A 559,059-nucleotide genomic window follows, 5' to 3' on the forward strand; every position below is an offset into this window, starting at 1 on the left:
TCCGAAGCGAATTAAAAGTCCTTCTGCTCTTTGGTACCGAAACGAGTTTGAATTCCTACTAAATTCTTATAGTTTTCGTTAAATTTAAGCTGTATTCTTAAAATATTTTTAGCTGCTTATTGTTTGTTACAAAATATTCAGAGCTAGAGGAAAAAATTACAGAGAATTTTGGTCTGAGCATTTGCAAATATACAAAGCGAACTTTACAAAGATTGATGCAAATGGCAATCAATAATTGTGTTTCCGAGAACTACGAGAATGTACGTGCTCTGACATTGTACACATGGCAACAAATGTATTTGAACTACGAATTAAACCCACATCAGTGAAAATAATCCCAATATAGAGTGGGAGAGAGAGGCAGAGGAGGGGGAGAGCTCTGCGAAATGGCATTGAATATTGAATGCGGCGAACTTAATTTAAATTAAAGATAAACAAATTATGCGCCATCAAAAGCTGAATTCGTTTTGCATATTTTGGGTTTGCGAATTAAGTTCAAGGAACACAATGTAATAATAACAAGAATAATAATAATAATGATAATAATGATAATAATGATTATGATAACACCAGACAGCCCGGAACGAAGCGAGAGTTTCGCTCATGTCAGCCTTAAATGCTCAAGTTGCTGCTTAGCCTTAGCTGCTGATAGATATTATGCATGCCAATGCCAATGCCAGGATTGAGCACATTCACATTCTGCCACTCGCAAACTCCCCACTATCGGCAACATGCTCATCGATGTGAAGGCGCGGCCAAACTTGATGCTAAAGTATGTAAATAAAACAATGCAAATGTCTGGCGGGGCATGTCAGCGCCGAGCTTGTGGATGCCTCAGATTGCGCATCCCGCCTGGGTCCAGGTCCTGCCTGCGCCAGGCAGCTGGCAACAGTGGCAACTGTCGCTGTCAATGCGCATTCCTTCCAGTTCGCTGATGTGAGCCAAGCCAAACATCCTACAATAATAAACAAGCGCGTCGTTGTGTGCGTCAGCTCAGACGTCAGTTGTGCTTGTGCCTGAGACAGTCCTGACAGTCATGTGGAATTCTTTTTTTTTTATTTTAGCTCGCATTGGGGCGGGGGCATTCCCCCAAAAATAAACCTGAACCAAAAAATGGCATTCGTACATATTTATTAGGCCAAGAGACGAGAGACGGAATGGGATATGAGCAAAGTGCGCCTTTGATTAACATCTTATGAGGACGAAACAACGGTATCTGCTTATTTCTTATTTGTTATCAATGTATTTGGTTCCAGCTACTTATTTGCTGATTATTTGCTCATTTGTTTCGGCATGAGAAACTTTTCAATAAAAGATGCGAATGTTGTCGCAACATAAAAAGATAAACAAATCATTTGCATATCATTAATGCAAATCACACTACGTGTGTGTGTGTGTTTGTCTTGTTGTCATTAACAGGCTTGTCATACAAATGTTGCCCCAAAATGGCGTATCCCACACACACACACACACACACACACGTATATACGCACTTCCGCCGCGGCCGACATCCGGTCTTTAAATGCGGCTGTTAATCACAAGTCAAACAGAATGCTGCATACTTTTAGGCGGCGTCAGCTAATTATACGTATTTATGTGCATGTGTGTGCGTGTTTGCGTGGGTGTGTGTGTGTGTTTTCGGGTGGGTGTATGCCTTAGGCATATGTTCAAATGAATCTTAATTAGGTCTTTTGTTTCACACAAAGCCGCAGGCACACATAAAAAATATACACAATCCGCCCATAACCCCCCCCCCCCCCCCCACACACACACACACATATTTATATGTGTGTGTATCTTTGTGTGTCTGTAGTTGACAGAAACTTATATGCCATACTTTCCATTAAAGCATATTTGACACATCAGTTTTGCAATTATAGCCAAAAGAAACATATTAAAGTTGTTAGACATTCACTTTGAAGTCCTTGCCGAATAATTAATACCCTAGCCCAGATGTGGGGGTGTGTGCAACTTAAATCATATCATCATCTAGTCAGAGACTTTGTGACTTTGTGCGCCATCCAACCCTCTACACAGGTTTGTCAGAGCTCTTAACGAGCTTCACTGAAGATCAGCCAGGTTCAAGCTGGGTTCTGTACTGTCTATAACATGCATATTGCCATTTTTGGGTCCAGTTTAATAAAGCATGGATGTAGTTTAGTTAGCTAGTTTACCAACGAGGACATTTTATAAAAGGGAATGCTACTTACTTAAAAAGTTAGTAGTTCCTGCGACTTGGTAAAGAACTTTTCCACAAACTTCATTCAAGTCTTTGCCAATGCCGCAACTTGCTCACTGTAAGGATCATAAAATCGTAGTTTGTTTTGTTGAGCTCAAGCTTACTCAAACTTATTTTTTATGTAGCTGATGCCCTAGGTAGATGCATAAGAGACTGCAGCTGTTAATTAAAATTGTAGCTCAAACTAACAATAAAATAAAAATGAATAAAATAACAAAGAAATACAAAAAATACATGTATATGTATAATAATGTAATGTTTACGTAACTGATGTGTATCATAACATAAAGAATGTTTAAAATAACAGTCTATGTTATTTTACATTAACCTAACGCTGAAGACATAACATAACATAAAGAATGTTTAAAATAACAGTCTATGTTATTTTACAGTAATCTAACACCAATGACATAACGGACTACATCCCATCTCTATTTGGATTTGCTTGCGATAGATACATGTTAATTAACAGAAAAGTGTTAACTGCTTCTTGCATGCAAATTAATTAAATGTTAAACTGAAAATTGACAAACGACCCTCTTCATTTGGCTGCTGTGTCGTCGACAGACTCCATATGAGACGCCTTTGAAGTTGCAGAAAGTGTAGGCTATTTTGCTTGCAGACAAATCGAAATCAAAAATCAAAAAGCCTAATTAACTGTTTGAAATATGACGTACTTAGAGTAATTAGCTGCAACAGGAAGAAAGCTTGGCCATGGCCAGGGATTTGTAAAGTTAATTAATGCGCTTATAAAATGGCCATTAAGGTACTTACAGACACTATGGTTACTTACGATAAAAGTTTTTCACTTGCCGCTGCTAATCCATTTGTTGCTAAAAATCTATATTCTTTCTTCCACTTACAAGTTGCGCCGTCATCAATCTTAACGCACATTTTTAACAAGTCTTCAAATTGCTGGCTCAAAGTTAAGTTTTTAATGTTTATTGATGGACTTTTGCGAGGCAATCGAAAAGTAAATAATTGATGTTTTACAGTTTGCTTACCCTGAAACCCATTGAAAATGGATAAGATGGTTAAATGGGAATAATGCAGCAGGCAGCAGAAGGCATAACGCGGATCTCATGAGTTGTTTTGATAAGGACGACGAGTTCTGGAAACGTGTAAGTCTCTGCAAATACAAAAGCTAAAGAATTTTTGTTATAAATGTAAATTTGTATTATAGACATTCTTTTTTATAAGCTTCCACTTTCATAGAGATAATTTTGGGATTCGGTTATATAATTAAGAGCGAGTAACAACTAACTTCTTAAGCAGCTTCTTCAATTTAGGAATATTTCAGTTTTTGGATAACTCCACCCATTTCTGCCGAAATTGAAAAAGAGAAAATTGTTAAAGATAGCACCTTGCGCTTTGGTATGTACCATATTTTGTATATGTATATTAAAGCACTGAAAACTTCATTAAGATCGGACTGCACAGTCCGAAGCTAAGTGAGGCTCCAATTTGAAGCGGGGAGCTTTATGCAGTGCACTTTGTGTATTTATGGATATGTGTGTATAGTGTGTATATGTTTATAAAGACAGCTTGGTGCTATGCTTTATCTACGAGTCGGCTCCCTTTCGATTTGAGCATCCTTTTTTTGTTTCGGTATAGTTTTTATTGGATCGTTGAGAGAATCTTGTTAACTACGTGTATTCTCAAGCAATAACATTTGATTGTACAGGTTATAGCTACGAGCATACACGTGGCCATTTCAGATTCCAATTTCCAATTGTCCAAGTGTCCGCTGACGTGTCTGCTCCGCCGTACCGTAATCCCTGCTTCACTTCATAAGAATATAATCAGAAATAACCAGCTGCCAGCTGCATCGGAGCTTAATCTCGTTCAGGATTCACATGCCATGGCGGTCACTTTGCGGCCACTTTGCTTTACGTGTTTTTATTTAATTTTCCATCCAGTACTTACCCAGATCCGGAGTCAGCCAACCCCCTGCTTCCCGCTTCCGGCTCTCGGTTGTCTGCTTAACGGGGCGGGCTTTTAGTTTTTTGCCTTTTGCTTTAGCTAACATAGTTGGCGGTATTGTGTTACGCCTGATATGCCTAATAATGCCCCAGCCGCAAAATTAATTGCACTATAATTTGTAATTAAGTTACCGAGCGCCAAACACGAACAATGTCCTGCTCAGCCGGGGGCAGGTGGGGAGCGGGTGAGCGGAGGTCGTGGGCAAATTTCGAGCTCATAAAACGAAACCCGGAACTGGAGCCGGAGCCGAAGCCGGAGCTGTTGCTGCTGTTGTTGTTGTTGTTGCCGCTGGAATTGCTGTCCAAGGGTCGTCGCTATTTTCCGGCTCTTGGGCTTGCGTGTGTGTGTGTGTGTGTGTGTGCTGGTATGTGCCCGCTGCGTTGTTTCACTATAATTAATTAATTACATTACACAAACTTGCTGTCATCATTGCTGCTGCTGCTGCTGTTGTTGTTGCTGTTGTTGCTGCTGCTGTTGTTGCTGTTGTTGCAGTTGCAAAATGTAATGAACCGCCGGCAACAACTGCTACTGGGGCGTGGGGACAAGGCCAGTTGACAAGCGCCTGCAATGTCACTTTCAATAAAATTAACTTGTTTCGCAATCAGCTACTGCACCTTTAACAACCAGCCCCTCCGTTCCCCCCGTTCCCCCTGCTCCCTATTCCCGCCTCTTCCCACCCCTAACTGCACGCAATTATATTGCAATTTGGTGGCTGGGCAAAAGCCAATCAAACAACTTTTGCCAGCAACTTGTGTGAGCAGCAGCTAAATGCAAAATGTATATAAACTCAATTACGCCGTAGACAGCCGAGTACGGGGCGCCAGGCCCCCCCTAAGTGGGCGTGTCCAAGGGCGGAAATAGTGCATTAAAACTTATGGATTTTGTTTGATGTGCAAGACTTGAGCAAAAGTTAAGTTCAAGCTAATTAACAGGTATTTCAGGCAATCGCAAAGCAAGCCAAAAGCGTTCACATGTGTCTATGTACAAATATATCTATATATATCTATATATATATATATATATCTGTGTGTATATCTGTAGATATATCTGTATATAGATCTAAATACCAGCTTTGCTCACGTCAACAATTTTTCATTAAATTTTAGACATTTCTCTTGCACACATTTCCGGCCCGCGGGAAATCTTATTCTGCCTTGAACTCTACGTCTCCAGATTTATATATATATATTTATATATATATATGTTGGATTTGGCGACCTTTCCATGTTATGATTATTTGTAATTTTGTAAATAATATTAAATAAATATTTGCAAATGAGTTCATAGAAACCTTCTACTTAAGTTTGCTTCAAGTCGCATATTCAACTTTTGCGGGATTCGCATTTTCCATTCAAGATTTCAAGTGAATTTGCGAAAAGCGTGAAACACGTCTCGAATGCATTTTCACACAGATCTGTGAATCCAAGTTTGCAAAAGATTTTCATAACTCAAAGCTTATAAGTTAACTCAGGTAAAAGTTGCTGCTGCACGCATTGATCCTGAATCAGTCGGAACAAATGGATTTATATATAAAAAGATATATCTATCTATATGTAGACAGCTCTGAGTATCCGACCTGGGCATTAATTACAAATTTGTCTGTTTGTCTGCTTTGCTGTTTGTCAATATCAAATTGTTTTTCCATCTTTGGCTTTTCTTTTCGTTTTCCTTCTTTCTTTTTTGATGTATGTATTTCATGTTTTTCTTTTTACTTATTTATTTTTGTATTTATGTATTTTTTTTTCGGTTGCTCGCGGCTGTTTTGTGCTGGGTGTCCTTTTCTCTTGCCAGGTTGCCAGTGGATTCTTCTGGCTGCTGTATCTGTTCCTGTTGCTGCTGTTCGGCTGGCCCCGAGGCTATTGGTTGAAAATAAATCGCGCATAATGCCGCATAGCAGAGCAACATCACGAAGTATTTGCACTGCGTGACAAACAATTTGTGCCAACATTGACAGACGCAGACATTTCGTACCCATGCCGGGCCAATAGTAGGGGGCAAGGGGCCGGGGTCGAGGTTCCAAATAGGGGGACATACTCATCCTCAGCGATAGCCGCATCCGTTTCCGTTGCTGCGACGACATGCGACGGCGGCGGACAACTCGGTGCCAACTTGCCAGCTTCCAATTGCAGCAACAACGAGGCAAATTGTTGCCGCAGTTGTTGTTGTTGCAGTTGTTGTTGTAGCTGCTGTTTTTCTTTGGCCACGTACGCCGGGGTGTTATTTGTAGTGCCAGCAGATGAGAAATGAGACAGAGACAAAAAGTGTCCTGGCCAGGGAAAGAGGGAGAGCGAGAGCGAGAGCGAGAGCGGGAGAGTGTGTGAGTGGGAGAGAGAGAGGGAGAGGGGCAGATATAGCTGTCAATCTGCGGCATGCTGTATAAATATTTTCATTAGGTTGTGCGCTGCGGCCGCTAATTGAAAAATCATTTGCCCAGCTCAATTAGGCGACAACGTGAACAACAAATGCAATTTTGTGCTGCAAATATTGAAATTGATGCAACAAATCAAAAGCCACGCGCACACACACACACACAGAGGCTATGTAATCAAACTGTGGACAAAATAACAACAAGTGCTGCGCCCGCATCCGTAGATTGGAATTTGGGAATTGGGTTTTTGTGTATTGTTGGCCTGTTTTTCCCAGTTATATTGGCTTATAATGATATTCAAATGGCGGCGCATAGAAACAGTCGCTAATGTGACACACGAATTCATTTCAATTTGATTTATGCAAAATAAATAACAACAATGGGCGAAATGGCGCAACAATAATAGAAAGCAACAGCAGCAACAAAATTGGGCAACTAAAGTAAACAAAAAGTATGCTAAAAATGTAAAAAACAAAAGCAACTCTGATTTTGAAGTTCTGGTTCGTTGGGCTCGATATCCCCCATATCCAAGGGTCCGTTCGCCCCTTTTTCGGCAACCATGCCCAACCCCCGCCCCCAGCTGCCGCTTGTCACTTGTTTCATTCGATTGGCAAATGCTATGCATTTCTTTTCATTTATAAATATATATATATATATATTTGTATGATTTATTAAAATATTTACCCGTCGCATTGTGCAAAGTTACAGGCACAAAGCACAAATTTGCATAACTAATAAAAGTTCTCAGCTTGCGAAATATTTTGCATAACAATTGTTGCAGCTTTTAAGATTTTTGGTCGAGTCTTTTAGTTTATCAAATCAAATTTATTTTACTTCACATTTGAAGATTTTTCATTTTTTTATTTGTTAAGCCAATCAACTGAGCTTTGCTTTTCGAAGCCTTTTTTTGTTGTGAACAGTTAATATATTATTTTTTATATATATTAATAAAAGATAAAGAGAAAGTTATTTGTTTAAGATTAAATTACAGACAATTCTATAGCTGTATCTTTCTTTTCCAAGATATTCAATTGCTGAAACAAAATTCTTTTAAATCTAATTTAGTGCAATTTAGTATTTTCCAAATTTAAACGCCGAAAACCAACAAAAGCCTTCTGCGAAAATTTGATAGGACTAAGCCTCTGCAGGGAAATTCAAAATTCTATAGAATAACTGAAAATGTGTTGACAAGAGTTCTTCTATAGAGGTTAAGCGTAATTAAAATGGCCAACAAAGCTTTATATCTGTCGAGTTGGGCTGCCAGCGTTTCGCCCGTTTCACCCGTTTAACCCGTTTCGCCCGTTTCACCTGGGCGACGCTTTCAAATGCTGCAGCATCAGGTTGACTCCTTGCAATTTCGCCCGCTATTCAACCCTTTGATGTGTATTGTGCACTGCATATCAAGTTAATTAAAACGCATTCATTCAAAGTGCCAGCTATGCGAAATTGCAGACACTTCTCGTCTCCCTCTCCCCCTCTCGCTGTCCCACTCTCACTCTCTCTCTCTCTCTCTCTCTCTCTCTCTCTCTCTCTCTCTGTCTCGCCTTGGTATTTGTCAGTTTGTTTTTTGAAGTCTTTATTTGTGTTTCTGTTTGTTTTTTTTTTTTTTTTGGGGCAGCTCTGACTGGGTCATTTGCAACGTTGCTGCACATAATAGCACTCAATCAGCAAGTGTTGTAGTTGCTGCTGTTGTTGTTTGGGTTGTCATTTATTAATTATGCACAGCAGCTGCAGCAGCATGCAAATTGCGTATACGCCAGCGACACCGCCAGCGACAAATGCTAATTAAATAGTAGCTAATACAGCACAATACAATGCTGATTGGTCTATGGCCATTCATAAAAATAGCCTCGAAGCATGCCACATGCCACATGCCACCTGACTTGTAAATGCCACAATCAATAAGCTTCTTGGGGGTCTAACTCTGATGTGCTAATGGTTAATGCGCATCAGGCGGCTCAGGTGTATCAGATTCTATAACTGTCCAAGTGTGTGTTTGTGTGTGTGTGTGTGACAAACTGTGCGTGTGCGTGTGCGTTAGCACTTTACTATTTAACGTAGTCGCATTAATACGCTTCAATAGCTGAATATAATTGATGTTTAAAAAGTCGCACAAAAGTTACGATAAGTATTTTCCTTATAAGTATATATATTTAATATTATATATATACAGTTGTATATATCTGTGTACATATATATGTATCTATTGTAAATGCTTTATGCTTTTGTCATAAGATTTTGTGCGTCTGGCAGCTGCAACCATTCCCGACCTCAAATCTCGTCCAGCCTCAATAGCCATGCCAACCCCCCGTGTGTGTGTGTGTGCGCGTGTGTGCGTGTATAAGTCAAACATTAATTGGCACTTAAAGCCATTTAATGTTCACATGGCGCGTTCATCGATATATCTTTATATATATACATTTCTTTTTGCGAAAAATTGAAACAATTTTGATGTTTTCACAGCGTTTCCACTTTTAACGATATATTGAAAAGTAACTGGCGAATGATATTTATGAGCATAATATACATTACATATACTTACTTGTATGTGTGTGTTGGATATGCATGTGTGCGTGTGTGTGTGTGTGTGTTTTCTTGAGGTTACTTACTTGGCTCGGCTTGGATTACAACATGTAATGCATATGAATAGTTGTCATTAGTTTTTAATTAAAACAGCTGAAAGCACATAATGGCTATGTGTGTGTGTGTGTGTGTGTGTGTGTGTGTGTGTGAGTGTGCGTGTGTGTGTTAATCATGTAACTAAGCTGATTTGGTGTTAAATGAAAGTTGTAGCTCTCAGTTAATCCATTTGCTCAGCTATACAAACTGCAAATGGAACTCCAAAGCGGAAGTGTTGAGCTGGGGCAGCGAGAGACGCGGGCAGGGGGCAGAGCGAGAAGCGAGACAGCAGGAAACAGAAGTTGATTGTCAGTTTGGTTTGTCGCCTGAATTCATTTGGTCTATGCCTTTGTGCTTTTGTATTTTAGTGCTCTTCTTTTTTTTCCTACTTTGATTGTAAAGTTTTTGTGCATTCCCTGCTTCGCTTTGGTGTGGTAAGTTTTACTTCTCTTTTTTTTTTTCTTTTGCTTTAACAAAAAGGGCAACAATTAACGCTTCGTTAGAGTTGATGTTAACTGACTGCGTTAAGATTTGAATAAATAAATAATACAAGAGTTCATTTAACTCTTGGGCTTAATTCTGTTATTTTAATTTTGTGCATAGATTGGGAATTGTAAGTCTTTCGCGCTTCTCGCTTCTTCAGACATTTGAAGCAGCTCTTTAATCGATTTAACCTTTTCTATTCTTCAAGTCAAAAGCTTTGATAATATATGATATTCAACTGACTTTAAAGAGATCTTGATTCATTTAAAATAGTTTTGTAAAAATGCATCGTAACTTTTAGCTGCAGTCTTTTACGTTTTGGCCATAAAGTTTGATCTAGTTCTTGTATTATTTGACGCATTTTTTACTTGTTTTCTTATCGAAAATTTGCTTGGTAACTTGAATTTATGTCTATTAGTAACGTTTGCTGGCCATAAAAGTGCCAGCTTCCTCTCTCTAACTACTTTAGCCTGTCTAACTGTTATCTCTCTCTCTCTCTCTCTCTCTCTCTCTCTCTCTCTCTCATACATTGTCTCTGTGTGTCTCTGTCTCTTGGTGTCTATTGGATTAGATCTAAGTCAATATAGTTTAACGGCGCGCAGGCCAACAAATTTCTTTTATTGCTCGCATAGCCAACGCATAAAATCCCGATATGCAGCAACTGTCTGGCTGCATACACACAAAAACACACGCAGACACATACCAACACACACACGGATAGACACACACCGTTGTGCACAGCCAGGCACAGGCAGATATTGCCACAGACCTGGCCTTGTTGCGGCTCCGGGCTGCATATGAGCTTTCGCCATAAATTTAGCACCCGCCATGGCAGTTGGCAGTTGGCAGCTGCTGCACCCGTTCACAGCCCCCTGCCCCTACCCCTAGCCCAGAGCACGCCCAGTCGCCCCCCTCTGTCTACAGAGGCAGCCCTTGCCTTGGTCGGAGCTCTGCTCTCTCGTTGGCTGCGTTTGTTTGGTGCAATTAATGAGGCTGTCGTCGTTGTTGTCCTCGTCCTCGTCCTCGTCGCCCTCCTCGTCGTGTGTTATCAACAGGTGTTAAATTTCAATTTCCAGTTTATTGCTTATTAGTCAGAGTCAACGGTAAACGGTAAACGGCAACGGTAAACGTTGTAGCCAGTGCAGCCTGTGGCAGTTGCTTGTAATTTAAAAGAAATTAAATTCGGCCCCATGTCAGCTTAGCGCACGTGTGAGCCAGAGAGAGACAGAGAGACAGAGAGAGAGAGAGAGAGAGAGCGAGCGAGAGAGATAGAGAGATTGCCTTGGGCTAAGGAACATTAATTAAAGTTGACGTTTAGGTGTTAGCACTGTGCCTGCGATATATCACAATGATCAATCACGCAACGGACACAGGACACGGGACACGGGACGCAGGACGCAGGACTCAGAGGCCAGAGGCCAAGAACGAGACACAGCCACAGACATGCTGTGCGAAATTGAGATGTAGATGGCCAGGTCGAGACCGAAACGGAGACGGAGACCGAGACCGAGACCGAGACGGAGACGGATACTGACACTGGGCAAGACTGAGACGCAGGCAAATTGCTTTGTGGTCGTGTCTCTGGTCAATTCAATTTGCCAGTTTGATTTGTTTGGCTTTTGGTCGTGTCCGGCTGGGATGTGTGGCTGGCACGTTTAAGCATTTGAACTGGCACGTCTATATCATAAATTTAGCTGCCATATGTTGGCCACACACACACACACACTCAAACACACGCGACGGCACACAGTCATAACTCAATGCAACGGAATTTTATGCGGCGATAAACAAGCACGAGAACGACGACAACAGCGAACACTAAACAACAACTAAGTCACATTGAATATTTAATATTTAATATGGTAAAAGCAAAAGTTAATAATCTGCGCATTATCTACTTACCCAGCCATATGGCACAGCACAAAACACACGCATTCTCTTCCGTTCGCTTGGCGCCCCAAAATGTATGCTACAGTTTTTTGTTTATCTGCTTGTTGTTTTTATTATTATTATCATTTTGATCTCATTTTTTTTTTTTTGGTATTTTTATTTTTGTTTTTAGAACTTAACTTGTACTTTCACTTGAGTTTTGTTAACAACAATTTGTTGTGTCTGTGTGTGTGTGTGTTTACACAGAGAGCTCTTGTGGGCTGGCTGCGCCTGGAGCTGGAGCAGTGCCAGTTTCAGGGCACAGTACCACAACCGTTGCCAGTCAGACTGTGACTGTTATGAAGCCTGATAATTTATCGGGCAGCAAGTCTAGCAGCGCATGCTGCGACGGCACACGGCGGCAGCGGCGGCAGCGGCGGCAGCGGCGGCGTCTCTGTTGCTGCCAGCTGCCGCTGCCGCCGCCGCCACCGCCACCGCCGCTGACAACCCTCGCCATGGTGGGGGGGCCACGTATCTATGGCAACTTGGGCGCGGTGTACTAAACAGCACAGCACACAGCGCAACAGTTCGAAAAGGGATGAAAAACGTTGTCGCCTGTTGAAGCAGCTCCTTTTCGCTCAGCTCGCAATGGAATCCACAAACGGCAACCAGTTGACATCTACACATATGCTGGGTGGGTGGCGAGGGGGAGGGGGGGCGGGGGGGGGGGGGGGGGTCCAGGACGGCACAGGATATGCAGTTGTTGTTGGCTCTAGCTGCAAGCTGCAGGACATCGGCGCCCGGCCCGCCCACCTGTAGTCGTTGGCATACGCTGCGTATACGTGTTGTATGTGGATTGCATTCGCTGTTGTTATTGTTAAAAGCGGGCGCCAACTGCGCCGGCGCCGGCTGCCAACAAGTGAAGCAACAAGCAGCAGCAGCAACAAGCAGCAACAGCAGCAGCAGTAGCAGCAGCAGCGCGGCGGCAGCAGCAGACGTCTGGCCCAGGGCAATAGAGTGAGTGGGAGCGAGAGAGCGAGAGAGAGCGCGAGAGCGCGCGCACGCCCACGCCAACAGGAGCGAAAGAGCGCGCACGAGTGTGTGTGGCGGCCACACATTAGCAGCAACAACAGCAACAACAGCAACAACAACAACAACGGCAGCAACAGCAGCAACAACAACAACCATATGGACAGCTGGCGGCTTTTTTTATTTTTATTTTATTTTAGTTTGTTGTTGTTGTGTTTTTTTTTGTTTTTTGCTCTGCTCATGCTGTTTGCTGTTGGGAGTTTTGGTCGCCGTCTACTTATTATTATGCTTAATTTTTACCGAGCTGCCATTAAAGCAGCACACGGCAACAACAAAAACAACAACAACAAAAAAGCAGAGACTGCAGGCATTTAAAGTAAGCAGGCACTTGGCTTTTAGCGGCTGGAGTAGGCGGGCGGCAGCTGAAGCTGGAGCTGGAGCTGGAGCAGGAGTTGAGCTGCTGCGTCCATATGTGATGGCATTTATTGGTATAGGAAGCAAACAAGCAAAAAGTAACAAGTATGTCTCATATGTTTTTGCTTTTACTTAGCTGCGGCTAAGGCTGCCAGCAACAACAACAATGTGAACAACGACAACAACAAACGCTGGCGCCGGCTACATTGACAACGACAATTCGGCGGGTAGGGAGGAGCTTGGCAGACGGGACGCTCAAAAGTCAATTGTTTGCGCCTGCACGAGGGTCTGCGTAACTTTCGAAACATACGATGCATAAGTGTGCGTGTGTGTGTAAGTGTGTGACTGATATATGAGTACGTGATTGTGGTGTGTGTCTTGGCGAACTTGTTGCTGCCCGCTTTCAGCAAAGTTGCAGTCGAACTTCGCACACACACACACACACACACACACACCCGCACACAGTCACATCCACACCCTCAGCCGCCTTTAAGTTTTAGGTAATTGTGCAGCTAAATTGGCAAATAGCTGACATATAAACGCCACCTAACTCAAGTGCCAACTAACTAAGTCGAACAGCTTGCGATCCATTAGGGAATTTGCACTTTTCATAGCATACTTTTTGGGGCACATGCAAAATACTTCCGTCTTAATAGTCTGTTTCTGCTGACTTTTGAAGGCTTTTGGCATGGGTTTTTGAATGAGTTTTAATAGTTACAACTGTTATAGCTCTAATACCACTTAAATTTATTGCATTTTTTAATGAATAACAGTGGTGAAAATGTGTTCGAAAATAACTTTTCATATTTTTCTCGTGTTTTTTGATTTCAGAAGCCCTGAAGAGCCGATTGGGAAAACTTAGATGGCTTCTGAAATGCTTCGAACTTTATTACGCGGCCTGGAAATCATCCAAATCGTTTACCTAGGCGTATTCTAAAGAATGCAGAACTAGAGGAGTCCGAATGCGGAGAGGATTGCGGAGGTTTCATCCAATCGATCTCACTGATCGGTTTATATAACCAAACTACCTTTGTACATTTTGTTTTTTTCTTTATTTCAGTTGCCCAGTGCAAGGCTATTTTGCAACCGTTAATTTTAATTTAATTGTGGATAAAGCTTTTAAGCGAATTTTGTTGGGATGTGGAACTATAGGTTCGCCAGGACTATATCTATGGTATGGTAATACCAAGGATATATAGGTCATCTAGGAGCCATTGTAGGAGTAGGGCATGGCTGAAAGAAGCGCATGCATATTCATATTTCTGGACCATTTCCGGCAACTTTTGCACGGGTTTCGAAATTTAGGTTCACCAGGACTACATCAATGGTATGGTAAAACCAAGGATATATCGGTCATCTAGCAGCCATAGAGGGAGTACGGTACGGCTGAAAGAAACGCATGCATGTTCATATTTCTGGCCCATTTCTCACAAGTTTTGCAAGGGTTTTGACATCAACATACACCAGAACTAAGTATATCAATTGTATGTTAAAGCCAATTATATGTGGGTCATCTACATCCATCATCTACCATCGACGGGGGGTCGACGGGCGGGCGGCTGAAATCAAAAACCAATCGGTAGTAATAATCCTAAAGAGTCCAAAATGGTATAAAAATCCAAAATCTGACATTATTTGGCCGAAATATTCCAAAAAATCATCAAAATAGATTGACTTCAGAAACGAACCGTTTTTTGGTCAACAACTTTTTTTAACCAATCGATTTTTTATTTCTTTGAATGCCAATGTATAGTAGGGATCCGTTCGAATTCAAAAAGGTATAAAATTATAAATTCGGGCATTTTATGGCCGAGATATTACAAAAAAATCATCAAAAAAGTTTTGATTTTCGATCCGAAACCGATTTTGACAAAAAACGTGATGTAACCCCTTGCTTTTTGGCCGATTTGGGTCAAAATTTTGATTTGCATATTTTTGATGCCAATCGATAGTACTGATCCTTACGAGTCCAAAATGGTATAAAATTCCAAAATCTGACATTATTTGGCCGAGATATTCCAAAAAATCATCAAAAAAGGTTGACTTCAGAAACGAACCGTTTTTTAGTCAACAACTTTTTTTAACCAATCGATTTTTTATTTCTTTGAATGCCAATTTATAGTAGGGATCCGTACGAATTCAAAAAGGTATAAAATTATAAATTCGGGCATTTTATGGCCGAGATATTACAAAAAAATCATCAAAAAAGTTTTGATTTTCGATCCATACCCCCGATTTTGACAAAAAACGTGATGTAACCCCTTGCTTTTTGGCCGATTTGGGTCAAAATTTTGATTTGCATATTTTTGATGCCAATCGATAGTACTGATCCTTACGAGTCCAAAATGGTATAAAATTCCAAAATCTGACATTATTTGGCCGAGATATTCCAAAAAATCATCAAAAAAGGTTAACTTCAGAAACGAACCGTTTTTTGGTCAACAACTTTTTTTAACCAATCGATTTTTTATTTCTTTGAATGCCAATTTATAGTAGGGATCCGTACGAATTCAAAAAGGTATAAAATTATAAATTCGGGCATTTTATGGCCGAGATATTACAAAAAAATCATCAAAAAAGTTTTGATTTTCGATCCATACCCCCGATTTTGACAAAAAACGTGATGTAACCCCTTGCTTTTTGGCCGATTTGGGTCAAAATTTTGATTTGCATATTTTTGATGCCAATCGATAGTACTGATCCTTACGAGTCCAAAATGGTATAAAATTCCAAAATCTGACATTATTTGGCCGAAATATTCCAAAAAATCATCAAAAAAGGTTGACTTCAGAAACGAACCGTTTTTTAGTCAACAACTTTTTTTAACCAATCGATTTTTTATTTCTTTGAATGCCAATGTATAGTAGGGATCCGTACGAATTCAAAAAGGTATAAAATTATAAATTCGGGCATTTTATGGCCGAGATATTACAAAAAAATCATCAAAAAAGTTTTGATTTTCGATCCGAACACGATTTTGACAAAAAACGTGATGTAACCCCTTGCTTTTTGGCCGATTTGGGTCAAAATTTTGATTTCCATATTTTTGATGCCAATCGATAGTACTGATCCTTACGAGTCCAAAATTGTATAAAATTCCAAAATCTGGCATTATTTGGCCGAGATATTCCAAAAAATCATCAAAAAAGGTTGACTTCAGAAACGAACCGTTTTTTGGTCAACAACTTTTTTTAACCAATCGATTTTTTATTTCTTTGAATGCCAATTTATAGTAGGGATCCGTACGAATTCAAAAAGGTATAAAATTATAAATTCGGGCATTTTATGGCCGAGATATTACAAAAAAATCATCAAAAAAGTTTTGATTTTCGATCCATACCCCCGATTTTGACAAAAAACGTGATGTAACCCCTTGCTTTTTGGCCGATTTGGGTCAAAATTTTGATTTGCATATTTTTGATGCCAATCGATAGTACTGATCCTTACGAGTCCAAAATGGTATAAAATTCCAAAATCTGACATTATTTGGCCGAGATATTCCAACAAATCATCAAAAAAGGTTAACTTCAGAAACGAACCGTTTTTTGGTCAACAACTTTTTTTAACAAATCGATTTTTTATTTCTTTGAATGCCAATTTATAGTAGGGATCCGTACGAATTCAAAAAGGTATAAAATTATAAATTCGGGCATTTTATGGCCGAGATATTACAAAAAAATCATCAAAAAAGCTTTGATTTTCGATCCATACCCCCGATTTTGACAAAAAACGTGATGTAACCCCTTGCTTTTTGGCCGATTTGGGTCAAAATTTTGATTTGCATATTTTTGATGCCAATCGATAGTACTGATCCTTACGAGTCCAAAATGGTATAAAATTCCAAAATCTGACATTACTTGGCCGAGATATTCCAAAAAATCATCAAAAAAGGTTGACTTCAGAAACGAACCGTTTTTTTGGGCAACAACTTTTTTTAACCAATCGATTTTTTATTTCTTTGAATGCCAATTTATAGTAGGGATCCGTACGAATTCAAAAAGGTATAAAATTATAAATTCGGGCATTTTATGGCCGAGATATTACAAAAAAATCATCAAAAAAGTTTTGATTTTCGATCCGAACCCGATTTTGACAAAAACGTGATGTAACCCCTTGCTTTTTGGCCGATTTGGGTCAAAATTTTGATTTCCATATTTTTGATGCCAATCGATAGTACTGATCCTTACGAGTCCAAAATGGTATAAAATTCCAAAATCTGACATTACTTGGCCGAGATATTCCAAAAAATCATCAAAAAAGGTTGACTTCAGAAACGAACCGTTTTTTTGGGCAACAACTTTTTTTAACCAGTCGATTTTTTATTTCTTTGAATGCCAATTTATAGTAGGGATCCGTACGAATTCAAAAAGGTATAAAATTATAAATTCGGGCATTTTATGGCCGAGATATTACAAAAAAATCATCAAAAAAGTTTTGATTTTCGATCCATACCCCCGATTTTGACAAAAAACGTGATGTAACCCCTTGCTTTTTGGCCGATTTGGGTCAAAATTTTGATTTGCATATTTTTGATGCTAATCGATAGTACTGATCCTTACGAGTCCAAAATGGTATAAAATTCCAAAATCTGACATTACTTGGCCGAGATATTCCAAAAAATCATCAAAAAAGGTTGACTTCAGAAACGAACCGTTTTTTTGGGCAACAACTTTTTTTAACCAGTCGATTTTTTATTTCTTTGAATGCCAATTTATAGTAGGGATCCGTACGAATTCAAAAAGGTATAAAATTATAAATTCGGGCATTTTATGGCCGAGATATTACAAAAAAATCATCAAAAAAGTTTTGATTTTCGATCCATACCCCCGATTTTGACAAAAAACGTGATGTAACCCCTTGCTTTTTGGCCGATTTGGGTCAAAATTTTGATTTGCATATTTTTGATGCTAATCGATAGTACTGATCCTTACGAGTCCAAAATGGTATAAAATTCCAAAATCTGACATTACTTGGCCGAGATATTCCAAAAAATCATCAAAAAAGGTTGACTTCAGAAACGAACCGTTTTTTGGTCAACAACTTTTTTTAACCAATCGATTTTTTATTTCTTTGAATGCCAATCTATAGTAGGGATCCGTACGAATTCAAAAAGGTATAAAATTATAAATTCGGGCATTTTATGGCCGAGATATTACAAAAAAATCATCAAAAAAGTTTTGATTTTCGATCCATACCCCCGATTTTGACAAAAAACGTGATGTAACCCCTTGCTTTTTGGCCGATTTGGGTCAAAATTTTGATTTGCATATTTTTGATGCCAATCGATAGTACTGATCCTTACGAGTCCAAAATGGTATAAAATTCCAAAATCTGGCATTATTTGGCCGAGATATTCCAAAAAATCATCAAAAAAGGTTGACTTCAGAAACGAACCGTTTTTTTGGGCAACAACTTTTTTTAACCAATCGATTTTTTATTTCTTTGAATGCCAATTTATAGTAGGGATCCGTACGAATTCAAAAAGGTATAAAATTATAAATTCGGGCATTTTATGGCCGAGATATTACAAAAAAATCATCAAAAAAGTTTTGATTTTCGATCCGAACCCGATTTTGACAAAAACGTGATGTAACCCCTTGCTTTTTGGCCGATTTGGGTCAAAATTTTGATTTCCATATTTTTGATGCCAATCGATAGTACTGATCCTTACGAGTCCAAAATGGTATAAAATTCCAAAATCTGACATTACTTGGCCGAGATATTCCAAAAAATCATCAAAAAAGGTTGACTTCAGAAACGAACCGTTTTTTTGGGCAACAACTTTTTTTAACCAATCGATTTTTTATTTCTTTGAATGCCAATTTATAGTAGGGATCCGTACGAATTCAAAAAGGTATAAAATTATAAATTCGGGCATTTTATGGCCGAGATATTACAAAAAAATCATCAAAAAAGTTTTGATTTTCGATCCATACCCCCGATTTTGACAAAAAACGTGATGTAACCCCTTGCTTTTTGGCCGATTTGGGTCAAAATTTTGATTTGCATATTTTTGATGCCAATCGATAGTACTGATCCTTACGAGTCCAAAATGGTATAAAATTCCAAAATCTGGCATTACTTGGCCGAGATATTCCAAAAAATCATCAAAAAAGGTTGACTTCAGAAACGAACCGTTTTTTTGGGCAACAACTTTTTTTACCCAATCGATTTTTTATTTCTTTGAATGCCAATTTATAGTAGGGATCCGTACGAATTCAAAAAGGTATAAAATTATAAATTCGGGCATTTTATGGCCGAGATATTACAAAAAAATCATCAAAAAAGTTTTGATTTTCGATCCATACCCCCGATTTTGACAAAAAACGTGATGTAACCCCTTGCTTTTTGGCCGATTTGGGTCAAAATTTTGATTTGCATATTTTTGATGCCAATCGATAGTACTGATCCTTACGAGTCCAAAATGTTATAAAATTCCAAAATCTGGCATTATTTGGCCGAGATATTCCAAAAAATCATCAAAAAAGGTTGACTTCAGAAACGAACCGTTTTTTTGGGCAACAACTTTTTTTAACCAATCGATTTTTTATTTCTTTGAATGCCAATTTATAGTGGGGATCCGTACGAATTCAAAAAGGTATAAAATTATAAATTCAGGCATTTTATGGCCGAGATATTACAAAAAAATCATCAAAAAAGTTTTGATTTTCGATCCGAACCCGATTTTGACAAAAACGTGATGTAACCCCTTGCTTTTTGGCCGATTTGGGTCAAAATTTTGATTTGTATATTTTTGATGCTAATCGATAGTACTGATCCTTACGAGTCCAAAATGGTATAAAATTCCAAAATCTGACATTACTTGGCCGAGATATTCCAAAAAATCATCAAAAAAGGTTGACTTCAGAAACGAACCGTTTTTTTGTCAACAACTTTTTTTAACCAATCGATTTTTTATTTCTTTGAATGCCAATTTATAGTAGGGATCCGTACGAATTCAAAAAGGTATAAAATTATAAATTCGGGCATTTTATGGCCGAGATATTACAAAAAAATCATCAAAAAAGTTTTGATTTTCGATCCATACCCCCGATTTTGACAAAAAACGTGATGTAACCCCTTGCTTTTTGGCCGATTTGGGTCAAAATTTTGATTTGCATATTTTTGATGCTAATCGATAGTACTGATCCTTACGAGTCCAAAATGGTATAAAATTCCAAAATCTGACATTATTTGGCCGAGATATTCCAAAAAATCATCAAAAAAGGTTGACTTCAGAAACGAACCGTTTTTTGGTCAACAACTTTTTTTAACAAATCGATTTTTTATTTCTTTGAATGCCAATTTATAGTAGGGATCCGTACGAATTCAAAAAGGTATAAAATTATAAATTCGGGCATTTTATGGCCGAGATATTACAAAAAAATCATCAAAAAAGTTTTGATTTTCGATCCATACCCCCGATTTTGACAAAAAACGTGATGAAACCCCTTGCTTTTTGGCCGATTTGGGTCAAAATTTTGATTTGCATATTTTTGATACCAATCGATAGTACTGATCCTTACGAGTCCAAAATGGTATAAAATTCCAAAATCTGACATTATTTGGCCGAGATATTCCAAAAAATCATCAAAAAAGGTTAACTTCAGAAAGGAACCGTTTTTTGGTCATCAACTTTTTTTAACCAATCGATTTTTTATTTCTTTGAATGCCAATTTATAGTAGGGATCCGTACGAATTCAAAAAGGTATAAAATTATAAATTCAGGCATTTTATGGCCGAGATATTACAAAAAAATCATCAAAAAAGTTTTGATTTTCGATCCGAACCCGATTTTGACAAAAACGTGATGTAACCCCTTGCTTTTTGGCCGATTTGGGTCAAAATTTTGATTTGCATATTTTTGATGCCAATCGATAGTACTGATTCTTACGAGTCCAAAATGATATAAAATTCCAAAATCTGACATTATTTGGCCGAGATATTCCAAAAAATCATCAAAAAAGGTTGACTTCAGAAACGAACCGTTTTTTGGTCAACAACTTTTTTTAACCAATCGATTTTTTATTTCTTTGAATGCCAATTTATTGTCGGGATCCGTACGAATTCAAAAAGGTATAAAACTATAAATTCGGGCATTTTATGGCCGAGATATTACAAAAAAATCATCAAAAAAGTTTTGTTTTTCGATCCGAAACCGATTTTGACAAAAAACGTGATGTAACCCCTTGCTTTTTGGCCGATTTGGGTCAAAAATTTGATTTGCATGTTTTTGATGCCAATCGATAGTACTGATCCTTACGAGTCCAAAATGGTATAAAATTCCAAAATCTGACATTATTTGGCCGAGATATTCCAAAAAATCATCAAAAAAGGTTGACTTCAGAAACGAACCGTTTTTTGGTCAACAACTTTTTTTAACCAATCGATTTTTTATATCTTTGAATGCCAATTTATAGTACTATAGTACTGATCCTTACGAGTCCAAAATGGTATAAAATTCCAAAATCTGGCATTATTTGGCCGAGATATTCCAAAAAATCATCAAAAAAGGTTGACTTCAGAAACTATCCGTTTTTGGTCAACAACTTTTTTTAACCAATCGATTTTTTATTTCTTTGACTGCCAATTTATAGTACTATAGTACTGATCCTTACGAGTCTAAAATGGTATAAAATTCCAAAATCTGACATTATTTGGCCGAGATATTCCAAAAAATCATCAAAAAAGGTTAACTTCAGAAACGAACCGTTTTTTGGTCAACAACTTTTTTTAACCAATCGATTTTTTATTTCTTTGAATGCCAATTTATAGTAGGGATCCGTACGAATTCAAAAAGGTATAAAATTATAAATTCGGGCATTTTATGGCCGAGATATTACAAAAAAATCATCAAAAAAGTTTTGATTTTCGATCCGAACCCAATTTTGACAAAAAACGTGATGTAACCCCTTGCTTGTTGGCCGATTTGGGTCAAAATTTTGATTTGCATATTTTTGATGCCAATCGATAGTACTGATCCTTACGAGTCCAAAATGGTATAAAATTCCAAAATCTGGCATTATTTGGCCGAGATATTCCAAAAAATCATCAAAAAAGGTTGACTTCAGAAACGAACCGTTTTTTGGTCAACAACTTTTTTTAACCAATCGATTTTTTATTTCTTTGAATGCCAATTTATAGTAGGGATCCGTACGAATTCAAAAAGGTATAAAATTATAAATTCAGGCATTTTATGGCCGAGATATTACAAAAAAAGCATCAAAAAAGTTTTGATTTTCGATCCATACCCCCGATTTTGACAAAAAACGTGATGTAACCCCTTGCTTTTTGGCCGATTTGGGTCAAAATTTTGATTTGCATATTTTTGATGCTTATCGATAGTACTGATCCTTACGAGTCCAAAATGGTATAAAATTCCAAAATCTGACATTATTTGGCCGAGATATTCCAAAAAATCATCAAAAAAGGTTGACTTCAGAAACGAACCGTTTTTTGGTCAACAACTTTTTTTAACAAATCGATTTTTTATTTCTTTGAATGCCAATTTATAGTAGGGATCCGTACAAATTCAAAAAGGTATAAAATTTTAAATTCAGGCATTTTATGGCCGAGATATTACAAAAAAAGCATCAAAAAAGTTTTGATTTTCGATCCATACCCCCGATTTTGACAAAAAACGTGATGTAACCCCTTGCTTTTTGGCCGATTTGGGTCAAAATTTTGATTTGCATATTTTTGATGCCAATCGATAGTACTGATCCTTACGAGTCCAAAATGGTATAAAATTCCAAAATCTGGCATTATTTGGCCGAGATATTCCAAAAAATCATCAAAAAAGGTTGACTTCAGAAACGAACCGTTTTTTGGTCAACAACTTTTTTTAACAAATCGATTTTTTATTTCTTTGAATGCCAATTTATAGTAGGGATCCGTACGAATTCAAAAAGGTATAAAATTTTAAATTCAGGCATTTTATGGCCGAGATATTACAAAAAAAGCATCAAAAAAGTTTTGATTTTCGATCCATACCCCCGATTTTGACAAAAAACGTGATGTAACCCCTTGCTTTTTGGCCGATTTGGGTCAAAATTTTGATTTGCATATTTTTGATGCCAATCGATAGTACTGATCCTTACGAGTCCAAAATGGTATAAAATTCCAAAATCTGGCATTATTTGGCCGAGATATTCCAAAAAATCATCAAAAAAGGTTGACTTCAGAAACGAACCGTTTTTTGGTCAACAACTTTTTTTAACCAATCGATTTTTTATTTCTTTGAATGCCAATTTATAGTAGGGATCCGTACGAATTCAAAAAGGTATAAAATTATAAATTCGGGCATTTTATGGCCGAGATATTACAAAAAAATCATCAAAAAAGTTTTGATTTTCGATCCGAACCCGATTTTGACAAAAAACGTAATGTAACCCCTTGCTTTTTGGCCGATTTGGGTCAAAATTTTGATTTGCATATTTTTAATGCTTATCGATAGTACTGATCCTTACGAGTCCAAAATGGTATAAAATTCCAAAATCTGACATTATTTGGCCGAGATATTCCAAAAAATCATCAAAAAAGGTTGACTTCAGAAACGAACCGTTTTTTGGTCAACAACTTTTTTTAGCCAATCGATTTTTTATTTCTTTGAATGCCAATTTATAGTAGGGATCCGTACGAATTCAAAAAGGTATAAAATTATAAATTCGGGCATTTTATGGCCGAGATATTACACAAAAATAATCAAAAAAGTTTTGATTTTCGATGCATGCCCCCGATTTTGACAAAAAACGTGATGTAACCCCTTGCTTTTTGGCCGATTTGGGTCAAAATTTTGATTTGCATATTTTTGATGCGAATCGATAGTACTGATCCTTACGAGTCCAAAATGGTATAAAATTCCAAAATCTGACATTATTTGGCCGAGATATTCCAAAAAATCATCAAAAAAGGTTGACTTCAGAAACGAACCGTTTTTTGGTCAACAACTTTTTTTAACAAATCGATTTTTTATTTCTTTGAATGCCAATTTATAGTAGGGATCCGTACGAATTCAAAAAGGTATAAAATTTTAAATTCAGGCATTTTATGGCCGAGATATTACAAAAAAATCATCAAAAAAGTTTTGATTTTCGATCCGAACCCGATTTTGACAAAAAACGTGATGTAACCCCTTGCTTTTTGGCCGATTTGGGTCAAAATTTTGATTTCCATATTCTTGATGCCAATCGATAGTACTGATCCTTACGAGTCCAAAATGGTATAAAATTCCAAAATCTGACATTATTTGGCCGAGATATTCCAAAAAATCATCAAAAAAGGTTGACTTCAGAAACGAACCGTTTTTTGGTCAACAACTTTTTTTAACAAATCGATTTTTTATTTCTTTGAATGCCAATTTATAGTAGGGATCCGTACGAATTCAAAAAGGTATAAAATTTTAAATTCAGGCATTTTATGGCCGAGATATTACAAAAAAATAATCAAAAAAGTTTTGATTTTCGATGCATGCCCCCGATTTTGACAAAAAACGTGATGTAACCCCTTGCTTTTTGGCCGATTTGGGTCAAAATTTTGATTTGCATATTTTTGATGCCAATCGATAGTACTGATCCTTACGAGTCCAAAATGATATAAAATTCCAAAATCTGACATTATTTGGCCGAGATATTCCAAAAAATCATCAAAAAAGGTTAACTTCAGAAACGAACCGTTTTTTGGTCAACAACTTTTTTTAACCAATCGATTTTTTATTTCTTTGAATGCCAATTTATAGTAGGGATCCGTACGAATTGAAAAAGGTATAAAATTATAAATTCGGGCATTTTATGGCCGAGATATTACAAAAAAATCATCAAAAAAGTTTTGATTTTCGATCCGAACCCGATTTTGACAAAAAACGTGATGTAACCCCTTGCTTTTTGGCCGATTTGGGTCAAAATTTTGATTTCCATATTTTTGATGCCAATCGATAGTACTGATCCTTACGAGTCCAAAATGGTATAAAACTCCAAAATCTGACATTATTTGGACGAGATATTCCAAAAAATCATCAAAAAAGGTTGACTTCAGAAACGAACCGTTTTTTGGTCAACAACTTTTTTTAACAAATCGATTTTTTATTTCTTTGAATGCCAATTTATAGTAGGGATCCGTACGAATTCAAAAAGGTATAAAATTTTAAATTCAGGCATTTTATGGCCTAGATATTACAAAAAAAGCATCAAAAAAGTTTTGATTTTCGATCCATACCCCCGATTTTGACAAAAAACGTGATGTAACCCCTTGCTTTTTGGCCGATTTGGGTCAAAATTTTGATTTGCATATTTTTGATGCCAATCGATAGTACTGATCCTTACGAGTCCAAAATGGTATAAAATTCCAAAATCTGGCATTATTTGGCCGAGATATTCCAAAAAATCATCAAAAAAGGTTGACTTCAGAAACGAACCGTTTTTTGGTCAACAACTTTTTTTAACCAATCGATTTTTTATTTCTTTGAATGCCAATTTATAGTAGGGATCCGTACGAATTCAAAAAGGTATAAAATTATAAATTCGGGCATTTTATGGCCGAGATATTACAAAAAAATCATCAAAAAAGTTTTGATTTTCGATCCGAACCCGATTTTGACAAAAAACGTGATGTAACCCCTTGCTTTTTGGCCGATTTGGGTCGAAATTTTGATTTCCATATTTTTGATGCTTATCGATAGTACTGATCCTTACGAGTCCAAAATGGTATAAAATTCCAAAATCTGACATTATTTGGCCGAGATATTCCAAAAAATCATCAAAAAAGGTTGACTTCAGAAACGAACCGTTTTTTGGTCAACAACTTTTTTTAACCAATCGATTTTTTATTTCTTTGAATGCCAATTTATAGTAGGGATCCGTACGAATTCAAAAAGGTATAAAATTATAAATTCGGGCATTTTATGGCCGAGATATTACACAAAAATCATCAAAAAAGTTTTGATTTTCGATGCATGCCCCCGATTTTGACAAAAAACGTGATGTAACCCCTTGCTTTTTGGCCGATTTGGGTCAAAATTTTGATTTGCATATTTTTGATGCCAATCGATAGTACTGATCCTTACGAGTCCAAAATGGTATAAAATTCCAAAATCTGACATTATTTGGCCGAGATATTCCAAAAAATCATCAAAAAAGGTTGACTTCAGAAACGAACCGTTTTTTGGTCAACAACTTTTTTTAACAAATCGATTTTTTATTTCTTTGAATGCCAATTTATAGTAGGGATCCGTACGAATTCAAAAAGGTATAAAATTTTAAATTCAGGCATTTTATGGCCGAGATATTACAAAAAAAGCATCAAAAAAGTTTTGATTTTCGATCCATACCCCCGATTTTGACAAAAAACGTGATGTAACCCCTTGCTTTTTGGCCGATTTGGGTCAAAATTTTGATTTGCATATTTTTGATGCCAATCGATAGTACTGATCCTTACGAGTCCAAAATGGTATAAAATTCCAAAATCTGGCATTATTTGGCCGAGATATTCCAAAAAATCATCAAAAAAGGTTGACTTCAGAAACGAACCGTTTTTTGGTCAACAACTTTTTTTAACCAATCGATTTTTTATTTCTTTGAATGCCAATTTATAGTAGGGATCCGTACGAATTCAAAAAGGTATAAAATTATAAATTCGGGCATTTTATGGCCGAGATATTACACAAAAATCATCAAAAAAGTTTTGATTTTCGATGCATGCCCCCGATTTTGACAAAAAACGTGATGTAACCCCTTGCTTTTTGGCCGATTTGGGTCAAAATTTTGATTTGCATATTTTTGATGCCAATCGATAGTACTGATCCTTACGAGTCCAAAATGGTATAAAATTCCAAAATCTGACATTATTTGGCCGAGATATTCCAAAAAATCATCAAAAAAGGTTGACTTCAGAAACGAACCGTTTTTTGGTCAACAACTTTTTTTAACAAATCGATTTTTTATTTCTTTGAATGCCAATTTATAGTAGGGATCCGTACGAATTCAAAAAGGTATAAAATTTTAAATTCAGGCATTTTATGGCCGAGATATTACAAAAAAAGCATCAAAAAAGTTTTGATTTTCGATCCATACCCCCGATTTTGACAAAAAACGTGATGTAACCCCTTGCTTTTTGGCCGATTTGGGTCAAAATTTTGATTTGCATATTTTTGATGCCAATCGATAGTACTGATCCTTACGAGTCCAAAATGGTATAAAATTCCAAAATCTGGCATTATTTGGCCGAGATATTCCAAAAAATCATCAAAAAAGGTTGACTTCAGAAACGAACCGTTTTTTGGTCAACAACTTTTTTTAACAAATCGATTTTTTATTTCTTTGAATGCCACTTTATAGTAGGGATCCGTACGAATTCAAAAAGGTATAAAATTTTAAATTCAGGCATTTTATGGCCGAGATATTACAAAAAAAGCATCAAAAAAGTTTTGATTTTCGATCCATACCCCCGATTTTGACAAAAAACGTGATGTAACCCCTTGCTTTTTGGCCGATTTGGGTCAAAATTTTGATTTGCATATTTTTGATGCCAATCGATAGTACTGATCCTTACGAGTCCAAAATGGTATAAAATTCCAAAATCTGGCATTATTTGGCCGAGATATTCCAAAAAATCATCAAAAAAGGTTGACTTCAGAAACGAACCGTTTTTTGGTCAACAACTTTTTTTAACCAATCGATTTTTTATTTCTTTGAATGCCAATTTATAGTAGGGATCCGTACGAATTCAAAAAGGTATAAAATTATAAATTCGGGCATTTTATGGCCGAGATATTACAAAAAAATCATCAAAAAAGTTTTGATTTTCGATCCGAACCCGATTTTGACAAAAAACGTAATGTAACCCCTTGCTTTTTGGCCGATTTGGGTCAAAATTTTGATTTGCATATTTTTAATGCTTATCGATAGTACTGATCCTTACGAGTCCAAAATGGTATAAAATTCCAAAATCTGACATTATTTGGCCGAGATATTCCAAAAAATCATCAAAAAAGGTTGACTTCAGAAACGAACCGTTTTTTGGTCAACAACTTTTTTTAGCCAATCGATTTTTTATTTCTTTGAATGCCAATTTATAGTAGGGATCCGTACGAATTCAAAAAGGTATAAAATTATAAATTCGGGCATTTTATGGCCGAGATATTACACAAAAATAATCAAAAAAGTTTTGATTTTCGATCCGAACCCGATTTTGACAAAAAACGTAATGTAACCCCTTGCTTTTTGGCCGATTTGGGTCAAAATTTTGATTTGCATATTTTTGATGCTTATCGATAGTACTGATCCTTACGAGTCCAAAATGGTATAAAATTCCAAAATCTGACATTATTTGGCCGAGATATTCCAAAAAATCATCAAAAAAGGTTGACTTCAGAAACGAACCGTTTTTTGGTCAACAACTTTTTTTAAACAATCGATTTTTTATTTCTTTGAATGCCAATTTATAGTAGGGATCCGTACGAATTCAAAAAGGTATAAAATTATAAATTCGGGCATTTTATGGCCGAGATATTACACAAAAATCATCAAAAAAGTTTTGATTTTCGATGCATGCCCCCGATTTTGACAAAAAACGTGATGTAACCCCTTGCTTTTTGGCCGATTTGGGTCAAAATTTTGATTTGCATATTTTTGATGCCAATCGATAGTACTGATCCTTACGAGTCCAAAATGATATAAAATTCCAAAATCTGACATTATTTGGCCGAGATATTCCAAAAAATCATCAAAAACGGTTAACTTCAGAAACGAACCGTTTTTTGGTCAACAACTTTTTTTAGCCAATCGATTTTTTATTTCTTTGAATGCCAATTTATAGTAGGGATCCGTACGAATTCAAAAAGGCATAAAATTATAAATTCAGGCATTTTATGGCCTAGATATTACAAAAAAAGCATCAAAAAAGTTTTGATTTTCGATCCATACCCCCGATTTTGACAAAAAACGTGATGTAACCCCTTGCTTTTTGGCCGATTTGGGTCAAAATTTTGATTTGCATATTTTTGATGCCAATCGATAGTACTGATCCTTACGAGTCCAAAATGGTATAAAATTCCAAAATCTGGCATTATTTGGCCGAGATATTCCAAAAAATCATCAAAAAAGGTTGACTTCAGAAACGAACCGTTTTTTGGTCAACAACTTTTTTTAACCAATCGATTTTTTATTTCTTTGAATGCCAATTTATAGTAGGGATCCGTACGAATTCAAAAAGGTATAAAATTATAAATTCGGGCATTTTATGGCCGAGATATTACAAAAAAATCATCAAAAAAGTTTTGATTTTCGATCCGAACCCGATTTTGACAAAAAACGTGATGTAACCCCTTGCTTTTTGGCCGATTTGGGTCGAAATTTTGATTTCCATATTTTTGATGCTTATCGATAGTACTGATCCTTACGAGTCCAAAATGGTATAAAATTCCAAAATCTGACATTATTTGGCCGAGATATTCCAAAAAATCATCAAAAAAGGTTGACTTCAGAAACGAACCGTTTTTTGGTCAACAACTTTTTTTAACCAATCGATTTTTTATTTCTTTGAATGCCAATTTATAGTAGGGATCCGTACGAATTCAAAAAGGTATAAAATTATAAATTCGGGCATTTTATGGCCGAGATATTACACAAAAATCATCAAAAAAGTTTTGATTTTCGATGCATGCCCCCGATTTTGACAAAAAACGTGATGTAACCCCTTGCTTTTTGGCCGATTTGGGTCAAAATTTTGATTTGCATATTTTTGATGCCAATCGATAGTACTGATCCTTACGAGTCCAAAATGGTATAAAATTCCAAAATCTGACATTATTTGGCCGAGATATTCCAAAAAATCATCAAAAAAGGTTGACTTCAGAAACGAACCGTTTTTTGGTCAACAACTTTTTTTAACAAATCGATTTTTTATTTCTTTGAATGCCAATTTATAGTAGGGATCCGTACGAATTCAAAAAGGTATAAAATTTTAAATTCAGGCATTTTATGGCCGAGATATTACAAAAAAAGCATCAAAAAAGTTTTGATTTTCGATCCATACCCCCGATTTTGACAAAAAACGTGATGTAACCCCTTGCTTTTTGGCCGATTTGGGTCAAAATTTTGATTTGCATATTTTTGATGCCAATCGATAGTACTGATCCTTACGAGTCCAAAATGGTATAAAATTCCAAAATCTGGCATTATTTGGCCGAGATATTCCAAAAAATCATCAAAAAAGGTTGACTTCAGAAACGAACCGTTTTTTGGTCAACAACTTTTTTTAACAAATCGATTTTTTATTTCTTTGAATGCCAATTTATAGTAGGGATCCGTACGAATTCAAAAAGGTATAAAATTTTAAATTCAGGCATTTTATGGCCGAGATATTACAAAAAAAGCATCAAAAAAGTTTTGATTTTCGATCCATACCCCCGATTTTGACAAAAAACGTGATGTAACCCCTTGCTTTTTGGCCGATTTGGGTCAAAATTTTGATTTGCATATTTTTGATGCCAATCGATAGTACTGATCCTTACGAGTCCAAAATGGTATAAAATTCCAAAATCTGGCATTATTTGGCCGAGATATTCCAAAAAATCATCAAAAAAGGTTGACTTCAGAAACGAACCGTTTTTTGGTCAACAACTTTTTTTAACCAATCGATTTTTTATTTCTTTGAATGCCAATTTATAGTAGGGATCCGTACGAATTCAAAAAGGTATAAAATTATAAATTCGGGCATTTTATGGCCGAGATATTACAAAAAAATCATCAAAAAAGTTTTGATTTTCGATCCGAACCCGATTTTGACAAAAAACGTAATGTAACCCCTTGCTTTTTGGCCGATTTGGGTCAAAATTTTGATTTGCATATTTTTAATGCTTATCGATAGTACTGATCCTTACGAGTCCAAAATGGTATAAAATTCCAAAATCTGACATTATTTGGCCGAGATATTCCAAAAAATCATCAAAAAAGGTTGACTTCAGAAACGAACCGTTTTTTGGTCAACAACTTTTTTTAGCCAATCGATTTTTTATTTCTTTGAATGCCAATTTATAGTAGGGATCCGTACGAATTCAAAAAGGTATAAAATTATAAATTCGGGCATTTTATGGCCGAGATATTACACAAAAATAATCAAAAAAGTTTTGATTTTCGATCCGAACCCGATTTTGACAAAAAACGTAATGTAACCCCTTGCTTTTTGGCCGATTTGGGTCAAAATTTTGATTTGCATATTTTTGATGCTTATCGATAGTACTGATCCTTACGAGTCCAAAATGGTATAAAATTCCAAAATCTGACATTATTTGGCCGAGATATTCCAAAAAATCATCAAAAAAGGTTGACTTCAGAAACGAACCGTTTTTTGGTCAACAACTTTTTTTAAACAATCGATTTTTTATTTCTTTGAATGCCAATTTATAGTAGGGATCCGTACGAATTCAAAAAGGTATAAAATTATAAATTCGGGCATTTTATGGCCGAGATATTACACAAAAATCATCAAAAAAGTTTTGATTTTCGATGCATGCCCCCGATTTTGACAAAAAACGTGATGTAACCCCTTGCTTTTTGGCCGATTTGGGTCAAAATTTTGATTTGCATATTTTTGATGCCAATCGATAGTACTGATCCTTACGAGTCCAAAATGATATAAAATTCCAAAATCTGACATTATTTGGCCGAGATATTCCAAAAAATCATCAAAAAAGGTTGACTTCAGAAACGAACCGTTCTTTGGTCAACAACTTTTTTTAACCAATCGATTTTTTATTTCTTTGAATGCCAATTTATTGTAGGGATCCGTACGAATTCAAAAAGGTATAAAATTATAAATTCAGGCATTTTATGGCCGAGATATTACAAAAAAATCATCAAAAAAGTTTTGATTTTCGATCCGAACCCGATTTTGACAAAAACCGTGATGTAACCCCTTGCTTTTTGGCCGATTTGGGTCAAAATTTTGATTTGCATATTTCTGATGCCAATCGATAGTACTGATCCTTACTAGTCCAAAATGGTATAAAATTCCAAAATCTGACATTATTTGGCCGAGATATTCCAAAAAATCATCAAAAAAGGTTGACTTCAGAAACGAACCGTTTTTTGGTCAACAACTTTTTTTAAACAATCGATTTTTTATTTCTTTGAATGCCAATTTATAGTAGGGATCCGTACGAACTCAAAAAGGTATAAAATTATAAATTCGGGCATTTTATGGCCGAGATATTACACAAAAATCATCAAAAAAGTTTTGATTTTCGATGCATGCCCCCGATTTTGACAAAAAACGTGATGTAACCCCTTGCTTTTTGGCCGATTTGGGTCAAAATTTTGATTTCCATATTCTTGATGCCAATCGATAGTACTGATCCTTACGAGTCCAAAATGGTATAAAATTCCAAAATCTGACATTATTTGGCCGAGATATTCCAAAAAATCATCAAAAAAGGTTGACTTCAGAAACGAACCGTTTTTTGGTCAACAACTTTTTTTAACAAATCGATTTTTTATTTCTTTGAATGCCAATTTATAGTAGGGATCCGTACGAATTCAAAAAGGTATAAAATTATAAATTCGGGCATTTTATGGCCGAGATATTACACAAAAAGCATCAAAAAAGTTTTGATTTTCGATGCATGCCCCCGATTTTGACAAAAAACGTGATGTAACCCCTTGCTTTTTGGCCGATTTGGCTCAAAATTTTGATTTCCATATTCTTGATGCCAATCGATAGTACTGATCCTTACGAGTCCAAAATGGTATAAAATTCCAAAATCTGACATTATTTGGCCGAGATATTCCAAAAAATCATCAAAAAAGGTTGACTTCAGAAACGAACCGTTTTTTGGTCAACAACTTTTTTTAACAAATCGATTTTTTATTTCTTTGAATGCCAATTTATAGTAGGGATCCGTACGAATTCAAAAAGGTATAAAATTATAAATTCAGGCATTTTATGGCCGAGATATTACAAAAAAATCATCAAAAAAGTTTTGATTTTCGATCCGAACCCGATTTTGACAAAAAACGTGATGTAACCCCTTGCTTTTTGGCCGATTTGGGTCAAAATTTTGATTTGCATATTTTTGATGCTTATCGATAGTACTGATCCTTACGAGTCCAAAATGGTATAAAATTCCAAAATCTGACATTATTTGGCCGAGATATTCCAAAAAATCATCAAAAAAGGTTGACTTCAGAAACGAACCGTTTTTTGGTCAACAACTGTTTTAACCAATCGATTTTTTATTTCTTTGAATGCCAATTTATAGTAGGGATCCGTACGAATTCAAAAAGGTATAAAATTATAAATTCAGGCATTTTATGGCCGAGATATTACAAAAAAATCATCAAAAAAGTTTTGATTTTCGATCCGAACCCGATTTTGACAAAAAACGTGATGTAACCCCTTGCTTTATGGCCGAGATATTACAAAAAAATCATCAAAAAAGTTTTGATTTTCGATCCGAACCCGATTTTGACAAAAAACGTGATGTAACCCCTTGCTTTTTGGCCGATTTGGGTCAAAATTTTGATTTGCATATTTTTGATGCTTATCGATAGTACTGATCCTTACGAGTCCAAAATGGTATAAAATTCCAAAATCTGACATTATTTGGCCGAGATATTCCAAAAAATCATCAAAAAAGGTTGACTTCAGAAACGAACCGTTTTTTGGTCAACAACTGTTTTAACCAATCGATTTTTTATTTCTTTGAATGCCAATTTATAGTAGGGATCCGTACGAATTCAAAAAGGTATAAAATTATAAATTCAGGCATTTTATGGCCGAGATATTACAAAAAAATCATCAAAAAAGTTTTGATTTTCGATCCGAACCCGATTTTGACAAAAAACGTGATGTAACCCCTTGCTTTTTGGCCGATTTGGGTCAAAATTTTGATTTGCATATTTCTGATGCCAATCGATAGTACTGATCCTTACTAGTCCAAAATGGTATAAAATTCCAAAATCTGACATTATTTGGCCGAGATATTCCAAAAAATCATCAAAAAAGGTTGACTTCAGAAACGAACCGTTCTTTGGTCAACAACTTTTTTTAACCAATCGATTTTTTATTTCTTTGAATGCCAATTTATTGTAGGGATCCGTACGAATTCAAAAAGGTATAAAATTATAAATTCAGGCATTTTATGGCCGAGATATTACAAAAAAATCATCAAAAAAGTTTTGATTTTCGATCCGAACCCGATTTTGACAAAAAACGTGATGTAACCCCTTGCTTTTTGGCCGATTTGGCTCAAAATTTTGATTTCCATATTCTTGATGCCAATCGATAGTACTGATCCTTACGAGTCCAAAATGGTATAAAATTCCAAAATCTGACATTATTTGGCCGAGATATTCCAAAAAATCATCAAAAAAGGTTGACTTCAGAAACGAACCGTTCTTTGGTCAACAACTTTTTTTAACCAATCGATTTTTTATTTCTTTGAATGCCAATTTATTGTAGGGATCCGTACGAATTCAAAAAGGTATAAAATTATAAATTCAGGCATTTTATGGCCGAGATATTACAAAAAAATCATCAAAAAAGTTTTGATTTTCGATGCATACCCCCGATTTTGACAAAAAACGTGATGTAACCCCTTGCTTTTTGGCCGATTTGGGTCAAAATTTTGATTTCCATATTTTTGATGCCAATCGATAGTACTGATCCTTACGAGTCCAAAATGGTATAAAATTCCAAAATCTGACATTATTTGGCCGAGATATTCCAAAAAATCATCAAAAAAGGTTGACTTCAGAAACGAACCGTTCTTTGGTCAACAACTTTTTTTAACCAATCGATTTTTTATTTCTTTGAATGCCAATTTATTGTAGGGATCCGTACGAATTCAAAAAGGTATAAAATTATAAATTCAGGCATTTTATGGCCGAGATATTACAAAAAAATCATCAAAAAAGTTTTGATTTTCGATCCGAACCCGATTTTGACAAAAACCGTGATGTAACCCCTTGCTTTTTGGCCGATTTGGGTCAAAATTTTGATTTGCATATTTCTGATGCCAATCGATAGTACTGATCCTTACTAGTCCAAAATGGTATAAAATTCCAAAATCTGACATTATTTGGCCGAGATATTCCAAAAAATCATCAAAAAAGGTTGACTTCAGAAACGAACCGTTTTTTGGTCAACAACTTTTTTTAAACAATCGATTTTTTATTTCTTTGAATGCCAATTTATAGTAGGGATCCGTACGAACTCAAAAAGGTATAAAATTATAAATTCGGGCATTTTATGGCCGAGATATTACACAAAAATCATCAAAAAAGTTTTGATTTTCGATGCATGCCCCCGATTTTGACAAAAAACGTGATGTAACCCCTTGCTTTTTGGCCGATTTGGGTCAAAATTTTGATTTCCATATTCTTGATGCCAATCGATAGTACTGATCCTTACGAGTCCAAAATGGTATAAAATTCCAAAATCTGACATTATTTGGCCGAGATATTCCAAAAAATCATCAAAAAAGGTTGACTTCAGAAACGAACCGTTTTTTGGTCAACAACTTTTTTTAACAAATCGATTTTTTATTTCTTTGAATGCCAATTTATAGTAGGGATCCGTACGAATTCAAAAAGGTATAAAATTATAAATTCGGGCATTTTATGGCCGAGATATTACACAAAAAGCATCAAAAAAGTTTTGATTTTCGATGCATGCCCCCGATTTTGACAAAAAACGTGATGTAACCCCTTGCTTTTTGGCCGATTTGGCTCAAAATTTTGATTTCCATATTCTTGATGCCAATCGATAGTACTGATCCTTACGAGTCCAAAATGGTATAAAATTCCAAAATCTGACATTATTTGGCCGAGATATTCCAAAAAATCATCAAAAAAGGTTGACTTCAGAAACGAACCGTTTTTTGGTCAACAACTTTTTTTAACAAATCGATTTTTTATTTCTTTGAATGCCAATTTATAGTAGGGATCCGTACGAATTCAAAAAGGTATAAAATTATAAATTCAGGCATTTTATGGCCGAGATATTACAAAAAAATCATCAAAAAAGTTTTGATTTTCGATCCGAACCCGATTTTGACAAAAAACGTGATGTAACCCCTTGCTTTTTGGCCGATTTGGGTCAAAATTTTGATTTGCATATTTTTGATGCTTATCGATAGTACTGATCCTTACGAGTCCAAAATGGTATAAAATTCCAAAATCTGACATTATTTGGCCGAGATATTCCAAAAAATCATCAAAAAAGGTTGACTTCAGAAACGAACCGTTTTTTGGTCAACAACTGTTTTAACCAATCGATTTTTTATTTCTTTGAATGCCAATTTATAGTAGGGATCCGTACGAATTCAAAAAGGTATAAAATTATAAATTCAGGCATTTTATGGCCGAGATATTACAAAAAAATCATCAAAAAAGTTTTGATTTTCGATCCGAACCCGATTTTGATAAAAAACGTGATGTAACCCCTTGCTTTTTGGCCGATTTGGGTCAAAATTTTGATTTGCATATTTCTGATGCCAATCGATAGTACTGATCCTTACTAGTCCAAAATGGTATAAAATTCCAAAATCTGGCATTATTTGGCCGAGATATTCCAAAAAATCATCAAAAAAGGTTGACTTCAGAAACGAACCGTTTTTTGGTCAACAACTTTTTTTAACAAATCGATTTTTTATTTCTTTGAATGCCAATTTATAGTAGGGATCCGTACGAATTCAAAAAGGTATAAAATTATAAATTCGGGCATTTTATGGCCGAGATATTACAAAAAAATCATCAAAAAAGTTTTGATTTTCGATCCGAACCCGATTTTGACAAAAAACGTGATGTAACCCCTTGCTTTTTGGCCGATTTGGGTCAAAATTTTGATTTGCATATTTTTGATGCTAATCGATAGTACTGATCCTTACGAGTCCAAAATGGTATAAAATTCCAAAATCTGACATTATTTGGCCGAGATATTCCAAAAAATCATCAAAAAAGGTTGACTTCAGAAACGAACCGTTTTTTGGTCAACAACTTTTTTTAACAAATCGATTTTTTATTTCTTTGAATGCCAATTTATAGTAGGGATCCGTACGAATTCAAAAAGGTATAAAATTATAAATTCGGGCATTTTATGGCCGAGATATTACAAAAAAATCATCAAAAAAGTTTTGATTTTCGATCCGAACCCGATTTTGACAAAAAACGTGATGTAACCCCTTGCTTTTTGGCCGATTTGGGTCAAAATTTTGATTTGCATATTTTTGATGCCAATCGATAGTACTGATCCTTACGAGTCCAAAATGGTATAAAATTCCAAAATCTGGCATTATTTGGCCGAGATATTCCAAAAAATCATCAAAAAAGGTTGACTTCAGAAACGAACCGTTTTTTGGTCAACAACTTTTTTTAACCAATCGATTTTTTATTTCTTTGAATGCCAATTTATAGTAGGGATCCGTACGAATTCAAAAAGGTATAAAATTATAAATTCGGGCATTTTATGGCCGAGATATTACAAAAAAATCATCAAAAAAGTTTTGATTTTCGATCCGAAACAGATTTTGACAAAAAACGTGATGTAACCCCTTGCTTTTTGGCCGATTTGGGTCAAAATTTTGATTTGCATATTTTTGATGCCAATCGATAGTACTGATCCTTACGAGTCCAAAATGATATAAAATTCCAAAATCTGACATTATTTGGCCGAGATATTCCAAAAAATCATCAAAAAAGGTTGACTTCAGAAACGAACCGTTTTTTGGTCAACAACTTTTTTTAACAAATCGATTTTTTATTTCTTTGAATGCCAATTTATTGTAGGGATCCGTACGAATTCAAAAAGGTATAAAATTATAAATTCGGGCATTTTATGGCCGAGATATTACAAAAAAATCATCAAAAATGTTTTGATTTTCGATCCGAAACAGATTTTGACAAAAAACGTGATGTAACCCCTTGCTTTTTGGCCGACTTGGGTCAAAATTTTGATTTGCATATTTTTGATGCTAATCGATAGTACTGATCCTTACGAGTCCAAAATGGTATAAAATTCCAAACTCTGACATTATTTGGCCGAGATATTCCAAAAAATCATCAAAAAAGGTTGACTTCAGAAACGAACCGTTTTTTGGTCAACAACTTTTTTTAACCAATCGATTTTTTATTTCTTTGAATGCCAATTTATTGTAGGGATCCGTACGAATTCAAAAAGGTATAAAATTATAAATTCGGGCATTTTATGGCCGAGATATTACAAAAAAATCATCAAAAAAGTTTTGATTTTCGATCCGAAACAGATTTTGACAAAAAAATGATGTAACCCCTTGCTTTTTGGCCGATTTGGGTCAACATTTTGATTTGCATATTTTTGATGCCAATCGATAGTACTGATCCTTACGAGTCCAAAATGATATAAAATTCCAAAATCTGACATTATTTGGCCGAGATATTCCAAAAAATCATCAAAAAATGTTGACTTCAGAAACGAACCGTTTTTTGGTCAACAACTTTTTTTAACCAATCGATTTTTTATTTCTTTGAATGCCAATTTATAGTAGGGATCCGTACGAATTCAAAAAGGTATAAAATTATAAATTCGGGCATTTTATGGCCGAGATATTACAAAAAAATCATCAAAAAAGTTTTGATTTTCGATCCGAACCCGATTTTGACAAAAAACGTGATGTAACCCCTTGCTTTTTGGCCGATTTGGGTCAAAATTTTGATTTGCATATTTTTGATGCCAATCGATAGTACTGATCCTTACGAGTCCAAAATGGTATAAAATTCCAAAATCTGGCATTATTTGGCCGAGATATTCCAAAAAATCATCAAAAAAGGTTGACTTCAGAAACGAACCGTTTTTTGGTCAACAACTTTTTTTAACCAATCGATTTTTTATTTCTTTGAATGCCAATTTATAGTAGGGATCCGTACGAATTCAAAAAGGTATAAAATTATAAATTCGGGCATTTTATGGCCGAGATATTACAAAAAAATCATCAAAAAAGTTTTGATTTTCGATCCGAACCCGATTTTGACAAAAAACGTGATGTAACCCCTTGCTTTTTGGCCGATTTGGGTCAAAATTTTGATTTGCATATTTCTGATGCCAATCGATAGTACTGATCCTTACTAGTCCAAAATGGTATAAAATTCCAAAATCTGGCATTATTTGGCCGAGATATTCCAAAAAATCATCAAAAAAGGTTGACTTCAGAAACGAACCGTTTTTTGGTCAACAACTTTTTTTAACAAATCGATTTTTTATTTCTTTGAATGCCAATTTATAGTAGGGATCCGTACGAATTCAAAAAGGTATAAAATTATAAATTCGGGCATTTTATGGCCGAGATATTACAAAAAAATCATCAAAAATGTTTTGATTTTCGATCCGAAACAGATTTTGACAAAAAACGTGATGTAACCCCTTGCTTTTTGGCCGACTTGGGTCAAAATTTTGATTTGCATATTTTTGATGCTAATCGATAGTACTGATCCTTACGAGTCCAAAATGGTATAAAATTCCAAAATCTGACATTATTTGGCCGAGATATTCCAAAAAATCATCAAAAAAGGTTGACTTCAGAAACGAACCGTTTTTTGGTCAACAACTTTTTTTAACCAATCGATTTTTTATTTCTTTGAATGCCAATTTATTGTAGGGATCCGTACGAATTCAAAAAGGTATAAAATTATAAATTCGGGCATTTTATGGCCGAGATATTACAAAAAAATCATCAAAAAAGTTTTGATTTTCGATCCGAAACAGATTTTGACAAAAAACGTGATGTAACCCCTTGCTTTTTGGCCGATTTGGGTCAAAATTTTGATTTGCATATTTTTGATGCCAATCGATAGTACTGATCCTTACGAGTCCAAAATGATATAAAATTCCAAAATCTGACATTATTTGGCCGAGATATTCCAAAAAATCATCAAAAAAGGTTGACTTCAGAAACGAACCGTTTTTTGGTCAACAACTTTTTTTAACAAATCGATTTTTTATTTCTTTGAATGCCAATTTATTGTAGGGATCCGTACGAATTCAAAAAGGTATAAAATTATAAATTCGGGCATTTTATGGCCGAGATATTACAAAAAAATCATCAAAAATGTTTTGATTTTCGATCCGAAACAGATTTTGACAAAAAACGTGATGTAACCCCTTGCTTTTTGGCCGACTTGGGTCAAAATTTTGATTTGCATATTTTTGATGCTAATCGATAGTACTGATCCTTACGAGTCCAAAATGGTATAAAATTCCAAACTCTGACATTATTTGGCCGAGATATTCCAAAAAATCATCAAAAAAGGTTGACTTCAGAAACGAACCGTTTTTTGGTCAACAACTTTTTTTAACCAATCGATTTTTTATTTCTTTGAATGCCAATTTATTGTAGGGATCCGTACGAATTCAAAAAGGTATAAAATTATAAATTCGGGCATTTTATGGCCGAGATATTACAAAAAAATCATCAAAAAAGTTTTGATTTTCGATCCGAAACAGATTTTGACAAAAAAATGATGTAACCCCTTGCTTTTTGGCCGATTTGGGTCAACATTTTGATTTGCATATTTTTGATGCCAATCGATAGTACTGATCCTTACGAGTCCAAAATGATATAAAATTCCAAAATCTGACATTATTTGGCCGAGATATTCCAAAAAATCATCAAAAAATGTTGACTTCAGAAACGAACCGTTTTTTGGTCAACAACTTTTTTTAACCAATCGATTTTTTATTTCTTTGAATGCCAATTTATAGTAGGGATCCGTACGAATTCAAAAAGGTATAAAATTATAAATTCGGGCATTTTATGGCCGAGATATTACAAAAAAATCATCAAAAAAGTTTTGATTTTCGATCCGAACCCGATTTTGACAAAAAACGTGATGTAACCCCTTGCTTTTTGGCCGATTTGGGTCAAAATTTTGATTTGCATATTTTTGATGCCAATCGATAGTACTGATCCTTACGAGTCCAAAATGGTATAAAATTCCAAAATCTGGCATTATTTGGCCGAGATATTCCAAAAAATCATCAAAAAAGGTTGACTTCAGAAACGAACCGTTTTTTGGTCAACAACTTTTTTTAATCAATCGATTTTTTATTTCTTTGAATGCCAATTTATAGAACATATCTCTTTCCCCAAGTAAACGTAAAGATAATATTGTTGTCATATAAATATACAATTTCTGCAATTGAATTGGAGTACTCTTAAAAATAACTCTATCATAGCGACTTACTTAAGCTAAATTATCTAAACTGAACAAAACTAACTAATAGATAAGTAGATAAAGCGTTTTATTTCGATTTGCGAACACAATACTATATAATTCAATTCGGTGCAGTTTCAGGCACATTTCAATAATGTTTGCTATCCGCTTTCCGTTTGTATGTTCCTCCATGTATATATATCTGTATCTGTATCTGTATCTGTATCTGTATCTGGATATGTATAGATAGACATCTTGGCTCTTCAAATGTACTGTAAACCACATGCAATACATTTATTTTATTAGCCCGAGAACACGGCGAGTGTCTCCCGTTCTCGTGCTCGAATGGCTGCCAAGTGGCAGCGAAGTGCCGCGAAGTGACTTCTCACATGAGAAATTGAATTGTCTCTCATCTGTGCACTTTTGCTGGCTGAATGAACCCCTGCCCCTTGCCCCTTGCCCCTTGCCCCTTTGACCTGCACAGACAAATTCCTCCCCCCCTCACCTACCCGCCACAAAGATAGACAGACAAAAGCGTGGCGCAGTCGGCGCACAGACAGACGAAGTTGGTTGAACAAACAATTGTCGAGGCGGGGTCTGTGGCTGTATATATACCTAGATATATATATATATATTTGTATATGTGTGTATTTATGTATATATCAGTCGCTGTTGTATGTTTGGCCTACTTTTTGGCTGGTTTGGCTGGCTTTTGGCTCTGGTTGGGCATTAAACACATTTACACGTCCAGCTGGCAACAGCTGCTGCTCAATTTTCAGCGTCTGCTTTCATATGCAGCATAAATACACACACACACACACACACACACACGCACATATATAAATACATATATATATGTATATTACGTATACGCCATTTGGTACACGCTGCATTTGGGGATCTGTTGAAGGGCTTCGTGGCTGGCATTTGCATCTTTTACGGCCGCTGTGATTCGATTGCAACAAACAGTTTTAACGGCAACGAAAGACACAATAAGCATATAACAATGACATAAAAGCCAAGAACATGCAACTGGCCCACACCCCTATCTAGGTGTGTGTGTGTGTGCCTGTGTGTGTGTGTGCGAGCCATTGTGTGGCGCAACGGGCGCATAAAACCGAAGGAAATTGTAATGAAACGCACTTGAAATGCTGCTGCAACGACGGCAACGACGTCTAAAACAGGACAAGGGACGCACGGGCCGCACAGGACTCGCTGTCGTATGCTGGGGCGTAACCGTAGAGCCAGGCTCCACGCGCTCGGATCACATGGATTGAGTTACAGTTACATTCAACGACCGGATGCGGATGCGAATGCGGCAGTCAGCAAAGGCGCTTTGTGGCAACATATGGAGAGTGTGCTTTAAGTGCAATTGTATATCCTGCCCAGGGTACTTTTGTGGTGTGCGTGCGCGTGTGTGTGCGTGTGTGTGTGTGCGACACACATAAATAATACAAGCACATGAGCCACAGCCCGCCTCCGTAATATTTTTTTTTTGTAACATCTAATGCTTGAGTTACAACCCCCTCCCACCCCTTCCCACTTCCACTCTTCCTTAACACACACACACACACACACGCTCGCTTTGATATGCTAGACGCAACACCCTCTCGTATAATTATTTATGTAATTGTCATCCGAACTTCATAAGATTTCATTTAATGGGCCATATACCAAAATTATAAATTGGCTCTCTTGATTTATTTGAAGCTTGTGCCCCGGAGCAGCAGTCGCGTTGCCGCCAGCATTTGTCTAGCTGTCAGCTCACACACACACACACCCACATCCACACACACACACACACACACATGCAGAGAACACACAGGATAGCAGCTGCAGCTGTTGCTGGTGTTGAGCTCGTCAACTCCTGAGACCGCAAATCGAATTACACATGCAAATCACTTGGTTAGCTCGCCTGTCCACTTCAGTTCGCCTCTACCAATCCATTCCTGAGTTCCCTTTTTTTTTTGGTTCTTGGCACTTGTCACAGGATGTGGCTCGATGATTGGCCAACGTTTCGTTTCGGTTCTTAATGGCCGTTCGGACAGTTTAAAGCAATTACACCCACATCGTCCAGCGACAAAATCTAATTACAAAACAAGCTTTATATTAAATCCTGTCAATGATTGAGTTCTCCTGCACAGACATCCATAGTTTGATGCCATTGTTTTCCTCAAAACAAAAAAAAAAGAAAAACAAACTACAAAAAACAACGTTGTAAACAATGGCAAATGGTCGCAATGCTGCAGGGAAAATGTGGAAATTGATATTAGGTAAAAAGCAAAAAGGAAAGAGAGAAGAAATAGTTGAAGTAAAAGGCACAAGAGATATTACGTTTACATTAAATCTATTTTGATTTGGTAAGCTTTGCAAAATATTATCTCACAGAAAAGAGCTTAGCTCTTACACGTTAGAGATTTTATGTGCTCTTCAATTGAATTTACCTAAGTCCGTTGCAAACACAGTGAAAACTCTTCTAACGGACACTCGCATTAAGCGGAAACTCCTCTAGGACGGACATTTTTGTTGCCCCTCTATTAAATGGACATTCTTCATGATTAAATAAAAATTACCTGATCCTTTGGTAGATTTTATTGTAGTGTGAAAACTATTCTAGCGGACATTCTCTTTCAATCGACTATGAATCATGCCCTAACCATTACCTCTCTATTGGGCGAAGCCTCCTCTTGAGCGGACAAAAATTACCCAAATATTCCCGAAATATTAAAATTTGACTAGCCTTTTAAAGGGTGTTACTCGGGCAAAAGAAGTGCAGGAAAGATTCGGGGTTTTAAGCTAATGAAACTCTATAGAATAGATTGGAATAAACAAATGTTAATTCCAGAGAGACAGCTTTTATTGCTGAAATTGCGAATGCAGATTTTTTAATACCAATTGATGGCCTTGATGCCAATACTTGAGTCCAAGAAGGTGTATCAAGTGAAAGGAGAAGGGAATATACCCAAAATGATCCAATTTCTTGTGAATCCTTAAATGGGCTTTACTCCCCTAAATATCGTTAGATCTGCAAAATATATAGTCTGACTGAACTCGACTGAATGAAGTCTTATCTCTGAAAGGTCGCCTTTAAATAAAGATTTGATTATTAAATAAAGCAATATGTTATTTTATATGTGAAAAGTACTTATCATTAATCTAAATCTTAATTATAGAATATAGTTCAATGCGAGTATTCAGCGAGTATTCAGCGAGTATTCAGCGAGTATTCAGCGTGTATTCAGCGAGTATTCAGCGTGTATTCAGCGTGTATTCAGCGTGTATTCAGCGCATATTCAGCGAGTATTTAGCAAGTATTTACCGAGTATTTAGTGAGTATTCACAGTGAATTCAGCGTGTATTCAGCGACTACTCAGCGAATATTTACCGAGTATTTAGCGAGTATTCATCGAGTCTTTAGCGAGTATTCAGCGAGTATTCAACGAGTATTCACAGTTGTGCACAATTGTCAATAATATTGTCAACAATATTGTAGTCAGATCTTGATAGCACATAACTTCCAGTGTGGCCCTGCCCCTAAGTGCCGCAGAGACTGAGTCACGCACAAACACACACACACACATACATATATAAATATATGTACATGTGTTTTTTTAACTGTCGCACGTTTCACAGTTAATTTATATTCATAAGTCAAATTGGTGTACAATTACCGCCCGATTATGAAAACGAGCAACAGCGGGCGGCCAACAGCGAAACGTTTGTCAAAATCAACCCCTACCCCCTGCCATGCCCCCTCCCTCACGCCCCTCTAAGCATAGCCCTGCCCCCAGCAGAGGGTCATGGCAGTGAGAAGGGTCGCTTCTTGGTTCTTAGCCGGGAAAGTGGAACTGGGTCGGGATGTGCGCCAAGCAGCCATATGGAGCGAGCTGTTCTGCCCCTTGTTGTTGCTGCTGTTGCTGCTATTTCTATTTTTTAATACGGCGACAAGTTAAAGCAACAACAACAGGAACAACAACATAAAGGAGCAACAAGCAGCAGCAACCCCCGAATGACACTTGCCAAGTATTTTCTCTTGCTGCGCTGCGCTGGGCTCGTGCTCGCTATCTCCCCAAGGATCAGCAACAGGAACAGCCAACGCGTTGCCATGTCAGAGACGGCAGAGTCCATGGGCTGGCCAGGAGTGGGAGGGCTTGGGCTTGGACTAGGACTGTGTGTGTGGAACTAGAACTCCGACTAGTTGATGAGCTGGCGCCTCGTTGCGGGCGGGCGTCATAGTTGTTGTTGTGTCAGGACATGTCACCTACACACAGCCACATGTAGAAGCTGCAGAGCGAGAGGGAGCAGGGCTGGGTGACTGAGTCCTGAGTCTGAGTTGCCCTGCGGCGCTGGGGCGGCATTAACGAGCCAGTCCGTGCGCCGTCAAGGAGTCATGCAGTCAGCAGCCAGTCGGACTGGGAGTCAAGCAGCAGCGGCGGCAGTTGCTGCCGGGCTTGGCCAAAGCTGTTGCCTTATATCCTTATGGCCATGCAGCTAAGCCGTCAACTTGTCATCGTCATGAAAAATCTGTGAAGTCAGCCACAATTTTGGCGCCAGTCTGCTTAGCAGCCAGCTGTGCGTGTGGATGCGTGTGACCCAAGAAATCCGCCATACAACCAACCACCCAATGCTCATCCTTCAGAGATGCTCTCTTGCTCTCTCTCGCTCTCTCGGGCGTCAAAATCATTCCGGAATGCTTCATTTTAATTTGCCCGCACTCCGGGCTCCGGCGGGCGGGTCGAGAAGCTGCTTGGCATTTGCTTAAACGTATTCAAAGCGCGTGTTTCACGTCAGAAGCCAAGCCGGGCCAAGCCCCTGCTCCGCCTCCTTCACTTCTGTCGCGCTTGTGGCATGCGGCTTTAGTTTTAATTTAGTTATTGTTGCCACTTCAATTGGATTCACAAGGAGCAGCAGCAGCGGCAGTCTCTGACTTTATATAGCCTGTCCACATTCTCTTCACTCTTTCAGCCAATCCCTCTTCTCTTTATCTCTCACTCTCTCTCTTTCTCTCTCTGCCGCCTTTGACTTGTATTAAATCCCAGTTTTATCGAGCGCTCCTTTGGGCTTTGCGCCCGTTGATTTTTCGATTTTGAAAATGAGGTCATGAGACGCGGCACGTTTGCCATATGGGAATATGCCGCTAGCCTTTGAAATCGCCAAGTCCAGCGACACCGCCGGGAACAGCCGCACCACGCTCCACGCACAACTTTTGTTTGCCTTGAAGTAGGCAACACTTTTTGCCCAGTAATCAACATAGCTTTAGGCTGACGCTGCTTGCCAGCAGATACCCTGTGTTCCCTGGCAAAATGTCACTCCATAGATTCGCACTCACTTTTCTATACAGACAAAACAAGTGTCTTCCTATGTACAAAATACAAGACACAAGCTGTGATTCTTTTTGCCTTAACTATGAAAAACGCATTTTTGAATCATTTCTGTGCATATTGCTCGATCTTTATGAACATATTAATACAAATTACTTTTTTTTCAATTTTGTGTATAGTAAAGGAAGGTTTTTAAATATGGAAATTCTGCTGAACTAGTATCCAAGTATAGGATCCAAGAACTTAAAAGCCAAATTGGATTCCTTTAGCTCATATAACCTGCAATACATGCTAATAGCTGTAGCTGTTATGGATATTTATCGATGTTGCTGTTCAGCTTGTGCGTTATCGATAAACTTACCAAAATACCTACAAAATGACTCACATATATGATAAATATATAAAATGCTGGGAATAGGCTGACATTGTCTCTTAGATATCTCTTAGATCTTTAGAAAAGCTTGAGGCAGACCTAGATGCTTATAGATTTCCAAACTGAATGGCAATTGTGTCGGCATACCCCATATGAAAAGTGTTCGGTGGTTACAGGGTATGCAAGGCAAGTGAGAGAAACGCATTATTGATGCGTTGCCAGGCCACGCGCCAAAGCTAACCAAGTGGCCCGCCCGCGTTCGCGTTCGCGGCGCTTTAAAGTGGGCGAAAAGTTTTCTTGTTTGTTTTTGGAGCATTAAATGCGAAAATTGTAACAACTACAAATGTGGCCAGAAACAACAAGCAAGTTCCATTAGCTGGCGCAGATTGGGCTTCCACTTTTTCGGCTTACAGCTTTGGGCGGGGTCGGCTTAGCCGCGACTAATGATACACTTCCACGGAAATTATAAAGTGCCCGGCATGCCAAAGAGCACGCATAACGCCACTACAATTAATTTTTGGGCGGCAAAGCAACCACCCAGCAGAGGGATAGACGGAGAGACAAGTCAAGTCAGGCTACACTTCAGTTGATTTTAAAACCAAGTTAAGCTGAAGATGTTGCTGCTGCTGCTGCTGCTGCCGGCTGCTCAATGCCGCTCCAGCTGTTACCTAGCAGCAACAAATAAGACTGGCAGGGACTGCTGCTGCTCCAGAATCCGGAATCCTCAAAAGCCAAACAATTAGCTGAAGTGGCTTAGCAGCGGGCGCCTGATTGAAATTAAGTGCAATTCAAATGGCGACACGAAACGTATGCAATAAAAGCAATTTACCTAAAGCCAGGCCAGCCACGCCCCCGCTGCCAGCAGACACGCCCACTTCTAGAATAATGGAGTGTGTTGTCGCCAGTCTCAATTCCAAACAATTTTTCTTTCAATTGACTACAAAGTGAATTGTGCGTCCGGGTTTGGGAGGCATTTGGGGCAAGTTTTGTTTGTTTGAGCTGCGGCATTAGCTCAACGCGCAGCAGGTTGCCAATGTTCTCTATTGTTCTCCTATATTTTTTTCCACTTCTTCTTCTTTTTCTTGGCCAGTCTGGATCTGTGTCCTCTTATGGTCTTCTGTTTGTGCCCGTACCCCCAACCAAGCTGCACCGCATCTCCCTCCTCTCGGCCAACGCATATAATTGATTTGTGCCGTCTCCTTCTCAATTTGGCTGGCATTTTGAACGATTTCGCCTGCTGCTGTTCAATTGAATGGAAACTTAAATATACATATGTATACATCTCTCTACCTTGCTGTACTCTCGACTCTCGACATATATGTGGGTGGGACGGGTTCATGCTCATGTCCTTTGTCCCGGCTTGTGTCCATGTCCGTGGCCGTGTCCATGCTTACAAATCATTGGCTTTTGCATTTAGTCCTTGCCAAGCAATTCGAATATTTTATTTCAATCTAATAACCCCAAAACCGAGACTCTTCTCCGTTTCAGCTACAGTTTCCACTTCCACTCCCGCCCCCTTTTCCCCTATGTCTGTTTGTCCTGCGTCGTTTTCTCCTGCGGCATTTGTCACGTTACACGTTTTTCTTTCGTTCGTTTTGGTTTTTTGTTATTAATCTCAATTTGCCCCCATACAGTCACACCTCCGCAAATCCTGATTCCTGAATCCTCCAATGTTTACCTTTTCGCCAGCAGAGTGCAAAGAGCGTCGCGAACGTGCTTCAACCGAAAGTATCTGCGTATCTATCGGATGGCAGCTCGCCTTTGGATACACTCCAATGAAAATACTTTGCCTAATCCATGAATCCTTGCATTGGCAGCCATACCTCACCCAGCCACAGGTGACCATTCGACGCATTACTGAATAATCAACAAGGATTCGAATGATTCAATTCGACTTAGCTCGAGTTGGGTTAAGTGAGTAATATTTTGAGCAGAGTTTAGATTATAGCACATATATAATCAAAGATGTAGATGCCACATGGCCCAGCCCAATTATATTAAATCTAATATATGATATAATCGTAATATGTAACTTTTTTCTATTGAATTGTATCCTCTTTCTCTAATTTCGTTTTTAATTAAAACTTGTGCACACATTTTCTTTACGGACTGCGAAACATGCAACAGATTTTGAGTGCATAAGTTTTATATAAAATAAAAGATTATTGGAATCAATAAATGTGCAAAGATATGTAACTAACATTTTTAAGAGTACCTGGAAATGAAAGTTTCTTGAAATTTGAAAGCAGTTGAATGCTTTAAAGCTAAACAAATTTTACAAAATTCACATTTTAAAACTTTCACAAGTGTTAAGTCTTTTCATCTTAAATCGAACTTCTTTTTAGTGCTAGTTTTTATGAGATTTTGCCCTTGAAGAAATATGCAATTTAATCCAAATGGAGTATTTTATGGCAATCTATAAGCAGGTAAAATAGAAGCCTATCGCCTTGAAGAGAATTTGGCGATAGCACAGTATTTAGTCAGCTAGCAAAAGAAATGTCATTCGATATCACAAACAATGTTTGGAGAAGAACGAAAGTCTAGTAAAGTATACCTAAATGGTGCCATGTCTTACTATAGCAAATGTATCCGCCAGGCGATACTAACTGCAATCTGACTGCAAAAAAAAAGCATTCCATTTCAAAAAACACTCTGAAAGTAATAAGGGAAGTCTAGTAAAATATCTGTAGGTGTTACCAACCTTATAGTACCTGTTGCTATCGCCAATGTATCCGCCAGGCGATACTAATTTCAATTTGAGAGCATAAAAAGCGGCATACTATTTCAACAAATAGTGTAAAGACAAACGAAAGGTCTAGTTGCAAAGTTATAAATAGAACCGAATGCACAAGGCTTCATGCTATCGCCAATGTATCCGCCCGGCGACACTAATTCCCATCTGCCAATCAATACGCCTTCCTTTCCACTCCACAAACTGTCGCAAAAGTGAGCCAATTCGCTGGGAAAGAAAATAAAAGAGCAATGAAAAATAATTACTTTTCATTTTTGATTATAATCAAATATTATTAATTGCTTTTGCAAGTTCTTAGTGTATATCGAATTCGTTTCGTTTACTCTAAATGGAAAAAAACTCACCCGAAGCCATCCAGCTATTTAAATGGGCGTGTCTGCCGCTTGACCATGGGCGGTAATGCAAAAAACATAGCAAAGAAACAAAATCCAGAACAATATGCAGCAAAAAAGGCTGTCTACCCTGCAAATAGTCCAGGTACATGCACTGTGGCACAGTGTGCACTCTAATATTTTTGTAGAGTCATTTATTGTGCTGGCAACAACAGATATTGTTGCTCTTACTGTTGTGACAAAGCAAACAATTGAAGTAGGCGGGGCAAAAACAGTTCGAGCTGCAGGTGGAGGCTCACCTGCCCCCCGCCCACCTGCCTGTCTGCCCGCCTGTCTGCCTGGCTGCTGGTCACTTGGCAAAAACAAAGCTGTACGCAAAAATTGCCACGATTTTTTTGTTGTTGCCTGTTGCAGTAAATATTTTCAGAAAACTGAAATCACATTTGCGCCGAGGTGCGAGAGGCGATTTTTGGGCGTGTGGATGAAGCCACCAGACCGGACGAGTTACCTGGACACGGAAAGCAGAAAGCGGAGCAAAGGACAACGAGTCGATGGCATATAAAAGAGATTTCCATTTGCAGACACAGCACACGCGCTGCCCCAACTAAATTATGATACAATTTTAGCACTTGTGTGTGTGTGTGTGTATGTGTGTGTGTTCTTCACAGAAAGTATTTATCCCCATCGAAAGTTTTAGCTGCACTGGACACTGTCTTACCACAAGGCTGGTTTGTAAGACTCTAAGTTAATTATACACTCTCCTTCTATCCCCCCTTTCCTCTCCCTCTCCCTCTCGGCAATTGTTGTTGTGTTTTGGGGTAACTTGAAACGGCAAATGGGACAAAAATTGAGTGGATAGAGCTGCAAAAGGCTTCATTGCATAATGGGGCCAGGATGGCGATAATGAGTGTTATGGCAACGCCGGGAATAGCCATCAGCAAAAGGACACTGACGCCAGCTGTTGCGCAATGATAAAACCAGACTACGGTTCGCTATCGGAGCCGCAATACGACGGCCGTACGATATGTGATATATTTTCACATGAGAAATGCATAGAAGCTCATCGAGTTAAACAATATAATTAATTTTGATTGACCCAAACAGACAAAAGCTAGCTAACTGCCATTAATATGAAATAGCTTACAATTATTATTAACAACAGGTTTTCCGACCCCAATAGCTGCATATTTAATTTAAAGATCGGAGAAGAAGCTCTTATCAGCTTATATTCATCTCAAGAAACAGCAAAAAGTTTAGTAGAAAGAGAGATAAACACTCTAAATTAATGAAAAGCCTCATTCGAAGGGAGAAGCAAAGCAAGAAGTAATGTGAGATGAATGAAAGATGAGCTTAAGCAATGAAATTAAACGAAAAGCAACTAGATATACACAGCAAAGAATTCAACGAGAAATAAGTAGGAAAGCGCGATAAGCAAAGCGAGAAGCAAGGTGTGAAATAAGGCGATAAGTGAAGCAGCAAGAAGCAAAGCAGAAAGGTTATACAGAACCAAAAGAAGTACTTAAATACCTCAAAGTAAAAAAGTATGGCTAGGTGCTTTATTTACTTCTTGCTTTGGCTTTCTCTTTAATTCCCTTGTGAAGCCTAAGAAATCACGTATAGAGTATTTTAACTCGTTGCTTCTCTCTTTGCTAATAACTTGCCTCATCACTGCGCTGATTGTCTTCACTTCTCTTATGGCTCAATTATCATTTTCTGATTGCCTTTTAACAGTTTTGTGCTTGTCTCGTGGCTTTCGCTTTTTACTTTTCTCTCACATTGTCTCTTCTCTCTGCACTTCTCTAACTGAAGCTCACTTCTTTCGGTGATTCGATAGTCACTTTTCTAATAGCTTTACTGTTGTTTTCCCTAATGCCGAGCCCTTTATCTCACAGCTGCAAATTTTGGTGCTCAACTTCTCCAATCAGTGGAAATTGTGCTGCTACCTTTGAATGCAATCCGAGCAAATTGCTCGCATATTGCCAGACAAATAGTTAGATAATTTGGTTCCTCTGAAACAACTGTCAGCACAAATTTGATGTCCTACTGCTGCTGCTGCTGCTTTGGCAGTTGGCTCTAAATAGTTGGTGACTTTTTAATTGCAGCCTCATAAGCGTACTGCAGTCGAACTCAAAAGCTTTACAGTTGGGCAACAAGAGCAACAAACGGCAGCCAACAATTGGCCAGGGCAAAAGTTTTACTTTGACAGGCGGGTCCCAGACCGAACAGATGCCCAGTCAGAGCCAGGGCCTTTGGCCAGGGGCTGGCATTAAAGGTAACAACAACATGCTTTAAGCATATATGATACATCTACATATGTATATGGCAACCAGGTGGATACATGCGCCAGGTATGACCTGCTGCTGCTGTTGCTTTTCTTGTTGTTCTGTTTTGTTGAATGCTTAGGATTGGTTTCCTGGAAAAGTCATAAAAGCGTACAAAAGCAACTGGCATAGAAATGCCAAGCCAAACAATACAATTTGTTACCAATTAAATGACTGCATTACATAATAATAATAATAATAACAGCAGCAACAATAACAACAACAGCCTGAAGTGGCAGCTGCCTCCCCCCCAACAACACACCACCCGCCCCCACATTACAGCTGAATTGAGTGACAGACAAGGCAACGCCTGGCGTCAGCGAAGCCAGCCAAGTGTGTGTTTGTGTGTGTGTGAGTGTGAGTATGCGTGTGCGTGTGTGTGTGTGTGCGTGTGTGTATTATGGGTATACGTAAGCATACAGAATCCAGGATCCGGCCAACGCATATTGGTTGTCAAAGTAACCGAATCAATAGCATAAAACTCAGGACATCCAGGACTCAAGGCACATTGGGCACTAGAGATGGGCGCGGGCCGGATTTTTGCGACACGAACCAGCACGAACTCCAAAATAACGAAACACGAAAAACATATATACATACTTAACATACATCACATATATACACACAATCAAAAATAAACATACATAAAAAAGAATAATATATTTTGATTAACGGAAAAAGGAAAAAAATTGAATTTCTCTTTAACTGACTCACGTCAGAAAACTCGGAAAATCGATCCTAAGGATAGTAGAGGTGAAATGTGAACTATCTGGCGTGAGTCAACAATTATAACCGAAATATATAATTTGTTACAAATATCTTACTTTCGTGTTGGTGAAGTCGTGTTACGGAGAAAAGCCCGGCACGTGTCCATCTCTACTAAGCACACGCACGCACACACACACACACACACACACACACACACACGCATTCGACTTTTCGCCCAACGTCTTTTGATTAGAAGGTGAGAGCTAACAACGCCAACAACAACAAATTTTATATTACTTCATTATGTGTTATGCTTTTTGATTTGATATCATAATTTGCTTGAGCTGGGCTCCGGCTTGGCATTTAAATAAATTGAAATATCCCCATTCATTAGCAAAATTAGCGCAAAAATTCCAATATGCCCGAACATCAATTAAAATGGAATCAAACGCATTTTTGTTTATATCAAAATATATATATATAAATGTTTATTAGTAATTTTTATGGATGTGTATGTACGCGTGTGTGTGTTGCAATTAAATTTTTCGCTTACAAATTGCAAACAATTTATTCATTTATTATTTATTTGTTTATTCTTGTTATTGACTTTAGGTCTTTCTTCAATAATTACCATAATTATTTGAGGGGCGGGCCTCGTAGCCAAATCATTTTACCAAATATATAAACACTTTTCCCACAATTCGCTTTCAATTGATTTTTCTTGTTTTTTTTTTTTCTTTTCGGTTGTGCACACACACACAATACATGATCAGAGCGCTCACAATTTCTATGCACAATTATTGTTTTTTTTTATATATAGATTTTATTTCATGTGATTTTTTTTATGCATCCAGTTCAGTGTTCTATGCTAGCATTTATTGGTTCAATTAAAAACAATTTGTGTATTTAGTTATCAGTTTGTGTACTTACTTGTGGTGTGTCTGTGTGTGGGCGCGTGTCTGAGTGGGTGTGTGTGTGTGTGTTTTTCACACCAACGAACCTTGAAATAAACGCAAGCTCTTTAAGCTTCTCAGCAATCTGGCAACTCCATCAGGCAATTTGGGGGCCTATTAGTTGGCTGCGCATGAAATTAGGGTATGAGAATTCTACTTTTATAAATGTTTTAGCAACCCGGCCATGCCAAAAAACACTTTATTGGCTTATTAAGTTGGTTGTCCTTTTTTTTAGGGATCATTTTTGAATTACTTAGCCTTCGGGCAATTGTTAATTACAATCTGGGAATACTTAGTTGATAACGTCTGCTGCTAACGTGACGTTACAAGATTTCACAAATTCACAATGTATACTACATAAAAGTAGTAACTATCCAATTTAATGCACATTTGCAATTAATGTGCTCAAATTAACATTAAACTTAAGAATAAAAATGTATCTTTGGCATTTTTTATTCAAAATAAATTGATACCGTTATTGTTGTGTGTGTTGTTGTTGTTGTTACAAAATACAGTGTAAATATTTTAGGCTTAATGAGCTTATACAATTTACTCAATTTAGTACACATAATCGTACATATATGCTTAATTTAATAGGCTTTACGCCGCATTGCGGTCGCATTTACTTTAACTTTCCTTCTTTTTTTTTTGTTTTGCATTTGTTTTGTTCATTAAGTAATTTGTTTCTCATAATGTTTTTTTTCATTCATTTGTTTTTCTCAGACAAAATATTGCTCTAACTTACATAGATGACGCTCTCGTATATAAAAATCAATGGACATACTCACTAGATAGCTAAAATATGCAGTTTTTAGTACAATTCAAATGGTTCCTCCTCAAGTAATTTTAAGTTTAAGTATATATATATATATATGTGTATAAATACGTGTAAATTCTAATCATATAGGGTTTGTAAAATCAATTAATAACTAAGGGGACTACTTTAAGTAATGATTTGATATACTTTGTGTGTGTGTTTCGTGTGGGCGTGTGTGTTTTGTTGTTGTAGATCATTACGTTTTGGGTTTGATTTTGGTGGTATGGAGGAAGCACTTGTGGGGCAACTATAGGAATTCGGAATATGTACTATTATTTTGATTTGTAGTTGTTTGTTTGTTTGTTTGTTTATAAATGAATTGTGTGAACGTACTCACTATTCAATTGGCAGCTGTATCGAGTATAGCATAAATTTAAAAAGTTAACCATTATAAAAACGATTGCTTCTTAAAAACTAAATGCAAAATTGAAGCAAGATGCCCCCTGCTCAAGTGACTGCAATTATAAATATATATATGATATGATAAAATACTAGACGGCCAACAAGTTCGAACTGCATATAGAATGTGGCTAAAGTGTTGGCCCCCTCAAAGAAAAATAGAATTGGTCTGGGCAGCGGCCAGCTTTTGAAGGGGGAGAGAATTCTTTAGGTGAGCTATTCTTGGTACATTTCGGACGGTACTGGCCAAAAAAGAGGGGCTAAACAATTCGGCTTAAATAGCTCAAGCCGAACGTCTGTAGGCTGCACATTAATTAACAATAATAAATAGTTCGATACATAAGGGTCGAGGCTGGGCAAAGGGCATGGGTCAAACGGCGGCTGGCCGCGTTTTAACGTGCTTTAAATGCTATCCTATAAAAAGGTTCGCGTGTGTGTGTGTGTGTGTTTTTCAAGCTCTTTCGCTTGCTTACTAAAGTGTGTGTGTGTAGTGTGTGTGTGTGAGTGCGTGTCTGTGTGTGTGTACATATAAGTTAAGGTACATACTAGATAAATTATATGCAGCATAGTTAGTTTTACTTAAATGTTTAGTTTTTTTTTTTTAGTTTTAGCTTAAGTTGTTAGCCAAGTCGCGTATTGAAATCGTTAATTGATTGTTTTACAGTTGTGTCCGTACATAATACCGTTTCATAAATATTATCATAATTGTGGGCGGGGCTGTCGACTTGCACCTCTATTCAAATTCAGAACAACTTTTGAGTTAACGTTGATAATGTTGATATCGAGGGTGCGAAAGATATCTTTGATTAAGATTGTAAATTGTTTTACATTTTTGTGTTTGTTAAGAATTGATTAATAGTGATTATTGTTGCTGTTGCTGCTCTTATTGTTGTTGTTGCTGCTGCTGCTGCTTTTGCTGCCGTTGACACATTTATGGCGATACATATGGCGGTGGCTTGCGATATGAGGGCGTTGCCGGTGATTTCCCTCGCACCTCGCGTCCGCCCAGCACCACAGCCGGCGGTGGCACATACTCATCCACATCGTTGTCGCCATTCATATTGGAGGTGTTGTACGAGGGCGGCAAAAGCGGGGGCTTCTCGTCCTTAAGTATGACTGGACTCTTGTTGCCTATTTCGGGCTTTTCCTCGAACTCGTCCTGAAAGATAACAGGTATGCCCTTGGTCCGGAACGATTTACGCTCCTCCTCATCGCCTGCAAGGGTTTACAAGATTACTTTAACTTTCCTGCAAGTGCAAATATAGAGATTTGAAACTTACCCAACTCCATTTTGCCGCTCTTGTGGCGGCGTCTATGCAAACAGCAGGCTATGATGGACGCAAGCAATATCATGACCACAATTATAACAGCGGGCAGTATAAAGGTGGCGAAATACTCATCGGGAAAGGTTGGCTTTAAGCTCGGCTCCTTGCTGCGTGGTGGTATGTACTCGTGCTGGCTGATGTCGCTGTTCTCCGCATCTAAAAAGGAAAAGAAAAACAGATTAACAATGTTTTCCTATGCCCAAGTGTGTTGCTTCACTTACGATGGCAGGATCCGGAGGGCACCACCGTAAAGCTGGTCAGATTTAGCTCCGGTCCGAGGGCTTTCTTTACGCTAAGACTGGGCATCATATCGCTGCTCAGATAGATGTTGCGTGTGGCGGCCATCTCCTTGTCGGGACAGCGATTGTGCGTCTTGTAAAGCGAAGCATTGTAAAAGTTGACAATTGTCCCATCCGAGTCATGGTGCGTGGTAATGGAGCGCACCACAATCTGATTGGTATTGGCATCGCCGTGCAGCTGGGCAATGCGCTCCACAAACTTACGCTGCAGTTCCGCATTGAAGCTCTCGTGGCGTATGGCCAGATACGCCTTGTACAGTATCGCGTATTCTTTTTTGGGCGTATGGGTGACGACAACGACGAGTGCATCGTTGGCACTCAGGCCGCCGCTGTCCTCGGCAATGAGTAGATACTCCTCGGTGCCAATGTCGCCGCTCTTGGGTATGCCATAGAATTCCTGATTCTTCGAATCGAACTGCAGCCAGTGGCGTGTGCTGAGCTCCTTGTGCTCCTTGGTTTTCAGCGTGAGCGTCAACTCATTGTCGTTGGGATCGTAGAACGTATCGCTGGGCACCTTGTAAACGAGCAGCTGGCCAACGGACGCGTTCACACGATCCACCTGATTGCGCGGCATGGGCGGCAAATTCTTGGCCATGTGCGTTGTGGGCTTAATCTTGGCCAGCTCAGTCTTTTGGCAGGCGCCAATTAGCTGACCCATCACAGACTTGATGCTCAGCAACGGCTGCACGAGATTGTTCAAGCGCTGCACATCCAAGCGCTGCACCAGCTCATTCAGCTCCGTTTCGGGACAATCGCTGGTGGGCAGCGTCTCATTGAAGTACACGAAGCTGGCGCTTTGTGGGTCCTGCAGCGTCTGTCGTATCTCGCGCACCACCAGCGCCGAGCTGCTGCCATCCTCCAGCGTGTGCGCAATGGCCTTTATAAGCTCCAGCTGCCAATCGATGTTGTGGCCGTGTTTCTCATTGATGCGCACCGCAATGCTGATCTCATGATTAATGGTGCGCACCGCACGATGCTGCTGCACACTGATCTCCACAGTCTCCGTGACGCTGGCATTGCCGGAATCTGTGGCCGACAGGCGATACTGCCAGCGCGACACGGCATCGTCCAGTGGGCTGAATAGAAACAAGATGTTCAAATAACTTGCTCAAATCCTTCAAAATTGGACACTTACAGGCCGTAGAGCTCGCGTTTATCGGCATTGAATTGCAGCCAGGATGTGGGCTTCAGCTCGTGGCCATCCTTATCGGTTAGCTCCAGGCGCAGATTGGTTTGATCCTCGGCATCGAAGAACGTTTCCGTGGGCACAACAAAACTAAACGCCTTGCCCGACGGCACAGCCAACTTCTGCAGACGCATTTTAATGATGGGCACGCTATTCTCCTGCCGCGGCTCCACATAATCCGTGGACGCATCCGTCGAGCTGCTCACCTCCAGCTGCGGCTGTCGGGTCGTCGTCGTCGACGCTGCCGTTGCCAGCTGAAGCATAAAATGTTCAGCAATCAGTTTGGTTTAGTTTCATTTTATGATTGACTCACCTCGTTGCTGGTGAGGTTGGGCACGCTGCTATTGCTGGCGGCTTCGAGGGCGTCGACAGCATCTCCTGCCTGGGAATTACAGAGAACTCATTAAATGACATACGAACTGGCTAATTGGAGTGACGCGCTTTTATTTCTTTTCTTTTTTTTAAGTGTCATGCTTGAATAGTGTGGAGCTAAGGGCAAGCAGAGCTGTTACGGGGGGTGCCACAGATACAGATACAGATACAGATACATAGCTAAATATACTTATAGTGGAGATACATATACTATTCATGCAATACCAGGGAAGTGTACATGCGAGGAGAATGCGCTGTTAATCAGCGCTGATTGGCATCCCATTTCAAAAGGATAAGTGCATTAGCCGTAAACGTTGAAATACCTTAATTGGCTTAACTAGTTGGCAATGGGAGGCGGCGGCCCACGAGGATTTACTCTGCCTGGGCTGGCCGGGGAGATTGGCGGGGGGTTTTTGGTTTTGGTGCAGCTTATTAAATTTTATATATAGATATTTATATATACATATAGCTACTTTTATATGCATACAGGCGCGTGTTTGGGCGGAAGTAGTATTAGTTCACCTTGGGGCTAATCGAGAGCGTGCTGTGCGCGTGCGAAGCCGTCGTCGTGGACTCGACTAACTCGATCTCGGCCAGCGTTGTGGCTGCCACATCCGCATCAGGCACATCCGTTGCTGGCGGCAGCCAGGTGCTCGGCTCTAGCTCATTTGCATTTGTCTGCAGTTTGCATTTTTGTTTTGTTTTTTTGTTATATTTGGATTGCAAAACAGAAATTCATGAGATAAACAGGACAAAAAGGTCATCGAAAATAAATGCGAGCAGGTTCGACTGGAGCTGATAAACTGGCTAACTGGCTAATATAATAATCAGAGAAAAACTCGCTCAAGCGCAGCAACGAGGGGCAACAAATCTTAGAGAAAGTGAGGCCTTTATATTGAGAATATTACTTTGAAGAAATAGATGTTCATGCTATAATAAATCGATATACCTGAGACGAAATGGTCTTTCTAACTAAGAGGTGAGTTTATATATATATAACATTCTATTGAATTAATGTTTCAATTATAATTGCTAATTATCAGGACTTTGCACTGACCCACCTCTATTTGTCTATCTAAACAATTTTCTTTAGTTTTGAAAGTTTTCAAAGTTTTGAACTCATACATTTTATAATACTATAAAATCATGGCACATCATATGTATCCTATTTTGTAACCACAATATCTTTTAACTAATTGGGAACTACAAGAATTTCTTTTGGATATTTTTTTTTTGAGATTTCCCGTGCAAAAAGTTAGTATGGCTAAAAGCTGCGAAATAGCCGAAACCTTGTAAAACCTTCACCAAAAGCCCTTAATATAAAAGATTAACAAATAAAGTAACTAAAATCAAAATATATATAAAATAAAACTATAAATAAATATCTAAACATAACAATATTAAAGCTAATTTAATTCGAATACTTAACTAAGTATTCATTTTTTAATTTATTTTTAGATTTTAAAGATGAACTTTCTTTAACTAAATCTGCAACATATGAACTTAAGCTTTACACTTTCTAGGGATTAGATCTGCGGCAACATACGATTTTTAACAATTATGCAACACTGTATACAACACAAACACAACATTATATATATATCACACACATATATATGTATACAGCTAGTTTTATATATGTATGTATGCGCCGAGTGAGTGGGTGGGTGAGCGGGCGGCGCGGGCGGCGCGGGCGGCGCGGGCGGCGCGGGCGGCGCGGGCGTCATTGGACAGGAGACAAGTACAGACACATAAAAGGCTAAACAACAGTTACAATTGTCGCACAACGAGAGACATAAAGAGATACAAACACACACACACACAGAGAGACACACTCAAGCACACATACGCACACTCAGACACACACACACAAAAGCGACATTACCTTTGGCGTTTGTGATTGTGTTGTAGTTGTTGTTGTTGTTGCTGTTGTTGTTGTTGGCATTGTTGCAATTGTTGTTGTTGTTGATGATGATGAAGTTGTTGGGTATAATGACGTTGAAGATGATGATGGTGCAGTTTCTGTTGTTGTTGTTGTGAGAGTGTTAGCCATATCAAAGTCTACGACACTTGGCGTGCTTGGTGGGCCAACCGCTGGGGCTGAGGCGGAGGCGGATGCTGATGCTGTGGCTGGGGATATGATGCCAGGAGCAACAGGATTGCTTCCGCTCCCGCTGCTGCTGGTGTTGGAGTTGGTGGAGGCAGACGATTCGACAGTTTCGATGGTGGATGCAATCGCGGGGGATGAGGATGAGGTGTAAATGCTGGGATGGGACATGGAGGAGCTGGCGTCGTATGGTGAAAATGACTCAGACTCGGTTTGGGCAGGCACGAACCCAGGCATAGGTGTGCCTGGTGTGGCAGGTGTTAAATTGTTGTTGTTGTTGTTGTGGTTAGTGGTCGTTTGTGAGGTGCTCGTTGCAGCGTGCTCGGCTACATCAACAGCGACGGCCGCAGTGTCAACCTGGTTGTTGTTGTTGTCTTCTGCGTCTAGGTTTACCGTTGCCATGGAGGAGCTGCTGCTGCCAGGCGCAACTGTTGTGGTTGGCTGCAGCTCCTGCTCCAGCTGCTGTTGTTGTTGCTCGCGGCCCGTTTTGAGTTCCAGCTCATTGCCGAGCTCATTTTCATTATCCACAATCACCGGCGCTGCGGGCACGCCCAGCTGCTGCCTGTGCGTAGTCTGGCCAAGCTGCTGCAGCTCAACATCCTCAACGTCCTCGTCGACATCGTCGACATTGAGCACCGGCAGCTCCTTAATATTTTTGGTATTCTCAATCGTTTTGCTAATGACAGACTCCAATTTGGAGACGCTCTCTTCGATCTCCTCATCCAATTTGCTAGCAGCTGGCAAGGAGGATGCCGAGGAGCTGCTCATGCCCGGGTTCTCTTCGTGCTCCGACTGCGGATTAGTTGTGTGTGGTTCATGACGATTGTTGTTGTTGTTAGAGTTGTTGGAGTTTTTGTTAGTTTATGAATAATTAGCATTCAGTCAGTAACAGTTAAGTAAATGAGCACAGCGAGAGAGAAAGTTAGAGATATATTGAGAAACGAGAATGTAAACGGCAAAAAAAAAACGAGAGAGAGAGAGAGAGAAGAAAAGACGAGAACACCGTATGATGAATTACATACATGTTAAAGAGAGTCGTATCATCAAAATTCAATGATATAATATATAATATATAGGTATATGTGAGTATTTTGTGATCTGTGTGTGGGAATTTCGTGTGTCTTTTGCAGTTATCAACAAAGTGCAGTAACAAACATAATTATAATCATGAGCTGCCGTAAATTATAAACGAATGTACTTAAACGTATTGGTCTGTATAGTCATAAATATATATATATATATATGTAATAATAGGTTATACATAATTAACATAAAACTGTTTGTCACAGCCAAAAAACAGTTAAAACCTCAGGTAATCCAAAACACCACAAATGAAAAACAAAAACCAGAAAGACAACCTCCAATTCAAATTGAACACTCACCGCGCCATGGTGATGTCGATGCGCATGCGATGTGGGCACAACCGTAACTAGTTCACTGGAAAAAGCAAAAGAGCTATCAAAATTGTCATAAATTTCGGCATTAGTAATACTTACGCGGCCTGATCTTCGTCATCCTCGCCATAGTCGTAGTCATCCTCGTCGCCGCTGCCCTCCGACTGACGTCGCTTTCGTTGGGATCTGCAAGTGTAAGTGAATCAGTGACAGCAAGTCAACCAGTCTTGCGAGTGCTCGCAAATATAAATTTTAAAGTTAACTTCCATTTGGTTGCAAGTCTAGTTAACCAAATGCAAATCACAGATAAATACAGTCTCTTTTTCACACTTTCACTCGCTCATTAGTTTTGCTTTTGGGTGAGCTTAAACCAAGCAAGTACTCGGATTCATTTGACTTTGTTACATTCGCTAGATTGGGTTTTTGTTTAAGACAAAAAGTGCAACACATTCATTTGATTTGATTAATCAACTTGATTAAGAGTTAATTTAACCCAACCAAATACTCGGATACATTTGACTTTGTTACATTCGCTTGATTTTTTTTTTGATTTGTTTTTGTTTGAGACTATTCGAAATCAAGTACTTGATATTTAGAAATGCAAGCCATTCATTAGATTTGCTAAAGCCACGTTTTAAAGTGCAGCAGTTCTTTAAATCTATCTGAATAACAAGTACTTGATATTTACAATTATTTGAATTGGGCGTAAAGCATTTGCTAACATTTGCTTAGCATTTGACTATCTAATGCATATCATGTGCTCAATCTGTTATTAACTCAATTAAAACCAAATCATTCAAAGCATTCACTACAATATGAATGCGCTCGTTGCACTCATTTCCAACTCTGCTACGCTCTCTTTACTGCTCTCCAAGTCCCTACCTGGACTTCAATTCCTTGCGCCATATAAACCACAGGCCAAAATTCTCCTCCGTTAAGGCGCCAATGGTGCCATCCTTGATTTGGTGGGGTATCTGTTTGGCTATTGGCTCTCCCATGCTGAAGTAACTCGAGCCACAGCCAATCTGCAAAGATTTCGGTCAAAGGTTTATTCACCACGTCGCAAAGCGTATTACAAATTTAACGACTTACCATAAAACTGGCGCGACCCAAACGACGATTCGCAGCTTCCACATGCTTTTGACCCTTGCCGCCCTTACGCATGGCCAGCTTGTGCATGTTGCCCAGTTCCCGCTTCGAGACCGAATCCAGCGTAATAAATTCCTGCCAGTGAGAGAAGGCATGGCATGAGAATTATATAGATAATCAAGCACTTGCTAGACTCACCTTGGGTATGGCAAAGAACTTGGCCAATTTGGCTTGAACATGCGCGCGCTTGGCCAGGCTCAGTTCGCTCCAGTCATGCTTCCGCAGCAGCAGCGAGAGCACAATCTCCGGCTGTGTCTGCTGGCAACGCATTAGCTCTGTCACATATGGATCTTGCTGGTAGGCGGGCGCATCTTTCGGCTCTATGACGGGCACCTACAAAGAGAAAACCGCACAAGAGTTCAAAGAGTTAACAATTGTTGAGTTGCAGCAGTTGCAGTTGCAGTTGCAGTCAATTGTCGGCATTTTCAAGTGAAATGTGTCAGGCATCATCAATCAAAATTAACAGACAAATGACAGGCCGCAGTCCCAGTTGCAGTTGCAACAAAGCAGCGCATTCTGTGGCATCTGCCCCTTCTGCCTTCCGCCCGCTCACCTGAGAGTCGTTCACATTGAAATCCCGCTCAGCGTTTACCGCCGCCGCGATCAGCAGCAAACAGAGCAATAAAGTTGGCAAAGATGCGCCTCGATTGCACTTCGCTGATAAGACAGACGACCTCATACTTGCTGGGTTCATATACGTTTTCGATATGGAGTACAATTTCAAATTCGTTATTCGTTACGGGGCGTTAAACAATTCCAAAGACTGCTCGATGCAGGGGTTGGTCAAATGAATATTTTTCGACTCGTTTTTGCCGTCAAAGTTGTCGTTGTTGTTGTTGTTATTTATGTTGCCGTTGTTGTTGTTGTTGTCATCTGAAAAAGAGAAGCAAGCCAATCAAATTTATGAGAATTATGACTTATAAAGGCACAAAGGTCTCGCCTCGTTAGTGCTTAATTATCATTGGGATACAGATACAGATAGTTATATAGACAATTGGGTCACCCAACCACAATTTGTAGACCATTCATAGGTTTAAAGAGAGAAGAAAAAATGCCCAAACAACTGCTCTACGTATACGTAATTAACATAAACAACTGTTTTCAACATTTTTTGATGTTGCTTCTCCCCCCATCTCTCAAAGCATATTCGAGTGGAAATTAGCGCCTGATCAGTTTGATCATTGGGTGAATAACATGAAAATGGAAAGTTGTTAATAAATGCGAGTGTTTACTAAAGCTTTAAGTGGGCAGCAGATATTTCGAACCTTTGTTGTTTTTCTTTTTAAAAACATAGAAAATGTTCTAACTTTCTTCGTCTAATCCGTTTCCGGCTGTATGCATTCATTGGCAGCATTTCATAAGACCTAACTTATGAATTGGACTTGGAAATAATGTCGTTATGAGCTTCACTTCATGCAAATCGCAGAGAGAGGCGATAAATATGAGAAGGAAAAAACAATTGGCTTTAAAGGGATAACAGAAGGTAAGACAAGTGTAATAAAGAACTAACAGAAGAAAAAACAGTGATAGAGAGCGAGAGAGAGAGAGAGAGAGGGAGAGAGAGAGAGAGAGAGAGAGAGAGAGAGAGAGAAAGTAAGAAAGTCTAGGGACGAAAGCCAGAAAGGCAGGAGAAATTAAATTAAAGCAATATCTGCACATCCATAAAAGGAATTTCTAATGACTAAATTAAAAACAAATAAGATTTTATAACATTCTCCATTAAACAGCTGTATGTCGTTAAATAACGTCTAAAACTAACTGAATCAAAACAAACAACAATATCAATAAATTGACAGCAACAATTGACAATTGTTTTTATTAAAAGATACGAAACCAAATGCAACATTCCAAAGCTCTTGCTTTCACTTGCATTTATATTTTTAAGTCTGATGCGAATTTCTCGTGAATGTTTTGCGAGCCGTTTATCAAAAGCGATTAAATACATGTCATATTTGATAAGATTGTCGAGCAGAAGAGAAAACAGCTAAGGAATTCCATTGATACGCTGAATATGCTGCGTTTAATCTGTCTAATGACGTCTGCATTCCATTTAAACCCAGACTTATCAATGGCTGCGTTTATTTATAGAGGAGCACACAGTCAATCCCTCTGCCCAAAACAAACATGCTCAGCACTCGAATGAGGCCACATATGTCGCCCGCGAACACTTGCTCGCAGAGTTTGAAGTCAAATTCGTGATGGTTCGAATGTGGCAAAATGACTTAGGATGCGTGCAATACTAATAAAAAATTGGAAACGACTTAATTGAGGCATTAAATATGTCAACGCGCACAGCGAAATACCAGTTCGAGCCGGGCCGGGCCGGGCAATTAATGATTAGAGCAAGAAAAAGCCACAGATGAATTATCCGCACAGCTGGAGACGTTAGTTGGGATCGCACCTAACATAAATATAGCGATAGTATTTAATGCTGCCTATAAGATATTTCATTTCATTGCATTTTTATAGCCCGACTAAATTTAATGGATATAAGAAGAAGTTTTTCGTTTTAGAGAGAATTTAAGGAGTCGTATTTAACTCTGTGGAACATAAATAGTTGCAGAACTTCAAAGCTCTCCAAATTATAGGAACTAAATAATTAAATAAATAAATACAAATCTAGAAGAAATCCATTTCTTTTCTTTCTCAATCAATACTCTATTTATATTATATATATTTTAATTTCGATGCAAGATAAGAAAGCGATAGAGAAGCGATGCGCTGGCCTTCTAAACGTGTCAAAGCGAAAATGATTGCTTTACAACTAAATACAACAAATAATTTGTGCTCTTGCTTTTTTTCTTCTTCTTTGTTGAATGTGCGAGGTATCCTCAAGTCGAGCATTCTTGACTCGAGCACTTTTACTTGTCCCAGCTTGTAGTCTTGCACTTGCAGCCAATTTGTTTATTTTCAAAATGGGCAGCAAAATTAATTGAACAGCTCGTTCCGTCTGCCGCCTAGCATAGCAATGAATAGGGAGTTGAGAATATATATATAGAGAAGGGAGAAGGGCTGTAGAAAGCAGGGGGCGTGGACTGGAGATGGGCAGCGAGAACTGAGAACTGTGAACTGAGAAGTGAGAAGTCAGAGTCGAGCACACAGGCAATATGCCACAAATAGATGAACTTAAAATGCAGCCAAGCATGCCGGGGCCATCCGTCAAGTTGGCAGCAGTTTTGGCATGAATGAGAATGAGGCACAAACACACACAAACACAAACAGAGAGTTGTTGTGAGTGTTGTTGTTGTTGTTGTGTATGCAAATGAATTAGCATTGCGCCAAATGCAAAACAAAGAGAAAGAGACAGAGATAGCAAGAGACTGGACAAAAACAATACATAACTAACAGAAGAGAAACAAGTTTTCTGTATGCTTTGTATGTTGGGTGTACATGTGTGTGTTGGGTGTGCGTGTGTGTGTGTGTATGTTAATGTTGCAACTGCAGCTAAAGCCAGAGTTCAATGAAGTCGAGAGTTCAGTTCATAAATTGAACAAACAAAGGCAAACTAATAAAGGTATAAAGCCATAGACATAGACATAGAACAAAAGGCGCCAGTCCATAAAAACTCAACATTATCATCATCATGATGATGCTGTTGATGATGATGATGATGGGGTTGGGGTTGTGGCATAATGATGTTGCAGCTGCTGCTGATGTTGCGCCCACGCCGTGATGCGGGCCACAGCGGTCGCTATTCAAGTGCCGCACACAAAGACATATCGCTATCTATAATGTGATTAGCCATGCATTTAGTGCTGAGTGGCACTCGAAGCATGCTGAATGCTGCATGTTGCATGCCTCCTGCCTGCTGCGGGTATTTCATTATCTCGCTCCACATGCGGCCAATGGGCCAAAGTGCAGCCAATTAGCTTTACATTTAAGCGACTTCAAGTGGGCGGCAAGGTGCTGCAACCCTTTACAAAGCTTAACTATAAATGCGTCCGTGTGTTGTGGCTGCTGCATGCTACATGCTGCATGCTGCATGTTACATGCTGCATGTTACTGCTACGTGACACAAAAGTGTTGATTCTTTGCGGCAACAACTTTCAACTGCAGCAGCGGCAAACAAAGAACTTCTTTCTTTAACCAGCCAACAAAGTCAGCGCATAAACAAATTTATTTTCATTATGACCGCACACGCACACACACACACAGATACACACTCGCACACACACAGATAAACACTCGCACTCGCACACGCACACCCAGTTCATGGGCCAAGCTGTAGCTGCGCCTACTTATTGGCCGCACGTTGAAACTCGACTTTTTCAGAATTCTTTGGCCGCGGCTTACGCAGCAATTTGACTTATGTTTCGAATACCCTGTAAGCAAGTGGCATACGGGGTGTATGTGACAGCGAAGAATTGTATATACAAAAAATATAGAAAGTTGCGATACCTGTATGAAGAAAGCTGACTGATCGACTGATTGACTAACTGATTGACTGACTGATTGACTGACTGAATGACTGATTGATTGACTGACTGATTGACTGACGGACTGATTGACTAACTGATGGACTGACTGACTGATTGACTGAATGATTGATTGATTGACTGTCTGATTGACTGACAGGTTGATTGAAAAGTTGATAAATTGACGGAGCACGGGCAAAGTTGAATAATATTAGTAATATTTCTTTTTTCTTTTCCTAAAGTCAGCTAAATATAGGGTATTTTCAGGTCGCTACCAATTGAATGCATTTACTTTTTTACTTGTTATAAATTATTTCATATGTTGCGTTTTTCCAAGAAATAATAAAAAACAATTTCTTTCAATCTTGTGATGCAGCTTTCACCCTTCGCTGCCCACTCCTTCTCTCTTCCTCTCCCTCTCTCTCTCGCTCTCTCTCTCTCGATCTCTCTCTCCCTTTCTCTCTCGCTCTGTTTCGTAGGCAGCTTTAATTAATTCGATGCCCCGCAATGGGCGCGTCTCCAATGAACTTTTAATGGATTGTTTGTTGCTTATATTTTGTTTACGCTGCTGCCTGATTGAAAAAATTGTTATACATATACAAATACATACACATATACACATAAGCTGATGTATGTGCACACATACATATTTACACACATGTGTGCAAGTTGTATTCTTCTCCGATGACAACGCATGTTTGACCCACAATCTTGTCGTTGAAAATAGACCGCCACGCCCCCTCCCTCCCATCTCATCCCAGCCCGCTGACACGCCCCCCCTCCCCTCCCCTAAATATGTGTATCTGCAATGAACTGGAACCGGACCCTGGAAACATAGGGGGCTGCCATGGTCCGCATACAAGTACAAAAACATATTGAAAGCAGGCCACAATTACCAAAAATAGAACCCAGTTCAGTTCAGTTCAGTTGAGTTTTCAGTCTTCCATCAATTCGATCCAGACAGGCGTGTCGCATTTTTCAAAACAAATTTTTAATAGCTTACTTAAAACAAAAATAAAACCAACAACAACAAAAACTGCAAAGCAATGCAATTTATTTTGCATTTTTGGAACTTGTGGAAATTTAAGGAGCAGTCGCTGACACAGATAGAAAATTTGAGAACTGAAAAATGCTGAAATGCGCTGTTGGGCGGGGCAAATTGAATTACGATTCACTGAGGAATTTCGGAACGTTTTGACTAAGCGAAAGAATAAAAATTAGAAGAGATTTGTTTATGATATGAAAGTCTTATGAAGTATTTATTTAAATTTTAACGAGATATATTCCTGATAAATCCAAGTATTTTTAGGATTAAGGCAAACATTTCATCTTGAGTGCCCTTTTTAAGATCAGTTAAGAGACATAATATATAACAATATATCTCTGATTTTTTATTAAAATATTATAATATATAAAATCTCATATTTATGTGTTTAATTTAATGGAATGTGTTATTTGATTTCCATTGACGGATTTTAATCAATATTCAAGGATTTTAAAGGATTTTACATTGAAGGAACTATTTCCCAACAGACCTTCAATCCAAACCTTCCCCAAAACACATTAAATAAAGCAGAATGTATATCTATTCATATCTTTCTTATCTTATCTTTTTTCAGACTCAAAAGTAATCGATTAGTTTTGAAAGCCCAAACAAGAACATGTCAAAATACTTATGCCACGTTTTAGTGCTTCGACTGACCTATAACAAGTATATATATATCCAAGTCATCCAAGTCATATATTTATATATATCTAGTTCATGTGGAACTACTACTTCAACTGTTAACCTCTTTTAAAAGTTAAAGTCATCTAATTAGAATCAAATGTTCTAAGTAGTTCTGCCACAGGCTGTAGCTAAAAGCGGGCACATGTTGGGCATTAAATATGAGTTGAAAGTTTTAAACAATTATCTACTTATTGTGATATGCATATTCATGTGGATTGGAGCTGATATGATAACACTTTTAAGATATGCACAAAACAAAAAGATAACAAAGTTTGTGCTAGCTGCTGAAGTGTAACCCAATTTCCGGCGATTGCTCAATCCGCAACGAGCTTCAAGACATCTTCAGCAATGAGCCGGAATGCCATGCAAGCTGCAAAGCGAGAGTTGGCCAAAAAAGAATATAGGTGCCAACCCGCAGCTGCTAAAAGCTGCAACGGCACGTAACCCACGGTGTGGCACGCACGCGGAGCCAGTCAGCCGGGCGGCACGGCGTAACCAAATAATCCGCCGAGCCAGCCAGCCAACACCCCGAAAATCGAATCAGCCAGCAGCTCGGCAGCTGGCGTCGCGACGCAGATGCAGCTCTTAGCGTGATGCTCACAATTTTGTGATAGAGTTTAATTGACTGTAATTGGACTATGACGAGATGACGGCGACGACAGCGACAACGACAATGTTGTTATTTTGGCATGACTTGCATGGGGCCCGTGCCACGCCCCCCTGCCCAATCCAATTAATTGTTTTCTCAATAAGAGAGTGCTCGACCGAGGAATAACTCTTACCCAAAACGCACTTTCCCAATCTCTCTCTATCTCTCTCTCGCTTTGTCAATCTTTCGCTGACCCCCTCTCTCTTTCACTCGACCAAGGATTAGCTTATCCCAAAAATCACTCTCTCTCTCTCTCTCTTTCTCTCTCATTCAGTAGCTTGCGTTTCATCTTTCCTGCGTTCGCTATCTCGATCTCTTTGCCCCACACATGACACATGCTCGTTCACCCTTTTCCTCCGTCTAGCTTTACAAACGCGCTCTTCTTTACGATTCTCACAAAGTCAAGTGAGTCTTACCGGTTTGTTAACATTATGTTAATTATTTAACAGTGATATTCAACAGTTCCTAAAGCAAACTGCCTTGGTTTACTCTCACTCTAAGCATCTCATACTTTGCCTTCCTCTTACTTCATTCATTTATTACATGCTATTATGATACTCGTTTACTCAATATGACGACTTGGCTATTAAAACTGATAAAGAATATATATATACTCTTTGTGGTCGGAGTTACACACTTCAGGACAAAATGCTAGCACCCACTAGGAAGAGTATATGAAATGACAATATATTTGGGCTCACTATCGATGAGTTGTCGCTGTATTTGATTAATGTGCCAAGTTGATTAGTAATCACGTGGCAAAGTGTCGCCGGCAACGCGATGTGCAACTGGAGCCACCGAAACGAACGGAGCCACCGGAGCGACCGGACCCAGTGGGAACACTGCGGCCATTGCACCATGGCAATCCGATGCGAACCAATGCGATCCAATGCGAGGCGATGCGAGGCGATGTGAAGCGATACTTTTGCCAAGTCACAACAAAAATATTTTTGCGTGGGGCCAACACAGTGCAGATGTGCCTGTGTCTGTGTGTAAGCAGGGTCGCCATTTTGGCCAAGGCTCATGTGTGTGTGTGTGGAGTGTGTGTGGCGGGTGTGTGTGGCGGGTGTGTGGCTGGGTGCAGTTGAAGTTGCAACGTTGACAGTCGCCACAATCGCAAACTCGGCGAATCCAATGCGCGAGCTGTTCGCTTGCATGCATAATGGATGACAACTGAAGTTGTTGTCGTTGTTGTTGTCGTTGTCGCTTAAATATGTTTTTTCTTATTTTTTTCAAAATATGTATGTATATTTCCAAAAAAAAAAAATAAAGACAGCAAAACCAAACAAATGCTAAAAACAAACACACAACGCACAGCAAAAAGTCGACAACAACAGCGGCTGTCGACTTCATCAACGCCTCCTCCTCGTTGTTGTTGTTGCTGTTGTTGTTGTTGCTCCAGCAATGCGTTGCCGGTTCGAACAACAGCTGCTGCCTTTATACGAATAGATCCATATGTATTTTTGTACTCCAACAGCCCATGGAGCAGAAGAAGAAAATAAAAACACGTACAGCGAATTTGTAAAAGCTTAAGCGAGGCACAACGAAAAGCGCAATGCTCTTAAGAAAATCAAACTATTGCATAGAAGCTTATAGAAAACAATTTGACGAATGTTAAACACAATATTCAACTTTTACCATTGTCTTTAAACTTTTGTTTTTACTTTTTCTATTCCCTTTTGTGCGTCATCCTTAAACGTTGCCATTTCTGTTGAAAGCGTCTGTATTCATTTAACGCGTGCATTTAGAACATTTCCTTTTGCGTTTCCTCTTTGCGCGTCATTCTTAAACGTTTTACTACTACAGAATCAAATAACTTGAAATTGAAATACTCATTAGGGCATTTTCTATTTGCTTTTAAAGTTGTAATTTCTATAAGAACCGTTTTGTGATTAATTGAAGAATCGATCTATATATAAAGCATTACAATTATTTATTAAGATAAAGTTTTGATCTAGCTTAAATTGTTGATCCGCAAGCAAAGCAACCGGAATATTCATTGTCTATAAGATAATGGTTTTTAAATAAAATAATGGAACAAACTCTTAAAATATAAATGTTGTTACAATTACTGGAAAAACACACGTAGAACGCACAGTTCCCAGACAATCAAAGAACTTAACTAACCTTTTTATAGTTAGGATATTTGACCAGAAAGGCATGCAGTGGCTTGTATATTTGGCATATGTATGGTCAACATGCCAGAGAGGAAGTCAGCCAAGAGAAGCACACAGAACTGGGCATGAGGCATGCCTGCATGCAAAAAGAAGAAGAAGAACAAAAGTAAGAAAGAGGCAAAAGAAAGTGTAGGGTATACACACATGCTTAAATGCCAGACGCCGGCCAATGCCTGGCAGCATTATAATTATATAAAACACAGCTGGTGCTGGAATTGAAATGCGTGCAGATGAGAAGTCGCATCGCATCGAGCCAGACTAGCAGAACCAGGCGACCAGCAACCATGTCAAGTGACGCCCTCGCCATTAGCGGGCAGCAAATTGACGCCGTCTGATTAAAAACGCATCAAATGCGACTAAACGATGAGAGAAATAGCTGGAGAGGGGGGCCTAATGGGTGAGTGAATGAATGGGAATAGGAAAACACAACCTATGCCAAATGCTCGTAAAAGTAATTTTGTTGCCCGACACACACACACACACACACACACAGGCACTCGAACACCCTGTACAAGGGAAGGAAAAGACAAATAAGGAACCAGACATTGCGGGACAGGGTGCAGGAAGAAAAGGGACAACCCCCTTTTTTTGGCCACGCACACAGCAAGCAGCAGCAGCATCCGCCAAAAAAAAAAAAAAAACAACAACAAGATTCGCTAATGCTTTGTGCGTGTATTGGTGTAAACACACACACACATGGGCACGCACACGGCTAAAATCAGTGCGGGCACGTCGCAGTCGCAGTCGCAGCTGGCGTCGCCGTCATGCGGCTGAGTGCCGTCATCAAAACACACACACACACACACACGGATAGACGCACGCAAGTAATGTGAGTAAGTTATAGAGGGGGGGCGGGGCGGGTGGCTTCCAAAAAGGGCTGCTGCTGTGACAGCTCCCAACGCATTGCTGATTGCAAAAATCTGTTAAATGAAAACTGGTCGAGTTTTCTTCTCGTTTTTTTTTTATTTTTATTCAACATTTGTTGATGGACAAGAGCTAAGACACACGTACACACACACACACACACACATACATAAGCTCTGCAGCAGCCAGCAAGAACAACAACAACATGTCAGCTTGTTGGGGCGTCTCTCATCTCGCATCTCGCTCGTCGCTTCCGTGTTTCGAAATTCAATTTATGTATACTTTATGAGGTTGCCCCGCATTTTGTGGGGCGCGTTGCCAGACGCGTTCCATGCCGCATTCGGACGTCGACAGCGCCGTTGGCGTTGGCATCGCCGGCTGCCGCCTGCCGCCAGCCACCGATGCTGCCGTTGGCGCTGCCTGGGCTCCATGAAGCCAGTGAGGCATGGAAAATTGCAAGTTCAGGAAAATCGATTTTCCTGTTGTATATTTGGCTAGGCAAATGCTGAGTTTACTTTTTTTTTTCCTTCAATTTTGCCTGCTTATTAGGCTAATTAGCGTGCAGAAGCAAACACATGCACACACACACACATATATATATACAAACGGTTGCAGTTAGAGTAAAAATAAAATGCATTTCCACACACACAAACTTACCTCTGGCTGCCGCTGCTGCTGCTGGCGCGCTGCACCGTTTTCTATTTAAGTTTTGCGCAAATTCATGTATAAAACGCACTTCAATTTCGTGTTCTGCTGCTGTGTTGAAGATTCTGCTGCCAAAATTCTGTTTTCAACACACACACACACAAATACAAATTTACTCACACACGGCAGCTGCACTTGCATATACACGCGCACACATATAAATATGATGATTGGTATGTAGGGTTTTTCACTTGCAACTTTGAACTCTGACACGAATTAAAAACCTCTATTTATTTACAACCGCGGCGCGTTAATTACTTAAAGTGAAGTGAAGTCTTTACATGGTTTCCGAGCGAGCTTTTCACTTTTTCTAGTATAACAACATACAAAACACACGGCTCCAACGCGTTTTATTGTTGGAGCAAACGACGGCACTTGAATGACAATGTGACCGCAGGCAACTAACGGGTAAATACACACAGAGCGTTAGCATTATCGAAATGCAATCGATTACATGTGTGAATGTGCACACTTTCCAGCACTGTTCGCTTTAAATGTGCCTAAAATATTCGTATACGGTCACCCCACAGCCGCATAACTTACTTAACATGTTGCAAGGTTTGCTGCAAAGGTAAATAGAATAAATTGTTATTATAAGTGAAACTTAAGTTAAATATGCAATTTCAGAACCTGTGTGTCCGCGCTAAATACGGCCCAAACATTGTTTGTGCGCCAGAAGCATGCCTTCGACCGCGCCGTGCTGAAGCCCAAGGTGCGCTGCCATTTCCCAAAGCCCCGCGAAGTGAAGCGCATCAATGTGCACGGCTGGGAGACGCGCATGGCGACCCCGGAGGGACGCAGGGTGCTGATGCGACGCATACTGAAGGGCAGGCACGATCTGTCCCATTAAAAAATGAAACTAGTTAATACACATTTCTCTATACATTTGTACAAAAGTTGTTAACTTAGGCTTTAAACATTTTTATGCGCTCGGAAATATATGTGGTGTATGCTCTTGGATGACCTGGTGTCGTCTATAATGAACACAAATGGCACATTGTTGGCTACGCCGGCGCCTTGATCCTTGAAGAAGCCCTGCGGCAAACACATATCGCCGCCCAGCACCAAACAGTTAACCTGGGCGAGACACTGCAGCGGCATGGCAGGCAGCAGATAAAGTTTGCCGGCCTCATGGTCGATGGCACGCACAACACCTGCAAGGGCAAAGAGTATATAAAGAGATACCTATGGGATCAACGGACTGCCCAAAGCGACGCTTACCAATGCCAAGACACTCCGCGGGCTTTTCGCCCGACGACCCGGCTGCTTTGCACAGATAAACCAGGTTGGCCTCCATGCCGGCTACGAGCTCCTCACGCGTATATTCCTCAGAGACGAGATGCACTATTTGCAGCGCATCCAGATCGACCTGCGCCGGCTGACAGTCCGTCAGGTGCTTGGCGTTGCCGCGCAAAGCGGAACTAAGGCGTGCCAACAAATTGGCATAGCGCACATCCTTTGCGCTCATCATCCAGCGACGCTCATGCCGCTCCAGCTGCGGCAGAGCACTGTGCAGCTCGTGCAGCGCATAGTTGGACAGTTTGCCGCTGACTTTGTGCTCATCCGCCGTGTAAATGATGGGCACCACCTGCGCTAGGGCTTCCCTGGTGAGCGGCACATCGAAATTGTTTATGATCTTGGCGCTGGCTATTTGCACCAGATTTGTGGGCTGCACACAGTCAACCAGAAGTGCCATCAGCTCCAGGCCGAAGCCCTTGTTATAGCCCATCGTATTGACGAGCCAAGGCATTTCGGCATAGCTCTCGTTGCTGCGGCAATAGGCCAGCAATTGCCGCGCTGCGCGCATATACTGCTCGGCGCACATCACGACGTTCACGTGGCCCACCACATAGGCACGATCCGGCTGACGGTTGAGAAAGAAGCCGGGTCCGAGTAGCGGTCCATCGACCACACTACACGAAACTGTCTGCGGCAAGAACAGCTCCGGCTGTCCAATGTCCAGATCAATAAGCAGCATGCGTGGAAAGCGCTCCAAATGCCGATTCAACAAATATCGCAGCAGCGTAGATTTGCCAACGCCCTTACCGCCGGTCACCATCCAGCGACTGCGCGGCTGCAGCGCCAGCTTCGTCCAAACGGTGGGCACCTGCAAGGCCTGCCGACCGTCGGCAGCCTGGATCAGACAATTCAGCACATATTCGCTGGCATAGTGCGGCCGATTGGTGGCATTCAGCAGCGGGTACACATTCTCCGCCATGTGCTTGGCAAAGGTGTCGAGCATATTCTGTGCTCCACTATTGCGCTGCAGCAGCACAATCGCATCCCGTTGGCCATCATAGTTGGCCATTATATTGTCCAGCTGGGCGCGCGAGAAGCTCTCGTTCAGCTCGTCCCAGTTGACGTTGGCCTTGGGTGGCTTCTTGTTGGGCCTGGGTGCAAGGACCACCCAGCTGAAGCCCTTGGGCGAGTAGATGCTTAACGGCTCCTTCGGGCGCGCCTTATACCCATTGATGGTAATGCGCCCACACAGCAATGTGACTATAACGGTGCCATATAGCTCAATGTCCTGCTTCAGCACAGCCAGCACATTGTTAGTCTTGAGGCTATTCTCAAATATGCTCAGCTCGGACGGCACTGCATCCCTGTAGAAGCCCAAAGTTGCCTCCGTTCCTGGCAGCTGCTGATCTTCCATTGTTGTCCTTGGCATCGCATCATTGTCAACTGCCGGATCTGGACTCATTTCCGTGCTTTGCTCCTCAACTTCTGCATCCGACAACTCATCGTTATCTTCTCGAATTGTTGCTGCGCTTTGGTTTTGTATTTCCGGCTCGGGTTCAGGCATCATTCCATCGAATACCGAAATTTTGGTAACATCTGCTTGAACCTCGGGCATATTATCTAGGCCAAGCCAAGACATCTTCTCTTCGTCTTCCTGCCCGTTGTGCTCCAACTCCAGCGGGTTCTGTTCTGTGCCCGAACATTCATATATTTGGGGCTTACTGAAAAAGTCTTCTTCACTATCCAACGAGTATTCCGACTCGGTATTTTCACTATATTCCTCCTGGTCAAACGATTCAGCGCTTTCGGTTTCTGTTAAAAGAGTTATATTAATTATTAATTCATTTGTGACTTATTCTTAAAACTCTTACCATAAGCTTCTTCATCGAAGTCCTCCGAGAGTTCGTCGTCTGTAAGGATATAGAGAGAAATTTCCGAAGATAGTATCTTAACTCTTAAAAGAAATAAATATCTACGTTTAACTAGTTTACCTAGTTTTTACTAACCGCTTTTAACCTTTATTCTAACGTCTGCAGCTTTTGTTGCGTTTTTCTGATTGGATTCACGTTTCTTTTCAGCAGAGATAGTCCTATTGGGTTTTCTTTTTTTATCAATTGTTTTCGATGCGTTCTTTTTGTTATTTATATTTGTTGCTTTAGTGGGCGCCTGTTTCCCATTGGGCAAACCTTTGTCCTTGGGCTGTATCTCCTTTTTGGCTCGTTTATTAAGGGGAGGGGAAATGTCCTTTGCCTTACGTTTGGCTCCATTTGGATTAACAATAACATTGGATTTTCCAGATTTTGGCGGCATCTGAACTTTCAAACTTTGTTTGTTGTTTTTCTTTTTTTCCTCTTGATTTTCTTTCCTCGCTGAAACAACGACCAATTGTTTGGTGTCCATTTGTTGATTCTTAATTTTAGCACTTATAATTTTAATATTTTTTCTTTCCTTATTCTTAGCTTTGGTCATTTGCTTGTATGTGTTTGTAGCCAAAAGAACTGTCTCAGGATTTCGTTTAGATTCCTTATTTGTATTAACAGAGACTTTTATATTTTTCGCGTTTTTGTCAGCTTTGTTCGTTTGATTTGATTCCAAAATTGGTTTTGATTTCACATCATTTGCAGCAACTTTTATATTTTCATGTTGATTTGGTGCCTTTTGATTTTCCGTTGCTTTCGTTTGGACTTTTTGTGGATTGCACAGGGCAACTTTTGGCTTTTGCTGAACTGGTTGCCAGACAGTTGTTGGCGCTGATTGTGATATTGCTTTACGACTTTCCGTTAGTTTAAAGCTAGTTTGAATTTCTTTTAGTACACGTTCATTACATTTGAAGCTCATAATTCTCTTAGGGAAACAAACTCATGTTTATTAATGCCGGGCCATGTGTCTTGAACGACAAGAAGCAGCAACGGATTAGTGCTGGAAAATGTTTTAAAAGTAGCAGTCACTGTTGCTGCATTATCATAAAAGTTGTAATAGCCTTAATCTACCCAATGCAACTCTGGTTCCTTTATCTAAATGATAACACATATATATATAATAGAAATGATTAATTCGTGATTAATGTAATTGTTTATTTTCGTTTTATGGCAGGGCAGAATCGTTTTTGTTTATTTTGTATATCCTGCTCAGGTAATCGTTTAATTGGAATTTTCCAACACTATAATCAAAGTGCAACACTGCGGCGCACGAAGGCGTTGGTTGTTCATCTACCAAGAAAATTCATCGTCATTTTGCATGAGAAAAAAAACGTCGAATTTTTAATTGTAATACATTTTATACGAAACGAATAACGGTAGACGCATAAGAATCAACATATTTGTGCCATTTTGTAAGCATATTAAGTGTCCAATTCGTACTCAGTGTTACAAAAAAAAATATATATATTGTAAGTGAGAAAAGTTGAAAGAGCAGTGAAAAAATTCCACACACACACACACATATACATATATAGAGCTCTACGCGACACACATACACACACACAGCCATGCAATCTAACTCACAGACAACATATGTATGTATATGTATGTACATAAATGCGAGTGGATGATGATGTTTTTGGAATAAACGCACGAAGAGTTGGTGGCGGGCGAGGAAAAAGACCTATGACGCGACCATTGGACTATCTCGAGACACATTTGTATTGAATTCAAGAAAAGTAAATAAATATATCTAAATGGGAGCAGCGTTGATTCTGCCAATACGAATACCAATACACACCAAAGCACAGGCTTTCATTTACACAAATAAATGTATGTATGTATGTAAGAAAGTGCTACACAATTGGAGGCGCCCAAACAAGGGCGAAGCATTGCAGTTGATTTGCTAGCATACCTACATAACTGGCCAAAAAGAAACCCCCAAATCCCCACCACTAACAACGACTGCTTGTCATAAAAAAAAGAGCCTCATGCGGCTGTTCGCTGATGCTTCTTCTTTTCTATAGATCGTCAGCAGCAAACGGCAACAACAACAACAAATGGGAGAGCCATCCAAAGTGTATGACTCAAGTGTGTGTGTATGAGTGAGAGATTGTGGCACTGCGCGCGAGTTGTTTGTGTGTGTGTGTGTCAGTCTGTGTGTATGGCTTTTTCACATTGATATTTTTCAACCAGCTCGCGCAGTTTTCGCAAATATATTTAACACAACGCATCGTCCGTCGTCGTCGTCGGCGTTGTTGCATCTGCTCTGCCACTTTCAGAACCTCCAATGACGACGATTCGCAAGAAATTGGTAATTGTCGGCGATGGTGCCTGCGGTAAAACTTGCCTTCTAATCGTCTTTAGCAAAGACCAATTTCCCGAGGTCTATGTGCCGACCGTGTTTGAGAATTATGTCGCCGATATCGAAGTCGACGGCAAGCAGGTAAGCTCAAGTTTATCACATTACCCCATACCCCACTCGTCCAACTTCCCAACAGCATGCAAAATCATCTGATCATCATTGTGTACATTTCTTCATTTTTTTTTTAAATTCTCAACTAGCATCCCCCCCTCTCTTACCCCTTGCGATTTCCAGTGCACTCTGTGCTCATGTTGTAAAAAAAGTTGTGAGTCAATATCAATAGTCGGCAGGCATACTTGACTCCCGCTCCGGCTCGCTCTCCTGCTCACCCTCTCCTTGCACACATAACGACACACACACTCACACACACACAGACATCATCTTATACGCACGCACGAATACACACACACACGTACGGCTACTAAAACATGTACTTGTATAGCAAGCTCCCTTCCTTCCGTTTCTTGTGCTCTTGCTCTTTTTATTCGTCTTATACACAAGCCCGTTGCGCACATACAGTTTTGCGCGTTGCCCCTTGCGCTCTCACGTTCGCCCCCCCCCCCCCCCCCCTCACATACCTGTGCTTACGTTTGGAGCCAGTAGCACGCGCTCTCGCTCTCAATTGTAATAAAATAAAAATAAAAAGATATACTGTATGCCATTTTGATTTGCATTAAGTCATGTTTCGAGTATTTGTTTTTGGTTATTTAGCTGGATGTTATGTTTCTAATAATTTTATACGTGTTTTATTTTTATTTTTGTTGTATAAACAATTTGCGCAGCACAATATGGCGGCTCTTGTGTTTGGATAGTGCTTACATATGATGTATGTATGTACATACATACAGACAGATGTCTGTCGTTCACGTCATTCTATGTTTTGTGTCTGATTAATACGTTTGGCATTTCCGCCAGTTCCTTGCTATCTTTCAACTTGACTTCAAGTTGACTCTCGTCTCCGTCTCCGTCTTCGTCTGCGCTTGCGTCTTTGTGATGGAAACTGGCTTTTGTGCTACATAATTGCCAACTTAACGGGCGTTATCACTCCATATACACACACACACACATACACACACATTCATACATACATACAAATTGTCACTTACATACACTTACTTACATCTTTATGACGTGATTCTGTCTTCTATCGTATCCAGGTGGAGTTGGCCTTATGGGATACAGCTGGTCAAGAGGATTACGACAGACTGCGTCCGCTGAGCTATCCAGACACTGATGTAATACTTATGTGTTTCTCAGTCGATTCACCCGATTCGCTAGAAAATATTCCCGAAAAATGGACACCAGAGGTAAATATTCAATCAATTTTTGTTAACTCAAAATGTTTTTTTTAAATAACCAACCCATTTTGTAGGTCAAACATTTTTGTCCCAATGTTCCAATCATTTTGGTAGGCAATAAGAAAGATTTGCGAAATGATCCCAACACAATTCGGGTAAGATTTTTAAAAAAGCCAGACGAAATGATCTCTTAGATTGATTGACATTTATTTTCGCACAGGATCTGGCAAAGATGAAGCAGGAGCCGGTTAAGCCGCAGGAGGGACGCGCTATGGCTGAGAAAATTAATGCCTTTGCCTATTTGGAATGTTCGGCCAAGTCCAAGGAGGGTGTGCGAGAGGTATTCGAGACAGCAACCAGGGCTGCACTGCAAGTTAAAAAACGGAAGAAGCCCAAATGCCTTTTGCTCTAAAAGAGCAAATAACAGATTTCTATACATACACAAACACACACTCTCACACACACACACACACACACACCTTTTACAAGAATAACAACTACTGTAACCAGATAGCATGCGGAATCCGGCTACTACAACAGGCAGCAGCAACAACAACAACAACTACCGAAAGCTAGAAACTACAAGCAACAAGCAACACACACAACAACAACAACAACAACATGAAACGGGCAAAATGTCAAATGCGGATTTGATTTTATATACAGTCTAGAGTAGTTATTAACCGAAGTAAACAACAATAATAAATATCGCATTAATATTATTATTATTATTTGTAAATGTGACGGCGTCAAAATCAGTCAACACTCAAGCTACCAATACATACTTACTCGTATATATATATATACACTCTTTATGTATGCATACACTACAATGTCCTATATATATCATTGCATCCGTTGATTTTGAGATTAAAAGCCAACAACAAAATGTCTACAAATACATTACTGATCATGTGTGTGCGTGCGTACGTATGTGTGTGCGTGTGTGTGTGTTGATTAGTGATGATGCAGTTATTCATTTTTTCAAACTCTTATATTCTGATAAAAACGGACTACAAAAAAAAAATACTGAAAGAGCCTAAAATGCAAGCATTCAAAAACATACCAATTACAACTTTTTTGACTCATATATATACACACATATACATATACATATATATATATATATATATATATATATATATATATATATATTCAAACAGAGACCGCCAATAAACTAACAAGAAAAAGAATAATATATATATATATATATATATATATATATATATGAATAGTACTTTGCAAAAAAAAAAATACACAATATGAGAAATATGTTTAAACATAAGCCACAAGTGAGATGCATTCAATTTGTTTATGTGCAAGTGCAAGTTCGAGTTTTTAATATTTGTATTTTGCATTAAAACAAAATAAGCGTATTTTATGATTTTATAAAATACCAATATATATATATACATATATACAGTACATATATGTGTGTGTCTCTTTTTGTATTTTGTACCGTCAAATCGTGTCATTCTCGCACACACTCAAGCAAATGCGCCGTTTTCTACAAATGCTATATATACATATATGCATGTATATGTATGTGTATATCTACATATATATATATACTATTTTCTACAGTTACTATTACACAATTTAAACAACAAGAACAACAAAATACAAATGCGTCGAAAGTAATTGTAAATTTGTGCATTCAAAGTTTTGCTTCCTATACAATAAAACAAAAGAAAAACAACAACAACAACAAAATAAAAAAAACACATTTACCAGATTACCAAAATTAAATTAAATATGTGTATATGTATACATATACATAAACCAAAAAAAAAAACAACAAAAATCATTTCTTTTCAAAATTTAAACAAAAAAGAATATTTTACTAAATAAATAAATAAAAAATAAAAAAAAAAATACATAAAAATCAAAAGTTCTCGTTGTTTTCTTGCATATCACGTACGATACGAAAGAGATCTAAAAGTTTATAGAAACAGATCTATGGGGGAGGGGAAAAGGTAAATAATCCAGATACAACATCTGGAGTCTGAGATATCATAAGCCGACCGACTTTTCAGAGCTGACGTTGACTATATACATATATCTGTGAAAACTCTTAAGATCCAGAATTGTTTAAAGATTTACCAGCAAAAAAGTTGTTCATTTAAGAACTTAGTTCTTAAACTAATCGAAGCAATTAAAATATGGGAGACGTTTTAACGGGGTTTTAAAAATCTTTATTGGGGTCTTTTTTTTTTGTTGTTGCCGTTTTTCATTTATTTCGTGTACATTTAAAATGTATGAATTAAATAGTTTTCTTTGAAACGCTCAAAGCGCTCAAAATTGAATAATGCCAAAAAAAAAAAAAACAATTTCCAGCTGGATTTACCAGATTGTGCTTCTATTATAATACTCGGGCTACTAACTGCTAGTTTAGTTAGTTATTGTTTCAGGGGGAATACATAATCCATAGTTGATATATATTTAACATTTTCATTGTTTTTTCGTTTTCGTTTTCTTTTTGTGGAAAGCTTGCTTTCCATTTACCCGCATTCAATTAACTGACAAAATAATTAAACATACAAATAACAAAGATTCGTTTACCAAATTTTGCATAGCTCGTTATTTTGGTTTGATTATGCTTAAAACACAAACTAGTTGATTTCATTTAACAATTTTGAATTGTACTTCTTTTTTTGTTTTGTTTTGTTTGTTTGTTTGTTTAATAACAAATAGCATAGACTGTGTTGCAGTAACATTGCCGTGAGGAACTCATGGTGATGCTTAGCAAATGTCATGGATGTTAAAAAGTAATTAACAAAAAAAACACACAGAACAGCTTAACTTAGCATAATAATAATAAATAAACTTAGACAAGTCAACAAGTCAAACATTTTATAAAACTTAAACAACAAATGCAAACGCATAAAATATATATAGTACATTTAAAGAAAAATCACATTGAACAATGCATTGGCTGTACATCTGCTCGCTTTTCTGTGCATTACAATCAATCAATCAATCAATCAGAATATAAATCAATCAATTCGTCTTATATCGTTTGATGTCTTTAGTATACATACGTTTAAATTCAACATTTATTCGATTAGTTTAATGTGCGTGCTGCGTTGCGCCTGCCAGAATAATTATAATTATAATAATAATAATACATGCACATAATACATTATTCCTCGCTCTTGTTGGACAGTTTTAAAGCTCTCTATGATGTACACTTGACCATTGTCCATATATATATATATATATATATGTTTCTATAGCTTGCTCTGTTGGCTTCAACTAGGACTCTGTTTTATTTCGTTTTTTGATTTCATATCTTTTCTATTATTATTAATTTTCATTTGGTTTCATTTCAGTTAACGTTTCAATTTTAAATGCATTTCTTTCTGTTTGTTTGTTGTCGTTTTTTTATGCCTTTGCCAATTGGTTTGCGTTAGGAATCAACATTCTTATTATATACTATATATATACGTATGTGCATTTGCTATAATATGTATCTTTTGGATTCGTGCTTAAACATATTGATATACATAACTATATATTTATATATATATATATATATATCTCTTTCATATACTCTCTCTTTTGCCTGGCGTCTAGCACCTTAACAATACAGATACAACAAATACAATGTGGCATAGTTAACAAATGAAAACAGTTTCAAATAATTTAAGGAATATATGGAAACAAACAACAAAAGTTGAAGCTCAGACAATGTCGCCTAGCTATTGCCATTAGCCTGAACGATTCCAATAGTTTCGCTTTTGATAAATTCATTTTTCATTAAATGATTAGACGTCTAGGTGTGTCAACACACAACATATACAGATACATATATATACGATCGGTTGTGCCATATACAAACCGTATATATATAGCCAAATATATATATATATATATATATAGATTTATATATATATGTAGTTTAACGCATTAATTAATATTGCACTTAGTTGCACTTGCGAACCGAGGAATTTGCAGGCTTCAGTTTAGGTTGCGTCTACGCCGAAAGACCAATGCGAATATGGAACGTATGCGCCACCAGCGGCTACGGTGTCGGGTATGTATCTTCTCGGAGCTGTTGTCCGTGCCGAGTGCCTTTTGCAGCTCCTTGCGGCGTATCTCGCGCACCAGCGTATAAAACGCCTCGTCGATGTAGTGACGCAGGGCCGCCGATGTCTCGAAGAAGGGGCAGCCAAATTGATTGGCCAAATTTTTGCCCTCCTCGGTGGTGACGCGTCGCTGAGATTCCAAATCCACCTTGTTGGCTATCAACACCAGCGGTATGTCCTCAGACAGGCGTACGCGAGTGATCAGTTTCCGGTATTCGGATGCCTCCTGAAAGCTGTGACGATCGGTCACCGAGTAGCATATTATGAAACCTTCCCCGCAGCGCATATATTGGTCCCGCATGGCCGTAAACTCAACCTGACCAGCAGTGTCGAGTATGTCCAGCAAAGCGGCCTCATTGTCAATCACAGCCTGTTGCTGGTACGAGTCCTCTGTGCACAGAAAAGATAAGTTCAAAGGTCTAATGGCAACGGCAGGAGAAGGAGGAGGAGGAGGCGTCGCACTCACCAATTGTGGGGTCATGGTAGTCCAAGAAACTGTGACTGACGAACTGCAGAGTAACAGCTGTTGTCGGTGTGTGTGTGTGTGTGTGTGTCCGTGCGCGCGCGTGTGTGTGTGTGTGTGTACACGCAAAGTTTGCCGAACGCACGAAGCGAAGCACATACAATTTGGGGGTTGGTTTGTGGGTGGTTGTAAAACAAAGCGTAAAAGAAATTGAGATAATTTATTGATTTTTCACGGGCACCAAATCAAAATGCGCAGCAGAGATTAACTCGCCAACTGTTGAGACCACTTACCGGACTTGCCGACACCGCCGTCGCCCAAGATGACAACTTTATAGACTCGGAGGCCGCCGCGCATATTCTGCGGTGCACTTGGTGGTTTAATTAGCAGGCCCATATTAGTGCCATTTTGCTTGCGATCGTTGGGCAAGTGCATCGAGTCTGTGTCGGCGCCGCTTGTGCAGCTCTTCAGTTTTGTGGATCGTTTGAGTGCGGCGCAGCCAATGGACATGTCGCCGGCCATAGCTGGCATCTCTGCTTTGCTCCAAAGGCGTGGCTAATTGTCGTCGTCGTCGTTGTCGGCCGCCGCCGCCGCTGCCGCTGGGTCGCTGGTCGTCTGACCGCCCAAAACAGTGCGTAGTTTGCAGCCCCTGGCCTGATATGTTGTTGTGTTGCCAATTAATCATATGCATAAGTTGCTATTCACATATTTTTCGTTTGTTGCTATTTTTCACTTACCACAACGTTGCACTAGGCCCGGTTCCTTCTACGGCGTTTGTTCACTTCAACTTCAATCGTATCTATACATAATTGCGCTGGGTTGTTTTCCCTCGTTCCGTTCTATTTGTTGTTGTTGTAAATTTTATAGTAGTCAATTGGTGTGACCAGGGCTACACAAATACCAAAATACCAAAAATACTAAAGATAGGTGGCTGCTGATGCGAGAAGTGCGCAAAATAATGGCAAAGGACAGATATAGACGAACAATTAAAAAAGATGTTGCGTTTGCTATTGAAAAAACCATGTTATAGCACAGTTTGCAAACACTGCGTAAAAAGTCACAAAAAGTCGATTAATCGCTTGCGGCGGACACGCCGTTATGGCACAGGACGCTGCAAATGCGCAAAAAAATCGATAATGCGTTTTTAATCGAAAAGGAGGAGAAGTAAACGATTAATCGTAAACAGTTTGGTTGCTATAAAAGGTTATAACCATAAATTTAACTGATTTTCAAATATTATGCAACTGCAAATAATGACTTAAAGGACTAACAGAAAATGTTACCTTTTAAACGACAAAAAAAAAACACACACACAAACGATTTCCCGCTATTTGCGTAAAAGCGAATAAAAGCTCGCCCGCCAGCAGCTGCACGATTTTCGTTCGGTTCGGTTTAGTTACGTGCGGTGATCGCGATTGAGCTGTTCGCCGTTTCGGTTTCGGCAGCAAAGCAGCAAAGCAGAAAGGCCAAAAGCAAAACATACCGTGGTACTGAAATCAAATACGGCCAGCAAATTGGCAACTAGTTGAATATGTCGGGCGATGTACAGCCGCGAAAGCGTAAGGATAAGCGCAAAAAACGTGGTAAGCGATCTGTCAAAAATCCGCTCGAACAGAAGAAAAAGAAACAGTTTTCTAAACACATTTGCGGTAGCCCAAAAGCGTAGCTGTCCATTTCTTTTATTAGAAATAATAATATTGTCGAGCGCCTTTAAAAATAACTTTGCCCTATTATATAAAATTATACATTGCTCTCTGCCGTTTGTCGCTATGCGTGTGCCGAGCAGCACACATATATATATATATATATATATATATATATATATATATACATAAGAATATATATGCTTTTATGATCTATTGAGAAACGCGCTATAATAAACTAAATGCTGGTAAACTGTTCGCAGGCAAAGCTGAGAAATTGGGTTCAAAAACAAAATCACGCATATTAACATTCCGTTTGTGTTTATTTAAAGTCTGAGCAAAGCAGATTTAAGATAAAAGCGTATTTATCTTGTGCTCAGGGCAACAACAACATCAACAAATGCCGGTAGATTTGCTTGCTCTCTCTCTCTCTCTCTCGCTCTCTCTCTCGCTCGCTCGCACCAACAGCAGCTGCTTGTCTTTAATCTTGAATTGTTGGGTTTTGAATTTTGGAATCAAGAACAAGACCGTTGCCATGACAATTTTGATGAAATTGATTAATTTATTATTATTAGACTGCAATGTTATTAATTAAATAAGTGCACAAAGTCAAGAGACTTCCGTGACCAGACATTACACCCACCACAGTTTGGACACCTTTCACATATACACACACACACACACGCACACACACACATACACACTAACACACGTTCAAATATACTATGCAATCTGTACAGTTTTCTTTTATTTTTATTTGATTTTTCTTTTGGCCATATGCCCAAGCGCATGACTTGCGCGTTCTTTGTTTTGCATCAACACCAAACACAACAACAACAACAACAACAACAACAACATAACAACAACAACAACAACTGAACATATCTCTCATCATTATCTTATAAGAGAGCGTTCTGTTATCATTGTATCTTAATACCCTGTACCCGTTATATGTGTGAGAAGGGCATGATGATTTGGTGTCTCTTTATGCAACAGGCAGAACAGAGCATCTCCCATGTATGATATAATAATATATAAATAATAAATAATAATAAAATATATACATAAAAATCATATATATATATATATATAGATATATGTTTAGTCAGCATCAAAACTCGACCTGACCTAGCAATATCCGTCTGTATTACATTTCAAACTCAGAGACTATGATATGTGTAGGGTATCAGCTCGTCGTCTGGTTCAGGATATGCCTGAACTGGGGAGCGTTTTTATGTACAAATCATATTTTACTATTGCTATCTTTCCCGACAACTCTTCAACATTTTCACATAATTAATCGACTTATCGACTTTCTTCACTGATTTGTATCAAAATTAAATATAAAGAAATTAAAAAAAAAAAAAACAGAACTATTTCTGTCTTTAAAACTATAAATATCCGAATATAAATATAAAAGTTATTTGGCATTACAATTTTCATAATGTGGTGCGAAGGAATACATAAACACAGGTGTGTGTGTGTGTGTATTTATAACTGTGTACAGGGTATACGCAAGTCGGGCATGCTCGACTGTTATTTGTTTTAATCAGTGTAACTAACTTTTCGTCTAGATGAACGCAAATCTGACGGCGATGTCAGCGTATTGCGCCAGCCCAGCTTTCAAGGTAGAGATTCACATGCTGTCTATATAGTATATATATCCCATATCCATGCCCAGAGCCCGACTGCAGTCCAATTTAGCATCTACTACTGACTAATTCTCGTTGCTACTACTAAACGTGCACGTTCCGAGTTGCAGTTAGTTAATTAAGTGGGTTTCGTGTCACATGTGAATATTGTTGTTCATTTTTTTTTTTTCAATCGCGCCGCGGGTTCACAGATGACGAAGATTCGTCTTCCCATGGCGTGCACATCACAAAGATGGGAAACGATGATGTGCACCTGCACGTGCAGCAGCAGCACGGCACGGGCGGACACTGGTGCGCCAAGATTATATTCTTCTCCCTAATGGCTGTGCTCTTGGGCCTCGTCGGTCTCATCATTATGGAGAATCGTGGCCTCGAGGATTGTAAGTAAATATCTATGTATCACAATTGTACAAAGTTTAATCTCAACTGATGCACCTTTCAGTGGACACGCCCTTGTCGGAATCCCGGTACTCCAACTATTTTGATGGTTGGGTAGAGGAGCATCGCCAGGAGGAACACGATGCCCATCACTCGCCCGAGGCAGCTCTCGATGAACACGATGATGAACACGACGATGAACCAGATGAGGCATATGATCAGCATTCGGGCGAAGAGGAGGAGGATCATGAAGCTGACGAAGAAGAGGAAGAGGATGAGAATACTGGCGCTGAAAATGTAACAGCTGAAGATGATGAGGATGAAAATGATGAGGCAAGAAATAATTCATCCGCTTCTGAATTTAAGCTAATTAATTGACTTTTTTCAGGATGAGGATCTGGATGAAGAGACTGAAGCATCCGTTGAGCCAACACAGTCAGTGGCAGATGATGCGGATGAGGTAAATATATCAACTTTCCATATAACTGTCATTTAAAAACTTCTTTCATTTGCAGGACGACGAGGAGGAGGAGGACGCAGACGATGAGGTCGAGGAGTCAAGTGAGCCACCTGTTTCCAGATCCAGAGCTCAGAGCGCACCCGAAACAGTTGAAGAAGACGATGACGATGATATTGAAGAGGTAGAAAGAGCATTTATGCATTTATAACATATATCGTAATAACAAATATACACTTGCAGGCGGAAGAAGATGAGGACGCCGACGAGGAAGAGCTGGAAGAGTCCATTGAGCCAACCATTTCACAATCTCAGGCTCAAAGTGCCCCTGAAACGGCTGACGATGACAATGACGATGATGATGATGAGGTATTTTCACTCCTTTCTCTGTTATCTCTATATAGAACTTAACATACATACATACATACATACATACATACATACATACATACATACATACATACATACATACATACATATATATATACATATATACATACATACATACACATATATACATATATATACATACATACATACATACATACACGCATACATATATACATACATATAAACACATACCTACATACCCGTTTCGCCCCCTTGGTGCTCCTCCTGCTCCACCGGGTCCTCAGCCTCCAGCGTTGACGCTGTCTGCGCCTAATTTATAGGTGAAACCTGCAAGCCTTACTTACATTTTTGAGAATCGAGGAGGAGGGCAGCTTTAATAAATTCGTTTTCTTATTTAAATTTGCCGCGCAACAAGACAATTTCATCTTCTATTCATATTTTATAAGACAATTGACATACACACACACGCACATACATACATACAAACACATATGCATACATACATATATACATACATATATTTTTGCATATAATAATATCTTAGAATATTGTGTATTATTTCAGGATGCTGCTGAGGAGGATGAAGAGCCTCAAGAGTCCCTAGAAACAGCTCAACAAAGTGCGCCAGGCGTTGACGACGACGATGATGATGAGGATTTTGAACAGGTTTGCATTAAAAAACTTAAGCTTTAAGCTGAGCAACCAATGGATATTTGCAGGATGACAACGACGCGGATGAATTTGAATCCCTCGATCAGGAGGTCGACAACGAGGCTGAGGAGCGTCAACGTCAAGCGGCTGCCGAGGCGAGAGCCAAGCAGGCCAAGCAGGATCAGGCTCCAGAGGACAACGCAGAGACAGTCACAACCGCATCCTGGCTGGGTTCACGTAAGTATTCCTTAGAGCTGCCAGAGATTAGGCTACACAATCAACGGGTTAGATGTGTGGGGCTCCACTTTATACGATTTGAATTAGGTTTTAATTAACATTTGAAAAAGTTGTACAAGAAAGTGCAAAATGATAAATACGAATTAAAACGTTTCGTTAAATTGTTGAATTGTTTATTTAACCGTAAATCATTTTCCAGTTGCCGTTAAATTTGGCGTTGGCATTGCACTTGCCCTTGTTTCACGCCTTGTATTGATACGGAAAAATCCAAATACAAGTGAGTTTTCGATCGCTGCTAAATGCCAAATAATTACCAAGTAATGCTCTTTGTTAACGAAACTCTTTCATATCGCTGCTTACTAAGAACCCAAGAACTGTTCTGCTCTAAATCCAAACTATATGTCATCTGGCATTTCCAGTTCTTAAATAGATCTATTTTTTGATGGTCGCTTTACGTTCTTAACCACCCAGCATTCAATGATAATCAGAAAAAATAAAAAATACTCTATGTTGAATGGAAACGTAATGTCACATCAACCTTGTAAGGCCTCCATACTCATGTTCCTGTCAAAGTTTAACGTCCATGTAATATGCCTGTTAAATTTTCTACCACGTTCAGTGTTGCCAATTTCTTAGAGGGTTGCCACCTTTTTAACATTTGGCAAGCCTGATTGTAAATTTTTACCATTAACTTTGACGGAAACATGTGGAATGCACCTTAAAATATCGTCAATTTTTCAACTAACATTTAAACTGAACTTAACAAAAACTCGATTCGAATATACGAACAACATTTTTTGCACTTTCTTCATTTGATGTATATTTTTATTTATTTTATTGTTTTTTTTTTTTTTGTAAAAATTAGACTTAAGCTTAATGCAATTTTTTGTTGTTTTAATTGTAGTCACAGCTTTGTTAAAACTGTTAAAACTTATGCGCCAATGTATGTATGTAAATTTAATTTTGTTTGGCTGCCTTCTTGTTGACTCCCAACCATATATATTTATATATATATGTATATATACCATACTAATCTCTGCTCGAACAACAACAAAATAAACCTAGCAGCTGAGGATCAGCCCTCGCCGGAGATGAATTTGAGACGTCGACTGACAATTGCCACCGCCGAGGATAACCTGCCCGACGATGGGGAGGAGCTGCCGCCGCTTGATGATGGTTGACAATACTATTCAGATACTATAGAAAACTTCGGTCTGTCCGAATTTGGTTCCAAATAATTTCAAGTCTAGACACTTGAAGCTATTTTGAACAATAAATGAAGTATCTTTTTTGAGGGTTTTATTAATAATTGCCTATTTCCACCAAAAAAAAAAAAAAAAAAAAAGAGGAATATTCCGAAGAGGAGATCGAAATCGAGGAGGAAATCGAAGTGGAGATTAGCGATATGGAGGAAAGCGATGATAATGTGGCGATCACGGCCAGCTATGTGCCGGAAACCTTCGAGCAGCTGAGCGCCATGTTTAGGCCCAAAACTGAGTCGAAGACAAGCGAAGCAACCGAAACGTTGGCAGCTAAAGAACCGGAACCGGAACCAACGACAGCTGAACTGGAACCGACAGCTGAGCTGGAACCAGAGGCAACGACAGCCACGGACATTTATGTGGAGTACGAAGATGGCGATATCGAAGATTACGAACACGATGAAAGCGACGACGAATTGATCAGCGACGAGGAGGAAGACGAGATTTCAGATGTGGACGATGCCGAACTGATGAGCAGATTGGAAGCCAAATATGGCCGACTGCCGGCCAAGGAGTACGAAAGCGATCCAGACTCCGATGATCCGACCTGGACACGTAATTACTAAATGTACAATTTACACCAAACAAATCAAATCAAATCAAATCGAAATCAAAAACAAAATCAAAATCAGTCTACAAGCAATCTACAAGTCCATCAACATATCTGACATATATAAACACGTATTATAATTTATTCTAAAGTTCATGGCATAAGCAATACGTAATATAATCATAGTAAGTCCATAGTCTATAATCGAATTGCTAATCCTACGTATAAGATGGAGCCGTACACACATTAACCCCTCAGTGGTGTCTCTAGTGCTTACCATAAGATAATAAATTAAAATAATACAAAATTAATTTCGATTTCTTCTCAGAAATAAAACCCAAGCTACCAACTGGCGCCAAGTCCGTGGAGGATGAACTGTTCGAGCAGCAGCTGCGTCAGGCCAATACCGAAATGATAAATGAGGTAAGTTTTCTTATATAAAACATTCTGCGGAACTCTACTTTAAGATCTCCGAAATTCTCTTGAACTTAGCTCAACAATCACTAAACCAAACACAATACATTAAAACAAAACTTCTTGCATAGCTTTAATTAATGTTCGCTTTTTCAGTTCTTGTGCTTAGCTTTTAAGACATTTTCAACAAAAGGTATTTAAGGAATCATTTTTAGGAAAATTATATTTGATGCAAGAAAAAAACATATTTGCTTTAGGACTAGCGATCAAAACGGCTGCAAGATCTAGACACACCCACCTACACTTGCAGCCAGTCCCAAGGCAACTGTGTTTTTTTTAAGAGAACTTTCTTTTATCAACTTAGAAACTTTAATTTGAGCATTTTCTAAATTTCGAAAATTACATATCTTAAGTTTAATTCACATTTTTTTAATTGAGCGAAGTTTTTTTTACGTACGTACTTTGGAATCAGTTCGAAAGTGGAGAATTTTTAATCAGGGCTGCAAACTAGTTTTGAAATTGGAACTTAAATTAATTTTTTACAAGACAGTTATTAAAAAAAAAACAATTGAGTCTTAGGGCAAATCATAGTTTTATTCGAAAATGTTTTGGCTTAAAATAAAAAATACTTTTGAGTTATCTTCAATTCTTGGTCCCAAGCATTTCATTTATCTAAACACATTTGTTAGATGCCAAGTTTGGGTAGAATTGAAATTTAGCCCGCATTTTGTGTGTGAAAATATTAAAGACTTGCAAATATTTTCAGTACAACGGGCAGCTATAGACTTTCAATTGAACTTGTTCACAAAAATGTTCACGAACCGAAACGTGAACCGAAACAAACGACAAGTTTTTTGCAGCCCTGATTTTAAATTTAATTTTTTTTATTGAAATCTTAAATGAAGAGTATTTTGGGTATTCACATTTAAAACTGTAAGCAAGAATTTTAAGAGAATTTCATGTTTGATACAGGTTAAAAATTTAAACCTAATTTATGCTAGTTAAGTTTTTTTTTCATAATATTATCAGGTTTGACCCCAACTTAACCCTATATCAATAATAATATCTGTGTGTTTACATTTATGTGTAAGCCTGTTTACAGGGTATTTGCTAGTCGTCGCGTTAATGCTTTACTCTTTTGCTAATCTACGCTCTATTTTGCATGTTATTTTTAACCAAAAAAAAAAAAAACCCTTGTGCAATCTAAAAACCTAACACCCAGAACTATGCGAAAGCTCTGCGCGATTTTAACACGCTCACACACACACACGCACACAAGCCGGCGGCTCATCTGCATCGGGCGCGAGCGCTGGAGCGCATCGCCAAGCTGCGCCAGAGCAATCAGCTGCTCCTCGATGCCATCGAATCCTACAAGCGTTATCTGGCCTTCGAGGAGCTAATCGCCAGCGACGACGACAGCGACTATCGTGCCGCTGGCGAGCGTTGCATCCAGCATCTGCGATTTCTGGGTGAGTCCAAGGGGGAGCGGGCGGGGGAGAGAGTGAGAGGAAGATCTGAGCTCCTTGGAACTTCTTGCAGGTCGCACACAGCAGGCGGTTGGCATACACGAGCAGCTGCTGGCGCGTTATCCGGACGAGGCGCAGCTGCGCAATGAGCTCTCGCTCACCCATCTGATGTCCAATAAGTGGGTGTGTTGTGGTCCTCTTTATCCTCATTAAATCCAGCCTAACTTTTGCTTTCTTGCAGCTTGGTTGGGCTGCAGCAGGTGGCAGCTGAGACACTCGAGCGCTGGCCGCGTGATCCACAGGCGCAGCTGCACTTTGGCCTGGCGCTCAAGCAGCTCGGGGGCGACTATGCCGGCGCCTTGCCCTATTTGCAGCGGGCCATTGACTCTGGTGCGGCGGGCACACAGGAGCCGTATTTCTATATGGCGCTGGGCGAGACACTGCAGCGTCTGGGCAGGCAGACGCAGGCGCTCCAGCTGTATCGGCGCGGCGCGAACAAGGGCTTCTTTGCCAGCGTCTATCAACGCTCGCTGTACAATGTGCCCGGGCTGCGTGCACAGCCCTTCTGGCAGCCCGCGGAGACCGGCCAGGCCGGCCAGCTGGAGCAACTGCAGCGCAACTGGCGTGCCATACGCGCCGAGGCGCTGTCGCTGCTCGGCGGCCAGGGCAACTTTCAGCTGGAGGCGGAACAGCTGCGCGACACGGGCAACTGGCAGCAGTTCGAGCTCTATGCCCGCGGCCAGCGTCTGGCAAGGAACTGTCAGCGGGCGCCTGTCACCTGTGCGCTGCTCGACAGGTTTCCGGCCGCCAGCAGCTGTCGCCGTGGCCAGATCAAGTTCAGCGCCATGCAGGCACAGACTCACGTCTGGCCACACTGCGGACCCACAAACTGCAGACTGCGTGCCCATCTCACGCTGGTCGCGCCTGAGCCACAGTTGACCAGTTTGCGCGTGGCCGAGCATCAGCGGTAAGATTGCTTACAATTAATGAAAATAGTTAAAAGGGTATCTTAAACATAACCTCAATTAATTAATATCTATGCATTGATTAGCTCACTTTTAAGCAAAATATAGGGTATTTTGCAGTCCATCTTTTTTTTTGCTAAATACACATTACCCCACTTTATACCTGGGAATAGTGTATTTTATTCATCATTAAAGCACTTTAATGCGCTGCGAATTGCTTTACGAAATACTTTCTATGCAATAACAGGGTATTTTTGACTACTCATCCGCATTTCAAGCTTTTACGAATGCGACTTAGGCTTCTAAAAAACTGTAAGCAGGGTATTTGTGATCTCAACAAAACAGCTTTGAAATAATGAAACACTGAAAGTATGTAAAACTTACTTGAATTCATGAGAATCGCATAGCAGGGCGTTATTATTATTTAATAGATCTGAAAACATGATACTCTTAAGTCCAGTACATTTTTGGCATTTATAGTCAAACTGATAAGAAACATATTTAAATTGAAGTCTCACTTGTATTGATGAGAATCGCACAGAAGGGAGCTATATTTGCTTTTTACAAAATTAAATATTGACTTATAGATCTGCTAACAAGAATCTGCTCTATAATTTTGATATTTATTATTAAGTTAATAATGGGTATTTGAATTGATGAGAATCGCATAGAAAGGCTATCTTCACGATTTTTATTCGAAATATATTTATTATTTATTCGATCTCTCTGCCCCGCACAGCACCTGGCACGAGGGCGACTTGTTCATCTTTGACGATAGCTTCGAGCACGAGGTCTGGCACAACGGAACCCAGCTACGTTTGGTGCTCATTGTGGACCTTTGGCATCCCGACTTGAGTGCAGCGCAGCGACGCAGCCTGACGCCCATTTAACTCCCATCTCTAGACATAGTATATATATGCTTTTGTTAGTTCATTCACATAGATCTATTTGTAACTCGTAGCTGATAAGTTTCTTTTGTATGAATGCGTGTTTAGCTGTAATCGCAAACTTTGTATTAAGTCTATAATTAGTGGGTGCTTGGTTGGCGGCGTTTTTACTCTAAACCAAATAAACAAGTAAGAGGTTCTAGTCGGGAGCTCCCGACTCGAAGATACCCTGAACTCTCTTCTTCCAACACCAAATGCAAATATATGTACTACTTTAGAAGCTACATGTCAAGTTTGGTGACTCTAGCTCTTATTATTTACCAAAATTGCTCAAAAAACAGGATGTCGATATCGATTTTTATCGATTACTTGGAAACGGGGCAAGTTATCGATTATCGGAGACAAACTGCAACCTACATCTTTCGGGTCTCTAGCTCTTCTAGGCTCTGATATCCTTGCGTTCATACATACGGACAAACGGACAGACAGACAAACGGACATGGCTAGATCGACTCGGCTATTGATGCTGATCAAGAATATATATACTTTATGGGGTCGGAGATGCTTCCTTCTGCCTGTTACGTACATTTGCATTTTGCACAAATACAATATACCCTTTTTACCCATTTATGAATATCAAATGATATATGATATATATATATATTGATTTTGTTTGGCCTTTAGGCAATGGACAATTCTGTCAACAGCACATAGATTTTAAATAGTTAATAAGCGTTTGGGGTTAATCACAGTATTTGCTTAAATTGTTGATGCGCTCAACCGACCACGCCCCGCCCAACCCCTTTGGAGGAATAAACACGCAACTGTCAGGCCTATAAAAGCGAGCTAATAGAAAAGTTAATGTGTCTATTTGCAAAGCCAAACGAGATGAGGAGCATTCTGTGTGGCGTTATCTATTTCGTGGTCTTGGCAGCCGGAGCAGCTGCCGGTTTGGATGTGTGCCTCAAGGAGCTGGGCTGCCTGCGCGGCACCCTGATGCCAGGATATAAGCAGGATCAGGCGCAGTTCGAAGGATTTATGGGCATACCCTTTGCCGAGCCGCCCATCGGAGAATTGCGCTTCCAGGTGAAATGCTGGCAAAGCTGTCGATTTGGCTTAGTTGACAGTTGTAATCCCCGCAGAATCCCGTCGCTGCCCGCGGCTGGGCGGGCGTATTGGATGCCAGCGCGGCACGCAGTCATTGCCTGCAAAAGTGTTACTTAATGGACAGCTGGCCCGTTTCCGGCGAGGAGGATTGTCTCTACCTGAATGTCTACCGACCCGTGGTGAGTAGAAAGTGATATATAGAATTGTTTAGAATCTTCAGCCTGTTCCGCTGCAGCAACCAAGTGCGAATCCCTTTCCCGTCATGGTCTACATACATTCGGGTGGCTTCCTGTGTGGCTCCGCCTGTCCGCTGGCCAGTGGCCCGGAGTTTCTCATGGACACACAGCAGGTCATTGTGGTCACAGTTAGCTATCGCCTGGGTCCATTTGGTGAGACAACTGTTGAGGTATTTAAACTTGCATGTCAATGGGGTCTCCTTAGGTTTCCTGAGCACGGGCGATGCGCACATGTCCGGCAACTTCGGGCTGAAGGATCAGCGTTTGGCACTTCGCTGGGTGCAGCAGCACATCGCCTCCTTTGGCGGCGATCCGGGCCTGGTGACCATCTTTGGGCACAGCGCGGGCGGCATATCCACGCATCTGCACATGCTGAGTCCCAGTTCGAAGGGTGCGTCTTTTTGCCTTGCACGTCAACTTCCGTTTGACTCGCCTTTCGCCTTGCAGGACTCTTTCAGCGCGCCATGTCCTTGAGCGGCACAGCGATGATGGCGACTACCATGGTGTACGATCCGCTGCCTCAGGCCCGGCAGCTGGCCGAGCGCGTGGGCGTGGCACAGGCCAAGAGCCTGGACAGCCAGGCGCTGGCCGCAGCTCTGCGTCGGATCGATGGAAAGGATTTGGTGGCAGCCGGAGATGTCTTCAAGCAGTGGGACAACCTGCCCATTATCAACTACGGTCTGGTTGTGGAGCAGGCCGACATGCCCGAGTCCTTTATGAACGAGTATCCGATGGCGGCCCACCTGGGCGGGCGCATAAATCAGGTGCCCTGGCTGCTGGGCAGCACTTCGCGCACAGGCGAGGGCTCCATGTTCCTGCTGCACACCTTTGCTAATCCACAGCTGCGGAAGGAGTTCAATGCGAACTTTTTGGAACTTTACGGCCTGCTGCTCTATCTGCCCAAGGGCTCAAGCGAGGACACGGTGCGGCAAATACTGACGGAGTACGGCGTGCAGGATATGGAATTGAATGAGGACACGTTAGCTACGCTTTCGGCCATTCTCGGGGATTTCATATTTGTCTATCCCATGCTCGTGAGCGCTGCCAGCTATGCTGCAGTTGCTCAGCAGCCCGTCTCGATCTACAATTTCGAGTACCTCAGCAACATCTCGTATGCCGCGATATTCACGGGTGGCATCCTCTACGACCAGCTGGGCGCATGCCACATGGATGACGCCCTCTACTCAATCAGCATGCCGATGCTGAAGCTGGACTTTCCCAAGAGCTCGGAGGAGGATTTGGTTATCAAACGCTTGACAGCCAGATTGGTGGAATTTGCCAAGAACGGGTGGGTTTATCTAAATCCTTATAGCCATATTTAAACATATTTATCTATATCTCTATTCATCATCTTAAGCTACTTGTCGATGTCCTTATCTTTTAATCTATATCTCATCCTTCTTCACTTACCTTTAGCATCCTTTCTGATGATACCCAATTGTCACCCTGCACAGCTGAGGAGTTTACTTCCGATGAGATATGCAACTATTTCCGTTTTGGACAGCTGAATGGGGCCTACCATGAGACAGTCGAGAGACGTGTGGATATGCGCGGCCTGGCCCTGTGGAAGAAGCTCTATATTTAAATTATATTAGACTTTTGGAGTACGACTTTAGAAACACACTTTTCTATATACACAGCACGGAAGGGACAAAACAAGCTAGACTAAGAGCTAAAGCACAAAAGGGGAGTACAATGAGATAGATTTATAGAGTGAGAAGCAGAAAAAGAGAGGGAGAGAGTGGGAGAGAGAGGGAGAGAGGAAGTATATTACAACACAACTTATTAATTAGACACTTAAAATGGAAGCATGAAAATCTTTAAGACTTACTTGAATTCATGAGAATCGCAAAGAGGGGCGCCATTCAAAAACATAGTCTGCATGGTAGACCAAAACGTCGTGTACAAGCATTTTCCATTGATTTTCTAAATGAAATAAACAGACGAAAGATCGACAATGAAAATCTCTGCGAGTTTTTCGTCAGTTACATACCTTTCCTTGGTTTACAGGGTATCTACATATAAGACCTTTACGCCTGCCGGCCATGAGTAAGTACAGTTGCATATATTGACGTAAGCGAAGAGTCTTACATATTTATTGTGATAATGTGCCTGCAGCTTGATTAAATGTGCATATCTAAAGGAATTTTTATCTGAAACTGCAGCTGCAGATGACCCATTTTGCACTCGAACTCGTTCTCGGTCCAGACGAAGGTCAAATGAATTTACATTTTGTCCAACTATAGGAGCGAAAAATACAACTATAAAAGCGCGATCACAATGGAAAGTTTAAACCACATATGTAAGCCAACCACAGTGCGGGTCAGTTAAATAGCACAGCCTATGATCATTTTAGGAGTATAGAAATAAAAGATTTATATTGTAAAAACTATGTGACATGCGGGAATGCAATAAAAAAGGAGTCTAAAATAGTCGAATAAAAGAAAATAAAAAAAAAAAAAATTAAAAATATTAAATATATTATATTCTTATATTATGATATATAAATAGAATATCTATGCATACGAGCTCTAATTACAAATAATACGATTATCACTTGGCTTTGTTTTTCTTTTTTGATTGACTTTTTTTTTAGGTGTTAATAACAGAGTTTTTAGACAACATCTGGCTGAGACAGATAATGCTCTAAGTAAGTCCAAGGTATACCTATAAAAATGAACATCGGTGTCTTATGCATATGTAACCATATGTAAGTGAAGCGATTTTTCTCACAAAAGAACAGTTTCTATAATCATATGTAAGTGAGGAGCCACTCAAATGGGTCGACTTATAAGTAAAAGCGGAGCTCCCCTTGCCATCAAGTGCCCAGGTCTTATCAGAATAACTCAAAAATAACAAGTAGAAGTGAGTAGACGAGCGTGACCGACTAGGAGATATCCTGAATTCAACCGAAACACTTCAGCTTTCTGTGCTTCTTCTTGCCATTACCCCATACTATCTATAGGAAATGTAGCCTTGAATAACTCGGTTGTCTGTAGTCCAATCTTAATGAAATTTTGCGAGCTTAAATATGGAGTAGAAAAGTGTGTGTATACTGAAGTGCCAGGCTTCAAACCTAAAAATACGATTTTTCCTCAATTGTGCGTGAAATGGGGAAAGTTGTACAAAAGTTTAAATATATAGATATATAATGCAAAGATTTATGGAGAAGTAAATGTGATAAGCTAGTTGGTTTGTCATGGAAGAATTTATAGTATATAGTAAGATATAGAATATTTTATAGTCCTAATTTCAAGTCTCTAGAAAGACAGACATGTTCAGATTGAGTCGGATATATATTCGGATATATACTCCTTATGCTCAATTTTTCCACGCTTTCAGGGTATCAAACAAAATGAAAAGAAAGAAGAATACAAAATCCGCAAAAGAAGAGAATAAAATGCGAGTAGATATATTCGTTTTGAGCACACACTCGTTTATGCATAACGGCCGCAAGCGAAACAGGATAAAAGTGAAAGTGATTCGTTTGGCGTCTCGTAGTGCGGCTTGGGATCTTCTCTAGGTCGGGTTCCAGACGCGGGCCAGGTTAAGAACCGTTCGATTCTCGGATCGATTCGTATCGTATCGTATCGCGTATATGTGTGTTCGATTGAGTATACGCCGTGTGTGTGCGACAATTTGTTCGAGTTGTTTGAATAAATTTCAATTGAATATCGACAACAACTTTGGATCTACATAAAAGCGTGACACACACACACACACAGACGCACACACGTTTAAGACACAACAAAGTTTTTCTTATTTATTCATTTTTTAATTTTTGTTTGAATAAAACTGAATGCTTTGGCATACAAAGCCGTCAGATAAATTTTGTGCGCTGTCGCGTTCAAAGCTCACGTCTAAACATTCGTTAGGGTATCCGGAGAAAGAGAAAGAGCTAGAGAGAGAGAGAGAGAGAGAACATATTGGTAAGAGAAACCCTTGGGCTTGGCCAAGGAAACCATTTTGGTCGTGGGAACATTTATCTTTTGGTATTTCCTAATTGATCTCGCGTTGAGATCATCGGCAAAAGAGAAGCTCATTTAAGGCCATAAACAAATGAATACATAAATTATCTGAGCTATGCATAAAATTAATGCGTCTTCGATTTCGGTCCAACAGCAGCACCCATTCGTCATGATTCATGCGGGATACGCTTCAGTTTTCTTGCTGCCGCTGCTCCAACTGGCCGCTGGACAGCTGGGTACTAATCCCAAGGCCTTGGTTGTGTGCGGCGGCAGCTTGGGCTGCCTGAGGGGCATCCACATGCCGGGCTATCAGATCAAGCGCTTCGAGGCCTTCCTGGGCATACCCTACGCCCTGCCGCCCGTCGGCGAGCTGCGCTTCAGCGTGAGTCGATGGCATAGCCCATATCCTTCCGTTCTAATCTGTTGGCCCGCTTCCAGAATCCCAAGATCATGCCCAAGCTGCGCGGCATTTACAATGCCAGCGCCGCGAAGCCGGACTGCATACAGAAGAACTATTTGCTGCCCACGCCGATTATCTATGGCCAGGAGGATTGCCTGTACCTCAATGTCTACAGGCCAGAGGTGAGTGGGGGTGGGTAGAGAATCCCATTTTCTTCGTAATCCTAATCCAGCTTTGCCTAATCCGCAGCGTCGCTCCGGGCAGCCGCTGCCCGTCCTGGTTTACATCCATGGCGGCGGCTTCTTCAGCGGCTCCGCTGGGCCGCTGATCACCGGACCCGAGTACTTCATGGACACCGGCGAGGTGCTGCTGGTCACCATGGCCTATCGCCTGGGCGCCTTGGGCTTCCTTTCCACGCAGGACGCCGCCATGCCCGGCAACTTTGGGCTCAAGGATCAGCAGCTGGCGCTGCGCTGGGTGCAGCGCAACATCAAGGCCTTTGGCGGTGATCCGCGACGCGTGACCCTCTTTGGACAGAGCGCCGGGGGCGTGGCCACGCACATGCACATGCTAAGCGCCCGGTCGGCGGGCCTATTCCAGCAGGTGATCAGCATGAGCGGCACAGCCAATGTGCCCTTCGCCATAGAGCCGGAGCCGCTGCAGCAGGCGCGCCGTACCGCCGCGCTCTGCCAGGTAGCGAATGCTCGGAATCTGAGCACGCCCAAGCTGGCGCGTGCTCTCCGCACCGTGGATGTGGAGACGCTGCTGAATGCTGGCGACGGGCTCAAGTTCTGGAACGTGGATCACATGGCCAACTATCGGCCCGTCGTGGAGCACAGCTCCGCCGCCTCCACCGAGAAGGAGGATGCGGAGGAGGCGTTCCTCAGCGTGCATCCGCAGACGCTGCTGGCCGAGGGCAGCTACAGGCCGGTGCCCTGGCTGCTGGGCACCGTGCCCGAGGAGGGCGCCGTTCGCGTGGTCAACATCATGGAGAACGCGACGCTGCGCCAGGATTTCAATGGGCGCTTCGACGAACTGCTGCAGCAGCTGCTCGAGCTGCCCCAGGAGTTCAGCGCGGAGCAGCGTGCGCAGACGATGCAGCTGGTGAGCGAAAAGTATTTCCATAACAAGCACGAGCTCAACGAGCTGACGGTACAGGGCTTCCTCGATGTAAGCAACAGCGGAAAGTTTTATAGAAAATGAAAGAAAAGAAATGAAATCCTCTTCAACTAACTGCAGCTCGTCTCGGATCGGGGCTTCAAGCAGCCGCTATACACTGCCGTGCGGCAGCATTTGGCCAGCGTTCACGCTAGCCGGGAGCCACTGTACTTGTACAGCTTCAATTATCTGGGCCCGCACAGCTATGCGTCCGTCTATACGAGCGCGAATGTGGGCAACAAATACGGCGTGGTCCATTGCGATGATCTGATCTATCTGTTTCGCAGTCCCATGCTCTTTCCCGACTTCGAGCGCAACTCGACGGAGGCGAGACTCATCCAATCCTTTGTGGGCTACTTTGTGCACTTTGCCAAGTTCGGGTAAGATTCCAACCCATTTAGATAAAACCCGGATTTGATTTGTTTGGTTTTTCTTCAGTAAACCCAGAAATGTGGAGTCGCTTAGGCGCTGCTCGGAAGCGGTTCTTCTGTCACGACCCGAGGGTATTTGCGATCATCACGTGTTCCAAAATGCGCCCAACGATCGGCCGCAGTTCGAGGTGAATGTTTCGCAAAGGTTTCGCGCGACAAGTGCCAAATTCTGGACTAATTTATTGGCAGAACCAAAGCATTATTAAGATTATAATTTATTAAATAGTTTAAGCTAACATTAAGTGTCTTTAGAAATATATAATAGTTTATATATGTATACACAAGCTGTGCTGATTGACTGATTGACGAACGACGCACTGTCTTGAACTCTATTAAGAAATTCCTCAAGCAGGCGTGGAATATAAGTGGAAAATGGTATTAAGAAACTTTTGTTTATTTGATGTGGTGGAATTTTAACTAATTTTCATATGTTACCTGTGAAAGTTATTCATATATTTTTATTAACTGATTGACTGATTGACTGATTGATGACCTATTTCCCTAATCCAACAATTACTCACACATGCGTGGAATATATGTAAGTGGAAATGAAATATTGTTAATGCTCGCGAGCTTCAGCTAATGTTCATGAGTGCTTAGTGAAAATTATATATTTTCTTTAATTCACTTATTGACTGAATGACTGACTGACTGACTGACTGACTGACTGACTGACTGATGAAAGACGCACATTCAGTATTCAAATCCTTGCACAGACGTGGAATTTAAGTGGAAAATGCACCTTTGGAACTTTGCTGTTTTTATCTGTGCGCATTTTAACTAATTTTCATATGTGCCTTGTGAAAATGATTTATTTATTTTATTAACTGATTGACTGATTGACAAGCCATTTCCCTATTCCAGCAATTCTTCACACACGCGTGGAATATGAGTGGAAAATGGGCTTATGACACTTTGTTGCTTTTATGCGTGCGAATTAAAACTTAGTTCAATGCATGACCTGAGAAATTTGTTATCCACGTCCACTTTTTCTCAAATGGGCGTCCAAGGCTGTAAGGGCAAAAGGTCTTAGCTTCTATGCGGATCCTCCAGCAATCTGAGTGGAATACTGAATGAACAAGTTTTACTTTCCTCAAACTCATTTTCAAAGCTTTACATAAGAAATCACTAAATAGACATTTCAGCGACTTACGCAACCTTTCGCCAAGGTCGAAATATGGATGAAAAGCTTACGATTAATTGCAAATAGTTTGCACAAGGAAATCCGCGCTGACTACTTTTTTAACGAGTTCAAATTGCTGTCTGTGTAATTCGTTGGGAATTTCGAAGTATTCGCCCGATATGTGCCTTCAAAGTGTTCCACATTGATATGGAACTGGCGCTGACACGTGCCCACGTTTGGCTCTGAACTGAACTTCTACAAATGCATTGAATAATATTATACACTATCTTATATATAATATATATATATAAAGAATTTGGTTCAGTTTTGTTGCTTCTGCTTTTAGTCAAACGTCATATAATTATTGACTTGTGCTTGATTAACATTCATTAGCATTTGCGGCAAGTTAACTGAGCTGGAGCCGAGGCTTTCTTTCTTTCCATCGAAGCGGAATTGATTGATTGACTGATCGATTGATGCATTGCTGGATCGATTGATCGATTGATGGGTTGATTTATTGCGTTGACAGTTGCTTTCCAGCCTCCAACAAACAAAAAGGGGGCATGCCAGGGGGCTAGACCTATAAAGACGCTAAATGGCAACCAAAGGCACGTTTAGCAGAAATCAACAAAAAAAAAATAACACAAGAAAAAACAAGTCTCGCATTGCGTATACGTCACCCGACACCTGCCGCCCATTGATGCAGGGGAACAAGTTAGAGAACGGCCAAGCCGACGCCGAAATACCCTGCACAAATACACAGATGAAAAACAAGTAAGAGGTACTAGTCGGGAGCTCCCGACTAGAAGATACCCTGAACTCTCTTCTTCCAACACCAAATGCAACTATATATATACTATTCTAGAAGCTACATGTCAAGTTTGGTGACTCTAGCTCTTATTATTTACCAAAATTGCTCAAAAAACAGGATGTCGATATCGATTTTTATCGATTACTTGGAAACGGGGCAAGTTATCGATTATCGGAGACAAACTGCAACCTACATCTTTCGGGTCTCTAGCTCTTCTAGGCTCTGATATCCTTGCGTTCATACATACGGACAAACGGACAGACAGACAAACGGACATGGCTAGATCGACTCGGCTATTGATGCTGATCAAGAATATATATACTTTATGGGGTCGGAGATGCTTCCTTCTGCCTGTTACATGCATTTGCATTTTGCACAAATACACAATATACCCTTTTTACCCATTTTTAATGGGTTTAGTGTATAAAAAGCTAGGCACCTCTTACAAATTCTGGAAGATGGAAGCTGCAATTTTTATAAATCTTTTTATATATATATTTTTATATTTTTTATATATTTATTTAACTACAGTTAAGCCTTAATTATACAAAATGGTGCAGAAAAATCCAAGTTAAAAGAACTCTATCTAATCATTGTAAACATTTAAAAATATTTAATTTAATTTATTTTTTTTTTTATAAATCTATTTAATCAATTTCTTTTTCAAAATTTAATTATAAATTGAACATTTTCATTCATAAATTTATTTATTTAATTTAATTTTATTTATAAAATAATTTTTTTTTAATCCACTTTAATGTATTTTTTTAATTTAATTACATTTTGAAATGTTTGGTTTAAATGTGAAGAGCCAGACTTCATGAAGCTGAAGAACCTGGCTTACAAATCGAACTGAAAAGTTTCCAGGTTCGAACCAGCGACCACCAATTGTGTTATATTTGGTAAACAATAAGCAATAGCTAATGCAACAAATATAATAACCAGAATTTTAATTTCTATAAATACGCCAATGCGAATGCATGAATTCAAGTACCCCGTGCTCAGATGTAGGGTATAAAAATGCGGCTACAATTTGTGCCAGCCAAATGTGATTTAATAAACAATTGAGCTTATTTACGGCTGCGTCTGTCTGAGCTATAGTTCGATTTCAATATTTATTGGTGCAGCTTCGATTTGGCATGCAGATCAGATTATATTATTAGACATATTAGACAGACTTTTCTAGTATTCTCTCTCTCTCTCTCTGAAGTCATTTCGTGGTGGCATTTGAATTTGGCTCAAAGTTCAGTGCACTGTCCGGGCGGGGTTCATTGGCTGTTGGGGGGGGGTTAGGCCAAAACATGCAATGCCCAGCGATTTATGCCAATTAAAATCAATATATTGCGAGTCCTGTGTGAGTCCTGTCTGTCATATCCTGCGGCTAAATTAGTTGCATTTCGTAGCGCAAGGCGGCAAGTGCAGCATGAAATTGGCACGCAAACTGATTGTTTGGATATTTCCACTATTTGTTTTGGCTTTTCTGCTCACCGTGAGCGAGGCCTATCTGAATAGCGTCCGGGTGGAGGAGATACCCTTTAAACGCACGCCGCCGCGCCCGGCCAGTCTGCAGGGGAGTCGAGCCAGCGGCATACATTTGATCTCCAGCCTGGAGCATCGTCGCACTTTCCTGCAAATATTTCAGGTGCCCTGTAAGTAGGCTCGACTTTCACTGTTGGCAGATCTGTCCATTAATAGAGTGTCCATTTCAGACATCATGTGCTTCTATGCCGCGAAGGGTAAGTGGCCGTATGTGCCGGGCTTTCTGAGATCGCGTGTGGATAGCTCGGCGAGAAGTTTCTTTCTGCAGAATGACAGCTATATAAAGGACTTTTGCACCAAGTGGATACAGGTCAAGGAATGCTTTAGGCCGGTTTTTGGTAATCATTTCTGTCCAGCTCAAGCACAACAACTTGTATATTAACCCAGCTAAGATTTCAGACAAATCGAATAACTCGGATGTGGAAACTTTGGATGCCCAGACCTTAAAGCAGCGCTGCGACAAGCTGGTCGCCTCGGAACCGGTAGTACCCGTTGTCTATTTCGACAAAAATCACATTGGCAATGTTAGCTCGGAGACTATTTTGAGCACCATCGAGTTCCTTGAGAGCTTTTTACCGCCGCCCACCAAAAAACATAAGCGCAAGAACCGTGTACGTGGCCGCTTGGATGAAATGGATATTGAATAATATATATAGTCACTAGCATTTCATATTTTAATAACCATTGTCACTTGATAGTTTAAATAAATAACACAAAACACCTTTAAGCACAACGGTTGAAATGTTCGTTATTCAAAACGTGGCGCCGATTGTCGTACATATCGATAGAAACGCGTTGCCACTTGGTCAAAAGTACAATTTCTGTTAAATAACAACAGAGCTAATTGAATAACAGCAGACCTATTAGCAGTTCAGCAAACTGTTAACGTTGGGGAATGCCATCGATTGAGTAGTTGTTTAAGATAGTTGAACGAGTGCGGACGTGTTGCGGACAATAAAAGAACGAATAAAAAGAATCCCCGCAACTGCATATAAAAACCAGACGGACGCATTCAATTAGTGGACATATAAATGAAATAAATGTGTAAAGGTTGATTAATTGCCAATTGAAAAGAGCAACAAGTGCAGCGAACAAGTTATTTTCTAAAAGAATTGAAACGCTGCCAAAGTATTTAAAGCGAGCGAGCGGCGAATAGAAATCTGCCACCAACACATATTTTCACATTCTTGCTTTCTATCCAAATTCGTGCATCGCGTGTGTTTTACGCGGCATCGTTGACGTGTGTGTGTGTGTGTGCGTGTGTGTTTGTTAAATACAGAGAGAGGAAGAGAGAGAGAGACTGCAGTATACTTTTGCAGCAACCTCTTTGGTGCTATAAGGAAACTTAGTACGTGCGTGTGTGTGTGAGAGAGTTGTGCAAGGCACGTGAATGTCGCTGAAAAACCATCCGGCATATCAACCGCTACCGACTGCAGCGGCCGCAATGGACAATCCGGCGATGAGCAACAGCAGCAGCAGCAGTGGAAGCAACGATGATGTTGCCGCACTTGCTCAGAGCGGACTACCTGCGACATATTCGTCACAACAGCTAGTTTCATCGGATTCAGATTCGATGGAACGTCGCCACCTACGTGGAAATAGTATAGTCGATGAGCCCGGATCCCGTTTAGCCCGTATGGGGCACTTCCAATGGTTTACTGTTGCAACACTCTGCTTTGTCAATCTCATTAACTACATGGATCGCTTCACAATAGCTGGTAAGTGTTTGGTTCAATTCAATTAATGTCAAGAATTCCAATTGGACGAGTGACCCGCATGTTGCGCTCACTGCTCCTACGTCTCCAATTGGACCACTTGATTATGTTGCTCTCTCGTTGATGTTAGTGCTGCTGTTAACTGATAATGCGTGTAGCTGTAGCGTTTAACTTTACGTCACGGCTGCTGTTCACACTGTAAACATTCCGTCTCTGACGTATAAAGCAAATTTCAACGCTTTGCATATAAAACAAAAACAAATATCGTCTGACTAATCACATTAGAATCATACGACCTGCGCTAATGTATTTTTTATCTCTATATATATATATATATTTTTTTTTTATTACTCGCTGCACCTAGGCACAACCCAAAGTAGGTGCAAAGTAATCAATCAGGCATTTAGCTAATTTACATATACATAATCTTAACACTTTTGTGCGAAATGTGCGCCTGACCTGGCGTGATAAAAATATTCCATTCATGCTAGCCAAATGGGGTGCAAACTTACCAAAACTGGGATATTATTTCGTCAATTTAACATATTGGAAAATCATAACATAGATTTACATATATAGATTTACATAGATTTTTCCACACGAATAATGGTCCTTTTTTTCCGCCTGGTACATTTTAACATCTGCTGTAAAATAATTCCGTTCAAGTGGCAACTCCGTCTGCCCAACATTTATTTACAGGAACTTTCCATAGTGTTGCTTAGCTTTAACATGATCCCTTGTTTACAGTGGCTGCGAAATCTGAAGAAGCTTATCAACACACAGCGCAGTGTAACAGTATATTTAAACACAGACGTGTTTACATGTAATTGTATTAGTTGCGTGGCGTGATTATTGCGTGAATCACAATCGTTGCAAGTGAGGCGATAAGCAAATGTAAACTTGCTTACAGCGATAACAAGGCAGTAAACGTAGTATATCGGGTATTGGCTAGTTCCCGATTCCAATTTAAATCAATTATTATTATTGATCAATTGGCTTCAATGACCCATCCACCGGTGCTATTCTTTATTATTTAAATTAGCATATCCGCTGTTTATTCGTAAGTGAAATTTGCTTGTGTCGCACTTTGACTTGACTTTTTAAGTTTATAACTATTGTTATGCATATAAATTAAACTTGGACTTTTGAGCTTGATCAGCAGTTTTTGCAATCATTAAACTTGTCACTGCTTAACAGTGCGAGGCAACTGTGAAGAAGCCAAGGGCACACGGCAGCACCGTATGCTGTTAGCCAACACTGGCTGGGTTAATTTATATATGCACATTTAACATGCTGCTTAACACGGTTTCGTTTTTGTTAACTGTGCCGCACTCGTTATTCATTAATGATTATCAAGCTTGGCCTAGGACTTTATTGTCTGCAGCGAAAGCCATTAACCAACACTGGCACCGAAATCATGTAACTTTCACTAAGCCTGTAATGAGGGGCTACCAAATGCAGAAATCGTATGATTTTTTAATCAGTAATCGGTAGGAAACTCATGACCACGCTGACAGGAAATGGTATTATATTTAAATGCTTATAAAAATACATAATATATAAACAAATTGGGCGATAAGTTTTACATACGGGAACACCAACGCACCCGATAAACGCATATTCGTCATGCTGGTATTCATATTCACATTCACATTCACATTCACAATCACATTCACATTCACACATCTCTTTACGCTCTTATGTGGGCGTGGGGCAATTAGTTAACATTTCTCCCCATATACGTTTATTTGCATTTACTCGCTTGGAGCTGTTTACTTGGGGTAGCTTCAATCAGTCATAAACTGAAACGAATGATTATTTACTTGGCACTCGGTATTGTTATTAGACCTTAACTGCTTGAGTGTGAGCAATGTGTACAGATATTACGTGGTTAAAGTAAAATATATATAAATGAAACAAGTTAATTTATGTAACAGAAGTTACAAATTTGAAATTTTAGGGAAAATATACTACGTAAAGGAAGATTTGTTTATATATTTAGTCAACATACTAGAAGTTAAAATAGTAATTAGTGTAACATAAAGGAAGATATTTAAAATAGATCTCAAATCAAAACAGATTTTACGTAACAGCCACTTAACATGATACCAAAATGTTTGTTAAAGTGCGCTCTTAGTAATGTTATTAAAATGATGTAAGCAGAAGGTAGTTCTGTTAGTTAACATGATATACAAACACTGTTATTAAATTTATGCAAGCATACGGGAGTTCTGTTAGTTTTTGTTGTTTCAGCTGCCTTGTCATTTCATAACAGACTTTGCGTAACAGCCACTTAACATGACATGTTAAATGTTAATTAAAGTGCGCTCTTAATACTGTTTTTATAAGTTTATGTAAGCAGAAGGTAGTTCTGTTAGATAACATTATATACAAATGTTAATACAAGTGCACTTTTAATACTGTTATTAGAGTGATGTAAGCAGAAGGTAGTTCTGTTAGTTAACATGATATACAAATACTGTTATTAAAGTTATGCAAGCATAACAGATCTTGCGTAACAGCCACTTAACATGACATGTTAAATGTAAATTAAGGCGCACTCTTAATACTGTTATTATCTAGTTTATGTAAGCAGAAGGGAATTCTGTTAGGTTTTGTTGTTTCAGCTACCTTGTCATTTGATAACAATTAGTTTTGATGCGCCACCCACCTGATGACTCTAATTGGCGATAACCGTTATCAGTGTAATTAGAAAATTATTTGCGCTTATCAGAGGCAAATAAATTGCATTTTGGAGCACATAGTTGCGCACAGTTGCACGTGATTGAAACCACTTTAAGCCAATTTGTGAGTGGCATCGATTTTGGCTAAACGATATCAGCCAACCTTCATGTTTTCAAAAATTTGCAACATGATAAATAAACGTTTGCCTTTGAATCCATTTCAACACGCGCTCATTTACATTAACTGTGTGAGTGTTGGGCAATCTTTAGCCATGTTGTTGTACGACTGCGGCGTATGCATATGTTATATATCACCCGATGTCTGGCATGAGTTGAATGTTATACATTTGCTTATTGTGGCAGGCCAGAGGTGGCCTCAGAGTCGTGACCCGAGACGATTCTGAAAACTTTCCATAAACATTTCTCCCCTAACGCAATTTATCGCCTGATGATGTTTGTTTGGCTTTAGTGTAGTTTGTTTGAGTTTGAGTAAATCATATAACAAATTGTTGGCTTTCATTCATGCAGCATAAATAAAGAATCTGCTGATGCCAGCTGTTGACAATTCAACATATAAATAAACCTATATATCTGCAGACAAACATCTCTATATGTATCTATATAATATATATATATACAATATTCGCATGTACTGAACTTTGTGCCATATGACAGGCGTTCAGCTGGTGTCGAAGAGATCCAATATATATTTATAAATTGTACAAAAACATTTTATCTCAAAAACAGACCATCCACTGGCTGCTGCTCTTCTTCTACGTAACATTTTGGCCACTTTCCAAGAGCACAAAAAAAAAAGATAAGAAAACTTAATACTAGTACAATAATTGTCTGCAGCTTGCAGCTTTCGGAATTTCTGCTATGATTATTTACTGAAAACCCAGTCGAAAATATTACGTGACGTTTTGCTATTGACATTTTTTTGTATCTTTCAGTTTGTGGTATATTTTGCATATTATTCGCGTCTCTTTTTACTTTTGGCATAACAATTTGTTGTCGAATTCAGTTTTAAGGTTTTGTACAAAGTTGCCAGCGCAAAACTTTCATTTTGTTCGTTATCAAAAAGGGGGAAATATTTACATGATCACGAGTAACATTTATGGATATAGTCTGTAAAAGACTAGCAGAGAGAAATAGACAGATAAACGATAGAGATCGTTCCGATGATCAGGAAAATGCCTAATACTTAGTATTATATTGGCATTCTTCTGCTCATTAGTCTATTCGTGAATGGGCATAAAATTAAGTAAAGCGATTGATTAAACATTTGCAACACGCAAAAATGTAAAAAACATTCGACAGGTTGTGGTTCCGCTTTTAGCAGCACATGCACAATAACATTAACATACATGTAAGAGCTCTGACGTTTCTTCTATGCTAATTCTTTACATTAACAGCTGAGTTCATTCTATGTACATACATATGTACACATAAAGAAACGAACGTAAGCGCTGTTAGCTTTAGATCATAGGCCAGGCGCATTAACCTATTGCATATTCAGTCTGTTTATTGTCGCTTTCGCATTGCACAACTTGTCAAATGTTGTCGTTGATTTTGCTGCATTTTTGCATTATTTTTAGCGTTGCTTTTGTTTTCTATGTCAATGACCGGCGCGGGGCAAACGGCGACAGCAAAGAGCGACAGCGACAGTAACAGCGACCTGTTGAAAGCGCAAATTCAATTCACAATAACAACATAAACATAAGCAGCGAGAAGAAGAGGAAGAAGACGAGGTGTGAACAGTTAGAGAGGCTGTGTATGGAAGCTTTGCCTTTATGTTGTGTATTGATGCGCGCAGCTTTTGGGCGATTTCTTTTTCTCTTTACTTTCAGCTTACAAAAGAAAGTTGCATTTGCATGAAAAGCAAGCTTTCCCAAAAAAATGTTAATTACGAAAAGCAAAAAGAAGAAAAAAACACGACATTTTAACAATGCCATTTAATGCTGTCTGGAACATCTCAAAGTCGCAGCTCTTTTTGCTTGAAATTGCAATTCGTGCGAGTTTTCAAGGCCAATCACAATCGCACTCAACTTGGCTGCAACCTCTTTTTTTTCATTCACATTAATGAGACACACCGACGTGTTCCAGTATGTGCAGCAGTCGTTCTTCTTCTTAACCAACTGCTGTCAGACAAGGTTCCTCCACTAGCTGGAGATTTATCAGTTCCCGTCTAGCCGCGTCACAGCGTCAAATGAGAGCGTCATCGAAAGAGAACGAGAGCGTGAGCGTGAGCGTGAGAGCGCAGACTGGTTCTAAAATTACGCGCAAGTTTCTAAAACCGGCAAAATAAAATTCCCGATCGCCGTTTTTGTCGCCAACAACAACAACAAAGCTGAAGCCAGGCGTTCGCTGCGACGTCTTGCCTCTGCCCTCGTGCGCTATCTTCAGCACGGGCGCAGCGCCATAAACAACCGCAAAACCTTGCCAGCAATGTCTCTAGTTGTGTGTAAATAGTTGCTCTCTTACACACACACACACATACATACACTACATAGATGTTTACAAACATTTGAAAGGGGCTTACACACCCCACATTGGATTCATCGCGTGGCGCTCGCCACTCACCGTTACGTCACTGGGCAAACAAACGCGCTGATTGGTCGAAAAACATCGTACGATAAATTTCTCAAAAGCGAAATGAGACACAGAAAAGAAACAACAAAAACAAAAACGTCAGCCGCACATTTGTGGCCTGCTGATTCACTTCGTTTGACTTCGCGCCACGTCGTCGAGTGCAGCGTTCGGTTTTTAGTAGTCGGTCGTTCCACGTTTTGTTCGGTCTCCACTTATTGAGTTTTTTTTTTGTTTTTCGGCCATGTATCGCTTTTGCTTTCCGAATGCCGGCCCGGCGCTTGCAACGTTCCCACCCCCGCTGAACTCCGCAGCAATCCACAGCGGCAAATAGCTGATCATCTTTAATGTTTATATACATATATTTATTTTGGTTGCTTTTTCGACTCTACAGTTTCGTTCACTGTTAACCGTTGCTGTTAAAGGCCAGCGCACGTATGTTAGTATCTTAAAAGTTGCGACGGCCCCGTTAAATATATAGGAAATGCATTGAACAGTTCAACTGTTGTTGGCTAGGTCGTGTCAATGTTATTATTGACGATGATTCTTAATGACTTGCATATCCGTCTAATAATTTCAATTCTATGTATGTGGGCAAGCATTAGATAATCAGCTGGAAATATGCATAAAAAGAATGTCAGGGTTTTTATTATTATTTTATGGTTTCGTTCAGTTCCGGATTTTGCGTTATCAGTTCAAATGTTGCCAAAACAAAGCAAACATAATCTTGGTTACTTTTCATTTATCAAAAAATTGATTAAATAATTACGACAAGCATAAGGTTAATTTCGTTTGCCTAGTTCTTATGTTTTTGTTTACATTTCAGGGCTTATGAAGCCCGATGATTCATTCGAAATATATATATAGACAAATTATTCTAAATTAAAAAAAAATACGATGTGTCAGTGTGATTATTAATTTAATACCCCTTTAAATACCGACAAAGGAAAAAATTTAGTTTACTTTTGTGGTTTCCACACATTCTGATATTCCCTATAAACTCCAGCTATCTATAAATACTTTATAACAGCGCTGTTAAGTTCATTTAACAGCTTTTGCTGTGTTGCTATGTTAGTGAACATTCTGTTATAGACTATAGCTCAATATTTGTAAACCTATATATTTTCTATAAGCTCCAGCTATCTGTAAACATTTTATAACTCTTATGTTAATTTAATAGCTTTGCTGTGTTGCAATGTTAGTTAACATTCTGTTGTCGAATATGGCTCAAATTTGTGGACCTATTTCCTATAAACTCCAGCTATCTATTAATACTTTATAACAGCGCTGTTAAGTTAATTTAACAGCGTTTAAGTAAGTTCAATGCTAGTTAACATTCTGTTGTTGACTATAGCTCAATATTTGTGGACCTATTTTTAAGCATAGAATCATGAGTATTAATAGCTTAGTTAATGAACTAACAGCCAGACCCTGGTGCTAACTTACGTAAAGATTTAAACGAGCGGATGCCATATTTGTTTAACCAATTAACAGGAGCAGCTGCTTTAAAAATCACGAGCTAGTCTCGCAAAGGCAACTAAATATATGTAGATATAAGTCTATGCAGCTATCATATATTCAATCTCACGCTTTTGATTTCTCCCTTGCAGGTGTATTGACAGAAGTGAAGGAAGACTTTCAAATAGACAATGATAATGCAGGCCTGTTGCAAACAGCATTCGTAATATCCTATATGATATTCGCGCCCCTCTTCGGCTATCTGGGCGATCGGTATTCCCGGCGCTGGCTTATGGCCGTGGGCGTGGCCCTCTGGTCGACAACAACACTTCTGGGCTCATATATGCACACCTACGGCTGGTTCATCACGTTCCGCGCCCTGGTCGGCATCGGCGAGGCCTCGTACAGCACCATTGCCCCGACGATCATCTCGGATCTGTTTGTGAACAGCATGCGCTCCAAAATGCTGGCAATGTTCTACTTTGCCATACCCGTTGGCTCCGGTCTGGGGTAAGTACTCTTCGAACTGCCGAAGTCGGGATAATACAGGGAATTTTGACCTATGTAGAAGTTTGATTTTGGAGCTTTACTTTTTTAGCTGAACAAGTTGATGGGAATATCTGTCGAGACAGTGAAGATATAGGAAATTGATTGGAACGATTATCAAATGACTTTAACTCCACAGATTTATATAGTCAATTTGTAGAACCAATGTTTTCAAAGTGAAGGGAAACTATAGTCCATTATCAATTAAGATGGTAGGAAAATTTTGAGTACATAAAGCAATATTTAAACAAAATATGTTCAAGGGCCACAAAATGTGCGCCTTAATATTCGACTCATTGTGCGTATATCAGATATGTCATATATGAGATATATAGCACGGAGTCGGTACTCGATTGAATATGATTCATGGCAAATACATAAATAATCGGAAACTGAATGTCTTAAAAATACATTCACAGACAGCCTTGGCTATAAAGAATCGGTTGTTGATATAGCACGAATATATATTTATATATGCATATATATATTTTGATGTATATGTATATACATACATTACTTAGGTAACTGAACAATAAGAAATGAGGAATAAGGAACTGAACCATCTGAAATGGAATCATATATTGGGTATTATTTAAGCCGTGGGCCTAAAAGTTAGACAAATAGTTTATAGTCATATGATATAATTAGATATGATTATGGACAAATAGTCTATATCGATATTATTCAGATGAATTATAAACATTAACATTAGCATTAACATTAACATTAGCATTAACATAAACATTTAGGCAGCAGCGTTAACAGGGACCTAACAGAGAATCTATAATCGAGTTAGTTGAACTGGATTGATTAACTATAAACAATCACATTATCATTAACATTAGCATTAACATTAGCTTTAACATTAACATAAACATTTAGGCAGGAGCGTTAACAGGGACCTAAGAGATACATAATTGATATTCGAGTTAGTTGAACTGGATTGAAAAGGAGGGCGAAAAAGGGGGCAACTGTTGAGCTGGAAACAGCAGCACAGCTAGAGGGTCTAGCGTTCCATATAGATAGTGGTACAAGGTTATTGGGGTTTACTGATAAGAGCCGCAATCGTATCTGTGGCCATCGTCTGGGTCGTCACGTGTGTGCGTCCATCAGATTGGCAGGCGATCGGTGCAAAGTTCTCTCACGCAGCAGCCGTGAGAAATGCAAAGAGAATTGTTGGCGATTCACCTTTTGGCTGCAGTTGAAAGTTTAATTGCGAATAAATGTAGTTTAGTTCGTTTCTTTTGAGTTATTTATAGAAATCGGCAAATCAAATATAAATTTAAAGTCAATTAAGGCGGCGGCTCTCAAGTGGGGTCAATTGTTAGAATCTGCTTCAATTGACAGGCAATTCAGGCCCCTATCTGCCTCACGCCACTTGCCACATGCCACATGCAATCACTAATCAACGCATTTGTGCCCTCTCTCTCCCCCCACCCCACCCCGCAGCTATATTGTCGGCTCGAAGACCGCGCAGCTGGCCAACAATTGGCGCTGGGCGTTGCGTGTCACGCCCATTTTGGGCGTCATTGCCGTGGTGCTCATCCTGCTGATCAAGGATCCGAAGCGCGGCGAAAGCGAGGGCCAATCCGACATGGAGCCAACCAGCTTCTGCATTGACATCAAGGAGCTGCTCAAGAATCGTTCCTTCATGCTGTCCACGGCGGGCTTCACGTGCGTTGCCTTTGTCGCCGGCGCTCTGGCCTGGTGGGGACCCACCTACATACATCTGGGCCTCAAGATGCAGCCCGGCAACGAGAATCTACAGTTGGACGAGTAAGTAACCTAACCGACCACCCCCCGACCACCCACACTTCCCCCTGGGGAGGGGTAAAAGAACATTTAAACAGTTTTAGCTTCTTGTTGTTGTTGTTGCATCCACCTTTAAAAAAAAAAGTGTCTCGTACAAATTTGGCCTAATCGCAATGGCCGCGGGCCTAATTGGCGTGCCGCTGGGCTCCGTGTTGGCCCAATATTATCGCAGCCGGATCGAGAACTGTGATCCGTATATCTGCGCCATCGGACTGTTCATATCGGCGCCCATGGTCTTTGTTGGACTGATAATACCGCGCATCAGCGGAACGCTCTGCTTCATATTCGTGTTCGCGGCGCAGGTGGCGCTCAACCTGTGCTGGTCCATTGTGGCCGACATCTTGCTGGTAAGGCTTAGCACGGATTCAACTGTTAACAGCAGCAGCAACAACAGCAGCCACGCCCTTAAATGTTAACAACTTAAAATTGCCTTTTGCCTAGTTTTTAAATTGTTAACAATTTTTATAGCGTTGCATTCAAATTTGGCCTAATTACCATGATCGCTGGCGTTGTGGGCGTGCCGCTGGGCGCAATTCTGTCGCAAGCATTAATGAAACGCTGGCTGACCTCTGACCCCGTGATCTGTGCCATCGGCCTGCTGCTCAGCGCCCCGCTGCTGACCGGCGCCTGTTTGATCGTCTCTAGCCAAACGATTCTCACATATATACTTATATTTTTCGGCCAATTGGCCATTAACGTGAACTGGGCAATTGTTGCGGACATGTTGTTGGTAAGAAACGAACGCAAAGAATTCGTCAAACAAACATTTTCCAAATTTTTTATGTTATTTAACACACGCACACACACACAAATGCACAAATCTTTGAAAAAGCCAATCTGGTTTTTGAGTATCATATTTTGGCTTTTGTAATTTTTGCGCATACGTAGTTTTATGTTTCGATAACAATTTGTATAAATTTTTAACTATTTACTGTTATAATACGCACGCACACACACACACACACACACATACACACATTCTAATATTGATGCTATAAAACCCTGTAAGTTTATAGCGCATTCACCTGGTGCTGGCTTCACATTTAACCCTTAAGTTGTGTTTAGAATTGTGCCATAAAAGTTATGGAAAATAGCTGAAAATTCATAAACCTTATATATATATAAACTATATAGACAGATAAGCTCTATATAGCCTTGCTTTGTTAACTTTCCTTGACTCGATTTAATGCCAATCTGTTAAAGTTAAACATCTGCCAGATCGTGTGCATATATATCATTTATAGCTGTCTTAGAAAATATTGATCAAAAATTGCGCAATTGTAAGAAAAATCGACCTTTGAGGCAATCAAGAGTTCAAGTTCGTAAATATTAGAACTAATTTATCACAAATTTTTCCGAACTTTTCATTTATATATATATTTTTATTATATTTTCTATACATTATTCAGAAATTGTAAGAAATCGTAAAAAAAACAATCAAAAGAGTTCAAACTCATATAATTTAATGCTGATTTTTGGCGCTCTTTTAAGTTTTAAATATTTTGCAAGCTTTTATTTATATATTTCGAAATATTATAATCTGGCTAGCATAGAATATATGGCAATTAGATAGTTCTCTTTGAGTATTTAAACATTTTCCCACTTGTTGGGCTTTCCTTTTTCAAATCTTGTTTATTTTGCGTCTCATCCTTTCTATGAAAGTCCTTTCATTTGTAGAGTGTAAACTTCTGCCATTTACATAACACAATTTTGAAAAGCAACTTTTTTTTTTTGGTGTTGGGTTTTCTAATGCTCTTCGAGCATATCTTTTAAATTAACACTTGACTTGCATACAAATTCCATGAATATCCTTGAGAACACGTACAAATTTGTCCTATTATTGCTCGCATCCTTTGCATCCTTTGCTTGACGCGCTGGTAATGGGCTTTTGTCACCCTTCCAACTGTTTGGCATAGCCAACCCCCCATTAAGCAGGCCCCGAGGGTGCATTTCCCCCGCCCCCTCCTGCCACCTTCGCACTCTTTAGCCACCCCAAAGACCCCACACAAAAACATGGCGGCTTTTTGCAACCCCAAAAAAAGTTTCGATCTAGAGTGGAAATTTCTCGGCCCAGAGTTTTATTTATGTATCTATTTCGATCAGCTGTTGTACAAAAACATAAAAACACGTAACACACTTTGCCCGGTTTGCCACAGGTTTCTATTTCGGGGCATGAGAACAGTTCCGCATTGGCCACGGGGCGTATGAGAAATGCTCGCCTTCTACTGTTCACAGTTATTGCAAAGACTTGAAATCGGAAATCAAATTGAAATTTAAATTGGGAGCTTTCAAATAGATAACTTTTGATTGTATTCATTAATCATATTTTGCGATATCTGTAATCAGCTTTGCTTAATTTATTTATTTGATTATTATTTGTGACGCACACACACACACGCACACGTACACGCACACTCGCCTGCTTATAACAGTAAACAGTTAATGTAGTTTATTAATGTATTTTTTTTGTAATTGTAAAGAATTGTACAAAAAATGTAGACAACAAATTGCCGCAGTCAAGTTTTGGTCGGACGGTCAGTTGGTCGGTCGAGCGTACAGAACTGTTCCCAAGCGAGCAGCTGTTCCCATTTGCGATTCGGGTAATCTGGGACGCAAACCAGCGACTGCTGCGATACATTCTTAAGTGGCGCCATCTCTTGTGAGCTTTTGCCAATGCACACGCACACCTAATACACTGCTTAACACTGGCTATGCTTTTTTTTTCTAGTTGTTGTTGTTGTTGTTGGTAACACTGCTTGATTTAGAATTGAATGTTTTTTTTTAATGGACAACTAATTAATTGTGTTAACCCTTATGCAGTACGTGGTGGTGCCCACACGTCGCTCAACGGCGGAAGCCTTCCAAATACTCATCTCACATGCGCTGGGCGATGCCGGCAGTCCGTATCTCGTGGGCGTCGTAAGTATCCGTTATGGCCTCCTTTTGAAATACCCTTTTAAATTGATAATTTATGTATTTTTCAGCTTTCGGTTGCCATCAGGAAACATCTGAGCTCGGCGACGTCAAAGTTTATAAGTCCGAACAGCATGCAGAGCTTGTCGCAAGTGTTGGAAAATGCCACGGAAACCGTAACGGAAACCATCACGGATATGTCGTATCCACGCGCAGAGGTAGGCAATTTAAGATTCTTCTCTAATCGAAATATCCTTAACAATGTATCATCTGATTTCGCTTGCAGGCCACGGATGAAGTCTTGTCCTTCGAGTCCCTGCAGTATTCCCTGTTCTCGACGACCTTTGTGGAGGTGCTGGGCGGCATATTCTTCCTGCTCACCGCCTGCTTCATAATCAGAGACAAGTCCAAGGCGACTAGCGACAGCCTGGGTAAGCATTCAGCAGCGATTCCAGATACATGGGCTCTCTAGTTCCTTACGCTATTCTAACTATAAATTCTATCACATTTCCGGCGCCTGTCTCAACAACAGGCAACGATTTGAGATCGGCGCCAAGGCAAACCAACCCAAAACTTCTGTTCGATTCGGATTGCCTGGTCATGTGCACAGATATTGCAATGCGAGAGCGCGCCTGAGCCAAATATCTAGTTTCCATTAGCCAAAATTGTTTTCGTTTTTGGCCCTAACACACTCGGTAGGTGGAACACACCAAATTGTGTTAACGAAATTCCGTTCCGTTGCCTGTGCGAGTCGAACTAACTAACTATCATGTTGGCAGCAAGTGCTGCCCTTAACCCAAAGCACATGCCCAGCTTTAATTGTTGTCATTTTCTTTGTAACTTTCTTGTCGCATCTTTAACTAAATATGAGCTTCTTCTTTTGTGCCTTGCAGCAACGAATGAACAGCAGCGCAATCGCAATGCCTAATGCCAGCCGATGCCAGCTGATGCCAGCCGATCCAAGGAGTTATTCGACGCACTCGGCGCGAAGTGATACCGACTGAGAATCATCTATAAAGCCTATTTATAAACGCCGCATCTAATTGTAAAAACTCTATATATTTTTTACAAGTGTATTGGCTTTGCGTATTCTGTTTTTTTTAGTAATTAGAAAAGCGCGTGTTCCTATCACTCATCACTGCTTCTATGTAAACATACAGAAACGTATATATATATATATCTGAATATTGGAGCGGAAAGTCACATAAATTATGCACTAAATCATCAAAATTTTACTTATGTGTATTTACAATTTAAGCGCCTCCTATTAGTCTAGAAGGCCTCTGTCCCAACTAGATTTAAAGTTAACATTGTATATAGTTGAAGCATCTAAAATCTGTTTTAAACTCTCGCACGCCTATCTCAGACAAATTGTTTTTTTTTTAATGGTTTACACACATAAATCTATCTGTACATATTTTAGCACCCGGCCATAATTGTTAAGCGCGTAGTTCGTACATACATTTAAACATACTATATATATATATGCATATATATATATAGATATATGAATAATTATATTTAATTGTAATCGTAGCTAGAGTTCTTAACAAATTGCTAATGAAACAAGAAATCAGAGCAAATATGAAATCTGTTTAACAAATAAAAACGAAACCACAAATTGCATTATTCTTATCAAATGTCGACAAGAAAGAACACATATTAAATAGTATAGGCTTACAATTTTAATTGATATTATTAATTTACACACACACACACACACACATCGAATAAAACCAAATATTCATTTCGGACGAGACTTTCGCATCGAGCTGATAACAAAACTGTATGAAAACAAAGCTACAAATGTTGTTTAATATAAATTATATTCAAATTATTAAAAGCACATTCATGTGCATCTCACTACGACAACATTTTGCTTTGTCGCTGCCTATAATTCTCAACTGGTTACAGCTGCGAACTGAGCACAAGTCTTCGCAGGTCTAGAGTGTACAGTTAAGTCTGCTGGCGATGGAACATGATAGGGACAATTTTGGAAGGTAACTCTTTAGCGAGGAACACAAACAGCAAAACTAACCGCATATAAGACAAAAGGTGCACACAGTCGACGCCATTTTTTAAATATGTCAACTTAGTGTTAGAAAAGTCGCTTTAGGAATGCCAATTATCCTAAATATTCCGTGTGGAAAATACACATAAGGTAGTCGAAGATGGGACAAGAATTTCGGTTACATAACCCTGCACATTTAGGAAATAAATCCCGATTCAGTGTTGAGTTCAAAAATTGAAGTTTTATTCTATTTGAGGTACTAATTCAATTATCATCCAGCATAATGTTGTTCCAATTAATAAAAGGGTTACAACATGAAAGGGAATTGAAAAAAAAGAGGTTGACTTTTTTCCTGGCGACCTTTTAGATAAATCTTGATGCTGTGATGAGACGTGTGTCCTTTTTATAGGCAAATGCAGTTATTTGATAGCCTATATTTCAAATTTCTAAAGCAGCAAATCAGATAGTTGCTAATACACAAATGCAATCAGTCACAAAATATAATAAATATTTTAGGTTTTTCAAAAATTAATTAGCCATTTCATCAGAAATGTGGTCATTTTGCAACACTTACGCCGCAATTAAGTGCTGCAGAAGTGCGCATGCCACTTTTTATTATCTATGCAGATAGTTGTTTATCTTGTTTATCTACAAATATATACAGACATTTGCACTGTGTGCAGGCATTTGCTTAGATGTCCTTTCTTTTAAGTCAGCTACACCGCGAAAAGCTAAAAAACGACGACGCAGCAAACAGGTTTCTATCGCCGAGTGGAGACTTTAATAATCAGCGCGCGTCGGTTTTAAAAAAATCTACAATTATATTGCGTGTGTAGAAAGCGAATATAAAATTGTAATGCTTATCGCCGGAAATTATTGAACGTTTACACACACATGCATACACATTCAATTGAATCTCGCCAAAGATCTGCGACTTGTTGCATGTGTGTATGTATAATACACAGAAACATATCTATGTATACATCTTTGCATGCATGCACACAAGCATGAGACGAATATTAATTAGTGTGCGTGCGTGCGTGTGTGTGGGAGTGGGGGGGTTATGTTTTGATTTCGTGCATCGCTCCTCCGCGTTGTATTTGCAGTGTCCGTGCACTTCTATAGAACAGTTATAAAATAGCCGCTGCTGCAAAAGAAAGGAGAAACGCAAGTTGCGAGAAAGAACACAAATAAGGGAAATGAGCTAGAATTGAAACAGGACAGAATCTATTTATAAACATAGCAAGCACACACACACACACATAAGCCCTGGTGGCGTGCATGTGTATGTGTACGCGCGCATCCGTGTGAAGTATATAAGGAACGTTTGAAAAGAAATTCAACTCAGTTCGTTGTGAAATTTCTAGATGCACACAACTCGAGCTTAGCGTTTGATAAGACACATCAAAAGAATTGCCCACTGCACAGAGATAAGAACTTAGTATTATGGATCACGAACTTGTAAGTTAAGCTTCTATTTGAAACTAATTGACAGCAGTGTTTAATATTTGATTGGCATATTCGAAAACAGCTGAACACGAAATTCGATTTGCCCAAGAGCCCGGCGCCAACTCTACACAATGATGATAGTGATGATAATGATGTAGAGTTCGTTGGCACAATAGCGCCACCTACTGGCGAATGGCATTGGCATCCCAATCAGAATCTGGCCACAGTGCCGCCGCTTTTAGTCACTCCCCCACTCTCCCCGCTGGGCATGGGCATGCAACAGCCGAACATGCCGCTCCTGACCGCAATCCTGGCCCAGAATAACGGCGCCTACCCCCCTCAGGGCTATATAGTCCACATACCCTGCTTTCTGTGCCAACAACCCTTCAATGACATCGACAGGCTCCGGGAGCACCTGACCATGCACGCCGCACAGTTGAACTACCACGGGCGATCACCTGCAGTGGAGGCACCCAATCCGTGCCCCCTGCCCACGCCAGCCGGGATTAAGGTAAACGGTGTGCACAGCCAGCTGACAAAGAATATGTCAGATCCACCGACACAGGGCCCGAAAGTCATCAGATCCACAATGTGCCTGCAGGCACATCTGAAGCAGCACCGCCTGCCCCATGAAGCCCACGATAAATGGTGGACCAGAAAGCAATTGAGATGCCCCATCTGCAGGAAGAGCTACAGGCGTGACAGCTTTCTGCTCAAGCACATGGCCTACAAGCACGGCGAACAGTTGGAACAGACCCGCCCGGAGTGTCCTCCATGTCCTCCATGTCCTCCATGTCCGCCACGTCCGGCACTTGCTGCCGAGCGGGATCAGCCCAAACGTTGCGTTTATAGCACGAATCTGTTAAATGCCGTTGCGGCGGCCAACTACAGCCCGGCCACGGAATCCGCCGCGAAATACGTGCCACCCAGCGACACGGCCCTGGATACCAGCCTGAGGGCGCCGCCCAAGCAGAAGTACGCGCTGCGTTCGCCCTACTTTAATCCGTAAGTCCTGGAATGTGAAGCACGTTGAAATGTTTCCTTTATAATACGCAGCTTGACACTCTTTTTTTAGAAATCTCTGGGTGGACCACGATGCGTACATATAGAGAGAGGAATTGGCGCTGGAACCATAGAATCGCCACATAAGGCTACACGATATAATCTATAGATTAGATTCTTAATCCTAAGTTAGTTTTTAATATTTAAATCAGTTCAGTTTAAGTCGAAGCTTATCGCAAGCGATAGCTTTTCCTACTTGCCAGCTAAGCTGTTCAAATATGTATTTCCTTCCACTGTTCAGAGCATCTGAACAATCTAGTTTATATAATGTATATATATACTTATATTTATATATATTCTACGATAAGAACTCCTCGCGTAGTTCGTGAAGAGGCGACAGATCGGAAACCGAATGCGACACCAAAACGAATAACGAACCGAACTGAAAATCGCAAAAGCTGATGAGTTCTTTATTTGCCCAGCTCCACAGACTATATACTTATATACTATATAGATTGAATCTGAATGTGCAAAAAATACTGCTGATAATGCAAAAATGGAATGGAAATAAACAAAACGCTGTTGATAAAGCTGGAAATGCGATCGGTCGTCGCTCGATCAGCATTAAAATGTTGCGATCATTTCAGTTGGGATCCAGGCCTGAGCCGGAAAGCAACAGGCTCTCGATCATATTACATTTGCGTGTGGAATCGTTGAATGGACTGTAAGTACACTCAATTCATATTTTAAATCTGTGTTAACACTAAGTAATACGATGCAATATATATATAATATATGTTTCATTATAAAAGAACTCTGTTTTATTTCCTTAAGTACTTGCATGGGGTAAGTATAATGTCGCTTCCAAGCGATCCAAACTATCAAGAATTTTATATATTTAAGGTCAAGTCTTCACATTGTATTGAATTCGAATCGTTCAATAGATTTCTTTTAAGAAAGTGTTTTATCTTTTAAAAGATATCTCTAGGATAAGCAGAATACGAAAAGCTTGTTGAGTTTGTTGAAGATATCTTGAACCGATTCTTCCATATAGATATCTATATACATTTTCGAAGATATATTCATTTAAATTAAAGTACAGTCTACGATCGTATAGAATAACAGTGAGGGGTAGAAATTAACGGCACATCTGGCGAACATGTGTTCGCAAGGTTTTCTCATTTTGCGCATCTCAAAAATAACTGTTATTTTGTTATTTTTGGACGATTTGTTGGTTTCATTGCCAAATCGTTTCTGAGATTTGCTGAAAGTTGTTCTTACATTGTGAACAATTTTATCTAGGCATGATTAATGTTAATTGGACTTTTGAAGCGGAAACTAATCATTTTCGTCAGATAATGCTTGAGCCCGTTTGATTTTATCAAGGGAATCTTCAAGAATCTACTTAACATTTGACCAACAACCCGAGTCATAAGTGGGTTCAGCTCTTCAAAGAATGTCTCAGATCGGGATACGAACATAGGAACCAAAAGTGGAAAATACACATACATATATTTGGAACATTATACATACATACATATTTCTATGTATTCCAGTTTTATTTAATAGTTTTTTCGTCAATAGAAATATGAGACTTTCAACAAATTGCGGCACAATAATTATGAGAAGAGTTTTAAGCATGTCGCGATGCATACATACATAAGTACACACACACACACATGTGCATGTAAATACGGCTATGCCGAATTATACAGTTATGCATACATACGTACACACTGTTCGTAGGATAGCTATGCATAGATAAGGGCCAATACGATATTTGTTTGTTTTGACTTTAACCTTCATATTCGTTTGCCTTTAGTATTGTACACACATACATACTCACACCCACACACAACAGACACACACCCTTAGGATCTTAATATCGCATTGAAACGCGCTTCTGCTTTGCGCTGCTCGCAGTTCTATTTTTATGCTCGACAGAGACGGAGCTAGGAAACGGATGCAAAGAAACACAAAATCAATTGAAACTTTAAAGAACCCCGCAATACTGTAATCGCTTAAGAAACAAATATGTATTTAGTCTTGTATACAGTTATATATACATATTGAGTCAGTTTATTTGCATAAATTTCGAGGCTTCAGCGTAACCTTGGCAGCAACATGGCGTTCAATATGCATGTATGTATGTATAAGAGTTATAAGAGTGCCATCTGTATAATTAGTATAAGTAATTAAGAAATGTACAACACTGACCTTTTGCAGCTGAGAGACATGCTGAACCAATTGTCATCGCTGTCAAATGATCAAATTCCTATCGAAGCACGAAATCGACAAATGTATAAGAGAACATCTGCCCAAATGGAAGAGAGCGAAAATGACGATTGTCGCATTGTGGAGCTGGAGGAGGGTGGCATTAACTGTTTCCTATGCCAGCAGCTGTTCACGGACATTGATGAGTTGCAGCAACACTTTCTGACTCACTTTGCGGAATGTCCCGAAAATACAACTACAAAATTTGTCAATTGCGATGTTTGCGGCCGAAGCTTACGCTCCGAACAGGAGTTGCATAAGCACCACGAACGTTTCCATGCGGCACACCTGATTAAAAAGGATATCGAAACTCGAAATCGATTTCAATGTGAACAGTGCAATAATGTCTACCTGAGCCTTGATTTCCTGGAGAAACACATACAATTGGCACACAATGTGGGGCAGACGTTTGCCCAGGCTCCTCCTCCTGCACAGCCGAAACAGAGGACAGCTGTGTTTCTTAATCCACCTGCAAAACAAAAATATCCACCAAGGTCGCCCTTCTTCAATCCGTAAGTCTTGATTACAAGTTTTTCAACTCAATTGTAAATACTTCTTTTTTTTTGTAGAAATCTTTGGTTGGACTGCGATGCCTATGTATCAACATCTCATTGAATAATAAATTTCATTAATGCAAAAACATGAATTTTTTAGATTTTCTTTCATCATACGAAGATCGGACTTTGTCCTGACCAACTGGCTGATTGGTGATCAAGGCACAGTCCACTATAGTCACCTTATCTGATTCGATTTGCTTCAAACAAGGCTCTCTCTTAAGAAATTAATGAATACGTGTTTCGTAGATTTGGGAAATTCCACCCGCAACAGTGGTAAATTGGCGGAAAACGGTTGTATGAAAGTTTTCTCCTTACCGTGCGATCGGCTCAAAACTCATTTTCAAAGATCTTGGAGAGAATTTATTTGAAACATGCCACGGGGCAAGGCCTGCCAACCTTATTCTTGGTCAAAATTCATGTGAAAATACTTAAAAATATATATACAAACATTAATAAATGCATTCATTCATAAATACATACATACATACATACATACATACCTACATACATACCTACCTACCTACCTACCTACCTACCTACATACATACATACATACCTACCTACATACCTACCTACATACATACATACATACATACATACATACATACATACATACATACATACATACATACATACATACATACATACATACATACATACATACATACATACATACATACATACATACATACATACATACATACATACATACATACATACATACATACATACATACCTACCTGCTCCGCCCCCTTGGTGCTCCTCCGGGTCCTCAGCTTCCAGCGTTGAAGCCGCCTGCGCCTAATTTATGGGTGAAGCCTGCAAGCCTTACTTACATTTTTGAGAATCGAGGAGGAGAGCAGCTTTAATAAATACGTAGTCTTATTTAAATTTGCCGCGCAACAAGACAAATTCGACTTTATAAGACAATTTACTTGCTAACATACATATATACGTACATACATACATACATACACACACATACATATATAAATAAATACATACATACATACAGACAATATCTCGAGTAAATAAAGAGATATGCATTTTAGGACTAATTCAGTCGCTGTAGAATAGAACAAAAACGTGATCCGGGCAGAGCCGGGCAATAGTTAATAGTATTTGGACAAATGGTGGCATACAAATTATTTACTTTATTTAAAATTTAATTTTTGCTTTCTATTTATATTATATATGATTTATAGTTTATAGTACAACATACGTTAATTTATTTCGCGCGGTAGTTAAATTGAATATTCGCAATTCCTTGAATCGTATAAAAGTTATTCCTGCAACTACTTTGCGTGTGTGTGTGTGTGTGTGTGTGTGTGTCACCTTGAATTACCTAAGTGTTTTTCAATTATTTACTTGTATCATTATGCATAATATATGTTGGTTTTCTAAGCCTAAGACAAACGCTCCCTTAGCAGTCCATGCATTATCAAACAATACCAACTATATATAGCTACTGTTCCCGATACAAACATTGAAATAAGTTGGCTAACTACATACTTTAGAACGAACTAACTGCATACCATCGATTTGTCAATCCAATACCTTATATTATTAGACTATATAAAATGATTATTTGGAAAATAAATACTACAGAAAACAGCTGAAGCAAAGGCAAAAATCAAAGCAATAACAAGCAAGCAACTAAATATTATAGGAAAACAAATTGAATAATTGCAGAAAAAAAAATAATAATATGGTTTTATATATAATAATTAAAGGCTTTGTTTTTTGGAAACGCAAAGCACTTGTGTGACTAAAAACAATATACAATTTGGGTTTATTGCTATAATAAATAACTTTGCTTTTCACTCTTCTTACAAGTATTTGCAGGCTAACAAAAAAAAATTGTGACAGCTTTCATTGTTTATTGTTTTTGTAATTATTTTGTAAGTTGTTTTGTTTCTTATTTATTTTTAGTGCAACAAATCAACAAATAAATAAATATATGCACTTTTTTAATTATCTATATCAAGGAGGACAACTAGGTTTTTCTTTTCTCTTTTTTCGCTCTTTTCTCATTTTTAGAACGAGCTACGATCTTCGCAATGTGCAGCTCTAGCTGTTACTTAGTTCTATTCTATTTAACATTTCTCTCATTCATTTACTTGTCTTATGCACTTAGTTTTACATATCTTTGTTACGTGGTGAGGGGAGGGGGTGGTGATGGTGGTGGTGGGGGGTTGTATGAACATATGATGCGTATCTAATGTGAATATGAGCTGGCTGCAGCAACTCCTCCCGCCTGGCCCGGCTTGCCTGTCTACCTTTTAGTCAGCAGAGTTTTTGTTAAATTTACTTTTTTGTTTAGTTTTTCTTTTTAAGTTCGGATAAACTCGTATTTATGTTGCATACAATAGTAGTAGGATTTTCGACTTATGTACTATTTAACCTGAGCCCGAATGTGTTGCAAAAATTCATAATATGACAAACTAGATTCACTGCGATCGTCCGTTAATCTCTCAATAAACTGCGCCTTCGCAGTGCTCGTATCCCTGCAAGAAGCAAATAAAATAAGCATTTGATTTGTTAAAAGCTTCATTGGGACTCACCTAATAATTTGCACTAGCGGCGCGTAGGGCTTGTCGTAGTTCAGACGCAATATAAAACGCTTCAGAGCATCGTTCTCGGCGCTGACCACGTTGGGCAAACCGTATACGTAATCGGCCAGTTCAGAGGTCGAGCTAATGCCTGCAAATGAGTTGCGTTAATATCGAACATAATTGGCACAATCATTTAAATTAACTTACCCATCAAAGCTTGCAGCACATCGGTGGGCACATTAATGCCGACATAGATCATAATCAGCGTGCCGCAGTCCATCAAAAATATTGAACGCGAGTCCAGGCTACAAGAAATTGGAGCAATTAGAGAGAGTTCAATCGATATCTAGGGGTGGGGGTAAAAACTTACTGCTCCGCAGATAGTTGCAGGCGTTGCATTTCCGGCAGCAGCTCATCATCATCGTCGTCGTCTTCCTGCGTTGTGCTCACATTGGTGTTGCGCACATGGTAGACGAGTGCATCGATTTTGTACAGCTCGGGATAGATGTACTTCATGAGCTGATCCAGTGGCATCGTTTTCATGTTGTCCATCGCAAAGACGCGATCATCCAGGCGCGTGCTGGTGCCCACGCGAAAAGCGGGCTACGAGATAAAAGAGCAACAATTAGATACAACAACCAACAATTATTAGAATGGGTTGGCACTCACATGCTTGAGCAGTGCCAAAATGTAGAGGGGCAGCAGGGCCAGGCTTCGTGGTGCTATCAGTTGGCCACTCTGGCCGGAGGGCAGATTTTGTGCAATCTTAAATGCATTGAACACGTCGATGGTCGCATTGATGAAGGCGTCCCGTGCATCCGATAGATTCGATGCTGTCGAACGATCCACTGCCATTTTGGAGAGCAGACCCACAATGGCTTCCATGTCGGCGGAATGCATTACCTCGGGCAGGGACGAGGTCACCGGCAGGCACACAGTATGGACACGTATGCGTCGCTCGCCCTCGCTGTTCGTATAGAGCAGCGCCGCTTGGAAGCAAATGGTCTTGACATCGGTTAGGCTCTCCTCGTACGATATCTGCATGCCATAGCCGGCATCCGGATTAACATTGGGCAGCGACAACAGATCCGTGCTGCGCACAAAGAAGTTGCCATGGAATGTGTGCACCTGCAGGCCACGTGTGCAGCGTATACGCATCACCGCCTCAAAGCCGATCTTGCGGGTGAGATAGCGCTTGAAACACTGCTTAAACGATTCCACCATATGCTGTTTGGTCCTCTGGTAGAGCGGAAAGTGGTGCACACAACCACCGCTGTGTTTGCTAACGCCGGCTGTGCAACATGACAAAGGATTAGTACACAGATATATTTGCTCCATGGGAAGGGACTTACATATGGTGGCCATGTCGCTATACTGTTGATTCATCAGAAACAGATCGACTGCAATCTGATAGCCGGAGCACTCGAGAGCGAAACGCTTGTAGAAATCTGTCGCTGGATTCAGATGCGCCACATCTTTGGCCGAGCGATTGTTGGGATCTTCGCGCGGTTCCAGCGCCCCGGGTCCCTTGTTGGGAAGGCACGATTGAAATACGGTTATACGTCCGCCAGATGCTTGCTGTGTACGTGGTTTAAGAATTATATACATTAGATGCTTCAATTGTATTGCTGCCGAGCACTTACCATCAGCTTAAAGGCCACTTGCAGGGCCGCACCCAGGGCCGAGCCAGGATCATGGGTGTGAGCAAAGCGTTTGGGCAACTGCTTAAGCAGATCCCTTACAAGTTCCTTGCACTCCTTGAGATTAACCAACAAACTGTCTGGGCGCGGCAAGAAGGGATCGTCAATATCCAGCAGGGTCATCTCGTGCGGCTGATTTAGGCCCTCGGCCATGCTGTAGAAGTGCACAAAGCTATCGTAGCATATGAAACCCACTTGGGTGCGCGCATCACCCGGCATCTCGTCCAAATGGCGATTGAGCACCGAACAGGCTGACTCCAGATAGCCGCTCTGTTGCGCTATTATCGACACATCGAACAAGAACAGATACATGGCCGGCTGTGGTGGACGCAGCATGTACTCCGACGGCGCTATGAACTCGATGGTGCTAGAGCGCACCTCGGGTCGTCGTGTCACATCGCCATAGGTCTTCGTAGCCGGATCGAACTGGAAGTCCTCGGGCACTGCGCATTGGAGTAGATTAATCAATTGGAATCTTCTCATTAGCTTGGCTCAACTCACATTCATTGACGCGATAGCAGAGATTGCATTTCCACATTTTGCTGTCCACGAAGTAGACAAACGGATTAATGTAGGTGCGGCACAGGCGGCAGCGCACAATATTGACGCACTGTATCACGGGCAGGCTCTGCGGAAACAGCAAATCGTTAACAATTTGTTAATTTGAAAAGATTTCAAGCACTTACGTTGACATCGCGAAACGGATGAATGACTATGCCGAGCGGCAGACGCGACTTTTGCAGCAACGAATTGCTCTCCGGGATTTTTGCCAGCGTGCAGCGCATAATGCTGGGATTGCAGTTGATGGACTCGTGGAATTGATTGTGCAGCACAACTTTCGGCGGCGCAAGCGTTGCCGGCGACAGTATATGCCGGTTCTGCATCAGATCAACGGTATCCTGGCCCCACAGACGACTGAAACCCTGCTGCGTTACGCTCAGCGGCTGCTGCGCCACACCCTGCGCCTGATACTGTAACGGCGCACTGCCCGGCTGCACGCCAAACATTCCGGGTGCACTTAACTGCTGCTGTTGCTGCTGCTGTGGCAGCGGTGGCATCGCCTGTGGAAACGCTTGCTTATACGGATATTGCTGCGGATGGGGGAGCTGTTGCTGCTGTTGTGGCAGATGTTGCTGCTGTGGCAGATACTGCTGAAGCTGGGGGAGCTGTTGCTGCTGTTGCAGATGATGTTGCTGCTGTGGAGGATGTTGCTGTGGCAGTTGCTGCTGCTGCTGGGGGAGCTGTTGTTGCTGTGGCAGATGTTGCTGCTGCTGCAGATGCTGCTGCTGTGGAGGATGTTGCTGCTGTTGCAGATGTTGCTGCTGCTGCAGATGTTGCTGTTGCAGAAGCTGCTGCTGTGGATTCTGCTGCAATTGCTGCTGTAGCTGTTGCTGCTGCTTCTGCTGCGGCTGCTGTTGCTGCTGTTGTTGCTGTTGTTGCTGCTGTTGCTGCTGTTGCTTCTGCTGCTGCTCCATGGTTGTTGGCGGTCCAAAGGGCGGCAGCTGCACCTGCGATGGCATACGCTGATTTGACGGCAGCGGCGGCGGCATAAAAGACTGCGGCGTTTGCAGTGCAGTCGGCATGGCGGGCATAGCACCAGCCAGCGGCTGCCACATCGGTGGCCGTTGCGCTGTTGGCGGCGCAGCGGCACCTTCCGCATTGTTGTTCTGCTCCGCGACAGCTGGTGCTGGTGCTGGCGCTCCTGTTGCCGGAGCTGGTATGCCGTATGCCAGTTTCTGTCCGGTGGGCGGCATTGGCCTTGGTACCAGCTTAGGTGCTGCCGAGACGGCGCCAAACACGTTCGCTGGACTCCCGTTGCGGGGCACAGCGGCATTGAACGGCACAGCCATGGGATTGGGCAGGCTGGGCGCCAGTCCACTCGATGCCAGCAATGTATTGGCGCCGCTGGTGTCCAATTTTGGAACGGGCCCAGCTAGGCCCTTTGCCACGCCACGGTAATCCTTACGCGCAAAAGATGCTGCCGGACTGGGTCCATTGCTGGGATTCAAATTCATGTTCTGCATTTGGCTAGCTATGCTGGAGACCTGGCTGACGGGTGGTTGCGCCTGCTGGGACGGCAATGAGGCGCCCGACTGGCTGGCCGGCTGTTGAGGTGGCGGCAACGTGGGACACGACTGGCTGATCGCTAGCTGTTGGGGCGGCATTGAGGCGCCCGACTGACTCGCCGATGGCTGTTGTGTAGAACCCGACTGACTCATCATTAGTTGTTGCGACGGTAATGGGGCGCCCAATGTAGGGCCCAAGTTGCCAGCAGACGGCGGCATTGAGGCGCCCAATGCGCTGCCCGACTGACTGGCCGGTTGTTGAGGTGGCGGCAACGTGGATCCCGACTGGCCGATCGTCAGTTGTTGCGAAAGCATTGAGGCGCCCAAGTTGCCAGCAGACGGCGGCATTGAGGCGCCCAATCCATAGCCCGACTGACTGGCCGGTGGTGACGACGTGGAACCCGACTGACTCATCGTTAGTTGTTGCGACGGTAATGGGGCGCCCAATGTGGGGCCCAAGTTGCCAGCAGACGGCGGCATTGAGGCGCCCAATGCGCTGCTCGATTGACTGGCCGGTTGTTGAGGTGGCGGCAACGTAGATCCCGACTGGCCGATCGTCAGTTGTTGCGAAGGCATTGAGGCGCCCAAGTTGCCAGCAGACGGCGGCATTGAGGCGCCCAATCCATAGCCCGACTGACTGGCCGGTGGTGACGACGTGGAACCCGACTGACTCATCGTTTGTTGTTGTGACGGTAATGTGGCGCCCGACTGACTCATCACTAGTTGTTGTGACGACATCGAGGCGCCCAATGTGGAGCCCAAGTTGCTGGCAGACGGCGGCATTGAGGCGCCCAATGCGCTGCCCGATTGACTGGCCGGTTGTTGAGGTGGCGGCAACGTGGAACCCGACTGGCCGATCGTCAGTTGTTGCGACGGCATTGAGGCGCCCAAGTTACCGGCAGACGGCGGCATTGAGGCGCCCAACGTGGGTCCCAATTGACCAGTGAATGACTGCTGAGCCGACGGCATCGTAGTGCTTGAGGCGCCCTTCGACTGCTGCTGTTGTTGCTGCTGCAGCGATTGCATTGAGTTGCCCAAGGGACCCGCCACAAACTGCTGCTTGGATGGCGTTACTTTTGGTGGTGCAGCTGCCTCCGCCGAGACCAAGCTAGCATTGCCACTGATCAGACCAGGCGATGCCGTGCGCGATGAGTTGGCGCTCAGTGCGCCATTGCTGCCATTGCTGCCATTGGTAATGGGCGCAACTGGCGTGGCGGCTGCTGTGGGTCCGTTCAGCGTGGTCGGACGCAGATGCACGGGCAGATTGGTGAGCGGTGCCGTCGGCGCTGGACCATTGCTCATGGGTGGCGGCAGAAATTTGTTCATCGCATTGTTATTGAATTGAGGTGGCGGCAGTGCAGTGCCAGTGGGCGTGGCATTTATGGGATACTGCGTTGGCTGTTGAGGGAAATGATGGGCTGGCTTCTGCGGTGCAACAGGCTTTTGCTGCTGCGGCGGCTGCTGCTGCTGTTGCAGGTAAATCTGCTGCTGCTGCTCCTGCGGCTGCGGCTGACCATTAACCAAGCTGCCGGAACTGCCATTTGGCGCGGGTGGCACAAAATTTGTATTGTATGCTGACATTCTGCGTTGGGCACAATTCAATTCATGGAATGCAGCTGAAAAGGTAGAAGGAGAGAGAAGAGTAAGTAAAGAATTAAGAGAGCAGGGGTAGAAAAAGGCAACCTTTTGTGTAAGCGTGAAAAGTTACAGCAAAACAGTTGAATATAACTTTTGTTTTTGCTTATTGGAAACGGGTAACCTATTTTGGCATTGGCCGGAGAGAGAAACTTATCATCTGTTTCATTAGATGTGGCTGTAGAAGACGCTTTTGGAATGGAAATCTTTATGAAATATGGAATACCTGGCTCATGTCTGATAAATGTTTGGAATATCTTAAATTGATTGCCGCACGCATTCGTCTAATTTGACGTGTTGGGTCTGTACGTGAAGGCCGCAGCTGGGGAAACTATTGTTGTTGCCTTATCTTATCGTCTCAATGGCAGAACCTCTATAAAACCAGAACTAGTTGACTCAGCTCTATGCATAATCGCTGCCAAACGTGCTCAGATAACAACAACAACAGCAACTACAACAAGAACAGAAGCTATATGAACTACATTGAACATATTTAGTATATAATAATACAAATATAATAGATACAAAACTTTATTTATTTAGCTAGATGGCACTTTGCTTTGGCACCATTATTTTCCGGCACAATTCATTTGAATAATACATATAGCCTAAATCAATAACAACAATAATTCGATAACACCCAAAAAGAAAAATATATATAACGGGACAAGCTAAATTTCCAATTAACAACAAAAGCTGACAGCACATTGATGCAGGCTAATTGCCATTTGCATTGCACTTTGCGTAACGAATTTTTCTTAAACTTCTTGCCAGCTTTTTTATGGAGTTTATGCCCTATTACAGGGTATAAGTATGGCAAAAAATGTTTTCTGGCTTTTATTTTTGAGGTATTTCGGCATTTGTTAATTTAACTAACCGCACAGAAGCGATTGCTTAAGTGCATAATATTGATTATTATAAATAAATAATGTGCATAATTAACAGAGCGTAATTTCATTCGATCGAAAAAGTAACTTTCCAACACTCAAAAATTCGATTTTTTACTTCTCAAAAAGTTGTTTTCCAAAACTAAGCAAATTGTATTCAAACAGCTTAGCTACAGATATATATACATATATGTACTTATAATATACAGTCTGTAAGGGTATTCAAAATGCAGCTACCCAAAGATAACTTTTCGTTTTTCACTGGAAGAATGTGTCAAGCTACGTGGTATTCAATTTACACACTGCGAAAGCGAACAAAAGCGACGCAGATTTGGTTTTAAAAAGTCGGTGGACTTGATAAAGCGTTTATTGAACTGGGAATGCGACATTGGAAGTGAGCTTAAGCTTTGTATGCCTTTACTGCTACTGATGCTTGCTGCTGATCAGTTGCTGCTGCTGCTGCTAATTATGCGCTCTGACAAAGCTGTTGAAAATGTGTTGCGTTTTATCAACCGTAATTGGCCATGTGATAAGACTAACTACTATTTGCTGGCATAGTACAGAGCAACTTGTTCTATCAGCAAACGTTGATGACGTCGTCGTCGTCGTCGTTGCCGGGCAGTGAGCGGAGTGGAAGGGCATTTTCCTTATTTTAAGCTTACCTTTCTTGTCGTCAATGTTGCCAAACTAATGGGATCGCTGGAAAAAGGGCGTTGGAACGTATGTTTGTGTGTGTATGTGTGTGTGTGTGTACTTGACCAGCACTTGCACTTTGTAGTTGGCTCTTCTTCTTGCCCTGTGCTCGTTAATTGACTTCTGTAGCATGCACACACTTTTCACTGCGTTTTCGCCCAATGCTGTGTGTATTTTTCTTCTATTGTGTTTGCAGTTGCAGTTGCAATGGGGCGCTTTGTATTAATAATTCCTTTGCAATTGGCACGCAACAAACGAAATTTCTATTTTTCTCTCTTTTTTTTTGCTGACAATGAACAACGGCGCTGCCTTGCGGGCTTCGGCCTCTATCTCGCACACAATCACTCTCGCTCTCTGTTAATCAGTGAGCGATTTTCGCGTTTTCGCGTATGTATTTGGTGCGTACTTGTTGAATTTATTTAAACACTGTTCCAGCACCGATTCACCGTTTAATTTAATGGACCAATTGCGTGCAAAACTTTTTGCATTGCAATTTCAGCCTCTAAATACACCTAAACACTAAAATTTAGAGCCACGTCAATTTGTGAAATAAGCTGGCACCACTACTAAATGTCAAACTGCAGCGTTGCCACTGTTTACAAATCAGGTTCAAATGAACGAACTCTTTGGCGCGTAACTCACAAATTTTCAAAACTTGAACGAATGATATTTATTTGCACTAACAATGTTTATTTTGTAATAATCATATAATGGATGATTTTAATTCTATGTGGGTAGTGTGTTTTATTTTTGTATAACTTCTAGGAAGAAATTCGTTAAAATATTTGTATGCAGGCATTTCAGTATTGCTTTCATATTTTTTTATTCATATGTGGCTGTCTGTATACTTGTGTATATTTGATTATTTTTAACAATATTAAAAGCGTAATATTCTTTATTCGTTTCATTTTGCGTTAACTTTGCGTGAGAGTATTCGGTAGTTTACAAAGAAAATATATAGCTTTGCCGTGCGGTAGTTGAAATGTTGGCAAATGCCAATTAAATTATATGCTAACTATATTTGAATACTATAAATTGATTTTTTGCTTTTTGCAGACATTTCGTTGGAGTCTTAGCTGCGGGTTTGCAAGTAAAGCTTTCGTCTTTATTATTGTGACAATGAAATTGAAAAATATATATAATACTAAAGTTAACGTTATTTGTTTTATTTGACAAAATCAATTGTGCTGTTGCCTAAAGTTTTGAATACAGGAATTAATTGTTAATAGTACTTGTATCTATTAGATATCATTTGTATTGTATTTCATCTATTAGAGTCTTTTATTTAAAAAATAGAATTTCTATGCTTAAATGTCTAACATTTTTCTGTAATCTACAACTTTCGTATTACATATAGCATAATGTGTTTTCATATCGTAAAAGGTATTCTTTTAGGTGTTCTCTGTTTTGCAGTTTACTGCGATTGCCTTTGAAACACGCTAGTACATATGTTATTAATAATATGTTGCTTTATACGAGTATGTTGCGTAGAGACTATATATTAAAGTGTTTGCTCTCTATATTATTATTTATTGCAGTTTATATTAGATTTATTAAATTTCAACCATTGTTTCTTTAGGTGCTTACGTTGTTTCGTTCAACTATTGCTGCTTTTAACTGTCTACTTAAACTTGGCGTTTGCATTTTCTGTTTGTTATGTGTGTTATGTGTTTAACTATTTACAATTATTAAACGGACACTAGATGTTTCCTTATCGCTTATCTCATATATCATTATTCATTATACTGTAAAACATTAAGTTTCCTGCATATGTTACGTTGTATCGTCGTCAGTGTTTGTGTCTGGGGTTTGCGCACTTCAGGATATTATACAATTGTTGAGGCTTCTCATTCTTGATATGAATCACATATATCTTTACATGGAAATATAGATATATATGACGAAAAACATTGGTGTTGGCGTTTCTTCTGACTCCCAATTCATGCATTATCTTTTGGCCTCCTTTTCCTGCAAATACATACGCTGACTCAGCGGCTTTGTATATATCCAATTATCGCCGACGGGTTTAAAGTGCTTTGAGTAAAATAAAGTTTATAAATTTATAATATTTTACCCTAAAGAGCATAAATCTAGCATACCTTATGCTCCCAAGCTAGGTCGTATTCCTTGCGAACCTTGGCCTGATCACGCTGCTGCTGCTCCACAACAAATTTGGCATTTGTGGCGCGCTCAATGTCATTAAATCTATTTGGGATGGAGTTTAATATGTTATTTAAATGTAAGTTTAATATATAAATTAATTAATGCAGCTAGTTAGTTATGCATAATAAGAATTTTACTTGAGTCCCGCAGTCACTTCCTTCCAAACACGCCGCGATTCATATTCATCCTGCTCAACGATTGGTCGAACTTGTTTCTTAAATATGGGTATGCGATTTACGTCGACGAATACTTCGGTTTTCTAGAAAATTAGAGATTCACGTGGTGGTCAGCATTTGAGGAAACAAAAACACACAGAGACACAACATCTACACAACAATATGATGTAGTGGGAGTTCAAAACGTGGGCAGGCAGTTTAGTATTGGTTTTAGTTTTAGTTTTGGGTTGAGGTTTAATTTTCTAGATAAACAAAGTAAGCACACACAGAGAAATGTGTTCCCAAATTATTTAAGAGAAAAGTACAAGTATCGCTAAAAGTAAACTGGAGCAGGTTAAAGACAGGTAGGTATATAGGTGGATAGGTTGAAAGTTGGATAGATAGTTAGATGTGGCTGCCAACTCGTAGTGTTGTTCGAGGCAGCGTATAAGGCGTTTACAGAAAAGGATAGCCAAAAAGGGTTTTAACTTTAACAAGTACATTAGCAAAAATTGTTAAATATACAACTATACATACATACATATTATAACTTAGGTTGCCAGCATGCAACTTACGTTCTTATCATGCCACTTGGCCTCCATTAGGCCGCTCCATTCGCCGGCAATTGAAACAAATGGCTTCTTGTCATTGGGAGAATAGATCTAAGTAAAGTTTTATAACGCATTATATATTTGGCAAATTATATATATATATTTTTAACGCACCTCGGCGCTGACTTTGTTGCGCTTGCCGCCATAGAAAGGCTTTGTGAGAAACTCCACGTTGGCATAGTAGCCGGTCTGTGGGCATTTGATTTCGACTGAGCCGCCCAGCTCAATCCAAGGCACCGTTAAAATAGACCTTGAAAGCGCAAGCATTTGATTATTATTATTAATGATATTATTAATTATTACATACCTGCCATAACCGTTTGGAAACGTAACAATGTACTCCTCGCTGCGATCCACCAGGGTAACGACACCCTCGCCAATGTTGTGCACGCCAATTGATAAGCCCAGGAATTTCGATTTCGTCCAGACATGAGCAGTGAATGTTATTTTCTTATTGTAATGCTCTGCATAAAAGGCTGAAACTGTAAAGCAAAATGGAGATCAATTGATGCCTACCGATTCGTCGCGAGAGTTAACCCACTTGGCGGATGATGCGAAACTTGCTCCGCTAAAAATGTTAGCTGATCCCGCCGGCACCAGGGCACAGGACCGTCATGCACCTCTTTTCCATCTTGGGTTTCACCTGTAGCATAGAAAACGAATTAGAAACAACGAATTCGGTCAGCTTATTGCTATGGTGCTACCTGGAATATCCCAGTGGCATTGAAATACTTCGCCCAGTATGGGATTGTAGGGCTTTTTGGCCACCGCGCTCTTACGACCCGCATGATAAGCGCTCATATACCAACGGCAAACCTGCACAATGCGATCGCGTGGGTCATCCAGCTCCGAGATTCTGGAAACAAATTAATTTTTTTAAGATTTTTATTTACTATTTTTAAAAATAAAAGCAACTCACTTGAGAAACAAATCGGGATGGGCAAAGTAATCGGCATACATTTCGAGCAAAGAGCGGCGCTCCAAGATGAACGTCGGCAGCACCACCTTGGTGAGATCCATACCGATCTTCACCTGCGACAAGAGATGCGTTATCATTGAACCGTGCGCCTCCATGCTGAGGTCCAATTCCTCCTCCTCTTCGTATAGTGCATCATAATCGATGCCATTGTCATAGCTAGACGAGCGAGAGCTTGGCACTTTGCTCGACCCAGTCTCATCGATTTCCGGCAGCTTCGAATGCCCAACAGTTGTTGTTGTTGTTATAGTTGTGGTAGTTGGTTTTGCTGCTGTGGCTCCGGCCAAATCGCCGCCGCCAACATAACTGCCCTGCGGCTTTTCGTGCGTAGGCGATGTCTCTGCAAAGCCGCGCGTGGCGCTGCAAATAAATTCCAAACTTGTTGATTAATATTCTGTATGCCGAAAGGACCTGGATCTGGATGTGTGTAGAATTTAAATCTTTAAATGATGTCAGCCTTGGCACACGCACGAGGTCCTGCCACCCTTTCACTCAGCCTCTCTGCGGCTCTCAACGTGCCTTGGCTCCATTACAATTTATAAAACGGACACAAACGCACACACTTACACACGAACACATTTGCAAGAGGTGCTTACCTTAGGCTAACGCGACGTACCCACTTCTTAAACATGGCAACACTGGCGATGCTGTCGGATGTGGATGCGAATGCAGTTTAAGCTGCATATGAGTCTTTAAAATGGCGATTGCAAACTTTTGTTTTGCATACTTTGCGGCGCCAGCTGTGCGCAACAAAGCAAACAGCTTATACATACACGCCACACACAAACACAAAAACCAAGGAAACACAATTGCATACACACACAGAAACATAAATCAAAGTGGAAACTATGAGCAAATCGCCATTTGAAAGAAGGAAATAAAACGAAGAATGGCGCACAGTCAACAGTCGACAGTCAGCGACGAACGCAACTACAAACTGACAGGACGAAATCGTAAATTGCACGACGTATCCCGGAGGCCTGGGCAAAGGACGACAACAACTGCTTGTCAGCTGTGACGTGTTGGCGTTGCCAAATCTGCTGACGTTGCAGCTTGCAAAATTGCATAAATTATTTAAAGGCGACTGACCAACTTAAGCACTATGCATGCAAATGTGTGTGTTTCGGATACCTGTGCTGCAATTGCATTGGGCATGCGCCCTCTAAATACAATTTTAAGAGAGGCAGCTATATATATGTATATACAAACAAACATGTATATATGTACATACTTTGCGGTTGTACGCATTTTGGTAGCCGGCATCTGTTCACATGGCAACGCTGGCAGATAACTGTTGTTTATCTCTGCACACTTACCATCCAATTGGTGAGCTACCCACACTGGTGAAGGGATCATCGTAGGCATCATAAAAGTCTTCTTCACCTTCGCTGCTCGAATAAGAGGTTTCGGGTACAACCAGACCTAATGGCGCAGTGGTGGCTGTAATGAAACAAACACATACATATATATATATAAAGCAATTGCATTTTACGCAAGTTTCAATTGCCAATTCATCGATTAGCAACTCATTAACAAGCCACTTGGGCCATGCATATGCACGCATACATGCATACACACATACGTATGTGTGCGGCCCTGAATACACGTATTGCCATATTTTTTTCACAAGCACTACATACATAATGTACATAAAAATCTTGCAGTGGCATACAGAAGTTTAAATACCCTAGGAAAAATATTGCACAGTAATGCACAATAAAAGAAGTTACGAGGTTACCGGTTAATATTAAAATTAAAACTGTTGTAAAAAAATTAATTATATGAGCACCGGCAAAAGCTTGAAGCTGTTATAAAAATTATAAAATGAATTTATATAATAGTCTACCAAATCTTTTTCGTCTATACTATTCAATAAAAAATAAATATAAATCGAAAAGAATTGCTTTCATAAATATGATAAATGATAAAATATAGGACAATAACAATTCCCATATAACGCTTTCTAGTGCCCAAAATATTTTTCAATACATAAACTGCTTTCAGATAAACTGCTTCTCAAATAGTTATCCATGCAGAAACAAAGTGATAAGATAATAACTGCACATGCAGATTATGCCATTGCAAATCTCTTCACTAATTCAAGATACCCGCGCTAAGTGTAAATCAAACAGTCAAATCTAAAGAAACATGCAGCAAAAATGTGACCGTCAGAATGTATTTTACAGTTGGATGACATTTACCGTTTTCCGTTGCTGAATCATCCTCATCGTCGCCCGCCAATTCGCTCTTGAGAGCGTCGTTCGCCTTGCCGCTGCCGCCGCTGCTGCTGCTGCTGCCGCCGCCACTGTGGCCCATGGCCGCCGTTCCCGTTGCCGCTGCCATCAACATGCCAGACGTTGTTGTTGTTGTTGTCAGTGTCGTGGTGGGGCCATTGTAAATGCCATTGATGGGGTGCGCCATATTTTTGGCAATTTGTAGACTAACAATCGAGTGTTTGATATGATCCAACATGGCCTGCAAATGCAAAGCGTCAAAACAAATCAAATAAAAGAAGAAATAAAAAGCCAGCGCGCAAAGGTGTCAAGACCTCGATTAAATAACCATGTCGGATGGACTGCACGACCTGTCCGCCTGCCTGTCTGTCTAGCCGCCTGCCTGTTTATTATTTTTGTTCCGCAAAAACAGTTTGCCTCGAAGTTTGCCAAAGAAATGAACAGCTGGGTTGTGACTGCAGCTGGCGCGAGCTCGCAAAATTTCCCATACAACCACCTCATGCATATCTAATAATACACCCGGCTGGGCCCAGCTAAGGCTCTAACCCTGAACTTGCATTGCAAATCAATATTTCATCTGCTCGCCTGCCAAAACTGTGACTAAAAATTCCAAAACAAAACAAAAAAAAATGTTATAAACTAAGTGTAAAGCATTTCACATTGTTCACACACACACACACACAAAAAAGGGAAATTATTCTGGCTAAATATGGCTGACGAGCTGCTTGATCCCATGGAGCATAGCATAGACGAGCTACGTGACCAGTTCGAGCGATACAAGTTGCGTTGTGCACAATTGTTTAATGCGAAAGACGACCAGGAAGATAAGTTACTCATGGAAAAGCAGCTGCAGGATCTACGCGCGGATTTAGAAGAGTTGCGCACAGAAATGACAGTTCTGCAGATACGACAGTCGGATCTAATAGGTTGGCACGATGTGGATGCCATCGAGGATGGCGAGCAGTTCGAGGCCGACGCCAAAACTGACAAGTTGGAGCGAACACAGTTGGAGGAGGAGTCGGATGGCAGGCTGATTATCAGCTGCGGCTCGAGCCCGTGCGTGTTTGAGCATTGCCGCCGGCGCGTCGATAGCCAGCTGCTACTGCTGCACTACCTCTGCGATCATAATGAGACCGTCGCCTCCCAGCGCTGCCACAAGCTGTGCGAGAGCCAGCGTGTCGTGCTGTCCTTTGATACCCGCAGCTGTCACTTTAAGCAGAACCATGTGATTGGTCTGCTCGCCTTTAGCGGCTCTCCGCTGCAGCAGCAGGAGCAGCAATTGCTGACATCGGTGCAGGAGCATGAGCACCTGGCCAGCGATGTGCCCGTCGTGGTGCTCATTTGCAAGACGGCCGCCAATTCTGCACTGAAGGATAAGCAGCTAGGCAACCGCATGCTCACACATGCCAATCCCAAGGATCAGGTGTTTGTCATTTGGCTGGCAACGCCAAATGATCAGCTGCAGCTAAATGCCGCACTGAGACTGTGCGGACGCGATGCGGCCCTACAGGCCAGCACCATTGTGGCCGTGCGCCAGGTGTGTCAAAGCCAGGACACGTGCCACTTTATGCTACCGGATGCCAGCCATTGGCGTCTAACCTTTGGCGAGTTGAAAAACATTTCGAATAACTTCCGCGACGAACTGCATCTGGAGATTGCCCTAACTGCGCTGCGTGGCAGGTTGTTTGTTTAGTTCTGCCTTAGGCTGCTTAATAAACGTTGCGTCTAACTCACACTTGCGTTGTCCTGCAGCGCCTTGCACTTGGCCTGCTCCGCGGCGTCGCTTAGCTCGGCGATGCGTTTGTCCAGCGCCTGTTTTGGGAGTACAATTCAATTACATAACAGTTTAGCTACTATAAAGGACTCGCACACTCACATTGGTTTGGTCTATCATCAGCTGCAGATAGGCATCCGCCTCGGAGACACGTCGCCCCACCAGCTCCAAGTGATTGGCCCGTTTACTGCTCGACTCCTTCGTGTAGCCTCCGGCAAGGTAAAAGGCGCTCTGACTGTCCCACAGACGCGAACGATTCGCGTGCCGTCTTATTGTGTCCTCCAGACGTCGCACCCACTGCTCACGCTCATCGCTGTGCCGAGCCTGTTCGGTGTTTGGGTTTGCCAATAAGTTTTATCGTTACAATAAGTTTGAGCAGCGGCGCCAAAGCGAAAGGCGGGGTAAAAATACAGAGCCAAAAACAAAATCAATGAAAATAAATAAATGAACTTGACCGAGAGTTTGGGTGTGTGTCAATATGAGTGGGTCTTCAGAGTTCAAAATCATAACATTTATTTCGATACCCTGTAAAGCGATTGCCATCGGTATATTAAGCTTTATATATGGCAACCAAATTTGTCCATGTCTAGATTATTATATATATACATATATATTATTATATATATATATATGTAACGCATAGAAGGAGACATCTCCGACCCCATAAAGTGTATATATCTATAAATCAGAATCAACAGCCAAGTTGATATAGTCAAGTCTGTATGTTCCTCTATCTGTTTCTATGTCAACAATTCTCTCAGTATACTCAAATTTCGCACATGTCTGCAAAACCGTAAGGCAATGTCTACATGGGTATCAAATCTTCGGCGTGCTTATCCTGATTATCCCGTTGGATAAAGGAATTCTATGACGAGTTGTTAGGTAGTTCCAGCTGCAAAAATCGCAGTAAACCCATCTGGGTCTAAAAACGCATCTCCAAAAGATCTGTGTAAAAGTTCCTTTCAGAAGTGTTTCAGCCCCATTCTGGAGAAAACTGGAGCTCATCGATTTCGGCCAATCTCGTTTACAAACTTTATTTAAAGCAAAAATCTCGGTGCGAAGAAGACCGGAAATTATCCCCAATTATTTTATACGATTTCTAAGTACACACCTGAAAGTGAAAGGTCTTGTGATCCACAGTTATGGTGAATGTATTATCCTCCTGATCGTCGATGCCAATGAGCGCATCCTTGAGACGAACGCAGCCGCGTCGCACGCCCTTCATCATCTTCTCCTTGGACTGTAAACGGAATACATAGTTACACTTAAACATTGAAAAACAATTGTATAAAAACTACGCAATTTGTAGCGGAAAAACTTTGAGAACGCGTCGGTCTTGTCTGTGACGTGTGCCCATAGGCGAAATGGTCAACGACACAGTTTAAAATGAGTTGGTTTTTTTTTTGGTTTTTTGAATAAATTAATGGTGTTTGTTACGAAGCTAAGCGATTAAAAATCAATGCGAGCATTTGACAATTGCCCAGATATCAGCGATAAGTCGGTCGCATTGCAACGTGAACAGTCTCGGGGCTAATCGGCACGGATTAATCCACGCAATACGCAGGACTCTGAGTAAAATTTCAAAAAACAAACAAAAACAAAAAAAAAAATAAAATAAACAACAAAAAAATGGACGCGCCAACAAGTGAGAATCTGGGGCATATTTGTTATTTCTTCAAGTGCTTAATTATACTTTAGATATGAATATATATATAACAATATATACTTTTTTAAGCACAAGAGTTTGATCATCCTGCGATAATGTCGACGCCTTGGTTTATGCTCGGCGCCTTGGGTATATATTTGCTATTAGTTACAAAACTGGGACCAAGGTGAGTAGTATTGAATCCAGTCCTCAGCTATAAAAAGTGGAATTTTAATGAGTTTGTGAGTGAGAATAATTAAAGCGCGCACTCTACACTTTGTACATTGAAATATAAAGAACGGCATGAAGTTAATTACCAATTCAATTGAGCTGTACTCTATTCGCCTAAATTCGCGTGAAAGGGACTCAAATTACATGTTTAATCAAATTGGAATTTTTGTTCTTGTCTATTTTAAGCTATATGCACGCTCGAGCGCCCTACGAACTGAAGAAACTGATCATAGTGCATAATATTGTGCAGGTCATATCGTGCATATTCGTTGTCTACGAGGTGTGTTTCCAAATGGCCTTTAAATTGACATTTTTTGGAGTACAAAAGAACCTGATTTCTTTGCAGATATTGCACATAACCGAGTACACAATCATATACTTTTGGAGATGCAGCGTCTTGGAGGAGACGCCCGTGCGTATGAAGCGTCACTTTCGCTTGGCGTACTTCCTCTTTTGGCTGAAGCTGTCCGAGCTCATGGAGACAATGATATTTGTGCTGCGCAAGAAACAGAACCAAGTGACCAAGCTGCATGTGTTCCATCATATAACCACAGTAACTCTCATCTATATGCTGATCAATCATAATCGCAAAAATGGTGCGTGAACTGCTTCTAGTTAGTTTTGCCAAGTGCCAAGTGTATATTCACATGTGATTCCTCATCTTGCAGGCTGCGATGCGCTGTTTCCCATTCTGCTCAACTCCAATGTGCATATTATTATGTACACGTATTATCTGATTGCCGCCGTGGCGGATAAGTCCACGGTGCGTGCTTTGATGCCCGTTAAGAAATCAATTACCGTTATACAAATGACACAATTTATACTAATTATGGTCCATGCAACATTTGTATCGATCAATTGCGGCGTGGACAAGAAAGTCTTTATATATTTCATATTTGTGATTATGCTCATGCTTTACGGGTTCTACGACTTCTATCGCAGCTCCTACAAGAGCTCGCAGCGCAGGAAAAGCGAAGCAGCAGCAGCCGCTGCAGCCGCAGCTCAGGCAAAATTACGTTAAATAAATAAATGTATGTATGTATGTGTTCACACAAACAAACTCATGTGTATACGCATTTTTTGATTAATTGGCGACGTTGATTGCGGGAAGCGACTCGGTATAATTGTCGTTGACTGGGCAGATAAGATAACAATTAACGCAGCTCCAATTTAAGTAGATAAACGCAAAAAGTTTCCATCACTTGTCAAATGACACACAAAAGTGAGGATCACTTACCGTATAGTAGGACAGCAGGCCCGCATTCTCGTCCAGAACGAAGAAGCGATACTGCCAGCCCTTCATCACGTTTGTCCATTTGCTCAGTGTGCCCTCCAATGTGCCGGCCGAGGTGGATGCCATGTTTCAACTGCTGCTGGGGCTGCGTATGCTACAGCTATTGGGCGCCGATGGGGATGCCGTTGCCACTGTCACTGCCAATGCCGCCGTTGTCAGCTGATCTCCTGGGCTACCGTTTGGACGGTGTGTGAGTGAGATGTTCGCTGGTGTTTGTGCCTGGTGACGCAACAGTCCTCCTACTCGCTCGTTCAATCCAAACTTTACTACGCCTGTAGCAGGGCTTGGAAAAACAAAGCATTTATTGTTATGCCGTGATTGTGCCTGCTTATTAATGGTTCGCTTGTTGTCTCGCTCAATAGAGCGAGTGAGGTAATCGGAAAAAGGGTTGTCAGTGCACGCAAATTTCACTGGTATTTTTGCTTCTTGCAATGCGGTAACACTGTCTTTTTGTTTACATTCAATTAATCGGCGGCAAAAACTTATCGAACAGCAGTTATCGAAAACTGCCTTTGCCTTTAACTGCAATCCAATAGCACGATTATGAAATTGTGAACTTTATTTAAAAACTGTTTTCTTAAAACTAGGAATGAATGAATGAATGTTTTTATGCAGCAATGAAATTAACAAATTCGTATAGTGTTCTTGCCCATAACCACTATCGCGCCCTCATCTTGCACCTCTTTCAGGGCATCTTCAAACTGTTCGCGCGTAATCATCTAAAAATAAGAATGAAATTAATGTATTTATAAAGTCAACAGGATTCAAACAAAGAACTTACGATCTGGGAGCCTTCCTTGATCTCCTTAAATAGCTTCTGGTACGGCACTGTCGGCACTTTACCCTTCTTTTTAAGATTCTCCTTGATGGCAGCCACCAGATCAGCGCGTTTCTTGCGAGCTGCTGTGGACAGGCCAGTGGTGAGGATGCCAACATCGATTTTACCCGACAACGGATCTGTTGCCGATTGTTTCAATGCCTCGCGATGCAGTCGCCAGGCCTCCTCAACATCTTGCAACTCGACAGCGTTGCTCAGCCGCACCTTGGCGTGCGCCTCCGACAGGCGTATCAAGCTCTCCAGTTGCCGTGGATAAGCTGAAATTTGACCACGACCAGCGCCCACCTTGCGCATGTCCACGTACGCCTGAATCAGACGCTGTTGCGCCTCATCTGACAATGTGGGCGAGAGGTGCTCTCGCGCATAGGCAATGTAGTCACGCAGCACGCTCATATCCTGTAAAAAGGCAGGGATAAATACAAACTGGCAGAGGTGAGGTCTTAAATCTTAAAGCTTACAAACATGGTGTCCTCCTCCTCGTGACGGGTTACATAGTAAAGGGATACCAAATGGCTGGCCAAGCGCTTGTCGAAGAGCTCATCTTGTGGGTCCAATACCAGGAAAATCAAATCAAATCGCGACAGCAGCGTATGCGGCAACTGCACATTGTCGATGATATTTTTGCGTTTGTTCCACTGAGACTCGGCGGGATTGGCGGCGGCCAAGATAGAAGTGCGTGCATTCAGCTGACAAATGATGCCAGCTTTGGCAATGCTCAAAGTCTGCTGCTCCATCACCTCGTGCAGCACACTGCGCGTCGAATCGTTCATCTTATCAAACTCATCTATGCAACAGACACCATTATCGGCCAGAACGAGAGCGCCCCTAATATACAATAGATATTTTTAATAAAGATTAAATTTGAATTCGCATGACGTACGTTTGCAAGACCAATTGGCGTGTCTCCGGATCCTTGGTCACATAAGCGGTCAAGCCTACAGCGGAAGAGCCGCGGCCGGAGGTATACTGCGAACGTGGCACCAGATTATAGACGTACTGCAGCATTTGTGATTTGGATGTACCGGGATCGCCGCAGAGCAGCAGATGTATCTCAGATCTAAAGTTTTGGCGACCAAGGGTCGAATGCTTCTTCTTCGTGCCGCCAAAGAGCTGCAGCAAAATGCCCTTCTTGATGTCATCGTTCTCGTAAATGGACGGCGCAATGGCGCGTGCCAAACGATCGTATATATCAGGCTTCTTCGACAGCAACTGCAGCAGCTCAATGCGTTCCGGTGGAAAAATGTGGTCCTTGCTGCAAGTAAAAAGAAAATAATTTAACCAAAATGGACAAACAAGAGCTAATTAAGTAGAAACTTACCCCTCCTCCTCCTCGTACAGACGCTTGTTGTCCACCTTACGGAAATGCACCACATCGACGTGCGTCTTGTACACGCTCTTCACATTCGGTCCCTTACCCCTCAGGGGCGTGGCTCGATAGATGCCAGTGACAGTAATGCGATCGCCAGGCTGCACTTTGTCCACCAGATCGTTGTGTGCATACAACAGGACATTGTGTGGTGTCTGTCCGGCAGCCATGTCATCTGGTGATTCCTGCAGCTTAATGAGCTGTTTGTCCGTAAACTCGCTGCGATTGTGTATGATCCGGAAGCAGTGATTGGTGTTGCAGTTGGTGCACAGTGTTGGCTGCGCAATGCGTCCACGATCCACCTCGACGGTGGTGCAGAAGGAGCAAATGTTGCACATGAAGAACGCCTCACGCATTTCCGGTATGACGTTAGAGGAGCGAATAACCATGCCGCTAATACTGATCAACTGATCCATGTCCTCTGGGTTCAGAGAGCGCATGTTGCGCGTCTTATCCGCATTGAAGGGACGTACCTGAATCTGGTGCTCCAACAGGGCGGCCGGATAACGCTCAAAGAACATCTCATTAATGGCCATGTCAAAGCCGGGTATTACTTCCTGGGGATAGCATATCAATTGGCGATATAAATCCTGATCGAATGTTTTTAAATGCGCGCAATTGAGATTTAGATAGGGCTCCTCCAGCGTGTGAATCTCCTCCAGCTTTTGCAAGTACAACGGCTGATTGACATCAATGTTTTCGGAAATTTCATCCTGCTCGGCACTTGGATCGATGAAGCGCATAATAAACGATTTAAATTTGGACTTGCATTGGCTAACAACCACATTGGTGCCCCAGACGACCAATTGTGGTGCTGCCGAGGACTCGGAAACAGGATCTGTGGCCTCCGAACCCTTCTCGGCTATGGGTTCCAGCTGCAATGGTCAAGAGCTTAAATACTCAAATCAAAGCAAATAGCTTATCCTGCTACTTACACCCGAGGTGCCGCCAATGGCCACTTGGCGCATGCGCTTATCCGTGCGTATATCTGGGCGCGCACGCAATGGTGTTCCACGAATGCCGGAACGCGGTGTACGTATAGAGCCCATGGAGCTGGGGGTGCCGTAGTTAAGGGGCGAACTCAAATCAATCTCACTCATGCCGCCCAAGCCACGCGCCGGACTCGTGGCGGGCAAGCTAACATTAGCCGGCGACGTGGGCGGCAGACTAATGTTATCAGAGGGCCGACCGGGCACACGGCCAGGGCCCATACGCATCGGTGTTTCCACATCCTGCGCGGCAATGCCTGCATGGACATTTATGTACATGACAACTTTTGTAATCACAAAAACTTACCTCGGGTGGGAGTACGCGCTCCTTGCTTTGGTGTGCCAGATCCGACATTGGGCGAACGAGCGGGACTTGACATTTTTCGTTAGTTTTATATATGTATCAGTTTTACGAGTTCCACAACAAATAGCAGCACTTTTTAATCTGTTTGTTGACGAGGCTGTGGACAACGCGCCGTCTTTGGCTTTGCGCGGGAAATGTTGACAGTTGCAGCTGTGACGCAGACGCGCAGTGCTGCCAAATGGCTGCAGGTAAGTGTGTAGTGTTGGAAAATGGGTTTTTAACTGTTGCCGCGAAAAAGTACAATTCGAAAATTCGATTTAAAAATGATACAGATTTTGAGTTTGAAAATTGTACATGCGCATTTTCAAATATGACACCAGTCTATCCATAATAAATCCCTACCATTTGTAACTTTGTTTACTCGGCCTAAACTGTGAAGCCATGTGGCAACCCTGCCCTTTTTGGCAACACAACATTCTACGTCAGTCAGAGTCAGTTTAGAGGCGGCGACGAGGCGAATTCTGTTTTTGTTAGCAGTGTCTTCTAAATTACCAATGTAGCTAAATATATGTACATCTACAATTTATTTTTTTAAATCATTCTGGCCCAACGTTGTAAATTTATAGTATTTCAAATTCTTAACAATGGCTCTATAATTACACAAAAGTGAAAAGTTGATAAAACCGAAAAAAAAAGAAGAAAAATAAATAAGAGAGTCTCTGACATAAAGGGAAAAAGTCAAATTTGCTTAACCCAATTTGGAATTGAGAAGACAAAATCTAACGGGTTTTATGCGCATATCAATCGCCTCGTTGTTACCGTTGCGGGAGTAGAGCGGTGCGTAAAGTGTATTAAGTGCCCGAAGCTGTACTTGGGCACTCGGACAGGCTGTAATCATGTCAAGCGAGGAGATGCTATACGCAAAGGTACATTTACACATTATATTGATGCCCCACAAGTGCATTGTTGGCAATTCCGCGCTGTCGTCGTCGCCGTCGTCGTCGTCGAGCCCAGCGCCCCATAGTGTTAAGAATGGGGGCTTATAAAAACGCATACATAATAACAATAACAACGTGTGCTGCATGCATGTGTGTGCATGTGTGTGTGTGTGTATGTGTGTGTATGTGTGGTGCAATAATTTCATTTTTGCATTTCTTAATTTTTTACAAGCACCTTGCGCACCCGCTTCGTCTACAACAGCCCCTATTGATGTCATGGCAGAGTCATGGTGCATTTATAGGCAAGAAAATGTATTAGAAATGAATCACATTCTTATCAGAACTTTCGCGCTGATAAGCGCGTGTCTTGCTTGCGTGCGTTGGCTTCAATTACAATAGACACCTGCATGTTTGTATGTGTGTGCATGTGTGTGTGTGTGTTGGGTAGGCGAAAAAGAGGAAGGGGGGCAAGCTCTGGCTTTAGGCGGCTCAAGTTGCCTGGCATTGAGCCGCAATAGTTACAAACTTGTCCCAGGTCATGTTCAATGTTTGGATACACAACTCTCTCCTTCTCTATGTTATTTTTTAGGGTTCCAAGATTTGGATACCCCATGCGGAACAGGTGTGGGAGAGCGCCACGTTGGAGGAGAGCTATCGCCAGGGTGCCGGCGTATTGAAAATTCAAACGGAATCGGGCGCCTTGACGGAGATTAAACTGAAACCGGATGGCAGCGATCTGCCGCCGCTGCGTAATCCTGCAATTTTGGTGGGCCAAAATGATTTAACCACGCTATCCTACCTGCACGAGCCGGGCGTTCTGTATAATCTGCGCGTGCGTTTCTGTGAGCGCTCAATCATCTACACCTATTGCGGCATCATACTGGTGGCCATCAATCCGTATGCGGACTTGCCGCTGTATGGACCAAACATTATACGCGCCTATCGCGGCCATGCCATGGGCGAACTGGAGCCGCACATATTCGCACTGGCCGAGGAGGCGTACACAAAACTGGAGCGTGAGAATTGTAATTTAAGTATCATTGTTAGCGGTGAATCGGGTGCTGGCAAAACCGTATCCGCCAAATATGCGATGCGTTATTTTGCCGCCGTTGGCGGCTCCGAGTCCGAGACACAGGTCGAACGCAAGGTGCTGGCATCTTCACCGATCATGGAGGCTTTTGGCAATGCGAAGACCACGCGCAATGACAACAGCTCACGTTTCGGCAAATTTACCAAACTGCTGTTCACGAATCACATGGGCGTCATGTATCTGCAGGGCGCCACCGTGCACACGTATCTGCTGGAGAAGTCTCGCGTGGTCTACCAGGCACAGGGCGAGCGCAACTATCATATATTCTATCAGTTGTGTGCGGCGCGTGCCAAGTATCCAGAATTGGTGCTGGGTAAGAAGTGCACTTTAACTATTGAAATCTTGTAGAAATATAATCTAATCTTGCTCTTGCAGATCATCAGGATAATTATCAGTTCTTGAAAATGGGTGGCTCGCCAGACATTGAACGCGTTTCGGATGCAGATCAGTTCAATGATACGGTACAGGCCATGACAATCCTGGGCTTTTCCATACAACAAATTGCCGATATTGTCAAAATACTGGCTGGCATTCTGCATTTGGGTAACATACAGGTGTCCCGGACGTACAAGGACGGCAGCGACGAGGCAGACACCGAATCGTGTGATATCTTTGTGAGTGGCCAGCAGCTGTACAAACAATTGCCAATTGTTAATTATTTAATATACTTTTAGCAAAACGATCTGCACCTGCAAGTAACTGGAGATCTGCTAAAGATAAATGCTGATGATTTGCGGCGCTGGCTTTTGATGCGTAAGATAGAGTCGGTTAATGAATATGTGCTGATACCGAACAACATGGAGATGGCGATGGCCGCAAGGGATGCTTTGGCCAAGCACATCTATGCGAAGCTCTTTCAGTATATTGTCAATGTGCTGAACAAGAGTCTATTTAACGGTAGCAAACAGTGCAGCTTCATTGGCGTGCTCGATATCTACGGCTTCGAAACGTTCGAGGTGAACTCGTTTGAACAGTTTTGCATAAACTATGCGAACGAAAAGCTCCAGCAGCAATTCAACCAGCATGTCTTTAAGCTAGAACAGGAGGAGTACCTTAAGGAGGGTATTACCTGGACCATGATCGATTTCTACGACAATCAGCCATGCATTGATCTCATTGAATCACGCCTGGGCGTGCTGGATCTGCTCGACGAGGAGTGTAGAGTTAGTAGCTTAACTAAACTTGATTTACATGCCTTAAATTACTTTTGTTGATTGGCAGATGCCCAAAGGCTCGGATGAGAGCTGGGCGGGCAAGCTGGTGGACAAGTGCAACAAATTTCCGCATTTTGAGAAGCCACGCTTCGGAACCACAAGTGAGTGCTGCACTAACTAGTTGAATAATCACTAAATTATTTCTAAAATATTTAAGGTTTCTTTATTAAACATTTTTCGGACACGGTTGAGTACGATGTGAATGGTTTTCTGGAGAAGAATCGCGATACGGTATCCAAGGAGCTAACCAATGTGATGGCACAGTCGAACATGCTGCTCTGCAAACAGGTCATGGTGCTCGAAGAGGTGGACACGCTCGGCACGGATGCGAACAAGAACACAACCACACTGGGTGGACGCGTTGTGATTAGTGCCAATCGCAAACAGGTTTGTGAGCCGATCGCTGGGCCAGCAAAAGCTGCTTAAGCAGGCTCGTTGTAATGTAATTTGTATTGCTACTCTGTATTTCCATACGCTTGTTGTCCATCAACCACTGTCCACTGTCCAATGTACACATCGCCAACTGGGTCAACAGCAACTCAACGAGACGCGTCGAAGAGTTAGTTTTGTTTTTGTCTTATAAACAACTTGAACTTTATGTGCTTTTGTGCTGATGCCATGTATGGTTTATGTTTAATGCTAATTTCTTTGACTTGATCAGGTGGTGCCCTCGAAGCAGCACAAGAAAACTGTTGGCTCGCAGTTCCAAGAGAGTCTGGCTTCGCTGATCTCAACATTGCACGCAACGACTCCGCACTATGTGCGCTGTATCAAGGTATAGATCCGTACTGTAAAATCGTATGATAAACAAACACTCATTTTATCTGATTGCAGCCCAACGATGACAAGATTGCCTTTAAGTGGGAGACAGCCAAGATTATTCAACAGCTGCGTGCCTGTGGTGTGCTGGAGACAGTGCGCATCTCAGCAGCCGGATTTCCTTCTCGTTGGCTTTATCCTGATTTCTATATGCGGTATCAGTTGCTGGCGCATCGCAGCCAAATTGATAAGAACGACATGAAGCAATCCTGCCTCAATATTGTACTCAAGTGGATACAGGACGAGGACAAATATCGTTTTGGTAATACGCAGATTTTCTTCAGGGCCGGCCAGGTGGCCTATATGGAGCAAGTGCGCGCCAATCTGCGCAAGAAGTACATTACCATTGTGCAGTCTGTGGTGCGGCGCTTTATTAAGCGACGTCGCTATCTGAAACTGCAAGGCATTATCTTTGGTATACAGCGGCACGCACGTGGCTACATGGCGCGCATGCGTGCCCAGAAATTGCGTGAGGCGCGCGCTGCTCTCATATTGTCCAAGTATGCGCGCGGCTGGCTGTGCCGCCGTCGTTACTTGCGTCTGTGCCACTCTGTTGCCGGCATACAGCAATATGCTCGCGGTATGTTGGCACGCAACAGATTCTTTGCCATGCGGGATTACTATCGCGCTGTGCAGATCCAGCGCTTCGTGCGTGGTGTACTGGCACGTCGAGCCTATCAGAAACGTCGTCGCAGCATCATCATCTGTCAATCGGCGGTGCGGCGTTTCCTGGCGCGTCGCCAGTTCAAGCGCATGAAGGCTGAGGCAAAGACCATATCGCATATGGAGAACAAGTACATGGGCCTCGAGAACAAGATCATATCAATGCAACAGCGCATCGACGAGCTCAACCGGGACAACAGCAATCTGAAGCACAAGACCAGCGAAATTAGCGTATTGAAGTCTGTATACAGCCATTGTTATAGTAAATGTACCCTAAGTATTCTTCTCCTGTTTGTAGAATGAAGCTGGAGATGAAGAAAAACCTGGAGCACGAATTTAAGAATGTAAAGGCCGCCTGTCTGGATAAGGATAAGCTGATCGAGGCGCTCAACAAGCAGTTGGAATCGGAGCGCGATGAGAAAATGCAATTGCTCGAGGAGAGCGGTCATTCGCTGGAGGAATGGAGTCATCAGAAGCAATTGTGGTGCATGGAAAACGAAGAGCTGCGCAAGCAAGTGGACTCCATGATCGAAATGGCCAAGAGTGCGGAGGGCAGTCAGCGTGACCGCGAAGAGCGCAGGCTCACCGAAATTGACAATAAGGAGCTTAACGAAGCCTATCAGCGTGCCATCAAGGACAAGGAGGTGATCGAGAATGAAAACTATTCGCTCAAGGAGGAGCTCAGTCGCTACCAGCAGCAACATAACGGCCTCAGTGCCTATGGCATCCATCACACACGCAGCGCCAGTAATGCGTCCAGTCAAAACGAAGATGATGTGGGCTATGGCTCCGCCAAGAACACACTGGACGTACACAGACATCCGGAGTTGATGAACAAGAACGGTGCGGCTAAACCATAAGCCTAGTTTGAATAATTGATTAATGTAATTGTGTCCCCGTAGATTCATTCTTCGATAGCACCAGCATTGTAGTCAAGCTGCGTTCCATACTCGAGGAGGAGAAGCAAAAGCACAGGAGCTTGCAGGAGCAGTACGTGAAGCTGGCAAGTCGCAATAAGCCTACGGAAGATTCATTCCGGTAAGTAACGCGCAGTTAGGCAATTGTTGTGAACGAACACTCGCACACACACAATCACACACACACACACACGCCTATAGTTAGTCTAATTACTATTATGTATATTATTGCCACACACTTGCCATAGCGTCTCCGAGCTTGAGGTAGAGAACGAGAAGCTACGCAGCGACTACGATCAGCTGCGCACGAGCATTAAACACGGTGTTGAGATCAACGAGCTCAATGGTAACATTCGTCATGGGCCTTCATTGCAGTTGTTATATCCAATCCCTTCCCCTGCCTCCCCCTCTCTTTTTCCTTTGTGTTCACAGCACAACATGCAGCCCTACAAGAGGAAGTGCGTAGACGACGAGAGGAGTGCATCCAATTGAAGGCCGTCTTACTGCAGCAGAGCCAAACGCTGCGCTCCATTGAACCGGAGAGTCTGCAGCTGCGAGGTAGCGATGCCAGCAATGTGCACGAGCTAATGGAAGCATTTCAGTCACAGAAGCTGGTCAACAGGCAGTTGGAATCGGAGCTGAAGGCCATTACAGAGGAGCACAACAGCAAGCTGATGGAAATGACGCAGGCCATCGAGCGGCTCAATAATGAAAAGGACGAAATGCAGGAGGTTCTTTTCAAGAGCATCGATGAATTCGATCAGGCCAATATTGATACGCTGAAGCAGAACGATCGTTATTTGCGCCTGGAGCTGAAGAAGGCCATAACCCAGTACCTGCTGGTGCAGGATGAGCTAAAGCTGGCCAATGCCAAACTGAAGGCGTACAGGCAGGACGGCGGCAAGCTGGAGAATCAGCTGGAGGAGGAAATGATACGCAATAAGGCGGCCAACAGCAGTAGTAGCAACAACGATCTGGGCGCCAATGTGACCAAACAAAAGTCTCAAAATCCACTCGGACTGATGAAGTTCCACAACAGCGATCTGGACAAGATCTTGCAACGTCTGCTAAGTAGTCTCACGCCACGCACTGTGGTCGGTCTGCTGCCCGGCTTTCCCGCCTATCTTATTTTTATGTGCATTCGGTAAACTACTCAAAATTTCGTGTATATATCCACTTGATCGACAATCTATAATAATTTGCAGCTATACCGATCTAACCAATGCCGATGAGGATGTGCGCGAGCTGCTTAGTAAATTTGTGATGCAAATCAAGAAAATGCATAGAACGCCCCATCCGATAGAGAACCGCGTCATCTGGCTAGTCAACTCCATAACGTAAGATCTTGAAACATTCACCAAAAACCGTTTTCTATAGTTTTCATCATTTTGCAGGCTGCTAAATTTATTAAAGCAATACGGCGATGTTGAGGAATACGTTAAATTCAATACGGAGAAGCAGAATCAGCAGCAATTGAAGAATTTCAATCTTTACGAATATCGACGCGTTATACTCGATCTAATTGTGAATCTATATCAGGCGCTCGTAATGCAGATACAGAGCCTACTGGATCCCAAGATTGTGCCGGCCATATTAAACAACGATGAGATTCAACGCACTCGCCATGCTCATGGGATGCGCAATCGAAACACAGATTCGTCATCATCACCCGAGCATGGAAATGTGCCTGCCTGGAAGCAGCTAATTGGCCAACTGGAGCACTTCTACAAGCAATTCCAACACTTTGGCTTGGATAGTATATATGCTGAGCAGATATTTAGTCAGCTCTTGTACTTTGTCTGCGCAGTCGCGCTCAACTGTTTGATGCTGCGTGGCGACATCTGCATGTGGGAAACGGGCATGATAATTCGCTATAATCTGGGCTGCATTGAGGATTGGGTGCGCGACAAGAAGATGGTGATGCTACTTTGTTGTCAGTTGTCTATCCACAATCAGCTTAAATCTGCAATTTTTTTCTATACTTTATCCTGCAGTCAAATGAGGTGCTGTTGCCATTGGCACCATTGAATCAAGTCTCCCAGTTGCTGCAGTCTCGCAAGAGTGAGGAGGATGTGCAAACCATTTGTGATCTGTGCACGTCGCTTAACACCGCCCAGGTGTTAAAGGTCATGAAATCCTACAAGCTCGATGATTATGAGAGCGAAATAACCAATGTATTTCTGGATAAGCTGACGCAGAAATTGAATGCGCGGGAAATGGTAAAGCTGAGCAAAATTCCATTTACACATTTACAACAATACGTTTTCACTTTCAGTCCAAGAGCGATGAGTTTACAATGGATCAAAATTTCATACATCCCTTCAAGGTGATGTTCAAGTACAGTGACATCAAGCTGGAGGAGATCGAGTTGCCGCCGCATTTAAATCTCGACGAATTCCTCACAAAAATATAAATTTAGTATGCGAGTGCGTTTCAACCAATTATTTTGAATGTTGCCATTTGACGTGACTTATTTTCTTTTGTATTATACGAGTCTTAGCTAATTGTAGTGAGAAGTCTAAGTGCAGTAGTTCCTGTTTAGTTTAATGAGAAAGGAAAACCCTAACTATCGACAATTCAGTTCCCTTTTTTTGACCCGTACTGCTAGCCATTTTTGCCAATTTTTTTTTAGTTTTGTTATAGCTAATTAAAGCTTGTTTAAAACGGGTGTGAACCAATGCAATATATGAAACTAATTTGTAATTATAAATGAGGGAGTAAAACTCCAGCAGAAAGCATTCCTAAGTTGCAATAATAAATTAACCTTGTACCTTAACTTAAACATTAAATGAAAAGAAAACATATTCATATATATGAAATGTACTTAATGAACATTGAAATGTTATAGAAATCTATGTATACAATGGCCGATTTGTGGCCTTAAACGTTTGGAATGTAGAGACTTGTTAAGATAATAAGTACTTATATATTTATATATATATATACATATATATACATATATATACATATATAGAGCGCTATATTTGTAACGATGCTGTATTCGATTTATGTATTCTCATATTTTTTGTAAGTTATATGTATTAGCGTGTTTTGAAGAACGAGCCCCCAAACATAATTGGGCTGTATTAAACAATAAAAAATAAGCCTTGGCATTTGTTTGAAATATGACAAATTTATATTAAATACTCGTGTACGATAAAATTTAACGGAAGAATTTGTACAATAAAAGCTATTAGCAAATTACCGGCGCCTTGGATAGCTTATTCTTTGGCAAATCGAGAGATGGCAAACGGCTCGTTATCATGCCCGTTGCCACAGTTGCTCCATTCTCGCGTATTGTAAAGGCCTGACCCGGCGTCATGACCATTTTGCGCAGCAATGTGACGCGCACCTGACCATGCTCGCCGGGCATCAACATAGATTCGCTGGGCACTATAAGGTGTTAGGTAGTGAAGGTACTTTGAAATGAACCCATAAAGAACTTACCGATATCAATGCGTGCTGGCAGATTCCATGTCATGCTGAATAGCTGCTGTATGTACTTGGATAGCATGGGCTTGAAGCGTCCACCCTCGGCACGAGACAACAAATACATGGAGCCTTCAAAGTGATTAGATATATCCTCAGAACCGGACGCACATAGCAGCATGCCGCGTTCTACAGATGAAATCTTAATGCCACGCAACAGGGCGCCCACATTATCGCCGGCTAGTGCTTGCGGCACACTCTTGCGAAAGATCTGAATGTCACTGACGGTGGTCTTTAGGTTCTGGCTGAAGCCCAACAGATCGGCTTCGGCATTGCGCGCTATCGTGCCGCGTTTTATGGTGCCCACCACAACCGTGCCGCGTCCGGGCACCGTAAATGCATTGTCAATGGGCAGGATAAAGGGTGCCTTGACGTCCCGCTCGGGTGTCGGTATATACGTGTCGCAGTGCTGCAGCAGCTGCTCAATGGCGGGGACACCAAACTTAGACTGATCGTCGCGTAGCGCCAATAAGGCAGAGCCGCATATCACTGGACTGTTGACGCCATCGAAGCCAAAGTCCGACAACATTTCTCGCATTTCAATCTCTACCAACTCGAGCACCTCCTGGTCGACCAGATCCGCCTTGTTAATAAACACCACAATGCGTTGTATGCCAACCTGTTTGGCCAGCAGCAAGTGCTCACGTGTTTGAGGCATTTGTCCGTCCGTAGCGGCCACCACTAATATGGCTCCATCCATTTGGGAGGCACCCGAAATCATGTTCTACAATGCAATCAGATTAAGTTTGATAGCTATAAATGCATTTGAAAACTTACCTTAATGTAATCCGCATGACCCGGACAGTCTGTGTGTGCGTAGGTGCGTTCCGCGGTTGCATAGCCAATGTGGCAGGCATTTATGGTTATGCCGCGGGCCTTCTCCTCGGGCGCACGATCGATTTGTTCATAGGGTATATAGTCTGCCAGACCTTTTGTTGATAGGATTTTGGTAATTGCCGCCGTCAGTGTCGTCTTGCCATGATCCACATGCCCTATGGTGCCCACATTACAGTGTGGCCGTTCACGTTGACTGGGATCCGGTGTCGGGTTGTCTTTAATACTGGTGGCAAATAAACGGGAATTAGCCCAGCATCTGCTGAATGTGCGGCCGCTGGTGGTGGTGGTCAACGCACTGTTTAGCCTCTGTAGAACGGCTGTGTCGCATTGACTCCGCAGTTTAACCAGAAGACCTCTCATAGTCAGCAAAAACGATGCACGTAATCGTTCGTCAACTCGCACGCCGCGTAGTCCAATCACAACAAAAGCAGCTGATTTCTTCGTTGCCGCAAATTTCAGTGTTGTAAAAGAGCCAAAGCCAAAAAGGGAATTTTATTCAAACTAAACTTTTCCGAATGGGAAATTTTTTGGAGTGTTTTTTTTTTTATTTATTTATTTGAAACATCTTCTGATTGTGGGAATGTGTTTGAATACAATGCGGTTTCCGTTGCTTCTGCAACTTTTGAGCTATTTCGTATGATTTTATGCGTACGCTTCATATGAACTCCCAGGCTAACGCGCTCCGAAAACCTGGTATTGCACAGGCTGCACTGCAGCGTCTTCTCCTTGTGGATGTGACGATGCTTGACCAATGCATTTGCATTGGTAAACGCCTTTTGGCAGACCTCGCATACTTTATCACGTATATTGAGGTGCGCCTTGATGTGATCCTTGAGATCGCGTTTGGTTAGAAAATCCTTGGGACACATAGTGCACTTAAATGCCCGAATTTTCGTATGCACAGCGGTCACATGGTTGCTCATTTGAATCTTTTGCTTAAAGGATTTGCCACAGAACTCGCACACAAACGGCTTGGCTATGTGCGTGTCGTCGTGGGTGCGCATGTGACTGCTCAATTGGCTGGAAAATGCAAAGCTGCGCTCGCACAAGCTGCAGCTGAATGTCTTGCCCATGTGCACGCGCTGGTTGTGCTGTTGTAGATGACAACGCCGCTCGAAATGATTCTCACAACAGCTGCACTTGAACCAGCCGCCGTCACCCAGCTTATGGACTCGGTACTGGTGCGCCTGCAGGGCGTGATCCGTGCTGAAGCTGGTCTGGCACACGTCACACGGTATTTTTTGGCGAAATGTTTTCGTTCTTAGGAAACTTTTGCATGTCTCAATGTAACTTTTCTCAGCTTTTAATAGGCCGATCGTCTGCGTCTCCGTGAGACCTTTGATTTTGCGGGAATACCATTGCCGTAGATACAGAACACTGTCGTAAACATCATAGTGGGTAATAATGCCCAGGGGAATCTCTGTGGCCAGCAGCTCAGTCATTTCTATGTAGGCTGATCTGCGAACATTCAGATTGGCGAAATCCTTGTGCGCCGGATCGTACAATTGTGGAAACTTTGAATACAGCTCTATAAAGTGTGTTGTCAGCCGATTCGTTTCTGTGAACACCAACTGTCCAAAAGATAAGTAGATAGTTTTACGATAAATGCAAATATTCTCTTCAAGTTTGACTAACCTTAATTTTGTTGTCGCCACTTTCCACATCGCTCTCCGCCTCCTCCACATCACAGCGTTTCCCGAGGAAACTATACATTTCATGATAATACAGAGGTAATTTTGTTAATTTTTTGGTACGCTTCTGACGGCTTATGGTCGCGTACTGGCTATGTAGGCTGGCAATACATTTCTTAAGCTTGTACTGAGTAAGATGAACATTTATGGTCGTTTTTAGCTGATCAATTAATGTGGCGTGGGCAGCTGTGCGTTTCTCCTTGTCCTTGAACGAAGAGTTTTTGGGATCCCAGAGGCAAGGATGTCCTTTATAGAGTTCAATGAATTGCGTGATCCGTGGATTGCGTCGATAAAATGTGGGATTAAACTAAATACATTTATATGTGGAATATAACTTTTTTAAATCGTTGAGTTTTCCTTAAGGCAATAGATTAAAGTGCTTACTTTCACAGTCGGTGTAAAGCTCTTTTTGATGCAATCAGCGTCGGCTCTAGAAGCATCGCCCTGATATTCCACTGCCATCTAATTGAACGTAAGAAACTATTTAAAATTATGTGTTTGAACAGTATAAAGGACTTACCTCCTCATCATACTCGTATTCGCTGTCGTAATCGTCTTCTCTGTCGGTCGATGCGTTTGGCAAATCCACAAATGCTGCTTCGGCTAAACAATCCTTATTATCAGCTTCATTATCATCCTCGACGTCGGGATCGCTTTCAATTGGCATTGCCTCTGATTTGAAGTCCGGGCTGCTGTGACAGGAACTTTTGTCCTCATCCGATTCCACTTTGTGTACATTTCTTATATGATAGACGAATTCTTGCCATCTTTCGAGGCTCACTTCCACGTCGCAATCAGTTTTGCAATATGCGCAGCTCAAAACAAACTCTTCGTAATTATTGCGCACCAGGACTGTTCCACAAATCACCATTTTCAACATATTTACCACATTTTTATTTAATACAAAAAATCATAAACAAATTTTAATTGTTGCAACTTCGGATGGTTAATCAAAGAATGTGTTATCGATAAAAGTTATCGCCAGCTGTTTAAGTGTTGGACAGCGACATTAACAATAAAGTCCTTTAGAGACGCGCGCAAATGCTTTACACTGTGGGATATTATTTATTTATGTAATTAGTAATATTTATTAAGACTAAACAAGCAGAGGAGGAATGAAGATTTTTTAGCATCATTTTTGTGGTTTTGTATTACTATGAACGGTTTTGCGATGCCGAGAAAGACTTGTCGGGCAGGTGAACGCTGCACCGCATTCGTCACATTTCTTATCCTTGATATTCAAATGGGCCTTCATATGATTTTTCAACTGGACTCTCTTGCGATATGTTTGATGACAAATATCGCATTCAAATGGGCGAAGATTCAGATGGAACCCATTTATGTGGTAGTCAAGCAATAGTTTTAGCCTGAAGGATTTGCCACACAGCTCGCACACATACGGCTTTTCGCCCGTATGCACACGTATGTGTACATTGAGGTCATTTTTCAATGCAAATGTGCTATCACAGTATTCACACTTGAGCATCTTTTCACAATGCTGGCGCAACTTGTGCCGTTCCATGTCGTGGGCCTTCTCAAAACGACGCGGACACTGGGAGCAGAGATATGGCAGCTCGCCCACATCATGCACCTTTACCAGGTGCGCCCGGAGCAGGTAGTCGATAAAGAAACGCTTATTGCAATATTCACAATTAATGACGAGGCTTTCCGATTTGGGCGGAAGGAAGCTACACAATTGAAGATAATGCAGTTCCGTCTTGGTGCAAGCACGGCGCAATTCCTTCGACTTGACGCGACGCAGGGTCATATAAGTCCATTTGCGCAATCTCATGACGGCCAGATGAACCTCAGTTTCGTTGACACGTAACTCCGGCGCGAGCAGCTGCGCTATCTTAACATACGCTTCCGTACGTGCTTCTAACGACTTGAAATCCGGCAGCGAACTGTCATACAGCACCGGAAAATTGGCAAACGTTTCAATAAAGGCTGTGGTCACATCGTTGATCTCCTTGAAGTTAAGCTAAAAGAATATATGAATATATATTAAATGAATAAATGTAATGCCATAATTATATGCACTTCACCTGAATTACATCTGACTTCGATTCCTCGTCGTCGTCATCGCTAGCCCCGGAGTAATAGCTGTTCGAGAGGAATTTGCATTTACGTAGATAACGTACAGCCATTCCGGTTAGCTGGTTCTTGTCCGCCTTTTGAGTGGCAATCGCGAACTGTTTGAACAACTGCTGTATGGATTTCTTTAATTCGATTTCGGTGAAAAGCACATTGACTTTCTTGTCCATTCCTTCAATTATTGCATTGTAGGCTTCAGTTTCCGCTTTCTCATTTTTATAAGATGTATCGTTTGGGTTCCACAAGCATGGATGTTTCTTGAATTCTTCAATGAAGTGGAGTACACGTGGATTTTGCCGGATGAATGATACTTTTAACTGCAATCGTTAAACATGTGTAAAATCAACATTTATATATTTTCTGAAAATGACATTCAAACCTTGCGCTTTATCGACATTGGATTAGTTCTGCTACGTCTGAGTGGCTTCCCCTCCAGTTCAGAATCAGAATCAGAATCTGTGGAGTTGTCGCTTGCCTCTTCATAGTTATCGCTCTCATTTGACATATTATTCTGAAATTTATTCGAGTATTTAATACTTTAATTATAGACATAAGCAATGCAATTATAGACATAAAAAATGCAATTTACTTACCACTATTTCCTCCTGTACTTGACTTTCATCGTCATAGCTGTCATCGTCCATTTTTTCCAAACAGCCATCTATGCTATTGTAGGTAGGGGACGTAGGTGCTTCCATTCGTATTGGCGATTGGAGGTCATCCTCTTGCTTTAAGATGTCGATGGTTTCCTGTTAAATGCATAATGTCAAATGAAAACTGGCAAACAATTTGTGTAAATATATCTTGCTCACATATAGTACTTCTTCCTCTTGAGGCAAACTTGCGTCCTCTTCTTTTACATACATGACATTTTCAGTGTCTGCGAAAGTCTCAAAGAGCTCTTCCGGGGCGCACTCGATTTCATTTTCGCTTAGGGCGCTTCCTTCATCCGCATCATCGAAACGGTGAGCATTGCGAGTATGGTGCACGAATTGTTGCCAATCCTTTAGTTCACTTTCAATCGAACAATATATGCACTTCAAGTGGAACTCGGTGTAGTCGGTATTGGTTAATATGCTGCCGCATATTTCCATTTTGAGCGGTTCAAGTAAGCGCACGAAAACGAATATTTTATTTACGTCAAGTTGAATGTAGCTGCTCAGCTGCTTCTCGGCTAGTGTTGAGAAACATTGCGAACATTAATCGATTTATGTATATATCGATAACATTGGCAGCTTATCGCGCTAGGCTAGGAAATTTAAAAGGCAGTTAATTGTTTTTTCTTTCTTTTTTTTTTAATTAAGTGATATTTCAAATGTCTGGAACGACAGTCTCAGTAGATTTTTGGACGTTGTTCCGGACAATGTTGTGCGTACGTTTCATGTGCGAGTTGAGACCTACAAATTGTGAGAATCTGGCCTCACAAAGTTTACAGACAAATTTCTTAATTTCCGAATGTATTTGTCGATGCCTGATGAGCGAATGGCAACTGGTGAATCCCTTGCCGCATGTTGTGCAAATCTTATCTCGTATATTTAAATGGCTCTTGATGTGGTCCGACAAATCAACCTTCTTTAGAAAGTCCTTCGGACACATGGTACACTTAAATGCCCTGATCTTGGTGTGTATGGCAGTGACATGTAGCTTTAATTGAGATCGCAATCGAAAGGCCTTGCCGCATTGCTCACAAAGAATATTATTACCGGTATGGGTGCGTATGTGCAGGCGAAGATCTGAGTTAACCGCGAAAGTTCTGTCGCAATAATTACACTTGTGCGTCTTTCCAATATGAAAACGTTGCATATGCGTAGATAGCTCAGCGCGTCCCACAAAACGACGCTCACATGATGAGCACTTGAAGGGCAACTCTCCGATGTTATGCACCTTGCACATGTGCGCTTGCAGCACATGATCTGAGGACGTCTCCTGCTGGCACAATTCGCAAATTAGCTTTTGCTTGAACATTTTGGGTGGCAAAAAGGCACAGGCTTTCAAATAAAACTGCTCCGACTCATTGGACGTTTTAATTGCATGCTTTGTACTCTTATAGTACCACTGGCGCAGGCACTGTATGGCGAGGTAAATGTCATCACAGTTGATGCCGCCACCATGTGGCACCACGGTTTCAGCTGCCATCGTTTCATAGGCTTGCTTCCGAGCCGTAATGCTTGAGAAATCCTTGTGTTTGTTATCGTAGAGCTGGGGAAAGTTCGCATACAGGTGTATAAAGTCTGTCGTGAATTGATTGCGCTTGGAAAAATTTAACTGCAAGGCAAAGGTGTCTTCAAAAACTATTTAAACGCATTATGATTTTTAAATGGTACCTCAATTATTGAACTTTTAAAGGCATGCATTTGATCTTGACATGCTTTCAGGAAGGCACAGCTGGTGTAGTGATTGAAGGCCACGGAGCTTGGTTTTTGGCTGCCGTTCAAAACACGCTTCTTAACTATATTGTACTGAATGTGCAACTTGTTAATGGCTGCCTTTAGAGAATGCTCTGAGAACATGACCGATACTTTGGAGTCTAGCTCCGTTATGAGCTGTTGATATGCAGCTTTACATGCAGTTGGATCTTTATAGTTGCTATAGCCGGGATTCCAAAGGCAGGGCTGACTCTTATAGGACTCTATAAAGATAAGAGTGCGCGGATCTCGTCGAAAAAATGATGGATTGAACTGAAATATAAAGAACTTTAGTAAATATATTTTCTATTCAAAGACTTGTGTGTTTACCTTGTATGTAGGCGAATACGATATGGGTCTCTGTTCCGCGTCATCTTCCAATTGAGCCCTAAATTCACTCGCCGTTTCAACTGTGTCATTTTCGCTCAAGCTGGTCTCAGACATCGATGAAGAGGGTCTGGACATATCCGCCTCTGCAAGGGTATTGTATTCGCTGTCTACTTCAGGCTCTTCAATGGGTGCGGTCATGGCGTTTTCCTCAATACAGTCTTTATCCACAGCAATTTGATCTATTTCCAAACAAATTGAGTTGTCCTCAGGCTTCAAGCCGTGAGTATTCCGAAAGTGCAACACGAATTCCTGCCATTTGTCGATTTTCATGTCTATTGTACAATATGAGCAACGCATTAGAAAGCTTTCGAATTCGCCAACTCTGCTCATAATAAAGCCGCAAGTTTCCATTTTAGTTTGCAATATTTGTTTGGCATTTAATTAAAATTATAAACAATGCAACACACAATGGCTTGAAATCAGCTGGCTTGCAGGGCTGCCAGCTAGTTTTTCACGTCAAATAGGTACAAATACGCAGCAGCTGGCAACTCTGCTACAAGTCTACAGTAGTATTTGTTTACATGTCAGGCGACCGTACGGGAGCTGGGTCTTGTAATGTTCAAGCAAAACAAATTGCAATGGAGGAGCACAAAAGTCGCCTTACATACACGTTCTATATGCTAACATTATTCCTGTGCGGCGCACTGCTCTTTCTAATAGGCTTCTTTCCGGCTTCATACTCCGTTGCAGAACAGGAAAAGACCGTGCCCATTGACCGGCCGACAACACTACACGGTGAAAAGTAAGTTGATTATCAGTAGTTATGTATGCTAAAATTTAGTTGCCACATGTACTCACACCAACAACTGTTTGCAGACTGAAGCCACCGCCGGCCAACTATGACTCTTTTATACTCTTTCTGATCGATGCGTTGCGAGAGGACTTTCCCACAGAGTCCACAATGCCGGCGGTCCATGAGCGGGCTTGTCTCAAGCTGAGTCTCCACGTGGACATACCGACTGTGACAATGCCACGGCTGAAGAGTATTACCACCGGCACATTGTCCAATTTCATAGACATTGCGCTCAATGTGGGCCACACAGAGCAGGTGGAGGATTCGCTGCTGCATCGCCTGAAGCAGCGCAAAGCTGTTGTTTCTTTTGCCGGTGATCACACCTGGGTTCATCTCTTTCCCAGTGAATTCACACGTCAGGCGGCTAACAATGATTCGTTTTACGTAAATGATTTCAATGAGGGCGACCACAATGTGACCAGTGTCCTAGCGCAGGAGCTGGAGAAAAGCGATTGGAAGCTTTTGATATTGCATTATTTGGGCTTGGATCACATAGGTCATGTTGAGGGCAATGCCAGTCCCAGAATTAAAACCAAACTAAAAGAAATGGACGACGCTGTCAAAAAGATATTAGATCATAAGGCAAGTAATTTATGCCAAATATGTGCTAAGCCTACAGATAATCTAATCTCAAATTGTATCCACAGAATATGGCCAACTATTTACTAATGCTGACCGGGGATCATGGCATGGCCGATGGCGGTGGCCACGGCGGCAACACGCCCGCTGAAATTACGGTGCCACTATATTTGTATAGCAAGAACTGCAGCAAGTATGCGTAAGTAAACAGCTTCTTCTTATAGTTTGACATTTGCTATAACCATATTTCTTAGGCCAAGCACAAAGCGCTACAATCAAATTGATTTGACGCCCACGCTAGCGCTGCTGCTGTCGATTGAGATACCGACGATGTCCATTGGCTGTATCATACCGGAGATGCTGCAGACATTAACGCTGGAGCAACAAATGTATGCCTACTTCTACAATGCACATCATCTGCTTAACAAGGCTCGAGTCAAATTCGGGCATGAGAACGTCCGGAGTAGTGGTAGGGCATAGACGTATGAACCATGCTATCCAGCAACTAATTATGTTTACTCCTAGACTACTATCATTGGTATCAGAACGCCACGTTGCTGCACAAGCAACTGCTGCAGCCACTGCGTATCGGGGACGGCAGCGGCGCCAGCAAAGTGCATTACCAGAATGCCAAGCTTAACTATTTGCGCGTCGCCCGTGAGATTTCCGGCCAGCTGTCCGAATCACTGGTGAAATTCGATTACGGATTTATTGCCGTGGGACTGGCGCTAACAACAGCGGTACGTGTCGACAATTATTTTGTATTGTATATTTTATTAAGGACGTACTTTTCTGTACTTTCCTTCACAGAGCTCCTTGCACCTTATATTGAGCGTATTATTTCTGGACATTGCTGCAGAGCAACTACATTTGCATAGGCTGAATGTGGCTCAGCTGCTGTTCTCTCTGGTCATCGGAATTCTACTGAATGTAGTCGCTCATTTGGTGGATCTAGTGCTGACCAGCTCCATGCTATACGGTCTACTCTTACTGCTGCCCATAATTGCTTCCGTTTATTTAACCATTGATGTGGTCCAAGCATTGCTCAAGATCGCCCTTCCACCTCTTTACTCGCGACGCTTGAAGCTATCTATACCCTTGCCATTGCCACTTCTGGTGTGCTTTGCTATACGCATCTCGACGTTGGGCTCCTCGTCATTCATTGAATTCGAATACAAGACCTGGTATTACTTGGGCAGCACGCTGCTGCTGCTGACCACACTCAGGACGCTGCGTCGTCGCATTACCAAAGCGAATGTGGAGCTGGATGGACGGCATCTGCACAAGATTGCCTCGGCTTGCATCTGGCAGCAACGCAAGATCTTCGTGGTGCTGATACTGCTCACACTCATGCGTTATCTGCATAGACTGTCGGCCATTAAGAGCACGCTGATGATATTCTCCTTATTTCTATTTTGGGCACGCCTGCGCAAATTCACCGATACAACACAGACCGTATTTAAGGGCCTTGCCTTTCTGCTAGTCTACTGTTTCCGTGGCCTGAACGGTCAGGTGCACTTCTTTGAGGTACCCGAGAATGTGGCGTAAGTTTCGGATATTCTATATACTTTAATCTATCAATAATCTAATGCTAATGTATACTCTCCTGCAGCGCTCGCTGTATGGTACCCGTGCTGGTACTCTTCTGGTGTTGCCTGGCGCTGGTCTTTGTCCTGGGCTACCGCACGGCACTGCCGCAACAGAAAAGCGGTCTCAGTTTGCTGGACGAGCAGCCGCAGAGTAATCTGCTGAAGCTGCTGCAAACAAATATGACATGTTCGCTGATGCTGGTGGCGCTGCTATACAAGGTGCAGAATATTGTGCTGTTGCCCACGATGCTCATCACGCTGGACGAAACGTACAAGCTGTGCGATGCGTATGGCACCACCGCGCGCAAGTTCTCGGTGCGCATGGTGCATGTCTACAAGATAATCATGACCATATTTGTGGCCAGAATGTTTTACTTTTATCAGGGCAACTCGAACAGTCTGTCGACAATTGACCTGAATCCCGGCTATATTGGCCAGACTAGCTATAATCCCATCATTGTTGGGCTCTTCGTAACGCTGAACACCTACAGCGCCGAAATACATTCCTTTCTATATCTGATTGTGCACACCCTGCGCACGGATCTGCGCAGCGTTGGCATCATCCAGCTGCAGCCGCCATATGCGAAGGCAGCCGATTCGCTGGTGGTGCCGCTGTATGCGGCTCTGGTATTGCTGCCGGTGGCCATTTACCTGTGCCTGATGTTGGTCTTTCGCTATCATCTATTTATCTACTCCGTCTTTTCACCCAAAGTGCTCTACGACTGTTATACTGTATTGGTATTCTATTTGGTATTCCTATCAACGAGTTTGTACTTTAAATTGTTTAAACATGACGCTTAATTATTAAATATTTTAAAAGCTTTAAAACTTTAAAACCTAAACTCTAATTGCTCTCCACACGAAGCGCATAGTGTATGTCATCGGCGCTAACGTTGAGCAGAATCTTCTGGTAAAGATCATGGCGCGAGTGCTCGGAGATGATGAGACGCTCGGCGCCCAGTTTGGAGCATAGATGTAGAGCGCGTCCCGGCGCTGGCAGCGCCACGCCGATAAATGCAGCAATTGTCTCGATCTGCGTGTAAACGCCCATAAACGTTGTCTCCTCGACGCCGGTGCGTGTCACCTCCGCTGCAACGGCTTGCAGAAATATCTGCTCCAGTCGCGAACAGTTCTTGATAGCCTGCACCTTTGCACTGGCGATCATCTCGGCCAGCGCCTGCTGCACATGCAGCATAGTCACACACTTGGCTGCACCTCCTGGCTGAGACTCGACGCTGTCGGCAATTTCCGTCGCACGACGACAAATGTCGAGGGCACGACGAGCATCTCCAGAGACGGCGGCTACTTTACGGGCCACCAGCTGCACAGCCTCGCCCTTGAATGCCTCGGAGCCGGCCAGACGCGCGGTGACAATTTCCTGCAGTTGCTTATGTGTGTAAGGCTGGAAAGTGAGACGCGTGAGTCCCAGACGTGACGTTACCTTGCCTGAAAGAATATGCAGGGATTAGCTACTGGCTGCAGATATGCAGGAATTTGCTTTAATGCCTACCCATCAGCACACGCTCGGGCAGATCCATTGTGTTGGCTATGGTGACCACCACGAGCCTGGCCGCCGATTTTGTCGGCCAGTCGAGCAGATTATAAACGACATCCTGACGTCGATTGCACAGTATGTCCAACTCGTCCACCAGCAGCACCGTGGTCACGCGACGCGGGGCCGCCGTTGTAAAACGCTTCTCGAGCAGCGAGTGTGCATGCTCCCAGGATACGGTTTTGCCCGTCAGCTGCTTGTAGATCTGCACGTAGGCCTGACGCGGCTCGGTCAGGCGCATGCCGTTAATCTCCAAAAAGTCAAAAGAAGGCAACTTATCCTGGGCAACCAGGCGCTGGAGCCTGCGAATGACGCCAGTGACCGTCGCCGTTTTCCCGGTGCCCGGCACGCCCGAAACGTACATACAACCACCGCACTGATCCTGAATTTTGCCTTCCAGAAAGCTGTAGATATTGTCAAACTCCTTTTCGCGACAGGGCAAGCTCTTGGGCACCACCGAGACATGCAGCTGTTCGCGAGCCAGCTGCAGCTGCGACTTGTGTCGCTCGTCCACGAGCTGATGACGCTGCTCCAGGCTGGGACTCAGCTCGCCGGCTCGTATCTTCTTCAGCTTCTGCGATGGCGTCAGTGGAGCACTCTCCTTGAGTTTTGTAGCTGACGGTTGCTTTGCGGTGCCCGTGGTGCTCATGCGCCGCGGGCGCGTCGGTGTCTTTTGGCTTGACATTTTGGGCACGTAATCCGCATCGGCCGCCTCATCCGTTAGCTTGGGGCGACTTCTCTTGGGTGTGGAGATGATCTCGTTGTCTTTAAATATGCGCTGCTCCACAATATTGGACAGCTGAATGCTGCGTCTGGGCGTGCCCTCGGCTGTAAATAAAAGAGGATTAATAAATGCCCATGCCCCGATTGATAAGTTACCTACCCAAGCGTGTGGTGGCAGACTTGAGAATGCTTTTGCGGCGCGTAGAGGGTGTCAGTTCTGTGCCCGCAGACTCGAGCAGCTCCTTGGACTTCTTCGTGGGCGTATGATAGATATCGCCACTGCTGACGCCCAAACGCTTGCGTCGCTGTTTGCTGCTTGGCGTGTCGCTGATGTAGTCAGCGGCCACTACCAAGGGATCAGCAATTATATTATCGTCCAACGATTCGAGACGCACCGATTTCCGGCGCTCGGAGATGCGCAACTTAATCTTCATGTCATTTGAGGGCGTCTTGGGATCTGGCGTCTGCTGCACAATCGAATAGTTCAAGCAATCCGAATCAGCCGTGCTGTCGGCGCCCTTGTCCAGACTTAAGTTCAGATTGCGACGGGCGGCTGAAGCGCGCGACTTTGGTGTTGCAACTTTGGGATTCTTTTCGGTCAATGGTGAGGCCGTTAGATAGTTGGCATTGATCTCGGGCTCGACACCGTCGGCTGAAGCCACTGCGCTCAGGCTCTTCTTTTTCTCGGATAGGCGTACCACGCTGCGGCCACCCACAATTTTGATGGGCGACACCTTGTTCTCGCAATTGAAATAGTTGACATCAACGAACTCCACTGGAGCTGCACTGTCTGCAGCTGTGGAGACGCGTCTGCGCGAGATGGATTTGCGCGCAGAGCCCGCACTGGCATCTCGGGTGGAGCGTCTCTTGCGTGCCGAATCCGTTCCATCGAGCTGAATCTCGAGGGGAATAAGGCGATACGCGTTTCTTACCTTTAAGAATTTGTAGCGCGATACGAACATTGGACAGTTATTGGGTACTTTGTGCTCTTTAATTATCTGCTGGGCAGTTTGCTGGGAACTGCCTTCCAGCACAAGACACTTGCGAAAAATGGAGCCCAATGCCACGTCGTTGTCGTATAGTCGATGCTCCTCTATAACTTCAATGTCAAAATCTAAGGCCAAGCCGTCCACATCGAAATACTTATGCGGTATGGCCTGCGGGCGTGAGTACCACTGGACTATAGCACGACAGGGTTCCTTGACGGTCATTTCCCGCAGCTCGTAGAGATATAGGATCTTGGCGATGTCACAGCCCTCCACGGTGTCGGGCTCTGCTGCATCCGCGTTGGCCACCAATATGTAGTCGCCCACAGTCAGCGTAAGTGGTCCATACACACACTTCTTGTAAAAGTACACGTTTCTGTGCTCCAAACTCTTGACGGATGCGTCTCGGTTGTGGCTGCCGATCCAAATGACCTGCTGAACAGCGCTATTTGCATTTTCGTTATTAACCATCACGGTATATCGTGTATGTATGTCGTCAAATAAATGTTCTTAGTCAGCTATTGGAGAAATGGGTTGTGTTCTACTTTTGCTCTCTTTTTTTATACAACAATAAAAGCAGCAGTTTGCCGCGCTGCGCACTCGTTTTGGCGCAAAAACAAATTGTACTCGAACGATCATTGATTGTTATCGATACTTTCAAGACAAGGTATCGATGTGTTTGGTGGTGTGTAGTGTATGCAGCCCTGGCTTTGAACTTCTTCAACACTGAATAATTAATGAATCATCCTGAAGGAAGGCTTATGGAAGCACAATTCAAGGATTTGTGGACTTGCGGTTTCTTTTTGTCCAAGGAACCGTACAAGGAATTAGCCATAAGATGTTTTATGTGCGACAGATTGTTTTACATCATTCAAGAATTTCAAAAACACTTGGCGCTCACACATTTAGACAAAGAAGAAGAAGAAATAAATAAGCCGGTCTCAATAAAAATAAGTCCGTTGAATAACGATCCGTATTTGGGGCTCTGCGAAGTTGAGGTAAATAAATAGAATTAAAGTATTGACTAAATGTTCAATATAGTAATCCCCCAAAATTATAGAATGCAGAACAGCCAGCTGAAGTTGTTAGTAAAATAAATACTTGTGACAGGTTAGAGGATGAAGAGATTTTCTACGAGAATTATTTTGCTGAAAAACTAGAATACCCCATTACCGAATCAATTGTTGAGTCTGTCCAAAAAGCAACTACTCCAGCCACAGAGAATATTATTTGTGAACAGCCCAAGAAACAGGGGCAATGCAAGAAATTCAAAAAGCGCGCCTCCAAGACCAAGAAGGATGACTTTGTGTGTGAGAAATGTGGACTCATATTTAAGGAGCGCTTTCGGCTACAGGAACATCAACGCGTGACACACGAAAAGCTGCGACGTTTCCTATGCAGCAAGTGCCCCAAGACGTATGCTCGCAAGACCCATCTAAATGACCACATGCGTTCCCATTCACAGCAGCGCGACTTTGTCTGTAACGTGTGCGATAAGGCGTTCCGACGCTCCCAGGAACTGACCCGCCACAAGCTGCGTCACCAGCCGGCGAAGAACTACAGCTGCCAGCGATGCGATGCCAAGTTTCGCCAGCATTCGGGCTTGTATTATCATGTCAAGATTAAACATAGCACGCACAAGGTAAAGGCTGGCGCATGTTAGTGGAGCAGCAGCTGGAGGAGAGGCTTGTACATTGGTATATATTGGTATGCGTATGCTTTTATTTATGATTACTGATAATTGAATATAATGTAAGCTTTTTTGGGTACGTATTGAGTACAAGTATCAAGCAATTTGAATCAAACATTTTGCATTGCATGCATAACAATTTTTTGTTTATTTTTTATTTATATAACATTTATTCTGAACGTTTTTTTTATCGCGCTTCTATTTTTATGGCCTGTGATTTTGAGTCCAATTAAATAAATCAACATTGAAGCATAAACGACACGTGAACTACATAAAAGTGTACGCAAATCAAGTCGTAAAAGTTTTTTGGGCTGCTTAAATTAAAATCAATCACAATCCATATATACATACAAAATATAATAATACTAAAAAATGCTTAAAAATTATGAAGTTAATGAAATTAATGAAATCACTGGTCGCTTTCAAGAGAATTGAAAACTTATTGAAGGACTAACTCAAACAGTACGATAACGAATACTTGCTACGAATATTAAGCACATATTTTAGTGTTTGGTTTGGGTTGGGTTGGGTGCGGGATCCGAGGAGCTTGATCCGCTAATTCGCTTGGAAGGTGCGCCAAGTGTTTTGTGTGTGCGGTGTGGGTGAGTAAAACTAACAGAGATATTCATATAAGATGAGTTAATGCTTTTATAGTTGCAGATCTATTCAATATCGTGGAAGCGGAGGATGGCGCGACCGGGTATCTCGGAATTGCACAGCTTCTGTATGACCTCGGCGGCCTGCTCGCACGGGAATACCGAGTACGGTGGCGGCTCGATCTTTTTGTTTGCCACCAACTGCACCAGTTCGGCCAGCTGCTCGGCGGTGCCATTCGATATTGGTATTATTTCCTGCTGGTACTCATTCGATAGCCTGGAGAATTTCGGTAAAAGCTTCTCGGCCACCTCCTCGCTAATCAGCACGACACCGCCCTTGGACAGGCAGTGCATGGAACGATGCAGACTTCTGGAAGTTGTGCCAAAATCAATAACCACATCGACAGCGCCGCCGCACACGTCCTTGGTGCGCTCAATGAGCTGCGGCTCATACAGACACTCGTTCCACTGCACAACGCTGACACTGCAAGCAAGAATTAATATTTAGTTTAGATAGTTGGCGATAAGTACGCGGCGTCTAATGCTCACTTCTTAATCTCTGTAGCTAAACGGAAACCTTCGTCCCGGAGACTGGCCACCGTTATGTCCACATTGTGTGCACCAGTCGATGCAAAATGATAGGATGCAATACGCACCGCCCAAAGAGCCAAGCCACCTGTGCCTACGATTAAGATTTTGCACTTCTTGTTGGGATCCGTGGCGGCGCGCTGATTTAGTATCTCCGTGACAACGGCTTGCGCTTTGAATACAGCATTCATGGCCAGCAGTGCGCCTGTCGGCAGCATCGCTGCCTCCTCCATGGGCAGACTATCCGGGATCGGTACAATGTGCTTTAGATCGGGCACCACCAGCAGCTCTGCATAGCCGGCAGGTGTCTCATCAAACGGATAGACAATGACGCGCTGTCCAATGCGCAGGCCACAGTTGTTTGCCTCTGTGATCTCGGAGCCCAGCGCCTCAATTACGCCGGCCACCTCGAAGCCAGGAAAGAATGAGCCCTCACGTATGCCCTGATGAGCCGGCGATGACATCGACGACATCGATGTGCCCGACGGGCAGTAATCACTCAACTCCGACGAAACTGACGATACGCTGGTTATCGAATTGGAGCGGTCTCTGCGACGATAGCAGGCGCCAGCGCAGACAATCTTGATGCGAGCGCCATGTGCCGGTGTATCCTCAATGGGCACGAAAAAATTAAAAACACAATTCTTTACGCCCGGCCCGGGCGACTCAATTGACACTTGACGGCACAATTTGTTCATGTTGTGCGTGTTGTGATGATGATGTTCGGAATCGGTCGGCGGCAGAGCAGACGTCAAGGAGAGTGCGTCAAGCGACAAAGAAGAGGTATCTGTTGTTCCGCTGAAAAATAAGAAAATCACATTCAATTTAAGCATATATATGTATTAATATGCGTGGATACTTATTTATACTTGTCGGTAGCACAAATTTTATTTGCAAAAAAATATATTCTAGAGATTTAGAGGTCGTACCAAGATCAAGAAGATATTTAGCAAAGAAATCAGTTCAGTATTGTAAGAATTACGAAAAAAAAACGTATTGAATACACAAAACTTGACTTCAAATTTACTATGAAATGTTCAAAAGAGCCTTATGATAAGATAACAAATAATTAATTGTTGAAATTATTTCGCCTAATATCTTAGTACAAGCAAATGTAATGTTTATATCATATTGCTGAGCATTTATTCTTTATACGAGTTCGTACGCGCTTTATCGTTTACATAGCCCGATTTGGAACAAGGTCAATTTGTTTGCCTTTTGCTTTGGAAACGCATTTGTTTTTCATTACACAACAAAAATGCATGGCAGATTTTTAGAGAACCATGAAGTAATATTTGATTGATCCTCAGATCATAATATAAAATGTATTTCTAAACGACTTCTCTTTGTTTCCTTTATAGAATAATCTTGACTTCAATGTCAACCACAATAAAGTTGACTTTAATGTAAAACCTATTTGCTTTCTGGACACGATGTCTCAGGTGTAGACAATGGGGGAGTAGCTTGTGCCTAAAAGGTCAAGTGTACAGGTGTGCTTCTATATAAATATGCAATAGATCTTTATCAATTTATGCAATCAATTCGTTATGTTTTATTTATTGAGCATTTGGCATGACAGTATTTATGAATATTGATCAATTCACTTGACAGATTGATGTAAGTGTGTTTGCGCCCTGGCACGAGTATCCGATAATTACAGGTAGATACTAGATAATTAATATAAATTCAGCGTGTGCTGGATTATTTTGCATTCATCTCATTAAAAAAAAGCACTTGAAAAATTTCTATTTTATTTTTGCACTCATTATGAAAATCGTTTAAAACTTTAGTTTTATGACAGCAATTGAGAAAGTCAATAAAAATCTATATGGGCTTTACCTTATTGAGCTAATCATATTGTGCTGCTGACTGCAAATATCGACCGGCATTTTATTATTTTATTGGCTTTGCTTATTTCTTGTTTGTATTTGTATTTTTTAATTAGCGATAATACACATTCAAAATGTTATTAACTTTGCTTAGGTTCTTCAAACACTTTTTCACTGTCTTTACACAGAGTTTCACAGATTTTTCTTCTTTATTTTTTATTGAATTGTAGTAGCTCTTTCCAGCACTGGACTTGTCGAGCGCAATTCCAAAGAACAACTGAAATTTTCCTGAGACGATGCGCGCTCTAAAAAGCAAAATAAACCGGCAGCAGCGCCGACGTCGGCGTCAACAGAGGTGGAATGAGTTGAAAAACCAAAAGCTGCACATACACACACATACACACGGATAGATACAAAATACAGGCACGCAATGCATGCACTGAGCGCGTGTACTGAGATACACATACAAACTAAATTTGTTCTAGATGCTTGGATACATCAAATTGCTAATTTTAATGGAATACGCCAAAACAAGCGCAAACCTTAGAAAATATTATTCAAGGTAAATATCAGCCGCCTTCTTTTTCGTTGGGTTTTCACTACATTAAAAAAATATCTGCTTTGATTTGAACACAATAATTTTTGTCAGTGTTGTCAGCCAGTGTTGTTGTTTATCTTTTGTTTATATTCATTTGTATGTGTGCACATATGTCCGTTAATCGAATTAAAAATTCTGAACAAAACAAATACGAAGCGGTTCGTAAACATAATCAAAGTAAAAAACAAAAACAAACTGTATACTATATTCTATTTACTATAAGTATATGTACATATGTATATACACGTATTAATCGGGGTAAACGGTAGATTTATGGCCAAAACAAATATAAACAGAACTGCGACGCGTGGTGGTGTTGTCAACCGGCCCTCAACTCTATTCTCGAAATTTTCTATATTCCTGAAAATATGTTAATGAATTAAGAAAAACATCTTAAGGAAAAAGACTGAATTAGTCACCTTCCAAGTCGCTGCGTGTGGCATTACGTAGTAAGAAAGCTATTGAGATAGTACACTACTCATTGATTATTTTTATTTACAATTAAAGAATTGTTATTTATTGTTTGTTTCAACTCAAAACAAATAAACAACTTTGTACATACACAATCGAATCGATTATATACGCACACAAACTAACACATGTACATATCCACACTTATCTAAGTGTGTGCGCTTTTTGTTTGCTAAAGCGAGCAAGCGAGATGTTTGAATGGAAATGAGGGTCAACACCAGTACTACCACAACAACAACAACAACAACAATAAGCACAACAACAGCCAACAAACATGTGAGTGCTGCGTGATTATCACGCACTCATCGCGTGCAAAATACATGAGCCGGCAAACTGCTCGCTCTCACACACTTTGTCGCTCTCGCTCTCTCTCTCTCTTACCCTCTCTTTCTCTTTTTCCATCTTCTTCTTTCTTTCTCACTCTCTGCAGCTCTTGTTTTGGTTCTCAATCCCACCCTCAACTCCGCTTGGCTGTGAAAAAGCGCATTGGCTGTTGGCCGCAAGCTACACAAGTTATGGAATTGGTGTGTTAAAAACAGAATGCGGAGATGGAAAACGCAATGCACATATATACATAAAAACAAACAGACACATACACATACATACGCACATCTTTTGTGCGTAAAGCTGTCTTTGTTCTTTGTTGCTAAACATGAATTTACGCCTTAATATCTTTGCATCCTGATAATAAAAATTTCAGAAATCACTTTGCAGCCTGGTGAAAATGCGATGAGGTCAGTTTTTGACTGTGAACATTTCGCAACACTTAAAATGTAAACATCTTGAGTTATACGACAGGCACACTTTGAGAACGTAAATATACATACATATGTATATGCATATATGTATGTATATGTGTAAATACATACGCAGTGCTTTACGACTTCAGATCGAAAAAAGCGAAAGTCCCATAAAATTGGACAATGTAAACCTTGCGACACACGAATTTATTGCGCACAGATATTAACATTAATTAAAGTCAATTTATGTTATCAATTAAACTCTCATGTTCAATAAAAGAAATAATGCCAATGGCACAGAAGATGGGTCAATTGTTTGTGAGATCAGCTCATGAAGGCTCGTCAAATGCTAAATAATTGATTTATTATTATTTTGAGCCACACTTTAATTGGAAATGGAATTCTCCATTCAATTTGAATAATAGATACATTCGTTTGAATAATGATTGACAATGCATTTGTGGCGCCAAAGTGCCTTAAAAATGTGGCCCAATTGCTTTTAACGGCCTCTCACAGTTGCTCCGGCGGGCAGCTGATTTACATGCCGGGGAAATGTAACAAATTATGCATCAGTGAGACATTCAATTTTATTGTAATCGCTTGCATTTAACCGGACTGAACTGTACACAGGCCGATGCTATTTTTAGGCCCTTTGTGTTATTGGCGATGATCAACACAAAAGACCAGCGTCCACGTTTGCGGCTTGTGATTATGATTTCTGATATGAATTTAATTTACAATCGTCGATTATATACATATATACACACACATATATACTATTAGAATCTGAGTGCGGATTTCTTTTGTTTTCAATTTCAAGACTGGAGCACTTGCGTTGTCGAGTGGAATATCCAGGGACTGATAGGATGCCACGAGCTGCTTTTTTATTTACTATGCACTCGATGGTCATTGGAGGAGTTGTTTATGCATGATAGCATTATACGATTACAATTTAAATATGCTTTATTATGGTATACAAGAATATTATGTATGTATTATGTTGGCTTGAATGTATGTACATACATACATGTATGCATATGTATATGTGAGTGGGTCCACGCAGACGCCCAGTTTTGGCACGCCAGTTACGAATTACGCAGTAAATGTGCCTCAGTAACGCTATTTGCCAATAACATGGAAATATGATACCCAAATCTAGGCAATCCTTGTTTTTGTATGTTTTTTTTTTGCTAACGGTACACCCAAAGATAGAATACGCCTCATCCATATGTCATAAACGAATTGCGTAATTTAACTTAATTAGCAGCTTACCTTATAAAAAATATTATTATCAATCGACACAATTTGTAGTTACTGGAAGGTTCTCCAGTTAATAAATCTTCTTTGTTTTTATCAAAATAGTCAAAAATTGAATGTTAACTATGTCCACGCTCCTGAAGCGCTTTTAAAAATGCAATAATTTTTTGCGCTACTTGTTTTCCTTGCAAATCCTTTTTCACTGTTATAGACAACCGTTGCCGCACGGCATACAACTCAAAGGAGGATACGTTTGACTTTGAAATCTCCTTTGCTGGATACTAACAAAACAGCAATGTAAGTGTAAATATAAGAAACGCGTCTGCGCAGTTTAAGTGCCAAAAGTTTGCATTTAAAATTTAACTGCCAGTGCTCCAACGTATTTCACAGCACAGCTCTTAACAACATTTAGCAACACTGAATATGCCAAGTCATTTAGCTGACTGATATGAATAGCGTGACAAAAAGCTGGCTACTCTAATATAATATATATATTGTTTAGCGCGCCTTTATTTGTTGTGGTTTTTTTTATACTTTCACCGGCAGCAAAATAATCAATAAAAAGGTCAAAAATGAGTGTAAGTACATGATTAAGATATTCTAATGACCATGCGCAAAGCGTCACGATTGATTTTCGCCTGTTTTAAGATATGCCCCTCGACAAATATGTCCGATTCGTATTGCAAATAGTTGACGCACTTTTCCACATACAGCAAAGATTCCTCAAGCATTTCCCTGGGTGAGAGATTCGATTGTAGCGCGATGCGTCGTGTATTCTCGGAAATAGCTGAATGCAGCTCAAAGCAGAGTGTACCCAGCATTCGGACTTCACCTATTTCATAATTTTAGTAAATTTGAGTACATTTTATATGGATCAACTTACAGGGCGCTAGAGTTTCATAGAGTTCAATCAATTCCTTGGCATATTTCAATTTCAGTTGCAGATGCTCATCGGATAGTATCATTAGCTCCTGCTGATCCTTGGCAATCAGCTGCACCTGCAGAATCTTAACCTCGCTCAGGTGATAATGCTGCGTGGGCAACCATTTCTCGTAGTGCTTAAGATATCTGGGAGTAACAGTGAAGAGTTGATCGCTAGCTTAAGGAAGGCAACCTTGACTTACTTGAAACCATTTTCGGCCGTTTTTTCCATGCTTTGAATATCCTGACTGGCGCGCTCCAATATGCCGTCCACGTACTTTCGCTGCACTTGTTTCTGGCACTCGCGACAGCTGAAACCAAAGACAATTTCGATTTAAAGATCTCGTTGGAAAGACGAACCATAAACACAAACCGCCAGCTGCCATGCCAGTCGTCCGCCTTGTTCGGCAACAAGAGGCCGGGACACTTGCGATCCTCGCACTTGAGGGCGCTATAGTTGGTGCCCAGCTCGGTGACGTCCAGGCAGCGCTCGCAGCTGCACTTGAAGAGCTTCGTCTGCATCAGATGCCGCTGGCGATCGGCTGTGCCCCAGACGGCGTCCGAGTAACAAATGCTCAAATGCGAGTTCTTTTTGATCTCCTTCGGGGCCCAGAGCATGCAGTGTCCGTGCTTGTTGAAGCTCTTGGCCAGATTGGGCACACACGAGTTTTCCGTAAACGAGGCCGTATAGAATACCGCCACATGTGGCGGATCCGATGTGGGCACCTCGTGTCCATTGATTTGCAGAGCGCCCACGGCACGCATGATCTCCTCCTCGCTGAACTTCTGTGTGCGAAAGAATCTGTGCGGGGAAAATGATTAAGTGGCAATATACTTGACATGATTGCTGGGATGTATGTACTTGGGTATGAACTGTCCAATGCTGGCCAGGTCAGCCTTCCACTGGTTCGAGCCGCGACGTGTTTGCTCCAACGTTTCCAGCTGCTTGAATTTCGCCGCATTTGCCGGATTCGTCTCGCCAATGAGTAGGCATCTCACCGTGCTGACGCAGGTGTACAGCGGATGCGGTCCATTGAACTCCTGCACGTTCACCTTTTGACCCCTCTCCTGTGTCAGCTGGCACTCGGCCCTGTGCTCGTCCAGAGCGTGGCACTCCGGCCCACAAAGCGGCCAGCCGCACTTGTCGCAGGTGATGTGATCGTTCGGCTCGATGCAGTTCAGGCAGCCCATGCAAACCGGCGCCGAGATTTGGGACGGGCCGCGCACCAGCGGCGCCTCCTTTATGACAATCTCATACGGTTTGATGTTACGTGTGGCTACCAAATGGCGACCCAGCAGCTCGTTTTGCGCTATCTGCAACAGTTCAGTTTTTGAGGTTAGAATTTGAAGGCAGCTTCCAATTGAATCATCTAAAGTTAATTGGAACCTTAAATGGATAGCACTGGGATTTGTGCGCCTTCCAGTCCTGCTTCTGATGCTGCACCGAGCAGTATGAGACCTGGTTGCAGTTGGAGCATTTGTTTTTTGTTGCAGTCTCGCACACCTGACACGGATTCATTCTTTTTTGCAATTGTTCTCTGGGAAATGCCGCCACTCAAATTATAGATTTTCAATTAGAGAATTTCGACACAATGCATGTGCATGCACACACGTTTCCGTTTCACTGCCTCAGACCAGAGCAGCGCCGAGATGTGGGACAAGAGAGATGGGCATATAGAGAGCATATAGAGAGCCCGTACGGGGGGCTCTATAAATAGACCACACACAATTAACGTGGGGTGGACCAGTGCTGAGCACGATTCTTTTCTAGTTGGCATCCCATTTGCTCCGAACTAACAGCTGATGGGATGCCAACAGAACAGATCCTAAACTGGAAATTCACAAATGGCGTACAGTTCTTGAATCGTTTAATTAGTTTTGGTTTTGTTTTTTGTGTTTCGTTACTTAAGTTCATTTATTTTCTGTGTTTGCGCCTTTGGAGGCAACATTATGTACAATTTGTGTGTCTGGAGGTAGTTAAGGAAGGGAGTGGGTTGGGCGTGGTGATTGGGTGTAAATGTGTAACACAAAGCGTAACACTCGCTTTTTGCTTTTTTGATAACTTTCATTCATCTTTCTCGGGGGTGGTATCTACAACAACAACTCGTATCTGACGAGGGCTAACGTTGTGTGTGTATAATATTTGTTAGCAATCCATACGTTTCAATTTATAAATACAATTTTTACATAGTTTATATATATATATATATAGCCTCCACCCCATTAAACAGTGAGGTATTTAACTATTTCTAATGCCTAAACTTTGCTTTTGGCCTAAACATCGGCAGCGATTGACACTCATAAAATGCTTCAGTTTTCCGTTTCGCACCGGCTGTCGATCATATATCAGTCTCCTCATTGGCTCCATTTGCCTCGCGCAGCATCACAAATTTCTGCAGCTTAACATTCTCTTTGTTGTTATGATTGCGCAGCTTGTTTCTCTCGCGCTTCTTATCCCGCGCCCCATTAACCTGGAAATTATCACTTTGGAATGGTATTGTGTATTCTGTTTGAAATGCAGTTCCTGTCTCCAGCGTCGCCGTCGCCGTCGCTGTCGCTCTTTGTTCCCTGTCTCGAATATCGTGGTCAGCCTCAGTTTTAATCAATGCTCCAGAGGCAGCATCCGCTTGCGGATTATAGAGACCTTAACGGTTAAACAATTCTTTAATATTGCTTATAAATTTGATTGCTGCCCATATTTACCTCTCGCACCAAACATCTCGGAGTGCTGTTTGAGGGCGTTGCGATTTCGGCCACGCTTACGCATATTCATACGCAAAGCTGCGACCTTAATGCTTCTGGCATTCGAACGGCCACGCCTTGAGCTAATATTGTTGGTACTGGTTGTGTTGCCATTTGACATCGTATCTGTATATGCTGCTTCGGGCTTTGTGGGCGGCAGATCCTGCTCAGCTGGCCGCATTTCTGGTCCTGGCGATGATGATGGCGTTGGACTTTCGTTGTGGGCTCTGCCCAAATTGCTTTCCGTGTCCGATTGATTGTATTGGTAGATGTCAGTGGAAATATCCAGATCTTCATCCTCATCCTCGTCATCGTCCTGATCGATTATTTCAATCTCATCGGCCTCATCATCGGACAACGCACTTCTCAGCATTATTTCGGGTCCGCCGCCATAAATGCCGCGTAGAAATCGCCAGAGGGGCGCATTGAGCTGTGCATAGTCAGAGCCAGCGCGCACACAGCTGATGGCCGACCCGTTCAGCAAATTGGTGTCGGCAATGCCCTCATTGTTAATGGGTCCCGGCTCCTTGTGGGTTATACCGCGCAGAAACTGCTGCCACGCGCGCAGCCAAGGCATGGCGATCGCATAGATGGCAGTCGCATCCAGTTCGCTCTGCTGCACATTGTATTTGGTAAAGACGGCCAGTTCGTATTGCTGGCGGCGATACAGCACATCGGCGGCACGCTTGCATATATCGCACTCGAACATAATGTTAACGGCCGGACCGCCGCCAAAACGGTTGTAGAGAAAGTCCCACAGTGGCTGCGGAATGGGCACGGCAATTTGACTAATTAACGATGCTTTGGAATGTAGAATACCACCGTGTGGGCACAGCATATCCTGATTGTTTATCGGACCCGGCTCCGAGAACGTGGCCAGCCGTGATAGCCACTCGCGTGTCACATAGAATTGTATATCGCCTTCGTATAACGGATTCGAGGTGGACAAATTGATAGCCTCCTCGCGCACCATTTTCATTTGGGGATTGTGTTTTTGGTAGAATAGCACATACGCCTGACAGTTCTGTACTACATCGGGCGTAACCTCCATCACGAGCTGGTCATCAAATTCGTACCAGCGTCCATTGAGCGCGTTGCGCGCATAGCACGTATAGTGGCCGCCTCCGACGGTGCCATGGTGACAAATGACCGAGCATAGATTGTACGTGGGCACCAGCGATGTGCAATCCTTGTGCAGATACGGCCGCATATCGAAGCCCTCGAGCGGAAAGTACACATGCGAGGATATCTTTGAGCTGTAGGAGAGATCGTGCCTGAAACGCTTCAGATGGATGCACAACACCTCCGGCAAGTTGAGCACACGCGAATACTTGATGCCCGTACGCAACTTGTTGCAGCGTTCGCAGCTGCAACCGAAAATACACAGGGATTACGTATTTGCTTTATATGATAATCAATTCGCCCCGTTTACCTGTACATGTTGTCGCCTTTGAGCTCATCCGCGCTGAAAAAACTGGCCATGCAATCGTAGAGCGTTACAGATGGACCGAATATCCATGAGCGCACCATATTCCACATCCAGGCAAGCCAGCCCTCGTTGCTGCGCGCCGATGCCAGGTCGGCTGCATTAAGACTCTGTACGCTCAGGCTGTGTGTCTGGTGCAGCACATTTAGAAAGTCACGGGTCGGTATGGGCAACGATAGATCCTGGAATGTTTCTTCGCGTGTAGAGATCCGATCACAAGTCAGGCACTGCACAGATGATAGCAGTTTGCCGTCGAATACATCGCTGATGATTGAATGTGCCGCCTCCACTGGCTTCGATTCTTGAACTGTCTTCGGGCTTTGCTGTTGCGTTGTGGATGTATCTGATATGGGATTGCTGCTGCTGTTCCGATGCGGCGCTATGTAGTACTCTGTCTTCATTATAACTTCTGAGGAGCGCTCCGAGATGCTACTCTCACAGGTATCGTACTCGCTTTCTGATGCGCTGGGCGTATGACATGCCTTTGGCACCTCATCGCAATTCTCATCATCAGTTTCGCTCGCCTGCTGCTGCTGTTGGCTTTGTGGTAGCTGCGGCTGTGGCGGCTCCGTTAGCTCCTCGTGCAGCTGATCCATAAAGCAGCGTAGGAATTCTTGCGTGTCATGTTGCTGATAGCCACGAAACATTGGATGTACTGACCGTATGCCATACAAAATACCACGCGGCGCCAGAAAATCTGCAATAATTGAATATTCAATTGAGAAGCATTTCAAACGAGATGCATATACTAATTACCCTTTGGATCGTCGACATCCAGCCACATTTCCTGCATCAGGCGTTGATAGCTTTTAGCTAAACCAGCCGGCTTGGAGCGCGGCGTGCTTGCAATATGCTCCACAAGATCGCTGCAGTTGATAAAGTAATGCGTCACCGGAGATAAATTACTGAGCGCCTGCAGAGCCGAATTCATGTAACACGTATTCGCAATATTCTGCAGGCCGACAAGGCCAGTGCCCGAGCCCGTGGCTTCATCATCGAAGTCATCGCGCTTGGCTAACGAATTAAGCGAGCAGCTAAAGAGTTTTCCTTTATCCTGGTATCGCATGTTACGCATCGACAGGCTGTTTATCGTCTATATCAATAAGAGTGCAGGGTATTGGTAAAATTGAAAAGTCATGTAACAGAGTTTGATTCTGCTGGCTCACCTTTTGACCCAGGTCCAATTCGGTGCAGTGCTTACTTTCTATGTATGAGCATTTTTGTGGATTGTTGAAACTCAAACTCATTATATGGTTCGCTTTCGAATGATTATTATTACAACTTTAATTGAGAATTTTGATAAGAGTTCGTTTTTTTTTTTTATTTTTGTGGTGCTTTGAACGCTACGCTAGCGAATGTAACTACTGCATTGACCAGGCGTTGTACTGGAAGACCGAAGCTTCCAGAACATGCAAGTTGACCAATGGTTGTATCCACGAATTTTAAAGGACAAAAATCTACCACTTTCGCTATAAAAATAAAAAAAAATTGTTTTTATGCCTTCAGACAGTTCGCTCGAATATAGAGATGGCCGATACTTACGCACTTGTTACTTTGTCACGAGTACATATAGCACAGCAGCGAATCGAGTGTGGGTCAAAACTGCCATATTGCTATTGTGACCTTTTAAAAAAAATTCAATCAACCAATTATTTGCTCTATAAAACATGTTCTAGTGTCGGATTGCCTGTGTTAGGCTTTGCACGGGTCTCAGTGGAGGCCAGTCGATCAGTTCGGTAGATCCGATAAGATAGTCGATATTTTGCTGTTCTTGGCTTAGTAGAAGAGCATTACAAATAAGTAGCGTTCCATATCTATTCCAATTGAATGTACAACTTATAAGGTTTAGAAATCGATTTAACTAAATTCGCTTCTGTTATAGTTAGATTTTGCCGTTGATATCGATTGAGCTTTATCCAGTGATCTGCTAAATTCAAATTTGTGCCGAAAAAGGGATTTGCTGTTAAAAATGAACTAAGAACGGTCTTTTACCAGCTATATTTCGAACTTGGTTCCGGAACCGGAGCAATATATTATTTTGTGATGTTAAGGCCGTCCCTGCAGACAGAGAAAATTACATAATTACCCTAATGTAGTTCCGTCAAAATGCTTATCGAACTGTTAGCTCGAACTGGAACTAAACTACTTCTTGAAATTAGTGTTGCACAATTTTATTAGGCAATGAGCGGGAACAAACCAATTCAAATTATTTGTATTTCTCAAAATGACCGATGCTATCTTGACGCAGGTTATTGTCAACCGTTGATGAAAGAATATAATATTTTAGAGCTTTGAAATATTCAAATTTTCATTAAATTCTGGAAGTTTGTATCTTAAGAACTAAAATATTAATATGGATCTAGACGTGTAAATCCATATATATTATAATATTAGTTGTGCTTTGATTGCAAGGCTGCAATAGATCGAAAGCCATTTACATGGTGCCGGTTTGTAATTTGTGCAACGTGTAGTAGAGTCCACGGTTCTGGAGAAGCTCTTTGTGATTGCCGCTTTCACAGACGACTCCGTTCTCGAATACGTAGATTATATCCGAGTCAGCAATGGTGGACAATCTATGGGCTATGCTAATTGTGGTGCGTCCCTCGGCAGCCACATCCAATGCCTCTTGAACGATCTGTTGGATAAGCACGAATAAGCATTAAATATTTTACATGTAGCAAAAATAGTTGCCAACTTACCTTCTCACTTTCCGCGTCCAGTGCGGAGGTAGCCTCATCGAGCAGAAGTATTTTCGGATTTCTAATTAGGGCGCGTGCAATGGCAATACGTTGTTTCTGCCCTCCGGATAGCTGCGCGCCCTTCTCACCCATTCGTGTTTCATAGCCCTGGCAAAAAAGAAGGGAAGATGTTGTCATATATTTTAGCGAAGCATATTGGACAGAGACTCACCAGTGGCAAATTGGCAATGAACTGATGTATATTGGACTTCTTGGCCGCCGCTATAATCTCCTGGTCGGTGACGATTCGGGAATTGTCACCATAGGCAATATTTTCACGTATGGTGCGATCGAATAGTATCGGCTCCTGCGAGACAATGCCCAGCTGCATGCGCAGATTTGAAACGGCCAATTGTCGGATATCGTGGCCATCGATCTGCACGGCGCCAGCGTCCACGTCATAGAATCGCTGCAGCAGCTGAATGCAAGTGGATTTGCCGCATCCTGACGGACCCACCAGTGCCACTTTCTGGCCAGTTTGCACCGCCAGAACTAGGTCCCGGAGCACCTGGAGTTCCTGACGCGTTGGATAGCTAAATTGCACCTTATCGAACATCACATTGCCGTTAGAGTGCCAGGGCTTCAAGGAGACGCCAGGACTGTCGGCAATTAGTGGCTTACGCTCCAGGAATCTCAGTATGGTCACCGCTGCACTTATCCCCTTCTGCATGTTGGGAGCAAAGGCCAAGGCGCTGCCGATGGATGCCGTGCCTATGATCAATGCCTCCGATACTCTGCAATGGGACATGTAACATACTTATGGGTAATTTTTCCAAGGTTTGTTGGATTCGCTGTGGCTCACTTAAACACATCCCCGAACTTGAGACCCCGATTGACCACACACCAACCGCCATAGGACATGCATGCCGCATAGGCAAAGAACATCATTGAGTTTGCCAGGCCGTAGATAAGGCCTCGATAGTGCGTATTCTTCTGGGAAGTCTACACAATGAAATAGGGTTAATATATGATTGTCGGAAGCACGAGAAGTGTCTCGCTCACCTTAACGGCTGGCGACAGCGTTTCGATGTAGCTCCGATGGAACATGTCCTCTCGTCCCAGGGAAACCACGGTGCGAATATTTGAGACCACCTCAACGGCCAATTTGGTTGTGTTCTCCATTATTTTGGCATTGCCCATATTCTCCTGTTCCATTATAATGCTCTGCATATAGAAGGAGACTAAAATTAAGGGCGTAAACGCCAAGGCCACCAGACCCAAGCTCCACTCATAGTACATGGATAGGGCGATGCTCAGCAGCAGAGTTGCGATCGATTGGATAATGCTGCCAATGCGCTGACCTGTCGCCTGCAAGGATAAATACAAAATATATAGCAGTATGTAATAGGAGCAATGTTACTTGAAAGAATACCCATGTTAATAATCGATATTAAAAAAGTCTATCGATAGGCAGGAGAGACGAGGCACGAGCTAAGAGTGCGATCTCTAGAGATATCGGCATAGCAGGGGCATTGTGAAATTACAAAACCCGTTAAAGAACCAAATGCAGTCTACAAATATATATTGCTTAAACATTTTTGATCAACTTACGCCCTGTACAGCGGCTGCATCACCGGATAGCCGGGCGCAGAGACTTCCCGTGCCGTTGGCACGATCATCAAACCAGGCCACCTCCTGCTTCAGCATGCTACTGAACAGCAGACCTCTTAGGCGCTCCGTGAGGCGCTCGCCCGCAATGCCGAAGAAGAATATCTGCATAAATGTGGCCAAGCCAACAACAATGCCAGCGATCAGGAAGTACAGACTGTACTGGGACGTGTTCTCCCTGACGTAATCATCGTCCTGGGATTCCATAACTTGCAGAATGCTGCCAAAGAGCAAGGCGAAAACGGGCATCGCAAAGCCCATTATGATCGAACATATACAACCCACTGTGATTTGCATCCATTCCGGTTTGTTCAGCTTCATGATGCCCCACAAGATAGAGCTCTCATTTTTGTCCTTCTTTGCCTTTTTCTTATTCTTTTGAAGTTTCGGATCTTCTTCCTCGTCGACAGCGTCGTGTATAATTTTAATTTCCTGTTCGTCCTCATCCTTTATATCGAGATTCTTATAGATGTTTCCGCTGGGACTGAGAGCGCTGCCATCGTCATCCACCATCTGCGTGGTTACCAAATTGAAGTAGTGGCCCTTTATCATCATCAGTTCCTGGTGAGTGCCGGTCTCGACGACCTGGCCATTGTTCAGCACCACGATCCTGTCGGCACGACGTACTGTAGATAGACGATGGGCCACAATGACGGTGGTCCGACCCTGGCTAACCTTTTCCAGGGCAGCCTGCACCTTGGCCTCGCTGGCCGTATCGAGGGCGGAGGTCGCCTCATCCAACAATAGTATTTCCGGATCACGAATCAGAGCGCGAGCGATGGCAATGCGTTGTTTCTGCCCGCCGGACAATTGAGCTCCACGTTCACCCACCAGTGTATCGTAGCCCTTCGGCAGTTTTTTAATGAATATGGCCGCATTTGCTGCTGCGGCTGCCGCCTCAATGTCCGCCCTAGTGGCATCCTCTTGGCCATATCGTATGTTCTCATATATGGATTGGCCAAAGAGCACGGGCTCCTGGCCGACCACTCCGATGCGCCCACGCAGCCATTTAATGTTGATATCCTTAATGTTGGTGCCGTTAAGGAAAATGTTTCCGGCCTGCGGATCATAAAAGCGCTGCAACAGTTGTATGCAGGTGGACTTGCCACATCCCGAGGGGCCCACCAGAGCCACCGTCTGGCCGCGATGGATCTGCAGATTAAGCTTTCGCAGAATGGGTATCTCTTTGCGCGTGGGATACTGGAACTCAACGTTGCGGAATTCAATGGTTGTCAGCGGCTCATTGAGGCTCTTGCCGCGCGGCTGGATCGGATTGATGGTTGGCATCTGCTCAATGATGTGGAATACCTTGGCACAGGCACCCCTTGCTATGCCAAATGCCTCAATATACGGAGATGCCATGCCTAGGTTCATGGAGCCCATCATAACCGAGAAGAACACTGTTATCATCGTGCCGGCCGTATAGTTGTCATAGTATGGATCGTGGCGACCGTTGATAACCAATCCAACACCATACCAGAAGGCCAGGCCATACGAGCCATAGATTAGGAACCACAAGAGGCCGAAACCAATGCCGGAAAACATATTACGCTTAATGTTCAGATCCTTGGCAGCGACGACTTTCTCCTTATAGGCGGCGACCTCCTTATGCTCGCCCTCAAACGCCTTGACTGTGCGTACTCCGGACAAAGCCTCTTCGGCAACGATTGCGGCACCAGCATACATATTGACCTCCTGCTTAGCCAACTTGGATGTGGCTATGGCCACAAAGCTCATGGCTATTAGGGTCACCGGCAGACTGGACAGGCAGACCAAGGAGAGCTGCCAGCCTTTGACAAAGGCAAGGATAATGGATCCAACGAACGCGACCATTAAATTCGCAAAAATCACAACTTTTTCGCCCAGACCATTCTCCATCTTCGATAGGTCTCTGTGGAGTTTAAGATGCACAATTTAAATCTGGCAAATATTGAAAGACTAGTACTTACTCGTTCATTCGGCTGGCTACCTCGCCGCTCGGATTGATATCGTACCAGCTCATGTCCTGATGCAGTACAGATTGGAAAAACTTGGAACGTATGCTCATTATTTGCGAGTGGGCAGCATAATTGAAGCATGTGATGGCCATGTAACTGCAGAAGAGCATTACAAGCCCAATGTAGGTCACGTTCAGCGAAAAATTTTGCACCGCGTCCAACAGGGCCTCGAAATGGAAGGATTCCCTCGTATAAGTAGTTTCCTGTCCAATCCCACTTAAGTTAATCATGTCCTAAAAGTTGGGAAATTAGAGAGCATTAATATTTAAAGCTAAATAAGGTGGGATTTAAGGTACTTAACAGAACTTTCTCTTCATATTTTATCAACCTAACGAGCGGGGCTTAGGGGAATTTCTAATCAACAAGAGATCTTCCCAAATAGGTCAAGATTGCATATTAATTTACTTACGTTAGCAAGATTTCCAAAGATCAAACTGTTCGCTGGCGTCGTCAGACCCATTGCAAGCGAGCAGAGCAGACCGATGCTGTAGAGGATGCGATCCTTCTTTGATGCATAGCGGAACATCGTGAAGAAACCAACTGGCTTGATGTCTTCTTTCGGTTTGTCATCCTCATCGCTGTCCGCCGATTCTTTATGCTTGGAATTCTTTTTTTTCTTATTTGGTTCACTGTAATAATTATACGCCAAGTACACTGCATTTTTAAGATCAGATCAAACCTATTAAGCCACACCTCCTCGCACGCGATTGGATCTTAATTTAGCAACGATTTGCTTGCTCATGTGAATATGCATACATACTCACACACACACACACATATATATATATATATATATATATATATATATATATACATTAATACACATACACATGCATACATCCATACACACATGTATTCATACATACATGCATGCATACATACATACATACATACATACACACATACATACATACATACATCCATACATACATACCTACATACATACCTACATACATACATACATACATACATGCATACATACATACCTACATACATACATACATACATACATACATACATACATACATACATACATACATACATACATACATACATACATACATACATACATACATACATACATACATACATACATACATACATACATACATACATACATACATACATACATACCTACATACCTGCTCCGCCCCTTTGGTGCTCCTCCGGCTCCTCAGCTTCCAGCGTTGAAGCCGCCTGCGCCTAATTTATGGGTGAAGCCTGCAAGCCTTACTTACACTTTTGAGAATCGAGGAGGAGGGCAGCTTTGATAAATACGTTTTATTATTTAAATTTGCCGCGCAACAAGACTAATTTGTCTGCTATTGGTATTTTATAAGACAATTTACATGCATACATATGTTACATACGTATATACGCACACACACACACACACACACATACATACATATACATACATAATTACATACACACATTTCAATTCGATCAATTTGGCATCTAAACCTATCAACATTATTCTTGTACTATATATATTGTTATAAGTGGAAATCTTATGCAATTGTCGGGGTTGTCGGAGCAAATTTATGTATTTATGAAGTTGCCACAAATTATCAGTTGTATTATCAGTTGACCCCAGCCACGACATTGGATAAGTTCTTTTTGCGCGTTTTATTGTTAATTTGCTGTGATGGGGAAAGGTAGGCAAACGAAATTGTTGCCGGACCAATCAAACCGCACAGGAACTCAAAGAATCCAGGATAATTATTCAACTCACAAGCTTTTGCGTTCCTTGTCTTTGGCAGTAAAGGATTCACCCAAGACAATATTCGTCTTGTACTGTGACAAACGACTATCGTCGTCCTTGACGGCATTGCCGTATGATGCAATCATTATATATGATAATAACTTAAAATATTACGCACTTAGTTTAAAGGGGGAACTGCATAACACGACGGATAGAAGGAGACTTGCGAAATTGGCCACAACAATTAAGCTTATATATATGTATTGTTGGGCCCTAACTTATATTGGTCGATATCGGCTCATTTTTATCAATTTATTGTGCCAAGCTAAGAGTAGGCGCAAAGAGCATGACCACGGACTAAACAAAAACCAAACGGAATCAAGTCACGTTTAAATAGAAAACTTTTAGATGTCATCATTCATTTTTGAATCAACATTAAAGAGAGCGATTCGATTCTCACTCGCTCTCTCCCTCCCTCTCTCTCTCTCTGTTTATGCTTATCTCTATCGCTTTTTGCTATCAAAGCCGATTACATATTCAATTTCCTTGTTAATTGCCAAAGCTTCATCAGTAGAGCGTGATTCCAGCAGATAACAGAATTTTACAAGGTACTAAAGAATATTCTAATATGAAAATTAGAGAAATCAAATGAAATAACCGAAGAGCCGAAGATAAAATGTACTTTCAGACATATACGAGTTTGCAAATATGTGTGAAGAATAGTAAAGCTCATAATTGCTGGGAGCTTTATGATAAAGTAGTACGATCTTGATAAGATTTGGCTCAAATATTAGGAGCATAGTGAATTTAATAAATGTTAGGTATGGTCATGATAGCTTAATAAACCACAATGTTATCCATACAATAATATGATTAAATTTTAAAAACCTTATAATTTGAGTATATAATATAATTTGAATTGATCCCGCCCAATGCATCATAAAATTGTTCAACACTGAGTTCAATCAGTGACTCAGTTCAGTGCGAACTAGCAGTTCTTTTGAATAAGCTACTTGATAATTATAATTAATTCGTTTTCTGAAAAACTTTCCGAAAAATCAGTTTAGAATTAATGTGTAAAGTTACTTAAAATATAATGTATATCTACAATAAATATGTACCTTATTCTTAGATAAGATATTGTGGTTCAAGTGCAAGTCTAATACTTTTACGTAAATTTGTTTAAGATTCGGAACGGTGTTAGAGCACTGTTATTTTTTTAATATATCAAAATCATTACTATCGATTAAATTGTTCAGTTATTTACCACAACGTATTACTTTATGCTAAAGAGAATCGGAGTGCCCTTATTAAGAAAGCGCGCTCGCTGTTAACAACAGTTTAGCAAAAGTTAAGTTAGCTGTTAGCTCAGGGCAGCAGAAAAATAAATGCGAACTAGAACTAAATGAACGACTGTCGAGGACGTCCAGTTAGGTGAGTCGTTCGATCGAACTTATTCCGAACGATTCGATACAACTCTAGTATACACAAAAGGTTTAAAATAAGTACTTTTCTTGTGTGATAAACAGCAAAGTGTATTAAAGGACACTTTAAAACGGCAACTTAAGAGCAAAGTTCGCAATAACAGACCGCAACATGGAGCCTACATTATAGTTTTGCGTGCATCGGCTGCTGGAAAACGGTAACAACAGCCCTGCCCCATTGCGTCCCCCTTGTATAACGACCCTGTTCCCTAAGTGCACTGCTATTCCTGCCTTAGACACAGGACACAAAAGTGAAAACTTTTATGCTGATTGGAAATCATATTAATAAATAGACTGTGTAGAGAATGAGCTATAATGAGATGAAGTGTTATAAAACCAAATGAATTATACACAATGAGTGCCATCATAAAATATTTAGAACATAATATTTCAATTTCAAGCTGTGTGCACCGCCTGTCGTTGTGAAGTACTGTACTAAAACGGGCCACTCATAAAAAATGCATTTCTAGTGGTTTTTCAGTTAAACTCAGAGAATTGCAAAGTCAACTCGCAGGGCCAGTCAGTGGCAGAGATAAGCAGGATCATGACCTTGGAAACACAACCGGTTGGCGGGGGGCTGTGCGATGGCAAGATTGCTGGACTATATGATCTAGAGGAGACCCTCGGCTCGGGCCACTTTGCCGTTGTGAAGCTGGCCCGACATGTGTTCACGGGTGCCAAAGTGGCAGTGAAAGTCGTCGATAAGACAAAGCTAGACGAGGTGTCCAAAGCGCATTTGTTTCAGGAAGTTCGGTGAGCCACAAATTGCATTTGAATATTATAGCACACAGAATCTGACCAAACTTTATCTTATCTCCGCTCAGCTGCATGAAACTAGTCCAGCATCCAAATGTGGTGCGGCTCTATGAGGTCATTGACACACAGACCAAGCTATATCTGGTGCTGGAACTGGGCGATGGTGGCGATCTTTATGATTATATAATGAAACACGATGCCGGACTGAGCGAGGAACTGGCGCGCAAGTATTTCCGGCAGATACTTCGCGCGATCACGTACTGTCATCAGCTGCACGTAGTGCACAGGTAAGCATAGATTATTCATAGAAACAAACGCATACATTTTACGTAACCTTTTGCCGTGACTCGTTCAGAGACTTGAAGCCGGAGAATGTCGTATTTTTCGAAAAGTTGGGCCTCGTCAAGCTCACGGATTTTGGGTTTAGCAACAAATTCTCGCCGGGCCAAAAGCTGGAGACATTTTGTGGCAGTCTCGCATATTCGGCCCCAGAAATTCTATTGGGCGATTCATACGATGCGCCCGCCGTAGGTATGTATATCTGTGTGTGTGCGTTCGTTTATCACATGATAAGCTCTTTTTTTAATTATTGACATTATCTGTTAGATATTTGGTCACTGGGCGTTATACTGTATATGCTGGTTTGTGGCCAGGCGCCTTTTGAGAAGGCCAACGATTCCGAGACGCTGACCATGATTATGGATTGCAAGTACACGGTGCCTTCGCACGTGACACAAGAATGTCGCAGCTTAATTGCAACAATGCTGGTGCGAGATCCAAAGAAACGCGCCACTGTTGAGGAAATCGCATCATCAGCTTGGCTTAAGCAAACCGATGAGCCCGACTCTGTGGAGCATTCACTGCCACTGGTCAGCCGAGAGCAGCTAAGCGAAGAGGATCATGCCTTTATTATACAGAAAATGATAAACGGAAACATTGCGTCCAAGGAAGAGATACTGCAGTCAGTATACGGTCAAGCTTATATAAATATTTTTACTAATGCAATATTTTTATGCAGAGCTCTGGATAAAAACAAGTACAATCATATTACGGCCACATATTTCTTGTTGGCTGAACTTCGTTTGCGCCGGCGGCGAGAGGAGGCACAGAAGCAAAAGCTTCTAGAGGCTGGCCTAAAGTGAGTCGATATACGTAAACCTTTATTTATATATACATATTGCTTATCATTTAGACTGGGTGACGTTAATCGCAGGCCCGTCGCAGATAAGCCGAGTCCGACGGAAAGTCCCAAAGTAGTTGTGCCTATTAGCATTAATGTGACGCCGGCAGCACAATTTGGCAATGATAATGCCAAGCCCGTAAGTTTTCAGCATACGAACAAAAAATTGATAGCTCTTATTAATTAAATGATCTTAGGATAAGCGAACTCGCAAATGCAGTATTGTGCGGGAGGAGGACGAAGAGGAGTCCGCCAATGAGGGCTGTGGCATTGGAAATGAGCTAAAAGTGGCTTCAACGCGACGCGAGTCTATTTCCGATGGACGCCTTAATCGCTCGGTGCAGGAGCGCAGCAGTTCGTCAGCACCTGTATCAGCAGCCGATGTGCCAACAAATACTCGCACAAAGATTGTCGTGTCCGTTGATACGACGCTTGCTCAAAAGCTAAAGCAAATGGAAAAATGTGCCAAGGTGGATGAGGATACATTAAGTGGCCTAAAAGAACTAGAGATTGGAAAGCTAAAGCCATTGCCCAGCAGTAGCAAGAATCCTGTGCTGACGCATCGCCGTACAAAGTTGAACAAGATACGTACGCCGTCATGCAGCAGCTCCGAGGCATCGGACGATGATACAAAGACACGTAACAAGAAGAAGATTAACAAATTTGTTGGCGATACTCCCATCAGATTTCGTATGCATCGGCGAGACTCACATGATGACTCCAGCGACTCGCAGGATCAATTGTATCCACCACCCGGCTCCAATAGCAGCGGTGCCAATTTCATTTCAAATAGTAATTCTGGCGTGAGTGGCAAGAAGGAGGAGCAGGGACAGTATAAAGAGGTAAATCGTGCACGAGCAGCAGCAATAAGCTCATATTTAAATACATTTCTCTATCATTACTTTTCAAGCCAAATAAATCCGAGGAAACACGAAAATCTCACACACAAAAGAATAGGAAACAGCATAAGGAACATGTTGATAAACATTCCCAAGCGGAAAAACAGCAATTGGCGGTTTTAGATTGTACCACAACAACGCGAAGACGGCGCATTCGCGAAAGCCAATCCCTGGATCGCATTACAGAGGCTCAGGAGTACGAACTGCGTCACCGCAGCTATATAAATGAAGCGGCAGCCGCCGGTGGTGCAACAGCTGCGACATGCCAACAACATATCGAGCAAAGAAATTCATTATTCAATTTAAACACATTCTCAGTTGCCGAAACTAAAGAAGAATATGACGAGGAGCCCGAAATCAGGCCGGACAAAGATACCACGGACCAAATTATGAACACATTGAATGCAGCCAAAGCAACGCTACAGCAAAAGCAATATTTTAATGACAACAATTATAGTAAGAACTATAATATCTTTAATCATAACAACAACAACAACAACAGAAACAACAGTAGTAGCAGCAATAACAATAACAGCAACACCAACACCAACAAAAAGAAATCCAACGAAACACCAAAAGATATTTATAATCTAAACTCAATCGAGGAAATCGATTTGATTTTGGAAGATAAAAGCCTTACCAAAGCAATACATGTTACTGGCTCTAAATGCTTTGTTACTATGAAGAAAATTCGTAGGCTCGGAAAGTATTTTCCGGTAGTGAACTTTTCTTAATAGTTATCGTTAAAAATAGCTGCAAAGTGCATTCTAAATCTTAAAACGTAGAAAATATGTAGGAAATATGCATGTACGTGTATGTATAACAAAAAACAGAAAAAGGAAAAGCAAAAAGTTTATAAAATTACATATACGACAATTTAATATTAGCTGTAGAGTAATTTAATTTATTATGCAATCTTTAACTAGCAATAAAAAAAGGCACATTTTTTGACATTATGCTAAACTCATTTACTAATGAGAACGTTGCCTAATCTCGAAACACCATTCGCACAATTAGTTTTCGTGCATTTCCGAATAAGTGTTTGTATTCTATGGCGATAAGTGTGTGCGTACAATGTACAAACCAATTCAAATAAAGTCAATAATATAAACACCATAAAACATGTTTAGAATGACTGAAACTTGAGGGTTTCAACTTTGCGCGCCGCTTTTTGATTTATATCGATTGTGTCTCGATAATCGATAATCGAGTTCCCACCAACTAGAGATGTGCAATATACTAATTTATGAGTCATAAGTACAACTGTAACTGGTTACTTCTCGCTGCTTATGTTAAGTAACAGGTACGTGCAAGGCGCTCATCACTATTATGAAATTTTTGTGGAGAAAAAATTGAAAATAATATTTAAAGGAATATAGGCATAGTAAACTGTGTGAAAACTGTAGCCTCAAAAAGCAATAATGTTGCGCATCTATCAGAACACATACCGGTAAGCATCGCACGTGGCAATCTCAAGCCGGTGGCAATTTTCATACGCCGATTTCGTCATCGCCTCTCCCCATGTCGAATTCGCATTTGCAGGCGAACCGCAAGAAAAGCCGTTGTTTACTCCACCAAGGTGATCTGCTGCAATCATTCCACGCTATGCAACATCACCCGGCAACCTCGCCGCAACGGTGCAGGCCCCCAATGGGAGCAGCACCACAGTCGCAGTCACGAACAGTTTCTGCTTGCTGGCAACCAAGCGAGAGGCTGGACAATACCGCCCCACTCCCGCGGCTACGGCATGTTCGTGGTACGTATTCTAAGAGGCGCCCTCAAGCTGAGATACCTTGTGCTGGGCGGTGCCATTGGCGGTGGCGTTTCATTGAGCAAAGTGAGTAGAAAATCTAGCTGCCCATTGTTATATAATGTGCAAATTGCAATTGTACACGTGCAGAAATACGAGGATTGGAAGGAGGGGCTACCCGATATGAAGTGGCTAGAGGATGCACTGCCTCAGGGTGAGAGATGGAGTCAGTTCTCTCAGAATCTCATTGAAATGGGCAGCGTAGTTAAGAATGCCATTGACATCGGTGAGTTTCTCTTACGCCGGGCTTATAATCTATGCCTAATCTCTCACTTTAAATTGCCATAACAGTTAGTTGGTTAATGGGGTAGAGGGTTAAGCGAGTCTCTAACGATGCACCATAATTCGCATATACTTGTGTTTCTTAATAATTTATTCACTCGCCTGCTTTTTGACCGTTTGGTTTGATTTTGACATTTGTATTCAATACACTTCGCTGGGGCATATTGCTTGAGTTTGGCCTGAGAATGTTGTTATTGATGATATTGGGGTTTGCTTGTAGATCCGAGGCTCAAGCAGCTTGGCGAAGATAAATTGTCGGAATGGCGCTCGTGGTTCGATTCTCGCCTGGACGATGCAATTGAAGCGGCCGACTATCAAGGAAATCAAATTGTCGAAAGTAGGTTACACATTTCAAATCAATTTGCCGAACATAATGCATTTAAAGTGAGAGAATTTATGTTCGCCCAACTATTTAACTAATTATATACCTGTTTCAAACTCAATTGCAGCCAAGGAGGATATCAGGTCCAAGACAACGGTTGCAGCTCTGGGCATACCCGCAGACGAAAGTCGTAAGAAATATGGTTAGATATAGAGTTTTGATGGCATACACAATATTTATTTTACCCATTGTTTATTTTTCAGAGAAACTGCAGAGCCAAGTGGAAACGCTTCAGACTGAAATTATGAATGTGCAGATCAAATATCAAAAGGAGCTCGAGAAAATGGAAAAGGAGAATCGGGAGCTGCGTCAGCAATATCTCATACTTAAAACAAACAAAAAGACGACGGCAAAGCGAATTAAGAAATCATTAATTGACATGTACTCCGAAGTGCTAGACGAACTGTCCGGCTATGATACGGGCTACACCATGGCCGATCATTTGCCGCGAGTTGTTGTGGTCGGTGATCAGAGTAGCGGCAAGACATCTGTGCTAGAGTCTATAGCCAAGGCGCGCATCTTTCCACGTGGCAGCGGCGAAATGATGACACGTGCCCCTGTTAAGGTAACGCTGGCCGAGGGGCCCTATCATGTGGCCCAGTTTCGTGACACGGATCGTGAGTACGATTTAACCAAAGAGTCTGATCTGGCTGATCTGCGTCGCGAGGTGGAGTTCCGTATGCGCGCCTCTGTGCGAGGCGGCAAGACGGTGAGCAATGAGGTGATTGCGATGACCGTCAAAGGCCCTGGACTGCAACGCATGGTGCTGGTCGATTTGCCAGGCATCATTTCGGTACGTAAGTAAGGGATTAAATCAAAGAATCGTAATCGTAACATTGTTTCAATTATTTTTAGACCATGACAGTCGATATGGCATCGGACACCAAGGACTCCATTCACCAAATGACAAAGCATTACATGAGCAATCCAAATGCGATTATACTGTGCATACAGGATGGCTCTGTGGATGCGGAGCGCAGCAATGTCACCGACTTGGTCATGCAATGTGATCCCTTGGGTCGTCGGACAATATTTGTACTTACCAAGGTTGATTTGGCCGAGGAGTTGGCGGATCCTGATAGAATAAGAAAAATTCTCTCAGGTAAACTGTTTCCCATGAAGGCGCTGGGCTACTATGCCGTTGTCACGGGACGCGGACGCAAGGATGACAGCATAGATGCTATAAGACAGTACGAAGAGGACTTTTTTAAGAATTCCAAGCTATTTCAGTAAGTAAAAGGTATTCAGTGCATGATTGTCGCTATATCTCGATCATCTTTGCAGTCGACGCGGGGTTATCATGCCACACCAGGTGACGAGTCGAAATCTGAGCTTAGCCGTTTCCGATCGTTTCTGGAAGATGGTGCGCGAAACTATAGAACAGCAGGCGGATGCATTTAAGGCGACCAGATTTAATCTGGAAACCGAGTGGAAAAACAACTTTCCCAGGTGAGCAAAAAAGACAAGTAACAGATTTAGAAAACTTGATATTTATGGCATGCTTTTTATAGACTACGCGAATCTGGCCGTGATGAGTTATTTGATAAGGCCAAGGGCGAAATACTGGACGAAGTTGTTACACTGTCACAGATCTCAGCCAAGAAATGGGATGATGCACTCACTGCCAAGCTGTGGGAGAAACTATCGAATTATGTCTTCGAAAATGTTTACCTACCCGCTGCACAGTCAGGTTCTCAAAGTAATATTTTGTATATATAAGTATTAAGTTCTAAGCCAAGCCCAACGCTTCGATGGGGGGCAGAACCATCCACCATTTACGTGTCTGTGTTTATGTGTTAGCTGGAAATTCAGATGAGGGAATCACACGCGTAATCAGCGAAAACGAAACCAGTTTCAATTCGCGTATCTCCTTTCCTTTGAATCATGTCTTTAAATATAATTTGTGTGTACTTCCCAATTCCACTTTCATTAGCGCCATTTAATCGGGTATATTTCCAAAAAAAAGTGATTCAGCGAGTTTTTTGCTTTTATTTTTATTTCTCGGAGTCATGTGCGAATAAGGCGCGTACTTGCCGGAAAGTGTGATTTCAAGATTTACGATATATACCGAATTTCGACGCGAATCTTGCCAAGGAACACGTTTAACCCGATATTTTAATTTAAACAGCGTTAATTTGATCAATGAACACACTAAAAAGAGATTAATTAGGCAAATCTCCAGCATTGGCCGAGTTTTTACCAAATGTGTTTTTGTCGTTTTGTTGATCATTTTCGCATCTATTTCTATGCTCTATTAAACCACAGATTATCAGAGAGACTTAACTTCTGTAATGTTGTTCTTATAGATTCCTTCAATACCATGGTGGATATTAAGCTGCGGCAGTGGGCGGAGCAGGCGTTGCCCGCCAAATCGGTGGAGGCTGGCTGGGAGGCACTTCAGCAAGAGTTCATATCGTTGATGGAGCGAGCAAAGAAAGCGCACGATCACGATAATGTATTCGATCAGCTCAAGGCGGCCGTTGTGGACGAAGCCATACGTCGGCATAGCTGGGAGGACAAGGCCATAGATATGCTGCGGGTGATCCAGCTAAACACACTGGAGGATCGCTTTGTGCACGACAAAACGGAATGGGATCAGGCGGTTAAATTCCTGGAGAACTCTGTTAACACCAAGCTGGTGCAAACCGACGAAACATTGTCCCAAATGTTTGGACCCGGACCGTGGACGCGTTTCGCGCACTGGAAGTCGCTTACGCAGGATCAGCAAAAGCGACGCAGCGTCAAGGGTGAACTGGACAAAATACTCAAGAATGATGTGGTGCGTATGGCCAAGTAAGTTGAGTCCTTAAACTATTCAAGAAGTTTTTTATTGTAGAAACATTTACCCAGCCTAAGTTACGATGAGCTGACAACGGTGCGCAAGAATCTGCAGCGGGATAACGTAGAGGTGGACACGGATTATATACGTCAAACATGGTTCCCAGTCTACAGAAAGTGCGTAGCTCACATTATCATTTGAAAGCACTTTTCTTATTTAGATCCTTTGATTACCATTAGACACTTTCTGCAGCAGGCGTTGCAGCGGGCGAAGGATTGCCGCAAAGCGTACTATCTGTACACGCAACAAGGCGCCGAGTGTGAGGTATGTTTATGCTAGGCAATAATCTTTCCAAGCCTTGCATAATAATCCTCTCTGGTCTCCACAGGTTTCCTGCAGTGATGTGGTACTCTTCTGGCGCATACAGCAGGTCATCAAGGTGACGGGCAATGCGTTGCGACAGCAGGTTATCAATCGGGAGGCGCGACGCCTGGACAAGGAGATCAAGGCGGTGCTGGATGAGTTTAGTGACGATGAGGAGCGGAAAGCTCACCTGCTCACAGGCAAACGGGTGCAGCTGGCCGAGGAGCTAAGTAAGTAGATATTCCCGCGTGTACTTGAGAATATTCTAAACGCATTTCTTGCAGTTAAAGTACGACAGATTCAGGAGAAACTGGAGGAGTTCATTAATTCATTGAATCAGGAAAAATAGGCTATATGGTGTGCCATGACCAAAGACACAACTGCGTTATCTATTTAATGTTTTAATTTAAGCTCAAAAACAACAAAACAAAACGAAACGTTTATAATCACAGTCACGACTTGTTCATAACGATTTTCCTTATTGTTTAGTTATTACGCTTATTTTGTGCAGCAATGAGTAATAAAGGATTGTTAGTTTGTATTTAAAAACAAATGCGTTTCATTAGGCACTTTTGTATATTCTTGCAAGGATCAGACAACCAAATTCCAAGGATAATTGGGCCATCTTTAAGAGACTATGAGTCTACTGTCTATGAGAATATTAAGGTGGAAATTACCAATGTTTAATAAAAGTTTTATAGACACGAATAAAGAATCACTTCTATAGGAATTCTACCAGGAAACAAATATTTGAATGAACAGTATATAGTTCCAGTCAATTTCTCAATTTTCGCTCCTGTAAAGGTTTTTGTTTTAGCATAGTATCTGAGCTCGTAAAGAATATATGGAATATATATATAGGAAACGTGGAATTCTAAAGTTAATCAAAATGTAGCTAAAAATGAATAGTTATCAGTCTGTAATCAATTTATAACTTGATATAGAATATATTTTAAAATAAAAACGCATATTTTTAAATTTTGTAAATTACCTAAATGTTGTTTTTTGTTTGTTGTAAAATGTATATAACTGTTAAATAAACTAGATAGATAAAAGATAACTACTCGTATAGTCTGCTGTGTTGTTTTCTTCTCTTCTTTTTCTTATAGTATATATATATACTATATAGTATATCAGTTAATGTTTTTACATAACTTGCTTGAGTATGTGTATAACTATCTATCTGTATGTGTATATATATTTAGATGTGTGTGTGCCAGAGCAACACACATTTTCCAGGTTTTGTTTGTTTTTCATAATCAGCCAACGAGGCGTTCTGAAGTTGGATTTGGATAGTTGGGTGCAATGACCTCAACAATAACAACAACAACAACAACAACAACAACAGCAAGGTGTGTGTGTGTGTGTGTTTGGCTTACAAACTAGAACTTAGATATGTACAAACTATGTAACAAGTCTGGAGCAGTAGCTAACAATTTAGTTAGTCGAACTTATTGAATTAAACAAATGCAACGTCCTCATCTCTTAAATTGGCAGTCGAATTGTGGCCCAGCCATGTGCTCAGCTGCTAAATATGATATATATATATCATCATCATCATCGTTATCATCATTATGCTCATCATCATCTTAGTTTTCCGGCACACCCATCAACATGGTGAGTACTTAAGATTGAACATGTTATATATGTGTTATAGTATATGTAGAAAAAATGTTTAGTTACAAATTGATCAATCTATAATAAATAAAGCTTGATCTAGGCATGTACTGTGTGTGTGTGTGTGTGTGTTGGTGTGTGTTTAGATTGAGGCGAGGCACTCGATAAAGCAAAAGGCACAAACATTACACTTAGACTAAGGCTACCTAATCTAGATCTAGACAAATACGACATATCAAGTACATGCTTCAAGCATGTTCGCTTTTCGCTGCTTCTTCAGTTACTTTTTCAGCTGGTTTTTCAGCTACTGCTACTGCTTCTTCTTCTCAACTGCTGTTCAACAAGATCGAGTGATTGGCAATTAGTGTTAAACTAACCACTTAATGGGACAAATGGAGCGTTATCATTTATTGTCGCCTGGGTTCTTTTTTTTGCTGCTGCTGCTACCATTTTTTAGGCCGTGGGCAGCGGCTCGTGCTTGGCATTGCGCCGCTGCTCCCAGTTGGAGATGTAGGTCAGCGGATAGCACAGGAAGGCGGACAGCAGGATGAGGCCGCCGGCAAAGTAAAAGGCCACATTGTAGCTATTGGTGGCCGCATACAAGGCGCCTGCAATGAGAGAGTGGAAGAGAGATGAGCAATCCATTTGGATTCACTTTCGTTCCATGTTGACTTACCCGCTATGGGACTGCCGATGGTGGCGGCGAGACCTTGGAAGAGCATCAGGAAGCCGAATGCATTGGTCAGCTTGTCCAGGCCAATCAGCTCGACGGCAATCAGGGAGCGCAGCGCCGAGAAGCAGGCAATGCATATGCCAAAGAGCACAGCGAACGACCATTGGGTGGTGGCATTGATGACCACGCCGCTGAAGATGGTGGCCAGGCCGCCGGCGGTGAGCGCGACATTGTTGAGCCACAGCGGCTTGACGCTGGGGAAGGAGCTCATCGAGCCGCAGACAATCCTAGCGATCGTGTTGATCATGCCAATGCCGGAAATGATGGAAACAGCCGAATCCTTGTCCATGCCGCCGGCGACGGCGCGATCCGTCAGAAAGGAGAAGGGCACAAAGAAGCCCATCATGGTCAGGAAACCGCTGAAGGCCAGGCACATGAAAGCCGGCGACTTGAGCAGGCTGGTGTCCAGCATGGTGGAGAGCGTGCGACGCACGGCCTCCGGACAGATGCGGCATCCCTTCTGTCTGTCCTCCAGCATATCCTGCTTGGTGGGCAGCCGAGTGACGGACATGTGGTAGGCTAGCGAGGTCTGCGACTGGTATTGCGGTATGCGTGTCAGCGAGCCCGTAAAGAAGATGTCATCTCTGTACATGGGACGCGACGAGGACTGCGACTGGCCCGGATGATGGGCCTGCTCATGGGCGCCGCCAGCGCCGCGCTTGGCCAGATCCTGTGGCCGACGGCCCGACACGGTGTGCCGGCGCGCTTGTATGCTGGCCGGCTTGGCCTCCGTCTCCAGCAGATTATCGTTCTCGGCCTCCTCCTCGTTCTCGCCCACGGTGGTCAGCTCCTTGTGCAGATTGAAGGTCAGCTGCTGTGGATCTCCATTGGGCGTGGTTGGCTGTGACTTGCGCAGCTGCTTCAGCTCGGTGCCCTTGCTGGCCTGGCCCGATGGTCGACGCTCCAGATTCATGCCCTTAAAGATCTCGGCCGCCGTCGGGTAATGATGACGCTGCGAGGCGCCCATGTAGGTGTTGTGCGCCGAGTTGGGCATCGAGTAGGCGAAGCGACCCTCCGGCAGCGGCTTCGTGAACGCCGCCTGATGCAGCTGCGGTGTCGGAGCCACCGTATTGCCGTGGCCATTCAGCTTGGTCTTCTCCTCGTCGTCGATGACAGTTCCGTCCTTGGTAACGCCCAGCGTAATGGGCTGAATGGGACGGAAGGCGAGGCCAAAGACGGCGCACGACAGGATCATCAGTCCCTGTATGGCCAGCGTCATGCGCCAGCCGGTCTTCTGGAGCAGCACTTCGGTCAGCGGGGCAAAGACAAAGGTGCCCACGCCGGAGCCGCAGAGCGCTACACCCGTTGCCAGTGCGCGATACTTCTCAAAGTAGAAACCAATGATGACCACGGCAGGTATATAGACCATGCAGAAGCCAATGCCGCCCAGCACGCCATACACGATGAACAGGAACTCCACACTGGTCGCATAGTACGAGAGGCCAAAGCAGATCGAGGCAAAGATGGCGCCGGCAATGGTCACCGGACGGAAGCCAAAACGATTGGCCAAGGCGCTAACAAACGGACCGGCCATCAGATAGCAGCCGCTGAGCAGCGAGGAGACGAAGGTCACATAGAACTTGCTCACATGGAACTCGTTGATGAGGTCATTCTGAATGATGGCCGAGCAGAAGACGATGCCGTCGATGACCGTGCAGCAGAGGAAGGAGGCAACCATTACCACCCAGGCCCAGCCGCTATCCGGCGGCACCACAACCGCTGCCGTATCAATATCCTCTTCCTCCTCCTCCTCGCCAGCGTCCGCTTCCGGCTTGTTAGCCGGATGCTTGGACACGAGCGCATTGGCCGCCGCCAGCTCGTCCTGCGATCTTGTATGCTGCGTGGGCATTGCCTAGCTGCAAAATATATACATATATACTATATTAATATACTTATTAATAATGAATGTCGCGATATAATTGTTATGCGAATGTATATTTATCAGCTCGCCCACACAAATATTCGCGGGCAACCTTCACACAGATTGCGCATACGCCCCCTTAAACGCAAATCGGCTTTCCCTTTCAATATATATACTATATGTGCCATATTATATTTATAATTAGTCACGTGTGGGTTCTCTTGCGTATTTATCGTGCATTTGTAGCTGTAAATGTGGCTGTTAATGTTAATGTATCTGTATCTATAGCTGTTCTGTATCTGTATTTGTATCTGTATCTGTATCTGTATCTGTATCTGTATCTGTATCTGTATCTGTATCTGTATCTGTATCTGTATCTGTATCTGTATCTGTATCTGTATCTGTATCTGTATCTGTATCTGTATCTGTATCTGTATCTGTATCTGTATCTGTATCTGTATCTGTATCTGTATCTGTATCTGTATCTGTATCTGTATCTGTATCTGTATCTGTATCTGTATCTGTATCTGTATCTGTATCTGTATCTGTATCTGTATCTGTATCTGTATCTGTATCTGTATCTGTATCTGTATCTGTATCTGTATCTGTATCTGTATCTGTATCTGTATCTGTATCTGTATCTGTATCTGTATCTGTATCTGTATCTGTATCTGTATCTGTATCTGTATCTGTATCTGTATCTGTATCTGTATCTGTATCTGTATCTGTATCTGTATCTGTATCTCTATCTCTATCTTTAGCTATGGATATATGTATGCTTAGCTTTTGTTTATTTCAACGACGTCAATTGTTGTGTTGTGTGTGTGTGTGTTTGTGTGTGTGTGTAGGGGGGGTGGGCGTTTATAGAATGGGGGTGGGTGTCAAACGTCAACGTCCTCCTCCAACTCATTTTCAGTGCCAGTGCCAATGTCAAGCAAACGACAACAACAACAAACTGCGTCAAAAGCTGCTTAAAACAATCGCAACGAAAAAGCGAAAACAATTTAGCAAAAAACATTTATAGAATTTTCAATAATTATGCGCCCAGCTTGTCCGTCAATTTTCCAACAATTTTCTCAGACAAACAATTTGGCATTCTTATTTTTTAATTTTTTAAAAATGTTTTTTTAGCACTTGTTTTCTTTGCACCCGCTAAAAAGCGAACGACCTTGATGCTTTATTTTTGGGCTTATCTAATCTGCTGCTGGATCTGGATGCACGGGCTATTTGGCTTATGGCTGCCATAAACTGAAATATACTGCAACATTTTGTTGCGACACATTTATTTGGCTTACAAAATGTTGGTTCTGTCCGCCAAAATGTGCTCAAATGTTCGCTGACTTTTGGCCAGACTTCTATTATATATAATCAGGCTAGAGATGAATTTGTTGGGCTTACAAAAGGTTTTAATTGTTTTAATCAAAATGAAATATCATAGGGATGAGATGTGTGCTATATATGATGGTCATTTCCATAAAACTTGTTGCCAGGCTGTCAAGAATTTTCCTCAGCTAGTTCCACAATAATTTACAGACATTAAGCCGAAGCGAGCCCTGATTCCAGTTTATATATTAACTTTAAAGGCAAACCCCTTGTTAAACTCAAATCAAAAACAATTATTTTAGACTAGAATTAAGCTGGTCCTAAAGCATAAATTACCTTAACTCCAACAATGGGACTTGTCTGAGCATTTTTCGCCAGATGCCAATTTTGGATAGAGTTCAAATATAGCCCGAATCATGTATATGAAAATATTTAAGTTATTCAATAAGTTCAGAACAAAGGGCAATTTTGAATTAAAAACTAAATTGTTTGATCAAATCTTATCAAAATATGTGAAGCAACAACGTGTGTTCAAGCTTTACGAAGCGAACCAGCCAGCTGGTTCAAACTGTAAGCATTTCCGACTTTCGACTCGCTTGCTATTTAACACGGCCATATGCTTACATATATGATTTATGCTATATACATTTTATATAGATACGAGGTCCTGATACGAACCAATCCCTATAATCCATCCATATAAAGCTAGACAAGTTCCTATCTCTGGGCAGATAGGCGAAGATTTACGATGCCAGAGATTTGTTTTATATGCAAATTAACAAGCACTTCATAAAAATGAATTATTCGAATAATTTAGTGCACACGACAACCCTGAACCGTTTTTTATTGCCTGGCAACCCCGGACGTAGGTTTTTTTTAAACAAAAAAAGAAGAAAATAAAACCTGGCGATTAGCTGCTGATTAGAGGATTGTAAATAGTTTACTGTCTGCTCGTAAACTGTGGCAAATATTATAAATACCCTAAAATTGTGGGACGTGCGGCGTAAATCAATTGATTTGACCAGATTTGCTTTTGGCCAACTATTTGGGTGCAGATAAGACGACCTTAGCCGGATTTGTGGCCCTATCGGCGTCGCATACATGATAAAGCCTCAGCCACTTGGCAACCCGCTTGGCATGTGACTTTTCGTCCAATAATATTCGATTATTTGATTTCCTTGATTATTGTTGTCGACGGTTTATGGCCTGCCATATATATGCATATATACAAGTCCGTTCGTCTTTAACACTTTTGTTTATTATGCAATATTATTATTATATTGAAGAGCGGGTCTCGTATTTCATGTGCCCAATGGCCAGCCCAGAAGTGGCCGGTCGCCCCTAGGAAATGGCTCAGCACATTGCGCAAACTGTGCCCAAAGAAGCCGGTCAAGTGCTTCGACTTCGGCTTCGTCTTCGGCTTCTGCTGGGCTCTTGACTGGCCGTGCAGCTATCCCAACTATAAATAGAGCCCGTTGTCAACTTGTTGAACGAAATCGAACCATTTGTGTTATTTTGTACCAAGTACTAACCACTTGTGGACAGCCGGGCACGCCCAGTTCCTCGTTTCAGACAATTGCCCATTGCCATTCCAATGCACCAACTTGCCGAATACCCTCTAATCAAACATAATGTGCTGTCGAGAAACTTGTTCTCAAACAATTTCTTGCCTAAAAGATACACTAAGAGAATAGCGTAGAGTTTTGTACTTAAATCTTGAAAAGAAAATTTGTATCTGACAAGAACTTTTGTAAGAGTCGAAATTTACACTTGAGTAAAAGACATAAATAAAGCACTTAATTTAATTTCAAGAAATGCTATGCTTATTTTAAGCATAAAAGTTTTTGATATAATTATTTTGTATTTTTGCTGTTGTAAAACTTAAGTAGCCATTTTTCCTGCCTCAACTTACACAAAATAAACAAAATTTTCCATTTTTCCATTGTTTAGCTTAACTCTCTTTACAGGGCATCTGCTAGTCGTGCAACTGCAGAAGAGACAGGCTCGTTTTCTTATTTGCTTTGCCCTGCCGCACGTTTATGTCATTTGTACAGCAGACAGTAGATAGTTGTGGCCTGGAGCTGTTATCCTTCGTCTGGTTGTAAGCTAATCCCGCTGTGCGCAAACACAAGCGCCGATCCATCAACTGAGCCCCTCCCCCATCTCGCTCTCCCCCTTCCTCCACTTATACACACTCTGCCCCTCGTGCCCCTCGCTGCTGCTGCAGTGGCGTCTACCGAACAGTTGTCAGCGCCAATTGCGACTGTTGACAGCTCCTAAATTGATGCCCGTCGATTGAATTAATAAATATTATAGGTAAAAACATATGGACAACGGGAGAGAGACAGAGAGAGAGAAAGAGAGAGAGAGAGAGAGAGAGAGAGAGAGAGAGAGAGAGAGGAGAGAGGGAAAAAGAAGCGTATTCATGTTGTCTTTCCTGTTGCTGGTTATTCCTTTTAGCATAACTATGCGTACACATGTATCTGTATCTGAATATGTATATGTATCTGTATCTTTAAGTGTATCCGTATCTTTAAATGTATCTGTATCAGTGTATCTTTGTAGTATCTGTATCTGTAAATGTATCTGTATCTTGTATCTTTGTATATGTGACCATTTCTGTATCTGTATCTGTGTTCTGTTTGTTTGCGTATCTCATTTATATAACATGCGTTTGTACATGTCCGGCCGTCTTTTCCGTCCATCTTTGCTTTACCTTTTAATTCTTTATAGCTACATGTGGCATGTGTCTGCGTGCATAAGTGTGTGTGTGTGTGTGTTTAGCCACATTGTGCAGCGATCATTAAACGATTTTCTGCTCAAAATATTAATTAGCTGACGCTTCTGTGCTGGCGGGAACGGCAACCTGTTGTCTGCAGCCAAATAAGGCAACAAACAGCAATTGCTTTTTGGCCCAAACGAATGGCTAATTGAGTGAGCGCCACTTCAAATAGTTGGCCCAAATTCTGTGAAACACTTTAAACAACTGTCGCTCGTGGCTGTTGTTGTAGTTGTTGCTGGTTTGCTTTGAAGTTCATTGAACGGCCTTTCACCCAGGCCCACACCCAAACCCAGACCCAGACCCAGTTGGAGCCCGTCTGAATTATAGCCCACAGTCCATGAGTCACGCATGCGCAACCGAAGTGCAGAAAGTTGGGGAAAATAACATTTGGTTAATTTTGAATGCCATGTGTCTCGAATTGAACAGAACTTTTTAACATAAAAGAGAGATTGTAAGCTTAAGAGAACCAAAAATTGTAAATGAGAAAAACTCTTAATGAACTAAAGCTCTAAAGAACTAATTATCACAAACGAAAGATCTTAAGCTTTTCATAAATAACCTTATCTTTAGTTTAAGAGAACTCAATTAATTTATTTGATAAGTTTATTTCCATGGGATCGCCCAAAGCAGATAAGCAAATATTTCTTTTATAGAACAGTCAAAAAAGGAAAAACCTCGTTTTGTTATCATATCTAGGCTCATATCTAATTCTTATTCAAAAAAAAACCTTATTAATTTTTTTTCAATAAACCTTTTGGCTTAAATCTTGCATATAATTCGAAGCGTCAAGTTGGACTATATCATTTTTGAATAATAATCAATATACATTTCCCTTAATGTAAATGCTTGCATTCGAGCATCTTAGGGCAAAAGTCCAACTCTGTCTGCAAGTGTATTTAAACTTTGGAACACGTAAGATAAGTTCTTCATCTTGTTACAGCTGTGGCATAGATTATACAGGCATTGTTTATAAAGTTGATATAGCTTGCATATATGTTATGTATACTATATAATATAGTATGGCATGAAGCAGAAGTAAGACGCACTTTATCAGCTATTGTTGCTGTTGCTGTCGGCACTATCGGCATGAACAAAGGCTTGTCAGGCCTCTGTGTGTGCTGGCCAGTGTCAATGAACAATTAGTGGAGCGATCAATGGTCGCCCGGGTCTATGGTAGAGCCCGAACCCGAACCCGAACCCGAACTGCAACTGGAACCCTCCCAAAATATATAGCCGAGCGCTCTTTGTCGGAAGTGGAGCATGCGATTCCAAATCAATTAACATGTTCAAATTATGGAAAATACAACGAAAAGTCAGCAATTATTGAGGAAGCTGCATTTGAGAGCGAGAGAGAGAGAGATAGAGGGAGAGAGAGAGAGAGGGGGAGGGAGAGAGAGAACTGATTTACAAGTCCGTTTGTGTGCATATAAAAATCAATTATTAATTGGGTTATCTGCACGTGCCCAGTTCAAGCTGTAACTAGGCACAGATACAGCTACAGCTACAGATACATTTACAGACACAGCGACAGATACAGATACAGATACGGCTGCTGAGTTACAGATACAAGTGGAAATTCGTGACCCGATCGCATTGACATTGGCGCCAAAATGCTTTCGAAATTGGAAACCGAATCTGATAACAAATGCGCAAATATAAATATATATATATAATATAAATATTGAAACAAAAACAAGACTAACTGCAGTTGCATTCTAAAATTGTCGTCCACATTATCAAAGCTATCAATCAACAGCTCGGCAGCATCTGCAGCTCGGCCATAATCAGCTGCGAATATGTAAATATTTTCTAACTGATTAACGCTGTTTTTTTCATTTTCCATAAGCTGTGGAAAGATTTTCTGTGCTCAATTCCAAATAGAAAAAAAAGGTACCACACGCAAACGCATTCGGGCATATCCAATAAAAAAAACCTCTAAAAAACCGCAAACCTCAGTTATTTGGCAATGAATGACTGACTGACGGACGGACTGACGGACTGACGGACTGACGGACTGACTGACTGACGGACTGACTGTCTGTCTGCGGTGCATTGTGAATGCGAAAAACTTGTTTACAGCACATAAATAACTCATATAGTATATATATTAACAATCTTTAGTTATTTAAACATATTCCATTCCATTTGCTGCTTAGCCTAGTTAGCCTTTGCTTTTGCTTTTAATTAATCAAACTATTTGCCAACAACAAGCCACACAGCCGCTGCTTTAAACGTAATCAGGCGTCTTGGCCAATTCGGGTCAATATCTGAATCATCTGAATCATCTGACTCAGTTTCAGTTACAGCTCCGACGTCATCTCCGACAGTTCTAATGCTTCTTAAGCTCGTGCCCATGTCATATGTTGGTTTCAACTTTAGGCTAATGCCGAGGCAACAGTTGCCAAGTGGGTTGCTATTGATATATGTATATACATATATATATCCAACTAGATATCATCTATTAGTATTCTAGTATTCTAGCTGCATAATAATCCATTTCATAAGAGATTTACTTGATTTCGAGCTTTCTTTTTGTGCTCATAGCTAAGGAACCTGCCTAAGGATCTAAGTTCTATGATCTTAGGGTATTTGAGCACATCTTGAATATTATAAGTATTATAAAAGCTAAAGCTTATGTGAGTCAGCTTCTAATATATTGATCTCTTATAAATAAACTTATCGAAACTCTATCTTAAAGTCTCGTTATTGGCTACAGGGTATCTGCTAGTCGCACCCAAGGCAACTGTATCACTTTTACTTATTTGTCTTTATCTTCAAGTATTCTCTTTATTATAATTGCATCCGCATCTTGATATGATTTCAAGCATTCACTTTTTTCTGCGACATTATCTAGATGTGCTTTATCTTTGAGTATTTCAACATTTGTTTTCCTCTATTCGATTTTCATTCACAAATTTATCAACTTGAAATTGATCAAAATGAAATGGTTAATACAGTTAATTGTTTTTGTTTTTTTTTTTTTTTTTTTGTTTTTTTCTGCAACCCGTTTATGCAAATGATATAGTCGAGTTAACAATAACGGATCAAGCTGCAGTTGACTTTTTTTTAAGGCAAAAACCAAAGGCCAAGAAGTTTTCGCGAGAGATCAAAGCCAGAGCAGAAGGCCTTGAACAAATGCCAACATATTTAGTTTCTTTTTGTTTTTTGTTTTTTTTTTTTCTTCCAGTTTGCGCCGCATTGATGGGCCTTCGACAGGTGAGTCAGCAGATAAAGTGTAAGAGGAAGGTCGGAAGGGTGTGTCGCACTATTTTATTTCATTTCTGTTTATTTTTGTCCAATTTTGTGGGTTTTCCCCAGTTTTTCTTTCTTTTTTTTTTTTTGGTTTAATTTGCATGGTAATTGCGGCTGCAATTAAGATAAATGCGGATTGCTCGAATCGGTTCTTGCAGATACATTTGCATAACTATACGCAAAAGTATCTCGATTCGTGTTTTAAGTGCAGGCTTATTATCGATCGATTCTTAAGCTGATTTTCTTCCGTTGTTGTTCAAGTTCAGGAAAGACGGGAAAACAGAAAACATAAAAATAAAACAGCAAAAACAGCATCGAAAGAACGTCAGCGAAATACGCCCATAAAAGGCACTCGAAAGCCGTTTACGTGTTAACGTGTTTCTGGTACCCGATTCCTGGTATTGCCAACATGATGAGTCTTCAGGCAAAAGGCCAAAAGACGCAGGCGGCCACATAAAAAAAAAAAAACAAAAAAACATATACATATATATTTTTTGTATCTTCTTTTAAGTTAGAACATTAAAATTGTGACTAAGGTCCCGGCCGGTGTGCGCCGCGTCTCTCAATTGGAGTTTGTTGGCAGACGGCGCGACGTGTGTTTGTTTCTTCTTCTTCTACTACTCTTTTAGCCAAAAAACTCGTTTCTGGCCGCGCCAGGGGCTGGGCTGTGCGACGGGGCGCGGTCATGTGACACAAGCATAATGCCAAGTCTTTTTAGCCATTCATCTGTATCTGTATATTTAGCTGGCCGCGTGTGCGAGTGTGTGTGTGCGTGTGCGCGTGTGTGCGCGTGTGTGTATATGTGTGTGTGTGCGTGTTGGCCCTCTTGTGCTTACCTTTTGATGTTGACGATGTTGTTGTTGCTGCTGTTGTGTTTGGCGTGTTGCGGCGTCTGTTGCAGCTTTCAATTTGTTAAGAAACCAAAAAAAACGGTTTCGTTTAGATTGGAACCCGGCCCGATGGCTTTTTCGATTTTTTGGGCTATTTCTGGCGCCCGATCGTGGGCAGTGCAAAGAATTTCTTATGCGAGAAAGCGAAAGCAAATGTGAACGCAGCGCACAGCAAAAAAAGCGAAAGTTAACTGTAAAAAGCGCCTCAATTTAGAAACTGAACTGAACCGAACGCAAGACGAAGAAGAGGAGAGCGAACGCGCTTATAAATACTTCTAGTATATGTATCTGTATCTGATTATCTGTAGCGGTTTAGCAGCTGTTCGTACGATCCCCGTGTGCTCTTGTGTGTGTGTGTGGTGTGTGTGTGTGTGTCTATATGTATTATACTGCATATGTGTGGCATATGAAATGTGCGACCTGCCTCCGAATGCGAAAGGCACGCGTTTCAATAAATTCGTTGTGATTCGTAAAATGTGTACACATATATACATATACTTATTTATGTATACATATATATTTATTCAATTCTATTCTATTATTTTTGTTATTCTGTTTTTGTGTGTTTTAAGCTCTTGTTTTGATATTCTGTTCTCAGCGGCGCTTTGGCCTTTTTTTTTTGCGTATTGATCGCGCGCTTACCGACCGATCCGAGCGACTGACTAAAGATAACTAAAGGGAAATGGAAATGTGTTGGCAGTATAAACCACAAAGCAGAAAGCAGCACCAGCAGCACGACAGCAGCAGCAGCAGCAGCACCAACAACACTCCGTCCGCACAAGCAGCACAAAAACAGTACGCAGCAGGCTGCTTCGCGATACGAAGGCACCTTCACACGAGAACTCACACACATGCGCACAGCCGAGGCGTGTATTTGTATTTGATGTTTGCTTGTGCGAGTGTTTGTATTTGCTTTTACATTGTTGTTGTTGTTGTTGTTGTTCGTGCTTGTTCGCGCGTTCTTGTAAACGCACATTATCAGACAACACAGAACCGCCGCGCTGCGCCTCGCCTCGCACCGCCCACCCACTTGACTTGCTCTATCCGCTACGTTATCGTTCATGCGGCGTCGTGAATGAAAATGACACAACAACAACAACAACAATAGCGCCAGCGTCAGCCAGCATTAAAACAGTTACAACAACAACCGGCGAAACTACAAAAACATGGCGTGCTGCCCATGTCTAAGACGCTGCGCATGTGTGAGTGTAACTGCAGCAGTGTGTATGTGAGTGTGGTAGCCTGTGCGTAGGGTACGAACTTGCTCACGCCAAATTGCTGAGAGTGTAAGCTCACACACGCTCACTTACTCTCTCACTCACTCACACACACACACACTCTCTCTCTCTCTCTCTCTCTATTTTGACATACGGCCACTCTTGTTGTCGCCCTCGCCCTCGCTATCGTCTTTGCGCTCGCCATACAAAATGGCCTGCCAAAAAAGAAAAAAAAAACAACAACAAGCGCGCACACACATTGTACGTATACGCAATGCGATTTCGATACCGAAATCAATCTTGTTGTTGTTGTTGTTTGTGTTTCTTCTTTCAGAACTCTACAAATTTCGATGCTCCTCTTTGACTTTGTCGATGGCTCATTTTTTTGTTTCTTTTTAAGTTCTTATTTTAAAGTTTCGTTTCACAGAAAATAAGAAGTTTTTTTTCTTCTTGAATACGAGGCGTGTTTGCCTGTTTGCCCGTTTGTGTTTATATTTGTATTCGTAATTATGGTAGTGTGTGTGTGTGTGTGTGTGTGCTCTGGCTTTTTCCACTGACAAGATATTTTGAATGAGATCCATTCACGTTTTCGGGCTAAAATTTATCTTCTTTTTTTTTTTATTTTGTCGTTAACAGTTTACCGGCATATGACACACACACAGACACTCCTTTTGGGCGCAATAATTTGAAATAATTACCAGAAATTATGAAATAGTTTCAAACTATAAACTCCGAGCCAAATTAACTGTGGGCTGGCATGATTGGGCATAAAATAGATCTGCAAAAACGCAAATCACGCGAATTCGGAATTGGAATTGGAATTCATTAAGCGTGCTATGAACTTCAAATAAGAGCTCTTTCTTTTTTTTTTTAGGAGGAGGGGGGGGGGGGGGGGGGGGGGGGGGGGGAATTATGCTTATCGCATGGCATACTTTTAATTTGGTTTTGGGCAATTCTCGAAATTTCTGCGCAATAATTATGCATTCGACTGTGAGCCTATCACATATATATGTATATGGGCATTTTAATGCCATATCGTGTCTGGCACGTGACGCGGAGAGCCAAATCTAAAAGCCTATCAACTTGTTGAATACGCTTTCGGCAATTTTCAGTTATGATTGATAAGCCGCAGGGCCAAGCCAGAAAAAACAACAACAACAACAACAAGAACAAATCTTTTGGCTGCAATGACAAATGCCCAAAAATTGTTCGAATATTAAATTAGATAAGCATATTAATTTGCCTTCAGCTGTGGCAGACAGAAAATACCCTCGGAAATACCAGGCAACTATCCAACTAGATATATTCGGCAAATAATAATATGAAAAACCATTAAAGAAACCAATCGAATTTGATTGAGTACTTTTCCATAGTACAATCTGAATTTAAACGGAAATTTGTTTTTTTTTTTTGTTAAAATTGATAATATCAAAATATAAATGGAAGGCGGAAGTTAAGGCAAGCAGCAAAGTTTCAAGAATAATAATAATAATATTATTATTTTTAGAGTAGTCTGCACGTTAATTGCAAACATCTCGCTCGCTTCTTCTTCTTGTGCACCTGCAAGGAGGCTCTGGTCGCAGTTTCGAACACCTCGCGCACACCCTCCTGCATTTTGGCCGAGCATTCGAGATAGGCAAATGCATTGACTATTTCGGCCATGGTAAGCCCCTCCTCGGCCGTGACGGTGTGCTGCTTTTGCATGGATAATTCCTGAAAATGAACGAGCCTGCTTTGTAGCTTCAATGTCAATGTTAGCTTGGATCGGAGCACTTGCCTTTATGGTGTCGGGATCATGGCGCAAGTCGCGCTTGTTGCCCACCAAAATGATGGGCACATTCGGACAGAAGTGCGTCACTTCGGGTATCCATTTGTCCTGTATGTTTTCCAGCGAATCCGGCAGATCGATGGAGAAGCACATGACAATCACATCCGTATCGGGATAGCTTAGCAGACGCAAGCGATCGTAATCCTCCTGCCCGGCTGTGTCCCACAGCGCCAGTTCCACCTTGAAGCGAGCAGAAATCCATTATTATAGGCAAATGTACAAATATGTATGTATGTATGTATGTATGCTGTTGCCCCATAAAAGCAACAATTATTTAAAAAGCACTTGAGCACCGAGCTGCTGCTCCAGAAATGAACAGCGAATGCGAACAACCTCGACGTGATTCATGCGAGGAAATGGGGGCCCAGCCTGGGGCAGGCACGTAGTGCGAGTACTAAAATAAGATCTGTACTAAATATCGCACAGTATACACACACACACACACACACACACATATGCATACATATAAATAAATAAGTGCGTGCAATTGTTAGTGCATATTTGCAGCATTGCTCATGCACAGAAACAAAGGCGCAATTGTTGGCAAATACGTAAATAGTTGTGCAAACCTGTGATCCTTCGACTTCCACATCCGCAACATATGTTTCGAATACTGTCGGCACATAGTCCAAGGGGAAATTGTCTTTGCAGAAGACAGTCAAGAGGCAGGTCTTGCCACATGCCCCATCGCCTACAATTACCAGTTTCTTGCGAATGGAACTCATTATATTAATAACCAATTGAAGGCACTAGAAAAACAATTGTTTTGGTTTTTTTTTTTTAACTCTAAACGTATGACTGAAGGAAATGCTGTTTGCCAAGGAACTGTGCGTTTGTTTAGTGATTGCGGCGATGTGAAATACCTATTTTGTTTATGAATACTGCGCTACAAAGAAAATACCATGGCATATGCATCTGCCAATGAAGTGCTTTACTGCACTTTGTATAAACTTATTCTTATTCTTAAGTAGACACAATAAGTTAAGTAAACTAAATAGAAATCCTAGTAACAAAATGTGTCAAACATTTGTAGGGTAGCTAATGTTCGAATAACAGTTACGTTCATGTTGTAGTTTGATGGGCAGCACTTTGGCACAGAGTTGTTCACGTAAATTGGCAGTTCCGAAAACTATCGTACCACAAATGTTGGCATTTCGATATATCGATATCATATTATCAGCCCTACAAAAATTGCAAAGAAGAAGAAGGAAAAGGCTCTTCCTCTTTCTTTTATTTCCGCCATTGCCTGAGATAGTTGGAAAAATATGGGTGAGTCGTTGAAAAAGAGTGTATTTTGTGAGAAATACGCAAATTGCGTCGTTAAACAAAGTGCAAATCGAATTAAAATAGTTCTGCAATAGCAAGTGTAAGTGAATTTAAACGCACCGGCGCTTTTTTATGTTTAAAACCTCGCTCTCTCTGAAAACTTGCAAAACTTCGGCTGCAATTTCTTAGTTGCCCAAAATCCATTAATACCAAAAGAATCGTGCAATATTGTATGTCAAACGATTGTTTAACATGAAAACTAACATGTAGCACAACTATTGCTAGTGTTATTTGTGAAAATTTTTGCACACAACGCGCAATTCACAGTGACGTATTCAAACTAACCTAAAAGTGCCGCCGCTGCAACGGCTATTTGTTTACATTGTGTTTGTTGTTTTTGAATTTGCTATAATCTAATTTAACTAATTAAACGCAATATTGTTGTAATTAACAGGCAAGCCTAGAGGTCTGCGCACTGCCAGAAAGCATGTGAACCACCGTCGCGACCAGCGTTGGGCCGACAAGGACTACAAGAAGGCTCATTTGGGCACCAGATGGAAGGCCAATCCCTTCGGTGGTGCATCCCACGCCAAGGGTATTGTGCTTGAGAAGGTGTAAGTAGATGCTTTATTCATTTATTGTTATTTTAATTTGAAGCCAACGCATTCGATGTCTCGCAGTATACTTTTGTGTTTTGTTTATTTTGAAAATCAAATCACAGGATTATACTGTGAGTTATCGGCTGTAGCAACAACAAAAATCCATTTTAGACACAAAGCTTTATAAGAATCTACGCCCGCGACTAATCGAAACCCTTTCTTAATTGCTTTTGCAGTGGCGTTGAAGCCAAACAGCCCAACTCTGCCATCCGCAAGTGTGTGCGAGTGCAGCTCATCAAGAACGGCAAGAAGATTACCGCATTCGTGCCCCGTGACGGTAGCTTGAACTACATTGAGGAGAACGACGAGGTTTTGGTTGCCGGTTTCGGTCGTAAGGGTCATGCCGTCGGTGATATTCCCGGTGTCCGTTTCAAGGTCGTCAAAGTCGCCAACGTCTCCCTGTTGGCACTTTACAAGGAAAAGAAGGAGCGCCCAAGATCTTAGATGACGTTACATCTATCATTTTCCAGAGTTAGGGTTTTACAAAACTAAATAAACAAGAAAAAAAACAAAAATGAAACACGTTTTAGTTCCTTTGCAAATTGAAAAGATCGAAGATTCAAAGGCTTATATGAAAACTATATGATATAGTGGCCAGACGCTGGTGGGACTTGACCCAAAAAGTTGGGAGTAGATAGTGATAATTGCTTAGTTGAGTTGAAATATCTTAACTGAAGGTTTTAAGATGAGGACGACGGACAGTTCCTTTGGTAACAATAAAAGGAAATGATATTCAAAATGAATATAAAACCGGACGGATATGACTATGCACTAGATGCTTATACTGCTCAAGATTACATATCCTTTAAAAGATTACAAATGTTTATAGATTTCTCTTGACAAAGTTAAAGTATTGATTTTTTATAGTGTTGAGCATTTAATATGTGTAGTATGTATTTTCAGTATGCGGCTTATTCATAATATGTATTTATAATTATATTTAAATGCCTAGAGCCTTATAAACTAGCAGTATGGATTATAGTCAGCCTGTGCCAGACTCTTCGCCCGTTCAGGGGTAACTACCTCCGCCGCCGCCACCGGCATTGAAATTGTTTGGTCCAGGACGACGCATGGGTCGACGGCCGCGGGAACGATTTGCGAACATGCGATTGGAGTTGGGTGAGCCGCTTGGCATATTCGGATCCTGATTACCCGGATGTCCGCCGCGCATATTGCCCGGCTGTGAGTCGCGCTGCCAGACAATGCGTGCCGGCCTGTTTGTGTTGCCGCTGTTGTTGTTATTGGAATTGGTGCCGCGCATCAGGGAACGACCGCCACGGCGGGTGGGCACCGTGCTGCGCAGCGTGCGAAAGCGTGTGTTCTCCGAGGGGGATGTGGCCTCGGCTTCGCGACCCTCCTCCTGGGAAGGAACACATTAAGTTGTTATTTGTGTACACACACATGAGTATATTTCGAATAGCTTACCTCAACTTCGACGGCCTGTTTTTCGCCCTCTGACGAGACGCCATCGGCGCCCTCGTTATCCTCGGAGGGCCCCTCGGCCTGGTTATCCTGGTTTTCTGGCTCCACCGACTGACTTGTACCCACATTGGGATCTGCTGAAGATTTATGGATTATTTATTATATTACCACCATTGCAGTCGACTCTCAACTCCACTCTACTCACTCTCATTGCTCAGCTGCTGAGACTCCTCCGCCTGGCCAGCGGCGATTGTCTCTTCGGCAAAGGCTTCCTCTGCCTCGCTTGCGTTCTCCGCGCCCGTTGTTTCACTTTCATCCGGCTTGTCTTTGGCCTCGGCGGCCTGGCTGCTGCTGCTGCTGCTCTGCTCGGCGGCCTCATTTGGTTTCTGCGGCGAACTGGCAACGGCAGCTGTGCAATCGACGCTGGTGCCGGCGGCGCTCTCATCCGCCGCCGCCGCAGCAGCCTCCGCAACAGCTGTGCCATCGACCTCCGTCTCCACGCATGTGGGCTGCTCGCTAAAGTTGGATACCTGCGGCGAGCTAACAATCTCCACGGAACTGCTGTGGGGATACACACGGGAAAATAATAAGCATAATCTTTCGGATGAGTTGAAGCCTGCAGGTATCTCACCTCTCAGTGCGACGTGCTGCAGCCGTTGATGTGGATGGCGCCTGCTGCTTCCAGTTGGCCTCGGCCTGCGGTAATTGGAGTCCATTCGATTCGCCGCTGCCACTGGTTATGGCCTGGCTTTGGTTATTCTCCTGGGTCGAGACGGTGGCTGGCAAATCTTCGAGCAGTTGGCTCTCGGCCTGGGCCTGCATCTGCACTTGTTCGATATCGACTTCGTTGTGTTGATCGGGTGCATCGGCGCCTTCGTTGTCCTCCATTTCGTTGTCCTGCTCGTAGGAATCCTCGTAGCCCTCCTCCTGCTCGGCATCGCCGCCATCGATGGGCCCCAGCACATCTTCCTCCTCATCATCGGAGTCCACGACCTGAATATCATCCTCCTGGTCCCGCTGCGAAGACGTCGGCATCTGGTCAACATCCATGCCGGAATCGCCAATATGCCCGGCAGACAATTCGCCGCCGTGCATGGGCGCACGCAACCGTTTCGCCAGCTTGACAATCTTCTCGGGCACGCCCTCCTCCGCATTGGTGGAGGAGTCGCCCTCGACATCGCGTGGTCTCTTGGAGCAGCCGGCCTGGGTGGTGGTCACATTGCTGCTGGACGGCGTATGGCGACTGTGACTGCTGACCACCGTGGAGGAGCTGCTGCTGCTGCCCGATGTGCTGGGCTGCTGTTGATTGCTGGCATCCTGGACGCTAGGAACAGTTGGATTCTGTGTGGATGTCGATGTGGTTGTGCTGGTCGACGAGGACGACGACGAGCCCTCCACACGCGGTGACACCAGCGCCACCACCTGCTGCTGTGCACCGCCGACAAACACTTGTGCATCATTCTGCTGCGGATGCTGCACACTCTCCGCCTCATGGGAGCTCTCCGCCGCTGCCGTGGCGCCCATGGGCGGAATTGCAGCAACGGCCACAGCCGCCGAACTGGTCGAGGGCATATAGTCTGTGTGCGATGATGTGGGCGACGAGGAGGCCATGGACTCCAGCGTCGCGCTGCCCGTGGTATGCACCTGCTGCTGTGGCGGCACCAGGGCTGTGTTGCCCACAGCAGAGGAGGAGGAGGAGGAGCTACTGCTGCTGCTGCTGCTGCTACCCGAGGCAGCGGCTGCCGATGATGAGGTGGACGTCGATGTGGAGGTTGAGGTGGAGGCGCCTGGCTGCTGGCTGGTGGGCAGTATGGCAGCTGTGCGGCTGTTCTGCACGGAAATGGGCCGGATGCTGGCCAGAGGCGTCTCGCCGCCGCGCCAGGGCGTCACCGTGGCCGATTGCTGCACTGTGGCCGAGCCGGACATGGGCTTCACGTTGGCTGTGCGCGGCGAGGACTCCGATATGTTGCCCTTTTCGGCCATGCCCACCGAGCTGGTTGAGGGCTTGGTGGACTGCTGGGAGCCCAGTTGGCGCTGCAGCTGATTGATTCGCATGTGCAGCGATTCGTTTTCGCGCATGAGACGCGCATTGATGTCCTTGTGGCTGGTGATGTGCTCCTGCAGCTCCTTCTCGAGACGCAGCACGGTTTCGTCGTAGCTGGTCTTGGTGCCGGCGAGCGTTGTCTCCTGGTTGGCCAGCTCGGTCTTGGTCACGGTCAGCTCCTGCAGCAGCTTCTCGATCTTCTGCTTGGACTCGCCGCTCTCCTGCTCTACGCTCGAGCGCGACTTGAGCTCATCGTGCTCCTTCTGCAGCTGCTCGTGCTGCTCCTTGGTGTTGCGCAGCAGATTGTTCAGCTCGTCCAGCTCGGAGCGAACCTTCTCCAGCTCGGCAACGGTATCGTTGCCGCCGGTCTGCGCCTGGAGGCCCGTGTAGTAGTCCTTGTAGCGCTTGGCCAGCTTGCGCAGCATCAGTTCCTTGCTGTCCTTGTCCTGTATGACCTTATCCTTGGACTCGAGCTCCTCCTGCGCCTTCATCAGCTCCTCCTCCTTCTGCAGCAGGCGGTTCTTTAACTCCATAATGTCCTGCGCCTGGCGCGTGCTCGTCTGCTTAAGCGCCGTGGCCTCCTCCAGCTGCTTCTTGCGCGCCTCATCCTGCAGCTGCAGCTGTTTGCTCAGCGCTGGCAGCTCGTTTTCCACACGCGCCTTGAACACGGCCAGCTCGTCGATCTGCTTCTTGCTCGCATCCTTTTCGGCTGTGAGCATCTTGGCCAGATGCTCGCGTTCCGCCTGCAGGCGCTTGAATTCCTCGGGATTCCGGTTGCTCTTCTCGACCAGGGCATTGGCACGCTGCCGCCACTTGATGGCCTCGGTGCGCAGCGAGGTGTTCTCGACATTCAGCTCCTCGATCTTGGATGTCAGCTCCTTGTTGCTGCACTGCAGCGGGAAAAGCTCCTTCTCCACGCTGCTGATGCGCTCCGTCAGCTCGGCGACGCGTTTGGTCAGCGTGTTGCGCTCCTCGCGCAGAATGCGATTGCTGTCGGTGATGGCGTTGAGGGTTTCTATTTTGCGCAGCACTGCCTCGTGCTTGGACGCGGAGACGACATCGGTTTCGCTCTTGGAGCGCTCCTGCTTGAGGTAACCGTTCAGCTCGTCCACCTTCTTCTGCAGAATCGTGTGCTCGGAGACGAGGCGTGCATTCTCGGCCTTTAGAATGTCCAGCTTGGCCGCGTATAGATCCTTCTCCTTGCGCAGGAACTTGATAATCTTCAGCAGCTGCTCACTGTTCTTGACCTCATCCATAGACGTCGAGCTATTGATATCGAATGTCGAGGCGCCGTCAAGCAGCGATTCGTTGAGCGTCAGCGATGAGCTTTGATTGGACGCAGATTGGGCGAGCGCGGCCAGCTTTGTGGTCAGCGCCTCGATCTGATCGTGCAGACTGGAGTTGAGTGCGTTCAGGTCGGCGACACGTTTCTCCGACTCCTCCTTCTCCTTTTGCAGCAGACCCTGCGCCTCGGCATTTGCCTTCTGGAGTTCATCGTGTGCCGCTTGCAGAGATTCGCGTCCACATTTCAGTTGATTCAGTTCGTCTTGCACCTGGTAACAAATTTAAGAGTAATTATTAATTGATTTTCTGAGAATCGCATAGAAGAGCCCACATACCTTCAGGAAGTCCGCCTTGAACTTGGTCAGCTCCTGAATGTCAGCCGAGTGCAATACCATTTCATTGGCATACTTCACCTCGACGGCATTCAGGGATTCGGCCAGCGTGGAATTCTCTGCGCGCAGCGTGCGTATGGTGCGACCCGATTCGGTCAATTTCTCCAGGACATTCTTAAGCTCCTCCTGGGCAGCCTTGAGCTGATCCGATTGATTGGTGGTCTTGCTCTGTTCGGTAACATTGGAGAGCAGCACCTCGGCCTCCAGATCGGTGACGCGCGTTTGCAGCTCAGCCTCGGAGTTCTTGAGTTTCTTGATCTCGGCCTCGGATTTGGCCACGATATCGGCGTGCATGTCGTGCAGGCGCTTGATTTCGCTTTCGGCGGACTGCGACATCTTGTAGAACTGATCTCCGTGCTCGCGTGCCTTGGCCAGCTCCTTGGTCAGGGAATCGATTTCGATTCTGGCTTGCTCGTAGCGCAGCTCGAACTCACGCGCCTTTTTGTTGGCAGCTGTGATGGGATTCTCGTCCTTGGATGGGGTTAGGCTCTCCTGCAGCTTCTTGCTGAGATCGTTCACCTGATTGACCTTGACGGCGAGCTCCTCGCGCACGCTAATCAGTTCCTGGTGCCACTTCTCGGCCTGAAGGCGCTCCTCCTCCTTCAGCTTGTTGGCCGTCTCCGTTTGGCGCTTGAATTCGTTGACCGTTTCGCGGAACTTCTCCTCCTCCTCCTGGAAGTGACGACGCTGTGCGGACAGCTCGCGCACCGTGTCATCGAGACGCTGCTCTAGACGCAGGCGTCCCTCTGTCTCGGAACGCTCCAGATTGGCTTTGATGAACTCCAGATTGTTCAGCAACAGCGCCTGGCTCTGGTGCTCACGATTGTAGCCTTCCTTTTCGGCCTGCAGCCGGGCAGTTGTCTCCTTGAGCACGCGATTCTCGTGCCGCAGGCTGTGGGTCTCCGTTTCGGAGGCCGCCTGCTTGCGATGTGCGGTCATCACCTCGTCCTTGAGCATGTGCACGGTCTGCTCGTGCTTGATAATCGTCTTCTCGTAGTTCTTGGTGCGATCCTCCAGCGCAGCGATTTGCTGTTTGTAGGTGGCGATGCCCTTTTGCAGCAGTTCCATTTGCTCCTTTTGGAACTCGGAGGCGTTCATCAGCTTGCAATTGACGGAGGTCAGCTCGCGCACCTCCTTGCGCATTGAATCGAACTGATCCTGGACGAGTGCATCATTCTTGCGTTTCTCGCTGGTATAGTAGTCGTAGTTCTCCTTGAGAGCGGCATACTTCTTCGACTCATCCTCCAGCTGCTGCTCCAGGCTGCGTATGCGTCGCTCCAGCTTGGCCTCCGCCTCCAGCTTTTGCGTGTTCTCGACTGCCTTCGCTTGGTCCGCCTGCGATTCGTCTATAAGCACGGTCGAGTCGTCCAGATCTATAATCTGACTGCCCAGCTTCTTTTGGGCATCGAAGTAGAACTTCTTGTAGCGCTCGCACTTGGCCATCAGGGTGGATATTGTGTTGTTCTTCTGGTTAAGGGCCTCCTCCATTTCGACCAGACGCTTTGTGGCCTTCTCGAACTTCTCCTCGTATGCCTTCAGCTGCAGCTCATCATTCTTCAGCTCGTTGGCCTCCAGTTCGGTGGTCAGCTCGCGGATTAGCGACAACAACTTGACATTTTGCTCCTGCAACTCGACAATGGACTCGAAGGTGACCAGATCTCGGCTGATGGCATCGCTCGAGTTGTGTATAAGTCCGGGCTGGGTTTGGTTGCGCGGCCGATTGACGCCAGCACGCAGGCAATTGAGTTCGTCGAGCAGCAGACAAACCTGGCGACTCAGATCGACCTGGGACTGCTTCAGTTTCTTGTTCTCCTTGACATGGCGCGTGACATCGAAGTGCGTCTGCTCTAGCTCCTGCTCGAGACTCAGCTTCTTGTCCACCAGCTCATCGCGCTGTTGCAGCAGCAGCTGGTGCGCCTCTGTCAGCTTGCTGTAGTCATCGTCCTGTTTCTTGAAGACTGGCGCACGCTCATTGATCTCCTCGACAATCGATTTGATCTGCAGCTTGAGCTGTGCGTTCTCGCGATTCTTGGCTTCCAGCTCTTCTGAGTTTTTGGCATACAACGAGTAGAGCTCGGTGAGCGACATGTCGGAGCGCATCAGGCGACTGGCAACAGCAGCCGTCGGCGCCAGCTTGCAAATGGCGTTCTCCAGGCTCTGTTCCTTGGCCTCCTTCAGCAGATCGTTGGCGTGTGCAATTTCTGTTTTCAGTGCATCAATTGTCTTATTCATGGAGTTCAGCTCTTCGGCATGGTTCTGCTTCGCCAGCTGGAACTCAGTCTCCAGCTCGCCGTACTGATCGGTGGTTTCGGTCAGCATGCGCTTCAGGTCCGAGATGCCCTTGAGCAGCTCGTTGCGCTCTGTGATATTCTCGCATTCAGTATTCTTGTAGATCTCGACCAGCTTCTCTTTCGTGTCGAGTTCCTTTTTGAGCGTATCCACAAACTTTTCGGTTGCCATATTGTGCTGGAACATTGTCTCATTGAGAGCCTCGATTTTCTTGTTCAGATCCTCAATGGTCTTCGAATACTGTGCGTTCTGGCCTTGGAGTATTTGCAGCTCGTCACACTTCTCCTTGAGCCGCACCTCAAGATGCATAATGTTCATGGCATGGTCGCGGCGCAAGTTCTGTAGCTCGGCATTGTTGCGATTCAGATCGCTGCTGAGCAACTGAATCTCGTTCTGCAACATGGAACGCTCGCTCTCCAGCCGGCGCTCTTTGATGTCCAGGGACACCTCCTTGCTCTGCACCTCATCCAAGCGCGCTATGGCCTCACACTTGGCGGTGATGGCCGCACGCAGCTGCTGTTGATAGGTTTGCAGATCCTGCTTGAGCCGCTCAAGCTCGCCATTCTGCCGCTCGATCACTTTAAGCAGCGAGTCGCGCTCATCGACAAAGGACACCTTCTCCTTGCGCAATGTGGACAAGTTATGATCGTAGCTTTTCACAGACTCCTGCAGCTGGTCACGCTCGGCAGACACTTGATCCAGCTGGGCGCGCAGCTCGGCTACATTTTGCTCAAGTTTGGTGAACTTTACCTGGTTATCGAGTATTTGGCTTTGCAGCTCTTCATTCTTCTGTTCTGTTTCACCTGGGAAGAGGAAAGAGAGAGGTGATGAGGGCAGGTCATATGCAGGGCAGTTGTGTACAAGTAATAAAAATAGCTTATAGTTGTAAATTAATGCCCTAACAAAGCCACTTTACTCACTGAGACGATGCGCGGCGGCTCGTTCTTTGCAATATTCGTCGAAAAAACCATCAATATAGGATTTTAGCTTTTGCTGCACGCCGGTTGGTAGCTGTTCCAGCTCAGCCGGCGCAAATATCTGTTCCAGCGACTGTGGACCACTGAGATCCATGTTTGGAATGCTTTTATTTATTGAACGCAATATTCAGTTGTCAAATTTTTTCTTAACTTTGTGTGCAAAAAAAATAGATTTGCAAACGACGCGACGTACTGCGAAAATTGCGATATACCTGGCAAGTGTGTACCTATCAACTGGAGTTGTTTTATTCAATTGAACAAATGAACATATTCAGTGATTTATGAACGAATCTGTTCAGTGTTTCATGAACCATGGCAGCTGGATTGGTTTTGTTAAACACATACGTTTGGTACTTTAGGTCTTATTTTGCACATCAAAACAACCTCATTTATTAATATATTAAAGCAGGCAAACAATAAAAGCATATTTTAATAATTTCGTGACGCAGCAATTTATTCTCGCAAACTGATTGCACCTAACATGGAAAATACAAACAATCGAGAAACTGAATAGCTTTATAATTGCATATAACAATTAAAAAAATTCACTGATTAAGCTAAACACTTTAAATTCATGATTTAAACATATTGATCACAATGAACTACAATGCGCAACGCTGACGTCAGTGTGTACACACTTGCTGCGGCCCGATATTTTTTTTGTTGCTTTGCAGAATTTCTACTTTCATGTGCCGGCTTTTTTAACATAAGAAATAAAACTCATATAAACAAATACAACTGCTGCACTTACTCAGGCGATTTGCAGCGGCACGTTCTTTGCAGTATTCGTCTGAAAACTTCTCGATGAAAGCCGACAATTTTCCCTGTATATTGTCTGGCACTAGTTGCAGCTCCTCCGGTTGTAAAATGCTGCTCAACGACTGTGTGCCGTCAAAGTCCATGTTGCTAATAGCACGTGAAACACTTTTAAATAGTTTAATTTATATTTTAACACAATTTCACAATATTATTTTGTCAAAAAAAATCCGAGCGCGACTCAGCGTTCTTCACCATACCGACTTAGCGATGTACTAAAGAAAATTAGAGACATCGATTACTACATAGAGGTGCTAATCGAAAATAATCGGTATAGCGATACATCGTTACACGCATGTTAGTGCTGCACATCGTGTAAAAGTATAACAGCTGGACATTTAACAGCACTGTTAAGGCGCGAAAATTTAAATACCACTGTAAGGGCTCTAGAATTTAGGTTTTTATAATTTTACAACCATGATAAGTTTTAATTGCAGAAAATGTCATTTTATGAACATAAACTAAGTATTTTCTGTTGCATAAGTACATTCCTTTGTTATATAGCTCTATATTTAAGGTTATTCAAGTGCCTGGTACCCACCTGGTACCTACCGCAGCGACTGGTAAGCTATGGCAGGTATTGCACACAACGACCTCATCACATTATTGGCTTACATAACCCGAAACGTTGAGGCAAATCCAAAACAGACAGCAATCAGCATCAATGTGTGCACTGTAGCTCTTCATTCAACGACGGCAGAGGCAGCGTCTGGACCAACGTGTGCCGCCGCGCTTCATCTCTGATAAGAGGCAACTGCACCTACAGCGATATGTTTTTGCGATCATCGGGTACACTGGGAAAAATCGTATAGCCGCCAATCAAGCGGCTGGCTGTGTGTCCAACAGAGAATTTCTTGCAGTGCAACGGGCGGGCGATCTGCTTATCAATAATTTGTTTTCCTTTTTTTTTTTTGCTGCATTTAGGCAGAGATTCGCTGGCGATAACGACTCAAGTGTCACACGCCCACATTTTTGGAGCAGCGGGCCAGAGGTTGCCGCTGCCTGGACCCATGCCCATGCATTTAGCTGAAGCCATTTGCACATGCGCCACGCCAATAAACTTGTACCCACCACCGAGGCACGCTTTGATCCTCATCCACAGTCTCCGACTTGAGCTCAAGCAACTCAAAGGGGGTCGGCACACGCTTGCCGCGTTTCGTTTTCTCTTCTTTGCTTTTGCGGTCTGGGCTGTGTTGCCCAGTCTGCCGCCGTCTCCTGTCCTGGCTTGGCTTTCTGGCCTGGGCTGGCCTGGCCTGGCCTGGCCGGGTCTGGGCACTGCGCATAAATCGACGGACCCAGCGAGCGCCGGCGGCAATTATCGCGATATGATAAACAAATATTTTTGCATCTAACCCACGTCGCCGACTGAGGACCAACAGTTTCTGGCATTCTGGCGCTTAATTATGAACTCTGTGCCTGGCTCTTTTTTTGGACGGTTTTTTTGCTGTTGTAATATGTGTGTGTAGTTAAGAGCTTTACGCGTGGCCGAATGCACTTTTACCTGGCTGGCAAGTACCTGGCACTGTCGAGGGCTTGGCCTGGCCCAAGTTGTTGCAAGTATGCAATTTAGAAGCTTATCGCTTTTTGGATACGAATCGGTCGGCGTTTTGGCTGCATGCGAAGTGGGTGGAGGAATGATATAAAAATTAAATATGGCTCTATTTGAATATTAATATTTGTATACTCTAACAAAGGGCATATTGACTACGAAGTGTGTGAGGCACATAAATTAATGCCTTTAATTCTATATTGTATTTAGGTTCTTGGACAATTAAAGTCTATCTATCTGGCTGTTATCAAGCAAAGATTGTGTTTGTTCTAGGCAGTGCATATGTCGTAGTCCCCAGGATCGGATGACTACCATATCATATAAGTGCCAAAATATTTGTTTATATGTTCTTATGCTTTTTTTATAAAGATATTTTAATCAAACAAAGTCACATCTAGTTGTACTACACTCTCAATTTATAGGCAATACCGAACTTATTGATATATTATATATATTATAATTAATACTATATTTAATTGATTTGTACATTTAATATATGTATATATATATATATAATATGGTGAATTCTATGGGAACAATTGTTCGGAAACCAAGTTTTTGTTTGAGAAAACATTTCTTTAGCTTAGTAAAGAAATAGTTATAAATAGAACTACGCAAGGGTATTTAAACTTCGTCAAGTCGTGACTGTTTTTTGTTTAAGGGTGGCTTTTGGCTGCAAGTCATGAGTTTTATAACCAAATTGCAGCTAATATTTAACTATTTTATAAGATGGGGGTATTTTGAAATTTGTATTCCTTATTATGTCATTAAAGTTTAGTTAATATAAGGTCTATATTAATTGTCTTTATAAATTGAGGCAACGCCTGAATAATACCAACTAATATTGCGCAGGGGATTTTTGGAATTTTTTTTTGGAATATGTGGATTCGTTTTAAATAGTTTTTATAAATTAGAAATTTCTGAGAAAAAGAAATCAGAGATTATGATCTTACAGATATAGATAGATTCGTTTCAAATAGTTTTTATAAATTAACAACCTAATTTCTGAATAAAAAAATCAAAGATTATGATCTTACAGATATATATTTGTGATTTGATATATATTATGTGTATATGATTAAGCTTTTTTATGGGTTTTATTTATGTGAACCCATTCAGGAGCAGTTGCCATATATGTCCAATCTGGGATAGACAACCATGTTCATACATATATATATATATTTATATATATAAAATTATATATATATTTCATAGAAATTTGCTTCTAATTGTTGAAATCTATTCAGTTAAATCAAGTAAAAATATATATAAATAAACTTAGTTTGATTATATATATTATGTATTTTTATTATCAACCGTTCTTATTTCTATATATATACATTATATAAATACTTTTAAATGATGTGTTTTATTTATATAACTATCAATTAATTAATTATTATATTTATATATATATAATATAAAATATAATAAAATACTGTCAAGACTTTTATCAAATGTGCAAAAGGAAAGATACTCTGATAATTTTATATATATATAAATATATATATTTAACTTGGCTACAAAGTTTCCGCATATTACAATATTTGCATACGCTGCTCTGTGTGCGCGCGTGTGTGTGCGTGTAAGTGTGTGTTTGTATGGGCAAGCCATGTATTTGGGGCTGGCACACACACCAACACACACAGCCATTTGTGTGTCTCCACCAATTGAAACAAACCAAATGCAAAGTCGTCTCTCCCACAACACATTAAAAGCCGAGAACTGGTTTTCGTGCTTTCAGTGTATGCGACAACTGTCCAGAGCAGCAGCAGCAGGTGGAGAGCAGGGGGGGGGGGGGGGGGGAGAGCAGAGAGAGATGGAAAGGTAGAAGCTGTCGCAGCTCTCAGCTCAGCTCAGCTCAGCTTTGCTCGACGATCGGCGTCTATTTAAAATACTCGCAATGCGGCAAACAGGAATATTAAAATAAGTCTGTTTCATTTGATTCAAAAGAACTTGCCGCACACACGCCTGCCGCTTCGGCTCGGCTCCGGTCGGCTCGGGCACACACTTGCCCCAGAATGAGACTGCGTTCGTTCCGCTTAGCTGGGCAGCTGACAGTGCCACTGTCAGTGCCGCTGCTGCCGCTCTCTGGGGTCGTAGCTGCTCAGCTTCAAGCTGGGCAAAGACTGCGCAAAAGGTTTTGCTCGTGCGCTTTTTGGCCTTATGCATTCGACTGCGACTCGCGGCGAGATCTCAGTTCCGTTCACAGAGGGAGAGAGGGAGAGAGAGAGAGAGAGAGAGAGAGAGAGAGAGAGAGATGTCTGTGGCCGAGGGAATGGGAGAGCGAGAGCGAGCAAGCTTAAGCCAAGTTTCGCCAGTTGCCAGTTGCCTGTTGCCAGTTGGCAGTTGCCAGTTGCCAGTTAGTTAGCTAGCGGTTCGTCATCGGCGTGGTTCATGTGTCTCCTCTGACTTTTGGCTGGCTACGTCTACGTCTACGTCGTCGTCGTCGTCGTCGTTGTCGTTGTCGTCGTCTCCGGCAGCAGCTGCGTTGCGCTTATAATCATAAATATATCTACATACAGCGCGCGGCGTGTATCTGTATCTGTATATCAGCTATAATAGTATATAGGCCCGCTTGTGCATTTTCCCAAGTGTATTGTAAACTTGTGCGCCAACAACAACAACAACAACAACAACAACAACAAACAGCAGCAACAGCAACAGCCTGCTCTCAGTTAGTGTGTTGTTTTGTTTTTTTGTGAAATGTTGAAGCCCTTGATTTTAAGCACCAGATACGTTCATTAGTCGTCGCAAGACTTTTCGTGATCGCAAACGCGTTTTTCGCCAACCTCTCTTGATCTTGGCTAACGTGGGATTCCGAGCCAGCAGCAGCAACAGCAGCAGCAGCAGCTGCCAGCGGCAAAACAGTTAACAAAACGCAATCCTTAAATCAAGTTAAAATTTCAATAAAAATGTGCGAAATACAAAATAAAATTCTATAAAGCAACAAAGTGGCCCAAAACAAAACAAAAAAAAAGTGTTGTTCATAATTCACGAGCTGATTTGTAATTAAGAAGAAGAAGCAAAAAAAGTTAAGCAAAAAGTAAAATCATTGCGAAAATTCTCAAGTATGGAGTGCTTAATGTGGGTTAGGGCCTAAACTAGCACAACAAAAACACACACACAGACACACACCCGCACAACAAATAGACACAAATTCACACATGCCAGTTAGAAGACAACAACAACAACAACAACAACCACAACAACAACAACAGAGACGAATGCGCAAATTTATGGCTGGTTGTTGTTACTCTGGGCCAAATGTTACCACGGCCAGCAGTCGCTTAGGGAAAAAACTAACGGAATAATGCAACATTAAGCAAAATGCTGCTGGCCCTGCTAAAGCTAAAGCAAAGCCCAAACCAACAACAACAACAACAACAGCAGCAACAACAACAACCTGCAACCATCGTCGCCCCCTTCGCCACCTTCGCCGCCTTCGCCGCCTTCGCCGTCGTCGCAGTCACCGTTACCACGAAACGTAGCTGTAGTCGCTGTTGCCGTATAAAATGGAACCCTCATATGATCACGAACATCCACATCATCTGCTAACAAATTACAAGTAATATTTACATTTTTCCCATGCTATAAAAAAAAAAAAAAACCAACTCCAACTACAACATTTTTTTTTTTCTCTCGCTGTTTAATTATATCCAACCGTAGCGAAGATACATATCTTTCAAGATAATAACCATAATGAAAAATGGAAAAATGCGCTGGTATGGGTGAAGAAATTCTCTAGATGTCTCGTATATGTCGCTGGCTCTCCTAAATACATGTATATACATAGTGGTATATAAGCACAGACTACGACTACGACAGCCTAAAGGGGGGGTGGAGGGGGCTGGCGCATTGCAAGTCTTAGTCACACACAAACGAAGGGGAGAGGAGGGGGGGGGGGGGGGGGGTTCGCTTGCCTTATATGTCTAGATTTGTCTATTTACAAAAGTTTGCTTAGATTTCGAATTTGTTTCTACATAGCATGGCCACACTTAACCCACCCCCTCCTGTAGTAGAGACTCTTCTGCCAAAGCACTTGCACTTGTGTGCGTATGTCCGCTTTTCGTTTCACTGTGTGCGTTCTGTGTGAATATATGTAAATGTGTTAGTTAGCTAGACATAGAACCAAAACGTCTTGACTCGCTCTCAGACTCGGAGTCGGACTCGGACTCGGACTCGGAATTGGTCAAGTGGAAAGTAAACCAAGAGTAGAGCGCGCCTCTCAGCATGGTCAGCAAGAAAGTATGAGAAAAACCATAATAAAAAAAAACAACAAAAAATAAATAAAACAAAAAAAACACTATATATAAGTCGGGTAGAGAGGTCAAAATGCGGTTTCGCTCATTAAAATGATTTAGTTTTGATCTAAACTCTCTGATAGCTATGCATGATATTAACATAGCATTAGGCCAAAACATTTAGACAACCTTACGTTGCGTCCGGTTCAGATATCATTTTATATATAAGGAATATATTAAAAAAGAAACACACACACACATACATATAAATATATATTTCTTAGACTTCTCGGAAGGCTGGCTTAAAGGGCAACATATTTTACGCAAGTCTGTCACATATTTTGTCACATTTTTGGCAATTTTTAATGGTTTTTGTGCGTCCTTTGATCCTGCTCTATAAATCAATCCATCTAGATGGTAGACACATCAATTTAGCCCAGCTTCGGGATTTCAACTCAATTGATTTGCATTTTTAAAGTCCGTTTCGGATAATGCCGAGACATATAATCTTTAATATTTCCAATTCTAAATGAGTTTTTAAACAAATTGGGTGCTAAAACATTTTAGTTTCCCTTCAAACTTGTTTACACAGAATTGAATATAAAAAAAAAACAAACATGATTACTTTCTCATGCTTCCTGCTAATAGGCATATAAATCAAGAGTCGACAGCTTAATTGTTGTTGAGACTTGGCTAATAAGTTTAATAGGTTCCCCTCCATCATTTTTACTATATCAATAAACGTTAAATAACGGTTAATTCAGTGTTAACAACGTGTTGAAATATTTTACAATTTTAAACCAGGAGAGATTAATCGATAGAAAGATAAATAATCAATTAATTAAATAAATTGTTTAATAAGAAAGTCAGAAATTAATAAATTTAATTCAAATAGAATTAAAGCAAGAAAACGGTCGATTTCTTTAAAATTTCTTGCTATTTATTTTTATTATTATTCTTTGTATATATTTAAATAATACCCTATACTTTACTAAATGAACTATAAACCTTACTTACACTCTTAGCACATGACAATAAGCAAAGGATTTTAAGAAAAACTCAAATAATATTTAAATCGAATGCGTGTACATTTATTTCAATAGACTCTCATATAGACTGTATATAGTTTAAAAATATTATAATTATAATAATCTGGATACCTAATCTTGATAATGAGGACTGCAAACACAGTGTTATACAAGCTATCCTATTGTCCAACCCCGATTTAGTTGAAAAGATAAACCAGTTAGCAACTGATAAATTAATCATAAATAATAAGTTGAAAGAACAAGGTAAAAGCATCATGATTAGATTCGATTTAGTCTAAGAACCTTTCGCTTCCACAATCGGAAGACTTTGCCAGCGAGTGTAAAGCCTGGTTCCTGCCGTCTCAGCTTTAACTGGTTGAGAATTGCAAGCGTCAAGCAAATTTTTTGTGTGTTTTCCAAAACAAAAGTAGGAGATATTTCAAAAAATGTGTTAGAGATTTAAATAATTCAAATTACTTAAATCTTACAAGCTTTAGTTAAAGGGATTTTGCAAGCCAAATAACTGCACAGCATTTAAGCCCGATCTAAATACTTATACCAAGCTATATATATATATATATATTTATCTAATTTTATGGCAGCCAAGCGCTGCGAGGGAGTTTTGGTATGTGCGTGATAAAATCCATTACATTTCAGTACATTTTTCTCGAGTCTTATTTTTTTTTTGCTGTTTTTTTTTTCATGCTCTTTAAATGGCTTTTGTGTGTGAGAACTGGGTCTTGACGTTGTTGTCTTTGACGACGGCTGGAAAACCTCATTAACCGAACCCATTCGCAGCCGTGTTCCGGCTTCGGCTTTGGGCGCTCGGTCATTCGTGGATCTCGGGCCCTACCAGAAGAGAGTAGCTGCCCGCCCCCCCGGGCCCCACACCAATGCCAGCTTCATTAGCTTAATTATGCACGAGAGTAGGAATCTTTAGGCCATATGCAACACATCGATCTCTCTCATATGTGAGACCCGAGACCTTAGGGCTCAGACCTGGTACTGAGCACGCGGTCTCAGTCCCTCTGTCAAGAGATTGCCACAGGTAGCTGTGTTCACCTTTCGAGCTGATGTTGTTGTTGTTGTTGTTGGTTCATTAAAGCAGCGGCAAACGCGCTAAGATGGCGGTTGCCCGGGCCGGATGCTGTAGCTGTTTATGCTTATTGGTCAACAACAAGCAGCATCTACATACACACACACGCTCACACACGCACACACAGACACACTCACACGCACACACACAGCTACGCACACGCTTATGCATATGTATGCGTTGCGACTGCGTCGTTAAGTTATTCCAGTACATCACACCTGGGCCGCAGTCGCCTTGGCACCACACAGCCAACCACCAGCAACAACAACAACCGCGCACAGGGCCAGCTCTTGGCCTGTCCCCTTCGCCCCGTCCCCCCGTCACCGGTCCCCTGCCCGTAGCCAGACTGGTTTCTGTAAAGGCAAACTGAAATGAGTTGGAAAACAAATGTATTCGGGTTTTGGGGCGCCTGGCACCAGCAGCCAATAGACTCTGCAAATGGAGCAGAGCAGATGCTGCAGATCTTGTACACAGGCCACACCCACCCAGAAAACCAAAATGGCTTTTATTACCACAGCTTTACAAGCCTCTGAGCTGAATATGGCCGGCAATGTGGGGATTGCTCTTAATTAATGGCATCGCCAATGAGCCAAGCAATTGATTAGTAAACAAATATGTAAATGCAATGTAGCAAATGGATAAAATGTAGAAACATCAAGAAATATAAAGAAACATTCGGTACATTTAACTTAAGTCTTGGCAGTCTATATTTTGCAGTAATTCACTTGTAACTGCACTTCATAACTGAAAAACCTTTAAATTAGTAGCTGATAAACAATAATAAATATTGCTCGACAATAATCTATTAAAATCGTAGTCCTCGCTAGATGAACATCCTAGTAAGTCAGGCATTAAGGAACGAGGCGTCCCAGGCTATTGTTGATCTTAGTCGAAGTCCAAAGTTTCATTAAATAAATGAGTAAATAGCTTGCAACTACATATTCATTCCATAAATGCAATAATAATACTAATATATTAGTAATGACAATAATCAAAATAATAATGATATTAACAATATATATTTATAATAATAATAACAATAATATTGACAAGAATAATATAAATGTACAATAATAATATTAATAACAATAATAATTACTATAATAATAATAATAATAATAATAATACTAATAATAATAATAATAATAACAATAATAATAATAATAATAATAATAATAATAATAATAATAATGATAATAATAATAATAATAATAATAATAATAATAATAATAATAATAATAATAATAATAATAATAACAATGAGTAATGACACTGATAATACAAATTTATAATAATAATATGAGTAATAACAATAACAATAATAATAATGATGAGTAATTTCATAAAAAATCGTAATTTATAACATTAATGAAAATAATAATATTGATAATGAATAATGACATTAATAGTATAAAATGATAATAATAATAACAACAAGTGTTTAAAATTGTGTTTAAAATTGCGGTTTGGTTGCACGAGCTGAAGCCAAAAATCGTGGAGAGTAATTAAGGCCTACTGTTACCTATTACCAATATTATTGTTGTCATTACTGATAGCATAGAAATTAGTTTAATATTATCAATTTTTTTATAAATAGTTGTGGTTAAGAATTAATACTTTTCTGAGACTCGAATCCGGAGCTGAAAGGTCTTTAAAAATTAGGTTTTAATTATAGTGGGAATTACACGCGGTAAATGATAAGGTATTTTACTACGAATCTTCCAATGCGGATATTTTCTGTGTAATGAATTAATTTTTAATTGAACATTGGACTAAAAGTTTTCACGTAATAATCGAAGGGGAAGGGTTGTCAGCAAATTAACCAACAGAAAGGAAATTACATATAAATAACCACAAGAAAGGTATAAATATTTACCCAAATTACAATAACGTTCTCGAATAAACTTTCATAAAATATTTGCAAAGTTCAGACTCGAAATTAAATGGATTAGGTTTTGGTACTAAATATAATATATCATAATACAAAATATTTGAATGCAGATTTTGCAGATCTATAAATACTCACAGACATATTCGAAAAATATATAAAATATCTATTCGTATATGTATTATAGATCGTAACACATTATTGAGTGCAAATCAACTTTCTATTTGGTAGAAGAAAACACGAATATGTTTAAAAATATAGTTAAGTTAATGCCATGTTCTCACGTGCCAGATATCTGTCAAACTATATGTTTAATTCGAAGAGTCTGCCATTAGAAATATTTAGAATTTTCTCCAGTCACAGTTTAGACTAGAAAGCAAATGCCCGACAGCTATTTGGAGCGTGAGAATAAACAATTAACTGCCAAGTTGCATGTGAGGGTCGATCGACTAGACGAGCATGTGGCAAAAGCTGCTCACTTTCGCTTGAGAGTTGAGATTAAATGAAATATTGAAAAAAGATTCTTGTTAATGCGAACATAATTAACACAGTAAAATCAAAGTTCCTATGTGTACTGTGGCAAGAAATGGCGACAAAACGCCGCCGCCTTTTTTTTTGCTTTTTTGCTGTTGCAAGTTTGTCTTCTGCGCAGCTTGAGGGGGCTTTACAGGGGGGGCGGCGGGTACAAAACTTAAAAGGCTGTCTTCGCGCAGCGACACATGAATCACAATATGCTAAAGGGCTGACACTCTCTCCAGATCAATGCGGCTTCTGAATGAAGTTTTGCGGGCTTGTTAAGGCCAAAGCCAAAGTTGCCTACTTTGCGGCAGCCGCCAAGTTGCCAAGTTGCCACAGTTGCCAAGTTGCCACAGTTGGCGAGTTGTCGAGTTGCAGCAAGCGGCGCAGTTGAAGCCACCCAGCAGAGTCGCCGTTGCGGTTGTCGTAAACAAAACGTTGCACGGTCCATGGTCCACGGTCCACGATCCAAAGGCAAGCGCGGACGTTCAGTACTTGGACGGAGCAGACAGCAGACAGCATCGGACGCTGGACACTGGACACTGGACAGGGAGACGCGGGAGACAGGGAGAGACACACTGAGACAGCGGGCAGAACGAGTTGGGACAGAGACTGTGGCGGGACAGAGGAGCGCAATGTGGAATATGTGGCATTTTGCAAAGATGTTGACATTTTGCGCGCATAAAAATGCCAACTTACCGGCCACTGTATGTGTCCTATTTTAAAATCAGGGCCATGGCTAAGAAGCTGCCACAGCCCCGGCTCGGACCGGAGCAGGGGCTAAGCCAAAGCTAAAGCCGCAGCCGCCGCGTCGTCGTGGATCGTGAGCGCGCGCTTAGGATAAAGCAGACCAAAAGCAAAGCCAAACGAAGCCCAACTCAAAGCCAGGGACCAGTTGGACAGGCGTACAGACCAGGACGGTATAATTTTGTGTAGCTTGGCAAAGTATTTAGCAGCAGCAGCAGCAGCAGCGGCAGCAGCAGCTCAGCGGCAGCCGCAACCGAATATCAAAAACGTAACGATGTCACCAGGAACCCTCAATAAATTATCCAGCTGTAGCTGTAGCTCTGGCTGCAGCTGAGCTTGGGGCTAGGTCTCAGTGCTTTTGGGCATGGGCCTTAACTCTTTCAGTTTTGTCGGCCTGGGCGCTCTTGGCCAAAAGAAAGCCTGAAACTAGAGCGCCTAGTTGCGCCAAGGTAGCCTGGCCCCTGGCCTGGCCTATGCCTATGCCTGGAAGCTAACAATTAGGCCGTTCTCTTGTAGCCAAGGCCCCAAAGTTGGTAGGCAAAAGAGCAGACGACAACGGACAACGGACAGCAGACAACCTGGCCCGCTGCCTGGGTAGACAATAGACCAAAAGTGTAGTGGGCAGCAATAAATTCAAACGGTAACAAATCGAACCAAGGGAGAAGACAGCACGCACACACAGGGAACGAGAGCCAGATCCACAGCCAGAGCCAAGCGAAACGAGGAGCACCGGATTCGAGCGTCGGGCGTCTCGGGGTTCTCCCTTAGGGAGCCGAGTCGGAGTCTGGGGCTGAGCTTTGGTAATATTTAAACTTGTCTCGTTTGGCTGCCGCTGCCGCTGCTGCTGCTGCTGCTGGTTTGGTTCTGCTTGAATTCCTGGAAGCCGAATTACTTTGAAATGTGTCGATATGTCGCAACTTTTAAAAGTTATGCATAAAGGTCTGGGGCCCCCGAGCCGGAGCATACAGCTCCTGCTCCAGCTCCAGCAACAGCTACAGCTTCTTTGCTTACTCTGGCAACCTGGCGACTGTGGCTCGGCGGCGCGGCCTCCTTTGATAATACAATAGCTGCACGCGCCCAATTTACATTTATGTCCACTGACATTAAGGAGCGCAAACGTTGCAGCATCCCAGCCTTCCAGCCTCGAGCCTGGTCCAGTTTTCGGCCCTGCCCCTTGGCCCTTGTCCTCCACCCGGCATTCGCCATTCTCCGATTCACTGTGGTGTCTGATATAAACGCAAAGTTTATACCTTTTGTTTTATTTTATTCCTTCCTTTTTTTGCGTGCCAGCAACGTGAAAATTGTCAACGTATTTAGCGGCGATTTTAAATATCATTATAAGGCGGGCTCTGCCGACATTTCTTACTGTCCTACGTAATTTTCAACAGTAGCTCTCATAAACACACAGTGAAACATGCTTAAACGATTTCATCTCTAATTAGGAACTGTGCGACCTTTGCGGATAGCGTGCTATCCAGGCAGTTTATATGCTTGCCTAATCGTTGCTAAAGATATAATTTTAATCTTGATTCAAGCCTTAATTGCTTGAACATATGTTCTCGTTTATAAACATATATATATATGTTATACATATAAAACATATGCATTTATAGCCAATTTTTGATTGGAGCAAATAGACTTTTATAAATACACGCCGCTTCAAGAATAAAGGAAATAGAGAGCGGGTAAAAGTGCATAAGAAATAAAGAAGGAACAGAGAGAAATGTTATTAGATTGTCAAGACAACATGTACACATAACTCTTATAAACAAGGTTACTTGGGTTTTTGAGAATCGCATAGGAAGGCAACGTTTGAAAAAGTCCGTTTTAATTGTAGCGCAGCAAAGTTATCTATGTAAGCGGCTTATATAAATATATATACAAACATATGCATATACAAATATAACATGCATGCATATATATATGTACATATATATATACGAATGTATTTCAATACATATATAAATAAGTTTAACTTTAGATAATTGTCGGCACAACATTTAACAACACATATTACTTCTAAACGAGCATTAATATCTAGCCTTACTTAAATTAATGAGAATCGCAAAGTAGGGCCCTATTTATAAATATACAAATTGCCGCGCTGCGAATTATCAAAAAGATAAGCCCGCTGGGTCTGCGATTGATTTAAGAGAAAATATACACATACATACATATATAAATACCTACTTGCTAACATACTTATATACATACATACACACATTGAAATATTAGATTAAAATAAAAGTTTGACAGCATACAGGCGGTCCTGGCCGTGCTAATTTTAGATCTCTAAAACATCACTTATTCGCCCAAGTGTTCAATTTAAAGGATGATTGCATGGATAATGCGTGTCAATTTAACTTTCAACAGTCCGTACATCATTTTTTCCAATCTAATTATAAGCTACTTACGAAAAAGCATACGATTTTTTGGAAGAAATGTTAAAAGATAATAGATCCCTTTCCGCAGTTGATAAATTTCTGAATTTATAGAAAAATTTGTATAACCCAATTCTACACTCAATATTACAAACTGACAAAGTGTCATAAATTCCACGAAAATAGAATTATTTAGATTTCGAAACATTTTTGCATCCTCAAGTGGAATATAAAATTTTTCCTAACTACAAACTTTGAGAAACATTTCATTTATAAATATTCCTGGATAAGTACTTTATATTTTCTTTTGAATATTTGTTAAAACAAAAAAAAAATACTATTTAATCTTAAACGAATTCCAAAATCAAACTAATGGCCCCAAAAACGAATCCCGAATGCATCCATAATTTGTAAAACTAAATTGGGTTAAAATAAAACTCTGTTGAGAGAGATTTAGCTTTAAACATAAATATTTAAACATTAGCTATATCCAACTTTATTTGGTTAATGTAATTCGGGGTAGAGATCAAATTTAGCCCGAAACTTCCATATGAAAATATTTACGACTCGCAATATTTTCAGTAGGACGGGCAATTATTTATTAAAATTGAATTATTTCATTATTATGGATGGAAAACTAGACTCACAAATTCGTTTCGAATCATAAACCAAAGCACTGAACATTTTTAAAGGATTGCTGCGTTGATAAAAACCCTAAATTTAATAAAAATTGGTATTTTTGTCAACAAAACTAACGAACAATTTATGAGAAAATGTGAATCCTAATTTTTAAAAGTTAGTCAAAACCGATACGATTTTTAAACGGAAAGGAGTTTTGCTCTTTGATGCTATGGAGAAATTATTGAAATAATATTTTTTAATTATATCTGATCATTATTTGTAATAAAAGTTGCTTAATTTTTTTAATAAATCCCTGTGAAATAACCTACTCAATCTTGAATTTAATGGAAATTTACACTCTAGAAAGTTATTTGTAACAAAAATCCCAAAAAAATTTGTTTTTCAAATAATAATAAACTCTCGAAATAAGAAAACTTACCCGATCTTGCCTTATGTCCATTAACTTTTCTTCTTTGTATTTATTCGTTCTCGTTAAGTTGCATGTAGTTTCTTTTAATTGAGATCGATATCTAAAAAAATATTTAGATTAAATAAACTTTTTCCAACTTCTAACACATTCTCTCCTTACATTTCAGTGCTAAGAAATATCCTCACGTGTCCCGAACGCCGGAATATAGCCACTCGACCGTGGGCAGCGATTATCCGGAGCATGGTGTCTATCTGTCCGACGGAAGATTGCTGCACGACAGCCCCAGCGATGGCATCTACCATGTGAGGCAGGGCAGCGAGCACTCCTCGCCCAGCTTACACTCACCAGCCATACAGAGCGCCGGCTACGACAATGAGCACTCGATGAACGAGGCGGCGCTCTCGGTGCACAGTCACAGCCACTCGCCGATGGTGTCCAGTGCGTACAGTGTGGGCGGAAGCGCATCCTCATTGATCAGCAGCAATATACCCCTGCTGGGCGGAGGCGGCAGCTCTGTGCTGAATAAGTTCTTGTCGCATCCGCATGCCAGCATGGTGGGGGCACAGGATGAGTGCGGCGGTGCCTCGCATTCGCCAATTGAGCCGGCGTCCATGTGGAGCTATGATTACAAGGGCGACATATGCGCGCCCAATTGCGGCTATCTGGACCGGCACAAGGCGATGGCCAGCGATTTGAAGTACAGACCAGGCGGTAACCAGTCAAAAAGTGCCAAAGAGTCGCGCATCCGCCGGCCAATGAACGCGTTCATGGTGTGGGCTAAGATCGAGCGCAAGAAGCTGGCCGACGAGAATCCCGACCTGCATAATGCAGATCTCAGCAAGATGTTGGGTAAGTACACAGCTCACTCGGCTTGGTCAAACACTTCCGTTTAATGCCACTGTTTGCGTCTTGCAGGCAAAAAGTGGCGCTCCTTGACGCCACAGGATCGTCGACCGTATGTGGAGGAGGCGGAGCGCCTGCGCGTCATACACATGACCGAGCACCCGAACTACAAGTACCGGCCCAGGCGGCGAAAGCAGTCCAAGCTGCGCACCCCGCAGCCGGGCAAGGATCAGCAGCAGAGTGAGTTGGCCTCGCAAACAGGCGCAGCGGGGTCGTCCAAGACAACGCCCAAGCTATCGACGCCGCCGCTGGCGACGGCCACAAGCGGCAGCTACAACACGCCCACCGATGACAGCCGCAACTCGACGCCCCATAACGTGGGTGGCTTGTACGAGCAGCCGCTAAAGCCAAGCTATTCGCCCAGCTCCGTGGACTGCTACAGCAATGCGGACAGCACGGAGCAGATTGAATCTCTGGCTGCCAGCTGCAATGAATCCTCTCCAGTCGCAACAAATACCAGCTACGACAGCTCACTGCTGTTAAAGAAGCTAACAAAGCCGCCGACGCCGTCAAGTCGTGCCAGCAAGCAGCGCAACGAGAAGCACTCCAAGGCGGAAGAGAAGTCCAAGGCACAGCAGCAGCAGCAGCAGCAATCATCGAGCCTTTATGCCTCATATCCACTGACCAGCTCCGTGGCTGTGGTTGCAGCCCGCGGCATGTATGTCACGTGCAACAATCGCGGACTGCTGGATCATGGGCACTCCGTGAAGGGAACCTTCTATCCGCCAGTGTCCAGCGCTGATGATGATGCCAGCTGCAACTCTATGCGAGGCAGCAATTCCCTGCAGCAGCAGCAACAGCAGCAGCAGCACTGCAACACCAGCTCCAGCATTTGCCCAACCAGCTCCAGTGCATCGAACGTGATGGCTGGCGTCAGCGAGCAGCTGAGCAGCTACACGGTGGCCATGGCTGAGAGCACCAACGCGGGCAGCCTGCGGCTGAGCATGAACGAGCTGGGCACCGTCTCCAATGATTATCTGTCCGGCGTGAATGCCAATGCGTATGGCATGCAGTATGAGGATTTTCTGCGCTATCAGACCAACGAGATGGACTACGATCAGCTCAAGGAGACAACGGACAATGGTGCACAGAAATGCGCCAAATATCCGGATACCAATCAGAACTATGATGATTATGAGGCGGAGGCCTATAACAATGCCATGTTGCTGGCGGCGCCAGCACCGCCTAGTGGCACCAGCTACTACACCCAGTTGCCCTATCCGCTGACCAGTAGCGCCTGCACGCCCAGCGGCCTGACCGCCTTTCCGCTACAGCTGGCGGTGCCGTTTCAGCAGGCCTCAGCGCCAGGTGGGGCAACTGCCTACGGACAGCCCATGCAAAGCAGCTACCTGCACTATGGCAGCTACTATGAGGCCAATGGAGCAGGAGCACAGCTGCTGCCACAGCAAACGCCAGCAGCGCCATCAGCCGCGCAGACAGGCACGGGTCCTGCGGCAATGGCCATGCAGCATCATGCGCATCCACATGCCCATCATCATCATCATCACTTTGCGGCCAATGGTGCCGGCAGCTCTGCTCCGGGCATGGTGGGTGTGGGCGTGGGCGTGGGCGTCGGCGAGATGCTCTTCGAGCAGCAGCAGCATCCGCAACAGCAGCAGCAGCTCCAGCGCAAGGATGATGAGATTAGCAATATCCTGGCGGGTGTGCGCAAAACCTGCTACAGCAATTGACGGACGCAATTGCATCTGGTTTGCCGCCTGAGTTTTTAATACTTGCGCGCTGCTCCTGAAGTTTGTTATATTTGAATGTAGAGTTTAGCGCTTGGTTTACGGTACGCATAAGTATTGCCTCCCGCTCCCCCGTTCTTTATAAAGTGTACGATATTTAGAGTTTTTCTATTATTATTCAATCATATGAAATATGTTAAACTTAAGTTAGTTTGCATTGAAATAAAATCAAATTCGCTATGAATACGTAACGCGTTTCAATTCCCGAACCTGTTGTGAAACTGTAAATTTGGCAGTCGCCAGGGTTGCCACATGTGCGGCATATGTACCAAGGCTGCCACTTGAAACAAACACTTGCTGTACCAAGGAAACGTACCAAAAGTACATTTTGGTAAATATTATTCGAGTAAAAAAAGAATCCTTTCAAATTTCCATTATTCTTAGTTATTCAATACATTCATTTTTCGAATTGTTTAACTGAAGCAACATAATAAATACTTTCAGATTTTACTTAAGAGCAGTGAACAAACGATGTACCATTTTCTAGCCAACAATGTACTGTGTACTATTTAAGAACAGGTACACTTTTGGTACATTTGTAACAAATATGGCAGCCTTTCAAATGGTACAATTCAAATTCAAATTCGAGTGGCAACTTTGCAAATGACACCTGACTCTGTCCCACCAATATACACAGCATCTGCCAGCAAGCTAGCGACTGCGCAGTCGTCCACAGGAGCAGGTTGTACGGGGCTAAAGAGGAAAAGAAATTTTCTTTTCTTGCTGTGGGGTTTGCTGAAGGGCTGCAGGACTTGCCTGAAACGTTACATAAAATTTCAATAATAATTTCATTTTAAATTAATTCCACATTGCTTCGCGCCAGACAAGAATGCAGCTATTGCGGCCACGCCTTCAGTTCCAGATCGAGTTCCAGTTCGAGTTAAGCTAAGTGAGCAAAGATGTGTAAAATTCAGAAAAACGCATTCGCATAGGGCGCCAATTTGTGCGCTGTATAAGAAAATTTTGCTTAAAGAAATTTCCAAAGAAAATTAATTTCCAACAAAAATTCAGTTATTCTTTTTAGTTAAATGTGTCTTAAGTTAAGTTCGTCTATGTGAATAATAATAATCAGAAATTCAACGGCCGTAATTCGACAACATTTCAACATTCAGACAAAATCGATAAGCTTCAGCATCCGTACAATTCGCACTACTTGATAGCCACAGAGGGGGCCGCCGTCATCCACCCAACCACCAACCACCCACCCACCACCCAGCAGGGCAAGCAGCATTCGCATCAACCACCCCACCTGATAGTATTCTCTCGTAATCGCCATCAGCATGTCATTCATAACCAAATTGAAAGCGACACCATTGCCACCAATGCCACCATTGAAGAACATACTCAATGTGGCCATGCAAACGGCCAGACAGCAATTTCCAGAGCGCAAGGATTACCAGCAGCCGCCCGGATCGAGCGGCAGTCATCCACAGCAGGGTCAAGGTCACGGCATGTTTCCGCCAGCCGATGCGAATGTCGCGAATGGCAGCGATCAGCCCACAGAGATGAGCTCGAATCCCTTTCGCAATGCCACAAGCTGGTCGAACGAGGAGGCCGATGGGGACTTTAAAACCGAATACCAGAGCACATCTTTTGTGGGCAATGAATACGATGGCAGATATCAGCAGACCGATGGATTCAGGTATGTACCCGAATCAAATGCCTAAAATGATGCAGTTGCTCATGGTTTCTTCGCTTTGCAGGCAGGGCAGCATCGCCTCGGAGGCCAGCTCATTTGTCTGCGAGGGTGAAGGTGGCGGCGGCTCCAAGATCGACGAGTTCCAGGCTGCCTGGAACGTAACAAATGCCATTCAGGGCATGTTCATCGTATCGCTGCCATTTGCCGTGCTCCATGGCGGCTACTGGGCCATCATTGCCATGGTGGGCATTGCTCACATCTGCTGCTATACGGGCAAGGTGCTGGTGCAGTGCCTATACGAGCCGGATCCCAGCACGGGCCAAATGGTGCGCGTACGCGACAGCTATGTGTCCATTGCCAAGGTTTGCTTCGGTCCCAAGCTGGGCGCACGGGCCGTCAGCGTTGCCCAGCTGATTGAGCTGCTGATGACCTGTATATTGTATGTGGTTGTCTGCGGTGATCTCTTGGCGGGCACCTATCCGCAGGGCTCGTTCGATTCGCGCTCCTGGATGCTGTTTGTGGGCATCTTTTTGCTGCCCATGGGCTTCCTCAAGTCCCTGAAAATGGTATCCACGCTGTCCTTCTGGTGCACCATGTCGCATATTGTGATCAATGCCGTCATCCTGGGCTATTGTCTGCTCCAGATTGGCGACTGGGGCTGGTCCAAGGTGCGCTGGAGCATTGACATGGAAAACTTTCCCATTTCCCTGGGCGTCATTGTCTTCTCCTACACCTCGCAGATATTCTTGCCCACTCTGGAAGGCAATATGATCGATCGCTCCAAGTTCAACTGGATGCTCGACTGGTCGCACATAGCCGCTGCGATATTTAAGGCGGGTTTCGGTTACATCTGCTTCCTCACCTTCCAGAACGACACGCAGCAGGTGATAACCAACAATTTGCACTCTCAAGGCTTTAAGGGCATGGTCAACTTCTTCCTGGTCATCAAGGCCATTCTCAGCTATCCATTGCCATACTATGCTGCCTGCGAGCTACTGGAGCGCAACTTCTTCCGCGGCTCGCCAAAAACCAAATTTCCGACCATCTGGAATCTGGATGGTGAACTGAAAGTGTGGGGCCTGGGCTTCCGCGTGGGCGTGATTGTCTCCACCATACTTATGGCCATATTTATACCACACTTCTCGATACTAATGGGTTTTATTGGCAGCTTCACGGGCACCATGTTAAGTTTTATTTGGCCCTGTTACTTCCACATCAAGATCAAGGGTCATTTGCTTGATCAGAAGGAAATGGCCAGAGACTACGTCATCATAGGGCTGGGCGTGCTCTTCGGGGTTATAGGCATCTATGATTCCGGCAATGCCCTGATCAATGCCTTCGAGATCGGTCTTCCATTTTAAATATTTTACTCCCAATTGTTGCGAAAACTATTTATAGATCAGTTAACGAAAGCTCTAATCAAACTGGGTACTACGAATACCAAGGTATACATATATTTGTTGGGTTTGTGGGATTGTATTATTGGCAAGTCTTCCAAAACTAACTAGTTGTCAAAAAAAGCCAAAATGCAGTCCACGATCGAAGTAAAAAAAACTTAAGAAACATGTAACAATAAACCTAGTCTATAAGAAATGAAACGCAAGTCTTCCAAAACAAGCGAACAAATGTCTTCCAAACATTGAAATATATATATAAAAATCCTAAGCTAATTTAAGTAACGAGTATTTAAAGAGATTATATAGAGGGGGAAAAAAAAAACCAACTTCCAAATGAAAACAAAAATAAACCAATATACAAATCGAAATGTATGTAAATCTATTAACAAAATAGATAGAACTCATTGATTATTTATATACCAGCATATAGTATATATATACATATATATAGTTGAAAACGTTTTTTTAAACGATATTAATTATACAGTTACTGTACTTATACATACGATAATAGCCTTTAAAAAACGACACACTAGCATCTTTTAAAAATTCTTAAATAAAACCATCATCTCACGTTGAACACGCAACTCCTTTCAGTTCCAAGAAAAAGGATTCTATTTTTTTGAAAAAATGATATGCTCTTTATTGGTTAATCTTAAAATTGAATATTTTGTTTTTATCTTTTCAGGTAATTAGATATTGTATAAAAAAATATTGTCATGGAAACTTAGGCGCTATGTGTGATATGTTATGAAGACAAGACAAGACGTACGTTCAGACGATTTCATATATTATTCAGTTAGAGGTTTTATAGAATTTATGATCGTGAGTACTTCTGGTATGTTGGAATGCACCTTGTTTAATCTTATGCACAGCACAGGTTGTTGTTGTTGGGGCAGTTATGTATTCGCTCTTGTAGAGACTGGAGCCGGTAAACTTGTCGTTGCCCAGACTAATCGAGGATTGATTGCCGCGACGCGAGCTCACAATCCGTTCGCTCTGGCCATGGGCATTGTAGGCAGATGAGGAGGGGAAATCTATGCCGCTGGACAAATGCTGGCTACCAGCGCTGCGATGACGTGTCACATGACGCTCACTCTGAGATTGAGATGGGAAATCAATGCCGCCCGATGCATATGTGCGTGTGACCGTCGATCTCTCCAGGTTCGATCTGTTCGTATCAGCACCGGATATGATGCGCGACATGGATGAGGAAGACGAGGAGGTCTTCACTTGATGTTCCTTGTTTTCCTTGTGTATGCTGCAACTGCGACGATCCGTGGCGTAGCCAGTATTCAAATCCGATTCCCGATTCTGACGATGGATGCTACTATAGCTCTGGCGATCACTCGAATGGGCATTGCTGCTCGGCGCCTGCTCGTGCAGGTTCAGAATACTCTTGCGCTGCATTTTTCCGTTAGAGGTTAGACTGCCGTTGACCGCACTCGAGTCCGTTGTCACGTTCTTGCGATGGAATACCGAGTTGGACACATCAGCCTCCGAGGAAAACTCGCTCTTCCTGTGATGGAAATGCTTTGATGAGCTCATCTGCGAAGTTGAGCTGCTGGTCGTGTTGTTGATCACCGAGCTGCTGCCACCGACCACATGAGACGTGGATCCATTGCTGACATTATTCGTAGCTGTGTTGTCCGAGACTATATGGGATGTTGAACCTCCGGTTTCAGTTGCATTCCTGGTAACTAGCCTGCCTGAGACTATGCGAGCCGTAGATCCTCCAGTTTCGGTCACGTTCCTGGTAACTGTCCTGCCCGAGACTACGTGAGTTGTTGACCCTCCAGATGCTGTCAAGTTGTTGGTATCTGTTCTGCCTGATGAGACTACATGATGTGTTGTACCTCCAGTTTCGGTCACGTTGTTGGTCGACGTGCCACCTTGGTTTGTTCGTCTTGTTATTGTGGAGGTCTGAAGGGCGCTGCTGTCATCCGTTGAGCCACGGATTTGCTCTGTTTTGAGTGCACTCTTCTCCACAACATTGAGATTTCTTTGCATCGACGTTGTTTCCTTGTGTACGTTTTGTGTGTTTTCGATATTTGTTGTGGTCGTATTTTTGGACACATTCTCGATAACATTTATTTTAGCTGGTCGCTTCACATATTCGGTTTCTGGCTCCTTTTTGGTTCGGCCACCGACAACAGTTGTGACCTTTTTCGTTGAAACAATAATCAGGCCATCTACTGGAGCCTGGCTGTTGGAATCCACTTGCTTTATTGCATCCTTGCCGGACACAAAGTTCATCTGGTTCGTTGTCTTTAAAATTGTAGTATCGCTACCCAAGCTGATGGATGAACTGTTGTGCTTGTACTTCTGTGTACGCTGAACTCGATCGACGGCGGTTTTATTGGTAGTTGATTTGTAATCATCCTTTCTAGTCACTGTCATGGAACCTTCTAACTTTAAGTTATCTACCGGTCGCTTGGCAGGCTCTCTCTTCTCTATTACCGTCGTTGTGCTGTCGGTTTCAGTTCTATCAGTTCTTTTGTAAAATTCACCCTCTGTCTTCAAGTTGTCCTTAGGTTTCTTTTGAATTGGTCGTTCCGCAGGCTTGAAGGTCGTCTTCTCGGGCGTATAGAATTCTCCTTCAGACCTTAAGTTATCGCTTGGCTTCACTTGTTCGGGTCTCTTGACGTGACGATAGTCTTCTTTTTTAGTGAACGTCATTGAACCCTCGGTCTTTAAGTTGTCCTTTCTTATAATTGTTTTCACCTTTTCAGCTGGTTTAAATGTTTCTTTTTCAGGAATATACATTTGGCCCTCAGGCTTCAAGTTATCCACATGTTTCTTTTGCTCAGGTCGATCTGCTGGCTGGTATTTGGGTTTTTCCGGAGTAAACATAACACCTTCCAAAGGTTTTAAATTATCTTGCGGTTTCTTCTGCTTAGGTCTTTCAACAGGCTTATACCTAGGTTTCTCTGGAGTATAGAACTCGCCCTCTGGTTTCAGGTTATCCTCTGGTCTGACTTGCGTGGGACGCTCACCTGGGCGGAACTTTGGCTTTTCTGGACTGTAGAATTCGCCTTCAGGCTTAAGATTATCCGTCGGCTTTACCTGCTCAGGACGAACAACATATTGATACTCTTTCTTTTCCACAAACGTCATTTCCCCCTCGGTACGCAAGTTATCCTTTCGGATGACCTTTTCCGTTTTTTCTGCCGGTCGGAACACTTGCTTTTCAGGCGCCACAAACTCGCCCTCTGGTTTCAGATTGTCCACGGGCCTCTTTTGAACTGGCCGTTCTGCGGGGCGATATCCAGGTTTATCGGGAGTGTAGAATTCACCCTCTGGTTTCAGGTTATCCTCTGGTCTGACTTGCGATGGACGCTCACCTGGGCGGAACTTCGGCTTTTCTGGACTGTAGAATTCGCCTTCAGGCTTAAGATTATCCGTCGGCTTTACCTGCTCAGGACGAACAACATATTGATACTCTTTCTTTTCCACAAACGTCATTTCCCCCTCGGTACGCAAGTTATCCTTTCGGATGACCTTTTCCGTTTTTTCTGCCGGTCGGAACACTTGCTTTTCAGGCGCCACAAACTCGCCCTCTGGTTTCAGATTGTCCACGGGCCTCTTTTGAACTGGTCGCTCAGCTGGCCTATATCCAGGTTTATCGGGATGGTAGAACTCGCCTTCTGGTTTCAGGTTATCCTCTGGCTTGACTTGAGATGGACGCTCACCTGGACGGTACTTTGGCTTTTCTGGACTGTAGAATTCGCCTTCAGGTTTAAGATTATCCGTAGGCCTAACCTGCTCTGGACGTTCGGCTGGTCTGTATCCAGGTTTATCGGGAGTGTAGAACTCGCCCTCTGGTTTCAGGTTATCCTCCGGTCTGACTTGAGATGGACGCTCACCAGGACGGAACTTCGGCTTTTCGGGACTGTAGAATTCGCCTTCAGGTTTAAGATTATCCGTAGGCCCAACCTGCTCTGGACGTTCGGCTGGTCTGTATCCAGGCTTATCGGGAGTGTAGAAGTCGCCTTCAGGCTTAAGATTATCTGTCGGCTTAACCTGTTCAGGACGAACTACATACTGATACTCTTCCTTCTCCACAAATGTCATTTCCCCTTCGGTACGTAAGTTATCCTTTCGGATGATTCTTTCTGTTTTCTCAGCTGGCCGGAACACTTGCTTTTCTGGCGCCACAAACTCGCCCTCAGGTTTAAGATTATCCACAGGCCTCTTTTGAACTGGCCGCTCAGCTGGCCTATATCCAGGTTTATCGGGATGGTAGAACTCGCCTTCTGGTTTCAGGTTATCCTCTGGCCTGACTTGAGATGGACGCTCACCAGGGCGGAACTTCGGCTTTTCTGGACTGTAGAATTCGCCTTCAGGTTTAAGATTATCCGTAGGCCTAACCTGCTCTGGACGTTCGGCTGGTCTGTATCCAGGTTTATCGGGAGTGTAGAATTCGCCCTCTGGTTTCAGGTTATCCTCCGGTCTGACTTGAGATGGACGTTCACCAGGACGGTACTTCGGCTTTTCGGGGCTGTAGAATTCGCCTTCAGGTTTAAGATTATCCGTAGGCCTCACCTGCTCGGGACGTTCAGCTGGCCTGTATCCAGGTTTATCGGGAGTGTAGAACTCGCCTTCTGGTTTCAGGTTATCCTCTGGTCTGACTTGAGATGGACGCTCACCAGGACGGAACTTCGGCTTTTCGGGACTGTAGAATTCGCCTTCAGGTTTAAGATTATCCGTGGGCCTAACCTGCTCTGGACGTTCAGCTGGCCTGTATCCAGGTTTATCGGGAGTGTAAAACTCGCCTTCTGGTTTCAGGTTATCCTCTGGTCTGACTTGAGATGGACGCTCACCAGGACGGAACTTCGGCTTTTCGGGACTGTAGAATTCGCCTTCAGGTTTAAGATTATCCGTAGGCCTAACCTGCTCTGGACGCTCGGCTGGCCTGTATCCAGGTTTGTCGGGAGTGTAGAAGTCGCCTTCAGGCTTAAGATTATCTGTCGGCTTAACCTGTTCAGGACGAACTACATACTGATACTCTTCCTTCTCCACAAATGTCATTTCCCCTTCGGTACGTAAGTTATCCTTTCGGATGATTCTTTCTGTTTTCTCAGCTGGCCGGAACACTTGCTTTTCTGGCGCCACAAACTCGCCTTCAGGTTTAAGATTATCCACGGGTCTCTTTTGAACTGGCCGCTCAGCTGGCCTATATCCAGGTTTATCGGGAGTGTAGAACTCGCCTTCTGGTTTCAGGTTATCCTCTGGCTTGACTTGAGATGGACGCTCACCTGGGCGGAACTTCGGCTTTTCTGGACTGTAGAATTCGCCTTCAGGTTTAAGATTATCCGTAGGCCTAACCTGCTCTGGACGCTCGGCTGGTCTGTATCCAGGTTTATCGGGAGTGTAGAATTCGCCCTCTGGTTTCAGGTTATCCTCCGGTCTGACTTGAGATGGACGCTCACCAGGACGGAACTTCGGCTTTTCTGGACTGTAGAATTCGCCTTCAGGTTTAAGATTATCCGTAGGCCTAACCTGCTCTGGACGTTCGGCTGGCCTGTATCCAGGTTTATCGGGAGTGTAGAATTCGCCTTCTGGTTTCAGGTTATCCTCTGGTCTGACTTGAGATGGACGCTCACCAGGACGGAACTTCGGCTTTTCTGGACTGTAGAATTCGCCTTCAGGCTTAAGATTATCTGTCGGTCTGACCTGCTCTGGACGCTCGGCTGGTCTGTATCCAGGTTTATCGGGAGTGTAGAAGTCGCCTTCAGGCTTAAGATTATCTGTCGGCTTAACCTGTTCAGGACGAACTACATACTGATACTCTTCCTTCTCCACAAATGTCATTTCCCCTTCGGTACGTAAGTTATCCTTTCGGATGATTCTTTCTGTTTTCTCAGCTGGCCGGAACACTTGCTTTTCTGGCGCCACAAACTCGCCTTCAGGTTTAAGATTATCCACGGGTCTCTTTTGAACTGGCCGCTCAGCTGGCCTATATCCAGGTTTATCGGGAGTGTAGAACTCGCCTTCTGGTTTCAGGTTATCCTCTGGCTTGACTTGAGATGGACGCTCACCTGGACGGTACTTTGGCTTTTCTGGACTATAAAATTCGCCTTCAGGTTTAAGATTATCTGTAGGCCTAACCTGCTCTGGACGTTCGGCTGGCCTGTATCCAGGTTTATCGGGAGTGTAGAATTCGCCTTCTGGTTTCAGGTTATCCTCTGGTCTGACTTGAGATGGACGCTCACCAGGACGGAACTTCGGCTTTTCTGGACTGTAGAATTCGCCTTCAGGCTTAAGATTATCTGTCGGTCTGACCTGCTCTGGACGCTCGGCTGGTCTGTATCCAGGTTTATCGGGAGTGTAGAAGTCGCCTTCAGGCTTAAGATTATCTGTCGGCTTAACCTGTTCAGGACGAACTACATACTGATACTCTTCCTTCTCCACAAATGTCATTTCCCCTTCGGTACGTAAGTTATCCTTTCGGATGATTCTTTCTGTTTTCTCAGCTGGCCGGAACACTTGCTTTTCTGGCGCCACAAACTCGCCCTCAGGTTTAAGATTATCCACGGGTCTCTTTTGAACTGGCCGCTCAGCTGGCCTATATCCAGGTTTATCGGGAGTATAGAACTCGCCCTCTGGTTTCAGGTTATCCTCCGGTCTGACTTGAGATGGACGTTCACCAGGACGGTACTTCGGCTTTTCGGGGCTGTAGAATTCGCCTTCAGGTTTAAGATTATCCGTAGGCCTAACCTGCTCTGGACGTTCAGCTGGCCTATATCCAGGTTTATCGGGAGTGTAGAACTCGCCTTCTGGTTTCAGGTTATCCTCTGGTCTGACTTGAGATGGACGCTCACCAGGGCGGAACTTCGGCTTTTCTGGACTGTAGAAGTCGCCTTCAGGTTTAAGATTATCTGTTGGTTTGACCTGCTCTGGACGCTCGGCTGGTCTGTATCCAGGCTTATCGGGAGTGTAGAATTCGCCCTCTGGTTTCAGGTTATCCTCCGGTCTGACTTGAGATGGACGTTCACCAGGACGGTACTTCGGCTTTTCGGGGCTGTAGAATTCGCCTTCAGGTTTAAGATTATCCGTAGGCTTCACCTGCTCTGGACGTTCAGCTGGCCTGTATCCAGGTTTATCGGGAGTGTAGAACTCGCCTTCTGGTTTCAGGTTATCCTCTGGTCTGACTTGAGATGGACGTTCACCAGGACGGAACTTCGGCTTTTCGGGACTGTAGAATTCGCCTTCAGGCTTAAGATTATCCGTAGGCCTAACCTGCTCTGGACGTTCGGCTGGTCTGTATCCAGGTTTATCGGGAGTGTAGAACTCGCCTTCTGGTTTCAGGTTATCCTCCGGTCTGACTTGAGATGGACGCTCACCAGGACGGAACTTCGGCTTTTCGGGACTATAGAATTCGCCTTCAGGTTTAAGATTATCCGTAGGCCTAACCTGCTCTGGACGTTCGGCTGGTCTGTATCCAGGTTTATCGGGAGTGTAGAAGTCGCCTTCAGGCTTAAGATTATCTGTCGGCTTAACCTGTTCAGGACGAACTACATACTGATACTCTTCCTTCTCCACAAATGTCATTTCCCCTTCGGTACGCAGGTTATCTTTTCTGATTACCCTTTCCGTTTTTTCAGCTGGCCGGAAAACTTGTTTTTCAGGTGCAACAAACTCACCCTCAGGCCTAAGATTATCCACAGGTCTCTTTTGAACTGGTCGCTCTGCGGGACGATATCCAGGCTTATCGGGAGTGTAGAATTCGCCCTCTGGTTTCAGGTTATCCTCTGGTCTGACTTGAGATGGACGCTCACCTGGGCGGAACTTCGGCTTTTCTGGACTGTAGAATTCGCCTTCAGGTTTAAGATTATCCGTAGGCCTAACCTGCTCTGGACGTTCGGCTGGTCTGTATCCAGGTTTATCGGGAGTGTAGAAGTCGCCTTCAGGCTTAAGATTATCTGTAGGCCTAACCTGCTCGGGACGCTCAGCTGGCCTGTATCCAGGTTTATCGGGAGTGTAGAACTCGCCTTCTGGTTTCAGGTTATCCTCTGGTCTGACTTGAGATGGACGTTCACCAGGACGGAACTTCGGCTTTTCGGGACTGTAGAATTCGCCTTCAGGCTTAAGATTATCCGTAGGCCTAACCTGCTCTGGACGTTCGGCTGGTCTGTATCCAGGTTTATCGGGAGTGTAGAACTCGCCTTCTGGTTTCAGGTTATCCTCCGGTCTGACTTGAGATGGACGTTCACCAGGACGGAACTTCGGCTTTTCGGGACTATAGAATTCGCCTTCAGGTTTAAGATTATCCGTAGGCCTAACCTGCTCTGGACGTTCGGCTGGTCTGTATCCAGGCTTATCGGGAGTGTAGAAGTCGCCTTCAGGCTTAAGATTATCTGTCGGCTTAACCTGTTCAGGACGAACTACATACTGATACTCTTCCTTCTCCACAAATGTCATTTCCCCTTCGGTACGCAGGTTATCTTTTCTGATTACCCTTTCCGTTTTTTCAGCTGGCCGGAAAACTTGTTTTTCAGGTGCAACAAACTCACCCTCAGGCCTAAGATTATCCACAGGTCTCTTTTGAACTGGTCGCTCTGCGGGACGATATCCAGGCTTATCGGGAGTGTAGAATTCGCCCTCTGGTTTCAGGTTATCCTCTGGTCTGACTTGAGATGGACGCTCACCTGGGCGGAACTTCGGCTTTTCTGGACTGTAGAATTCGCCTTCAGGTTTAAGATTATCCGTAGGCCTAACCTGCTCTGGACGTTCGGCTGGTCTGTATCCAGGCTTATCGGGAGTGTAGAAGTCGCCTTCAGGCTTAAGATTATCTGTCGGCTTAACCTGTTCAGGACGAACTACATACTGATACTCTTCCTTCTCCACAAATGTCATTTCCCCTTCGGTACGCAGGTTATCTTTTCTGATTACCCTTTCCGTTTTTTCAGCTGGCCGGAAAACTTGTTTTTCAGGTGCAACAAACTCACCCTCAGGCCTAAGATTATCCACAGGTCTCTTTTGAACTGGTCGCTCTGCGGGACGATATCCAGGCTTATCGGGAGTGTAGAATTCGCCCTCTGGTTTCAGGTTATCCTCTGGTCTGACTTGAGATGGACGCTCACCTGGGCGGAACTTCGGCTTTTCTGGACTGTAGAATTCGCCTTCAGGTTTAAGATTATCCGTAGGCCTAACCTGCTCTGGACGTTCGGCTGGTCTGTATCCAGGTTTATCGGGAGTGTAGAAGTCGCCTTCAGGCTTAAGATTATCTGTAGGCCTAACCTGCTCTGGACGCTCAGCTGGCCTGTATCCTGGTTTGTCGGGTGTGTAGAACTCGCCCTCTGGTTTCAAGTTATCCTCTGGCCGGACTTGAGATGGACGCTCACCTGGGCGATACTTTGTCTTTTCTGGACTGTAGAATTCGCCTTCAGGCTTGAGATTGTCTGTAGGCCTAACCTGCTCTGGACGCTCAGCTGGTCTATAACCTGGTTTATCTGGAGTGTAGAAATCTCCCTCTGGTTTCAAGTTGTCCTCCGGCCGGACTTGAGATGGACGCTCGCCAGGTCGGAACTTCGGTTTTTCGGGACTGTAGAATTCGCCTTCAGGCTTTAGATTATCAGTCGGCTTAACCTGCTCAGGACGAACAACATATTGATACTCTTCCTTCTCCACAAATGTCATTTCCCCTTCGGTACGCAGGTTATCTTTTCTGATTACCCTTTCCGTTTTCTCAGCTGGCCGGAAAACTTGTTTTTCAGGTGTTACGAACTCGCCCTCTGGCTTAAGATTGTCCATAGGTTTCTTTTGAGTTGGCCGTTCAGCTGGCTTATATCCAGGTTTATCTGGAGTGTAAAATTCGCCTTCGGGTCTTAAATTATCTTCTGGCCTGACTTGCGATGGACGCTCAGCAGGGCGGAATTCGGTTTTTTCTGGACTATAAAAGTCCCCTTCCGGCTTCAAGTTGTCCGCGTGTCGCACTTGGCTTGGGCGATCTCCCGGCTGATATTTGGGTTTTTCGGGACTGAAAAATTCGCCCTCTGGCTTCAGATTGTCTGTAGGTTTTACGTATCCCGGACGTGTCACGTATTGATATTCCTCTTTTTCGACAAATGTCATTTCTCCATCCATACGTAGATTATCAGTGTGTATAATTTTTTCGCGTCTTTCGCCGGGCTTGTAGGGCTCTTTTTGCGGAACTAAAAACTCTCCTTCGGGTTTTAGATTGTCTTCTGGTTTTTTTATCACTACATAATCTACAAATATGTCTTCGCTCTTCTTAGGAATGTTATCGTCTTTCTTAGACCATGTGTTAGTACGTATCCTTGTAAAGCTTTCGTCGACGTTATCTAAAGAAATGAACATTTGTTTAAAAAAAACTAGCACAATTGCTAAATAACTTATTGGCACTCACCATCTATTTCCACAATTGTCGTTTCTGTAGATTTCTTTGTGCTGGTAGCGCAATGATGACGCCTAAAAGAGAGAGAAACCTTAGTACACAACCTTGGACTTGAATAGATAAGTACTTACCCGCAAGTACATATCTCACAGATGCACCTCTCACTGTGTGTTGTTGTCTTGTTTTTATCGACTCCGCGCTGGATAGAGAGACATGATCCAATTAATCAATTAAAATTAGTTATGATTAATTTAAGGTCGAGCTACTTACGCTTCTTGAATCGTCTAAGCGTTTCTTATCGGTGCGCACATAATCGATCTCATCATAAATATTCTCGGTAATATTTTTGTGTTTCGATGTCTCGTTCAGATTCAGCGTGATATTCTCATTGTTCTCCGATATTGATGTATTCTTCTCGATTTCCACAAACTCATCCACATATATGGTCTTCTTGGGCGTCTCCACAATCTTCTCAATGACATCCGTGTGCACCTTCTCGTCCAGTACACGCCAATCATTAATGCTCGCATCGAATATCTGAAAGAGTACAATATAATTAATATCAAGACCTGCCCAAAACAACCCCCAAAGGAGGTGCACACCCCAGCCCTGGGCTGGGCCCTCTCCTCAAGAGTCCACTCACCTTTGTCACCTCCGTGGTGGTCGTTATGTTGGCCACATCGGTATTATCTTTCTCGATTTCACGAGCAATGTCATTGGGCACAAAAGCTTTCGTATCGGTGTACGATTTCTCGTCCACGACAGTCCATTTACCGAGCTTTGTGTCGTACACCTTGGTCGTGTATGTTGTGGTTGTTGTATTGATGACATCATCAACTATTTCGGGATAGCCCACATCGTTGACACTGTCCACGGTCCGTTCATCCACCACGCGCCATCGATTGTTGCGCCTGTCATAGATCTTCTTCTTGTATGTGATTTTGGTGGTGCCATCGGAATCCCTGCTCACATAACGCTCAAACGTGGGCACCTTCTTGTTGCTGGCGTGCGTGCTGCCATCGCTTAACTCGCTCCAGGTCTTTGTCTTCACATCGTACACCTCCTTTTTCGAGGCAGATGTCGATTGCTTCGTGCTGCTGCGCTTCAGTGTACTCTCCTCGCTGCTGACCTGCTTGCTACTGGACTTGGTCGTCGACGAGGTTGCTCTGTCCACAGCTGTTGTGCTGCTGCTGCTGGCCAGCTTATCGAGCGAGGCATTCAGCATAGTCGTTGATGACGTCGTGCCGTTTGTTGTGGTCGCGACCGGTTCGCGCGACGTCATCGTTGTCGATGACGAATCGCCGGAGACACCCACAGCTGTTCGCAGCTTCAACTTTGGCACGCTCTGAGATTCGCTGGTGTTGGTGTTGGTATTGGTAATGTTTGTGTTTGTGTTGGTATTGGTGCTATCTGTGACAACCTGTTCGGCCACATCAACATATTTACTGCTCGATGATGTCATACCGGTAGCGGCTCTCTCGCTTGCAATGAGCGTTTCGCTGGCATCGCTGCGCTGTTGCTGGCTGGAACTGGTTGTCGACTCGTAGTAACTGGAGCTGCTCGCCTCCTGGCGGCTACTGGACATTTTTGATGTGGACGCATACATTTTGGATATGCTGCCAGCGCTGGTGGACGTTATAATGCCAGGCGTTGTGATTTCGACCACCTCAATCGGTACCGAGAAGACCGGTTCCTTTTTCTCGCTCTCCAGCAGATCAATGGACGAAATGATCTTCTCGTTTGCGTAATCCTTGGAGATTTTGGCACTGCTCGTGCTGCTGCTGCTAAATAGCTGCGACTGTGATTGCGTTTGACTTTTCGCCGTGTACGAACTGTAGCTTTTCCCACCGGCTGCCAGCAGACTTTCACCTTCCCGCTGCACCTGGACGGCCGCGTCGGGGGTGCTGCTGCTGGTGGTGGCAGGCGCCCCGCCGTACGAGACAGATTCGTGCTCCATTGACGTCGAGCTGGTGTTGGTTGTTAATGTTGCCGTCGCATTCGGACCCAGTTTTTTGGTCAGTTTCGTCGCTGACGCCGACGCCGATCTGGTTGTGCTTGATGTGTCTAACGGCGCTGGCTGCGACGGCGACTGCGACGGCGACTGCGACTGCGACACTTGTTTTGTTTTATTGCTTTTTGATACCATTTTGTTGGTTTGATTTTCACACAGATGAGGTAATCACTGACTTTGTGGAATGAATAATGTTGCACTTGCTTATTTATGTATATTAATTGTTATTAATTTTTTCGTTCGTATCTCGTTATGGTTGTTGTTGTTATTAATCACAATTATCGCTGGGTTTGTCACTCAATTTTTTTTTTTAGCTATAAGTATAATTGGGGTGTTTAGTAATCTGTGCGGTGTCTCATAATTTCCACCGGGAATGTCGAAATACTTATTTTTAAATAATGTATTTTTTATACTTGCACGACAAACAGACAGACACACACACACACACATTCACACAAATATATGCGCGAGCCACAATTCAAGTTGAAAATGACAAACGGTGGCACTGGCGCACGCACACACAAACAGACACACAAACAGACACACAAACAGACACACAAACAGACACACACACACGCACGCACACACAAACAAAACTGTGCGACGTAACGGGCGACACTTGAACGTGTGAGCTATTGAGCACCACAGGAGTGGGAGCGGGAGCGTAAGCACAGACACACACACACACACAGAGAAACAAACACTTAGACAAGATAGAGACACAGACGTTTTATTCGCTTAGATGCTCAATTGGGCAGATTCGTGCATATTTCGTATTCGTGGGAGCACTTGAGAAAGATCAGCAACCGTCGCGAAGCACAACTCAAAACGTACTGATCAGCGCTGCGGTTGTCTGGAACCGCTTTCGACCGTATCTGTTGCGCTCTGCCAGCCAAAAAAGCGACAGCGCCGCAGCAGCGCGTTCGTGGGCTTTGCTCCATCGCGTTGGCAGCGTATGCACGCGTGCGTGCGAGCGAGCGAGAGGCACGGTGCGCGCGGTGCAGAGCTTCGCCTTCGCAAAAAGCCTGGCCAGATCGGAGCTGCTCGCGCGTAGGTTGCCATTTGAGCGTTGCGTGTGTGTGTGTGTGTGTGTGTGAGTGAGTGTGGTTAGAGAGTAAAATGCGTAGGCTAAGCGCTGCTGAGACGGCACCTTCTTTTTTTTATTGCCACGCAGCGAGTTCAATAAGCCAATAAAAACAATATGAAAACAAGAAAATTGCTCATTTCGAAAGTGGCCACAAACAAACCAAAACAAACAGCGGCGTTTTCTTCTCCTTTATTTAAATGCTATTTTTTTATTACAGCACACACACACACACACACACACGCCGGCCAGAGCTGAGCTGAGCATCTGTGAATGTGTCAACGGATCTCCAAAAAATTAGCGCTCAGACCAAAATTGGCCGGATTAATGACAGTTGTTGTATTTGTACGGCGGTTGGATGCACAATTAAAATATACATATGTTACAGATATATGTACATATATATGCATGTATGTACACATATCGATTAGTCAGCTTTGCATATACTTTGCATGTCTGGCTCGACGGATACGTGGGCGCATCCGTGCCTATAAAGCGACCGCATAAGCTCAGACTAGATATCTCCGATATACAACATAGTGCATTCGCTAGAACTGATGCTGAATTTGATGGCTCAATTGATTTATAACGGCCTTAGGTGGGTGTTACTCAAGTTGTTCTGCCCATAAAAAGAGCTTCGCAGCTCGCAGACTAACCTTTATTTAAGTAGATATATATATAATATGCTGTGGCAGACAGACAACCAGGTTGAAGTTTAAACAATTCGACCTCCAAAATGCAGCATAGACAGGCGCACACAGTTAAATCTTAACAAGAAAACTAAACTCAATTGTTGCTTAATTCGCAGCGACAGTCAACTTATGACGTCATCAGCCAAGACTCATTTTCATGCGAGGCTCTCGAGCAATCAAAACTTGTTTGCCGCGCCGACACACACACACACACACACACACACATACAAATAAAAAAAAAAACATAAAAAAATAACAAAAATAGACAACAAAATCAAAAATAACAATTAAGTCGCACTGTGGGTAAATAAAACAAATTTGAAATTCAAAGCACAGTCGCAAAATTCGACCCGAATTCGCCAACTAGATTAAAGACAAATGTGCACAATTGGTAAACCAGTTGGAATTTGTTGCATTTGTCCAATTAGAATATTTCGAATAATGTGCAGCGTTCAGTTGGGAGTTTGTTTCCATTTGGAGGGATGATGACATCTTTTGCCATGTCACGGACTTTTCCTTGGAATTGAATTTGAAATTCAGAATTGCGAAGGCAAACCACGAAATGTTTATACGCCACTTGTGCAAGCACAATTAATTTTAATTTAATGCTCAAAAAAATGTAAAGTAAATATAAAAAATAAACGAAGACAAGCTAGCGAGTGCCCATGTCAGGCCCTTATAAGGTTTGCATGCCGAAAATAAGATCCCAAAATTGTCAGGCAATGCACTTTTAGGGCACAATTGCATGCGGGAATAAGGTCGACAGGATGATGTAATCCCAGGCAAAAGCCTCACGTAATTGTACAATAATTTATAACAACAACAATAACAATTAACAAACTATTGAAATTATGAATGAGATGTGACGACTCGATGTCAAATGTTTGATATGTACGTGCTTTCCATAGGAAAGCCATATGGTCAAATCGTTTTAGTTTTTCTTTTTTTTTTTTTTGGTTAGTAGCTTCGTGACTTCATGTAAAAACAACGCTAATTATTTGCTACATTAAGTCGAAATGATTACGAATAGTTAGCAAGCGCCGGAGGGCGAATAGCAGACCTAGCTATACCCTGTACTACTTTCAATGCTGCATAACTCGCGTAGTTATTAAGCGATTATCATGAAACTTTCGGAATTGCTGCTAAAGATGCTCAAATATAGCCAAACCAAATCTGTAAACAATTACTACACATTTGCGAAAGTTATCTGATTTTAAATAATTCAGATACTGGAGCATTGAACCTTGAGATACATTATGCATACGTACATTAGTCTCGATGTTTATCACACTTAAACCCTTTCAGAACTGGTTTAGACCACGTTAACACGCTTAATGGGTATGAGTAATAAAAAATGCTAAACATTTTCGCTTTATCGCACAACAAACCGAAGCTACACACATGTTTGCTGTGTATGGGTATTTGTATCTTATCTAACTGGGAACTCAACATGTATCAGGCTGAGTAAAATTCCTGAGAATGTTATACATATATTAACTTATTCGACTAGAAGAGAACTTGCTTGACTAACCTGTTTACTTATTACCTAACAATAAAACGCTTTAAGTAGCTGCCCGGAGAAGAGAACGAACTCGGATCAAGCCAATCGCCGGCTGATTCACAGTTCACAATGCACAATTCCATTTTTGGCTCACAATTGTTCTGTTTGTTTGTTTGTTTAATCAGCCAATCTATAAATAAATTATTAAAGCATTTGCAAACAACATTTCTTTTGGCCAACAATTGTTATTGTAGAAAGCGAGGCCTTTGTTATCTGAGAACTATAAACGATTTGACTAATGTTTTTACTTTGCTGCCAATTTGCAATTATGTATGACATCAACATGAAAATGTTCAACAAACTGAAAGATACTGCCAAAATATTCGCGATCCGAGGCGTGCGTGATTATGGACTTGTTGGACTCATTGGAGAATAGTCCAATAAGAATACGAATCCCAAGCTTTAGTTAATTAGAAAATCAGAATATTGGAAGAAGTTTTAGTGCTAGTTTTGGCACACTACATAAATTTAGGATATTTGGAATTAGAAAAATATTAAATCAAGAATAAAAACTTATTATTTAATTACAAGAAATTATGTTAATTTAAAAAATTAATTATTTCCTTTAAATATTTCAAATCAAGTAAAAAAAAAAAGAACATTAAAAGCAAAGTTGAAAACTGAGTATTTAATTACATGTAATTTTGTTTGATAAACCGAATTATTTCCTTTTTAAAAATGAATCGAATCAACGAAAAAGAACTAGTTCAATTGATATGAAAAACCCGATGCACGAACTGAACCGAACCGAACCGTTCAGCGAACCAGGCGCAATTCCATTTTGAACAAAAATTCAATTGAATACGGTCACACTGTGATTGCCAAGCTTTGTCAATAATTACAGTTACACATTCTTTTTTTTTTTATTATTCATAGTCGTATTTTCTTTAAGGCTTACATATTAAAATATACGCTTAATATTAGGTTCATCTATTTATCGGATTATGTTATCGATTTACTTGTTGCATTTATTTGAACGCATTCCTAACGTTAAGGTATAAGTTTTGTTTTTTTTTGTTTTTTGTTTTTGTTTTAAATGTATTTTTACAGTTTTGATAATAGATTTGTTTGTTGGTTTCTATCTTGCCACAAAAAGCGTGCATTTATTGATGGAACTGTGTGTGTGTGTGTGTGTGTGTGTGTGTGTGTGTGTGTGTGTGTGTGTGTGTGTGTGTGTGTGTGTGTGTGTGTGGGCGTGTCTATAAACTAACTGTTATTCTTTTTCAATTTTGCATTATTTACGGTTGTCTATAATTTTGTTACACAACTAAACGTTACTTATCAACTATTTATGCTTCTATATTTACTTTTGTTTTGCCTTTTACTCTACTTTTGCTGTCGTATTTCAAGTTTCTTTCTCTTTAGTTATTGTGCCAGGCACCTACTTCCAAGTCTCGCCTGTGGGCGTGGGCGTGGCCGCCCCCAACCGAACCGGCTACACTCCTCTTTGAATATTCATTATTTTATTTTAAATGTTTGTTTAGACCTGTTTTGCATTCACTTAAGTTCTAGTTGTAGTTACACGTTGCAAGTTTCTTTTCTTTTACTTTTTATGTACAAGCTTGAAAATGTTGTCTGTGTGTGTGTGTGTGTGTGTGTGCTGGACAAACGCCCACGATCACGCCCACAATAACATGATCGCGACGCTGAGTGCTGTTCGCAAATGTACGTATTCATTGTAATTATAATAATAATAATAATAATTGTTAATTAGCGTGCCTAAAACTAAACGTAGTTGTAGTTGTTTTTATGCTTAATATTTATTTTTCTCTTTTTTAATATGTATACATAGTTTACAGTTAGGCGATATATGTTTAGGCATATGCTATATACATACATATATATATATATAGATATTTATTTCAATTTGTATATATATATATGTGTGTGTATACATATGTGCGTGTGTGTGTGTTTAAAAAGTTACAATTAAAATGTAATTAGATAAAAACTTTTGCAACTTAGACGAGGTTCTTGTTTTAGATGCGACCAATGCATCACAAAGAAATTATAACAGGATATCTATAGTTACAGTTACAATTGTATTTGATGTACATATGTGTGCGGGTGTGTGTGTACTTGTGTGTGGTGTGTATAGCTAGGTGTCTATTAATAGCTAAATGGTAACTAAATTAATAAAACTAAGGGAATCGCTTAACTCTTAAATACGCTCCAGGATCTCTCATTCACTTTTAGCTGTTGTGTGTGTGTGTGTGTGTGTGTGGGTGGGTGTGGCCTGTAAAAGCTGCCCTCTTGATAAGTTCTATATATCTGTATATATATATCTGTGCTTGTGTGCGTGGGTGGGTGTACATATGTGTGTGTGTGTGTGTGTGTGGGGAGCAATCTTTTGCCGCGCAATTGCAATTGCACAAATTGGCTTTGTATATTTACAAAAAGTTACAACAAAAATGCTATAAAATTAACTGCGCTTATCAAATTGAATCAACTATCTCTCTCCCCCTTTCTGCTCCCTTCTCCACCTCCTCCCTCCTCCTATCTCTTATTCAGCATGCATGGACGCCTGCTGCTGTTGCTGCTGCTGCTGCCCCGCCTGCTCCTCCTGCAGCACATTTCGACAGATCTCGTATTTGATGACCTTGGCATGACCTCCGGGCATTATTTGCACCTCCACCTGTGTGGACTGTTGTCCCGCGGCGGCAGCGGCAGCGGCCGCTTGTTGTTGTTGTTGCTGCTGCTGCTGCTGCTGCACGTCGGCCTCCTGCAAAGAGTTCAAGGCTTTAGCAAATCTTTTGTGGCTCAACAACAATATCAATTAAATGTATTTATATATAGCAAATGTATTTATAAAAACTAAACTAAAATTACGCTCAAGCAAAATTGAAAAGGGTTCGTGGTCGCAACATTTCAAAATTATAGTTTATATGTTTTTATGTTTTTGGGCATGAAAATACATTTAACAAAGAGCACAGAAAACTAGGGTATAGCTAAATAGGTAAATACACAAAAAACAACAACAACAACAAACACAGAGAGACAACAGGCACAGACACGCAAAAAAAAAAAAGATAATAATTGTACATAAATAATTATAGGACACATAGCTAAATACACATGACAATTATACGTAAGTTATAGTATTTGTTTATTGGGACAATTAGCGATAAATTTGGAATATATATATTTTTTGTTTTGTTTTTATTTTTTATACACACCTAAAACGCGCACAGTGAAGCCTTTTTTGCGTACACGCAGAATACAGAATATTGTAACGTTTTTACTGTAGTATTTTTGATCAATGTTTTATTTTGGTTTTATTGGTTTATCAAGTTTTTCTTTTCAAAGAGTCTGCCACACACACACGCACACACACACACACACGCACACACAGACAGACGGCACTTTACAAATAGAATTTGCTTTGGTATTTACGAACATTCAGGTGGTGAGTGTGCGTGTGTGCATGCGTGTGTGTGTGTGTGTGTGTGCCTGTGTGTGTGTGTGAGTGTAAGTAGTTTTCTTTAGCTTTTATTATTGTTCAGTTGATCTTGTTGATCTATTTCTTTATTGTTTATTTAGTAAGAAGTAGTTGGTACAACAAGCTGCAAGTATTCCAAGTTAATTAATTATCATTTCGTGATTTTCATTATTGTTTTTGTTTTTCTTTGTTTGTAATTCATTTTACAGAATTATATATTTAAAATAAAACATTAAGAAACGCAACACAAGAATTTGAAAGTTATGTTTGTATGTAACTAGTTGCTGTTATTATTTTATTTATATTAAGCTAATCGGGAAATAAACTTGAATAGAGTTCAATGCAGAAAGAAAAGAAAGTTTCTCAACAGACCGACACAAAAGCCTCGAGATCTACCTACATTTAACTTAAAGCATTTAACTTCTGGTGTTGTTTTTTTTTTTTATTATTATTATTATTATTGTTATTGTTATTGTTATTGTTGATACTCGGTAACAATTGCTTAGTTCGAGTTAATAGCTAAATTAATTTGCATAGCTTAGAGGCTTAACTAACTGCTCCCACATAATATAAAACTAATTAAATTATATGTTAATTTATGCCAGTTTTTATATATATTTTTCTTTCTTTTCGTTTTTTTTTTGTTTTTGTTGTATAAATCAAACCAAATGGAAAACACAATAATTGAAATTTAATTGAATACATAAATATATATATATATATAATACATATATAATATATATATATATATATATATGTGTGTGTGTGTGTGTGGGTAGTATCTATGTATTGGGCGTTGGGATATTTTGGGCCTTGGGCTGGGCGCCTAGCATACCTGTTGCTGCGATATGGCTGGCTTTGTTTCCAAATGCTGGCGCTGATGCAGCATCAGATGGTTCTTTTGGAAGAATGCCTTTCCACACTCGCAGACATGGGTGCGCACCGTGCAGCCGCCGTTTGGATGTCGTCGATTGTGCTGCATGAGGCCGTGCTTGGCGGCGAATCCTTTGCCGCAGCTGGCACAGAAATGCGATTTTGGCTTGTTGGCCGGCGATACGGTGACCACATGCTGTTGCTGCTGCTGTTGCTGGATGTGCTGCAGATGCTGTTGCCCATGGACGGGCATTGTGGGCACGGCTGTGACAACCGCTTGCGGATGGGTCGAATTGGCGGCCTGCACCAGCGTGGTCTGCGACATCACCTGACCGGTGGATGATATGATTTGCACCGGCACCGGACTCTGACCCACCAGATTCGGATTGGCCGTTACCACAGTGCCCGGATTGAGGCTCGCCGTGCTCAAAAAGTGGCCGGGCAGCGCTGCTGTCAAAGCGCACAGATCGGTCATAAGGCTCTTGTCGCCCGTGTGCAGTCGCAAGTGCAAGGCGAGCGCCTCCCGGCTGTTAAACGCGCTGCCGCATTCGCTGCAACGACCAAAAGTTTAATTATTAAAACAATGTCAATCCTGGAATGACAGCCATCTGTCCATCTCTTACCGGCAAACGAATTGTGGACGTGCAACGCCATTGGCATCGGTTGTGGAGACGGTGAGCAGCGTTGAATTAGCCGGATTGCTGACAACGGTGATCGTCTGCGGATGCCCTGGATGATGATGCGGCTGCTGTATCTGCTTGAATTTCAATTTAATTAAACATGATGCACGAATTGTGTTAAACTTGTTAAGCATACCTGTTGATTGGCTATAATGGTGGCGCTGCTCGTATTGGGATTGACGCCGTTGTGCGCCGCACGGACATGCTGATGCAGTTCCGCCTTGGTGAGGAAACCTTCGCCGCAGCTGACGCAGGGATGCGCCTGCTCGCCGGTGTGTACGCGCCTAAGAAACCCAAAAAAAATGTAAGTAAAAACTGTGCATGGAATTGAGCTGGAGCATAGACAGAAGACGGCTTACCTCATGTGGGAAACTAGGGTGCGCTTCTGTAGAAATTCTTTGCCGCAAACTGTGCAGGAGTGTGGTATCTTGCCGTGTATGCGTCCGTGATTAACCAATTGAAATTTGCGTGGAAACGAGGCACCGCAATCAGCACAAACAAATGGATTCAATGAACCATGAAAGCTGCAAAACAATTTGCTTGCTTTAGTTAAAGTATTGGGTAAGACAGAGAGTGTCTGCTACTAACCGCGAGTGCATAATCAGGTGATTCTCCTGTGCGAAACTCTCACCGCATTCCTCGCAGACGTAGGGACGTTCGCCGGCGTGAAATTTACTGTGCGTGACCAGATGACGCTTGAGGGGAAATGCACGTCCGCACTCCTGGCACACAAATGGCCGCTCCCGGCTATGGACACGCGAATGCGTCAACAGATGATGCTTAAGCGTAAAGCTCTTCTTGCACTCCTGACACTGATATGGCCGATCCGTCGAATGGAGCAGTAGATGCGTATTTAGACAATGTTTGTGCGCAAAACTTTTGCCGCAATGGGTGCAAATGTGTGGACGTTCGCCTACAGTGTGAACAGATTCAAAGAGAGAGAAGGGGGAAGAGAGTGTTGGGGGGTTAGACCTGCTCGCTTTGATAATGGGTATGTGCTAGGAACAAGAACAACCACCTGTGTGCACGCGTGCGTGTGTTGTCAAATGATGTTTGAGCAGAAAGGATTTGCCGCACTCGTCACAACTGTACGGGCGCTCCTTTTTGATGGTGGCGTCGGTCTAAAATGGAGAATAAAGCGGGACAACGGAAGAGACAGAAAGAGAGAGAGAGAGAGAGAGAGAGAGACGTTGATTACTATTTAATAAACGCGGGGGATATTTTTCATTTATAAATATACTATTCTTTTTTTTTTTAAATTAATTTATTTGATTTGATTTGTTAAAGTGTGTATGTTTTTTGTGTAGCATAAATGTTGGGCTTACTTCGCTGAAATGCATTGATTCCTGTAGTTCGGTCTTTGGGGACAATTCTAATGTGCCTGGCTCCAACTTTAAGTTGGGTGCGTCGCCCTGCGAGTCCTCGTTCTCTTCGAGTCCTTGTATTACTTTCTGTACTTGAACTGAAATACCAGGAAGTATGTCACCTAAGAGTGTTGTTGCACCGCCAACGGAACAATAACCAAATGGAATTCAAAGGAAGATATCAAAAATAAAAGAGAAGAAAAACAAAGAAAGAAAATCAAAAGTACGAACCAAACACAAACTCAACAGAACGAACAGAAAACAAAAAACCAAAAACAAAAAAAAAAGGAAAAGAAAAGAAAATAAAAATATTTTATTTTTTTGTATATTTTTAGAAAACGAAAACTAAACTAAAAAAACAAATCAAAATTGAATTTTGAACCGAAAAAGAAAAACAGTTGTATATACGGTAAGCAGGAACGCAAACGTAACGCAACGTAACGAGACGGTGACGTAACGTAACGTTGCGTAAACGTGTAACGTAAGGTGACGCAACGGGTAAGCAACGAGAATACACCGAATACCAGTGCCAAAGGCCAGAATGTAGCAGTAGCAGTAGAGCAGTAGAACAGTAGAGGAGAGTTGTAGGAGGAGAAGGAGGAGATATTCGAGCACAACACAGATTTGAGATGCTTACTTGGTGTCGCGCCTGGCGCCGTCGAATGATGGTGGTGGTGGTGGTGGTGCGCTCCGTCGCCAGCGGTGAGTGTGTGCGTCTGATGGTGGCCGTGGCCGGCTGCAATGGCGCGCTTGATTAAGATCTCATTGCACTCCTCTTGGGTCAGATGCAGTGCACCAATTGAGCTAAAATGCGATTTGGCCGCGGCCGCGGCGGCACCCGATGTGCTCAATACCGTTTGTCCAGTTTTGGCATCAACAATGCTGCCATTTGTCAATGTATGATGATGTGCAGCAGACGCCGGATCACCTCCACCTGCTGCAGCCGCAGCTGCTGCCGCTGTTGCCTGATCGACCAAAAGATCTAATGCGCCACAGCCCGCCGCCCGCCGCCCGTCGTGTGTATTATGAGTGTATAGAGAGTAGGTGAATGGTGTGGAATAGGGGGGGAATTATGAGGGGGTGGGTGGTGTTGGTAGTGTTGGTAATGCGTGACAGCAATACAAGGGCAAACACAGCGACAACAAAGAGAGAGAGAGAGAGAGAGAGAGAGAGAAACAGAGTTCGAGAAAGTGGATATTACATTTAGTGGGGGGGTGGGAGAGTACAGCGAGCGAGCGGAAAGTAGCGAGTAGAAGCAGAGGAGTAAAGAGAGAAAGAGAGAGAGAGAGAGAAGAGAGAGAACAATCGATTAGCGAAAACCCCTAACGATCGATTATTCAAATCAAATCGATTACAACACATCAACAACGCGTGCAACACTAATTGTATTTGATTTCTCAAACAGATTTTCGTTTGCTTTTAAAAACTGATTTTAACGACGAACACTTACAGTTCTTATCGAGCGAATTTATGCTCAACACCTGTTGACCAGAGTCCTGTTTTTTGACCACCGTCGATGCGGAGCCTGTGGTAATTACTCTGTGGATGGATAGAGATAGAAAGAGAATGGGAAAAGAGAGAGAGAGAGAGAGAGAGAGAGAGAGAGAGAGAGAGAGAGAGAGAGAGAGAGAGAAAGATCGCATCGAAGCAGACGAGAAAAAAACGAGGCTTTATTAAAGCTTTTTCTTGATTTATGGAACTTTTTTTTATCTTTTTTTTTTTATGGTGAGATTCTGATTGTTTTAAGTTTTGTCTTTGAAAACGCACCTTTGTGTTCCGGGCGCAAATGAGGAATCGTTCACCACGAACATGCGCCGAACGACATTGCCCTTATTGCTGCTGAGTGCACCTTTAACATCCTTTTGTACGGCCAATGATCCATCCGTGGATAACAGATAGGGCATCTAAAACGGGTGTGTACACATTGTTTTCAGTATAACTCAGATGCACCAAAAAGTCTCCACAAATACGATTCATAACGGATGATGGATGATGTTATTTTGATAGCATTTTACTCGATTTGTTTTGCTTTTGATTGTTCATGTCTGTTGTTAGTTTGATTGTTGGTTTGTTTGCTTGATTGATTGATTGATTGATATTGATTGATTGATTTGTCCCCAAAAACCGAACAGATTACAGGAAATGCAAGTGCAAGTGTTTTTCAGCGTTGCTCAACACTAGTCGCCGTTGCATAACACATTAATTAATCCAATATACATAGTTTTGGGTTAGGTTAATTAATCTAATTCTATGCTAATGATTAGTACAAAAGTACAGTTGCCACTGCAATTATCGATTCATAGTAGTATGTTGTATTTTATGTTGCGCTTTGTTGTTTTTGTTGTTCATTTTGTCTTATTAACACGCTACACCTGCGCAGCGCAGTGGCGCAGCAACAGTTGATAAAAAAAAAAAGAGAACACTATGCCAAATGAAAGGAATGCAAGCAGCGGTGGCGGTGGCGACAGCGGCAGCAGCAGCGGCGGCAGAAGAACAAGAAGAAGAGCATACGAATCAGCGACAGCAAAGCGCGCGCTTTTTCCACTGCGCTCAAGCAGTGTGTGTGTACGTGTGTATGTATGTGTGTGTGAACGTGTGTACAATTGGACTTTTGACAGATTGTTGAGCGCCAAAACGTAAGCAAGTGTAATCAAAACACACGCACGTACCGCACGCACACTAATATGCCAAACTGGGTGTGTATGCGTCCGTAAGAGAGCGTCGTATTCAGGTGTGCGTGCGATGCGAGTGTGTTAGTGTTGAATATTCAACGAACGGCGAATTGACGTCTGCCGCACACATGCACACAAAATGGTCGCCAGCATACGGCGGCGAATTCAAACACAACGAAACATCGCCTGCGTGTGTAAGTGTTCACAAACGTGCGCAAAGAGGAAGGCAGAAACACAGCGAAATAGGGTTGCACTCTCATGCCAACGAAAAAATGTACTGCCAATTGTATAAGAAAAGTTGTTTTACAAAAACAAAATGAACGCACAAAATGAACAGAAACGCAACATAAAAATTCATGATTAAAAACCAATATGCAATAAATTTACAGTAAATTAGATGAAAGGAAAAATATGCTTATGTATATATATATATATATATGTTTATCGATTATATTCGATTGCTTTTGCCAACGCCATACTATAGTAGATTTCGCCTACCACACGTTTAATAATTAAACCATATAGTTTAATTAAATTGCCTTATCACGGGAGAGTGGGAGTTGCATTGAAATCAGCTGCCGCCGCGTGTTGCAGCGCAACGTGCGTATTTTTGTTTGTTTGCATACAATCAAATCCACATGCATACGTATGCTATATATGTACCTTACGTACGCATACTTTTTACAAATACCAAATTATGAATGTTTACGAATGAAATGGAAACGAAAAAATTTCGTATAAATGTATGGTAAAAGAATTCTAACACACTCGCTCGCATTCGCATGACCAACGCAGTTACATAAAAGTATATGTAGCTGGTTTTTTTTCTTGTATTTGAGCCTTCACGTATGTATGCATATCGTTGGTGTATACATACACGCGCTCAACCCTGCGTACGTACATACACATATATATGGCCGATGCACTTATACATACAGAGCGCAAAACCAGCGAGTGAGCGAGCGAGCGAGCGAGCGAACGACGTAGCTGTATCTGTATTAGTGATGGGAGCGTGACATATAATTTTGTCAGCCAATGACAATTAGGTCTTGTCACATGAAAATTATATAATTTTGTATTGAGAGGGAATTAAATGTGCTTTAAAGCTGTACTCTGCAGTAGCACTTTTTATTTCTGTTCATGTTTAGTACAGAATTCATGAGATTTAAACTTTAATCGTGTTATTCGTGTTCACGACCACCATTAGGTGGCCATCTCTAATCGGTGTGCTTGTGTGTATGTGGCGCTGTTGTTAGGCCAACAACAACGTACAAAAGGGGAGCGGAGAGAAGACACAACACGATTCGCTGTGGGAAAGCAACAGCAACATATATTACGTGGGTGGCTGGAGGGGGTTGGCTAGCTAGTTCGTTGGGTCGATTGGTTATTTAGCAAAGCAGCTTGCACTTGCAAAAGCACTCGCATTCGATATAAGGAAAGAAACAATGAAAAAAGAATAAAACAAATTGATATGCAACGAAGGAAATTCGAAGTATACATACAAATTGAGACTTCACTTACCGATTCCCCACTGACAGTGTAGTTAATATTTGGCGATATCTCCAAAACTGATTCTGCGGCACGATTGCCGTTGTCTGCAAAACCCCAAGTGTAGCCGAAGGGCGGCGGATTGCTCTGTGCAGCGCACATTATAAATGAGGCAAAGCAGAAAAAGGGGGAGGCGAAAGAGAAAAAAGCGCAAAATTTCCAAACGCAAATGTAATTGCACTTTTCTGTTGCTTGTATTTGTATTATATGTATATGTATGTAGTTATACAAAATCACGTACAAAATACTAGCCTCCTGCTGTACGTCGATGTCGCGTTTTTGATGCAATTTGCAATATTTCTCTCTTTTTCACTATTTGATCGCGACAAATATGCGACGAAAACGAGCGACGAGTGCGGCGACGAACTACACACACCGAAAAGAAAGTCAACTTGCTTCTGTGGCTCAGGCGGGCGCCATTTTTTTCCGTTCCCTCGAAAAATTCACTTCGTTGGCGTTGGCGTGCTTCTTGCTGCTGCTGCTGCCTCAAATTCAATTCAATTCATTGATAAGCGCACTTTTGAATTGGTGTGTGTCGGTGTGTGTGTACGCGCTATGTATTTATGTGCCGTATTTGCAATAAAATTTATAAACAAAATAAACGCACACAGTTTTTTTTACCCCAATATAAATTCACAGACACAGACACCACTGAAAAATTCCTTAGTGTTCGTGCTCGACTGCTGACGCCATTTTGTATGAGTGACCAGTGTGTACACAAAATGCACAGCACACAGAGTTGCACGAATTCAGTGTTATTAAATACATCTACGTCACTTTACAGCGCACACTTGGTCCTTCGATTATGGTCCTGTAATTAATTTAATGATCTGCTTTCAATCTTGCAAGTCAAAAGTTATTCGATTTCTTTAAATTAATATTTCGATAACAGCTAGCTCGTTTATTGACTATCGATATCGTTTTCGGTCTGTTTTCATAACACATTTTCTTGTTAAGTAAAGTTTTGAATAAATCCTGAAATGTCCCTGTCACCTGCCAGTGGCATTGGCCGCTTCTACAAGCACTCGGCCAAGATAATACGCTTTGTGCGTCTAGGCTGCACGAATCGTCCATTCTATCACATTGTTGTTATGGAGGTCTGAGTCTCACTTTGAAGTTCCATAACGTATCTCATGAATCCGTAATTACAGCGCCGCAAGAACCAACATCAGCCTGTTATTGAGCAGGTGGGCTCCTACGATCCACTGCCGAATACATCGAACGAACGTCTGGTGGCCCTCAATACGGAACGCATACGCTACTGGCTGGGCAAAGGCGCACATATGTCCGAGCCGGCGGCCGAGCTGTTAGGCATCGCCGGTTTACTGCCCGTACATCCGCGCACCTACATGACCGCCTGGCGCAATCGCAGAGCAGCAGCAGCAGGAGCGGGAGCGACAGCTGAAACCACTGAGAAAGCCGCGACGGCGTAGTGTGTTGCATTATCCATATCCATCTACTCAATAAATAGTCATTGTTTTTTTACAATTTATGTGTAACAAGCCGAGATTTCACTATAAACACATCTAATGCATGTATAATAATATATATCATCAATTGGAGGGGTTTTCAAAACCACGCGGCATGTGCCATAACAACAATCAAGTATAAATTTAAATAGTATGGACAAAAGTGTTCGAAGATAAAATTTGGCGTGAGGCCCTTCCTGGATGCGGCAGCTACAAATGCTTAAGGAAGCGAATTAGTCCAAATGACAAATTTAGTCATTTTTTAGCACACTGCCCGCCTTCCGCATGCCATCATCAATGATCTTGTCGACAGCTGAAAGGGTAAATATTTAATTAACAATTTGATTTGTCCCAGATAAAGGGCATATATCACTTACATGCATGATGTTTAAGGAAATATGGTCGCACCAGCTTGTTGTAGATGATAACAGATCCATTGTTCTCCATCGGGAGCATGCACCAAATAAGGAATCCGCACTGGCGAAGAAAAAGGGGGTAAATACGATTAATGCCAATTTTAGTTTGTCATATAAAAGACTTGAAACTCACTTTTAATAACCAATAGAAGGGTATGACTTGGGTCAGAACGTGGGAGAAGAACTCAATGACTGTGAATATGCCAAAGGTCACCCAGTACGTTAGCCATTTGGTGTCATCCTGCTTGGTACTTGATTCAATGGCATGAATGGACACATACGCCGGATACATAACACCAATAATATTGCACAAGAGCTGAGCGCCCCAGCCAAATATCAGATAGAGCGCACAGAATGCGGCGGCACCTATAAGAAATTTCAAGTTAATATACGTTAAGTGTTTAACGTTGACTTATTGCTAATCTACCAAAGCGCACAATCGGATTCTCTCTGAAGAGCTCAACTAGCTTATCTTCCAACGCCTCGAACGCCATGAGCTCTGATCTCAATCTGGCTGTGCTCTATCGGAACTATCAAATGCGATTGCCCTTTTCGTTGCATTTGCAGCGTGGCGCATCTGTGTGTCTATTATTAACCTTTTAGCTCTTGTCATATCTGCACTTGATATCTGGCCACGCGCGATTCGCCTATAAATTATAAATGTTTTGTACCTCAGCATTGCCATGATCCAAGCCCAAAACCCAGCGGCCAGTGTTGCATTACCTGCCGGTTCGAGCGGACGACGGCGGCGCATAATTGATTCCCAATTGGAGGTTTGCAATTAATTATCGTCAGTGACGTCACATCCTCAACTAATGAATTTCCCTTCCTTTTTTTTTTACTGTACCCAATGTGTCGACAGACGAATCACAAGCATCGCACACACGCACACGCACACACACACATGCACAGACAACGGGCGGCGACTCACCTGAGCCAATATAGACCACGGGCACTCGAACATTACGACGCACCGCCTGCCGCTGTTTTATTAGCATAATATAATCCCAAAGCCACATTTAAGGCTTTTCGGGTAGGGCTTTTATCACAGCTGCGTTGTTACTTTTACAGCATAACACTCACACACACACACATATGTGTGTATGTATGTTTGTGTGTTCACCTGGTCGCACGTCTATATACACGTGTACAAAATGCCACGAAAGCACACTACGCGGTCAAAGTCGAAGCTGAGCTTGACCTTTTGAGTTGCCAATTAAAAATATACGTTTGTGTAATATTTTTTTGTTCCGATTTCGCGAAAAACTCGAGTATTGAATGTGCGCCACAATGGGCAAAATGTACGCTACTGCATTTGTATGTGAAGTAAACAAAAAAGAGCGAAACGTTTATGGAAAAATATACACACACGCATATAGGCTGCTCGCATATGCACGCATATGTGTGTGTGTGTGCGAGAGCGAGCATTGTGTGTGCGTCTGTGTGTGTGGAGCTGTAAAAAGTATTTAGTTCTAACAGTAATCCCAGCCTGCTTTTCTAGTATAACAATTGTACCTATTTTGGCGCCCGCATGACATGTTTGCCTTACTGCATTATAACAGATTGCGATTGCTATTTATAAATGCTGAAAATTCCACTTAGTCATGATGCGTAGCCACGTATTATGCAGTCGGCGGGGGTGCGTCAAGGTGTAGTCCTGACCGACTGTGAAGGACGTTGAGTTTTGCTGGAGACGGAACTCACCAGTGAATATCTTTATTCTATCGACGCCAGTTCGCTGCTCCACGAGATCGAAGCCTTTGGTCCAAGGCTTGGCGGGGTCACGCAGCGCTCTGTTCACGGACTCCTTTGAGTTGTCCAACCATTGCGTTACCTGGGACAATTGTGTAGCCATAGTTAACTACTAATTTCAGCAACTAATTGATTTAATATGCGTCGCCGACTAGTTTCATCAGCGTTGTTCCAGTTTTTCGATACAGATAATCTGTGGAGTCACTGCAATCGACCGACCGCCACAGCGACTCAAATTTGCGCTTGCAGCCAACTTAACGTGACGCAAACATGGCGCACCAACATCTTTTTAATTGTGAAATTCAATCGGTTTACTAATTTAATTTCTACAACTCCTACAGTACTTATATAATAAATTAAAGAAAATTAAAAGAAAATATAAACAAAATAACGCGTTTTATTAAAATAAAAGTATTGCACAGTTATAGTTACTAGCTACAGGATACTAATAGCTTAGCTAAGTCCATTTCTTAATTTTTGGTTAACTTGTAAAGCTAACGGATTTGCAAATATTAGCTCTTTGCATTTCTCTCCTCACATTTAAACCGTCCATTAAGAAATTGGTCATAAAGGCGCAAATACAGCTGCTAATACTAATTAGACAGCTTTGAGCACGCTTTAGGGAGGAAGGGGGGAGGGGGGTTGAGTCTGGGAATGGAGCAATTTTGGTCATTTCCGTTTTGTTTCAACAGAACTAGCAACAATTATACAAATTTGTACTTAGCGTTAGACAAACAAGACTAGAACAGCACTAGGAAGAGTGCGCTAATTTAGGTTGATATTTCTCCCGCAGGTCGAGCAGTTCGTCAAAGAACATCAACACCAAAGTGGAGTGTGGTGCGATACGCAGATAGTTGGGCCAGAATCCCTTATACATACCATATATGCCCTCGGTACGCAGGATCTTTATGCAACAATCCAGCCAGCCCTTGTACTTAAGGCCCTGACCCTGCGCATCGATGCCCTGATTATACATGCGTGTACTAATCACATCCGGCGGCGTAATCGCCACGGACATAATCGAACCGGCAATCAGACCAGAACAGAACGAGTTCAATGTGGGCTGCGTGACCAAATCGTATTCCACCAGCAGCGTCTTTGTCTTGCCAAAGGTGGCTATCTGGGCGCCGGAGCCGACAGCGGCTCTTGGCAAAGCGGCCAGGGAGCCGCGCCAGAGACCGGCAATGCCGCCCGTGCTATATATATCCCGGAACGCGCCGCTCATCGATTTGTGGGCATGCTGATGGCCAACGGCAATCTCTCTGACAGCCTGCGACTGTAGCTGCGTCTTAATCTACAAGCATTGTAAGAGCGGGGGCAGATTATTAGACGCGTGTTATCAAATGTAATTATGGTCTTATCTAAGCCGAAATCATGGCATTGCTTGCTCAGCAATTCAAATTAGCGCACATGATGCCGCGCGTCAAACAATATTTGACATTGGGCGAACATATAGATAAGTTGTCTAAATGGGGCATGCTTTATGTAACAGCCTCACGCTTCGCTTACCATGAAAAACGGACTAGAAAAGTAGGAGCCAACGATGCCGCCCACTGCACCCCAGATCAGACCCAGGCCAAAGGAGACCTCGCCCTTCTTATCGTGCATCCAATGCATGTTCATCGCTTTTGTGTAAATGCTCAACCTGATGATGAAATTGCAAACTTTGAGTGAGAATGAAGCAAGCAGCAGCCAGATCTTCGCTTACCTGAAGGAGTTGATGATGAACTGAAAGTAGAGCGCCGGCGTCAGGCCCTTCTGCAGGCCCCTCAGTCCGTCATTTTTGGCGACTGTGATAAACGCCCGTAGGACGCCTCTATAGGGCTCCACATAGGATCCTCTTGCCGCCAGCTCGCCCTGCAGCTGTATGCGCGTCTTGATAACCTCTATGGGATTGGTGAAAAGTGTGGCGCCCACAGAGGCCAGGCCGCCCAGTACAAAGTCCGATGTCGCCATCAGTTTGCGTTCACGTTGAGGTTGACTAGAAATAGCTCAGCAGGATTTTTTTTGCGTGACGGCAACGGCCGATCAGGCATATTACGAGGCGGCAACAGCAACAACTGCTCAGTGCACAGGTGTTCTAAGAGATTCACAATTAAATAAATGATTTTCAGCGTAAGATTTTGCTCCTTTAACAACTACCGGCGTCTACTGACTTATTAGAAATTAACAAAAATATAAATAATGTTGCTCGGCGCGCGGGGTGCTGCAACCGTGTTGTGTGTGGTTAGTTAATGTAACGGGCTGTGGGCACCCTAAAACATTAAAGTTTGCTGCACTGTTATAAGCAGCGCGGGCTAATTTGCTACTACAAAAAATGCTTTTACTCGCCTGTTGGACTTGCTAAATGTAACTTACTAATACGGTTGATGCACGAAAATGGTCTGAGACATGATTTAACGCTCAGAAGTTGTTTTCAACGGCTGTTCAAACATAACAGCGCATGGCGCTTTAAATGTTATTTAACAGACTAATCGCAGAGCTTTCAAAACAGCTGTTGCTTAGTGTTAGCTATCGATTGTTACGATACTAGGCTTACTAATTACTCTATAGATTAAATTAAATTTGTAAAGAACTTAAAATACAAACAATTGAAATTGTCATAAAAATAATTTCTTATCTCGAACCGTCGTAACCGTTAACAACAATTGCAGGTGGATACATCGATATCGACTATCAATACGCCGATAAGTCTAACAATTTATTAAAGTGTACAGCCCTGGCTAGCCTTGGTAGTCTGGCAGCCCTGGCACAGATGCAAAACAACAAAAATTCGTGGAATATTTTAAACATTTACAATAAAAAGAAACAAACAAACGAACGTGTATGTCTGCATTTACATTGAGGCACATATAGCACGCACGCAGGACGTGCCGCACTAACAAGCACGGACGCACTCACGCAGGACGTGCCGTTAACAAAATGAATAAATGCTCCGTTTATTCCCTACTCAAATTGACGCTTGCAATTGCGTTCTATGCGCCAACTGCAATTGTTGGCTACAAAATTGTGCGCCTGCAGGATAATCTATGCTCGGATAAGCTCATCTATACGCTGGCCAAACCCTTCCGTGGCGATCCAACGCTACGGCTTACCGAAGATCACGACTCGGGCGCCATTATAACACAAACTTGGAATGTGACGCTGCCCAGTTTTGGCCATTCGGCCAATAAAATCAAATACGACTGCCAGTTCCGTGTCCAGACCAACGATCGTCCGCCGCGTGGCATTTACACAATCATCACGCGGTTGAAGTTCAGGAGCGATCCGGTGACCAAGAAATGCATCGACTATATTCAATTTACGAGTGGGAATCGTTCGCCCAGCGAACGCATTTGTAGTGATATCTCCATTGATGGGCCCGCGGGCCGTTTGATATTCGATCAGCGGGATCGGGATGTGCATGTGCATATCTTTATTGATCGCGATCGGCATATATTTGGCGATCCACTGGAGCTGCGCATGGTGCTGACCGCCCATTCCGAGTGCCAGTTTGCGGGCGACTTTTTATGCAATCCGAAGGATCAATACTCTTGCATTTCGCGTCATTTTGTGCGTGACAATATCACCAACTGCATGTATCCGTGCCGGGACGAGGGCACCTGCTTCCACGATGCCATTCCCCCCGAGGAAATGGACACAACGAATGTGGCTCTATCGGCCATAACATCCCTCATCTTTACCATGCTGGGCGTCGGCTTTTGTGTGTGGATCTGCTGGAAGTATTGGAACTGCATCACAGTACAGCAACACGCCCATGAAGCGTCCGCCGCTCGCTTTAATCAGCGACGTTTGCGGGTAAGTACAAATATTATAGTTGGCTCAATTATGTATTTAATAAAAATCTCTTTGCTTTCAGTCCGATGTGCCCACCATTGAGCTGCCGACGGCGCCGTCATATGATGGGATGCTGCCACATGATTTATCACCAGGATCGCAGGATCATCAGCAGCAGCCGGCAACGCCCAAAGATTTGCCACCCAGCTACGAGTCACTCTTCCCCGACAGATAAGGGCTGCCGATAGTTAATTAGTTGATTGCTCTGCCCTGTGCCAGACGATAACAACCAAAACATGTTGGCGCCAAACTCACATTTATTGCAGCGCAATTGTTGTAACAGTTCCATTACGAATTAGGTATTTTTCCAATTACACGAAGTAATTGAATGTAATTCCACAAAACAAACGAAAACAAGTAATTAGCAGGAAGATATGCAATGTAAATATGCACATTCGTTATAGTTTTATGCGCTGATTTTATGTTTACGATATTCGATTAGCTTTAGGCCAAAACTAAGAGTATTGTTTTATATACATAAGACCGTGGATAAATGTGTTCAAACGCTAACTAATCAAGTACAACCAACAACAGCAGCTCAAATTTTAATTATACGATTCCCTCCTGTTTGTTTTTTGTATATATACGCGGAAATGATGTTCTTTTTATGTTTATATAATAATTGTTGCTAAAAATGTTTGTCTGCCGTTGAACAAATCTTGTAGTGTGCATTCCACAATCTCAATCGAACTCAAATAGAACTCAACACTAATGAAATCTCAAGAAATTAGTTACACAATTCTACCAACTAAATGCGAAACAACAATTTAAACTAGTTAGCGAAAATATTGAGATTCCATTTAATTAATTGTAATATAAGTATTAAACACTGATAACTCGATGTATATGTATTAGCTGCATGGTAAATCCACAAAATTAGCGGCATTCCATCTAGTTGTACCTGTATCATATATATATACATATATTTACCTATATACAAAATGCTTTTGTGAAACAATGTAAACAAAAGACAAAATACCACATAGAAAAAGAAGACATAAATTATGTTATTGCGCGCCTTGGTCGTCAATTGTTTAAACAAATCAATAAGCGATATTGTATTATGTAAGCAACAGTATATATTCGAAATATGTAATTGCAGAAACCGATTATGTATAAACACTAACGGTCAATTTAAAGCATACACACACACACACACACACACACACACTCACATATACGTATACTAACTATAAATAAACGAACTAAATGTTAAAAATGAACTCTTTTATGGGCCAGGGGCGCGGGCGAGCTACACAAGTTTACAGCTGGTTTCATCACCTGGTGACACAGAGCCAAAAACCAGATGATTCAGCCACGTACTCCCCAAAAATACAACAACAACAAAAACAAATGAACAAGCAGCAAAGAAGAAAACCAGTTACAATCAGCAAAGAGTGGCTCGGAATATGCCTTTATTCAAAATTTATTTTTAGCTTTAGTTAATTGCGCGTGGAGAAGTTATTGGTATTTCTCTACCTAAACTCTTGATTAGAACAAAGGGAATTTTTGCTACTAATCGCGATTTTGTAAACCTATTTGTTTCATTCGATTTCCCTTTCAAGTTAATTATTGTACTTATACTTATGCTATCTTGGTTCTTTCTTAGTTCCAGTTTCGGTTCACGGCTTATAAGAACCGGAACTTATGACTTGAACCGGTTCGTCTTAACATATGAAGTCTTTACGTAATTAAAATTAATTTGACACGCAATTTGTACACTTATCAAGGTATACCTGATCTCTTACTGGCCAACAATAAACCATATAAGGCCAACAATTTGTTTGCAACTTTTGAAAAGCTTTCAATGCCAGTGTCAAACCTATCTTAAGTTCAGTCGAAAACTGGACAATTGGCATTGGGCAAGTTCAACGCCAGGTAGCTGAATAAAGTAAATCAATTGTATGAAACTACAAAGTAATCAATCAAATATGTTTAATTTAAACAACCATTCAGTTTTCATAAGAGTCAATGTACGGCCCTTGGTTGGGATCAGGTTCAGGGCCAAACTCGGAACTATCTCAATTTTCCATATGTTGCTTTAATTGTACCTGTCGCCAATTACAAACTTGTTACAGTCTCTAATCAGGTCATTAATTTGTGTTGATCACCTTATTTTTTACAGTTCGGCTTTATCTAGAAGGAGTCTGTTGTCAGATAACGTATCGTATATAAACCGTACAATCGTGTCGGCTAGAACGCAATTGCCGGGCCGACGTTAATTAAACTATGTCCACATTGGGAATTAAATCATTTGAGAATATACGAGGAAGGGACAGAAACCTGTTTCCAAGCTGTAAATATGATATGACAACTAATGACAGATGGCTGAATCTCGACTGTTTCTATGTGAAGACAAAAGCGTGAAAATTATGAAATTCACGTGGTTTCTGGTTTTTGGATGTCTGCTGAGGGTATATGGAATATATGGGCTCACTTGAGACTCTTAGCTTTGACACTTGATTTGTCGAATTCTTCTTAATTTCAAATTAAATATAACATTTTATTTACTTTTTTATTAAAATTTAAATATTAACATGATATTTCATGCTTGTGCTTCGCAAATTGGTTCGGCAACTGGTTCGCCAATTGGTTCAGCAACTGGTTCGGCAACTGGTTCGGCAACTGGTTCGGCAACTGGTTCGGCAACCGGTTCGGCAACCGGTTCGGCAACTGGTTCGGCAACTGGTTCGGCAACTGGTTCGGCAACTGGTTCGGCAACTGGTTCGGCAACTGGTTCGGCAACTGGTTCGGCTTAAAGTTCGATAGGCGGTTCGATAAAAAAATTGAATTCCGGTTTTAGTTCTTTTCGGTTCGGCTTTAATCCTCGCTTAAAACAATTACATAACTACAATTAATAAATATTTAGAGTTTGTTCTTATCAACTTTCAGTCATGTGTAGGATATTAAATGTGCAGCTTCTTTGCGGTCAGTTTGTCAGGCTTGTTAATTTTATAATTTTCCAATTAGCATGTCTGCGGGCCCAATAAGCATATCAATATATGCTTAGGGCCACGCCCTCCAGCTAAAACAAAATGCTGTGAGACACACTTTTTTTTCTCTACGTTTTATTTTTAAACAGAATTCAAGAAATGTGTAAAATAACAAAAGCGACAACAGAAACGAAAATGTTGCCTACATGAGCTGCTATTGTGTATATGTATGTGTATGTGTGTATATAATTATAAATTACAACAGTGCGCGTGTGTGCGTGAGTGTGAGTGTGTGTGTGCTTGTGTGCGTGCGTGTGCGTGTGAAGTGCAGAGCAAAACGCTGCGCGCGGCAATTGCTCTGCAGTTGCCTTTTGCATTGCCGGCTGCGACAGTTGTTGTTGTTGTTGTTGTTGTTGCTGTGCCTGCTGTTGTTGGTTTTAGCCATTTGCTTGGCTTTGGTCAGTGGCTGCAATTAGCCACGTTACGCTAAGTAAAAGCAACGACAAAACGCAAATTGTTGAAATTACTTATTGCCTAGAAAGCTTAAAAAAAACGAGTTGAAGCCGCGTCGCGATCAACGCGCAACCGGTTCTGCGCGTGTGTGTGTGTGTGCTAGTGTGCTGGTGTGATTCAGTGTGTAGTGTGTAGGGGAGGGGGGGGGATTTACCCATACCAGCTCGAGTCAGTCGACAGCAGCTGTCAAGCAGCAGTTGCTGCGAGCTGCGCTCAGTCGGCAACACAAACCTGAACCAGAAAGATCAATTCGCGGTGTCTGCAAAGCGCGTCGAGTGCCACTGAACTTGCGGTAAACGTCGAATTGGGGGAGGGGGGCAACCCGAACACTATTACTGAGGCGCGTGTTGCCTCAAATTCCAATTCGAATTCGAATTCGAATTCGAATTCAATTGAAAGCAAACGATTTACTTGAAATATTATATGCACAATATTTTATTATTGATTGTCAATTGTCGTTGTGGAATTCATTTGATTTTGTTTTAAAGCGGAAACGTTAGTTTATTTAAGCAGAAAGTCGAATACAGTTTTGTGTAAAACATAAATAAACAATTTGTGCGCGTGTCTAAATATAAATATAAATGCATAAACTTTACTTGAGTTCATATAAGACATTCACGAAAATGCTGACGGCCATAAAAGAGCACAAAATGCTGCTAATTATTGCACGTAAGTTAATTAAAAATTCAATTTATTTATTAATAATTAAGATTGGAAATGTTCTGGAGACTAGTTACCAAATTTTTGATTTAATTAGTATTGGAAATTTCCCTGCTAAGCAGAATTTCCCTTTTTCGAATTTCCCTTGCACAGCTTTAACAGTATGCCATTAGTTAACATGGTGTTTAACTTGAAGTTAAATAGGAAGTTTTTACCATGCGCTTAGTTGAAAATACGTTACGAATATTTTGCCTTAAATTGCGGCCTACGTTAAAAGTTCAACTAAAAGCCAAGCATGTGAATTATGTGGCTTTAGTTTTTATTATCATATTGTTGTTATTGTTATTGTGAATAGTTATTTAAATGTAATGCGAATAATGCAATTGCTAATGAGCTGTACTTCGTACTTGACTTAAATTATTCATATAGAGAATATGCATGGGAAATTTCCGCGGCAGTTCTCATTAGTGAAAAGGTTGAGAGGCTGCACAATTCATAAAGGCTTATATCTCCGCAGCTGAATGAAGTCGTATGGACGGGCTGTCAAAATGTCATAGGTGTCTGGCTAATACATTAAGAACTTGTTAACATTTTGACAGGCGCATCGCATATCATGATTTATGACGAAATTTGTGTATCAGCTGATAAGCAGGCTTATATGGGTGTAATCGTGGCTAAATGCTTTATGGGCTCGCCAACACCTGTATAGAGTATGAAGTGCGTCTGTTTTATTGTTAGACTAGACAATATCGTATTGTCACAGCTTATCGGGCCCATAAACAACGCTAACGATGTCTATAGATAAAAAAGAGCCAGCTTCCCGGGCATGTGATCTACGGACACGACAAATATAATTTAATCAAATCAAGTCAAGTCTTCAGTTTCAGTTTCAGTCCAACAAGTTTAATTCAATTATAAGCCGTAGTTCGGCATTGAGGGAGCTCTCACCCTCTCGTTTGAAACGGTTTAACGATTAACCGGTTCGGCCTGCACTTTATGCTAATTTTCGCACAAAATTCTGTTTGGTTTGTCAACAAGGCATTGGACTTCCCTTGTGATCGGCGCAAAAGCTATGCAAATTACGGTCCCCATTCCCACACACTCCACTCCCCTGCCCCTCCCCACCACACGTATGTGCAACATGCCGTATACTTAATACTTATTAAATCAAGTATACGGCACGTGACCGCCTGCTATTTGTTGTTGTATGCAAATTTAAAGATTCTGTAAATTGTTAAATGCGTACACTGACCCGAGAGAGTAAGAGAGAGAGAGAGAGAGAGAGAGAGTAAGAGAGAGAGAGAGGGAGAGAGTGGAAGAGTTGCTTGAACTATGCCACGCGCCTTGACTTTAAATTCAGTCACAAATAGGCGAAAATAATGTGCAAATAGACAAATTTGACTTTAGCACGTATTTGTCAACAACAATTTGATTGTTCAGCTTGTGCTTTAATGCTCTTGTACAGGGTATCAATGGTGTGTCATGCACAGAAGCAGGCATCAACGAGTCCATAACGTGCATATATATTCTCGATAAGTATCAACAGTCCAGCTATAGTTATATAGGAACGATCGCTTGAGAATTGAGTTCTTTTATGAATATCTGTTTCTTATTCAAGACATCTTTAACAAATTTGGCATTTAAAAGTTTTGGATTGGACTACAATATAATATAGTTTCAAGAGGAACAATTCGGTCCGAAAATATGTTATTGTACGGCAGACTTTTGTGTTTATTAAGATATCTTGTTGTAGCTGTCGCATCGGACTACTATATCAAACCCTTCCTTGCAAGCGTATTTCAACTTCGGCGTTTCGTTCATTCTGGTCTCTTCTTTTTTGTTCCCGTATAGCCAGACACTGGCCTACGCGCATTTTATTATATTATGCCATATTATATATTATTTTCTTATCAGCTGCCGCATTTTGCATTCTATAATTAGCCTCTGGGCGCTTTTAAATGATTTTATGATATGCTTAATTGTTTGCTTAACGTTCATCAATCTTCAAATTGAAAACTTGATTTTTTTGTGAAGTATTTGCACTTCTAATCGAGCTCGGAATGAATCAACAATACGCCTAAAGTGCTTTTTAAGTGCCACTGCGGCATTTGGCTATTTTATCAAACAAATATAAATAAGTTTTACTTTTCTTTTCTTTTCCTTTTTTTGAATGCCAGCTTGCCAGACTAGCGGCTGCCACGTACTGCCCGATTGTTGCTAAGTTGCTTTGCAGTCATTTTTTTATTTCTTAGATATTTATTGCAAAGTGCACAAATCCAATATTTGTATATATCATATATATGATAGCTTATTGGCGCAGTTGTTGTAGCTTTCTGTGGCTTTGGGGCTAGCTCAGGTGCACACAAAGCTGTCCACAAATAATTGCTGCCCCGTTTTTAGCTAACTTGGCTGGCTTAAGTTCTGTTTCTGTTTTCTCCAAACGTTCTATGATAAAGAGTTTTGCTACTGTCAGCTTGTGTCTTGAGTTTGTCTGACACCATTCCGCGGCAACGGGGCGTATGCATAATATTATTTTCATGCAAGTAGACGTATTTTCTATTTAGTGTGAACACGAGTACCTGCTGCCAGCTGAGCCTAGGGCAACAATTACTGTGTATGCCACATTTGCAGGCACATTTGGCGTTGTGAAATTGATAAAAGACAACAACAACAACAACAACAACAAAAGGCCAGTTATCAAATGTCAAAAGCTATGAGAGTGCCGTGTGCTGTATCATAAAGATAGCCATGATTGACTCTATGATGACGAGCAGATATTTATGTCGCTGACACACGTCGGTTTCTAAATGCTGCAATTTGCCAGACAAGCTGCAAACTCATCGAATCGAATGTTCCGGCAGCATTTGCTGTCAAAAGACAACTCACAAACAATAACAAAAGCTCAAGAACACAAGAGCACAATAACAATAACAACGTAATAAACAAAACTAATAACAAAATCTTTTGTTTTCTTTTGCCTTTGGTTTATTATATTTTTATACCCTGAACCCATTAAAAATGGGTATAAGGGTATATTGTATTTGTGCACAATCCAAATGTATGTAACAGGCAGAAGGAAGCCTCTCCGACCTCATAAAGTATATATATTCTTGATCAGCACCAATAGCCGAGTTGATCTAGCCATGTCCGTCTGTCTGACTGTCCGTCTGTTGGTATGCATGAACGCAAGGATCTCAGAACCTATAAGAGCTAGAGGCTTGAAATTTTAGATGTAGATGCTCCTAGTTCCCGCGCAGATCGAGTTTGTTTCCGATAATCGATAACTTACTTCGTTTCCAAGCAATCGATAAAAATCGATATCGATATCCTGTTTTTTGGCCAATTTTGGTAAATAATAAGAGCTAGAGTCACCAAACTTAACATATAGCTTCTAAGAAGAAGAGGAAAGAAGAGGGTTCAGGATATCCCCTAGTCGGGAGCTCCCGACTAGAACTTCTTACTTGTTTTGCACCAGAAACTTGAGTAGTTGCCCATTTTTATGGGGCAGGTGCTTGAACAGGTATTCAATTTAGCTGCCCTCAGACTAGCCGACGCCAAGTGCTTATCGGCAATTCGCCAGAGAAATTTAACGCTCTCCCATTATTTATGTGTTTATTGTCGCTGGTAAACAAATTGCCCAATTATTTACCTATTTAGCGTTTTATTATGAACAATTTCGCGCGGCTTTGTTCTTAAAAAACGCGCCCAATTCTGGGCTATATTTAGAAAGCAAGAAGACATATTCCCTTTTATCGGTCGTCAAGTGTTTGCCTTCGTAATTTGCGCACGCCCAAAATGAGGAATGGCCACATACATATATTATCTATGTAATAATCTATGTAATCTAATAATATAGTATATAGTATACTTATATATAAGCATGGGGGGAATCATGCCCATTGATAGCTTATCTGCGCGATCGTTCGTAGTAAAAAAAAAAACCATCAGCATTATTTCGTTTTGATTTCTTGTTACTGTGTGCGTTATGTTGCTTGTTTTATCAGCAAAATGCCCGGCTCTATAATAATTTGTATTCCTCTTCTTTTTTTTTTTTTTACCATTTCAGTATTCAGTGTCTGTGCGACCGGAGCACATGGTCAGTCCTATCTGTTAACCTTGGAGAACGTTCTTACGCGTCAGCTGCCATATAATCTAACGACTGTGAATGGTACAAACGAGACGGATCTGTTTGCCGAGCAAGTGGATAATAATACAAGAATATTTGTCTATAAAAATAGTAAGTATTTCAATTAAGACTGGGAGGAGTGTTCTAGTCGGGAGGGGATACCCTAAAGCTTCTTCCGCCTGCACAAAATGCAGAGGGGGGGCAAAGGAAATATACCTTATGTGTATATGCTAATCGAGAAGCTGCATGTCAAGTTTGGAGTGTCTAGCTTTTAAAACCAAAGAGATTTGCTCAAAAATCGGAATTTCGACATCGATTTTTATCGATCGCTTGAAAACGAAGCAAGTTATCGATTAGAGGCAACAAACTCGCATAGGTAAGAGGTGGAACTACGTTCAACATTTCAAGGCTCTAGATCTTGTTGGTGCTCAGATCCACGCGTTCATACAGACGGACAGACAGACGGGCGGTCAGACGGACGGAGGGATAGACTGACAGACAGACAGAGAGACAAACAGACAGACAGATAGACAGACAGACAGACGGACGGACATAGCTAGATCAACTCGACTCTTGATGCTTGTTACAATATATAAATATACTTAAAGGGTCGTAGATGGTTTCTTCGTTTTGTTACATACATTTACACAAAAGCAATATACCCTTTTTATTAACCATTTTAATTTGCTAGAAATCCCAGTAAAGAAAGTTGATAGTAGAATTTCAGTATTGAGCATAAACTTCCCTGCCATAGGCCCAGCTTAGGCATTGTTAATAGCCAAACACATAAAGATTTATCGCATTTGTTGTACATACAATTATAGATCTATATACCATATTTAATTCATTTCAAGTGTTTTCCTCAGAGTAAGAAAAGGTCTGTTACAAGGCATATAGACACATGTCTATAGACACATTAAATAATATAGGATATCAACCATTTGCAGTCGTAACTTACAACTTAATAATTGGTTGACAAACAGGTTTCAATAAAAGCGTTTAGCGTTCAATCCAGCTGGGAAACAGACAGTCCCCTCGTATCAGGTGCTCATTGGACTCTGACGCGTTTCACAAAATCGAACTCTTTTTGCGTCATCAATTGAATGACACATTTAACAATTGTCGCTTGGATACAGAGGGTTTCAGGGGGGGGGGGGGGGTGGGTGGGGGGTATCTATTGGGCTAAAAGAACAAGTTGTATAATACGCATTAATAATGGCTTTTGAGGCGATGTATGCAAGAAAAGCAAATCGAATCGATTCAGATTATTCATTTAATGTAAAGTGATATATTCTACTCTTTAATTATAGAATCTATATGAGTTTAGAAGCTTATCAAATTTTATATAGTATAAGCTGCCGGTTCCGGCCAACTGTCCCACATAACGAAACTTTTCGTCCGCCCGTTTCACAGAGCATTTCCAAATATTACTATACTATATAATATATAGAACTTCGATCGAGTTCTCCCGATCTTAAGCTATGATCTAAACTATAGCCTTGCCTTTAACCTTTAACCTAACCTATCTTTATCCGATTTCAGCAGTTGTTGAGCCCAACAACGAACTATCTCAGACGGCAATGGATGTGATTACCATTGTGTGGTATGTGGCCACGTTTCTGGCGCTGGCCGCCTTCTTTATGCTGATGGCCTGCTCGGATCGACGTTGTCGGGATATGCGTGGTCGTCAGGCGAATGCCACGCCCAATGAGACACAACGTGCACCGCCCACGCCGTCGCCATCGTACAGTGAATTCGCGCCACCGAGCTATGATACGGTTATCAAAATGCAGCATGCGGCCAAGACGAGCATCTTTGTGATACCCTTCAATAGTGAGGGTAAGGGCAATGATGAGTCGAATGCGTCGCCCGTATCTACCGCACCCGCCAGTATCTATACAATTGATGAGCGGCCAAAGCCGCAGAAATGATAAAGCTTCAGCTTTTATTCGTATGCGGGCTGTATAATTAACGTCTCTGTGATATTTACTGTGCATGCACCTGGTGCCACATGCGAAATGCCCTCGTTTTGGCCAAAAGCGAAGCGGCCATTTTTGTAGTGCAGTGTGAAATGTATTATAATTAAATGTATTTTGTAGCAATTGTTAAAGATTAGCTGTAAGCCATATATATATATATATATATATATATATATATATATATATATATATATATATATTACTGTTAGTTGAAATGTTAACAAAGACTGAATGACAGAATATGCATACATATTTTGCAGTAGTCCATTTATATTTAATATTTACTTTGCCTCTTCAATTACAATAACTCTAGCCTGTTGTTAACTAATAAAATGTGTACATTTCCATTTAAAATCATGACGAATACTTCTTTAATTCTGGTTTGGGATGAGTATGCAAAGCGTATCTCTATAGCTCCAAGATTTCGCCGGAAAATGATTCACACGTTTGAAAAAAAAAACCGAATTATAAGCAGTTTGCCAAGCAGTGAAAACAATGGCTGTACATAAAGCAGTGCAGCACAGTTGAGGCAGAACAAGCTGTGTGTGTACACACAAACGCACAGCAAGCAGGTTGAGCGGTTTCACTACAAAAGTAGCTGAGACACAAACCAGCAGGGCGCATTAAATGCATTTTTCGAGAGAGAAACTTTTTAAATTCGGATGTTATCCATACTTATCTATAAAATTAAACCCAAGTAAACTATATATAAATACGATATGTTTAAATTTGTTATCGTACACTCCATTCGTAGCCGTGACCCAAAAATCTACACACACACCTCAAGTAGTTCATCTCCAGCTGTCGTTGACAGGTGTTCAAGCTGAATTAAGCAATTGTACTTCCCACCTTTAAATCCATTATTTTCCTGATAAGAACGTCAGCAATGTCAACAAGCTGCTGTTCTCTATTTGTTTTGCACGCAAAACTGAACGTGTTCAACATAAAAAAGTAAATGTTATCAGTTCGCGATGACTAAAGTCGGGGATTTTCAATGAAAGTTCTCGGCACACAGATTATTGTATCTCAGGGTCAATCAATAGGGATGATTACTTTCAAAACTGTTGCGGAGAGCATCCGTCAAGTTCATTCATAGTTTAGTTTCGTGAGCGAAACACACGTTTTATTTTTTCTATACCAATTTGCACAACTTACAGCAATTCGAGATACAGAGTACAGAGTACAGGGTATTTTTGTCTTCTAACATCAGCTCTTCGACGTTTGTTTGTCTGATACGCTAATGATGATTGTTATTAACCGGGGTCAGCCATCTGTTTAATAGAGAACATTCTTGCAGAGCATCACATGACGTCGATCTGTTTCGTTCTTGCACATTTTGCTGAAATTGAATTTGTTTTCCAAATAGACAAAACTTCAGGCAGACGGACCCAAACACGCTCACGACGAAATCCATGCGAGCTGATAACAATTACAGATTGTTTCTACGTCCACACACACACACACACACACACACACGCGCTTTGGGAGCGCCGAACCAGATCATTTGCTTTAAAATGCAGTTAAATCACGTTACGCCTCGATAAATGCGGTTAATCATAAAGAAGTTTTACTTCTTGATTGCTTCAGGGGCTGGCGCCTCCTCGAATACCCCGTAAACAAAGAGATGCCTAACGGGCTGTCATGCGGTTGTGCAAGTGGCTGTAATCTACACTTACATCAATGCGTAAATGGAATTCGATTTGTTTCATATTGTTTTCCATCCTTTCTAGAAATGAACATAAATTAAATATCAATTACAATTTCTCAGATGTCGGCCTGGCATAGGTTGTGCGCATTTCCAGGCAATTTTAAAAGGAATATAACTTTGTTTTTTTTTTTTTAAGTATTTAAATTCCTCGATTTTTTGCCAACATTTGAACAGAAATTATTCAAAGTTAAGAACAGCATAACCTTAAGAAAATGCCTCTTTCATTAAAATTAATTTTCTAACAATGAAAGATTTATAAATTCAGTGCAAGTTCTGCTGGACTATCACTTAGAATGTTTCCTGCTTATTATAAGTATCAAAATTCTTTTATATTTTGTCCAAGTTTCCAGGCAAAACAACAGCAAAGTGAGTCGAAGGATCTTAACCTACACTACTAAATGTTCACTTTTTTTAAACTGGATTTTCCAACACTTAATTCAATCCAAGTTTTGCTCTTCCATCAAATGCGAAGATTTCACGTTTGTTTCAAGTATTTAGGTTTTTCTTTTGCGTTTTAAAATTTGTACAGGGTAACTAGCTGGCCGAGCATTCCTCAGCGTTGCAGCTGTTCAATAAACAAAAAGAACTCATAAATACGACTTGAATCTAAATATTTGATGGCCCATTCATTAAGTTATTGGCGTGCTTTTCAGAGCGCGTGAGTACATCAAATGAATTATGTTTTTATTTGGTTCAGGTTCGGGTTTGTTGTTATTGCTGTTGTTGTTGTTGTTGCTGTTGTTGTTGTTGTTGCTGTTGTTGTTGTTGCTGCTGCCGGCTGATCTTTTATGCGCCGCTCGTCGTGTTGGGTTTTCCTGGTGTTGTTTGCAAACGCGCCAATATTATTAATGGCTCTCACGCTCTTCAATTGAACTGAGCGCCCGCATACAGCACTATCTGCTATGGCCAGCAGCCCCTCCTCCCCCCCTCTGCACCTCCGCCCTCCCCTCTCTGGCACTGACTCTGTCTGGTTGTCTGTTGTCGTCTCTGGCTCTCTGGCTGCCTCAGAGACAGCCTCTGCCGCGTCGCGCATTTGTCGATCGTTCGTCGAGTTGTGCAAAACAACGTTTCGTGGGTTTCTATTCGACAAAAATTTTTGTTGAAAAGCATCTGGAACGGATTTGGAGACGCTCAGTGCTACGCAAACCGTGCTATCGTGTGGATTACTTTGTATACGCAGTGATCAAAAATACAAAAAAAAAAAAAAAAATACAAATAGAAACAAAATAAAAGATAACAATATGTCAAATACAATCAAAGTTCTTGGCCTGTGCCTGGTGTCGGCCCTAGTGCTGCAATTGGTCTGTGCGGATATCGAGACAAACGAAGTGAACGACAATAATAGTCCCGAATATAGTAAGTGCAGCTGGACACAATTTAATTGGATGCCATATTATAATATAATAACCCACAACTTGCAGTGCTGCAGGGCGTGCGTGTCTATCCCAATGATCGTCATTGTGTGCTCGTCGGAGGATTGTGTGTGCACACCAGCGATTGCAACCTGCCCACCACGAACAAGGGCCTGTGCCCCACCAGCGCCCATCTGGGCGTGGAGTGCTGCTACGAGTGTGAGTATAGGCCATACGAATAACTATTAACTGGAAATAGCAGCTTGCTTATAACGCCTTAACATCTCACAGTTATTTATCCAAACGCTTCTCGCAGTTCCTAAACGAAATTCCTACCCAAACAACTATATCCTATATTAATTATTGATTGATTGGTATTACTTGATGTACTCATCTGTTGTTCTTGTTTTCGTTTTCGTTTTCGATTTCGTTTTTCCCACATCATCAACTGTGCCCAAAATATCTCCACTAACAACGTTCGTCTATTTTCGCCTATTGCTCCACTCCTTCTCCCCACCTACCCCCCACGTTAACTCACCTGTAACTGCATTCCTACCCCACCATCATCTGTCTGCTGCAGTGCCCGTTAGACCAGCGCCGTGTGCGCAACACCTGGGCGCCTGCATGGAGTACTGCGGCCAGGCACTGCAGAGACCTGGAACGGACTGCAAGAACGGAGAGTTTTGCTGTGTTTTGATTTAGACTACGTTATGTAATATAATCTATAAATCAATGAGCATCATTTGTCAACTGTAGACTATATTTAACGATACTTTAACTTATATATTGTACGAATAATTTTTATATGAAATATTTCTACTGTTCTAATAAAATAAAAAACACTGTAAATATTTAAAAAAAAAAAAAAATGAATTTGAATTATTCACATAAAATTGAGAAACAGTCAGAGTTCTTATCTGCTTAATTCATATCTGCCTATTTATAAGATTCTAGAAATTTGCCATATGGGTTCTATATAGGAAGAGGAAATACTTTCTAAGATTTCGCTTTTAAAGGGTAACCTCTAGTCGAGCTTATGACTATGCTTGGCACTTGAGGCTCGATCAGCTGAACTATAATGCGGCGGAACGTTGCGAAAGGCATTATTTACAATGCTTCAATGTTTCAAGAAATTTGCATCTTTTCTTAACTGAATTTTGTACGCCTTCCTGGTTGGAACTTATCTAATTAGTCTCTCTTAGTGTTGATTGCAATTTAAACCTCGACCTGATGTCGCAGCTAACTCTGTTCAATATGTCAGCTAAGAGGAACCTCTTATATCTCGGCCTGGTATCAGCTCTAATGATGCAATTGGTCTTCGCGGATATTGACTCATTAGAGGGGATCGATAGCAAGGCTCCTTACACAAGTACGCGCATCTGAACTTATCCAAATGCTTATCGCATTTCCTAAACGTATTCCTCTCTAAACAATTTCCAATATTTATTATTGATTGATTTATTGTTCTCGTTTTCACCTGTAACTCCTCCGTTGCCTTCGAAGAGCCATGTCCTTCAAATCTGGCGATCTGCATGACGTTTTGCGGCGAAGCTCTGCGTATACCTAGAACGGACTGCGAGAATGGCGAATTTTGCTGTACCCTGGTATAGCTTATATAGCTATAAATCAAAAGGTTGCTTTTTAAATGATAAAAATTAAATGTATACACTTTTCGTCTATTTAGGCTCAGATTTTGTTATTCATTTTGATATGCGCATAGTTTATATATAACAGGGTATCTTCTAGTCGAAGACATTTCTTGGCTTTTGTTGTTCAATAAACAATTAGTCTCATCAATTTCAGAGTATTTCAGAGCACGTGAGCAGCGTGCGCGTCATATGACCACAAGAATTAATTGGGGCTTGGGAACGACGGGCTGCTTCAATGGGCGAGCTTTAATAGAATCCAACGTTGCGAAGGCCGTAAAAATTTTAAATAATTCTTAACTGAATACTTGCAGCCTTGCTGGGTGGAACCCATTTAATTAGGCTCACATTCAAACGTTTTTTCTGGCATCAGCCCTTGGTCATGGATGTAAGAATAATAAAAGTTAACAAAAGGTAAGTTCTTCTAGTTAGAATAAATGCGCTCTTCTTCCTGATTTGTTTTCTAGTTTATTTTCAAGAATATCTTCAAATATACTTTAAGATTGTCGGCCAGCATTCCCTTTAATAATCTTTGTCTTTCTGAGTTCTATGAAATACCTCCCTATAGCAGAAAATATTTAAACATAAATATTACACTCATGTTTTGAGTCTCTACCAGAAAACCAATATACCCACAGTCAGTTTTGTGAACAGAGCATGAAAGACCACATCAATTCTAATTGATTTGAAGTATTTGATGGTCCATTTAAATGATTTGCTTTGAGTGCATTGCAGAGCGCGTGAGTCGATCACATGTTATTGGACTCTTTGGAGGGAACTATTCTTAGACACATCTATACGAAAATTTTCAAGCTTTTGAGACTCTGTTTAAGTAGTGAAAAAGAGTATATTGGTTCCGCTGCCCACCCAGTCAGCTGATGGCTGGACTAATCTCTATATGTCAAGCTGACATTATTTATAAATTTCTTTATGCGACAACTGTACGAGTAATTGTTGTGAAATATTTGAAGGGCTGTAATGAAATGCTCTGTCAATATTTTGAATTGTATTTCGAATACTGTCTCTCCCTCTCTCTTTCTCTCTCTGTCGCTTTCTCTGTCCTCTCACATGACTAATGTGTAAACATCGCACTGATTATGTAAGTGCTCGACGGGCTGAATCATAGCCAAAGAAAGAGCCACAAAGGTTGTCCACCAGGTCACTCAGGCGGTTCTTATCAGCGAGCCGCTCTCTCCGGGATGATATAGGGGTCCATAATGATGATGATGATCATGATGATGAAGATGTTGATCATGCTGATGATGCTTGTGTTTGGCTTTGCGAGTGTCACGTGTCCATATATCAATGCCTGTACAGTTGTGTGGCCAGAGCTCTGCGCCTGATCAATCTTTAGCGTAATCTCTGTTCTATTTTTCCATCTATATATATATATATATATATGCGTATATGTAGAGAAGGAACTTTGTTATATATACCTAAGCGCGTATCTGCCCGTTTTGGGTTTCAATGTCAAGTTCAGCGCTGGTTCAAGCTGACAAGATTCCAATTCTGATTCCGATTCTCGTATATTCCATAGCCTCAGGCCTTTTCCAAGTGAATCTTTTTTGGAATCTGTGCACACATAATATAATAATATGATTTCTTGATTTTAAAAATAAACGTCCTTGCTGAGCATTCGCGTTCGAAACATTTATCAGACAGCAGAGGCACGTACTCGTGTCTGGCTCTCAGTTGTACGTTTAGCTTTTATTATTTATGCTTTATTTATGTTTTTTCTTTATTTTCTCTAAATATTTTATAGTTGCGCGCGATTTCGCTGCAAATTTTTAAATGTTTATTTCATGTCGTTATTTATAGTTGAGTTTTAGTTGAGTGGGCGATTGTCAGATTGAAATCGTGCTGGGCTGTTTTATATTTTTCTCGTAAGTTGAATGAATTGAGCCAAGGCAACATATTGAGTGAGTGGACATCACTTTCAGATTTCTAAATAAACGTGCTCTCAATTTACTCAGTTAATCGCCAACCTGTGTTGAGTGTTGTGAAAGGCAACTATGCAAAGAGAATAAGGATTCCATAGGGCAACTAGTAACTCTTGGATTATTAGTTTTTGCTCAAGTCTGAAGTATTAATCGCAGAGAGAGTTAATCACAGTGAGAGTAATCATAGTAGAGATAATTCTTATTAAATCATCAACAAAAGTCTTCTTGTTAAAGCATTGAAATCATTAAGTCGTACTTGAATTCAAGAGAATCGCATAGAAGGGCTTTATTTAAAAAAAAGTTTCTTTTTCAAGTTTGCAGCGCAGCACAGTAAAACTGGGTTTGCGTTTGTTATAAGAAAACATATATAGGGGTTAATACACAGCCTAGTCCGAGATAAGGTAACTTTTCCTGCTCCTCCGTCTACTTGAAAGCTCACACATACCTCACTTACAGCCATAGGTGTCGGTTTGCGCAATCAGGGATTCCCCTTCTTAAGTAACATTTTAACAAAGAGGACTTTGAAGTCAGTCGGACTAGGCACAAAAGGTCCAAAACCATGAAACCTTGGACGTTCATCTTCCATCTGGGGATGATTATGGCGAAAAGTGAAAACGGGATTGTGAAGCTGATCGTACACAAAAAACGACATTTGAAGAAAAGTGTGCCTCTGCGCTGTGCTTGTCACAATTCCAATTTAATTAACGACTTAATTAATTCTAGAGGTTTTTGTTTTAAGACGCCTTGAGAGATCTTGAGATCTTGAACGATGTGCAAGCTAACCCAGTTACATTACATGTATTACTTGGTATCTATGTACATCTAATACTATATTGCAACTCCTCAATTTGCACAACCTTCTCCAATGCCAGTGAAAACGACAAATGGCTTTGAACATGAAACGGCGGCCTTGTCTGGTGGACATTGAAACAGTGTAGATAGTCTATGGGGCTATATAGTCTAGATGACCATGAAATCAACAACATAGGCCTGTTTCAATTGAGTCGAATCATTTAACTGCGTCTTAGAATACACAACTTGCGCTGTCTGTCTTGGTCGGGTCGCGGGGGGCAAGCGCGAACTATTCAATTGCGATTTGAACTTTTTCAAGTTGTTTTCGTCGTTTTTCTTTACTTTTTGCACAAATTCGCAATTGACTTGAGACAAATTTTGTTGAAACAAAACACCACGTAATATTATGTATGTAGACTCTTATAATTATTTTGTGTATTCTCTATTTTTTGTTGAGGCGTTCTTATCAGGCTCGGCTCGGCTCGTGTCAAACAGTTCGTTATTTATGTGTTTTTGTTTACGTTTTCGGTTTCGATTCGAAAATTCGCTTGAACTATGAGCTAATCGTAGACATTAATTTGCAGTGCTATGGCATTTCTGATACCCTAAAACCATTGAGAACGTTTAAAAAGGGTATGATAGTTCTGTGGAAATATATGTAACACACAGATGGAAGACAGACAACTCTGACTCCATAAGGTATAAAGGTATTTTCTTGCTCAGGACGTCGAGCTGAGCCGATCTGGCGATATCTATCTGTCTGTCCGTTTGTTGACTTTATCTATAATATCGATAACATTCGATTTTCTCCTATATATGCAGAATGATCTCTCCTCCCATTACCATAATATCGATTCATATAGATTTTCCACCTAGTTCATACGTAGAATAAGCTTAACTGATTTTCCAACATATTCTGCCATTTTCATAATATCGATAAATATCGATTTTGTGACATGATTTGTAACGCATACCTTGAAAATTAAGGTACATGAATAATACATTTTTTTATATTTTACCCATATCCCAAAAAATTGTGAAATCAGTAATTTTAATAGGTAGAGTAAGGCCACATTAAAGCCCTGAAAATGATGGCAAACATTCCTCAAAACAATTACGATACAGGGTATCCCTGGATGCAGCACTTTCAATCGGAGCGCTCTAACTTGCATTTTTGTTATCGTCTTATTTTATTTAGATTTTTGTAGTCATTTTCAAAGCGCACTAATAAATGCTGCTGTGGATAGGGGTTGATGAAGGATGGGACGAGGATTGGAGGGGGGGGGGGGGGGGGGGTTGGTTTGTTGTATTTGGGATGCGCTCATATTTCATGTCATAGTTCGCACTCATTTTTCACTTGACATAAACTGCGTCTCATCGCCGCGGGCGCTGCAACGCAATTTGCATGCACGAAGCAACTCGTGTAGTTGCTTTTATTTTCCCATGTCTTCTTTTTTTTTTTTTATATATTTTGCCTTTTTCATATTTCAGTTTTAATTTTTATTTTGCATGTGGCTGCGAGTATAAAAGAAAATGATTTTGTGGCATAAATTAACGCCAAGAGGCACACGAAACACTATTAAAAAATACACCACACATGCGCGAGTCGCACATCCTTCAGCATGCCTGCCTGCCTGTATATGTGTGTGTGTGTTTGTGTTGTGCTGGCAAAGGATGCGAATGTGGACGCAGATGTGCAAGTCAATGGCTTATAGAAAAGCCAGGATATTCAGTGTTCAGTGCTTCATACGCCGCGTTGCCATCGCCATTTGCCGTTGCCGTTGCCACATTCTGATGATGCCATACCTTCAGCTTCTATCTCTCTCTCTCTCTCTCTGTTGCTCTTTCTCTCTCTCTCTCTCTCGCCTCATACAATTAATCCTTTTTTCTCATTCCCGCTGTGGCACCTTCTCGCTGCCTCTTTAGCACGCTGTCTGCCTGCAAAATGACTTTTTAAGTTAATTTCTTATATGTGCCGAGCATGTTGTCCCACAACATGGCCAACACACACACACACACACGCCCACACACCCACACACACACACCCACTTATTTTGTATGGCTGATTGGCTGCGCAGCAATCAAAACCCAGCTGAGCTTTAACTCTGTCCGTTTTGCATGCTATTAACATTAACTGTTAAGACGCAAATTCCTATAACAATAAGTAAATATATTTTATTTAAATTTTATAGTTCTTTGCAATTGATAAGATATATGTATATATATACAAAAGTTAAACAAATTTTATCTAATCGTTAAGTTCCTGGAAATGCACGCTTGCGTATAAGGCAAGCAAGCAGTTCAAATGAAAGCAGTGCACAATGACTGATCGCACTTCATTAGTTTACCTTTTTACAGCACTGTTAACGGACAGCTGCATTTTCTGTTAATTTGAATTATGACATTTACTTGTGCTTCAATTGTTATTTAAATAGAAATCATTTACAAAAAGTCGTGCATTAAGTAATGGAGTTTGGTTTGTTGCCAAAGAAATTGCTGGGAGTTTAATAGCATTGCCACGAAACACATTTAAGGCAACAAATGCAGACTCATAAATGTATATAATTACACAGGATCGAATGGAATTTGCTTAAGCTGCTAAGTTAGTTTGTTAGTTTATTTCATTTAACATCTGTGAAATTCGCTTTTTGCTTTGCCTGGCTCTTTGCACGCCCTGCCAAGTTTGTGCCACACTTTACTTAGCGCTATTTCCACCTTTGTTTTCACTCTTTCACCTTTAGCTGGCATACAATGTGCGTACGTGTTGAAAATGAATTTCCTGCACACAACAAGCTATAATTTTTATGCAAATTGAAGTTCAAATGGCATAAAATGCAATTACTTAAATTTCTTTGACAAATATGCACGAGAGGCGCTTGGTACGCACCCCTTCGCCCCCCTTCCACCTGAACCTGTTCTGGCCATGGCAATAAAACCCATTAACAACATGCAAATGAAAGCAAATTTTGTGGCATACCCTTGCGAAGAAGGTGTTAAAATTTTGAGTCTTTTGAAGTGACACACAAAAATTCTTGTCAACCAACAAAATGGCATAATAATTTCAGGAGGGGGGGCCTAGAGCTGGAGCGGGAGACACAGGCAGCGAGTGAGGGGGCCGGGGGAGAGTTGAAATTTTAACAATTAGCAAAAAATGTTGTGTTGCCAACATACTAAATACAGAAATTACAGCAGCCCGCGGCGCTTTCTCCAACTTCTTTGAGATATCATTTTTTTTTTACTGGCGTTCTTTATGCCGCGCTGCTAACGGGATTAACCGCAATTTCTTTAATTAAAATTTCACCCCCGCCGAACAGGGAGGGGGTGCGGCAAAAAGGATTGCAAATTACGCTGTCAGTCAGTCGTCTGTCAACAACAATTAAAACGGGAAGCAACATCACAAATTAAAAATTCATCTTCCGCTGCGGACCCGCAACACACAGATAACTCATGTTCTATTCTACAGCAACAACAATTTTCTTGCTTTCCCTTCATACATATATATACACATTTTCTTTTTATACTTTTTTACCCCCTAACTGTTGTTGTTGTTTTTATCTACGCTAAGCATGTCTACTTGATGTGCTACTGGTCCCTTTTTAATTTGATTGGTGTGGCTCTTCTTCGTGCCGGCGTTTCCGGTTTTTCCTGCTGCCACTTACCTTTCCAGCTTTTTGATTGGCAGCAGCAAAGCAAAAAAAAAAGGGGGTTAATTAATTTGTGTTTTGGCATATTTGTTCTTGGCACAGACCTGACAAAGTCTTGAGCTTAGTTCTGCGCAGTGGCAACGACTTGAGCGGGGGACTAAAAGAAAATGCTTTAAGTAGCTAGGTGCTAGTAAAAATCTCTTATGGTAATATATTCCATGGGAAACTTGGTTTTCGAGGCCGTGAAAGTATTTTTATATGCGATAGAAATCAGTTTGGAGTTGTGTTAAGAAATGGCTTAAAAGAATCTGTTATAGAGTGAACTTTGATATTCAAGCTTTAAAAACTTGGATTTTTAAAATATTCACAAATAATCCCCCAATCAATGCAAATTTGAATAGAGCTGGAATTTAGCCCGCATTTTGTTGACGAAAATATTTACGACTAACAATATTTTCTAGCACAACGGGCGGTTGATGGAATTGTTTCATTAACATTTTTAAAAAATATTTTAAGCAAACATTAAAAGCTGATTTTCAAAATATATTAAACTAGCTTCACGAACCGAATCGGTTCGCGACATTAACCAAATAAAGGATAGGTATTTTTTAAGTCCTTAAATTAAAAAAAAAGTAATAAAAAATAATATATCACAGGCTGTTGACCATATCTTACAAGCAATGATTTCTCTCTTGCCAAGTGGAACCCCTTTTGGAGGCACTTTATTTTTTTTTTTACCCTGCCAGTGTTGTAAGCTACAAATGTAACAAACTTGAAGCTAAATTTCAATTATAGTCGAAATTTTTTTTTCGCTTCAGTTTGATGAGGCAACCTTTTTCTTATTTTGGGTCGGAAGTGCCCGAGGTACTTGTATTGCTTGTTAACGAGTTGTGTACTTAATTGAGTATTGGGTTAGGCTTAATTGGAATGTAGTTGCACTTTGTACCGAAAAAAAACAACAACTGTATCACATATAGATAAATTTATATTATATATTAATATTACATTTTTATTATATTTATGTGTAGCGTATTTATTTGAAGCGTGGTTTCGGCAGGCAAACTTTTTGTGACTTTTGTTGCGTGTGCAAATAATTTGCAGCTCGTTTGTTGGGGGGTGGCAAGGCAGAACTTTTATCTAATTAATGGAAACTTCAGCACAATGCCGCGCTGTGGCATGAGTAGATCTTTTGCTTTTGAAGCGTTTCGTATTGTTGACAGTGAAGCGACGAGCTCGGCGTACAACATGGCGTATGATTGCTTTTGTGTAAACAACGATGAGGACAGACGGATGTGTATGGCAAAAATGGTTGAGAGAGGGCGATAGGGGGGGTATACTTGGCATGTCTTTGGCAGCTTTTTGCCACTCTTCTTTTTGAGCTGCGTAAAAGTTTTTTAATTAGCAACAAAAGTAAAGGGGTTAATAACGCGACTCGACTTGAGCTGAGTCGTTGAGTTTTGTTGGCTGTTGCCAAAAGTTTGGCAAGCTAACAATTAAGTTTCGGCTATGTGCGGCTGATATGCGAGGGGCGCGGGCGCGCGCTTGGGTGTGGGCGTGGCCACAGATAATGGGCATTAAGCAACACTTACTGACAATTAAGTTGAACCCGCGCCAGAGAGCGCTCGGCTGCTATCCTTCGCCCCATTGTTGACTTTTTTCGGGCTGTAATTAAGCTTAATCGCGAATTTGCAACACGCTGCATGTGGCAGGCAGGCAGGCAGGCAGGCAGGCAGACAGGCAGACAGCCAGGCTGACAAGGACCTGAATATGCGTTGCGTTGCGTTGCGAAGCTGCTTAAGTTGTGGCAATAACCCGCAGCAAGTGCCGCGTATCGTTTGCTTGACCAGATGCATTTTGCACAATCTGTACAATTCAAACAGTTGAAGCGGCCAGATAAGCGCAAAATATTCATGAGCTTGGTTTTATGAAGTGCTAACAATGCGTAAAGCTACAATCATAATCAGGGGAGGCGCTCGAGCAGGAGCAGGGGCAGGGGCAGGGCCAGCCACACTTAACAGCAAAAAACGCAGTCGAGCACCTTTTGTGGCAGCTTCTGGTTTTCTGGTCCTGTGCATGTGTGTGTGTGTGTGTTTGCCATCTAGTTGCCGTCTGTCTGCCATTGCCCCACAGAAGTTTTTCCATTTTCCTCTCTGAACATGGTCATGCCCCATGCTGCCATTTTTGTTCTATTCCTCTACTTTCTTCTTTGCCTTTTCGCCGTGCTTTTGCTCCCTGGGCTGGGTAATTTTTCACTTTCGCAAGATGGCAGCGCATTTTAATGAGCCAACCAACAACAGGACATGCGGTCAGCCAAGGAGTAGCAGCAGCAACAGCAGCCGCAGCAGCAACTGACAATAGGACACAGGACACAGGACACTGGACACTGGCCAGGACACTCGCTGGATAATTTGTGTTGCATTTGCATTTTCATTGGTGCGATATGTTAATGACTTTGCTTACTTTTCCCCCTCTCCAACTGCTGCTTATCGTGATAATGTTGTTGTTCTCTGTCTGGACAGTAAGTTTTCTCTGTCTGTTTTCGATAGAAAATTATTCTGGTTTTCTTGTTGGATTTGTTGTCTCGGTTAGCATAGGCAAACGACTAGACAACACCGCAAAGTTTTATCCCATAATTAGCTGCATCATTTATCATTCAATTGCGCTGCCAGACGGCTTCAAATAGTTCCCAAACTCTGCTCTAGATGCAGGCATCGGGGATTTACTTTATGCTGAGTGGCATATTTCTCATTTGGGGACATTTGTCAGAGAAAGATCTGAAGATTGAGTGAGGGCATCGCAATTGGAGGCAAGAGAGAGAGAGAGGAAGAGAGAGAGAGAGAGAGAGAGAGAGAGAGGAGAACAGCATAGATCAAAGTGTTTGGCTTAAATGGAGTCTGAATATTTACTGAATTTATGACCAAAGTGTCGCGATCTAGCTACTTTATTATAGGATCTATTATGACTATTATGACAACATATTTTACAAGTCAATTAAATTTAAGTTCCCTTTTTTATTTACATGAAAACTAGAGCCTAAACTATATAAGATATCCAGCTATAAGAAAAGACAACTAAATAAAAGATAGGAATAACTAAAGAAAACTCAAATTTGAAGATAAATAAATCTAATAAAAGTTGCTGCTTCAAGATTTTCAGGAAAAATTGCAAAGTTAACTCAATAATTTTTATGACAAAAAAAAAGAAAGCAATTTCAATTAACCTTTTCGAGTGCTCAAATAAATGTCTAAATGCATTTGATTTATTGGCAATTGCCTGAGCTACATATTTAAATTGTTGAAATCAAATTTACATTGTCTATGATAATAATTTATACACGAATTTTATTAAACGCTTCAAATACGACAAAGACCGAATATACGGGCTGTTAATTATTGTAAAAACTGTGTGAAATTATTGTAAATATCATGATATTTACCATACTGCGTGTTGATATCGAACAACAACAACAACGAACACTTGCAAACTGTTTGAACAACTGTCTATTTATTTACATTTTCCGGTGCATTTTATTAAATACAATTTCGTACGTTTTTGCCACGATAATATTGCCAAATGTGAAATGAAGAGAAAAATTACATTTAAAAGTCAAAAATGCAAAAGTCGTTTAAAACATACAAAACTCAATTTTGCATACATGTGTGTGCGTGTGTGTGTGTGTGTGTGTGTGTGTGTTTGTGTGTGTGTGTGAAAAACATTAAAATAATTGTTTTAAAATCCTTTTGTCAGAAAGTAAAGTAAATTATAAACACACACGCAGAGAGAAAGAGAGACAGAGCCTGGCAGGATAACGATAACACGTCACAAGTCACAGGATTTCACTGAGCCATTAAAAACGTTGCCACACACACACACACACACACACATCCAAACAGAACGTATGCCAGCTGCATTTGTATCTGTTCAACTGCAAAAACATTTGCAAAAAATTAATTTTATACAAAACGTTATGCAAATTTGTATGCACAAAAATATATAAGAAAATCTATTAGTGCACACAAAAATAAATGAAAAAAATTAAAGGAAAATACGGCTCGACTAGGCTATATACATTCGCTTTGGGCATAAATAGTTAGTTAGCTATACTTGATAAAATCTTGAAAAACCTTTAATTACTGAAGATACTCGGCCAAGAATGCAGTTGTAGGACCTCTATTGTCTTGCTATCTTTCTACAACAAGCTGAAATGTCGCTTCGGAATGGGAAAGTGTATCCCCTGGAAGATACATGAACGATAGTAGGAAAGAGGAAAGTGTATCCCCTGGAAGATACATGCACGATATTGGCACACATTTTAAGCGAACTATCGTTTAGTTTAGTCTTTATATGTAGAATAAATGTTGAAGTCGCAAAACCTATATAAAATATATTCTATGAACTATCGGCATATTATCTTCCTGGCGATACACATTGAATATTTACTTAGTTTACGCACTTTGCTTATTTTGGTATGGAACTATTACGTTTCTATTTCTTTTCAACAAGCTGCTGTTTCGTATGGGCATAGGAAAGTGTATCCCCTGGAAGATACATGAAATTTTAAGCGTACTATCTATATATATAGAATAAATGTTGAAGTCGCAAAACCTCTATAAAAATTGTTCTATTAAGTATTGTTTTGGTGTGGAACTAATCACCACACGACTTTTTGGAACAGTTCTTTCTCCACACCCCAGGTATGCGACCCGCTTTAGAGTCACAGTTGTTTACAGGGTATATAAAAATAGGAGCCAATTGCTGGTAATATTTTGATAGTTGCAAATTTCAATATATGAACGATACGCATATTGTTTGTACATTTGCATACAACATGCCACATGGAACATGCAACATGCATTTTCCATAAAGCTTGCCTCATCAGGATATGCTGGATAATGTTTCAATTTTATTCATTGTACAGCAATTTTTCAAGCAATTTCGTTTGCTGTTTTTCCTACATATTTTTTTTTTTTTTTTTTTTTTTTGATATTTACCCTGCTCCGGCGCTGAGTGTGAGTCTGTTGGGGTTGGGCAGGTGAAAGTCGACTGCTTTTGTAAGATGATGTTGGCCGTGCCGCCAAAGTAAAGAGCACTTTTTGGTGCAGCTGCCGTCAGTTGGGTAGTTGGGGAAGTTGAAGCTCATTTGGATGGCTTTACCTTTGGCGCTGGCACTCAATACAATTGTACAATATTTATTTAATGTAAATGAGAAACGAGAAACGAGCCACTCACGTAGTGCAGGCCAGTTCAGGCCATAGTCAGGCTCATGTGGGCCCGCCCCTCTTTGGCCAACCCTCGATATGCAAAATGATATTGAACATTGTGTCGAAGTCGAATTGCCTCTCTTCGCCCTTTCTCTCTCTTTCTGTATGTGCCCAATGTGCCAATGCATTCAAGCAAATTAAAATTGGAAATTAAATGTTTACGAAGTACGAAAATTTTAAACGAAAAAGTAATTGCTTTTCCTTCTGCCTTGAGAGGCTGCTGCGCACCGAGTCAGCGGAGGGTAAGAGCCATACATATATGTGAATTGGGCAAAAGTACAACTTAAGGTTAGTTTCCTGAGATTTTGGCTTTAGCTCTCGATAAAGTGTTTCCTAGCCGAATTGCCTGCAGCCACAATAAAAAAGCCAAGCATGTTTCACAGGCTCAATTGTGAATCTCTTACCCTAATATTGTTGATAAAAACAAGGTAATTAAGTATTAGCTGGGAAAGTAATAACAACAGTTTTGCAATGCTCCCAAAACTCGAATAAACCATAGCTTAATTGAAATTTTTATGCAAATTAATTTGAAAATGAATAGGCATATAATTGTTAAATTTATTTTCGCGATAGTCCAATTGCAGTTAATATTTTCCGATATTGCATAAAATAAATGCAGTATAAAACAGTAGTGTAGTAAGGGAAAGAGAGAGAGAAAGAGAGAGTTAGCAGCACTTAAAAATAACTAAATAAGGGAAGTCCCTCTTGACTTTAAGGGCTTTGTATAAAAATACGTTTGCTTTTGAAATTACAACTCAGCGAGGAATTTATCAAATAAGTGAAGTAAGTCTGAAGTACCTATAACGCAGTACAAATGTACACACATACATATATACATACACACATACATACATACATACATACATACACACACACACATATACATACATACATACATACATACATACACACACATTTATATACATACATTCATACATACATACATACATACATACATACATACATACACACACATATATACATACATTCATACATACATACATACATACATACATACATACATACATACATACATACATACATACATACATACATACATACACACATACACACATACCTACATACCTACATACCTACATACCTACATACCTACATACCTACATACCTGCTCCGCCCCCTTGGTGCTCCTCCTCCTGCTCCTCAGCTTCCAGCGTTGAAGCCCCCTGCGCCTAATTCGTAGGTGAAGCCAGCAAGCCTTACTTAAAATTTTGAGAATCGAGGAGGAGGGCAGCTGCACTAAATACGTTTTCTTATTTAAATTTGCCGCGCAACATGACAAATTTGTCTGCTATTGGTATTTTATAAGACAATTTACATGCACACATACATGCACACACGCACACACACCTACATACATACATACATACGCACATACATTCATACATACATACAAACATTCATTTAAGAGAATGTACAGTCAGCCAGGCCAAACAGTTTGATATTCACTTATATGGATTTGAGGAAAAAAAACCCAGGATGACAAAATATATATATGGTATAGCTATAGATAGGAATCGAGTGCAACAAGTGAGACAAGCTGCTTTTTATTTAAGGTATTCAGCGCTTGCTGGGGGTAAAGGGGCCGGGCTTTTGTCTGCGGTTCACCTGAAGCAGGTTGAATGAACAGCCGTTAGACACATGCGGCATTTGCGATTGGACGAGCTCTGCTGAGCTAAAAGGATGTTGCGTCTGCCTTCGTTGTCGTTGTCAACGCTGCAGTGCAGGCAACGTTGTTGGCAGCGACTTTTGCCATTTGCAGAGGGCATCATTATCCTGGCATTCAAGTCCTTGGCTAAGGCTCAGCAGCCCAACAAGCATCGGCAACCAATGAGTGCGCTGCCATTCGCTACGGTTGAGGTTCTGTCAACGTGAGATGGCGACGATGATGTGCCGGAGCTCGAGGAAACTGCAAAAATGATATCCTGTTTTCATATGCGCCGTGTGTGTGTGTGTGTGTGTCTGTGTGCGTGTGTGTGCAACAACTGCAGGTTTTGTTTGAGTTGTAGCCGCAGGTTTCATTGTAATGTGCTGGTATCTTGTTGCCAGCCAGCCAGTCAGTCAGCCAGTCAGTCAGTCAATCACTCAGTCAGTCAGTCAGTCAACCAAGCCGAGCTGGTTACGGTTATGGTTACGGCGGAAATGGCTATGGTTTAGTGGTTCCTCTGCTGTTTTCTTTTTCCACTTTTTAATTTCCGTTTGCATTGCCTTCGGGTGGCCAGCGCCAGTCCGTCTCCTGAGCTGAATGTTGTTCTTGTTGCTGCCGCATGACTCTGGCTCAAAAGTTGGCCACAGGTAAGCGGAGCCAGAGACATGCAGTTCGAGTGCTTCGCTTGCCACACTCTCTTTCTTCTTGCTTGGCCACACTCTCGTTGCCAAGAACAACATGAGCCAACGAATTTTCGTAGGAAACGCCAATGGCCAATTGGATGTAGTTGTTGCTCCTGCTGCTCCTGCTGCTGCTGAGCCGTGCAAGAATGTTGAAACCTGCTCAGCAGCAAGCCAAACAAGTAAAGGTCCGGCACAGCGAAAATTGAAAGGCGAGCGTTAAATTCCCCATTGGCCAAATACTCGCAGCCACTTGCTATGTATTACAGCCACTTCCGGCGGGCATGACAAAATCCTTGACCACCCCCACCACACACACACACACACACGCACAGCAGCCCATCCTGCCTGAAAGTAGCCCCTGGCTGTGCGCGTGTTCGATTATTCAATCCTGGTTTTTGCCCACTTCGATTCACAAATCATTTAAATTCATGTAGTTAAAATTATGAACATGCAATGTTTACTTTGTTGTCGCTGCAGCCGAAACTAATTAATATTAAAATATTACAAAAAAAAAAATGAATCCAGCCTAAAATTATGCAAAGTTTTTTATTTGCCGCTTGGCCTGCGGCTAACTATTAATTAACATGTTAATTACAACTTTGCAGTTGGTTTTTTTAATGTTTTCTTTTTTGTTGCCCTCTCTGCTGACATAAACGAAATGCAATTTTATAAAATGTCGCCATTTTAATTTTATGCATGATACACACACCACACACACACACACACACACACACACCCAATTGTGGGTGGGGTGGCAGCTCTTTCTAATCGAAAGCTCGCTCAGGTGTATTATGTCGCTTGGGTAACACGGATATAAATATATATGTATTTATTGCGCAATGGCTGGAAAAAACCATTAATATTCTTATTTGCTTAGCCGTTGATGGCAAATTGGTAGGTGCTGCGCGTTCCCTGCATCTGCGACCCTCTCTCCCTAGCTCGCCCTCTCGCAGATGATACCCTGCAATTGTCAGAATGGGTAACAAGTTAAGCATGTACGACATATAGAGCGATTCGCCTGTCGGTATTAGGTCTGGACCTAAGAGAGCTAAAAAATGGTACATTTTACTATGTACACTTTGTATGTAACATTTCATTCATTTTTATAAATAACTACAGAGAGATCTTTACATTCATCACTTCGGTTCACAGTTTACTTTATAATTCATCCCATCTTCAAGTTCATCCGTTCAGTTCTCATTTAAGTTGTCAATTCGGTAATAAAAACGCTTCCATTTCACTTACGAATTTAAAGTATAGGGTATCTCTTGGCTGATAACCCTACCATTTCTACCTGTAGTGCTCCACTTTTTGATTGGCAATCTAAAATGCGCTGGAGCTTAGTTTCGGGCAGCATTTCGTAGCTCTATATAAATAATCGAACTGCATTTTATTGGACAGCGGACGCGTCCACTTTGTAGTCCGGTTGAGCTGGTCGGCAACGCGCTGTTCCGGCTGTTCCGCCGCCAGCTAGAGCCGTACACCCGGGCCGCAGTGATTGTCAAAGGATGGCGGCTACGAAAATAATTAAAAACTCCATTTAAATGCAGATTAGCTGGCACATTTTGTGCACAGCTATAAAATTATATGGCCACACGCTGTGCACACACTTTAATAGAATCAAAATCAACAAACGAAGAGGTAAAAGCCTGGCGCCCGTGCCTAAAACTATGCAAATCGCAGCAACTGCCACGCGGCGGCAACATTAGAAATGCATGCAACGAGCTGTGAAACGCGCGCCCCTCCCCTCCCCCTCCCTCTATCCGTCTATGTGCTGCACATTGGCGCGTTACATATTATTTATTAATACATATTGTTTGTAATAAAATCAAAAATAAAATTTATATAACACTAATCAAATATGTATTGCCATGTGGCATGTGCACAAATTTGCAGCGAAATAGTTGCAAATTCTAAGTTTTGTTTACATTGGGCGTGTGTGTGTGTGTGAAATGTTGTATTGAAAGTTATAAAAAGGTATTTTACCTTTGCAAAGGTAAGCTCTTTTAGAGCTTTAATATCAACGTATGTTAAGTTGCCTCCAATCCCTCTGGAAACTTTCACATGCTTTCAAAGCTTCTTGGAGCAAGAAATAGCTTTCTAAAGTTTGATTAACTGTCCATAATCTTTAGCGAAGCTTTCATGTGCTTTCAAAGCTCCTTATGGAACGAAGTGCATATTCATTATGCCTATTGTATGATAATGTTATCTACTTTAATATGATTTTCCTTCTTCAAATTTTACAAGATTCTAAAAGCTTCACAAATATATTAGATGAATCTGTGTATTTTTTAATAAATTTCTTATGCTCGACTTTGGGTAATATTCCAATTTCGAACAACTCTTCATTTCACGGGGTATATCAGTATCTTTTACCTTTTACCATTATGCTGATTACAAATTATTTATAATGCCAACTTATTCATTACACTAATGCACGTATAAAACAGATCTATTCACAAAATCTTTTCTGTACAGTTTCGACTGCCAATGAATAAATTATTTTAGGCATATTTTTTATAAATGCATATAAGCCAATTTCGCATATCATTGTGAAAGCTTTCATTAAATTGTGTGTCTCAATCGTACTCTTCTTATTTGCACTCGTAACATTACTCATACGACATGTCCGCCCGCCTGGATTTCCCACATTTTTTGGCCGCTGATATGGCCCGCTGTCAATCAGTGTAACAGCATTTAAATATATGTACGGCTACTCAATTTGTATATGTTGCAAAATTGGACGCGATATCATGGATTTTTATAAAAATTCTGCGGCGTTAACAAAAAGAAAATAAAATCATAAAAAGAAGGAATTGCACCGCTGGGACAAGGCAGGGCCAACGGATCAGACCACGCGTTGCAAGTCATCAGTTTTTATGCTCCTGCAGTGACATTTTGCATGGCACATGAATCTGCATGGATATTGCGAATTGTAAATGCTCGCAAAATCCATACTCGACTGCAGTTAATAATAATGCAGCTGCCTTTGCTTTTTCCCCATACCTTTTCTGTATATTTTTTTGCCAGGTACTGAACAAATTGTACCAAAAAACTGACAACTATTCAATCACCCAATGGAATTACTGTGCTTGAGTTATGTTTGCTCTCAAATCAGAAAGTCAAATATACAATGCTTAAAAATTGGCGTAATTTAAAGAAATAAACAATAAGGTTGCGGGCTCAAATGCCAGCTTCTTAGTTTTAGCGCAGTATTGATAAATAATTAGATAATGTTGCAATGCAGATCAATAGAATATCTCCAAATGTCCATTGAGAAGTCTGTTATCGAGCTCGATTCTGCTGTGCGAATAAGGAATCTTCTTTTGATAACATTAGTAGGTTATAAATATTTAAGAATCTTCGAAGCATACAATTTCTTGGAACCAGCAACAACCAAACTTACGATTGTCATTCAGGGATTTGCAGCTTCCTTACAAAGCCTTAAGCCTTTTAAGGAAGTTTTATATTGTCGATTCGGTTAACAGATTTTCAGCATTCCGAAGAATATTAAATTTTCTTAATTTCTCACTGAGCTAACAATATGACTAAGGCTTCGAACGGTATGTGAACAAAACTCGAACTCATGCCAATGCTCAAAATCGTAACCAGAATGAATATGTATATTTAAAAATACTTGTAATAGTACTTTTATGGTATATCTATACACCTTATCTATTTAACCTGCTTTTCTAAGGGGTATTGCGCGCAGGAGGCGTCTCTCCCAGAGCTTCCGTTCTGGCCACTAAATCAACATTTACATTAAATGGCAATTTACAGTTTATGGGCCTTTGCAGATGAACGCGTCCGGTTTGGGCTGATAACTGCCTTCGTTTTCGTAGCCCAGTTTTTAATGCCATCCGTTTGCCAAAAATATAAATATATATATATATATATATATATGCATATATTTTATTGTCGTAAAATGTGTCCTGTCCAGTAATATGCACAAAAGCTTTGATGAAATCAAAATACGGCCGAAGTATTTTCACAGCCAGAGACAGAACACTCGCACACTCGCACTCTCGCACACACACACCGAAAAACTTTACAGCTCGTTTGTGAGGTACGCAGCGTGTGCCCTGCGGCATCCTTTGGTTCCACCATTTTTCTCTTTTTTTTATACTTTTTGTTGTATAAATTTCATTTTTGGTATGTTTAGAGGTTTCCCGAATGGCCAGCGGCATATTTTATGTACAACTTCAACACTGTAAGTATTCATGTGTGTGTGTGAGCGTGTGCATGTGTGCTCTGTTATCGCACTGCATTTATGGATGTGTGCGTGCGGGTGCGTGTGTGTGTGTGTGTGTGTGTGGACCGCGAGGTTACTTAATATACAAAGACCTTTAATTTCGACTAAAGCTAAATAAACTTTGTACCCTTTGGTATCTCTCTCTCTCCCCCTCTCTCTCTCTCTATCTCTTTCCTGCGCACCCCCAACACATGCCAGAGCCCCCTTTACATACACCTGCGGTCATGCCGCCACCAGAGGACAACGTATGTGTGTCTGTGTGTGTGTGTATCTGTGAGTGTGTGTGTGTGTTTGATGTTCGGCCTGCGTTCTTCGGCGCGTTGTATTTTGATGGTGTGTCTGTTCCTGTTGCTGTTGTTGTTGTTGTTGCTGTTGCAATGTCCTTGGGCACATATTTGCATGTTTTATTGTATCTGCTCTCAGTTTAGGAGCTTTCCCTGCCACCTCTGACCCCCCTCTCACCACCCATCTCACCCCCTTCTGCTATGCGTGTACCTATGTTTTTAATTCTTTACATCGATATTTGGCCGCTGGCATGCCAAAAACGCGAGCCGCTGCTGGTTGATTGCGGTTCGGCGGTATGGGCGGGCGGCCCATTTCCATTGCCGGGGCGGGGTCGGGGTAGGGGACGGGGGACAGGAGACCCGCCTGGGCAGCGTTAGCGGCAATTTTACTCTCGAAATATGCATGATATGTGCTACACCTTTTGTTATGCATTTGTTTTGATGTTGAAATGTTGCCCGCTGGCGTCCATTTTGTTGCCTCAACGGGAATGATTTGCTTCAAGTGCCGCCCCCTTAAAATACCCTTTAATTAACAAAATTTAAAAATAAAGTCTGGCGCGTTTTACTTTTCAGAATGCTTCAAGCTAATATATTATTTGTTTACCTTAGCTTTTGTCTGCCTATCCATTGATTGCTGTCAAAACTTGTACAGGGTATCTACTGGTTCATATATTATAACATTTGCTTGAAGAAGCAGTTGCTGAAAAGCAAAAATAAGAACAATTGTTGCATTTCAGCTGCAAAGAAAAGCTAATATATGTGCAGCTACCAAGGCTAATTTAAATTAAGCGCAGTTAAGCGCAGACAGGGTATCTGCTAGTCGAGTCCACTTTTTTGTTCTAATAATTTCTTGTTTTAATTTAAAGAGTTCGGCTACTAAATTAAAGCTGAGGCTAATTAAAATTGGCTTCTGCTAGTGCAAGAATGCGTTGCATACTTTCAGCTGCACACACACACACACACACACACACACACACACACGCACACACAGATGCTGACTGGTATTTATACGCTCACATATTTACACGTTAGTTTTCCATTACTTGACATTTTCTTTGCCTCGAACGCGGCTATGGCGGTTGGATTTTTTAATTTGCGTTATACGAGGAGTTTCCTTTTGAGTAGCTTGCGGCGCCACCCACACACACACACGCACACAAACACACTGGCACACACACATGTGGAAAGGCTACATTTAAAGGGCAAGGAGCGGCGCAACGTAGCGTGACAACCGCCAGCGTCGAGCAAATGTCACGCTTGACTCATTTCCGTCCCATGATGTTGCCGGTGCCGCAGTCGCAGCTCCTGTGGCTGGCTGCAACAGCAGCCAGCTCAGCGCCGCAGTGCAAAGAAAGCCACATGACAATATTGGTTGCTTGGCGGCCAAAGATGGATGGTTCTCTCCCTCTCGTCTCTTTCACTCCGGGTGGAGGCAACCTCTCAGCCGGAAGCACTTGAGAACTTGCAATGGCCGTCGGCCATTTTGCGGTCTCGTGCGTCACATCGCATCGCATCGGAGCAGCAACCGGCAGCTGAAAATTCCCTTCGTTTTCATTATGTTGCGGCTATGTCCTTGCCTCATGCACCTCCTCAGCGGCAGCCTCAGCCTCCGCCTTCTCGTTATGTTTCTTTTCAGTGAGGAGCCACGTCATCATTATTATGAACACCGTTATGGCCGGCAGCTATATATTCCAATTTGTTGTTGTTGTTGTTGTCGGTACTGCTCCCACTCCCTGCCCCCTCGCTACCCCTTTTAGCCAGCGGTTGTTGCTTTGCTTTTGTCTGGTCTTCAGGGGGCCAGCTCTTGGGTGTTCTTATATGACCGCCGCCAAGTTATTGTAGCCAGCGCTTGTTATATATACCCTCTAACGCATTCAAGAGATTAAAAGTGGGTGTTATGCAGCTGTGAGCGTGTATGTGACAGGCAGATCAAGTCACATTTAAGGCTTCAAATATGGTTAATTATTGAAATGGGTCGATCTACAATAAGTTTGGGATGTTTTATTTGGAATGCAGCTGGGATATTGCATGCCCGAAATGGATCTCTTTCAAATTTGCTCAAATGCTTTTAAAAATTTGATATTAAAAGTTATCGATAACACGTATTTCTTGTTATTATTATTTTGTAATATTCATAAAGGGTATCTGTCAGTCTTAATGCAATACTATCTCCGAGTTGTATCTCTTTCAAATTGATTGTGAACCCTTTTCTCTCACAGTGACAAATTGAAATATATCGATCAATTGTATAGGGTATTAGTTAGTCTCTAACAATCCTCCTATTTCAAATTCTTTTCTTCCCATGTTCTGGAAATCTTCAATAATTATTTTCAATGACAATTTGCTATGTATGGATAAATCTTCTTTAATTTCTAAATTTCATTTTTATATAGGGTATCTCCCCGTCTTGACCTATTGTGCGTCGAACTCTCATTTGTTATTGTTATTTATTTTCAGCGCTTTTCAGCGGCGCGTTGACAAAAAGTCTTGGCTGTTATTTATAAGCCGCAACAATTGCAAATGGTATGTGAGCCGCCTGAGCTACCTGAGGCACTCGCTGCACTAGCTAATACCCTGGCATTCTACTTACATTTTTGCGTCCGCTTTTCATATGCAAATAATGCAGCTGGCAGCAGCGGCAGCCGCAATAATAACAATAATCGTGCCACATTTAGATAGCGCACACAGAAAATACCAAAATAGAGAAAAAAAAATATTAAAACGCTTTTAGCCAATTGAAGAGTTTAAACATTGGCCAAGTATAAAATTTGTTTGCATACCAAAAATGTTAAGTTGCCCGCTGCCAGCAGACGCTGCCGCTGCCTCAGCCTCAGCCTCAGCTTTCAACCTCAGTCGCTGGCTGTGCCGCTTATCTGGGCGCTGCTTGCAACATTTGCTGCGGGCCTTTTTACTTTTGGTTTTTCGATACGAGAGGCCGCCTGGATAAGGTGCAGGGTGTGGGGGGGAGGAGTGGCAGCACCAGCAGCGGGTGTGCTGCATTCAGTGTGTGTGTGTGTGTGTGTGTGTTAAGTTGGTCGCATATACTTTTGGCCTCGCTTGGTGTCGGTGCCTTACCGTTGCTCCAAGCCTTATAGTTGTTGTTGTTGTTGTTGCATTTGTTGCTGTTGCTGTTGCTGCTTTTTGGCATCTGCTCCTTGGCCCTAAGCTGATTGTTACTTTATGAAATATTTGCAAGCAACTTTATTTACAATTTTTCGGTTATTTATTGTTTGCAATTTATGCTTGAATATTCGTATTCGCATATACGAGTATATTCATTGTTCTTGTTGTTGTTGTTGTTGTGTATTTGGTCAAGTTTGAGTAACTGATTTATCGCATCGCATTTGCGTCTGTGTGAGTGCGAGTGTGCCTGAGTGTGTGTGTGGGTGTTGCCATATTGAAATGAGCGCCAAAAAATAACATATCCACCCGCACACACACACACATAAAGCTAGAAAGGATGTTTGCCGCAAATATTTGAGAGTATTTTTAAATTTCTAAGAATTGAAGCTGCGTACTTCCTTTTATTTGTAATGCACATATTTTAAGTATAAAAGCAACAACTGGAGATTTTTATCTTGGTTCGAAGTCTGATTTTTATGATCCAACAAATTAAAATACGTGCCAGTTATAAAGGTAGATATACAATGAGATTTGTATTGAAGTCGTATGTTTTAGTATGATAAGCTATTCTTCTTTTTAATTATTATATATATTTAAAGAAACCATATGCTAATTGTTAGCATTGAGTATCAAGTTATCGATATTACTAACGTCCGATAACAGTTATCGCTTGTTTTAATTTTAGTGTTGCACAGCACTGTTCCAAGTTTTTAGCCCCAACCGAAGCAAACTAAAGCTACATTTTCAATTACTTAAATGTAGTTGCCCCTCCCCATTTACCCCACAGCACTCCAAATACAGAATATTCCTAGAAATTTGTGCATGGATCATTTAGAATTTCGGCTTTTAATTGCAACTGTCTAAAATATATACGAGGCACAGCCTGTGCCTGTTTTGGTTAGACTCTTTTTTGTTGTTGTTGATGGACAAGGCACAATTAAGAATAAAGAAGAATATGAATTCCGTTTGGGCCAAATTGAACATGACATTTGTGCTGGACTGTTTGAGTTTTGCTAATGAAGCAGAGACTCATATTGTAGTATTTGTTTTGTTTTGTTTGGCCTGGCTTGGCTTGGCTTGACTATGAATTGGATTGGATTTCCATTTCAAAATTGTGCAATTTGTAATGAAGCAGTTGCTGTCATTGGCCAAATGACTTAAAATTGCAAATATGCAATGCTCGAAAGGCTGCAAAATGCATTTCCCATTGACGAAACGGGCACCATCAAAGAATTTCTTTGTATTGGCTAACTAATGCTCCCAACATAAAGAAGCTGCCTTCTAAATTCTTTATATTGTTGTCTGTCAACTATTGAGTTTCTTGTGGAATGCAGTTGCCTAGCTTAAAGACGTTTCTTAAAACTCATCGCTCAGCTGCATTTTTGATAAAGGAGCATAAGAATAAAATTCGCCTCAGGCTCAACATTTGAGCCAACATTTGTTTGCTTGCAAATAAATTTATATGCTGTGTGTTGTTTACTTAATGCCAAAGCTAGTTAATAAAATCTTTGAAAAATATTGTTTTAGTCGAGTTTATTCTTTAACCAAGCTTCGCCCCTCGACAACTATAAAATGCAATTAAAATGCAATAATCTGTCGCAGCGCTGATTCCAATTGCTTAACTCGCTGTCAATCTGTGGTGCGGCAGCGGGGCGGGGGCTTGGGGCTTGGGGCAGGGAATTGCTATCGATATTTTTGCATATGGAAGCGGGCTTTTGGTCTATGTTGCCGGTGGTCAAAAGGCAACTGCAATCAAAATTGCAAATACAATAATATGAAAAGCACAATGAAATAAATTGAAATACCTCAAGCTATGTAAATGGGCAACCAGCCACATGGACACACGCACAGGCCGACCCCGAACACACACACACACACACGCTTGCACCTATGTAGAGAGCAAATATGAACGAGACAACGGCAACAATAACAACAACAACAGTGTGCGCTGGCGGGTGTCACAACAACAAGAACAACAAAAAAAGTTTACTCGCCTTCCCTACAAGCTCCTACACCTACCCGAGGCACCCATGGGGCACCATGTCAGCGAGCTCTTGCTGGTAATAGGAACAGCTGGCGATATCAACGAACAGGTTACCTATGCTATATAAATCAGAGCAGGGAATCAAATAAAATGGATTATTTGGATATAGTCTACGACTATCCGGTCCGGTCTGGTAGATTTTATGAACAGAATATCATAATAAAAATATATATATATAAGTCCGGTAAAATCTGAAGTCCATGGATATTTATATACTTTGTATCCAGATAAAGACAAAAGACATAGCTCCATATTCTTTTATAGAAAATCGAATTAAAAGTATACAAATGTGTTAATATAAATCCAGGCAAATTTGAAGTCTATCACATGCAGGTATATATATACATATATATATACCTAGTTTAAGACAAATGGAATGGCTAGAAGCCCAGGAAAGATCTTTAGAGATCTTTCGTAACAAGCATATGTATGCATATGAATATTTCTGAGGGCGGAACAAAGTGGGCTTGTATTTTTATTGTTATAAAGATAAGCCCAGTATTAATAATATATATTAAAATAGATGTTGGCATAAACATAATGCCAGGAATTTAGAACAATAATGATTATGCTTATATTGTTTTAAGTATAGTTCCATAGTTATAGGTATAATCTCATTTAGTTCCATCCACCGATTGATTCAAATGTAACAATTTTTCTTATTACGAATTAAGTGACCTTTAAGTACTCTCTAAATGTCCACCAAGTAAAACCTATCCTCAAGGATTGTATAATATGGCATATATGCTGAAGAGTTGGCTAAATAATCCATGTGCATATGGGAATTTAGGATATATAACCACAATATATAGCATAGCTGATATTTTTCATATATGAAAGGGTATATTAGATACGTGTATCTGCTTGTTTTTTGGCAAGGAAATGGAGAAGGGCGCGTCTACGTAATCAGCATTTGTGGCGCTCGAGGTCATCCGCAAAGTCTTCAGGCGACATCGTGTTGCATGCGGCACAGCTACGTTCCACAGCAACAACAACAACAATGAGAGCAACAGCTACAAAAAAAGTTCCGTGTGGCTGCGGCCCAGAATGACGACGACGCCGCTTCATCTTCCTGCCTTGGCCGCTGCGGCGGCTGCGGCGGCTGCGGCGGCGGCTGCTTGGCCTGGGGCAACATTTTGGGTTGGCTGGAATATTATAATTACAAGCGAAACAGGCCCCAGAGGTGCCCAAAGCAGCGCCCAACGTTGGTTGCCCATGACAACATTGCCAACGACTGTGATGCCCAAATGAAGCTGAAGCTGAAGCTGGAACCCAAGCCGAGCAAGAGAACGAGAACGAGAACGAGAACGAGAACGAGATTGGGACTGGGATTGAGACCGGTAAGAAGGCAGAGACCGGGTGAGGCGCCCCAAACGACTGAGGACACAGTGACAGTTCCGCTTTTAGCCTGGCCCGGCTGTCAACCCGTGTGCGTGTGTGTGTGTGTGTGTGTGTTAGCCAGTTGCATGCAACTTGCAGCTGCTACCGAGCTGAATGCTAGTTGAGCTCTGACTGATGGGCCCGGCGAGGATGGCTCGCTTAGTTGGCCAGCTGCCGCTGCTGGGCACAAGGCAGATGTGGCACCAGTTCTACTCGCAAATTAAGACACAAATGACTTAACAGCTAAAGCCAAAGCCAAAGCCAAAAACGAAAAACGAAAACCTAAAACAACTTCATTCAACTGATTTTCGTGTGAAAATTATTGAAATAGATTTCCTAAAGCCAACATCAAATGACTCGAGCAACGACTTTGACTGCAGTCCATATACATGATCCCATACCATTTGGTATTTCGTATTTCGTATTGGGCCTAAGCACTTTCCTCGTCGTCATCGTCGTCATCTCCGTCTCCGTCTCCGTCTACCTCTAAGCGGACATTGGCGATTATCTTGTCCACGACTGTGAAATAAATGAGCGTCGTAGTCCGTACTAAGGATAGCCCCAGGGCCATTGTTGGCGCATTGTTGCTTCAAAGAAAAACAAAAATACCAAAGATAGGTTTCAATTTATCAGTGTGTGTACTTGAGTGTATGTGTGTGTGTGTGTTTGTTGTGTGCGATGTGGTTTTGTCTTCAAGGCAAACTGATTAAGAGCCAAAAAGTTCCCACATTTCATATGTATGTGTATTTAGCAGCTTGTGGGTGTGTTGGTGTCTCACTCTCTGCATGTGTGTGTGTGTGTGTGCGTGTGTGTTGGTGTGTGCATGGGAATGCCCTTAAGTTCAATTGGGCCCTTCGAGCGCATGAAACTCTCTGCGTCTGCGCACTCAGACGCAACCTTTTGTACAGTTGACCCTATGTTTGCATAGATTTCAGATTAAGCTCACAAATATTAACCTGATCCTGAGACCTTATGTCCTTGGCACCCTTTTTAAATAAAATTATGACTAGCATAGGTTATTTTGAAACATTAAATTAATTATGTATTCTACCGGGAATTAGCAGGAAAATGCATTCAAGGAATATTTCATGCAACTCGAATTTAGCCCAGCATATCTAATAAACAAATATAGCTTATAGAAGGGATATATATGTATAGATATATGGATAATTTATATACATTCAAAAATATTTTGGAACATTTTGCTGTACTTAAAATTAGTTCAAGGACATGGCAAATCTCCATATTATGTATATTCTGTATAGATTAAGATAAGTATAAAGCATTATTTGCGCTGCATTAGAATTAAGTTTAGGATATTTTACAGTGTCTATAAGCTCATTGACCTTTCCAACAAAGAGCTATCTTAATCTTAACACTAGGTTTTTACTACAGCAGCGATAAGATTATGGAAAGATTTCAATCAGTATTGGTAGCGATCCGATCGGGGATTGACATTATCTACCTATGGTATGCACACATGTATACATTGATATATATACTATATACATGCTGGAGCACTCATAGGCCCATACACTGCTGTATACAAGTTGTACAATCAGGTGTTGGAGTACCCTTATCGATTTCTAAAAATAAGAAACTACACATATTTGTTAACCGAATGCATTTACTTTTCAACTGTGCGCCAATTCAGTCCATTGAAATGTCTTTGATCGAGACTTACTACAACGAACAGGAAAAATGTTGGTATGGGCCGGAAAATGGGTTATTTAGCGATCCCAAAATATCCATAGGCGAAGTGGTATACCAAGCGCTCAAGACGGAGCCAAAAAATATATTTCAGGTATGTATGAGAAAAACAAAATAATAATTATAATCATTTAAATAATATGTAGATATCCCACGATAATGGACAAGTTGAAAGCAATGCGGAGGCTTTGACAGCAGCTGTCCGCATAGCCCAGTTCCTGAGCTCGGAAGGACTCTCGTACAGGGACAATGTCGGGCTTATAGCTAGACACGGCGTTCATGTTACTCACATTTTGTTGGGTTGCCTTTTCAATGCCACGCCCTTCCATGCCGTCAATCCCCAGCTGGAAACGGAAGCCATAGCTGCTCTGTATGCGACAACAAGGCCAAAGCTGATATTCTGCGATGGCGTCGCTTTCGAACTGTTGAAATCCCTAACTAAGGACTGGAGGCCAAAGATTATAACGCTGATCGATCATGTTGGGAACGTGCCCAGCATTGAGGATCTCTTGGGATCAACCAAAACGGATAAGAACTATGCGTAAGTAGAATTTAGAAAGGGAACCAATTGGAAACTAAACAGAATTAAATAACTTAAGAAACTTACTGGAAACCAGATGGTATGGGATATATTGAGCTGAATAAACATTCCGGTTAAGCAAGTTTCCGATAGCTTTCGGATAACAGATATATCTTATTATATTTGTAACTTATATAAACACTTTATAGACCCGTAAAACTTGTGCAGGGCGGCGATCAAACTATGGCCATTGTGTGCTCCTCGGGCACTTCGGGCTTACCCAAGGCTGTGACAATAACCAACTCTCAACTATTGCTGATATCACCGTGAGCTCCAACCTTCCAGATGACGTTTCTTTGAATATCTAAAACCCTTTTCCATTGCAGCGTCAGCGGCCTTAATGATGTGGTGTACACAACCGCTGGCTATGATTGGTTGTCCGCCATAAAGTGTCTGCTGAGCAGCACCCTCAACGGAGCAGTTCGCGTTGTTTCGCGTCAGCCCTTTAGCACGGAGCTGATTGTGGATATTGTCAGGAAATGGCAGGTGACTTACTGTTATCTGTCGCACTGGCAGTTCAATGAGCTGTTCACCAGCCCGTTGGCCACGCAGGAGCACCTGTCCAGCCTGCAGTTCGTGCAGTACAGCGGGGGCTGGGTATCGGCGGGTGTTGTGCAGGCAGCTCAGCGCATCATCGAATCTACGCTCTTTGTGTGTGTGTACGGCACAACGGAAACGGATGGCATAGCGCTGTGCATCAATCCGGAAACGGAAAATCTGGTGGGCGCTTTGCTGCCCGGCATTACGGTGCGGATCGCAAATGAACAGGGTGACAGGCTGGCGCACAACGAGATTGGCGAAATACTGATAAAGACTAACCAGAACTGGAATGGTTACTACGGCAATCCGGCGCAAACGGCTCAAACGCTCGATTCCGAGGGCTGGTTCCACATGGGAGATCTGGGCTACTTTGATAAGGACAATAGGCTTTATTTAGTGGATCGCAAAAAGGATTTGCTTAAATACAAATCCATGCACTACACACCCAACGAGATTGAGAGGATCATCATCGAGTTGCCGGATGTACAGGAAGTCTGTGTGGTTGGCATTAAGGATCGGTTATATGGTGATGCGGCTGGCGCTTTAATTATCCGCAAGCCCAATAGCCTCTTATCCGAACAGCAGGTCATCAATCATGTGGCCGAACGTATTCCCGTCGAGTACAAGCAGCTCCATGCGGGCGTTCGCTTTGTGGACAGAATTCCCGTCAATGCCAACGGAAAGCTGCTGAGAAATGCAGCCAAAGAAATATTTAAAACCACTCCAAGATGGCCAAAAGCTTCGCTTTAAGTTCTATTAAAAATGCATCAAGCAATTTAATCAGATTCTATTAAGTATGTATACATACGATACATTTTTATTGTGTGCGTCGCCTGCATTACGCGCTGCAGAGTTTTTATCCTGAGAGCGTTTATCCGGACACTGGACAGAGTGGATTGACAACCAACAAATGAAAGCAAATAGTAGATGAACCATTACAGCTTTTGATCCCGTTTTGCATTTGGATTGCACGCGTTAGCTTTTGACGGAGAGTGAGCATTATGAACGGCAAGCGTGGGTGGGGTACGTTCATATATCCTCTGCGCTCGCGCCATTGGTCGCCTTGCTTTTGATCCCGTTAACTGAACGAATAGTGTGCAAGGCGGATAGCCCTAATGTCGCTTCGGCATGGGCGCAAGCATGACGCATTTAGTATGTGCGCGTCTGCCTAATTGATCGTACGTATTCTCCGCGCGTGTATGTCAAATTGTTTTATAAAAAGTATAATAAATTAGCGTCGAGCTAAACGCGGTTAATTATTTTGTGCAGCATGTGTTATTTAAATATATTTGTGATTCCATAGTTTAAAATAGATAAAAAAGTCATCAAAACGCGAGCTGTTTAGTTTTTGTTGCCCACTTTTTGCAATGAAAAAATGGAAGCAAATTGGCGCACTTTATAACTGCACACACAACCAGAGAGAGAGAGAGAGAGAGAGTGGAACACAAAAGGGAGAGAAAGAGGAGAGCATTCCGAAGCTTTTCTTGGGCAAGTAAGTGAGGCTCAAATAAATGGCATGTTTATTTCCATGGGATAAGATAAAAAAAAAGCTCGTGTTCAACAAGCTTTGGATAAGCGAATAAAAATAAGTTAAATGCATTATAAAAACCTTTAGTTGGGCAAATTAAAAGCAAAGAGTTGCCATTCGGATCAAGTTTTGTTTCGTTTAATTTGCTCCCTGGGTAAGAATTTCTTATATATGTACATATATTTTTTTTTATATAGTCTTCATCTAGCCATCGGCTGCATTTCATGTGAAATATGTATTACGAAGAGGAACAGAGCAATGGGAAATTCCCTGGCGGCGATTTATTAGTAAAAAATGTTTCGTGTTTCGGCGTCTGCGCGTCGCATTGTTCGTCGTGTTGTGTTTACGTTGTAAGCTGTTGCTGTGCGTTGTTGCTGTTGTTGTTGTTGTTGTGGTTGTTGCTGCTGCTGCGTTTGCCTTTTGGCCATGATAATTTAGATGCTGTTGTTGTGATAACAATACACACACACACTGAGACACGCACGCCCTAGCTAAACCCAAAGCCAAAGCCAAAAACTGCACGAACAAGTTGGGAGTCTCAGGGGTAAACTGGAGGGGGATTTCTTTCGGTTTCTGCCTGACTCTCGTCTATCGCTGGCCTACAAGAATTTATGGTCAATGTGAAAGTAACCTTGATTTATGGCCCCCATCAGACCATCACCTCAAATAGGTTCGAATTATATAAATTGTGCCACATACATAGGTATAAACTGTGCAGGTGCCCTGGGCAAAAAGGATTAGCTCGCTGCAGGCTATGGATACATCTATTTGTCGCTAAGCTCGTGTCCCAAAGAGTTGTCGGTGGCGGCGGGAGGGGGTAGGGGTGCGGTCAGAGTAAAGGGGTGTGCACTAAGCATATTTTACATCCTACTCTTGTACATCAAAGAATTGTTAAATTAGAAAAAATACGCATAAATTTATTTCAAAGAGGTTTTCAAAGAGAAACACAGATTTAAAAGAAATTGTATTTTGCCCCAAATCAACTCAAATTAGAAGTCATAAAATAGATTGTGAAATTGTGTAATCACAAAATCAGATGATTTACATTAGTTTTGCGGCCATCTATCTATATTTTTATTTCCTCATTTATTTAGACACTTCCCCTAATGCGAGTTCAGCTGGAAAATCGAAAAAAGCTGGAACAAATCTATAATGCTGTGCACATAGAAGTATATTGAATTTGGCTTCGCTTTGACACAGGATTGATGTTTGCATTGGCATATTTGAATTTCGATTTGATGGTCAAAATTGCAGTAGCCATAATATTTTTCTAACACTCGCGCAGTTTAAATTTATGCATGGCGGCTCTCTAATACCATTTAGAATAACAGAAATAATTTATTATTTTTAACACTTTACAATTTCAGTATATTGTGCGGTGTCGTTTTTATTATCGTTGCTGTTATTGTTGTTGTTGTTGTTGGTACTGTTATTCTTGCTGTAGGTTTTAGTGTTATTTGGGATATCAACAAAAGCGAATTGTTTATTTTTCATTTGGTCAAGCGGTGTTCATGTTGAGTTGGGTGGATTGAAATGGGCTGGGCTGGGGTTTTGGCACGTGGAGAAGTGAACGCGTTCGAGTGCGTGTAGATTTCAACACTTATGCTGAAAATATACATTTATAAATATTTTACAATAAATTGTGCAATAAATGTGAATGGAGTTAAATTTTATTACTCTAAAACTGAAAAACGGAACTCTAAAGTTTGCAATTTAAAATATGGGCACCTTTAGCAAGCGCATTATATAATAAAAGCATTTGACCATAAAGCCAGCCGATTTCATTTTAGCCAAATAGCGTCGCTCCTCACTGGCATATTCTGTAATGTCATAGCCCAGCATATAGCCAAGATAGGCTAAAGTGCACAGAAGCAAGAGAATTGTATAGGTATTCCAGTCATCTACAAAATTAACCCAAAAATAGAGCCTCGTTTTGTCTCCTATGTATAGTTAAAAGTAGACTTACCAAAAATTTGAACAGTGCGCTTGGCTCTATCGACTATTTTGCTGAATTTGGTGCACTTGTACCGTTGTAAGGGACTCACTACGGCCAGGATACTAGCATTCATCTGTGGTAATGCATCCCGCTGAGGCTCGGCAGCATGCTCCAAGTATGGCTTGTGTGTGAGTGGTTTCTAAGAGAGAATCACTAAAGTAAACAAGCAAGCAGTTTACTGCTTATGGGGCTCGCATTTACATACTGTTAATTACCAATACCAGCAGCTGTGCGAGCCACATAACAGCATGTTAAAACTTACCTCTACTCTGCGTCGCTTATATTGAACTGATTTTCGGCTTGTGTCAGCTGTGTCATAGCAGCTTTCATCTGTTGAACAATCATTTTTCTTTTTTTGATATTTAGTTTTCTTGATTTTTTTTGGATTTCTTTTCTGCACACTTGGAAGTGGCATTTCTTCTTGCCTACAATCAGGTTGTTGTGGCTTGTGTAGCTTAATTGTCGGCTTACCATCCAGCTGTTCAGTAAAGTTGTGGGCTTGCTGAGCAAACTTGCAATCCTTTGTATGCGCTTGCGTTATTATGTCCCACGGATACACATGTTGAGGTAATCCCATTTTGTTTTCCATGTGCTTTTGGATTTTTTCTTGCGCCCGGCATTCCATTTCGTTTTCGCCAAGTAGTGTTGACAGCTTGAATAGATCCTTGTTGGCTGAGACGGCGCAACGCTCCTGCAGCCCAGGCAGATTGAGTTGAGCCTGCAAATGACGATCACCGACGTGGCCAACAGTTTTGGTTGTTATTTGACCATCAGCCGTAATTATTACAGAGCTTGCACATACCGAGTCCAGCCTACAAGTATGTGAACTATACTTTATCACATAATTTCAGCAATTCAATTGAGCAATTAAGTAAAAACTTACGATTCGGATACAAAATCAGTGTTTCTATACAACTCAATTACCTCAGGAGGGGCGCCAGATAGTTGGTTGTGCTTGCTAAACAAACATTTGTCTAGCTTATATTCGCCGGCTGTTTATTTGAGATGTACTCACTGTGCGGTCGACCACATTCTTCACAGTTGAAAACCTATATAAAATTTAAAAAATAAAATACAAGGCTGAAAAAAGTAGAAAAAACCTGTTTTCAATGTCTTAATAAATTGAATAAGAAGTGAGAACGCTTTGCCTGCCTAGAAAGCAAAATTCCGACATATGTGTTACAGTTAAATATAGATTAACATAATCAGGCTCTAATATGTGGCTTCCACAGCTGTTAACAGTAATTTGCTGCAGTTCAGTTATGTTAATTCAAGCGTGCAAGCAGTTAACTGCTTGACCATAATATTGTGTACCAAATAATGATCTCACACATGAAATATATATGTATATACACAAGCATCACATCGCATACATACATATATTTATTAAGTTTGCCAAGCGCACAAATTATACAATTTGTCCCTTTGGGGATTTAGTTGGCAAATAACAGAGCGGAGATTGAAATGTTGCCACATGGCCACTGGCTTTATAGACCGCTGTTGCTGCTGCTGTTGTTGTTGTTGTGGCTGGCTACCTTTGAGCTGCGCAGGCGCAAAACCGCAGGCCATTTGCAGTACCCACAAGCCGGTCGCACACACACACACACACACACAGGCGGGCACACACACTCACACACCCCGAGAGATTCCCCTCCATGGACATTGCCTTATGCGATCTCGTCTCGTCCTGCCACATTGTCCTTGCCGTGCCTCGTTTTGTCCTCTGCTCGCTCATCAAAGCGGCAAGGTCCTGGGGCAACATTAGCAAACCGAAGCGTACGGCGTCGCTGCCGCGTTTCTGCCGTCGGCTGTCGAGTTTTTCACGCAGCGACGCTTTTTCGCCGTACAGTCAACGCCCGCTGCCAGCATCCGCAACTCCTTCAAACCTGGGCTGGCAGTGGGTGGCAGCCAGCTGTACATAAGCCTTTGTATATACCCAGCGAATGTTTCTGTATTGGTAAGTGTGTGTGTGTGTGAGGGACTATTCTGTGTGTAGCTGGCGGCCATTTCGTGCGGCGCAACTAAATGCACTTGTTGTTGTTGTTGTTGCTGCTGCTTCCTTTTTTAGTTGCTGCTGTTGCTGCTTAGCCGTTGCTTTGCCATTGCCGGCAGCTATTTGAGGCTGGAATGTGCCTGCCACAGGCAACGGCAACGGCAACGGCAGCAGCAACAACAGCTGCAGCTGACTGACTTCTTTGACTTTGAGTCGCCAGCTTTTTTCTCTCTCTTAGCTTTAATTGACTTTAAAGCTGCCAAAATAAATGTATATATAATCTAGAATGGAAACCAATTTGAAGCTGAACCGCCTCAAACACTGCATTTCATTTGGTTTTAGTTTTAATTATTTACCAAAACTTTAGACTTTAAAACATGATTTACATGAAATTGTGCATAGCTTGCAATATTTGCAGCATATTGAATGTTGGATTTGTTCCATTAAGTTCAAGCAGGTGGAAATCCAGCTTAATCCAAACTTAAATGTAGGAAATCGTTTCGAACCGCGAACCGAATTTTTTTGGCTTGCCTTCCTGCATTTAATATATAGATACTCAATCAGAGTGGGGCAATTATTTTCAACATACCAGTGGAGGCAGAACAAACAATTTGATTTTGTTGTGCAACTGACAGTTGCATAATTTCTGCATGAATGCCACTTTCAAATTCAATGCACACACACAAAATTCGTTTGTTGTTGCCTGTGTGTGTGTGTGTGTGACTGTTAATTAAATTGTGTCTAAACGTGCCGCCGTCATTTGCGTTTGCTCTGCGATTGCTCAATGAAGCGCATAATTGCATAGAAAATAGAAAATTGATAATGCTTTTGAAAATTTCGTTTATACCCAATTCTCATAGACATCAAAACAATCTCAGCGAATTTGAGTTGAGCAAACGGAATTAAACTTCAGTTTAACCCGACTAGAGATAAGCACACGCCTCTCAGGCATTAATGGGCACACATAAAAGGGTTGTACCTGTGTTGGAAATGGGTTTTATATATTATCAGATATGTGTAGTGCTCTACAGCGCTAAACGAATTAGCTATAAACAGACTTTGTTTGATTATCAGACAAATAATTACAATTCCTCATCATAAAGTGTCCTCAACACTAACCTTTCACATATTCTGTGTTGGAAATGTCTAAACTACGATGCAGTGTTGTGTAGCGCTGAAACAAAGCTGTAATTTAATTTATTGAGTAATAAACACATATATTTATTACTCAATGAATATAATTTTAGGCACGCACTGTCTACATATCTAATAAATATAATTTATATTCTAGCATAACATCTTATTTCTATAAATGTGTAATACTGATATTAAAAATTTCCAATACTAAAACAAGTAAAGGATTCATTCTAAACACTCTTCTGTGCAGCTTGCTCTTGAAACCCTTTCAAATAGATGTAGTACATTAGATACAGGGTAGCGCACATTCGCTCAGTCTTAAATGGACTAGAAACTTATGCCGCAGCATCTTAGCATAAGAATGGTGCACGGAAATGCCGGCATAGCTTCCGTTATGCCGTTTGCTTTAGATTCGTGGATGGGCGGAGAGCAAGAGGCTGTGCGGATGGGCGTGTGGGGTCTGGGTGGGAAACCCGCTTCAATGCGACGTTCGGTTAAACAAAAGCAGCGGTTGCGATGTGGCAAACGGGAAATTAAACGTTGCAGAGTTGCTTTCGTTGATGTTATTGTTGTTGTTGTCGATGCGGCGTATGTGTAATATTATTGGCACACAGCGCACAATGCGACAGAATGCCACATGTTGTTGTTGCTGTCCGCTTTTCATTCAGCATTGCAATTATGTATGAGCAGCAAGTGCTGATAACAGCAGCAGCAACTGCTGTGGCAGCAGCTGTGGCAGCTGCTGTGGCAAGTGCCACCAATGTTGGCCGCACAAATGTTGGCAAATAACAATTGCCATTTGGTCATTAAGTTTCGTTTTTAATGGCCATTTCCCTGAGTTGGTATTAAGTGCACTGCGAGTTATCTTCAAGTCACATAAATTGCCAGCTGATAAACGCGGCCAGAGCCAAAAAGTTGGCCAAAACCCGACCGAAAACTAGCTGATATAAACGACGGTTGCCCAAAAGAAAATTTTAATTAAATGTCGCCGCAAACGATGCGGTAATTCGAGCTGCTAGATGCAAAGCCACGAAATCTACAGACACATTCATTCAAGCAGCAGCAATTGCAGCCACAATTGCACTTGCATTATTTTAGCAATATGAAAATGATTTTGGCTGCCGGCAAGCGGCTCAATTTATCACAAAATGTACCACACCTCAGTCTACCTCCACCACCACCTCTCTCTCTCTCTCTCTCTCTCTCTCTCTCTCTCTCTTTCTCTCTCTATCTCTCTCTCTATCGCTCCTTGTGGCAGGTTGCACATGTCAAGCGTTTCGGATTGCACTTAATACCCATTTTATGTTTCCATTGGAATTGCATTTCCATGTGTCAGCAACATTTTTAGGCGCCTTCGAGCGCTGTGCTTTGCGCCATTTCTGATGGCTAATTTCTAGTCCGTAAATAACGAGGCCGCTTCACTGGGCTGCATATTTAAATCGGGCCACATTTCAATGTAAACAGCAAAAGAAAGAAATCCTTTTTTATATCCTATTCAAAATAACTAAAAAGGGTATAATTGTGTATTGTGCAGAAGGAGGCCTCGGGGCGATGAGTTTAGTCGATCAAGCCATGCCATGTCTGTTGGTCCTTCATATTATAGATAAATGTCGATATTGAGACGGGGTTTTTATCAGAGCTCAACATTTATAAGAGCTATATAAACCAATCCTTGCATATAAGTTGTCGTCTATTATACACAGATTAAGTATACAGTACGCCCTCGCTTAAAGCAACCCTTGATACACGTAACACCCGAAATCCGAACATTGTCTCAGTTGACACTACATTCTTAAAGCAGGACACTAGAACACTAGCTGGAACATCGCTGGCTTAAGGGTATTTCCAAGTTGGGCAGTCCCCATTAAAGCCTGCTTGTTTTTATTTCGGATAGTACCATAGAACAGGTACCAAGGCATAGAATCAAGCACTACGCAGCGCTGGAGGACATGCGGCGAAGGCCACAACAACAACAAGACCAACAACAACAACTGCAGAGCACGGTCTGTGTCTGGGCACTTTTGTTTGGCGTTGGCGTTTATGTGGCAGACATTACTGTACGAGTAACCCACACGCCAAGTTCAAAAATTCATCATTGTTGGCGTTGGCTGCATTGTTGCTCTGCTCTGCTCTGCTCTGCTGTCCTCTGCCTGTTGCCCCCCTGTCGCACTCTGTATGCTTCAGCCTGCAACAAGCCGCAAACGAAACTGACGCTGATGCCCGGCAGCTACTTTTGGGATGAAATATTATAATTACAAGCGAATAGCCCCAGGCCACGGAGCAGCAGGAGAGACAAGAGGCAGGCAGAGGCAGCAGCCGCAGCAGCAGCAGGAGACCAAAATCAGACCGAACCGAACTGAACTGAACGCTCGAGCTGCAGCCAGTTTGAGTATAGCCCCAGGCGCGCTCCCAACATGTTCGTGCGGAGAACGTTGAGAAGCAGGATGAGTAGTAGCAAGTGGAAGAGAGGCAACTTCGTTGTGTTTACATATATGCGCCGCTCTGCTCGCACTGCTCTGCTCAGCTGCTGCTGCTGCTGCTGCTGCTGCCGGCATTCGTGATAATTTAGATGCGTTTGCAGTGATAAGACTTGAAACTGGTTTGATCCGAGGAGCAGCATGTTTGAAGCCAACTGACAGACTTCGACTGCAGTTTGAGTGAGAGGGCGAGACAAACTTGGCGTACAACTGTTGTGCGTGGGTTGACTGCTTGATACAAAAGACAAAGAGAGTAAAAGGGGGAAGTGCAGAAATGGAACGAGCCAAAAGCCGTCATTAATTGCAACTTAATTGCTTGAAGCTATTTATTAAGTTTTTGTTTAATTTATAAAGCGGACAGCGGACAACTACAGACAAATACATAAGTACGTAATATTATTTGTGCGTGTTTGTTTTTGTATTTCACTCGTTTTCATTTCAATTTACTGCACGTCAAGCACAAAAGAACACACACACACATAGTGTGTATGTGTGTGTGTGTTTGTCTGTGTGTGTGCGCTTTCCTCATTTTACATAGCTGTCAGTTTTATTGAAAATTAGCCTCCAGTTAATTTTGTATACCATTAAATTTATACATGTTTGCCTCGCTACCTTTCTCTCCTTTTCCCCCCACTGGGCCTGTGTGTGTGTGTGTGTGTGATATATACATATATATTGGTCGCCTGGCGATTCAAAAAGTAATGCATGCAGATTATAACTTAAATATGAAATGTCACGCATTGACAGGCAGTTTTGAAAAGTGTGCAACAACAACAACAACAACAAGACATTAATACACCGACAAGTTTTACACCTTCGGGGCAACTGCGCCGCTGCCACTCCGTTTATGAGGCAGTGCCAGAGCCAAAGTCACAGTCCGAGTCAGAGTCCGAGTGGAAGTCGAAGCACCACCAGCATCATCAGAGCAGCCAACCACAAAAGGCGGCCACAAACCAGAAACAGGAATTGATGCGGCTCTGGCATACCCATCAATAAGCAAATCACAAAGGGTCTATACCAAAACGTAACCCTCAGAAAGAGTTAATAGAGAAAGTCCATTGATTATGTTTCCAAGGAATATTTAGAACTTCATGAAGAAACTTAAATCAAATCAATTATCCAAGTTAACTCCTCATTATTCAATTCAGCTGTTGAATACAAAATGTTGTTGTTTTTCCAAATTTCAAATAATGTAAATATCAAATATTTTCGCGATCTTGAATTTTCAATGGCAACCAGTTTAAGTGCATTTTCTAGAGGGTATTTCCTAGTCGAACATTCTTGTGGCATACCCGGCTTTTAGTATTTGCTTTGAGGCGAAAGTGTGCGCTCTGGGATGTGGTTATTCGGGCCAGATATGATAAGGGTCATGTAACTCTGCCCAGCCGGCTGAGGTGTGTGGCAGTTGGGCTGTGCCCCGAAATGCTTGGTATGTAATCAGGCCATGTCTCTTCTTCAACTGATATACCCAAATTTGTCAAACTGCTGCTTAAGCAAAAGGCTTTTCAAGTGCTTAACACGTGCTTAATTGGATAAGTGGAGCTCCTTAGACTTTCCACTCCACATATTTGCAGATTCTTTTGAAAACCGAGTCCAACATCGGAAACATGTGAGGACATTGATATTCCTTAGGCTTTATTCGGATTAAGATCGTATTGTTGTTATGAACATGTGGATAGTAATAGCAAATTAGGCTGAGGCCATCGATGAACCTGTCGAACAATTGAAAGCAATTAAAGTCTGATTCCGAAAAGAGCCTCGCAGGCACTGCGACACTTACATGGCATAGGAGCAGCCCAGTTGATAGGTTTGCGGCTTTATTATGTGCGTAAAACTATTATCACCAAGAATCCTATGATACGTGTGTTTCTTGTGTTCAACCTTTTGGGGGAAGTTCAGTTCAATATGTGTTTCGTACCAGCTGCTCAAGACGAACGGTATGAAGTTTGTGGAATAAATGTTCTTTAGAAAAAAGCTACTTCGTGCCACATCGATGTGTTGACCTTTGACAACTTTCTTATATTCTCGTGGATCTAGTCCTTTTGCTGATAAATTGGCTGTAATGTCACAATCTATAAGGCGCTGGCAGTATTTGTGGTGGCGTCTGGCTAGCTCGGCCAGATTGTTGTCCCAGGACATTTCCAGCATGTCGCAGGCATCCAGCTTGTTGGCCAGCCGATTGCGCAATCCATTGTGGCCAAAGAGCAATAGTTCCTTGATGTCACTGTACTCCTTACCACGAAGATTGTAGATATTCATCAGCGAGGGACAAGCTATGCGTGAGCCGAAATATTCGAAATTGCCATCACAATTCATTAAATTATTATCTTCTGGCGGTATAAACAATCGATTCTCATCAACAAAATTATCTGTGGCTACACTGTGCAAAACCAGTTGCATGCAAAACCACAAAAGCGACATTTTCCTATTCGAGTAGAATTGTATTGATTTTCAAAGTGTTTTATGTGTCATAAAATATGTGAATCACCTTTGAGATACTTTCGAAAGGCTTCTTAATTAACAAAGTAAATTTAATTGGGTAAAGACCAAAGTCCATTTTCTTTCTAACGTTAGGCAGATATATGACACAAAACTTTGCTAAGACTTTATACTTTATCCTTTCTTATTAAGCTCTTCTTGGCTCTTTCTCAAAGTATTGCTTATATTGTTTAATATATCTTCAACTCCTTGCTCAAGTATCTGTCGTGCCTATATTTTTTAAATATTTATATATTTAAGTTATTTTGCCAAGTATCGGCCAGCAATTTTGACTATAACATGCCTACATTATTAATGAAAATTGTTAACAATTATTTATTATTTTTTTGTAGAATGTCAACGCAAGCAAATTGCCGCACTTAGATTCTATTGTTTACATATACAATACCAACTATAAGCAAATGCTTATATGTAACTCTCTTAATTATGTTTAAATTTAATTATAATTAAGGCTTCGTTCGTTCTTGGCTCTTCCCACGCTTCCCAACGTCAAGATGTTGTCTTCCTAACTTCAATTACGCTGTCTTTAACTTGGCTCCAACTATTCGCACACTTATTTTGGCCCACTTCTCAGCACACTTAACGCTTTAGTTGGGTTTGACTACTGTTTAATTGTAAGTCTGGAAATGTTTTTCACACGTTTTTTCTTTTTGGTTTTTTTTTTGCACTGTTTGTTTTTCCATTTTTTTGTTGTTACTTTGTTTTTTGCTGCTGGCCGTTGACAGGTGCCTAAAATGCATTTGCACCATTTTTCAGCGTGCGAATTTTCACTTCACATATGCAACAGCGCGTGTTCGTGTGTGTGTGTTGGTATGTGGGTATGTGGGTGTGTGTGTAACACATGTCTGCAAATTGCTTTACTAACTGACTGACTGACTGACTGTGACTACTGACTGAATCGACAGTTGTGGCTGTTGCTGTTGTTGCTCATGTTGTTGCTGTTGTTGTTGCTGTTGACGGCTCTTGGCTGCTGTTTGGTTTGTGTCTGCCAAAGTGTTGAGTGTGTGTTGAGTGTGTGTGTGTGTGCTGGCACGCGTGTGTGTGCGTGTAACTGCATTAATGTGAGCATATGCTTCGTTGAGTCAGCCGCTGTCCACAATGGGGCTTGCTGCTGCTGCTGCTGTTGCTGCTGTTGCTGTTATTGTTGTTGTTGTTGTTGTTTTGGCTGTTGTTGTTGGCATAACATTACAGACAACTCCATGGCCATATCATGTACATTAATGTCCATAGCTGGCGCTGTTCACCGGTTGCCGTTTAACGCAACAATTAAACAAACAGCCGCGTGCAACATAAACACACACACACACACAAGCACAAGCACACACGCACACACGCACACAGGTGAAAATGCCTTACTGCCATATGGCCATATACACTATGGGCAGCCTATGATGGACTGGGCGTGGCACATCCTGGGCGGCCTATTAAGTGATTTTAACACTTTGCGCATGAAAATTGCAAAAAGGCAACGCCGTTGATAATTATCCCTTAATTGTTTAATGAGCGGCACTTGAGCAGCGACCGTAGCAACAACACCAACAACAACAACAACAAAAGCAAAAACCGAAGCATCCTGCAGGTTGTGTCAGCTTAATTAATGTCAATTTAATTACACCGATGCACACAGTTGCAAGCATAAGCCTTGTACGCAATAAGGATACACAAGTATGTACACTCACATGTGTGAGTGCGTGGATGTGCCTGTATGTGTGTGTGTGTGGTGGGGGGATTAAAATGGGCTTAATGAATAGCACTGTGAGTTCGTAAAAAAAAAGAATTTTTTATTTGAAGGCGGAATTTAACTCAAATATGCAAGCTTTTTAAAATTATAATTCTCTTAAAGACAATATTTTAAAAGATTGATAAACAACTTTCTCCAACAACTACCTCCTTTGGTTTGGTTTAAAAAAGAAAACTTTTGAGAAAGATCTTGGCTCAAAGTATAAATAACTTCGACCCCAATCATTCCAGTTATCTAACCAACTTTGGTAGAAGCCAATTTTCGTTTGAGATCTAATTTAGCCCACAATTTGTATATGAAAATATTTACGACTGGCGATATTTTCAGTGCAATGGGCATTTGTAAAATAAAAATAATTAAATTCATAATTTTATAAATATAATAATTAGACTAAAACTTAACGCAGGATTTTGGATCCAACCTTAAGCCGAACAACCACCAATTTCTTTTGGGATTGCAGCCCAAAATATTTGTTCCAGATTTATGGAGGCAATGGTTTATAGATAAAAATATACAATAAGTATAAATACTTACTAAAATAAATTATATAAAGCAATTTGACAATGGAATTAATACTATGTAGGGCACTTTTAATGGGCGAGAAAGTAAATATTAATTCAGGGACGTCCGAATCCGTAGTCTAGCTCTAGTTAAATCTCCTAAACTATTATTATTGTGCCCTCAATTTATAACCTTTTCTCGTATTAATCTTAGTCTTATTTCCGTAGTTAATATAGTTGTCTAAAAAAAAAGACATCAGTCAGTTTGGTTTATTTGACTGTGTATCATTTGCACGCACTCTCTCTTTCTTGTCTATGTCTCTATTAGCCAGCTCTGTTAGGCTGATTAATGTTCAGCTGCAAACGAGCTGGGAGCTGGGCGCTGGCAGCTGGGAACCGAGCACTGTGTAGTCGGGCTCTTTAGCAATTGGAGCCTCGACCCCCATCAGTGGGAACAGAACTTGGTCGCTTGTCAGTGGCAGCGTCTTTTACCCTTTTCTCTAGTCAATGGCCAGCGGTCATGTGTTGTTGTCGTTGTTGTTGTTGTTGTTGTTGTTGTTACTGTTGTGTGAGTCCAATTATGATTTAATGTTGTTATTGCCGTTGCCACTGATGGCCCAATCTAGAACCAATTCAATTGTATTAGCCGTAACAACGCATTTCAGTGGTTTTTCGCATTTGTGCTGAGACAGAGATAAAGTATATATATTACATATATATATAAAAGACAAATGGCCCGCTATATACATACATATGTATTTATAAGTATATATATATGTATCTGTGTGGCATATAAAATAGTGAATGTAATTTTATTCACATGTATCGCCTGGGGCCAATCCGTTTTGCCCCCTGGCCACAAATTGCACAGCGGCAGCAGCCAGCAACCCCGGAACCCCAGAGAAGGCGCACCTCGTTGCCACAGCCCAGGCCAAAACCAGCTGGGAATGTCTGTGTATGTGTAGGTGTGTGTGTGTGTATGTGTGTGAGTGTTGTATGGCATATTATATGGCAAAGGCGGCAGAGTGCGGGGCAGAGAGTTGAAATCCATCATTGGCGCATGGCCGGCGGCAACATTTGGGTTGAAATATTATAATTACAAGCGAACGCCTCAGGGGCAAGGGTAGGTGAGGCGCTGTGGCAGCAACGTTTGCGAGCGTTGCCATCGCGTGTCTGTCCGTCTCGCCGTCTCTCCGTCTATCTGTATCTCTATCTAACTGAGCTGAAACTCAACAAAGCTGCGGATATGGATACTTAGTTGCTGCTGCTGCCTTTGTTGCTGTTGTTGCTGTTGTTGCTGCTGTTGCCGTCGCCTGTCGCTGTGCGTTGTTCGGTTGTTGTGTTTACGTTGTGGCTGATAATATGGCGCGTAGTCGCAGCAGCTTGTTGCCTCAGGCCTGCCGCGTTGCAGCACGTTCGAGCAGCAACATGTTCGATGCAACAGAATTAACCAAACACAATTTTGGTGTTAGTCATGTCCTTTAGACAGCCATTGTCCTTGCACGTTGGCTGTTTGTTGTGCGAGTGTATTTGTGTGTCTGTGTGTGTTTGTGCGTGTGTGTGTTTAGTTTTTGTTTTTGGTTGTGTTTTGTTTGCTCAGGTGACAGCGGCGAACGGGAAGCAGGTGAATAACATGCAATGTAATTTTTTTATTGTCGTGGTTTTTGCGGTGTACTATAGATACCCTGTAAATTAACTGAATAAGGGGTCTACACACATATATGTTTTTAAATTAATAAACTTTGTGCAATGCAGCTGAAAGGCGACTTTTTGATTTGAGTTCGAAGCAAATTGTTAAGAACTTCTCCTTTTGTAATCCCCAAGCAATTGATTCATGCTCAAAATTTGGTTTATGTTAAGATATTATATAATATTATTATATTGATAATTGATCAATTACCTGTTTAAATAGATCTCCTTCGCTGTCCAGCTCTCTCCAACACGTGGTATCCAACTTGCCTGCTTGCCATTAGAGCTTTGCCGCTTGTTTGGCTTGGTACTTGTTGCACTTGTGCGTGTGTGGGCGTGGCATGCGAAGAAAAAACAATAACAAGCGGCGCCCACATTGTTATTTGAACAAGTGTTAAAGGCAGCGAAGTGGGCCAAAATGAGCTGCACATATGAAATTAATCAAGGGCAACAAAGACAACGTTGACAAAAAACTTGCCACACACACATGTTGCACACATACTGGCAGCAGTGGCAGCTGTCTCCGAAATTACAGTGCATATATGTTATATGTATGCACATAAAGCATAATTTAAAAATAACAAAAAACTGGCCAACCTTCGACATCGGCCTATAATTATGTTTGGATATACGAGTCCAGGCGAGTCCAGTCTGTGGCAGTGCCACAATCACAGCTCATAATTGTCCCCGAAATGTTTTGCTGGTGTCCAGTGGCAGTCGCAGTGGCAGCAGCAGTGTCTCTTTCAGACTCTGGCAATCTCTGCTGCGGTGGTTGTGGCAGCAGCTGCCAGGTGACAAGTCCTCAACGGACTTCAAGCAGTCTGCGTACCCTCATTATATGCAAAATGCCAAAATGCGGCCTGCAGCTACTTAAGTTTAACTTATTTTTAACTTCTACATATAATTTTTTTTTTTGCTGCTGCCGCTGCTGCTGCTGCTGTTGTTGTTGTTGCTTTTGCCTTGGGGCATTCTTAGTTGCATGTTCGACGCAATCCTTTTCCTTTCCAGCATTCAGAGTTCTGCAGCAAATAAAGAAACTGGTCCCATTCATAACTGGCGGCAATTTTTGCATTTTGCATTATATTTCCCTCAGCTCTCATTCCGATTCTTCTCGCTCTCTCGCTCTCTCTCTCTCTCTCTAGAATATCAACTGTCAGTTTTCGAGCTCAAAGCGCCAGCGGGCTAGTTTGTAAATCATTAAAAATTATGCACACACACTATGTACACACATGTGTGAGCACACACACACACACACGCTGAATCGAAGAGTTTTGCGAGAAGTTTTAGACACCAATGACAACGAAAACTGGTTAGGAATTATTCAGTTTAATGGCAAATGTCACGCACAACTCAAATATATGATGAGTCGTTTCTATGCATTTGGCCGGGATCATTTCGAGACTGGACTCTGGCAGCTACTTTTGGTAAGCAGATGTCAAATACATATTTTAAGCAAGCTTAAGCTTAAGCTGGGATGTTGAGGTTCAGTCTGGAGAAAATTATAGCCCACGAGACGCTTTATGAATTTGATAAAATAAAAACAGTTTAATTAAGAGTTGAATGGTTGTTAAAAGTAAAGCAGCTGGTTTAACTTAAGCTTACAATTCTGTTGAAAGTTTTGGATTAGTCGAGTAGGGTTCATTGTGATTAGTTGGCATATTGTGAAGCCATCTCTAGCCACAGTACATTTTATCGGAAGTGCGTAGATCCTGTTGGTTCAATACAGTTTCTGATCTTGGCCAAGTCAAAGTTTCTTTTTATGAAAGCAGTTTTTATGAGCCGTAGCCTTCTCTTGCTAAGAGCTGTCCATGAAGGAAAGAAAGTGAAAGAAGACATGTTGCTCTGAACATCTAAGTTACAGATTTTCTAGATTTTCCAATGAAAGTCTTTACGATAGACTTCTAGCTCGAGTTGTCATTTAATGGCCAGCTAAGGATTAGAATTTTTAGTGACTAGCTTAAAATAATGCTCCTAAATGCTTTGCTTTGACTTTAGAATAAAACTAGGACCAAGAATATATACTATGTTTATAATTAGAAAATAGTTTGAGCGTATATTCCCTGCTCCACATATAAACGGAATGCGTAAAAGTTAATATATTTGCAAATTTGATGTGTAATGTATAATTTGTGAAATATGAGAATTGCCTTTTGCTGTTTTCGGCTTGGTTTACTTTGTATATTTTTTTGTTTATTTGATATTTTTATATTTTGTATATTTTTTATATTTTTTATTTGTAGCTGCAGTCAGTCGTGCGTTAAAAATTAAACGCGAATTTTTCAGGCCGCGTTGGCAGCGCAAAAATGGCATCATTAAGTAAAAGGCCTAAGGCCAGGCATTGTAAATTTTATGAGCCTTTTTTGTGTCGTTAATAATACAAAAAATATATATGTGTTTACACACACAAATGTATGCAAGCTGTGTGTGTGTGCCATATATAAATAATAACAATAATAATGATGCGTAAAAAGTGCGGAAATTCTCAGCCAACATATGTTTGGGGGCTTTCGGGCGAACCATTTTCAGGTTCATCGCAACCATTTTCTGTTTGTTATTATATATTGATTAACACGCAAAATGCACAAACCATGGCGGAAAAAAAAACTACATACTTGAATAAATATGCATGGGCCAAGTTGGCGTGGCTGCGGGGCAGGGGCTGGCCGTTCTGTGGATTGTGTGGATTGTGGCTACTTTAAAAACCCATCAACAATTATTACTATGAGAGGAATACATCTGGCTGTCGACGCTGATTTTGTAGACATGCCACATACACACACACACACACACACATGCACACACACACATTGGCATTCATATGTGTGACCACGCCCACGCCCCCTCTACCCTGGAGCATTCCAAACAATAAAGCATAAAGCGCGCCGCGCACATTTTGTCGAATTATTTTGTTGCCAGTTGCTGGCGGCTAACTGCAGCAAATTGGCTTGAAATATTGGTATTGCCATATGTATGAGCTCTCTCTTTCTCTCTCTGTCTCTCTCTCCCCCCCCCCTCTCCCTTTCGTTCTCGCTTGCTCTCTTTTTCTCTGTGTGCACGTACGATACGAATGTGTGTGTGAGCTTGTGATTAAAAAAATATTTAAAATGGCAAAACCCAAAGCGACGTCATCGCAGCCAAAATAAAAATATATAAAAAGAAATGGAAGCTCCGATTTTCTCTCATATGTGTGTAAAGCTTTGCCCCAAAACTGAAAGCGTAGCCGAAAGAAGTAATAAAGGACGCCCAAGAGCGCGACGAGACAACAAGATACCCTATAAGGCGCTGCTCAATTGGTTTTGGTTCAATGTGGCGCCCAACGTAGGGCAGTGCTCATTGCGAGAGCTTAGTTAGAACTTCGTTGGTATCGTGTTTGAAAATTGATACGTTAACTCTGACTAAGCATACCCTTTGCAGCCGGCAGAGAGAGTATTACAATAAATGGACTCCCCTTTGCCCAGTTCCGGCCTATGTCCCGCTTTCACAATGAGTGAAATGAGCGATAAAATTGCAACAATTTCCACTGGCAAAGTCCTCGTCCTCGTCTGCGTCGTCCTCATCGCTGGCGTTAGTCGCTGCCGTGCCCCCGCTGCTCTGATAAAATATGAAAAATTGAAATGTCACTGGGCAGCGAACAATCATTGGAATCGCTCACATGCACACACAGAGAGACAAACATGCACCCACATATGCAGCTTGCACTTGTTGTTGTTGCAAGTTGCAACTTGCAACAATGGCCACTTGTATGCAAATAGCGCAATAATATGAAGTATGTACAAAATTAATTTCGCCTGCGGCCCAGTTGCAGCTCGGTTAACAATTGCCAATGAAAAATGATGTGACATAAATGCGTGTCGGTTGAGTGGAGCGGTGCGGGGCGGAGCGGGATTCTGGTTAAGGGAATTGGTTTTTGGTTGTTGGGTAGAAAAGGGCTGCGGCTTGTGACTGGGCGTTGTTTGGGGGCAAAAAGTTGGCACTCATTTTAATTACAGCTGCCTAACTGCACGCCCTTCTCTGCTCCAATCGCTCCCTTCGACTCCTCTCTCTCTCTCGTTCTCTCTGTCTCTCTCGCTCTCTGGCTGTTTTGAAATTCGCCCGGCGGCGTATTTATCACAAGTTTTTCTTTGCACAGCCTTGGGGCAACTACGAAATATTTCAGCTGCCCGACGTAGTCGTCGTCATCGTCTGGAACTGGAACTGGTTCGCCTCAGGCGTTGTTGCCAGCGACGTTTCTGCTGCTGTTTCTTTTGCCAACGCGTCAAAGTCTCTGCGACGCTGGCGCTGGCGCTGCTGCTGCCGCTGCCGTTGCCTATGCGCACAAAGTTTCATTTCGTTTTGAGCCTTCCGGCGGCAACAGCAGCGTTCTATGCTTTGTCATTAACACAAACACACACACACACACACACGCACACGCTCATACGCAGTGAGTCAGAGCGAGAAATAGAGAAAGAGAGAGAGAGAGAGGGAGATCTCGCGAAACAAACGCACATGCAAAGCGCAAAAACGGAAGCTGTAGCCGAAGTTAGAATCTGACTTTGACACTTGCAACTTACGTATGTATTATATGTATTAATATGTATTTACAGTGCATAAGTATGCTATATACTAATGATCTAAAAGGTCAGCAGAAATATACCTGCTACCAATAATTTTGATGATCTATGAATATCAAGTGCAACAAAGCTAAGACTTGTATTTAATTCAAAAAGTTATTAGAGCGCATGATAAGATATATTTGTGATCTTAAGCTGACATTTATTTAAATTTCACCTTTAATCCTTTAATCTCCCAAGTTCCGTTTCTTACACTAAGCTAAACTTAGTTTTAAAATCTCAATAAAACTTCCTACTATAAAGTTAAATGTGGATAGCTTAACATTCACGTTAGGAATAGTTAATGTTATGTATGCTTGGATAAACATATATTTATGCACGCATTTGTATGTTTGTCGTTACATTGATTACCCTTCAGAACAATCAAAACTGTCGCCATTTCACACGCCACACGCAAGTCCAGTTATAAAGTTAATTGCGGCAGCTTAGTTGCAAACAACAACTGAAACAGCAACAGCAACAGTAACAGCAATAGCAACAGCAACAGCAACAGCACTTAAACCGGAAATAGACTATTAAACGTTCACATGCAAACACACACATGCACACACACACATTTAGACGCACACTCACACAATCAGACACTTGCAACTGGCAGTCATATGGTGGGAAAAGTCAGCAGCAACAACTAAACAATCGTTTGTTGTAGCCACTTGTGCTCTCTCTCTCTCCCTCTCGCTCTCTCGCTCTCTCTCTCTCTCGCTTAGTGTCTCCCGCTGATGCTGCAGCTGCTCTCTCCAAGGTCGCCATTTGCTAAAGACGTGAAACGTCAAACATCGAACACGAGTTGCAACTTGAACCATGCTCGAACACAACAACGACTTACAACGCGAACATTCTAATAAGCTAATGTAAACAACAATTTCAAATTAGTTAAATACTTTCAATTCGTTTTTAATTGCTGCTTAAACATTTATTTGATTTCTTTTATTTCACTTAATGTTTGCTTCAATCATAAACGAAATCAAATTTAACTTGATCATAAAACTTTTGCAGTTTTGATTAGTTTATGTGCCAACTTGCTTAATATTCTTATCATAGACATTCAGATAAAAGGGTAGAGACATGATTCTAATTATATAAGTGCACAAAAAATTATTGGACGCTTGAAAAGTAGATGAGTTTTTTTTAATATGGAGTTTTAACGAGAGAAAAATTGGAAAAATACTGAAAGAAATATACATAAATCAATTAAAAATGTCCTTCAACTTACTTATAGTTAATTTTATAATAATCATCTAAATACAGATTAAGATATGTTTATGGTAAACACCCCAAGTCTATAAAAGAGCCTTTGCAGTTGGCATAGCCTCTGGGCAAGTGTTTTGGCTTGACGGCAACATGTTTGAGAACGAGTAAAAACCAGTTGGATGTCGAACCACGATTTAGTTCACAGCGAACGCTCGGCGCGAATGCAAGTCAGGTAAAAAGCAATTGAAAGGCGCTACAGAGATTAGTAGGCAACAAGCGGCGGGCGCGACAACAACCGGAAACCGGAAGTAAACATTTTAAGTGATTTGCAGTGTGTGTGCGGCGCCATTTTGCAATTAGCAATGCGTTCAAATTGAAATTAAGAAACTTTAGAAGCGGAAATTAAATGCTAGCTAAACAAACTGAAATTTAAATAAAAACACAAACTAACTCTTCTTAAACTAAAAGAAAAACGTTATAAATTTGTTGTCTACGCGCGCTGTTGCATATAAAATAGTTAAAGTGCATTTCCTAAATATACCGACTTTTTTGTGAGTTCCATTTGCATTGTATGTGGTGTGTGTGTGTGTGTGTTGAGTGTGTCTCTGTCTGTGTCCAGGTCGTTGTGTGAATTGTGTGTGCGTATCCTTAAGATGCAACAGTTTATTTTGATTTGTTTCATACCTAGTCTCAATGCGTTCTTTTATAAATAATTTTGAAATATTTATAATTTAAATATATGCAGGATTTTGGAAAGTTGCCCAGTGGCAGCTCTTGGGAAACATTTTTATTTCTGTGTCAAATTCATATTTGTTATGCGGGCGCCTTTGGGCTTGGCTCTTGTTAAGTGGTTCAGTTAAGAGCTATTTGGTAATGATCTTGGCCACAGACTTAAGTATTAAAATCTTAAGCAATTAATTGCAAGAAATTGTCTTAATTTATGTTGCGAGGAATGATCCTGGATAATTGTATGTCTCTTTATTAGACAACTATCAAATATTAATGTAATATTTAATCTTGGCACCATTCAATAATACATATATATATATTTCTGTTTACCCCCTAGAACTCCATTTGTTGCATTGGATCAACGATCACCATTGACGGTGGAGTCCTCCTGCCCCAAACGGTGAGTAAATCTCAATCCAAGCAAAACAAAAAACCAGAAAAGTCTTTCATTCGCGCGCTCTCTCTTTGTATATCTCCCTCTCTGTCTCAGTCTCCCTCTCTGTAAGCCAATAAATTAGTTCAACAAAGATTCTGTAATAAACGAATTTTGAGCACATAACCGAACACAGGCAACAACGCCGGTTGCATGCCACAGAGAAACCTCTTTAATATATATATATTTTTTTGGTTTCTCCTTTTGTTGTTGAGTTTTTGTATTTTTTGTGGCTTGGGCCACACGCGCCTGAGGCTCAACTGATTTTCGTCTCTCCCACAACTGCGGCACATGCACATGCCACGTCCAAGTCCAAGTCCAAGTCTTAGTCCGTGTCCGTGTCCGAGTTCGTGTCCAAGTCCGAAAATTGTGTGCCATAAACGCAGACGTTTTAAAAATTTGATGCGCCTCAAGTGCTGCTCGGCCCGCACCAAAGGAGAAATAAACAAAAGTACGAAGAACAAAACAGAAAAAAAATAAAAAATACAAAAAAAAATTGTACCACGCCGCGGGCTTTTTTCGACAAACTTGGCCCGCAGCAGAGTTATGTGTGTGGTGTGTTCATGTTTGCGTGTGTGTGTGTGTGTGTGGTGTGTGTGTGCGCCAAGAGATGACGACGACGACAAATGATGAGGAGAACGACGGCGCGGTGCGGTTAGGTCGCATTATTTTTTGTTTTACCTTAAAGGCTATAAAATACATGGGCTGAGGAAGCTGCTTGTGTTGCTGGAGGGGCCGTGAGAGGGCGTGGGGGGGGGTGGTGCGATTGACCAGTTGTTGTGATTGTGGCGGCGGGCATGGCCAAAATGCCCGACAGGCTCCAAAGCCCACATGCAGCAAAGACTACAACAAATTGCAAAGTTCAAAGCATGGCCAAAACCAAAATCACATTGAAATGAGGCAACAAAAAAAAAAATAAAAAGAACTCAAAAGCAGCCGCAACAAGAGACAAAAGAAGTGGTAGAAGTTTTGGGCGACCTTCGACAGACGCGACACTGCGACAACTGCTGCCAACAGTTGCTCTCTCTTTCTCTCTCTCTCTCTCTCTCTCTCTCTCTCTCTCTCTCTAACTTTGTGTCTGCCAGTATTTGGGGCAAGCAACTGGTTTAAGCTTGAGCGAAGGCGGAATCGCTGGCAAAGTCAAATTCGTTTGTTTTGTGGCATAAACGTAACGTAACATAATGTAACGTAACTTAACGTAAAGTAACGTAACGTATCTGTGTGGCTGCCACACGTGCTGCTGCTGCGGCAGTCACCGCTGCCACGAAATTTGTTTTCTCAATTGGCAATTTGTGCGCGTTGTATTTAAAATACATTTGCATTCGCCCCAATCGCAAGTGATTGCCAGTCAAAGGATGGATGGCAGTGGAACTGGCAAATGGCAAATGGCGAATGGAAATGAGAAATGGGAAATGAAAATGGGAGTGCATTTGAATGCCCATTCAAAATGTTCTTGTTGCTGCGGCTGCGGCTGCGTTTGCGGCTGCGTTTGCGGCTGCTGTTCCACACAAAGCGCTTAACGCGCTCTGTGTTAATTAAGCTGCAATTGGGCATCATTAGCAGCAACAACATTTGCCAACATTGGCAACATTGCCAATTGCCAGTCGACAGGCGAAGGCCAACAGGCAACTGACTTACAGCCAGCTCAGCTCGACTACGTAATGCCCTATGACTATGCGACTTTTCAGATTGAAGTTTTCTTTCTAGACTGAAAAGTCTTGAAATATATTTAACTTAAGATTAATGCGAAACCTTGTGAATGTAGACTTAATAAAAACTTTCAAGGAATCAAGTATGGATTTGGTAAAAATAGGATTAGAGTTTAAATTTAAATAACATTTTGTTCGAAGTCCAAATTTTTGAATGTTAATAATTGTGTGCTTCATTTTTAAGAATTTATACTAAGAGCAACATTTTTAATGAATTTATAGCTACAATCTAAGTATGTGAAACCTTTCAAATTAAATCATGCTAATGAGGACAGTTATTGTATTAATACATTTAATACTTAAGTCTTCGTTCGAAAATGAAGCTAAAAAAAAAATTTATTACAGGTAAGGAAAAGTTCGTCGCTTGGTAGAACAATATAATATAATAATATATACATATAATAATATAATATATAATAATAATAAATGCCCCAAAACATATATTTAATTTAAAATAAAAAGGAAATAGTTTCGAAGGCATGCTAAATATATCAATAAGTAAAATAGTTATTTTTTAATATTTTCAATATCTACTCTAAAATGAATTAAATTCATATATTTTATTTTATATATATATATAGAAAAGTATATTAATTGATAACCTCTAAAGTGCTTTCCTTCTTATTTTTAAGTTACTTTTATTTTTGCTAATTTTCTGTTACTTTTTACTCTTTCCTTCTTAAGCTTATAAGTAAAATGTATTTTGACAATTATAAAGTCGACTTTTTGGGGCTTGAAATCAAAAACTGAAAAATAAATAAAAGGAAAATCAAGCTTCGAACTTCTTAGTTTCTTAAGAATATAGTAAAAATGTTAAGAAAATTCTAAGTTCAGACTGCAATAATAGTTTATTGTAGCTGTACTTCGGCACAAATTCAATATTCCCTCTTAAGTATTTTGCGTAGAGGGTATAAGTGAAAAGGCAATTGTTGCTGCTGCTGCGGGTCGCTGCACCTGCGCCTGCATTTGTTTCACTTGCTGTCGATTTGCTTTGTGTTGCATCTGCTGCGAGTTGTTGTTGTAGCTGCTGCTGCTGCTGCTGCTATTGCTCCTGTTGTTGTTGTTATGGTTGTTTCTGCTGTTGTAAATGCTGTTATTGCAATATGCACACGCAAATTGCGCCAATTAGGAAATGCGCATTGCCTGCTGCCAGTTGCCAGTTGCCAGTTGCGAGTTGCCCGTTGCAGCAATGCGTTGCAAGAGGCATTTGCCACTTGAATGGCCGCCGCATGCAACTGATGCTGTTTGAGCTGCATTCAACTGGAAGCCTTGCTGTTAATTTTTATGTGCACTTGATTAGGCCCCAATGAATAAACGAATGAATGCCGCCGCAACAGAATGAATCCGTAAATGAATCAACGAATCCACTTTTCAATCGCCCAAATTGAGAAAACAGTCCAATTCAATTGGGCCTTTTGCATTCTATAATAGTTGTCTAATATTGTTGCTGTACATCAGAGTTTTCTATTATCAATCAATCAATCAGTTTTTTCTCTTTTTTTTTGCTGCATATAATTGACTTTACCTATGCACAATGCGGCGTATGCGCAATTCTTTTTTTTGTCTACTTTGTTGCTGTTGCATGTCTTCTTCTTCTACTGCTGCTTTACTTGCAATTCAATTTTTGAAGATTTAGCTATAAAAACACTTGAGTGGGAGTTGTCTGTATGTGTGTGTGTGTGTGTGTTGTCTGTGAGTTTTGTGTAATGTTTGCTCTGCAACGCAGGCCAAGCAATCGCATGCTGCCAGCTCTTCAGCTCCTCAGCTCTCCAGTTAAGTTCACATATATATAAACATATATCTATCGCTATATAGCAACTGGCATCTGCCACATGTGGCATACTCTGGGCCTGCCTGCCACACATTCACATTCATTCCGTGCTGCTTTTTGGCATATGCAGCGCAATCGTCGTTTTTATTTAATATTTTCTAATAAATTTTTCAAAGTTTATTTTTGAAAGCCTCGCAGCGTTTTAATATCTGCTACACTCGACTCGACTCGACTTCAACTCAACTTTTGCCACACACACACACACACACACACACACACACACATATACAGCGCATATATTTGTACAATTTGGCACACACACACACGCATACACTTGCAGACATTCTGCAACTTTTGCCAGCAAATTTTCATAGGACTTGCGACTGATTTCCCATATGCGCCGGCGACTCCCTGCAACAGTTGCCTCAACGGCAACGGCTTCAGTTTTTCGTGGCCTTTTGTAACTTGCTGCTGGCTAAGCAGAGGAAGAAGCAGCACAAGTTTTCTCATGTGCTGCTCTATGTGTATGTGTGTGTGTATGTGTGTGTGTGCAACAAACTGAATCCTGCTGCTTGGCTCTGGCTTTTGCTTTTGGCTTTTTGTGGCGCCTCCCGCGTCCAAGCAAAAAAAAAAAAAAAATAGAAAAAACGAAACAAAAAAACTTTTTCATTTGCCTGCTCATCAGCGTTTTGATTTTGGCCGCCAACTCCAGTTGCCAGTTGCCAGTTGCCAGTTGCCGGCTCCCCAGTTGCCACAGCTGCCACAGTTGGCCCAGTTGCCTGCTCCCACTCGACACTTGAGGCATTGGATTCTTCTTAAAGTGTCCTGCGGCCATTTGCGTGATTTGTGTGGGTGTGTGTACGCGTGTGTGTGTGTGTGCGTATGTGTGCGTGTTTGCAGTGAAGCATATAGGAGCACTTTGTGTTTGTCTTGCCAACATACACAAACCTGGCCCAGACCTGCCCCAGCACTGGGCATAGAACTGCCAGCCCTTAGCTACCTTTTACCCAATCCAACAGCAGCTCCTGCCCAGCCCTGCCCAGCCCTGCCCAGCCCACCTTGCAGTTGGCTTTTTGTCTCGCAATGCCACAGAAACTAATTGAAGCGCATTTTGGTGGCAACTGTTTCTGCAACCAGTTGTTGCAGCAACGCGATAAATGCGCCTCAAATAAGTTGCATGCAAAACTTGGTGGCATCTACTTGGCTTAGCCACAAACACACACCGCCCCCCTTCCTCCCACCGCCCCCTCATATGCGCTGGTCGCCTGCTAGAGAGAGAGTGCAGCAGGCAGATGCAGAGGGGGTGGCGGAGGTGGTGGCGGGGGGCGTGTCGGGCGGTTGGCAGCCAGAAGAGGAGCCAACGCTTGGGCCGGCGGCATTTTAAAATTGAGATAAGGTTTTGCCTCGACAAACTTTCGTTTCTGGCACTGGGAACTGGCTGAGGATTTGGTTGCTGGGTTTGGGTTTGGGTTTTTGGGGCTTTGGGGCTTTGATTTCTTCTTCTTATTCGCTTATTTTCAACTGTTGTTGTTGCTGTTGAGCTCTGTTTTATGCGTTGTTTTATGCTGCCGCAGGGAGCCGCAACTTAGGTATGATATCTTTAAATGCAGACACACACACACATGCACACTCACACATGTGTGAGTGTGTAAGCCAAAACGGACACCCAACTTACCTCTAACCAAAGCCCAAAGTTTTCCTGTGTGTGTGTATTGTTTTGGGGCAACATACACAGAACAGAAAGCAGAGACCGGAGCCGGAGTCGGAGTTGAGCGTGTAGCGTGGAGTCGCCTTGTCGTGGTTACAGCCAATGCTTCATGCTCTTTTGTTGTTGTTGTTGTTGTTGTTGTTTGTGCCTTAAGCGCTGCAAGGATAAATGAATGAGGAGGCGAACACACACACAGACACACACACTAACACACACATGCAGCAGACGCCCTAGGAGCCGAGCAATCCACACTCCACCCTTCTCGCAATATGACCATACCCAATCTCCGAGCACCTTTGCTCTATATGAGAGCTGCTCCTGCCGCTTGCTTCGACTGGGTCCACCTTGGCTTGGCTTGGCCTGGCTTGGCTTGGCTTGGTGTTGCTGTTGGTTTTGGTTTCGTTTCGTATCCATCCATGATTTCCGCACTAATTCCAAACGATCGCCGCTGGCGAAGACGAGCGTTTTGCCCTTTTTCGTCGAGCTGCTGCATACACTGAAGGTGTGGTGCGGGTGGCGTGGGCGGGTGCGGTTGCAGGTCGAGCAGAGCACAGCAGAGCACAGGACACACTGTCTGGCTGGCCTTTGTGTGCGGAAGGTTGCCTGGCCGCAGGACATTTTGTAGGGGTTACATAGTCAGCGTCAACGTCAACGTCAACGTCGTCGTCGTCAACCTCTGATGCTGCCGCTGCCGCTGCTCTGCCGCTGCTCTGCCGAGGTGTGTATCACTAAAGCTGTGTGTTGATCTATGTGTGTGTGTGTGCACTTTAGCTCATTTCTTGGCTTTTGTTATCGCTTTTATGTGGGTTTTGCGTTTAGCAGGCGGAGTGAAACAAGGACCACAGCAGGACTGCAGGACTATAGCCAATTGCTGGGACGCCCATGTCGCATTGAGATTGAACATCTTGCGGCCGAGGGGCACGGCGACATGCCAGGCTGGCCAGTGCTGTTGCAGCTCGCTAGCCGGCGGCTACTTTTGTCTATGCTACGGACTCTGCAAAATTATTTGAGCCCGAGGCACTGCAGCAGCAGCAACAACAATAGCAGCAGCTGCAACTCGATAGTTTTGGCCAAAATCTGAACAATGCCAACTAATAAGCTGTCTTTTTGAACTGGCCAGCTATCCCTCTCTCTCTCTCTCTCTCTCTCCCTCTCTTTATGTCATGTGTAAAACAAAACTCAATTATGGGCCAAAATGCTAAGCAATATTCATGTGAAACAGAGCTGAGTTAATGGCAATGCCATTAAAAGGCAAACCAAAGATGTCAGTCATCAAGATTCCAGCTGACGGCGCAGGCTATGTGAGACAGGCTGTGGGAGGAGGGAGGGGGGTGGCATTGGCAATGCAAGGGGGCGTATTCTGGTAGCCACAACAACGCCCACTCGAAATGCAAATGCAGCAGCAGTAGCAGCAGCTTGACAGGCACAGGCCAAAGCATAGTCCAAGGCACAGGCTCAGCTCTTTTAGACGGCAACAACAACAGCAACAACAACAGCAGCAACAACAGCAACAACAACAACAACAGCAACAACATTTGGCAACAGCAACTCTTCAAAATTTCATGCTAAACTGAAGTGTAACCAAAGGCGTTGCAAACAGCGTTTGCCCTCTTGCTTCCACACACACAGCAGCTGTTCCAGCTCGCTCTTGCTCGCACTCTCCCTCCCTCTCTCTCTCTCTCTCTCTGTCTCACGCTCTGCCTGGCTGCCTGTTGTGGTCCCTGCTCGGGCGCATAGAAAAGATAACGCCTGGGGCACTATTGGACTAGAATAGGTTGCAAAACTGCAAAGCTGCAGTGTGTGTGTGTGTGCCTGTGCTTATATACAATACCGTTAACAGTGGGTGGGTGTGTGTGTGTGCATGTGTGAGTGTGTGTGTACGTGTGCCTGCTGCACCTGCTGCTGCTGCGCCAAGCAGCCAGACTGCCAGCCAGCCTGCAACCTGCCTCAAGTGGACCGCAAAGCAATTGAAATTGAATTGTTTTGTGGCACAGACCTCCAGCTGCAAACTGCATATGTGCCTCTCATTCTTCTTCTTCTCCCTCTTCTTGTTGTTGCTGCTCTTGTTGTTGTTGTTGTTGTTGCTGTGGCATTTAAGCCATATTCATTGGCCATGTTTTATTGAGCGCACTGCTTACGCTTTTATAATTGTTGTAAATTAATAAAAATGTGAAACCCACCAACGCGAGGCAGCTACACACACATACACACACACACACACACACACGTGCACACACACACCCACAGAGACTATGAGAATTGCCCCGCGGACGTTTTCTTTAGCAATTCTTTTTTTAACCCTATTTTTTCCAACGTCGCCTTGGCATTTTTTTTGTCTTGAATACGAATACGAATACAAATACTCGTACTTGCAGTCGTATTCGTATTCGTATTGGTATTCGTAGTCATACGAATGCGAATGCGAATGCTCATGTAGTTAAAGTTAATCAAATCGTAATTACCCGAGCCATATAGCCCAAAGGCTAAAAACATTTTAAAAAGCAAACTTGTTTAGTAAATACGCTCAGCTCAGCTGGAAGAAGATGCGGACAGGGGGCGAGCCAGCTGGCGCAGGGTCATAGACTATAGAGTAAGCTGCATGCAACAACTGGGTGTGGTGCGGGGAGGGGGAAAGGGGAAGGGGCAGGGTTAACTGCCAACTGGCAATTGGTCTGTGGCCTAATGCGCATAACAGACAAACAAAATAAAAAATGGATAAAGAATTGGTTGAAAAATGTTTCAATCACAAGTCGACGACTAGCAGATGCCCTGTAAAAAGCGCTTCAAATATTAACAACTTAAGTTTTGTGGTGAGAATGTAGAGGGAGGGATTGAGAGATTATTATAAAAACATATATATTTAATATTAGTTATTTATAATAAGATTAAATTTAGTTAATTAAATCATATACCTAGTTGCCATAGGAACGATCGTTCATCAATAAAGTCTTGTGTGCATAGGAGTTATCTAGTTCTTGAAGATATTTCAGTTGTTTGTTGATTTATCTTAAGTCTAGCATAGTTTACCTATAATACCCTTTGAAAATGTGTACAGGGCATTTGTCTGCGACCCTGCTAACTGCTTGCAATTGGCAAAGGCGAAGGCGACGGCAAAGGGACGTGGCAAAGGGGCAGGTATTTAAACGCACGCCCGACCCGCTAGGCCATTACTGCCCCCCCCCCCCCCCTTTCGCACACGTTGATTGAGTTTTATTAATTTGTTGTCCATGACGACTGCTAATGATACGACAGCTAAGCGAGCTGCTGATGAGAGAGAGAGAAAGGCAGAGAAAGAGAGAGCGGGGGGAAGGAGAGAGGTAGGCAGTGAGACGGGGAGAGGGGCTTGATGCGATTATTACGCAAAACGCGTTGGCCGCTTAGCCGTTGATTGCGGCCGGGCTTACACATTGCGTATACGTCATGTGGGGCACACACAGCTTGACATGTCATAATTAGCGTGCATGATGCCGCGGCCTGTGTTGCATGCAGTTTTGTTCCACGCGCTGGCTGCGTCTCGGTTCAGTTTTGTTGCCATAACGATGCTCAAATCAACGTGATTTTCGTGTGAAAATCGAGGCGCATGCCCAGCGGTCAATTTGACTGTGCAGCCAAAGCCAAAGCCGAAGCCCTGCCCCCTCCTTCCGCTCGCTCTTCGCTTTTTTTTTTGCTGTCGTGGCTGCAACTCCAGCTGCAGGCAGCATGTGCGCGTGTGTCTGTGTGTGTGTGTGTGTGTGTGTGTGTGTGTGTGTTGTGTGGGGGTTCTTGGCTCTTGGCATAAGTGAGTTAAACGCAATGAAAAGCCAAATATTCCCACACAATCATATGAAATACTTGGCGTTATATACAAAACTCTTGGCCCTGCTGTGCGAGGCAAATGCCTCGCAGCCATTTGCCTGGGCCATTTGCTTTGTCACGTTTGTTGTGCCCCGCCCCCGCCCCCTCCCCCTCACCCGCTCCACCACTCTGCCCAGTTGACTGCCTGTAATCGAGCTGCAGTCAATTTCTGTTGGCCAAATTGGTTCTCATGCTGCGACCAACTTACATAAGCTCATCAAGCTGTCTCTCAGACACCCCCCCCCCCACCGCCACCCCCTGACCATACCCTGCGACTGCCACTAATTTGTCTTATTTAATCTGATTTTATTGTAGCAAAAAATGCGATATGGATCGAGAGCGCGAAAGAGATGCAAAGGGCCTCGAGCCGCGCGATTTATCCTCCACGGGCCGCATCTATGCCCGCAGCGATATTAAAATCAGGTAAGCGCGTCCTCCTCCCGTTCCAAGTTTCTTTTGGTCTTACATATATGTATAATCTATTTTGTCACGCCCATGCCCGGCAGCGCTTCGCCCACCGTTTCGCCAACGATCTCAAATTCCTCATCGCCCACACCGACGCCGCCCGCCAGCTCCTCCGTGACGCCGCTGGGCCTGCCCGGCGCGGCGGCCGCTGCCGCTGTGGCCGCTGCCGCAGCAGCTGCTGCGGGCGCCGGACCTGGTGGTGGCGGCGCCTCGGCCGGGGCCAGTTCCTATTTGCACAACCACAAGCCCATCTCGGGCATACCCTGTGTGGCGGCCGCGTCCCGGTATACGGCGCCGGTGCACATCGATGTCGGCGGCACAATCTACACGAGCTCTCTGGAGACGCTTACCAAATATCCCGAATCGAAGCTGGCCAAGCTCTTCAATGGACAGATACCCATTGTGCTTGACTCGCTGAAGCAGCATTATTTCATCGATCGGGATGGTGGCATGTTTCGCCATATACTTAACTTTATGAGAAACTCAAGACTATTGATTGCCGACGATTTTCCCGACCTCGAGCTCTTGCTCGAGGAGGCACGCTACTACGAAGTGGAGCGTAAGTATTACCCCCCTCCCCTCTCTTTACCCATCACTAAACACATTTAACCTGTTGCTAATTTGACTACCCCTCTCTCTCTCTCTCTCTCTCTCTCTCCCTGTCTCTGCGTCTGTCTCTGTTGCCCACGGCAGCCATGGTTAAGCAGCTGGAGAGTATGCGCAAGGAGCGCGTTCGCAATGGCAACTATTTGGTGGCGCCACCCACACCGCCAGCACGTCACATTAAGACCAGCCCAAGGACTAGCGGTGCGCCCGAGTGCAATTATGAGGTGGTCGCGCTTCACATCTCACCGGATCTGGGTGAACGCATTATGCTGTCGGCGGAACGGGCGCTGCTCGACGAGCTCTTCCCGGAGGCCAATCAGGCAACACAGTCGAGTCGGAGCGGCGTCTCCTGGAACCAGGGCGATTGGCGCCAAATCATCCGCTTCCCACTCAACGGCTATTGCAAACTGAACTCCGTTCAGGTGCTCACACGGCTGCTGAACGCCGGCTTCACCATTGAGGCCAGCACCGGGGGCGGCGTCGAGGGGCAACAGTTCTCCGAATATTTGTTGGTGCGTCGCGTTCCAATGTGATAGGCTCCATGTCCAGGTCAACGTCTGCGTCAACGTTCTGGGCACTGTGTAATCGTAATCTTTGTGCGAGTTGCGCACTAATTGCTGCCCTTTAGGCGGCTCTTGGGGGTTTTACACGGGGGGAATGGGGCGGGCACGGGCACAGAAAACGGGGGCGGGCGTTAAGTAGCGGTTCCAGGATGCGGGTTGCGAGATGCATGGGAGGGAGCGGTGTTTTTTGCGCAAAATTTTTAAAATCCAAATGTTATTTAATGTTTATATCAAATACGTTTTTGCTGGCAGTCAACCCATACACACAAACAATCCTCCCCGTCCACCCACATACACACACACACAATAACACACACATCATATACGTGTATTTCAATAGTATTTTAGGTAGAGCCCAGAGCCCCCAGCACTGATTTGTTTATGGCCTAAGTTCGGCATATTTAAGAACTATTCTGTTTTCTTTTTGTAGTACTTCCAATACGGTTATAATTAAAATACTTTCGGTTATTTAATTGCATAAAAAAAAACTAGCCAGACGGACAATTGTCGAGAATTGTCTCAAAGCATAACTTATAATACGACGCACACATATGTAGCTATCAAAAGAAAACAAAGTAAGTAAAAGAAAAACAAAAACTATGCAACTATATTGATTAAACTAACAGCAATAGTTTTGTAGTACATAATTGATGTAATTGAACTTTTATGAATGTAAACTATGGATTAACTTTTCAATATACATACATATATGCAAATACATATACATACATACATACCGACAGTTCTACAATATGTGCAAAATATGAAAAATACTCAATCAAAACAAAAAAAAATAAATAAATTTTAAAAAACAGTTTGCGACTACTTCTAGCAAAATCAATTGAATTGTCGTATTGCGTATATCAAAATAAAACAAAAGATAAATAAATAAAAATTATTTAAAAATAAACACGTTTAATTAATTCAGTAACGGTTAGAATTTGATTAGCGCCATCTACCGGTCAGTACTTTTGCACAGCGCCATCTAAATCGCACAAACGGTTTTCTGCGTCAACAAAAGGCAAACAAACAAATACTTCCAAGATTGGGGCTTATTTGGCCAAGATATGGCCATTTAATGTTTTTGAAAACATTTATTTATGATGATCCAGATGACCGACATATCCTTGGTTTTATCATACCATTGATAGAGTCCTGGGAAAACTAAAGTTCCAAATCCGAGCAAAATTCGCTTGAAAGCTTTTAAAAATAATTAAATTAAGGTTTACAAAGTTACGGTTACAAGATACCATTGCACTGGGCCCGGCCGTTGGCTCGCATTTTCAAATCAAAATTCAGCTGAAATACCAGGCGAACAGAAATGCCCAGCAGGTAGATGCACAGCAATTTTTTTTTTAACAGCCCACTGTTAATTATAAGCTGCAGCTGTTATTCAACAGTTACGCAGATATTAGTTAACAGTTCCCTGTTAGGCAGGTGTTACTTAACATACCACTGTTAACAGCCGCAGCTAAGATGGGGGGCGTTAGATTTGAACGTAAATTTGGTAAAAATACCAGGCGAACAGAATTGCCCAGCAGGTAGACGAACTAAAATTTTTTGTAAAAAAATTTCATTGCATACCCAAAAGGAGCATGCGGAGGAGCAGCTTGGTGCATAATTTACAAATATTGCAATTTTTGTTCAACCTTGTTGGTTCTGATATTAATCGATTATTATAGACTCCAAATCCCAAAATAGGGCTTCATTTTACAGAAATAGGTCATTTAAAAATTCCGCTGGAAAAATTTAGCTGGTGCCTCAAAATTCAGCTGAAATACCAGGCGAACAGAAGTGACCAGCAGGTAGATACAAATTTGTGAATAAAAAATTTCGTTGCATACGCGCACGGGGCAAGCCGTTAAATTTCAAATGCAACCAACCGCCGAGCTAAAATGCACGTTATATTTAAAACGATTAAAATCTTCAGATTTTGAAATGCAATTAAAAAGGACGTAAATTCTTTAAACAGTTGAGAAAATCGGCATTGCCGTATATAACAAATTGATCATAAATAGGCTGACTGGCAGCAGGTGCCTTTCGTCCTAGCCTTGAATTAATCATAATTAAGCAATTATTTTAAAATCGTTTTATTTACTCGTATATGCGTAATTTTGCGTAGGTACTTGTAAACTAATTGCAATTAAATTAAATTACATTAAAATTTATATGCCAAATTGTATGTGCAGAAATATGCGTACAAGTTAAGCTGTTAATTGTATACAAATAAGTATTATAATCGCATTGATTGTGTATATTATTTACATATATCTTTGATCAATATAAAATAGACTAAAAATCTTAAGATTATGTTTCAGTTTCAACCTTAATGTGCCAACAAATTTTTCGAAATCTTTAGGAGAATTGCATAATCAATGCATGGCACGCTCGGGATTTATTGTTTTGTGTTTGTTTGTTTTGTTTGTTTGCTTGTTAATCGTTTTTTCGTTTTTTCGAAATTAAATCTGAACTATTTATCGAATTGATTTTGAAACTAGGCCCCAAAATTTTGTAAAAAATAAGATCTGTGTGGTTATTCATAGAATTTAACAGTGGCCTACGAGTTTGTTCACAAGTAATTGAAAAAAATATTAATTATAGAGAATTGCCTAGGAGCTATATCACAGTTGGAGACTATTAACTAAAAGCCTATAACTCGTATTACATATATATATATGATATAGATAGATTGATAGATAAGATATTGTTGGATACGCTGCTTGAACTAGAAATAACTTTAGCTTAGTGGGGCGCCGCATGCAATACCGAAAAACCTGAACACAAGCCAAATGGATGAACTTGGGTTCAAGTTTCATTCTTGGCTTCTTCGCAGGGCGTCTTAGAAATGCACTATCGGTGTTTTGTTCTCGTAATTACATTGAATCTACAAGCGCTATATAAAAAAGTACACAACTAGAGTTAAATAAGAACCTAAAGTTGTTCTTAAAGGGGGTGTGAGTGGGGGGGACTAAGTACGCTAGTCTATACAATTATTGGAAGGGGGTTGTTTTTTACAACTACAGACGAATGGGTTTTGTTTTTGTATCTATGATAACAGCATTCAGAAGGCACACATCAGAGCAACTGCGTCCGCAACTGGCAACCGACAACTGGCGATGCCTTCCACAAGGCACTTGGGTACTACGTGGCAAGATTGATATCCAAAGTTAACTCATTTCTTCTGGCAGTGTGTTCTCTCTTTCTCACTTTCACTAACTTCCTCTTTCTCTCTCTGCAGCTACACTCGCGTCTCGGTGCTGCGACTGCGCAGCAGTTGAAGCGGCTGTAGCTCCCGCTGCGTATCATTGTAGTACTCATGGTCGGAGCTGGTGGACTCGCTGCCCGGCATTTTCACCTCCATGGTGCCGGGCACACCCGCAACGGGTATGCCAATCGTCTGAGTGGGAATCGGCGCCTCCCCAGCGCTGAGTGCGTTCAGCAGATACTCCGGATTGTCGACGCTCACGGGCACCTGGTTGTTGAACAAAGCATGAATTGGTTTAGTAATCGGCTCTTTAATATATTCCCATCGTGTACTTACGCCAATGACATCGATGTAGCCGGTGGCTGCGGCTGTGGCCATGTTGTTGTTGGGATTGTTGCTGTTGTTGTTGTTGTTGTTGTTGCCGTTGGGATTACCCTGGCCCGTGGGCATCAAGTAGTCATCCTCGTCGACCGGCAGGTCGAGGCGCAGATTGCCCACGCCCACTTCGCGTGCATTGGAATCGGTTTCATCGTCGCCGCCGATGCCGCCACTGTTGGAGTTCTTGTTGCTGGGATCTTTGCAGTAGCGATTGAGTTTGGGTATCTCATCGGTGCCGTCGGTGCGATGGCTGGGACCCGGTGCCGCCTTTGGCTGCAAATAATCGTCCGCCTCGACCATGGGCTCCGAGCCGTCTGTGGTGGGCGCCAGCTTGCGTATGAGATCCTTCTCGTCCTGGCTCGTATAGGCGGGCAGGCGCGTGAACTTGTCGCCGGGTATAGCCAGATAGCGACCCGGATCGCGTGCGAATTCGGCAAACACATTGGTCAGCTGCTTGAAGGGCGGACGCAAGTCGGCGTCCAGCTGCCAGCAGGAGAGCAGCGTGCAGTAAATGTCCAGGGAGCAGATCTCGGGCTGTTCCAGCTTCAGGCCCATCTCGATGAGATCGGGTATGTCCTTTGCGAGTATATTCTCGTGTGGTCGCTGGCCAAAGGTCAACAGTTCCCAAATGGTCACACCGAAGGCCCATACATCCGACTTGCTGGAGAAGACGCGATGCCTGATGCACTCGAGGGCCAACCACTTGATGGGCATCTTGCCGCCAGCTGCTTTGTACTCATTCGAGTCCAGGCTCAGCAGCTTGGCTAGGCCGAAGTCCGTGATCTTGACCAGGGACGGCGTCTGCACCAGCACATTGCGTGCGGCCAGATCCCGATGTACGAGGCGTCGCTCCTCCAGATAGGACATGCCCTTGGCTATTTGGGTGGACCAGTTGAGCAGCGCCTTGGAGCCGATCTTGTCGCGATTATTGCGCACATAGTCGAGCAGGCAGCCAAGCGGCATCAGCTGTGTTATGAGCATCATTTGCGAGGACATGCAGACGGCCAGCAGCTTGAGGAGATTGCCATGCTCCACGGTTGCCATGGCGTAGGCTTCGTTAAGGAACTCCTGACTGGACTCGGCGCCAGATGTCTTAAGCAGCTCCTTGATGGCCACGGGTATCTTGACATTCTCGCCCTCTGGCACCCAGACGCCCTTGTAGACACGACCGAAGGCACCCATGCCCAGGACGCCGCCTTTGCGCAGCTCCGCGTCCTTGACAATGCGCAGCTTGCTGAGATTGGCGCCAATATTGGAGGGGCGCAACGGTTCCGAGTCCTCGCAGCCGAAGAACACCTTGGCCAGGTCGTCCGTTTCCTTCTTCTCCTGTTGCTTCTGCCGGCAGATGTAGATGATGACACAGAGCACGCAGATCACGGGTATGAAGACGGCCACAAAGATGATGATGATCATGTTCACATTCAGGCCGGCGGTCAGCTTGGAGCCACGCGGCGGACTGGACGCACAGTGCGGTCCGATGAGGTGCGACTGATAGTTGACATGCGGCAGCTCCGGCGGGCACTTGGAGGTGCAGTTGAACAGGGTCGAGTTGTCGTACACCTCGCTTTCGGCGAAGAGCTTGAAGTTGCGGCAAGCCAGGCAGTCCTCGGAGCCGGGTCCAGTGCAGCCCTTGCACTCCGGATGGCACTCGAAGCACTCGCGCTTCTCCTCGTCCGCATAGTGATCCGCCGGGCACTCGTCCTCGCACTGCTCGCGTCGCTTGTAGCCGGCGCACTTGGAGCACACCTGCTCGTGGAAGCCATAGTTGGTGCACAGCTCGCAGCGCGGATGGCACTTGCGGCAGATGGCCTTGCCGGCCAGGGGCTTGAGCGAGCCCTGCTCCTGCGGATGCACATACTCCCAGTAATAGCCGTCGGGGCACTTGTCATCCTTGCGCAGACAACGCTCCACCGTGGCATCCGCATTGATAATGGCCAGATTGCACGTGTTGCAGGCGCCGTGTCCAATCGTATTGTTGGGTCCTGTGCAGCCTTCGCAAGTCTCGTGGCACTTGCGGCAGATGCCAAAGTCCGAGTACTTGTTCTCAGGGCAGACGCTCACGCAATGCTGATCGTCGCGCACATGGACGCACTCGTCGCAGTGCTCGGCGCCGGGTCCCGAGCAGGTGCGGCACTCCGGATGGCACTTCTTGCAGGTCTTCGCATCGAACTGGTAGGTTCTGTTGCAAGGAAGAAGGCATTAGCAAGGTTGATAAGTTGAATGGGTTAGTTGGACACTTACTTGGTGACATTGCGACAGTCGGCGATGCAGGTGCCATTGTAGTTGAAGCTCTTGCAATTTAGACACTGATCCGGCCCGGCGCCCCAGCAGCCGTCGCTGTTGCATTGATCCGAGCAGACCTGACGCGCCTTGCCTGCGGTGAGGAAGAGATTGGCTTAGATCCCAAAATTCTATTGCTTGGATAAGCAGCTACTTACGGCACTCGGAGGTGTTTAGGTTCTCGTTGATGTACTGCATCTGATCGTTGGACTTCTGCACCGTCGACCAGCGTATGTTGCTCACGTAGCAGAGCTTTTCGTTGTGCTGGATGACAATGCTGCCGGAGTTGATGCGCTTCAGATTGCGCAGCTCCAGGCTGGAGAGTGAGGACTTGACAATCGAGAGCGCGGCAAAGAAGCTCTCCATGAGCTGACGGCCGTGAATGACCTCCAGATTGCGAAAATATGACAGATTCTTGAAGTGCTGATGCACACCCTCAATATTCAGATAGCCCGTGATCTCTTTCACTGTGGAGAACACCTCCAGACGGTCGGGATGCATGGGAATATAGCGTGCGCCCATCGTATAGTTCGAATTGATGTCCTGGTAGCCCGAGAAGGTCTGATCCAAGACACGTATATTGCCCTCAATGACGGTGCAGTTCTTGAACGAATCGATGTTGCCCGAGTTGAGTACAGGCACGCCGGGGCAGGTCTTCGGGCAGGGCCCGTTGCAGGCGACGCACTCGCCATCCTTGGCCATCTTGTCGGAGGGACAGCTGCGCACACAGGCGCCGTTGTCCTTCAGCAAATGGCCGGGACACTCGCGCACACAGGTCGCACCGTAGGCGTACTTGCCCTCGGGATTCGCCTCCAGCTCGTAGTTGGTGGGATTGTATTTGCGCATGGGCGGGCACTCCTCCTTGCAGACGCCATCGTCAAAGAAGTTCTTACACGCAATGCAATCCTTCTGTGTCGGCCCCGTACAGCCGCCGGCGCAGAACAGATGACAGCAGTCCCTCGGGCCCTGGCCAAAGCAACGACCCTGGGCACACTGTGGAGCGCAGTTGATTTTGCTGAACTTCTGGCAATTGTGCGGTCCCTCGCCCCAGCAGGCGCCTCGCTCGCAGGACGGGTCGCATTTAGGGCACGTGCGCTCCTCGGCGGTAAAGTTGTACGTGTAGTTGTAGTGATCGTTCACCCCGGACAGGATCTCGCGCCAGACAATGGAGCGCGTGTGGCACAGATTGTAGTTGCTGAAGAAACCCACCCAGCCCTGCAGTATGTCCCGCAGCTCGGGCATCTCCAGCGTGTTCATCTTCGAGTATGCGGCAAACAGGGCATACTTCGCCTCGTCGACAGTCAGGCTGAACAGTGTGCGGCCGCGTATGATTTGAAGTCTGCAAGCAAACGGACATTGGAATCAGGTTAGTTCCCCGTACTTCCAGAGACAGCCGTGGTAACCTTCTCGACTTACTTTGGAAATATCACTTTGGTCACGTCCACATGACTGATCAGTATGTAGCCCGTCACCTCGCGTATGTTGGCCAAAAAGCTGAGATCCAAATTGGGATCCTGCAGCCAGGTTAGCTCCAGATTGCCATCGACATAGGTGCAATTCGTGTAACGATCGCGCAGATTGCGATAATGATGATCCCGATTCGAGGGCACAGACAGACGACTCTTGGTGCCAATACAAACTGTAAGGAAGACAAAAGAATTGAAGGTTAGTTTAAAGGAATTTGAATTGGTCTAAGGAACATTCCTTTGATTGGGCGGGAGGAACAATTTGTATAAGCAAGGTTGGGAAGGTTGACTTACAATAGATTGGAGCTTAGAGCTCAATATTTTTTGATAGAAGAAAAATCAATATAGTTGTGAGTTCTGCCCGGATATAGGGTAGTCAGCGTAAGTTTCAATTGGCTGCGGTGAATTTTGTTAAGAAAAATTAGGTCGCCACATGGCTGGGCCAGAGGGAAAGTAAAGACATTTCATGCTTGATTTCAGCGGAACAGCGCATTGTGTGTGGGCTGTGTTTAATATTGAAAGGTTGTCTAATTAGAGCCAGAGGTAGGTGTTGAATTATGTGCTACAGGTGAATGCAAATGCTAAGAAATTATAAATAAAATCAAAATGAATTTCGTTTGAATTATAAACGGAAATAGCAGAGCTGGAGCTGAGCGCAAGTTTGTTGCCTAAGTCTTTTGTATTTAACGCTCGGAAGCAATGAAAACAACTTAAACAAAAAGTTAAATAACAACAACAAAACAAGTGGGCGCTGCCAAGTCGCAGTTCAGTTGGCGTTTTCAATAATTAGCAGCCCACGCAGACTCAGACCCAGACTCAGATTCAGATTCAGAGTCAGAGGCAGAGTCAGAGACGGGCCCGACTCCGACGGTCGGCTGTTATCATTAGTCAGCGACCTGTTTTGGCTGCCAGCCTAAACAGAGACGTTTCGTGTGCATCTCCCAGCATTTGCATGGCCAACTACTAGGCTGATTATATTCTATGAAAGGGCTACGTGGGTCGCAGTACGGGTCGTGGTACGCGGCCGTCCGTGTGGGCCGCAAAAGTGTGCCATGTGTCGAGAGACAAAGCTGGAGCTGCAGTTCGAAGATATAGACACCCACTTGAAGTGGCCCACGGGCAACGGGCACGCCCACCACTTACTCGGCTAATTATCGAAAAGAAGCAGAGAGAAGAAAAAACAAATATCGATAGCCATAAATATTGCGCATTTTATTGATTTCGTTTCGTGGAACGGCAGCACGTAAAAGCGAAAAAATTTCAAAATAATTATGAAGAAAGATTCGCAACGAAATATTGGCAGAAATATTTTGTTTGTCGCCAAAGCGAAATGCGAAATTCTTGAGTATGCCTGGGAAACGTACCAAAAAAAAAAAAAGACAAAAACTTAAATGCCTGCAGTTATGCGGTGCAATGCATGCCGCGGGCCCAACAACACACTGGACCAGGCTTAAAAGACAACAACAACAACGACAACAACAGCAACATCAACAGCAGCAGAATAAAAGGTGAGGCTGCAGTTGACATTGGGACCTGGGTCCCGACGCGGCGCACATTGATCAAAAGCGCGGCTGTTGGCAAATCGAAGCGCAAAAATTTTCGTACAAATTCTTGGCCTTTGTTTTTGTCCTCATCTGTTGCTGCTGCTGATGATGCTGGCATGAACAGAGAGAGAGAGACGGGGGGAGAGAGGGAGAGAGAGCCGCTGGGCAGTCTACTCTTCTGCCATTTCTCATGGCGAACGCCGCATGAAACCCTTTTCAAGCCGAACTGCGACTCCGACTGCGACTGCGGCTTTATCGCGCACAATTTATCAGCAGCGTTTTTCATGTTGCTCCTTGCCTGAAACTTAAGACACGAACTGCGAGCAGCAGCAGCAGCAGCAGCTGGCGGTGGGGCTGTGGCAGGGGGGCATGTTTCTTGTGAAATGCCTCAGAGATGTTGCATATGCGATTTTTCTTTGCGCTGCGGACACGCCCGCATTACCTGCCTCTCGCTCTCTGTGTGTGTGTCTGTGTGTGTGTGCCTGGCTGTGGCAAAAAGGCTAATTTGTAATCCTTAGGCTAAGCGTCGCGACGCTAATGAGCGGCCGACTCTTTCCCTCTCTCTCGCTCTTTATCTGTGCAGCTATCTCCGTCTGGCAACGAATCAAAGTCATAATTCAAGCGTTGTGCTCATTAAAACAAAAGACTTAGGCAACGAACTTGAATGTACTACAACATTTAGCAGCTAAGTGGGGTAGAGGGGGGCGAGGGGGGCTCATTGTATTTGTTTATCGATTGTATTTGCTTAGCCATCAACAGAACAAAGAAGATGATAATGACGACGACGACGACTCGACTTCAACTTCGCCCTCTGCCTCAGCCCTAGCTAGCCCCCTCCCCCTGCCCCTGCCACAACGTTAACCCCTTCGCTGTATTGCTGACGCGCTGATTAATAGACCCAACCGCATTCCAAGCTTCGCTGTGCTGACTTTCTAAATATTGTGTTTTTCTTCGACTCGGCTTCGATCTTTTTGCTGCTGGTGAAAAGGCCACAGCGTGTTGGCAAGCGGGGCGGGCTAAGGGGGGCGCTGAGGCTGAGGCTGAGGTTGAGGCTGCACGACGCATTTTCGTGTGGCAAGTCGAACGGCTGCATAATCGATTTGAATGCTGCAACGACTAGAACTAGAGAGCGAGAGAGTCTAGGCGAGGAGCAGCAGACTCCAAACTCAAGACTCGAGTCACAGTTCTCACTACTCGCTTCTCTCGCTGCTCAGTTCTCTGTTTCAGACTTGAGACTCGCTTAGCCGGTTCTGTCTGTGTGCTGCTGTTGTTGTTTTTGTTGTTGTTGTTGTTGCTCACGTTTATGTGCCTCGCCCCGCTGCGTACCTCTTCATCATCAACAACATCGTCTTCAGCTTCGTCTGCCGCTTCTTGTTCTTTTTCCCTCGAGCTGTCTGCTGTGTCTGTGCGTTTGTGTGTGTGTATTTTCATTTCGTGGAAAAGATTTTTAACTCTGTGGCCGAACCATCTGGATTACTGAGTTGTACCTTTGCCTAAGGCTACAACAACAACAACAAAAACAACGGACCATAGATTCTTGTTGTTGTAAAATAACAAAAGATTTAAAAGGGCATTAAGCATGCTTTGTTTTTTACCTACATAGAATTTATGTTTGCTCAGCATGCCCCCTAGCCCCTCCCCCCCCTCTCTCACTACGCCTTTTAGTGGGCAGATTCTGATCAACAAAATTACAAGGCGTCGGCCGTTATAGCCGCAAGCTGTTGCCACAATTCGAGCTGAGACACAAGTACATTGATCTCTGAACAAAAATAATATAAAAAAAACCTGCGGTGAAAGTTCGTCATACATCGAACTATATATATATATATGTATGCAGATGCAGCGCCATGTGCCGCCATGTGATTAGGTGTCACAGATTAGCCGTGCGCCTGTGTGTGTTTGTTGTGGCAACAATTTTGCAGTTGCTGTGGCAGCTGCCCCGCAACGTTGCCACATAAATAATTCATAACTGTTTTGCGACAATTCAGTCGCGGCACGCGTTCAATTTACAATGAAATTGTGTAAAAGTGCGCTTAATAAATTCATTTGCGACTGCCCATTAAATACACGCAGCTCATTATGGGTAAGCCCGCACCCCTCCCCTCTCAATCACCGCAGTCCCCTCCTCCTCCTCCTCAGTCGCTGGCCACAGGCCGAGCGGCAACTGCGCTCATCTGGCGCTTGGTTACGTGCGCGGATTTCGCAAACAATTCTGCAGCGCGGCAACTTTCTTTCATAAGTGGTTGTTGTTGTTGTCAGTTGTTGCCCAGTTGTAGTTGTTGTATTTGTTGTTGTTGTATTCTATGTCGTGGCGTCACGAAGACAAAGGCAAATAAGCGCAACGAGCTGCGGCCAAGCTGCAAATCTTTCGCAGAAAACGCTGCAAGCGCATCTTCAACAAATTTGCAGCGCCAGATCATGCAACACAGCAACAAAGCACCGCGACAGGGCCAAAAACAACAACAAGAAAAACAGCTAAAAAGCTAAAGACCTCAAGCCACAAAATGCTGGCCCTGGCTTGAGGTTTGCTGCGCTTTTTGTTGCCCATTTCGTGTTCGATGCGCGTTCATTTAGTTTTGAGCACAACAATTGGGCGCAGGTCGTGCCTCACGACAACAACAACAGCAACAACAACTGCGAGTGGAGGCAGATGCTGCAGCTAAACAATGCAGCCATTAGATAAGCTCGCCGATTGCGCCGATTGAGCCTTGTGCAAAGTCCAAGCGAGAGAAACCGCCAGCAGCAAAGCTCAGCTCCAAAGCTGGTTTAATGAGCACGCCCTGGCGCTATTTTTGGTGCCAAGATGAATGCTGGACTCAAAGCATTTTCAGTACATCAACATTTTAGCTATTTTTAGGCATAGAACCAAGCGCACAGCCAACAAATACGTGGGCAGAGGCACAGTGGGGTCGAGTCAAAAAAAAAACAACATTAACAAAATATCAATAAAGTGATTATATATAAAAAATAAAAGAAAGTGAGTCCTTACAAAGGACTCTCCTTCTCTAACAAAACTTGACAATGTCTGATGCATTTGAGAAATTATGATTTTGGCAGCGAAAACGTGCTTGGGTCCCACTGTGCGTTGTTCGTAGCTGCGGAAGCTGTTGTTGCTGCTGCTGTGACTGTGACTCTGGCTGCAGCAAGTTTCGAAATCGAAACGCCCACACAGAAAACAACAACAACAACACAAAGAGCAGACTGTAGCTGGGCCTAGCTTTAAGGGTGGACCACAACAGCAAGACACAGCATTTTGTAAGGCGACAATTGAGAAAAAGTTTAAGTGCAGTCTCCAAAAAGTTGTCAAGAAAAAGTGTCGTAAAATGTGTAAATACAAGAGTGTGTGAGTGTGTGTGTGTGTGTAAGCAGAGAGCAAACAAAAAGAGAGCAGAGCGAGAGCGAGAGAGAGCCGAGAGCTGCGCAGTCGCAGCAGCCAGCGCAGCGCTTGCAACTGAGCTCTGCGTCTAGCTGTGTGTGTGTGTGCTCGTGTGTGTGTGTGGGTTTAGAAAACCAGTATTTTTACAAGACTAGGTACTGCGCACTCTATACTATAGTTGGCTAGGCTAAAACTAACTAACAACAACAACAACAAAACTGGCATTAAAGTTCAACAGCTCAAAAATATAAAAACTTGCAACTGACGTTTTGCAGTTTGTTTTTATTTTTTTTGTATATATATGATGTCTTAATCAGGAATTATAGAAATGCTATGCAAACTAGGCAACACACAGCTGCAGTTACACACACACACAGAGACACACAAACACACACACACACACACACACACACAGTTACAGTGAGCGCGTGCCTGACGCTGTAATTAGCCAGAGCTTACAGCATTTTATGGGGCTAGCTCTCAGTGGATGCTGTTGTTGTTGTTGTTGGCACACTATGGAATGTGGTTTTTCAAGCACCAACACACACACACACGCACACTCGCGCACTCGGCTAGAGTTATAGGCAAAGTGAGCTTGTGAGACCTTTCAGTTTGGCTAGAACAGAGCGCATTGGCTCTCAAATCTTGGCCTGGCCAAAAGGCATTCGAGTGCAGCCCCAAAGCCAACAATAAACAAAGAAAGCATAGCAACAAAGCAATTACTATTTAGAATTACCTCAAACATTTTTAGTGCCCATGAAAATGAAAAGAAAATATGCCAAAGTTGTCAAAGAATGTTCACTTTTGCGGATAACTCAAAATTGGTTTCTCTCTGCAAATTGCATTTTGGCTGCGAAATTGGTTTTCGCTAACTAAAATTAGTTAAGTATTCACTTTACTCAAATAGAACACTGATATATGCAAAGGTTATACGATACTTTTGATTTAGGCAGCACTTCAAGAAACATAAGCCTGACCCATTGTTTGTGTATTCTGTATGGCTTATGGCTTATACAACAAACTAAAGTCCTCTTATGAGACTGGTATCTAATTTTGCTATATAGATACGTATATAATATATATTTTGTTATATAAGTATCAATTTTACTGTACTTTAGAATAGGACAGAATAGATATTATGCATCTAGGATCGTGTGGAATGGGTTAACAGAAGTAAACAGCAAATTGCATGTGTAAATGTCTAGATATTGATAGAGATATTTATTCTAGATACGTACTCTATGAAGCTCTCCAGCATTTCTTATAAAACATTTACATTACAAACTTTTACATTTGATAAGTGTAGAATACCACAATTTGCCAATCTATTCATACATCTCCATTCCATCACCAATCTCCATTCCATTAATTATTTAACTTTCAGTTCTTTTAGCTCGTATTAGTATTCTCTTGATTCCCTTTTATTGGATCTATGTGATAATGTCTTGAAATAAGCATATTAATGCAATTATACAATGAACATCGAACACAAAAGTAAAATTCTGTTAACTAACATATTCGCCCACTGTTAAAGCGAGCTGCGTATGTTAACTGCTTGTTTTGGGTAAATTAGCTTTGAGCTGTGTTGACTTTAGTGTTTCCTGTATCGTAATCGAATCAATGTGAATCTAGTTATGTTCAGCTGCCCCAATATTTGTAGTTATTGCAACAATAATGCCCGTTGTCCCCGCACCCCAGATCCCGCATTGTTAGTTTTGCTGTTAGGGATCGCATTCGGTATTTATTTTCATTCTATATTGCACGTGCGGCTCTTGGCCTGGCATTTATTTGCATATTTGTTGCAGCTGTGCTTATTTACAGCCACGACGACATGTCATAAAATCGCCAACCGCTTGGCCCGACTCCGACTTTGTAGCTATGCAAAATATACATATAGATATATAATTATATGGTGGCAGCAGAGCTACAGATTCTACAGAACCGACAACTAGGCCCCCAAAGGGCACTCAAACAATTGCCAATTGGTGTTGGAGACCCTGGGGAAGGCATTTTCCGTTATTGAATGCGGCTTATCAGCGGCAGCAGCAATATTTATGCCCGACTTCTTATCTGGCCATATCCGGCAACGAGAGTACAAGCATTAAGCTGGATCCATTAGCATGCGGCATTTGTGGAACTGGCGATAGCCCCAACTGCTATCTAAATATTTGTTCAATTGCGGTCCGGGGGCTACATTTATTAATTTGCAGCTACAAGATCACTGAATATCGACAACGTGGGGGAACGGAGGCGAATTGTTAACATATTTGCCCACCAAATGCAAATATTTGCACCAAAGTATTGCGCAAACAAATGTTTTGCTTAAAGATACAGAGAAAATAAATGAGAAATTAAATAAAACCGCGCAATACGATTTTTGCCATTAATTTTCGGGCAGCAGCGACTTGGGGCAGGGGCAACTGTTTGAAATATCAGATAATTTGAGAAGGTTTTTATAAGCTAACAGTTTCTAGATCTTAAGTGGAAAGCCAGAATGTCTTGGCTGTATACAAAAAGAAACCTTGAATTCAAATTGTTTCCGCTTCACAAGAGAAGAGTTTAAACATAGTTAGGTTCATTATTCAAAATCTATTTTAGATCAATTTTGTGTCAAGATTTTAGTGTAAGATATAAGCTTTTCATTATTTAAAGAAATTTTAAGATAACTTATTATTAAAGCTCATCTCGACGAGTAGAAAATTCAATTGGGGCAAGATATTGGAATTTTTGAAGATTATTCTCAATCAAGTATTAATATCTATGCAATAAATAAACATTGTTAGAGTCATAAAACGCAATTAAAGAACTATTAAATTTAAATCATGTTGCTTAAATTCTAACTTTCAATCCAGTTATTCCTTTCTAACGTAAAAAATTAAAAAAAAAAAAATCATAAAATGAGACAAACGTTTTCTTTCTTGTTCGTATTCCAAATTCATAATATTCCACTGAGATACTTTATAAAACAATTCTCAAGTTTCAAAATGCAATAAAAAAACTTAAAAAGTTATAAAACGATATTGATATTTGGAATCAGCTGCCATTAGAAAGCTTGATCAAGTTGTTAGACTCCAAATAAACATATTTAAACAAACAGTAAAAAAATGGTTATAAAAATGTTGAACCGTTAACAGGTTAGCGCTTAACGACCTGAAAAGCATATTCAAACTCATATCTAGCTGTGGCAATAATCATTTTAAATATCGTTTACATATCGAGCTGCCCTCGTCTGTTGGCTGTTATGGGTTCTCATTAATTTTCGAGCTGGGCAAAAAGCAAACGCGATACTCGCGAGTTGCGAGTCGCGATACTTGCGATGTCAACAAATTAAGTCGCCATTTTAGCTGGAAATTGTGTCGCCCATTTGTTGTTGCTGACAAAGAGAAATGGCGAATTTGCTTGAAAGTGCAACAGCAACAACTGCAAATGCAACTGCAACTGCAACAACAACAACTGCAAATGCAACTGCAACTGCAACAACAACAACAACAGAAATGTCAACGCGTCGTATGCGCAACAGCAGCAGCAAAAATTGAGTTTCGAGTTTGTTACGAAATGCGCACAAACTGTGGAAATTCTTATAGGGTTTTGTGTTTGTAGAACGGATTGATAATAAAAGTACAATAAGAAGTTAACGTTAGCTACGCACCAGCACAGTGGCGGGTGGGTTTGGGGGTTGGGGGTTGGGGGGGTCGAGCGCTCAAGTCAAGAGGTTGAGGCCCGAGCAACGGCCAACTGGGCACAGGTAAAAGGTATGAAATGCCAACAAGCGGCCCAAAAAAAAAAAACAAAATTGAAACCCAAACCATAACCAAAACCAAACATTGGTGCACTGCAGCACGTACGATAAGATAAGCGGAGCTGCATATCAAGTACACACACGCACACACACACACAGATACAGCTACAGATACAAACACAGATACAGATACAGCTACAGATATGAGTCGAGGTAAATACAAGTATTTTTTGGGTATTTTGGGGGGCTGCAGTTGCACTTATTCGGGCCAAATGTCTTGATATGATTATGATATACGAGCACGCAAATCTACATAAACATCAGGCATATAACATCATGATGGATGCACACATGTGTGCACATGACTGATGTGAGAGAGTGTGACAAAGCTGGAAATAAACTATATACATATGTATATATATAAATAGCCATTAAACAGGTTCAGCTTGAAGTTTGTTGTTCTACGGCAAGAATAGGAACGCATTCAATTATAATTATTTTCAATATCCATTGGCGACCTTGATGAAGTTGTGTTTCCCAACTGACCGAGTCATTAAAGCAAATAAATACGACATAGTTCCGGGTTCAAATGCCCAAAGGGATTTAAGTAGCCTTTAGTTTTAACTAAGTTAGTTTATAAGTTAAGCACGCTGATCTTTCGTGGAAACTGGCTTGAAATATATTCTTGACTAATTCATCTTATTGATATGTATTTGTCATACTTTGAGGTCTTGTTTCTAGATTCCAATCCCTTCTTTTCTCAATATTAAACATCTTTCTAATCTTAAGAGATCATTAATGAAATACAATTTGATTTGATAAAATCTACTAACAAATTGTTATTGAGAGTAGAAGCTCATCAATAGCCTAATAATATTATCTGAATGTGGTATTGTCTCAGCCGAAGGCCGAATTTATTAGTGCTATTCAAAAAGTAAGATTCAAAGCATTTAAGTATTTACAAATATAATAAACAAGATCATATTTTAAAAAGTATGGCTTAATATTCGTTATTTGTATTTATAGCTCAAGGTTTGCGCAGCAAACGCTTTCCAGTATATTAACAGCACTGTGTTAACATTGGCTTAACATGCCACGCAATTTAAAAAATATTGCTAAATATACGAATTGTTTATTCCATTGTTATTCCATTATATATAATGTATATATTTAGCCATTTTCTATTTTAGACTTTCGCATCTTAACGCTGTCCATTCGTTTAACAGCACACTGTTAACATTGGCTTAACATGCCACGAAATTTAAAAAATATCGCTTAATATTCTCTTTTTTTTTGTATATATATATATTATACATTTTTATATATTCGATTTATGTATGCTCAATGCCCAATGGACAGAACATTCTATTGACAGCACACTGTTAACATTGCATTAACATGTCCCACAAATGTTAAACATGCTGTAAAGCATTCCATTTGACGCATTTCATTTCTTTGATTTTGATTTTGATTGACACTTACTTTTGCCCTTGGGAAACGTGTCCTTGTTGTGATCACCGACAACGCCGCCGTTGGCCATGATGGCAGCGTTTCCAGCCGCTGCCGCAGCCGCAGCCGCCGCGGCAGCAGCACGCTCGTGTCCGCTGCCGCCGCCGCCGCCGCCGGCAGCACGATTGCGTGCACGGCCCGCAGCATTGCTGCGATAGGCATCCTGATGGCGCTGCTTGGCGTTCTGGCGCGTATAACGGTCCCGGGCCGCCGAGGCGGGCCACACGCAGACGCAGTGCGCCAGCAGCAGCAGCAGCAGCGGCAGGCAGAGGCCGCTGCCGCAGCGCCGGAACAATTTGAATGCGCGCATCGCGAATCGGTTGCAACTGGGCCACAAATTCGAATTAAGATCGTGCGCCTAAGGCCAGTGACGTCATGAGCGTGTCTTTGATAATTTCAGAAACTGGCAACAATTTTCAGCCTTTTTTTTTTGTTAGCTGCGATATATTTTTTTTAACACTTTTTGCCGCTTTGCGCGTGCGTTTTTTGCGTTGTCAGCTCGAAAAAAAAGCAAAATTTTGCTACGTTTTGCGTGCCAAAAATACAACAAAATTTACGAACTCTTTCACTGCGTTTTATTGTTGTTGTTTGTGTTGTTGTCGCTGCAATTGGTGTGCGTGTGTGTTGTGTATGTATGTATGTGTATGCGTGTGTTTGTATATGCTGCTGTTTGTTTTTTTTTTTTTTTGTATAGGAACCAGTTTCACATTACGAAGGCTTTTGTTGTTGTTGTTGTAGCTTTTTGTTACTGGCAGCTTTTCAGTTCTCTTTTTCGAGTTCGACTCGCACAGCTTTTGCTCTGAGTGTGTGTGTGTGTGTGTGTGTGTGTGTATTTTGAGGTTAGGGAACGCGCGCGCAGGCGCAGGCGCAGCCTTTTTAAAAGCTTAATGTAAAGCCTTTTGCTGTCGTTGTTGTTGTTGTTGTCGTTGTTGCTGTTATTGTTATTTGGCACAAACACTGAGCCATTTTCTGGCTAACACGAAAAAACACACAGCTGCAGCTGCACTTTGAGCCGCGTCTTTCTTGTCCCTGTCTCACCAATTAGCAGCGAAATCACAACAAATATATTTTCAAATATACATATATATATATATATATATATATTTCACTTAGCTGCTGCTTCTTCTTCTTCTTCTTGCAGCACTCGCTAAACAACGCGATGGATAGCTCTTTATTTGTTGTTATTTTATGCCCAAGTATTATATTCGATTAGCACTAAATTAGCGGCAAGTCGCGGCGCAGCGAGGGGCACGGGGGGTGGCAGCGAGAGATGCGATCTGCTACTTTTTATTATCGAGTGAATCGTTGCCTGGAAACGACTCTCGATTCTCGACTCTGGCAATTCGCGTCTGCGCAGCGTCACGTTGAACTCGAAACTGAAGCCGAAACAGACGTCGCGCAATGCACAGCGCAGAGCGAACAACCAACCAGCCAACACACGCACACACACACACACACACACACACACACACACACACACACACACACACACACACACACACACACACACACACACACACACACACACACACACACACACACACACACACACACACACACACACACACACACACACACACACACACACACACACACACACACACACACACACACACACACATGCAAGCATAGAGTACTCACGGCGAGTTAGGTAAAGAGCGAAACGTCTATAAAAGAATACAGGTAAACGGCGTTGGTAAAAGGTGAGCGGCGAAGATCTCTTGGCGAAGATCAGGCAGACAAAACTAAAGCAAAGCAAAGCAAAGCAAACCGAAGCGAGGCAAAGAAATGCTTCAACAGCCTGTTGCTTGTGCAGCTGCACAATAGATTTATACACACACACACAGATACGCTCACACACACACCAAGACACAGTTCGACTGGCAGGAGGCACACGGATGGATCTGTTTGTATGCGCGCAGAGCTAGCTAGTGCAGCAGGCACAGGTAAAACCAAAATGCAACGTAAGGCAATTTTATCTAAAAAGTCAGCCAAGTAATATGAAACTATGAGAATTTAAATGCCCCCCCCTCGACAATTGCAATTGAATACCCTACACTTGACAGAGCCTAAAAGAGTTGAAATCTAACTAAAAGTAACTCAAGATAGTGTATTTAGATCGACTCGATTTAAGAACTTAAGCTATGCATTCAAGCAGCAGTTGGCATTAGATGGGGATTAGATATAATTGATGAATGTATGGTATGTCGGGATACAAATATCTCAATATTGTAGGCCTTCATTTTATAGTTCTCTTCTAATCATAGTTAAGAGTCTGATTTTGTATATGAAAGGCACTTCTTAACGTAAGATTTTATTTTATATAATCAAACTATAAGTAAAAAGTTTGGGGCAGGTATATCTTAAGTTGATATATACATATATGTATTTATACCTCTGTGTAAGGTCCATATGCCAAATTTTTCGATTATATGAATAGAAATACGCATATGAATCTATTCGAAAATATCCCTATAAGCTCTAGCGAGACTTCAAATAAAAGCTGGGAATATATAGAATACTATTTACAATATATATAGAGTGCCCAAACTGAGCAACGCGGAGCAGGGTTCCAATTCCGGCAAAAACTATAGTTGTAGCCAAAACAATTTATAATAATTAATATCATAAATAAAAATTCCCTTTTTTCTAATTAATTTTATATTTTCTCAAATATTAGTTTCACCTCATTAATTAATTTTTCGTATAATTGAATACCCCTATCGAATGCATATTAGAATAGATCTCTACTCAAGACAATCCTTGCGCTTATCAATAACTGTTTAATCCTAAGCCCCTCTTGACTTCCACCAACAGCTGTCCTCTGTATGTGTGTGCATTTGTGTGTGTGTGTGTGTGTGTGTTGCAGCGGCTTCACGAATTCGTTGCGAACACGAGCAAAACACAGGTAAGTTCTTCTTCTTCTTCAACATCGCTTAAATGCGGCGAATTCGCGGCGAAGCATTTAAACAGTTGTTGTCGCACAGCCATGAGGCTCAGGTAAGCGCGCACGATCTCTCTCCCACTCTCGCTCTCTCTCCCGCTCGCTCGCTCTCTGTGTGAATGTGTGTGTGTGTGTGAGAGCTGCTTGGCTTGTGCAAATGCTGCCTTATAAGCACTCAAGTTCGCCGCTTGCCTTGTGCACATGTGTGTGTGTCTCTGTGTGTGTGTGTGTGTGTTTGGCTGATCTGCGTGGGCATCGAAACTACGGCGCTTTGGCTTTTGTCTTTTGGCCAACAGATTTTAAGACGCGCTGTCAACATTGTGTGTTTGAAAGATATTTGTGTGTTGGCTGGAACCATGAAAACTAAAAACTAAAAACTATTCTCTCACCTGTTGCCGCACAGCGTATGCACCAGGGTATTTACGCGGGCAGCGGGCAAACAGGACTCGCCGTCTTGGCTGTACAGGTAAAAATTAGGCGCATACTTCAGACGCACAATGTTGTCGGGCGGGCCATCATAAACCATAAATATTGTGCAGCAGGATTTCATAGATACAAAAGATGTGTGGCACGAAAAGCGCAACAGTCGCAGCTGCATCAGTTTGCCGAGTCCCACGCTGCGAGCTCAAGAGGTTTGCTTTGTCTTATAGCTTGCAGAGACTTCTTCATTGTTTTAAGCAACATTTTCTTTTTAGTTGTTGTTTTTTATACATATACATTTGAAATTTGAAAATCGTTTTAAAAGTTTTGTGGCACACGAGCCGAGGCGCCTCTTGTCGATCGCCTGAGTCGCTCTTTCGTGTTGATCTCGAGTCTCGAATCTCGAGTCTGCTTTTCGCTTGAAATTGATGTCTGTAATCAAACATATTAATAGCTGTCTATGCAGCAGTATCGGACCTCAATCACGACCACAGGCCACAACCCGTTCCACAAAAAACCCAAAGAGCGAACAAAAAAAAACTAGAAACAAAATCATCTGTCAAAAATCGAAGAACATGCAACTGACAAGAACTCGAGAGAAACCACTTGAAGGGGCACTCCATGGCCAGAGCATCATTCCCACTCCACGAGCAAGCACTCCAAGAGCTGGCAGACAACAGGTAAACGAAGGTGTAAGAAATTGGTTACAAAACATTTTTCATGAAGCGTACAAAATGCCAGTGAAAATCTCAGCTGTGTGACGTTCCGCACCCTTCACGAAAGAAAGCCTCTGACACGACCCTTGAGACGTTGCTGCAATCTCCTGCTGCTCCTCATCATCGTCATCGATGTGTGGATGACTTTGCGCCTGACTGCGGCTAAGACTCTGTTCGGATTAATGGTAACAAAAGGTTTCCAATTCCAGTTCGCCCGCTCAAGTGTTTCGCTTAGCTGATCCTAAGTCGGGTAGCAGCTCTCCCGCTCCGATCTTGCCTCCTCCAGCACCCACTGAGCGCCGTTTCTCAAGTGCCCGGAACGAAAGTGTGAGGCGTTTTGCACATTTGACAGCTGAATAGGGCCAACAGCGAGGAGCCACTGTACAGTCTGGCGCCGGTGTCAGGCACCTGGCTCTTTTCAACAGAAACTCAAAATATGAAATCAACAACATTGCAATTCTTGACTGAAGTCGATCTGTGCTTGATTTAAGAACCTGTACTCAACTTCATGCCACAACATTTTTATATAGCAAGAATTTGTAGCTTAAAGTAAGTCTCTTCTTTTGACAAGCAATTTTGTTCTTAGCTTAAGCATTTTTCAACTTGTTTTAAGCATAATTTTGTCGGCAGTTTTGCTGTATATACTTTTAGTTAAGTCCCAAAAGCTTGACAATTCTTGATTGAAGGCGATCTGTGCTTGATTTAAGAACCTGTACTCAACTTCATGCCACAACATATCTTTATATAGGAACTTTCAGCTAATAACAAGCACCTTTTTTTTTACAAGACATTTGTTCTTAGCTTAAGCATTTTTCAACTTGTTTTAAGTCTAATTTTCTTAGCATTTTTTGTGTGTGCCTAGTTTAAGTTAAGTCTCGAGTCTCAGCATTTAATTTAAGCACGTGCTATGAGCCCTTAACGCTAAGCTCCACACACTAATTGGATTGTCTGCCCTTTGGCGTGTTGCTCAGTTTCAGTTACAGGCACAAGTAGGCCCCCTCCACCCCCTTCCCCCTTTCCACCTTTCCTCCTCGCTGTAAGTAGTTGGGAAATAGATCGATCAACAAATTGCTACATCAGCTGCTCAGCTGTCACACGTTTCGTATCTGCGAAATCCGCTTAGAATTAAAGCTAATTGCCAGGGCTTTTAAACGTGATGCGGCACATTTTTTACTGTGTGTGTGTGTTTTTTTTTTTTGTTTCTGCTTCTTGCCAAGATCTAGCCAAATACTTGGCCAGTTTATAAGCATGGCGTTGCCTTTAACCCCAGCATGCAAATATCACGCTTCATTTGTTGACGCTGAAGAAGCTATGATGTTTTTTTTTTTTTTGTTTGTTTTTTGTTCATCTTTCGATTTGGACTTCAACTTCAACTGCGTCTTTGGCTTCCACTCAAATTCACATTTAACTGCCAGTTCGCATAAGTATTTTTCTTTTATTTTGTACATTTTATTGGTTGTCGCCATCAGCCAAAGCTGTGTGCAATACCCTACACCAAAAGGAGCAGAACAACGAACTGGCATGAACTTTGACTGGGCTAACATAGCATACATATATATATACAACATATTGGTACAAAATCGTTAGGATCTGATTATTCATCTTTACCAACTTAATCGAGCCAAGTTAATGAGGATTGAAAGCTTTTATATAAGCATGGTTGCAATTTAAATTGACTATTAATAATTTACTTTTCATTTAAAAGATAGTTATTAAACAATTCAAACTAGTAATTCTATATAAAAAGAAAGCTACAGGAATAATCAAAAGTGATACAAATGCAGATTAAGAGATTTGTTCGAGAAACTGTTATAATTCTCAACAAGTTCAAACGCAATATGTCTAAACTTAGCTCCTTTTGGCTAAGATTGACTTGGCAAAGTGTTTGACAGCTGTCCGAGCTGTCTGCATAAGTCTTGTATCTACTTATGTTCGAGTGTTTTACCTTATTCAGTTCAGAAATAATTTCTTTTTTGTGTAAGTGCATTTGACAAAAGTGTGCTTTTATCTAGGCTGTACTAAGGCGTTCCTTGTTACAGAATCAATGTAACCAAGACAAAGTGACTATTCACAGCCTTCTGTATTTGTGGGCTGCTCATCAAGGACATCAATTACCAGATAAACTTAAAGCAATCCGGAATAGCCCTAACAGAAGAGAACTTAAAGCTGCGTCTGCAGGGCATCCCAAAGTCGCATTCCTAATTACTACAACATTAGCATGCCTGCTTGTTGCTGTTGTTGTTGTTGCTGTAGTTGTTGTTATTGTTGCTTATGTATATCGTCGCACGACTCACGTTTCGGTTCAAGATTCAGAAACGTCTGCGTCTGTGTTGTTGTTATTGTTGTCCTTGTCGTATTCGCTTCGAGCTTAAGCTTTGAGTGTGTGCGCGCGCACGCGCATGTGTGTGTGTGTGTGTGCTTTTTTCGCGCTGCTGCTGTTGTTGTTGCTTGGGCTTTTTTTAATGTCTTTGTAAACATAATTGCAACAACTCCAATAACAGATTGTTTGCGCGACTTTAATCGCTTTGTCGTGAAGTGTGAAATATGAGCGGCCGCTGCGAGCGAAGCCGAGCCGAGCCGAGCCGAGCAGAGCCAAGCCAAGCCAAGCCGAAGAAGCGTGGCGAGGCGAGGCGAGGCGAGGCGAGGCGCAGCGCGACGCGGCGAGTCCGCGGCTAAGCCGAAGAGACGGCGAGGCGAGTCTCTGGGGAGCTTTTTACTTTTGCGGCGAGGGCGAAGGCGAAGGCGAAGGCGATGCTTTTTATTGTTGCGCACTGGACAGTGTCTTGGAATTTTGTTTGTGGGTGGGCGGGGGTGTGTTGCGGCGCGGCGAGGCGCATTTAACAAAATAACAGACACTCATTTTTTGGTTTAAAAATACACACAAAATTTTGTTGATTTTTGTTTACGCGTTTTTTTTTTCTTTTTTTTTTTTGGCACATTTTGTTGTGCATAAATATTTGCGATGCGACTTAATATAAAATATGGCCAGGCAACAAACTTGCGATTGTTGTTGTTGTTGTTGTTGTCGGCGGCCATTTTGTCAACAAATAAGCGCGCAAGAAGAAGCAGCAGCAAGTTCAATTAGCGCATCGGTCGTATGCGCGCTTCGATTTGCTAAATTTAATCCAAGCATAAAGCACGAAAAAAGAACGCAGATTGAAAAAGGGCTAAAATAAAAAAGATAAAACAGTGCCAAGCTGGAGCGGACGTTTTAGCAACGCACACGTGTTCCCAGACTTGACTGGACTGGGCTGGGCTGGGCAGCGGCAGCGGCAGCGGCAGCGGGTAGCATGTCCAGGGCGCCCAGCGACAAGATGTTGCAACAACACTCGACAGCAACCTGTGGAGCCAGCCATTAGCCCATGAAGCATGAAACAAACGACGATTGCAGAGAGCCCAAGCGAAGGCCTCGGCCACAATGCATTTGCGATAAGTGCGATGGGAGGGCGAGATCGGGCAGCAGCAGCAGCAGCAGAACAGTGTTGACAAACAGTGAAAAGCAAGAAAGAGCTAGCTCTGTAGGGAAAAAAGCTGCAACTAGAGCTAAACAAATGAATGAAAGCTCGTTTATTTGTTTATGGAATATTCTATAATTAATATTAAATAAAATTGACTAGCATCATTTCTTCTATGTGAAATATAGTTCTTTCTTTCTGTTTAATTATTATGCCCTGAAATTATGATCTATAATTTCTGATCTTTATTAAGCGAAAGACTGTAAAATAAGGTAAAGTCACAATGTATTGGAATTGTTCTTGAGCTGATTTATTGACAGATTGATGCTCCACACACAGCTTGAAGTGCAATAGCTAGAAGGCTTTCACAATGTTTACTCTTGCCTGTAAAGTAATGGTAAATGCAAAATGAAGTGTTGGAAAATGCTTGTCGAAAGATGTTGCACGCAATTTTAACTTAAAGCTTTGAGACACAATTAAAGATGCTTACAAATCAAACAAAGGTTTTTTAGAAAAGCCAGAGTTAACACTCTTAAGCTTGTCCCACAAAAATAAAAGCCAGTTTTTGGCGGTAAACCAGCTGAATTGACAACACTGCAGCAGAAGCTGCGACTGCGACTGCGGCTGTGGCTGTGGCTGTGGCTAAAGGCCCTTAAAAGCGAGTCGACGACGACGACGGCGACGGCGACCAAGTGAAGTGAAAGATTTGCGCAGTGAGATAGCTCATTTTGGACTTAAGGCTGTGCTGTGTGGAAGGTCTTTGGGTCTTGGATTCTCCAGTTGAGCTGAGTCTGGACGGGTTGTACGTTGCCTTGGCTAATCGGCGGCTATGTAAGTTGGTTGTTAAAGCCGCGTACGTGCGGCGACAGACGCCAAGATTCAAACGAACGTGAGTTGTTGTTGCCAATTGTTGTTGTTCTTGTTGTTGCTGCTCGGATGGATGTTGACACAACAGCAACAGGCAGCCGCAGCAGCAGCAGCAGCAAGCAACAATCGAACCACAGCCGCATTCCAATATGTAAGGATTCTTCAGCGTGCAGCCACCCAATTGACAAGCCGCAGTCGCTGCGGCAGCCTCTGCTGCTGTCTTCTGCCTCCCTACTTGCAGTTGTGGCAAGGTCAATAGATTGCCAGCTAAGGTCACAGATACCAGCTGTCTGTCTGTCTGTCTGCTGCTAATCGCACATAGATACACACATAGACACATAACCGTTTCGCTGCATATTGATTAGTTTCTAACAAACAAACTCCATAATAATATTATAATTAATTTAAGCATTCCCCCAATGTTATTCACATTTTTTTTCTCTCCTTCATTTGTTTTTAAATGAAAATTATAAAAATGCCAATAGCTGTATTAATTTGGGGTCTCTGCTGCTGTTGTTGTTGTTGTTGTTGTTGCTGCTGCTGCTTTACGGATTTCATTTGTTTTTTTTTTTAGCTTTGTTTTTGTTGTTGTTTCTATAGAGTCAAGATTCGAATTGGAACCGGTTTGGCGCTCAACGACAACAACAAAAACCGAAACGATGGCCGTTACCAAAGCTTCCACTTAGAGAGTGAGAGCGAGAGAGAGAGCGATAAAAATGTACCTCATGCGCATGTGTGTCCGTGTGTATTTGTGAATTTCCTAAGAAAACGGATCGCTCAGCATCCCGAGTGGCACAAAGGGGGCACAAAATGCTGGCGCAAGACATAAATTAGTCCCGATTATAGTACTTTTTAGCCATTTGCAGGCACATGCAGCACAGCAACACTGAACATATTTGATATCGACCATAAGAGAAGTTGTTGCATATCTGGCTTAAGAGCTGCAACCGTCAAGACACATACACACATAAACAGATGATAAGTGCGATCGTGTGTGTGTATGACTTTGGTATTTGGAACAACAAACACACAGAGAAGGTGACATGGCTAGGCTTCGTCCACTGACAGGGTGTGTGTCCAAGCTAGGCATATTACGTTAAGTACGATTCGGTTCGTAACATTACTAATGTAGCAATGTTTCGACACTTTTATGTTTAGGTAGGGAAATAGCAAAGACACACATTAGAGGCAATTTATGCAAGTCGCACAACCAACAGCATATACACACCTTAATGGGAAATAAAAACATTGGGTAATGCACAACTAAGTGGGAAATAAATTGGGGAAAACTGCCAAATAAAGGTAACTTTTTAAGCCATTGTTTGAGCTGAACTCAAATTATTGATGCTCATGTAGAAAACTAGCAAAGACATACACCTCGGGAAATTGAATAATACAGACTTACACCAGAATGGAAAAAAAGCAGTGCATGAAAAAAAAGCTTGCAAAACTCAAACCATTTAAACAACACTTCCAGTTGGGATATTATAGAAAAATAAAGTTAAAGGGTTTGATATGCCGTACTTTTACGTCAAATTTCCAGCTGTGATTAAAAACGGATTTTAATAAAATTAATTTTATTATACGTGGTCTTTTATAGAGTTGTTTCATAGAACGCCATGTAAAAATAAAGATATAGCAAAGACACACACCACATAAAAGAAAATAGTAGAGACACACTGCTTAGTGGGAAATAAACAGTGCTTTGAAATGGCTATGATATTGGGAAATCCATATAGCGGGAAAATTGGCAGGAAACGGGAACTTTTCAAGCCAGCTTGTGAGCTGGAATTAAGGGTACATTGTGTAAAACTAACAAAATATACAAAATCACAACAAAATACATAAAAGAAATGCATTAGGCAGTAACCAGGACACACACCAAAAGTGGTAAATAAGCAGAATGGGCAAAAACACAGCTAAGAAGGGAAATTAGTTATCCCCAAAGACAAAATTCTTAAGGCGAACTATCTTCAGCCCACATTTATGTATGTATATCAGGAATGAAAGAAATACTATATATATATGTGCAGCTGGGCTCAAATTGAGTTGTACTCGTTATAACGGTCACAGCACAAAGCACGCCCATTGTCTGACATGAGGAATTTCTATTGTCCAAAATGCCGATAACTAAGCGAAGGCACTTCAAACGAGACCAACGCTTAAAGAGAGAGAGGAAGAGGGAGAGGGGGAGAGTGTGTGTGTGTGTGCGTGCTTTAAATAATGGCAAATGTATTACCACTATTATTAACCCTTGGGTTGTTGCACAGGTCATATGCCAATCTGCTAAGGTGTGTATGCCTGTGAGTGTGTATGTGTGTGCATGTGCGTGTGAGTGTGTGTGTGAGTGTGTGTGTGTGTGTTGGCGCATGCGCACTCGTTTGTATCGCTCGGAGAGGGGCAAAGAACACCCGATGCGAGATCAGCGAGCGGCGTGCAGCCGCGCGTGAAGTTTTCCAACTTCATTTTGGGCTCTGCTTTTGTTATTGTTTTGTTCAAGCTGTGCTCAGGGTAGGGGGAGGGGGAGGGGGTGTAGTTTTGTCAGAGACACAAACACACACACACACGCACACAGACAGCGGGCAGTTTAACTGAAAATGAAACGCATGCGTGTCGGTGTCGCCACCAGCAACAACAACAACAACAACAACAACAACAACAACAGCAACAGCAACAATGGCAGCAGCACGGGCGCAGCCAGCGGGGGTGTGAGTGCAACAATTGGTTGCAAGCAGCGAGCTGTGCTGAGTGCCAGTTCGCATTTGTTGCATAGAAGTTCTTGCATTTGGGCTTTGCCATAAAACACTTGAAGCATAACTTTTGCCCAGAGTTGCCACGACAACAACAAATGCAACAACAACAACAACAACAACAACAACAATTGGCGTTACGCTTTGCCGAGGCTTGGGCTGCAGTTGAAAGTTGAATGCAGCTATTTTTTTTGGGGGGGGGGGGTTTTTTTTTAATGGGCTTTTAATAAATTTCCCATTGTTTGGCAGCTGTGATTCGCTCTTAATTTTACCATTTTTTTTTTTTGGTACAGACCTTAATTAAATTGGCGCGTGTTGCATTTTTTGTTTTCTAGTTGTTTTTTTTTTTTTTGTGGAGTCGTGCCGCAAAGTGGGGCACAGCTGCCTAATTGCCGCACAGATGTACTTGTGCTAGGCGCATAGTTACCTTTAATTAACGAATTTAGAATTACACGCCAGCTGTAACTCACCTGCAAAGAGAGAGAGAGAGCGAGAGAGAGAATGTTAATTGTGATTGGTTAAATGGCTTTTGAGTCAGAGTTAAGCTTAAATGCACAGCGAGAAATATTGTGGACTCAAGAATTTGCAGCTTAAATGGCAACAGGCAAAGGAAAAATGTTAACTAGAGCACAATTAGGCACAAGTACATACACACACACACACGCACACGCACACTCACACCATTTTACAGTTATCGCGTTGACTTGCAACACTTTCGCTGCGCGACACAGCCGCTCAGCCGCACAGCGAAGGCGTCAACACAGCAACATGGGCGTGGCACTCGAACTGGCACTTTTCAATTTCACACGCTGCGCGACCAAACGCGAAAATTCTCACGACACTGAAGCAACATCGACAGAGGCAGCAACAACAACTGCCACCACATCGAACCAAGAGAACGGCTTCGAATTGATGCCAGAGTCTGCGTTGCTGCCACATGCAGCAAAGTGACGCGTCTTTCATTTTTTGTGCCCCTGCCACTTTCTGTGGCGCCCCACTCACTCACACACTTGCTTTTTTTTTGACTGACAAAAGCCGCCGCGTTGCAAGCTGCAATTGTGACACATGCAGCTGCAACAGCAGCTTGCCACTTGCAACATGTGTCGGCCTTTGGCTAATTGCGGGTTAGCATCTCATGATTTACAAAATGTGCCACTTGGCCAAAGGTCAAGGCAACGCATTAGCTGCCGGCATCTGCGAAAACTAAGCTCACAACTATTTTTGCCCCTGACTAAGCGACAGTTGGACTATAAAAAGTCTAGACTATTCCAAGAAACATTTGCTCCACTTTTACACATAGCTGCAACTTTTTTAACTCAATTCCAATCTTGCGTTTGCCTTTTTTTGTTGTGATAGTCCCATTTGATTCGCTTTCTTTGAATGATTATCTTGAACAGAAATCCTCACACAATCTGCATCTATATAAAATATGTTTTACTTTAAGAAAGGGAGATTTTATACATATAACAATTTTTGTTAATATTTTGTTGTAAAGAAAGAATTTAATTGTATTAAGTAAAATATGCTTTACATGCAAAGTATGAAACACGCATCAGAATAAATATATAAATATTTATTATATATAAAATTTATTTTGCTTTACATATAAATCTCTTTGATAAATGTTTCTTCATTTTATTACACACTTGAGCAATTACATTTCTTGTGAAATCCCGTCGAGGTGTGTCTCCCTTTAAGATAATAATCAAGATAAGTTGAGGTTGAGCGATGACCAAACAGTTCGTCACAAATCCCTGAGCCCAACTTGAAGTTAAGAATAACTATAAGACTTTCAGTGCAAAACTTTCAGCCAAAAATTATTAAAGCTCGCAAACAAATTGTTTTATTCTTTAGGCAATATCTGGAAATTTCAATTCAATGTAGAGCCCCAATATCCATTAACTCCATTCCAAACCAAATAGAAGCTTAGAATATTAAAGCGAGAGCTAAAGAATATTAAAGCCCAAACTTCTGGCTCAAAGCTCAATTAACCGCAAGGATCACAAGTATTTCCCAGTATTAGGTATTTTTGACATTTCAAGCTTGACATTGTCGCAAAATTTCCCCATTTTCATGTCATGAAATCTCATGAAATCAGAGCAATATACGTTCAAGTTTTTAACGGGCGATTTCTGAAAATCATGGCTTTAAGTGTTCCGTTGGGCTGGCCATAAACAAATGTCTGTTTAAATATATATTTTGTATACAAATGCGATACGATAATAATAATAATCGTATCTATAAATTATGGGCATAGCGAAATGAGCTTTGTGGGCGGATGTGTTGGATGAAATTTGATTTGATGGCGGCATTAAATATATTTGCGCTCTTTATGCTTGATTATTATTGTTTCTGTTGTTGTTGTTGTTGTTGTTGTTGTGTCTGTTGCAGCTTGGGCATATTGTTTCCATCAATGTGCGATGTGCGATATCTGCGTGTGTGTGTGTTCTGCTCTATATACAAAAGATACATATACCAAATTCTGCGACTATGCAGAATTTTATGTAATTGTATTCGCATTCATATATATTATATGATGGCATTTCTCTACGTTAACGGACAATGCACAGACGGATCGGAGGCATTATATATTAAGGCATATATGCGAGGTTGGGCTAAAAAGTTTGTGAAGCCAAGATTAACAACGGAAACATTTCGTTTAAGTTTATCAAGACATATATTTACAAGAGGGAGAGAGGACAATGCACGGAAAGATGGAAAGACAGACAGAGAGATATATAAAATATGAACAAAATAAGATTTATAACTTTGTCAATCAATTGTTAATTAATGTTGATTTCTAGTTAACCGACAGACAATCAGACGCGCTTCAACTTTATGGTAATTAGCACACTTTCAGCAATAAATCGAACGCAATCAAATTGAGCGACAACCTTTCTCCCTTTGCCCCTCTCCCTTCTCCCCTCGCTGCCAGCAACCCCCTTTGAAACAGACAAAGTCCGCGTTGCATGATGCTGATAGGCATGCACTGGACGGCTGCTATTATCAAATGCTCGAGATTTGTTGACGCTGGCCGTGTCAAAAGTTATCGCGGCTGCTAAACAAAAATACGAAAACATTCAATAAAATAATAAAAAAAAACTTATATGTATATGGAAATATGCTGAGGCAGCGGTCGCAACTTGGCCACAGCTCGTGTTCAGCCCCGGAGACAGAGACAGAGACGTGGCCGGAGACGTAGCCGGAGACGTGGCCGGAGACGTGGACGGAGTCGAAGCCGGCGACTCGTAATTCAGCTAAAAAACATGGCGACAACAAGCGCGCCCGTTTCCAATGAAAAAAAAAAACAAAAAACCCAGCCACAAAAATAATTGAAAAACAAATTAAAAACAAGACACAAAAACTGAGCAGAAAAAATAATGCTCAAATAAAATATGAAACGTTGGCAATTAATGAAAAAAAAAAAAGAAATAAAGAAATGAAAAATATTATTATCTGTATATGAAAAGCGAACTATGCTTGGGCTCTGCTCGTTCCAGTGGACAACTGGACAACTGGGCACGGCTCACTGAGCTGGCTGCCCGACTGACTGGCCAAAGAGAATGATGAGGCCCAGCCGGGCAACAGCTACAGAAATTAATCAAAACTTACAGGGCGTATCGTTGAGTTGCGGCACAGTTGCAGCTCGTGGCACAGTTCGAGAGCTGACCATAGAGGAGCCCATTGTCGGGCGGGCTCAGCAAATGCCATTTATGACAGCTGTCAAAAGCAATTTGATTGAATTAAAACGAAGACCCACGTCGTTGGGCAGCTAACTCGTTACATGGCAATGGACATGCGATACTTAATAATCGCTACTTTTTAACCCTTTGTAATTAGATACTATGTCATTCGTTCATCTCAACGAGGCACTCGTTACTCGTTTGTCTTAACTGGCCACTCGTTACTCGCTAATCTCAACCAGTCACTCGCTTCTCGTTTGTCTCAAGTAGTCACTCGATACCCGTTTGCCTTAGCTGGTCACTTGCTCTCTTGTTTTAATAGACACTCGCTTCTCGCTTCTCTCAAACAGTCAATCGCTACTCGTTTGCCTCAACTTCCAATTCTTACTCGTTGCTCTTTACTCTTCACCCTTATCTCGCTTTTAATCCCTTTCAGCTGATTGTCCACTTCATTAGTGGCCTTTGCTTACTCTCCATTTTTTTGTTAGTAGCTGCTTGTCACTCGTTACTCGCTACTCGTTACTTATCTCTCACAACTAACCACTCCAAACACTCGTTGGTCCCATTTCTTTTGTCATTCTCTCTATCTTACTCTTGAATCGCTATTCTTCACTCTCCCCCTCTCGCCACTCGTCACTTGCCACTCGCTACTCGCTGTTCGTCAGCATTTACTCGTTGCATTTAAATTTTCAATTATTTATCCCTTACTAATACCCACTTATTGTAAGTCTTAGTTAAAATAGAAGGCCAACTTCTTGATAGCATCTCTCTAGTCTGTCCGGCAGTCACATCTCTGCCAGAGACGGCAACTAACAGGACTGGCGCAGCTGATGGCACACATAGGCGCTGGATATGGTTATGGAGCAGCCTTTTGAAATATCGGGCTCCACTTATGGCAATTGCCAACCAACAGCTTGGCTTAATTAAAAACGCAGCCAACGTCGAAGGGTAGCTCACAACTCGTTGCTCGTCACTCGTCGCTCGTCGCTCGTTAGTTGTCTTGCTTAAAATGGATGCTGGATGTCGAGGCATATGACCAACTATGGCCACCAACTGGCTGGGTATAGGATGCGCTCTGCGCTGCCAATTGATCAATTATGTCGCATTGACCATTTTCGGCTGCAGTTGCAGTTGCAACAGCCATATTTGCAGCAGGTTTATGGCTTTGCCCGCCCGCATTGGCCAATGCGCACATCATTTTCTGTTGTTGGCGTTGACAAACGTTTTGCAATTCGGTCAATCGAATGGCCAAGATGGGAATGGAGCCATGCTGCTCATGGAGAAAGTTCAGTTCGAATCGCCCAACAACAACAAGAAAAAAAAACTCAACTTTAACTTGGCCAAAGCACTCGCGTCTAATGCATAGATTCTGTTTTATGTTTTAGCGGCCAACAACAGACACACCAAAAAAATGTACAAAAAAACAGGCATTAATTACTTCCGGAGCGAACAAAAAGCACCAAGCTGCGACTCAGACTGAGGCTGGGCTGCTGGAGCAGCAGATACCGGTTCTTCAGAGATCCACAAAGGTTTTCTCAGCCTCTTTTTTTTTGGAGCGCACGGCGGGTGTTCATCCAAATTCAATGAGCTCTACGTACTGGCAACAGAGTTTCATATTGGATTCGGTTTTTTTTTTTTTTAATCTTCTTTTTTAGCATATAATGTGAAAACGAATGGGCATTAAATTCATAATGGTTCGACGACTTTACAATAACACTGACTTCAGCATAAAATTCTGCTATTTGGCATTCATATACGTTTTTATGCTCTGTTCACACAATGTGCAAGACGAGTTTATTGGTTTTGTCTGTCAATTGAAGCTATTGAAGCTTAAAACAGTTGTTTTGCTATGCAAAGAAGCTGAATATAGAAAATACTTATTATTAAATTACAACTACGAATATCTCCAAATTCCAAATCTTAATATTACATGAGATTACAGTTTGGGAGTGACTGCTCAGCAGTTTTAGAGTCACCCATTCAACAATCAACTAGACTCTAAGCGCACAGTTTGAGGGTCACAGTTCAAAAGTTAGAGATTCAGCCACTCAATAGCCAAGTATAACTAAGTTCACAGTTTGAGAGACATTGATAAATAGTTTTAGAGTCATCTAATCAACAATCAAGTAGAGTCGAAGGTCACAGTTTGAGAGTCTCTGTCCAATAGTTTCAGGCACCTACTCAGCATTGAAGTGAACTCTAAGGGCACAGTTTAAGAGTCACTATACAACAGTTCAAAAGTCACCCATTCAACAATCAAATGGACTCTAAGGTCACCGTTTAAGAGTCACAGTAGAACAGTTTTGGAGTCACCCAACAGTACAGTAAACTCCCTTTTAAATTAAGTCAAACCTTAAGCACTCCGAACAGAGTATTGTGCAGTCGTTAACAGGCCTTTGCAATGCCCTTACTGGCTTTCTTCTTCTTGAAGTTGAGGCTCTACAAACGTGCTGAGCCTAACAATATTATTTATTGTTTGTAAGTTCTGCTCGCCTTTTCTTAAAAATTTTCGACTGTCTTTTGAAATATTTTAATATTTGTATTGTTTTTTGTTTTTTTTTTGGGTTATGATAATATGTGCCTACATGTGTACACGCTGTACACGTTGTTTTCGTAGCTGTCATCTATTTCTGAGGTGATTTTTAACGCTGCAATCAGCAGAAGTCAACACAAAGGTCGCCCGAGGTGAGCCACATGCAAACGGGGGCGGCAAACGACTCTCGACTCTCGACTCCCAGCTGTACTTGCACTTAGTTTACATGTAAGCGCAGAGATTGTAACAAGCTCAATGACAACGGCAACAACTGCAACAACAACAACAACAACAACAACGACAACAACTGCAACTGCGGCAGCAACTGCTGGCATTCCCATTGGAAATCTGCTGCAATGGAGAAGTTTGAGAATGCGTTGTGCCTTCCAAGAAATGTCGAGTGCAGCCAATGCCAATTGGGCGCCCAGTTGTTGTTGTTGTTGTTGTTGTTGTAATTGTTGCTTGTATAGTTGTTGTTGTTGTTGTTGTTGCTGCTGTTGTAGTTGTTGCTACGTGATCACCATGGCAATTTCTCAATTGTATTTTTATTGACTAAAATATTGGATGGCATTCAAGCGTCTGATCGCGTGCGTGTGTGTATCTGTGTATGTGTGTGTGCGTGTGCATTTGTGTGTGTATAGAATTTTCATTGGAGCAGCGCCGTCTCGTCGGACACTCCCAGAATTTTGTGTTTTTGTTATTTGGTTCATGTCGCATGTAAAATAATTGTGACATTACGCGACAATTGTTGCCTTCTTTTTTTATTCATGGTTTACTGTCGATAATTTTAGCTCAGATTTATTTGGGCATTTGATTTGGTCTTGGCTTTAAGCCCGAAAGTAAGCTAGAGTTGAGTTTGTTAAGCCCCGCTTGCGCATATTATTATCATAATGAGTTTACGTTTTATGCAAATTGAAAGGGCTTGGGGTTTTTTTTTGATTTTGTTTTAAGTGTGGGAAAGTGTCGTGTTTAAAGGGAAGGAAATATCTAAAACTAGTTATTTATCGCAACATGTCCGGCCGATAATGTGTTAATTTCTTGCAGATCTTACAGATATGTAGATCAGCTTTCTTTGGCCACCATCAAGCAGCTTTGCGATTTAAGATATGTATTAATTAGTCTTGTATTACAAACTTGTCATAAAATTTAAGCTAAAAGTATCTATATTTATATTAAATATGGAGCATGAGAGATAAGCTGAAGGAATCTAGGCAAATGTTTAAGTAATATTATGTAAAGAAGCCTTTTCTGTTCATTTAAAAAATAATATTATAATAAAGTTATGAATGTTAAAATATGAAAATGAATCGTATTTATATCAATTGCCCAAAAGATATATTAAAACTATTAATTTTATACACTTTCTGCGCCTAAATATAAGTTAAAAAGTCGGTATTAGTCTGCAAGCAACATAAAATAATAGGAATTAAATATTCGAAAACCCAATTTTAACATTTCAAATCAATTTCTGCTTAATTTCCCATTAAAATGTGAATTTTCTCTCGTTTAGATAAGAGAACAGTTTCGGCCAAAGTGTAAAAACCACTAAAAACTAAATAGATCTCGAATCAGTAAATACAAAAACCACAAAGCGCAATAGATATGTGTATAATGACAGTGTATGCAGCATGTGAATGTGCTCGACTATTTATCGCAGTGTGACGATCTGAGCAGCGGCATTTTGAAATTGAAAACACATTTGTATACAATTTGAATTGTGGCTGTCAACCCATTGTTGTTGTTGTTGTTGTTGTTGTTGCTGCCTGTTATTGTTGTTGTCTTTTGTGGCTTACGTATGCGCAAGTCGTACGCTTTGACATTGTTTCAACATTGGCTTTATGGGTGCAGCAGAGCCCCAAAAGTCCGACTTGGACTTAAAGTGCAGTTTTTCATTTGGGAAAGTCATCCAAGTGTGTGTGTGTGCGTGTGCGTGTGTGTTAGTTAACTAATGACTTCTGGGAATGGCTGAAGAGCTCGACTTTTAACACTTTGCGCTGACCCAAACGAGAATTAGCTATTAGCTATTAACCCTTGTGTGCCAGCGCCTATTAACCTCGCCGCCAACTGCAGCAGCAGCGGCAGCAGCAGCAGCATCACGCAGACCACAGATCTAACCTCAAATTACTTCCGCTGCATGATTCCGATTCTGTTGCAGCGCACGCACACAGCCAAAACAATTACTCAGCAGACACGTACGCGCGCGCACTTGCGTGTGTGTGTGTGTGTAATCTATATAACCAATCTGTGCAGAGGTAGGTAGGTAGGTACACGAGTACAAACCGCGCCTGTCGCACTATTCCATCAACAGGTGTAATTAACGCGCGCGCCTGGGCCGCCACTTGCAGCGGAAATTCCAGGCAGGAAAATTGTAATGTCAGCCCCTCGGCCCCAGAGCATAACGATTTGATTTTCAGCTTAATTACCGCTTCGCTGGCAATCCTGCAATAGCAGCAGCAGCAGCAGCAGCAGCAGAGGCAACGGCAGAACCAGTTACCAAACACCGGATGATGAACACCGGATGGGGCGGCCTCTGGTGGGCTGGCCAAGAGCTATTACTAGCTTGGGCTATTTTGTCGCCAATTCGCGGCGAATTCTAAAAAGTTTTGTTATCACTTTGGGAGCAGGCCAGGCAAAGAATAACAGGAAATCGAACCGGCTGCGCAACTGCTGCAAGGAAGAAAGCGCGTAGGGAGCTAAACAACAACAGAAAAAGCAGAAAACGATGCGCACAAACAGGCGAACCTGTTAAGGCAGCAGTAGCAGCAGCAGCAGCAACAACAACAGCAGCAGGCGCTGAGCATAAATCAAATTTAATGCAAGCTTTCTTGCTGTGCTCTTCGCTCTGCTTTGCTGCTGACGCTGGCAGCGCCTGCTTAGCAGCTGTTAAGCTGCATCAAGGCTCTGCTCTGCCGCTGTTACTGTGAGCTCCTGCTCTGCTTTCGCTTTGCTTTGGATATTTCGCTCTGGCTTTTCGCCGCCTGCAACTGCATGTGCAAATAAAAAAAATAAAGCTCTCTCTGCCGCCCCCCTTCACCAATATTTGCAGTTGAGCGCGTCGGCATTTTGGCGCAGCTGTTAATCCCAATTAACCGCAATTAATATTATACAATTTTAATGTAAGCCCTACAGCTCACATGCTCTCGCTCTCACTCACACACAGACGGACGCTCTCTGGCTCTCTTTTGCTTCACACGACCCACATTTAACGGAGGCAAAGTCAAAACCTTTTCGCTATGCGTGAGAGACACTCAACACAAGAACTGTTTGGTGCTGGATGCCGCCCCGATAGCGCCTGCTGCTGCTGCTGTTGCGCCCCTCTTCCTTCTGACGCCGTAATTGTTTTTAATTAACGCAAACGCTTTGCCTTTGCCTTTGCCTTTGGCTTGCCACATTCCAATTTTCCAATGTGCGACCCGCTGCCCGCTGTGCTCCCCCTATAGCCAGATCTTCGGCGCAACTTTCGTCATCGTTTGACTTTTTGTATTGAATTTGAAATGATTTTGAAAGCTACAGGCAAAGTGGGGTGCGGTCTGATCATAAATACACACACACACACACACACACACAGAGGCGCACTTACACATATGTAAGCATTTATGAGAGCGGCAACTTCTTGAGCGTTGAGTGATGCACGCGGCGCTTCATAAAAACTGTCAATGATTCACATTGTTCTTATTGTTGTTGTTGCTGTTATTGCTCAGCCATTGCTAGCTGTGACCCGCAGTCATCATAGGGTTAAACAAAAACACACACACACACACACACAGTGCTCCACACAGTTGGAAAGCGCGCTTCCAGTGCTGAATGCCAGCGATTGTCCATCATCATTCGGGGGCCAAACCTTTTCTTTTCTTTGCCTTTATTTTCTCTTCTTCTTTAGCTACGTTTCTTTGCCAGTGTCAGATCTGCCGCTCGGACGCGTCTCTTTGTAATTATGCAAGATCATTGCCAGACGACGTTGACCTTTAGCAACGACCGCCTGCAGCCCGCCGACCGCCGCCCGCCGCCCGCCGACTGCCGCCTCTGCCTTATTATGTGCCCAAACGTTTTCCGGCCAAAAAAAACCTTTCTTCTCAGCTCGTTCGTCCGGCTTGACTCAAACAACAACAACAACGACAACAGGCGCATAAATCTTAATGCTAATTTTAAAAGGGGCAGTGAAAGGATAAATATATTTAAAAAAATAAAAGCAATAAAAGTTTAATTCAAATAAAAAGTAACCAAATGCAAACAACATTTGAACTTTGCTAAGGGAAATTTGAAGGGATCTTTTATACCCTGAACCCATTAAAAATGGGTATAAGGGTATATTGTATTTGTGCGAAAGCCAAAAGTATGTAACAGGCAGAAGTAAGCAACTTGGTCGAAATTCAAGTCCAAATCTTACCCCAAGATTCGTATATAGACATGGGTCAATAATGACCACCCCCATAACTCGGTCAAATCTCATCCGATTCTCACGAAGTTTGGATTTTTCTTCATGGTTTTCCCTCTAGATTAATCTGGCATTCAAATCTGAACACCGATTTTTTAGTCGAAATTCATGTCCAAATCTTACCCCAAGATTCGTATATAGACATGGGTCAATAATGACCACCCCCATAACTCGGTCAAATCTCATCCGATTCTCACGAAGTTTGGATTTTTCTTCATGGTTTTCCCTCTAGATTAATCTGGCATTCAAATCTGAACACCGATTTTTTAGTCGAAATGCATGTCCAAATCTTACCCCAAGATTCGTATATAGACATGGGTCAAAAATGACCACCCCCATAACTCGGTCAAATCTCATCCGATTCTCACGAAGTTTGGCTTTTTCTTCATGGTTTTCCCTCTAGATTAATCTGGCATTCAAATCTCGACACCGATTTTTTGGTCGAAATTCATGTCCAAATCTTACCCCAAGATTCGTATATAGACATGGGTCAAAAATTACCACCCCCATAACTCGGTCAAATCTCATCCGATTCTCACGAAGTTTGGATTTTTCTTCATGGTTTTCCCTCTAGATTAATCTGGCATTCAAATATGAACAGCGATTTTTTAGTCGAAATTCATGTCCAAATCTTACCCCAAGATTCGTATATAGACATGGGTCAAAAATTACCACCCCCATAACTCGGTCAAATCTCATCCGATTCTCACGAAGTTTGGAGTTTTCTTCATGGTTTTCCCTCTAGATTAATGTGGCATTCAAATCTCGACACCGATTTTTTGGTCGAAATTCAAGTCCAAATCTTACCCCAAGATTCGTATATAGACATGGGTCAAAAATGACCACCCCCATAGCTCGGTCAAATCTCATCCGATTTTCACGAAGTTTGGCTTTTTCTTCATGGTTTTCCCTCAAGATTAATGTGGCATTCAAATCTCGACACCGATTTTTTGGTCGAAATTCAAGTACAAATCTTACCCCAGGACTCGTATATAGACATGGGTCAAAAATGACCACCCCCATAACTCGGTCAAATCTCATCCGATTTTCACGAAGTTTGGCTTTTTCTTCATGGTTTTCCCTCAAGATTAATGTGGCATTCAAATCTCGACACCGATTTTTTGGTCGAAATTCAAGTACAAATCTTACCCCAGGACTCGTATATAGACATGGGTCAAAAATTACAACCCCCATAACTCGGTCAAATCTCATCCGATTTTCACGAAGTTTGGCTTTTTCTTCATGGTTTTCCCTCTAGATTAATGTGGCATTCAAATCTCGACACCGATTTTTTGGTCGAAATTCAAGTCCAAATCTTACCCCAAGATTCGTATATAGACATGGGTCAAAAATGACCACCCCCATAACTCGGTCAAATCTCATCCGATTTTCACGAAGTTTGGCTTTTTCTTCATGGTTTTCCCTCTAGATTAATGTGGCATTCAAATCACGACACCGATTTTTTGGTAGAAATTCAAGTCCAAATCTTACCCCAAGATTCGTATATAGACTTAGGTCAAAAATTACCACCCCCATAACTCGGTCAAATCTCATCCGATTCTCACGAAGTTTGGATTTTTCTTCATGGTTTTCCCTCTAGATTAATGTGGCATTCAAATATGAACAGCGATTTTTTAGTCGAAATTCATGTCCAAATCTTACCCCAAGATTCGTATATAGACTTAGGTCAAAAATGACCACCCCCATAACTCGGTCAAATCTCATCCGATTTTCACGAAGTTTGGCTTTTTCTTCATGGTTTTCCCTCTAGATTAATGTGGCATTCAAATCACGACACCGATTTTTTGGTAGAAATTCAAGTCCAAATCTTACCCCAAGATTCGTATATAGACTTAGGTCAAAAATTACCACCCCCATAACTCGGTCAAATCTCATCCGATTCTCACGAAGTTTGGATTTTTCTTCATGGTTTTCCGTCTAGATTAATGTGGCATTCAAATCTCGACACCGATTTTTTGGTCGAAATTCAAGTACAAATCTTACCCCAAGATTCGTATATAGACTTAGGTCAAAAATTACCACCCCCATAACTCGGTCAAATCTCATCCGATTCTCACGAAGTTTGGATTTTTCTTCATGGTTTTCCCTCTAGATTAATGTGGCATTCAAATATGAACAGCGATTTTTTAGTCGAAATTCATGTCCAAATCTTACCCCAAGATTCGTATATAGACATGGGTCAAAAATGACCACCCCCATAACTCGGTCAAATCTCATCCGATTTTCACGAAGTTTGGCTTTTTCTTCATGGTTTTCCCTCTAGATTAATGTGGCATTCAAATCACGACACCGATTTTTTGGTAGAAATTCAAGTCCAAATCTTACCCCAAAGATTCGTATATAGACATAGGTCAAAAATTACCACCCCCATAACTCGGTCGAATCTCATCCGATTCTCACGAAGTTTGGCTTTTTCTTCATGGTTTTCCGTCTAGATTAATGTGGCATTCAAATCTCGACACCGATTTTTTGGTCGAAATTCAAGTACAAATCTTACCCCAGGATTCGTATATAGACATGGGTCAAAAATTACAACCCCCATAACTCGGTCAAATCTCATCCGATTTTCACGAAGTTTGGATTTTTCTTCATAGTTTTACCTCTAGATTAATCTGGCATTCAAATATGAACAGCGATTTTTTAGTCGAAATTCATGTCCAAATCTTACCCCAAGATTCGTATATAGACATGGGTCAAAAATGACCACCCCCATAACTCGGTCAAATCTCATCCGATTCTCACGAAGTTTGGCTTTTTCTTCATGGTTTTCCCTCTAGATTAATCTGGCATTCAAATCTCGACACCGATTTTTTGGTCGAAATTCAAGTCCAAATCTTACCCCAAGATTCGTATATGGGTCAAAAATGACCACCCCCATAACTCGGTCAAATCTCATCCGATTCTCACGAAGTTTGGCTTTTTCTTCATGGGTTTCCCTTTAGATTAATGTGGCATTCAAATCTCGACACCGATTTTTTAGTCGAAATTCATGTCCAAATCTTACCCCAAGATTCGTATATAGACATGGGTCAAAAATTACCACCCCCATAACTCGGTCAAATCTCATCCGATTCTCACGAAGTTTGGATTTTTCTTCATGGTTTTCCCTCTAGATTAATCTGGCATTCAAATCTCGACACCGATTTTTTGGTCGAAATTCAAGTCCAAATCTTACCCCAAGATTCGTATATAGACATGGGTCAAAAATTACCACCCCCATAACTCGGTCAAATCTCATCCGATTCTCACGAAGTTTGGCTTTTTCTTCATGGTTTTCCCTCTAGATTAATGTGGCATTCAAATCTCGACACCGATTTTTTGGTCGAAATTCAAGTCCAAATCTTACCCCAAGATTCGTATATAGACATGGGTCAAAAATTACCACCCCCATAACTCGGTCAAATCTCATCCGATTCTCACGAAGTTTGGCTTTTTCTTCATGGTTTTCCCTCTAGATTAATCTGGCATTCAAATCTCGACACCGATTTTTTGGTCGAAATTCATGTCCAAATCTTACCCCAAGATTCGTATATAGACATGGGTCAAAAATTACCACCCCCATAACTCGGTCAAATCTCATCCGATTCTCACGAAGTTTGGATTTTTCTTCATGGTTTTCCCTTTAGATTAATGTGGCATTCAAATCTCGACACCGATTTTTTAGTCGAAATTCATGTCCAAATCTTACCCCAAGATTCGTATATAGACATGGGTCAAAAATTACCACCCCCATAACTCGGTCAAATCTCATCCGATTCTCACGAAGTTTGGATTTTTCTTCATGGTTTTCCCTCTAGATTAATGTGGCATTCAAATCTCGACACCGATTGTTTAGTCGAAATTCATGTCCAAATCTTACCCCAAGATTCGTATATAGACATGGGTCAAAAATTACCACCCCCATAACTCGGTCAAATCTCATCCGATTCTCACGAAGTTAGGATTTTTCTTCATGGTTTTCCCTCTAGATTAATGTGGCATTCAAATATGAACAGCGATTGTTTAGTCGAAATTCATGTCCAAATCTTACCCCAAGATTCGTATATAGACATGGGTCAAAAATGACCACCCCCATAACTCGGTCAAATCTCATCCGATTTTCACGAAGTTTGACTTTTTCTTCATGGTTTTCCCTCTAGATTAATGTGGCATTCAAATCTCGACACCGATTTTTTGGTCGAAATTCATGTCCAAATCTTACCCCAAGATTCGTATATAGACATGGGTCAAAAATTACCACCCCCATAACTCGGTCAAATCTCATCCGATTCTCACGAAGTTTGGATTTTTCTTCATGGTTTTCCCTTTAGATTAATGTGGCATTCAAATCTCGACACCGATTTTTTAGTCGAAATTCATGTCCAAATCTTACCCCAAGATTCGTATATAGACATGGGTCAAAAATTACCACCCCCATAACTCGGTCAAATCTCATCCGATTCTCACGAAGTTTGGATTTTTCTTCATAGTTTTCCCTCTAGATTAATCTGGCATTCAAATATGAACAGCGATTTTTTAGTCGATATTCATGTCCAAATCTTACCCCAAGATTCGTATATAGACATGGGTCAAAAATGACCACCCCCATAACTCGGTCAAACCTCATCCGATTCTCACGAAGTTTGGATTTTTCTTCATGGTTTTCCCTCTAGATTAATCTGGCATTCAAATCTCGACACCGATTTTTTGGTCGAAATTCAAGTCCAAATCTTACCCCAAGATTCGTATATAGACATGGGTCAAAAATGACCACCCCCATAACTCGGTCAAATCTCATCCGATTCTCACGAAGTTTGGCTTTTTCTTCATGGTTTTCCCTCTAGATTAATCTGGCATTCAAATCTCGACACCGATTTTTTGGTCGAAATTCATGTCCAAATCTTACCCCAAGATTCGTATATAGACATGGGTCAAAAATGACCACCCCCATAACTCGGTCAAATCTCATCCGATTCTCACGAAGTTTGGATTTTTCTTCATGGTTTTCCCTTTAGATTAATGTGGCATTCAAATCTCGACACCGATTTTTTAGTCGAAATTCATGTCCAAATCTTACCCCAAGATTCGTATATAGACATGGGTCAAAAATTACCACCCCCATAACTCGGTCAAATCTCATCCGATTCTCACGAAGTTTGGATTTTTCTTCATGGTTTTCCCTCTAGATTAATGTGGCATTCAAATCTCGACACCGATTTTTTAGTCGAAATTCATGTCCAAATCTTACCCCAAGATTCGTATATAGACATGGGTCAAAAATTACCACCCCCATAACTCGGTCAAATCTCATCCGATTCTCACGAAGTTAGGATTTTTCTTCATGGTTTTCCCTCTAGATTAATGTGGCATTCAAATATGAACAGCGATTGTTTAGTCGAAATTCATGTCCAAATCTTACCCCAAGATTCGTATATAGACATGGGTCAAAAATGACCACCCCCATAACTCGGTCAAATCTCATCCGATTCTCACGAAGTTTGGATTTTTCTTCATGGTTTTCCCTCTAGATTAATCTGGCATTCAAATCTCGACACCGATTTTTTGGTCGAAATTCAAGTCCAAATCTTACCCCAAGATTCGTATATAGACATGGGTCAAAAATGACCACCCCCATAACTCGGTCAAATCTCATCCGATTCTCACGAAGTTTGGCTTTTTCTTCATGGTTTTCCCTCTAGATTAATCTGGCATTCAAATCTCGACACCGATTTTTTGGTCGAAATTCATGTCCAAATCTTACCCCAAGATTCGTATATAGACATGGGTCAAAAATTACCACCCCCATAACTCGGTCAAATCTCATCCGATTCTCACGAAGTTTGGATTTTTCTTCATGGTTTTCCCTTTAGATTAATGTGGCATTCAAATCTCGACACCGATTTTTTAGTCTAAATTCATGTCCAAATCTTACCCCAAGATTCGTATATAGACATGGGTCAAAAATTACCACCCCCATAACTCGGTCAAATCTCATCCGATTCTCACGAAGTTTGGATTTTTCTTCATGGTTTTCCCTCTAGATTAATGTGGCATTCAAATCTCGACACCGATTTTTTAGTCGAAATTCATGTCCAAATCTTACCCCAAGATTCGTATATAGACATGGGTCAAAAATTACCACCCCCATAACTCGGTCAAATCTCATCCGATTCTCACGAAGTTTGGATTTTTCTTCATGGTTTTCCCTCTAGATTAATGTGGCATTCAAATCTCGACACCGATTTTTTGGTCGAAATTCAAGTCCAAATCTTACCCCAAGATTCGTATATAGACATGGGTCAAAAATTACCACCCCCATAACTCGGTCAAATCTCATCCGATTCTCACGAAGTTTGGATTTTTCTTCATGGGTTTCCCTCTAGATTAATGTGGCATTCAAATCTCGACACCGATTTTTTGGTCGAAATTCAAGTCCAAATCTTACCCCAAGATTCGTATATAGACATGGGTCAAAAATGACCACCCCCATAACTCGGTCAAATCTCATCCGATTCTCACGAAGTTTGGATTTTTCTTCATGGTTTTCCCTCTAGATTAATGTGGCATTCAAATCTCGACACCGATTTTTTGGTCGAAATTCAAGTCCAAATCTTACCCCAAGATTCGTATATAGACATGGGTCAAAAATTACCACCCCCATAACTCGGTCAAATCTCATCCGATTCTCACGAAGTTTGGATTTTTCTTCATGGTTTTCCCTCTAGATTAATCTGGCATTCAAATCTCGACACCGATTTTTTGGTCGAAATTCAAGTCCAAATCTTACCCCAAGATTCGTATATAGACATGGGTCAAAAATTACCACCCCCATAACTCGGTCAAATCTCATCCGATTCTCACGAAGTTTGGATTTTTCTTCATGGTTTTCCCTTTAGATTAATGTGGCATTCAAATCTCGACACCGATTTTTTGGTCGAAATTCAAGTCCAAATCTTACCCCAAGATTCGTATATAGACATGGGTCAAAAATTGCCACCCCCATAACTCGGTCAAATCTCATCCGATTCTCACGAAGTTTGGATTTTTCTTCATGGTTTTCCCTCTAGATTAATCTGGCATTCAAATATCGACACCGATTTTTTGGTCGAAATTCAAGTCCAAATCTTACCCCAAGATTCGTATATAGACATGGGTCAAAAATGACCACCCCCATAACTCGGTCAAATCTCATCCGATTCTCACGAAGTTTGGATTTTTCTTCATGGTTTTCCCTCTAGATTAATCTGGCATTCAAATCTCGACACCGATTTTTTGGTCGAAATTCAAGTTCAAATCTTACCCCAAGATTCGTATATAGACATGGGTCAAATATGACCACCCCCATAACTCGGTCAAATCTCATCCGATTCTCACGAAGTTTGGCTTTTTCTTCATGGTTTTCCCTCTAGATTAATCTGGCATTCAAATCTCGACACCGATTTTTTGGTCGAAATTCATGTCCAAATCTTACCCCAAGATTCGTATATAGACATGGGTCAAAAATGACCACCCCCATAACTCGGTCAAATCTCATCCGATTTTCACGAAGTTTGGCTTTTTCTTCATGGTTTTCCCTCTAGATTAATGTGGCATTCAAATCTCGACACCGATTTTCTGGTCGAAATTCAAGTCCAAATCTTACCCCAAGATTCGTATATAGACATGGGTCAAAAATTACCACCCCCATAACTCGGTCAAATCTCATCCGATTTTCACGAAGTTTGGATTTTTCTTCATGGTTTTCCCTCTAGATTAATGTGGCATTCAAATATGAACAGCGATTTTTTAGTCGAAATTCATGTCCAAATCTTACGCCAAGATTCGTATGTAGACATGGGTCAAAAATGAGCACCCCCATATCTCGTCCAAATCTCATCCGATTTTCACGAAGTTTGGCTTTTTATACCCTGAACCCATTAAAAATGGGTATAAGGGTATATTGTATTTGTGCGAAAGCCAAATGTATGTAAGAGGCAGAAGGAAGCAACTCCGACCCCATAAAGTATATATATTCTTGATCAGCATAAATAGTTGAGTCGATCTAGCCATGTCCGTCTGTCTGCCCGTCCGTCCGTCCGTCCGTCCGCATGTATGAACGCAAGGATCTCAGAACCTATAAGAGCTAGAAATTTTAGATGTAGATGCTCCTAGTTCCCGCGCAGATCGAATTTGTTTCCGATAATCAATAACTTACTCCGTTTCCGTTATATAGTCCTAAAATAGTGCAGTTTTTGTCAATAAATGAAAAGAATAATTTCCAGAAGATTTGATCTAGATTTCGACTCGGCAACAATTAAAGCGTATAAATATTGATAATATTGAAAAAAGATCGGCTGAGTTTTGCGCAAAGTGAAGCATTAAATTAAAGAATATTCAAATTGAGCATAAATCTTAAATGAAATATGCATGAACGTCTGGACGGGATTTGTAATAGGGTATCGAGAAATTAATGGGTATCAGTAGTTGGCTTAATGGTAATTCGATGCGTTTGGGCAGGCTCAGCTTACAATGACATATGGGCCGCCCACGCAAATGCCGCATGACCATGATCATGATCATGATGATGATGATAATGTGGATGATGATGGTGTTGGGGATGATACTGCAAAGGCCTGCAGCCCTTCACTAATTACAATGTGTTTATCTCAGCGCCTGATCGTCAGGCCGCAATGTGGCGACAGACGTTTTAATGTTTAACCAGAGGAGTGCGAGGGTAAGTGTGTGAAGGGTGTGGGGAGGCAACTCGTTGAGATTGTGAGGCGACAGCTGCACGCTGCTGGCGCATTTATTATTATTTGGCCAACTCATAAACCAAACAAACTGCAGAGCCCAGAGAAGCAGAAGAAACTGTAGCCGACGCATGCGTCATGGGGGCAGCCAGCAAATGTTGTTGGTGGTGGGGAAGGGGGGGGCACGTTGATTGGGCCAACGTTTAACCTCGCTCGGCTACAGCTGCAGCCGCAATCAATTGAGCACGAGGGCTGCCGCTGATTGGCGCACAGCCCGACGGCCAATGGCCAATGGCTGTCAAACTGTGCTCGCGCTCAATGCAAATGAGGCAGCCAAATGTGCGCAAATGTTACGAGAAATCCAACAACAACAACAACAACAACAACAAAAAACAAACAACAATAAAGACAAGCAAACAATAAGCAACATTTTACAAACATTTTAAACAGAATCACAGCAGCTGACCTCCTACCCCCTCCTAACCCTGGCCATGTCCATATGCTATTCATACATTTCTGTCAGTTTTCATATCGCATTTTCTCACAAAAAAAAAAAAAAACAAATTGAAATGAAAATCCAAAAAAAAAATGAAAAGAAAAACTTGCACTCGCATATGGCACCGCTTAAGTGCGGAGCGATGGGAAACATTTTGCTGCTGCTTCTTCTTCTTCTTCACAGGAAATTGATTATTATTTATGATTACAACAGCAGGGGGGGGGGGGGGGATGAAGGGGGGAGTGCGCTTTACGTGAGAAAACCAAATCTGCGCCAACAACAACAACAACAATAGCAAGATTCTCTCTGACCCTGAACCCTAGAGATAATGCAACATGCGCTTGACATGGAAAAAAAACCCTTGAAGAGTAGCGGGAGAGGGAGAGGGGGGTGGGGGAAGAGGAAGACGCCGTCTGGCAGCTACAAAGAACCGTTCTTAAGTGGGCGTGCGCCCTCTTCAATAATTAGATACACTTTTCTTCTTATTCTTCTGTTTTCCTTCTTGTTTTTTGTTTCAAAAGTCTCAAGTGTTTTTTCCCATCTTTTGCTCAATCATATTTTTATTTTTCATGTCCATATCAATTTTTGTTCCAGCTAAACGTTTGAGGACTTGCATATGGGAAATTTGCTCTCCCTCTCTCTCTCTCTCTGTGTCTTTTTTGAGTGCATCCGCCAGCAGATATCCTTATGAAATTTGATACTTTTGTATTGTTTTAGGCAGCCTCGAACCTGGGCCTGTGACGTGGGCGTCCACGTCCACGTCCCTTACCTGCCACCTCAAGAGTCAGCCGTCGAGTCACATGTCTGGATTTTGCTGTTGTTGTTGTTGTTCCCTTTGTAAGTACCGTTTTGCTCCTTTGAGCGGCGGCTAGCCATGTCGCATGATTCGATTCTGGCTGCACAGCCACTTAGCATGTTCCTAAGTCCTGGCCATGTCGAGCACTTTTTCACTGGAAGTGCATCGGTCAGCACTTAACGGCACTTGCTCGACTATTTTTATTCGTGTCTGTCATACCCTGTACGGCGAGTGCATGGGGACTACTCACTCGGCATAGGAATTCATGTATGCCATTTCAGGCGTAAGCTGATAATTCCTTCTTTAACTTTGTTATTTTCATATCAAATTTGACATTTCGCTTAAGTCTTTGCCTTGATTTCTGGCATGTAAGTAAGTACACGATTATATACCCTATTCAAGCCCTGGAATTTGCATAACAATCGGACTGTGAGCACCGAAGTATAAGCACAGGGTATTTTACAGTCGTGCAGTTAAATCGTCAAGTGCACCTGGTCTTGTTTTTCCTTGGGTCTTAAGTGAAATGCATGCGTCAGCTAAGAGCTCCTGAGTCTACAATTTCAATTTTCAGCGATTTCTTGGTAAAACGCATTATCAAATTCGTATTTTGTATTTTTGTGAAATGCATGTGTAATTGTGTGTATACCCCCTGTCTGTGTCTGTTATCAATGCGCCTGATAAGAAACTCGTTGAGACTCTAGTTCTTTTTAAATGGATATGCTATTGGTATATATAGCTGGCTGATTCATGCATAGCCTTTGTCTGCGATATCACGTCAACTTTCCATTTAGTTCTAGTGCTCGACGCACTTTGACTTTTGGGATCGGGCTGCTATATGCATTTAATCAGTTTTGAGCACGTTTTAAAGGGTTTACTAATCAAAAGTTGGACTTTTATAGCTTTTTGCAGTGTAGATTATCATATTGCATGAAATAAATTAAACACACAATTGGATTCGACCTTTGATTTCTGAGATTAAGTCATAAATTAGTTAGGCTTGGACCTTATCATTATTGATGGGAGTTCTTAGGCGAATTATTCGAAGGGAATCTTTCCAGTTATCTTTTCGAGTTCCTAATGATTGTTGGGCAATTTCTTTTTCTTAATCCAAATCATTTCTAGGAAGTTCCATAGATCAGTTCTATCTTCTCGAGAGTATCTCCTAATAAGTATTGGGCAATATCTATCTACCTTTACGAGAAGCAATACCTTTCCGTAATCCAATCAATGTCTAGGCAGTGACAAGGTAGAAACTACGTTTAAAAACTGTTTGACTAACATTTAGACATTACATATAAAGTGAACATGCAGCTGCTATGGGCCAAGTTCGAATCAGTTCGAATCCTAACTATCTATTTGTTACCAAAAACAAATTTGACAGAGGCTCTGTTCCAAAGTACAAATGACTTTGGCCCCAAGCCTAGCCAAGTTTTGGGTCGTGTTCAAATCTAGCCCGCATTTTATATATGAAAATATGCACGACTTGCAAAACTTTCAAGTACAACGGGCTGTTAAGAATTAAATACTGAATTGTTTACTTAAAATTTCGAAGGATTTTAACACCAAAGTTAAGAGCAACCCATAACTGACAAGTTTTTTTTACTAAAAAAAGTACTAGACGTATAAAGACTGAGAAGTTACTAGAAAAGTTAACAGGAAATCAAGTGAGCATGGAGAGCCTAAAGCTGCAAGCTAGATCAACACTAAGAAAGGTCTAAGTTAAGTGCTAAACATATAAAAAATGACTAAAAATAATATAAACATGAAGGATATATGACATATAAGTACAACTAAATAACTCACTCGAACTAGTCAACCCTGTACACTTGACTTGTAATTTATGTAAATATGTTAATGTTAATTTTATGTTAATGTTAATGTAATGTTAATGCACGCCTATTAGATGATCCCAAGCAATCAGGATTGTAGCCAAAGATACAATTTATAAAAAAAAATTGTACGAAAAAAAACTGCGCCTTGTTTTTGCCATATCACAACTGCAAAAGAGCCAAAAACTGAGCGTAACTTATAATTTATAAGCTGGTTTCCTTGTTGCCGTTTCTTATAGGTCTTAAGTATGTGCAACGCGTATGTGTGTGTGTGTGTGCAAAACACCTGCAAGTTGTGGCAGCAACAACTACAACAACAGCAGCTACAGCAACAACAAGCGTCCAAGTACTTCTACTTTTTTGCATGAAATAAAATCTCACGGTTCAGATGCGTATAAAGTTGGCAAAGACAAAGAGCGAGACGAGACGAGGCGAGGTGAGACAAGGCGAGGCGAGCAGTTGTTCGAGCAGGGGGGGCAGGTGGTAGGAAGTCTGAACAACAACAGAAAAAAGATACGATACCAAGTGGCGCAGGCGCAGAAGGCAGCCAAAGAGCGAGAAAGGGATGGCAACAGAGTGCGAGCGAGAGGGGCAGCTGCGACGATGCATGTGGGTTTGTTTTTGCAAGAAAGACATTAAAAATATGTAAGAGGCTCGCATCGAGCATACGCGACCAGCAGATACCCTGTACTTCTGCTTTAACTGAGCAACATATTATGACACCATATTACTTAAAGAATTTTTATGGTTATTAAACTTCAGGACTTGGAGATGGTATTTGGCATAAATTTTAAGAATATTTATTGATTTATTCAAGAGGAATTATCGATTATCGATAAAATAAAATGTATCAAGAACTTCTTCTATATATATAAAGTCCCCCAATCGTCTGTTTATGCTGACCAAGAGATGCCTTCCTTTGTCCATTACATTGGAACAATTGCAATATACCCTTTGAATACCCTTTACAGGGTATAAACAGCACAAGTAGGTAAAGAGCCAGAGCCGGAGTCAGAGCCAAAACAGGTTATGTGGCTCATTTTTTGCACAATTGCGGGTGGACAGAGGGGAGGGGGAGGCATTGGAGCTGCCCTTTGCGTAGCCAAAAAAAAAAAGACGAAGAATCATGCAAATGGCATAGAAGCATTTTTGGCACAGCGCTTGCCGTTTGCGCCTTCAAATGTAGTCCTGATCTTAACGAGCCAGCGTCAAAAGAAAATAAGAGCAGAGAGAGGGGGAAAGAGAGCGGAAGAGAGAGAGAGACAAAGATGAAGCAAGCAATCTGTTGCCGTATCTGTACTTCATTCATATTTACCCGAGCTGAGATACAGAACGAACTGACAACAAGGCGGACGGACGGACGGACAGGCGAGAGATGCTTAATGGGCCAACTAGCTGCTACCTGGGGCACAGGTAAATGCTGAGGTAAAAGCAAATCCAAACACACACACACAAATAAACAGGTAGAAAACAGTTCGCTTCTGCTCCTTGTTTGCCTTTGCCATGGGAAATCTGTCGCTGCTGGAAACCTGTTCACAAAAGGGCAACTGAATGAACAGATGTACAATTCATATGGAGATACTTCCTCCTCCAATCCAATGAATTGAATCTCTTTTATCAAAAACTGATGCCTGTTCCACTGTCTGAACTGTCTTTGGGTGCTCAGCGTAATCTCAGTTGGCATTTATTAGCTGTAGCCTGCATTGCGGGCGTTTATGGCGTAAAATACCCTGTAGAAACTCCATTGAACTCGGGTAGTATGAGCATAGGCATTACCGAAATTGATATATATGATGTTATAATAAATTTACTTGGAAAAATGTCTTAAACTTAAACTTTTTAGTGCTAGGCTTGAAATTGCTTAAATACATACTTAATTGGAGCTCTATCTCTCTATGGAACTCGGGAACTATGAGCCCTAGACAAACCAAATTTGGGATTGAAACTCTCTTGAAGCTTCCTCAGCTATATCCCAAAGTTGACTGCAATCGCTTGATAAATACAAGAGTTCCTTGAGGTTATAATTTTATAAAGCCGAGCAACTAGAAGCTCGATAAAAAGCGATATCAAACATATTGTTATTAGGTAAATTAAAAGACTTTTGAATAGATAAAATGATAAGCAGAATATTTGCCAGCAAGTATTTTTAACTGCGTTTAATCTTTGCTTTTTACGTGCTGATTGTTAATTATTTCGTGACTCTGTGAGTGTCTGAGTTGGCACAGTTTTTGCTGATAATGTGAAATCGCTTACCTTTCGTATCTCCGTGGTCAACATAGCCGGCATTGGCCGTTGCCGAGGCGGCTGCCAAGTGGCTGGCGCAGATCAGCAGAAGGCCCGCTCCGATGTACATAATGCCAGATATAGACATGTTGCTGCTGCTCCGGATCGGGGGTGGGGGGTGGCTGGGTACGTATCCAACACGCGTTTGTTTATTTATTTAAATTCATAAATCGCATAAATATGGTAACGTGATGGATTATTCGATGGGCTGCGTTTCGATTGTTTTGCACAATCAAACGATTTGTTTATTTACCAAGTTTTTCTAAACGCGCAACTCCCCGCACAATATTAAGGAGCGAGAGAGAGAGAGAGACAGAAGAGTTGGGTCTATTCAAGCGTATCCAAACTCCATCTCGTAAGCCGAGCTTTGGCCAAAGCTCGCGATGCAAATGTGTCGCGATGCAATCCGAGAAATTTCGGATTGATTATTTTGCAAATTATATATGTTTCAGCAGAAAAGCTGTTTGTGTTGAAACAACAAAAATAAATAAGCGTTGCGACCAATTCACGGAATATTATAATAAGTAATACAATATACAATAGCAATAAAAAGCGGCGATCGCGTCGAACGTCGGCGTTAACGGGGCCGACAGCGAGACGGCTGAAACGAACGGTGAACACGATCCAGAGAGAGAGAGAGAGAGCGGGCGCGCGCGGTTGGAAACTTTTTACTGTTAACAGGAGAAAGAACCGCCTTTAATCGCCGCGGCTCTACTTTGTAATGATAGTTAACTGGGCACGCGAGAAGGCTGCCGCAGAATTATTCGTATTCGTATACTTTATTAGACTTTGTTTAACACACAAAACTCTGTTTTATTATTGTGCGAATATGAATTTTTGTTAACGTACTCCGTGCACCGAAACCGACGTAGCGTCAGCGCCAAACGACCGTCAATAATAAGATTCAGTTGAAGACTGTGTGACCGTCCACGCGCAACTCCAGAAATGCCACAAGTGCCTGATCGATAACAGCGTCTGCGTGAGTGAGTATCGAATTAACATGGCGCAATTGATTTATACATTTGAATTTAAGCAGCAAAAAGAGTCACTTCTCTCAAAGAGCTAGCACGCTAGACGGAATATTATTTAACGAAGTTTAAATGTATAACATTGAGCAACTAATTGCATTAAAAAATAGTCAACTATTGAATTGACAGCATTTAATCATAGCCCGTATGTAAATGCTGCTAGCTGTTCATAACATTTCAGCAACTGTTAACTGCTTGCCACTGTTATGCACGCCGTTCACACTAGTTCGCACTGGTTCCAAACATTGAACAGCTGAGCGAACTAAGAGATTTGACTTTTGCCAAAAAGCGCTAGAAACAAAAAATATAAACAAAAAGACAAGTTTATTAAAATGACAACATTTGATAGCAACGGCTGGAATGTGGACGAGACAGTTACGCTAATTGGCATTATAAAGTCCCTCAAAGAAGTGAACGGACCGGGCAAACTGGACTGGCAGCATGTGGCCAACCAAATGGTCGAAAGCAAGACAACACCCAACGGACGCAGCAGAAGCATTCTGGAATTGCGCGACAGATTCAAGAAATTGCGGAATGATTACTTTACGGCACGCTATCGAAATCGTTCCTGTCAGTACTATAACTATCTGAACGATCTGCTCAGCGACGAGCTGTCGCCGCGCAAGCAGCGTGCCGAAACGGAGGAGGATGAGCCCAAGGAGCAGGATCTGGAGCTGGACACGGGCGAGGACATTAAAGTGGAGCACAAATATGCGCACACCTTGCAGCTGGAGTGTAGGTAATGCTGAAATCCTTCATACCTGTTCTCATAGCCCATTTGTTTTTGTTTCACCAGGCAACGGCGACACCACAAATCCGGGCTCCGCGGTTAAGGTGCCGCTGCGCTGCAAGTGGGCGGAGGGCGAGGTGGAGGCATTTCTGAACATCATCATCAAACACAAGCTGCAGGCGCCGCTGCTGCGCAAACGCAATGCCAAGGTGTTCAAGCTGCTCGCCCGGGAAATGGCCAAGCGTGGATTTGCCAAGCGGCCGGATCAGCTGCGCGTCAAGTACCACCAGCTGCGGCGACAATATGCGAAGGCCAAGAACGGAGGCGAGACGTTCGAGCATTTCGAGGATATGCACGCCCTGCTCAATGGCTCCGTGCAGCATGGCGAGAGCAGCGCCGGTGAGCGCGAGAGCGATTCGAATGACAGCGGCGAGGAGGATGTCGACGCTGCCATCGGCTCGGAGAGCGAATCGGAAGGTTCATTAATCCGTCAGTCTATCAGTCTGCCAAGCTTCTATTTATGCTTTAATCCCTTGCAGGCGCCTTGGTGAGTGCCGCAATTCCCTCGAATGCGCGCGTCAAGTGGGCGGAGGGCGAGGTGGACGTATTCCTGGACATTATCACCAGCATGGGACTACAGTCGGCGCTGTTGCGCAAACGAAATGCCAAGATCTTCAAGCTGCTCTCCAAGGAGATGGCCAAAAGATCGTTTGACAAAGCGCCCGAAAAGCTGCGCATCAAGTTCCAGCATCTCAGACGGCAATACAACAAGGCCAAGAACGGCACCGGCGAAAGTTTCGAGCACTTTGAGGCCATGCACCAGCTGCTGAATCCTGCCAAGAAATCCAGCGCCGACACTGAACCGAATTACAGCAGCGGCTCCGAGAGCGATTACATTTACAGCGACGATGTCGACGCGGAGACATCCCGACCCAATCGTAGGTGCACGGCATTCGCCAAGTAAAGATACTTTTATTGATCGGTCCGTTTTGCAGGCCATCCCGATACCTATTACTGGACGGATCACGAGGTGGATGCCTTTCTGGCCATCATAAAGCAACAGAATCTATTTCGTGCCCTGGACGGCTCGAAGAAGCGCAACTTCAAGACCCTGGCCTACATCTCGAACATCCTGGCCAAGCAATCGTATCAGAGAACGCCGCATCAGTTGCGCAACAAGTTGCGCCTGCTGCTGCGTCGCTATCGTGAGGTCAAAAAGGATGGCATCAAAAATGTGCGCATGCTGCCGCGTCACTTCGAGATGTTCGACGATCTCATGAAGAAGAAGCGCACCACCAAGACCAAGGCAACTGGAAATATGGCAACAGCAAGTACAAATCAAGCTGGCACAAAGCCTGCGGCACTGGAGAGCGACAGCGATGGCAGCAGCTCCGATTCCAGCTGCGATCTGTTGCGTGCCGCAGCCGAAAGCGAGGAGTACGAGGATACATTCGAGTTGCCGCCGGAGCCAACGCCGCTCGAGGTGCTGACCAACATAAGCGAGGGCCAAAAGCAGCTGCTGTCCACGCTGACCGAATCCCACGAGCGTTTCCTGCGCCAGCAGCGGGAAATGCAGACGCAGTTCCTCCACGAAATGTCCAACATAATGCGGCAGGAGCGCGAGGCGACATTCCAAATGCTGAGAGAGTTGATGTCACCCAAGTGACTGAATAGTTCAATTAACTATAATCTCAGAGGTTGAATAAACACATTCGCAAACTTGTTTTAAGCTTCTAAAACTTTTATTTAATTGAATTTGAAGTTATTTGCAAAAAGTTCATTATTTATCTGTGTGGATCTCTTGTGTATTTATTTGTTATTCAGTTTTTTACCTAAGTTGCCTTTGTTTTTTTTTGTTTAATGCAATTCAGTATGAATTTCAATTTAGTTTTTTTTAATAACTATTTAAGTACTCATAATGTGTATGTAATTTTGAGAGAGCTTCGTTTTTGATATGCTACATTGTTTTTTTTTTTTTTTTGCTCTTGGGATTAAGTTAATGTTGTATTTAATTTGTTTCAGTGTCTTTTTAACATTAAGCTTGTAATTATGTTTTATTTATATTTATTTGTGTTTTGTTTACATTTTTTCTCACAACAACTAAGCAAGCTCTTCATAAAAAATACACGTATTTTTTTATTGCATAATGTCTAGAATTGAAATCGATCTCGCGTAATATGTATGTAATGTATTCTTGTTTATCATTTTTTGTATATGTTGTTGTTGTTGTTGTTGTTAATTCAATTGTTTAACTAAAAATCGACAACAAATAGTTAATATAATATATTAAGTATCTATGTGTATTTGCATATGTTACGCTCAGGCACAAAGTGTAAATTACAAATATTTCAATATATTGTTATTTTCTCGTTTTTTTTTTCGTTTTTGTTTTTTTGTGATTTTAATTAAAACAGAAACTAGACAAATTCGAACGGCATTTAATTCATTTGTATATTGTTTAAGAAACATAAGTAGATACATATCTTTGTATAGGTAGCGGTGTCTTCGTTTTATCTCAATTGTTATTTGTTTTTTTTTTTTTTTTGTATATTTTATTTTGTGGTTTTCAATTTAATCTCTTGGAGCGCGGCTCGGCTTAAATCTACATTCAGGCGGCACTTGGCTGCTCTGGTCACACTGTCACAGTTGCTGGCGGCTAAAGCTTTGCTTGAGTTGGCGTCTGAGGCTGCTGCGCGGTTGCAGCGCGGTTGCTGCGCGGCTGCTGCTGCTGTTTTTGTTGATACTGCGTTTAGGTGTGTGTTTGTTTTGGTATATTTATACGTAGTTTATAACAACAATAACAGTTCGTGTGTGTTTGTGTATGTGTGTTTGTGTCTCGTCTCTTGCTCTCTTTGTTTGTGTGTATGTGTGTGTTTTGTGTGTTTGAGTATAAGAGTAGTTTTTAACAATCTAAGAGCTAATCGGCTCGGGCAGTGGATTCTCAGTGATGCGTATCTTGTTGCTTTGTGTGCCAAAGTAGAGCGTACCGGATGTATCAGTGGTCACATATGCCCGATTGCCATTCCCGTTGCCATTCTCCACATCCAGATCCTCTTCGCTATTCGGATCATTTGCATTGTTGTTGCTGCCGCTGCTGCTCATGCTGCTGCCGCTGCCGCTGCAGTTGATGGCCGTCTCTCGCAGTCGATTGCCGACGCGCAAGCTTAGCTGCAGCTGGCGCTCTCGCTCTCTTTCCTGGGCGGCCTGCAATTGTTGCTCACGGAAGTTGGCAAAGAATATCGATGAATAGGTGTGATATTTGGTGCCGCAGGGAGAACTAGCTGGCGTTGACAGCGGCGTTGCTGTTGTAGTTGCAGTGTTGTAGTTGTAGTTGTAGTTGTAGTATATATATTTTTTGTGGAGGGGGGAAGGTAGTAGTAGTTTGGCTTTTGTTATTTACGTTACGTTACTTTTGGGCATGTTAGTTGTAGTTGTAGTTATTGTTGTTGTTGTTTTTTTTTTATGGGTGTTCTTTATACACGTTCTAAGGATTTGCTGCTGTTTTCATGTTTTCGTTTGTAGCGTGTAATATGTGTGCGTGTGTGTATTTGTGTGGGTGCATTGATGTTGCTTGGCCATTGTTTATCACTTGATGTTGCTGCGATTTGTTGCTGTTGTTGTAGTTGTTCTTGTTGTACTAGCTGCTGATGAGCTTTTTGATGATGATGTTGGCGAGGCGTTTATGAGAGATGATGATGAGAGCGAGACTGAGAGCGCGCTGCATGCACTTAACTGATTGGTGAGAGTAGGGCGCCACCTGCTGTCAGCTGCTGTGAAGAGACAGAGACTCGAAAAAACCAGAAACAATAACAGAGGGAGAGAGAGAGAGAGAGAGAGAGAAGAAAGAGCGAGCGAATTTGTGCATTTGCTCAGCTTAAATGATTTTGGAATTGGAAATCGTTGACTTTGTTCTTTTATTTAGAATTCAAATACACAACAAAAGCTTACAATTTGTGAAATTTTTGCATAGCTCCATTTAAGATAATATATATATTGTATATAGTATATATATCTTTATATATTGGTATTTTTGTTCATTTTGTTTTGTTGTTGTTGTTGTTGTTGTTGTTGTTGTTGTTGTTGTTTTTGTTTAGTTTTGTATATAGCATTGTCTTGTATGTATGTATATTTGTATATGTTAGGTATAAATATAAACTTATTGCTTTAATATATTTACGCATTGCATATGTGTGTGTGTGTATGTGTGTGTTTGTGTATATGTGTGAGTCTAAGCAACGAGCGCCCAAGTACAGCTCAACTCTTGAGGCATGTGAAATAAATCAAGAATACACACAAAATAATATGTGTAATGTTATTATTTTAACAACTGCATTTGTTGTTAAATGTATACAACAATTTACACTTATGTATATCGCAGCTATATACATACATACGTAATAACTAAATGTAATAAAAAAAAATGAATAACATAATACACAATATACGAAGCAACAATTAGAAGTGAAAAGAAAACGGAGAATTACAGTTAATAAAAAAATATACATACATAAAAGCTCCAAAAAAGCTAAAGCTTCAACTTGTTGCTGTTTCTATCAGTGTGTGTGTATGTGTGTGTGTGTGTGTGTGCTTGTTTCCTTGTTTGCATAGATGTATGTATATGTACGTGTTGGTCTCAGCGTGCTGTGCTTTCATCTTTGTTTCTGTGTCTTCCAATTTCTCTCACTCGTGTTTGCCCGCGGCCACGCCCTTTCCAACTCCAATATAGGCGGCGCACTGCTCTCATTGTACGCAAAGCTCAATTTGCGTGGAGCTGCTCCGACTGGCCGCTGAGATTTTGCGTGCCAGCTTTTGCAGTGTGCCCACAGCTACGCATTGTAAATGTTAACGGTTTATATCATTTCAAATATTGCGTGTAAATAAAACAAATAAAACATCAAATAAATTATATGTACGTATATGCCATGTATAAGGAAAATAAAGGTGTTTTATGTGTGTGCGGCAAATAAACGAAATACTAGTTGCAAAAGAAAAGAAGTGAGACAAATATAGAGCAGCTGCTGTACTATTTTGGGTAGGGTATTCTATAGAACTTATAAACAAGCTACGTGTCGCATTGTTTGTCACTTGCAGCCGAAAGCTTTCACACACACACACACACACACACGCATTGGCAACACGCACGTGTCAGAGCCAATGCTTCCATGCCGCATTGTATGCAAGCTTCTCAAAGCTCACCAATACTAGCGCAAGCAAATGACAAACAATTTTATATGTATGTGTGTGAGTGTTAAGCATTGCCTACTTTTTGTTATATATAATTGTAATTTATTTATCAATTAATTAGCTAAATGCATTTCAACTATGTTTTTTATTTTGTTTTTTTTTTTTTTTTGTTGTAGCCATTTTCTACTGAGGTTTCTCGGAGACTATTTGCCATAGGAGTTTTTTGTTAGTTAGTTTGTTGTTTATTGTGTGTGTGTGTGTGTGCGTGTTCGAGTGTACAAATATACATACCATATATTAATATAGTTAATTATTGTTGCATTTGATTATTGATAAGACAGTTTCGATAAGAGAAAATTAATTGAAGAAATAAAAAGATAAATTCAAAAATCGAATTTTATGATGCAGCGAATTCGACATCGTTTCAAACATTCAAAATGAATTTCGTTTTGATTATTTTTTTTTTTTTTTGAGGTTAATATCGGCGCCCAAGGTCATGTGCATTATGGTATTCAGATGGATGCATGACAGGAGAAGAGGCAGGCGAGAGGATGTTCGGCCAGGCGTTATACAAGATATTTTCGTATGTGTGTACGTTTTTGATATTGCGTGTCATGTTTTTTGTTTTTGTTTTTTTTTTTTTTTTGAGAGAGGAATAAATTTCATTGTTGTTTTTGTTGTTGTTTTTGTATGTTGTTTAGCAAAAAACAAGCAGTTTGGAGAAAGGAAAAAGAAATGAAAAACAAAGTAATGAACATATTGAAATATCTTTTCTTCGTTTTTTTTTGTAATTTTTTTTTGTTGTTGCGAAAATGCATTTGTTACGTATTCTAGGAGTTTTGAATTTGGCTGTTTTTGTGTCTTTTTGGGGCGTGGTCTATGTGTAGAAAGTCTTTAACAACTAATTTTGGGGCATATGTAAAAGTAAACGCTTGATTTTCAACAACTTTTTTCAATTTTTATTTCAATAGTTTTTATTTTTTTTGATTTTTTTTTTTAAGCGTACAAATATTTTGGCTAACAAACATATTACGAATTAACTTCGATTTGTTATTAATTTTTTTTTTTTTGCCAATTTATAATACTTATATCAAATTTTGAACAATTTTTATAGTTTGTTTATTTTTTTTTCAAATTTTTTGCAATTTTTATTAGTGGTTGAAAAGCTTTTGCTGTAACTAATGAGATCTTCAATACGCAAACATGAGGCTTTAGGCTAAGTTAGTTAAAAGTATTTGGGGCGAGAAGGCGACTTGGTGTAACTCTATAGGAAATATGCTCTAGTGTTTATTGTGGTTAACACGTGGAGGCTCGGCAGCTGCACTTTGATTGTGATGAGTGGAGTTTTTCTTTTGGAGGGCAACATTGCGATTGTCTGACCGAGAGAGCGTCTTGAATACTGCATGGAATTGAACTGAACTGAATAGAGTTTTTATCTTATAGATATTATTGATTTGGCTCATTCGTTTTTGTTCGAATTGAGGTTTGGTATTGAAACTTTGACTAGAGTAGTAGCAGTTAGATTGTAGTAGGTGGTAAGTAGATTGTTTATCGTAGTAGATTTTTGTAGATTGTTGTTGTAGCAGATAGGTTGAGAGGGGGGTTGGTGGTGGTGGTGGTGGTGGTGGTTCAGTTGTTCAGTTTTTGTGTGCTATTTATAGTCTCTAACACTTACCGTAGCCCTCGCCCTGCAAGAACAGCCGAAAGGCCTCAGCCAGCTTAGCCGGTTGCTCCTCCAGCACCATGGCGCAATCCGAGATCTGTAGCAAAGATTTGATTTAGTTTTCACATCGATTATAAGTAACACTTTTGCACTGTTGAACCTTCATCCAGGATGAGTTAGTTGGATCCAAGCGACCGTTGAATGTCACCGTATCGTCCACGTGCGGCGAAAGTGAGCCGGTTATATTGATGACCGGCATCTTAAGCGTGGTCGCTGCCGTCTCCGCACCAGGTGTGCCTGGAGGTGTGCGCGCCAAATGTAAATCGTTGCGATGTATGTACGCATTGATGAGCATGGCCAGGTTAGTGGGATTGACGCCGCGCTCGAAGTGCTGCTTGTACATCTGCACCAGATCGTGATTGCGCTCCTCCGGATTGCGGCCGAAATGATGCCACATCAGATAATCGATGACGCCCTGTGTCATGCCCTTGGTGCGCAAGAAGCGCGCATTGAAGCTCTGATAGCCCCATTCGATCCAGCCCGATTGTGTTGACACACAGTTGATTAGGCACAGCGCGCCCACCTTATCCGGATTACCATGAGCGAAACGTGCCAGTATATTGGCGCCGGCACCAACGCCAAAGCCAATCACCGACTTCAGGCCGAAATGCGAGAGCACAAACAGCAGCTGTGCTGCTAGCTCATCCATGGTTGGATACACATAGCTGCACGGGCGAAGATATCGATTTAGATAAGATTATGATTCAATGACAGCAGCTTCAAGTGTAAGCTAAACAATAGGAACTTGTAGCTGCACAAGCTTTCTGCCTTAACTGAACTTGGTCGAGTAGGCTTTCAATACCTTAGAGCTTTAATGAGCTTCAAAACTTGTTGTACTTATTTCTTAAGGCTTAATCAATAGCTTAAACTAAATAATTTCCTTCAACGAGTTTTAAGCGTCTTTTTTAAATAAAATTGATTTGGTCTTTCATGTGAATTTACTTTTCATAAAATAAATATTGTATCCTTCATGTGCTTTCAAAGCTTCTCAGTGGTTTAAATGTTAAATGTTTCTTAGTATTTCAGGTGACTTAAAAGCTGATTAGGTACTTTTCTATAGTGACCTTTCAGCGTCTTTCCTAAAAAAAAGCTCTTCAAAGTCTATCATGTGCTTTCAAAGCTTTGTAGGTACTTTTCTATAATAATATAGTTCTAAAATGAACTTTAATGTATTTTTTCGCTACTTTTGGCATTTTTCTACAATTGCAATAACTAATATACTTTCTTCCAGTGTTGTGTTCCTAATTGCTTTCGTTTTGGACAAGAAAACACAACAGCATTTTATTTTCTAAAGCTTTTACGTAATTGTTAAAAGTTGCCTCAATCAAAATGAAAATTAATTGCTCTTCACATTAATTTTCATTCACTTTTTAAGGTTTTTCTTTGTTGACTTTTTGCATAACTTTGTAATCGCACTCTAGAGTATAAACGCCACCTTGAGCAATTATTTGTACAACTTACTCCTCTGGCAATGTAGGCGCACCCTCCTCCTGTCCGGGTGCCGTAACATGATACACACAAAAGTTCTCCAGCAATCCGCGCATGACTGGATAATTGAAGAAGCCAGCGAAACTGGTGGCATCTATTTAAAGTCAAAATGAAAATGAAAATGAAAATGAAATATGCGTTAGCTCAGATGTTGTTGAGAACTCACAGTTGAGTCCCAGGTCGTGGTAGGTGACTATGGCCGGCTTTGAGGTGTCGCCCTGTATGGCGACATGTATGTCGCCCTTGTCTGTGGGCACACGTCGCTGTTCGCAGGCCTCCAAAATGGAGCCGCGTGCATTGGGAAATTGCAGCTGCACCGAGCGCAGTTCGATGTCATCCATGGGATCGACGGGCATAGTGCTATATATGGACAAATATATAGAAATAGATGCAGTTTAGCAAAGATAGTTCAGTTGCCTAACATATTAACTAAGTTCTTTTTTTATTTAGTTATTTGAATGGGTCACTCGTAAACTTGCATCCGGCGGGCCGCTTGGTTCGGTGCTGGGCATATTCAGGTTCTACTTTATTGGGCTCTAAGGCTACAAAAATGAGTTGAATTTGAATCACACGTAACGCGTCTAAAGGCTAAGTAACTAAATTACAAGTTGCAAAAGGAACTCAGGTAAATACAATATTATGCTATAAAGAATTGTATGCAATATTTTTTCAACATTTTTCAACATTCAAATTATGTACGAGTTGCGGTTTGACAGAGATTGAGAGATTGAGAGAGAGAGAGACGGGCGGATGCGTTTTGGTTTGTTATTATTATTTTTAATATGTATAACTATTATTTGTTGTTAGGTTTTGGTCAAACTCAAAAGTTATTACTATGCAAAATACTTACAATTACTTGAAAGTAAAACGAAATGAAGGCAAAACACAGTCTAAAGTGAGTTATGAGTAGGTTTTTTTTTTTTTTCTTAAATAAAAATAACTATATAAAAGAACAAAACTTGTGTTGCTTGAGTTTGTTTTTTGTTTTTTGGTTGTGTAGCGTGAGGGGCGGGGCATTACGCGGCATATATAATTACTATATATATATATAGATATATATCTTACACATGATATGGGGAAATCGGGTTCGTTAACGATTTGGCTGTTTGTTGTGTTGCTTACCCCAGCAGATGTGCCTCCTCGGCAGTGTGTGTTGGTGCTGATGGCATCTTGGTGTTCAGTGTCTTACCAGTTTTGTCGCGGTCTCTGAAATAAATACTATGAGCATGCATGCAAAAAAAAGAAACAAACGAAAACACGAAAACCGAGAGAGAGAGAAAGAGAGAGAGAGAGAGATAGAGGCGATTCGCTTGCTCAAACAAACGAAAAACTCATTTTTCATTTTTCTCGATATTTCAAAGAAAAACAAAAAACAAATTTCTTACATGTATGTTTATAATCAGCTAAATACACACTAAGTATGTATGTCTGGTATATATATATGTATATATATTATATGTACGTGGAGTTTGTTCATGTCAAATATTGAGAGAATTGAGTTGTAGTTTGCCCAGAGAGAAAGAGTTGCGAATTGTGATAAGGCAACGATTTGTTGCTATGAAAATGCCTTTTGATGAGATTGAGATTGAGCATGAAAATATGAAAATATAGCTTACACGAGTGCTCGTGCTATACAAGTACAACAAAAATAACAGTAAACAGTTTTCACGTTACGTAAAACTAAATAAATGAGTCACGCAATGTCATTCGGGCTAAAATGTCGACGACAACGAAAAACAGAAAAACAGCAAACAACTGGCGCCACAAATATGAGCTCTCCCAAGTCCTACCTCACCTCACCTCGCAGAACAAACTAATTCCGCTGAGCTTAATGCCTAACCATCAGACCGTGTGTCTAGCTTACTTGGCCCACAGCATTTTGGCCAGCCTGTATACTTATGCTTCTACTACTTATATACGCACACAATTCTATGCTGAAAACTCAATTAGCTGTTGCACTTATGCGAGCCTATCATCCTCTGGGACCAGATTATCCCAGCTCTGTGCACACATCCTAACTGTTGACGTGCTGATTTAATTGCTTAAAAGGTTTCATTAAAGCTGGAACAAAGTAATCTAACTAAGCTTCCATAAAATATGGGCAAGCAGCTAAATCTTATCTGCATCTGAACGATAAAACATATATGTAGCTGCTATTGAAACTGGATAGAAAATGCGAACAAGAAGAGTAACAGAAAGTAGACAGAGAAGAGAGAGAAAATTAAGATAGAGAAAGAGAGAGAGAAAGAAAAGAGTAAGAGAGAGAGAGAGAGAAGAGTAAGAGAGAGAGAGAGAAGAGTAAGAGAGAGAGAGAAGAGTAAGAGAGAGAGAGAAGAGTAAGAGAGAGAGAAGAGTAAGAGAGAGAGAGAAGAGTAAGAGAGAGAGAGAGAGAAGAGTAAGAGAGATAGAGAGAGTGAGAGAGAGAGAAGAGTAGAGAGAGAGAGAGAGAGAAGAGTAAGAGAGAGAGAGAAGCGTAAGAGTAAGAGAGAAGCGTAAGAGTAAGAGAGAGAGAAGCGTAAGAGTAAGAGAGAGAGAAGCGTAAGAGAGAGAGAGAAGAGTAAGAGAGAGAGAGAGAGAAGAGTAAGAGAGAGAGAGAGAGAAGAGTAAGAGAGAGAGAGAGAAGAGTAAGAGAGAGAGAGAGAGAAGAGTAAGAGAGAGAGAGAGAGAGAGAGTAGAGAGAGAGAGAGAGAGAGAGAGAGAAGAGGTAAGAGAGAGAGAAGAGTAAGAGAGAGAGAAGAGTAAGAGAGAGAGAGAAGAGTAATAGAGAGAGAGAGAAGAGTAAGAGAGAGATAGAGAGAAGAGTAAGAGAGAGAGAAGAGTAAGAGAGAGAGAGAAGAGTAAGAGAGAGAAGAGAAAGAAGAGAGAGAAGAGTAAGAGAGAGAGAGAGAGAGAGAGAGAGAGAAGAGTAAAAGAGAGATAGAAGGGAAATAGAGAGAATAGTAAGAGAGAGAATAGTAAGAGAGAATAGTAAGAGAGAGAAGAGTAAGAGAGAGAATAGTAAGAGAGAGAAGAGTAAGAGAGAGAGAGAGAAGAGAAAGAGAAAGAATAGTAAGAGAGAGAAGAGTAAGAGAGAGCAGAGTAAGGTGGGGGCAACAGAGAGTGTGCGTAAGACACTTTTTTCTATCACAACACAATTTTAACACACACACACGTATAAACACTTAAGTAAAATTCATCAAAATTGCCTGGCCCGCCCCACTTGAATTTTTGAGAATCGCATAGAACGACCCTAAATGTCTTACTTCACAAATACACACAAACACTTAGGATGTAGACTGTGTTCTTTAGTCATGGGCTGCTATGCTATTAAATTCAACATTTTCAGTAAAACTTGGGTGTCTACTGTCGGAAGTTTTGGATATTTCAGAGGGTTCATATTCTTCGGTAGCACAAAAGACCAAATCGAAGCCATTTTCGTGGTAATTAGAGCTATATAGAGGTAAGTTTATGGTACAACAACAATGTTCACTAAGAAAAACTTAACCCAACTCCTAAAAAACATGCAAAATCTTAACATCGGACTCTTATATCATATATCTCCTGTAGCCAGGATCAGTATAACAGCTGTATTTCTGCTTAGGTATTTAGGACTGTTCAGTAAGCCAGCCCCAAACACGATTGGGCTTAATTATAGTCGTGGCGAACAAAGCCCCTCCATAATAACAATAATAGCTCACAATCAGATTAATTGAGCGCTTTAATATTTCACGAACTATGCGTGTACGGGGTTTACCAACACACATATGCACTTTCCAAAGGGTCCTATTAATAGCCTGCCCCAAATCAGCGAGCACAGTTTTAAGCTATTAAAATTCACTTCGCTTTCTAAGTTAACACGCAAAGCTCTGCAGGGGGGTAAGGGCTGGGTGTGCCCGACAAAAACATATATATGTATATAAATAAACACATACCGTTACTCAGAAGTTTGAAACTTGTTGTTGCTTTCTTCAGTTGCTTAAGTGCACTCGTGTATTATTTCCTTTTGGTGCTTCGCTTTAAGCGCACGGCGCCAGACTTGAAACGGTCAGCAACAGCAACGAACCGGTTAGGACCGGTGAGACCCACACAGAACTTGAGAAATGTTGCACAGCGAAAAGTGCAATGACTGAAGTGTAAACAGAGCTTTAACTCTTGAGCTTTAGTCGTTCACACACACACACACACACATGCATACAATCGTATGCGTTAATTGAGTGCAATCTGTGTGGGCGTGCGTGTATGCGCTGTGTCACCGTTACGGAAACATTAATTAAAGCACTTGATGATGATGATGGCCGTAATGAACATAAATAAAATTGTAAAGAACGAGTACTTAAATATGTATCTCTTGCGGACAGAAATAGAACGAAAATCAAGCACAGTTAGCGGTTGACTAAATTATGGTTCGTCGTTGCCGTCGAATTGTCTGACTAGACAGCGACTTTTGGGGATTTGACTGCACTCTAGAGCTTTGGCATGTTGTATTGACAAAACTGCAGGCGGGCTCTGACCTTGAGCCAGGGCTAACTCAGCAATAAATATAAAGAAAGTTGCGCACGTGTTGATGTTAAATTGATGATGTAACTGAGAGAGCGAAAAGTGAGCAATATATACATACGTATACACAATATAAGATAATAATACACATATTTATAAGAGTACATACATATGTACACTTGTGCACCTATTACACTTTGGACAAAATCAAAAGTATGCAAATGATCTAACGCAAACACAAAAGGCTCTCACGCACATGCATCGCAATTAAAGCTGTGTGCTTGAAATAACGGTAAATTAAAGAAGAGTTTATGAACTTGCAGTGGAACAAACAAAGAGAGCACATCAACAACAACAATGAGTAGTAGTGGTAGTAGTAGTAGTAGAAGAAGAAAATAGTATAAGTTTGTGCTCTTGTTTCACTTACCTGGAACCACCACCAACAATGACCACCGGTCGGTCCATGCGCACCAGCTCCTCGCTATCGCTTGGCGAGGATTTGATCGCCTGACCAATTGCACGTTTCATGCTCTCAAAGACGGAGGTGGGCGATGCTGCCTGTGGTTCTGTGGTGGACTGATAGATGGCGCTGCCATTGCCATTGCCATTCATCGCCGGCAGCGACACATAGCCGCCCTCTGATTGCGGCATTGTTTGTGTTTTTTCTTTTTTTTTTTGCTTACTTTCTTTCGTGTGTTCTAGTTGCGCTCTTTATATTACGTAAATGTATATGTATGTTATGCGTGGGCCTGTCACTCTCTCACACTTCCACTATACTTAGCCTGCTCTGGGAGGTTTTCATATGCAGATAAAACTCTCAGTGCGCTGTCTGTGCATGTAAGTGTGTTTGTGTACGTGTGCGTGTAGGTGAGTGCATGCAATTTGTGCACGTGTGTGAGTGCGTGCATTTGATATATGTTGTTTTTGTTGTGGGCATACAAATCATATAAACAATGCGTTCATTTGGTTAATTTGTCACGTGATTCATCAGCAGGCAGTCACAGGCAGCAGGCAGCAGTTGTTGCCACATAATATACACACGCATATAATATATATAAATATATATATATATATATTATGTGATATATACAAATGACATCCATTCGTCAGTAGCAGCAGCAGGCACAATAAACATAAATCAAATAAATCAAGAAAAAAAAAAGAAATAAATTATAATCTAAAATGACAATCAACGATATCACAAAAAAAAAATTTTTTATATGGAATAAAACGATGTTAAGCTCATTTTCATTATTATTAACAGTATAAGAGCGCAGCTATTAACAGCAATTGCAATTAACATACACATGTCGTGTTAGGCTAAATGATCATTTGAGAGCAAATTGAGTTAAAAATGCAGTAATATTCTTTGTGACAAGAGCATAATGAATACATTATGATTGAGAAGAGCAAACACCTTATGAAGTTAGTAAGTGTGAAGCAAGAACAGCAGCAACAGCAACAACAACTACAAGAACAATAATTGTATTTGGCGTCAAAGTTCGTACTTGTAACAAGATATGCAGGCCAAGCCAAGGCTCACACACACACACACACACATGCAGATATGGAGAGAGAGGCACTCACACACACACAACGTCGCACACATGTTGCAGTCTGGCAACCGCAGCACTCAGCTGCTCTCCGCTCTGATTACCCCGCTGGCTCGCTCGTTCACTCAATGTGCATTACATTAACCCAGTTCCAGTTCTATGCGGCAAATGGTGGCTGCTCTGCGGTTTGCCTAAGGGTCTCTTCTCCTAAAGCTCTGGTCACATGGAATTTTGCACAGCAATTCAGAGATCTGGCTGCTGATTAAATGCGTCACCGAAATTTCAACACTTCAAACAAGCAAAAATTAATACAAATAAAGCACAACTGATAATCAAAAGCCAGCACGATGACGTAAACTTGACGACATGAAACAAAAAATATAAAGCATACTATAAAAAAAAAAAACTCGGCTACGAAAATATTGCGTCTTAACTATAAAAAAAAAAAACAACAACAACAAAAATGGCTGCAAATTGAGAACTTTTAGCCAGGTCGGAAGCCATCAAATTAAAAGGGTTGGGCAAGTATCCGAAATCCAAGTGTGAATCCGTAGGGATAACATTCACATACATACACACACATACACACATATACACACATATACATATATATGTGTGTGACTTTACAGTTTGTTATCTATTTATTATGCAAAACTAACGACGTCGTTTCTCATTCTGGTTCACATTGCTGCGCTTAGTTGTTGCTGCATAAATTTATAATAATAGCAATAAAAATAACACAAAAAACTTTTTCCATAAAAGCCAAAGCGAAACGCAGATTTAAGTAAAGCAAACAAAGCGCACAAAACGTTGATTGTATCTCGGGCACTTGAATAACGCGTCATTCTACCATTCTGATAAATATGTACACACATATATGTCGAAACATTTTCGATTGCTGCACTAACAAATACCCTGTACTTTACTATATACAATAGATACTTAATATACGTAATAGATACTAAATTGTATACCAAATTTTATGGTTCCTGCTTTCGATTTGCCAATATACATATATATCGAAACAATTTAATTGCTGTACTAATAGATACCCTGCGATTGGGTGTTTTTCTATATTCAAAATCGATGCTAATGGAAATTGTATACAAAATTTAACAGCGCTTGCTTCAGATTTGACGATATACGTACGTATATGTCGTAACAGTTTTATTGCTGTACGAGCAGATACCCTGTGATTGGGTGTTTTTCTATATTCCAAATTTCTATACCAAATTTTACGGCTCCTGCTCTAGATTTAACGATATGCACGTATATATCGAAACAGTTTAATTGCTGTACTAACAGATACCCTGTGATTAAGAACTTTTTTCATAAGCAACATTTATGTGGCTCCAGCTCTTATAGCTTAATATCTTAGATCCCACAGTTTTTAGATAAATGCATATGCCCATTCCATACAGGGTATGCGAATTATAGCATACAGTTAGATTCCAATTGTTAGTTTCTAAGTGCAAGTCAATTTAACAGCTGTAATCTTAGCTGAATTCATTAATGTTGCTTATCAATTGCAAAGTGGGGCGAGTAAGCTGATTGTCCGAAAGGTATTTAAAAATAAATACAAATATATATATATATATAATTATTTATATATAAACCAAGCGACAAGTAAGCGTTACTTAATTTCGTCGATTTAATTTGAACTTCCCTGTATTACTTTTTCAGTATATTGCAGATTGTATATCAAAAATTGAGCCTATATAGAACGTAATGCACAGCAACCTTTGACCTTTTGGCCTGAATTAGGGCTGCAAATCCACTTGGAATGATTTTATGGGCAACGGAACGTAGCTATAAAGATGCCCCCCGCGCACCCCGCACCCCGCACCCTCAGTCAAGGCAGCAAGTAACATTTGCATATAACATACTATATGGACCTTATATTGGCCTTGTGTAACTGGGCAATCGGGCCAAGCCTGCGGGTTCTACACAATGGCAATTCCGATAATTGCCACGAGCGGAGGTCGAGAGTGTGCGCCATTTATGGCAAATTATTCATAATTACAATTGCATCAGCGAACATTGTGAAAAATTACCAATTGGCAAAATGGGCGGCAAGCTACAAGAGTTGGAGCTGGCCAAAGACAAGCAGGTGAAAATGTGCACTGAGCGAAAAAGATGGGCACTTTTACAATTGATTGCCTCTTTAAGCTCGTTCGTTTAGCTTGACAGTTGCATTAACTGCCAGTTAAATGTGTACGCGTTGACCAACACTGTTGCAGTTGCTAGCCGTGTTAGTGTGCAATAACTTTTAATGTTAGCTAAAGTCTCGATGGGTCGCTCTGAAATTTTTCAATGTGAGCAAGAGCAGCTGTCAAATTGTAAACAAAAATCAATCAGCTGTTTGTAGTTTTCCAATAAATGTGAGGAATAGCTTGTTAGAACTTGAGAAAAAAGTGTTGCATAGGAATATAAGAAGCATAATATAAGATATATATATACTATTTGCTTGTAAATGAAATGGAATATTTATATTTTAAGCAAAATGCTGTTCCTCTCAGTTAACAGCCATTGTGGTCCAACTGGACCTTGCCTTGAGCTCTTTTCGCTTAAGTTAGTTGGCAATTTCGCGCCGTGTATTTGCGCAGATATCGACAATTTGGCAGGTCGCCATGGCAACCGTTGGCAGGTCAACAGCAATCGCACTTGCAACACGCGGCAACAACAAAGCCAAATGCGTGTGTCCGATTGGCATAGAATATAGCGGAGTTGCCTCCAGCCTGACCAAACGGGCCAGAACGGATATTGTTGGCCTGTGGCAACTGCAATTGCAGACGGCCAACAAATATTTGTGTATAAACATAAATAAATTATATCAATAAATTCAAGGATATTTTGTGTGACGTGTCCTGTGTTCTGAAACAAATTGCAGCGCCGCACAAGTGCAAATTATATTCAAATAAGTGTGCTCGGCGGCCACTGAGGGAGAGGGGGGGAGGAGGGGGCAGGTACAAAATCCCATAAAGGAAATGTCACGCTATATGGCAAAAGCCGCGGGGCTTTCAGTGCGCTGCGAACGTCACACTCACACACAGACACACGTACGTGTGTGAAGAGCAGGACGAGAACGTCAACAACGTAGTTCCTGGCCATGTGTGTGTGTGTGTGTGCGGGGGCGACGTGCAGGTTTCTTTACTGTTACGTGTTTGCAATCGATTTGAGAGTTACATAAAAACACAGCAAGGCAGCAGGAGTGTGTAGAAGAGAGCGAGAGAGCAAGACAGAGAGAGAGAGAGAGAGTTGGGTAGAGCGAAAAGCAATTTGGCAATTTGTGATGGACTCGTAAAGTTAGGTTAACTGACCTACGCGCCATATTAAATATGCAGGCAAGTTAAACAACAATGTCAAATAAAAGCAACGGTTATTTGTAGACGACGACGACGACGGCGGCGGCGACGCTGGCGCCGCAGTGTTAACAGCGCCCAATGGAGCCGCAGAAGCAATAAAACTCAAACAAACAACAGCAAGGAGCAAGGCGAAAACATTGAGTGAAACTTTCTGGGTCTGCGTTACGTCAGAGTCATTTGGGGCTTGTCAAAATTAACAACATAAAGCAAATCAAAAGCATAACAGAAGAAAAACTATAAGATGCATTAGTAGATAAATGTGGCAAAGCAACAACAACAACAAGAAGAAGAACAACAACATGCACAACAACATTAACATGCAATGTAACGTCTAACAGGCAAATGTTAACTACCGCTAAAAGCTCAAAGTTCAGCTGCGAGAGAGCTGAGTGTGCTAATTAAAAAAACAACAGCAACAACAAAAAGATGAATGCAAATGATAAAATTGATGCAAAATGATGCAGCGCTTTGTGAATAGAATGGGCGAAGAGAAACTGACGAAGGGGGCATAGTAATAGTTGTAGAAGTAGTTTGTGTAGAAGGAGCAAAAGTGATGAAAGCAACAACAACAACAACAGCAGAAGCAGCTGCTGCAGAGCAAGATTAACAGGCGCAGGCAGTGGCAGGTTGCGGGGGGGTCTTCACGCGCCAGGCCTTTGTATAAGAGTGCATGTGTGCGTGTGTGTGTGTTTTTGTGTGTCGTGTGATTTGTCTCTGCCTGGCGCAGTATTGCGCTGTTGTTGTTGCTTTGTTTTTTTGATATTATCACTTTGACTGTTATTAGCATGTTTTGTCGGTGTGTGTTCGTAGGCGTGTTTGTGTGTGTGTGTGTGTGTGTGTGAGCTGGACACCAAGACTCACCTGACGTTCGTTCTGCTTGTGTTTCTTTTTGAAGAACTTCCAGCAAACAACAACAACAACAGTTATTGTAACACAAATCAAGTGGTTCGGCGGGGTAGACGGGATCTGGGCAGCAGTTTAATTACAAATTTGTGGAAATTTACTGATGTGCGCGTTTGTTGTCGTTGCTTTGAGTTTTCTTGGCAGTCTTTTTGCTGGCTAAAACTGGCTACTCGGTGTATGCGTATGTAGTTAACTGGCACGCACAACAACAGCAACAATAATAAGAAGAACACTCGCGGGGCCCTTTTCAATGAAAAAATCAATATTTGTTTGGTTCTTCAAAGAATGTTTTGCGTTTACACTTGTGTAATTTGATGCTGTTTCGCGCACGCCCACACACAAACACTGTCACTATGCTGCATTGGATTTATTTAGCTGATTGTTGAACACTAATTCGTTGTTGTTTGTCACAATAAGAATAAATTTAAATTAAAATTTTTGTTTGACTAAACTGCGAACAACTCAACTCGATTATGGTGCACGCGCCAGTGTGACCAGATTGTGATTGCAGAAAAATGTGCAGATTTTTTTCTTCGGCAAATGCTATCGGAATGTGGTGGCTGGTCGATAACGGCAGGGCTGGCAGCAATTCATACGATGAAATATCGAAACAGCTGCGACCAATATTATATGTAATTTGTATTTATTTTGTTATGTGTTGCTGCAAATTGTAAGATTATGGGCATGCTTTAATTTTAATGTAGTTAAAATTAAGTTTACATATAGATAAATGGTACCAGTTGCATAAAAAGAACCAGCGTGCCGAAGCACAGAATTTGGTTCATCAAATCTCGATCAAAGTACCCATCTCTAAAACTGCTAAGGAAAACATGCTTGCCGCTGTCGTTCGTTTTAACAAACTGCCAGTTAGTTTTTGGATTTGTATGTGAAAACGTTGCCTTAACTAACTAGAAATAAAGCTAGAGTTCAGAGAAATTTTGGCGAATCAGCAGTCAAGCGGATAAATTATAAGAAAATTAGGATATATCCAACGTTATTCAAATCGAAAATACAGGTTTGCCGCCGTTGCGCAAATGCCGCAACAGGAACACAAAAAACCACAAAACATAAATTAAAAACCTTACAAACTTGTAGATAGAGATAATCAGCTCCAACAGCATGCCCCGTAGATATACAACAAAGTTACAGCTGTCGAAGCTAAATCAAACAATCGAATCGCAAAAGTCCCAACAGCGCAGCGAGGCGGCAACTTCAGCCAGCGATTCGGAGGAGGACGCCGAGGCGCTGGAGGAGGCATCATATGCAGATGTTTCGCTGGACGATCAACGCCAGGGCGTACCACTGCGCCATGTGCTGGAGAATACATCACACTTCACACATCCCGAGCTGAACACGGGTCTGGGCCAGAACGCTGCGCCCGATCGGCCGTTGAGCGTTTTTCCCAGCTGTGCGTTCACCGTGGCGCTGCCCGTGTATGTCTCCGGCCAGTCGACGCCCATTGTGGAGCCGTGCTTTCAGCGCTCGATCGCACACGTCGAGTGGATGCGCAATGTGCACGTCTACAAGGCCAAGTATCTGAGCCAGACGAGCAAGCAAAAGCAGCGCGAAAAGAAACACGCCAATCAGATATATAACATCCATCTGTACGATATGGCGGAGCAGATAGCCATGCAGGACAATACGTACTTTCGCGACAGCTATGACTACTATTATACGGGCGGCAATCTGAATCTGTTGTCGTACTCGGCTGCTGGCGTTGAGCCCAAGACGCTGGCCATGCACGTGTCCGGCGAGCGGCTGCAGAGCTTGAATCTATCCCAAGTGGGCGTCGAGGCGGAGCTGTGGCGTCCGCTGCATAGCGAAACGCTGGCGGGCGTGTCCAGTGAGATCTTTGAGCTGATGCCCATCAGCAGCTTTCGCGTTAATCATGGCAATATGCTGCTGGCGCGTATGCTCAACGACATTGCCATCTACGAGCTAAAGCAGCTGGACAAGGAGGAGGAGGAGGAGGAGGCGGAGGAGGAGGAGGCGCCCAAGTATGAGCTGTGCTGTCAGAGTAAATACAGCAGCCAGGACGGACCGTTCATAAGCGTGGCGCAGGCCATAAACAAACCAAATACGCTGGCCATTGCTTGCCAGGATCACAGCGTGCGCTTCAAGGATATTGTCACGCAGCAGGACATCTCGAAGCATGAGGTGTGCATACTGAAAGGCATAGGCAAATCGAGCACCTGGGCACAGATGCGCGCCAGCCAGGAGCACTGCTTCCACTATGCCTGCCAGTCCGCCCTGCTGACCATAGACCTGCGCTGCGCCAATGAGGCGATTAGCCCGTGCTTTGCCAGCAGCGCGTACTCGCCGCACTGCGAGAGCTTCTCCTGCTTGGGGCGCAGCTTGAATCCCAATCTTCTGTACGTGGCCAGCAATCATAAGCTGCATTGTCTGGACATGCGCTGTCTGGGCAGAAAGGTGTCGGATCGCTCCGTGGTCACGTGGACGCATCAGATGAACTACTCGCCCACCTTCATGGATGCCATTGCGCATAATGGCAGCGAATTTGTGGCGCTGAGCAGCGCCTTGACCAGCGATCAGCGTGTTTGCGAATTGAAAGGAGTCCTGGCCCAGAGCTGTGCCGAAATGAGCTCCCCCTCGCTGCCCTATGAGCCGCCGCAGCTGGAGGAGGCGCTGCTGAATGCACGATTGCAGGGCTCACACGTGGACATCTATGCTGATCTTGCGGAGCGCATCAAATGCTGCACCACGGGCATCAAATTCCACAGACTGGAGAACGCTATCGATGGCGCCTTCGCCCAGCTGCTCACTGCGAACAGCGTGGGCGACATTTACTGCCAGCGGGTGACGCTGCGCGATGAGCTCGAAATGCAGCGGGAACAGCGAACGGGCGGGCACACCAACGAGGCAATACTCTACTATTCCCAGCTGGTGCGTCATCACGTGACCAAAAAACTTGGCTGCACGACCGTGCAGCCGATGAGCGTGCTGCGCGAGATTATGAAATCCGATGCAGAACGTGATGTGGAGCAGGAAAAACCGCTGGTCATCGAAGATGTGAATATAGACTATGGTTTCCCAGATTCCGACTCGGAATCGCTGACGGAAAGTGAAGCTGAGGGCGAGGGGCAACAGCCCACGACTAGCCAAGTGGTCGCCCAGCAGGAGACGCCGCCTGAAGATACCAAGCCAGCCCAGGAGGTGAAGGCCAAGAAGAAGGCCGTCAATCGTGGACCCTGGCAAAAGTCGGCCTACAATCTGAGCCGCTTCACAGATGTCATCAGCACGCGCCTGCTCAGCATCTGGGACATTGATGAGTTCGACCTGACACGGGATGTGCACATCGATATGATCGACGAGAAGCTAAAGGTGAACAAGAACGAGGATGCGACCGAAGAGCGCACAGCTGCCTGGTTGCAGCAGATGCTGCAGCCCGCCCAGCTGACGGCTGATCGAACGGAAGACGACGAGAAACTGGTGCCGGGCACCAAGCTACCCAAACGCTTTGAGGCATCCTATGCCGACTACAAGGAACTGATAACGGAAACAGTTGAACTCGATATCCTGACGAGCACTAAAATCGAAAGGGACACATTCGATGACAGCCTCGTTCCGCCCTCCACATTGGCGCCGGGCGAATTCACGATCATCGAAAGCTCGCCAAATGTGAATCCGACGCCTGCCAAACGCCGCAAGACCAAACACGTCATGGGCTTCTAAATGAAGCTTAGCTTAGAATACACCACAATCCATACAAAATACACAAAATGACCAGCACCTAATGCCAAATAGTACAATGTACATATTTTACAGATCCGTACAGAGACATCGTAATCATGAATTCGAGTTCACGCCGTCAGCGTTCGCGCATGCCGAACTTTACCGTCGGGGAGGAGAACGTGCTGAGAATGTTGACAGCCAAATACCATAAAGAGATCGAGGACAAGGCGTCCAATGCACATGTCTGGCGTGCGAAAAATCGGGCCTGGGAATGCATTGCCGCTGAGTTTTACAAGTGAGCTTGGGTTTCTTCCCTGCAGATCAATGCGAAACTATACGAACCTAAACTCCCAGCAATACGCAAATCCAACGTTCGGCCGTGAAACTGAAATCCAAATACGAGACAATGAAAAAACAAAACAAGCTGCTGAATGTGCTGGTAAAAAGAGAGCCAACACATGAAGATGCCTCCCCCAACAAATCGAACGAGCGCAGGAATACGCTTGAAGAGTCCAAGCGGAATGTGGATCAAGCTGAACAAGTTGTGGTCGTAGAACAACTCAAAGCGGAAACTCAACCGGACCAGGTTATGGCCGAGGCGGAACCAGGTCCGATCGCAGCTGAGCCAGGCCCCAGCGAAGGGGATCAGATCATGTCGGATGCCGAACAGGCTATGGTCGATGCGGATCAGATCATGATCGAAGCGGCGCCGGAAGATAAGCCCATGGATGGAATCGAAACTGTTTTGACTGAGCTCAGGCCAGATTTCTCCAAGATTTCAGTACGAAGCCACAGATCAGATTCCAATATATCCGCAAATATTGATGTCAAACGAGTTCGCGAATTTCTGCGGCAATACAAGAACTTAAACCAGGTGTGTTGCTTAACAAAGGGCATCCAGCAGTCGGCTTGGGCATAATATCTATCCCACAGGCACAAATAGCTGCTGCCAAAAGCAATGCGCCGAGTCCGGCCAACGAGAAACCAGCCCTGCATTCCAGCGAGGAGGACAACAACGAGATGGTAAAAATAAGTTAGCTCCATTAAATAGTTTAAACGTGAATGTAATTCAAAGCAGCTCAAGGAACTCAGCTTGACCCAGAGATCTTTGGCCGCACAATTCAATTATTATCGCAACATGGATATCCGAGCACAGCAGAAGCATCTGGCCGAGCTCAAGAATCTTGAGATTCAGCATCAGATTTTGGAGATCGAGCTTCAGATCAAGCAAAAAGAGTTGCAGAAAAATAGCTAAAGCTAATACTAATTATTATTTAAGGCAACTTTCGTATGTTTACACGTGTAGGGATATCATGTATTTGTCTTGATGCATTTATTTTAAATATAATGAGTAAGCCTTTTTTTTAATCAATTTCATATAAGGACTGTAAACTTATTTATAAGGCTTATCTTCTCATATTTACACGTGCATAGATATCATGTATTTATCCGGGATATCATGTATTTAATCTTAATGCATTTCTTTTTAAATCGTCAGTAATGAAGCTGTTCTTTTTTTTTATATAAATATGATAGATATTATAAATATTTTTACATGAAAATGTAACTCATGAATGTAGGTTTACACGCTCAGGAATATCATGTATTTAGTCTTAATGATTTTTTTTTTTAAATATGATCTGTAATAAGACTATTTTTTTAAATAATAAATAACATGAAATATACTATAAACTGAGTTCTTTTGTTTATCTAGCAGGCTTACACGATGTGGAGACATGTACGTACGTTTACACGTGCATGGAAATCATGTGTTGAGTCTATTATTTATTTTTTTAAAGATATGATAAGTAACAAGGCTTTTGCAGATATAAAATTGACTCAAGCGAGTTCCATTGCTCATTTTGCTGGTTTACACGATGATGTAACTCTAGTACGTATGTTTACACGTGAAGGGATATCATGTATTTGGTTGATCACGAGTTTCTTAATGCATTTGATTTTAAATATAATGTGACAAAGGGTATTTTCGCCGAGTTCTAATGTTTCGTAAGCAGCGCCGCATGCAAGTTTACACGATGAAGTTCAAGACTAATTATTATTTATAGAAAATATATTTTTACTAAAATTTTTAGTGCACTTTTTGTTAAAATTTACATAAGAATGAAAACATAATTTTGTAAATTTATTTTTTTTTAAATTTAGTTCGCCTTATTTTGAAGGCTTCCAAAAGGTGCAAATTTTATTTAATTAGTATTATTATTATCGGTTTGCAGTTGTACATATATGGTATACTATATACTCGCCATTTTGATTGGACATTGCGTTGATTGGTCGCTCGGCTCTCCGATTTGGCATCGCCACCCAAATCGGGCTCATAGGCAGGATTAATAATACCCTCGATGCGTTCGACCACAAATCTGTGATCTCGACGTTTCAGGGCATATGCCTCCGGAGGATTCTGTAGCTCCTGCAGCATTTTTCGATTCGATTCTAGATTTTTGGCTGATGCGTTGAAGGGAAAAACAACCGACGCGCTGCGATTTAATTTACAACTGGCAGCTAATTAAATTGAGTTCGCGAAATTCTAATTGATTTGCTATGAACAATCGCATTCATTGGGGCGTAAAATGACCCCTAGAGTAATGGGTTTTATTTGGGGCGCACCCACGTTCGCATAGAGATAATATATAGTTAATCTAATGCGGAGCTATTACTACTTATATATACATAAAGATAATCAAGATTAAAGCTAAAATCAATTTAAGTTTAATTATTGACACATGTTTTATGTTTAACTAGAAAACATGCAATTTAATTGATTTAAGCTCCGCCCACTTGGCTCTAGCGCATGCGTCATCGGGGGCGTGGTTTCGTGCAAAGCTTAGCAACATGCATGTTGGCTGCCCAGCAACATGTTGCCAGCAACATGCTTGCAGCATCCTTGTGGCAAACGAGCTGCCCAGCTAACAGTTAACATTGTAGTTACGCGCGAGCAGGTTGTGCGTCTGATCTCTATCCTAATTTCATTTTTGTTTCTGGTTTTTTGGAAACTAAAAATACTTTTATAAAAATATTTCATATTCGTTTGTAAGTAGAAACATAAATGTAAGTTTACAGATTTTTATTTACAAACCAAATCAATTAATGTGTTATATTATTTTAAATGAATGCATAGAGTTTTGCTCTCTCTCTCTCTCTCTCTCTCCCTCTCTCAAATAAACACTTCAGAGTGTGTTAAAAGTCAAACTCTTTCTGAATATTTTCTTAATATCCTTTTGTTTTCCAACATTCTGTCTCTTCATGACATTCACAACACTATTCAAGGAAAATAACAGTTTCCTGTCACAGTTGTTAAAAATTCACTCTAAGTTCGGCCCCACAATTAACAACGCCCAAATTTTGTCGCTTACCGCGAACCGCTCGAGTGCTGCGCGAGTTGCTTTGATTACGTGGACAAGTGTTTGGCTGCGGCGCGCTCTCGCTATCTGTTGCTCCGTCTCGCTCTCGATCAGTCGGTTTTTGGTGCAGCTGTATTGGTGTTGACGTCGACTGCGGCAGATAATACGCTCCACGCTCACAAAGCTCTACGCTGCATATAGTAAACGCCGACGCCGTCGTCAAAATTCCAACAGTTGCCTTGCGCACATCGATCGTAGCAGTTGTGCCCGTTGCTTTGCGCCGTTTGCTCTTTGCTCGCCGTGTTTATATCCGGGACTAATTGAGTGGAATACACAAGTAAATAAGCAAAACAAAAGGTATAAACAAACTTGAATATTTTATAGACAATGTGTGACTGTGTGTGTGTGTGTGCGTGCATAATAAATGCAGTTAATTGGAAGTAAGCAACAATGAGAAACAAAAACGCAAATGATACAAAATGAAAGCGTGTACTTTGGCTAGCTGGCGTGTCTTTTTCATTCATATTCACATCGTGTTTTACACATCAGCGAATGTCGCGGCACAGCGGAAACCAAAGAGAGCGATCGCACATAGGACGAGGGGCGGGGGCGGGGTGCGCCACGAAGACATTCCAGCCAAAGAAAACTTAACGAATCTGAGCATAAAACTTAACTCAACAGCGCTTATCTCCCGGCCGGCCTAAAAACGGTTGTCGCTGCGACTGCGACTGTTGTTGTTGTTGTTTTTGTTGTCGTTGTTGTAGCGTTGTTGTCGTGTGCAGCTAATCACAATTTGTTTGTTGTTTTACTTAGCTGTTGCTTTTTTTTATTGTCTTATGGAAAAACTCATGACGTGTGCCCATTGCTTTTGCGTGTAAAGTTTTCATCTCATTAACGTTCAGTTGCAAATTATTTAGTCGAGTCATTGCATTTGCCCAGGTGGGCTAACTAACGGTTCGGGCGACAGTTCAACGAACCAGGCTTTAAAATGAGCTCTCAAATCAAACAAACCAAAAAAAAAAAAAAATAAAACATAAAGTAAAAGACAAGAGCAAAGCAACAAATACAAGGTGGCAACACGCAACTGGTTTTGCTGTGGACGCCCAAAAAAGAAGAAGCAACAACAACGAAACACAAAAGCAGCGGCAAATTCCCTAAGCCGAAGATTCAATACGCTCTAGACTTGCATTTAATATTCAAGTTTTATTTGCGTTGGTTGTTTATTCTTTTTGTAACGACTTTTTGTTATTCGAAATTTAAATATCTTGGATTTTTTATGATAACTATTTGTAGTCTAAATAGATAAATAGCCTAGAAATGCGTCCCATACTGAAGAAATTCCCTGAAATATGTAAATTTCATTTCTTTTTTCTTTCTTCTGACCCAGTCTTGAAGCTATTTTGAAGTATTTGTCGTGAAAATTCGCTTCCTTATCAATTTTCAAGCAATCGCCACAAATGAAAAGATAAAATATACCATCTTGTAGTATGAGAGAGGAACATTCTTTACATAACTTTTGTGTAAATATTCTTACAAAAGGTCTTATTTTAGTATATATATAGAAGTAGGTATATGTTCTTTTCTCAAAAAACTTGCTATTAGAAAGTTGAAATGAATGAAGAGCTTAACTAAAAGATCGACTCAGCTTGTCGACATAAAAGGTCGACAAAGTACACACTGCACTGCATATTCATATAACCCTGCTCGTAGGGCATCAAAAGAGAGAAGTTTACAAGCAAAGAGTAAACGCAGAAGCGATCTAGAAGAGAGTCCAGATGTTAATGTTGTTTTCACGTAATTGTGCCGTTACCAATTGTAGTTTTTTTTTTCCTCGGCCCAATGTGCGGTCTTTGATTAGTGAAAGTTTTGTATCTCGAGTTGTTGTTGCTGTTTTTGTTGTTGTCATTCATAGAGCTTATTTATTGCAAATCATTTTCTTGAAAACGCTTTCTTCCAAAGCGCATAAATCTTACGAATGGCCCATTGAAAATGCCCAACTTGTCCAATTCCCAACTTTCATTTGCAATTTCGGAACACCTACACAAAAAAAATATAAAAAAAAAAAAACAACAAAAAGCAACAAAAAACAAACAAAAACGAACTATTTAACATGACGAGTTTTCGAAATCCAAATGGTGCTTCCCATCCCAAGCCCCATTATGGTCATCGTCACCTTTTGCGATTTGCGGACATTACGCATACGCACCGTTAACACACACACACACACACACACACACGTTCACAGCAATAATTTGCAATTTTGGCATTGCGTAATCCTCTGCAATTGGATAAAACCTGAAGCGCGCTTCAGATTTGCATAATATACAATTTTTTCACTCTTTACTCATCTGTTTTTTTTTTTTAATTATTTCAACTTTACACTGTGTGCACCTCTTTTTTAATTGGCGCACAGTTTTCAGCTCATGATTGCATTGTGTAATCTTTGATCATTTGTGTAACCAATTTTGCTCGAAGCTTGAAATAGTTCATATAGAAGATCAGACAGATGTAAAGCATGTAGAGAAGCGCAACTCAATTAAGTCAACACAATTTACAAAACTTCAAAAAAGGCTAAGAGCTTTAAGATATCGATTTACTTAATCTTGTTTTTGTTACTTAGTGAAAAAGTTTCGCTCTCATAATATTTAGGAATTTAACTATTCTCATAAACAGCTTTAATGAGCTTTATACATAATTGTCCCGTTCATAAAATTTCTGAGAAAAAGCGTTCTTTGTTCTATTGCATCTACACTAAGAAACGCACTTGAAGCTTTAATGGGCTTTCAAAGCTCCGCTAGAAATACTTATAATTTCTGAGAAAAAGCTTTCTTTGTGGTATTCTACATGTGTGATTAAATGCATTTGAAGCTTTAATGACTTCAACTTATAATTTCTGAGAGAAAGCTTTCTTTGTTGTATTCTACATATTTGATTCAACGCACTTGAAGCTTTAATGTGCTTTCCATGCTCACTTTGGCTATATTAATTGTATTTCCTTTCTCACTTGCAGCCATGTTGAAGTCAATTGTTTTCTCCTGCCTCCTGGTGGCCTTCAGCGGCGTACACTGCAGCGAACTGAAAGTGGATGTGATCAGCAAACCAGAGATTTGTGATCAAAAAACAAAGAGTGGCGATTCGCTCACCATGCACTACACTGGCACCCTGCAGGCCGATGGCAAGAAGTTTGATTCGAGGTGAGTTGCCCAACACTTTTGAATGCCACGAGTTCAGGCGAGTTAAAGCCCACAGCTGTTAAACAACACTGTTAAAACTGTAAACTCATATTTGCATGCACGTACACACAAGCACATAAATATGTAGCACACACACATACACACACACACACACACATGCACGGCGGGGATTAAGCATGTGCCGCATAGGCCTCGATGGCGGCTCATTGTCGTAAATTAGACGCCAACTGATAAGCGATCTCAATTGTTGGCCAGCATTTTGAATGCGCTTCTTTTTTGACCTCTGTTGCATGTGGCTTTGTTTGTTGCTGCTGCTGCTGCAGCAGCGCCACGTCCACCTCAATTGTTGCCGCTGCAGTTGTTGCACAGCTGCTTCTGTGTCGCCCCATAAAGACAGGAATTCATAATAAGTACACATTATGTGCCTGATAGACACATGTTGAAATATTCGGCGGAACAGTTGTTAGCTCTAATGCGTCAGCTCTCTAAAGAGACTGTTTTACATTCCTTTTGTGCGGCCATCCTTAAAGGTTATGTATGGAATGAAGCATGCACGTCTACAAAAAGAAAGAAACTAGTTCAGTTTCAGTTCTTTTTTGTGTGCGTACTTTTTGTACATTTGAACAAGCCATCCTTACAGTTTGTTTTTTCTCTCTTGGAGAGTGCTAGTTTTTCATTTCTTCTTTGTACCTCATCCTTAAACGTTTTAATGCAGCAGACACTTATAACTAGATGTAATTGTGGCACAGAAATTCTCATATGTTCTTTAATTCTCCTTAACACGAATTAAATTTATACGAACTTTTGCCTGGTTTCTTGTTTAACACGAATTTGTTATACTTTATTGCCGTGAATTGGCTTCTAAAGCTTGCCAAATTCAAGAGCTCAATTTATTGCCGCAGGCAAAGCCAATTAAAGCCCAACTCTTTACAGAGTATGAAATTTCGCGGCATACCCCATTTCCTCTTCCCCCAACCCCTTTGAATGCTATTTCTATATTAAGAATATAATCAATTTGGTTGCCGTTGCAATCGCTTCATTATCAATTTCATTCTTATCGAGTTAATATGAATAAACTAGCAGAAAAAATAAAAAAAAAGAAACAAAATCTGGTAAAAATACAATATGTGGCATGTTTGTACATGTACGAGGCGGGAGATAAGCGTAAGTTCAGCTCAACATTTTGGGCTCGTTTGATATTTGTAGAATAATAATAAATCAGTAAATAATTCGAGCGTTAAAATGATTAACAAATAGAAATATGCGACATCCATAGCTGACTCTTCAAATGAATGCTTAATTTATTATTGGGATCTGACTATTTTGGGAAGTTTGGTATTATTTTGCTGTTTCCTAACTCTATATATATAAAGTTACATAATGAAGGCAGATAAATATGTAGTATATAAGTTCAGTAAACTTTTTTAATATTGGGAAATATGAATCTTGGGAAACTTATCTTTCATTGCCAACTATTCAAACTCGGAGACTATCGAAGCTGCAGGCCTTAAATTTGGTATGTGGACTTCTGTAAATATATTAGAGGAAACTTTTGTATATCTCTGCCTATTGCGAGCTTAAGATTAAAACTTAAGCCATAAGCCTTAAAACTTTAAGTTACTTTTCATTCGATTTATGCCTGGACATAATAATATTTATTTTGATTTGCCTAACAAGGTCAGAATGGAGTCTTTTGTGTAGGAAATCGTTTTTATAATACGATTTTAGCACATATGCTAAACAAAATTGTGAATGTCTAGTCCTGTTTTTACCTGGCCACACACACACACCCAAGCACACACACACACACGTACACAGCTGGAGTGTGCGAGTCACAAATTATGTGAAAGTTTGTGCCGAAAGTTTGCAATTGCTGTTTAATTTAGCGTGCTGCCAACTCGTCTCTCGACCCGAACACTAACTCAATCAGTGCTCAGTCAGGGCTGTGCCCACAAGATGTCCTTCTTTGTCACCCAACGCCTCCGTCGACCCCCTCGACCCCCTCCCCCTGGCAGCCAGCCACTTGTTGCTGAAGTCAACGTTTTGCTAAATTGCGCCCATACTCTGGGCTTTCACTTTGGCTTAAATGCCTCGCCGCACTTAACCCAAGCGACAGGCACTTTGCCAGCCCCGAGTGCAGCCGGCGAAGGATGCTTTGCCAGGACGAAATACAGCTACCAGTTGTGTATGCAAAAATTCTTTGGCAACAGTGTAGCCTGAAGCGTTGAATACGCTGCTTAACTTGCGAGTTTTTTTTTGTTCTGTCTTTTATTTTCCTGAGAATCTCTGTTGAGCCAACAACGCCGGAAATTAGCTACCTGCTAGCTGCTTGTGGCGCCTGAGTGCTTGCCACGGCATTCTTTTTTCAAACCCAACCCCATCTGCTAATTAAGCTGCAGATAGCTAAATGAAAGGGCTTAAGCGGTAAAAGGGGGGCTGGCAGATATAGACGCTCGCACTTTGTGCGTTTGACAAGCGTCTAAATGGCAGCTCAATTGCCTATTGAAGTGCCATTTGCAGGCAGCCAGATGAATGCTTCTTTATGCTCCTTGTATGTCATAACATTTTTTGACAAGGAGCAGCTGCAAGGTATTCAAAATTGTTGATGCACTACGAGATGCGAAGTGAACCAGTTGTGAATCGGTTCATTTAAAACAAATTATGCAAATAGCTGTTCGACTTTAAGATACTCTGTAGTCTAAGTTATTTTTGTCTGCAGACCAAATTTCAGCTCTATTGCTTAAGTATTTCCCTAGTTATAGGGCTGTGAACCATTTGTGAACTAGTTCCTTGTTTAAAAAATGTATTTAAGTCCATGAGGACTGCAAACTGTTGCTTGATTGAGAGCTTGTTTCAGTTAATCTGTCTACATACCAAGTTTCAGCCGTATTGGTCAAGTATTTGCCGAGTTATTGTGCTGTGAACCATTTTTTAACTAGTTCTTTGACTTGAACATAAAGACCTAAAACTGTTGCTTGACTGAGAGCTAGTTTTCAGTTAATCTGAGCAGCGAGAAGGCCCATAACAAACATCAGCTCTATTACTTTTTGGGGAATACCGCTGAACCACCGTGAACTGGTTCATAGGCTTGATAAATTCATGATTTTTATTATTATTGTTGGCAGTATATTATAAAGGAAGAAAGGAAGAGTTTTAAATAGTAGAGACCGAGACTGCCTCCATCATCTTCATAAATTAGATTATGATTCGAAACCGAATTCTCGTTCTTCAGTTCCCTGAACTACTAGATCATTCTGATTGATACTGATTCTAATTGATTTCTCCAAAATATAAAAACTCCCATGCAAAATAATCGAAAGTGTGTCCAAAGCACACACAGACTAATTGAAACGATATTCAATTAGAGTCGGAGTTTCATTATGGAAAATAATTGTAGCGTGCAGTTTGTGACCTTATTGCATACGTGCCTGGCTGGGCATAAAAAGGATTACGGTACAGGGCGTCCCTCGGCCCAACTAATTTTATTTCGCGACTTGTCTTTGAGCATCTTTTAAGGGTACACTGCAATTAAAATGGCCGCAGTTGCTGCGCAGATGCTCAATAAGTTATTCAATAATGAGCGCAGAGCGAGTCCTGTCACGTGCCTGCCGCCTTTTATTTTCATTGTTGCGTCCAGGAGCTGCCTACTCGTCCACCTGTCATTGCCACTGCCTCACGTGCGCCCACACTTTGTCAATGGAACTGTTGCTGCTGCTCCTCTTTCTGATGCTGCTCCTGTTTCACGGCAGAACAAGCATGACATCTACGGCGACCAGCCTTTGACCCGCAAACCTTCATTTGGCTGGCATAAATAATGCAAACGTCCCGCTATATTCTAATCAGCCTGACGCGCAACATGAGCAGCTCCTCCCCGCCCACACTTATGATATATGTGCTTGTGTGGAGCAGCGTTGGGGTCTCACAACTCTTGCCACGCCTATTTTTTAGAAAGCCAACCCCTTCCAAGAGTCGCATCGCACACTCGCGAGACATTGTTGTCATTGTGCACGAAAAATTAATTTGTTAGCTGCTGCATGCAAAATTTGATACTTTCTTAAAGTTGTTGCCAACTAGAGCTACGCAAAAGTTGGCTAGCAAAATGTTGACATACGCTTTCCAAGACGAGAATCATGGTGAGAAATTCAAATTTCACATTTGAGACATTTGCTTAAACATAAATCGTTTAAGAAATTCTGTGCATACATTAATATTACGATAGACAAGCTACCATATCTTTGTGGAAAGATAGGACCCTAAGAAATACTTAGAGGTATTTGTAGGATTATTATTATTTGTTCTTAATAATAAATTACCATCACAGGGGTTTAAACCCTTAACTTTTTGGAGATAGTAGGATATGCAAGGCATATTTATTGATTTTGACAGTTTTTATTACTATCATGGGGATTCGAGCTCTAAAGTTAGTGCCAGCGTTTAGCCTAGTTTATATATTTGTGGACAGTTTATAGGCATTTATATGATTGATATATATTTAACACTAAGTCGAAGATAATATCCCAGGTTAATCCAGTATAATCCACAGTCAAGTTATAAAGGTTGAAGTTTGTTAAATAGAAATAATATATAATGTAAGCCTAAGAAATACAAAATTCTGTATTTGAAGAAACATTATGAACAACAGAAAGAAGTTAGATAAGTCAAATGCCAGACAGCCAGAAAGGACTATACACGAGTACAATAACTGTCCAATGGCAAAGTAGTTTCTGCAGGTTTGTTTGAATTTATCGTGCATACGCCGCGTTGCAGCTCAAACTGCAAATGGAAGAGAGAGATAGGGAGAGAGGCGGGTGCGGGATGCGGCAGGGTTTTTTTTTTAACTGCAACTTGTGCAACGGATCGCATCTTGTAGCCCATTAAAATTGCAATTTGCAACTGAAAATAAGGGTATACACAAGTACAACGGCAAACTTGCAGCATGTTGCACGAACATATTTTGACAACAGGCAGACAGTCCGCCAGGCATTGCGTCCGACCATACCCCCGCATCTCACCCAATCTTTTATAGTCATATCTTAGGCGCTGTCCTCGTCGTCGTCGTCGTCGTCATGATTTGTATGTGGCAGCAACGTTGAGTGCGTCAAGTGCAACTTAATGTCCAAAAGCGGAGCGCGTAAAAATAAGGAAAAAGAGCTGAAAATGAAATAACTCGAAATGCTGCGAAGTGAAAGTTTTTTTTAGGCGCAAAGCCATTAGCCAAGGCAGACAACCTTGACTGTCACCAGAGTCTCAGTTCGTTGCAGTTAAGTATCCGATTTTTTTTAGTGCTGCGCTTTTTTGCGCTCCACTCGACAATTAGTGCGGCCAACAGGAAAGGAAAGAAAGATGCGTTTGGCCCTGACGCGCTTCCACACAATGCCGCATCTTTCGTGCTCGAGTGGAGACGATCTGTTGCCCGCCTTGGCATCAATTTGCAGAGGAAACACTTATGACTGCTTAATGATCGGTGGTTCAGTTGGGCGGGTGTGGTTGAGTGTGGGCAACGACTTCATCTACATGCATGCCACTAAATCTAAAGCTCATTACCATATGAAGCAATCAGTTAAAGTTGCTGTGCAGCACAGTCTGCTGTGTGTGCACAGTGGGCCGAAAATGTTTTCCCTGCCTCAAAATTGTGTAACTGTTAAAACAATCTGATATTTAAGTTGGGCTTTGAGCTTGTGAGCTTTATTTGAGGCCTAGTTTTGAGCTTATAAGCTGGCATTTAATTGGTCTTTGTGAGCTTTTAAGCTACTGCCAGTTGAGCTTTGTAATAAAAGTGATTTTTTGGGTATGAGATATAAAAGTCAAAGGATAATAATATTAAGTTTTACTTTAAGCTTCTGGGCTTTATGTATTCAATTAATTAGCTGTTGTTAAATATGTTTTGGTAAGCTTTTAAACTACTGCAGGTCGAACTTTCAAGTGCGTGTTTTCTATGAGTGAATCGTAAAAGCCTTTCTTGCCTCAGAATTCTCTAAATAAAACAATAAATTATTAAAATTGAGTTGAGCTTTAACAGGCAGGCAGACTTTGAGCTTTTAGCGAGCTTTAACTGAGATTAATTGCATTTGAGGTTGGGCTTAGTTTCACTTAAAGCTCTTATGAGCTTTTTAGCTAGCTGAGTAAAAAGCTTGGACATCAATTAAAACTGTAAGCAACAAATTTGCGTGCTCTCAGCCCACTGTGCCAAGTCATGCCCCTAGGGGCAGCTGCTGGAGACGCGGCTGGCTTTTCGATTTCTTTTTCGCAAGTTAAAAAAAGAAAAATAAGAAGAAATTGCCAAACGTCTTCTGTTGCTGCGCACATTCGTAGATAGTTTAAATAATTAATGTGCCTGCTGCAAAATGTACTTCCACAATTTTTTGTATTTTTCTGACTGCTTCAAAAATGTACAAGAAGGCTGCAACAATTCTTATAGGTGGCACGTGATGCTGCCGCACAGCAGGCGCATAAATTTGCGCCACCAAAAAACTTCACCAGCTGCGAATTGTTCGCACATTGACCAAAACCCGAAGAGTCCCAAGCAACAAACTCTGACATGTTGCGCCATGTTGCAGCATTAATCGCTGGGTTTGCCGCCTCGGTGGCAACTTGTCGCTTGAGGTTTTCTTTTTTGTTTTCCTGCCGAAGAGCACGCATATTTGATTTTATAACTTCGGACAACGACGCACATAAAAACGAGGTCATCAATGGGCCAAACCACCCGGACGGACAGCAGCCAAAGGATTCAATTTGATTGGATTGAATGTCGGCAAAGTGTGCAGCAAGTGGCGTGGTATGATTTACCAGCCCAACAAACACCAACCCTCCCATCCCCTCCTCTCGCCTGGCCAGGCAGTGTATCAGGATTGGGAATCACGTAATGGTTAAAACGAATGTTTTGTGCCTTCTCTCTCTCTCCGGGTTTTTTTTTTTTCGCCCATTGAGCTGCATTTTAAATGCCCATCGAATGCATAAAAATTCCAATGGCAATGCCCGTGGCTCGCCATCCGAATGAAATCGAAACTTATTAAATATTTAGTGATACCTCCTGCTCCTCCTGCAGCTAGCCGACAAAAAAAATGAGTTTACATTTGTTGTTTGACTTTATGATAATGTGCAGCACACCAAAAAAAAAAAAAAAAAAGAGAGGCGCAACCAAAGTCACGCAAATCGGCAACATTTACGCAACATTTCTTGCACAAGTTTTCAGTTCTTGTTGCCAGTTTGTCCAGTTTATGGTAAAACACCTGTGCCGTCAGGTGCTCGCTACTCAGTCATTTCCACTGTCCAAGCTGACCTTTTGTTTGGCATTGCGTCAGTTGCGGCGCTTCATCAATTTTGCATGCCCGGGGACAGTGTGCAGGCGCAGCGGATACGGCTACGGATCTGGACATATGCATGCGAGTTGACTGGAAAAATCAACACGTTTAAACGATTTTATTAATTTATTTAACGCACGGCGCGAACTCTTAAATGCTTTAATTGAAGCTTAATGATTTGTTAAATGCCAGCTGCAAAGGGCCTTAAAGCTGTTCAGAGCTAACTAATTGCTCGGCTTTAGAGTTAAGCTTAGTATTGGAGCAATTGGTGTGCTATTATTTAATATCATTTGCAAAACTCTTCGAAATAGCTAAGATTCTGCAAGTTGTGTGAGAGTATAAAATGGAAATTAGGCGGCGAAATGCGTTGGAAGGAGAGGTTAGCGAGTTGTTAAGGTTTTGGTAATTGTTTTTATAGCTTTGTAATGCATAGAGGCTCCATAAGGTATAAAGATTCTAGATCAGCATCAAAAGCCGAGTTGTTATAGCCATGTCTCCGTCCGCCTGTCTATTTCCATGTGAACGGGTCTCTCAGTCTTAAAGCTATGCTCTGGCAACCTTGCATAGATCCAAAGAAAAGTAGCTTCTTGTATGCACTGCTTTTTGGTTCATTAAAATATCTTGACCAAGTTTCACTTTGCTTTCCACATATATATGAAAAATCTTATCAACATCGGACCATTATATCGCATAGCTTCCATAGGCACAAATTGGACGAAGAGTTGCTTCTTGTATGGCAAATATTTAGTTTTGCAAGATATTTTTATCAAACTCATGCATTTACGAGCTTCACTCCGCTCACATATATGCAAGGGTATTAAATCTTCTGCTTGCCAAAGATTTCCTTGCTTCTTCTTGCTGTTTACAACAAATCGAAGCACAAAAAAACAGACATGGGAAAGGAGCTAAATTCATTTGGTCGTATTATTGTACTGTATATTATATTTGCTTCTAAGAAAAACTCCGTCGAGTATCGTAGTCGAATTATGTTGATTGCTTCAGCTCAATTTGGCAATAGCTCAAATCCCTTTTACCCCTTAAACAAATCCACTTTTTGCATAACAATTAACATTGATCAACGGCATAAATAAGCGCAAATATGTAACATTTATTGCCGCAAATCGCATAAATTAGCCGGATACGCAGCAGGAGAAGCAGTCCCAATCCCAATCCCAATCCGAGGAAAATCTCCCCAATCACCTGTGCGTGCTGAGTCAGAGCGGGTCTCCCTCTCCCACTCTCTCACTCTCTCTCGACAGACACATGTGAGGTGCTATAAAATTTTCACATATTACTAGAAATTCATGGAAAATAATGCAATAAAAATTCACAGCCAAGCGTCGAGTCGCGGCTACGTTTGTGGGGGGCCCCCTGACTATGTCTTAAGGGTCGTTATCCCCCCCCCCCCCCCCCCCCCCCACACACACACACACACATGTGAAGTGCCCGGCGTGTTGTGTATTCCTGCTTGACATTTGGCATCCTTTTTGTGCCCTAAGCGCGAGAGTATCTGGAATTCGTTGTGAGATTTGTAACGCATCTTAGTTAATGTAATCCCTAAATATATAACTATTTTTATAACTATTTTTAATAAATGATAATTAATAGTTAATTTTTAAATGAATTTCTTATAAAAAGTTTTGATATTTAAAATTTTAATTAATTTATATAAAGATGTTTTATAAGATTTTGTTGTGCTCTACATTTAATATTTGAAAGAAAATTCATAAGAAATTATTTTTTATATTTTTACAAAAAAAACAAAAAACGGCTGCAAGCTCAGATTTTTACCACACACTTGACTTAGTTCTCTGCCAGAGCATTTGCCCATCGGCTATGCTTGGCTGTGCCTGGTTTTTTTTTTTTACGTGTTTACCAGACAAATTTTGTACGGTTTTTTATTTCATCAAGAGATTTGCAGCACTTGAGCAGCGCGAAAGCCACAAGCGGGCGGGCGGGGTAGGGGTAGGGGTGAGTGGCACAAGGGCGACGAGGACGAGGACGAGGACACTTTGGTTACGCTCCAACTCCTTGGCGCACTTGAGGTAGCACTTTTTCGGTTGGTTGGATTATTCCGCGGGCACCGCCAATCCGCATGCCATCATCATGAGCCGGCACAACTTGTGATTCCCAAACAAAAACAAACAAACAGAACATGTAAAAAATGTAAAAATGCTTGCAAAATGCCCAAGAGATGCACATAAAATATTTAACAGACGCCGCGACAACAAAACACAAGCGACTGTTTGCAACACAGCTTGGATGGGGAAAGGGGAAGGGGGAGGGGGGGCACAGGGATTTGGGGGCAAAGGCATTTGTAGCAAACTTTTGTCAGCCCAAAAGTGTCGTCATGCGGGTGTTCTGCGTCGCCTTGTTAATCATTTGTTGTGCTTGTTGCAATAATCTATAACACGCCCCCTTCCGCCGCCCCTTTGGCTCATTAAAAAATGATCGTCAACTGGGGGGCATACGCCAAATACCGGAGGGGGAAACGCAAGTTTCAACAACAGCCAAAAGTAGCAAAGTTTTTCAAATACAAGCAACAAAAGACATACTGAAAGTTTCCTCAGGCAAGGCCCAAGTGACGCATTTCCAATGGCAAGTTCGTACCGCCGGGGAATCCCTAGGTTGGGTGAGAGGGAGAGAGAGAGAGAGGGAGGGGCATTTATTATTGACTTACAAGCGGAACAAAATCAAAGTTTAACTTGCTCAGAATATGCTTAAATTAGAAGTGACAAAGCATATTTTATTAAAAAGAAAAAAATTACAAGACTTCAAAATTTTATTTTGAATCGTATTGAAATCGTGTTTTTTGAACAAATCTCTTGAGTTTTAAGAGCTAGTCATAAAATTTCTAGAAAAATATATTACAATTAAAAGTATCTTACATTTTAAAGCTGCGAGCTGCAGCTGAATGTTTAGGGTATTCCCTAGTCGAAAACTTCCGACTGATAAAAAATCCCCTATATATACAATTAAATCTTTGCTCTTGCCCTTCTTTATGAAGTTGACCATCAGCTCTGCTTATTTTTCAATTTCTGCATTAAACTTCTCCTTTTCTCTCTCTCTTGATTTCCCACAACTTGTTCCATTCCTTTTGACTGTCCTTTGGTTTATATTAAGAACCAACCTCTATATATTCCATATTCATATTTAACATTATATTTTTTAATGTTCTACTTTAAAGCCCATCCATATTGCCACCACACTCGTAAACCGGGTATAATAATCATCAAATGATCTGCCTACTTCATTGCAACTGTGCCACATCATACATCATGCTCAAGTCCCACCTAGAGGAAAGGGGGTTTCATGCATACCTGAACAGCTGATTATGATGAGTGAGATTGGGGGCAGGGTGTCTGTTCTTTTCCGCTCGCCCGGAATGTCATCTTTATATTTCTGTGCGTTACAAATTAAAGTAATTCGCTTAACTTAAGTCTTGTCGTGAAACAGGGCCATCAAACAAATAATTTCGCGAACGTTTTTACAGCCCATGCCCCGCTCCCCCGCACTGCGCGCAAATCCCAACCCCGCGTCCACCCCAAGCAGACATAAAAAATGATGTATTGTTTTAAAATGTGTGTTTTTTTTTTCGCTGTGGCTTGCCTCTTGATTATGTGCGAACTGCAGCCAGTTGACGGCGTGTGTGTTTGTGTGTGTGTGATAAATGTGCTGTGTGTGTACGAGTGTGTGTGTGTGTGTGTGTACCCCTGCCAGCTCCCTTGTCGCAACACCTCCCTTCCTCAAACAAAAAAAAAAAAAAACAACAAGCTCCACTTGAAACTTTGCGACTAACAAGCGTCTAACAATTTGCCTGCGACTCTTCTCATCTCACTCGACGACGCTTCTCTCTTTTTATTGCAGCTTCGACCGCGACCAGCCCTTCACATTCCAATTGGGCGCCGGCCAGGTGAGTTAAACTGTCCAGTTAAATGCCACATGTGGGGCAAGCACTCTTCCTAAAGATACATAAATTGGGCATAAAGAAAATCCGATTTTGTTAGACATCAGACAGTTGAGCATTAGAGAATATATGAAAAAAAGGATAAGTTAAGCGCTATAAAAACTGTTTAACAGAGGGCAGAGTTTGCACAATATTAAAGAAATATATGTACATTAAATTTTTTAAGATTTTGATAAGATATTTTTGTATAATATTAATATAAACATCTCTATGAAGATATACAAATTAGATAAGTTAAGCGCAATAGAAATCATTTCACAAATAGAGAGAAGAATTTCTTATAAAAGTATATATTCAAATATTATTTGTATCCAGTCCTATATTTTTTCTAAAAAGCAAAGAAATACATTTCCTCGTACAGGTCTTTCTCTTTCTCTTTTTATAAACAAATAGAATATTTAAAATTTTAATTCGTGCTCAAAGAAGAAAGTTAAAAACTGAAGCAAGTTAAGCAAAGAAATTCCTTTGAAAAGACTTTCCTAGGATCGTCGAAATTTTCTCCATTTTCATCTTAAGCAACTTTAAATCTAATAATATTATTCCCATTCACAGGTGATTAAGGGCTGGGACCAGGGTCTGCTGGACATGTGCGTGGGTAAGTTTTCTATAAATATCTCCATTAAGTATCCCCTATAAATCAGTCTATCCTTTGTTTGTTAGGCGAGAAGCGTAAGCTGACAATTCCGCCACAGCTGGGCTATGGTGATCAGGGTGCTGGCAATGTGATTCCACCAAAGGCCACTCTGGTCTTTGAGGTGGAGCTGATCAACATTGGCAACGCGCCGCCGACCACAAATGTGTTCAAGGAGATCGACGAGAACGCCGACAAGCAGCTGAGCCGCGAAGAGGTAATCGTCTATGTATGGATCGCACTTTTATCATTTTATTTGTACTACACTCTCTATATATATATATATGTGATATATCCGTGGGTATCGGTTCGTTACTAACCTCATTCTTCATTTTTTTTTTTTACTATTTGAAATCATATTCCTAACTTGTTCTCACCTTAACTCACCTGCTCAGGTTAGCGAATATCTGAAGAAACAAATGACTGCTGTGGAGGGCCAGGACTCCGATGAGCTGAAGAACATGCTGCAGGAGAACGATAAGCTGGTCGAGGAGATATTCCAGCATGAGGACAAGGACAAGAACGGTTTCATCTCGCACGATGAGTTCTCCGGTCCCAAGCATGACGAGCTCTAAGGCTGAGGCTAGGACAAGTGCTTAAGTTATATCTATCTATAACTATCTATGTATAAATATGACAAACAACAACAACAACAACAGCGACAACAGCGACACATCAACAGACAACATTAACAACATATTCAAAACTAAGAACGAGTGGACTGATCCCCCCTGAATAGGGGCGCTTTTAGTGTCCCCCCCCCCCCCCCCCCCCACCCCTCTCCCTTTGGCAACATCATTCATATTTGTATATACATATAATATCATATACATATATATATTTATATAGTATATGCATGCATATAGAATGTTAGGCAATTTGTATAACAACTCTCTTCCACACTTCGTCGATTCTGTGACCCGGCTCTTGCACTCTGGGTGAATGCTCAAAATACCCTTCTTCTAGGCCGTAGTTAAAATAATGTAAGGTACACCAGCAAAATGAAGGGTAGAATATGCGTTATATATCTTTTTTATATACATTTATAGGTTGTTATATTAAAGTTTGTAACTTATTTGTGTGTGTTGTGTCTGCCAACTGTGGAAGAAACAATTAACATTTTTAAAATTGTGCGCAAATGGAACAGAAAATTAAATAAAAGATTATCACAATAATTTAATAAAATAAAATTGTGTTTTAATTTGTGGGCGAAGATTCATTCATAATAAAAAAAAAAAACAGGCAAATGAAATTTGTTTTTAATTATTTTTGATAATAGTTTTTAACCAAAATAAAAAGATAAAAAAAACAGTTTTGCACTGATTGTTGTCTTATAATTCTCAAAATGTTTTAGATTAAAACAAACAATACGATTATTTGAAACACAAACAGATTTTAACAGTTATATAGTCGTTATTTATATTCAAATCGAAAATATACAGGGATATAATAAAGAACATCATATACAAATATGTTTTTTTTTTTTTAGGTTGCTTCGACAATCGCAAACAATATATATATGAAGACAAAAAAACATTTTGATTTTACAATACAAGGTCGAGAAAAATAAAAACAGTTTTGAACGTGAAAAGGCTGCCAAACGCTGTCACAGATTATTATACAAACATTGAAAATTACAAAAATGTTTGCGTCGGCTCGTCAAGGGGGCGGTAGGCGAGAGCGGGCGGAGGGGGATAAAAACAAAAAAAAAACACCGATGATATATATATATATATATATTTATCATGTACTAATTATATATACACAGTAACTGCGCCATCAAACGATCCCATTGCAGCCGGCGGAGAATAGGTATAGCGATAAGCTGGGGGCGGGGAGCAACACATGATCACTTTATAGGCTTACGTAGCTAGAGGCGTGGTTAGAAATTTATGAAAGTATTCAGCTGTATTGTATAGCATTATTATCTGTTCCATTCTCGGGTAGTGAGGGGGGCGGGGGGTTTCCATAAAGTACTAGTACCAGCAATTGCACTAAGGCTCCAGCGAGAGAATTGCATATTAGGCGTTTAATATATAGAAAACTAGCTCCAATATAATAGGATCCTGAATGCCAGACGATTCGCCATGCAGCGTGGCTATCAGATGATTATCGAGCGCATTCATATAAATCGGTGGCAGCTTAGCACCACGGGCGCCCGCCTCATAGCCGACCTATTAACAATTTGAACGTCTATTAATTATCAGCTTACTATGTGGTTAGATTGTGGTTGAGCTTACGTTCTCCTGGTCCAGCGTGGCTCGCAGTGCCAGCTTATTGATGCCCGCTGCGGCGAGCAGATCTAGGAATGGTAACAACGCCATTGAAGCGCTTCTGGCCAGCTGCTCGGCGATGCGCGTGATATCCGCATAGTTGGTGCCATTTGTGGCATACCAATCCTCGCACTGTCAAACGAAAGAGCAGAGAAAAAATATGAGCTAAGGTTTAAACTTGTTCGGAAAGATGAGCTTTAAGCAATCTTTTTTGAATGCAGCAAATGTAAGCTTTGAGCTTTAAGAGAGCTTTATCGATAACCATCAACTAGAAGCCTTGTTAAAGCTTTACGATCAAGAGCTTTTTGAGCTTTAATAGTTGCTTTTATAGAAGCTAATTAAAGCTTGAGTTCTTAGAGAGTTTGCTTATGCACAGAAAATTGTCTTAAAGAGCTTTATGCTGCTCAAAGTTCAATTAAGCTCCCTTGCCGCATCTCATGTGCTTTGAAAGCTTCTTAAGTAATCATGTTACGCACTTTGACAATAAAAATATCGCTCAAACGTATCGCATAATTGGTATTGGAATAGTTAAAGCTGGCATGCACACGCATATTGGCCACACCGTCCATGGGCTTGTCATCTATGGGCGACTTAACGCTGCAAAACATGAGAAAATGTAAATCAGAATAGTTGAGAGACTCGAAAACTATTTGACAACTTACCCCACATTGATCTCGCGATCATTATCCACCCACTTGATGCTGACAATTTCGCTTTGCTCCTCGCTGGCCGCGATGGGCCCACAGACGATGTCGATGTCCGTTTGATTGCGCAGCGCTTGACGCACTTCCTCCATTTTGGCTGGCATAATTTGGACCATGAGCCCGTCCTCGACAATGCTGCACTTGCCGGACAGGCCGCTGCTGCTCTTGAGCGCCTCGTTGAGCACAAAGAAACTGGCACCCGTTATCTTTCTGGGCTGGCCCTGTATATTGATCGCCTGCGTGGAATAGGCATACATCTCGGACCGATCATCGTTGATGTTCTGCATGCAAACCAAATGGCCGTCGGCCACTTTCGAGAAGTTGCCGGCAAATGCAAGTATATGATCCGTGGCATTGTTAATAGCCTTGATAACATCCGTCTGGCGATAGCGTGGTATAATTACTGTCGTCTGCCGCTCCTCCATGTGTATGTAGAGGCCACGTATGGCCGGCAGGGAGTAGGTATAGTTGCGAAAATCCACCAGAAAATTGATAATCGTCTGGGCTATCTCCCCATAGACAGACTCACGATTGCGCACCGAGATCAGCGGGCAAGGATAGTAGCGATACTGTGCGCCCAGGCGCAATATGAGCCGCAGCGGCAACACCTTGGCCCAGGGCACCTCGTGCCGATGGATCAGCACAGCCACCAGATACGGATTGTCCGGCACAATGACGCCCTGCAGGCACTGATACGTCGGCCTGATATAGATGAAGCCGCCGTGCTCGCGCGAGCCCAGAAAGTTGGCGCTGCGTGGACTTGTGAAGGCCAGCTCCTGGGTGCTGGAACGTGCATGCTCTGCCTCCACATAGACCTCGTACAGATGCTGGAATATATCGCGCGGCACAGTCGGACCGCCAGTTGCTGGCGGCGGCTTGATTTCCAGCAGTATGATCAGCTCATCGTTGCCCACATGATGCAGACCCGATGTGGTAAAGTTGAGCACCCAGCGATTCATGCAGCAGCTCACTGCAAGAATTTGAAGGATTAGCTCCAGCTTAGAGAAGTACTCGAATTGGATACTCACTGTTGACCACCTTGACCAGCACATAGAAATTGTTCTTTACAATGAACTTGAGCGTCTCGCGCTGCAAACGCTCCAAGAGATCCGCATCATTGCGCACCTCCTTGTATTCCACATCACAGATGCTGTTGCTGTTGCCGCTGCTGCTCACACAGATGGGGGGCAGGGCGTTCTCCTCGTAGGGTATGAAACAGCCCTGAGCATCGCTGGGCGGCAATTTGCGGGAACGCTGCGGTTCCGCCTTGCGACGCGGCGAGCTTTGCGCTGTATTGCGACCAGCTAAAAGAAGAGGAAAAACAAACATAACATAAATGTGTGAGAATCGCATAGAAAGGCGATATTTAATAGAGAGAGCGAAAGCGTGATGCAATATAAATTTAAAACTTTACTCTCCCTTCAAATTAATCAAAAGCTTTGAGTGCACTTTAGCCAAGTGTCATTTGAGCACAATTTGGTGAACCCTGCACGACTTACCGCTTGATGCTTGGCTGCCCGCTGAAGCCGCTGTAAGTGTTGCCGCCGCCGCGCTGGGCGGTATGGAGCCACGGAATAGCTGCGCCACCAGACCCATGGTATTGTCAATACTGCTTGCGCTTCCACCTCCGCTGCTGTTGGCGCCGGGCGTGGGCGGCTTTTGGCCGGCGCCGCTGTTGCTGCGCATCAGGCCTCGACGCGCCTGCTTGGCCTCGCCCCACTGCTGCTCCATGGTGCTGGCCAGCTCGCTGCCGGGTGCAATGCCATCACTGAACATGACGCTCTTGCGTTTGCGCCCCTTCTTGCTGTCGGAACTGGAGTTCGACGAGCTGCCGTCGGTCTTCTTCAGCACGCCCACGGGCACAATGACGCTGGGCGGCGGAGCGTCGGCGGCCGCCACCTGGCGATGCGGCGGTATAGTTGAGCAATACTCCATGGGATTATTTGGATTGGGTGAGCGCATCGGCGTCGGCGGCAGCGCAGCCGGTGGTGCGCCCGCATACATATCGGAGACGCCGCCGTTGGCCTGCCGCTCGGTGAGTATCATGAAGCATTGCACGCAGACGCGCGACTCCGGCTCATTGGCGAACTCCAGATGGAACCGTTGCGAACAGCAAACGGAGCAAAGGACCTTGCCGCAGGCGCGACAATGATGCCGCCGCTTGATCATGGTGAACTTCTGCTGGCACTGCATGCACTGGCCGGCCATGTTGTCGGGCACCCAGATGGGCGGCACCTTGCCGAGATTCGCGTGCGGATCACTGTAGCCGACGGCCTCATAGATGGGACTGTCGTCATCCTCATCCTCGGCGCCAGCTGCCGGCGCCGCTGCAGCATTCGACTGCAGCTCTGACTGATCCGTCGCCTGCTCGGCGCCCGGCGGCGGCGTCTGGCCCGCATTCGTCTGGTAGCCGCCGTTCAGATCCAGCGTTTGCGGACGTTGCGGTCGCTGCTCCTGCGTTTCCAGTGCATCCGTGCCTACGGTCTCCTCGTCATCCTCCAGCTTGCGGCCAGACAGGGAATCCGTATCGCTGGCCGTGCTGCTGAAAGATGAGGGCAGCTCCTCGGCTGTGACTGGCGCCGCATCGTGTGCGCGCAGCTCGGCAAATTCAACTGTGGAGGCCTGCGAGAAGTTGTCCACGTTCATTTGGTCCGCCGAGTTGGTCTCCTGCTCGGAGAGTATGCGCACAGATTCCTCCTCAGTGACTGGCGATTCGGTGGCGCCGTCATCATCTTCGTCGTCATCGTCGTCGTCGTCATCAACCTCAATCATTTCGTGTATCGGGTGCTGGCAGGATTCGGAGGAGGAGCTGGAGGTAGCTGCTGGCTCTGGTTCCACCTCAATATCCACCTCCACCTCCTGCAGCATGCTGTCCAGCTCCGTGTCCGAGATCTCATCCATGGTCGAGCAGAAAGTCAGCGGCTGACTGCGTTTGGCCGCCAGCTCCGCCTGCTGTTCCGGCTGCTGCTGCTGCGCCTGCAGTTGCTCCTGCTGCTGCTGCTCGTCCGGAGCTGTCAAAGTCTCCGGCTGAGGCACCTAACATATTGAGGATTAGGTTTAGTTTGGATATTGCTGCACGAACTTACCGCTGGCAAAATGTCCGTGTCCATGTTCTTGTCGGCGGCAGCACGCGCTTGGCTCTGCGTGTCCAGCTCCGTGCTGCTCTCCTCGGACAGTTCGTTGAGCACCTTGTCCAGGGCCGAGGAGGCGGTCACTTCACAGGGCAATATGGACTGCGATTCTGTTGTGTTGGTATTGGTTAGGGATATGGAGGAGAGACCCATGGCCAAGTCCTCCACAGCAGCCGATGCGTGTTGCTGCTGCTGTTGCGACGGATGCGACTCCGGCGCCGGCTCGCCGTTTGCCTTGGGCGGCAGCTCCAGAGCGCTGGGCTTTTCGCTTTCGGGCGGTGTGCTCAGCTCCTGCTCGTCCGAGTTGCTCACAGCGCCGGGTGACGGGCCCGAGGAGAAGGTCGAACAGGAGGAGGTGGTCAGCGATTCGGTCGAGACGTTCAGCTCATCGGCTTCCTTCAGCTGTTGGGCCTGCGACTCGCTAAACTTGTTAATGTCCTCGTGCCGGGCCAGCTCCTCCTCCTCCTCGTACTCCTCCTGCTCCGGCTGCTGCTTCTCCGGCTTCGCTGCCTGCCCCTCCGCCGTCCAGTCGTAGCTCTCGTGCGCCTGCAGCTCCGTGGCCAGCGACTGGACATTGTTGCGGTAATCGTTGAGGCTGTTGAACACCTGAGAGACGCCCACAAAGTTTTTGGCTGCGCCCGCGCTGCCATCGCCCATGGGGCGTGACTCGCCGCCCACACTTACAGTTGCCGCCGCGGCCGTTGCATTGCGGCTCAGCTGCTCGTCCGCTGCAAGAGTTAATTGTTAATAAAAAGTGTGCACAGTTGGAGGCAGATGGGAACGGACGCACCTTTAAGCTCAGCTTCCAGATTGTCCAGGACCTGATCGATGTCCACCAGATCCATTGTAACTAGTCGGCTAGCATTTAAGCCTGAAACGAAAGACGTAATAGACATTGAGAGCAGCTTGTTTTGGGTGAAAATTTTTCGCAAAGTGCGCGGGCGGACGGTGGGATGGACGGGGGGTGGCTATTGGAATTGCTGAGGGGGAACGAACGTTCCCAGCAGAGACGCAAAAACAAGACAACAGGGCAAATAATGATTCATAGCGCTAATAGATGCGAGCTGCGTTGGCTGTCGATCAATTGTCTTATCAGTGTTTACGCTGCACATCCATTTTCGGTCGAAAATTATTGGAATTACCTTATTTACCCACTTCTTTTTGTTTAATTTTTCTTGCAAAATATGTTCGAAATGGATGAGCAGTCTGACCGTATTGCGATAAAGGATAAACGACAACTACAGATGAGCAGCTATGTTAAGCACCATGCACTAACATGCATTTTGGTATTTTTAAGGTTATTTTAGTAATACCAAAAGTGTAGAGCATGGTCCGCCCAGCCACTGCAGACGCTGTTAGTTAACATAGCCCGTTAACATTAGTCGAAAAAAAACCGTTGAAGGTGTCGGACGCGGGAGTATTGCGCGTTCTCAGTTCAAGTGTAAAGAAATTTAACAATTTGTTACAACGAATTTGTTGTAATTGTAATAAATAATGCGGCATACGACGTGCAATTAAATAAATAAGGTGCCTATCAGCGCAAACGGTTTAATTCGCTCGAAATACAAGCCAAAAATAAATGAAATATTTCGTTTAGTGAAGCAAACGCAAACAAGCAAAAGTAAAAGAAGAAAAACATAAAGAAGCCGCCACCGCTATGAACTGTGTCTCTCACTGTATGTGTGTGTGTGCGTGCGTGTACGCGACGAGCGCGCCTGTGTTTGTTTGCGCGTGTGTGTGTGTATGAGTTGTCTGTGCGTGTAGGTAGTGGTGTGTATGGTGGGCGGAAAATCAAGTTAAAGCGCCCTCTACGCAAAACAAATTGCAGCTAAAAACGTTTTCATTTCACACATTTAAATGCAAAAGCATTTGTATTTATTTGTTGTATTTATGTGCTTGCTGCTATTGTAATTTAGTTCTATGCTCACCAACACTGCCTGCCCACACACACACACACACACTGACAAACGCTCAGGCAGCCATTCGCTGCTGCTTCTGCTGACACCTTTTGGTTGCGCTCTTGTCGCTCCGCTGTCTCATTTTATCATTTTTGTTTTGTTGCGTCTGTCTCTCTGGCCGTGCCTTTGGCCAGCTGCTTCGTGCAGTAATCTTGTTGTTTATTCTCTTTTGCGCTCTGCTCGCGCACACCTCCCATCCGCGGCCGCCTCTGCCGTTAGTTGCTTTGATTTAGCCGCGCGCGCACTAAAAATTGCTGTTAATCATTGAAAATTAAATGAATAAATGTGTTATTGATGATAGTCTCTCTCTCGCTCTCTCTCTCGCACACACACACACATGTGCTCGCAGCGCGCAATTGAATTGTTTTTATACGCGTTTTGTTTGAAATTCAATTGATAAATCGCGATTGCTTGTTTCATTGCCAAAATGTTTCAGTGCCTGTGTCTGTGCATTTACATATATGAAAGCATAAATTAAATTTAAAGCGCGTGTTTTATTTAATTCATTTCTATTGATCAGCGTGTACCAGTTTCTAAATTGCATTTACAAAGCATACACAAATTTCTTTAAAATCTAAACAAACGCAATCGTTTTTGCTAAGCTCTTTATGCTGCCAATCGCCGCTATATAAACAAATCTGGCATCAATTTCTCGACAACTGCTGCCGCTGCAACAACCCAACAACAACAACTACAACAACAACAACAACGCAGCCATCACCCACGCCAGTAAAATGAAATCAAAGCTGAAAACTGCGCAGCTGACGTCGCCGTTGTCCAGCAACGGTAAATGGATGCTGGTCTCAGCGCTGCTGTTAGTTCTGCTGGTGGCCGCCACCCAAGCAGCTGAAGAGGTAAGTGCCAATTGAAATTAAGCGGAAATGGAACACCAGATCTTAATCGTAGGCAATTAAAGTGGGAACAGTTAAGTGGGAACAGAGCGTTGTGGGAAGACAATTTTGACAGAACTAAACATGGCTTGCACAAAATATCTAAAAATAACATGATAAGAACTAAGAGAGGCTGGAACGCAACAGATCGCTAGAATAACAGAGCTGTACTCGCTCGTACTCTCTTTTGCTGTTAAACAAACATTTTTATTTGTATCGAATATCGATGTCAAACTATCGATTTTCATATTTATCAATTTTTTGTTTTTGTTATCATCATCTGAAGTTCCACTTGTGCGTATCTTTTTTCTTCCTCAAAAATTGCACCTAAACAATAAACTTAAACAAATTTAATGGGAAAATTTACAAAAAAAAAACACGTCTGATGGAATTTTAATTATCATGCTACATATTTCCGTGGCTAACTTTTGAGTAATTAAGAATTCATTAGGAATTTTTTAACCTGAATCGGTTTCAGTTGATTTTAGTTATTTTTTATTTATGTAAATTGGATGTGGTACAGCGTAAATAATTGAATTATCACGAACGTTGAAAAACAAATATTTTCCTTGGTAAATAAAACAATCTATGCGCCTGCCCTTCAGTTCCTGGAATGCGAATAGTTTTTACTCGAAAATACTCGCATCGCAGAGTTGCCAGATATTGAATATTTGCTGCTTTGGTTTAAAATAACAAATGATGAAATGATGAAATTGAAAAGAAAACAATAAAAAGTACAATTTAAGTTTCTCTAAACTCGTATTTTTGAGTATCAATCGTATTTTTCGTTTAAATACTCAATTGTGCTACAGTTTATCTTAGAGGGTGTCCTTTAGTTTGCTGCTGATGTGTACAGGGTGTTTCCTAGTCAGCGACATGCATACTGTACTCATAATCCATTGTGCCCAGACTACAGGGTATTTCCTAGTCGACGACATGCTTAGTTTACTCCAAATCCATTGAGCTGCTGTTTACAGGGTGTCTCTTGGTCGACTAACCACATTCAAGCATTCCATTTGGAATTTTACTTGTTTTCCCATTTGATTGTTATGAAATTTCCTCTCATCGCAAATAGTTTGAATTCAATTTCTTGAGATTATGAACTGATTTAACCTCAAGTTGACCGCCTATTTCGCACCTGCCGTTGCCCCCGCATCCCCCCCGTTCGCTTAGCCAGGTGCTTTGCAAGCTGTTGTTTGCGGCTTGAGGTTTGCTTATTGCATTGCCAGCTGCTGTCTCTTTTCACTATGCCCCCCTCTCTCTCTCTCTCTCTCTCTCTCTCTCTCTCTTTCCCACTATTCGCATTTGCCACTTAGTATGCAAAATAACAGAGAAATCTCTTAACTCTGCCGCAAACTAATCAATACATGTATGTATGTATGTGTATGTGTGTGTCTAGATATGTATTTGTCTTTATGTAACAATGCGAACTTTGGCTGTCTGGCAACGCTTGCGTTTCGCATTGCAATTGTTCTTTCCATATTGATGACACGATAATGAAGAGTGGAAGATGCTGTAAAAAGACATTAAAAGCGTCTGCAATGCTGCAGCGCATAAATATGGCAACATGTGCACATGCGTGTATGTGTATGTGTGTGCGTTACTCTGTGATGAATGTTGCATTCGCATACGCATTGCCCATAAGCGACTTATGCTTCATCTGCTTCTTCTCCTCCTTCTCCTTCTGCTTCTGCTCCTTCTCCGCCTTCTCCTTGTGAGCGTTGATCGTTTGCCAAAGTGTTGGCAAAAGGCATCCGGCTGTTGCCAATTGCAGTAGCCAGTTGTGTTTGTTTGTTTGTTTCACTGTTTGTGTGACTTATTGGCCCAAAATGTGCACACACAACTCACACACACACACACACACACACACACACACACACTTGCTCATACACATAAATAGTACATTGGCCCGTTTCGACTCGACCACTAAGCGCCCATCACTAGGCGCTGCTGCTGCTGCTCTTGTTGTTGTTGTTGTTGTAGCTGTCTTGTTTATCGTTCCGGTCCGGTCCAGTCTCGCCCGTTCCATTGCGTTCTCCTTTTTGTCTGCTTGTCACTTGTTTTTGCCAAAATTGGCCAAGTTGCGGTTATGGCTGAAGCTCTTCATCTGCTGCTTCTGCTTTTCTTTGCAGTTGTTCTTGTTATTGTTGTTGTTGTTGTTGTTTATGCTACTCCTCGCCAAAAACATTTTAAGAACGTGCACAGTAAACCTGATGAAGAGCTACAAGCAGCCAGTCAGGGAGCCAAGCAAGCAGAGAGAGCGAGCAAGAGCTAGAGTTCGAGTGTGGTCAGAGTTTTTGAGTGTGCAGGATAATGTAATGATTTGTGTGCGAAAGCGGACAGACAACAACACAAACACACACACACACACACACACACACACACACACACACACACACACGCACACATATGGTGCACAGCGAATGAAGGGGGGGGGGGAGTGGGGGGTAGATGCTCAGCTAACGCCGCAGCCAGCTGCTTCTTTCCACACCCGCAATCCAAAGTTTTGTTTTTGGCTCGTTTACGCATTTGCGCTCATTAGCATTATTGGCATGTGTCGTGTTCGTGACATTGAGCGAGAGCGACACAATGCGAGAGAGTGAGAGCGCGCGTTCGAGTAGTGGGAGAGAGAGTTAGAAAATTACGGTGCGTTTAGAGGTGACCAGCCGCGGGTAATGCGGATTTGGCTCATCTTTGGCACATCTTCACGTGCTGTGCAACGGTCTGTTTATGTGCTTGTTGTTATGGATTTCCGGGAAGGCATTTGTTTGGGCCAGACACGAACGCACAGCGATAAAGTGGCTTATATTGTCAATATTGTGGGTTTTTCTTTTTTTTCTTCAAATTTTATTGTCTTGTTTGGCCTGCCCGATGCAAGGGCTGTACATGATAACATGCAGGTAGCGAAATCAGCTGTTCGACATGCTGACGTCACTTTTATTATAAGGTAAATTTTAGCAGCGTTGCTAATAAATATACATTTCTTACGGCGAACACATCAGCTTAAACGACACTTAATTCATTCTCACTCATTACACACCTATACCAATACCAGTTGCAGCTATTTCACTCGCACGCTCGTCTCAATTACTCACATGTGCGTGTGCATGTGTGTGTGTGAGTGTGTTGCTATGCACACTCGTCTTGCATTTAATAAGCAGTTGTTGCTGCTTGCACTTTGCTACTTGCTCTCACCTTCGCTGGCGTCGCGCTCATTGACGCCGAAAACGTAAACGTAAACGCAGTAGACTTTGCTGTTGGCGTCGTCGTCGCTGTTAATGTCAAGATGTTATCAACAGCGTTTGTTTTTTCTCCTTCTTTTAAATGTATTTTGCAAATGTCAACGGTTCCAATACACCATAAACATACGCACACGAACTGTACAGTTTCTGTTTTCATTGCCCTTTAATCTCAGTTCAATTGAAAATCCCCACAGATAATCAGCGCAAAATGCAATGATGGAAACATTTTACGTTTTACACAAACGCGAGATAATTACAAAAAGCCTAGCAATCACCTACACACACAGACACACACACTTAAAAAAAACAAGATCGCGTTGCGAATGTCAGTCAGCGAGTCAAAGAGCAAGCGCTTAAGAGAGCGCGTGTGTGAGAGAGCGCTTGTGCGGATCAATTACACATGTTGTCTGACATGTGCATAAAAACAAAATCCAATTAGTAAATTTTTACATGTCAAGACAACATAAAAGCAAAGGCAATTGCAACAAAACCCAAAGGGTTGCCGCAAATAAACCAAAAGCAAAAACATTTGCGGCACCCGCGCAGCAGGCAACAGTCGAAATGTGAGGGCGCGATTACAACAGAGCGAAAGAGAGAGAGAGAGAGTTGTAAGAGAGCGAGCGAGGTACAGCATAAAAATGTGTGTGCAGGCGGCGAAATAAACACAACACAGCAGTAAACGAGCATAAAATGTAAATGCGTGTGTTTGTGTGTGTGTGTGTGTGTGTATCAGTGTTGGTAGGCAGCAGACAAAGTTGAAGAAAAGAAGACAGCGACAAACAACGTCGCGGCGTGGTGGAGTTTTGTGTAGCTCCAACAGCAGCGTCAATGGCAGCGACGCGAGCAGCGAAGTTGAGGGCTGTTGCTGCCTGTTGTTGCTGTTGTTGTTGTTGGTTGGCTCTCGTTTTGCTTTGGTTGAAATTCAGTTTCTGCTGAGGTAAACAACACACAGTCGTGGCAAAGGCGGAGGCAGGGCCAGACCTGGCCGTGCCGGCAGTTTCAAGACCCGAGCGTAGACAGACCAAACAAGCAGATTGAACTGCTGCCGTCGCCGTCGCCGTCCGTCGCTGCCTGCAAGAAGGGTAACGCAATGTCAATAATCATGCGTTGTTGCCGCTTTTCATTGTCGTCGTTGTTGTTGCTGTTTCATATGTTCGACTTGGGCTTGTTTCATTTTGCGGTTTGCTTGCGACAAGTTGTATCTCTGCGCTCGACGCCTCTTCCTATCGCGTTCCTTCTCTTTTTAGCTCATGCAATATACATGCGTGCGTGCGTGCATGTTTGTATGTATGTATGTATGTGTTGTATGTTTTACTGCTTTATTGGTTTTAAAAATTTTTATTTCAGTTGTCCCACTGCGGATTTTAGTAGCTGTTTCCTCTGCGCTGAACACTATACATATGTATGTGTATGTGTTTGCATGTGTGCGTGTATTTTTAGGTTAATATATTAACTGCAATTTTCTTTGTTCAATAATGGCCAGGCATATGGCATGTGTATAAATTCTGCTCATGCCACTTCTATATAATTTACACTTGATTTGTTTACTGCGCATTGAGTTTATTTTTGTGTTTTAATTGCAAAAAATAGCAGCACACACGCACACACGCACACATACGCCACACGCACTGCTCCTCAATTGGCTTGTCTTTGTGGCCTTTTCTCATTGACGCAAATCGCGCGTAAAATATTTTGTTTTTTTTTTGCTTCCTCTCATGCGCGCTCTCTCTCTCTCTCTCACTCTCGCTCTCTTGCTTCGACAGCCCTTTTGCCCCTGCTGTTGGATATGGCGCGTATTTCCTGTGTGTGTCGTTTATTGTTGTTGCATTTTTGCTAGTTTATTTTGTTTTATATTTTCTTTTTACTTTTCGGCTTTGTGTTAGTGTTTGCATATCATTAACATGGAAAACGTAAGCCGCAAACAATACCAAAAAAAAAAAAAGAGTTAGCAGCCCACGCGGCAGCTGAGACAGCTGCACTTTTGACTCACACACACATACACACACACACGCACGCACACACACGCGCACACAGATGAACCCACGCACTTGCATACTTGTATAATTATGCAGTATTTTTTGTTTTCGTTTCGTTTTCACAATTTTTTTTTTTTTTTTGATGTTTTCGATGCTTTTCCAATCAACTTTTCACACAATTTTCAGCTGCTGCTCATTCTTTTTCTTGTGTCTCTTTTTGTGGCTTCTTTCCATTTTGGTTTGTTGTTAGCTGCACATTTTATGCCATGTCCCCCCTCTCCCCCCCCCCCCCCCCCCCTCCCCTCTCGGATTCCGTATATTTGTTGATTACCCACGCAAACGCCGACGCAAATTCTTTGAGTCAAACATAAACACGTTCCCCCCATACAATTTGTTTACACATTCAAATTTATACTTTATTGTTTAATGGCAGAAAAAAAAGAGAAGAAAATTCCATTTTCGAATGTTTTCACTTGAGGTTTTCCTGTGAGATGCCTGTGGCTCATGATTTTAAACAATATTTTTATTGGCTTATTTTTCATTTACTGTACACTGTGTGTTTAATAATATAATATCGAGTAATATTTTTGGAATTTCTCTGTGTGAAAACTTTGAACAAAAAAAAAAAAAAGAAGAAAATCTATAAATATATTTCTATATGTACTTGGTTTCATTTGAATTTGCCCAAGCAAATACCTTTTGCATTCCTTTTTCGTTTATAAAACAAAAAAACCCCTTGAAAATTCTCTTGAACACAAACTAATTAATTTGATGAAAAACAAAAAGTAACGAAAAATAAAAATTAATTGGAATAATATAAAAAAAAAAAAAGTAATCAGAGCTTAAGGTCACATGGTCACAATTGCGATTCAAAAGAATTCTCAAATCAGCAATAATACTTGCTTTATTTAAATCAAAATACGTATTTAATGATTAATTAGCTGTTTGCTCAACTAAATGAGCTCATTTCTGTTTCAATAATGTGCAGCTGATATGTCTATAATGTCTATATATTATACATAGAAATATAAGCACGTTTGCACTCAAATATATAATGCATAGATGATATATATATATATATATATTTGATTGTTTTCTAGACACAAGATAAAAGTGAAAATGTGAAAAAACCGATTTCGATCCCAAGAACTGCTACAAAATTATTTAAACGCTTCTCATTTCTCTAAAAAACTAAGCATTTTATTTATCTAATGGATACAAAAATTGAATATTTGTCCCTGATTGTAATCTCACAGAGCTTCATACATATACATGTGTATCCGGACATGCATGCATACATACATGCATGCATACATGCATGCATACATACATGCATACATTTATGCATACATGCATGCATACATACATGCATGCACACATGTATACACACATGCATGCATACAAGTATGCATACATACATGCATACATACATGCATACATACATGCATACATTCATGAATTCACACATGCATACACACATGCATGCATACATACATGCATGCATACATGCATACACACACATACACATACACATACACATATCGCTCAGTCCATATAACACTTACTTTAACATAAACATTAACATAAAGACGCGCTGCACATTAACATTAACACGCTCTGTAACATTTTTAAGTATGAGACATACTTAGAGAGCTATAAGAAGAAGAGGAACTGGAGAGATTTAAGTTCTGTGTCGCTGTATCGCATTTTGATATTTTAAATTTAGAATCTTTTGATCTCATTTAAAGAGATCTCGATCTCTGTAATACCTTTAGCTTCTCTTCAAATATCTTTCAGCCATTTCAGCTGATTTACATCGAAAGAGTTGCAAAGTGTTTCGAGCTTAGCTCTTGCAATTGCTTGTTTACCGTTTCCGATTCGCTTTCAACTTCCGATTACACGCGCAAAAACACACACACACGCTCACACATACTCAGGCTCACACACACTCTCTCTTCAAATTCCAATTGGAATTGCAATTTTCGCTGTTTCAATATCGCGCGCGCGTCTGAAAACGCCCACAAAACGCGCGTAGGTCGCTTCGCTTGGACTCAGCACAGCTGCTGGGCCATGGGCAACAGGGAAAAAGGCAGCCCGATGAGGAGCCAAAGGGAGGGCGGAGGCAACTGTTGCCGGCTGCTGCTCCATGTTTGCATATGGAATGGAACGTTCTTGTCATTCCTGTACTTTGGAGCATTGTTTGCCTGACGACAACGACGATGATGATGAGGACGACAATAACGATGATGATGCTGAAGGTGATGATGATGATGATGATGATGATGATGTTGATGACGTTGCGCCCCGCCCCTTTAGCAAAGTTGTACTCATCGTCATCTTGGTCCCAGCTAGCTGTTCTTTTAGCAGCAACACATCCAGAAACCAAATACTCATTACGGTCAAACGAAACAGAAACGAACAGAAAAAGAACATATGAGAGCGGGGCTACATGACCTTGAAATACCCTGTAAATAATTCAAGATTCCTTTTGTTATACATATGTATATATATGTGCATGAAGAGGGAGATTTCGATTCATTTTTAGTTAGGCAAGGGTATACAAAAGATCGCGAATATATTCCAAGACAATTCCAAACAATGCTTCTTATTTGTAGGGTATTTAAGAAACCACATACCAAAATTGCTTTACCTTCGCTCTTTGCATCTTTGAGCAGACAGCCTACTTCTATAGGGCTACCAACATATCATGCCCATTTCAAAAACTTCCAACTTGTAGGGTATTAAAAAAAAAACACAAAAAACAATTACCATGCCATACGTGGGCGGGTGCCATGTGGGTGTGGCGCAAACAAAGTCTGCAACAGATTGCAGCAGTCGAAAAGTTTGGCTTTTGTTGTTGCTGCTGCCACAGTTGCCCGCGTTGCCAGAGTGGCCCGGGTTGCCAGAGTTGCCTGCTCTCCGGCGGCCTTCGTTGCATGCGTGACAGCTGCTGCTGCTGCTGGTTGCATCCACATCATCTTCTTCTTTTTCTACACTTGATGCTGTTGCTCAGTTCTGCTGGCCGCCAGGTTATTGACTCGAGGCTTAAACTCAACTCAAATTTCGTGCTTTATTAGTTTGTTTTTGTTTTTTTTTTAGGTGAATTGCGATTAAATTCCTTTGGGAGTTCATCAAAACTGCCCTTGAGCTGATCCCAAATGAAATAAGTTGAGTCAGAGTCAGAACGGAATACGATTTATTCAATTTAACTTCTGCCCAGATAATGTTATCTTAATAAAATATATATATTTGGAAGGTAGTAGACCTCAGACCCCAAGATCAGGCTATATATGTTTATACTAAAGGCAACATGTGTTGTCAATTAAATGATTTTCTTTTGATTAATTAATCACTTTTTAATATCTCATTTAGCAGAAATCATAATAAATTAATTGAATAATGTTTTTTTTTTTATTTTTTTAAAGCTTTTTAGAGATATTATATCCATTAATTTTTTTTATTTATTACTTTGCATGTACAACAAATTAAACGTTTTAAATTTATTTATTTATATCAGAATTTCTCTGAAAAGTTAATATTTTAAAGCAATAATTGTTTCGTTCAATTAACTAAATATAAAAAAACTCACTTTTATTTGAATTTAATTTCAACTTAAACGAGAAAGAAGGGCTATCTTCGGCACGCCGAAGATCTAATACCCTTGCAGACACAACCTTTTCATAATGCTTATAGTGCTTTGTCCGTATCTAAGAAGCACAGGGAAAATAGTTAATGCCGAGTTTGGTCAAGATATCTTGATAAAAAAAGGGTTTTTAATCAAAAACCTAGTTTTCGACCGATCGTTCCTATGGCAGCTATATGATATAGTGGTCCGATCCAGCACATATGTGCTGCGTGCAACAGAAATAGGGACTTCTGCAAAATTTCATTAAGATAGCTCTAAAACTAAGAGACTAGTTCGCATAGAAACAGACAGACGGACATGGCTCTATCGACTCGGCTGTTGATGCTGATCAAGAATATATATACTTTATGGGGTCGAAGATGTCTCCTTTTATGCGTTACACATTTCACGACAAAATTATAATACTCTCTGCAAGGGTATAAAAACTCATTTGAGCAAAAGTAATTTGTTTCAAGCTTTAACAAGCCCACAAAAAAAATATGTCATAAAGTACTAAAAACAATTAAAAAATGCTCACATTAAATATATAAATAAATATATATATATAAGTAAATATATATATTTATATATATCAATTTATGTATAAGATCGCATTTAATTTTGCATTATTTATATTTTATCTTTGATCTCTTTGGCGCGTGCTAAATTTTTTAAATGTCGCATATATTTACAAATATCTGCTGTTGTGTGTGTGTGCGTGTGTGTGCGTGTACGTGTGTGTGTCATAACTTTTTGTTTAAGCTTTTGTTGTTGGCCACGCCTCTGCATAAATGTGCCTACGTCATAAATTTATTGTGCAAATCAGCTAAAATTTATGCATAATTCGTCTTTTTCCACTTTGTGGCGACTTTGGTTGTTATTGTATTTGTTTTTGTTGTTGTTGTTGTACTTGTTTTAGTTGTTGTTGTTGTTGTTTTTATTGCCCTCGACATTGACGCTTTAATTGTTAGCAACAAAAAAGAGCTCATCATTTGTGCCATTTATGTAAATATTTGCATAAAATTATGCTTATATATCACATTAAATAATTTTTGGTTTCTATACCTCTCTCTCTCTCTAGCTCACTCTCTCTCTCTCTTTCTCTCTCTATGGCTGAGCTTTCAATAATGTCACGTATTCAGCTTTGGGGCCCGTCTTCAACGGTTTTGTATTTCCGTCTGCTGACTCAGAGAATTGATACTGAGCGAGACAAGAGACAAGAGACAAGAGGAGAGAGTGAGAGAGAGAGTGGAGACGAGAGACCGAGCGACACGCGAGCCAAGATTGATAATATAGTATATATATATGTATATATGTGCTCTCGACTTTATTACACATGGCAGACTTTCGAGTTTCATCAATATACGGCGGAAATATGACTCAAGCCCCAATGGCTCGACGCAATTCGAGAGATTTTTGTTTCTTGTTTCGGTTTCAAGCATGCTTTCTATTAAATGTTTCAATTTGAATTGGAACTGGGCTTGGAAAGACTTGAAAATTGAAATTTGTGTTGCGCATAAATTTTGAGATGGCAAATATTTCAATCGGAAATTGATGTGTTCTTTTATATCATTTGATATTGGGTGTAAATATTTTAATGCCTTGGCGCATTATATCATAATTTTGGAGAGACAACTCCGTTGCACTGTTCACATATCAAATTTTGATCAGGAACATGTGAATTCTAGAAACTACAAGAGATAAAGACATTAAATCCAGATTATTTCATATTTACCAAAAGCCTATCTCTAGCCTTTTATAGCCCACCATATACAGTTCTATACTCCGCCAAAATTTTGGTTCTATTGATTGATTAAAAACTTAAAAAACTCTGCTTTATATTCTGCTTAGTTTCCTTGGGCATCATCGTTTGTTCAACTGTCACAATTCTTCAAGCATTAATGTTCTTCTTTGTCTTGTGGTAATTAATTCTTCGTCAGTTTATTTCTCATCATTTGCCTTTTACTATTGACACATTCCTAACTATTATACAGTGTTAAATTGTGTTTGATTTGTCATCAGCCTTCAATAAATAACAATTCTAATTCGCATAGCTTGACTTGACTCACAAAGATGATTAACGCTTGATTTGTCAAGTTCTATAATCAAATATATGTTTTTATGTGAAATGATCAATCAGAGCAACCTTAGCTCGAAATTTCCCACTCCCTCTAGATCAATTTATCGTTATTTTCAGTCGAAATTCAAAATCTTAAATATATGTTTATCAAAATTTTCCATACCTATAACTCCGTCAAATCTCATCAGATTCTCAAAAGCTTTGGCTTTTTGTTCATTGTTTGATCTCTAGATCAATTTGGCAATTAAATCTGGCAACATTATTTTTCGCCGAAATTAATGTGAAAATGTTAGATTCAAATGGACAAAGGTCAAAGACATAGGTCAAAATATCCTCTCCCTATAATTCAGGAGGTTTGTTCAATGTTTGACCTCTGGGTGAAATATTCATTATGTAGAACTTTCTTAAATTAAATGAGCACTTTCCAACACTTATCTATAATATTCCATTAGTTTCAATGGATCTGGTCACACTGTGCTATTGGAATTTTGTTTGTCCATTTTGCTATACAAAATTGACTTTTGCTCAGCAAATTTGCGCGCTAGAAAAATGTTCAAATTTACTTCCGATGCTTGAGTGAATTTTTTGCGCATGTATTTTGTTTGGAGATGGGGAAAGCAAATAAGAACAAGTGTGTACATAAGAAATATTGAAACGAGAATAGTTTTTACTGCGGTTCTCTGTTCCCTATTTGTACGTGCATCAGTTCGTGGCACACGTGGCACGTCCCCGCTGCCGCCCTTTTGGTATTTTCTTTAGCCGCACGCCTTTAAGCGAATTTACATTTTCATTTACGCCTGAAATGAGCACGAGATTCGCTCACTATGTGTGTGTGTGTGTGTGAGGGTGTGTGCGTGTGTGGAAAGACCTTTACAGTGCTTTGGCATTTGCTGTGTTGTATTATTTACACACAAACTACATCGCAGCCACACACACCACACACACCACCCACACCACCCACACCACCCACCCAGCCACCCAACGAAACGCCGTTAGCGCCACCGGCTGCTCCATGGGGTCGCTAACGCCCCCCACCCCTCCCCCTGAAGTTCCCTTCTATGCGCATCATATGCAAATACTCGTAATATTTTTCAAATGTTGTTTGCTTTGGCGCTGCACACAAGTTTTTTTCTCTCTCTCTATTTTCTTCTTTTTTTTTTGCTTAGTCTGTGCCTGCGTGCCTGCCTTTTCACATTTTTCAATTTTCCACGTTCGCTTTGTTGTCGTCGCTGATGATACTACACTTACACACTCGCACACACACACACACACTCACACACACACACACTCGCACACACACACTCACTTGTATTGAGGCTTTGTGTTGCTTACATTTTCATTATATATTTTTTTTTCTTCATGTGATTTTTTTTTATATATTTTTCATATATATTTTTTTCTTCTTAACAATTCTCACTTTGCTCTTGAGGCTCTGCGCCTGCCAAAAGGAAGTTGTCCTTCCTGCCACACCCCCCCCCCTGTCCGTATAGGGAGTCCCCTACGAACCCCCCCCCCCCCCCCCTGTTCTTCACTTTTTTTGCATTCTAAATTACCCATGGGCCAATGGACTGACTGTGTTGCCCCTCGCTGTTTTGTAGCTGCCTCTTGGCTTCTTGGTTTCTCCTCTTCCGTTGTTGTTGCTGTTGTTGTTGCTTTTATTTTTTGCATATGGCAACTGGCAATTGGCAACGGCAACGTTGACAGTTTTATGCCGCAGCTAATTAGATTTGATAAAGATTGAAATGCAGGCAATAACAACAAGAAACGACAACAACACATGTTGATTTGAAATGCTCCAATAAACAAACATCAAATAAACAACAAATTCAATTTGGAACGGTTCTCGATTCGTTTTGCCCATTTAAATGCCTTCTAAAAAAGGGGTATATATTGTTTTTGTGCTTCCAACTGTTTTGGATATTGTGTTTCAGAAGTATATATAGAAAAAAACTTGCTCAGTAAGAAAAAGTCCTCCTATGCTTCCCTCGCTAAACATGTTGCGAATTTTAAATGATTTTCAAAAGGGCGAATTTGAAATGTGCAAAAAATTAAACCATTTAAAAGAGGGGAGAAATTATTAAAGTGGACGATCAAAAAGCACTTATTACAGATTCTTGATTGGTGCAGAAGTGAATAAATGAATGAATGAATGAATAAATGAATGGTTGAGCAAATGAATAAAAATAAAAATAAATAAATGTTATTATTAGACGTATAATCAATAAATTTAATACAAAACGAGAATGCAAAGAATTTGATTTATTTTTACTTACATTTTAAATATATTTATTTTTGTTTTTTTTTTTTTTTAATTATTTGTCGAATCTCAACAATGTTCGAAATGGTTTTGTGTTCTTGTTCTCTTTTAAGAGCAGAAAGTATTATTGACTCTGAGAATGCATAAAATATATTATTTTGTATTATTTTATTTTGTGTATTATGTTCAAAAGCATTTTTTTTTACATAAAATATTTAAATATCTAGTTTAGCTCAATTTAATTTCAGTTCATGCAACAAGAGAACATTTGAGAAAATTTAACAAAGTGAAAATATTTTTATGCCAAACTGTAATCAACACTTTTGGTATTGTATCAATTCAAGCTAGAGTGCTTTTACATATGCAAGATTCTACCTCCTAAGCCCCTCTCAATTAAAATTTAGGCCAAGCTGTTTTGTCTATTTCGGCTGCTGCTGCTCTCAATTGAAATACGAAACTGAAATTATAGAGAAGCTTTAGCTACAATTTTAATGGCAGATGTGCTGCATTTGCAGTTGTTGTTGTTGTTGTTGTTGCTGTTGATTTAGCTGGGAAATTAAAGTGCATCTCTCTTGTTATATCTCTCGGTACGGCTGTTTCTAGCTCATTTCGAGATTGATTGATGACAGGGTCAGATTAAAGCTGCTGGGATTTCGATTTCGTAGCACAAATATATTCCATATACTAAAACCCTTCAATCCACACATTCGAGCCCCCAAACTAATTACTTATTTAAATACATGCAAGCGCAGACAACTAAGGTGGTTGTCAGTTGGGTGGCAGCTAGGGGGGAGGGGGATGTGTGTGTGAGTGTGTGTGTGTGTGTGTGGGAGTTCGAGTTGGGTTCAGTCAAAGTGCATAACAAATGTGAACACGAGTCTACAGTTTCGCTTCGCCCTCTCTCCCTCTCTCTCTCTCTGTCTCTCTCTCTCTCTCTCTGTGTATACATATGCCTGCATACTTTGTGGCCTGTCCAGGCTGTAACCTAAACTACACAGGGCGTACCCTCCTCCCATCCTGCGGCCCAGCTCTCCAGTGTGGCAGCCCACAGAGGCTGATGAAAAATTTACATAAATTACTGCAGACTGGACGAGAACAGGAACAGGGCCAAAACAACATGCGAGACCCATAAGCTGAAAAAAACCAAAAAATCAAAAAAAAAAAAATGCTGAAACATATAAAGCGAGCGAGCAGCGTGCAGGGAGAAGCGAGAAGCGAGAAGGGAGCAGGGAGAAGCGAGCAACGACGTTGACGATGACGACAACGACAACAAAATTAGCATAAATGTGTTGGAGTTTCATTTTGGCACAGTATATATAATAAGCATTATGCATTTGCGTGTTTGTTGTTGTTGTTGTTGTTGTTGGGCATAGTTCTGAGCAGTGCTCCCCAAGCGTGCGACATGAAATGTTTTGAAAACTGCGCTGAAGGCCAAGTAATAATAACAAAAACAAAAAAAAAAAGAACAAAAAAAGAAAATAAAAATATGAAAGCAAATGTTTTTGTGCTGAGCCTTAATATGGGCTATGCTTGTCGAGGCTTAAACAAACTGAAAAATAAATCTGCAAAATCTTTTTAATAATAAATTATTAAATTGAGCCTCAAAACGAATATAATATAGCATAAAAGAAAATGTAATAAATGTGTATTGTTGTTAACTTTGAGAAAAGGCGATAATATTGTTTAATATAGTTATATTTTCCATATAAAGCCATAGCTAGATTTTTAGATCTTAATCTTATGTTAATCTTAATCGGAAGCATTTGCACACACTCAATATTTTACTAATTCGCATTTCCTTCTTTAAACTTAATTAAAGAACTATTGGCATACATCTCTTTGTACAATTTATGGTTAAATTATTGGTTTCTCTGGCCAAAAAGTATTTTCTTTGTTTATACCCTGAACCCATTTAAAATGGGTATAAGGGTATATTGTATTTGTGCAACATCCAAATGTATGTAACAGGCAGAAGGTAGCATCTCCGACCCCATAAAGTATATATATTCTTGATCAGCATCAATAGCCGAGTCGATCTAGCCATGTCCGTCTGTCTGTCCGTACGTCCGTCCGTCCGTCCGTCCGTATGTATGAGCCAAAGGATCTCAGAACCTATAAGAGCTAGAGACTTGAAATTTTAGATGTAGATGCTCCTAGCTCCCGCAGATCGAGTTTGTTTCCGATAATCGATAACTTACTCCGTTTCCAAGCAATCGATAAAAATCGATATCGATATAATGTTTTTTGGGCAATTTTGGTAAATAATAAGAACTAGAGTCACCAAACTTGACATATAGCTTCTAAAATAGAATATATATATGATATAGAATTTTTCTTCATGGTTTTCCCTCTAGATTAATCTGGCATTCAAATCTGAACACCGATTATTTAGTCGAAATGCATGTCCAAATCTTACCCCAAGATTCGTATATAGACATGGGTCAAAAATTACCACCCCCATAACTCGGTCAAATCTCATCCGATTTCCACGAAGTTTGCCGTTTTCTTCATGGTTCTCCCTTTAGATTAATCTGGCATTCAAATCTCGACACCGATTTTTTGGTCGAAATTCATGTCCAAATCTTACCCCAAGATTCGTATATAGACATGGGTCAAAAATTACCACCCCCATAACTCGGTCAAATCTCATCCGATTTTCACGAAGTTTGGCGTTTTCTTCATGGTTTTCCCTCTAGATTAATCTGGCATTCAAATCTCGACACCGATTTTTTTTGTCGAAATTCATGTCCAAATCTTACCCCAAGATTCGTATATAGACATGGGTCAAAAATTACCACCCCCATAACTCGGTCAAATCTCATCCGATTTTCACGAAGTTTGGCGTTTTCTTCATGGTTTTCCCTCTAGATTAATCTGGCATTCAAATCTCGACACCGATTTTTTTGTCGAAATTCATGTCCAAATCTTACCCCAAGATTCTTATATAGACATGGGTCAAAAATTACCACCCCCATAACTCGGTCAAATCTCATCCGATTTCCACGAAGTTTGGCTTTTTCTTCATGGTTTACCCTCTAGATTAATGTGGCATTCAAATCTCGACACCGATTTTTTGGTCGAAATTCATGTCCAAATCTTACCCCAAGATTCGTATATAGACATGGGTCAAAAATTACCACCCCCATAACTCGGTCAAATCTCATCCGATTTTCACGAAGTTTGGCGTTTTCTTCATGGTTTTCCCTCTAGATTAATCTGGCATTCAAATCTCGACACCGATTTTTTGGTCGAAATTCATGTCCAAATCTTACCCCAAGATTCGTATATAGACATGGGTCAAAAATGACCACCCCCATAACTCGGTCAAATCTCATCCGATTTCCACGAAGTTTGGCGTTTTCTTCATGGTTCTCCCTTTAGATTAATCTGGCATTCAAATCTCGACACCGATTTTTTGGTGGAAATTCCTGTCCAAATCTTACCCCAAGATTCGTATATAGACATGGGTCAAAAATTACCACCCCCATAACTCGGTCAAATCTCATCCGATTTTCACGAAGTTTGGCTTTTTCTTCATGGTTTTCCCTCTAGATTAATCTGGCATTCAAATCTCGACACCGATTTTTTGGTCGAAATTCATGTCCAAATCTTATCCCAAGATTCGTATCTAGACATGGGTCAAAAATTACCACCCCCATAACTCGGTCAAATCTCATCCGATTTCTACGAAGTTTGGCGTTTTCTTCATAGTTTTCCCTTTAGATTAATCTGGCATTCAAATCTCGACACCGATTTTTTGGTCGAAATTCATGTCCAAATCTTACCCCAAGATTCGTATATAGACATGGGTCAAAAATTACCACCCCCATAACTCGGTCAAATCTCATCCGATTTCCACGAAGTTTGCCGTTTTCTTCATGGTTCTCCCTTTAGATTAATCTGGCATTCAAATCTCGACACCGATTTTTTGGTCGAAATTCATGTCCAAATCTTACCCCAAGATTCGTATATAGACATGGGTCAAAAATTACCACCCCCATAACTCGGTCAAATCTCATCCGATTTTCACGAAGTTTGGCGTTTTCTTCATGGTTTTCCCTCTAGATTAATCTGGCATTCAAATCTCGACACCGATTTTTTTTGTCGAAATTCATGTCCAAATCTTACCCCAAGATTCGTATATAGACATGGGTCAAAAATTACCACCCCCATAACTCGGTCAAATCTCATCCGATTTTCACGAAGTTTGGCGTTTTCTTCATGGTTTTCCCTCTAGATTAATCTGGCATTCAAATCTCGACACCGATTTTTTTGTCGAAATTCATGTCCAAATCTTACCCCAAGATTCGTATATAGACATGGGTCAAAAATTACCACCCCCATAACTCGGTCAAATCTCATCCGATTTCCACGAAGTTTGGCTTTTTCTTCATGGTTTACCCTCTAGATTAATGTGGCATTCAAATCTCGACACCGATTTTTTGGTCGAAATTCATGTCCAAATCTTACCCCAAGATTCGTATATAGACATGGGTCAAAAATTACCACCCCCATAACTCGGTCAAATCTCATCCGATTTTCACGAAGTTTGGCGTTTTCTTCATGGTTTTCCCTCTAGATTAATCTGGCATTCAAATCATGACACCGATTTTTTGGTCGAAATTCATGTCCAAATCTTACCCCAAGATTCGTATATAGACATGGGTCAAAAATGACCACCCCCATAACTCGGTCAAATCTCATCCGATTTCCACGAAGTTTGGCGTTTTCTTCATGGTTCTCCCTTTAGATTAATCTGGCATTCAAATCTCGACACCGATTTTTTGGTGGAAATTCCTGTCCAAATCTTACCCCAAGATTCGTATATAGACATGGGTCAAAAATTACCACCCCCATAACTCGGTCAAATCTCATCCGATTTTCACGAAGTTTGGCTTTTTCTTCATGGTTTTCCCTCTAGATTAATCTAGCATTCAAATCTCGACACCGATTTTTTGGTCGAAATTCATGTCCAAATCTTATCCCAAGATTCGTATCTAGACATGGGTCAAAAATTACCACCCCCATAACTCGGTCAAATCTCATCCGATTTCTACGAAGTTTGGCGTTTTCTTCATAGTTTTCCCTTTAGATTAATCTGGCATTCAAATCTCGACACCGATTTTTTGGTCGAAATTCATGTCCAAATCTTACCCCAAGATTCGTATATAGACATGGGTCAAAAATTACCACCCCCATAACTCGGTCAAATCTCATCCGATTTCCACGAAGTTTGGCGTTTTCTTCATGGTTTTCCCTTTAGATTAATCTGGCATTCAAATCTCGACACCGATTTTTTGGTCGAAATTCATGTCCAAATCTTACCCCAAGATTCGTATATAGACATGGGTCAAAAATTACCACCCCCATAACTCGGTCAAATCTCATCCGATTTCCACGAAGTTTGGCTTTTTCTTCATGGTTTTCCCTCTAGATTAATGTGGCATTCAAATCTCGACACCGATTTTTTGGTCGAAATTCATGTCCAACCCAAGATTCGTATATAGACATGGGTCAAAAATTACCACCCCCATAACTCGGTCAAATCTCATCCGATTTCCACGAAGTTTGGCGTTTTCTTCATGGTTTTCCCTTTAGATTAATCTGGCATTCAAATCTAGACACCGATTTTTTGGTCGAAATTCCTGTCCAAATCTTACCCCAAGATTCGTATATAGACATGGGTCAAAAATTACCACCCCCATAACTCGGTCAAATCTCATCCGATTTCCACGAAGTTTGGCTTTTTCTTCATGGTTTTCCCTCTAGATTAATGTGGCATTCAAATCTCGACACCGATTTTTTGGTCGAAATTCATGTCCAAATCTTACCCCAAGATTCGTATATAGACATGGGTCAAAAAATACCACCCCCATAACTCGGTCAAATCTCATCCGATTTCCATGAAGTTTGGCGTTTTCTTTATGGTTTTCCCTTTAGATTAATCTGGCATTCAAATCTCGACACCGATTTTTTGGTCGAAATTCATGTCCAAATCTTACCCCAAGATTCGTATATAGACATGGGTCAAAAATTACCACCCCCATAACTCGGTCAAATCTCATCCGATTTCCACGAAGTTTGGCGTTTTCTTCATGGTTCTCCCTTTAGATTAATCTGGCATTCAAATCTCGACACCGATTTTTTGGTCGAAATTCATGTCCAAATCTTACCCCAAGATTCGTATATAGACATGGGTCAAAAATTACCACCCCCATAACTCAGTCAAATCTCATCCGATTTCCACGGAGTTTGGCTTTTTCTTCATGGTTTTCCCTCTAGATTAATGTGGCATTCAAATCTCGACACCGATTTTTTGGTCGAAATTCATGTCCAAATCTTACCCCAAGATTCGTATATAGACATGGGTCAAAAATTACCACCCCCATAACTCGGTCAAATCTCATCCGATTTCCACGAAGTTTGGCTTTTTCTTCATGGTTTTCCCTCTAGATTAATGTGGCATTCAAATCTCGACACCGATTTTTGGTCGAAATTCATGTCCAAATCTTACCCCAAGATTCGTATGTAGACATAGGTCAAAAATTACCACCCCCATAACTCGGTCAAATCTCATCCGATTTCCACGACGTTTGGCTTTTTCTTCATGGTTTTTCCTCTAGATTATTCTGGCATTCAAATCTCTACACCGATTTTTTGGTCGAAATTCATGTCCAAATCTTATCCCAAGATTCGTATATAGACATGGGTCAAAAATTACCACCCCCATAACTCGGCCAAATCTCATCCGATTTTCACGAAGTTTGGCTTTTAATACCCTGAACCCATTAAAAATGGGTATAAGGGTATATTGTATTTGTGCGAAAGCCAAATATATGTAACAGGCAGAAGGAAGCAACTCCGACCCCATAAAGTATATATATTCTTGATCAGCATAAATAGTTGAGTCGATCTAGCCATGTCCGTCTGTCTGTCCGTCCGTCCGTGCGTCCGTCCGTATGTATGAACGCGAGGATCTCAGAACCTATAAGAGCTAGAGAAATTTTAGATGTAGGTGCTCCTAGTTCCCGCGCAGATCGAGTTTGTTTCCGATAATCGATAACTTACTCCGTTTCCAAGCAATCGATAAAAATCGATATCGATATCCTGTTTTTTGGGCAATTTTGGTAAATAATAAGAGCTAGAGTAGCCAAACTTGACATATAGCTTCTAAAATAGAATATATATATGCATTTGATGTTGGAAGAAGAGGGTTCAGGGAAGGTTCAGAACCTCTTACTTGCTTTGTTGTAAAATTGTACATTTTGAATGAAAATCATTTTTCTTTGCATACACACATTAAATAGAGAGATTCTTACTTCTGTGGCATGAGCTTGTTATTAATATTTTGTTCATAGCAAATCATATTTATTTATCATATTGATTTAAATATATATAGCCATGCATATCTACACAAAAGTATTTATTTGCCAAAGCTTTGTTTAACAACTGATAAAACTGCGTCAGCTAGTCTTTATATTGAAATATGTATTTCTAGTTTATTATTAACGAAATTTGTTATTTTAGATGCATTTTAGTTTAGTTCAGTTATTTCTCTCTCTTTTAATCTATTATACATTTTATTATACGTTTTTACATTTGGCAAAACTATTTGAATTCCTTTAATAATCAATATAATTTGGCATGAGGCAGCCAATAAATACGGCTTAAGCTCACAATTATTTATCAAATAATTCAAATTTTCACACAACATAAGCAATTATCTTTTAAGCTCTTGAAAGCGGGGGAGGGTGGGGTATAGGGCATTCCTCGTGGCGCCTTAAATTTCATTCTAACGAATTAAATTTGACACTTTTGATGAATCGCATTTGCGATTATTGAATTCGCATCGATTCGCGGCTCAGCTGTGCGGCTTTAGATTACAGTAAAATTGCTGTTGTGGCATGTGCTGGGCGAGTTAATGGGGAATTTACCTAAGTTGCTGCCCCCTGCCCCACATCCACCCGTACTCAGCGTTTCGCTGGCTTCGCCCGCAACCCGCGTTGTCACGCCGTTTGGCTCAGTCCGAGTTTAATGACCAGACCCAAGTTTCGTATTCGTGTTCGACATGCCGGGCTCGCCAATTACACAGAGTCCAATGCAGCTAGGTTTTTCTGTCCCTCAGTGTGTATCTATGTGTGTGTGTGTGTGTGTGCGCATTTTTAATCATGTGCTTGCCTACTTACGTAGAGTCCAACGTTATTATAGGCCAGGCCCATTTGGGAATAGCGCAATGTGCCACGTACTTAGTTGCTAATTCTTTATGTGCACACGAGCATTTTTATAGTCCGCCAGCTTTGCCCCAGGCTGGCTTTACGACTTGGTCATGAATTAGGCAACATGCCGCATTAAATTGTTGCAATTTTAACTGTGTTTATTTGTATATATAGATAATTCTGCATATAGAAAATGTTATAAAGACATTTTTAAGAAATTAAATGCTATTAAATAACAATTTTGAATGAAATAACTGCACTGTGTACTGATTCTGATGTCAGAGAAACGTTTAAGAATCTCATGCAAAGAGTATAAAAAGGATCAAAAAGTTAAAAAAATACAAATATTTAAATTAAAAAAGAAAGAGATAGACAAAGAGTTATGTTTATAGACGTATGTCAGTAATAGCTTAGGAAATGTCGCAGAAGAAATACAAACAAGTCTTAAAGCTTTTTTCAAGGAATGGTTTATGTTTTGATCAAACATATGCCTTTTGTTCTCAGTAAAACGTTTAAGAATATCACACAAAGAGCAGTGGAAAGAAAGCTCTTAAGCTTTTAATGAACATGCTAAAAAAGCTCTCAATATAACAAAACAAGAAGAATTCAAAAGAAGACGAAAACACGTGTATCTTTGTAGCTGTAAGGGCATAACAAATTCGTTGTTCGGCTAAATTTGTAGTTCACGCCCGCGCTTAATGTGCAAAGTGCGCCCCCGAAGCGAACCTTTGAAAGTCCATTGCCATGCGAGGCACATAACCATGCTCATATAAGAATATATATACTCTACTCGTATTTGAGTGTGTGTGAGGTATTGTGTGCGTGTGTGTGTGTGTGTGTGTGTGTGTGTGTGTGTGATGGAACGGAAGTGCACAGGTACAGTAAAGGCTCATAAAAATGTGCAAATTCGACACTTGGAATTCAATGTCAACGACGCCAATGACTATCCCATAGTGAATAAATCGATGCTCTTTTATTTTTGTTGGGGTTCAATTAAAAGCAATTGCCAGAGTTGCCACAGTGCATGCCAATTGATGCTATTGACGACAATGCGAGGGTTGCCATTGCACAGTTCTATGCATTGGTATGTCATATGTATATGTGCTGTCTAGATCGTATGTAGAGCACATTTAAAATTTTTACATTTGGCATGCTCTGTGCCATTTTTGCCGCTTGGTCGAGTTGTTTACTTTTATCATAGATGTTGTTGCTGCTGCTGCTTTTGCTGCTGTTGTTGTTGTTATTTTCTGACTATGTGCAAAATTCCAATTTCACAAATGTCACTGCATAGTTTTAGGCGTTTAGCAGGGCGTTGGCTTCACACCACACAACATGGGTGTATTTATTGTGGCTCATCATGCCCAACGCTGGGCAAACAACACAACAGCAATGTGCATGTGAGCGCGCGAATGTGTGTGTGTGTGTGTGTGTGTGCGTGTGTCTGTCTAAACACATAACATTTATAAACGTGTTTGAATATCATCGCCATTGCTTGTGTGTTTGCTTGTATATTTTTTTTTCTACTCCATTTCATAAATTTTGTCGTGTTTTCTTTATTTAGCCTTTGGGCGAAATACGAGATGTTGAACGCGTATTATATACATTTACTCATGCTGTCTGATGTCATATGTTGATTTTGAAAAATATGCATACAAAATAGAAATATTGCTGATTTTGGTGGCTTTCAATGGTTTAGGTTTTAGATTTGATATGATTTTAGCTTTGGTAGAGCTTTTAATTAGTTTAAGCTTCTAACGAATAATTAGAATAATTATATTCGTTATATGATTTGGTATATAGAATTTCCTCTAGCTCCTTTGAATATGATAATCGGGGTATTTAAAGGAATCTTGTTTCCATACTCAGACAGAAAAAAAACCTGAAGCTGGTCAAAAGCCGGGCTGGATCAAATCGTAACAAATTGTTCGCCATGGAATTGATATTTGGCTTTGTGAGCTTTCGAAATTACCGAAAGAAAACTGAAAAGCTGGTCAAAGCCGGGAAATATCATCGAGAAATAAGTAAATTTCATTATTTTTACATCCTTGATATCCTTGATTTACCTCGCTTACTTTAAATTGCTTTCGATTCAAAAATAAATATAATATTTAAAGAATTTTCTCACCTTGCTGGGCATCAGATTTCTTCCCCAAACCTTAAATGCCTCTTTTTACTCAAATTGACATTCCGCGACATATTACCCGTTGCCCACACTTTTTGACAGCAATAACAATGACACCTGTATGTGTGTGTGTGTGAGTGTGGGGTGGGTGCATTTTTAATGCTTTAACAAATATGAAAATTCCTTTGGCTCACGTCTTGTCAAAGCTGCGAGACATGAAGCCTTTGACTTTTAGCACTTTGTGATTTTGAGCGGAACTTCAAAGTTTTGCTAAAAAAGTTGCTTTGAGAGGTGCAAAAAAAAAAAAAAAAAATGGGAAAACGAAAAAGAAAAAGAAGAAGAAAAACGGGGAGCTTTGACAGCGAACAAAGGAAGGGCTCAACAAATTTTACAGTCAAAATGAAAATGAAGCATTTGCGCGGGTCTGTATATATTTGTGTGTGTGTGTGTGTGTGTGTGTGTGTGTGTGTGTGTGTGTGTGAGCCTGCCCACATCCTGCATAAGGAACTAGAGCTAGATAGAGAGGGGAGGAGAGAGCGAGAGAGAGGGAGCGAGGCAGCGTTTGAGCGAGTGAAACAAAAGCTTGTGCAGCAGTTAATTCCCGTTGCTTATCAGCAGTTGGCAAACTTTGCATTGACTGACACACACACACAGGCACATACACATACACACACACATTGGCAATCATGCAAAATGTGAATACAATGAATATCCACAAACATCTGGACAACTTTGAGACCCACTGCGCACACATATCTAGCGGATGCGGCTGCGAATGCGAATGTGAATGCTTTGGCCGACTGCCTGCCCCTTGCCCCCTTGCCCCCTTGCTGTCCTGCTGTCTCTTTAGTCTCTGTTTAAGTATCTCTCTCTCTCCCTCCCTCTGCCTCTTTCTCTCCCTCTCTTCTGTCTTTAGCTGACATCATTGTCTTGCAATGCGCTCTGCTTGGCGCTCATTTGAGGCGACTGCATCTAACTGTTAAGCGCGGTGGCGCCAAATGCACGCCCACTTCTTTTACTGCCGCCCATTTGCCCAGCACACTGCAATAGGTATTTGTGTGTGTGTGTTTCCTCTTCCCCTCCCCTACTTCATGTGCTGCCTGCCTGCATGCTCCCATTTTATTCATTTTACACATTTTTTCACCCGGTTTTTGCCCTTTTTTACTCGTTTTCGTTTTCTTTTTTTTTTGTTGCGACAGCTTTTGTGCTTGCGCCTTTAATTGAAGATTTTTTGACAGCAAACGTCGTCGTCCGACTTGTTGTTGCAGCTTCTGATGCTGTTGCTGCTGCTGCTTTTGCCTGTGCCCATAGAAAGTCAAAATAGATGTAGAACAGTTCCAGCCGAGTTCGTAGAACTTTGTGCAGTTGCTGCTTGTTGCGGCGATATGCGGCAACTCTGAATTGGCAGCGACAGCGACAGCTCTGGCTGCAATGTGCGGCTTTACCTTTCACTATCGACAACAGGCTTTGTTTTCACTGGCCGACTCTCACACACACCCATACACACACACACACACACACACACACACACACACACACACACACACACACACACACACACACACACACACACACACACACACACACACCTGTCAGCACATAGTATGCATATTTAAGTATTTATTTGTCTTGGCTTGTTTTTGTTTGACATTAAAGCAGAAATGTGTCTAGCTCTTAGACGTTGGTTACACTGAACAAAAATTATGAGAACTCAACAAATAGATATTAGTTTTTTACACCAGGGATTCTGCTTGAAAAGAAGTCCAAGCATACGCGATCGCAATTTTGCACACACACTCTCGCAGTAAATATATTGCACAGAGCTTTGATTGTGCGCGGAGGAACTGCTGATATGGTTGCTGCCACATTTGTATGCCACATTACAAGCAAAAGTTTTCAATTTCGCATGCTTGCAACAAATCCATTTGCAACTTGGCACGTGCAACTCGAGCTGCAGCAGGAGTCGTCGCGTCGCCTCGTATTGTGTCGAGTCGAAGTCGCGTGTAAATAAATTGGAGCTCACGTGTTTTTTGTTTGCCTTCGCCTTATCTGCTGCGATGGCGCCAGCTCCTCGTTTCTTATTACTTGTTTCGCTTCTTTTATGTGTTTTAGCAAAAACTGCGATTTCAGCGTTTTTTTCACTGCCAACCATTCGAAATTAGCTGCTCGTTGACTTGACCCAACTGCATTTACAGTCGATTGTAAATCACATTGGCTCACAATTATTGCATATTCATGGACATTGCGCCAGGAACAGCAATAGCCGCGGCAATCATGAATATTGATAAAGCAAATTGTTTGTTTGCATTTCGGGGGTTTATTATTTCGTTCGTATCGGCGTTGACACAAAATGCTGCGAAATTTGCAAGAGCTGTGCGCTGAACAAAAACGTCAACGAAATGTAATTGAAGTATACTTTGTAATGCACAAATTTGTGATACTCTCTCTAAAATGATAACATACTAAGAAATTGTGATCGATTATGGCACCCAAAACTCTCAGTAAAGATATTAGTTTTAGGGAAGTAATTTCCTTTGGATAAATATTAGACGAGATAGTATTAAAAAAAATAATATTATTAAGAATGTAAGCTTATATAAAAGCTTTAATATTTTATTAAAGCTTCGCATATTATTTGGATTTTATATAACATTTGTTTATGGGTGAAAATAATATTCAAAAAATAGTTTACTATCAATTAAAATTGGTCAATATATAAAGCTCTTTTGTTTATAAAAGGCATTATGCCTTAATTAATAAGTTTGTTTAATTTAAGTAGATTCTTTGAAATGTATTTAGTATCCTGCAACAAAAAGTGATTATGACGTTTTCCAACAGAGCGCAATATTTCAAGTGTCAATATGATTACGCGTCATAAAAGCGTTGACAGACTATTTATTTAAAAAAACCCTTGACTCATCTGTTTTTAATTACCGCTGAATACGAAAAAAAAACATATGCAAATTCGAGCAAAATGTTCAACAAATTGAGTAGCGTATTTCGAATTATTAATTTGTAGCCCTTTGAAGAATGACTTAACAAGCTACTTGCACGTTTTTCACATACACATACAAATATATATGCATATATTGTGCGTATGTATGTACGTTTTCCAATGATTCGATTTGAGTTACTTGCACACGGAAAATCCAGTGAAAGGTAAAGGGAAAAACCGCTGCAGAAAGGTGCAGAAAATCGATGTTGTTCGCTTTTTCCACGGGTTCATATCGTGTGTGGCGCACATTAAGGGCCTCTCAGGGTTGACGCAAAGTGCTGTTGTGGGGTCGAGCGTGTGTGTTGTGGATTTTTTATTTCGGATATTCCCATCGAGTATTGTAGAATTGTGTTGGTTCGTATATACCAGCCAATTATACACTGCGCAAAATAATAAAAATTAACGTTTGCGGCCGGGCGTCATCAATAGAAGCTGACCCAAATTTGAGGGCGAAATGTTGTTCAGTTCTCTTAGTTGAATGACGCAATTTGATTTGCCAAAAACATTGCGGAATTCTTTTGTAAACCGAAATATAAAATGATGATTTTAGCGTACTCTTTGATATGCTTGATTCAAAACAATTTTGTATTTGTTTCAAGTTTTGTTTTTGATGTTCAAAATGTTGGCCAAACGGGCAACATGCTATTTGGAAAATTAAGCATTCTGAATATGTTTCCTTTTTGTTGGTTCGAAAAGCGAAAAACTATTTTACGTTAGGAGAATTACAAAAGAGTAAAAACTTGGGCTGCATTACAGAAATTTGCCAGAATAAAAGTGCAAAGTTTTTTAAAAAACAGACAAGCTTATTAACATAAGATCTTTATTAATAAGTTTGACATATAGAAAAGTGTTCTGTTATTTTTAATATATAAAAGGAATAGCCGCAGACGCATAAAATCCATGTTATATATAGAGAGATTTCTAAATAAACCAACTGCAAACATAAGTACATACATGATATGGCTGGCAGAATTAGTCGGAGAGATCATCTAGGAGAGGTTTATTATATATAATTGGGGAACCCTGAAGCCAGCCAGAAGTTTTGCAAGCCTGCAATGCATATCGTTAAATAAAGAAGATAATAACATAAAGAGGATGACGTTCGGTAATTCACAGTGAAGTGCACAGAAAGCTGGCTTAAAGGAAGGCGTAAAACAGGCTTAAATAAAATTTAGACTGTTTTAATGACTGATTTTAAAATAAGTCCAATAACACAAATGCAGCGCACAGTCTGAGCCCATTTGCATGCATTATTATGCATATATATATGTATATAAATACATATATATTTCTAGTTCAATGCCAGTGCGAACGTCGAAATAATTTGCATTGTTTTTGTTTGCATAATTTGTTGTTGTCAGTAATTGGAATTTATTGCAATTGACGCATTTGTTTTTACAAAATTGTTGCATACTTTTAATCAATATTTGCCGAATCGCGTATTTGATTTGGAGTTTTTTTTTTTGTTTATTTCATTTATTTGATTTAACGCAAACGTTGTTTTCGCTTTATTTTATTATTGTGGATTATTTTTTATTTATTTATTTCTCAACGCACACATTCAAATATTTGTAGATAAATTAAAGCAGCTGCAATTGTGTTGTTTGGAAATTTCAGCATTTTTTTTTTGTTTTGTTGCAAGCGCGAAATTTAAATTTCAGGTAAACAAATTAAACACGTCGAATAATGAGGAAAACATTTTAATTGTGCGTGGCTCGGACTAAATTAAACACGAAAAGAAGCACAGAAGGGTGCAGAATGGGCACTGGCAGCCGGCAAAAGTGGAAAATAAAAATGTGCAAAGAAATGTACAAAATGTTGCCATGGCATGCACCACCCACCGTTGCAGCACCACACCCCCCGCCCTTATGTAGCACGCCCCATCGCTCAGTTCGCGTCCCCGAGCGTCAGTTAGTGCGCCCAGACTGACTTGTGGCATATGCTAATGAGCCCTGTGCGGCGCTCTGTGTCTGTCTATCTGCCCGTCTGTCTTTTACTCTGTCTGTCTATCTCTATGCCCATTCCCGTGGTCCTGCGGAACTCAACTTGTCGGGAAGATAATTCCCAGCCTGCTGTTGCACGGCAAAAAGCAAACCAACTGCTTGTGCATTTTAAGCTGCTTGTTAGCGCAGCTTTGCTTTAACTGTGCTGCACGACTATCGCGTGTGTCATAATTCTAGCATTATATACCCTGTAAAAACTTACAAAAAATACGCTAAATATGGTACATGGGCTATGATGTAATCATTAAGGCAGGCCTTAGAGTCAATGAATATGTTCATTAAATACCCTGTAGATGGAATCTAAAGGGGTTTATTTTAGGCATAGCAGTTATTAGCTACATTATAATAGATCGTCATTTGGTCACAATAAGAGTTATCAACAGAAGTTTATTATAGGCATATACATAACAATTGTTAAATATAGTCACAAGATAAATTAATAAATACTTTAAATTTCTGTTAATATGGGGTATATGTTATGTTAAGAATGTTATAGTGGAACGTCATTTAGTCACATTGAGATCTCAGAGTTTAAATTATGTTGTTATTTTAAGGATTTGTCGCTCTAATTTATATTTCTAATATGAATGGAATTTCATATACTGAGTATATCTAAACTATATAGATTCCCATTCTTCCATTTTTATATATATATATGTGTCTAGGAATTCCTTTAATTAGCTTTCAGGGTATCTCGATAGTGTAACCTCTTGCTTGTTATTCTTCGACAAGTTTTTGCATTTCCTCTGCAAGCGCACTGACCATGAAAAATGCAGTCAAACTATGACGCACAAAACAAGAGACGAAGCAGAAACGAAAAAAAAAAACGAATTAAAAAAAAAACTGAGCATAAGATTACAAAAGCCGAAAGACATTTGCGGAACGACTCTTGAGTCTTGCCTCCCCTCCGCACAAGTTAATGAGGAAATAAGCTTAGATAATGCGACCAGACATCATGTTGGCCACAGCCTCGTACGAGCCAGAGACAACGGCGGGCACTGAAGGGGTTAAATGAGGTAGAGGGGAACTCTGGGGACTCGTCTCATATTCTCATGTTTGCGGTTGTGTCACTTAAGCATTTTGTAAATGGTTTGTTTTGTCTTGCAATTAGTTTGAAAGGGTTGCCCAGACCCTGGCCAAGCAAATGCATGCATGTGTAGACCGAGAGAAACCACTTTCAGACAATGACCAGCTTTGTTTTCTTTGTTGAGACGCCACTGCTTAAGGCGCGTATGGTGAGGAGAGGGGGATAGAGGGGGAGAGGGTGTTAATAATAATAGCATATCTCGAATCTCGATTTTGCATACCAGAAACGAAAGCCATAATTGACCCGTTGACTCAATTTATTGCTGATTGATAAGTGAATTTTATTTTCTGTTCGACAAGCCGAAGAGAATTGTGAGTCAATATAAAAATACATTATTTCCTGAAGATAAGGCGCATAAAAAACTCTATTGCAATTCAAGAGCTTTATAAAGGCGGGGCAATAAAATTGTGAAGAAGTTTGAATTTGTTTACATTTGTTTAACAGAAGGAAAAGATTACAAGTATATGCAGACAGATCATAAAAATATCATTTATGAATGAAGTAAGCCTACACTTTTGGCGATAACATTTTGACAGGGTTGCCACATAGTTTAAAGTACATTTTAAATACTCTTAACAAGAGGTTAGGAGCTCATGAGATCATGCGAAATACTAAAGATCTATTCAATTCATTTATGCTCTATTCAATTAACAATTTATTGGCTCCACTTAAAATTTTAATTAAAATTTAAAATACTCCATTTAAAAATTATGACAGAGCTTCGGCCATACAATGTCTGCATACAAATTTGACAGCTGTTTTTACAATGCGCATTTACAATGTTGCTGGCAGAGCGTTTAAATTGATACTTTGGCATATTGTTAGAAATTATTAACCCAAAATTGACGATAAATCGAAACGCAGTTGACATTTTGATGGGGTTATGCCGCATCAAACGTCAAATGCCAAAAGCAGACTAATTAATTTTAAATACTTCATATATAAGCCAAACATTTGTAACAATAACACGAAGAGGCGTTGCGGGTTGGCAGCGGCAAACTTTGTGACATTAATTATGCAATAAATTACAGGTTTTATGCATGCTGCAAAATAATAATAATAAATGTTTTCAATTGCCCCCAAACAGCGTAGAATTTAATTAAAATGCCAAACGCATCATAAATATTCCATGTATTTAGACAGCCTCAGGGCGAGTTTCGCATAAAATGTAATCAAATCAAAAAAAAAAGGAAGTTAACCTTTAAAGTGTTTCACATTTGCTTTGAGCTCTTTGTTTTTTGTTTTCTATTCTATTTGATGAAAAACAATTTGACAATTACTTCTAATCAACTTTGAAGCACTTGTGAATGGGCCAAGTTCATAGGCATCATTTAAATAATACCCAAGGACAATGACAAATGAGCTGCTTTTGTTTTAAGGTTCCAAAAAAAAGGATCAACTTTGGTAAATGTGTTAACAATGGACACAAAAACTGTGTGTGTTTCGAGTGTGCGTCTGTCTCCCTGTGTGTGTATAAGTGTGAGTGTGTGTGTGCCTTTGTTTTGCTGCCCTTTTACCACATCAATTTGCCTAAAACAATGTCTGCCCCCATAAACATATATTTGTCTGCCTGTCCTATTGTGCCTCACCTTTATTTGCATAAAAGAACTGCGCCCCCCGCATTAGGTTAACATATTGACGTATTTTCTGTGAAATGGGTTCAAACCTAACTTTACCAAAATGTTTTTCTATTAGCCAACGAACATTTGTTAAAGCTCTTCCAATTTTCTCAGCATAAAGCTGCAAAATAAGTTTGCTTTGTGTACCCAGCCTTAAATGTTTAAATGATTAAATGGGCACTTTTTGTTAAAAATTGATAGAAATGTTTGCTTAATTTGCTTTTCTAATGTTTTTTTTTTGTCATTCTTTCTCTTGAGAGTGGAGCTTCGCCTCGTGGGAACTGTTAAAGTATTTTATTATATTTTTATTAAATTCTTTAGCTATTCCTGAAGACTCTATTAAATTAATTCTTGCTTGCATATTTCTAAACTTTCCTCATTTTATTCTCTTGTTATTTCTAGGTATGTACAACCGTTCGTGATAATTGAAATTTTATAAACCAATGAGTAAGTTGTCTGAAATGAATTTGGCTTATTTGATGCAAAAATCGTCAATGTCAATATTTATATTTTCATAGAATTTACTCTCTAAGGCCAATTATTTCCGTTGTGTTATGGTTTTGGGGCTGGTCCGTAAAACAAAATTAAAAATATTACATAAAAATATAACCTAAAATTACAAAAATTGCTCCATGAAATATATATATGCGCTCTCTATGCAACGTTTCGTCAAAAGTTACCAACGAGTCATAATTTTATGGCATCCATATGAATGCAAAAATACCGGCATGCAAAATATGTAAAATACAGTCAACTTTATTGTAGTTGCCTAGATAAATCTACGTTGGCTTGATTTTAAAAACGGCACCGTGGTATGGACGATATTGATCAAGAATTAAAAACGATATCTGATAGTAGTTTTTGTGACCAAATATCTTCTTATCGTTTATTTTACTTATGCTTAAATGGAGTAGAACTAAATAATGTGTATATATTTAATTGGATAAATAGATCTGCCAGAGGTATTTAATGTTCGGCTTTTAAGAAGCTTAAACCAGAATTTAGGAAAATATTTATACCTTGAAATTTGCATATAGTTTCCTTCAGCTTTAAATCCCCTATGAGTTGCATGTAACTGGAGCTTTTTTTTGTAAAACAATTGCTTGTACTTTAAGGTCAGAAAACGGTGAAAAGGCTTTTGTAAGTTTGTATGTATTTAATTTTAAAATAATGTGTTTATATTTACGAGCTTTAATGAGCTTTTTGGGAAGCTTAATATTAATCTGCATAGTTAACTTTAAAAACAATCCGCGTATCAATTTAAAGTAACATTTTTTATGAGCTTTAATGAGCTTTAGTGAATCTGCCTGGAAAGCTTTCTCATTAATCTGCTTTCAACAGTTTTCTGTTAATTTTCCTGAGCTTTTACGAAGCTTTTTGGGCTTAAACAAATTGAATGCAAGGCACTGTGCTCATGGGCTACAATATAAATGCAAATATAAGAGACGGCGGTTTGATGAATGCGCACCGGATACACTCGCCAGTTATCCAATCCATGTACACAGACATATGAATACAAACATATATATGTATGTCTGGATGAATGTTTTTATATGACCACAAAAATTATTTCGTTTTTACTGTGCAAACATTAGATAATCATTTTGTGGCAACATGCTACACACCATTTTTTGTCGTTTTGTGTGTGTGTTGGGTGTGTGTGTGTACATACGTGTATGCATGTCTAATGTTCTAATGTCATGTGCAAAACGTGTATTCAACCTTTTTTTGTTGCATAGCCTGAGGCGCCGCTTGCTGGCCAAGGTAATAAATGCTCGCCTTTGTGTGTGAGTTTGAGTGTGTGTGTGTGTGTGTATGCAATGACATTGTGAATATGTTTTAGTCATTTATTATGCAAAATTAAATTTCATTTGACTTTGCCAACTAAGTCTCACACACGCGCACACATACTGGCTGCTCCTTTGTTATCCGGCTGCCATATGAATTCCTTTCCCCTCATCCAACTCCCAGCAGCAGCAACAACAACATCAACAACAACATTGGCAGCACTTGACGCCCGTTTTATTATTTCCTCGCAGGATATGTGAGAGCCAAGGAGTGCAGCACCGTTCAACCGAGTTGCACTTGTCGTCGTCCTTTAACGTGTCTTCATACGTTTTTTACAGTCATAAACTTCCGGTTGGCTGCCTGCGCCTCCCCCACTGCCATCCTTGCCCCCCACACTTGCACCTTCTGCGCCTCACTTGCCATCATCATGCGCCATCCCTCAAATTTTCTTTCGAATCTTTTTTTCGTTGTGCCTGGTCCTCGGCGTTCATTTTATTTCAACGCTCTTTGCGCACTTTTCCATCTTTTACTTTGTTAATGAATCCTTTTGTTCGTAATTCCTTCGCAAGTTTCCCACTTTTTTCTGCTCTTCTCTCAAACAGTATTGTTTTATTTTGCTGGCTTCATTTGTGCGCGGGGTATATTGCGTTTAACACAATTTGTTCTGATGGGGCTTAACGGGCTTCGAGGAATTTACGATCCTCGTGGTGTAAGATGTGTATATGTAGCTTGTGAAATAAGCGGTTGGCGTAAACAGTAAGACAAGACAGAAGACAGGCAGTGTATGAAAAATACGAAATTAAAACATTGTTTTTATTTATTATTTGTTTAACCTACAAAATGGGACCATGTGCTATTGGTTTGCTTTAATATGAAATATGAAATAAACTGTGAAATAAATATTGTTAAGTGAAAATCGCAGCATGAAGTAAATATTTATTCGCTCAAGTAAAGGCTGAAGCGAAAAGGTTACAATGGGACACATAATTCAGTAAATTAAATGTAAAAGAGAAATAGGAAAATCGTGGCATAAGTGAGAGACCCTTATTGAATGCTTGTTTTGAAAATTGGGCCATTTATAATGGCCTTGGAACTGGCCTTAAGTAAATAGTATACAGAGAGGATGAATAGTACTTTGTGGGATTTTTATCAAATAAATGTAGGAATTGACCTTTTGGAGCCATTCAATTCGGGCTATCTTTTAGATGAATATCTTTTTATATTGGTTTTTACTGACTTGATCAATCTACTTACTAATTGACACATGATACCTTTCTTATTAAAGTCAAAAAGATCACAGGCACATCTCTTCGCTTCAGAAGCTCGAACCCAACTCCCTACTGTTATCGTATGCTCCTGTTATCATGCCTTCTGTTACTTAACAGACGGTTAACATTTTACAGGCTCTCAGTTGCCAGCCCCACATACATTTTAATTTCTTTACAATTGAATCAGGGACGACACATTGAATTGAATGCAAAACGAAAGACGCGGCTTTATATATATATATTTTTTTAAAATTATATTCCAATTAATTAAATTTTATTCAACCTTTCATGCGGTACCTCCTATCCTCCAGGCTCACTTTTTAAACACTTTTCTACCTTAAATTTCAGGAGTTGCGTTATCTGAAACTAAATATATAGCATCTTTCGTGTTGCGCTTTGCAAATTGTATTCTTCCTCCTCCGACTCCTGCTGCTGGCATGCCCCAAGTGGCAAACCGCGCTCATCAAGCACACTTTGCACCACTCAATTTTTTATTTCGTCCTCTTTTTTAAGCGCGCGTGCTATTTCGCTATTTTTTTTTTATTTGGTCGCGCTATTTGCTTTGCCCAATTGCGAAATTTGTTGCTGATTGCATTTTGGCTTTGCAATTTAGACCGAAATGCATTGCGCATACGCACTGTGAATCCGCGGCAAAACTGAAACTTGAAAAGTCAACAGCTTGAGCCCGGCTGCGGCTGCGGCGGCGGCTTTCACTGCCAAATAGTGTATTTTCTTAACAAATATTGAGACAGCGTGAGCCACTGGCGCAACCAAATTGCAAAACTAATCCTTTTAGTCGGCCATCTGTTTAGCTGCTGCAAGCTTATTGTTAACTCGACTCTGGCTTTTTGGTTAAATGCAAATATCTCTTGAATTGCGTGCCTTTGATGAATGCAAAAGGCAAATGGCTATACAATCATGAGTGCAATCCGACTGTGAATTAGCAACGGCTTCAGCTACAGCTACAACATTAGCTCAAGTGCCCAACCAGTTTAAATAAGACGCTAAATACCATATTAAAATAGCTAAAAATAGCCGAATAAAGGGGGCAAGCTACAAGCCTAACCAACAAAACAAGGCTAAAAATTGCAAGTAGCTAAAATACACTCGTTGAAACGAATCCTAATATATTTACTGACAATAATATGTCTTAAAAGCCACAGAAATAGCCTGAAGTCTAGGCACTTGTATCTCTCAACAGTTTTCGTCTGACGTCTTTTGTTAAAGAACCACATTTAGCTGGAAAAAAGCTGAATTGCCAACTCTATATAAGCAGTGCTCGCGCTGCTCACATAAATCTTGAATCTGACGCTCTATACGCTTGACATTTATCGAAAATGTTTGCGGCGTCCACTCGACTGTTTAGTTGCGAGCTTGTGGGCGGCAGCTATTGTGTGTGTGTGTGTGTGGATAATATTTCTATTTATATATGTTTTATGTAACAACAAGCAGCGAGTAGCGCTTCTGCTGGTCAGGACATGCGATGCTTCTTGCTATGTTTAGCTGTTACAAATTTGTTGCTGTTGCTGTTGCTGTTGCTGCAGGGGCAACACATGTTGCTAATGTGCCCGTTGAGACTTGTCTTGAAATTACAGAGGTCGCAACTGTCGCTCTCGGGTCAGTTTATGCAACGTCTCAGTTGTTGTTCGTTTGCTTTCTATGTAGGTCGCACATTCTCTTTCTCTCTTACTTTTAGCCAAAAGTTTCTTTTTGCCTCTTATTGATTTTGTGACAGTTGTGCGGCTCAGCATCGCCCCCAGCTACCCCAGGCCAGTTGTTGTCATCGTTTAGGCCCTGTATAATTCAATTCAATCAAGCAAAACAGTTTGCCAAGTGTCTCCAGTGGCGTGTACTTGATTCTTGGCTGTTGTCTTTTGCTTGTTGCCAACTGTCTAACTGATACGCCTTATGCTTTCTTGACATTTCTCCTGCACTCTGCTATGCATAGCTCTAGCTATAACTCTAGCTCTGGCTCCGGCTCCATCTCTATGCGTAGCATGTGCCATATTTGCATGTCTCCATGTCACGCACTGATGTTATAAACAAAAAAGAAGCAATTCTTGACTTTGTCTCAAATTAAAGTGACAACAGCAGCTGGCGTTCATTTTGTCAAGTGCAGGCAACATTTTTATTTGGGCCAGAAAATCAAGAAGTTGAATGTCAAGAATAAAGTAGCATCTAGTCGTAGCTAAAATATTGATATCCATCTGCTAGCTTACAAAGTGTTAGATTGTTGAGGCGCAAAAGTGAGTCGCTTCCTTTCGATAAAAGAAGCGATGGTTAATCGATATCGCCAGAGATATCGCATTCTTGTCATCTGTAATGACATTTGTAGGTTGTGTAAAAGGTAAATTTATAGACAAAATAGAGTTCGTAGTATTCAAACTAAAGAGCTTAATCAACTTATTTAAAAAAAAGTAGTCTTTTATTTAAAGCTTGATCTTTTGCTAAGAGTACTTAAGATTTCCAACAACATCATGGCGACTGAACCCGCAATTTTTTGATACCTTTAATTTAGCGATTGGATCAATCGGAAGAAAGATCTCACGATGTTGTTATGCTGTACAACATTATCTGCTATCTATCGTAAACACTTTCATGGCGTTTTATCCTTTTGTACTTATTTTACCATTTCATATCCTTTGGCTGACATCTGTAACGTATCCACATATGAGTTATTAACACACGGAATGACATGAATGTATGTAATGCCTTTTGACTTAAGCAATCATCCTGCTCCGACACGGAATCACTTCAAGTGATTCCCAGCGTAACCCTGACTACCGCTACTTCCCATTTCCCCCTTCCCCCTTCACTCTGCCCACACACACACACTCGCACACACATTAGGCAGTGCGTTTGGTCGCCATTGGTGCCAGCCGCCTCTCATAAATTGCCTAAGCTTCTGCTTCTGCTTCTTCTTCATCTTTTCGTATTGCTGCAGCCACTCATTCACACAGTTACCGGCTGTCTGCTTCTTCCTCACTATCTTTCCGTCTTTCTATTTGTCTGTCTGTGCGCTTTCCTGTCGCCTGCGCTTGCCCTCGTTTTCAACGTGGGCAAAACGTGCGCCTGCCATGTCGCCATTTTTTATTTCAGCTTCTGCGTTTTTCCTGATGATTTCCGTGGCACACACAAACCACCGTGTGCGTGTGTGTGTATGTGTGTGTGCCGCACGTGCAGCTGACATCAAAATAAATAAGAGCGACTCTAAATGACAGTTTTGCATTAGATTTTTGTTCCGAAACTTTCCAAAAGTTGCCCATGGTTGAACTTTGGTAGCTAGTTTTTTTTTGATAATATTTCTTCTTGTTTCTTTTTTGCATTTCTTCCTCAATTCACTTTCGTGCAACTGTTGTTGTTGTTGCTGCTGTTTCAGTTGGATTAAATGCGAGCTTACACTTTGGCTTGGCGTCCCTTTCCTTATTGATATCAAAAGTTTAAGTGCAGCTTTGGTAGCGCTTACATTTTGCTTTGACTTAGCTCAGAGCGCTTATCCCCTGCTTACAAACTTGCCGCCTCGCTCAAACACACGCACGCAGCAGAGAGCGCTGCAGAAAGCGAAAGAGAGCGGCGGGGAGAGTGGGAGAGCGGCAAAGCGTTTGCTGTAACTGAAAAAGCTTGAGCCAAGTGGGTTGAGTGAGTCGTACGTTGAAAGTTTTGAGCCTGAGTGCAGAGATTTATAAATAGCTTAAATAGCATGCGAAGGTCGATTGAAAGAGAGGCAGGGCAAAACGAGAGCGTTAAATAAAATGTCTGCGCCCAAACAAATTTAGCTCGAAATTGTTAGAGTAGAAGGGTGCAGCAGAGGGGGAGAGGAAACAAATAAATTTCATTTTATTCGAGTGTTTTTGCATCCGACATGGCAATGCTTTGATTGTATTGAGAAGCAAGATTTCCGACTTGCCGCGTTGCTTACATTCTGAGCCTATATTTACATACATGCCAGGCACGTGCATGTATGTGTGTGAGTGTGTGAGTGTATGCATGTGTGTGTGTGAGTGTCTGGCAAGCTACCAGCATTTATGCCATTTCAAGTTTTGCCTAAATTGATTTTCTGTTACAATTTCAATACATGTGTGCGAATGTGCAAGTGTGTGTGTGTGTGTGGTGTGGCAGAACATTTTGGCATTTGATTGTTTTAGTTGGCCATTTGCTTGGCCCTGTTTTATATTTGTATAAACCCACTCTGTACATACATGAGTGCCTTGTATTTCCTTGTATTTGCTCGAAACGCGTCTGGCATAAAATCTTTTCTAATTCGGAGACTGTTGCAAACAAACACACAAAAAAACAAGTAAGAGGTTCTAGTCGGGAGCTCCCGACTAGGGGATACCCTGAACCCTCTTCTTTCAACATCAAATGCATATATATATTCTATTTTAGAAGCTATATGTCAAGTTTGGTGACTCTAGCTCTTATTATTTACCAAAATTGCTTGGAAACGGAGTAAGTTATCGATTATCGGAAACAAACTCGATCTGCGCGGGAACTAGGAGCATCTACATCTAAAATTTCAAGTCTCTAGCTCTTATAGGTTCTGAGATCCTTGCGTTCATACATACGGACGGACGGACGGACGGACAGACGGATATGGCTAAATCGACTCGGCTATTGATGCTGATAAAGAATATATATACTTTATGGGGTCGGAGATGCTTCCTTCTGCCTGTTACATACGTTTGGCTTTCGCACAAATACAATATACCCATATACCCATTTTTAATGGGTTCAGGGTATAAAAAATGCTCACACAACATCAGCCATAGGCAAGTTACGAGGGTCGTTTGCTAAGTAATCAGCTCATTTATGCGCTAGCAATCGCACTAGTCAAATAAATTATGCCAAATTAATGGGCTTGTTTTCTTAATTCCATAAATGCAATAGCTTCAAGATCGAGCAAAACAAGAAACTAAATTGTATTCATTGAGCTCGCTTAATTAGTTTGCTTAGTCCTTTAGCTTAGCTTGCGAAAATATATTCTGTTTTTTTTTTATGAGACAATTTTAATATGAATAAATTTACATTTTTAGGAATTACCCGATTCCATTAAATTAAACTATTATTATTATATTAAACTATTATTTATCATAGCATGAGCAACTAAAGTTTAGCCACAGTTCGACCCTCGGCTTATGCTATTAAGCTTGCTTGTTTTTAGGAAGCGGGTTTTAGAGGGCTTCCTGATTTCCACATCCTTGCCAGCGTGTGCTGTGCTATATTTGCACAAAAGTTTTTCAAGTTGCAGCTGCGGCGGCCAAAAGGCAAAAATTGTACAACTTGACAGCGCCTGAAGAAGCGAGCGTGGCAAAGGATATGCCTCGCAGCGGCAGGACAACCAACTAAAATCTGTTTTAGTTTGCTTTTCCTGTGTGTTTGTTTGCGCCACATTTATTTGCTGTTTTCCTCCTTTGACTCTCGCTCTCTCTCTCTCTCTCTCTCTCTCTCTCTCTCTCTCTCTCTCTCTCTCTCTCTCTCTCTCTCTCTCTCTCTCTCTCTCTCCATCTCTCTCCTCTCTCTCTCTCTCTCTCTCTCTCTCTCTCTCTCCTCTACATCTCTCTCTCCTCTCTCTCTCTCTCTCTCTCTCGCTCTCTCTCCTCCATCTCTCCTCTCTCTCTCTCTCTCTCTCTCGCTCTCTCATCTCTCCTCTTCTCTCTCTCACTCTCTCCCTCCTCTCTCTGTCTCTCCTCTCTCTGCTCTCTCTCTCTCTCCCCCCCCCACCCTCTCTCCCCCCCCCCCCCCCCCCCTCTCTCTTTCTCTCTTTGCCCCAGTCTCTCTGTTAGTTAGTAGTACTTGGCTGCTGCTTCCTGCCCGCATATAAATATTTGATTTGATTGTTTCTCGGTTCGACGTGTCTGTGTGTGCGTGTGTGTGTGTGTGTGCATGTGTGTGTGCTTCCCAGTTGTTGCATTGTCTTTGTCTTAACGATTTTAAACGGAAAGCGCAAATGTCCGAACCAGATCGTAATTGATGCCAACAATGTTATGAACAAAAGTACAAAATATATTTCACAAGATTAAAAACAAGTTTTAATTCCAAAAAAAAAAAAGAAACTTACCATAAAGCGAAAGAAACTAATTTCGCAAGACACACAGTTCAAATGGTTTCGAGGCAGCAGCAAAGCGCATTAAAAACTTTCAAAGTTTACGTATTTTTATTCAAAACAAACAATGTTTACTCAGTATTAAAATAGTTTTTTGCAATATCTGTGCTGTGCGCATTTAGGAGCACGCTTTGTTCAAATGTGCTCTGATAAGTATGCTAAAGAGAATGTATTAAAGCAGCTCAACTATTGTCCAACTTGCCTGTCAAGGTGTTATTAATTAAATATAAATAAATTACTTTTGCGCTGCAATTAAAGGTCGCACGCTCGGAACAAAAGTAATCCATATTTAATTTGGCATTTTGAGTGCGGCCATTTAATTGGATTTATTTAAGCTTTTGTCAGGGCAAAGACAACATTTGTGTATACTATTGAAAATGGGTTTTTGTTTTGTTGTTGTTGCCTTCGCTGTTACTTTTGATTTTGTTGCCGTGCACTAGAAAATCGTTAAGCGTTAACATGGCCATTGTTATTGTAGCTGTTAGCCACATTGTTAAAATTGTTGTTGTTATTGTTGTTGTTGATTTTAGTTGATTGTTGTTGTTGCTCTCGTGACAGTTGCCATTCCCATTGTGCTCAAATGTCAGTGGGTCAGACTGAACTGAACTCTAGGGGTTGTTGCCCAAAAACATGCAACCGGTGCATATGGCACATGGTTCAAGTATTTTCTATAGTTCCATTGTCAACACAAGAGTGTGCCATACAAATATGTTGCTAGAAATATGGAAGCAAAAACAACTAACAATGGCTACACAATAGATGCCCTGGCACAATGTACAATACGGCGTATGCGTAATTATAATTTATATATTATATTATCTAAGCTAATCTGTAATTTGTCGCAGTGGCAGCAGCAGCGGCAGCCACATTTACGGAAAGGCAACCAGGGGCAGATGTTAATGAAATTTATGGATAGAGTTCATGAACCCGCAACAACGATTTTGCAGCATTCGACTCGAGGGCCAAATGGCAAAATTGCCAACCTCTCTGGCAGCCATGTTGCCATTGCCATTGCCAGACTGCCAGACTGCCTGCTGGCTGCTGCCTGACAACCTGGAAAATTTTGCCACCTGAGCGGCGCGAACAGCAAATGACAGCAGCAACAACTGTGTCTGCAACAATGACTACGCCTGGCCGAATAAATTCTCATTTATGACACTTAAAAGCCGACACCAGACAGCACCAGGACTCTCCAAGCACTCGTCCTCATGTAGCCTTGTGGATTGCTGCTGTTGCTGCTGTTGTTGCTTCTCGTTAGCTGCTGCCTCTGTGCAAGCATTTGGCTTGCAACAGCAACAGCAACAGCAACAACAAAAGCAACTTGTGGTAGATTGCCACGCCTGCGGCTGAGTATCAAGCTGTGCTGCGGCATTGGCACTCGCACATGCAAAGGCAAATAGTCTGGATATCGTATGCATTCCGACAATTGATAAGAAAATGCGTTACAAATTAGCGACAACAACAACAGCAGCAACAGTAGCAACATCAGCAACAGGAGCAGCAGCAGCAGCAACTTCGTGGAGTATCAATATCGACATCAGCAGCAATTTTCCATACATATTGCAAGCAATGACAGTCGACAGTTGAGTCTTTGGATCTTGGGTATATTGCCTTTCTAGTTGGAATTTTGCCTAAATTAATAAATGTGTGATTTTAATGCTGATTAGACGTTAATATTATGTTTTAGTTCGTTAATTAAATATTGAATACATTATATTAGGCTGTCTTGTCTAGGATAAACGCAATGGAAAATTGATATATGTAAAGTTCTTAACATTCTTCTCTACTTCATGCCTTTTCTTCTTCGTCTTCTCCTGCTTTTAGTGTTCGTCTTCTCCTAAATTCCGTCCTTGGCTTCTCCTTCTTTTCCTTCTCTAATTGCTTTCCACATAGCCGGATCTATCGCTTCTTCCTTCGCTTTTCCATAACTACTCTTTTGCCAATTTTCATCACTTACCACGGATTCTCGCTTTAACTTTTCTCGCTTCTTGCTTCGCTTGGCTTTTCATTTCTCGTTTCGTTTGATAATTGCTCATGAGTTTCACGCTATTTTTCTCTTTGCTTCTTCTCATTTAATTCTTCTTTAATCATAATTTTCCTTACAGGTTCTTTCTCTTGCACTTGCTTTTAGTTTTCCTTGATTATCGTTTTTTTTTTTTGCTAGCCTTGACATCATATTAAGCATTTTGTTCAACTTCTTTTTGCTTAGTTTCTCTCGTTTTTTGCGTACTGTCAAGTTTATTGTTTTTCGTTTCTTTATTTGCTTCTTGCTTTATTAGTTTGCTTCTCGCGTTAACCACAGGTTCATTTATTGCTACATGCACTGCTCTTTTGTTCATTTCTCAGCTTACATCCAATTAGCTTCTCGCTATTCTTGTTTGCTTCTTCCTTTCAATTTGTGGCATTGCCTCTTGCTGCATACAATCTTTGTTTTTCACTTTGCTTATTTTTGGGAAATATATTCGATTATTATTGTCAGATGTCGCTTTTCCTAATGAATGCAATCCCCCCTCTTTTTTTGTAGTGCAGGGTATCTGAAAAAGTAGTTCAATCAACTCTAGTTTTTCTACCCGGTTTTTTTTCGGGCAGTCATTAATGATATCATGCGTGTCCCTGACTTTATTTCTCTCGCTTCCTATTTCTCTCTCCCTCTCTCTCTCTCTCTATCTCTCTCGCTCTATCTCTCTCGCTCTCTCTCTCTCTCTCTCTCTCGCTCGCTCTCTATGTTGTCTCCTGCTGTCAGTGTGTAACGCGCGTCCCGTTTTGGATTACAGGTGATTAAATGTACGCGACGGTAAAAGTTTAATTGACTTTTTGCCGATGAGCGTGCAACAACAATGTGTTGTGTTTGCCTTCGATTTATTGTTTTATATATATTTTTTTTAATTTTTTTGATATATAATTTTTTGTTGCTGTGTGTACTTTTAAGTGCCACTGAATGTTATTCATATTCATTTGTATTCGTTTCATTTCATTTTGGCGAGAAGTCGCCGTCTGACATTCGTATTTGACATATGATAAGTTTAATTGATTTTCGCATGCAGCTGCTGTCTTTTCGTCAGTTGTTTTCGGCTTTGCGGCTGTCGCAATTGGCACTGCGAATCAATTAAACATATTTGATGGTTCAATGAACGCGTCTTGTGTTGACCCACTTACTCGATTTTTTGAGATATTGAGATTGATGTATTTCCATGAATTTTTCAATCAGCATGCAAGAACGAAAAACTGTTACTTTCATGAGACCGCAGACTGAGTAAATCGCCAGATATACATCTTGGCATCTCGTATGCAAATGTATTCCACGAATAGACCAATTTTCTTGTCGAAATAAACCAATTCGAACGTTAAAGCATCAAAAGCGAGCAACGAACCAAACCCAAAACCCAAAAAAAAAAAAACCAAAATCTTCTCGCCGGGGCTTAAGTAATTGTAAAATGCTAAAGCGATTTGCGTATGTTTTAGTTGTGTAAAGCCAAGTGGTTAAGGCGCCGTAGAGTGGGTAGATTTAGGGTGTGAAGTGAGGGGGGGGGGGGGGGGGGGAGGGGGTTGAGTAGCTACTAGTTACCGTGCAAAGGATGCTCAGCCTTGCCATGAATCGAGCTATGCTCTGCGACAGATAATCATAATATATAGATAATACTTGGATATTTTTTGTAATCAGTCAGAAAGGACCTCTATTTCATTAAAATTGTTTATTAAATATATCATAAAGATATATTCAAGAGATTCTTTATTACATTTTATAAAAATGCTGTTAATATTTGCGCTAAACGATCCGATCCGAATGGATCATGGTCTAGTACATGGTATGATCTGGATGGATACCTATACCATATAGTTGCCCTAATTAGAATGAAAAGGATGGTATTTTTCAAATTATATATACTCAGCAGATTCATTGTTTTCTTTTATTATGATGTTTCTGTTCATCTACTATATGATCAGAATGGGTCTCTATACCATATAGTTGCCCTATTTGAATAATTCCGCAAGATCTTGGTAATAACTGTTTACTATTTGTACAAGCTCAGTTCCAAAATGCATAGTTAAGAACTGTTCGTTATATGTTATCTGCCGCAAGAGCATAAAAATTCGGCTTACGCGCAGCTAACTTTGCCTTACTCGATTTCTTTTTTATCCATGCTAAATCAAAACTAAACAGAATTCATTTGCATGTGCTACAGAGTTCCTTTCTTTTTACGTTTTCCTTTTTTGGCGTTTGATTTTTGCATCTAATCCGTGCGTTTACATGGAAAAAGCAAAGACCCACCTCCACTACCCTCCCCACCCCCCTAGCACGGGCTGTGCATTGACTGAGTGAGTGAGTGAATAACTCGGCGTGCGTGAATGTGTGTGTGTGTGTGTGTGTATATGTGTGTGAGTATATAACGATTAGGTTCTTGTTTTTTATATTTTGTCAGGAAGGGCTCACTTTTATATCAAAAATGGCTGCGCACAGTTCGTTTAGCATGCGGATGTGTGCGTGTGTGTTTGTGTGTGTGTGTGAGCAGCTCAGAATTTCAAAATGGGTGAAAGCCAATTTTCACACTCAACTAAATTGGGTTAGTTGGGCTGTGTGTGTGTGTGTGTGTGTGTGTGTGTGTGTGTGTGTGTGTGTGTGGGCGAGCTGCAGGTGCACGTTGCACGTTACGTTGCGAAAACGCTGAAAAAGTTTTTCCTTTGCATTTTCTTTTGTTGATTTCATGCGCATTTCAATATGATTTACGACGTGCAAATTGTATGCAGCAATATTTGGGATTTTGCTCCATTTCAATTTCTCACTCAATCTTTCCTCCCCTCCCCTCTCACTCTTCCCGTTTTTATTCGTGATCTTTGTGTCATTGACACGTATACAGATACGCATGAGTTATGCGAACTTTTTGAATAAGCGAATGTGAGAAATCAAATATGGTTTATGACCTTTTCCCAATGTCTTTAACTTGAACTTGCTAGCTAGTATATTTATATATTGGTTTCTACATACATTACTTTGTTGCAAGTAAGAATTTGCTTGACATTAAATTAATAATATGACAGTAAATAACTAGTACTAGCAGTATGAACAATTTGTTAGGCCAAGGTTGAGCTCTATTCTATCTATTTATAGGGGAATCAAAGTTTAGATAGATTTAGATTATTTAAAAACCTATTTACGTTATGATACTCTATTATGATACTCCTTCTAATATTTTAAGGAGTAGCTCAAAAGAATAATTGCAATTCAAATCAAGTAAAATTTTCATTTGACAACTTTCAATCAATATGGTGGGCTTATTTATTTAATTAGACCTTTCACTAATTATATTTAAATCTTTTTTACTTGCAGGTAAATACAAGATCTTTTATATGCTAGATAAAAGCATGTCGTTGAAATCGTTGTAAGTAAAAGAAAATGAAAAGCAATTTGGGCAAATAGGCTTGTGGTTCAATTAACTCTTGAAAGTTGAATCGCTTCTTTTATACCTATTTTTTTTTTATGAGCGCGACAGCTGAACCTTTTGCGGGTTAGATTTACTTAAAGAGAATGGTCCATTATGGCGCTGTGGCAGGAAATGAGGGCTAGCTGGAAACTAAAGCTGTTGCCGTAAACTCAAAAGGGTCCAATGTAGCAATTTGCTCTCGGCACATCCTCACGATATGGTCAACAAACCGAATCGTTACGGCGACGCGTAATGAAAATTAATGCTGACGATCCGTAAACGGAAAGTAGGAGGAAAAACAAAAGTAAAAGTCGGCAACGAGTCGCCTTTGGGTTGTTGTTGTTGTTATTGTTGTTGCTGCTGCTGCACGATATGTTGGCAAAGCCGGGCGAATATTTAACGAACCGTAAAGTGATTCAACCTTGACGCTTGTCGCACACATTCCGCAGGCCCATTAATACACACCAGTTAAATGCAGAGTGTTAGACAGAGATAGGCTCCTATTCAGAGTGTTAGAGCGGTCAAGGCATATAGGCTGAATAAATTATATGTTGGCAATAAATTAAAATTTAACAAAGTTTAACAAATACGCTGCATACGTTGGGCGCCAGCCACGACCAGACCTTGAGCCTGCTGCACTTTTAATGCCCCAGAAAGTATGCTAGGGCATAATCAAATTTCATGCGTCTGCTAACATCACCTCACCCCCCCCCCCCCTGCCTGGTTATCCTGCATGTTGGTTAGCTTGTTTTTAGCTACGAATAATGCATGAGCTTATGCTCTGTTGGAGCGAACTTTGCCCAGTTCTAGTTCAGGTAATGGACAAGCATTTTATTAAAAACTTGTTTTACATAGTTTTATTAATATTTCAACAATTTTTCACTACACAACTTTCAGGTTTATGAAATAAAATATTATAATTTGTAGGCAAAGAAAAGTAATAACAAAAAACTCGAACTTTGGAATTTAGTGTAATTTGTACAAAATGAGCGGAAATGGTACAAAGAATAGAACAAATATAATTAATTTTTATTATTTTAAATTTCTCATGTTCAGAGACCATAAAAATGTGGAATAGAAATTGCGCAGTGTAATTCCCAAATGGTTAAGGCACATGCTTAAAGATAAGGTTGTCGCTGAATAGAAATCTGCTAATTCGTTCAGTAATGAACATTTATTTATGAAAATTCGAAAATACGCCCCATTGGCTTCTTCTATTTAGCTCTGATGCCAACCCTCTGCCCTGCCCAACTTTTCAAACGTACCTCCATATATCTGTGCGCGCCGTCATAAAATAAAAATCAAGTGAAATGCCTATCTCTAAATTGCCAACCGGCTGACGGGCATGCCAAAGTGTGGGGGGGATAGGCAGGGCGGGAGCTAGGGTAATGGGGCTTTTGTAAACTTTTTTTTTCGTTGCCATGCGCTTGCTCTCTTCGGGCATTGCCGCTTGATTTAACTTGAAACTTGGCTCATTTGTATTAAGTTCGCCACTCGCTGCGGTAAAGGCCGCTAAAAGCAAATGAGTGTGTTGGGCAAAAGTTTGTGTTGTTGTTGTTGTTTTTGTTGTTGCGGCTGTGGCTGCCACAGAAGCTGCAGGATGCCGGAAGTCGTGAGAAGGGGCAACCGAAGGGTCGCTGTCTTAGCTGCAGGCAGCTCTGATCAAATAATCTTGTTTGATGATGAGTTTGCCCACATACAAACACACACTCGCACACACACACACTCGCACACACACACACTCGCACACACTCATACCCACAGCTGGCGTTGCAGATAAAACGCCAAAGTTTTCATTCTATTTTCTACTTTGGAGGATTTGTGTTACATTTTGTTAGCAAAATAAAAAAATATATAAAAAGAAAATTTGAAACTTGTGTTTGAAGTTTTACTGTCTGTGTGTCTGCCTTGCTGTCTGTCTGTGTGCTTATCTCTCTGACTCTCTCTCTCTCTCTCTCTCTCTCTCTCTCTCTTTCTCATTCTCTCTATGTGTGTGTGTATTTGTGTGTGCGGCATTTTGATTTTTCGTACTTGAAATTGGTTTGGCATAAACCATTTTCGTGGATATTATCAGCGGCGCTCGAAACTTTTCGCCTCTGAACTTATGCTGTCTCAAGTTATAAACAAATTAAAATTGTATTAAAATGTCAGTGCATGTGCAAATACGATGATTGTGTAGCTGTAATATTGGACTGAAATTATCCTGGCACACGCCACATGCCACACGGCCACAAACACCATCGGCTAGACGTGTCCCACGCCCACAGTCACAGCGTTCGTGCAACAAATACAAATTTAGACAGTGCGGTCGACCAAGATGTTACCCTATAAAATGTTTAAATTTGTTTTGAATTTAGTTTTTTTCTTATAAATGGAGAGGTTAGTATAACAATTAATGGAAATGATATTTATTGTCTTTCGAAAAATAAAATGGAAACTTTCGCTTCTGTTTTTTTAACTGTGATCAAGAAGCTTACTCATTGTTAAAATGTTTTTTATATAAATTTTCGATTTAATTATTAAATTAAAGTGTAAAAACTAGCTTTCCTGATGCTGTTGTCAGCGCTGCGAGCTTTGAGCTTTCCAAGCTGAAGCGTCTGTGTGAAGCGTTGTGCGATAAAGCATTAGCACTAGGTGAATATTCTATAGCATACTTTTGGCGATTCTTATATTAGATACATTATATGAGAAGTAATTTATGTGACATGCTTGTGAATAGCTTAATAAGTTACATCTTTTCGGCTGTTACAAACCTCTATAGCAATATTCAGCACACCTTGTGTCAGTCATGGGACTAGTTGGGTATATTTAAAAATGAGTCTGGGTAATTGCAGCGCATGTGTGCGGTAACAAGCCCTCAGGTTGAGCGTGGAGCATTCAGATTTTGGCCGTGTGCCGTGTGTAAACTTTATTATGAAAATTTCATTTTAATTGAGCGAGTTTTGATGTCGTTTTAGTTATTGTTTTTTGTAAAGTTGTCGCTGTCGTTGTCTACATCCAGTAATGCACATTTTATATGCATTGCACTCATTTCGGGTGCCTTGCCCTGCGGCAGCTAGTTTTTTATGCTATTTATATTTTTCTGAGAGGTTTGTTTGTTTGCATTTTATTTGCATGCAGCTGACAAAATGACAGTAAAATTAATTACAACTCTCTTTTGGAGTATGCGAATTATTATTTTTCACTTGCATTTTTTCTTCTGCTTAGCATTATGGAGCTTTAAGCGACAAAGTGTTTTGTTAGTATTTTAATAATTCATATTTTTGCGAGAAATTCAACTTTTTTGTGTATACTTTTTCAATTATTGCAATATGATCTTAAAATAAGTATGTATATTTTATTATAATATCGCATATTAATTATTTTATTTATTAAAGCCTATTTCTATAACAACAGGTATATGAACAGGCAATTACTAAGTCATACATAAAATGAATAGCATCCGAATTCTTAACATAAATTGGCCCTCTACAAAATTGTGTCGAATAACACTTTGTTTTAGATATCAGACAAAGATTGACACTGCATATTGAAAGTGTTTCCAGTCAATCTTCTACTCAATTACTGGCTAATACACTACATGCAAATGCGCTTTGCAAACAATTGAGCGATGTAATATGTCATTACGAGTTCAAATAGTTTGTTTTCATAGAATTTCCTGTCAAAATAAATAAATGTTTCGCAACCGGAATGTGCCTCTGTCTCTATCTCTGTCTCTCACTCTCATTTTCTGTCATCCATTACATTGAAAAGTTCTAAAACCTTTGAATTTCAGTCAGTTTGGGTCGCAGCGGAAGCTGGTTGTGTCTCTAGCATATCATAAATAAACAAAATGGAAAAGAGAGCATTTTCCAATGCCACTTGACACCATATGGCGACTCTGCTAGCTAGCTGTCAGGCACTTTGCAGCTAAACTTAACTTACCTACCCAATCTGCTCTATACTCTCTGATCTCAGCACTAGACTACACTCGACTCTCTTGTCATTGTCAGTTGCATGCATTAAAATGCAATGATAACAAGCAGCAGCGACAACAACAACAGCAACAACTTTTGCTCAATAGTTTTGCCAGTAAAAGTTCTTTGTTGTTTTGATTTAACTGAACAAGCAGCAAGATGAAGAAGAAGCAGCAGCAGTAGCAGCAGCTTAAGCTGAATATTAGGCGAAAGTGGCTTGGAAAATCTAAAAAGCCGCAACAACAAGCGCTCAAGTGCTGCAGCTACAGCTTTAGCATTGGCTGCGTGGCTTCAGCTTCAGGGCTCAACAACAACAACAACAACACCAACAACAACAACAACAATAGCCACTTGTGATGTCAACGCCATCAGCAGCTGGGGCTATGTCGAAGTTCGCTTGTCGCCAAGCACCACAAAACAGCAGCTGCCTGCCCCTCCCCTCCCCAAGCACCCTTAACCCCACAACAAACAAGAACAAGAGCAAGAACTTCACTTGCGTATTTCATTAATTTTGCATAAAATCTGCAACAAAATTGTTCGAAGCTGCTTTTTTGGTTTACTGCGTGCTCAAGTGCCAGCTTGTCCAATTGCGCATAGAAGGCGTGGCCAAGGGGACGGTCCTTTTGCAACAAAAATGCACAGAACAGAAAATATGCATGAAATGACAGACTTGAAATGTGTACAAACAAAATGCTGAGCAAATAAATTGAATTGAAACTGGACAAACTGCGACAGCAGCCACAGCAGTAGCAGTAGCAGTAGCAGCAGCAGTCAACTAATCAATTGAATTAGCGACTAGTCTGCTCTGAATAACCGCAGCACACTTTTCGCTCTTTGTCTAATCAACGCAAACCCAATGTACCTCAACACTGGAATGCGGCAATGTTTATGCGTGCGGCGATTTAGTGAACAGCAAACAGGTTCAACAACTAAATGAAAATTCGACTGAATGTTTGCCAAAATTTTCGAGTAGAAATTAAATATATATATATATATATATATATATATAAGTGCTGCCAATTTGTTGAAGTGTGTTTGCAGCAAAGCAGCATGGCATCTGGCAGCTGGCAGCTTTGATTTGTGTGATTCAGGTCTTGGAAGACAGCATGACAATATATTTCAACAGTAATTAATTTAATTTCAATTTTAGCAAAGGTGCTGTCCCCTTAGTAAAATGGAAAAAGACTAATGCATTAGACAGATGGCAAGGAGTTGCAGTAGCTTGCCTTAGACTGTCAGCTAGAGATATGACAGAAGCATGAAATAACAGCAATGTAATTAAAACAATGCAATTTTGAGCAATCAATTAATTAAGTTGAGTGCCAGGCATATTATTAAAGTCCGATTAGTGCTGCCAACTTGTTGTAAAATATGTGTCCAAGACACAGAACATTTAATTGATATGCCTAAAAACGAAGAAACAAACGTTTGTTATGTGCAAAAAATATCTGCGAGAAGAGGAGCAAAATGATTGAGCATAAAAAAAAGAATATATTACAAACAATGTTTAAAGTTCAATTTTATTAAAATGATGCCCCAAATTGAGTTTAGTTTCTGTCTAAATTTATAAAGATCGCCAAAAAAAATTGAACTCTAAGCTTCGATTTATCAACCAGCTACACAAAAATCATAGCAATTAATGCCGCAGGGGGGGGGGGGGGGGGCAGATGTCTTATGCAAAGCTGGGGAATTCTTCGTGTACAAGTATGTACTTAGGCTTCACTTTTCTTTATATTTTTTTTTTGCGAGGGGATTTGAACAAATGAAATGCTGTAAACTTAATGCTGTGGCCCCAAACAAAGCGGAAAGAAAAGAAAATTCCGGCTGGCTGTCAAGTGCCAGCCCAGCAGCTCAGGCATATAAAAAAGGCGACACGGCAATTGCCTGGCAGGCGAGCGCTTTTTTTCTGATTGCAGCGGGAACTGGAGGGTGTGTGTGTGTGTGTGTGTGGAAGGGGGAGTGTGAGGGGGTATAGAGTGGCAGAGGAGCGTCAAATCGATAACAAGCGGAAATGGGGTCAGTGCACCCAAATGCCCAGGCAAAAGCAATCAAAACTCATTGCCAAAACGAGTAAAAAGTTAAAAAAAAACAACAAAAAAAAAAAACAGTTCTTGGTCAGTTGTGTTAAAGGTTGGGGGGTGAGAGAAGTTTTGGGCCGCTTACAATTCCAGCGGCAACAACAAAACGACAGTACAAAGGGTGCAGCCCAAGCAAGTGCTTCAATTTACCGCCCTGCCAACCTGCTGCAAGCTGGAAAATTCTGCCAAGCGTCGCTCTCGCTCTCTCTCCCTTCCACTGTCTCCCTCTCGCTCTCGCTCTCTCAATTGCTGCCCCGGCCCCAGCAAAAATCTTGCGAATTATCAACGTTTTAACTGAAATATCAGTAGCTGCAATTGCTCTGCCGTGCGCACTTAATCAATATTCGATTACAACAACCACTCACACAGACACACACACACAGACACATACACACACACACAGACACATACACACACACTAAGTTGGCAGCAGCATTCAAACACTCCGGCACACTAGTTGGCAACGCCAGATCCAATACACAAGCACATTTTATAGTAACAAACATACGTATTGGCAATTGAATCATGTTTGGTAGCAGCAGCCCCCTCAATCTACCTCCACTCTTTCGCTCAGGCACCTTTTGTGCGTTTACCAATGTACTTTTTGCACAGCACAGTTAGTTAGCAATTTGCCGCCTTAACCATCACCCACCACATCTCTTCGGGCTGCTGCTCGTTGTGCGGTTCGCTTGATCTGCACAGCTGCCAATTACAGTTCTGGACCTGGCCAAAAGTCAAACGCCAAGCAGACCATTACACGCAGCAGCATGCGAGGGGGAAGGACGGGGAGCAGTAGCAGCAACATTGAGGGGGCTACGTCGGGGAAGGGGATGTACCCCTCTGTATGCACCACTCGGGCGTATGAGTGTTGTGTAATTTTTTTTCTTCTTTTTATCGATTTCACTTTGTGCCTCATAACGAACTGCATTTCATTTGCGTGCTTAAGAGATTTCAAGTTGTCCAAACAATTTCAAATGTTACGAAAATTAAGGTATTTTATAACACTGCAGTTAGCCACAGGTGTGTGTTACACAAACTCTGAATAGGACTTTATTTAAGAAAGCTTGGCTGTGCAGCAAAGGTAAGCAGAAAGTGGATAGTTCCTAAAGGAAAATTAGCTAATCTATGTACCCATATACTAAAGAGTTTAGCATAACTGATTGACTGACTGAATGACTGACTGACTGAATGACTGACTGACTGATTGATTGACTGAGTGAATGAATGACTGAAAGACTAGCTGACTGACTGAATGAATGACTGACAAACTAGCCTTCATAGGGACTATTTCTTGGATAGTTTTAGAATGTGATTATTATGAATATGAATATAATTATTATGAATATATTTGAATATGAATATCCTTTGGTATTTTGCATTAAATTATTCAATGTAATTGAAATACAAATTGAATATTTCACCTGTTTTTAGTTTTACACTTTCCCTATATCTGAATACATATAGGCAATCTCTGCTAATCATTCATACTATTGTTATATTTTATCTATTTAATTTAGCAATTCCAATTTGGCTTATATTTATAAATAATAAATTTCATCTTCTCACAATTGGCTAAAGCACATCTAAAGAATTATGTATCTGTATTTTACCTGGCTTTTATTGCTTTTAATTAATAGTTTTAATTGGTTTCCATCCACAGCTAGAATCTTTATTCTGATTCACACAGCTACGAGCTATTTCACAAATATTCATTTATCGTTTTTCTACATTTTATAATTGTTTTACAAAATAAAACATTTTTCCATGCGTTAAGCATTCGAATCGATTATCATTTTCAACAATTCGTTTATCATCTTAAAAATTTACTGTCCAGTGGTTTTGTTGTCTTCATTTTGTCATTTTTGAATTCTGCCATTTGACAATTTTGTGGTTAAGCATCGAATGTTATACAGTTGAGCTCATGTTAATTGTTGTTGTAGTTGTTGTATATTTATTACAATGGACCTAGACTTTATTCTAATTCCAATATGCCATTAATTTCTACTAAATTATCAGCCATATTTGTTGTTCATTAAATTGCATTTCAATTATATAACTCGAACTCTGCTGCAAATAGCCCTAATCACTGGCCAATGTTCTATGTGGTCTTACAACTATTTGTCATTGCATGTGTGTGTGTTTCTCTCTGCGTGTGTGTGTGTGTGCATTGTCAAATGTGTGTACATTTTACATAATAAATCACGTAATGTTTCAAAATGCTGTCATGTTTAGTTGGTTAGCCAGGCAAATGCCTGGTCAGGCAGGCATTAAAGACAAGACCCAGGCATTTGTTGTTTTAGCAGCTGCTGTGGCTCGGGTAGGGTATAGGTAGAGCACATTCGACTACTTCATCAATTTCGAATAGCAAATGTATGCAAATTTTTCTGCTACTAACTGGAGGGTAATAGTAACTAGAAGTTGGTAAAAGCCATTATTAATTTAATATTCCTTTCGCATGATTTGCCTGCGACCCTTCTGCATTCGTTTCGTTTCTTTCCTAGTTTTTAGCAGGTAAATACAGGGTATTTTGTGTGCTTATACGCTATGATCTCATCTCTCTTTAGTGCATGTCGCACATTAGGCCTACAAATGGTAGATATTTATGCTAAGCATTTTAAAAGTTGCAGGGTATTTGTAAGTCTCGTGCACTTTGCACTTAAGTCCTAACCGTACAGTATGACTACAAATAATGAATCTTGCAAGAGTATTGAATGCATCCTTTGTTAGTTTTCGCTCTTACAAATTACAGGGTATTTCATATGCTCATACTGTATGAAATTAGGATTAACATATAAATTGTTTTCACAATAGCAGCAAATTTGCTGACAGGATATCTATAAGTCTATCATACCTTGTTAAATTTAGCCTTCTTATGTTGTCTACAATTTAAATGAAATTGTCAGCTTGCAATGTGTAACATGCGGCCAGGCCACAAATTACGTAGCACACAATGGCACACACACACACACACACACACACACTCGCCCACACACACGTTAACATTATTGCATATGTGCATGACACGTAAATTTCTGTTCTTCTTCTTGTTCTGCTCGAATTGCTTTGCAATTTAATTTTATGACTTGTTTATTTCGGATGCGTGCATAAGGTTAAAGAGAAACAAATAAATATCCATAAATAAAATAATCGGAATACACTCAATTCTTAAGTCATAAAAATACAAGCTTACATATTGTTATAGAATACTTTTAAAGTATGTACAGTATGTATATTTGGGGCAATCTTTGGGGTCTAATTAAGCAGTTGAACGCTGTGCACAGACTTTGAACCCATAATTACTCAAAAGCGCGCTGAGATAAAGCACGAGTTGCAAGCAAATCGTTATCAGGGAAACCGAGCGAGATGAAGAGGGAGGAAGTGAGGGAGGGAGAGGGAGCATGGGCGGGGTAGCTGCCTCAACGCCCCTAATGCCACATCGCCTCAATGGCCATGTAATTAAACTTTGATTACGGTACTTAGCCATCGCACTAAGTTTTTTTGTTGCAACTTCTTCACCTCAGACTCTGTTGTGGCGGGATGCCTGTGTCCCTATGCTCAGTCTGCTCTGTCTTCCTTTTGAAGTGTTTCGAGTTGCTGTGTGGCAACTGTGAGAATTCCCCAACTGAGAATACCCTGTATAAGTACACAAAAGGTAGTGGCTTAAGGGGTTTGCAAGAAAAGCTCGCCTAAAACTTGCATGTGATGTACACTTAAAGCTCTTAATTTTTGATTAATTTTTGGTTAGGTTAATTGTGATTAAGACAATGTGCTTTAAATAAGCTTTTATGGCCAGATTCCATGTCAAGTTTGTGATGAAAATAAAATTCAGCTTGAGGCTTGCGAGTTCTTTCATAATTCATATTACCTTGAACTAAAATAAGCGGAAGCTTTAATATGCACTTAAAGCTTCTCTAGCTTGATACATCAAGAAGAGCTTATAGCTTCTTTTCTCATTTTGTCCTTGAATGTCTGGCAAAAGTACAGGGTATAGAAATCGCAGCATTGCTGTGCGCAATTCCACTTTACGAGTGCGCTGCTGCTTGCCGCATTCTTCGAGGCTTCAGCTAATGACACTGCGCTGCATATAAAAGGAAGACGTTAAAGCACAGCCAGCACATAATATAGCCCCCGTCATCAGGCAGCTTCCCATCTATGGCAGCTACTTAGGGTGCCGGGTTTTTATTTTATTTTATTATTTTTTTTTTTTGCCATTCAACAACTCAACACTTTGAAAATACGAAAGCTTTAATACCCAATGCTGCGGCAGCTACTTTTTTTTTATTTTTTGTTGCATTTTTTTATTGTCTGCAATATGCAATTATATTTATGACACTTTTATTTGATTTCCTAAAGATTTCTTGCGTTTAGCATAACATAAAAAACAACAACAACAGCAATAAGGAGGCAAAAGAAATGTTTGCATAAGACACATTTATCAAGCACAGAGCTGAGCTGCCAAATTGCCCAGACATACATATAGCGCATAGATATGTATTTGTTTATATATATATATATATATATATATATATATATATGCATATATGCTGAATATCATTTGTTGTTTGGATTGGGGTTGTGGCCGGGGCTGGGGTATCTTGAAGTAAGCCCACAAGCCATATAATGTGCCATAAATATTAAAACGTTTTGACTTTACGCGCAACGCCTTTCGCCCATACGCGCCTCGAGGTTAGCCAGTGCTACCCCATAGACCCGGACCTGGTTGAGGCACGAGCGCCGTATCCGGCTCTGTTCGGGGCCCGTAAGGCGCTAGCAAAATTATTTGCATTTTTTATATGGCTGAGCTGAGACATCAACAAAAAGAGGAACAGCGGCAGAAAAGTCGCTTTGAGCATAAAATGTAAAAAGTGCAAAGAATATTTAGCCCCATCCGCCATAACCAATCCCCCCGCCCCCGCTCCCCCCACACACACACATAAACACACACAAGAAGAGCAGCGGCAGATCGGAAATTTTTATAAAAATATATTTTAAGCGCGCCGCTGCTTGATTGAAGTCAACGCGGGCTAAAGTGAGTAGGAGGGGATCGGGAGGAGGAGTTGCCGGGACACTTGGGGGCACCAATGCCGGGGCTAAAGCTATCAACGTCGGTTCTTTGCGGCTGCTTAACGTTGTCACACCGCCAGGCAAATTGTGGCCATGTGGGCTGCGGCAGTGGGCGTGGCCGGATAAAGGAAGCCAGCCACAGCAGCGCAGCCGTCGTTGTGGCAGCTACAAAATGAGCATGTTGCAAATGACTAAAACGCAATTGAATCAAATTCAAAATAATAAATTGCATTTATTTTGCAATAATTTGCATTTATTTACAAGGATGTTACATAATTCAATGCGCCAGCAGCAACAACAGTGGCAGCCCGTAAAATGTGTCCTGTATTTGGGACGAAGGAAACCCGAAGGATAGAGAAATATATATTGTGTAGAAATTTAACATGAGGGTAATTGCATAGTATTTAGTAATAGGCAGTCTTTCGATCACTTTTAATGATTATCCTTGTTAATCAAGACTTATTAATATTAGTTGAAAATGATTCGAATCCGAATGTGAAATAAAGCCAAAGTAATATCAATTGAGCTGCCTTCAAATTATAAACCCGATAAGATTCAGTTTAAACGAAACAGAGGCGACACCAGGATATATTGTTAGGTTTCATGTTTGTCACCTTGCCCCCATACTTGTAATTCCCGAATTTTATAACTTTAAGCAGCATATAGAAAGGCGTACAAATTTGCTTAAATCCTAATTTGCGGGTAAGACTGCCAAAATGAGTTTTTAGTAAAAGCAGCTCAGATTTGTTGCTTGATTCTAACTTTTAATTAACACACACTGCAACAAAATATATATGAAATATGTTTGTTTGCTTGTGCTGTGCTGCGTGCACCTATTTTGTGCTTCCTTTAGCGAAAAGCAAATGCATGCTTTAAACTTTTTAATTAAATATCAACATTTTTGGCAACATACAACCCGCCCCCATTCCACTGTCTATGACCATTGCCGGGCTAAAAAGTTTTGTTTAAAAATAATGAATTATATTTTACAATTAGTTTGCATTGCATCAAAGCAGCGTTGCAGAAGAGCAGAGCAAACCACAAATTGTGCCACTTTTGGCAATTAGTAGGCTCGTTTCATAATCCAACTAGGCAAACAACACAACAACAACAACATCAACAACAATAAAAACAATAACAATAACAACAGCAACAGGTTGGCAAAATCTAATTGGATGCTTAGCTACAATAAAGCCTTTATTCTCTGCATCAACATGTGGAACATTTGTATCAGCATAACTTATCCCTTTCATCATCTGTTAGAACATTGTTTTGTTTGGGTTTTCAAAAATAATAAACATCACTTTTTACATGATTTTTAGCTCGCGGGCAAATCGTTGAAATATGTTTTGTTTACATTTGTTTAAAAGTCGTTCATGTGAAAATTGAATTTTTGTCCAACAAAGTTTGGAGTGTTATTTCCGGACGGAAGAGGATGCATTTACCTAACTATATGTATTGAAAGGTTTTGTTTTTGCCGAAAACAGAATACGAAATCTAAATCTGTTAACATTATTCTTGGTCAAAATTTTTATATGTAAATGTTACTCTCAAATTCCCTATATAGACATAGGTCGAAATTTCCCACGCATATAACTTGGTCAAAACTCATCCGAATTTCACGAGGCTTGGCTATTTGTTTATGGTTCGACCTCTAAATCAATTTGGCATCTAAATCTGGCAACATTATTTCTGGTCAAAATTCATGTGAAAATGTTACCCTCAAATAACATAGGTCGAAATTTCCCAACCCCATAACTCGGCCAAATGTTCTTTAAATGCAAAATGTCTTTACCAGTCTGTTGCAAACATTGCCATAACTGGCTTATACCCTTCGAGCAAGGCGTGTACAGGGTGCAGAGACTAAAACAACTGCTAACATTTGCAATTTGCGGCTGCAATCGGCATGAGCAGCATCCACCAAGCTACATACGCCTGTAAGTACCCTCTGGACATCTGGTCAATTGCTTTTGATTTGACTTGGCCACTTGGTCTTACACATACAGCAGCAGCAGCAGCAGCAGCAGCCATGATTAGGAATCAATAGTTGATCAACCGGAAGCGGATGCCAGCTGAGATGTAGCTGTGCAGCTGCTGCCATAGCTGCAGCTCGCCTGCTGCGGGCAAGTGTTAAATGCTTTGCTCGCTGACTCTACTGCCTCCCGCCCCCCGCTTTACTCCTGCCAGCCGCTCCCTTCGGTCTGTTTGTCTCTTAAGCTCTCTGTTGAGCGTATGTCAAAAATGCAAATCCAACATGGCCTAATACCTTGAGCGTTGTCATGTTGACGCTGCCCACAGAGAATGGGCATTGCGACGGCTGTAGCTACTTACACGCCCACCATTTGGGGCGTAGCCGCAGCCTGTTGGCCATATAATGAATGTTTAAATGCTTTGGCATGTGAATTATTGTGGATTTAATTGTGCGCTATTAATGACTGAAGCTGTGACAGCCCTTGTTGTTGTTGCTGTTGTTGAGCCGTTGCCAATGAGCGCTCATTAAAATGAAATTTGTTGTGCGTGTATGCGCTGCTGTGTTGTTGGTTGTTGTAAAAGCCGAGTGGCACTTGGCTTAAATGGCAACGCACAACACTTGAAATGCTGCTGCAGACTCTGCTGCAGCTGCTGCAGCTGTCAGTGTCACATAATTTTGCACTTTGGACAGGCCACAAGCACTCGAGCCTTTCGGTTTGCGTGTCAAATACACACACACACACCCCGTCACCCTCGCTCGCAAACAAAACAGCCGCAATATTTGTGCGGCGCCGCAAATTTTTCATAGCATATTTTTGTGCGTTTGCACAAAACTGACGCAATTTAAAAATAAAATAATAACGAACCAAAAAAAATTAGGTTTGACGGCCACGCTGTGATTTAAAATAATATTGTGCCACACATATTTAAACTGCTGCATTTGATTACTATTCTATTTTAATATTTATTTTTTACGGTGTATTCAATACAACTGCACAACTGCGTCGAGCCAAAACCAATTGCAATCAAAATAAATAAAACGAAGTTGTAATTAAATTGCAATTTCACAAACAAGTTCAACTGGTTAAGTAATGTATATGTAGTCTTTTTATACCCTGAACCCATTAAAAATGGGTATAAGGGTATATTGTATTTGTGCAAAATCCAAATGTATGTAACAGGCAGAAGGAAGCATCTCCGACCCCATAAAGTATATATATTCTTGATCAGCATCAATAGCCGAGTCGATCTAGCCATGTCCGTCTGTCTGTCCGTCCGTCCGCCCGTCCGTCCGTCCGTCCGTATATATGAGCCAAAGGATCTCAGAACCTATAAGAGCTAGACACAGAAATTTTAGATGTAGATGCTCATAGTTCCCGCGCAGATCGAGTTTGTTACCGATAATCGATAACTTACTCCGTTTTCAAGCAATCGATAAAAATCGATATCGACATCCTGATTTTTTTTGCAAATTGGGTAAATAATAAGAGCTAGAGCCACCAAACATGATATGTTGCTTCTAGAATATTATAGATATTTCAAGTATCTTTCATTTCATACCTATCGCCACCTCCCCGCTACCACCCCAGAGCTATAAATCAAGTTAATAACCCAACTTTTATTGCCAACCAATTTAAACCACAATTTAAATGCAATTGATTTTTTCAGAATACACAAATATTCTATAGAACAATAAGATATACTGTAGAAAATTTCATAAAGATCGGTTAAGAAAACCCAAAGTTATATGCAACTGCGCAATTGAATGGGGCAGCAGCTTTAAGAATTTCTGTATACATGTACACACACACATTCATGCGCGTCTGCTTCGCATTCTAATAGCATGGTAATTGCATCTTTTTTTTGTAATGTTATTTCCTTTTTTTCTCAAAAGTACTTAATTGTTGGTGTGGCTGCTGAGTAGAGGCATAGCAAGTGGTGCGGTCTGTCGCGAGTTCGAGCCCTAGCGGGGAAAGTATTATTTTTTTTTTGCTGGTGTGGCTGTTGAGTAGAGTCGACAGTAAGTAATGCGGCCAGTTGCAAATTCGAGCCCTGCCAACGGAACTTTTTTTTATTAATTTATTTGGTGTTGGAATAAGAGGGTTCAGGGTATCCTCTAGTCGGGAGCTCCCGACTAGAACCTCTTACTTGTTCTTTATGGTTTTCCCTTTAGATTATTCTGGCATTTAAATCTCGACACCGATTTTTTGGTCGAAATTCATGTCCAAATCTTACCCCAAGATTCGTATATAGACATGGGTCAAAATTTACCACCCCCATAACTCGGTCAAATCTCATCTGATTTCCACGAAGTTTGGCGTCTTCTTCATGGTTTTCCCTCTAGATTAATGTGGCATTCAAATCTCGACACCGATTTTTTGGTCGAAATTCATGTCCAAATCTTACCCCAAGATTCGTATCTAGACATGGGTCAAAATTTACCACCCCCATAACTCGGTCAAATCTCATCTGATCTCCACGAAGTTTGGCGTTTTCTTCATGGTTTTCCCTCTAGATTAATGTGGCATTCAAATCTCGACACCGATTTTTTGGTCGAAATTCATGTCCAAATCTTACCCCAAGATTCGTATATAGACATGGGTCAAAATTTACCACCCCCATAACTCGGTCAAATCTTATCCGATTTTCACGAAGTTTGGCTTTTTCTTCATGGTTTTCCCTCAAGATAAATGTGGCATTCAAATCTCGACACCGATTTTTTGGTCGAAATTCATGTCCAAATCTTACCCCAAGATTCGTATCTAGACATGGGTCAAAAATTACCACCCCCATATCTCGGCCAAATCTCATCCGATTTCCACGAAGTTTGGCGTTCTCTTCATGGTTTTCCCTCTAGATAAATGTGGCATTCAAATCTCGACACCGATTTTTTGGTCGAAATTCATGTCCAAATCTTGCCCCAAGATTCGTATCTTGACATGGGTCAAAATTTACCACCCCCATAACTCGGTCAAATCTTATCCGATTTTCATGAAGTTTGTCTTTTTCTTCATGGTTTTGCCTTTAGATTATTCTGGCATTCAAATCTCGACACCGATTTTTTGGTCGAAATTCATGTCCAAATCTTACCCCAAGATTCGTATCTAGACATGGGTCAAAAATTACCACCCCCATATCTCGGCCAAATCTCATCCGATTTCCACGAAGTTTGGCGTTCTCTTCATGGTTTTCCCTCTAGATAAATGTGGCATTCAAATCTCGACACCGATTTTTTGGTCAAAATTCATGTCCAAATCTTGCCCCAAGATTCGTATCTTGACATGGGTCAAAATTTACCACCCCCATAACTCGGTCAAATCTTATCCGATTTTCATGAAGTTTGTCTTTTTCTTCATGGTTTTGCCTTTAGATTATTCTGGCATTCAAATCTCGACACCGATTTTTTGGTCGAAATTCATGTCCAAATCTTACCCCAAGATTCGTATCTAGACATGGGTCAAAAATTACCACCCCCATATCTCGGCCAAATCTCATCCGATTTCCACGAAGTTTGGCGTTCTCTTCATGGTTTTCCCTCTAGATAAATGTGGCATTCAAATCTCGACACCGATTTTTTGGTCAAAATTCATGTCCAAATCTTACCCCAAGATTCGTATCTAGACATGGGTCAAAAATTATTACCCCCATAACTCGGTCAAATCTTATCCGATTATCACGAAGTTTGGCTTTTTCTTCATGGTTTTCCCTCAAGATAAATGTGGCATTCAAATCTCGACACCGATTTTTTGGTCGAAATTCATGTCCAAATCTTACCCCAAGATTCGTATATAGACATGGGTCAAAATTTACCACCCCCATAACTCGGTCAAATCTCATCCGATTTTCATGAAGTTTGGCGTTTTCTTCATGGTTTTCCGTCTAGATTAATCTGGCATTCAAATCTCGACACCGATTTTTTGGTCGAAATTCATGTCCAAATCTTACCCCAAGATTCGTATCTAGACATGGGTCAAAAATTACCACCCCCATATCTCGGTCAAATCTTATCCGATTTTCATGAAGTTTGGCTTTTTCTTCATGGTTTTGCCTTTAGATTATTCTGGCATTCAAATTTCGACACCGATTTTTTGGTCGAAATTCATGTCCAAATCTTACCCCAAGATTCGTATCTAGACATGGGTCAAAAATTATTACCCCCATAACTCGGTCAAATCTTATCCTATTATCACGAAGTTTGGCTTTTTCTTCATAGTTTTCCCTCTAGATAAATGTCGCATTCAAATCTCGACACCGATTTTTTGGTCGAAATTCATGTCCAAATCTTACCCCAAGATTCGTATATAGACATGGGTCAAAAATTACCACACCCATAACTCGGTCAAATCTCATCCGCTTTTCACGTAGTTTGGCTTTTTCTTTATGGTTTTGCCTTTAGATTATTCTGGCATTCAAATCCTGACACCGATTTTTTGGTCGAAATTCATGTTTAAATCTTACCCCAAGATTCGTATATAGACATGGGTCAAAATTTACCACCCCCATAACTCGGTCAAATCTTATCCGATTTCCACGAAGTTTGGCTTTTTCTTCATGGTTTTGCCTTTAGATTATTCTGGCATTCAAATCTCGACACCGATTTTTTGGTCGAAATTCATGTCCAAATCTTACCCCAAGATTCGTATCTAGACATGGGTCAAAAATTACCACCCCCATATCTCGGCCAAATCTCATCCGATTTCCACGAAGTTTGGCGTTCTCTTCATGGTTTTCCCTCTAGATAAATGTGGCATTTAAATCTCGACACCGATTTTTTGGTCGAAATTCATGTCTAAATCTTACCCCAAGATTCGTATATAGACATGGGTCAAAATTTACCACCCCCATAACTCGGTCAAAGCTTATCCGATTTTCACGAAGTTTGGCTTTTTCTTTATGGTTTTGCCTTTAGATTATTCTGGCATTCAAATCCTGACACCGATTTTTTGGTCGAAATTCATGTTTAAATCTTACCCCAAGATTCGTATATAGACATGGAACAAAATTTACCACCCCCATAACTCGGTCAAAGCTTATCCGATTTTCACGAAGTTTGGCTTTTTCTTCATGGTTTTGCCTTTAGATTATTCTGGCATTCAAATCTCGACACCGATTTTTTGGTCGAAATTCATGTCCAAATCTTACCCCAAGATTCGTATCTAGACATGGGTCAAAAATTACCACCCCCATATCTCGGCCAAATCTCATCCGATTTCCACGAAGTTTGGCGTTCTCTTCATGGTTTTCCCTCTAGATAAATGTGGCATTTAAATCTGGACACCGATTTTTTGGTCGAAATTCATGTCCAAATCTTACCCCAAGATTCGTATCTAGACATGGGTCAAAAATTACCACCCCCATATCTCGGCCAAATCTCATCCGATTTCCACGAAGTTTGGCGTTCTCTTCATGGTTTTCCCTCTAGATAAATGTGGCATTTAAATCTCGACACCGATTTTTTGGTCGAAATTCATGTCCAAATCTTACCCCAAGATTCGTATCTAGACATGGGTCAAAAATTACCACCCCCATATCTCGGTCAAATCTCATCCGATTTCCACGAAGTTTGGCGTTCTCTTCATGGTTTTCCCTCTAGATAAATGTGGCATTTAAATCTCGACACCGATTTTATGGTCGAAATTCATGTCCAAATCTTACCCCAAGATTCGTATATAGACATGGGTCAAAATTTACCACCCCCATAACTCGGTCAAATCTCATCCGATTTTCATGAAGTTTGGATTTTTCTTCATGGTTTTCCCCCTAGATTAATCTGGCATTCAAATCTCGACACCGATTTTTTGGTCGAAATTCATGTCCAAATCTTACCCCAAGATTCGTATATAGACATGGGTCAAAATTTACCACCCCCATAACTCGGTCAAATCTCATCCGATTTTCATGAAGTTTGGATTTTTCTTCATGGTTTTCCCTCTAGATTAATCTGGCATTCAAATCTCGACACCGATTTTTTGGTCGAAATTCATGTCCAAATCTTACCCCAAGATTCGTATCTAGACATGGGTCAAAAATTACCACCCCCATAACTCGGTCAAATCTTATCCGATTTCCACGAAGTTTGGCGTTTTCTTCATGGTTTTCCCTCTAGATTAATCTGGCATTCAAATCTCGACACCGATTTTTTGGTCGAAATTCGTGTCCAAATCTTACCCCAAGATTCGTATCTAGACATGGGTCAAAAATTACCACCCCCATATCTCGGCCAAATCTCATCCGATTTCCACGAAGTTTTGCGTTTTCTTCATGGTTTTCCCTCTAGGTTAATGTGGTATTCAAATCTCGACACTGATTTTTTGGTCGAAATTCATGTCCAAATCTTACCCCAAGAATCGTATCTAGACATGGGTCAAATATTACCACCCCCATATCTCGGCCAAATCTCATCCGATTTCCACGAAGTTTGGCGTTCTCTTCATGGTTTTCCCTTTAGATAAATGTGGCATTTAAATCTCGACACCGATTTTTTGGTCGAAATTCATGTCTAAATCTTACCCCAAGATTCGTATCTAGACATGGGTCAAAATTTACCACCCCCATAACTCGGTCAAATCTCATCCGATTTTCATGAAGTTTGGCTTTTTCTTTATGGTTTTGCCTTTATATTATTCTGGCATTCAAATCTCGACACCGATTTTTTGGTCGAAATTCATGTCAAATCTTACCCCAAGATTCGTATCTAGACATGGGTCAAAAATTACCACCCCCATAACTCGGTCAAATCTTATCCGATTTCCACGAAGTTTGGCGTTTTCTTCATGGTTTTCCCTCTAGATTAATCTGGCATTCAAATCTCGACACCGATTTTTTGGTCGAAATTCATGTCCAAATCTTACCCCAAGATTCGTATCTAGACATGGGTCAAAATTTACCACCCCCATAACTCGGTCAAATCTCATCCGATTTTCATGAAGTTTGGCTTTTTCTTTATGGTTTTGCCTTTATATTAATCTGGCATTCAAATCTCGACACCGATTTTTTGGTCGAAATTCATGTCCAAATCATACCCCAAAATTCGTATCTAGACATGGGTCAAAATTACCACCCCCATATCTCGGCCAAATCTCATTCGATTTCCACGAAGTTTGGCTTTTAATACCCTGAACCCATTAAAAATGGGTATAAGGGTATATTGTATTTGTGCAAAATCCAAATGTATGTTACAGGCAGAAGGAAGCATCTCCGACCCCATAAAGTATATATATTCTTGATCAGCATCAATAGCCGAGTCGATCTAGCCATGTCCGTCTGTCTGTCCGTCCGTCCGCCCGTCCGTCCGTCCGTCCGTCCGTATGTATGAGCCAAAGGATCTCAGAACCTATAAGAGCTAGAGACTTGAAATTTTAGTTGTAGATGCTCCTAGTTCCCGCGCAGATCGAGTTTGTTTCCGATAATCGATAACTTACTTCGATATCGATATCCTCTAGTCGGGAGCTCCCGACTAGAACCTCTTACTTGTTTTTTTTGTTTTTTAAATTTGCGTGTGCTCTTTTGTCTTTATATATATATAATTACGCGGGTGAAAATTTCACATAAATTAAATTTGTGCAAATAAATTGGTTGTATACAATGATATTGAATGGCGACAGCAAATTAAATTTTCAAACTAGACAGAATGTTATGGTTTGCCAACAATTTTTATGACATGTGATTAATATCAAAGGCTGTTTAAATTTTTACGTACAATGTGTTAATTCTGCTTATGTGACCCGGTTAATGGGTTTATTGAAGCTGAACATTTTAATGAGATTGCCTTAAAAACAAAATGGAAATATGTTTAACTAATATTAGAGTAGTTTTTAAGGTCTATTTAATATAAAGAACAAAATCAACTTTACAACTATCTTCGATTTAGGTTCTTCAAGACTTTGCAAAGAAATGTTGATACTTGTCGATTCTATATATCTAGAATCTTATAATTGGGCATAGACGACAGACATTATGCCTAAAATCAAAATAGCTTTACTCTTTACTCAAAAATAGCCCAAACAAAGCGAACGGGATCAATATATTAGCATTGAGCATTTGTTTTATATCTGAAAATGTACATTTTTTTTTGCATTTTATAATTCATTTAAGCTGCAAAAACTGCATGAAGTCACTTCAGACTTATGCAAATGAACTTTATTGACTTCAGACTGCAATTGATTGGCTTTCGATAGCATTAACTTTTATTTATGATTTCAAAGAACTTTTTAGCTAGTGGCATATTCAATATAAAATTAAAATACATCATAAATAAATGCTCGTATAGCTCTACATCAAGGCTATACGCAAATGTCCTAGACACACAAAATCGAAATTCTGCTGCGCCTGTGTGCACTATTTACACCTAAAAACACTCCTGTAATAACTTTTATATTGGCTTGCTTCTCACTTAATCTGCATTAAGTTTAAACGCTTGACTTTCTCTCCTTCTCACTCTCTCTATCTCTCTCTGTCTGACTTTGCCCGGCTTTTAGTGAAATCTTTTTATTAAACTTCTCAAGAATATCCCCCAAGTTGAGTGTAATGCAATTGTTGAAAAGTGAACAGCGATTGTTGAAAACTTTTAGCTGCTGTATTTGCAGCTCAACTTTTGCGGGATTGATAAATGTTCCTTTACGCCCGTTCCGCCACAAAATCACGCAACGAGCAGCGAGCAGAACAGCAAAATATTTGACATAAAACCATAGCACGTAAGTTTTAATATTGGCACTCGTGTGTGTCGCTGTGTCTCTGTGTGCGTGTTGTGTTGTGTTTGTTGTTTATGTGTGTGTTTTTCTTGATGTCGTAAACCGAAGCTTGAAAGGCAAGGACGCGCTTAACTGGCGCGTACGTGTCAGCTGTCGCAAATGTCTTGCAAAATGGCGGCATTGACGCCATTTTACATGCTGTGTGTGTGAGTGTATGTATGTATGAATGTATGTATTACTATTTGACGGTTTAGCAGCTGCTGTTTTGTCAAAAGTCAAAACCAAAATCCAAAAATGCGCCCGTCACATGTGAGCGTCTGGTCGGGAAGACCACCCCCCGCTGGTTTGGGGCGCATGTAACATGCAACAGCCGCCATTTTTAATTTGCTTGTCGAAGCTGATGTGCTTCTTGTTGTTGTTTTTGTGTGTGCAACGCGTTGCCTGTTTCCGTTTCCGCTTTGGCGGCTGCAGCCGCTGCTTAAATCGCTGCTGTTGTTGTTGATTTGCTTCCCTTTCTATTTTTTTTTTTTTTTTTCTGAATGTAAATAACAAAATGTATCACTTCCGTTGGTTGAGCACACACACACACACTCATCAGAATTCAGTTGCAATGCATTTCGGCTGCATTTGCCACTTGCCACATTTCGCAGCTATTGCAAATGGCGTGCGATAACAAAAATGGCCGCCCGCTCAGTTTCCGCTTTGTTTGGTTAGCTGCAGTTTGCAACCATTTCTGTCTGTGTGTGCGTGTGCGTGCGTGTGTGTGTAAGTTGCCTTTTGTTTCCACATTTGACGATACAGCGCAACTGCAATTGTTAACTTTGTTAACATGTGTCGCAGTTTATCGGCCTGCATCGTTGAAAGGCCCGATAACGTACCCACTTTTGCTAGTTCGCTGCCCTCGGCCAACATCACTCCCCCTCCCCACCGCCCTTCGATTTCTCTGCCACATTCCATTAGATACCCGCACAAATGTTTTTGATGTGCGCACTCAAATATGCAAATATTTGTGCATATCCATTTTGGTTTCTATGCCTCTTTGAGTTTCTAATTAAAATCTGACTGCCAAATATTCCATGCACACTAACACACATACACACACACACACACACTAACGCACACACACACATCCATAAGTCTAATGTACATATTTCCATGCCTGAGTTACTTAGCTATTTCGTGTACTGATTGCCTTTGTGCCCACTTGAATGTTAAATCCGTTAAATCCATTTTATTAAATTATTATTCTAAGCTTTAATACGTAGAGCAAAATAACAAGCAATAGATATTATTCTTATTATACAATGGGTTCGTCATATAGACAATAATTGATACAAGACTTGTCATTGCATATTATAAATATTTAGTTCAAAGAATTGCAGTCGCTTTGTTGTCCTCAAGGCAGAGAAGTTGCGAAAACAACATTGAAATTTCCTAGTAAAGCAGCTTTTATTGTCAAACTAAGACGATTAATTGTCATTTATGAATATTTCCGTGAAGGAACATTTTAAAAGATGACAAAATTAAAAGCTGCGCGGCCCTAATGGAAAATACAAAAAAGTAAGACGGTAACAAAATGAGACATTGAGGGACAGACGATAAAAAGTCGTAGGAAGTGCAGAAGTTAGTCAAAGTACAAAAATATCGAACGTTTAACAGCGAAAAGAGTTTATGGAAGAGTTTTTAGAGGAGTTTCTTAAAAGAATTTCGTTTGCTCATAAACCAAAAATGGCAAAGAGCTTAAAATATTGTGTGCCTCATTGGTTAAAAAGAGTCCTTTCTCTTCTTTCAATATAAAAGCAATATCCTTCTCTTAGACCTTGAACAGGTAAAATGCTTAAAATTAAATGCAATATTTGCATCTTTTCTTGTTTCTTAACACTAATTCATGTATCTTCCAATTCTTAGCTAAATACTTTACGTCTGTATCAATAAGTATCAAATGTTTTAACAATTTAGTACTGATTCCCAGTACAGTAATAAATAATCTATAGCTGCTGTTATCAGCACAAAACTAAATGTTATTCTCACAGCTAAGATAAATTATAAGTATATATACAGAAGTCTTTTACTAGACAGCAGCTAATTTTGTAATTTAACAAAGTCCTGACATGAACTTTTTGCTGCTGTCCCTTTTGTTGGCCAAGGTTATCTCGTAATTGACCATTAGTGGAGATACTAAAATTGCTAATTGCATTCGCACAGCTGACAATTATAAATTGCTTTTGGCACTTTTCAAGAGAGTCGTCCAAGAGAAAGAGAGAGAGAGAGGGAGAGCTAAAAGTGAGCGAAAGAGTCGAGTGCATACAAATTGTTCACAAATTTGAATTCAAATGTGCAACGAAAAGGTGCAACAATCAAATCAGCCAACAAATTGAGTTGCTCACAATGGAGCCTGCCGCCCGGGTCACATTATTATGTTGGGTGACAGACCCAAATTGACAGCCATTTAAAATCGATTTGTTGTTAATTGCAGTCGGTGCTAAATGTGTTGATTCGATTAGTTAAACAGCACGCGCAACAAACACACGCACACACACACACACACACACACACACACTAATGATGTGTTGTGCTGGTTGTCGTGCCAAACCAAATGCACAATTGTTGTTAAAAGTGATTATGTAAATTTCGTATGGCCTTACCCTGTGAAATGGGTAGAAAAAAAGGGATCCATAAAATACGAGAGAATTCGCTATTTCGGGCCAACATAATCGGTTGAAATGGGCCGCTGCCTGTCTGTCTGAGCTCGTAAAGCTCATAAAGTTGGTTTACTAATTTCGATTGTTGGCATATTAAACTCATTCTCTGCAAGCTTATTAAATCTATAAAAAATAAAATATAATCGTTTAAACTTAATATTGGTCTACTTATAATATATGAAGGGCCATTAAATTCACACTATCTTCTTTTAGTTTAATATCTGAATGCATGAGTTTTTGCCAACTGGATAAAATTGATTACTAATTGATAAAATGGTTGATTCCCATTCTAAATACACTCAGCAAGTTCACACGCATGTGTCTCCGCTTCAGAAGCTCGAACCTAACTCCCGTATATTACTGTATGCTCCAATTATCATTACCTTCGGTTACTTAATACACGCTTAACATTTCATCGGCCACCACAGGTTCTCATCGTTATCTCTATAAATCATTCAGATGCTTAAGCTCAATAGATACATACATTGTGACTTATAGAGGAAATATTTCTGGTTAGTCCTCCCTCTAACCCTGCTCTTATTTTGTGTTCAATAAAATCTCATTATAAAAATATTATGTTATTAAGATAAAGACGTGCCTGCAGGGTATTTAGTAGTCGACTATTCACAGCATCTAAATTGCGGTTGGGGTTAGTTTTAATTGCAGCCGCAACACATTTTATGCATTTCTTTTTGATTTCAAAAATAATACAAAAAAAAAATTAAATGGATTTTTAATGTTTGTGGCATACGTGCGGCGTTTGAGTGTCGCAAGTGGATGTGTAAATTGGTGTGTCTGTGTGTGTGCATATCAATTGCAATGTTAATTGCATAAATTGTATTTAAAACGCCATTCAATATATCTATATATATAACTCTGTCTGCGTGTGTGAATCATGCAAATTAGCAGAGCTCGCGGTATTTGACGCGCTTCTGTTTTCTGATTGCTAACTGACCCAACACATCGCCTCTCGCCCCTCGCCCCTCGCCACACACAATATTCGCGCTCGCAATTTAAAACTTTAAGCTTTATGAAGCGAGTTTTTGCGCACTTCATAGTGTTTTTCAACACTGGCGAAAACTTCGCTCCCTCATCATTGTGTGTGCGTGCGTACGCTGTGTGGATTAGTAATTGCTAACTAGAGTCTAACCATCCAGTAAATTGAGCTCTACGTTTGCCTCTAAAGGATTCGCCAGCTAACTACGCGCCCTGCGCTCCCAAATGTGCCATTACAACATGACCCAATAATTAGAATCTACGCCGCACGCACCCCATAATTATGACATGTTTCCGCACATTATCCTGCCTGGCTCCTGATTAATTTTGCTGTTAATGAGTACTCGCAACCATGAGATATTCGAGATATTCGTATCAGGCACAAATTGGCCAGCAGGCAAACTGACTTTTGTGTGGAGACAATTGATGGCACAGCATGAAGGAACTTTAATGTGGATTAAATGTAGAAATGAAAATAGGATTTAGTTAACTACACAGATAACTATAAACCAGAAATATTTGAACTTTTGAGTATGTGCACAATTGCAGAAAGAGGTAATTTTAACTATAAAAGGTGTGTGTTGACCCAGCTAAACATAGAGTCTATTAAAGCTGGACCTTTGCAGTTTGGGATGGACACTAATACCTAACTGAACTCAATCGGATGCCATATTTGAGATATTTTCCCACCCGGCAAGGGAATGTGACAAAAAGAAATTACACTTAAGGCAATTGAAAATGTTTTTTATTGCAGTGCAAACGATCAAAAGCAATAAGTACTAAAATACGTAAGAGCCTACGAATGCCCAGCAATAGGCAAAAAAAAAATATTACTCTTAAGGCAACAACTTAAACGGCAGCAGATTATTTCTGATTGAATCACTTTGGCTAGGCAAATCTGTTGCCATTTCAATTGGGGCAACAAAAAAATGAATTGGGCAGGGATTTCATGAGGCTGCATGCAAAAAGAAGCAACAAGCAACACTGGCCAACTTGGACATGGCCAAAAGAAAATGGCGGCCTGACACAATCTCCAATCCACACAGTTTCTCATAGCTTGTAATGCCTACTCTGCTCTGCTCTGCTCAGCTCTGCATAAAGCACCTGCATGGATATACGTTCGCTCTGTCGTTGCGTTTACAACAATAACAAAGGCAGCAGCAACAGATCTTTTCCATTTTCCATTTCCGCTTGAAGTTGCAGTTGCAGCTGCTTTTTCCACCTTGCCACACAACAGTTACAGCTACAACAACAGCAACAGCAACAAAAACAACTAGAGAAATGTAGAAAATAGAATTTCTCAATTGTTTTTTTTCTTCTCACAATTCATTTCATTTCCTTTTTATTTGTATTTTTTGTTGTACTTTTATTTTTGCTCGTGCGTGTGCCCTTTGTTTCACAAATTGAATTGTTTTTGCGAAGAAGTTTCTGATTTCCTTTCAAGAACAATTCCCCAACAGAAGAGGGCGGTGCATGTAAATCAGCCTAAAAGCTTTTTATATAATTGAAACATTTTTGAGTAAATGAAACAATTTTGTTGGACAGACACAAGCAATCTGCAAAATAATGAAGTTATTTCCGAACATCAAACTACGCCACACAAGGAAACTTGGCACATTAATCGCATTCTGTCTCCTAATTGGATGTATCTATTATACGCTATACTTGCTCGATAAACTTTAAAAGAAGCTATTAACTTGACCTTATATTAAAGCAGCTGCATAATCAATAAGACTTATGGTATACTGAGAGTTTCTCAGAGGCAGTCTACTAACTTTGCTTTGTTCTCAACTCAAGAACTGCTTGCGAATTATAAGATGACTTTGTATAAAAATATAAGCTTTTTACTGCTTGCAGTGAATTTATATATTTTTTTATTTGTGCTCAACTCTCATATATTTGGCTTATTTTTAATTCATTTTATTTTTATGGTTTGCCGGAAAGGCTTTGTGAGGTAGCTATGACATGCAATATCACGCATACGCCATGATGGCAGCTGTCATTTGGCATATTTGTCAAGCCAGGAGGCAGCTCATCAGTTCGTCTGCTCTTGCCGTTACCAAAACAACATTGTATAAAAAAAGTTAAAAACATTCTGCTAGACTAGAAAATACCCTGTGTTCCTTTAACTTACAGCATACCACTTGTATGTTACATTGTGAAAAGTTCAGCATTTACAAATGAAATGTTTTCAAACTGAACTGAATGTGTAGAATACACAATGAAAATTGTGAATAAATGAGGGAGTTATCCTAAGGAACTTTATAAATGAATGTACTGCTATTTAAGCACACTCTCGAATACTGGGTATGTAAAAATGACAGGTATTTACTTTGGGATGCTTTTGAGTGGTCTGTAGAGTTTGCGCAGTTGCAAGAGCGCATGTGGCATGAAGCTAATCGAAATGTAAAGACAATGAACCGTTCGACGATACAGCTACCTGACCCCATAATGGGGCACGTGCATTGAACTGTTGGCATGGCTGGATGCGGCTCATTTGAGGTGCAACGCACGTAGAAAAAGCACATTCCCAAACATGCAGCAACATATTGGTAAATATTTAAATTATAAAACAATTGCCAACAAATTGCCAAAAAGGGTCACTCACTTGTCAGGCTGCACGCTAAGCAATTGTCAATTATACGAAAACTTTTTTGCCAGCACAAAATACCAAAATACCAAATACAACAACAACAGAAAAAGGGTGGTAAAAATGGGGGACCGAACGAACACTTTGCAATGCAAAGCGAAGTTTTAACAAAATGCGACATAAAAGAAAAAAATCGAAAGGAAAAAATGAAAGCCAAATGCTTGGGTCTGCGTAAAGCGGCTTAAAAGGCTTTTCAGTTCACCTGCTGCAGTTAGGAGGAGTCACTGGCGAAGGGTTTATAAAATTTTGCGCACGACGTGGCTAATAAACTGACTGGGTTGCTAGGTGGCATAGAAATAAACCTAAATAAAAACAATTCAGGCTGGATTACTGAAGACTGTATACCCTAGCTGTATAATTATTTGCGAAGGTATATTATGTTCTAAGGTATGATGTGTGGTTGGTAGGCGTTGACTTAAGAATCATTAGAATAGCCATTTATAGTAGTCGAATGTATATATATTTATTATTTGACCATCTGGTATGTAACCATTTTAATTTATTCAAAAAACTTAAGTTTTGGGGAATTACTTTATGAAACAAACAGAAAGAATTTAAACCAAGTATCGTCCACATACATTTAAACAAGCAAATATTTATTTTTGTTTAATGGAAAGCCTGTCGGCTACATGGGCGCCATTTGTTTAGTTAATCCGGCGTATATTAAGTCTGATATTTTATACCTTGAAAGGGTGTCCCATTTCGTGCAAAATGGATAATACCCTCTTAGCTAGCGCATACGAAAAAAGGGGCGCTAACAGGCAATTTACCTTTAAGAAAATGCTTATGCAACAAAACTTACAAAACGAGAAACTTAGAAACCGACAAACTGACACAACGGACAGACAAAAAGGCAGTCGGCGCAACACTGCAAGGCATTTATAATTAAAAACGCAAACCCTTTAAACAACATTTTACTTGGGGCAACAACGGACGTCGCGACGGCAACAACTTGCGACTGTCTCTGACAGAGGCGGTGGGTGGCAAGCGGCAGGGGGCAGCGGGCAGGGGCAGCCAGAAGTCAAACAATAAAGCAGACAACAATAATTTCAACAATAACATGACAAATTGTTTCAGGGCAAACAAGCAAGAGTGCGCCTACTGTTTAGCTAGAGACTGAGAGAGTGTGGGCGATAGAGAGAAAGAGAGAGAGTGTGAGAGAAACGCAAAACCGGGGCATTGCTAAAACCAACCTTAAGAAATCGTTTACTTATTTATGTAGGTGTTGCAAAGTCCTTTCTGCTTGCCACTAACCAAGTCCAAGTTAGTGGCATGACTTGCACGACTTGCGACTAGCTGAAGTGTTCATTATTAATAAGCTAGACAGTTACCGTAAAAGCAGCTGCAATATCAGTTTAATTTATATGTGGTGCGAACTGCAATTGAACTACATTTGTGTGATTCAAATTGAATTAAGTCTCAACACCCTTTAAATCGGATTGTAAATATATAAGATTTAAGATGTTGGATTAGGAATCTAGTCATTAATTCTGGACAACATTATTTATACATTGTAATATTGCTGTAATTTTTAGCACAATTGCATATTTTGTGAGATAAATATAATTCAGGAATTTTCAGGATTTTATGTTTAAAAAATTTTAAATAAATACATAAAATATTTTAAGCCAATCATTTGACTAATCAATTAAACCCAAAACCAAAATATGAATAAATGCTAATACAACTTATTCTAAACAAATCTGAAAGTTCGATTGTAAACTGTAAAACTATTTACATTACAAAAGTCTAGTTTTAGGGCAGCACAAATTTAAGTGAAATTTTAATGAAATATTAGTTTTTAATCCAATGCTGTATTTAAGCTCTATTAATGCCAACCAACGAATTCTAGCTTGCTTAACAATTGATTTGTTTGCGTGCACGAGTTTTCGTTCCTTGACTTAATGGCCAATGCAATATCTGCAGATCTTTAATAAACCAACCTTGAGTTAGCTTTTTGTTGTGCGCAAAGTTACCGTGCAGGATGATAAATTCGATTGCAACATGCGCATTTTGCTGTGGCATGTGCAACATTAGCTGGCGACCGCACAAGGGCCGCCCACAAACCGAAAATACCTTTGGCAAACATGCGCCATAATTTTTGGTTGTTTTCGTTATTTTATTTTTGCGACGCTGCCGACGGCATAAATCAATTTGAGTGCTCACAAAGCAATGCACGTAAAATGCACGCAAAAACATGCATTTTTAGTTTTTTATTAAATAACTGGAGAAAAATATTTGTAAATATAAATTTCAATGATTTATGACAATAATTCAAGTCATATTCAAATAAGTTAGGAGAAAGCAACCGATGCGCAAGTTACAAATATTTACGCAGTTCATATTTTTTATGCACTTAATTGCAAACACATAAAAGATAAATATTTTTTTTAGAGAAAACCTTCATTCGTATAATTGTAAACTAGTTGCCTGTTTTGGCTGTTATTTAAAGCCGAGTTCTGCTGCTGCCCATTTTTAGCTGTGTTGAATCTCACTTTCATTCATTTGAAATGCTTTTAAGGCTTTGATTTTTAAAGCACTCGGTAAAAACAAAGCGAAAGTGCGAAGGGAAAGGACAATAAAACTAAAAGAAAAAATAAAGTGAGGGGGTAGTAGGTTAGGGATCTGTGTGTGTGTGGTGTGCCAGTTTGTGTGTGTCACTCGTTTTGGCCGCATGTCGCACATGTTCCAGCTTGAAGGACATTCAATGGCTATGCGCATTATGTTAAGCCCTTTCAAATGACCAACCAGCTCCAGCAGCGAGTGACAGCTCCGGCAACAGCAGCTCTATGGTTGCCACAGCCACAGGCAACCCTGCTTAGCCTTCCACAGAAACACACACACACTAACACGCATCCGCACACACAGAATGCGAGTGTTTTTTTCTCTCTTTCATATCCTGTAACTGGTATTTTATAAGCTGTATAACATTGTGGACTTCTAACGACGACATCGCAGCAGTTTTACTAAGTCACATTTAACTGTCTCCTTACAATATACCAAGTTTCAGGTTTATATCTGAAATTCTGCCGGACTTATAAATCACTTTTTGAACACTTCAACGCTGTCAAAATGTATTTTTCCAGAAATTCAAATCGGCCTTTTTAATGTCTTAGACAAATTAAATTGTATAAAATGATTTTATTTAAATTTAAATTTTGTATTACTTTTTTTTTGGTAACAGGAAGTTTCAATTATTGCCAATTCTTGATTTATCTATTTTAAATCGAACATCTTGTAAATTTTAGTCTGAAATATTTATGAATTTTGGATTTATTGCTATAAATTTGTTCACCTACTCGTCCATCAAAATGCAACTTACTTTAACCTTTTGGCAAACGGAGTTTAAGGAAAAGAAACTTCAGATTAATTCCCTTTTTCGATTATTCGATTATTAACCATGGCTCAACCGATCATCTTTTTTAGGGGTATTTTTTCTCAGTTAGTTTTTATCCTGAATAATATTTTGCAGGCAACTTTTGATCTTTTAAGTTTTTATATCTAAAACAAAGGAATCCTCATTGCTTGCTATCCCACATTTACAGGGTATCTCGCAGCTGACTGTAGGTAATGCATCGCTTTCCTACTTGTTCCTATTTGAACTGGTGTGTTTTTAGCAAATTCTGTAAGTGCAAGTGGCTTTCATGCAGCCATTTTGTGCAGCGCTTGAGCAAACAATAAAATATAATGAAAGTGTAAAGCTATTTGAGGCAGAACCAAGTCTCGAGGCAAACCAAAGTAAAGTCTGGCTAACCCCAAAAAAGGCGGTCAATTGCCAACGCGAGTGCCACAAAAATGCACATAAATGTGATAGATGTGTGCCAGCAGAGGCTGCCACTCCTGCTGCCACTTCTTCTGCTGCTGCACCCACCCACTAACTGCACTTGCCAGGATTCAGTTGTTTTTTTTTTTTGCTGCAATCAGGACTTGCAACAAAATAAAATTTAATGCCAGCTTTTGTCCAGCAGCTCCTATTCCGATTTACTTGTGTCAGTTGCATGTTGCCAGTAGTCGCTCGTTGCAAGTTGCCAGTTTCCAGTTGGCCACAAAAGCATGAGAAATGGCTGCGTTTTGTGGCAAACTTTGTCATTTGTTGCGTGCCTGCGCTTGACGCTTCCATCTAGCTGCATGTTGAGTAAATTTTTAACATTTAATTATGAACATGTCATTGCGGTAAGAGGTTTATGAAATGACGCACGAAAAAGTCGACCAGGACCAGAAAAAATATATACACAAACTCAAAAAAAAGGTGCAGAAATAAAAGCAGAGAAATGAACCGAAAAACTGGCATTTTTTCTTTTATTTGTATTAAAAATGAGAAAAATACTGCAAATGCAATTTTCAACTGAATAATTTTATACATTTCTCATCAGAATTAACTGAACAATGCAACTAGCCTCTCGGAACTCATGAACTATAAAAGCAAGAGACAGGAAATTTGCCGTACACAAATCCCAAATGCAGTTATCGATAAAAAATAAATTAAATAGTTGATCATTGAGTAAAAAGAGTGCTAGATAATTTCACAGCATCTGCATGCTCGTATATCAAACTAAATGTGCGCTGCAGAGGCAATAAGCAGACATTGCTCATACGCCGCGTTGTGCGCAAGGTATACTTCACATACAAACCGACGGCCAGGGACGGCCTCCCCAAACTATTTTTCATGCCATGCCAATCGATAATTCTTTTGTTCATTAAGAAGTTGATAAATCACAGAATCGCTGCTGGGTACGTGGGTTCAACTAGAGCTAACGACAGAAAATGAAAGGAATTTCATAGTTTAACTTGGGCCAAATTGCAAACTCAATAAGCTGGTCAGTCTAGTGTCAGTGTGTGTGTGTGTGTGTGTGTGTGTGTGTGTGTGCTAGGGTGATTGCAAGCGTGACTAATGTACTTCAAATAGACTTTGACACTCAAACACACCCACAGAAAGCCAGAGAAAAACTGTGGCACTTCATGCCTCACCTGTTGTTACTTTGTCCCATCTAGCTGGAAATTAACGCATCGGTAAAGCTGCAGTAGCTAAGCTGATTTCCTCTTTACACGGAATCCTACATTAAGGAGTAACAATGAGGGTCTGCACTATTTCTGTGATGGGGGAAAATTCGTGTTGAAAGGGAAGTTACATAAAGTTATTTTCCTATTTAAATTGTCAAATTATTTCTGGGGCTAGTTATCACTCGACTGTATACAAATTGTTTTCATTTTCCCTTTTCGTTAACGTTAAAACATTTTTGCATCGCATCATACCTTTTTTTCAATTCTGCTTTGTGCTACATCCTTAAAGGATACTTTCACAGCCTGTAAGCGCACAGTGCAAGCTTCTTTACCGTCTACTCTCTGCAACTCACTAATTTTTTAATTCTTCTTTGTATTGAATTCTTAAGCGTCGCACTGACTTTGGCTGCATTTACTCATAATTAAAAACCATTTGCATGCCCGATGCTCCATAGCCTTGCTGCTTAGCATCGAAAAGTTTGGTCTGTTTTGTTTTTTTTTTCTTTTCTTATTTCAGATTATGTGCTTTAAACCTTTTGTAACTGATTAGATTTAGCGCAGCTAACCGAAGTTGCTGTCAAAAGTTTGTTCATAAATTATCGCTGGATCGCTGGCTCGTTGGTTTCCAGTTAGCTGCGAGTTGTACACCTGCTGCGACTATTTAAACATTTTAATTGTATTTTAATGAAATAGCTTTGCCATTTTGTGCGCGTGTTGTGCTCTGTAGTGCAATAAAATTATGTTTAGCATATATTAGGGCGACATTTTGTGGCACTTACAGTGTGCGCAGACGTTACAGAAATTAATGAGAAATTATATACGCCCGCGTACACTCGCACTCAGACAGGGCTGCGGGCCGAAGCAGTTGAGAAAAACTTGAGTTGAATGCGCCAAATCGACGCACAAATTGTGATTGCAGTTGGTAAAGTGTGTTGCAGACTTTGGATATTGTAGCTATCTTTCTATATTGTACTTTTTGATAGCTTTTGTTGTGGCTTACCAGCTCTTGATTATAGTTTTTTTTTGCTCTTGTTTTTGTGGTATTGGCTTAAGTTAGTTACAAACTGTTTTTATATTTTACGAATTTTGGTGTAAGCAAGTTTTGTATTAAAAAAGTTTCTTATCTTCTCTTCTACTTGCAGGTAAAGAACGTAAATTTTTAATTACTAACTGGGAAAAACTTGTCCTCGGCGTGGTGGTCGTCAACATCGTTGAGGAAACTTTTCATCATTCAGTTGCTGTCAAGTGTCAAGTGTCTGTCGGCTAGGCCACAACCATAGACCGGGGCCGGGACCGGGACCGGCGCCTTGGCAAAAGTTGGATGAGACTCTGCCATGCCCCATTCAGCTGCAATATCCCCAAAACAATTGGGGATAAAACTGAAATGTTGCAACACAAGTAGTTTTAGTAGGCCCCCCTTCCGGGCTCCCTCTATTTTTGGGGTTAACATGATGGTAGACAGTTGAATAGAAGAAATGATTGTTACCACGCCTTCTGTTGGCAGCAAATAATCAAAACGTGGGTGGGGAGAACCGAAATGCCGGCCCCATATCATTATGGTTAGATTGAAAAGTATGTAGGTGTGTATGTTGTGTGTACAAATTTTGAGTTCAGTTTGGATTATGGTAGACCGCAAAGAGTTGCAAAATCAGAAGGTGCTGGGTTACATCAACAAATTAGCATTCAACGCATTCATTTCGCTCATTCAGGCTTTGCTTTGCGCTTTGCGTTCTGCATTCCAAAATCCGAAAAGAAAAAGAAACAGAAGCTGCCGGATACGGAAATGTGCTTGGCAGACGAAATTATCATGGGAGCCAGGCACGGCAAAAGGAAGTGTTGCTATACGACCAGGCCATGGCGAAAGCGGAAGATGTAATTAGGGTGAAAGCAAAATGGGAAAATAATTAACACTTGAGCATAATTAATTGCACGACAAATGACAAGTGCCTGGGGAAAGGCTGAGCTGAGCTGGAACTCCACTGAAGATTCGCCAAGTTGTTCACCATTTTCTTAATGCTCAACTAATTCCCCGCTTTTCCCCGTGTAAAGTGAAATATTGTTGCCTTCGAAATGTTCTTTATATAATCCCATTACGCATACTCCATTTGCCATTGATAAAACTAAAGGCATTCTCTCTTCTAGTTGCCATTTGCCATGCAACATGCCACATGCCACATGCCGCATGCCACAAACGTGAAAAGCAACACTTAATAGCATTTCTAATCGGATTATACGCAAATTTGATTTCAAATCAAATTGCATGATAAAACTTCACAAAATTTCAATAGAAAGAAATATCAAAGTTATTCGATTGCAAAGCCCAAGCCATAGTTGCTACGATACGTCATCCGAATGCTGACTGTATGCAAGCTCTTACGTATGTGTGCAACATTTATTATACCCTGCACAAAAAAAATATATTCTTATTTATATTTTGTTAAGTTTGACAATAGCACTCTATTTCAGCCTATTTTCATTGGGCTTCATACTTTGTGATGGTTTGTAAAACTGAATTTGTACAGGGTATTTTAAATATTGAAGTACTCAGACCTTTTTATTTACTTTGACTGTCTATCCATGGAGATTTCCGATTTGCAGATCCTGTGAGCCAGCGCATACATTGATTGTGACATTGATTGTACTAATTAAAATGAAATTGATTTACTGTTAAATTGAAATGTTGCTCAATACACACAACTCCTCAATACTCGGATATAAAAGATTCCATTGTGGTGAGCACATTTCCATATACATGCAAACATTTCAGTTCATTTCACAATTCCGTGCTGGTAATAAATTACAATAAACTTTGGCAATTCCCACTTGTATTTGATGTTCGCACTTCAGCAGCTCGCAATGCCAAAGCCGAGGCTACACTTCAGCCACTGCCATTGGCAGTGGCATTGGCTTGGAGTCTCATTGGTTTTTCGTTGGCTTTGTCCATATGGAAATCCAATAACTGGCAACCATGACAACCGTTTGAAAAATTCTTTCACACTTCGGACTAGTACCAATTGCTGAACAAAATATCTGACGGTGGTTTGCATAACTGCATAACTCAACTCTCCAGCTCTGATGTGTTTGATGAAGTAGAAAATGATCTGAAGAACATTGTCTAGTGTTCGTTGCCAATTTGCAGATTAGTTCTGAGTTGGCTTAAAGCTTATATTGATTTGGCTGTGTGAAAGTTTTAATTAAACCGAGTCTGCCTTTGGGTGGCGTTTTCGAAGGGTTGTCGCGCAATGACCTTCAGCGATTTCGTGCCAACATTATAACTTGGTTGTTTAATTTTTGGATTTTTTTTCGCTTTTAATGCCCAGGCGCTTGCCTATTAAGTTGAATAAATGAAACAAATATTTATGTTGGCGCCTGGCGTCGTGCTATATTTTTATTAATTTTTTTTTCTTTCTCCTTTTTTAATTAAAAATATACACACAACATTTTGATGATTTTTGCGCATTGTCATCAGAACGCGCGGGCGCCCAACGTGGGTCGTCTGTGTTTGCTTTCGGGGATTTCAATCAGTGCCAGGGCAACACCAACAACAACAGCAACAACAATCACAACGCGTACAACAATAACTAAAGCGCTTCTCATTTAATTTAACTGGTACTTCTTTTCCAGTCTGTTGCCAGACAAAGGCGCACAACAATAACAGGGCGATGTGGCAGAATTTAAGTGATTTTCATTTAGCATTGCGCCCATCCTCCATCCCTATAGCTCGCTGGCTATCTCAATGCTATCGATTCCGAACTGGCCGTTGCTGTCGTTGTTGTCGTTGTCATGGTCATCGTCAATCCCAATCAACTGCATCCATCGATGATGATGTTGATGATGATGACTGCCGTCCGGTTTCTTCGCTCTTTTGTTATGACCGCCTCGATGACCAATGAATGCAATTCTTGTACGTGGACGTGCCTGCGGTTGCACAAGGAAATGAACTCACTGTCTCCCTTTCTTCCTGTCACTGTGAGTGTGTCTGTGTGTGTGAGTGTGCGTGTGTGTGTATTCGGTGCTGGATTATGGACTACGTATGTAAGGGATAATTCCTGAATATGTGGCTTGAAATTGCATGCGAAATTGAGTTCAATGAATTGAGCCTTAAATTACAATCAAGATGCAGCGCAAATTGTATACATTAATAATATGTGGAAAAATTCAGCAAGGAAATCAAATGACGTAAGGAATTTTCCAGACTTAACTGCGAAAAATAAGAAAATTATTGAAATTAATTGGCTTAACTTGGCTAATTGGGCAGTCAATAATTGGCAACGACGATTAATCTTCTCGCCAATATAATATCAAAAAGTTCATTCGTTCTGCTATAATTAAGAAAATTATTTAATTATTTTAAACGCAGGGTATTTAAGACTTAATCTCTGTGGGCATAGCATACAAAATATGCTTATTGAATGGCTTAATGGCTTGTAATTCCCAAAATGTTTAGGTTCTTAGTAGTTGCTGCATAAGCAATGCCTTGGCAAAGATCTTAGACTAGAATTAAGCTTGTTTGTCCTTAGCTATATTTGCCTGTTTGTTTTCTGTCCAATTTGCAACTCAAACCTTTGAGCCATGTTTTCTTTTGGTTGAAATGACACACAAAGCAAAAGCCAAAGCAATTATTTTGCAAATGACACGGGCAAAGCCTTTAAAGTTGTTGACCTACTCACAAATTCCAAAAAAAGGTGTCGGGCTTCTGCTGCACAAATTGTCAAACTGTTTGCACAAGACACACACACACTTGCATACAACACACAACACACACACGAACGTAAACAAAATCTACAGCATTTTACAGCTAAAAAAAAAAGCTGCAAAATATATAAAATAACAATTTTGCAAACAAGTAAAAAAACAAGAAACTTGCATAATTTCTTTGCTTCTCGTGCCACAAAAAGCCAAAAAATTTGTGTGCTGCAGTCAGAGAAAGTCCTTATAGTCCAGCTAGTCACACTCTGTATGTGAGTGTGTGTGTGTGTGTGTGTTGTTTTGGCATTTTATTACAAAAGTTTACATGACTATGCAGACCTTTTGGCCATTGTTGTCATTCTGCATGTGTATGTGTATGTGTGTGTGCATCTCTGTCGCTGTTTTTGTCATTTTTATAAGCTTTAAAACTGGTCTCAAAACAGTTTTGCATAAAATGCCATAAGAACTAAGTCATTGCATTTGATATTTATAAGGTGCAGCGACAGCAACAAAATAGCAAGCCAAACTTTTGGCATACCCTCCCTCTCAATCTCGCCCTCCCGCTGCTGTCAGTGAAAGTTCGACAATTTGTGTACACACTTGACTTTTTAATAACATTTTTGTTGTCACTATTTTAGCTTTTTTAAGGGCCAAGTTGAGGTCCAGGCATCGGTTTGATTACCTCGAAATATTTTGTGCCACAAATTCAATGCGGCTGCCAATTGTCAGCACAAGTTTGGCCAGCAAACAAACTGACAACAACAAGCGCTGACAAACTCTACGAAAAGGAGATGGAAAGCGCAAGATAAAATAGAATTCACAAATGGCTTAACGGATTTTGAATGCCCTTGCAGGCAGTGGAAGAATGATGTAGTTAGCTTTTTTCGCTTTGTTTATTTACTTTAAAGTAATAATATTCAAAAATATTCCTGCAGCAACTTTTGAATATGTTCCGGTACACAAAAACTCTACGCCTGCTTTACAATCGTTGTTTAAATAGATCACAAGATAAACTATTATCAACATATAAACATGTTTACGTTTATTCAAGAATACAACGACTTATATATAAAGCAGATATTTTTCAATTTTTTTCTCAAGCAAAACCTTTTACATATAATTGTAACCATGACCCTTCCACCCATTTTCCGCCAGTTAAAGTGAATTACTATTCCATAGCTTTTGCTTACCCAAAAACACACATAATAACCTCTTTGTAGTATATGGAGTATATGGAGGGAAACAAAACCCTCGCACTTGCTGTACAAGCAAAATGCATTAGAGAGATGCGCACTGCGTTGGCAACCAAAACTATCGCAACTAAAATTGAATTAAAGCACAAAGTTTTCCAATGCTTTCGCTGCTGCTGCTGCTGTTGCTTCTGCTTCATCTTATTTTTTTTTTGCTGCTGTTGCTGTTGCGGCTTTAGCTTGACCACGAGTAATGCATTACAACAGCGTACAACAAGCTCCGGAACATGACCAATGTCCAACGTAATTAAGCAACTTACAAGCAACAGCCACAACACACACACACACAACACATGCTGATACACACGCATTTAATATTAGTCAAGCATGGAAGCGAACATATAGTACCATATTTAATATGCGATTTCTGACACCACTTTTATGGCGCTGCGCCCCCGTCTCCGCTGGCCCCCTTGTATCCTGTGGCGTTGTCCATTCGATGGCCGAAAAGATAAAGGGCGATGCTCATTTATTTGACTTACGCAAATGGATGGACGTGTGTGTACGTGTGTGTACGTGTGTGTGAGTTGGCTGCCCAAATAAATGGCAGCTCATAAGGTCCGTCTGGCACACACACACACACACACACATACACACGCACACACGTGTCATATTTTTAATGAAAGACCGTGTAGACTTTTGACCAAAATTAAGAGCCAACATTGAACGCAGCCGGAACTCGGCCGTGTGCAGCCGTTTGCTATGGGATTTTAATGCGGCACGAGTTAAAGTTAAGAAGAGACTACATATATATGAGTTACTAGCAAAAGTTATGATAGCCGTAGCTATATAACGAGATAATGGCGCATATACGAGCAGATGGAAAACTGATGTGTGCGTGATTTAAGCGACCTATGAATAACTGCAGTTACAATGTTTAATGGGCACATGGAGAAAACTGGCTGTCAATTACGAATACCACAGCCTCAATAGCTGTGGAGGACATATGGAGGATATGGAATGAGAACGATGCCAGGAATAGCTGAACCCTGCATTTTGTGACCCTGAAACCAATTATTTTCAGCTACCATCGAAAATGTGGGTACACCTTGTGATTAAAAATTGATAAAAGTGACCATGAGAGACGTATTTTTAAACGGACATCAAGATTTGTGATTTGAAGAAGGTTAAGCTGCCCATGGCATGAATGAAGATTAATGTGAGAAGTTATTTAGCCGTAGAATGCACGTGGATTGTAAATAACTTAAAGAAAGCTGACTGTTCAGCTTATAATAAAATAAGGAATAAGCAATAAAGTGACCGTCAAAGACAAGTAAGAAATTCTATATAGCTAAGACTTACCATAATTGGTGGTATTATGGTTTAATACACCTCGAGTATTGAGTATGTGTGTGTTGGTTGTGTTTTAAAGTTTTGTTTTGTTTAATATTTTACTTTCTACTCTACATTTTCTACAGTGTATAAGAGGAAACTTGAACTCAATCTAAGTTTATTTACTAAGTCTATAAAATGCACCTTTTATTTATTACTGGGATATTTTTATAGACATCCACTCGCAGCTAACTGTCACTGCAATTGGCTTTTCCTTCTTGCCACCCATTTTGTGCAGTGTATTCAGCAAATATATTTCGCATTCAGCTTTGCTGAGCTGCAATTAAGGCATTTTGAAACCATTTTTGAGCGCACAAAAGTATGCAGCATTAAGTAAACATAATTATAAGCCACTCTTTGTGAGTGCCGAGTACACAAAATCAGTTAACATCAATTGCTGTCCGGCAATCGTTGGTCAATTTCTGTGGGGCTGTTGGACCGTTTGCTGTTGACCATTAAATAAGAATCGACATTTCATGTTACAATTTTTGGCATCTGCGGTTGGGCGGTGGAACATTAATGAAGCATTTTTACCGTGTTAATTTGCCGTTGTTGCGCTGAGCTGCGCGAAATGCGACCGCGGATAACGTTTGACGGCTTAATCAATAATTACACACATGCACACACACACACACGCGCACACACACTCATTGATTTTGTGAAATGCTGTGGCGGACTAAGCTAAAGCTTTCAAAGCTACGAATAATCAGGCGCCAGTTGCGGTTGTTGTGTCGCCTTCATGTAATTTAAAGCGCGCGCGAGTGACCAAAACTAACACACACACGCACACCCACACACACAGATACACACGCACATGCACTTAAAATTCCTGCGTGGTTAGCAATATTACGAAATTTTGTTATGCCACCAAATAGGTGGGCTTCACCCTGATGTGATTGATGTCAGTTGGAAGCCAAAAGTCGCTACTAAATCTATACATAGTTACGGCAGCTTCCGGCCACAAGCAGCAGCCATACACACACACACAGACATATACACACATAACGACAACGACGACGACTTCGCTGACAGGAAATGCGCAAGCAACGACGCCATTTTGTGCAACATTTTGTGACGCTCACGTGCAAACGTGTTGGCGTTAGCGTTTGCAACTATTTCGCGGTGATTTTTAGCTCGTTTATTTATCGGAAAAGCCAACGTCCTGCACGACGACAACTCTGCCAAGAATCAGCGCGTAAGTAGAAGAGCTTACGGGGTTGGCAACTCTGCAAATAATGCGCTATGGGTGCCTGCCGGGTAACAACCCGCTTGTTGGCTACATGTGATATTTACGTGGTGCTGCTAAATGTCAAATATTTTGTCATTCACATACAACCAACGACAACGGCAGCAGGCTGCATGATGGAAGGCCGTTTGCAAGCGAGCGATGGCAATCGCATTTCCCTGACAGCTTGACGAACGATTTTTAGACGTTCGCCGACAAATAAGACGACTACAAAACTCCGGATATTGCCGTATCTATATGTGTGTGTGTGTTTAGTGTGAAACGACTATACATTTCACTGCTTTGTTAGATCAATGATGGACTTTATAAATGAATTAGGGGCTGTTTACAAACTTGAAAATTACATAATTTAGTTAGAGTGGTCCGAAGGTTACCTTTAAATCCATTTCAATGCAAGAAGTTAATAAGATAGAAGGGCTTTGATATATATTATTCATTTTTTTTTTTCATTTTAGTGTATTTAATTTACATTTTTGATGTTCGATTCTTTATAGTTACTTAAAATTTTTGAAGGTAGCTTGAATATGATAAGATTTCTTTTAGTTTTATGTTCAACATATATATATTTTTAAAATATATATTGTTTGGCTGAAAATGTTTGCAATATTTAAATAACATAATTAGTTACGGGATAATAATTTCAACTAATTTTGTATGTTCCTTAAATGATATTGAGCATTCCGCCTATAAAATGTAGGCAATATATTTGTGTGTTGGATAGTTTCCACATAATTTCTGGTAAACTCAGAATGGTATTCAAAATTGTGCCAGTAATATGTTATCTGTATCATTCAGCTAATATGCTCGTATACTCTACAAGGTACGGCCAAAACAAATTGTTGGTTGTAAATTTGTGTGTTGGAGAGTGAATTCAATGCAGACAACTGCCATTTGTTTGGCAGCTGGTTTCGGCCCGTTGTCAGCCAAGTTGAGATAAGAGCGACAGCCGCAGCAGCAGCAGCAACTGGCGACAGGCGATGTGGCACGTGGAGTCAATTTCAGGTGTCGGGCGGACATAAATTACAATTTGAGTGGGCACTCGAGACAGAAAAAGCGAGATGGGAGTCGGGAGAAGGGAGAAGGGTGTCGCACAGGGACATAAACAACAGCTGGTGCGTTATAAACTGCACTTGGCTCACATTTTGATGAGCGCAAAACTATTTAAATTGCCGCGCCGCGTGTTGCCTTTGCTCATTTGCATAAAAAGTGTGTGATCATACTCACACACACACACAACACACTCACTCGCACACACACTCGCCCACTCAAGTGCGTGCAAGTGTTGAAGCATTCAGTTAACCTGAGCTTGTTGGCAGTGCCTTTAGATCTGGTTATTGCCGCTGGCAGCACGCAATTAACAACTTTTTGATTAGTTGGTCAGCCGCGCGCAAAACTTTTGACATCGTTTTGCAGTCATCGTTGCAAAAGTTGTTTTCCAACACTAAGCGTCAAAATTTATTTAAGCTAAAAACTAAGCCATACTCAAAGTATTTACCTCTCGCTCTTTCGAACTCCCGAATTCTCTTACTGCCACTCTTTGTTCACTTTCGCTACAATTTACAGTTGCATTTATATGCAGGTGTGTGTGTTGCGATTGTGTGTATTGCACAGTTATTTGTGCAGCTTAAAACTTTGCTATCAACAAATGCGTAAATCCACCCAACCGAAAAAATCGCAAACTTTACAATCTAACAAACACTCGAACATGTGCATAAGTGTATATATGTGCGAGTGTGTGGCTGTGAGTGTGAGTGTGTGTGCGTGTTTATAGAGCTGTCTAACTTTTAGACAAAATATTTATGATAGCCAAGAAATCGTTTAACAACCTGTAAAGTTCAACGTTGTGTGTCGCAAACAGTTCAAATGGTTGCCATAACTAATGCATTCAACTTTTTTCACTCGTATTGCCACATCATTTGTCCAGATCAATTATTCTCAACATTTTTCTAAACACTGTCAAATGGCTAGTACTTTAACAGCTGAAAACTTAATATTTATAGAATAGTATCCTTTTAGGCTTTTAATTATTTCCTATTTGTTACCTAATTATTTTCATTTTCTTCTAATTGTATTTCTGTGTATAGCTTTGAAATTGACCTAAAATTTCTTCACAAAGAAAGAATTTGGAATCACATATGTTTAATTATAATATAAATTAATTTTATAGCACAATCTTCCCATTGAATGAAACTTAATCTATTGATATTGATATTAAAATTAATTCTAAGTGCCATACCACATTTAAGTTAAGTGACTCGAGTCGTAATTTCAATTCAACTAATTTCCATTTGTTAAGCAATTCCTGGAAAGGTTTAGCCTACAGTAAATTTACGGCTTCTGGTCAAGAAGAAGATTCACTTAAATTGAAATTTATTTGGAAATTTATTCCATACAATGGCGAACAACATTTATGCTTAAAAACTTGGTCGTAGCCCATTCGAGGGACAGCTAAGTGGCTAGACATTAAAGCGCAGACAGTAAGTATGTGTAGGTGTACAAAGTGAGCTGCCATTTAACAGTTATGTTGTCGTCCTTGGCCGCAAGTTACGCCCACTTAAGAGTCGCCTCAGCTGGCACAATATGGAGGGCTCGGAGTGGGAGCATGTCATCAAAAAATTTTCATTTAAGTGAAAACTTTTCAGCCTCTCGACGAGTGCCCTGGGCATAAGTTTGGGTTGGGTTGGCAATTTTTATTTATTTATTTATATTTATATATAAATATATATATATATATTTTTTTTTTATTATTTTGATAAGTAGGTTGAGCTTGTTATAATGTGTGGGGCCACGTAAGTGCTGGGTATTTGGTACTTATTATCGATTACCCATCAGGTGAAAATTTGACGCTTTTCAACGCTCTGTTTTCAATATGCTGCGCACACGCTAAGCTTTTCTATTTGTTGCAAAACTTTTCCAAACGAAGGCGGCAAAGGATAACAATGTTGATGTGACAGTTAAGTAGCAAACACACCCACACAGACACATACACACATATACACACCTATACACACACCCTTGAAACTGTTGCCGTTCGTGTGCCATAAAACTTTATCTAAATGGTTAAACCAAGCGCACGCTCATTCACGCTCATTCATTGAGAATGAGGAGGGTTGAGCTTGAGGTTGAGCTGCAGACTGAGGAGGATTGGGGTGTAGAGTGTAGCGCAGACTTTCATTACTTTCATTATTTAGCGCTGCACACGCAGCATAGCGCAAACAGAGCGATTTAGTTTAATTGAAAGGCATTTGATGAGATTTTAGTTGAACGCATTTAAGGCGCTTAACTCTCTGGCCACACAAAACGATACTTGAGATGATTTATCTCGCAACTTTAATAGAATTTTATGCAGTTGCCTTACAAAACATTTTGCAAATCCTTTTGCCTTTATCTTATTAGCACTTAAACTGCAGCTGGCATGGCATGGAAAATAAATAAACAAAAACCTGTCTTATTTAATCTTGGTAAAACACAAAAAGCCATCTTAAAATACACTCAACGCCATCTGCTCGTCGCAAAGATACCCTATTTCTATTGACGTACACCCTTCCATATTTTGAATAATTCATTCTCTTATAATAGAATACTCAACTATTTTGGCTCTGATAGTTAAATGTGAAGCTATCGCCTGAGAAGAAGGATAGATGATGACAATGTCGACTATAAATTTGTATTTTAGCTCCTGCAGCACTTTTTACTTATATTTATAACGATATACTGCAGAACTATAATATCCTAGACTATAACTATAATCTAGACTGCATAGAGTATGGTTAAAAGGTTTTTTTTTTCAAGTTTGAACTTTTTCAGGCTCTTAATTCCAAGTGGCCAACATAAAGCAAACTCCTTTGCCATTTCCATGACTAGAGGGTATTAAAAAACGCTTTCAATTTGCATGGCTGAAGCCCCGAAAAATTATGCAACACTTTTGCGCTTAATTAAGCAAGCGGCAAACACAAAATGAAACTCAAGAATTCATCAGCATCAATTTGTCAAGCAACAAAGTTCTTTCCTTCATTTATTTATTTTTTTTTTTTATTATTTTATTTTTGGGTTGACTTGTCTTCCCGAGTTGGAGTAGGGTTTTACAACATTTGGATGGGGCCAGCACTTGAGCCTGTGGGGTTTGCTGCTGTCTATTTTGACACGTTTTGCTGCTCGTTTGCCACGCCCCGCGGCCGTCACACGCGCTGTTTGCCTTGTTAAGACGTCGACGGCATTTTGTGCGTTTTAATTATCAACTCGACGACTGCCCACAGAACAAGACTAAAATGAGAATGCGTAGCGTTAATGTTGCTTTTGACACAAAAAAAAAGAGGAAAAGAAAATGCCTTTACCAAATTGTATTGAAGGGTAGGCAGCAGAGGCAGTGGCTGCTGTCGTCCTTAAAAATGTTAAAATGCGTATATTGTGTCAATTTTTAAGCATGATTGCCTCGAGCGTGGGTGAGCTTAAGCAAAATCATTTTTAGCTCTTTTATCATTCTATATATATCCAATTTAGTTACGCATTTTCTGGTAACCAAGCGTCATCTGCAAAATAAATTAACGATATAATATGACATAGATACTTTCCCATTTTTTACGCGCTCACTGAAAGAATTCTGCAATATTGCAATCTTTAAGCTTAAGCTTGTGATATTATGATATATGAACAAACTATTTAACAAATATATTC

The 559,059-nt window shown here is 41.3% G+C and overlaps 56 protein-coding genes and 1 long non-coding RNA gene across 116 annotated transcripts in view; 29 read left to right on the forward strand and 28 right to left on the reverse strand.

The window, feature by feature from the left end:
• Positions 1–53,530: 53,530 nt before the first annotated feature.
• On the reverse strand, positions 53,531–73,561 carry LOC115761145 (rho GTPase-activating protein gacF). 2 transcript variants are annotated; one of them, XM_030702813.1, is made up of 12 exons: positions 73,482–73,561; positions 63,544–63,863; positions 63,129–63,323; positions 62,934–63,065; positions 62,724–62,866; positions 61,944–62,027; positions 61,830–61,884; positions 58,282–58,350; positions 57,918–58,222; positions 56,705–57,858; positions 56,439–56,639; positions 53,531–56,373 (listed from the first exon to the last, which is right to left on the reverse strand). In XM_030702813.1, the coding sequence occupies exons 2-12, from the start codon at positions 63,682–63,684 to the stop codon at positions 56,090–56,092; spliced, it is 2,763 nt and encodes a 920-aa protein (XP_030558673.1). In that variant the 5' UTR covers positions 63,685–63,863; positions 73,482–73,561; the 3' UTR covers positions 53,531–56,089. The 2 variants fall into 2 exon arrangements, with proteins under 2 accessions (XP_030558673.1, XP_030558674.1); XM_030702814.1 differs by lacking the exons at positions 53,531–56,373; positions 56,439–56,639; positions 56,705–57,858; positions 57,918–58,222; positions 58,282–58,350 and adding an exon at positions 60,196–61,239.
• Positions 73,562–73,855: 294 nt separating this feature from the next.
• Positions 73,856–74,463, forward strand: LOC115761146 (39S ribosomal protein L34, mitochondrial). Its single transcript, XM_030702815.1, has 3 exons — positions 73,856–73,937; positions 74,009–74,100; positions 74,157–74,463. The coding sequence occupies exons 2-3, from the start codon at positions 74,024–74,026 to the stop codon at positions 74,377–74,379; spliced, it is 300 nt and encodes a 99-aa protein (XP_030558675.1). The 5' UTR covers positions 73,856–73,937; positions 74,009–74,023; the 3' UTR covers positions 74,380–74,463.
• Positions 74,435–77,735, reverse strand: LOC115761144 (polynucleotide 5'-hydroxyl-kinase NOL9). The gene is made up of 4 exons (XM_030702812.1): positions 76,775–77,735; positions 76,640–76,678; positions 74,751–76,580; positions 74,435–74,683 (listed from the first exon to the last, which is right to left on the reverse strand). The coding sequence occupies exons 1-4, from the start codon at positions 77,604–77,606 to the stop codon at positions 74,442–74,444; spliced, it is 2,943 nt and encodes a 980-aa protein (XP_030558672.1). The 5' UTR covers positions 77,607–77,735; the 3' UTR covers positions 74,435–74,441.
• A 232-nt stretch (positions 77,736–77,967) lies between these two features.
• On the forward strand, positions 77,968–81,243 carry LOC115760554 (ras-like GTP-binding protein Rho1). Of its 2 annotated transcripts, none has more exons than XM_030701951.1 (5): positions 77,968–78,156; positions 78,970–79,133; positions 80,210–80,359; positions 80,425–80,505; positions 80,571–81,243. In XM_030701951.1, the coding sequence occupies exons 2-5, from the start codon at positions 78,978–78,980 to the stop codon at positions 80,760–80,762; spliced, it is 579 nt and encodes a 192-aa protein (XP_030557811.1). In that variant the 5' UTR covers positions 77,968–78,156; positions 78,970–78,977; the 3' UTR covers positions 80,763–81,243. The 2 variants fall into 2 exon arrangements, with proteins under 2 accessions (XP_030557811.1, XP_030557810.1); XM_030701950.1 differs by having other exon boundaries at positions 77,969–78,099.
• Positions 81,244–83,202: 1,959 nt separating this feature from the next.
• Positions 83,203–85,749, reverse strand: LOC115760552 (GTP-binding protein Rit2). Its single transcript, XM_030701949.1, has 4 exons — positions 85,639–85,749; positions 85,195–85,555; positions 84,905–84,961; positions 83,203–84,828 (listed from the first exon to the last, which is right to left on the reverse strand). The coding sequence occupies exons 2-4, from the start codon at positions 85,430–85,432 to the stop codon at positions 84,311–84,313; spliced, it is 813 nt and encodes a 270-aa protein (XP_030557809.1). The 5' UTR covers positions 85,433–85,555; positions 85,639–85,749; the 3' UTR covers positions 83,203–84,310.
• Positions 85,750–86,318: 569 nt separating this feature from the next.
• On the forward strand, positions 86,319–96,053 carry LOC115760783 (aspartyl/asparaginyl beta-hydroxylase). Of its 4 annotated transcripts, XM_030702277.1 has the most exons (17): positions 86,319–86,484; positions 88,119–88,172; positions 88,388–88,576; positions 88,639–88,907; positions 88,963–89,034; positions 89,090–89,215; positions 89,275–89,400; positions 89,947–90,048; positions 90,102–90,270; positions 90,470–90,547; positions 91,339–91,446; positions 91,617–92,087; positions 92,411–92,505; positions 93,719–93,965; positions 94,036–94,141; positions 94,204–94,929; positions 95,667–96,053. In XM_030702277.1, exons 1-17 carry the CDS (start codon positions 86,433–86,435, stop codon positions 95,815–95,817), a joined length of 3,141 nt encoding a protein of 1,046 aa, XP_030558137.1. In that variant the 5' UTR covers positions 86,319–86,432; the 3' UTR covers positions 95,818–96,053. The 4 variants fall into 4 exon arrangements, with proteins under 4 accessions (XP_030558137.1, XP_030558134.1, XP_030558135.1 ...); XM_030702274.1 differs by lacking the exons at positions 94,036–94,141; positions 94,204–94,929; positions 95,667–96,053 and having other exon boundaries at positions 91,336–91,446; positions 92,575–93,785; XM_030702275.1 differs by lacking the exons at positions 94,036–94,141; positions 94,204–94,929; positions 95,667–96,053 and having other exon boundaries at positions 92,575–93,785.
• A 649-nt stretch (positions 96,054–96,702) lies between these two features.
• Positions 96,703–99,283, forward strand: LOC115760666 (esterase-5A). Its single transcript, XM_030702133.1, has 6 exons — positions 96,703–96,900; positions 96,957–97,100; positions 97,157–97,310; positions 97,363–97,548; positions 97,605–98,445; positions 98,574–99,283. Exons 1-6 carry the CDS (start codon positions 96,703–96,705, stop codon positions 98,740–98,742), a joined length of 1,692 nt encoding a protein of 563 aa, XP_030557993.1. The 3' UTR covers positions 98,743–99,283.
• Positions 99,284–101,294: 2,011 nt separating this feature from the next.
• Positions 101,295–103,320, forward strand: LOC115760667 (venom carboxylesterase-6). The gene is made up of 5 exons (XM_030702134.1): positions 101,295–101,507; positions 101,564–101,707; positions 101,775–102,695; positions 102,765–103,063; positions 103,122–103,320. Exons 1-5 carry the CDS (start codon positions 101,295–101,297, stop codon positions 103,318–103,320), a joined length of 1,776 nt encoding a protein of 591 aa, XP_030557994.1.
• A 3,148-nt stretch (positions 103,321–106,468) lies between these two features.
• On the forward strand, positions 106,469–107,234 carry LOC115761060. Its single transcript, XM_030702678.1, has 3 exons — positions 106,469–106,697; positions 106,758–106,925; positions 106,987–107,234. Exons 1-3 carry the CDS (start codon positions 106,472–106,474, stop codon positions 107,232–107,234), a joined length of 642 nt encoding a protein of 213 aa, XP_030558538.1. The 5' UTR covers positions 106,469–106,471.
• A 275-nt stretch (positions 107,235–107,509) lies between these two features.
• LOC115760605 (protein spinster) lies at positions 107,510–121,925 on the forward strand. Of its 3 annotated transcripts, none has more exons than XM_030702048.1 (9): positions 107,510–108,305; positions 115,186–115,543; positions 117,029–117,355; positions 117,477–117,738; positions 120,212–120,310; positions 120,376–120,522; positions 120,591–120,735; positions 120,837–120,999; positions 121,198–121,925. In XM_030702048.1, exons 1-8 carry the CDS (start codon positions 107,978–107,980, stop codon positions 120,938–120,940), a joined length of 1,770 nt encoding a protein of 589 aa, XP_030557908.1. In that variant the 5' UTR covers positions 107,510–107,977; the 3' UTR covers positions 120,941–120,999; positions 121,198–121,925. The 3 variants fall into 3 exon arrangements, with proteins under 3 accessions (XP_030557908.1, XP_030557907.1, XP_030557909.1); XM_030702047.1 differs by lacking the exon at positions 117,477–117,738 and adding an exon at positions 117,860–118,121; XM_030702049.1 differs by lacking the exons at positions 117,477–117,738; positions 120,837–120,999 and adding an exon at positions 117,860–118,121.
• Positions 121,926–123,686: 1,761 nt separating this feature from the next.
• Positions 123,687–128,011, forward strand: LOC115760670. Its single transcript, XM_030702136.1, has 8 exons — positions 123,687–123,776; positions 123,847–124,769; positions 124,840–124,849; positions 125,225–125,490; positions 126,873–126,912; positions 126,993–127,552; positions 127,610–127,637; positions 127,695–128,011. The coding sequence occupies exons 1-8, from the start codon at positions 123,762–123,764 to the stop codon at positions 127,749–127,751; spliced, it is 1,899 nt and encodes a 632-aa protein (XP_030557996.1). The 5' UTR covers positions 123,687–123,761; the 3' UTR covers positions 127,752–128,011.
• Positions 128,012–129,508: 1,497 nt separating this feature from the next.
• Positions 129,509–137,678, reverse strand: LOC115760671 (protein transport protein Sec24A). The gene is made up of 11 exons (XM_030702137.1): positions 137,103–137,678; positions 133,262–135,534; positions 132,539–133,018; positions 132,354–132,480; positions 131,796–132,295; positions 131,505–131,730; positions 130,822–131,444; positions 130,523–130,755; positions 130,360–130,457; positions 130,162–130,300; positions 129,509–130,104 (listed from the first exon to the last, which is right to left on the reverse strand). Exons 2-11 carry the CDS (start codon positions 135,497–135,499, stop codon positions 129,993–129,995), a joined length of 4,776 nt encoding a protein of 1,591 aa, XP_030557997.1. The 5' UTR covers positions 135,500–135,534; positions 137,103–137,678; the 3' UTR covers positions 129,509–129,992.
• Positions 137,679–138,665: 987 nt separating this feature from the next.
• LOC115760912 (oxysterol-binding protein-related protein 9) lies at positions 138,666–148,556 on the reverse strand. Of its 3 annotated transcripts, XM_030702482.1 has the most exons (15): positions 148,160–148,556; positions 146,158–146,286; positions 145,149–145,370; positions 145,007–145,084; positions 143,240–143,513; positions 142,355–142,478; positions 140,982–141,398; positions 140,767–140,918; positions 140,604–140,705; positions 140,370–140,544; positions 140,177–140,312; positions 140,027–140,113; positions 139,434–139,555; positions 139,233–139,338; positions 138,666–139,167 (listed from the first exon to the last, which is right to left on the reverse strand). In XM_030702482.1, exons 1-15 carry the CDS (start codon positions 148,280–148,282, stop codon positions 139,081–139,083), a joined length of 2,334 nt encoding a protein of 777 aa, XP_030558342.1. In that variant the 5' UTR covers positions 148,283–148,556; the 3' UTR covers positions 138,666–139,080. The 3 variants fall into 3 exon arrangements, with proteins under 3 accessions (XP_030558342.1, XP_030558343.1, XP_030558344.1); XM_030702483.1 differs by lacking the exons at positions 145,007–145,084; positions 145,149–145,370; positions 146,158–146,286; positions 148,160–148,556 and adding an exon at positions 143,587–143,777; XM_030702484.1 differs by lacking the exons at positions 142,355–142,478; positions 143,240–143,513; positions 145,007–145,084; ... (1 more) ...; positions 146,158–146,286; positions 148,160–148,556 and adding an exon at positions 141,635–142,181.
• LOC115760914 lies at positions 143,886–145,025 on the forward strand. The gene has a single exon (XM_030702485.1). The coding sequence runs from the start codon at positions 143,982–143,984 to the stop codon at positions 144,963–144,965; it is 984 nt and encodes a 327-aa protein (XP_030558345.1). The 5' UTR covers positions 143,886–143,981; the 3' UTR covers positions 144,966–145,025.
• Positions 146,540–147,958, forward strand: LOC115760915 (elongation of very long chain fatty acids protein AAEL008004). The gene is made up of 5 exons (XM_030702486.1): positions 146,540–146,691; positions 146,782–146,878; positions 147,109–147,202; positions 147,269–147,518; positions 147,591–147,958. Exons 1-5 carry the CDS (start codon positions 146,676–146,678, stop codon positions 147,941–147,943), a joined length of 810 nt encoding a protein of 269 aa, XP_030558346.1. The 5' UTR covers positions 146,540–146,675; the 3' UTR covers positions 147,944–147,958.
• Positions 148,557–148,787: 231 nt separating the features above from the next.
• On the reverse strand, positions 148,788–152,023 carry LOC115760787 (DNA replication licensing factor MCM4). Its single transcript, XM_030702283.1, has 7 exons — positions 151,717–152,023; positions 151,356–151,666; positions 150,373–151,295; positions 149,935–150,306; positions 149,513–149,879; positions 148,998–149,450; positions 148,788–148,935 (listed from the first exon to the last, which is right to left on the reverse strand). The coding sequence occupies exons 1-7, from the start codon at positions 151,787–151,789 to the stop codon at positions 148,840–148,842; spliced, it is 2,595 nt and encodes an 864-aa protein (XP_030558143.1). The 5' UTR covers positions 151,790–152,023; the 3' UTR covers positions 148,788–148,839.
• Positions 152,024–152,201: 178 nt separating this feature from the next.
• LOC115760786 (unconventional myosin-Vb) lies at positions 152,202–160,232 on the forward strand. Of its 2 annotated transcripts, XM_030702281.1 has the most exons (16): positions 152,610–152,639; positions 153,241–154,054; positions 154,117–154,355; positions 154,416–154,904; positions 154,963–155,056; positions 155,113–155,342; positions 155,617–155,730; positions 155,790–156,676; positions 156,736–157,280; positions 157,340–157,475; positions 157,603–157,700; positions 157,787–158,498; positions 158,560–158,691; positions 158,749–159,271; positions 159,349–159,573; positions 159,630–160,232. In XM_030702281.1, the coding sequence occupies exons 1-16, from the start codon at positions 152,610–152,612 to the stop codon at positions 159,765–159,767; spliced, it is 5,406 nt and encodes a 1,801-aa protein (XP_030558141.1). In that variant the 3' UTR covers positions 159,768–160,232. The 2 variants fall into 2 exon arrangements, with proteins under 2 accessions (XP_030558142.1, XP_030558141.1); XM_030702282.1 differs by lacking the exons at positions 157,603–157,700; positions 158,560–158,691; positions 158,749–159,271; positions 159,349–159,573; positions 159,630–160,232 and having other exon boundaries at positions 152,202–152,639; positions 157,787–157,901.
• Positions 160,233–160,463: 231 nt separating this feature from the next.
• Positions 160,464–162,203, reverse strand: LOC115760790 (elongation factor Tu). The gene is made up of 3 exons (XM_030702286.1): positions 161,621–162,203; positions 160,802–161,567; positions 160,464–160,747 (listed from the first exon to the last, which is right to left on the reverse strand). The coding sequence occupies exons 1-3, from the start codon at positions 162,038–162,040 to the stop codon at positions 160,548–160,550; spliced, it is 1,386 nt and encodes a 461-aa protein (XP_030558146.1). The 5' UTR covers positions 162,041–162,203; the 3' UTR covers positions 160,464–160,547.
• LOC115760788 (PR domain zinc finger protein 5) lies at positions 162,204–164,321 on the reverse strand. Its single transcript, XM_030702284.1, has 4 exons — positions 163,892–164,321; positions 163,756–163,833; positions 163,316–163,678; positions 162,204–163,251 (listed from the first exon to the last, which is right to left on the reverse strand). Exons 1-4 carry the CDS (start codon positions 164,249–164,251, stop codon positions 162,229–162,231), a joined length of 1,824 nt encoding a protein of 607 aa, XP_030558144.1. The 5' UTR covers positions 164,252–164,321; the 3' UTR covers positions 162,204–162,228.
• A 99-nt stretch (positions 164,322–164,420) lies between these two features.
• LOC115760789 (myoneurin) lies at positions 164,421–166,623 on the reverse strand. Its single transcript, XM_030702285.1, has 5 exons — positions 166,278–166,623; positions 166,059–166,214; positions 165,845–165,976; positions 165,417–165,782; positions 164,421–165,352 (listed from the first exon to the last, which is right to left on the reverse strand). The coding sequence occupies exons 1-5, from the start codon at positions 166,557–166,559 to the stop codon at positions 164,504–164,506; spliced, it is 1,785 nt and encodes a 594-aa protein (XP_030558145.1). The 5' UTR covers positions 166,560–166,623; the 3' UTR covers positions 164,421–164,503.
• Positions 166,624–166,776: 153 nt separating this feature from the next.
• LOC115760672 (zinc finger protein 484) lies at positions 166,777–168,643 on the reverse strand. The gene is made up of 3 exons (XM_030702138.1): positions 168,201–168,643; positions 167,790–168,143; positions 166,777–167,730 (listed from the first exon to the last, which is right to left on the reverse strand). The coding sequence occupies exons 1-3, from the start codon at positions 168,609–168,611 to the stop codon at positions 166,777–166,779; spliced, it is 1,719 nt and encodes a 572-aa protein (XP_030557998.1). The 5' UTR covers positions 168,612–168,643.
• A 134-nt stretch (positions 168,644–168,777) lies between these two features.
• LOC115760760 (GPI ethanolamine phosphate transferase 2) lies at positions 168,778–172,047 on the forward strand. Its single transcript, XM_030702241.1, has 7 exons — positions 168,778–169,002; positions 169,077–169,635; positions 169,701–169,831; positions 169,887–170,101; positions 170,158–170,372; positions 170,443–171,176; positions 171,245–172,047. Exons 1-7 carry the CDS (start codon positions 168,782–168,784, stop codon positions 172,020–172,022), a joined length of 2,853 nt encoding a protein of 950 aa, XP_030558101.1. The 5' UTR covers positions 168,778–168,781; the 3' UTR covers positions 172,023–172,047.
• Positions 172,048–172,056: 9 nt separating this feature from the next.
• On the reverse strand, positions 172,057–174,969 carry LOC115760761 (origin recognition complex subunit 1). Its single transcript, XM_030702242.1, has 3 exons — positions 173,657–174,969; positions 172,732–173,601; positions 172,057–172,667 (listed from the first exon to the last, which is right to left on the reverse strand). The coding sequence occupies exons 1-3, from the start codon at positions 174,951–174,953 to the stop codon at positions 172,066–172,068; spliced, it is 2,769 nt and encodes a 922-aa protein (XP_030558102.1). The 5' UTR covers positions 174,954–174,969; the 3' UTR covers positions 172,057–172,065.
• Positions 174,970–176,241: 1,272 nt separating this feature from the next.
• Positions 176,242–182,449, reverse strand: LOC115760857 (synaptic vesicle membrane protein VAT-1 homolog-like). 2 transcript variants are annotated; one of them, XM_030702410.1, is made up of 3 exons: positions 182,267–182,449; positions 177,318–178,154; positions 176,242–177,252 (listed from the first exon to the last, which is right to left on the reverse strand). In XM_030702410.1, exons 2-3 carry the CDS (start codon positions 178,052–178,054, stop codon positions 176,835–176,837), a joined length of 1,155 nt encoding a protein of 384 aa, XP_030558270.1. In that variant the 5' UTR covers positions 178,055–178,154; positions 182,267–182,449; the 3' UTR covers positions 176,242–176,834. The 2 variants fall into 2 exon arrangements, with proteins under 2 accessions (XP_030558270.1, XP_030558269.1); XM_030702409.1 differs by lacking the exon at positions 182,267–182,449 and adding an exon at positions 179,196–179,443.
• A 319-nt stretch (positions 182,450–182,768) lies between these two features.
• LOC115760827 (SET domain-containing protein SmydA-8) lies at positions 182,769–184,746 on the reverse strand. The gene is made up of 6 exons (XM_030702351.1): positions 184,560–184,746; positions 184,035–184,486; positions 183,546–183,974; positions 183,376–183,483; positions 183,135–183,319; positions 182,769–183,083 (listed from the first exon to the last, which is right to left on the reverse strand). The coding sequence occupies exons 1-6, from the start codon at positions 184,689–184,691 to the stop codon at positions 182,842–182,844; spliced, it is 1,548 nt and encodes a 515-aa protein (XP_030558211.1). The 5' UTR covers positions 184,692–184,746; the 3' UTR covers positions 182,769–182,841.
• A 304-nt stretch (positions 184,747–185,050) lies between these two features.
• LOC115760876 (ubiquitin carboxyl-terminal hydrolase 20) lies at positions 185,051–188,893 on the reverse strand. Its single transcript, XM_030702438.1, has 5 exons — positions 188,567–188,893; positions 188,157–188,493; positions 187,347–188,097; positions 185,876–187,281; positions 185,051–185,816 (listed from the first exon to the last, which is right to left on the reverse strand). Exons 1-5 carry the CDS (start codon positions 188,645–188,647, stop codon positions 185,512–185,514), a joined length of 2,880 nt encoding a protein of 959 aa, XP_030558298.1. The 5' UTR covers positions 188,648–188,893; the 3' UTR covers positions 185,051–185,511.
• An 839-nt stretch (positions 188,894–189,732) lies between these two features.
• LOC115760976 (ATP-dependent translocase ABCB1-like) lies at positions 189,733–196,334 on the reverse strand. 2 transcript variants are annotated; one of them, XM_030702579.1, is made up of 9 exons: positions 195,479–196,334; positions 194,153–194,372; positions 193,696–193,976; positions 191,690–193,637; positions 191,141–191,446; positions 190,941–191,080; positions 190,311–190,872; positions 190,100–190,246; positions 189,733–190,035 (listed from the first exon to the last, which is right to left on the reverse strand). In XM_030702579.1, the coding sequence occupies exons 1-9, from the start codon at positions 195,592–195,594 to the stop codon at positions 189,835–189,837; spliced, it is 3,921 nt and encodes a 1,306-aa protein (XP_030558439.1). In that variant the 5' UTR covers positions 195,595–196,334; the 3' UTR covers positions 189,733–189,834. The 2 variants fall into 2 exon arrangements, with proteins under 2 accessions (XP_030558439.1, XP_030558438.1); XM_030702578.1 differs by lacking the exon at positions 195,479–196,334 and having other exon boundaries at positions 194,153–194,476.
• Positions 196,335–196,911: 577 nt separating this feature from the next.
• LOC115760965 (SNF-related serine/threonine-protein kinase) lies at positions 196,912–200,888 on the forward strand. 2 transcript variants are annotated; one of them, XM_030702556.1, is made up of 9 exons: positions 196,912–197,090; positions 197,403–197,685; positions 197,757–197,975; positions 198,044–198,219; positions 198,295–198,649; positions 198,707–198,826; positions 198,881–199,007; positions 199,066–199,710; positions 199,779–200,888. In XM_030702556.1, exons 2-9 carry the CDS (start codon positions 197,477–197,479, stop codon positions 200,499–200,501), a joined length of 2,574 nt encoding a protein of 857 aa, XP_030558416.1. In that variant the 5' UTR covers positions 196,912–197,090; positions 197,403–197,476; the 3' UTR covers positions 200,502–200,888. The 2 variants fall into 2 exon arrangements, with proteins under 2 accessions (XP_030558416.1, XP_030558417.1); XM_030702557.1 differs by having other exon boundaries at positions 198,902–199,007.
• A 228-nt stretch (positions 200,889–201,116) lies between these two features.
• On the forward strand, positions 201,117–205,921 carry LOC115760591 (dynamin-like 120 kDa protein, mitochondrial). 6 transcript variants are annotated; one of them, XM_030702020.1, is made up of 14 exons: positions 201,117–201,217; positions 201,310–201,604; positions 201,668–201,803; positions 202,080–202,196; positions 202,309–202,383; positions 202,445–203,034; positions 203,097–203,470; positions 203,526–203,690; positions 203,753–203,940; positions 204,548–205,034; positions 205,092–205,196; positions 205,260–205,344; positions 205,409–205,613; positions 205,668–205,921. In XM_030702020.1, the coding sequence occupies exons 1-14, from the start codon at positions 201,189–201,191 to the stop codon at positions 205,730–205,732; spliced, it is 2,916 nt and encodes a 971-aa protein (XP_030557880.1). In that variant the 5' UTR covers positions 201,117–201,188; the 3' UTR covers positions 205,733–205,921. The 6 variants fall into 6 exon arrangements, with proteins under 6 accessions (XP_030557880.1, XP_030557879.1, XP_030557882.1 ...); XM_030702019.1 differs by having other exon boundaries at positions 204,548–205,020; positions 205,078–205,196; XM_030702022.1 differs by having other exon boundaries at positions 202,309–202,371; positions 204,548–205,020; positions 205,078–205,196.
• Positions 205,922–206,333: 412 nt separating this feature from the next.
• Positions 206,334–218,335, reverse strand: LOC115760593 (monocarboxylate transporter 10). The gene is made up of 3 exons (XM_030702025.1): positions 217,788–218,335; positions 207,677–209,589; positions 206,334–207,608 (listed from the first exon to the last, which is right to left on the reverse strand). Exons 2-3 carry the CDS (start codon positions 209,580–209,582, stop codon positions 207,454–207,456), a joined length of 2,061 nt encoding a protein of 686 aa, XP_030557885.1. The 5' UTR covers positions 209,583–209,589; positions 217,788–218,335; the 3' UTR covers positions 206,334–207,453.
• A 2,143-nt stretch (positions 218,336–220,478) lies between these two features.
• On the reverse strand, positions 220,479–221,850 carry LOC115761123 (ras-like GTP-binding protein Rho1). Of its 2 annotated transcripts, XM_030702766.1 has the most exons (3): positions 221,456–221,847; positions 220,836–221,066; positions 220,499–220,771 (listed from the first exon to the last, which is right to left on the reverse strand). In XM_030702766.1, exons 1-3 carry the CDS (start codon positions 221,609–221,611, stop codon positions 220,562–220,564), a joined length of 597 nt encoding a protein of 198 aa, XP_030558626.1. In that variant the 5' UTR covers positions 221,612–221,847; the 3' UTR covers positions 220,499–220,561. The 2 variants fall into 2 exon arrangements, with proteins under 2 accessions (XP_030558625.1, XP_030558626.1); XM_030702765.1 differs by having other exon boundaries at positions 220,479–221,066; positions 221,456–221,850.
• A 230-nt stretch (positions 221,851–222,080) lies between these two features.
• Positions 222,081–223,320, forward strand: LOC115761124 (40S ribosomal protein S23). The gene is made up of 3 exons (XM_030702767.1): positions 222,081–222,155; positions 222,607–222,766; positions 222,988–223,320. Exons 1-3 carry the CDS (start codon positions 222,152–222,154, stop codon positions 223,253–223,255), a joined length of 432 nt encoding a protein of 143 aa, XP_030558627.1. The 5' UTR covers positions 222,081–222,151; the 3' UTR covers positions 223,256–223,320.
• A 373-nt stretch (positions 223,321–223,693) lies between these two features.
• On the reverse strand, positions 223,694–232,214 carry LOC115761122 (nucleoprotein TPR). 5 transcript variants are annotated; one of them, XM_030702764.1, is made up of 6 exons: positions 231,971–232,214; positions 227,897–231,045; positions 224,865–227,830; positions 224,439–224,791; positions 224,237–224,367; positions 223,694–224,171 (listed from the first exon to the last, which is right to left on the reverse strand). In XM_030702764.1, exons 1-6 carry the CDS (start codon positions 232,119–232,121, stop codon positions 223,821–223,823), a joined length of 7,101 nt encoding a protein of 2,366 aa, XP_030558624.1. In that variant the 5' UTR covers positions 232,122–232,214; the 3' UTR covers positions 223,694–223,820. The 5 variants fall into 5 exon arrangements, with proteins under 5 accessions (XP_030558624.1, XP_030558623.1, XP_030558622.1 ...); XM_030702763.1 differs by having other exon boundaries at positions 224,237–224,370; XM_030702762.1 differs by having other exon boundaries at positions 224,439–224,794.
• A 4,858-nt stretch (positions 232,215–237,072) lies between these two features.
• LOC115760791 (putative transcription factor SOX-15) lies at positions 237,073–249,287 on the forward strand. Its single transcript, XM_030702287.1, has 3 exons — positions 237,073–237,152; positions 246,702–247,384; positions 247,451–249,287. The coding sequence occupies exons 1-3, from the start codon at positions 237,100–237,102 to the stop codon at positions 249,127–249,129; spliced, it is 2,415 nt and encodes an 804-aa protein (XP_030558147.1). The 5' UTR covers positions 237,073–237,099; the 3' UTR covers positions 249,130–249,287.
• A 63-nt stretch (positions 249,288–249,350) lies between these two features.
• Positions 249,351–252,573, forward strand: LOC115761052 (vesicular inhibitory amino acid transporter). Of its 2 annotated transcripts, none has more exons than XM_030702667.1 (3): positions 249,351–249,517; positions 249,571–250,828; positions 250,890–252,573. In XM_030702667.1, exons 2-3 carry the CDS (start codon positions 250,467–250,469, stop codon positions 252,184–252,186), a joined length of 1,659 nt encoding a protein of 552 aa, XP_030558527.1. In that variant the 5' UTR covers positions 249,351–249,517; positions 249,571–250,466; the 3' UTR covers positions 252,187–252,573. The 2 variants fall into 2 exon arrangements, with proteins under 2 accessions (XP_030558527.1, XP_030558528.1); XM_030702668.1 differs by having other exon boundaries at positions 249,631–250,828.
• Positions 252,574–252,846: 273 nt separating this feature from the next.
• Positions 252,847–265,383, reverse strand: LOC115761121 (titin). 2 transcript variants are annotated; one of them, XM_030702758.1, is made up of 7 exons: positions 265,321–265,383; positions 263,226–264,907; positions 262,853–263,119; positions 262,714–262,781; positions 262,595–262,656; positions 258,965–262,529; positions 252,847–258,790 (listed from the first exon to the last, which is right to left on the reverse strand). In XM_030702758.1, exons 2-7 carry the CDS (start codon positions 264,726–264,728, stop codon positions 253,018–253,020), a joined length of 11,238 nt encoding a protein of 3,745 aa, XP_030558618.1. In that variant the 5' UTR covers positions 264,729–264,907; positions 265,321–265,383; the 3' UTR covers positions 252,847–253,017. The 2 variants fall into 2 exon arrangements, with proteins under 2 accessions (XP_030558618.1, XP_030558617.1); XM_030702757.1 differs by having other exon boundaries at positions 252,847–262,529.
• A 4,444-nt stretch (positions 265,384–269,827) lies between these two features.
• Positions 269,828–278,830, reverse strand: LOC115761125 (gastrula zinc finger protein XlCGF26.1). Of its 16 annotated transcripts, XM_030702776.1 has the most exons (13): positions 278,748–278,830; positions 278,480–278,593; positions 276,054–276,190; positions 275,737–275,825; positions 274,924–275,268; positions 274,248–274,429; positions 273,938–274,043; positions 273,511–273,835; positions 273,282–273,446; positions 273,059–273,206; positions 272,866–272,999; positions 272,205–272,793; positions 269,828–270,652 (listed from the first exon to the last, which is right to left on the reverse strand). In XM_030702776.1, exons 3-13 carry the CDS (start codon positions 276,188–276,190, stop codon positions 270,434–270,436), a joined length of 2,439 nt encoding a protein of 812 aa, XP_030558636.1. In that variant the 5' UTR covers positions 278,480–278,593; positions 278,748–278,830; the 3' UTR covers positions 269,828–270,433. The 16 variants fall into 16 exon arrangements, with proteins under 16 accessions (XP_030558636.1, XP_030558635.1, XP_030558634.1 ...); XM_030702775.1 differs by lacking the exon at positions 278,748–278,830 and having other exon boundaries at positions 272,866–272,996; positions 273,941–274,043; positions 274,248–274,384; positions 278,480–278,629; XM_030702774.1 differs by lacking the exon at positions 278,748–278,830 and having other exon boundaries at positions 274,248–274,384; positions 278,480–278,629.
• A 639-nt stretch (positions 278,831–279,469) lies between these two features.
• Positions 279,470–279,998, forward strand: LOC115761128 (probable 28S ribosomal protein S16, mitochondrial). Its single transcript, XM_030702788.1, has 2 exons — positions 279,470–279,603; positions 279,658–279,998. The coding sequence occupies exons 1-2, from the start codon at positions 279,487–279,489 to the stop codon at positions 279,937–279,939; spliced, it is 399 nt and encodes a 132-aa protein (XP_030558648.1). The 5' UTR covers positions 279,470–279,486; the 3' UTR covers positions 279,940–279,998.
• A 38-nt stretch (positions 279,999–280,036) lies between these two features.
• LOC115761127 (receptor expression-enhancing protein 5) lies at positions 280,037–282,316 on the reverse strand. Of its 2 annotated transcripts, none has more exons than XM_030702785.1 (4): positions 282,096–282,316; positions 280,525–280,757; positions 280,353–280,452; positions 280,037–280,288 (listed from the first exon to the last, which is right to left on the reverse strand). In XM_030702785.1, exons 1-4 carry the CDS (start codon positions 282,244–282,246, stop codon positions 280,227–280,229), a joined length of 546 nt encoding a protein of 181 aa, XP_030558645.1. In that variant the 5' UTR covers positions 282,247–282,316; the 3' UTR covers positions 280,037–280,226. The 2 variants fall into 2 exon arrangements, with proteins under 2 accessions (XP_030558645.1, XP_030558647.1); XM_030702787.1 differs by lacking the exon at positions 282,096–282,316 and adding an exon at positions 281,323–281,651.
• A 231-nt stretch (positions 282,317–282,547) lies between these two features.
• On the reverse strand, positions 282,548–284,359 carry LOC115760668 (solute carrier family 25 member 35-like). Its single transcript, XM_030702135.1, has 3 exons — positions 283,852–284,359; positions 283,653–283,788; positions 282,548–283,437 (listed from the first exon to the last, which is right to left on the reverse strand). The coding sequence occupies exons 1-3, from the start codon at positions 284,097–284,099 to the stop codon at positions 282,895–282,897; spliced, it is 927 nt and encodes a 308-aa protein (XP_030557995.1). The 5' UTR covers positions 284,100–284,359; the 3' UTR covers positions 282,548–282,894.
• Positions 284,360–284,823: 464 nt separating this feature from the next.
• LOC115761053 lies at positions 284,824–287,170 on the forward strand. Its single transcript, XM_030702669.1, has 2 exons — positions 284,824–285,941; positions 286,003–287,170. Exons 1-2 carry the CDS (start codon positions 285,066–285,068, stop codon positions 286,153–286,155), a joined length of 1,029 nt encoding a protein of 342 aa, XP_030558529.1. The 5' UTR covers positions 284,824–285,065; the 3' UTR covers positions 286,156–287,170.
• A 583-nt stretch (positions 287,171–287,753) lies between these two features.
• On the forward strand, positions 287,754–288,486 carry LOC115760590. Its single transcript, XR_004017678.1, has 2 exons — positions 287,754–287,882; positions 288,106–288,486. It is a non-coding gene; the product is annotated as an uncharacterized LOC115760590 (long non-coding RNA).
• On the reverse strand, positions 288,477–299,869 carry LOC115760589 (spore coat assembly protein ExsA-like). 4 transcript variants are annotated; one of them, XM_030702018.1, is made up of 2 exons: positions 299,790–299,863; positions 288,477–288,722 (listed from the first exon to the last, which is right to left on the reverse strand). In XM_030702018.1, the coding sequence occupies exons 1-2, from the start codon at positions 299,799–299,801 to the stop codon at positions 288,513–288,515; spliced, it is 222 nt and encodes a 73-aa protein (XP_030557878.1). In that variant the 5' UTR covers positions 299,802–299,863; the 3' UTR covers positions 288,477–288,512. The 4 variants fall into 4 exon arrangements, 1 of the variants encoding a protein (XP_030557878.1); XR_004017677.1 differs by lacking the exon at positions 288,477–288,722 and adding an exon at positions 288,755–288,828 and having other exon boundaries at positions 299,790–299,864; XR_004017676.1 differs by lacking the exon at positions 288,477–288,722 and adding an exon at positions 297,296–297,917 and having other exon boundaries at positions 299,790–299,868.
• On the forward strand, positions 289,642–296,325 carry LOC115760587. 2 transcript variants are annotated; one of them, XM_030702014.1, is made up of 3 exons: positions 289,642–290,095; positions 294,153–294,323; positions 295,758–296,325. In XM_030702014.1, exons 1-3 carry the CDS (start codon positions 290,008–290,010, stop codon positions 296,141–296,143), a joined length of 645 nt encoding a protein of 214 aa, XP_030557874.1. In that variant the 5' UTR covers positions 289,642–290,007; the 3' UTR covers positions 296,144–296,325. The 2 variants fall into 2 exon arrangements, with proteins under 2 accessions (XP_030557874.1, XP_030557873.1); XM_030702013.1 differs by having other exon boundaries at positions 289,643–290,095; positions 295,755–296,325.
• On the forward strand, positions 299,090–300,935 carry LOC115760588 (U-scoloptoxin(19)-Tl1a). Of its 2 annotated transcripts, XM_030702016.1 has the most exons (4): positions 299,091–299,255; positions 299,321–299,470; positions 299,832–300,620; positions 300,755–300,935. In XM_030702016.1, the coding sequence occupies exons 1-3, from the start codon at positions 299,141–299,143 to the stop codon at positions 299,951–299,953; spliced, it is 387 nt and encodes a 128-aa protein (XP_030557876.1). In that variant the 5' UTR covers positions 299,091–299,140; the 3' UTR covers positions 299,954–300,620; positions 300,755–300,935. The 2 variants fall into 2 exon arrangements, with proteins under 2 accessions (XP_030557877.1, XP_030557876.1); XM_030702017.1 differs by lacking the exons at positions 299,832–300,620; positions 300,755–300,935 and adding an exon at positions 299,543–299,792 and having other exon boundaries at positions 299,090–299,255.
• A 26,688-nt stretch (positions 300,936–327,623) lies between these two features.
• Positions 327,624–329,994, forward strand: LOC115760864 (4-coumarate--CoA ligase-like 7). The gene is made up of 4 exons (XM_030702418.1): positions 327,624–327,770; positions 327,823–328,217; positions 328,406–328,522; positions 328,583–329,994. The coding sequence occupies exons 1-4, from the start codon at positions 327,630–327,632 to the stop codon at positions 329,544–329,546; spliced, it is 1,617 nt and encodes a 538-aa protein (XP_030558278.1). The 5' UTR covers positions 327,624–327,629; the 3' UTR covers positions 329,547–329,994.
• A 1,987-nt stretch (positions 329,995–331,981) lies between these two features.
• LOC115760758 lies at positions 331,982–333,430 on the reverse strand. Of its 2 annotated transcripts, none has more exons than XM_030702237.1 (5): positions 333,336–333,430; positions 333,204–333,278; positions 332,583–333,147; positions 332,291–332,459; positions 331,982–332,225 (listed from the first exon to the last, which is right to left on the reverse strand). In XM_030702237.1, the coding sequence occupies exons 1-5, from the start codon at positions 333,350–333,352 to the stop codon at positions 332,038–332,040; spliced, it is 1,014 nt and encodes a 337-aa protein (XP_030558097.1). In that variant the 5' UTR covers positions 333,353–333,430; the 3' UTR covers positions 331,982–332,037. The 2 variants fall into 2 exon arrangements, with proteins under 2 accessions (XP_030558097.1, XP_030558098.1); XM_030702238.1 differs by having other exon boundaries at positions 331,983–332,225; positions 332,583–333,132.
• Positions 333,431–338,744: 5,314 nt separating this feature from the next.
• LOC115761069 (BTB/POZ domain-containing protein kctd15) lies at positions 338,745–362,007 on the forward strand. Of its 2 annotated transcripts, none has more exons than XM_030702688.1 (5): positions 338,745–339,356; positions 351,224–351,286; positions 360,657–360,764; positions 360,848–361,365; positions 361,500–362,007. In XM_030702688.1, the coding sequence occupies exons 3-5, from the start codon at positions 360,670–360,672 to the stop codon at positions 361,943–361,945; spliced, it is 1,059 nt and encodes a 352-aa protein (XP_030558548.1). In that variant the 5' UTR covers positions 338,745–339,356; positions 351,224–351,286; positions 360,657–360,669; the 3' UTR covers positions 361,946–362,007. The 2 variants fall into 2 exon arrangements, with proteins under 2 accessions (XP_030558548.1, XP_030558549.1); XM_030702689.1 differs by lacking the exon at positions 338,745–339,356 and adding an exon at positions 350,628–350,708.
• Positions 339,352–340,398, reverse strand: LOC115761070 (CRISP/Allergen/PR-1-like). The gene is made up of 2 exons (XM_030702690.1): positions 339,708–340,398; positions 339,352–339,639 (listed from the first exon to the last, which is right to left on the reverse strand). Exons 1-2 carry the CDS (start codon positions 340,346–340,348, stop codon positions 339,474–339,476), a joined length of 807 nt encoding a protein of 268 aa, XP_030558550.1. The 5' UTR covers positions 340,349–340,398; the 3' UTR covers positions 339,352–339,473.
• Positions 362,008–364,074: 2,067 nt separating the features above from the next.
• On the reverse strand, positions 364,075–416,277 carry LOC115760643 (epidermal growth factor receptor). 2 transcript variants are annotated; one of them, XM_030702104.1, is made up of 6 exons: positions 415,379–416,277; positions 369,255–369,477; positions 367,997–369,177; positions 367,800–367,932; positions 365,517–367,737; positions 364,075–365,447 (listed from the first exon to the last, which is right to left on the reverse strand). In XM_030702104.1, the coding sequence occupies exons 1-6, from the start codon at positions 415,494–415,496 to the stop codon at positions 365,214–365,216; spliced, it is 4,110 nt and encodes a 1,369-aa protein (XP_030557964.1). In that variant the 5' UTR covers positions 415,497–416,277; the 3' UTR covers positions 364,075–365,213. The 2 variants fall into 2 exon arrangements, with proteins under 2 accessions (XP_030557964.1, XP_030557963.1); XM_030702103.1 differs by lacking the exon at positions 415,379–416,277 and adding an exon at positions 379,446–379,959.
• Positions 416,278–416,732: 455 nt separating this feature from the next.
• On the forward strand, positions 416,733–419,915 carry LOC115760739. The gene is made up of 4 exons (XM_030702216.1): positions 416,733–417,171; positions 417,233–417,643; positions 417,706–418,104; positions 418,162–419,915. The coding sequence occupies exons 1-4, from the start codon at positions 416,769–416,771 to the stop codon at positions 418,830–418,832; spliced, it is 1,884 nt and encodes a 627-aa protein (XP_030558076.1). The 5' UTR covers positions 416,733–416,768; the 3' UTR covers positions 418,833–419,915.
• A 120-nt stretch (positions 419,916–420,035) lies between these two features.
• Positions 420,036–436,321, reverse strand: LOC115760555 (protein NDRG3). 7 transcript variants are annotated; one of them, XM_030701953.1, is made up of 8 exons: positions 435,817–436,321; positions 430,465–430,866; positions 426,684–426,767; positions 425,728–425,921; positions 425,535–425,655; positions 424,174–424,738; positions 424,026–424,110; positions 420,041–420,468 (listed from the first exon to the last, which is right to left on the reverse strand). In XM_030701953.1, the coding sequence occupies exons 2-8, from the start codon at positions 430,686–430,688 to the stop codon at positions 420,077–420,079; spliced, it is 1,665 nt and encodes a 554-aa protein (XP_030557813.1). In that variant the 5' UTR covers positions 430,689–430,866; positions 435,817–436,321; the 3' UTR covers positions 420,041–420,076. The 7 variants fall into 7 exon arrangements, with proteins under 7 accessions (XP_030557817.1, XP_030557813.1, XP_030557816.1 ...); XM_030701956.1 differs by lacking the exon at positions 435,817–436,321 and adding an exon at positions 431,625–431,925 and having other exon boundaries at positions 430,465–430,862; XM_030701952.1 differs by lacking the exon at positions 435,817–436,321 and adding an exon at positions 431,625–431,925.
• A 408-nt stretch (positions 436,322–436,729) lies between these two features.
• LOC115761049 lies at positions 436,730–439,568 on the forward strand. The gene is made up of 2 exons (XM_030702664.1): positions 436,730–436,873; positions 436,954–439,568. The coding sequence occupies exon 2, from the start codon at positions 436,978–436,980 to the stop codon at positions 439,549–439,551; it is 2,574 nt and encodes an 857-aa protein (XP_030558524.1). The 5' UTR covers positions 436,730–436,873; positions 436,954–436,977; the 3' UTR covers positions 439,552–439,568.
• A 9-nt stretch (positions 439,569–439,577) lies between these two features.
• Positions 439,578–441,130, forward strand: LOC115761050. Its single transcript, XM_030702665.1, has 4 exons — positions 439,578–439,846; positions 439,906–440,425; positions 440,485–440,574; positions 440,630–441,130. The coding sequence occupies exons 1-4, from the start codon at positions 439,668–439,670 to the stop codon at positions 440,804–440,806; spliced, it is 966 nt and encodes a 321-aa protein (XP_030558525.1). The 5' UTR covers positions 439,578–439,667; the 3' UTR covers positions 440,807–441,130.
• A 1,697-nt stretch (positions 441,131–442,827) lies between these two features.
• Positions 442,828–458,754, forward strand: LOC115761017 (FK506-binding protein 2). The gene is made up of 6 exons (XM_030702632.1): positions 442,828–443,267; positions 445,921–446,104; positions 457,273–457,318; positions 457,925–457,967; positions 458,033–458,220; positions 458,399–458,754. Exons 2-6 carry the CDS (start codon positions 445,923–445,925, stop codon positions 458,576–458,578), a joined length of 639 nt encoding a protein of 212 aa, XP_030558492.1. The 5' UTR covers positions 442,828–443,267; positions 445,921–445,922; the 3' UTR covers positions 458,579–458,754.
• Positions 458,755–459,361: 607 nt separating this feature from the next.
• Positions 459,362–465,331, reverse strand: LOC115760823 (zinc finger FYVE domain-containing protein 9). Of its 2 annotated transcripts, none has more exons than XM_030702347.1 (9): positions 465,254–465,331; positions 464,902–464,982; positions 464,067–464,839; positions 462,480–464,007; positions 462,009–462,284; positions 460,939–461,950; positions 460,753–460,873; positions 460,244–460,408; positions 459,362–460,177 (listed from the first exon to the last, which is right to left on the reverse strand). In XM_030702347.1, the coding sequence occupies exons 2-9, from the start codon at positions 464,954–464,956 to the stop codon at positions 460,025–460,027; spliced, it is 4,083 nt and encodes a 1,360-aa protein (XP_030558207.1). In that variant the 5' UTR covers positions 464,957–464,982; positions 465,254–465,331; the 3' UTR covers positions 459,362–460,024. The 2 variants fall into 2 exon arrangements, with proteins under 2 accessions (XP_030558207.1, XP_030558206.1); XM_030702346.1 differs by having other exon boundaries at positions 462,480–464,016.
• Positions 465,332–465,520: 189 nt separating this feature from the next.
• Positions 465,521–559,059, forward strand: part of LOC115760764 (syndecan) — a 146,437-nt gene continuing 52,898 nt past the window's right edge. For all 4 annotated transcript variants that reach the window (XM_030702246.1, XM_030702244.1, XM_030702245.1 and 1 more), the window contains exons 1-2: positions 465,521–465,732; positions 466,590–466,923. In XM_030702246.1, the coding sequence (XP_030558106.1) occupies positions 466,804–466,923 (120 nt within the window). In that variant the 5' untranslated portion in view covers positions 465,521–465,732; positions 466,590–466,803. The remainder of the gene's footprint in view (positions 465,733–466,589; positions 466,924–559,059) is intronic.

This window comes from Drosophila novamexicana, unplaced genomic scaffold (genome assembly GCF_003285875.2).
Source record: "Drosophila novamexicana strain 15010-1031.04,08,12 unplaced genomic scaffold, DnovRS2.1 tig00000462-arrow-pilon, whole genome shotgun sequence".
NCBI lineage: Eukaryota > Metazoa > Arthropoda > Insecta > Diptera > Drosophilidae > Drosophila > Drosophila novamexicana.

What these genes read in the sequence shown, in the direction of transcription:
- LOC115761124 (XM_030702767.1), top strand. An exon ending in GGTATTGTGCTTGAGAAGGT is followed by an intron (nt 222,767 to 222,987) that starts GTAAGTAGATGC and finishes TTGCTTTTGCAG; the next exon opens with TGGCGTTGAAGCCAAACAGC.
- LOC115760739 (XM_030702216.1), top strand. Translation starts at nt 416,769, where the DNA reads ATGACAACATTTGATAGCAACGGCTGGAATGTGGACGAGACAGTTACG. An exon ending in GCACACCTTGCAGCTGGAGT is followed by an intron (nt 417,172 to 417,232) that starts GTAGGTAATGCT and finishes TTGTTTCACCAG; the next exon opens with GCAACGGCGACACCACAAAT. An exon ending in GGAGACATCCCGACCCAATC is followed by an intron (nt 418,105 to 418,161) that starts GTAGGTGCACGG and finishes TCCGTTTTGCAG; the next exon opens with GCCATCCCGATACCTATTAC.
- LOC115760552 (XM_030701949.1), bottom strand. Translation starts at nt 85,432, where the DNA reads ATGCCAGCTATGGCCGGCGACATGTCCATTGGCTGCGCCGCACTCAAA. An exon ending in CGGCGGTGTCGGCAAGTCCG is followed by an intron (nt 84,962 to 85,194) that starts GTAAGTGGTCTC and finishes CACCGACAACAG; the next exon opens with CTGTTACTCTGCAGTTCGTC. An exon ending in CTACCATGACCCCACAATTG is followed by an intron (nt 84,829 to 84,904) that starts GTGAGTGCGACG and finishes TTCTGTGCACAG; the next exon opens with AGGACTCGTACCAGCAACAG.
- LOC115761145 (XM_030702813.1), bottom strand. Translation starts at nt 63,684, where the DNA reads ATGAACCCAGCAAGTATGAGGTCGTCTGTCTTATCAGCGAAGTGCAAT. An exon ending in AGTTCTTTGCCATACCCAAG is followed by an intron (nt 63,066 to 63,128) that starts GTGAGTCTAGCA and finishes TCTCACTGGCAG; the next exon opens with GAATTTATTACGCTGGATTC. An exon ending in ATCGACATCACCATGGCGCG is followed by an intron (nt 58,351 to 61,829) that starts GTGAGTGTTCAA and finishes TGTAATTCCCAG; the next exon opens with GCAGGAGATGCTGTCGACGC.
- LOC115760588 (XM_030702016.1), top strand. Translation starts at nt 299,141, where the DNA reads ATGTCAAATACAATCAAAGTTCTTGGCCTGTGCCTGGTGTCGGCCCTA. An exon ending in CAATAATAGTCCCGAATATA is followed by an intron (nt 299,256 to 299,320) that starts GTAAGTGCAGCT and finishes CACAACTTGCAG; the next exon opens with TGCTGCAGGGCGTGCGTGTC. An exon ending in CGTGGAGTGCTGCTACGAGT is followed by an intron (nt 299,471 to 299,831) that starts GTGAGTATAGGC and finishes TGTCTGCTGCAG; the next exon opens with TGCCCGTTAGACCAGCGCCG.
- LOC115760788 (XM_030702284.1), bottom strand. Translation starts at nt 164,251, where the DNA reads ATGTTGAAAATGGTGATTTGTGGAACAGTCCTGGTGCGCAATAATTAC. An exon ending in AATACGAGTATGATGAGGAG is followed by an intron (nt 163,834 to 163,891) that starts GTAAGTCCTTTA and finishes ACGTTCAATTAG; the next exon opens with ATGGCAGTGGAATATCAGGG. An exon ending in GTGGCGACAACAAAATTAAG is followed by an intron (nt 163,252 to 163,315) that starts GTTAGTCAAACT and finishes TCTTTTGGACAG; the next exon opens with TTGGTGTTCACAGAAACGAA.
- LOC115760605 (XM_030702048.1), top strand. Translation starts at nt 107,978, where the DNA reads ATGTCGCTGAAAAACCATCCGGCATATCAACCGCTACCGACTGCAGCG. An exon ending in TGTCGTATCCACGCGCAGAG is followed by an intron (nt 120,523 to 120,590) that starts GTAGGCAATTTA and finishes TTTCGCTTGCAG; the next exon opens with GCCACGGATGAAGTCTTGTC. An exon ending in GGCGACTAGCGACAGCCTGG is followed by an intron (nt 120,736 to 120,836) that starts GTAAGCATTCAG and finishes TCTCAACAACAG; the next exon opens with GCAACGATTTGAGATCGGCG.
- LOC115760761 (XM_030702242.1), bottom strand. Translation starts at nt 174,953, where the DNA reads ATGGTTAATAACGAAAATGCAAATAGCGCTGTTCAGCAGGTCATTTGG. An exon ending in GTCTGCCACCACACGCTTGG is followed by an intron (nt 173,602 to 173,656) that starts GTAGGTAACTTA and finishes TTTTATTTACAG; the next exon opens with CCGAGGGCACGCCCAGACGC. An exon ending in GCCCGAGCGTGTGCTGATGG is followed by an intron (nt 172,668 to 172,731) that starts GTAGGCATTAAA and finishes ATATTCTTTCAG; the next exon opens with GCAAGGTAACGTCACGTCTG.
- LOC115760827 (XM_030702351.1), bottom strand. Translation starts at nt 184,691, where the DNA reads ATGAATCCGTGTCAGGTGTGCGAGACTGCAACAAAAAACAAATGCTCC. An exon ending in GACTGGCATGGCAGCTGGCG is followed by an intron (nt 183,484 to 183,545) that starts GTTTGTGTTTAT and finishes CTTTGGTTTCAG; the next exon opens with CTGTCGCGAGTGCCAGAAAC. An exon ending in ACGGCCGAAAATGGTTTCAA is followed by an intron (nt 183,320 to 183,375) that starts GTAAGTCAAGGT and finishes TGTTACTCCCAG; the next exon opens with ATATCTTAAGCACTACGAGA.
- LOC115760555 (XM_030701953.1), bottom strand. Translation starts at nt 430,688, where the DNA reads ATGCCGCAATCAGAGGGCGGCTATGTGTCGCTGCCGGCGATGAATGGC. An exon ending in GAGGAGGCACATCTGCTGGG is followed by an intron (nt 425,922 to 426,683) that starts GTAAGCAACACA and finishes GTCCATATATAG; the next exon opens with CACTATGCCCGTCGATCCCA. An exon ending in CCACGACCTGGGACTCAACT is followed by an intron (nt 425,656 to 425,727) that starts GTGAGTTCTCAA and finishes GACTTTAAATAG; the next exon opens with ATGCCACCAGTTTCGCTGGC.
- LOC115761122 (XM_030702759.1), bottom strand. Translation starts at nt 232,121, where the DNA reads ATGGACTTTGACGGCACACAGTCGTTGAGCAGCATTTTACAACCGGAG. An exon ending in GCAGCACGTCGCACTGAGAG is followed by an intron (nt 224,795 to 224,864) that starts GTGAGATACCTG and finishes GTATCCCCACAG; the next exon opens with CAGTTCCGTGGAGATTGTTA. An exon ending in AACAGGCCGTCGAAGTTGAG is followed by an intron (nt 224,172 to 224,236) that starts GTAAGCTATTCG and finishes GTTCCTTCCCAG; the next exon opens with GAGGAGGGTCGCGAAGCCGA.
- LOC115760593 (XM_030702025.1), bottom strand. Translation starts at nt 209,582, where the DNA reads ATGCCCACGCAGCATACAAGATCGCAGGACGAGCTGGCGGCGGCCAAT. An exon ending in CATCGGCAGTCCCATAGCGG is followed by an intron (nt 207,609 to 207,676) that starts GTAAGTCAACAT and finishes CTCTCATTGCAG; the next exon opens with GCGCCTTGTATGCGGCCACC.
- LOC115760760 (XM_030702241.1), top strand. Translation starts at nt 168,782, where the DNA reads ATGTCAGGCGACCGTACGGGAGCTGGGTCTTGTAATGTTCAAGCAAAA. An exon ending in ACAACACTACACGGTGAAAA is followed by an intron (nt 169,003 to 169,076) that starts GTAAGTTGATTA and finishes AACTGTTTGCAG; the next exon opens with ACTGAAGCCACCGCCGGCCA. An exon ending in AAAAGATATTAGATCATAAG is followed by an intron (nt 169,636 to 169,700) that starts GCAAGTAATTTA and finishes TTGTATCCACAG; the next exon opens with AATATGGCCAACTATTTACT.
- LOC115761125 (XM_030702768.1), bottom strand. Translation starts at nt 278,608, where the DNA reads ATGTGCGCTGCACAGAGCAATCCGCCGCCCTTCGGCTACACTTGGGGT. An exon ending in ACACTGTCAGTGGGGAATCG is followed by an intron (nt 276,191 to 278,479) that starts GTAAGTGAAGTC and finishes CACCCGTTTTAG; the next exon opens with ATGCCCTATCTGTTATCCAC. An exon ending in TTTGCGCCCGGAACACAAAG is followed by an intron (nt 275,826 to 276,053) that starts GTGCGTTTTCAA and finishes ATCCATCCACAG; the next exon opens with AGTAATTACCACAGGCTCCG.
- LOC115760864 (XM_030702418.1), top strand. Translation starts at nt 327,630, where the DNA reads ATGTCTTTGATCGAGACTTACTACAACGAACAGGAAAAATGTTGGTAT. An exon ending in AGCCAAAAAATATATTTCAG is followed by an intron (nt 327,771 to 327,822) that starts GTATGTATGAGA and finishes AATAATATGTAG; the next exon opens with ATATCCCACGATAATGGACA. An exon ending in AAAACGGATAAGAACTATGC is followed by an intron (nt 328,218 to 328,405) that starts GTAAGTAGAATT and finishes AACACTTTATAG; the next exon opens with ACCCGTAAAACTTGTGCAGG.
- LOC115761060 (XM_030702678.1), top strand. Translation starts at nt 106,472, where the DNA reads ATGAAATTGGCACGCAAACTGATTGTTTGGATATTTCCACTATTTGTT. An exon ending in GCAAATATTTCAGGTGCCCT is followed by an intron (nt 106,698 to 106,757) that starts GTAAGTAGGCTC and finishes TGTCCATTTCAG; the next exon opens with ACATCATGTGCTTCTATGCC. An exon ending in ATGCTTTAGGCCGGTTTTTG is followed by an intron (nt 106,926 to 106,986) that starts GTAATCATTTCT and finishes CTAAGATTTCAG; the next exon opens with ACAAATCGAATAACTCGGAT.
- LOC115760786 (XM_030702281.1), top strand. Translation starts at nt 152,610, where the DNA reads ATGTCAAGCGAGGAGATGCTATACGCAAAG. An exon ending in GGAGTTGATGAACAAGAACG is followed by an intron (nt 157,281 to 157,339) that starts GTGCGGCTAAAC and finishes GTGTCCCCGTAG; the next exon opens with ATTCATTCTTCGATAGCACC. An exon ending in CCTACGGAAGATTCATTCCG is followed by an intron (nt 157,476 to 157,602) that starts GTAAGTAACGCG and finishes CACTTGCCATAG; the next exon opens with CGTCTCCGAGCTTGAGGTAG.
- LOC115760666 (XM_030702133.1), top strand. Translation starts at nt 96,703, where the DNA reads ATGAGGAGCATTCTGTGTGGCGTTATCTATTTCGTGGTCTTGGCAGCC. An exon ending in TCGGAGAATTGCGCTTCCAG is followed by an intron (nt 96,901 to 96,956) that starts GTGAAATGCTGG and finishes TAATCCCCGCAG; the next exon opens with AATCCCGTCGCTGCCCGCGG. An exon ending in GTGGAATTTGCCAAGAACGG is followed by an intron (nt 98,446 to 98,573) that starts GTGGGTTTATCT and finishes ACTTACCTTTAG; the next exon opens with CATCCTTTCTGATGATACCC.
- LOC115760789 (XM_030702285.1), bottom strand. Translation starts at nt 166,559, where the DNA reads ATGGAAATATGCGGCAGCATATTAACCAATACCGACTACACCGAGTTC. An exon ending in AAGAGGAAGAAGTACTATAT is followed by an intron (nt 166,215 to 166,277) that starts GTGAGCAAGATA and finishes TGCATTTAACAG; the next exon opens with GAAACCATCGACATCTTAAA. An exon ending in CGAAGTCAGATGTAATTCAG is followed by an intron (nt 165,353 to 165,416) that starts GTGAAGTGCATA and finishes ATATTCTTTTAG; the next exon opens with CTTAACTTCAAGGAGATCAA.
- LOC115761049 (XM_030702664.1), top strand. Translation starts at nt 436,978, where the DNA reads ATGCCCCGTAGATATACAACAAAGTTACAGCTGTCGAAGCTAAATCAA.
- LOC115760787 (XM_030702283.1), bottom strand. Translation starts at nt 151,789, where the DNA reads ATGTCAAGTCCCGCTCGTTCGCCCAATGTCGGATCTGGCACACCAAAG. An exon ending in AGCGCGTACTCCCACCCGAG is followed by an intron (nt 151,667 to 151,716) that starts GTAAGTTTTTGT and finishes ATGTCCATGCAG; the next exon opens with GCATTGCCGCGCAGGATGTG. An exon ending in TCAAGGAAGGCTCCCAGATC is followed by an intron (nt 148,936 to 148,997) that starts GTAAGTTCTTTG and finishes TCTTATTTTTAG; the next exon opens with ATGATTACGCGCGAACAGTT.
- LOC115760791 (XM_030702287.1), top strand. Translation starts at nt 237,100, where the DNA reads ATGGAACCCTCATATGATCACGAACATCCACATCATCTGCTAACAAAT. An exon ending in CATCTGCTAACAAATTACAA is followed by an intron (nt 237,153 to 246,701) that starts GTAATATTTACA and finishes CTTACATTTCAG; the next exon opens with TGCTAAGAAATATCCTCACG. An exon ending in AGATCTCAGCAAGATGTTGG is followed by an intron (nt 247,385 to 247,450) that starts GTAAGTACACAG and finishes TGCGTCTTGCAG; the next exon opens with GCAAAAAGTGGCGCTCCTTG.
- LOC115761128 (XM_030702788.1), top strand. Translation starts at nt 279,487, where the DNA reads ATGTCCCTGTCACCTGCCAGTGGCATTGGCCGCTTCTACAAGCACTCG. An exon ending in ATCACATTGTTGTTATGGAG is followed by an intron (nt 279,604 to 279,657) that starts GTCTGAGTCTCA and finishes CCGTAATTACAG; the next exon opens with CGCCGCAAGAACCAACATCA.
- LOC115761053 (XM_030702669.1), top strand. Translation starts at nt 285,066, where the DNA reads ATGAATAAATGCTCCGTTTATTCCCTACTCAAATTGACGCTTGCAATT. An exon ending in TTAATCAGCGACGTTTGCGG is followed by an intron (nt 285,942 to 286,002) that starts GTAAGTACAAAT and finishes CTTTGCTTTCAG; the next exon opens with TCCGATGTGCCCACCATTGA.
- LOC115760758 (XM_030702237.1), bottom strand. An exon ending in ACTGATTTTGTATCCGAATC is followed by an intron (nt 333,148 to 333,203) that starts GTAAGTTTTTAC and finishes GATAAAGTATAG; the next exon opens with TTCACATACTTGTAGGCTGG. An exon ending in GCGCACTGTTCAAATTTTTG is followed by an intron (nt 332,226 to 332,290) that starts GTAAGTCTACTT and finishes TTAATTTTGTAG; the next exon opens with ATGACTGGAATACCTATACA.
- LOC115760591 (XM_030702020.1), top strand. Translation starts at nt 201,189, where the DNA reads ATGTTGCGCATCTATCAGAACACATACCG. An exon ending in AAGAATTCCAAGCTATTTCA is followed by an intron (nt 203,471 to 203,525) that starts GTAAGTAAAAGG and finishes TCATCTTTGCAG; the next exon opens with TCGACGCGGGGTTATCATGC. An exon ending in TGGTTCCCAGTCTACAGAAA is followed by an intron (nt 205,197 to 205,259) that starts GTGCGTAGCTCA and finishes GATTACCATTAG; the next exon opens with ACACTTTCTGCAGCAGGCGT.
- LOC115760965 (XM_030702556.1), top strand. Translation starts at nt 197,477, where the DNA reads ATGACCTTGGAAACACAACCGGTTGGCGGGGGGCTGTGCGATGGCAAG. An exon ending in CTTCTAGAGGCTGGCCTAAA is followed by an intron (nt 198,827 to 198,880) that starts GTGAGTCGATAT and finishes CTTATCATTTAG; the next exon opens with ACTGGGTGACGTTAATCGCA. An exon ending in GCAATGATAATGCCAAGCCC is followed by an intron (nt 199,008 to 199,065) that starts GTAAGTTTTCAG and finishes AAATGATCTTAG; the next exon opens with GATAAGCGAACTCGCAAATG.
- LOC115760668 (XM_030702135.1), bottom strand. Translation starts at nt 284,099, where the DNA reads ATGGCGACATCGGACTTTGTACTGGGCGGCCTGGCCTCTGTGGGCGCC. An exon ending in TTCATCATCAACTCCTTCAG is followed by an intron (nt 283,789 to 283,851) that starts GTAAGCGAAGAT and finishes TTTCATCATCAG; the next exon opens with GTTGAGCATTTACACAAAAG. An exon ending in TTTCTAGTCCGTTTTTCATG is followed by an intron (nt 283,438 to 283,652) that starts GTAAGCGAAGCG and finishes CAATGCTTGTAG; the next exon opens with ATTAAGACGCAGCTACAGTC.
- LOC115760643 (XM_030702103.1), bottom strand. Translation starts at nt 379,782, where the DNA reads ATGCGCGCATTCAAATTGTTCCGGCGCTGCGGCAGCGGCCTCTGCCTG. An exon ending in CCTAAACACCTCCGAGTGCC is followed by an intron (nt 367,933 to 367,996) that starts GTAAGTAGCTGC and finishes TCCTCACCGCAG; the next exon opens with GCAAGGCGCGTCAGGTCTGC. An exon ending in GCTACATCGATGTCATTGGC is followed by an intron (nt 365,448 to 365,516) that starts GTAAGTACACGA and finishes TTCAACAACCAG; the next exon opens with GTGCCCGTGAGCGTCGACAA.
- LOC115760823 (XM_030702346.1), bottom strand. Translation starts at nt 464,956, where the DNA reads ATGGATCTGGTGGACATCGATCAGGTCCTGGACAATCTGGAAGCTGAG. An exon ending in ACACGGACATTTTGCCAGCG is followed by an intron (nt 464,017 to 464,066) that starts GTAAGTTCGTGC and finishes TCAATATGTTAG; the next exon opens with GTGCCTCAGCCGGAGACTTT. An exon ending in CCACGCTGGACCAGGAGAAC is followed by an intron (nt 460,178 to 460,243) that starts GTAAGCTCAACC and finishes AATTGTTAATAG; the next exon opens with GTCGGCTATGAGGCGGGCGC.
- LOC115760876 (XM_030702438.1), bottom strand. Translation starts at nt 188,647, where the DNA reads ATGAGTTTGAGTTTCAACAATCCACAAAAATGCTCATACATAGAAAGT. An exon ending in AATTGGACCTGGGTCAAAAG is followed by an intron (nt 188,494 to 188,566) that starts GTGAGCCAGCAG and finishes TTATTGATATAG; the next exon opens with ACGATAAACAGCCTGTCGAT. An exon ending in CGAGATGTTTGGTGCGAGAG is followed by an intron (nt 185,817 to 185,875) that starts GTAAATATGGGC and finishes TTAACCGTTAAG; the next exon opens with GTCTCTATAATCCGCAAGCG.
- LOC115761127 (XM_030702785.1), bottom strand. Translation starts at nt 282,246, where the DNA reads ATGGCTACACAATTGTCCCAGGTAACGCAATGGTTGGACAACTCAAAG. An exon ending in CCTTCTATTGGTTATTAAAA is followed by an intron (nt 280,453 to 280,524) that starts GTGAGTTTCAAG and finishes TTTCTTCGCCAG; the next exon opens with TGCGGATTCCTTATTTGGTG. An exon ending in TTTCCTTAAACATCATGCAT is followed by an intron (nt 280,289 to 280,352) that starts GTAAGTGATATA and finishes TTACCCTTTCAG; the next exon opens with CTGTCGACAAGATCATTGAT.
- LOC115761070 (XM_030702690.1), bottom strand. Translation starts at nt 340,348, where the DNA reads ATGTCGCTTTTGTGGTTTTGCATGCAACTGGTTTTGCACAGTGTAGCC. An exon ending in CTGGGCTGCTCCTATGCCAT is followed by an intron (nt 339,640 to 339,707) that starts GTAAGTGTCGCA and finishes ATTGTTCGACAG; the next exon opens with GTTCATCGATGGCCTCAGCC.
- LOC115760554 (XM_030701951.1), top strand. Translation starts at nt 78,978, where the DNA reads ATGACGACGATTCGCAAGAAATTGGTAATTGTCGGCGATGGTGCCTGC. An exon ending in CCGAAAAATGGACACCAGAG is followed by an intron (nt 80,360 to 80,424) that starts GTAAATATTCAA and finishes CCCATTTTGTAG; the next exon opens with GTCAAACATTTTTGTCCCAA. An exon ending in ATGATCCCAACACAATTCGG is followed by an intron (nt 80,506 to 80,570) that starts GTAAGATTTTTA and finishes ATTTTCGCACAG; the next exon opens with GATCTGGCAAAGATGAAGCA.
- LOC115761017 (XM_030702632.1), top strand. Translation starts at nt 445,923, where the DNA reads ATGTTGAAGTCAATTGTTTTCTCCTGCCTCCTGGTGGCCTTCAGCGGC. An exon ending in TCCAATTGGGCGCCGGCCAG is followed by an intron (nt 457,319 to 457,924) that starts GTGAGTTAAACT and finishes TCCCATTCACAG; the next exon opens with GTGATTAAGGGCTGGGACCA. An exon ending in TCTGCTGGACATGTGCGTGG is followed by an intron (nt 457,968 to 458,032) that starts GTAAGTTTTCTA and finishes TTTGTTTGTTAG; the next exon opens with GCGAGAAGCGTAAGCTGACA.
- LOC115761123 (XM_030702765.1), bottom strand. Translation starts at nt 221,611, where the DNA reads ATGAGTTCCATTCGCAAGAAACTGGTAATTGTAGGCGATGGGGCATGT. An exon ending in TGGAAGTCGAAGGATCACAG is followed by an intron (nt 221,067 to 221,455) that starts GTTTGCACAACT and finishes GCTCGCTTCAAG; the next exon opens with GTGGAACTGGCGCTGTGGGA.
- LOC115760790 (XM_030702286.1), bottom strand. Translation starts at nt 162,040, where the DNA reads ATGAGAGGTCTTCTGGTTAAACTGCGGAGTCAATGCGACACAGCCGTT. An exon ending in GTCATGCGGATTACATTAAG is followed by an intron (nt 161,568 to 161,620) that starts GTAAGTTTTCAA and finishes ATTGCATTGTAG; the next exon opens with AACATGATTTCGGGTGCCTC. An exon ending in GCCAGCACGCATTGATATCG is followed by an intron (nt 160,748 to 160,801) that starts GTAAGTTCTTTA and finishes AACACCTTATAG; the next exon opens with TGCCCAGCGAATCTATGTTG.
- LOC115760914 (XM_030702485.1), top strand. Translation starts at nt 143,982, where the DNA reads ATGGCTGACGAGCTGCTTGATCCCATGGAGCATAGCATAGACGAGCTA.
- LOC115760976 (XM_030702579.1), bottom strand. Translation starts at nt 195,594, where the DNA reads ATGATTGCATCATACGGCAATGCCGTCAAGGACGACGATAGTCGTTTG. An exon ending in CGCTGTCGCCAGCCGTTAAG is followed by an intron (nt 191,081 to 191,140) that starts GTGAGCGAGACA and finishes TTCATTGTGTAG; the next exon opens with ACTTCCCAGAAGAATACGCA. An exon ending in TGGACGCGGAAAGTGAGAAG is followed by an intron (nt 190,036 to 190,099) that starts GTAAGTTGGCAA and finishes CTTATCCAACAG; the next exon opens with ATCGTTCAAGAGGCATTGGA.
- LOC115761050 (XM_030702665.1), top strand. Translation starts at nt 439,668, where the DNA reads ATGAATTCGAGTTCACGCCGTCAGCGTTCGCGCATGCCGAACTTTACC. An exon ending in AATACAAGAACTTAAACCAG is followed by an intron (nt 440,426 to 440,484) that starts GTGTGTTGCTTA and finishes TCTATCCCACAG; the next exon opens with GCACAAATAGCTGCTGCCAA. An exon ending in AGGAGGACAACAACGAGATG is followed by an intron (nt 440,575 to 440,629) that starts GTAAAAATAAGT and finishes AATTCAAAGCAG; the next exon opens with CTCAAGGAACTCAGCTTGAC.
- LOC115760587 (XM_030702013.1), top strand. Translation starts at nt 290,008, where the DNA reads ATGCATAAACTTTACTTGAGTTCATATAAGACATTCACGAAAATGCTG. An exon ending in AATGCTGCTAATTATTGCAC is followed by an intron (nt 290,096 to 294,152) that starts GTAAGTTAATTA and finishes TTACCATTTCAG; the next exon opens with TATTCAGTGTCTGTGCGACC. An exon ending in AATATTTGTCTATAAAAATA is followed by an intron (nt 294,324 to 295,754) that starts GTAAGTATTTCA and finishes ATCCGATTTCAG; the next exon opens with CAGTTGTTGAGCCCAACAAC.
- LOC115760667 (XM_030702134.1), top strand. Translation starts at nt 101,295, where the DNA reads ATGATTCATGCGGGATACGCTTCAGTTTTCTTGCTGCCGCTGCTCCAA. An exon ending in TCAATGTCTACAGGCCAGAG is followed by an intron (nt 101,708 to 101,774) that starts GTGAGTGGGGGT and finishes CCTAATCCGCAG; the next exon opens with CGTCGCTCCGGGCAGCCGCT. An exon ending in GTGCACTTTGCCAAGTTCGG is followed by an intron (nt 103,064 to 103,121) that starts GTAAGATTCCAA and finishes GTTTTTCTTCAG; the next exon opens with TAAACCCAGAAATGTGGAGT.
- LOC115760671 (XM_030702137.1), bottom strand. Translation starts at nt 135,499, where the DNA reads ATGTCAGCATACAATACAAATTTTGTGCCACCCGCGCCAAATGGCAGT. An exon ending in ATCCGTTTCGCGATGTCAAC is followed by an intron (nt 132,481 to 132,538) that starts GTAAGTGCTTGA and finishes CTGTTTCCGCAG; the next exon opens with AGCCTGCCCGTGATACAGTG. An exon ending in TGTGCTGCAAGCTTTGATGG is followed by an intron (nt 130,301 to 130,359) that starts GTAAGTTAATTT and finishes ACTCATTTGCAG; the next exon opens with GCATTAGCTCGACCTCTGAA.
- LOC115761069 (XM_030702688.1), top strand. Translation starts at nt 360,670, where the DNA reads ATGGATCGAGAGCGCGAAAGAGATGCAAAGGGCCTCGAGCCGCGCGAT. An exon ending in CGCAGCGATATTAAAATCAG is followed by an intron (nt 360,765 to 360,847) that starts GTAAGCGCGTCC and finishes CATGCCCGGCAG; the next exon opens with CGCTTCGCCCACCGTTTCGC. An exon ending in ACGCTACTACGAAGTGGAGC is followed by an intron (nt 361,366 to 361,499) that starts GTAAGTATTACC and finishes TGCCCACGGCAG; the next exon opens with CCATGGTTAAGCAGCTGGAG.
- LOC115761144 (XM_030702812.1), bottom strand. Translation starts at nt 77,606, where the DNA reads ATGAGCTTCAAATGTAATGAACGTGTACTAAAAGAAATTCAAACTAGC. An exon ending in TAGAATAAAGGTTAAAAGCG is followed by an intron (nt 76,679 to 76,774) that starts GTTAGTAAAAAC and finishes ATATCCTTACAG; the next exon opens with ACGACGAACTCTCGGAGGAC. An exon ending in CGCGGAGTGTCTTGGCATTG is followed by an intron (nt 74,684 to 74,750) that starts GTAAGCGTCGCT and finishes TTGCCCTTGCAG; the next exon opens with GTGTTGTGCGTGCCATCGAC.
- LOC115760670 (XM_030702136.1), top strand. An exon ending in GGCGTTCAATATGCATGTAT is followed by an intron (nt 126,913 to 126,992) that starts GTATGTATAAGA and finishes GACCTTTTGCAG; the next exon opens with CTGAGAGACATGCTGAACCA. An exon ending in AGGTCGCCCTTCTTCAATCC is followed by an intron (nt 127,553 to 127,609) that starts GTAAGTCTTGAT and finishes TTTTTTTTGTAG; the next exon opens with AAATCTTTGGTTGGACTGCG.
- LOC115760912 (XM_030702482.1), bottom strand. Translation starts at nt 148,282, where the DNA reads ATGGCATCCACCTCGGCCGGCACATTGGAGGGCACACTGAGCAAATGG. An exon ending in CGCTGCAGGACAACGCAAGT is followed by an intron (nt 143,514 to 145,006) that starts GTGAGTTAGACG and finishes TTGCATTTGCAG; the next exon opens with GCCATGTTGGATCATATCAA. An exon ending in CCAAGTGGCATGATAAGAAC is followed by an intron (nt 139,556 to 140,026) that starts GTAAGTTGCATG and finishes CTAATTTTCTAG; the next exon opens with AAAACCGAAGTATTCGTCGA.
- LOC115760783 (XM_030702277.1), top strand. Translation starts at nt 86,433, where the DNA reads ATGTCGGGCGATGTACAGCCGCGAAAGCGTAAGGATAAGCGCAAAAAA. An exon ending in GAATCGTGGCCTCGAGGATT is followed by an intron (nt 88,577 to 88,638) that starts GTAAGTAAATAT and finishes TGCACCTTTCAG; the next exon opens with TGGACACGCCCTTGTCGGAA. An exon ending in ATACCGAAATGATAAATGAG is followed by an intron (nt 92,506 to 93,718) that starts GTAAGTTTTCTT and finishes CCTAACACCCAG; the next exon opens with AACTATGCGAAAGCTCTGCG.
- LOC115761121 (XM_030702757.1), bottom strand. Translation starts at nt 264,728, where the DNA reads ATGGTATCAAAAAGCAATAAAACAAAACAAGTGTCGCAGTCGCAGTCG. An exon ending in GCTTAGACGATTCAAGAAGC is followed by an intron (nt 262,782 to 262,852) that starts GTAAGTAGCTCG and finishes CTCTCTATCCAG; the next exon opens with CGCGGAGTCGATAAAAACAA. An exon ending in GACAATTGTGGAAATAGATG is followed by an intron (nt 262,530 to 262,594) that starts GTGAGTGCCAAT and finishes TCATTTCTTTAG; the next exon opens with ATAACGTCGACGAAAGCTTT.
- LOC115760915 (XM_030702486.1), top strand. An exon ending in GTTACAAAACTGGGACCAAG is followed by an intron (nt 146,879 to 147,108) that starts GTGAGTAGTATT and finishes GTCTATTTTAAG; the next exon opens with CTATATGCACGCTCGAGCGC. An exon ending in GCATATTCGTTGTCTACGAG is followed by an intron (nt 147,203 to 147,268) that starts GTGTGTTTCCAA and finishes ATTTCTTTGCAG; the next exon opens with ATATTGCACATAACCGAGTA.
- LOC115761052 (XM_030702667.1), top strand. Translation starts at nt 250,467, where the DNA reads ATGTCATTCATAACCAAATTGAAAGCGACACCATTGCCACCAATGCCA. An exon ending in CAGCAGACCGATGGATTCAG is followed by an intron (nt 250,829 to 250,889) that starts GTATGTACCCGA and finishes TTCGCTTTGCAG; the next exon opens with GCAGGGCAGCATCGCCTCGG.
- LOC115760672 (XM_030702138.1), bottom strand. Translation starts at nt 168,611, where the DNA reads ATGGAAACTTGCGGCTTTATTATGAGCAGAGTTGGCGAATTCGAAAGC. An exon ending in CGTATTCGCCTACATACAAG is followed by an intron (nt 168,144 to 168,200) that starts GTAAACACACAA and finishes TTTATATTTCAG; the next exon opens with TTCAATCCATCATTTTTTCG. An exon ending in TTAAAAGTTCAATAATTGAG is followed by an intron (nt 167,731 to 167,789) that starts GTACCATTTAAA and finishes TTTGCCTTGCAG; the next exon opens with TTAAATTTTTCCAAGCGCAA.
- LOC115760857 (XM_030702409.1), bottom strand. Translation starts at nt 179,245, where the DNA reads ATGCCGGTCGATATTTGCAGTCAGCAGCACAATATGATTAGCTCAATA. An exon ending in AATATGATTAGCTCAATAAG is followed by an intron (nt 178,155 to 179,195) that starts GTAAAGCCCATA and finishes CTTATTTTTCAG; the next exon opens with CGGAACAACAGATACCTCTT. An exon ending in TTAGCTACAGAGATTAAGAA is followed by an intron (nt 177,253 to 177,317) that starts GTGAGCATTAGA and finishes TCTTGCTTGCAG; the next exon opens with TGTCAGCGTTGTGCAGTGGA.
- LOC115761146 (XM_030702815.1), top strand. Translation starts at nt 74,024, where the DNA reads ATGTGCCTAAAATATTCGTATACGGTCACCCCACAGCCGCATAACTTA. An exon ending in TTGCAAGGTTTGCTGCAAAG is followed by an intron (nt 74,101 to 74,156) that starts GTAAATAGAATA and finishes ATGCAATTTCAG; the next exon opens with AACCTGTGTGTCCGCGCTAA.